Source organism: Pristis pectinata, chromosome 3 (genome assembly GCF_009764475.1).
Source record: "Pristis pectinata isolate sPriPec2 chromosome 3, sPriPec2.1.pri, whole genome shotgun sequence".
Lineage (NCBI taxonomy): Eukaryota > Metazoa > Chordata > Chondrichthyes > Rhinopristiformes > Pristidae > Pristis > Pristis pectinata.
The window spans coordinates 33,282,652-33,859,367 of record NC_067407.1 but is presented as its reverse complement, the minus strand read 5'-3'; the positions used below and the strand labels follow the sequence as shown (position 1 = coordinate 33,859,367).

The 576,716-nt window shown below is 40.8% G+C and overlaps 1 protein-coding gene across 1 annotated transcript; it reads right to left on the bottom strand.

Annotated features, from left to right (window-relative positions):
- Window positions 1-235,253: 235,253 nt before the first annotated feature.
- On the bottom strand, window positions 235,254-560,102 carry LOC127568719 (metalloprotease TIKI2-like). The gene is made up of 7 exons (XM_052012788.1): window positions 559,728-560,102; window positions 558,729-559,289; window positions 423,557-423,703; window positions 385,034-385,208; window positions 289,139-289,229; window positions 257,445-257,723; window positions 235,254-241,166 (listed from the first exon to the last, which is right to left on the bottom strand). Exons 1-7 carry the CDS (start codon window positions 559,848-559,850, stop codon window positions 240,977-240,979), a joined length of 1,566 nt encoding a protein of 521 aa, XP_051868748.1. The 5' UTR covers window positions 559,851-560,102; the 3' UTR covers window positions 235,254-240,976.
- Between the last annotated feature and the right edge of the window lie 16,614 nt (window positions 560,103-576,716).

The window sequence follows — 576,716 nt, the reverse complement described above, 5'->3', positions numbered from 1 at the left end:
ATACAAATACCTGTTTCCTTCTACAGGTCAGCAACAAAGTGAACTCCACCGGATTACTTCCAACTTCCATACATGGATTTCAGTGGCAAACACAGTTATTGTTTCTCATCCATCGATAGAGAAAACAAGCAGGCTGGTGTCTCTCTCCCTTCTCTCTCTCTCTTTCTTCTTCTTCTGACTTCTTCAACAACATCATTACGTCCTTTATCTTCTATTGACGTAAGCACGCCCCACACACACATACACACACACTCTCTATCTTAAAGGGACTTTCACTGAGTCCATAACACTGGTGTAGAATGGAGAAGTATTTCTGAGGGCAGCCAAACTTGAGGAGGATTCTTTGCATTGCTTCTAGATTGGTTGCGTCAACGGCTATTGTAAGGACAATAGAGGCTGTGTATGGCAGCTGATGGTGCTCACTGCATGTTTATTGAAGTTGAAGTCACATCCATTATGCCTCTAGATGGAAAGAATATGCACTGCAATTCAGGGAACAGCTTCACTCACTGGGAGGAGAAGGTTGTGGAGGACCCTAACAATCATTATAAATCTAGCTAAGCATAATTGAGCTGCCACTTTAATACAAAAGGCCAGGGGTTGGTGGGGGAATTCCAGACAGGATGACAACTGTTACAGTTAGCTCAAACCAAATGCATCCATTTTAGTTCCACTAGTTTATAATTTATCACTGACCGTTAGGGACAATTATTCAAGTTTATTGCCTTAGTGAATGAACGTGAGTCACTTGAAATCAAAATATGTACTCACAAAAGAATATATTACACGTGCAAGAAATGAAAAAGAAATCTAATTCACAGCAAAACTAAAATAACCAAAAAAACCTCTCAAAATTAGATGAAATTATTACATAATTGGGGAACCTAAGAGATTCAGTTCTCAACAGATCTGTTGCGATAATGTTTGCTTTTTTAAAGCCTGCTTAGAAAAGCATGGATATGCCCTCAGTTATTTCCTGGAAGGAAACCAGAGCACCTGGGATAAACCCTACAGTCAGACAGATAACATGCAAACTCCACACAATCAGCACCCAAGGTCACTTGCTGTGCAAAAATGCAGCCCCTCTCGGGAACTTCATTTACTTTTGGGCATTACACCTTAGGGGGTTGTAATGACCATTGAGCGTGTTCAGTGCAACTTTGCCGGTATGACAACAGGGCACTTGCACACCACATGGAGAGGTCTCATTGATTAGGTTTTTGCTATCTGAAATAATTTTAATGGATGGTTTAACTGAGGTTTTGAAGGTGATTTCAATTGATAAGGAGAAGCAAATCTTCAAGAATCTGGAACAAGGGGACATAATTTTGAAATTAACATTTGGAGATTGGGTATGATGCCGTACACCAACCCCATAGAAAGGGCAATGGACACGTGGAATACTCCACTTCGGATACGTAGGCTAAGTGAATGATAAGTTTTAGCACTGAGACTGATAGATTTTTGTTAAGCAATTGCCTTTGCAATCTTTTTGGGTGTGTGTGTGTGTGTGTGTGTGTGTGTGTGTGTGTGTGTGTGTGTGTGTGTGTGTGTGTGTGTGTGTGTGTGTGTGTGTGTGTGTGTTACAGACCCCTGGTGAGCAATGGAGTTGAGAAATAGATAAGATACAATTGAGTGGAAAAGACTCGGGGGATTGAATGGCCTGCCCTACAACACTATTCCTACTTTGTTCTAACATTAATAATGAGTATTTCTCAAGTAAAAGATCTTGCTTGATGCTTTTAAAGAATCTGAGATCATTAAGGAGTTCATAATTCTGGAGTGTTAAGTAATAGTAAAGGAAGAGAAGAAACTCCTGCAGGATGGAGGATCAGGTGGAGGAAGGACTCTGGGGGCAGCATCTGACTCTTGGAGAAATTACCCTTCCCCCTGATGCCTGGATAAGACATTTACCTTCTTTTTGGTGCAGTGTTTAACCAGCTCCCAGTGATTTGTTGGGCTGGGGAGGGGGAAGGTACAGGGAGTCTCAGATATATTGAGGGGACATGAAGCTGAGATGCTCCTTGACTTCTCATGTGTTGGTCTGTCGCTGGTTACATCAGCAAGAAGTGCTCTTGAGTAGCCTGGCCTCTCCTGTCTTCTGCCTCTGGACTACTGCTTGATGAAATGAGACTGGAGCTCTGGAGAGTAGTCCAAGCCAGACAGTCAGCAGGTGAGTATTTTGGGCCACAGCTGGCTTTCCTCCCAAATATGGACTCCTGGAATGCTGATCCCATACCTATCCAATCCTATTAGCTATCTGTGAGGAATTGTACAAATCACCCTCCCTCTTACTATAGTTCCTCAGTATTAGGCTCAGCCTCAAGGGCAGTTGGATCTATTTTGCCAACTCCACACGGGGGCCCTTTCCATTGCTGTCACCTTTACAGGCAGCACAGTACATCAGTTGTAGACTGGGAGGATTCAGGTCCTGGCTATCTGACTGCTCCCTCAGATGGGGCTGGGGTGGGGGGGAAGGAAAAGAAGAATGGACACGATCTCTCCTATCCTCCACTTTATCACCCATAGAGTGCAGTGTGGCAAGGAGAAGTTTCACACACATCAACTAACCGCCCCTCTCTTGTCGCTTCAGTCACCATTTTGACTGTCTCTCCATTGCTGTTTTTGTTCCACATCGTCTGTGTTTGTTTGTGTCCACAGACAGTCATTATTGTCTGTAGATGTATTGATGGTGTGTGGCTGCCAACTTGATTCTGGTGCCTGTTACTCACGTAGCACTTTCGTAGGGAATTCTTTTGATTTAACATTCTAGAACTGTCATTGGGACCTATAGCTGGCTAACTATCACGAACTACTTTAATTGCTTACCTCTCTGAATATCAGAAATTTGTCAGCAGAATTGCTATGAGAGGTTTTCCTGAGTAAACAAACACTTTTGGCCTGAAAGCAGCAGCTTAATACCTCATCAGTTCCTGCATGTTAAGACCGATTACTATTGAGTTTTGCTCTTAAATGTCTCTGCTTTGAATGAAAATGTTTGGAGTACTCAGGAACCAAGAAGTATCTACAAAGAAGGAACAAACTGCAGCATTCTGGTTTTGTTTCTTTTGAAGGGGATTGCTGAGCTTTATACCCTCTCTGCTCTGATTGGGACATTGAATGTCTTACTGTACTGTCACCAATTTGTGCTCAGACCACTGTCACATCCTTAGGTGGGATATGACTGATTTCTCAAGAAACTTACCATGTGTGTTTTAGCAGCAGCCACTTTGGTGCATTTCCACTTCATTGTGGAGGGCCGGTTAGGTCTCGATAGAATACGAATATAACTTTTTCTTATGAATATTTTGCCACACTTCTGAGAAATGGCATTGTTCAGACATTGGCTCATAGCAATTTTGCACTAAAATGCAGATGCTGAGAAATTGCAACAATTGTTTTAAATTGTTTAAGATTCTCTCAGAAAGCAGATTAATCCTGTTTACCATCCAATCTCAACCTCTGAATGAGGAATGCAACCTGTCACAATCTTTAATAGTTGATGCGAGGACTTTTGAGGCCCACATCCAAGATTTCTGATGTGGATGTTCAAATTGGCTCTCCAGCAAGATCTTGTGTATGCTTGCAATGGAAAGCTGGCTTTTGCTCTGGTGTAATTCACTGATTCTATGTTAGAAAATCCAGTGTTTTACGTGGATATTGGCACTGCCAAGTGGCAAGGCAATATGGGAAGAACTTGAATTTTTAATAGACCCTTTCATGACCTCAGGACATTCCAACGCTCTTACAACCAATGAATTACTCTTATAGTATAGCCACTGCTGTAGAGTAGGAAATGCAGTAGCTGATTTGTGTTCAAAACCAATGGCCAAGTATTTCACAGGACCTTTTCTGTATTATGCAATGTATCCTTGGTTATCTCCCACAGAAGGTAATGCAGCTGAGTGAGGCAAGTTGGCCCACTTTACCTTATTCCAACAAAACAATTATATTTGCTATGTCATGTCATCTAACCTGAATGAATCAAAAACTTTCACTTTGATGACCTCTTACAGAAGATTTCAGATTTTAAACACTTATTGCATATTCTTCCTGCTGTTTATTTACTAATTTGAATGTGCCCTCGATCTAGTATCTTAAAGTCTAGCAACAGAGGAAGTTTAACTATGCATTTAAATATTGTGGATATTTGCATAATAAGGCCTCTTGGTCATCTGCTTCAAGGAGAAAATGCTACAGTTTCTTCATAACCAAATCCCTTGAATGCAGAGATCAGGTTTGTGATTAGAATGTTTCTCTCTTGACTAGCTGATTAAAAAAAGAATGCAGGACACAAACTTTTTGTTGCTGATTTGGGCAACGTAAAGCATCAATGTCCATTTATGGCACTTTTAACCTCATGAAACATTTCAAGATGCTTCAGAACAGTGCAATCAGACAAATATTGACAACAAGCCAAGGAAGAAGGCATTAGCTCTGGAGAGTAAATGCTCAGTCAAAGAGAAAGGTTTGAAGGTCTGTCAGAAAGCACAAAGGTTTTGATGGTGAAGCAGGAAAGTTGAACAAAGGAATTCCAGCAGTTAGGTTGCAGTGGGCTAAAGGCACTTTTGCCAATGATGAGGCATAGGAATTCAAAGGCTGACAAGAGGTCACGATAATAGATTAGTAGATTTCTTGGAGGAAGTTCTAGAGATAGGAAGGCGTGAAACTATAGGAACTTATTTCTGCAATATTGGTGAATCAGGGTCCATAGTTCACACTAGGTAGAGGGTGCACAGGCTTTGGATATAGTCAACAGAGTTCTGAATGAACTCAGGGTTATGGAGGGTGGAGGAGGGGAGGCAAACAGTGAGAGCATTAGAATAGTTCAGGTGGGGGAAGCAAAACCATGAACAAGGGTGCAGTTTTAATGAAGCGAGGTAGCTTAGTTTACAGATGTACAGAAAACTCATTCACATTATTCAAGTTCAGTCCCAATGTGCACACAATTATACACAAATCTGAAATATATAAAGAAATCAGGCCTGATTTAACTTGAAGCATCTGTCAGTTGATAATTTTGTTTTTTTCATTTCTCCAAATGTGTTGGATCCTGAATAGAATCTGTCTCAGATAATATGAATTGGCAAAAAATTAATCAAAACAACTCTCACTGCCAAGTATATTTTCTGCTTGATATTAAAGCAGTATAAATATGACTAACCCTTTAAAAATTAGGCTCAATACTACTCATTTAGAAATAGTCACATATTTCTCTCATAAGCATGATTCAATGTATTAAATATGGTATTATTTACTGTTCCAGTGTTTTACAGGTTCCAAGAATTTTGAGGAATTTATCCAATATGGAACAGTAGTTGTTTCAAAGGGAATCATACCCAAAGCTGGTTAAAAAATGCAGCTGTTTTTTTCATATTTGTTACACCATTTTTCCATTAAGTATCAGATTTTTCCTCATATTTTGAATATTTGATACATTACATCCAAAAGAAGAAACTATCATATCCATGAAGTTAAAAATAAAATTGAAAACGTCATACTGCTATTGTCTATCAGAATTGAGGGCTATCAGATTCTGTAGGAACATATATGATTTCCATTAGCTAAACCAGAATAATGACTTTCAATTTGATACCTAACTTACTTGCATATTACCAGCCTAGTATATCATCCTCAGTGCCCACAATTGGGTCCTCTTGATTGGGAAACCAAAGGTTGATCACTTCGCTGCAACCTCTGTTCTCCCTGCAATGTGATAGTGAGCTTCCAGTCCTCTGTATTTGTAATTCTCCTTCCCACTCACTTTTTGCCTTCTCTGTCCTCACCTTCCAACTTTACATTTTAGAAAGTCAAACCAGCGTAGGACTTATACTATGAATGGTAGGGCACTAGAGAATGTAATGGAACAGAGGGACCTAGGAGTACAAGTGTATAATTCATTGAAAGCGGCGTCACAGGCAGACAGGGTGGTGAAAAAGGCATTTAGCATGCTGGCCTTCATCAGTCAAGGTATTGAGTATTGGAGTTGGGACATTATGTTGCAGTTGTATAAGTCATTGGGGAGGCCGCACTTGGAGTACTGTGTACAGTTTTGGTTACCCTGTTATAAGAAAGATGTGGTTAAACTGGAGAGAGTGCAGCAAAGATTTACAAGGATGTTGCCAAGACTGGAGAGCCTGAGTTATAGGGAGAGGTTGGCCAGACTAGGTCTCTATTCCTTGGAACGTAGGAGAATGAGGGGCAACCTAATAGAAGTTTCAAAATTATAAGAGGCATAGATAAGGTGGGCAGTAACAGTCTTTTCCCCAGGGTAGGGGAGTAGAGTGCATAGATTTAGGGTGAGGGGAAAAGATTTAAAAGGGAACTGAGGGGCAACTTTTTCACTCAGAGGGTGGTGAGTATATGGAACAAACTGCCAGAGAAAGTGGTTGTGGCAGGTACAATAGTATCAGTTAAGAAGCCACTTGGATAGGTACACGGAAGGATGGAGCTTAGGGGAATATGGGCCGAATGCAGGAAATTGGGACTAGCTGGATGGGCACCATGGTTGGCATGGACTCGTTGGGCTGAAGTGCCTGTATCCTTGCTGTATTGCTCTACGACTCAGTGACTCTAACACCATTTTAAAAGAGCTAAATGGACACCAAAGGATTGGATGCTCTATAACCTTGGACTCACTGTTGAGTTCAACAGTTTAAGAGCATCATCATGACTTCTCACATGATTTATTCAGCAGGTGCTGGTAATGATGTTCCGCAAAGATCCATCTTTTAATCTTGTGCCATTACTATTCCTTTTGCCTTGCTCCATTATCCTTTCTAACATTTAACCACTCCTATCATTGCCTCTAACGTTAAATAAAACATGCCCTTTTTTATTCTTTCCCCAAATCTTTATCTATCTCTATTCTTGCTTGAAACCTTTACATGACGAGGGTTTTCCAATTTTAACTAAGAGTTAATTTGGTTTCTCTTTCCAGTGATGTTGCCTGAAATCATTATTTCAACATTTCAACTTTTAAATCGGATTTCCAGTGCATACATTATGATATTTTTGAAATAGCTTATTCATTTAGATCCCTTTCAAAATGGCAGATAATTACAATTACTGTTTTTAAAATAACCTTCAATCATTATCAAACATACAGCTCCTTTCACACTGAAAATATTTGTGATAGATGATTTATCTCCTGGTATAACTAGGAATCTAGGATATTAATATTAAAATGTATCCATTATATTTATTTACTGCAAGCCTAATTATTAAAAAATTGGATGCTACATTTTCACACACTGTAAGAAAAGTTCCCACGTATTTAAGTTAAAAATTTTGCTTTGCAAATTGTTTCCTGAATTCCTCATTACCGTGTTAATAGCCGATAATGACAGCAAAGCCGTGATTTATGAAAACCAGAAGAACTTAGAGATGTGGTAAAATATAATAGGTGGCACAGAAACAGGTGATTTTCTGTGCTGGCCAATACCCATGTATATAGGATGGCATGGTGGCCCAGCAATTGGAGAAGTTCACTGACTGCATAATCTTCAATTCCATTCACACAACACCTCAGCAAATAAAGTAGTCCATGCCTGCATGCAGTGAGACCTAGATGACATTCAGGCATGGACTGATAACAGATAAATAATACTTGCACCAAAAAGTACCAGAGAATTACTATCTGCAACAAGAGAGAATCTAATCACCAACCCTTGACATTCAATGCCATTGTGGCGACTCACAGTCTAGTCGGCGAACCGGCTCGGCAGTCGGGTCGTGGGGCGTCGGAGCGACGAGGCCCAAGATGGCGGCAGGCCTTGTCTTTCCGAGCGACGGGGAGAACCTGCGCGCGGGAAAGTCCTGATGACGTAGGACTTACGTCATTGCCGGTTGTTTTGGGCAGGAGTTTTCTCCCTTAAAGGGCCCGCGCAAGGCGGGAAAATAAACCAGTTGTGTTTGGCAATCCTCCGAGTAGAGTCTTGTTTTATTCCGCGGTAGCAACTGCTACACCATTACCATTACTGAGTTCCCCAACATCAAATTCTGGGGATCACCAGTGACCAGTAGCTCAAATGGACCAGCCACATTAATAATATGGTTGGAAGAGGATGTCAGATGCTGGATATCTGAGTAGAGTAACTCACCACTATCGCCTTACCACTATCTACAAAGCACAATTCAGGAGTGTGGTGGGATTCTCTCTGTGTGCCTGGATGACTGCAGCTCCAAAAAACCTCAGGAAATTTGACACTATCCAGTATAACAAGTCACTTGATTGGTAACCCCATCCACCACCCTAAATAGTCATTCCCTCTCCCAGCAGCACAGTGGCTTCAGTGCATACCATCTACAAATTGCATGTAATTACTCAGCTAGGTTACTCTGACAGCACCACCTAAACCCACGACCTCTATCATCAAGTAGGACAAGGGTAGTAGAAAAAAAAGACCACCAGCTGCAAGTTCTCTTCTGAGTCACACGCTGTCTTGATTTGAAAATCTATCATTGTTCCTTCACAGTCATTGGATCTAGATCTCCCTATTCAACAGCATTGTGGGAATAAAAGTAAAAAAAATCTAGAGGTGATGGAATTCTGAAATAAGAACAGAAAATGATGGAAAAACTCAGCTGGTCAGGCGGCAACTGTGGAAAGAGAAACAGTCACCATTTTGGGTCTGCGGATACTTTCCCCAGAAGGGCAGAAGTGATTAAAGAAGGTAGATCACTACCACCTTCTAGTGTGCATTTTTATTGGGCAATTAATGCACACACTGCCAGCACCACCCACATCCTGAGAAATGTCACCCAGAGTAATTGTGATGCCATTGCATGTAATATTTAGGTTTAGTGTCAAGACTTATTTGCAAGCTTATTATTCATGGCTAAGGTAACCATTCTGAATGAAAATAAAACAGCAGAAGGTGAGGAAAACCCCCTACAGCACATGCTGAATATATAGTAGCATCTCATCATGTTGGTGCACAGTCAAATAGGACACTTAACATTTAGTATTTTGTGAATATACATCATGCATAACATCAAAATCAAAGACTATATTAACCAATATACTTTTCAACATATTGCTATTTCCAATTGTATATTTTCTATTATTATCATTGAATAGCTGGCACAAAGGGAAATATGTGAGAACAGTATCGATATTTGAATCCAGACAATTGGAAGCAAAATCTAACTTAGTTCAATGGAAAACATTCTCTTAGAAAACACCAATTAAACAAATTGTTATCCTGAAAACAAATGGAAACAGTTAACAGAAGTGAAATCATTCGTAAACTCTCCTTCTAAGTCAAGATATAATCTGATAATGTTAGAAATGCACATTCCATTACAAGTGAAGAATATTTTTATTTGAGCATTGTTACAATATCATACTCCCTCAGCAAGAAAACGAATGACATATAATAACAAAACCCAGACTACTGGAATGTTTTAACAATCTTGAAGCATTTATTTAAAAGTTGTATTTCCCTGAAGAGTGGTCTATGGTCAGATCTGAAGGCAGATCAAAAACAAACAAACACTATCTTTACGAGTCCCTCAGAGTGGTATGAACCATCAGGCCTGTCAGCCTCTGTTTTCTTGGCACCTTGACAGCATTCAGGCCCTGGGGCAGAGAACTGGGCTGCAAAGTGTTTACAACTTTTGAGAATTGTAGGCAAAACAGGAAAAGAAGGAAAATGTCAAAAATCACAATAAAACAAAGTCATTTGGTGTTTGAAGGAAATGGAGCCCATAAACGAACAATTTATGTGAATGTGGTCTCAGGTTTCTTAAAATAATTGTCACTCTTACTTGTTTCACAGTGTGCAATCTTTACTGTCTGCAATACCCTGAAACTATATTTAGAAAAAATACTTTTTACCTTATATGTATTATTTTCAAAAAATAATCATGGAAAGATATTTCCTAATAATTTTAGTTAATTGTTAAAGAAGTATATTCTCATCACATAGGGTACTGTCAACATTTATAAATCTAAATTACTGCATTAGTCATGTGGAGATCAGTTACATTATGGAGAGAACTGCTCTGTCTTCAAATGATATATTTGACTAGCAAGTGTACAAGCAATTCACCTCCATCATTTAATCTTAGGGCTCTTATCTTTCAACAAATATACCTGATACCAAAATAAATCATTTTTGTGGTGTTTGGGTGTACAGTTGTGCACAATGTATTAATGCATGTGCATTAGTTATGTGTTGAAGGAATGGTCCTACATTATGCTTATCATGAACTGCAGCAATATAGTTCAGACTCCTTTGATGCCACTGACAATTGACCCATAATAGTTTTATTTTATTACAAACTAATCTACAAAAACACAACATGATTATGCATTTCAAAGTAAGTAACATGTTATTACCTCAAACCATTTCTTTTAAGGATGGTAGATCTATATTCCTGAGAGATATTAAAGAACCAGTTGGATGTTTTACAACAATCTGATGTTTCACATCTCATATTACTGATACCAGCTTTTAAATTTCACATTTATTTAAGTGGCAGAATTTAAATTCCACAGCCTTCATGATGGAATTTGATCTCGCATCTTCAATTCATTAGTGTAGGCTCTGGATTACCAGTCCAGGACAACCAAATCCAGCAATTTGTCACCGCTTCCTGCTGAGCCATCATTGTTCACTCCTAGCGAACACAAACTCAGTCTGCGCATTCCTACTCTGATGTTTAAAACTTGCTCCCATTCAAATCTGGAATGATCTAAACCTTATTGGTAGCCTATTCAGGTAGTAACTCACATTTCACTCGGTAAGAAACAATAATTCTACATCTGCTGAGAAGAAGTGTATACCTTTCATCATCTGAAACAACTCTGCATCATCTCCGCCCATTTAAGAACTTACCTATCATATGATAAGATAAATATTCTACTTCCCTCATCTGAACAGGATCATTAATAATTCAGCAAGGAGAGAAAAGGTGAGAGAACATCAACATTCTTCTGTGGAATCAAGGGAATACTTCCATTGATTACTATCACTACCTAAGGAATATTGTCCTGGATCTAATGCCAGCCCAGCCACCTCATCCATCATTCAGCCATTTATCCCCCTCCCACCTTGCTCTTTCTTCACTATTTTTCCTCTCTCAGCCCATCTTCTCTCACTTTTGCTTCTCTCACCTCGGTTCCATCCACATGAAGTTGATAACATCATTTTGTGTGTTGATATAGATTAATTTTATAGGTTTATTTCTTCTCTTGTTTCATCTCATTCTGGATCCCACTTTCAATGAGAAGGAGATACGTTTTATTGTGCCAACACTATATATGATAAGATATTTATTTATTAGTCACATGCACATCAAAACACACAGTGAAATGCATTTTTCTGTGTTACTGAGAATGTGCTGGGGGCAGCCCAGCACATGAGACACACCAATGGCAATCTCCTTCATGCTTTCTCAAACAATATACCAGATGGAGTGAAATGGTGTAAATTCTTGACTTTGATTGTCTGCGGATCCAGGAATTCATTCTTGAGTGTAATTCTCCTGACAAATTTTAAAGACTTCCAGGAGAAGAGAATGAAGCTTAGATTTGGTATCTGGAACTGCAAGAAAGGTTTAAGAATCTTCTGGTCTTCCAAGGAGTGCATGAGTATACCACAATTAGGCATTGTGTGAGATCATACAGCAGATGTTGTTCTTCTCTGGTAACCAAATAGGAGAACAACCCTTTTTCTTTTGCATCTAATATTTGAATAATCATTGCTCATGATCCTTGTGTATTATCTTTTCTAATAGTTCACAATCCATCGGTATTTTTAATTTCTAATAGGTAGTGAAGTAATAGCTCTTATCTTTGAGATGTAGCACATACATCATGTGTACTCTCTCTGGCTTTGGTCAAAACCTCCAATGGCAGTAATTTACCAAAAGATTCACATGTGTATTCTCAAGATTTGGTGCTTTGCCTGCTGAGCACTCATGCAGACAGAGTGAGTGACAGGATAAAGCAAGACCAGAGTTTATCAAATAGTTAACCTACAGATTCATCTGAATGAAACCTGTGACTCAGAAGAGGTTACTGTTGGGAATAACTGAGGGATGTGCAGAGATGTAGCACTAGCAATGACCATCAGCTTCATCACCTGAAGGATAGTGGAACAGTGCCACAAAAAAATTTAATAGCTCACCAAGGAAAGGAAAGTAAAGAGAACATAAACATTTCTCTGTGGTACCAAGGGAATTTTCTATTAATTTAATTAAAAAGGATATCTTCACATAAGGTACATTGCAATTCAATGGGTTTCGTAACTCTTTCAACCAGAACCAAAGTTTCCCTCTTAAGCCACCATGCATGCTGTCAATCACAACTCCAGCCCAACATGTTTTTGGGTTGATCTGGTCTTTGCTATTCTTTGTTACATGAACAATCTGTCATTATCTCAAATTCCATCAATACCTGTAACTGTAGCTATGTATATATTTTCAGGAGAACTTGTCATGACAATGGTTGAAATAGGGGGAAATAGGGTCAAAAATACGGGGACCCTGATGGCAAGGAACCAAATGCTGCTCTAAACTTTTCCTGAATGGAATGGGTAGGGCTGGGAAAGTACTGGTAATCAGAGAGACTCTCACACTGGCAGTGTGAAGAGCAACATCACAGCAGGAGAAACATTTCTCATGCAAAGGGATCAGGGAAATGTAATATCTTTTCCAGCAGGAAGCAGCTTTAGGCAGATCACCTCTGACGAAATAATATGCTCATGAGGAGGGTCCACTCCATTTCCCTGCATATAGGCTAAGCAGATGGGAATAGTGAAGAATACAGTGTAAATAATGCCTTGCCACGTATCCGTCATTTTCATGTCCCTCCTGGAAATTTGAAAGGCAAGTTTTGTAAAATTGTCAGAAATCTCACTACCCAAAAGCCATGACCTCACAATTTTGCTTGCCTAATTTTTACAAAATTAAAAAGGCAGCAGGTAAAACTATAAAATATTTATTTACACCTATGTATGCTGGGGAAATGAGAAGAGAAATATACAGATTTTGGAAACTTATTGTAGAAAACATGCTTAAATATTATTTCAGTATGTGCCATTAAGTTTGGTCAGTGTATTAAGAGGTAAACTTAAACCAATTAACACATCTTGCTCTAATAATTACAAGAAAGTCCATCTCTCTCATGGCATCGGAGAGTACAGCCTTTCCCACAGCAAATATGTGTCTGGGACACATTAAGGGACACGTTCCAAGTGGAAATGATGATTTTTGACCTCGGCCTGGAGCTAGGGAAATAGTTCCTGGAGGTTCATCGGAAACATCACCAATAAACAAGCTGCTTCTCAGGCGAAGAAAGAAGGCTAGCCCAGAAAGATAAATATCCCATCAACAGTAACTTGCCTACAGCCAAGTAAGCAAAGTGACCATAAGTAAAACTGTTCGCTTCCCCGCCCTCTGTTCAACCTTCACATTACACAGCCCCAGACACCAAACAATCCTTGGCTTTGCATTGTTGCCACCCTATGCATTGCCACACCGAGAAACCGAACGCAAGCTTATTATTTTACATGTACCATGCAAACAAATTGAAGGACATTTCCTAAAGTATACTTCGAACTTTTATATCTTGAAAATTCAATGAAAAAAAAGTGAGCTCAAGTGTATAGTTTTCCCTTTATGGTCACTACACAATTTCTGCTTTGCAATAGAATTAAAGTGCAGGTGGTAAAGTTATGTGCAATGTGCCAATTTCAAATATCCTCACAATTCCTTTTAATTTAATTCATGTTTAAGGGAACCAGTGTGTGAATAACATCAAAAAGAGCACAAACATTATTTTGTGCTTCTGTCTGCATAAATAGCACTGCTCATTGTGTAGAAAGGAATGCTGGAGTTAATTCTTTTTTGTATCTTCTAATATAAGGTGGTTTGGGGATGTAAAGCAATTTCTGAAAGGCTACTAGCTCAAAAACTGGAACAGAAACATTTCCTCCCCCAAAAATCAATAGTTCCCTTAGCAGTCTGTTAGCAGCTTGCTCCATTATGTGGGTGTCGGGTCAAGGAGATGTGCGTAACCTCTCCAAACAATTTCTCTCTTGGAGTCACAGAGTCATATGGAAACAGAGCCTTTGTCTCAACTGGTCTGTGCTGAACAAGATACCCATCTAAGCTAGTCCCATCTGCTTGTGCTTGGCCCATATCCCTCTAAACCTTTCCTATCCATGTACCTGTCCAAGTGTTTTTAAATGTACTTGCCTCAACCACTTCCTCTGGCAGCTCATTCCATGTACAGACCACCCCCTAGGTGAAAAAAATTGCCGCTCAGGTTCCTATTATATCTCTCCCCTCTCACCTTAAATCTGTGTCCTTCAGTTCTTGATTCCCCAACCCTAGGAAAAAACACTGTGTGCATTCACCCTACCTATGCCCCTCGTGATTTTGTGCACCTCTCTAAGATCACCATTCATTCCCTTGTGCTCCAATGAATAAAGTCCTAGCCTGCTTAACCTCTCTCAATAATTGAGTCCCTCGAGTCCTGGCAACATCCTCATAAATCTTTTCTGCACTCTTTCCAGCTTAATGGCATCTTTCCTATAGCAGGGCGACCGAGACTGAACACAATGCTCCGAGTGTGACCTCACCAACGTCTTATACAACTCTTCCAACATTTTATTTGTGGCCGATCAGCATCCATGGAGAAAAGCAGGTGGTCAATGTTTCGGGTCATGTGTCCTGAAGAAGGGTCCTGACCCAAAACGTTGACCGCCTGCTTTTCTCCATGGATGCTGCCTAGCCTGCTGAGTTCCTCCAGCATCATCATGTTCTTCATCTAGATTCCAGCATCTGAAGTCCTTTGTTTCTCTTATATTTGTGGCAAATAGTATTCTTAATACTATAAGAATACTCTTGCAGAATACTCTTGCAGAAGAGTATTCTTAAAGTGTACAGCAACATATTAAGTTGCTGTTCGGTGTTCTGTTAATTGAAGATTATCCTTACCTGCATGTTAATCTCTATAAAACTTTGGAATCTAAGTCAGTATGTTAGCTTTAAATCAGCTCTGCATGGTATTGTACTGGCGATTTTTTTAATGGAAATTCTTTTTAAGAATATGAAGTACTGGGCCAGCTGAAAATAGGATAAGTAGTGAAAAGGCAGAGGAACAAAATGCATTGAGGGAGAGGAAGCTGATATATAGGATTATCAAAGCTGGTTGAGGTATATTGGCAGGAATGAGCCAAGAAAAATTTAGATTTCATTCTCATGGTCCTCTTTTCTGTAAGCATCCAAAACGAGTCTTCTTCTCATCTACTACCAGATCCCAATGGCCCTAAATTCTCAAAGCTGTCAGGCCTATTTTTTTTAACATATCTGAGTCTGATGGTATTCTTACATCATCCCTGTCCCCTCTTATTTCAAATACTATGTGCACCTCTGAGCACTCTGAGGCCACCTCGGCAGACATCCTGGGGTGTCCCATAATACCCCATTTCTTGGATTGCCACAGCCGCCTCAGCAGTTGCGGTGATCCTTCCATGCTTGCAATATTTAGCATCTAGAGGGCAAAGGGAACAGATAACGGGAACATTGTTGTGCACATGTTCCCTCTCAAGTCACACACCATCCAGATTTAGAAATACATCACAGTTTCTTTATTGTTACCAGCTCAAAATCCTGAAAATCAACAATGTGATTATTTTCAACACATGGATTGCAGCTGTTCAAGAGGCTGGTTCCTCACCACCTTCTTCAGGGCATTGTGGATAGGCAATGAACGTTGGCCTTGTTAGAGATGCCCAAACCCACAGTTGAATACTCATAAAAAGAATGCTCAGCTGTAATGTTCCCAGAGGGATAAATGCTTCCAGATCCTGGAACACTATTAGAGTGCTATTAAAACTTGAGACTTCATCACATTACTGTCTGACTGTAGACTATTTCCAATGCTAATTAATCGGTCTCTGATAAGGTTTGGCATAAAACCAGATTTCAGCAAAATTTCTAAATTGTTAGCAATGCCACAGGAGCTATTGTTGTAATTGTTTCATCAAAATTAGATGTACTTGCAGAAACTTAGTTCCTGGTACATCTACAGAACATGACATTTATTTTCCATGTTAAAGTTGACATTTGTGGTTGTTGATTCCTTCATTAATTATGTTAAGGGTAAAATAAGTGTAAAATATCCAGGTCATGATAATCTGTATTTCAGAGTATTAAAAGCAGTAGCCATGAAATAATGAATGTGTTTGTTGTCATCATCTAAAATTCTACAGATTTTGGAATGGAGGTTGGCAAATGTAACCATTTACAAAACTGGAGTAAGAAAGAAATTCAGGAACTGCAGACTTACTAACCTAATATCAGCAGTAGGGAAAATGAAGGATGTGATAACAGGCAAGTGCTATGACGAGAGCTTGGACAAACTTGGGTTGTTTTCTCTGGAGCATTAGAGGCAGAGGAGAGATCTGATAGAAGTTTATAAGGTTATGAGAGGCATGGACAGCTGGTATCTTTTTCCCAGGGTCATGCAGTTAAGGTGAGGGGGGAAGTTCAAGGGAGATAAATTCAAGGGAGATGTGTGGGGCAAGTTTTTTACACAGATGGTGGTTGGTGCCTGGAATGCACTGCCAGGATGGTAGTGGAGGAAAATACAATAGAGGTGTTAAGGGGGTCTTACATGAATATGCAGAGAATGGAGGGATATGCACTTGTGTAGTCCGAAGGGACTAGTTTAGTTAGGCATTTAATTGCTAGTTTAATTAGTTCAGGTTAGCATTGTGGGCCACAGGACCTGTTCCTGTGCTGTACTGTCCTATGTTCTATGTATTAGCGGGATTATACAAAGTCAGCCTGATTGATGAAAAGGATATCTTGTTTGATACACCATCTGGAGTGTACTGAGTGTGTAATTGATAGAATAGATGATGGAGAACCAGTGGGTGTGTTGTATTTGAATTTTCAGAAGGATTTTGATAAAGTCCCACCTAAGGGTTGAGTACACCAAATTAAAATAAATGAGTTGGGTGTAATATATTGGCATGGATTGGTAATTGCTTGACAGAAAGGAAACAGAGAGTAGGAATAAATGGGTCATTTTTGGGATAGTACATGGTTATTAGTGGATTACTGCTCAGATCAGTGCTTGGATCTCAAATATTAACAATACTTAGCAATGTTTCTGATGAGGGAACTGAAAATAATATTCCTAAATTTGTCAACAACATGAAATTAGGTAGCAATGTGATTTTAGAAAGTTGAGTGACTGGGCAAGTACAAGGCAGATACAATACCATATGGTTAAATGTTACTCCATATTGGTAGGATAAGCAGAATTGAAGAGTATTAATTAATAGATTGGGAAATGCTGATGTACAAAGGGATCTGGGTGTCCTTGTACATCAGTCACTGAAAGCAAACCTGCAGTTAATAAAACAAATGATATCTTAGCTTTCATTGCAAGAGGTTTTGAGTATAGGAGCAAGGATGTCTTACTACAATATACAAGGTCTTGCTGAGCCCACTTCTGGAGTACTGTGTGCAGTTTTGGTCTCCTAACCAAAGAAAGGATACATCACACTGATTCCCATGATGGTAGGACTGCTATATGAGGAGAAATTGGGTTGATTTTTCCTGTATTCACTACAGCTTCGAAGAATGAAAGCAGACCTCATTCAAATGTATGAAATTCTGATAGGACTTGGCAGGCCAGAACAGGGACAATGCTTTCATATAGTAATAGCATGTGGCATCACATCAAGATTCTGGTCTCAATTCATCATACAGATCAGGAGAAATAGTAATTTAGTAGACTGACAGATGCAAGACTAAAACTAGATACAGGTTGACGGCACAAGAGACTGCAGATGCAGAAATCTTGAGCAACAAACAATCTGCTTGACTATTCCTTTCCTCCCACAGATGCTGCTCAACCTGCTGAGATCTTCCAGCAGCTTATTGACCTAGATACAGGTTTATCTCTGTATTAGTGGAGATGATTGCCTAATGGGTGCACATATCATGAGGTTACCTTCTGTCTGCAATAAGTTAGCATAAGGTATTCCTTATTATTATTGTTACAGTACATGAAGGAAATCTATCAGAGTATCTTTCTGTTTGTTACATCTTCAGCTCAATTAAATTTCTATGAAAATTCCACAGCAAATTTCTTTGAGCCAGATATTACTGACTTTTGCTGGTGGTTCTGATCGGAAGAGCTGGTATCCAGCCATTGAAACTGAAATAAGTCCCTTCATGCTTTCCCTGTGAGCTGTAGAAGTCCAAAACTTACTGACAGATTCAGAGGGTCAGACAGAGAGGAGGGTCGAAGTCAATTTACTTCACCACTGGGGAATCACCACTTGATTCCTGCACCAAGTCAGACTGGTACAGACGTAGGAGGCAAAGGGAAAGATAAGATATGAAGATGCTTCTTTAATCATTTACTTCAATTTTAATATCCTTCAAATATCACTGAATATTATTGTTAAAATCAATGACTACTTTCACAGATAGGAAAGATCAGGCCCCAGCTCTGCCAACGGTCAGTATCTGCTGTGATTTGGGAGGTTTTGGGGGTGAGTGGGTCTCAATGAATTGCAAGTGGTCTGGTTGCTGTTGGACTCTGGGGGATTGCACTCACCCTTTGCCTCCAGATTAGGTAAACCCAGGTAAAGGTGGACAGCTGGGGCAAATTCTGGGTGGGAGACCTGCTGCTGCAAAACAACAAGTATCATGTCATCTAAGTCAGTGATAATAGATCTGATTCAGATTCTGATTCCGATTCTGACCGGCATAGTCTGCCCCATCACTTTTGTTCACATAAGGCATGAATACAGGGTGAGATATCTCAACCTACAAATGTCAGCACTTAGTAAATAACACTCTTTTTAATAAGAAATGCATGGATAAATTTTATTCCAATGGGATAAATAATTAACTTTTAGTTATATTGATACTTGATAATAATCAAACATTTAGAAGAAGAAATATTCACCCAACCAGCTCAGCTCGTTCTGCTGGCTTCAATGGTATGTTGGCCTATTCATACATAGTAGGTCTTTGAACAAAGCAGAGCTGAGCTTTGTTCCAAAACACTGTGTGGCCATACACTTTTCATGCAAGTTGCTTTGGACAAGAACTTCTCTGTTTAACAGTTCAGTCCCTATAAAAAGCTGAGGCTTTACATTATTTATCTTGTACTCTTTTACTTTTATCCCAAATTCAGCTGTGTTATGTTCTGCTGTATTTGGTTTTACATGACCGTCTTGGAAAGACCTCTCTTCGAAGAGCTCCACAATGTTCCTTTGTTTATCTTCCTGAGTCTGTGCCCTTCGAAGTCCAATGAATGAACCCCAAATGTTTTGATTTGCTCCCCGCTGTCTGTCTTGATGAATCAAGCTGTCTTTTGGCTTGAGTTTTTCCTTATGTATTCTGTGCTGCATGACCTCTGGGCAGCAAGTGCTGGCACCTTCTTCCTCTGAGCTAGTCTGTTTTTATTGCTATAAAACCTATATGACATAATCTTATTATCATAACAGTACTAAAAAAGAACTATTTTCTTCCAAATGCAGGCTCTTATTTTAGAAAGCAAGTAACATTTTGAACCAAAGACTGGTCCAAAAAATGATATTGATTTTCAAAGTAATGTATAATTGATAATTTTTTTTCCTTCAAGCATATCACTTTCTGTCCTTTTCATTTCCACAAGTATGACCCCAATATAAAGGAATGTTGTCTTACAATAATTCCCTTATGACACTTTGGCAGTTAATTTCACTGATATTTACTTGTGAGGCCACTGAAAATGAAAAGTAGGTTAAATGTTTTTTTTCTTTTTTTCTTAGATGGGAAATAATGTTGGACCAGGCTTTCCCTTGATACAGATTTATATATTCTGTAAGTTTGTCCTGATTTTAGTAAGAGCAATAAATATTAATAAAATCCATTTCTGTGTGTAAGTTAACTTTCAAGTTCTTTGAGAACCAAGTATCTTTCACAGTTCAACCAACTGGGATAGAACCGTTTTCCAAGTTCCAGTGGATGAAATAATGGAATATTAAAACAAGTAAATTAGTGGGATATTTTACAAAACATACATAAGAGGGTGTTTCAAATTATATCATTCTGGCAAGATGAAATGTAGAAGAAATTGAGGAGGGTGTATCAGACATTCTGATCATTTTAAATGTATTTTTTTAAACAGATCTTATTGTTCTGATGCTGTGTCAAAGTCTCAGTGGCCAGTTATGGGAGTTCAACACAGTGGTAGGTTTGTTTAGATCCTCAAGTTTTCCATTTGTTCGTTTTGCCATAAACTTAGTTGATGTGAGCTCGATAAAGAATATATATGGGTGAATTATGAAATCAATTAATCTATCAGCTGATTCTCTATAATGTGTGATCTTTTTGTACCAAATTTGTTTTGATAACTTTTATGCCACTTTAAAAATATTCCCTTTCCTAGCCTATCTTTCTTTTTTATAACCCCTTTTTTTCCCTTTCTCTCCTTACCTTTGACCCATCCCTGGGTGGATCTGCTCTCCCCACCTCCCTCGCACCTGCCTATCATTATCTCTTACCTGCATCTACCTATCACCACCTTGTGCCCACCCCGCCTCCCCTCTTTAGTTCACCGATCACTGCTCTGCTTTTCCCTCCTATATTTTGTGCTTCCCCTTTTCCTATCTTCAGTCCTGAGGAAGGGTCCTGACCTGAAACGTTGACCTCCTGCTTTTCTCCACGGATGCTGCCTGGCTGCTGAGTTCCTCCAGCATCACATTGTTTTTCATCTGGATTCCAGCATCTGCAGTCCTTTGTTTCTCTAGTTTGCATGTAATTTTTGGGGAAGAAACATTTTACAAACTTTAACATTTCGACTGGTGTTGTGGGTGTAGCTGCCTCTCCCTAGAGTGACTGGCCTTCCTGTTACACTGCTGTTATTATGTCTCTCACAGGGCTACTTTAGAAGTCAGTTGAGAGTCAAGTATGTAGGCCTGGCTGGATAAGCTGGTGTGTTTCCATTCCTAAAGGACATTGAAGAGCCAGCTGGGTTTTTACAACAATATTTTTTGCCACTTTGTTCGCATCAGCTTTTAAATATCATATTTTTTAATTGAATTGTCATGGTGGGGTTTGAACTCTTATTCTCAAAGTAATCAGTCCAGCTTTCTATATTATGAGTCCAGCAGCATGTTCATCACTCTACTTAACTATAAAAAAAACCCATTCACTTCCTGTGCCACAAATATGTTTGAATGTATTTGAGAGAGAAGCTTCAACAAAGCAATGCACAGAGAAGCCTGACATATTGGTGATGAATGGAGAGCATTAAAGTCAGGGAACTGGTGATGGACAGATATCATTTGCTACTTGTCTAAGGAAACATCTGACTGCAGAGAACAAATGAGTCAATATCTCCATCTATCTTTATTAAATATAAAGTTATTCACAAATAATGTAAACTATTTCTGTTTTAGCAACAAATTACAAGGCAATTAGTAAGCTTCTTTTACTTATTTTCAGTTCTTTTCAAAATAAGCTACCAGTCATTGCGATAACATTATATAAGACTACTGTGGGTGTACTTTAACAGGCTTCAACTTTGAAAGCAACCACTGCTGGGCTTCCTGCCAATGCAATGTTAGTCCCTCATGCAAAATGATACTAGTGAGGAACATCACATACTAGTTCTTGTCAAAAAGATGGTGTTACGGGAAAAGGTGGTATTAACATGGGGCTCAGGTAGTGGCCAGGGTCGTGGTCATCATCTTGTCGGCCTAACTTTTGACTCAGAGGTGGGCAAATAAATTGTGGTGGAAGTTGAGAGAAAGAAGGAATTGAGGCCTTTGTGAAAGGATCAGTGGAAGGCAGAGGTGGTGGAGGTGGGGCAGGGATCAGAGTCTCTGAGGAAGAGTCATGGTCACAGGAAAGGAACAAGACCACGGAGGACAGGATCAACAGCTCATGAGGGATCTGGACCGTGGTCAGTGTCACTCTAGAAGGCAATTTTGGATAATCATTTTTTCAATTTTTCTGAGTTAAAGTCAGTTTTCCCTGGAGCTGCAGCTAGCTCCCTTAGGGTAACCAAAGTTGCATCAGAGACATAACATAGGCTAGCCCCCTATTTTATATACAAATGCTCCATTAGCTGCTTTGAGCATGGATAAAAGAAGCATCTTGATTGTCCTTGCCTATTAAGGCAGGTGGTATAGTACATTCAGAGATCCATGCACACATCCTGCCTGACATGTCTAATGAATGGATGTTATAAGGCTCAACTTAATGCCACTAATCTTCACCATAATTTATGCAGAACAGATACCTATTGATCAGAAACCCCATCTGTGTCCAACCTACAGATTTAACAACAGGCGGAGTTATAAATCTACATGAGCAATCCTTTATTCCAGACATTTGTTTCAAATTTTCATTTTTTTGGTTTTTTATTGTTGTCACTTGTACTGAGGTACAGTGAAAATCTTGTCTTGCATACCGTTCATACAGATCACTTCACTACGTAGTGCATCGAGGTAGTACAAGGTAAAACAATACAGAATGCAGAGTAAAGTCTCACAGCTACAGAGAAACATTTACATCTGTATTGGGGTTTGTTATGAATAAGGATAGCAAGATAATATCAAAATAAGACTTAGGATATTAAAATTTGTAAGGAGCTAATATCATGAAGCTGTTGGTGAAGCCCTTCTTTGAATGCTCTTCTTTTGTTTTTCACATAGATCAAACTTGTCCAAGAGTTTCCCTGCTTTCTAGGTGTAACTCAGGCACAATCTCAAATGCTAATTCAAAGGGATGATAAAAAACAGTGTGGTGTCCGACTCAGCCCTCACAGTCACTGTTAACTTGGGCAGACACATTTGTTGCATAGCTAAGACATTTATTTTTGCTGGCAGCAGTTTCTTACCAGGCTGGGAGCAGTAGTTCTGCATGCCTTTGCTCTAAGGACCAAAACAGATTCTTATACATCCAGGCTCTGCAGGAATCTCCATCTCTCCATTTTTGACCTGATGGCTATTTCCCATGTAAAAAAGAGTTTATCATAAACCAAAATACATTAGGAACAGAAGTATACCTCTTTCAATGAGAGATGATGCTACTTACGCTTAAATGAAATGAATTTATCTTAACCAGCTTGTTCAGAAAAATGCAAGCATGAGATTAGAAAAAATTCACAGACCAGATGGCATCTAATATTCTCTTGCAAGACCTGGGTAGCCCTGATCTTTTCTAAAAATAAGCTAAATTTCTTGTATCATCTGCCCTCAATTTACTCCCAGCTGACCTAGGGACCCTATCTGTCAATTCAGCCCACATCTGTGGCCATCACCAAATAAATGCAGCAGGATTCCAGGACATATGGCTAAAGCTGTGCAATGTATGTGATATTCATGGGAAATCCACTGAACACCGCAATTTCCTGCAGTCGCACATGTTCCCTCCAGCTATATATACTTCCAATACAAGAAAAGCTCGAACCAAGTTGTGACATTTTGTCATGCCATAACCATAAGAATGTTTGGAAACAAAACACACAGCTATAGTCCTCAAATCTAAAGTATCTCAGGCATTCACACTTGCTAGTTGATTGTGCATGTTGCTTCTTATACTTTTGTGGTTAAGCCAGAAAAGCACAAGTGATAAAAAAGATCTGAAATCTAGATTTTCACTGCGGAGAGACTGGCTAAACAGGAGATTGTTGCTTAAGCTGCTGTAATTCTAAAGTGAGAAAGAAACTGTAAACAGCTGAGGTGATTTATTCTACTTTTTAATTAAAGACTTTGGGCAGATTTGTGGGTAATAGTAAATGAATGGAAAAATGTAAGCACATAAAACGGCTGTGGCTTGGAGAAGTAATAATCATTGGTTTGTTGAAATTTAATTTGTGTGACAAATTAGTTCACAGGTTCAAATATTCTAGAATTCTGTTGTTACAACTGACTCACAATAAATTTCTCAACTTGCTACATGCTTTATTACAGTCAATAAAATGCCTTAAACATCACAAAATAAACACTGATAAGGATTTTTTTTATCCCTTTAATTGCCCTACTGGGGATAACTGAGTGATCTGGATCAGCAAGGCTTCAGTTTCTGCTCAGCATGGGCAGTAGGAATATTGCCGCTATTGGCCTCCATAAACTGGAATTAGGGAGGAGAAAATGTCAAGATTCTAGCTGTTGATCATAACCTCATGACCCATGTTGAGACTAGCCACTTATGGCTTTGGGTGAGGAACAGATTGGAATCTGTTGAAATACACCCCATGCTTGGATAAATTGCTGACACACACCATCAAGACTAACAGAAGTATGAGAATTTGAGTGAAGAAATAGAGGATTTTTTGCATTTATGAAGCTTGTGTCTGAACCAAGACAGTGCTGAAGAATCTACCCTCAGCTGACATATTCTCCTTTTAAAGCAGAATGCCTGAAAAAGAGTGTCTACCTGGTAACCTCTTCAGACCTCAGAATAAAAGTGCCTGCTTTGGGAGCTGAGCATCAGGCATGTGAGCGATATGACACGCCCAACATAGCTGACTGAGTGTAGTTGGGACCTCAATACTAGGGATATCAGCCTGGAGGACAGCATTGAACTTGTTTGTCCTTCCAGTGAATTAGAAGGATTTTGTGGAGACAGCATAGGTGTTGTTCTTCCAGTGCCTGAGATATCTGCTCTAAATAGGCAAAGTCTCAGAATTATGTAACCGTAACACACACACACACACACACACACAATGGAGTCACTGACAAGGAAATTGGGAGAAGATGAAAGAAAATGAGCATAATAGAGAAGCGGGAATAAATTGCTATTTCTTTTACTAATTAAAGTTTCAGTTCTTGAAACATTTAACATATTTACACATTTAATCTGGTGTTGAACTCACTTCATATTTACAATGGGATCTTTAGCTGAAGTACTAAAATGAACAAATGTCAAGACAGTTTTGTGATTATCCACAGTTCAGAGACACAGCTACATCCCTTTGTCAGAGGCAAAGGAAAAGAAAGACCAGCATTTACATAACACCCTCCATGACCTCAGGATATCCCAAAGGAAGTTACAACTAATTGAACATTTTTTTCAAAAGAAATGTAGTCTCTGTTTTAATTCAGAAAATACAGCAGCCAAATTGTGCACAGCAAAGCCTCATAGAGAGAAATGTGATCATTTGCAGGCAATCCATTTTAATGATGTTGGTTAAAAAAGGGGCTCAAGTAAAGGTCTCAAATGGGAATTTAAAAAATGCATCCCAAGCAATAGCAGGTGAACTTGAATAGCACTGGTTGTCCCAGGGATCAAACTTATGGGTCAAAACATTTAGTTTAACCCTTTGAGGACAGTAATGATATTACTGTTCTAAAATTCAGTAATTGTGCAATAGTTCATGCAGCTGCTAATTTAGACGTGTTTCCCAGTGGTGTATGTTTCTGTAATTCAATAATATGTATGGATTAAGATTGGCTAAATGTTTTAATTATACTTCAGGAAAAACAAATAACTAGATTTTGAACCCCTAAGTTGTCTATTGGAATTTAAATGGCCTGAAATTGTACTGTGTAAAATTACAATTTCTTACAGTTTCACTGTACATTCCTTTGTTAATGTTTCCATTATTGCAACCTATTTATTGTAAATTCTCTCGAACCGAAATGTCGACAATTTCTTTCTCCCTCACAGATGCTGCTTGATCCATTGAGTTTCTCCAGCAGTGTGCTTTGTGCTCCAGATTCCAGAATCTGCAATCTGTTGTGTCTCTATTGTAAGTAGATTAATGTCTCAATTAAAAGAGCAGAAAATGTCATTTCATATATGTGTGTAAATTATTTTCAATGCTGACTTTGTAGATAACAAATTCTGTTTGACTGCAAAGACTACTATGTGGGAAGAGTGTTTTAGCATACTGGACCTGATATATTATCCATGATGATAAAATTAATGTATGAGTTAAAAAATTGGTCATCAAAGCCAATCTAGTTCACTTGACATGTTGCATGCACACATACACACAAGTACACACATATTTAAGATCAGCTATTGACACAGGCCTGAGGAAGGTCAGACCTGGGACTTTCTGGTGTGTAACTTTTGTATTATGTCATATGATGTAACTAAATGAAACATAACACTGCTCACTGAAATTCTCTTCTTCCAAATTTGCCATGTCTACTCGGGAAGGATACCTGCAGCACACATATAGAAGCACCACTGCCTCAAAAATCTCCTCCAAATCACTCAAAGTCCTGAGCTGGAAACAGTTTATTGTTCCTCCATCTTCATTTTGTCAAATTCCTCGAAGTCCATATCAAACAATATATAGCAGCAACACACAGACTGCAATGATTCATGAAGGCAGCTCACTGCTAATCAACCAAGGGAATTTAGGGATGGAGCAGAAATTTTCAGTGAGGCCTGAATGAGTTTAAAAAAATGACCTTCACCTCATCATCACAATTCAACAGTAAAATATTGCAGATGTTGGAAATTTGAAATATAAGCAGTAAATATTGGAAATAGTCATCAAAATCATGCAGTTTCATCCACTGAGTAATTCCAGCACTTATTTTTATCTCAGTATAACATTTAAAAAATTATACATATTTTTGAATGTGATAAGTTAGTAGGGGAATTGTGCTCTGTACTCTGGAATAGAGGCTGATCCCACAGTTTAATGCCTGCATTTTCCATATGTCTAATTGATAATCCAAGATTCAGAGATACTGTATACCATGAGAACAGGAAAACACCCTAGGATACTTGATACTTTTTTTGAAAGTAGAACAAAGATGAGGTAATAGTGAAATGAGAATGAAATGTTTTGAAAAAAATCTTGGTTATTTATTCAATTAGGGTCCAGTGAGAGAAGGCAACAAAATGCAGTGATGTGTAAATCACTAACCTCAGCTGCATCCCTTATTCAGTAATCTGTAAAAACATTATTGGAGAGGAACAGAGTAAGGGTTTTCCTTCCTCTACTTAGAACGTAAACAAACCTCGAGATGGTGGAATCTTTAAGTCTGCACAAACGGTCCACACCAAACAGATTACTGCAACATATTTCATGCAAAGTGTTGTTTGGTATGTGTTGTCTGCCCTCCACAGTAACCACTGCTTGGCACAACTAAGATGATTACCAATATTAGGGATCTTTGACTGAATCATTTTGAATTAACAGGTTTGCATGTGATACTCAGCTGTGCTATTTGCTGCACTCAGACTAACACTGGTTTCTGGTTCTTGAACACCCCTCATCAAGAAGATTAAATTATTGACTTTAATAACAGATGAACACTTGACATGATTATATAACATGATGCCGAATTAACCTTTTTAAGGTAATTATTTTAGTGTGCTCACTGAAATAATAAATAGAGTATGATCATCAAAACTAATATATTGAGTAATGTTATATTAGCAGCAAATCAAGAACTTTGAGGCAAAGCCAGGAGAAATGACAACCATCAATCAATAGATGTCCCTGAAAACCTAGCAACATGGATTGAACAAGATAACGTGAGTTTTAATAAACAAAAATAATTATAAAATTACTCTCAGCAATAAATATCAACTTCTTAGGCAGTTCATCAGGACTGATGATAAATTACATCCACTCTGGTTTTGTGGGTTCTGAGAAGGGAAGAGTGTGCTCCATGGGGCAGGTGGGTTAGTAGTTTGTGAGGTGCTTTGTTCCTTCTGATTATGCAGGGCCTCAGTGTTCACTCACTGCATAGACAAGGTTCTCAATACCATCCCAAATTCTTCCACTCCACTTTGAGCAGTCGTGGGACAGAGATCCCAACTCAATCTCTGAATCTTTTTGTAGGTATTCACTTCCCATGACAGAGCTCAGAATAGAGAGTCTGTTTTGGGAGTCTTGGGCACGTGAAAGGCATGGCCTGCCCAGTTTTGGTGGCTGAGTGACAAGGGCCTCAGGTCTGGGGAGATTGGCCCAGGTGAGGACACTGACATTGGTTTGCTTATGCTTCCAGTGAATTTTTAAGTTTTTGTGGAGGTACTATTGGTGATATTTTTCCAGAGCTGTGACATGCCTACTGTAAGTAGTCTAGGTCTCAGAAGCATATAGGAAGGTAAGAATCATTGCTGCCTGGTAGACCAGGACACTTGTGGCAGGTCTAAGGTCCTGATCTACAAATTTCATTTTCCTTCAAGTGACCAATGGCTGTGCTGATGCATTGAAAGCAGTGGTGAATTTCATCACTGATATATGCCTTCACAAAAAGGTAGCTTCTAAGATATCGGAAATGATCCACATTTTCCAGGTCTCAGTGTGAATCCTTATTGTCAGAGAGCAGTGTGGTGAAATGAGGTGGGTTGGTAGACCTTTGTCTTGTGAATAGTGAGTTTAGGTCCTCCCTTTTATATGCATTGGTGAATGAGTTGATAATGGATCTTGGCCTCAAAGCAGACACAAACCAGATCTAGTTGTCTTGTCACCAACTCTCTATTACCTTACCACCTCAAATTTCTCATCTACTTGTTATGCCTTAGCATCACCATCTGAAGACTATGTCAAGGTGCCCTCCAAAGCAGACAACATTCACCTGTACCTCACTGGTACCACTCTTGATTCTTCGCTGTCTCTGCTTGGTCAGACTGTTGGCTTATCTTTAAGCTGCAAATTTGCCTAATTAGCTCAAAACTATAGCCTTCAATATTCTACACAGACACTACTTTTTATTTTCTTTCTTTGTAAATATAAGTTGTCGTCATTCTTCCCTTTCAGTAGCGAATCAATGCTAAACAGAGCAGAAGATCTAAAGCCCAAAATTTCTGATCTATACAAGTGGAGTACCTTAGCCCCCTTCCTCAGAATGGGATCTATCCTGATCAGACCACAAAATTCCCTAATTCCCAACATCAACCTTATAAATGAGTTGAGAATTTTTGAACTGCCTACTTAGTGTTACTGACTAATATTATTAATAAATCCCCACACTGCCTTAGATAGTATATTTGTGACGGTTACCTATCTATTACAGGTTGAGTTCAGTACAACACATGCTTCATAATTTGGATCTTAGCATGCTGTGCTATTCATTTAAAAACAACATATTTTTGATTTTTCTGCATTGTATTTTCAAATTCTTATGGAATCTAATCCCAGACTGGGTCAACTGTACTCTCTCTAGCCTCAAGGGACAAATTAATATTCCAGGCAGCTGTTTTTACGGGAGTTTCAGCTTTCAAAAACATTCACTTGGATGCTGAACCACCTTGAATCAGAATTAGGTCAATGATGTTACTGTCAGTTTGGAACTTGTTGCTCTTTGAGTGCCAATAGAAATCTACAACAATCTCACACGTAATATTTGTTTTACTTCACTTCCCTCAGAGTCACTTTATAATTACACTGATCCTGAAATATCTAAAGAGCAATGTTTTGTATCTTAAATGTTCCTTCCAGAACTACTATTAAATGTTGGCTTAGCTGGTAAATGCATATGGGAAATTAAGTTGTAGGTCAGGGATTTCCTTGGAGCTGTTCCCAATTCTCTTCTGTATCAGCCAGCGATATGGTGGAAAACCCCGTATGAACACACAACCATGTTTCTATTTTAAACATAAAGCAGGGGAGCAGGAGCAGCCGCAAGGTAATTACTGACAACATGCACCAGAAAGACCTCAGCCTTGATTCTCATTATATGCTTAGACAACTGGTATTAATAGCTGGGAGGCTACAGTTTGCCCCAGCACTCTTAGGCTGTGAGGGGGGAAAGCAGTCAGTGTTTAACATTCCGGTTTGGTGTCCCGTGATTCATGCTGGGACGTGCGTGCATACGGGTGTGGAGGGAGAATTCAACTTCAGTGCTAAACACAATGTCAGGACATCCACATGATGAGCAGACATATGGGTCAGGTATCACCCATCACAAGAATTAACACCCTCAGGAGGAGGGCAGGGAAAGATTAATGTGAGATTTTAGGCTTGCATCTGACTGACAGGTGTATTTGAAAATCAAAAGACTTACAGAGACATTCAGCATGTCAAGCAGCATCTGTGGAAAGAGAAACTGAAGCCCGAAATGTTCATTCTGTTTCTCTCTACATGGATGCTGCCTGACCTGTTGAGCGTTTATAGCATTTTCGGCTTCTGTGTCAGATCTGCTTCTTTGTTAAAACCATTAGCGGTTAGTGTAACTCTATTACAGTGCCAGTGACTGGGGTTCAATTCCCGCTGCTGTCTGTAATGAGTTTGTATGTTCTCCCCGTGTCTGCGTGGGTTCCTTCCGGGTGCTCCGGTTTCCCCCCACATTCCAAAGACGTACAGGTTAGGAAGTTGTGGGCATGCTATGTTGGTGCTGGAAGTGTGGCGACACTTGCGGGCTGCCCCCAGAACACTCTACACAAAAGATGTATTTCACTGTGTGCTTCGATGTACATGTGACTAATAAAGAGATCTTATCTTGTGTAGACTGACAGAAAGGAAATAAGGACTTCCAGACTAAGGAAATTTTGTCACTGTTCAGCTGAGCCAGGTTAACATTCCTGCTGGCTAATTACAGGCTGCTGTTTGAGATGCCCCTGGATGCTTTTACCTTTCCTAGAGGATATATGATTGATAATAGGCTTTAAACAATGATCCTAGAGAAACCAATGGAAATGTAAACAATAAATATGGTACATAAAACAGATAACTTTAATGTTACAAAATATTATCAGCTTGAGAATAATATACATCAATGATTGTAGGAACTGTTCTGCCATAGTACACATATTTGTCCTGCAGAGTTACTACTTCCAGTCGACCGTGAGGAGCCCATTAAAGTAATTTACTAATTTCTGTCAGGAACCAAGTGCTTTCCTGTCTGCTTGGGCAAGCTCAGGTGGGCAATGATGACAAGGCAGAGGCTGGAAAAATGAAGTATTTGGTATTGACAGTGACATGATCACACTGACCACCTCGTTCTTTTCCCACCAGCTTCTGTGATGGAATCTATTAGTTTCTTTCTCTACTAGGGGACTGATGTTTGGAGTTATGTCCAGATTAAGAGCAATTATTCTGTGATCCTGGTAGCCATTTAGTTTTCCTCTTATTCCTGGCGGAGGACATTCCTTTCCAGAGTAAATGAAGGACACCAGCAGCAAAGTAAATTTTGCATTTGATTTTGACCTCTTTAAACTAGTTTGAGTCCCAGAGGGATTCAACTTTTTCAACCAAACTCTCCTTTCTCAAAGACTTTTACAATCCCTTCCATACTCTTACATTTTTCCACTCCTACCGCGCCCCCCCCCCCCCCCCCCCCCGCCCCAGGTAATTTTCCAATCCCACCCAACTCAGATATTTTTTCAAACCCCGCTGAATCAAGTTCTTTTCTCAGCCCTCTCTCACTCAGGTACATTTGTGCATTTTCAAATCCTCTCCACTCAGTTATTTTTCCAGTTACTTTCCACTGAGATGGTGTTTCAAACCTCAGAGAGGGAGACAAATCTTCCCAATACTTTCTTCCACATTTTCTTTCAACTGAACCCAAGTGATGTTCCCTCCTTCCTTTCTTGCCGACTCCCAATACTCCAGGTATCGCCTGCTCTTCTTCTGCCTTCACCCTCCTCCATCCTCTCCACTTTCCCTTGCTCCTTTTTCTTTCCTTTACCCTCTAACTCTTCCTAGAATTTATATCACAATGTACAATATTTTGTGCGCAATGTTATTGAACTTGATTAAATGTGATTTTATATGTGGAACACTAATAGTGGACTTGGAAGTTTCAGATCCTTTGTGTTTATGATATACTGACACAAGAAAGCTCCAATCACTTGGAATAATATCAAACAGTGTGTACATTTTGCAAACCTCTTCTGTAAATATGAAGCTCATAAACAGTATGGGATTCACACACCAGGCTGTAACTGAAGTGTTGAGTGCTGCTACAGCCTAAGTTAGAGTGGGCTTGAACTGACTTGGTCTATTACTGAGGAGTCCAAGGCATCCATTACGTCCCATAGGTCCTTTTACAAGTGCTTTTCTTAGTATTCCCTCTATCCTTCCATCTCACTCTCAACATCCTGAGGGCCCCGAATTACCTCTTATCTTCTCTGTCCAATCTCTGATTGCCAACTGTCTCTTCACCAAATGCCATAACACGCTTAATCCCCTCTTTAAATGAACCTGGGCAAATCCCCTCTCTTTCAAGCCCTGCCCACGATAGCATTCCGCCATCTCTGATTCAGGTATCCCTGCCCCACTATCAACCTGCAGCCCAACTCACTTGCTCCCCAGTGTCCTTTTTGCAAAGTGTGTCAGGTTTATTTCATCATGCATGATGCCTTGGGCCGCATGTACAATAACATTTCATTGCCGGAGCAATGAAAGATAATCAAAACATTAAACCAGCCCATGACCCCCACCCTCCCTCCCAGTTCAAGTCAGTAACCCTTTAACCTGCTGCTTTAGGCACAGTACATTTGCAACCTCGGTGTTTATAACACTGATAGCACCCAAAGATAAGCTCTAACTAACATCTTATTTTAGAACGTAGCAGGCTGCCCATGAAATGCATGCTGCCTGCTTATTCTAATTAATTCAACACTCAGCCAGGACATTGCAGACAACAGAGACTTAATTTTGTGAGTTATCTGCAACTTCTAAAAACCAGGCCCTGACTTAGTGAAGAAGAAGTAATGTACCGTGATTGCATCAGGTGGTGAAGGTCATTCTGGAGTTAAATGAAACTTGCTGGAGAATCGACACAACACGAGAGACGAATGTAGACATGTCCTTAATCCACAGGCACCAAGAGGACCTCCAGGTACATGACTACAAAGACAGTGTAGATGAAGGAGTAAATGCAGGGAGAGCTGCCCCAAGGAGCAGCAAAACCTCACTAAATTGGCCAAAAGTTAATTAATGCATCAGGGCAAAGTCAGCAACCTCAAAAAGTCTGTTAGTGACCACTACCAGGGAGAAATCTGTCAAGCTACTCCCCACTGTATACTTCATGGTCCTTGACTATCTTATTCACCAGTGAAAGATATTGGGGTTGAAAAATACCTTGAAAGTCAACTCAGCAGGATTCCAAAAAGCTAGAAACACCTGATGAAGTACTTGGACTAAGTGCATTAATCAAAATTGGTTTCCATTGTACTGTGGGAGCTGGTCCTGAGCTGAATGCTGACTCTGCAAAACTCGGAAGCTAGTGCAAGAGATGGTTGCTCCGACACTACATCAGCAAGGAAGCTTCTTACACTTTCCATCTCGTCCATATCACAGCTTGGAGAGAAACTAATCACCACCGGCAAAAACAGGTGTCATTTAACTTGTATGGTGATATTTGAACTTATGCCTCAGGCCTGTGGACACTAGTCCAGTGGCTGAGACACTATGCCATTACATCCCTAACAATTCATACACATGGAAGAAGCTGGACCTTACTGACTCCCAAGCAATTATCTGGGTAAAACTGCAGTCTTCACATTACCCTGAAACACACTGTTTAAGACCTGCATCAGTGTGCAAAGTCCATGCTATTTGCAGGCTTTGTCTACACTGATCAATCTTGCACAAGTGATGACAAAGCAAACTTTACATCATGTATGATGTCACAGCACATGTCCAATGGGCTGTGTGAGTGTGTGCACTGTACAAATACAGGACCCTTGTCTTATTACCTGTAGTGCACACTAAGTAGCCCTTCCTGGTTAATGCTCAGGAATTTTTAAAAAAATCCATCATGTAGCGCACAAAAATGTTTCACTGTGTGGTAGGATTTCAGAGCCTCTGTACTTTAATTCAGCATTGCCTTGGTGGCTCAAAGAGAGCTTGCACAGTGAACCACCACAAAATGAAGGGAATTACAACTGCAGCCTGGACACCTGGCATTGACCTGCAGGTTTCACTGCCTATGGTCACCACCCAGCTGACTACTATGGTAGGGAAATCACTTTCTGTTCTCCATTAGGCCAGAGTTGTCCTGCAAAAGACATGGTCGGTGGCAGTGTGCATTGCGGGGAAGCCTGATATCCTAGCAATATCATGTGTCCTCTCTCCTTGTTGAATGAAATGCAATCACTTCATTTTAAATATAGATCAGCAATGTCCTCACTGTGGAACGATTTGCAAGATATTATAAATACCTTCGTCTCCAGCCCTCATGGAACACTTTATGTAGAGGTTCATTGGCAGGTCAGCTTGACAGCCATTGACAATTCTGGCCTTCCTCTGTTCTAGTGTTGCCGTTGTGCTGGCAAGAGTTGGCATCTTTCAATGAGGGTGTTGTTACTGAAGCAAAAATAACTCACCCACTGTTAATCACTCAGGGTTGGGTAGGGAATCTCACTCACCACCAGGAGCTCGTGTTGCTAAACCACCACCTTCCATTTTCCTCCGTCCTCTTCCAGAAGACTGTCCTGCTTGCATGACTGGTCACAACTGGTAAATACACTATTGGCCTGACCTGGATGTGCATTCTGTTGCTCAGTGCTAATTGTGCAAGATTTAGATCACAAGATCACACAAAACAAAGGAGCAGAAGTAGGCCATTCTACCCATCGACTCTGCTCCATTAGCTAAACTAAAACTATTCCTATCGAGCCCCAATTTTTGGCCTTATCCCCATATCTCTTGATACTCTGACTAATTAGATACCTATCAATCTCCTCCTTAAACGCCCCCAATGATTGGGCCTCCACAGCTGTACATGGCAAAGGATTCCATAATTTCACTACCCTCTGGCTAAAGAAATTTCTCCTTATTTCTGTTTTAAACCGGTACCCTCTAATTCTAAAATTGTACCCTCTAGTCCTGGACTCACCCACCAAGGAAAACACCTTAACCACATCTACTCTGTCCAGTCCTTTCAACATTCTAAATGTTCCTATGAGGTCCCCTCTCATTCTTCTGTACTCCAGTGAGTACAGTCATCATAAGTAAGCCCTTTCATTCCGGGAATCATCCTCGTAAATCTTTTCTGAACCCTCTCCAACATCAGTATATCCTTCCTAAGGTAAGGGGCCCAAACCTACGCACAGTATTCCAAATGAGACCTCACCAGTTCCCCATAGAGCCTCATCAACACTTCCTTACTTTTATACACTATACCTCTCGAAATGAATGCCAACATAGCATTTGCTTTCTTTACCGCCGATCCAACCTGGTGGTTAACCTTTAGGGTATCCTGCACGAGTAGCCCCAAGTCCCTTTGTACTTCCGTACTTTGAATTTTCTCCCCATCTAGATAATAATCTCACTGTTTATTTCTTTTTCCAAAGTGTACAACGGCACATTTCTCAACATTGAATCTCATCTGCCATTTCTTTGCCCATTCTCCTAAACTATCTAAGTCTCCCTGCAATCTTCCTGTGTTTTCAATACTCCCTACTCCTTCACCTATCCTGGTGTTGTCTGCAAAGTTAGCCACAAAACCATTTACTCCATAATCCAAATCATTAATGTACAATGTAAAAAGAAGTGACCCCAACACTGACCCCTGCGGAACACCACTAGTAACCGGTAGCCAACCAGAACAGGATCCCTTTATTCCCACCCTTTGCTTTCTGCCTACCAGCCAATGCTCCACCCATTCTCCTATCCTACCTTTAATTCCATGACCTCTCATCTTATTAATCAGCCTCTTGTGCGGCACCTTGTCGAAGGCCTTTTGAAAGTCTAAATACACAACATCCACAGCCTCTCCCTTAACCACCCTTCCTGAGATTTCCTCAAAAAACTCCAATAGGTTGGTCAGGCAGGATCTTCCATTCACGAAACCATGCTGACTTGGACCTATCTTGCCTTGCACCTCTGGCTATTCCATAACCTCATCCTTGAGGAGGAATTAACTGGAAGGCAGAGCTCCAAAATAGCAGTCTTACATGCTGATTGAAATCGTATTCTGTCTGTTCTGCCTTCATTGCACATGTTATCACTAATTTGATGTCTGGCAAATGGATAAACAGGCACTATTTTGGCAAAGGTACTCTAAGTCCTGAAAAAAAGTACTATTGAAAAGACAAGAGTAATTGGTTGGATCAATCTATCTAAGGCTATCTATACTACATAATTTGGCATCAAAATTGGATGTTATTTTATCCATTTTAAAGACATTGAACAGGCACATACAATCCTGATACACTGTACTCAAAATACACCTGAGAGACATCCTGTCTGATACTGGTTTGAGTTAACTTTGTGGGCACTCATGAAGCATGAATTAGCATGTGAGAATAGATCCAACATAGGAGATGAAAATTTCCAGGCACAAACTTTATACAGACTCTATTGTTTGGTATGTTGTTCAGATGCTCATATTTGATTACAGAGTTTGACGATAATTGTATGTTTGCAGTGCCCAGCACACAAGAGGTGTGAAAGCTGTCAGCACCAAAAACAGAGTGCATATTTATATTGCCTTCAGATGCAGAGCGGGCCTTAAACCACAATGACCTGTGGTGTACGACATAAATGCCCTGTGCTCATTTGTATCACTGAATATCACATTATTAGTTCATATTACCCACACTTCTTCGTTGTGAATCACTGTTTAGTGATCAGAAGCACCTCTCCCCCTATTGAAATCAAATGGCTTTGCAAAGACCATTCCTGGAACTTGTCTGGTTTCTGTATGGATAGGTGTTGCTCCTTCTATTGAATTTATCCTTACAACCACGAGGAAGCAGTCATTTCACAGGGTTCAGTAGTTTAGCACAAATTGTATTAAGAAACTTGGCACATGTGAAATGTGACTTCTTTGCTAACATGAGATAAGCATTCCAGAATGCTTAGGATTTGAAATTCTCAAACTGACTGAAGCACAGAGCTTGGCTTCATCCATTTATCAGATTACTTTCTGTAAATATTGATAATTAGGAATATCCATTATCAGCAACCACCAATCTTCTACATATTGTTTTGCCTTGAAGCTTATTTTAAATGAACTGTTAACTGGAAACTTCAGAGAAGTGATTAAATGTTCCGAATGATTGCTGGTGAATAATTTTATTTGAAGTATTAATTGAAAACCTTGACTTGCATTTCTGGAGACTCATGTTAAACAGTGTTTAAGACACCTATTGTTTTCAATTGACAACAAAGTTCAGAGTTTTGCAGTAGACAATGCAGATTTATGGCATGTGCTTGCTCAGACCCTTACCAACACAACATATTTGTTTCCATGCACTGAGCACTGCTTGCTGACGTCCAAATACCAGTCATATTTTTAAAGTCAGAAAGCAGTTGGCTATCCGTTCAGATCTTTCCTCGTAATAAGAATGTCAATATTTAAGGGAGTTCAGTGGGATACCTGTGCAGTTTCAGGTTTTGGCTTTGAATTGATTGGCTTGTGTGAGAAAGCAACATTCTGGCTTACTGTATTCTCCACAATAGAAAGTTTTGCCCTTCTACTTAAAAATCATCTAAAATATTTCCTTGAATTTGATGCCTGTATTTATCTTCTCTGTTGGTATCAACAAGGATTTTAAGTTCAGATCTTTAAAATTATGTCATATTATAGAGGCCTAACTCTATAACTAACTGATTTTTCTCCTTTTGATTGCTCAACCTAACAGGTCAATCAGGCTCTGAACCACAAGAAAACAGCCAGAGAGAAAACCAATCATATGTCTTTCTTTGGTTTATCCTTGCCAAATGAAGGCTGGGCATTTCTCCTGTCCCACACTATATAGCTCGACATATCACAGGTACAACTTGCAGTGCCAACTTGTGGTCCACAAAGAGGAATTAGTCTTAATCTCTTCAGTTTACTCCATGGGAATGGGGTGCTGCCAAGTTATGGCAATTGTAAATCCATCCTGCTGATGCAATGTTTTAGCCAGCCTGCTATTCGAAAACAAATCTCATGCCAACAGCTGCAACCATCATGAAAATATCCTACCAGTTGGCTGGGTGCAATGCTATAATTCAACTCTAACATAAATATACCCAGAAATATTGTGTCAATACTTCTACTTTTCATTTTATCAAAGTGTAGTAGCCAAAGTGGAATGGATAGTTCATAATGCAAAAGCCTTGCATCAGCTACAGTTGCAAAACTCTTCAAGTATTTCCTTGCTAGTGGGGGGTTTAAAAACATTCTTTTAATGTTCAATATTAATAGATAACTATTTGCCCTTTCAGATTTTCCCTATCATCAAAATTGAACCTGCATTTGATTGGCCATATACAGAAATCCCCAGATGGAAGGCAAAGCACATCCAACATCCAGTTTAATTGGTCTGTTTAGACAGTATTTCTCCAAGTTACATCTTTAAACACATTGGTGCAGGAATTGTTGATGTAAGGCACCTCACTGCGCGCAACAGTACATAGGTATTTTCCTGAGCCCTTTATCCCGAGGTGTTTGTTTTGTATCTTTTTGAAAGTGTAAGCTGAGTAGAGCAGAGTAATGATAGTTGTTTGTAACCTCAATGAATGATGAGATTAATAACATTTTCCTTAAACAATAATATTTGTTAGTTGAGATGTAGAAAAAAAATAGAGAATTAAATGAGGTACATAAAGAATAGGAAAAAACGGAATGGGGTAAGATAGAGAAAGAGAAAACAACACTGAAAACACAATGATGAAAATGTAAACATTTAAAGTTAACATTTTTAATTTAATGCATGCACAAGGAATCTCCAAGTGTTAAATTACTTCTCTTCTTTACTGAAGAGTTTAATTGGCATTAACAGATCACATTTATAATGATATTAATAGGTGTTTGTACTTACTGTAAACACTAAATTTTGGTGCAGACTTCAATTAAAATTCACAAACAAATCCGGCAAGTTCTAGAGGAAGCTGTTATCAAGATTAGTAGTCTGAATAAATCGATCAGTTAGTTATGGAGCATAATATAACTCATCATAACTTTCCTCTTCATCTAAACTGTTAGTCAATTTGTGCGGTAATAATGATGTGCATCATTATTTTTCCATTAGGATTTGGTCCATTATTAGCCAATAAAAGTGCAGTTTTAATAACAGGCAGGTATGATAATCTGGATAAATTTTAAGAGTTAAAATATTTCTTTAGAAACCATGATGAAGGATACAAAATTGTCCCATGTATTCAATTATAGGGATGCTTGTTGCACTAATTACTTCATAGTAACTCTGTAAACTATAGAAGGGCCTGTTCCACTGCTGTACTGTTCTGTGTTCTATGTTCTGTAGCTTCAGAGGAGTTTTGTGTGTATAAGAACAAAATATGCCACATCTAAGCCAAAGTCAGAAGGCGTACAATTTGGAAATTTTCTGCAATTGACAAATTGGTAGTTTGAACTAGTTCAGAGGAAATAGGCATCAGAAATATATGTACATGAAGAAGTTCTGAAAGCTGTCCAACAGTAACAGACAAACATCTCCCTGGATCCAGCAGAAGGGTTTACCTAACATGTTTGGAGGCCTTTCAACCAGGGTGGCTGAATATGTTAAAAAGCTATCGGAAATTTTGTTGCAAATGCACAAATATTAATCTACAGCCGCTTCCTCTGCCTTTAAATATGAATGGTTATTTTTGTTTCTCTCTCCATAAATTGCCTGTGGTCACAAGGGCATGCACTGTGTCAGTATTTCAAGCGTCTGGATCAAACAAAAAAGGCCTTGTGAGCTCAAAGTGGAGACAAATAAATGGCTATTACCTCAGATTTTGCCTGAAGTCAAAACCATTTCTGTCAACAACGTTAACTTTGTTCAATGTGAAGGAAGCCGAGGGACTCTTAGGTGATTCAAAAAAACCATTTTGATTGTAAGAATGAGAAAAGGCAGAGGTTACAGGAAATAGTAGACATTTTTTGTTGAATTAAGCCATTTAGGGTGACAGGAGCAAGGCAAGCAAAAACTGAAAAAAAGTAGGAAACAGTTGGACATATTTAGGTCAGCAGCAGAGGCAAGTGGAGCAACTGAAACCAATTAACGTTGAAACTTGTTTCACTTTTTTCATGACCACCATACAGGTTCCCACAATTCTCTCTGTCATACCATAACACCAGATGACTACAGGAACCTCTTTGCTTTCTCTTTCCCTCCCCCACATAATTGCCACTGCAAGATGATTTATCATGGACCCACAAATTCTGAGTATTGGTTAAGCCTTGGAAGACAATCGTTCCATCTTCCTTCATGTCCATTTGCACCTCCCTTCTTGAGAAATTGCTTCTGTTTTACTCTGCATTCACCTCTTTACATGCAGGAGAAAAAAAGGCTCAGTTCATACTTGTCACAAAACCACCACTTTACTAAACGTTCAGTTTCCGAATGGAAGTCAAGACAAGAAAATTAAACAGCACGGTTTCTATTTTGTTTAAACAACCCAAGGTGGCTGCCAAGGCCCTCCAGTGAAAACACAAATAGTCCTCCACATATGTGATGCCTGCTTTGAGGCAAAGCTGATTCCTGGAAAAAAAAATCACCCAAATAAAATCAGGTTAGATGTGCAATCAAGTGGACGGTGGCAAGCTTCCCTTTGATGTCCTACACATTGCAAAATTATTAAAATAAAACTTGGTGTAATATTATCCCCAACGCTCATTGATCCCCTTTGACATTTATCCTTATAGAACAAAATATTAATGATGTAACGATATTATGGGGAATGAGGAAACATTTTGGCAACAAACATTGCAATGCTTTCCCTTTCTACCGTTCCATTTCAAAAGCAAAACCGCTTAAATTATTTACCATTACATGTAGTTAAAAAGTCTGAAGCTTGTTTCAAAGGAATTTTATTTTTATGCTTCTTGAATTCCAACTATCACTGGCTTCAGAAAAGTTTTCAAAGACATAAATAATACAAGCTTTTATTTAAAAAGAGGTGGAAGTAAGGTTTTAACAAGCAGTGACAAATATAGGTCATTCGTGATGAGCTTTGTGAGGGTTTTCTGCACCAGCAGACCAGGGCGAGCAGGAGCATGGCTGGTCAGGAGTGTAACCAAAAACCCACACAGCTGTTTTCATTTTCCTTCTTGAAATGCACTGTCTGTGTGGTACTTCAGGGAGAATTATGAGGCTGCTGTGCAGCTCAAGCGAATAATGTCTTTGCTGTCACGTTGACAAAGGCTGCAGCAGATTGTTGTCAGCAAGAAAAGAAACCATATCTGAAAAACAAAATACAGCATGCAGAGAATAATTTGCAGCCGACACCGCTCATTGATTAGTGATCGTAACGAGGTGGCTGATGGAGCTCAGTATGACCTACAAGCCCTTCTTCCCCATTTTATCTCCAGAAAGAGTGGCGTTATTGAGGGGGACTTTGATTTGGCCAGGCAATCTTCAGGTCACTCAGGGTTCAACCCCCTGCTTCCTATCAGCTTGGCAGACAAGCTGGGGTAGTAGTGGGGAGGAGTGTCAGACTGTTGACCGGTGGGGAGGTGGCAGGTGAAGATGGGGAAGGCTGTACCAGGAATGAGGAAGGGGGAAAGCTGTGTGTGGGTAGGAAGGGGGGAGCTGTGGGTAGAAGGGTGGAGGAGGACCATGTGAGAGTAGTGAATCAGAGGGGAAGGCCTTGTGAAGGAGGACCACTGATGGAGCGAGACGTTTATGTTTAGGGGCAGTGGTGGGTTGCCGTGGCTAAATGGAGGCGGGGGTGCAGAGGAGGGAGTGGTGGAGGGGGAGCCAAGTGTTAGAAGAGCAGTGGTGTGGCATGGTTTGGGGCTGTAGATTGGAGAGGCTGTGGAGGGTGTGGGGTGAGGCTGCGTTGTTGGGAGTGGAGTGGGGGGTGGTGAAGCTGTGTTAATGGAGTGGGAATGGGAGGAGACGTGGTGGTGAGGAGACTTGTGTTGTGGTGATGAGGAGACTGTGTTCTGGTGGTGGAGAGTGTATTGATGGAAGGGAGGTGAAGGAGCCTGTGTTTTTGGGATGGCTGTGCTGATGGGGTGTTGTTGGGGGAGGCTGTTGATGGGGATGGGCCAGGAAGAGGCTGTGTTGATGAGCTGGGTTGAGATGAGACTCTGTGGATGGAATGAAGTGAGGTTCTGTAGGTGGGGTGGTGGGGTGGTGTTGGGGAGAGGCTGTGTTGACGGGGTGACATTGAAGACACTCATTTGACAAGGTCCCTCATAGTAGGCTCATCCAGAAGATTAAGATGAATGGGGTCCATGGTGACTTGGCCGTTTGAATTCAGAATTGCCTTGCCCATAGAAGACAGATGGTAGTGGTCGATGGGACTTATTCTGGATGGAGGTCCATGACCAGTGGTGTTCCACAGGGATCTGTACTGGGACCTCTGCTGTTTATGATATATATAAACTACTTTAACTTCCACATAGATTGGGAGAATCAAGTTGGTCAAGGCAGTCTTGAGGAGGACTTCATAGAATGCATCCGAGATAGCTTTCTTGAACAGCATGCTAGTGAACCTACAAGGGAAAATGCTCTCTTAGATCTGGTCCTGTGCAATAAGACAGGTAAAATTAATGATCTTGTAGTGAGGGACTCTCTTGGAAAGAGTGATCATAGTATGATTGAATTTCTCATACACATGGAGGGTGCTATAGTTCAATCTAAAACCAGTGTATTATGCCTAAACAGGAGAGATTACAATGGGATGAGGGAGGAGATGGCTAGCATAGACTGGAAACACAGACTATATAGTGGGACAGTTGAGGAACAATGGAAGACTTTCAAAGAGATTTTTCACGGTGCTCAACAAAAGTATATTCCAGTTAAAAGCAAGGACAGTAAAGGTGGGGAGACCCAGCCTTAAATAACTAAGGAAATAAAAGAAAACATTAAGCTAAAAGCTCATGCATACAAAATCACCAAGAGTAGTGGGAAACTGGAAGACTGGGAAAACTTTAGAAAGCAACAAAGAACCACTAATGCAAGCAATAAGGAAAGGGAAGATAGATTATGAAAGTAAACTAGCACAAAATATAAAAACAGGCAGTAAAAGTTTTTATAATTATATAAGGTGGAAAAGGGTGGCTGAAACGAATGTAGGATGAGAAGGGGAATTAATATTGGGTAATGTGGAAATGGCCGAGGCCTTGAATGACTATTTTGTGTCAGTCTTCACAGTGGAGAACATGTATAACATGCCAAAGAGAGATGCTATGGATATGATGGGAGGTGAAGACCTCGATACAATTGCTGTCACTAAAGAGGTAATGACGAGCAAACTAATGGGCCTGAAGGTAGACAAGTCCCCTGGACCTGATGGGATACATCCCTGGGTACTGAAAGAAATGGTGGAAGTTATAGTAGAGGCATTTGTGATAATTTACCAAAATTCTTTGGGCTCTGGGCAGGTCCTGGTGGATTGGAAGACAACAAATGTCATGCCACTGTTTAAAAAAGTGTGTAGGCAAAAGGCAGGTAAGTATGGACCAGTTAACTTAACATCTGTAGTCGGGAAAATGCTTGAGGCTGTCATTAAGGAAGAAATAGCAAGACATCTGGATAGCAGTGGTTCCATCAGGCAGACACAGCATGGATTCAGGAAGGGCAAGTCCTGTCTGACAAACTTACTGGAGTACAGGTGGATGTTGTATACTTGGATTTCCAGAAGGCATTTGATAAGGTGCCGCATAAAAGACTTATCCATAAGATAAGGATGCATGGAGTTAGGGGTAATGCATTAGCACGGATAGAGGATTAGTTAAGCAACAGAAGGCAGAGAATTGAGATAAATACTTCTCTGGTTGGCAATCAGTGGTGAGCAGGGTGCCGCAGGGGTCGGTGCTGGGCCTGCAACTGTTCACGATATACATTAACAATTTGGAAGGGGGACCGAGTGTAATGTATCTAAGTTTGCTGATGACACTAAATTGTGTGGAAAAGCAAATTGTGTAGAGGATGCGGAGAGTCTGCAGAGAGATACAGATAGGTTAAGTGAGTGGGCAAGGGTCTAGCAGATGGAGTACAATGTTGGTAAATGTGAGGTCATCCACTTTGGAAGGAAAAAATAGAAGATCAGATAATTATTTAAATGGTGAAAGATTGCAGCATGCTGTTGTGCAGAAGGACTTGGGAGTGCTTGTGCATGAAATGCAAAAGGATGGTTTGCAGGTACAACAGGTTATCAAGAAGGCAAATGGGATTTTGGCCTTCATCACTAGAGGGATTGAACTTAAGAGCAGGGAGGCTATGCTACAATTGTACAGGGTACTGGTGAGGCTGCACCTGGAGTACTGCGTGTAGTTCTGGTCTCCTTATTTGAGAAAAGAAATACTGGCTTTGGAGATGGTGCAGAGGAGGTTCACCAGGTTGATTCTGGAGATGAGGGGTTTAACCTATAAGGAAAGATTGGGACTATACTCTCTGGAATTCAGAAGAATGAGAGGGGATCTTATGGAAACATGTAAAATTATGAAAGGGATAGATAAGATAGAGGCAGAAAGGTTGTTTCCACTGGTAGGTGAGACTAGAACTAGGGGACATGGCTTCAAGATTCGGGGGAGTAGATTTAGGACAGAGGTGAGGAGGAACTGCTTTTCCCGGACAGTAGTGAATCTATTGAATTCTCTGCCCAGGGAAGCAGTAGAGGCTACCTCATTAAATATATTTAAGACACAGTTAGATAGATTTTTGCATAGTAGGGGAATTAAGAGTTATGGGGAAAAGGCAGGTAAGTGGATTGGAGTCCATGGGCAGATCAGCCATGATCTTATTGAATGGCGGAGCAGGCTCAACCGGCCAGATGGCCTCTCCTGCTCCTATTTCCTATATTCTAATGTTCTTATAAAACCTGGATGGGTGGGTGAGTAAGTTTGCAGATGACACAAAGATTGGTGGTGTGTGGATAGTGTAGAAGATTGCCAAAAGGATACAGTGGGATATAGATCAGTTGCAGACATGGGCAGAGAAATGGCAGATGGAGTTTAATCTGGCCAAGTGTGAGCTGTTGCACTTTGGGAGATCAAATGTAAAAGGAAAATACACTGTTAATGGCAGGACCCTAAAGCATTGATGTACAGAGGGATCTTGGGGTCCAAGTCAATGGCTCCCTGAAAGTGGCTGCACAGGTTGATAGGGTGGCAAAGAAGGCATATGGCATGCTTGCCTTCATTAGTCAAGGCATTGAGTTCAAGAGTCAGGGAGTTATGTTGCAGCTTTATGAAACTCTGGTTAGGCCGCATCTGGAGTACTGTATTCATTTCTGGTGGCCCCATTATAGGAAGGATGTAGAGGCTATGGAAAGGGTGTAGAAGAGGTTTGCCAGGATTTACTCTGGCTTGGAGGATATGTGCCATCACGAGAGGTTGGATAAACTAGGGTTGTTTTCTCTGGAGCGGTGGAGGCTGAGGGAAGATGTGATAAAAGTTTATAACATTATAATAGGCACAGATAGAGGAGACAGCTGGTATCTTTTCCCCAGGGTCGAAATGTCTAATACTAGAGGGCATACATTTAAGGTGAAAGGGGGAAAATTTAAAGGAGATGTGCAAGACAAGTTTTTAACACAGAGGGTGGTAGTGCCTGGAATGTGCTGCCAAGGGTGCTGGTGGAGGCAAATATGATAGAAGCATTTCAGAGGCTCTTAGAAAAGCAGATGAATAAGCAGAGAAGGGAGGGATATGAACCATGTGCAGGCAGAAGGAATTAGTTGTCATTAGCTTAATTATTTTGGCACAATATTGTGGGGCGAAGGGCCTGTTCCTGTGCTGAACTGTTTTATGTTCTATGTCCTAAATCACAATTCTCCGCTAACAGAGTAATGCATTCTGTTGGCCTTGGACCTGTTCTCCCAGGATCCTGATTTCTATTTTGAACAACATTTGCAACATATGGACATCAGCTGTTTGTTGGGAATTGATTCAAAGAGTGCCAGCTGACTCAAATACCTCTGTGTTAACAACCAAATGCAGTTCTGGCCTAACTGACACACACACACTGCTCCATCTGGAATTACGGGTCAATGACTGGGGGTAGGAACTCTGGCTACTTTCTCCAATCCTTCACCTAGAGACATTGAAGATAATTTTTGCCGCCCCAATATGACCTCAGCCAAGATCAGCTAAGGCAAGAACAGAAGGAGAATTAAGAGATACAATAGATTCTGCAGCTGCACACACACACACAATGCTGGAGAAACTCAGCAGGTCAGGCAGCATCTATGGAGAGAAATAAACAGTCGATGTTTCGGGTCGACACCCTTCATTAGGATTCTGAGAAGAGGAATTATACCTGGGGCTTCCTGGTGTCTAATGCTCAATGCCAGCCAATGCAGTTCTCTCGACATCTGAGATTTTAAAGTAAGAGGCCCCAATGCAGCTTAACATAACCATACACAATGAGATGTACAACACTCTGACAAGGCTTCTCAACCAGACACCTTTCTGGTAGAATCTAACTTCTGATCCTCCAGGGCACCTTTCATCTTGCCTTGCAATGTGTTTTGCTTCACAATCATTCCTTTTCCTCAATTTGATGCAGCTTAGCAGTTTCCCCATTGCTTCTGTTTCTGTTCTGCTTGCTTTAGAGTCCTCCCCCTTGCTTCTCCACAAGCAGTGGTCTCCTGATCCCCTGCTCCAACTCTTCACTGTGTGTGGTCAGAGGTGAAGAAGGTAAGTCTGGTGATCAAAAAACTCATCTATTAGCACTACTTCTTCTGCTACACCAAATGTGTTTCTCAAACAGAATAACTTTGTCCTAATAAGTTGAACCAATTTCTACTCAACACTGGCAGTGTTTAAGCATGAGCTTAGAATCAGAATCAAGTTTATTATCACTGTCTTATATGACATAAAATTCGTTGTTTTGTGGCAGCAGTACAGTGCAAAGACATAAAAAACTATAAATGACAAAATAAATAAATAGCGCAAAAAAAAGGAACAATGAGGTAGTGTTCAGGGGTTCAGAACTCTGACAGCAGAGGGGAAGAAGATGCTTCTGAATTATTGAGTGTGGGTCTTCTGTCTCCTGTATCTCCTCCCTGATGGTAGTAACGTGAAGAGGGCATGTCCAGATGGTGAGGGCCCTTAATGATGGATGCCACCTTCTTGAGGCACTTCCTCTTGAAGATGTCCGCGATGGTGGGGAGGGTTGTGCCCGTGATTGAGCTGGCTGAGTCTACAACCCTCTGCAGCCTTTTGTTATTCTGTGCATTGAAGGCTCCTTACCAGGCTGTGATTCAACCAGTCGGAATGCTCTCCATTGTACATCTATAGAAATTTGCAAGAGTCTTTGGTGACATACCAAATCTCCTCAAACTCCTAATAAAATAGAGCCACTGGCATGCCTTCTTCATGATTGCATCAATGTGTTGGGTCCAGGACAGATCCTTGGAGGTGTTGACACCCAGGAACTGAAGCTGCTCACCATTTCCACCGCTAACCCCTTAATGAAGACTGGTATGTGTTCTCCCGATTTCCCCTTCCTGAAGTCCACAATCAGTTCCTTGGTCTTGCTAACATTGACTGCGAGTTTGGTGTTGAGACACCACTCAACTAGCCGATCCATCTCACTCCTGAGATTTGACCAACAGTGGTGTCATCTACGAATTTATGAATGGTGTTTGAGCTGTGCCTAGCCACACAGTTATAAGAGTAGAGAGAGTAGAGCAGTGGGCTAAGTATGCATCCTTGAGGTATGCCTGTGTTGATTGTCAGCGAGGAGGAGATGTTACTACTGATCTGCACTGGCTGCGGTCTCCCAATGAAGAAGTTGAGCATCCAGTTGTAGAGGGAGGTTCAGAGACTCATGTTTAGAAGCTTGGTGATTAATAATGAAGGGATGATGGTATTGAATGCCGAGCTGTGATCGATAAACAGCAGCCTTATGTATGTTTTGCTGTTATCTAGGTGCTCCAAAGAGTAGTTGAGAGCCAGTGAGATTGCATCTGCTGTAGACCTATTGTGGCGGTAGGCAAATTGCAGCAGGTCCAGGTCCTTACTTAGGCAGAGTTAATTCTAGCCATAACCAACCTCTCAAAGCACTTCATTATTGTAGATATGAGTGCTGCTGGTTGATAGTCATTGAGGCAGCTCACCCTGCTCTACTTGGGCACCGGTATGGTTGATGCCCTTTTGAAGCAGGTGGGGACCTCCAACTGCAGCAGTGAGAGGTTGAAGATGTCCTTGAACACTCCAGCCAGTTGGTCGGCACAGGTTTTCAGTACCCTGCCAGGTACACCGTCAGGGCCTAACATCTTGCGAGGGTTCACCCTCTTGAAGGATGTTCTGACATTGGCCTCTGAGACACAGATCACAAGGTCGCCGGATGCTATGGGGATTCGCACAGGTGTAGTGTTATTCTGCCTTTCAAAGCGTGCATAAAAGGTGTTGAGCTCATCGGGGAGTGAAGCATCACTGCAATTTATGCTGTTATGTTTCTCCTTATAGGAAGTAATGGCATGCAAAACCTGCCACAGCTGTTGTGCATCTGATTGTGTCTCTAATTTCACTCGGAATTGCCTTTTCGCTCTCGCAATGGCCTTCCGTAGGTCAGATATGGAACTCTTGTAGCATTCTGGATTGCCTGTCTTGAACGCCACAGATCTAGCCCTCAGCAGACTGCGAATCTCCTGGCTCATCTCCGGCTTCTGGTTTGGGAAGACTCAGTATGTTCTCGAAGGCACACGATCATCCACTTATGTCTTGATGAAGTAGGTGGCGGCCATGGCATATCCATTCAGATCTGAAGATGAAGCCCTGAATATGGTCCAATGCACCGATTCAAAGAACTGTCACGATTATCAGCAGCTTGATTTTTTTGTCATTCTTTGGGCCTTCATCCATTTACATTGTATTCAGGGCACCCCTCTGATGATCTGCAAGGTCACTTCTTGCCATCAAGACTTTTGTTGGTTATAACTACCAATGCTTGCTAAACACTGTCTGCCATTGCATACTTGTACATTATGTCCCACCTTATTACAATACCACACTTGCTTTATAAATTAGAGCACCCGGTATCATTTTTAACAAAATGGACTTTTACAACATCCATCTGATCCTTATTGCCAGTGCAGTGCTCTTGGTTCCCATTGAGCTCCACTGTGCAATGTTGAATAAATTAATGCAACGTTGAATAAATTCACATAGCGTGTGAAACTCACGGAACTATAAATGTTCATTGTGCCGGCTAATTCCCAACTGGAAGCTGCCGTATATAATGTTGCAGTTCAGAGAAAAGTCAACCATGTGACACTTTATTAAAGCAGGATTGACCTTAAAATAACAAATACACTTTTATAACTAATGTAACATGTAAAACAGACCTGAAATGGTAACTCTGCTTTTCTTTTTTTGTAGATGCTGTCTGACCTATTGAACACTTGATAACTATGAGGGTTCATGCATGTAAAAGCATCTTTGTTACATAAGCTATGTGAATAAGCTAACAAAATGTAAATCACACACACAATTGTTAAATACTTTAGTGAGAACAGAACAAAAAACAAAGAAAATAAAAGCGTAAATATGACTGTATGCATGGACAAACTTTGATTTTATAGATGCATTAATGATATGTCAATCTACAATGGTTCATGTAAGTATAAAAGCAAATCAAAATTATGAGGCATAGCATCACTTGGAACAGGGTCATATTTCTTGGGAATAAAGTTAAGGATCTAAAGAATGAAACATTGCAAGAATAGCATAATGCTGTGTGCTACAATCAGCCTCATCAATGTGAGAAAAGGATTAAGCAGAGCTCTTTCTCCCAATTACTTTCTTGTGACTCTTTACTGATGAATATTGAGTGATGACAGAAGCAGGTACAAATGTGATGCTTATACAATCAAATAGCTGCCAATACTTATGGCACAGGAGCATGGACTTCAGTATAGTTGCTTTCAGGAAATATCGAGTTATATTTTTATGGCAAAAACAAAATCTTGTAAGAAATAATTTATGTAAATATGAGGAACATTTATATTCAACATATGAAAGCCAATGTTTAAAAATAAACAATTTCTGATTTTGTTTAACAATATGAACTAAAGAAATAGACTTCAAAATAAATAAGTATGTTTCAGCTCCAGTAATACTCAAGCACAGTGAAGTTCAAGGGATGCTTAGTCCTTATGTGATGTAGTAGATTTACTTTCAACATACAAAGCAGCATGTATTTTAATCTGTGTTCCACAGAGGCTCTAAGTTAATGGAGGCTGCTGTGTGTTAAAAATGATACAAGTGTTTACACAGTGCACAGTGAAAACATTTGGGCAAAGTTCCAAAGAGCACTCTGCTCTTCGAAATCCAGTCTGCATAAATCATTCCAGTGTAATGGATAATAGAAGCACACCTTCCGCAACAAAAAAAGTCCTATGTTTCTCTCTCAGTGGGAATACTGAAAATAACATTACCAAAGTAAAGGAGAAAAGAGATGACCAAATGTAAGTACATCACTTGATCACAGAGTAGAGTCATCAATGATGAATCTGTTTGAAAAATACAGCCTGCTCATTTGGAACTACAACAGTGGTTGGAGAAAAAAATCTTAGCGACAGCAGAATAGTTACTAGAATTATATATACAGCTGGTCCTGATTCTAGTCTGTAAAGTAACCACCACATTTTTATTGAAAGAAGAACTGTAAGCCTTGAAATAACTGTTGTGGCTGGACCACTGCTTCAAGGCTTCACATCTTAAACATCTATACTACATTTACATCTTTTACAGCATTTCCTAGGATTTGGTTAAGTATACTATGTTAAATGGCTTTATTAATTAACTCTTGGTCAGAAAAATATGTTGCCTTTAATTCTAAATTTTACAGGCTAGCTTGTTCATTACACAGGTCAAGATGAAAAACCTTGAAATTTTTTCCCCAAAGGTAACGTCCCATGCAAATTAGATTAGAGAGTTTTTTTTTAATCATAAAAACTGTGTTTATCTTGAAAGCAAATGCTGCAACCTTCCAATGTGGTTCACTAGGTTAATACAGCAGGCCTGATTTTAATTCAGTCTGCAAGTCAGCTATGCATCCGCTTCAGAGACCAGATCCAATGGTGGTTTAATTCCCCTGAATGGAATCAATAGAAGGTAGGGGGTTGGGGGAGCAGGTTGAAACATCTGTTGTGGTGTTTCCCCTGCAAATAATTGGCCAAAAAGAGATTTGATACAGCACAATGGTGGTTTGCACTCTGAAAGATGCACTGAAACGAAAACTGTGTATTTCCCAGGATCCCAAGATCTTGGTGCCTAGAACTCACTGCCCCGGGATGTAGTAGAAGCAGATATGACAGCAACATTTAGGAGGTATTTAGACAGAAACATGAACAGGTAAGGAATAGAGGGATATGGACTATATGCAGGCAGATGGGATTAGTTTAGCATCGTGTTCAGCACAGATATGGTGTGCTGAAAGGCTTGTTCCTGTGCCATACGTTTTATGTTTCTCTGTTTCTATCTATAATTACAAGATTCCCCAAACAGTGTGGTCAGATTTCCCTGTGCAATACTGCACTATTTTGTCATTGCATTTTCTATTGATCTATTGGAAGATCTCATCTCTGCCGGCAATTAGCCTAGTAGGTGAAACTTTTACAGACACAAACAATCTGATGCAGGGTTTTGACCTGAAACATCAACATTTCCTTTCCCCCCACAAATGCTGTTCGACTAGCTGAGTTGCTCCAGCAGATTTTTTTTTGCTCCAGATTCCAGCATCTTGTGCAGTCTCTTGTGTATCCAAGTCTTTACAGTTGGCTGTTAAAGGTAAGCACTACAATGAAAACAACACTCTTCCAGATTCAGGGAAGTGTTGCTACTGAATGAATAAATGAATGAATGCTTCAACGATGGAAGGGAATGATGATAGGGGGTGCTCCCAGGGGGTCAAAGAGACCTGGATAAGCTGGTGAAGAACAGGTCTGTAGGCGGTTCTTCCTGGAAGGCAACTGACCAGGGCTATGGCCAGGTGCTCATAGCAAGAAGTTGCCAGGGGGTCTATGAATGCCTTTCCCTTCGCATTGCAAATAAGTAAGTGCACCCACTCTGTCTGCTCCTGTGGGATGAAAGAAACTTGGATGAATTGTCCTCTCTTTGAGTATGGAGTCTGGGTGATCTCCCTCATGTAGCAGTGAGCAGCTAACGGGGAGGTATGGCAGACATCAACAACAGCAAAACAAAAAATGCCAGAAAAACAGTAGATCAGAATAACCTGTGGAAAGAAAACAGATTCGTCCCTTCATCAGAACTAGTAATGTGTGAAAACTAGTGTGTTTTACATTGGAGAGAGTGGGACGGTGGAGAGAACAAAGGAATATCTGTGATAGGATGGAGACCAAAGATTTTCCATCTGAAATTATTGCTTTCAGTGCCCTGTAGTTAACAAATGCGGACAGCTGGAGAGAGAGAAAAGAAAGAAAAGATTATGTTGGAACTAAGAGATGCAGTACACAAATGTTGATGGGTAGCTGAAAGAAAAGAGAAAGCAGGAAATACAGAGCAGATCAGGCAGTATTTCTGGAGGGAGGAAAGCTCAAGCGAAGCCTGGCTTCTCATGAGTGTAGGCAGTGGCCAACCAATGATTGTGCTCATGTGCTCATAAGGGTTTCCGCTAAAAACATGGACCTCTTCTTCAACAGGAGAAGCCTTCTCCCTCTCATTGAGCAGATGGTTTTTGATCATCAGAGGATTTTCCAGGAAGTGAACATGATGATTTTATCCCTGGGGAGACCACACATCTGGACATTTTCAGCATCTCTCCTCTGCCTCGAGGGATGGACCTTTGAAGAGAAAAGTAATCCTCACACCAATTCACACACTTGTCATGGAAAATGAGCACCAAATGCAACAAGAGCTGACAGAATTGTCACTGATAATGCCACTGATCTTCTAAAAATGAGATTCCATTTCCTGAATCAGTCCAGGTGGATCCTCTATATATGCCAGCCAGGTACGAGGTTTTACGCAACCTAGCCAATTGAAGTCAGCAGTGAGTGACAGGGGGTGAGTAGCAAGCAGATCTAGAGAGTGAGGATCAGGAGGCAGAGCCTGAAGCAGGAGGGAACTCGCAGCTGAATAGCATCAGCCTCATTTCCCACGAAGTGGAGGACATAGATTGGATGCAACAAAGGACTTGCTGCTCAGTGAGGACACCAACTGTTCCCTGGTGGCCTATCACTGTTTCTTCAGAGCTCCATGAGGCAGAGGCCAGAACTTTAAGATAAGATAAGATAAGATAAGATATCTTTATTAGTCACATGTGCATCAAAATACACAGTGAAATGCATCTTTTGTGTAGAGTGTTCCGGGGGCAGCCAACAAGTGTCACCACATTTCTGGTGCCAACACAGCATGCCCACAACTTCCTAACCTGTACATCTTTGGAATGTGGGAAGAAACTGGAGCACCTGGAGGAAACCTATGAAGACACGGAGAGAACGTACAAACTCCTTACAGACAGCGGCCGGAATTGAACTCGGGTTGCTGGTGCTGTAATAGCATTATGCTAACCACTACACTACCGTGCCTGTCCGTACTTTAGCTTGATCATGGTGAGAGTGCACAGAAAGAGTAAGCCTTTGTGTCCATCTGTGCCTCAGCAGCAGCTCTTCCAAACCAGCAGTATGATGGGTGATCTTCTACACAGCACCCATGCTTTGCAAGGACATTGAGGATGGAGAGGAATTTGTCAGGGGGATAATTTCAGTTCATTCATATTCAAGCTTTTCAATTGGTCAGCAGAACAGCATGATTCAGGAAAACTCAAAAAGGAGGAGAAATTCAAAGGAAGGGGAGCCTAGGAATTGGAAAATCAAATTTATAAAGTGCTGGTTCCAAAGGCTGTCATTTTCAGATACAAGGTTTGCTTATTGTTTTGATTGTTCTGCACAATCAGAACAAGCTGACTGCCTGCAGCCTGTTGCTGGTTGGAGTTCTCTTGCCATTATGTAATTTGGACAATGTGCTGGACCGGTTGTTGTGCAACAGATACTTGAGCCTTTGCTACTTCAGCCAATTCATACTCTGTTAATTTAAAGTCCTGATATATCAGCACAACCTTTAGAATAAAGGTGATTGATCTATTATTGACTTTTGTAAGAATTATAGAAATAGAACCCATAGGTTAAACTGCCTTACAAGCTAGTTCAAACATTTACTAGTACCATGATTTATCCTTTAATTAATCCATCTTCCTTCTCACTCTACGTATCCCTGAACATTTCTCCTGCTGAATGGCTGACCCGCAGTTCAGACACTATGTCTTAATTCAATACACCCTTGTCCTAGACACTATAGGGTTCCCTGTGCCTACTCTATCAATCATATTCAAAATCTTAGACCTTTTAATGAGATCACTTCTCATTCTAAACAACGAGGACACCAATTCCATATCTCATAGGCACCTATATCATCGCAAAGACAGCTTAATGAATCTGCACTGTACTGTCTCCAAGGCAAGCATAACCTTCAATTGAAATCCTAATTTGTGTTCTATCATTGCTCAAATGAGCCTGAATTAGGTAGTTTGTATAATAGTCAACAGGTCAACATTAAATATTATTTATGGGTTCCTGAATCTAAGCAGCAAAATAAATATTTTTGTCTCATGAAGAAGAACTGATTCAAATGTACCAAAAAGGTTTCAGTGGGGTAAAAGTATTTAAATGTCCAGCATGCTATTGACAACCAAATGCATAAAAATAACTTTGGTGTACTTTGGCATAAAACGTGTTTAACAGTCAAGAACGCAAGAGCACGCAGGAATCATTAGTGATGATTGTTAAGCTTGATTAGTGATAAAAACATGTGATGCATACATGCCATTGTTTCTGGCAGTGAAAGAATTGGATGCACACTAAAAATCTATTACTGTCCCCCTCAATTTGAAAACAGCTTAAACAAGCTTTAAGTTCCAGTGTCTGCTGGATGAAGAAACATTATAAAATGGTAAAATTGATGAAATTGGTGCTTCTAATAAAATGGAGACAACTTTCTTCCCAGATATCAGATGGAAACCAAACAAGCAGGCAGTTAACATCACTCAGATCACCTGTCTACCCCAGAACCACATACTGAACCTACCAGGTAGCAAAATCACCTCTTTAAAGCCAGTGGGGTCTTTTCCAACATATGTCAGATCCTGGTAATGTCATTGTGACACGACTGCAATTTTAACATAGAGACACAAGTGGATCGCTGTATTCAATTTTAGTCAGGCCAACCCACCATAGCGGCCTCAAAAAGTAAGTTTCTAAAATGTTTAATTTAATGTTTGTAGAAATTCCAAGATAGCATGTCTCCAAGATAGATAATGCTGTGTGGTGGGAAATTTACTTAACCTGGGATAGAGCAATTTGGTGCACAGATCTGGGTGCCTTGGTGCCCATCAGGAAACTTGACTCCTGACTTTTCAACAGGACTTTTGCTATCTTCTTTCCAGTGTTAAACTCCTTCAAATGATGTCAACAGTGATACGACATGTATGTTAAAAAATCAACTTAACTGGTCTGATAGTTCTTATTTAGTAACAGAACAGGCAAGTTTTACTTACCTCATTTCCCCTGAACCCATACTCCTTACAGGGCCGGTACTCAGATTGCATTCTTTATTCTCACAGAGATCTGTGACTTTCTGTGACCTCAAACGTAACCTCCTTTGTGCCCTGCCTACTTTGTCATAGAGATCAGGATCACAGCCATCTACTGTTTCCTAGCCTAAGGATTTTCCAGGTTACTGCCAATAATACCTCTGAACATCTTTTCTAATTTAACTTCTAGAGTAAAACAAAACACAGTTTTGCATGAATCCGGAAATGATGAAGGTTGTCTAAAACTATGGAAGGGTATAGATCAGTTGGAAAGTTGGGCAGAGTGTTGGTAGATGGAATTTAGTTCTGACCAGTGCGAGGAGTCAGGTAGGGGTAGGACATATTTAGTAAATGGTAGGGCCCTAAGGAATGTTGATGAACAGAGGGACCTTGTGGTTCAAGTCCATTTTTTATTGAAAGTGGCAACACAGGTAGATAGGGTTAATGAACACAGCAGGAATGAAGTGTATTTATTTCAGGTGTTATTTCAATTTTTTGAGATTACATCTAATATTTTATTAGCTTATTCAGAGTGCCTTCCAGGTACTGAGGTTTTGTGGTTAGCCCTCTGTTCTTCCATGCCTAATTCAATTTTCTGAGGTTTAATGCTGTTATTTTAATTTCATTAAAATGATTCACCTTGCACTTCCTGACTTTGAATTCCATATCCCATTTTTGGATCACACGGTAGTGTAGTGGTTAGCGTAACACTATTACAGCGCCAGTGACCTGGGTTCAATTCTGGCCACTGTCAGGTTAGGAAGTTGTGGGCATGCTATGTTGGCGCTGGAAGCGTGTCGACACTTGCGGGCTGCCCCCAGAACACTCTACGCAAAAGATGCATCTCACTGTGTGTTTCGATGTACATATGACTAATAAAGATACCTTATCTTATCTTATCTTATGAATATCCTTTGCCAGTTTCTTCTAGTCATAGGAACAAATAATATTTTGGTATTGTTTAAAAAATACAGTAGCCCTACTAGTAACCCTTAGTGTAAGCAATGAGCAAGGGGCCTCAGAACTGAAACCTGAGGAACACGTGCAAATCCTTTGGAAGAACTGCCTTTAGCTTCTACTTAATTTTTCACCTTTTCAACCAATTTTTAACCCAGTTTGCCATCCACCTCTTAATTACATTTAAAAAAATTTTGTTCAGTTATCTCACTTGTTGCAACTGAAACTCACTTCTTCCTTGAGCGAAACAAGATCATAATCATTTCTGCGTCACTCAGGAAATTTGACTGGGTACTTTTGGGTGTGACTTTCCTTGTGACCTTGACTCAATTGGACCATGTTGGTTGTAGGTAACTAGTAGGAAACTCATGTGAAACATAAACACCAGCAGGGACTTGTTGGTTTGAATGGTCTGTTTCTGAGCTGTAACAATTATACAACAGTATATGATAAGGGGTGAATGTTTAAATGATTGAGAGTCTAATGGGAGATGTTATTACCAGATCAAGTAAATATAAGAAAAGATAAGATTTCTTTAGTAGTCACATGTACATTGAAACACACAGTGAAATACATCTTTTGCGTAGAGTGTTCTGGGGGCAACTTGCAAGTGTCGCCATGGTTCCGGCGCCAACATAGCATGCCCACAACTTCCTAACCCGTACATTTTTGGAATGTGGGAGGAAACCCGAGCACCCGGAGGAAACCCACACAGTAATGGAGAGAATGTACAAACTCTTTACAGACAGCAGCCGGAATTGAACTCGGGTCGCTGGCGCTGTAAGGCATTACACTAACTGCTACACTGCCGTGCCTGCCCTACACTACCGTGCCTGCCCTATTTCAGATAAGTTAGTTAATATCAAGGAAAGCAGACTGCCAGAACCTGTTGGAATACATCCTATGGTCTTGAAGGCATTGAGCAAGAAAACTGTAGAATCCCTAAATATTATGGTAAGCACCCAGAGAGTTTGGATATGGGAGAGAGACAGGCCATTCCTTACAGAGAGACCCACTTAAATGGAGGTTTCCAGACACTTAAGGAAGTGTCAGTGTCATCCTCAAAAGTTGGTAGGAGGAGGGGTTCCAGGGACAATATGGATTGTTAATTGATTGGAGGAGAGGGGGCAATTGTCCCTAAGAACTCCTTGGGGATTCGAGGGCTAAGCAATTAGAAAGAGATTTCTTACATTTCTCCTAGTGTTTCCTGGCATTGGCTCTTCCTGATATGGTTCTGCTGTTGGACAGGAAACTGTGTTGCAGTTCTCCTGCCTTGCTGCTAATGTTACATCCAGCCACACTTACATAAGTATGCCACTGACTGTTTAATTTTATGTTTATGTTTAGTTTATGTTTTTCTTATGAATGTTGTGTATCTGATGCTATGTGCCTGTGATGCTGCTACAACTAAGTTTTTCATTGCACCTGTGCATACATGTACTTGTGCATATGACAATGAACTCAGCTTTTGACTTTCAACTTTCGACATTTGACTGCTTTTAGCTTGGTCTGAATTAGCATTGTAAATAATACAATGGTTTGGAACATGGCAAGTCAGAGGCTGAAACCCAGTTTTTAAGGATTAAACTCTTTGATTGAAATTTGTTCAACAGGGGAAGTGGGTGGGTGGCAGTGGTTAAAATTACCACCCATACTTTAACCTATTTTTTGAATGTGGATATAGACTAGGGAACTGACGTAGTCTTTGTAATACGCATTTTATAAATAAGACAACTATTCTGAGTAATTACAGGCCAGTTAGCTTACTATCTGCATTTAGGGAATATTCAGAGGCTTCAATTAAGGATGAAAGTACTGCAGTCTAGATAAAGAGAGAGTGGTCTGAAGTAGCTAGTACATATTTCAAGAGCCTTAATTGTGTTTGATAAAATTTTCTCAGAATTCTTTGAGGAGATAATGGCCATTGTTGATGGATGAAATAGTACAAATTTTAAGAAAGATTGAAATAAAGTGCAATACAATTCCATTTCTAATCTTCTTTCATTAAATCTTGAAAATATTCTTCCACTTGTTTAAGGACCTTTTATTTTAATCATTGTCTTCAAATTGATAATCCTTTCCTTTTCATGTCTTACACAATCCTCCTATTTGTCAAACACCTTTCATCAGTTTTTTTAATGTTATGGAAATGAAGTTTCTGATTATATTGCAGAAAAGTATCCATAACAAAATGGGCAAAATGTCAAAATATTCTAGATGAACCTGGCTGCTTAGTACAAAATTACAAGTAATCAAATAATGTTAAGGTTTAAATATTGTGAATATTCTCTTCCTTGTAGACACATATCAGATTACATTGAAGCTGTCACATCTTTTAGTTTGTGAAATCATTTTAAAGCTGTTTTATCTTTATAGATGTAATTTTCAAATCTTCACCAGTTAGGAAACAAAGGAGCTTAAAGAATAAAATATTATTTTTTGTCATTGTATTTAAAATAAATACAATTTGTCACTGCAGTACAGGTTATGACAGGTTTCTGTTCCTGAGAACAGTTCATAACCCGAACAGTTCACAAGTTGAAATGTGGCCACTCAACAACATATTTAAATAGAAACATAGGCCAACCAAGGGTAAGATGTAGTTAAACCAGGGCATTTGACTCAACTATTCAAATATTGCCACAAACTGAGTTCCCACATGGCAGATGCCCAGCAAATCAATCCTGCTGGTCTTCCAAAAGCTCATTAGTATGGACTGTATATAAATTGGGTGCACGCAACCTGGTGAGGACCTGTATTTGGTGAAACTAAAGGCAAAGGGATATGTTCCTGAAAATGGTATCCCTTTAATTGGGAGCAATTTCAGAGAGTGGTATCTAAGATTGCCAGGAATGGAATCAGATGGATGGTGGTGTACTGTTTTATCATTAGGCCTCAGTTAGCTCTTCATAACCCAAAAAAATTGTGCTAAGATTTTTAACATGGCACATACAATAAATAATTCCATTAGAATCCCAGAAAATGGCATAATTATTAGAAAGGCAGCTGCTCATAGCTTATCATTATTACTTAATTTATAGATGTTATAAGCTATAATTTATAAATCATGGTAATTTTGGGCTCTGTCTCCTTTGGATGACTTTGTGCTGCTGTCTTGGAGGAAACATTATTTTACTACACGTTTGGTGGAGAGATACAGAAATAATGTATGGGAGTAGGAGCAATGGTGCCGCAATAAAAGAAAAAGATATTATTTTGCCTGCAAGGCTTTTTATTTTATTCCAGATAGTGATAAATATACAAGCGGGACTTGCTTAGTTGGGCATTTGGTTGGCATGGATCAGTTGGGCTGAAGGATCTGTTTCTGTGCTGTATGACTCTATGTCAGGTCAGTTGGAAGGGAGATTCCTATTCTGTGGCAAGGAAACAGCTATTATTTTCTCAAGGTAGGCACAGCCAAATGGCTTCAGCAGTCATTATGAAGCATTGTGGTTGTTTCTACTTATTTCTTTCCAAATAAGCCAAAGCATAACAATCATTGGAGAAGGAGGAAGATGGAGAGTTAGAGCGCAGTAAGTTGGTTTTAATGAATGGTGGCAAAATACAAAACGGCTCAAGTTACTAACAGCACTCTACGGTGAACACAGAAACACAAAACCTTTTATTTACAAATATTAAAAAAAAACAGCTGTCTTGATGTTTCCAGAATGTCCTTTTCAAATATATAAACAAAAACTTACAATTATGTGGCGCCTCACAATCAATGAAGAACCTTTAGTGTCTATTTACCCTTGGAATACAGGAAAAGTGAAAGTCAAATTACAGTCAGCAATTTCACATAAACACTACTGTGATATGACCAGATTAATCCATTTTGATGACATTGGATAGGGAATGAATATTGGCCAAGACACTGAGAGAAATAGGATCATGCAATCTTTTATTTCAGATAAGATTTCATTCAAAGGACAGCAGCTATGACAATGAGGCACTCCCTCAGTAATGCACTGTGATTCTTCTGAATTATGCCTTACCTTTGGAGTGGTTCCACAAGCCACAACTGAGTTTGAGAATTTTACAACTGCAGTACTGAAACATTTATGAGATGCAGAAGAGTTTTTCTGGAAGCAGTTTACCTCAGATGGTAGCTGGTGCTAGAGCAGGAAATCTGAGTGCAGAGGTTTCAGTCACTCATATCAGAACAATTTCATTAGTTCCCCTTAAGCAATGCCATTGGTTGAAAACTCAGCTATAGTGCTGTTCATGGCATGAAACAATGGAAAAGAATCAGCATCCATTTCCATCTCGCTTCACTCAATTTGCAGACTAAACATAAAAATTGTTATTTTGTGAGTTAGTTAACCCCATCTCTTCCACACCTAACAAAACGAAGTGGAATAACACTCCAAGTATTTAAAACAGTTGTTTAAGACTCAGTGACCGTTCAAAAGATCATAAGCAGTTTCCTGTGCATCAAGAATTAATTCAATCACTTTAAATAATATCTAACCATCTACTTTAATGTTCTCTACTTCATTGTTATTACATTACAAAAATATGATGTTTAGAATCTATCACAAAATATGGAAAGCATATTGAAACCCTTACTATTGTTGTCAGGCAGTTATGTAATGTGGTTGATGTAAACAATGACAATGAAGCCATCTGAATCTTTTAATAACACTCTAGTTTTGAAAGCATTCAATATCTGTCTGCATTTACAAGGCACTTAAAATATAAAGAAGCATTCGAAGTAGCTCCATAAGCAGGTGTAGTAAAAAAGATCCTGAATTAGAAACTGGGAGATTATAAGAGATATCCAATGCTTGATTAAAATCAGATGTTTAAAAGAGTTTCAGAAGATGGAAACAATAGTAGAAAGAGAACGATTATAAGTTAAGAGAACAAAACCAATGACTGAAGTCTTTTTCTTTAATAGCGAGACACAGGGACAAGAGAGGGAACATGATGCTGGAGTCGGAGGGATAGTGTTCAGCATCTGGAAATTAGTGGAGTTGTCAATGGCTAACAAGTGTGGCTAAAAGCTCAGCTGAGGATGGTGCGGCCTGAGCATGTGTCCACAAATGGAGACTGACTCAAGTAGTGATAAGTAGATTATAAATGCCTACATTTTGCCAAGCCTGCAATGCAAGCAAAACCTTTCGTCCATTTTACCTATTCTTGCAAGCTGAAGGAAAAGTAGAGTGAATCTTTGTTCCAATAGCATGGAGCTTGGATGACCTCGCAAAATCAGCAGTGGGCTGAAAACACTGAGATGTGGCAGAGATCAGTGACAGTCTGGAACGATCCTGAGGCTAGGAAGGTTAAGAGTGACCATGATCTTGACCTTTACAGGCAAAGCAGTCAAGGCACATGTGTGAGTGGGTATCTGAGGTTGTAAGAAGTCCCCAGTCTCAATGAGAGCAATGTATGCAGTTTGTTGTTCCCTTAAAGAGCATTTTAAATAAATAATAATAGTCTGTGATTAAGAACTGAGTGAAAATCACACTAGAGGAAGAGTATGGGTGTTTCTCTATTTTTGGATCAGTTGGAGGACAAAGATTTCTAGTGTTAACAAAAATCCTGCTGGAAAGTCAGGTATCAAATGTCCCACTGCATGCAAAGAGATCCAGAAATAGACTGAATAATGTCATACTCTTGGTTAAGAATATTTTCACAAGCATAGCACTGTTTTATCAGAGTTATGACAAGGAATTTCTAGGTTAGTGGCTCTGACAATGCAGTATTTCCTTGGTGAGTGATGGATCCAGATCACAATCTTCTGATGGGGTGCATAGATTGTTATCAATTGAGCCAATCTGACACCACTGCAATCAAGTAAGCACACAAAAAAAAGCATAGTGGTGAGCATTGTGTAGAAGATTAGAGAGATTAATTTTATGATGGGAGAACACAATGTTGACATTAGAAAATTCAAAGTCAAAGTCAAAGTCGAGTTTATTGTCATATGCACAAGTACATGTATGCACAGGTGCAATGAAAAGCTTAATTGCAGCAGCATCACAGGTATGTAGCATCATATAAGCAGCATTCACAAGAAATACATAAATTAAACATAAATTATACACAAGTTTTACAAGAAAGAACACAATTAGAAGAAAAAAAAGTCGATTTTAGTGTAAGGTGATCAGAATGGTCATAGTGTTGCTAAACTGTAGTGATTAGGGTTTTGCTGGTTGGTTCAAGAACTGAATGGTTGAAGGAAAGCAGCTGTTCTTGAACCTGGTGGTGTGGGAATTTCGGCTTCTGTACGTCCTGCCCGATGGTAGCTGTGAGAAGATGGTGGGAATCATTGATGATGGATGTTGCCTTCTTGAGGCAGTGCCTCCTGTAGATAGTACTGATGGTGGGGAGGGATGTACCTTTGATGTATTGGAGTGACTCCTGTACTCTCTGCAGCTTCTTACATTCCTGCACATTTGAATTGCCATACCAGACCATGGTGCAATCAGTCAGCATACTTTCAACAGTACATCTGTAGAAGTTTGTTAGTGTTCGGTGACAAGCCGAACCTCCTAAGAAAGTAAAGACACTGCCATGCTGTCCTTATGATTGCATCTATGTGCTGGGCCCAGGACAGGTCATCCAATATGTTAACACCCAGTAATTTAAAGCTGCTGATTCTCTCCACCACTGATCCCCCAATGTAGACTGGCACATGTTCACCCTCGTTGCCCTTCTTGAAGTCAGCTCTTTAGTTTTGCTGATGTTGAGCAAGAGGTTGTTGTTGTGGGACCACTCAACCAGGTGTCCTATCACGCTCCAGTGAGCTGACTCATCACCAACTGTGATTTGTCCAATAACGGTGGTGTCATCGGCAAATTTGTATATGGCATTGGAGCTGTGCTTAGCTACATAGTCATGTGTGTATGAGAGTAGAGCAGGGGGCTAAGCACGCAGCCTTGAGGTGCACCTATGTTGATGATCCGTGAGGAGGAGACATTGTTACCAATCCTCACTGACTGAGGTCTGCCAATGAGGAAGTCAAGAATCCAGTTGCAGAGGGAGGTACAGAGGCCCAGGTCTTGAAGCTTAATGATGAGTTTGGATGGGATGATTGTGTTGAATTCAAGTGAATTTTGGTGGGAAATTATAAAGGGATGGAAGATCTGTTCTGTTTCAGCAGACTGATAATGGAATTATTCCTTCTAGGTTGGAAATCTGAATTCTCTAAATGAGAATGGTGTTACCTCAGGGAAGCAACAGTAGCCTGAGCTCTCGGGAGACCATCAGTGTAGAAGCTTTGGTGTGGTCTATCAGTAGTTCATTTGTCAAGGTTATTGGTCGGGAGAGAGGAGAGAAATAAACAGAAAACGATATAGCCAAACTGACCAGTTACCGAACACGATGTAGTAAAGCTGATTTCAAGGTTTTGATTTCGCCCTGATTGAAATAATCATTTTTTTCAAACTGAGTGAGACCCCTGTTGTAAAATTAAGAGAAAAAAAATGATGCCCTAGCCACCAGACTAGGAACAATGCTGATGCAGAAGTGGATGTGGTGTTGAAGAACAAGAACGGAGGGAGAATATGCTGTTGGTCAAAAGCTAATTTGTTTTCTATTGCTTGGATCTGTCTGTCAATCAATCAATAAAAGAGAATGCAAGAGGTTAGGTCATTGAAAGGCTCTGTGCATTGTCTTGACTACATGAAACAAATAATGTATAAAAATACTATAATGTGGAAACTCGGTGGAAGAGTGAAGGATTAAAATATCATTCATTCAATAATTGGGTTAATGAGGTGAGGGAATCAGAACTGCGGAGAGAGCTAAGCAGAATAGCAAGAGCTTTGAGAACTGTCAAAGAGACACCTGGAAGTAAGATTTCTTGAGGTTTAGTGTTGTGGATTGGTAACTTTAACCAAGTTTTACAATTTCATGAAACACGTATTGGTTGACTATGATATAAAGTTTTGCCCAGATATTGGAAAATGCTATTATAATAGCATAGTGACAGAATAACTTGATGGATCTTTGACCTTTTTAGATTTAGTTCTGGGAGTGACTACCTTCTTTGAAATTACACATCTTTGGAGCTGAAAAGGTGTCAGCTGCTATGCGTGTTGGGAAGTGCCAATATTCCTTATACTCACTAGGGCCCTGGAGTATCAGTATTGAGACTTGCTATTGGTATTGGTATTGGTTTATTATTGTCACTTGCACTGAGGTACAGTGAAAAACTTGTCTTGCATGCCGCTTGTACAGGTCAATTCATTACACAGTGCAGTTACATTGGGTTAGTACAGAGTGCATTGATGTAGCACAGGTAAAAACAATAACAGTACAGAGTAAAGTGTCACAGCTACAGAGAAAGTGCAGTGCAATAAGGTGCAAGGTCACAACAAGGTAGGTAGTGAGGTCATAGTCCATCTCATCGTATAAGGGAACCGTTCAATAGTCTTACACAGTGGGGTAGAAGCTGTCAAGTCTGGTGGTATGTGCCCTCAGGCTCCTGTATCTTCTACTTGATGTAAGAGGAGAGAAGAGAGAATGATCTGGGTGGGTGGGGTCTTTGATTATGCTGGCTGCTTCACCAAGACAGCGAGAGGTAAAGACAGAGTCCAAGGAGGGGAGGCTGGTTTTCGTGATGCGCTGGGCTGTGTACACAACTCGCTGCATTTTCTTGCGGTCCTGGGCAAAGCAGTTGCCGTACCAAGCCGTGATGCATCCAGATAGGATGCTTTCTATGGTGCATCGATAAAAGTTGGTGAGAGTCAAAGGGGACAAACCAAATTTCTTTAGACTCCTGAGGAAGTAAAGGCACTGGTGAGCTTTCTTGGCCATGGCATCTACGTGATTTGACCAGGACAGGCTGCTGGTGATGTTCACTCCCAGGAACTTGAAGCTCTCAACCCTCTCGACCTCAGCACCATTGATGTAGACAGGTGCATGTACACTGCCCCCTTTCCTCAAGTCAATGACCAGCTCTTTTGTTTTGTTGACATTGAGGGAAAGGTTGATGTGATGACACTATGCCACTGAGCTCTCAATCTCCTTCCTGTACTCCGACTCATCGCTGTTTGAGATACGGCCTACAACGGTGGTATCATCTGCAAACTTGTAGATGGAGTTAGAGCAGAATCTGGCCACACAGTCATGAGTGTATAGGGAGTAGAGTAGAGGGCTGAGGACACAGCCTTGTGGGGCACCCATGTTGAAAATAATCGAGCCGGAGGTATTCCTGCCTATCCTCACTGATTGCGGTCTTGTGGCAACAACACTTAGTTGGGTGGGGGCTGATAATGATTGGATGTTGTTCAGAAGCACAGGTGTGATGAGAGGTTTCATTGTGTACATGGGCCAGGAAATGGTGATGGGGTTCTGTTTGAGAGACTGAAGTCTCAGCATTTTGGGGGATGGAACATAGGTTGGACCTTGGGGACAGGAGTTTGAAGGTTCATGATCAGGATTTTGGAGAAGGGGTGATTGGGATTTAGATGGGGATTCTCAGGAGTGGGAGTCAGGGGTGGGAGTTGGGGTTGATTCCATGCAAGGTTGTGTCTGTATACAAGGTAAGTAGAAAGACTTACCTAATGTGGGTGTCCCATTTGCTGTAGCATTAATAAAACACAGTGGTTCTGGGAGTGACTACGAACCATCAAACCACAGTTGCTACCAGAACAATATGAATCAGTTCCTCACACGATGTTTCAAAAGAATCTTCGAATACAAAACAATGTTATCAAAATAGGCCAATCACATGATTGGCACAAGAGGGAAACTTGGCTGGAAGCTCCTGGTCAACTTTCTGACAATGAATTAAATGCTCCCAGAAAGATCACAGTTGCCACTTTGTCACTTGTTGATCCATATAGGATCCTGCAGTGCTGAAAAAAAATCTTTAGAGGTTCCAGGTGTTTATTTATTGGGCTACATAGACATTAATGTATAGATACATATTCGTAGCAGAAGGAGGCTATTTGGTCCATGCTGAACTTCAGTCATTCCCACTTCCTAGCTTTTGATCTGTAGCCCTCTGTGTTATGGCTCTTCTACAGCTCATGCGTATACATTTTAAACGTGGGGACGGTTTGTCACCAACACCTTTTCAGGCAGTGAGTTCCAGATCCCACCACACAATTTTTTCCTGAGACCTTTTCTTATTCTTCTATTCACTTATAGAAGAATAAGAAAACTTATCTTCTTATTAACTTAAATCTCTACCCTCTCTTTGCTGACCTTCTGCTAAGAGATAGAGGTCTTTTTCTTTACCATATGAGCGCCTCTCATTATTTTATACAGCTCCATTAAATCTTGCCTCACTCCTCCCCCCCCAAATTTGTTCTATAGAAAACAACCACAGGTGGCAAGTCTCTCCACACAACTCTAACCCTGCAGCCATAGCAGCATCCTCATAAAGCTCCTCTGCACGCAATCTGATGCTGTTGCATCCTTCCTGTAGTGTGGCAACCAGAAGTGTAAGAGCACGTTCCAAACTAATGGGTCGAATGGTAAAGAGCTATGGCTAAATTCCCCCACAGGTCAGCTTGTCTCTGACTTCTGCACCTGCACATCGAAACAAAGAGGTCAGAGATGAAATGGAAGTCCAGCCTCCTGCCTCAGCACTGAGCTCACCACTATGTCCAGTCGTATCATTTGAATTGCGTGCCAACCTTGACTTAAAAGGTAAGTGCAGTTAAGTGGTTTGTTTATTTTCTTATTTTATTTTATTTTTTTACTATGTTAAGGTGTTTTTGTATAAACTCACTATTTTACTTCTGTGTTTTCAACATAGATTTTAATTTTAATTACTTCAATCTATTGTACCTTTAATATGTCTGTTTAGCAGAAGCATTTAGAAATAGTTCACAGACCTTTGACAGTGGTGAGCTGTCAAGGCCATTTGGGGGTTCTGTGAGTAGGGACTCAGCATCCACCACCTGAAGACTAGTTGGCCATCGTGACCCATTCTGTCTTGTGGAAGGACTGTCCAATACAGAGCGTCAGCTCTAGGTGGGCAAAAATGGTGACAAAATAATTTCAAACTGAGAAGTCAGTACATGCAGGTAGATCCAAACCATTCAGCTCATTGTTTTATACAGTCCCAGCATTCTACCATTCCTCGCTCTTGTGCATTCGGTTCCTCGGCCAATAAAGACAAGTATCCCTTGTGCCTGAAAATCAAAATAAAACTGCAGACACTGAATGGCTTTGTCCTGAAATGTTAATTCTGTTTTTCTTCCCACAGGTGTGTCCTGACATGCTGAGTATTTCTAACATTTTATTTTAGATCCCTTGGGCCTTCTTAACCACCCTTTCTATCTGTCCAGCTATTTTCAAGGATTTGTTGACATGCATTCCCAGAGCCTTTGTTCCTTAACAATCCCCAGTATTTGACCATTTACTGTACATATCCTTACTTTGCTTATCCTTTCCATATACATTACCTCACAATTCACTTAATTTGCCAATTTTTCTGCCTACATAACCAGTCTAAACTAAGTAATAATCAATACAGGGACATGCAGTCAAACAGGGTTCATTATTAAGGTCACATCTGAAAGGATCTCAATGTTTCTCCCACTCCTTCCATCTATGTACAGGGGGGGAGAGAGAGAGAGAGAGAGAGAGAGAGAGAGAGAGAGCTTATTGGATACTTTACATCACATTTTACCCAGCTTATGTGCTGACAGCTGTTGTTTCAGCAAATAACAACTGAGTACATTCAGTTCAATTGATATATGCCTGCACTTGCATTGATAAATTTACAACTCCAGCACTGGTACTGTAGACTTGGTAGAACATTCACTTAATGGCAGAGATACTTCAATAGGCACTCCTTAATCCTTTATAATACAGTAGTCCTGTTTCTGACTGAAAACTATAATATTTACTAAACCATAAAATGGTGACTTTCAGAGTCATCATGAATTTATATCAATCATTCCTGCTGTACAGTAACCTACCTATTATGTATACATCAGTGTTCATGTGTCAGGGTTAATGTAAAACAGCATGTGCTGTAATTAGTTAATTCCTGACAAATAACCGTTCATCAAACATGATAAATAGACCAGAAAATCTACACATGGAAACAGATTGAACAAAGGCAACATAAAATTAGACCCACATAGCAAATCATCTTGTATTGGTTGTAGGACTTTGAAGTGATGTCTGAAGTGCCTCTGGACTTTAATTTGCTTTAATGCCATTGGCCAATTCATTTATCATACCAAAGCGGGTGGCTGTGTGGTTAAATGACAGATCATCTGTTGTAAGGCTAAATGCATTATCTTCAAACTCTGATGGCAAAGAAAAGGAAAAAACAAGATGTTTGAATCCCAGTAACTGAGACTCCCTTAGCATTCAATAAAGTGTTTGTACTCCACTTGACCTCTGATGCTACACAAAATTCTGGTGAACCCTGCAAAACAGGCATGGCTATTTAAATAAGAGTAGGTCTTTAAATCTCCGCTTATGTAGCAAATAAAAACTTCAAGATCCACACCAGTGACCCAGCAAAACTATTTTCCATACAAAAAGACTAAAATAACATCTTTTTTTGAAAAGTATTCTCTCCTAACTCCCCTCTCTCTGCTTTCTGCATCCTGTGGAAATGTACATCTGTTTAAAAGACTTATTTAAGCAGATTGCTGAATTTAGTATTAAGTGTTCTGCGTAAAACCCCAAAAAATACATGTCTTAATTAAATTGGGATTGAAAGGTAAGGAAACGCTCCTGAAACTTGCCAGCGAGTGTAGTCATTTACAACAGGCAGACCTGGATTTGAATTGTGGGTTTAGAAAAGCTTTGGGTTGACAGGTGAATGACTTATTAAGTGAAACATTCAACATCAAAGTCTCTGTATTTTTGTATTCAAGTGAGAAGGAACTTGTTTATTCAAGTTGAGATTTGTAAAAACAATGTTGCACTATGTGCAGCAATAGGAAATACTGTCAATTGAATCTCTTGCTGAAACCACAAACTAGAAGTTTGAATAAACCCTATGAGGTTATTATAGAAACAAATGCAGGAGAACTCGTTGTTGCGTTGTATGTGTGACCTTTATGCCAATATCAATAAAGGGTATTTTCTGTAGCTGTTACACTTTTCTCTGCAGCTGTTACACTTTATTCTGCATTCTGTTATTGTTTTACCTTGTACTGTCTCTATGCACTGTATAATGAATGAATCTGTATGAACGGTATGCAAGTCAAGTTTTTCACAGTATCTCAGTACATGTGACAAATAAACCAATTCCAATTAAAAAATTCCACTAATCAAATAACCAGCATCATAAAACCAACCTACAAAATCGATCATACATTTTGATCATAACTTAGAATTTTATCATGGAATAATTATATTATTTCCAAGTGAATTATGTAAGTTTCCTTTTATCTGAATCGGCTATAATTCAGACAATGACCAACTTCCTTCACAGAAGTCTCATTACTTAAATCAGATAATGGGCTGCTATTGCATGTGTAGTTACAAGTGAACCATCTGGTGATAACTTAGTTCTGTATGTGATGTTGAGAGTGATTAAAGGTGAGGAGTAGAGATCTATTCCTAAGGTGACAGCTTGACTATGACTTGCCACCTTCAGTGTGGATAAATATACATGTCCAATATTTCACACCTCTCTAACCCATATGAACAATTTATTCTTTCTTTTGTGTGTCAAAACATTCTATTTTTGATATTGCTTTTATGACTTTTAAGGATTGTGGTGATATATATACAGCTCTCTGAAGGTTGTGTTCATTGCACACTACTGTTCCATTTAATAAAATCTTGAACAATTAATAAACACTGCATAAGAACTGTATTGTGTTATTTTAAAAACAAGAGTTTTTATGATATTGGATTATTTCACTAAGATATTGATTCTCACAGACTAAGATTACAAAGTGGAAACCTTCAGTATATCTTTTTTATCTGTAGTAATATCTGAAAATCCCAGCATGGCAATACTTCAGAGTATGATACACCTGATTGCAGAAGCAGGTCCAATCGCTTTGATCAAGTCCTCACCCTGATTTTAATACCATTAAAAAATATGGATCATCAGCATGATATCTTATTATGGCTAGTGATCATACACTTCTATGATATACCGATTGTAGGTGAGATATTGGGGGTTTAATGTTAGGACGGGTAAATAAATCGTGATCTTGCACAGCTATGAGCTCATTCCTGAGCAGCTTTTCATTGATGAATGCTCTACCTTTGTTTTTATTTTCCTATTATCATGGAATTGTTCTGCCACTAGCTAGAAAGAGTTTGATTTGGCAGAAAAACAGTTTGTACTCTAACGAATGGCTGCCTACAAAACACATCCACTTATACATTTTACTTCCTAAATATGTGCAATTATTTAAGACTACAGTTCACAGAATAATAAAATGATCCTGTACCGACTAAGTCCAATCAATGCATTGCATCTGAAGGAATGCAGGAGGCGTACAGGAGTGAGAAAGGACAGCTGGTTGAGTGGTGTCATAAAAACAAACTTGCACTCAACGTCAGCAAACCTAGGAACTGATAGTGGATTTTAGGAAGGGGAAGTAAAACGAACTGTTGTCCTCATTGAAAGATCTGCGGTGGGAAGGGTGAGCAGCTTCAAGTTCCTGGGTATCAACACCTTGGGGATCTATCCTGGGTCCAGCACACAGATGCAACAATGAAGAAGACGTGCCAGCGTCTCTACATTCTCAGAAGTTTAAAGAGATTCGGCATGTTGTTGAAGACTCTGACAAACTTCGACAGATGCACAGAGGAAAATATTCTGACTGGTTGCATCATGGCCTGGTATGAAAACTCCAATGCACAGGAATGCAAGAGGCTACAGAGAGTGGTGGACTCAGCCAGTTCCATCATGGGTACAGCTCTCCCCACAATTGAGGACATCTATAAGAGGCAATGTTTCAGGAAGGTTACATCTATCATTAAGGACCCCCACCATCGGGGGCCGTGCCCTCTTGTCATTGCTGTCATCAGGTAGGAGGTACAGGAGGCTGAAGACCCACACCTCAATGTTCAACAACAACTTCTTCCCCACTGCCATCAAGTTCTTGAACTGACCTGAAAAACCCTAGTTCTACCTCAGAGTATATTTCCCTCAACTTGTATTGATGTCGTTATGTTTATTTTTATTCTTGTTGATTTTGTTATGTAAGTTATATATAATTCATGTTATTTTAAATTTATGTGATTTATGTTTGTCATGTTTGTAATGTACCGTGCTGCTGCTGCAAAAAGCTAATTTTCATGGAATTTATACCCTGGGTATGTGTGCCCATAACAGTAAACTTGAACCGTGCTGACTCTTTAGTACAGCAATCCCATTAGATAAGATATTTATTTATTACTCACATATACATCAAAACACACAGTGAAATGCATCTTTTTGTGTTACAGAGAATATGCTGGGGGCAGCCCGCAAGTGTCGTCACTCTTCCGGTGTCTTCCGGTGCCAACATAGCATGCCCACAGCTCCTAACCTGTATGTCTTTGGTTACATTGCTGACCTTGGTGCATAGCCAGGACAAAAAAAAACAAGAAAAAAAGCTTAGAACCATTCATATTTTTTCTTCTTCTTTCAGATTTCCAGTTTCAACATTGATTTCCTCTTTCAATAATGATTCATTTCTTCCAATCACATTCCCCTTAGACTGAACTTTTGTTTCTTTCCTTGTCCCATCACCACCTTTTTTCACCTTATTCCATCAGCCCTTTTCATTTAATCTCTCCTGCAATGTACCCTGTTACTGAGCTTCCCTGTTGTTTTCAACTCACGCTCTCATTTTCTGAGCATTTTAAAACTTGCATAAATGCAACTTTTAAATTATAAAAGTTTAGCACAGATAAAATCCATTTACCTCCATCCATGTGTCTGCTCATTCCCAGAGCTATCCAAAACAAATCCATGCTCTATACAGCATTGAATCATTTTGCTTCACAAAACATGCAATAATCTGTTTCAACAATGCCCTATGACAAATGTCGAGAAATTCATCCCCTATAAATAGCACTTAACATGCCATATATTCATTATAGTGCATTGTAATTTACCTTTGAAATGCATCCAACCGAATTCAATTGACTAAATTTTAGCATCAGAGTACCATGTGTTGCTATTGCTAAGGCATGGATTTCTCAGCTTGTTTGTGGAAAGAAATTTCTCCTCAAGACTCAGCTCACTTATTCAGCACCAATATTAAACTGATTTTTGGCAATGAGTTCTTAAATAAATACATTGGCTTTTACATGTTCCTTATCTAAAACCTCATAATCCAAAAATATCTCTCAATTCTCCTTTGTTGTGTCTGCACTTATGATAATTTACATTGTTACAGAACTTGTCATTGACTTGCAACCAATTTAATGTAAGAAACTAATTTATCTATTTGGTGGAGTAGTTTGAGGGTAAGTACTGACCAGGACATTTATAAAACTCTTCAAGTAGTGCCAGAAGATTTCTGTATGCTTCTTGAACAAGTAGCCTAACAAGTCTTGAGAATGATAGCACCTGTGCCAATGCAGTTCCATCTCAGTACACCATGCAACAATTAAAGATATTCCATAATAATCTTAGTACCAGCCCAGGAGACTGGATAGCACATGAGTGCTTTCTAGATTCAGTTTCACAGTGGACAGAGGCTATGCTTCATTTGGGGCAACATCCATTTGGTATGAGTCAGCTTTCTTGGGGGATTGATTTTACAACATCTGGCAATCCAGTTGGGACCTAATTCCCTCAATATATGACTACTTTTAAGTTTTGTGAACCAGAAAGCAGACTTTTCTGATTTGAGAGTGACCATAAAACATGTGCCTTCAAACAGAGAAAGCACAAAGCCAATGTTAAATTGAAGTGAAGATGAGGAATAGTTATTGCAACTGATATTAAAATAAAATTCAGTTCAAAACATGATTTTATTTTTTGTTATTACAAATTATTTATTGGAACTGTCCTTTTGTTAATTCTAATATTATTAAATAGTTATTCTATAGTGCAGTTCTCTATTAAATATTCAATATGGATTGCCCAATAAAAAAATTAAAAGTTCAAATTTTCAACCCCACATTAATTAGTTTTAAGTTGCATGCTCATCATTGCCTTTAAGATTGAGCCAATCCATTTAAATGCCACCTCTGCATTCTACTGCCACTCAACCATTCCCTTGTTAAAGTCCAAGTTTTCTCATAGCTTCCTCTTGCAAACATTTTGCCTATAACATCAACTTTTGTCTTGTACTTGACTCGTAATTAAATTATTGACTACTAAATTATCATCTTTAAGCTCCATGTTCGTCAGGGTAATTAATAGTGGCTGAACAATGGGAGTCCCAAATGTGTTACTTTCAAAATAACTGCCATCGCTCTTCTTTCAAATATTCTTCTCCTTTACTGTTTATCTTCACTAACTGCAGCACAATCCACAGCACCCTTTCCTTGCTAAGACTGATGAACACATTTTGTCTCCTGGTCATGTGCCACCTCTTCAGAAATTCCCTGTGTGAAACCCTTTAATCCAGCTGCAGCATAGGAATACCCTGGTCAACTTCATGAATGACTGTAATGAGCTATTGAAACTTGTCCTTTTCAGTTTCTCCAGAATGTTTGACATTGTCAAGCCTGTCAACCTCTCTTATCACATCCTCTTTGTTTCCCAGCTTCATGAAACTATCCTCACCTGGTTCCATTCCTACATGTCCAAAGACAGCTGGAATACTTTCAGTAACAGTTTTTTTCTTTATAGTCCTGCACTTTTGCCTCAGGCATTCTACAAAGATTAATCCATGAACTTATTTTTCTTCATCAATGTAGTACTGACTGTAACATCATGTTACAGCTGCCAGTCAGCTTCTATGTGAATACTGACAATACCAAGCTCCACCTTTCCATTTATCTCAACCCCACATCTCCCTCTGTGATATCAGAATTGGTGATTGAGGCCAAAGCAGGAGCTCCACCCAATTGTTATCACAGCAGTAGTGAGGAGGAAAGGTGGTTCCTGTTACCTTTCGGCCACCGTAAGTTCTGCTGCTGTGAAGCTGACTATTCCCTTTGCCAACTGCTTCCTCAGGCTTAGCAGAACATGTGAAATCTTTTACATCAATGTCAACACAGAGGTAAACTTCAAATCTCCCCCTATTATTTATCATAAGAAGATAAGAAATTTGAAAAGTAGGAGCAAGAAGCAGTTCTTCAAAGTTCCTCACCTATCTACCATTCAACAGGAACGTGGTTGATCTCCTACCTCAGCTCCAATTTCTTACTCTGTCTACAGATTCCGCAATTTCATTGATCCAAAAATCTATCCATCTCACCCTTGATTATATTCAACAACAATCCACAGTCCTTTGAGTGAATAGGGCAGTACCTTAAGGAATTTCTGACGTTGACTCCAAACTTCTTAAGATTCTTGGGTTAAGATCAAGCAAAATCAAAGAAACTCTTCTGATTGCCACCTACAGCATTACATGACATCCTCCATCCCCCCACCAATTAATTACCAAATTAGCTCTCCTCCCATTGAAAATCACTTGCAGGAAACAATGGAAACCAAGGGTAGGGAATGTAGCCAGATTGGAGATCTTCAATACCCACCACAAATATTAACCCTGTAGTGCCACTACTGATGAAGCTAGGCAAGTCCCAAGGGATTTGATTCCCTGACTGATTCAGCAGCAGACATTGAGAGAACTAAGTTATTTGACCTTATTCTCACCAATCTACCTGTCATGACATATCTGTCCACAATCAAACTCTCATCTCAACAGTGAACGACATTATTGTGCACTATGATATTACAACTATGTGAGGTGGAGCACATTAAGCCATGACAATATTAGAATTATATCAAACTGTAGCCTGTAACTTTCTGGCTCAACAACTTCCACACTCCTTAATCAATACTAATTAGCAATTGATGCCAACCGTAGATTGATGCAACGTGTAGAAGAACATATCAAGAGCAGGACCAGGCATACTTAATTTGAAAAGAGGCATTCTGGGGAGGCATGTAAGCCAGTATTTTTATATATATATTTCATAAATGTGTAAGATTTCTTTAGCGTTTTCATGGCCTCTAATATTCTTTTTATTAGAAAATTCATTGAGAGAGGCTGTTCAGGTAAAAACGAAAACGTTAACAAAACTACTTATATATGAATCTACTGTGCCTTGATGTAATAACTACCAATAGCATGTGTTGCTTTGCAAATTGTAATTGAGTTTGGGTAACTTTATTGACCAATATATTTTTGAACTAGCTTTTCTCTGGGAAACAAAGCCATTTGATCTCAATAAGCCTTTGCATGTCACTGAGCGTTCAGAATTGGGAGAGAAGAGGCTTACACTTATGTTTCTCACCTTTATGGCCACGAAATTAAATAGGTTTGAAACACAGGGACATTTTTTCCACTGCAGATCTGGTGTAATTTTCTAATGAATGGGCTCTCATGTGAAGAAGGGGTCAGTGGATGGTGGTTGCAATAAAAGCATGATTGCATGGTACTCGACTTAAACAAAAGAGTCCCTGCATTCTGCTTGTAAGAGCACAATGAATTTACATTGACTAGAACAATGTATTTTTTTGAACGTTCCTCAGTTTGGTGGAGAGCGTACTACAAGGCTTGGTGTGAGAGGATAGGAGTATACATAAGGGTGGAGGCTGTTAGTGAAACGATCATACTTTGCTCAAGGTCAAGAGCTGAAATTTGCTAGTACATGAGAATAAAATTCTGGCATTATGTATGCGTTTTAAAACACACAGAAAGTTAAGCTTGAAGTGTGAGACACCTTGGCAACATGCACCAAGCTGGTTATCTGGGCACAAATTAATCAGTAGAAATGATGAAACCATGGTGTTGCTGGCTGTAGTGATGCTAACTACATACAGTACATATTCCACTTTCAACAAAGAAGTGTCTGTTCTGAGACCAGGCCAACAAATTGTTCATGGTTAGAATCCTTGCTTCACTTTGCAGTGTTTAGAAAGAAACATTTGTCTGCAATGTTTGAAATCATGCTTAGTAATTTCATTTCACTTTATAAGCAGGGCAAAAATTGTGGTTAAATCATTGTGTCAAAAATTAGCTTGTCATTGCACATTTATGAAATTTAAATAAAATCTGGTGACCTTCTTGCTGATTAATGTGGTTTGGCAGCAGGAAATATTTAAAAATATTTGATGGCCACATCTTGAATTTTCCTGAAAACTTATACCACACAAGAAAGTGGTTCTGTGACATTGTTTTATAATGAAAAAGTGATGCCTTTTTACAGATGTGATTTTAGCTTTCTCCTTGGTTACAATAAAATCTGCCTTTTGCCTTGTGTGGAAAAGTCTCGTTAAAGTTGATGTGGAGTAATAATAAGCCTCAGCAGTCAACAGAAGTGAGTTTGAAACTAAAGTTTCAACTAAACCAGTGTTTTACTTGCATTTATTTAACTAACAAGTGTCAAATAACATAGCTTGTTGAACCCAGGTAAAGGGTATAGAGAGTGGGGTTAGCAAGAGAGGTAATAGTGGGGGAGAGAGGTGCAGATGGAATGCAAAAAGACATTGCTTTGAAATTTTATTAAAACTGATCATTAATATAATTAACTGTTCTGATGAAATAAGATAAAATACCTCTTAACTGATTATAATAACATTGAATTTGTTTTTCTACATTATGTTTTACAATACTTACAATCTGTTTTTATTGTAATTTTGATGTCTTTGGATACTTATTTATGAGGCTGACTCTTCTCCTCTGCCATACAAAGCCATACAACTTAGGTTTGGCTCCGATGTAACACATTATCCTCACCGAGTCAGTCTATCTGAATGCCATGTCGATTGGGTAGATGTTCTCCTCAATAGTGAATGGGTTTAAATTAGTTTTCATTACTTTTGGTATTATTTGGATTATAAGTAAAACAACTATGAATCTCTTGAGTGTACATGCAGTGATTGGTAATGCATTTGGGCACTTTAGCTTTGGAATATCATCTATTTAGTAGTGAGTGCTTTGCCAAAGTGAACCAATTGCAGTGAAGTCTCCCTTCATGCTCTCGAGCCACTATTATACAAACTCACCCATTATCTTATCATGCCCCATCATTTTACAATGAACAACTTCAATCTTTTCTTCTGTTAACTTTCTTGCAGGCAGAAGAGAACTAAGCAGGTTAGCTGACCTGTCACAGCTTCCAAGAGGATGACATCGACTGAGTAAGGAAGCTTTCCTCGTAAACGCTTTCACAAATTTTCATTTATTTCCCTGGTTCCTGCATTTTGTCTCAGCATGTTTGGCTGTAAAAGATGGGGAGATGAGGGGGCCTTGCAATTCTCTGTCAACAGAATTCAATGCTGACCACCTTACTCACTCATTTGTACAGTCTTCCTCCCTTCTGTTTATGAAAAGATATACTAAAAGATATATCAATATTGGAGGAAGTCAGAATAGACAGAATAGACGGCACGGTAGCGTAGCGGTTAGCGCGATGCTATTACAGCGCCAGCGATCGGGGTTCAATTCCCGTTGCAGTCTGTAAGGAGTTTATACGTTCTCCCGTGTCTGCATGGGTTTCCTCCGGGTGCTCCGGTTTCCTCCCACATTGCAAAGACGTATGGGTAGGTTAATTTGGGTTTAAAATGGGCAGCACGGACTCGTTGAGCTGGAAGGGCCTGTTACCACGCTGTAAATAAAATTTTAAAAATTTAAAAAAAGATTCACTGGACTAATGTCTGGGATGAATGAGTTGTTCTATCTCAAATGGCTAAAATCTTTGGCGTTTGGAGAGATGACCTTATTGAAACATATTAGATCCTAAGGAATCTTGACAGGGCAGATGTTGAGATGTTTCCACTAAGTGGGAGAGAATTGGACATAGTTTCAAGATAAGTGGGGGGGGGGGGGAGCTCATTTAAAACTGAGGTGTGTAAGACCTTCTTCTCACAGAGGGTGATGAGTCTCTGGAATTCTCTACCCAAGAGGTTTGTGGAGGCTAGATCACTGGAGTTATTTCAAGGGCAGATATTTTTGAAAGATCAGAGAATTGAGGACTATGTGGCACTGGCACGGAGGAGGTGTTGAGGACTGGAGCAGATCAACCATGATCATATTGAATGGGGAGGAGAGGCAGACTTGAGGGACCAGGTGGCCTACTCCTTCTATTTTCTTATGTTCCTTTGTGTCATTGTTAATTTGATATCAGCAACAATAGAAATAAGATCTTATGCATAATATTAAGGTAAAGGACTCTTGACTCTTCTAATTCTTGTCTTTAGACCCCCAGAGGGCCGTTAAACATCCAGAAAGAATGATATAAGAGATGATGACTCTTCCTCAGAGAAGGCCAATGCCACTGTCTGGGTATCACCACAGGACCCAAGCAGAACAGAACCTGCTCAGATACTCACTCTTCAGTGGGGCAGGAAAGGTATATTGCTGAGTTTTTCCCCTATTAGGTCATGATACACAATTGAGCAAGAGCAGATGGTGGAGAAAGGAGCAGTAATAAGGAGGTGCCTATCAAATGATGGAGGACCCTCAGCCAAATGCATCATAGCAGCTGGGGACCCAAAACTAAACACTGGCCGAGAAGAATGCATGATGCACTGAACACTGTCTTAGCCAAGGTGCACAATATTGTAACGATATTAAAGGTGATTGTCTCATGCATGACAACACTGATCTTGTAGGGATTCCAATCAAATGAATGCATGCTGGCCTTCACCAATTGTTTGGACACCATGAATTTTAAGTACATGAAAGCCTAGACTGTTCAGAATCCCAATAATCTGGAACAAGATGTTCACCAGCTCAATGCTAGTATTGAAATTTGGTGGACCATGAGAGGGATGGCAGTGAAAGAAGACCTGGAAGTGTTGTCTCAGCTCAAAATGATTATGTTTCTCCTCTATCAGTCACCCAAACCCAACCCCTAATATCTGTACCCAACATTCTGCCTCATGAACTTGACCTTAAAAATATAGATGTGGGACAGCTGGTGTAACTAGTGATCCTACGGACCTACAGGATGACAGCCAGAAATGCACATTCTACCCACTCTGTTTTCTGGCTGATTTGATTGCAGCAAGAGTTAGGATAATTGCCTGCCCTGGTCAACAGACCAACAGTCACTTGTGTCGTGCATCTGTGAGGGTCCAATCTGGCAAATATGTCTGGCAGAGCCTTTAGAAGCCAAGATGTTTGGAATATCATCTATTTAGTAATGAGTGCTTTGCCAAAGTTAACCAATTGCCAAGATGTTGAGGGTGGTGGGGAATTTTATACCACTGGTAAAGCAAAGCAGCTCAGTCCACTTGGTTGCAGATCTTGGTTGCTGACATCTCATGCAAGCTTGTGGGTCTCATCAGAACTGGTTTTCCAGAATGTTGAGAAACTGTATCTTCACTTTCAGCACTCTATATGATAGATGTTGCCTCTAGGAACACACCTTTGTTGATGTGCTTTTTCCTCTGAGGCTGCTGATCTATACTGAGCAGCTGCTGCTCTCTCTCCACTCTCTGTCCTATTGCTAATTATCTTGGCCCTCAGCTGAAATCCAAAGTTTTATTACTTAGATGGTATTTCCTTGTAGCTTAAGGTGACCTTGCACCTTACTGTCTACCTGCAATGCGCTTCCCTGTAGCTGTGACACTTTACTCTGTATTCTGTTATTGTTTTTACCCTGTAGTACCTCAATGCACTCCGTATTACCTCAATGCAATGTGTAATGAAGTGATCTGTATGAATGGTATGCAAGACAAGTTTTTCCTTGTACCTCGGTACAAGTGACAATAATGAACCAATACCAATACCAACTTCTTTGTCAAACCGTTGCATTTCCTGTTGTATTCCTACATTGCTGTCACTAGTGAATGAACTCTGGGAAACCCACACACCCGCTTAAGCATTGAAATTAAGCTATTAACGTAATGCAATTGACTACCTGCATATCTCCAAGGGACTTGTTCACATGCATACCATTGCACTGCTGGTGCAGAAAATGATTGGGTTGGACCCAATTTTCCTACGAGTGATCAACTTCATAGAGTCAGAGAGTCAAAGGGAGATATAAAACACAAAGTCCAATCCTATGTAAATCTCATTTTTTTATTCTCCCTACATTCTCATCAGATCCCTGCAGATTCTATCACTCATCTACACACTAGAGACAACTTATATTGGCTAAATAACTTACAGATCTGCAAGCCTCCAGGAGAGAATGTGCAAACTCCACATAGATAGCATCTGAGGTTAGGATTGAACCCGAGTCTCTGGTGCTGTGAGACAGTGGCTCTCCTAGCTGTGCCAATGTACTTCTTGGAATTAACTATGCACTCCCAACCAGTGTGCTCCTGGATTCTTTAATTTCAGCTCTGTGTGTTTTATTCTGAGTGCCACAGTGCAGGAAAGAATTTGGAGAGGGTAAAGAGGAGATTTATCAAAAGACTACAAGGGTTTTCCATTCAATCAATGAAGAAACCACTCTTGTAGCAATGTCTGTGTGAAGGATCCTCCCATTGTGAAAAATTCAGGCAACAAAAAAAGAGGGAAAAGAGAAAACATTGGGAAAAGGAGCATCAACAAACATGGCCAAATTTTCCCTTGACCAGTATGCGTGACATCTCTCTACAGGTTTGTACCTTGAAGACTGGGTTCATTAACCTCCATAGAGTCCCTATCCTGACTCTGGATAGGGACAATATGAAAAGAATATCTTCATTCTCTGAGTATTTTACCGAGACCGGGGGTAAGGAACTTCTGTTATGTGGATACACCTCAGCAGCTGGGAATATTCTCTTTGAAGCAGAAATAATCAAGGGTAGATTTGAAAGACGTGCTCAGGACAGTAATGGGTTTTGATAGGGTGAATGGAGATAAGTTGTTTGCATGAGAAGTTTGATGGATAGTTGAAGAACGTAGATTTAGGATAATTAGTAAAACGTCAAGAGAAATAATGAGAAGAATATAGTAAGTTGTTGTGATCTGGAATATTCTGCCTGAAAAAGTGGAAGTAGTTTCATGGTAACTTTCTAAAGTTCAGTGAATAAGTGCTTAAAAAGGAAAATTTGCAGGAAGAGCAGGGGAGTAGACTAATTGGATAGATCATAAAGCTGCCGCAGACACATTTTCCCAATAGTTTCCTTCTGCGTTGTGTGATTCTAACTGGAGAGCAGAAGAGACAGCTGGTATCAATCTTAGTGACAAAGACAACCATGTGTTTGTCGCTGTTGTTGGATGTGGGGGTGGATCTTGCAGCGGAAAGCACTCACTGGAGATTGCTGGTATCAGAGGAAAGTAACTGGTGATTATCCTTGTTCCTCAGAATGATTCTCGAGTTCTGGCCTGTTTTCCCGTCATGCTTAATGTGGTATCGTCTAATCTGGTGGTCGATGGTTTGTTGTGGTAATTATGTGGAGTGGAAACAATCGAGTACTGTACAGTGAGTGTAAAATTAAGGATATAAAACTGCTACAATTTTTGGGCAGTGGCAGTACCAGGGCCTTCCTGGGGAAATTATATGTTTGCCACAAGTATGATTTTAAGGGTGTTTGGATTTACATAGACAAACTAGTCACCTAAGATGTGCAGATGGATTTATAGTAATAGTAATTGAGACTTGTATACAGACCATAGGTCTTTAAATGATACTAATTAATCCAAACCAAACTTTGATTTATCTGGTAGGCAGTAAGAATGTGCTTTATGCATCTTTACAAAACTGGGAACAACAAATTAAAGGTCATATAATCCATTTTTGTAACTTGCTCATATCAAGACATTTTCTCAAAACATCTTTACAGTAAGTTGCAATTTACTTTTGTTGTTTTGCTTTATTTTCTGTTGAAGCACTTCTATTGAAGGCATACTGGCACAAAATGTTTAACATGCTGTTTGCCCTTGTGGTCTCTCACAAGACTAGATCCTACTTTCTGGAAGATGGAAGTTTGAAGCAGAAAAATTATTTTCTCAGATGAAGGGAGTTAACATTTGGGGAGGTAAGAAATGTTTGCTCACCCTTACACTTCCTGGGATAAGGACCTAGTCACAAAGAACAAGTCTGAAGACCAATTATCTATATGTATACAAAATACATGTATAAGGCTATTAACAGCTGCAATGTAAATCAGCTACTAGATTTCTTGCCAAAGCCGTTTGATCTATGCATGAGTCCAATTCCATCCAACACATGCAGTACTGAAGTGATTCCCAGTTTGGGGGAGAGTTGGCTCCACGATGAGGTTATTGAGTGACAAGATTTTCTGAAGAAATATCTCTGATTCAAGCTGTTAGCTCTATTTCTCTCTCCATAGCAGCTGCACAAACTTTTGACTATTTCCAGCATTGAATGGTTCAGATTATATTAATGGCTAATGCTTTCTGGATTTGCACATCTGTGTACTACTGTGTGAAAGTAAGGAATATGCTGGAGGTCAGATGGTGGGACATTTAACCCCCTTGCCTTCCCTCCTCTATTGCTCTGCTGCCAGATTCACCACTGAATCCAGGTGAATGAGGGGCCAGATAAACTTCACATCTGGCCTCTCAGCTTATCTCCACCCAAAGTTAGTGCAATTAGTGCTCCCAATTTATTAGAATGAAATTGCCAACCTACATTATCAAAGGTAAGTGACATCAAAGGTATTTTTTACATATTTTATCTTCATTAATATAAATGCATTTAATTTTACACAAGTTGAATTTGATTGCAAATGAGTATAGATATTATTTTATATTGGTATTGGTTTATTATTGTCACTTGTACCAAAGTACAGTGAAAAACTTGTCTTGCATGCTGATCGTACAGGTCAATTCATTACACAGTGCAGTTATGATATATATTTTAATTGTCAATATCTCTAATCATAAGAGTCATTTTGAAATAGTGAAAGAGGTCTTCCAACATCACGGGTAGCAAGTCCAACGGGATGTTGGGAGCGTTGTGGATACACAAGTGTCAGGGCTGTTATTCCATGAGACATAAGTGCATGGTACAGACTGGGTCCACCATGATCACCTGTACATTTTAGCTTTTGTGTTCAGACTATTCAGTAGAACACAAGGAGGGCATTTACTGTCAGTTATCAACAGTTAATACATTCCCACCAATAATGACACTTTAATGCTTCCTTCAAACTCCAGGCAGATTCCCACTTGTATGTTCTCCAAAGGTCAAATAACCTCTGCAAACAGAGCTAATTAGAACAGAGCTAATTAGTAGGAAAAATAACTCTCTTCGTTATTCTGCTGTAAAGCTATCTCCTCATCTGTATCACAACTTCAAAACTGTAGAACTTTACACTCTCATTCTTCCCTTCCACCTGCTATCTCATGTCATCTAAAATCCAAGCTCACTATCATCTTAAAAATGAAAATTTGATTTACTTAATCTTTATCAATAGTTTTTTTTATGGATGTTGAGTAATGTTTTTGGTTGATATTAATAGAAAATAATCAAAAGAGGCTAATAGGGCCCTCTCAAATATTCTCTCCCAAATCTTGCCAATGCTTACAAATTACTTCATTTAATCTTCCATGTACTTTAACAATTGAGAGATAGGGAAGATCATTTGATATATAAGATCTGAGTCAACATAATATAAATGCATTATCACTCAGGACTTTAATAGTGATTCTTTGTGCAATTCAAGAACTCCATCATTCAGTGAACCATAATCCACATTGGTAACAGATGGCAGAAAACTATACTTTGAGTGTATAATTTTCAACCAATACAATTCTGACATTCTTGGTACTGTATCCTCTATAACATCCACCATAACTATGCATAACTTGTGAAATACTCTTCTGTTTAGATAGCAAATAGAATAAGATATTTGTTCTGTATTTGCTATACAGAATTTCCTGTATTGATGAACTATCTATGCTTGTCTTTGATTAAACTTTCCTTTACTTGTTGAAATCCCTTGAAATTTTGCACAGTAAATTGCTGGATGTGGCAGATTATATCATATATCTGGGGCCTGTGTGAACAGGACAAGCACCGTGACTCTCTTTAATCAATTAGGTTGTAAAATTGAAAATGAGCAGTATAGAATGTGAACCAGGAAATGTAGATTAAAATAAATAAAGAGAAATAAAGATTGGAATAAGAGCAAAAGAGAAAACTGGGCAGAGATGTAATTACATTTGAATGTAATTCTTTTGTCTTCTTTTAATAAAATCCAGCATTTAAAAATTGTTGAATGAGATGCCACACTTGTAAAAGTTGGTTTGCAGTGCCAGAATTGTCATTTGGCAGAAAAAATGTCATGTTGTTAAAAGGATGATCAGACTGAAATAGACAACTGTAATTTTCCATGGCATGTCTGGTCCATTTCTACTGTGTGACTACAGGAACTTCACAGCATCCAATATGTACAATGGTGACCACACAGTGAGATATAACATTGATGCTATTTCTGGTGGAACTGTACTTCTCAGAAAACAGCTTTGGGATTTTCATGGTTAGCTGCACATCTGCATTGCTGTCTGATTTAATGGATTGCATGGTTAGCCTCACTGTTATTTTACAATAAATTATAGCACAGTATCTCCTATTTACAAGGTGACACTATTAGTGGCCTGAGAAACATCCTTTTTGATAGCTATGTACTGTAATCTCAAGAAGGAGGTAGAGATAAGTAATATTGATTAACTGCTTTACATTTTGAGAGGTATTAAAAAAAAGGCAAGATAAACAATATTGACTGCTGACTGTTTTCACAATCAAGAATGACAGTTGAAAAGGGTAACCTCTGTCCTACTTGCCTTTTGTTTCTAGAGCTGTCACAAAGCAAGCCAATTACTTGCTGAAGAGGAATAACTGGATGTCAGGATTGTCTGTGTGTGTGGTAATAGAATTGATTGTGATATGCTACAATTGGCAGTAATTCAGAAATTATGGAATTTACCATTAGCCTGCATTCTGTTTGTAATATTTTTTCAAATAATAGATAAATAAGTACCAACTCAGGCCATTACTGTATGTGTATTTCATCAGGATAACATTGGCTGCAGTTTCTCTTGTCCTGAGGGTGCAAAGCATTTGAGGTATATTTAATACTTCTCATTGTTTAAGGAGGTTAGTTCATAAACATATTGCATTTTTGCCAAATATATATAGGTTGCAATTCAATCTACATGTCTGACAACTTAATCACTGTAGGATGTTTTTTTAACAAAACTAAACCAATTTGAGTACATTCTGATATATCACAACAATTAGTACTAGCAAACCGTTTTCTACGTACATGTATGTTGAGTGATTTGGATCTTCAGAGAAAATCAACATAGGTCTAGAACTAGACACAAATCACCTCGTAATTATCTGTTAATTTTTTTTTGTTAAACTGAGTTCAAAACTAAACATCCATGAGACATTGAAAGCTATACACAGCTACAGAGTCATATTCTCACATATATGTGACTTCATGTTCAAACATACCTCTCTTTCATTACCCATAAACCAGAGGATGAACCCTAACTTAATGAGCAGTGAGAACAGAATCCTAGGAAGCGCACAAGGCAAGCCTAAAGAGAGGCCTCATCCTCATGAAGCGCCAACACAAATCTACATCCAAGGAAGTAGCCATAATAGACTGAACTAAGCAACTTCACAACAAACAGATTAGATTAAACCTTTGCAGTCCTGCCACATCCTATCATGAAAGGTGACGGACAATGAAAGAGGAGAAGACTGCACAAGCACTTTCATTATCAGTGACATGGAGCCTAATATGTGAATGCAAGCTGTTTGCAATCATCTTCCCCCAGAAGTGTCAAGTGAATTATTTATCTCAGCCTTCTCCTAAAGATTCCATAATTTCAAAAGCTAGTCTTTAACCAATGCAATGAAAACTCACTGAAAACAACAAGGTCTATGGATCCTGCCAACATCTCAGCTGTAGTGCATATGCATTGAAGTGTCTCATATGTATCTGTAAAGTGCACCAACAAAAGTGATCATTTATAAATTCTTGACATGCCCCTTGTGGTCCAGAGGTTTTTTTTTGTTTCTTTAGCCAGTGTTCTTACTCCTTTTTGTTAAGTTGCCTCTGGAGAGTCTGCATCGCAGCATGGAGTTGTTGAAATTACTTTGAGGTCTGTTCTCTATTTGGATGTTTGATATCTGGAGCTTTCCAGATCTCATCTTCTCCTCCAAAATCACTTCATACGCTAATTGTTTCTTTATACAAAGAGTTGATCATTTATTGGGAAAAATAAACAAGTCCTTAGGATTAAACAAACACTGCTTAAGAGCTTTTTCTAGATGTCCTCCACATCTAAAAACATACTTTATCAGACTTTGAACTCAACTGTCTCTTCAAGTCTATAGAATACAAATAGACCTCACAAATATATACAGATGTTTTGCAATACTACATTGCTAGCTATATGAAAATAAAATACATGTGTTTCACTATACAGTAAATTACATGCATATGGAAAATTAATTTACTCGATCAATGGAAGGTTGTTCATGTGGCCTCTTCCTCTTCCAGAAAGTAGATGATATTTACCCTCTTGTTTGGTGCCATGGACTTCCTGTACAATCGACTGACTGGGGAACAGCTCTGCTCTTTGACCGTTGCCACATGTTGAATCCATTCTTGCAAAATTTAGTTTTCTTTATTACATAGAACTGTATTCAACATTTTTAGTTAATTCATCCCAGGTATTTTGATATGAGCTCTCATCATGTTCTCCTTGAGGTACAATTTTTGCTTTGGGTGCACTAGGTGGTTCTGGCTCAAATTGTACTCAAAATTGCCCCAAGTTTGAAAAATATTTCCCACAGCTCCCTGACCCCATACCAAGTTTCTGCTCAAATGTATTTGTACATCATTGGATACATGAACCAGTGCAATTGGACAGCATATTTCAAACTTTGACCTAGAAATTCATCTGTATTGTTTTTGTGCCATGAAAATGGCATTAGCAATCTTCCTAATGCTGTTTAAAAATAAAACTCAACAAAATTGCAAAAATTGATATTACTGGTTCCAAAACTGTGCTGAAAAGTTCTCTCGTGTAAGACCACTCTGAATTTGTACTTGTGACTTTCAAAAGTCACAGACAAACCTCAAGTAACAAGCATACATAAATGTCTGCACTGCTATCAAAGTCTAAGTCATGGTCACCCTCAGTTTCAGAGATCATGCCACAAGTTGTTTCTGCTGATATATGTTGTATGCAAAACTTTGCTGTTCAATACAACATGGCAGAAGTCAAAAACAGTTCAAATGGAATCCTTAACATCTGGTAAATGCACCTTTTGCACTGGTGGGAGGAGAATGTGGTGCATTGATTGCAGAGCTCCCAAGCATTCAGGCAATCATAGCCTTCATTCCCTTAAAGATACCTTCCTGGCAACTTGCCACCAAGTGCCATTGCATAAGGAATCTGCTTTCTGCATGCACTGTGCTTCTGAAGCCTGTACTGGTTCCACTGCACTGTCCCCTGCAGAACTCATAAACCACCACCCCACACACGCACCCCCCCAACTCCTGGTCCCAATCTTCCATCATTGTAGTGTGCACTCATTGCTTGTTGAGGCTTCCCAGTGGTTGAGAGAATGTTATTGTTGGCCTGACCTTTCAAGGGCTACTTACTACTTCCTCAGTTAAAAATTGTAAGGAAAGCTGGTAAAGGATTTTGGTTCCACCTCTCCCATCAGATGTCTTTTCCCAGTTATTTACTCATTTCTAATCTGATGAACGTGGAACCATTTCTAATTCTGTAGAAATTCCTCTGGCCTTTCAGGCCACTTAATTTTGAGCTGCATCTACTGAACCAGCTGGGAGTGTGAATAACTGGGAGCCCAGTTTGGATCAATGTATTGGAGGCTTATTTTGCTGAGCTGCACAACAGACAGCCAGGAATGATGTGTCTGTACCTTTAAATAATGTTCACTGCGAGCTTCCAGCATTATTTTAAGTATTTTTTCTGTCAGTTCACAACTGTAAGTTTGTAGGTGACACCAAAATTAGTGGTATAGTGGACAATGAAGAAGGTTGTCCAAGGTTACAGCAGGATTTTCATCAACTGGGAAAGTGGGCAAGGGAATGGCAGGTGGAATTTAACTCAGACAAATGTGAAGTGGTCCATTTTGGGAAGTTAACCCAGCATAGGACATATACAGTGAATGGCAGAGCCCTGGGGAATGTTAGACTGAGAGCCCGTGGGATACAAGAACATAGTTCCCTGAAAGTGGCAACACAGGTAGACAGAGTTGTGAAGAAGGCATATGGCATGCTTGCCTTCATTGGCCAAGGCATTATAAGAGTTGGGACATCATGGTACAGTCGTACAATATGTTGGTTAGGCCGCACTTGGAATATTATACGCAGTTCTGGTTGCCACGCTATAGGAACGATATGATAGAGCTCAAGAGGATGCAGAAAAGATTCACAAGGATGTTGCCTGGATAGGAGGACTTGAATTATCAGGAGATATTGGATAGGCTGGGGCTGTTTCCCCTGAGGCAAAGGAGACTGAAGGGTGACATCAGAGAAATAATGAGAGGCATTGAAGGAAAAGGTAGACAGTGTCTGTTTCCCATGGTTGGGGTGTCTAAAACTAGAGGGCCTAGATTTAAGATTAGAGGGAGGAGATTTAAAGGGGAACTGAGGGGTAAATTTTTCACACAAGGAGTAGTTGGTATCTGGAATGAGCTGCTGGAGGAGTTGGTGGAGGCAGGAACAGTAACAACATTTGAGAGACATCAGTAGAAGTACTTGAATGAGCAAGACATAGAAGGATATGGAATTAATGCAGGCAACTGGGATTAGTATATATAGGCATGATAATTAGTATAGATGCAGTGGGCTGAAGGGTCTGTTTCTGTACTACATATTGATTCAGTCAACTGTTGACATAATTTGGGTGAATTGAACACCAAAAAACAATGCTAGGCTACTGAAAATCTCACATCAAAAATGGCGTATCATAATAAAGACTGGCATTAATTCTGCCAGAAATTAGTGCAAGATTGGTTAAGGATGCATTGTTTTTCTGGCATTGCATGGATGAATTTCTAGACTGTAGCATTTTTTTAAATATTTTTCTGTAAGAAAATTCTTTATTATATTTAAGAGTGGTAAATTGGTACAGTTTGACTAGTACACCTGAAACTAGGATTATCACAAAAAGCAAGCATTTAAACCACCGTGCCAATATGCCACCAGTAAATAGCTTTAAATTCCGGGAATTGACTTCTGGAAAAAAAAAGCATTCAAAACCTTTCGAAACATGTCTATTGATGTCCAGGAAAAAAAAAGGTTAGTTTTTGGAACCTTCTAGGAGGTTTGCAAACAAGTGCAATTATTGTAAAGTCCCAATGGTAATTAATTTAATCTGGAAGAATGATTATTTTTGTGAATGAAGCCTATTTCCAGCAATATCTTTGAAAACTAGCACAAAGAGATCATGGAAATTCAAGTTGTGCTGAATGTAATTTGGGCTTATGATATGGCAGTCTTTTATATCAGTTACACCGATGGTGAATGAATTATGTAAGAAAACCAATACTATTAGGCAGAAGCATCAACGTTGCTTAAATTCTCTGAATTGAATTTTGTCCTCTTTTCTTAATTATTCCTTAGGGTAGATTAATGGCAAAAAGAATCAAAGGGCTGTTGAAGGGTATATGTGAGGGAGAATAAGATATGAGACGAGTGGGACTAGTGGGATTCTGATGCAAATCATGCTCTCAATGACAAAAATTAGACTTAAGTTCAGTCAGTGGAGTGTGATGAAGGGTACCATCCCTCAAGGTTAGCAGAGTTCTATTGTAGATATACACTGAAAAAATAATTGCCTAAAAATGATTGGAAATATTGCATTCAACTATTGTTACTTTTACAAATGGAGCCTAGATATAAAGCTGACATTGAAACACCAATAGATTCAATACATTCATGAGATAAAAATTCTTACTTATGCTGTAGAATATGATTGAAGTTTAAATATGATTCATTTGCTTGCGTCTTTGTGATTTCTACTTCCAATGTGCAAATCCAATTAATTTTACTTTTTATATAGGAAATTAACAATGGGTTGTGTGGGGTGGGGCATGGGGAGACGCCAATTTTCAGAATTCCCATTACATAGGCCTTTATTAGGAACTGGTGAATGATACATTGATGCAAGCCTGATGAGAATGTGCAAAAGAATGATGGCTGAAAATATTTTCAAAATGTTCAAAATTACATTTTCTTTCTTCTTTATAGATCTTGTCTGAATTTTCCCTTCAAGATATTTGTGGTAATTTCTCATTAATATGAAAGGGCCAATCATCAAGTGTGGTGAAGGGATAGAGAAGAAACCTGTTAGGTCATGCCATATCAGATGTATACCAGTAGATCTTATATGGCACTGCTTACTGAGTCTGAGGTTGAGGTTATTATCTGTAGTTGAATGTCAAGGGAGCTGCACAACCTGAATGGGGGAAAATACATAGAAAGGTTATCATGAATTCAGTTCAACACAGTAAAAATTCACAAGAAAATTTCTTCAGTCACTGCATTACAAAATTATTAACTGCTAATTATTTTGCAATTGATTATTCATAACATGACAAGTTGCATAAACATTCATATCATTTGAAATTTTGGAATGATATAGATCTTCCATACTTTCTTTCTCTCTCTCTCTCTCTCTCTCTTTATCTCTCACACACACACACACACACACACACACACACACACACACACACACACACACACACACACACACACACACACACACACACACACACACACGACATTTATGTTTAATCATGCACTATAGCTGTACCAATGAGTTTTAAGGACACTGCTCAAGGTAAGTGGCCAGGAGACCAGGAGACCAGGAGACCAGGAGACTCAATCACACGATGCTGTTTCTTTTTCAATAGTATGTGATTGAAAATGGCCATTCACTAGAATGAAATGTGATAATTTCTGGTCATTTTATTTCACCAAGGACATTTAAACTGGCATTTCCTGGAACGATCCAGTGCTACTCACCAGACACATACAAGATGATGCCATTCCAAATTCATTGCACTTTTGGAGCATTGTGGGGATCACGAGAGACAGAACTTGAACTTCTTTGGAAATGAGTTGTGGAAGGTAAAAAATGGATCCTGAATAAGAACAGGTAAAATGTTGCACTAGAATATATGCAGCCTTCTGTTTCCTTTAATTCTGAAAATGCCTTTTGGCTAGCAGAAAACTCAGCTTTATAACTTGAATACATTTCAACATATTTTCCCTTTGAAGTGATGAAGCACAAATTTAATTCCATTAGTAATTAGTATATTTGGTCTGCTCTTTCACAATTATGAATGAGATGATGAAAATAGTTCAACATTTCAATGTTACTGTAAAGGAAAGCAGTTGAGCTCAAGCTAATAAGAAGAACATTTTGTAAGTTTGTGCCATTACAAAAAGAAGTATGGTGTTCTTTTTCTTAAAATGCTTTATTGACACTCCTTTACATGAATTACTTAACTCCTGACATATGCTACTGATACATTCCAAAAATATGAAACTATACTGGTCTCGTATAAAAATTCCAGCACTACAGTTAACTCCATGTCTATCCATGTTAGTATTCCACAAAAAATTAATTTATTAATCTGAGTAAATCCTGTTTTCATATAAGTTTCCAAGTGTCTCTTGACAATTAATAGAAGTATAATCATATAAATTCATTGAATTATGTATAGTAATGATCAAAAGGAGTCAACAATAAAAGTATAGTGCCCCTCAAAAGGTTATTGCAGGTATAGAGGTTTATATAAGTGCTGTATTAATAACATGGAAAGATGACAGTTTGTTCCCATTCCATGTCATGCACTTTGGCCCTGTGAAGATTCAGTATTTCTGATGTGTGAGACACAACTTCAAATCAGAAATTACTGACATTCATACAGAACTTCTTATAGACTTTCAAGGCCTTTTTAGATATTTCTCAAAGGACTGAGGATGATGTATTCTTTTGAATGAATGGGGCTTTCTACCATATTTCACTGAAAATACATTGAATTATACTGGTTAGGAATTCATCCCCAGTCATTTGTGTTTACAAAAGACTCCATGTTCTACTTCACCTTTAAAACTTGGTTCCATGGAACTCAAGTCCAGAAGTAGAGCAGAATGTCAACTTTTCCTATAATGTGTTCAGCGCTATTGACTGGGGATGAATCCCTAGATTTCGGTAATGAGTGCACTGTAATTAGTAAACTGCTAAGAAAACAGCACAGTGGACTGCAAGACTTTCCAACAAAGCAAAAGTAGATGGGGTATTCCATTCTAGTTAGGACCTCATGAATACTTTCACTTTTCTATTTATTCATTGTTTTATATTGTAAGCATCACTCACAAGAACAGAATTTACTATCCATCTCTATTTGCCCATGAACTACATTCTTGATTAGTTCTTCTGGTAAAGGTATTCCCACAACGGTGTTGGATTGGACGTTCCAGAATTTAGATTTTGTGATGATGAAGGAGTTGCCATACATTTCCAAGTCAGGATGGTGTGGTCCCTGTGCACCTGCTAGCCTTGTCTTCCATTTTGGCAGAGATCACAAGAAATGCTGTTAGAATAGGCTAGGTGTAATTACGATGCATATTTTAGATGGAAACATGGCAGTCATGGTGAGTTGGTTGTGCAAAGAACGAATGTTAGGTTGGAGGATAAGGTAATAGTCAAGCAGATCACTTTGTCCTGAATAATATTGAGCTTCTTAGGTATTGTTGGAACTGCACACAAGCTCTTCGGAGTGAAGGAGGATGAGAGGTGACTTGATACAGGTGGACAAGATTATAAAAGGCGTAGATCGAGTGGACAGTCAGAGACGTTTTCCTAGGGTAAAAGTGGCTAACACAAGAGGCATAATTATAAGGTGATTGGAGGAAGGTATAGGGGTGCTGTCAGAGGTAAGTTTTTTTACACAGAGATGGTGGGTGCATTGATTGCACTGCTGGCAAAGGCGGTGGAGGCAGATACATTAGGGACATTTAAGAGACTCTTAGATAGGCACATGAATGATAGAGAAATGGAGGGCTATGTGGGAGGGAAGGGTTAGATAGATCTTAGAGCAGGATAAAATATCAGCACAACATTGTGGGCTGTAGGGCCTGTACTGTGCTCTAATGTTCCATGTTCTATGTTCAGGCAATTAGAGAGTATTTCATTTTGCACCTGACTTGTGGCTTGTAGATGGTGGAAAGACTTTGGCAGGTAAGGAATCACTTAATTTGGTATACACAGCCTCTGACTGCTCTTGTAGCCTCAGTATTTAGGTAGTTGGTTCAGTTGAATTTCTGCTAGTGGGGGATCTGGTGTTGGAAAATCCATTGAATTTAAAGGTAGATGTTTAGGCTCCTGCTCGTCGGAGATGGTCATTGGCATTTTTGTGCTGCATATTTTCTTTGCCACTTATCACCTCATGCTTGAAAGTTGCATGGGCCCTGCTGCATACAGGTGTAATTTGCCAATGAATTGGGAATAAAATTGAATACTGTGCAATCATTGGCGAATATCTTAACTTCTATCCTTATGATGGAAGTAAAGTCACTGTTGAAGTAGCTGAAAAGGTTTGGGCCTAGGATCTTGTTGGACCTTGAGGAACTCATGCATAGATGTCCTGCTGTTGGGGTGATTGACCTCCAGCAACCACTAGCCATCTTCCTTTGTGCAAAGTATGACTCCAGCGATTGGAGTATTTGCCCCTTGATGGCCATTGATCTTAGTTTTGCCAAGGCTCCTTAGAACAAGAATTTAATAAACAGAATCAAGAATAGGCTATCCTCCCCTTCTTCTCTAGCACTACTCAACATTCATCTTTTACTTCAGCACTACCTTCCTGCACCAATCCCATATCCCTGGATTCCCTCAATATGTAAGAATCAATGGATATCTGACTTGTTGACTTGAATATACTCAGTGATTGGTATATACTCTGTGCTTGAGTCACCATAATCCTCCTGAGTGGTGAATTCCAAAGATTTACTACCCTCTCGGTGAAGAAATTTCTCTCATATAGACCCTGAAAAGGCAAACCCATATTTTGAAACTATGACCCTTACTTCTTGACATTCCAGCCAAGGAAAACGTAAACTCCAGATCTACCCCACAGAGCTCTTGTGAATTTTCTATATGTCAATGAGATCAGCTCTCATTCTTCTAAACTTAAGAGAAAATGGGAACAGTCTGTTTAATCTTTCCTCATACAAAAATCTCACCATCACAGGAATCAATTTAGTGAGCCTTCACTTCTCTCCCTCTATCACAATATATTTTTGATTATTTTAAATGTGTCTCACTGAGGTTGTATGTAATTGGAGTAAGACGTATTTACTCTTGCATTCATATCTTTTTTCCTGATGTCCCACTTGGTCAAGTGCTGACTTGACATCAAGGGCTGCCATTCTCACCTCAGCTCTGGAATTCAGTTCTTTGGAGCAAAGAGGTAAAGAGGTCTGGAACTGAGTAGTTCTGGCAAAAGCCAAACTGGGCATTGGTGAGTAGGTTATTGGAGAGTCGGTGCAACTTGAAAGCACTGTCAATGGCATGATACATCATATTGATGATGATTGAGCATAGACTAATTTGGAAATAATTAACCAGATTGGATATGTCATGCTTTTGTGAACAGGACAAACCTGGGCAATTTTCCATTTTGTCTTATCAGGCTTCCTGATGCCACTGACAAAGGTGCACTGGATCCTTCATTCAGTCTATATTAAGTGGTTGATCTGATTTTATTTCTTTGTACTATTGCCAAAAATTGAAATTTAATAATTGCCATTTGTTTTAACACCGTTGCTACTGATTGGGTGTACAGATGTGCTGATGTAGACCCTTTGATGGAGGTATACAGAAATGCTGATGAAGATGATCGTGGGTTTAGACAAGGTTAGAGGAGAGTCCTGAAGGGTCTCAGCCTGAAACATCGACTGTTTATTTCTCTCCATGGATGCTGCCTGACCTGCTGAGTTCCTCCAGCACTTTTTTGTGTATTGCTCCAGATACCAGCATCTGCAGAATTTTTTGTGTCTCTGTTAGAGGTGAGAATCTATTTTCATCAGTGAATGGTTCAAAGGACTAGTGGACATAGATGTTAGAGGATGGCCAAAGGATTCAGGGGGGATATGATAATTCTTTAAGTAGGGAGTGGTTGTAGTATGGAACTTGCTGCTTATAAAGGTGGTTGGAAACAAAGTAATTCAGGGATTTCAAAGGGAACTTGGATAGGCAGTCGGAAAAGAGGAAATGAAATGAGACCAATTGGATTGCTCTACAAGGAGCAGGTGTGGATTTGATGGAGCAAACGCCCTCTTCCTGTGCCTAATTGATACACTGATTCCTCCTATTTTGATGCTGAGGTGAGTGACCTCAACTAGCATTCCCATATTTTATTTCCAAGCAGTGGCCAGAACATTTTTGTGGCATAGGTTCTGCTGGGTGACACTCAACCTGGAAGTAGATCAGGATGGTCGGGCAGTCTAATATACCTCCCACAGCAAAACTTTGCTGGAGAGACAGTCAGGGCTTTGTCCACTGTTTTGTTCTTCAAAAACCATTTACCTCATGCTTACTTTGCAGAAGCTACAAGTTGCTTAGTATAGGAAAATTGTACATCACCCACAGGTGAAGAGCATTTTCTTATCCTCAGTATTATTAGGTCTTCTAGTTTTTGTAAGATAAGATTAGTTTTCATATTTTCAGACGTCTGTGTACAATTCATCTTGTAAATAACTACTGATAGGTGTAGTTGCTACAATTTTTACAAACAGCTGTTTTTGAAACTTTGGGTTCATTTTTGGCCTCTTCATTTATGCAGTGTCAAACACGGGAAAGCATTCAAAGATAGGAAGAACATATGTTATGAAATTGTAATTTGAATAAACTGCGAGCTAAGAAAAGTGGGTAAGGGGATTCAAACTGCTCATAGCTGGGATAAGACTGTGCCTGTGTGTTTGCATGGAGAAAGAGAGTGGGAATCAGTGCAACTTAAGCTGTTAAAATCAATTTAAAGAGAAAAAGAAATCTACTCAATAAATATTAGCTAAAAGTGCAGACTTGGCTAAAAGCAAAATAGAGTGATGTTTGGTATCAAGGCAAGAGGGAGAAGAAAATTCTTTAAGTTGGTTCTGAATTTAAAGAATGGGTTAACTAGCTGAGCTAATGACTTTATATGTTAATATGTACAATATATGTTAAGCTATACTGGTGTGGAGAGGTCAGAATGTATTGGGACGCTTTAAGACTGACACATTTAAAGGCATGCCCATATATTATTTTGGTGATGGCCCAGATGGTTACACATTCTGGGCATGAAAGATTGATGAAAGCACCACTTAGTTCCCTAAATATTCCTCCCCAGTCAAACAGAGCTCAAAATACTAAAAAGTAATAGTTGCTTGTCCTTTTCCTCTTCTGAAAGGTAACCTTGTGGAGGAACATGAAATAGCAATGTATAGAAACAAGACAATTGTGTGCTAGAATAAAAGTGAACAGTTTCAGACTAAAAACAACCAAATTTAGAAATGGTACAATGGAAATCTTCTCTGCATGAAGAATGATCAACATGCAGAATAAATATCCTGATGGAGCAGTGAGGGAAACATTTTGGAATCATTTAAATTATTTTTGGAATGAAGTATTTTGGATGGATGACCTAAAATAGTCTTTTTTGTTTGTAACTGTTATTGTAACGAAAACGAGGAGAATTGAGGTGAAAATGGGGTATTGGGGTGAGAGGGGCTATGGGGGGTGGGGGCTCTATTTATTCAGAATTTTAGAAATAAAGAGTAACTTATAATTCAGCTATCCTCATTTATTTCACCTAATTCGATTTAATTACATATCCCAATGACCTTCACTTCCAATCTTAGGATCATATTAAATCATATTATATTCAAGCTTAGTTTAATACAATTGGAAATGGAGCACCTGCATTTTGAACATTTTATAACATTGAGTTATTGTTCATGTTAGTATGTAAATCAAAAGCAATAGCTGATAATATGAAATAGAATATTCTAGGGTTCATTATTACATAGATGTTAATGACGAAGATGGTCGATTGTAAATTCCTCAAACTGATCATTGTCCTTCTCATCCTGTGTTTGTTTGCTCTTCATTTGCTTGTCATAATGATCTGTAACATAAGTAAATAAAATGAAGCAAAACAATATAATTCATCCCATTTTGTATTATAAATGCTGCTGTTAAACTGCACAGTATTGAGTGGGTGTAGTCTTTAAGAATCAGAATCAGAATCAAAATCCTTTGCGTGCTACTTTTTTAATCACAAAGCTTACTGCAAATTTACTGTTGCTTGTATCTTTGGGACATCCTAACCCTGTGTAATAGGTTTTTAACCTGAAAGCAATTACTTCATTACTGTGCAATAGTCAATAGCATTTTGTAAACTTCATGGCCTGCTCTCAGCTAAAGCCTCCCTTTGGTTTTATCTTTACTAACCTTGCATGTTTAAAAGTAGAAATAAACAAAAAAGAATTCAAAAACCGGACAATTAAATCAAACCTAAATGCAATATATTTGGTGTGAACTGAGCTGTCTCGATCAATGGGAGTCCTGGAATTTAGTCTGTATTCTACAGCTTAAACTCTTCATCGTTCCCTCTAAGAATGATTTCCAGATGTTTGTTGCTAAAATTAAACACAAACATCAGAATGATATTACTTTCTCAATCAGAATGACAGCAAAAATGTGGGGAGACTGATGGGTCTTCTTCCAGCTTGATCCTTTATGGGTTATCTGATTCCTTTACAGTTTATTTTACATCTTGCCCTGCAGATGTTGCTGCGGGTGACTGAATTTAATGGTTTTGAAAAGATTATATCAGCTTTCCGCTGTATTGTGTTACTGTATTTGTTAGATTCTCCGTTATAATGCTTTAAAGGCTCATTTTTTCTATCAGACATTACAAGTGGAATGCATAAAGGCAGAGGAAAAAGTAAGCTTGACTTATAGAATTAGACACAGATTCTTCATAATCTTAAGGAAAATAAGAACAGCTACCAAAATATATTTTGATGGTTGCTCTGAAAATTATTCAGATCATAACAATGTTATTACCATCTGAAGATATCATATGTGCAACATGTGTATAGCAATGATTTTTTATAAATTCATAAAGATGTACAGTAGCATCTTATAACTGCCAACCTCACTGTTGACATTTTCAAGTTTGCTTTTTGCCTGAGGTGTGATAGAAATTAAATAAATGAGTAAATACTCTTAATATTTTTTCATAGTTTATAATTTTAAGTGCTGAAAGAAGGGTTCCACAATGTATAATCAGGCCAGAAGTGAGGTGTAAATGACTATTGTGTCATTAAATGTGTCAATGCCAATAAATGTCAATAAACGATTAAATATGGTAGGTGTCAATTTTGATCTGTTTGCTTCCTTAAAGTGGAAGGTGGGTGAGGAAAGCCAATGGAAGTGGTTGCAGGCCACAAACATTGTTATAGTCAAGCCTCAATAAAATAACATAGAACACAGAACAGGACCTTCAGCCCGCGATGCTTGTGCTGACCCTGATGTCAATTTAAACAAATCCCGCCTGCCTGCACATGGTTTATATCCCTCATTCTCTGCCTGTTCATGTGCCTGACCAAATGCCTCTTGAATGTTGCTGTTGTATTTGTTTCCACCACCTCCCCTGGCAGTGTGTTCCAGGCACTGATGCTTTCCTGCTCCTAGTGGATCAATTCAATTAATACCATTCCCCTGCTCTTTCCCCACTACCCTGCAATTATTTCTCCATCAAGTGCCCATCCAACTCTATAGACAGGACATTTCAGATCAAAACCGCATTGCTTAAAGAACTTATACTTCACATTCCCTTGTATCTTTTGCCTAAAATATTAAATCTGTGCCCCCGAATCTTTAAGGATCTGCTTTTGGCAACAACTTCTCTCCATTGACCCTATCTAGACCAGTCTGATCATGTAAACCCCTATCAAATCTCCTCCCAATTTTCTTTGGGACAATCCCGGCTTCTCTAGTTTAACCCCTTAATACGTAATTGTTGGATCCATTTGAGTAAACCTTTTCTGCACTCTTTCTAGGACCTTTTCATCCTTCTTAAAGTAGGGTGACCAGATGTGGGCAAAATATTCCAAGTGTCTTGTGCAGGTTCAAAATAATTTCCCAGGTTTTGCACTCTATGCATCTACTTATGAATCCCAGGATTCTATATGCTTTATTAACATCTCTCTCAGCATGGATTTATTCATAAATATACCAAAGTCATTCTATCCTTGTACACCACCTAATCTGTATCATCCTTGTCAAAATATATCATTTTGCACTTTTCTGTGTTCTGTTTCGTTTGCTACTTATCTACCCTTTCAACCAATCTACCTACAGTACATCTTGTGGGGAACATGAGCTCTACTCCCAGCCTCACAAAAATTATTTTGAAGTCTTTTTTACTACTGGAGTAATTGTTTCAAAAAATTTGTATCATGTACCAATGGGGTAGTCCTGTGCAGCCTAACTTCACTCTTTTGGTACTTCAGGATTGAACCTGGGCTCTATTGATACCGTTGGACCTTACTTTACATGAACATCAGCATTTATTTCTGGTGGTAGACTGCAATGCCTATTTCAAAGCCCCCACCAAGATAACATTAGATGTCAAAAGTTCTGTGGTGTTATGTGTCCACCCTCATTTTCAATGCGGCACTCTCCCCATCCTGTTCCCATCTCAAAGTGATCTACATCAATGACAGCACAGAAATGTAACTCTCATAGTACAATGGTTAAAAAAGGTCTTTCAACGTGGAATCCAGTACCAGGAAATATTGTGGTGCAATGTAACGACATCCCAAAAAGAAAGAAGGAAGAACCTGTACTTATGCAGCACCTTTCATGACTTTGCATTTCCCAGAAAGGTTTATAATGAAGTGGTTTTGGAGAGTAGTCACTATTGTAATGTGGGAAACTATGGAGCCAAATTATGCTCTATCCAACAGTCCACAGTAGCAATGCAATAACTGGATAGATAACCTACTTTCGTGGTGCTGGTCGAGAGATAAATTTTGTTCAAGGCATTCAGAGAAATCCGTCAGCCTTAATCTAATACTGCCATGAATCTACCTGAAATGGATGTCAGTAGCTCGCCTATCTCCTGAACTGATGAGAGCTTGAATTAAAGTCTCATCTCAAAGACTGAACCCCTGACAATGTAGCCTTCGCTCAGTCCTGAAGTACATCAACCTAAATTAATGCTTATCACTCTGAATTGGGATTTGAACTCATGACTTCTGATAGACAAATGAGAGTAAACCCACTGAGCAAAGGCTGAACCTATGGCTAGTAACCAATTTTTTTAAAAAGTCTGTTAGATAACCTGGGTGCTTTAAAAACGTAATATATTATTTTCCTTATGTACTGACAGATGTGAGATTCCTATCCACTCTACAATAATGCTATAAATTAGATTCCTGGAAGCAGAGCTCTGCTTGAGCATCCAAGCTTGCATTTGGAGAGTTCCTGGGTCCTTAACCTCTGTGTGAGGTCCAATGAAGCACAGCTGTCAGTGTAATCAGGATCCAGCAGCTTTGAATCACATTAAGCTGATGCCAATTTGAGATTCAAGTATTTAGATCTTCAAACTGCAAATTTCTAGGGGAATGAATAGAAGAGTGGGTTAGACATTGTCTTTTCATGTCTGGGGTCTAAGTTCAAAGGGAGCCCAAAAAAATCTTCCCTGGTGTGAAACTGGGCAGTTTCAATTCAGTTCCTCGACAGCAGGACTCCCAGCACAAAACTGCCTTTAATTTGTGTTGGTTGTTACTAAATTAGAAACTGTACTCAAGGTCATGGGATGGGTCAAAAGGGAATGGAAAATGTGCCTGAAGGAAGAGCACCTTACCACTTGCATATGAAGGGCATTATCATTCCTAATGTGAGCTAAAGCACTGCCTGTTTTCCAGCATTCACAAAGTTGGCAGTTTTATTTATACCAGCTAATGATTTGGGTAGGAGTAAATTGTATAGTGAACAGACAAAACTATTGGATGAAAAGTTCAACTTTGCACCATGTGTTTTTTTTTTAACTGCATTGTTAGATTGCACTATAAAATCAATTGATAAGTTTTATCAGAATTTTACAGCATGAGCTGATGTTGGTGTGGTTCTCAATTACGTGTTTCAACGTGTGTCATGTGCACACACATGGAGGATATGAAGTGCACAGGGGTAATGTTAATCCTTGTGGAAACCCCAGTTGAAATCTCCTCTGTAAAACTGATATTCATTCATGAAACTAAAGCACACTGTGGGCTACACAGAGTAAAGCAGATCCAAACATCAGGGACAAGCCTGACACCTGTCCTATTTAACAGGTTTATCGATTGTTTGAAAGTTTGCTCAGGAGTCAGTTGGAGATGAACTCATTGGACTCTTTATGCAGAATAATGGAACAGCACAATCTGGGTGTATCTAGAACACCGCAGAGGAGATTTTAAAAATATGATGTTTTAATATTGTCCCCATACGGCTCCAGTAGTAGCAGGCACTGGAGGAAGGGGGCCAAAGGCAAGGCCCACCTCACAGAACAGGCTGAAAGAAGAGGATGAGGAAGGTTCTGTGCAGAAGGGCCTGACCCCAAATAATTTTACAGGACCAACTCTCCTGCCTTGGGCTAGCTGAATTTTGTTAGTGATAACAGAGGTCTGTCACCTTCACTGCAGAACTCTAACTATGTTCTCATGCCTAAAGATGAAGATAGCCACTCAAGGAGAGAAGTATTCATCTTCTTCTCAAATGGAGGACAGCAAGTGTGTCATGTGCAGGGTTTCTAGGAGGTCCACTGAATGGCACACTGCAAAAATTTGGCACTGCAAACTTCCATGTGAATCTGGAACTTTTTATGAACTGGAACAACTATCACTTCAAAGTCAAGATTGTGTACAAACACCAGCAAGAACTTCTTGCAGTCAATACCATGCACTGGGGAAGCTTTCATAGTCCTTACTGAGACTTGAACTCATGACCTTCTTAAGTAAAAGTGAGAGTAATATCATTGAGCTAAGGTTGCCTTTTGTAGTCCTTATTTAAGTGTCCCAGAGCATATCTGGTACATTATCTTAGACTCCAGAGCTAGTACACAAGCTATCATTTACTCTTGGCCTGGATGCAGTTCACCCTTGTATGGAGGCCCACTCCATACAGATTCATCCTCTAAAACATCCTCTATGTTTCACAAAGTGCCAAGATCTGGTTTGTTGGATGCAAATGTTCAATTGATATGACATTTTCTTTTTCCTCCATTGAATATGATGGTTTTGCTGCTAGGGCCTGATCTGGTGATCTCACTTGTGTATCTGGAAGAAGAAAGGCACAAGGGTTTGATTAGGATAAGAGGAAAAGCAAGTGAGAGGAGCCTGCTTAAACCCTGAATCTTCTGGGGAAGAAGACTGTGTGATGAAATGGATATGTGATTTGAGAATGAAAATTAGATATGAACATATTGCCTTTCCCAGTGATCTCTATCCCTTCAGTGACCATTGGCTCTGTGGGAACTGAGTCTATGTTCACCAGTGGCCTCGTCTCAGTGTTGCCAAGACTTTGAGAAGGTGCTGATCTCTGGCAGATTGCTGTTGCAATCTACAACTGAATGTAAAAGAAAGAAATGAGTATAAGTGAGTGCTTTGCAATCTATAGTACATTCCTGCCATGGTTAAATAGTTAAAAGTCTATGAAAGGTGTGAATTATGTATATGAATCCTGAAGCACTGGTAACCACTGACCTTAGCAGGACATGTGAACTCATTAAACTTGGTACAAAACTTTTGGAGCAGCCCCTCCTCCCACCATCAGTTCATTTTAACCCTTGGTGGCTTCCTGGTCCTTGTAGTTTATGATATCCCTCTCTGAGTGGCCACCTTTTCCACTAGGATTTTAAGGTCCTCATCAATGAAACATATGTATGCTAGTGGGTCTGTGTGTGCTGCCACTATTCCAGTCAGTGCTCCCACAGCTGCACAGTGACTTCCAGCAGCGGTTGGAACAAGTGATCAGCTCCCCTGAGAAGCACACATAAAAAGTAGTTTGCAATACCACCAGGGCAAATTAGCTTTAGTCCCTGCATTTTAGAGCAGGCTGCCATGCACAGTTGAATTTCCAAGCTATTATCTTTAGTTTACAATGTCCATTAAATAAATTCATGTTAAGATTACATAACCTGTACCTTTTGCTTCACAAAATGTTAAATTAACTTGTATAGAGTATTTTCCATTTTTTCCCATTGGTCCCTTTAAATTCCATGTTGTTTTCCTTTGGGAAAGAATTATGCAAAGCTCTAACAATCTTTAGCAGCAGTAAAATCACATCAGGGTGCTATGTAAATCTTAGTAACCCAAAGTTTCATGAAGTAATGAGGCTGCCACTTGACTTCCGGTGAAAAATTGGCCAACTAATCTAAAGCCTGCCTGGAAATTGCATTTATCTGGCATTAGACAGCAAGTAAGTGATAAGTTATATTTTTTCCTTTTTTCCTCTTACAGTAGTGAAATAAAAACAAAATGTCAAAGCATCAGATTTGACATAAAACATTGTCAAAGCATTTGCTACTGAAACAAAACACCATTGCATTCAACAATATAATCCTGTTCATCTAAGACATATTTTAATGCTTTAACAAGACAGAGTAAATTCCCTAACGAGTATAAAAGGTGTCGAGCATGAGTAAATAACTAGAACGTAAGGTGTATGAGTAGTAAAGCAGCTAAATTCAGTCTCCAAGTTTTTAGGATGGAAACACCTGTTCCAACTCCCTGCAGGCAGCTCTTGATCTCTATTACGACACATGCAACAACACTGAAAGAATAGACAGCAAATACTTTTAGAACTGCAAGCTGAATGTCATTCCTTCAGTTTGTCTTAATAGACCAGAAAGACAACGAAGAGATGATTAACATAAGAAGACCAAATTACTTTCCCGTGTGAAATGAAAGTAAGACTTATTAAAAATGTGTGATTTTAGTACCACATAATCTTTAGATGTCTCCTTCAGGACCTTAAATCAGGATCGGTTAAGTAACTTAATATATCCTATGGATGTGATTTTGCTTTAGCTAGAGTAAATTTTCATTGCTTCACATTTTGCATAGTGATCTTAAGGAGAGAAAAAGACTTACGTAGAACCCATTTGACGGTAAAATCACTGTTATACAATTGTGATATATGACTGCTAATTTGCATACAGTAAGATCTTAAACAAACCAGATGATTATTTCTCGGTGTGATTAGTTGAGGAATAAATATTGACCAGAACACAGGAAACCTTCTCCGAATAGTGAATGGGATGCTTGTTAGCCCCCTGAGAAAGCAAATAGACTTCAGTTTAAAATTTTATGTGAAAGATCTCTAACCGTGCAGAACTGCCTCAATATTAAGGTGTACACAGGGAGAGATGGGGACTCAGAGTAAGATGGCACGTAACTCATCCACACATTTGCCAAATGTCATTAAGGATGCATATACTTGACACTGCAAAAGCCAACAAAGTTAAATTCCTGTCCCATGGCTAAAAATACTATCTTTTTCAGAGGCTGGAGTGCTACCACTGAATAGCCCTGACAATTTTCCATACAGATGCATGAACACTGGGCATCTGTAGATGTCCTTGTTTCACTGTATAAAGCTTAGTTAACTGCCTTTAATCTAGTTCACCATGTGCAGCTGCTACAGAGGTCTCTGGCCAGTCAAACTTTTCAGTTGCTGTGGAGAATGGACTGAGGGAGAGTTAGCTATTCCAGTTCACTTCATCATCTGGATGACTTTCAATTTCCATGGAAAAGGGAGAAGTTTGAGAGGTTTTCTCTGCAGTTTAACGAAGTGGGATTCCAATAATAATTAGTTGCGTTTCTCTCTAGTCTTTAGATTGAAGAAAATTTTCAGAAAAACAGACAATTGGGCATTTGACAGAAAAGAACGCAATACATTGACTTTCATCTTTGAAAAAATGAGTTTTTACTTCACAGCCTTATAATTCGAAAGCTGACTAAAATGGTTATATTCTTTTCAATTTAATGCTCCACTGAGGTGGGATATTGCCAGTAAGAACTTGCCTGTGAAAGAATCATTTGCCTTGATTCTAATTATTGTGTTGAGAATGGAAGATACAAACCAACAGAGGCAAATAGGATATTTGAAGTAAATGTTGTCACTTTCAACCTCCACTACATGTGACATAGGAAGACTAGCTGTCATTAGCCAGAAAGTAGAAAACTATTCAGTTCCCCTGTACCACTAACCCTTGCCCTACTGAGAACCTAAAATGAAAATAAACATAAACAGACAGCAGATTGATTTCATTATCAAATACTTGGCATTCTCCTGTACTTCCTTGTACTGCCTTTTTGGCAGACACCATCAGTGGGAAGCTATGTTTACAAGTAATAATTGGATAACACATGGAAAATTTTATTACTTCAGGCAGTGTTGTTATAAGGGTCTTGTAAAAGAGAAAATGAGATGACATCTTTTAGGAGGACACTTTTATTAGGGAGAGCCTAAACAGCAAAGAATACAATTTCAGTATTTAGACTGTCTTTAATGATCAGTACCATTAGGCTTTTCATCTCACTGACCCTGAACATATTGGAATTCTCCCTGGCAACAGGGAATTGCTATTGACTAATGCTAAAGATCCCATATTCCTTTTACTTATGCAAATCTGCACAACATGGAATGCACTACAACAAAAGTCCAACCCCATTGATGAGTGTCTCTGTAGTAGAAGGACATCAATGCAATTCAGGGGAAGAGGAGATACTCATCTGTTCATCCTTACTTTGTGCCTGCTATACATTTCTGCAAGTTATTTTCTCCTCTTCTGTTAGGCCAAATGGGAAAGTGACCTGCTCCATGGCCTCTGCTCTATGACTGCTACAAGAGGAGAGCAACTTCATTTACCATCTGTTTTTATTTTAGAAACTTTCTGTTGTTACATTTCTATGGGGAGCTTGCATAAGAGGACTCTCAGGGGAAAATATGCTCTACCACTCCATACTTACACTGCTACCCTGCCTAAGATGAGCCTTCATTAAAAAATTCATGGAAAAGTGACACAGTTCTTAATCTCAACTTAATGCAATAGTGTTTTAAGTAATTAATTAACTATTATTAGATGTGTTGAAATTTTACTTTTATCTTGCATTTTGTTTCACTTAATTCAACAAAATAAATTACACATTATATTCAGAATAATATTAAAGATAATCAGAACAGGGAACAAGAGAATACCAACTTTTTAAAACCTTGATGCTTCCATCCTAGAAAATATTAATATGTTTTCTCTTATTATCAGGGCCCTCACCCTATCCTATCATCATAAAGCTTGACCAACATTTTCAGAGCAGTTTTAAGAAAGAGCATTTGAGTCAGAGTATCCAGATTCACCTGGCAACCAGCACTGCCTGTCTCTCTGCCTATTCTCATAGTGCCTGAATTTTAAGGAAGTCTGTGGTCATAACAATATTTGATATTGAAAAGGAAATGTCTGCGTGGCTCCATTGGGATTGAGGCTACCTTCTGCAGTTCCGGCACATGAAAACAAAGACAAGAGCCAACAATCCATATGAAGAGCAACATTTTAAAGAATGACAAAGAGGCAGAGAAGTTTAAGGAGAGAATTCCAGAAATTTGGGCACTGGTTCCCAAAAATACAGCTTCTAAAAAGGAAGTGATTATTTCAAAGATGTTCCAAAGACCAGTATCCTAGGAGCACAGATATCTCCGAAGGTCTTAGAACTGAAGAGATTAGTGTGACAGAGAGAGATGAGGCCACCCACAGAAGGTGTTGGAAACAGATAAGAAAATATTAAAATCAAGGGAGCCAGTGCAGGTCAGTGAGCACAGCAGTGATGGCTAAACAGGGTGACAAAGATCAGACAGGTAAGTGGAGCTGATGCCAGAGGTCAGATCAGCTGTGATCTTATTGAATGGTGGAGTATGTCTACACTTACTCTTTTGCCTGTTGTTTTTATGCTTATTAACACAGTTGGGATGTTGTAAGAGTCCACAGACATTACTGTACCTCACTTGGAGCATATCAAATAGGTTAAAGACTGGATTTTTAAAACTGGAGAACTCATGGATAAATCATCCAGTCAGTACTTTTGGTTCCCCTCATTAATTGTTTAATTGCCTATTACCATCCTTTGTGGGATTTGCCAGTTCTCTAGAAATTTATTAAATCGGTTATCACCCATTATTTAGCAACCAGTTGCAGTTTTACCGGATGAGTACCTCATTTTCAGGTATAATGGGCCAGTTGCACTACGCTCCTCATTGAGTCCAGGTTGGTTCTCTGGCTTCATGGTAATAGTGAAGTGAGGAACATGAGTGGATATAAGATTACAGATTGCGGGGGTATATAACTGAGTTCATGATGGTTCCCACAGGGTCTCATGGATGCTCAGCCTGTTACTAAATCTATGCTGAGTTCATCCCATACAGCCCAGTGGAAGTGCCTAACAACATGATGGAGTAAGTCCTTGGTCTGAAGACTGGATGTCTTCTTCAAAAAACACTTTGCACTCTTCCTTGCTAGTACTCTTATGGACAGAATCTTCCTCAACAAATATTGATGAGAACTAGGTCAAGCAAGACATTTTCTCATACTGAGTTTTCAACTCCCTGCAAACCCAGTCTGGTAATGATGTCTATTTGTACTTGGGTTGCTCACTCAGTAGTGATGTTGCTGAGAGAGACTGGATACATTACAAATTGACAGCATTTGAAAAGTTGGCTGAACTTAATGTGGATAAATCATCAGGACTGGAAGGGGTGAATCCTTGGATTCTGAGGGAGAAATTGGAGGAAATCAGAGGAGTTCTGACCATAATCTTCCAATGCTGTTTTGAATATGGGAGAGTAGTAAATGTTAGTCCTAGGCCAGTCAGTTCAGTGGTGAGAAAGCTTTTAGGAGCATACTGTATATCCAGGACAGGATTAACAATCATCCAGAGGAAAGTGGATTAATTAAAGTAAGCCAGCATGGATTTGTTACAGGCAAATTATGTTTAACCAATTTGATAGAATTTTTGATGAAGTAACAGATAGAGTTGTTCAGACTAACACAGTCAGCTTGGTGTATGTGAATTTACAGAAGGCTTTTGATATGGTGCCACATACAAGCTTATAGTAAAATTGAAGCATGTGGCATAAAAGGTACACTGATAGCACAGGAAAGAAGGTGAATAAGTAACAGGCAACAGAAGATTGTGGTGAATAGTTTTTTGGGCTGGAGGTAGCATTCCTGGGGATGGTTGTTAGTGCTATTGTTTTCTTTTAATCAATAATAATGACCTATACTTGGAGGTTCAAGTGTGAATTGTGAAGAGGATATTGTTAAGTTGCAGCAGGAGATAGACAGGCCAGTGGAATGGGCAGAAGCATATCCTGAAGTGTAATGCAGAGAAATTTGAGGTCTGCTGCATTTCGGTAAGAAGAATAAGGAGAGGCAATATATCTCCCTGTGGCCCCTTCCCCCTTCTCTTTCCCCTCCCCCCGCCTTCATGACCTGCACATCTCTTCCCCCGCCCTCATGAACTGCCCATCAATTTCCCACCTCTTTCCCTTTATTCCATGGTCCACTGCCCTCTCCTACTGGATTCCTTCTTCTTCAGTCCTTTGCCTCTTCTACCTATCACCTCTCAGCTTCTTAATTCTCCTGCCTCCCCTATCCCCACCCTCCTACTTTCCCCCTCTCACCTGAACTCACCTATCACCTGCCTGCATGTACTCCCCCCCCCTCCCCCGACCTTCTTATTCTGGTTTCTGCCCTCTTCCTTTCCAGTCCTGATGAAGGGTCTCAACCCGAAACGTCGACTGTTTGTTTCCCTCCATAGATGCTGCCTGACCTGCTGATTTCCTCCAGCATTTTGTGTGTGTTGTTCTATAAGGTGATGCAGAAGTAGGGGTCCAAGGGCACAAATTATTGGAAGTGGCAGGGTAGGATGAGAAAGCCATTAATAACTCATATCCAGTTTTGGGCTTTATCAATAAAGGTATGGAGTATAAAAACAAGAAGGCCTCAACTGGACTACAGTGTTTAATTCTGGTCCCACACTACAGGAAGGGTAGGGAGGAAGAAGAAATCATCCAGGAAAGATTTACAGAAATAGTTCCTGAGGTGAGTGACTACTGTTACTAGGATAGATTAGAGAATCTGAGACTGTTTCCTTAGAAGAATCAGAGTCAGATTTATTGTCACTGACGTATGTCATGAAATTTGTTGATTTGCGGCAGAAGTACAGCGCAAAAACATCAAGTCTATAAATTACAAAAATAAATAAATAGTGCAAAAGAAAAGGAATAATGAGGTAGTGTTCATGGCTCATTGATCGTTCAGAAATCTGATGGCGGAAGGGAAAGAGCTGTTCCTAATACATTGAGTGTGGGTCTTCAGGCTCCTGTACCTCCTCCCTGAAGGTAGCAACGAGAAGAGGGTGTGTCCTGGATGGTGATGGTCCTCAATGACAGATACTGCCTTCTTGAGGCACTGCCTCTTGAAGATGTCCTTGATGGTGGGGAGGGTTGTGCCTGTGATGGAGCTGGCTGGGTCTCTGCAGCCTCTTGTGATCCTGTGCATTGGAGCCTCCATACCAGGCGGTGATGCAACTAGTCAGGATGCTCTCCACCATACATCTAGAGAAATTTGGAAGACATACCAACTGTCCTAAAACTCTTAATGAAATAGAGCCGCTGGCATGCCTTCTTTGTGATTGCATCAATGCGTTGGGCCCAGGATAGATCCTCTGAAAAGTTGACGCCCAGGAACTTGAAGCTGCTCACCCTTTCCAACGCTGACCCCTCAACGAGAACTCAATGACCTCTCAATATGTGTTCTCCTGGCTTCCCCTTCCTGAAGTCCACAATCAATTCCTTGGTCTTACTGACGTTGAGTGCGAGGTTGTTGTTGTGACACTATTCAGCCAGCTGATCAATCAGCTCACTCCTGTGAGCCTCCTTATTGCCATCTGAGGTTCTATCTGAGATGAGAAGACTGAGGGGAGATTTGACTGAAGTAAATAAAATTATCAGGGGTCTGGACAGAGTGGATAGTGAGAGGGTGTTCCCTTTGATGGAAGGGTAAAGGGCTAGAGGCCACAGGTATAAAATGAAGAAAATTAAAAGTGACGTGAGATAAAGCTTTTTTACTTAGAATGTGGTTAGAATCTGAAATGCAGTACCTGCAGATGTCAAGGAGGTAGGTTCACTGTGACCTTCAAGAGAAAATTAGATAAGTAGATGATTGAGAAAAAATTGCAAGGTTCTGGGGAAAGAGGCTGGGGTGGAAGTAGACAGTTGGTCCAGTAGAGAGCTGGCATGGATAGGTTGGGCTAAATGGCCCCCTTCTGCCTTCTATGATTCCATGATACATTATGCTGTAATGCATTGTTAATAATGAAACGAGCAACTGGTAAAACTTAACCATTTTTGCAATATTAGTTAACAAAATTATCAAAGTTGTGTAGTTTTTTTCTCTCATTTTTATACCATGATTATCCATCATTAGCAAATGTCAAAATTTGTTTTTTTTAATCATAGCTGAATTTCTTAAGTGTTGGAAGCATTCCTTACCAGTTTGAAAGATCTTTTAAACATCTTTGGCTCAAAAAGGGTCAACAGATATGATTAATCAGGCCCTACCTAAATTGTGAAAGGAACTTCAAAGAATTGTAGCTAAGCTGTGGACAAGACTGACAAAATTGCAGAAAAGTAATATTGTTATTAATTGTGGCAATTTGCACAAATCAGTAGGCACTTTCATTTCTGAGGGGATAACAAATTACATAAACATTTTTATACTTTTTCAGAACATTTAAACTATGCCATTAAATTAGGTCTGTGGAGTGTTTTACATGAGTAAATATCATACTTTTCTTAATATAAACACCTTGTGCATTGTAGCTCCTAGAACATGATTGGTTTGGTCTGCAGGGTCTGCTGTAAACACAGGTGAGTATGGCATCCGGGGTTGGATGAGCAGACAGGAAGCTCCAAGGGTGACTGAGAGGAAGTCCAAGAGAATGGGAACAGGTGCGGGTCAGATGATCTGGCCCAATGATATCAGGGCCTGTTTTCTGAACCACAGATATCAGGTTCAACAAACAATCTGCTGGAGGAACTCAGAGGGTGGAGGAATTGTCAACATTATGGGTTGAAACCCTGATGCAGGGTTTCGACCCAAAACATCGACAATTCCTTTCCTCTCACAGATGCTACTTAACCCACTGAGTTCCTCCAGCAGATTGTCTGTTGCCCCAGATTCCAGCACCTGCAGTCCCTTGTGTCTCCACTGATATCAGGTTAACTTTTTTAGAGTTCCTTGTTTTCTTTCTTCAATAGTGGGGTTACATTTGCTGCCTTCCAATCTGTGGCAACTGTTCCAAACCTGTGGAATTTTGGAAGGTAATGTAAGGCACTGTCTCCACATCTACCTCCTTCAGCACCCTGCGATGTGGGAATTTATCTAATTTTAATACCTTTAATTTCTTTGACATTAGTTTTTCACTTTGAGTTCCTCATTTATTCGCACCTGTGATCCTACACCGTTTCCAGGAGATTTTCTGCAATTTCTTCTGTGAAGACAGACATAAAATGTTTAATTTTGTTTAATTTCTCTGCCATTTCCTTGCATCCCAGTATAATATCTCCACTCTCAGTCTGTAACATTAACTTCAGCTGATCTTTTTACATATTAGTGCAAGTTCTAACAGTTTGCTTTTATGGTCCTCGCTAGCCTACTCTCTTATTCTACTTTCCCTCTCCTTATCAATGCCTTTACTCTTCCTCTGCTGAATTCTGAAACATTCCCAGACTTGCTGCTTTTTCTTGGCAACATTTTAAGCCTTTTCCTTGATCTAGTCCTTTCTTTAACTTCTTTTGATAGCCAAGGATGGAACACTTTTCCGGTTGGGTTATTATGCCTTAAGAGCATAAATACATTGTAAACTATGTATTAATTCTTGAAAAGTTAGCCATTGCTTGTTTATTCTCATTACTTTCAGCATGGTTTCCCAACTTACCGTAGCTTTACCATCTTACCTTTGTAGTTTCCCTTTCTTTCAGATTTAGGACCCTGGGTTCAGATTGAATGAAAACACTTTCAATCTTTATATAAAATTCCATCACATTATGATCACTGTTCCCTAAAGGTCCTTAGTTCCCTTCATCAGTTAACCCTTGCTCATTGCACAGTACTAAATCCAAAATAGCCTGCTCCCTTTTTGGTTTCTCTGCATATTTATTTAGAAAACCATTCCTTATACACTCCATGTATTTGTCTTCCAAGGTATTACTGCTAATTTATTTTGCCCTGCCTAAATGCAGATCAAAATCCCCCAAGGTTATTGTATTACCCCAGTTACATATATTGTGACTTTGAATGATCCACATGGAGATTGGAGCTGTAGATATAAGAGATCTTTATTCAGCATGACAAGCAGGCATTCTGGAAGAACACCTTTTGCAAGAATCTCACTGAACTCAAAGTACATTGAGGTTTTATGATCTTTAAGCACAAAGATAACACCAGTGATTAAATACAGTTTCAACTTCAACATATTAGGTGTGGACTTCATAGAATTACATATTTGCAATGGAATTCTTGTCAGTTAAGAATAAATTCTTAACTGACAAGAACACTCCTGCATATTCCTTCTTTTACACAGCATTGAGAGAAGGATCTCTCTGCGGATGGTGGTGTGTACTTATGAAGCTACCCTTGTCTGAGGTTGAAGGCTGGTTCTTGTTTGTATTAATTGGCTACTACCCCCATAACTCCTGAAGGATATCACCTATGTAACAATCCCTACAACATACACCTCTGATTTATAAAATGTCCAGCGTTACCATTACTTTCTGGAGTCCATATGCAACCTTCATCAATGTTTTCTGTCTCTTGCCGTTTCTTAGTTACCAAACTTCTTGATTTTCTGAGCTATGATCATTCTTCTCAAATGCCTTATCGCATTCTTGGTAATCAAGGCTACACCAACTCCTTTGTCATTTTGTTTATCTCCTTCATGTCAAATATCCTGGAATGTTTAATTCCCAGCCTTGGTCACTTTGCAACTAAGTATTTGTAATGGATATTAGATCATTCCTACTTATTTCCATTTGTGCATTTAATCTACCGACCTTTGTATGAAAGCTACATGCATTCAGATAAAGAGACTTCAATATTGTCTCTACCATTTTACTTTGCTCTGAGCCTTATTGGGTGTACACTCTAATGTCTGTATGTAGTATCTCTTCCTATCAGACTCATGTTACCATCATTCATTTTGCTATCCTGCACTATTGCTATGTCCTTTCTCTTTAACATTGTCAATTTCTGTTGCACATACTTTAATTTAAAGCCACATCTATAGCACTAGTTAGTTAATATTGCCAGCACACTGGTCTCAGCTTGATTCGAGTGAAGCCCATCCTATTGGAACAGCTCCCTCTTCCCAGGACTAGTGCCAGTGTCCCATGAACCCCATTTCTCCCACACCAGTCATGCATTCAATCTTTGATCTTATTTATCCTATGCAAACTTGTATGTGGCTCAGGTGCCTATCTAAAGGTGATCACCTTAATGGCTCTGCTTGGAGCACAGATGCTCATATTCCTTCAAGGGAACCTATTTCTTTGTCCTTTCTAGGGTCATTGGTTCTAGCATGGGCCATGATAACTGTATCTGTTCACTCACATTCCATGTTCCTCTTCAGCCATGAGGGTATACCCATAACTCTTCTGTTGGGCAGACCAGAAAACCCCTGGGACTCACAGATAGCTGCAGAGAACAGTATCTGCTCATCTAACCAGCAGCACAGTGGTGCAGCTAGTAGAGCCACTACCTCACAGCACCAGGGACCCAAGTTCAATCCTTACTTTGGGATCTGTATAGAGTTTGTACACTCTCCCTGTGACTACATGGGTTTCCTCCAGGTGCTCTGGTTTCCTCCCACATCCCAAAGACATGTTGGTTGGTAGGTTGATTGGCTCCTGTAAAGTGCCCCTAGTGTGCAGGTGAATGGTAGAATCTGGGGATAGTTCGTGGAATGTGGGGAGGAAACAAAAATGGAATTAACACAGGATTGGTATAAATGGGTGGTTGATAGTCAGTGTGGACTCCGTGGGCCGAAGTAGTTTCTGTACTGTATCTTTTTTATGACTCTGTGGCTCTAAAAACTATGCTGTCCCCTATGACCATTACATTCCTTTTCACTCTCCAAACTTGAATGGTCTCCTGTATGAAGGTGTTATAATCAGTTTGTACATCCTTCCTAGAGCCCCCATCTCTCATTCACACAGCCTGCAATAAGCTTATACTTGTTGGACAAATGCAGTGACTAAGGATCCTCCTAGATACCCATATTCAACTAACTTGTAATCTCTCTTGTCTGACCTTTTCTATAGTACTTAATCTAAGGGCCAAGAACCTTATACCTGTTGGACAAATGCAATGACTAAGGATCCTCCTAGATACAACTAACTTGCAATCTCTCTTGTCTGACCTTTTCTACAGTACTTAATCTGAGGGGCATGACTGCATCCTGGAATAAAATATTCAGATAACTTTCCCCCTACCTGAGGCATCATGGAGTCTGAACCTTTGATTCAAGCTTGTCAACTCTGAGCCAATGTTTCTCTTTGAGCTACAGTTACTTACTGCAGATATGATTATAAGAAAATCAATGGTTTTCAAAACCTCCTGCATGCTATGACTGGAACAGCTCATACACCGTAACAAGCCTCTTATATGTATTAGGTTTGTCTCTCTTATTTAATTTGATCAATTTATTTAATTGGTTTAATATTTAGTTTTGTATTGTGTTCAGTTTTGGTCACCTCATTATAGGAAGGATGTGGAAGCTTTAGAGAGGATGCAGAGGAGATTCACCAGGATGCTGCCTGGATCATGTCTTATGAGGATAGGTTGAGCAAGTTAAGGCTTTTCTCTTTGGAGCAAAGGAGGATGAGAGGTGACTTGATAGAGCTGTACAAGATAATAAGAGACATAGATCGAGTGGACAGTCAGAGACTTTTTCCCAGGGCGAAAATGGCTAACATGAAGGGGCATCATTTTAAGGTGATTGAAGGAAGGTATAAGGGGGATGGCAGAGGTAAGTTTTTTTACACAGAGAGTGGTGGGTGCATGGAATGCACTGCCGGCAAAGGTGGTGGAGGCAGATACATTACGGACATTTAAGAGACTCTTAGATAGTCACATGAATGATAGAAAAATGAAGGGCTATGTGGGAGGGAAGGGTTAGATAGATCTTAGAGCAGGATAAAATGTCGGCACAACATCATGGGCCAAAGGGCCCTTACTTTGCTGTGTTCTATATTCTAATTCCATGATCATCATCATGAGTCATTCATATTGCTGTGTGTCTAATGCATTTATCACAGCAGATGGGCTTTTAATGGTCGCTTTTACTGATATTATGAGCTATTTGTTCCAAATTTACTTCATCAGTTGGATTTGATTTACCTCACCAATATAACAGGACTTGAGCTCTTAACTTTCTTTAATCCTGGTCACAAATTATCTGTCCAGTGACATAATCATCAAGCCATACTCTGGACATAGGGATAAATGGGATGATAAATTTGAAGGAGAATCTAGATAAAATTAATGAATGATGGAGCAGATTTGAGGGGGTGAATGGCCTCCTTCTGCCCCTATTTATTATGTTCACAGAGGCTTGGGAGAAACAAATTTTAAACCAGTGCTTGTTTGCACTGCATATGTACTGTACAAATTGAGGGATTTACTGGCTGGCTGGCTGGTAATCTGTCCAAGACTGCAGTTGATAGTTATACCCTTGTGTACCTGGATGCACTGTACTGATGGAACTGTGTCAGGGATTTCACATAATACACGACATAACCAAGGACCTGGCAAATTTAGGTGCTCTGGATATTCTGCTTTTGTTATTCATCCACTTCTCAAAGCAAGTTTCATGTCTAAACTGACAAATAATCACTATCATTTGCATCATTTGCAGACACGGTAGTGTAGCAGTTAGTGTAATGCTTTGCAGCACCAGCGACCCGGGTTCAAGTTCGGCCACTGCCCGTAAGGAGTTTCTACATTCTCCCCGTGTCTGTGTGGGTTTCCTCCGGGTGCTCCGGTTTCCTCCCACATTCCAAAGACGTACGGGTTAGGAAGTTGTGGGCATGCTATGTTGGCGCCGGAAGCGTGGCGACACTTGCGGGCTGTCCCCAGAACGTTCTAGGCAAAAGAGGCATTTCATTGTGTGTTTCGATGAAGAGGTGACTAATAAAGATATCTTATCTATCACATACCTTATGAATTATTTACTGCCACATGCATTATTTACAACAAAAAGCAACTTTTTTACAAATTCTGTTTCTCTTGCTGTGGATTGCTGCTGGGTTGAAGCAACTTACAATGCTATTAATCAGTTAGATCTGAGCTCAGCATTATATAATTCATATCTTGACCCTGGGATGTCAGACTACAGGAGTGAATTATTTTCTCCCCTTCCCTCCTGACAGTGCCGGCACACCACAGATCCACAACTGGTAGCAGCCCTCTTGTACCATGCACAAATTATCCTTTTCATACATGAAATTCGACTGGTGATCAAGCCGTCATATCAAGCATTCTTTACTCCTCACCACAGCTCTAGAGTACAATTTCCAACAGAGGTCATGGAATAGCAAACACAGATAGGAACATGGAATGATTTTTCCTCTCCTTAACCCAGGTCAATGAAGCCAAATACACTGCCCTTATTATCACCTTGGCTGAGATCAGCCAGGTGATCTATATATCTCAGTTCCATATCAAACAGACACAGTATCCGGGCCATTAATCTGTACTTAAATAACCAGAGCTTATCCTGTCTCCTGGGAAAAATGTCAGAATATCACTGTAACCCAGTAGAGTTGTCACTACCATCTTGCTGAATCAGACAATTTATAAATACATTTCACATTTGTGGGAGCTCAATGGTTGCTGACCTAAGATCAATCAAATCATTTCTTTCTCTAACATGCAGACATTTCAGTTCCCTTTCTTCTGCCTTAACAGAATGGTTTATATTTATTTCAGACTGTTCATATAATAATTGGTCCCACTATGAGAAACAATCATTCTAACCGCAGCACCATGATTCCCTCTTCAGTTAAAAAAATGTTTTCCAAGTATCAAATGTTTGATATTTAGAAATAAAAATGTTCAAATGTGCAATAAATATAGATGAGGTACAACTGCTTTCATGAGTGAAGGTTATTTGAACAACTAAAGCTGGATTTTCTTTATGGATATTTAGTGGTAAATGAAGGATTACTAATGTCTGCAGAATTATAAAACAAAGGGCACTTAACCATGTTTGTATTAATTGCAAGCATGGATGATTTTTTAAGTTAGTGTAGTAATGTCTAGCAAAGGGATCTGCTTTTAATAAATGCGGAACGTTATAGACTTAGCTGTGATTAGTGAAACATCCTGTATTGTGATCATATTCTTTTTGTTACTGATGAACTTCAAAGTTTACAGAAACATCTTGTGATCAGTTATATTTGCCTTTAAAGCTTTGAAACTCCAACAAATGTTAACCTCCATGTGGGTGAGCGTATGCAGCCTTGGGCACTTTTTTTTAACGGACATCCTTTGCCTTCCAGAAGATCTGATACTTTGATTTCTACCACATGTGTGGTATGATAAACTGTGGGAGGGATTTTTGTTATACTGCACAGATGCATGATAACATCCATGTGGTAACATAATGACAGCATTCTTTTTCACTTCTTTTCACCCCTTCCCATGAACTTCACTGCTGGCTACAATTTTACTTGAATAAGTGTGTGTTTGGCTGTGAATATGAACTAAGTTACACCAAACAATGAAACTGTGCCATAAGGTGGCTGATCTTTAAGGAAGAAGTCTCAAGCAGTGAAAATGGTATATGGTAGAAAGCAAGGTTTTGTGAACTACAATACATTTTGTACATTGCAGGAAGAACTAATCTATTTTTAGGACCCTGAATATAATCAGTTAATTGTACAAGATGAAAACACTGAGTATTTCAAGCACTAATGTGCTGCACAATGAGTTCTGCCTTCTGGGCTCTGGCAGGAGAAATTATATCATATATTAATAAAGAAGAGAAGGAGGCCATTTGACCCACCATACCTGTACTACGCATTTCAAAGATTTATCCAATTAGTCCCAGCCCTCTTCTATTTCCCCATAGACCTTCATATAGTCTCCTTATAGTAATTATTAATTCCCCTATGGGGTGACTTTAAACTTGTACTCACCAAATGTATTCCAAACCTATGCACTTGTCTAAAAAGATTTATCCCCATTTTGCATCTAGTTCTTCCACCATTTTGACCATTATAACGGTTTATAATTTTAAAGACTCAATTAATTCTTCTCTGCTCAAGGGAGACCAATCCCAGCTTCAACAGTCCATTCCAAATAACTGTAATTTCTTCTCCCAAGCAAACCATTCTTGTATATCTCATCCCTACCCTCTCCTAATCTTATGTACTTCTTGAAGTGCATTGTCCAAAATTAGGCATGACTTTTCCAATGGTTTTAAACTAATCAATTTGATTTGAAGGATAATCCAGAACTTACAGCATTTCCCTGTGTAAGTGCCACCAAGTTCAAGATTCCCAAATGAACACAGACATCCCAACTTGGTAGTCACCCTTTTCCTGATGGTGCTCTTGCATTGGATTAAGATCCTGTTAAGGAGCAAGATTGATTTTTAATAGTTTTTCCCTGTTTATGTATGACAGATGCATTCAGTAGCATTGAAAGCTTTAGACAAGTTTGACAGCCAGCTATAGCAGGGCCGTGGCTTACCAAATGTCAGACTTTTCCTTAGCTGCTTTATGGGTTGTCTTTAACCCGATTAGAAGTGTAAACTGATAATAGTGGCTCGTTGTGGGAAGAAATTCAAGGCTATTGCTTTATTTATGCCCTAACACAATATATTCAAAAACCCCCTCTCTACTTCACAGGACTTATGTTCAAGTGACTGATAGTTTATGTCATGGGGAGACGTGTGTGGGCAAATGGTGGTGAGACCAGGGTGTCGGGGGGGGGGGGAAAGAGGGGTGGATGTGGGAGGGTGAGAACACCAGTAATGGGAGGATAGGGGTGGGTGTTGCTATTAGCTGCTCTGGGCTTCTGCATGGGGGTGGGTGGCTGTGATTGCATCTGGGATTGGCCCCAAAAGAGAGCTGCAGTGAGGATGAGGTTTTTGTCTTAATGTGGACCCACTAAAGTCAGCCGCCATAAAGCACCAGATTCCATTCCTTGCTGCAAAGTGCTGCTTTCATGTGAAAGCCTACATAAGTGGCCCATGGTGTCCACATGCATTAAGACAGATCACAGAAGTGGCACTCAGACCTGTGCTGGGTGCCACTGGCTCTCACCGGGCATGTTCATATCCTTCCATGCATTAGCACCTGAAGCTCCAGTATTTCAAAAGGAAAATTACAGACTTTGAGAAGTTCACAGTCCCAGGTTGAAGAAATTTATCATGTCATGCAGCTATGAGGGAGAAATTTTCGACTCCTATATCTTGTACTGTTAGTCTCGATTTACAAAGCCCAGGATTACTTTTGCTTTACCTTATTCTGTCATTTTCAAAGAGCTTTCATCCTTGTTTAAACCACTACAGGAATGCCAAAATTGTTTTGAGTGCAAATGACCTGCAGTTAACATTGTCCTTGAATGTGCCTCATTGAATCACTTCTCTACAGCACCCACTGGGCTACGGATTAGTGCCTTCCAACAGCCACTATGCTCCTTGCTACTGCTCTTGAACTAGAGCTGAGATGCACAATTGCTGAGATGCACGATTGATGAGATACAAAATTATCCAGGCAGTCAACAGTGTATCTTGAATTCACCTACAAGGAGCTGTCCTTATCACTGGCAGCACCCTACATGCTCGTGAATGAAAATCGTTGTATTTCATATAAAGTTGACTGATTCATAGTTGAACTTGCATGTCACATGGTTGCAATAAAGAGCAACTCCAGGGCTTGCAGTGACTCTAAATAAATTGGATGTCGCTCTCAGCCGTCTGTGGAGGAGGACTGCAAAACTAAAACTTGAGCAGCCTGGGCAAAGTGCATTGGTAACTTGCCTTAAAGTGAAAGGAGCATGGAGCAAATGAGCTAATTTGGTGAAAGTATCTTGTGTTCCCATGAGTTTGTGCTGTCAGAGAGCTGTGGATGTTTTCTCTAACATTTTCAAAGCTATTTGCACTTTGCAATGCCCTGAGGTTATGGAAGGGGCAATATAATAGTAAGTCTTTCTTTCATTGTCTTTGGAGCTCAGTCAATGGCTGCCATTCAGTGATGGAGCTTTGGCGGTTCTCTGTTGCTGCAGCTGGAACTACGGCTGAGCTCCAGGGAAAACTCATAGAAACTGTGCCAGGTCCACACATCTTGCTGGATCGGTTTTGCTGGGCTGACCTAACTTTCCTCTGGTGCTGCCCTTGGAACTGTCTACCACTTTTCTGCCTGTAGCATATAAATCTTGTTGAGTACAAGCCCTACAGCTCAGTTGGTAGCATTCTTAACTCTGAGTCAGAAAGTTGTGGGTTTAAGCCCTTTGCCAGAGACTTGGGTTCAGAATCTAGGCTGAGACTCCAGTGCAGAACTTAGGTGATTTAGGTTTTGTCTTTCGATTCAGACATTAATATGTAGCTTATCTGCTAACTCCTGTGAAGAAAATATCCGAATACACTACTCAAAGAAGCATTAGGAGTTATTCCCAGTGCTTTGGCCAACAATCATCCGTACATGAGCGGTAAATATCCCTACCTTGGTTTTAGTGGTACTGCTCACTATGTCACTGAAGCAGATTAAACAGGTTATTATTCCACTGTTGGTTCAAGAGGTTGTGATACTATCATATCACTGATAGACCACTATCATCCCAGCACCAAAGAAAAATAAGGTAACGTGCCTTAATGACTACCGCCCGGTGGCTCTGACATCCACCATCATGAAGTGCTTCAAGAGACTAGTCATGACCGGCATTAACTCCAGCCTCCCAGACAAACTCGACCCACTGCAATACGCCTACCACCAAAAAGGTTCTATAGCGGACGCCATCTCACTGGCCCTACACTCATCTCTGGAGCATCTGGATAATAAAGACAGCTACATCTGACTACTACTTATTGACTAGAGCTCTGCTTTCAATACCATAATTCCAAGCAAACTCATCTTCAAATTCCGAGACCTGGAACTCAACACCCTCCTTTGCAACTGGATCCTTGACTTCCTGCCGACAGACCACAATCAATAAGGATAGGCAGCAACACGTCCACTATGATTATCCTCAACAATGGTGCCCTACAAGGCTACATCCTTAGCCTCCTACTCTACTTCCTATACACTCATGAGTGCATGGTCAGACTTTGTTCTAACTCCATCTACAAGTTTGCAGATGACACCACTTCAGTGGGCTGAATCTCAAATAATGATGAGTTGAAGTACAGGAAGGAGATAGAAAGTCTAGTGACATGGTGTCATGACAACCATCTTTCCCTCAGTGTCAGCAAAACAAAGGAGCTGGTCATTGTCTTCAGGAAGCAGGATGTTGCACAGGCTCCTCTTTACATCAATCTTGCTGAAGTCAAGATAGTTGAGAGCTTCAGGTTCCTCAGAGTCAACATCACCAATAGCCTGTACTGGCATGTTGAGGCCATGGCCAAGAAAGTGCAACAGTGCCTCTACTTCCTCAGGAGGCTAAAGAAACTTGGCATGTCCTTATTGACGCTCACCAATTTTTATAGATGCACCATAGAAAGCATCCTATCTGTACACATCATGACTTGATATGGCAACTGCTCTGCTCGGGACTGCAAGAAACTGCAGAGATTTGTGAACACAGCTCAGCACATCACAGAAACCAGCCTCCCCTTCATGAACGCAGGCTATACTTCTCACTGCCTTGGTAAAGCAGCCAACATAACCAAAGACCCCTCCCACCCTGGACATTCTCTTTTCTGCCCCCCCCCCCCGCAATCAGGCAGAAGATACAAAAGCCTGAAAGCACGTACCACCAGGTTCAAGGACAGCTTCTGTCCCGCTGTTGTAAGACTATTTAATGGTCCCCTAGTATGATAAGATGGACTCTTGACCTCACAATCTACCTCGTCATGGCCTGCACCTTATTGTCTGCCTGCATTGCACTTTCTCTGTAATTGTAACACAACATTCTGCATTCTGTTGTTGCTTCTCCCTTGTACTACCTCAATGTACTGATGTGATGATATGATCTGTATGGATGGCATGCAAAACAGAGTTTTTCATCGTACCTCAGAACGTGTGACAATAATAAACCAATTTACCAAGTTACCAATTGCAAATTGGCTGCTGCATTTCCCACATTAAATCAATGACTGCACCAAGTACACCTTTGGCTGTAAAGAGCCAAAGAGGGAAGTCATGTGGACATGACAGATGCTTTATATATGCAATTGTTTCTCTCTTCCATGTGAAGTGGGAGCCTTCAGATATTGATCAAAAGTTCCTGGGAGCACTACTCAATGCAATGCTCTGAACCTACTTTTTGTGAGCCCCCAGTAGCAATTTCCTTCAATGTGTCAGCCCGATCCTTATTGATGCAGGTCTTCTGCACTTGGATGCCATTTTATGGAAGGCCAGGACAAGCCCTACCCTTGAAACTACTGAACAAAACTTTGACAGCCAATTAAGCCATGCCCCTGTATTGTTAGCTGTTAAACCCAACATTAGTTTTGAATGTTTTTCATTCTTCGAAAGTATTCTAGACTATTAAAAATATAAAATGAAAACACAAGATTGTTTTAAAAAGATTGCAGAAATTTGAACCAAAACTAAAATACATAAGGCACTTAAGAATGATTAAGAACAATAAACATTTAATTAAACTCAATTAATTGGGAAACAAATACATTACCTGTTATGGACTTTCAGAACTCTTAGCCATTACTTCCCATTCAAATGAGTGGAGATGAAGTCCCTGCACTGTTTAATTGAGGGAAGATATTTGGAGTGGATTTCCCAATGCAAATGCTGGAGAACTGCTTTCATTTTCTGTCCTATTAATGGACTCCTTGGGAAGTCATTATTAGAGAACAGCTGGGCAATGGTAGCCAAAGAGTGTCATTTGTACTGGCATATGTTGGAATCCTACACTTACCTGGGGAAATACCAGCTATTCTGTAGGGAACTGTTTATTTTCCCTGCATATTCTAGGCCATTGAATTGGTATTGGTATTGGTTTATTATTATCACTTGTACCAAGGTACAGTGAAAAACTTGTCTTGCATACCGATCGTACAGGTCAATTCATTACACAGTGCAGTTACGTTGAGTTAGTACAGAGTGCATTGAGGTAGTACGGGTAAAAACGATAACAGTACAGAGTAAAGTGTTACAGCTACAGAGAAAGTGCAGTGCAATAAGGTGCAAGGTCACAACAAGGCAGAATGTGAGGTCAGAGTCCATCTCATCGTATAAGGGAACCGTTCAATAGTCTTATCACAGTGGGGTAGAAACTATCCTTGAGCCTTTTTTCTGTAGTATGCACCAAATGGCTAAAATTGAAGATGATTCAAAATTAAGCATAATTAATAAGCTGCAAACAAGTATTAGAACGGGCAAAAAGAAAGTGGCTATAATTCAAACATTCTTGCCAGTGATATCTATGATCAGTAAGGTAAATTGGCACAAGAAATATTCAGAAAAGGCTTCCAAGGCTATGGAAGATGATTGCCTGACATTTCTGCAAAGTCCAATGCCATTTGTGCTCACCAGTCACCCACCTGCTAAACATGAGTTGATCCCTTAACATGAACTTTGGCAAAGAAGCCAGCTCTGACCTCACAAGCAAGACCCTGAGCAGCACGTGGCCTTGCAATCGTAAATACCATCAAAATACTTCAGAATTTGGTGAACTCTTGCCCCCAGGATGAAACTGCTGTTGAAGCTGTCAAAGACCTCAAATGTATGCAAAATTTACAAATACTTAAAACCATTACAGAGCTGTTAAATACACTATTTTAAAATATACAATTATTTAAAACAATTAAAGCCGTTCAAACACTGGAAATATTTAAAAAATAATTAAAATCACACAATTAAATATAAAACTATAAATTGCTGAAACTCACTTTTCTCCCTTGAAGATGCATCACTTCATTGAAATGGCTGGTGTTGTTAACCTATGCTGTGTCTATCAGGACACATGTTCAGTGGTAGATTCCTCATGGTAAATACAAAGAAACTGGGGAAAAGCATTATCCACCAGAGTTCAGTGTGACAGCATAGTTGAGGTGTTTGGCACCTGTGTTTATGCATACTTGCATTGAAATTCTGAGCTTATGTGTAGTTAAGAGTGTTAAAAGCTGACAGTTCTGAACAGAACTACCAGTTATTTACTGGAGATTTCAGGTTATAAAATAAATAGTACACTTGGTACATTTTATTATTTCAAAACATGGTCTCCATCCTTCATTCACAGTGTGGTCAGGACTAATACAAAGAGTGATTATAAGCTGCACTGTATAAGCTGCACAGTACAGAAGTGAAAAGCAGAAAAAAAATGCCAAATGCAGAAAATCTGAAATAAAAACAGAAAATGCAAAAATTACTCAGCAGGTTAAGTGGCATACCTGGAGATAGAAACAGAGTTAACACTTAAAGGAAAAGACCTTTCATTAGAAGTAGGAAAACTTGTTTTAAATTGTGGGGAAATTGGTGAGAACAAAGGGGATGTCTGTGATAATGTACAGACCAGGAGACTGAATGACTAGGATGAATTTGGTGCCTGCCGTGAGAGAGTGATGAAGGCTTGCAATTACAGCTGATCTGTCTCGAAGAGTAGAAACGCAGGAAGATGAATGAGAATAGAGGAGAGAGAGGGGAAAAACCAGATGACAATGTTGGGAAATATTTACAAAAAGTAAAAAAGGATGGTGGTTTGGCCTTCCCTAACTTTAGATTATATTATTGGGCAATTAATATCAGATATTTAATTTTTTGGATACAAGATTTTGATGTAATTCAATGCCCCAAATGGGTATGCCTTGAGCACCAATCAGTTCTTGAATTTTCATTAATTTCTATCTTAGGTCCTTCACTCCCTTTTGCACTGACCAAATTAAGTAAATGTACGACTAACCCAATTGTTAAACATACAATACGAATATGGTTTCAATTTCGTAAATTTTTTGGATTGAATAAATTTAATTTGTCAAGTCCCATTCAATCTAATTTTTTCTTTCATCCATACAGAGCTGACTCAGCTTTTTCCATATGGAAAAGGAAGGGAATAGTATGTTTTCGTGATCTATTCATTGCTAACTGTTTTTCATCTTTTGAACAATTGTCTAATAAATATAATTTGCCTAGATCACACTTTTTTCGATATTTGCAGATTAGAAATTTTTTAAAAACTACTATACCCTCTTTTCCGACACCTTACAAAATTGAAACTACGGAAAAAATTTTAGGTCTTAATCCTTATCAGAAGGGCTTGATAGCAATAATTTATGATTTAATTATGAAAATACATCTAGAATCATTAGACAAAATTAAGAATGAATGGGAAAGCGAACTCCAGGCATCTATACCTATAGACACTTGAAAGAAAATTCTTCATTCAGTTAATACATCTTCAATGTGTGCCAGACATTCGTTGATACAGTTTAAGGTAGTCCACAGGACCCATATGTCCAAAGATAAGTTAGCTCATTTTTATAACCATATAAATCCTATATGTGATAGAGGTAAATCGAATGTGGCTTCTTTGACACATATGTTTTGGTCCTGTCCTCTTTTGGAAAAATATTGGAAAGACATTTTTAACATTATTTCAGTCGTGTTGAAGATTGATTTACAACCTCACCCTATCACTGCAATTTTTGGATTACCAAGGATAGAGTCTGGCTGTTTATCTGTTTTAGCTAACCGTATGATTGCTTTTGTTACGTTAATGGCCAAATGATCCATTTTGCTTAAATGGAAGGATCCAATACCCCCGACTACTTTTCAATGGTTTTCTCAAACTATATCATGTTTAAACTTGGAAAAAATTAGGAGTGGTACTGTTGATCCTTTGCTTAAATTTGAAGATATTTGGAGTCCATTTATTCAATATTTTCACATGATGTAGATCCCCTTTCAATAACTTTCCAACTTGGAGGAACGGAGTTGACAACATAACATTGCTCTGTTTCTACTGAGGAATTTTAGCCCAGTTTTTTTTTCTTTTTTTTGTCGTTTTTTTAAAAAAAATTTTTGTTTAGTTTAGTTTATATTGTTTACAATTTTTCTTATTGATTCGGTTTTTTTTTAATTTATATAATAAATCTTTTTCTTTCCTTTCTTTTATATTATATTCATTTACTAAGAGATCATTGGATCTACAGATTTTTTTTATATTTTATTGTTCTTTATGATTATCTATGCTATGATTGTTATCCTGGTCTCTTTGTATTACATGTATAAATATTGATGCCATATATCAATCTGTATTAATTTGAAAACTAATAAAAAGATTGAAAAAGAAAGAAAGACAATGTTGGAACTATGAGGAAAGGAGCACAACAGTTGCTAGAAATCTAAAATAAATATGTTGGAAATACCCAGCAGGTCAGGCAGCATCTTTGGTGAGAGGAATTAACATTAAAAGTAGATGATCTTACATCAGACCTGCCTCATTCTGATACAAACAGGAAAGGCTGATTATCTGAAAGTATCAGATCCCTGGTGCCACAATGCGTCTCAGTGGAAGATGAGATGCTCTTCCTGAAGCTTATATTTGAACTTCATTGAAATAACGTAGGAGCCAAAGGCAGCGAAATCAGAGTGAAAGTGGAATGGAGAATTGAAGTGAAAGGCAATTAGAAGATCAGGGCCTTCGCGCCACAGTTTCCTTCTTCACAGACATGCACAATGCTCTTCTACACCCTTCCCATGATCCACAAGCAGTCCTGCCCCAGTAGACTCATTGTTTTGCTTATTTTTGTCCCCAAGATTTTTTTTTTCCAATCTTTATTCTTTCCTTGGTTCAGTCCCTTCCCGCTTACATCTGCAAAACTTATGATGTCCTCAACCACTTTGACTGTTTCCAATTTCCTGGTCCCAATCAGTTCATTTTCACCATGGAGCAATAAGTCCATACCCCTATTCCACACCAGAATGGCCTGACGATCCTCCACTTCTTCCTTGCACAGATGCAATATAGTCCCCTCTAGCACCACCCTCCTTTGCCTAGCAGGATTGTATCAAACAACTTTCCCTTTAACTCCTCTCACTTCCCCCAAATTGCTAGGGGAACCAACCTCTGCTGTTTCCTTTTGGGATATGTGGAACAGTCCTTGTTTTAGTTCTACACAGCTCCCCTCACTAACTTCCTTTTCACATATATCAATGACAGTCTGGTGTTTCTTTCTGCTCTTGTTCATAGAACATAGAACATTACAGCACAGTGCAGACCCTTCGGCCCATGATGTTGTGCTGACATTTTATCCTGCTCTAAGATCTATCTAACCCTTCCCTCCCACATAGCCTTCTGTTTTTCTATTATTCATGTGCCTATCTAAGAGTCTCTGAAATGTCCCTAATGTATCTGCCTCCACCACCACTGCTGGCAGTGTATTCCATGCCCCCACCACTCTCTGTGTAAAAAACTTACCTCTGACATCCCCCCGATACCTTCCTCCAATCACCTTAAAATTATGCCACCTCATGTTAGCCATTTTCGCTCTGGGAAAAAGTCTCTGACTGTCCACTCGATCTATGTCTCTTATCATCTTGTACACCTCTATCAAGTCACCTCTCATCCTCCTTCTCTCCAAAGAGAAAAGTCCTAGCTCACTCAACCTATCCTCATAAGACATGCTCTCCAATCCAGGCAGCATCCTGGTAAATCTCCTCTGCTCTCTAAATCTCTCCTCTCTAAAGCTTCCACATTCTTCCTATAATGAGGTGACCAGAACTGAACACAATACTCCAAGTGTGGTCTGACCAGAGTTTTATAGCGTGCAGAACTCAGAACTCAGGTTCAGAACTCAGAAGTTTCATCATCTATGCCCCTAATTTCCATCGAGCTATCGCTTTTGCATTGTCCATCTCTGACTCTTCCTTTCCCTTACTTGACATTTCTATCATCATCACGTGGGATAGGTAGTGATTGATATCCATGACAAGCTTGTGGACTCCCAAAACTATCTTGTCTTCACCTGTTTCCTGTTTCCTGTAAGAACTCCGTTCCGTTCTCCCAGATTTTCTGGCTCCATTGTATCTGTTCTAATGATGTCACTTTCCACATGAGGTGTCTTCCTTCTTCCTTTACTCTGGCTTGCCTTCTGCCATTGTTGGCAGGGCCATCGACCACGTCTGTTGCGCTTCTCACACTTCTGCTTTCAGCCCCTCTCTTCCTAGGCTAGGGTTCCCCTTGTCCTCACCTTCACTCCACTCGCCTCCACATTTAATGGATCATCCTCTGTAAATCCTGCCATCTTCAATCAGATATCCCTTTCTTCCCCTTTCAGCACTCTCAAAGGACCACTCTCTCTGACTCTGAGCTTCTCTCTTCTATCTCCATCCACACCCACTCCCCTGCTCACAGCACGTTCCTGTGTATATGCAGGATATGCAACACCTGCCCTTTTACCTGTTCCCACTATCCAGCGACCCAAACACACCTTCCAGATGAAGCAGTGATTTGCTTGCACTTTTTTCCATTTTAGCATATGGTGGTGGTCCAGTTGTTAAGTTGCTGGACAAGTCCTGGCCTAAAAATTTAGAAAGCTGAGTTCCACTCCCACTGAGGCATTTAAATTAATTTAATTGAAAGAAAAACTAAGCAGTAATAATGATAACTGCAAAACTACCAGATTTTCATAAAAACCCATTTGATTCACGAATGTCGACATGGGGAGGAAATGTGCCATTCTTACCCACTTCGTGCTATATTTCACTCCAGATCCACTAATGTGATTGATTCTTAACTGCCTCTGAAATGGCTAAACAAGCCACTTAGTTCAAGTTCAGTTAGGGATAGCTAATAAATGACAGGTCGTTGGAATCTAGATCCTGAAAAGTTAATTTTAAAAACATGCATTTTGTTCTCGTGATGTATATCACTATACTGGAGAAATTACATGTGGAATGGGTGACTACTTTTGCAGAGCCTGTCCATTCAGACCAGAAGGGTGACCCTGAGCTTCCAGTTACCTGTCACTTTAATTCTCCATCCCATCTCATCCCTGACCTTCTTATCTTTAAACCCCTACATGAGCATCTCATCATCCATGTAGCCAAGTTACAGTCCCCAGGACTCAACGACTTCAACAATTTCAAATGACCAACCTTGCCAGTTTAACTCAGAACTGGTCAGTTAGGACATCAAAGTTAGTTGTAAAGTTAACTTAGTTTTTTCCCTCTCCATTGCACATTTCCAGCATTCATATTTATTTCAGCTTTCCACCAACTGCAGTGTTCTGTATCTCATCACTTGCAATTTAAAACACACTTATTTTCTAACTTTTCCTGGTTCTGAAGAAAGGTCATCAACCTGAAATAATAACTCAGCTTCTCTCTCCACAGATGCTGCCTGACCTGCTGGACGTATCTGGCATTCCTTTTCCTATTGCAGTACAGAACTGCACTGGATTCAAAACTTCCTCTTGAGGTCTAAATGGGGATAGAGTTGATGTATTAAGTGCTCTCCATTTACCAGTGGCTTTTTCTAAGTTTTCCTGAGTTATGATTTGACATCATGGCTGAATTAAGATGATCTGGAAAATTGTATGTGGGACAATTTAATGAAGATGCATCTAATCTTTATTTTAAGGGGAATAAATGGCCCTGTCTCCTGTGGGATTCTGAAGTAAACCAGAAAAAGGAGACACTGAGATATGCAAATTAGAACACTAAAATGACAGGTTGTAAAAGCTGTAACACTACTTTGGTATTTTCATAATAAATGCAAACAAATTAGAGGGATTCATTTAGAGATATAGAAGACAAAAAGCATGGGAATAATGGCAAACTTATACAGAGCCTTGGTTATGCCACACTGGGAATTCCATGTGCAATTTGTTTTCTGTACTACAAAAAATGTTCAATAGATTTATGAAGGTGAGACCAGAATTGAGAGGATACAACAATCATATGAGAATGAACAGACTGAGTCTCTTTGTAAGTGAGGAGACAAGAGGAATTTAAAGTTTTGAAGGCACTGAATAGAGTGGATGTGGAGAAATTGCTCTCACATGTGGACTCTATAACAAGGGCATGTAAGTACAGGATAGTCACTCATCCATCAAGCAAAAGGTTTAGGCTTCTTGGTGTTGATTGGTGTCAGAATGTGTAACCCTGCTGTTACCTGAAGTGTCTGAATCAGAGAGCATTGTTTTTTAAAAGGAAACTTAATGTGAGGGGGGAGGTAGTAAGAACTAATTAGAGTTGAGGAAGCTTGCGCTAGGTGTAATCACTGGCATTAAAAGCCGGACCAAATGGCCTGCTTCAGTCCTGTAAATAAATTAAGACAAAATAGACTTACAAAATGCCTCTGGAGTCTTACTTGATATCACTCTGGAGTTAAGTCCTGACTTCTGGAGTCACTTTCAAATTTACATCTTAAATACATCTTTTACATGAAAGCAAACAACTTATCCTCTTTTCATCGATAGTCAAATCACACATCTATGTCAGGAAAGATTGAGCCAACGATAAATATATATGTAGAGAGTTCAATTAGAACTATTTGCGTTAATATTTAGTGAATGATCCAGATTAATGTAGGATACTGTTCTTGTTTAAATAAATTTCAGTTGTTATTGACAAGTCTTAGGACTATTGAAATAATAATTGCACGTTTGTGAAACGAAGTCAAGTCCATTGTTGGTACCTTCTCGGGTTCAGTGATGACAGTCACTCCCATTAATATTTGAATGTTTTACTTTGGAGGGATTGACTCATGCTGCCCTCTATCTACTTGTATAGTACAGTATTCCAGGGACAATTATAAAATATCTCATGATCTGGATTTGAAAGTTATGGACTGTGCTCAAATACTTCTTCATTCATTCTGAAAGTGGACTTCAAAAAATACTTAATGTTATGAGATATATCCCACAACAATATGCTACATTATTTTTGAAAAGAAAATGAGCATACTGAAAAATCATTCTTGAAACAGAGCAATTTGGGCTTATCCATATGTTACTCTAGAGACGCCACTGTGGCTGACACATAACTACCTCTTCAGTTCAGCATTGTCAGCGATATTCACATTCTGTGAGTGAATTTAGAAAATGAAACTCTTACTTTCTCCAGTTTTAAGATCCTACTGAACAGATTACAAGGCATTAATTTTTTGTGTTATTTCAGATGGGGCTTGTAAACCAATAACAAAACTCTGAAGTAACCATAACATATAATTTAGTGTGTTTTAATATAATGTACTAATTCAGAGGTTAAAATTTGAAAAAGAGTCAATTAATTACTTCATGTGTCTCTGCAGGCAATATCTTTACTTCCTTCAGTTTTCTAGTTATTATTTTATCCAATGTTCAAAGGTTATGCTAAAGTCTAGTACGTCAGGTTCCAATCTGATAATTTGCCCAAACTTTTTGCTACGTTTTATAGACTTATCTGCAAAGAACTGTCCAAAATTTGTAGCCTAAATGCCAGCAAGTCCTGAATTTTCTGAGTTCTTCTGGCAATCTGGAAAAGATTAGTTGGGTGGAATGGGGAACATGGGCAGTGAGTGCAGGTGGTGGGGCCCACTCAGGAAAATATGCCCCTGTGATCACTGAATTAATTCATTTAAATCCCCCACACTCTTATTGCTGAACCCGCCCCCCTCAATTCTGCCACCTTGAACATCTAAATTTTATTGATTGTACCATTGGTACCATTGGTTGTCCCGTCTTCAGCTGCCCAAATCCTAAAATCTGAAATAATCTCCATAATCTCTTTAAACCACTGCCTCTTTTCCTCTCTCCCCTTTTAAGATGCTCCTATATCTTTGTCCAAGATCTTTTTTCCTTTTGCATCTTAGTGTTGAATTTTCTTTTATATGTTTTGTGATGCACCTTGGGAAGTTTTATGATATTAAAGCATTTGTGGAAAGGTGTTGTTCTCCTTAGGGTCTGATCTTAAATGGTTTGATCTTAAATAACAGACTGTAGCGGCCCATACTCACGGGACTCAAACCGCCATCGGCAGCAGCGGACGGACGTGTGGGAGCGCGTCGTAAACTAACCGTGGGGTGGGCCTTCCGGCAGGAACCTTATGTCACGTCTGCCGGAGAGGCTCTCGGGTAGCTTTGCGCGCGCACATGTTTTGCTTGTTTCGGTAAAGTGTGCTCCGTTCAGCCTTCTACGTCTCCGAGTTTTCCTTTCAGCAAAGCATCGCGTTTGGCTACAAGACATTATCAATCTACATGACCATGGGAGGTAATACTATTATGCCTGATCTGTTCTCACCCATTATCCACACGTGTTCAGATGAAGATGGGAATTAGGCACCATAGCTGATTATTCACTTTCAGTTATAAGCCTTGAGACTGTGAAGGTAACTGTGGCATTTCCTCCCTTGCTAATCATCTAATCATTCCATGATCAGTTAACTCAACATAGATTTAGTCACTTATTTATTTCTCCTACCTTTTCACAGCATCAATGCTATGATTTATTAGTAAATGAATCCATGATTCATTTTCTATTTAAAGCCCACACTTCTATGGGGTCTGATTCATTACAGAAATTAGAATAATGTCATTGGGTGGGCTCTGTCATGCAACAGTAATTTTGCTTTTATCCATAATAACAGGAAAAAGATGCCATGTCAACCTAAGCAGCTGAGAACAGATGATGGCAATTTAATAGAGGAAGTGAATAAGGTTATAAAGGCTTAGTTCCACCTTTGAAAACTGAATACCGGTCACACATTTTATATTTCTCATATGAACTCTGTGGATTGGACAAAGTGGCTTTCATAAATGAACACAATTAAGATGTCATACAAATAATTGTAAAAATATTTATCTTTAACATATTAGTAGTAATTTTCATGCTGTGTTTTTTCTTTGCAAAGCTAAACGTGGGGATATGTGGTTTTATACTTGGGAGGGAGAATTTAGTCTTAGTGTTTAAAAGGATTCCAATTAATTAGTTAAGGGGAGAATAAATAAAGCTGAACTTATAATGAGAGTAATTTAAAAGAATATGAGCATTCAATGAATATTTGTATCCCCCAAATAATTAGTCTTTGCCGAGTCACAACTTCAAATCGTTTCACTCCATTCATTCATGTCATATTATAAGAGGGAATTCTAATATAGGTGCAGAAAGGATATGTTAAATGGAGAATCTGGTTTCAACTCCTGGGATTTTGTTGATGCTTAACACGGGTTGAGAAACCCAGCCACTCTACCAAGATATGAGTAGGCATTTACATTGTTAATGTTGCTGGAAATATCCGAATTAATCTGATTTTCAGGTTTTATTGCCAGTGGATGAATTCCTAGTTCTGGAGAGATTTGGTGGCTCCAGGCCTGTGAAGAAAGTTGCAGAAAGAGGAACTTGTGTCACTATTAAGAACAGGAGTGCTGCCTCCTAGCCTTCAATGTCCTTCACATCAGATCACCCTCTGACCCCCAGCCAAACAAACCTCATGAGAATCAGTCTCAGACCCTAACCCCCAAGGTCAGACCCACACTGATTCAATCCTCTCAGCAGTTGGAAACCAGACCTTCCCATGTGATTGTGCTCCTTCTGCTTTCTGGATCTGTGGTTTAATACGGCAGGTCTTGCAGCCTACTCCATTGAGTTCCCCATCTCAATGGAAGTCAAGCCTATCAGTCAAATTGGCATTTGAGTGGGGAACCTGCTCGGACCAAAGGACACATGACACAGAGTTAAAACATATGTGGAAACACATACTTCTGGGGCTCTTGTTGGAAACCAAGCTCTATATTCACTCTGGAAGTATCCTGGGAACGTATGAAACAAGTTATGTAATGGACAAATTACTTCAAAAAGAGGGAAACAAACAACAGCTTTTTAATTATAATATATAATCAGTTCAAAACTGTAAAGGTTTGGTCAGCCATAAAAACAGTTAAAACTACAATTAAAACCAAACCATAATGCTCAGAAAATTTGATATGTAAATTGCAAGAAAGATATATTTGAGTTAAATATATTAAAAGTTAAATGTCAATGTTTATTTCTGATCTGAAATACTGTGCTTAAATGATAATATAGTGCTGGGTACTTAGGAAGCAGACCACAGGATAAAATTTAAGGGAGAGAAAGTGAGAAGGTGAAAATGGAAGGAAAAGATAGAGAGGTGGAAAGGGGAGGGAGAGAGGGAGAGTGACAGGTGGGAATGGTAAGGATGAATTGTGGTGCCCAGATCTAATGTTAAATATAGTGATAACTTCCCTCAGAAATATACCTTTTAGGGCAGCACACTGGTGTAGCTAGTGGAGCTACTGTCTAACAGCACCAGCCTGCCTTGGTTCAATCCTAACCTCCAGTGCAATGTTCATGTTCTTCCTTTGACTGCATGGCATGGGTTTCCTACAGGTGCTTTGGTTTATTCCCATATCCAAAATGGGGAGTCACGGAGAGAGCGGGGGGAGCGGGCGTCTGACTGAATACTGCAAACTGGCACATTCTCAGGTCATGGAGACATTCCCCCAAGGCTCCTACTCCCATTGCACACTGAGGGGCTGGAAACTGTCCAAAAACCCTTCAGACTGTATGCTCAAGGAAAGTATGCAAAGAGAAAATGATGTCAAGCCGACTTAATAGCATGCTCTTTACTGAAAATGATGAAATGAATATTTTGTATTATGTATACTTGCAAATTTAATGAATAAACTAATATTTTTGAAATGAAATGAATCCTTGTATTGCTTTTAAAATAATTCAGGCCTTCTGAAGATATTTTGATGATGCTGCCTGGATTGGAGAGCATGTCTTATGAGGATAGGTTGAGCGAGCTGGGGCTTTTCTCTTTGGAGCGAAGAAGAGTGAGAGGTGACTTGATAAAGGTGTACAAGATGATAAGAGGCAGAGACTTTTTCCTAGAGCGAAAATGGCTCACACGAGGGGGCACAATTTTAACGTGATTGGAAGAAAGTATAAGGGGGATGTCAGAGGTAAGTTTTTTTACACAGAGAGTGGTGGGTACGTGGAACACACTGCTGGCAGGGGTTGTGGAGGCAGATACATTAGGGACATTTAAGAGACTCTTAGATAGGCACATGAATGATAGAAAAATGGAGGGCTATGTGGGAGGGAAGGGTTAGATAGATTTTAGAGCAGGATAAGATGTCTGCACAACATCATGGGCTGAAGGGCCTGTACTGTGCTGTAATGTTCTATGTTCTATATTCTATGTGCAGGGTTGTAGGTTAATTGTCCACTGTAAATTGCTCCTGATATGTAGGTGAGTGATGGAATCAGGGGAGAATTGATGGAAATGTGGAGAAAAAAAATGGGATTAATATAGGACTAATGACAATGTGTGATTGATGGTCGGTGTAGACTCAATAGGCCAAAGGGCCAGTCTCTGCGCTGTAAAGCTCTATGATTCTCCAAACAAAATGAGTTTCCACTCCAGAATAGTCACAATGCATCTGTCAAAAATTCTAGCTATAAAAGTAAACTAAAAATGGCTTTCCCAATGGATGTGGCAGAAATAGCAGGGAACAACCCAAGGAAAACAGAAAAAACTTGCAACACTCAGAAGATCAGGTAGCATACATGAAAGGTGAATCAAAGTCAACATTTCTAATGAAATATCTTCAGCCTAAAATATTAATTCTGATTCTACCCAACCTGCTGAGAGTTTACTGTAATTTCTGTCTTTATTTAAGATTTCTAGCATCTGTATTTTTTTTAATTTTCAACCACTGAATGAATACAATGTTGCGATGCAGTCACAGGGACATCTGCAGATATAAATTTAAAAAGCTTTCTTCTGAACATAAAATGCTTACTATAAATACAAATATGAGAATTAAGATCACATATTTACTTATTTATTATTTACTAATCAAAAGCAAGATTAGTCAAAGTGAGGTTCACATTTGGTGAGTAATCTTGATCCAATACACAACCATTCATCAGGTTAGCAGTGGAATCACAATGAAAATCAGCAAACTCATTATGCCATTTCCAGTGAGAGGAGAATTCCACCCATGTTGTGTATTAAAAATGCTCATTTACAAAATCCATGACTTATTTGTCCAGCATAAAGAACTGCTGATGCGAATGAAAAACAGGATGATGCTGGAGGAACTCAGCAGGCCAGGCAGTATCCGTGGAGAAAAGCAGGCGGTCAACGTTTCGGGTCAGGACCCTTCTGAAGAAATGAAATGCTGACTGCCTGCTTTTCTCCACGGATACTGCCTGGCCTGCTGAGTTCCTCCAGAATCATAGTGTTTTTCATCTAGATTCCAGCATCTGCAGTCCTTTATTTCTCCCTCTGCTGATGTGAATAGTACTAAAATGAGCACTGATCTGAGTAAAATGAAAAAAGGACATACTCTGCTAGTAGTCACATTTGACTAGTGCTGCGAATCCGTTCTTGACATTTCAACAGGTTAATACTGAAGTAACAATTTTAGTAACCCTACTCTTCCAAAGCTGACAATGGGAGGAGATTAAACAGAAATATAGAAGAATAGGAACTGGAGTAGCTCACTCATCCCTTCAAGCCTGCTCTGCCATTCAATATGTTTATGGCTCATCATCCAAATTCATTTTGAAACCTTAAATGTTAATTAGAACCATAGAATCGTAGAGTCATATAGCATGGACGTACAGCATACCACCTTGCAGGAGTCGGGATTTGGAGCGGGAGATTTGAAGAGGTGAGTCTCTGTGCTTGTTTTGTGAGTTTCACCTTGCAGGAGTCTAAAAGAGGCACACAAGCAAATTGTTAACAGTTGATTGGCTCATTGGCTAGTTAACAGCAGCCAGTAAAAATAACTTAGGCTCAAGCAGAGTAGATATTTTGGAGCAGCTATTGTGTGAGTGGGCAGCTGAGGCTTTGGTGAGAAGAGGCTAAGGAGTTGGTGACTTGGGGTGAAAGTGGGAGAATTGAAAAGAGTCTCCTTGCTGGCTTGTGAGTTTCACTTGCAGGAATTTAAGGGGTAGGTCTCCTAATTGTTAGTTAATAGGTGATTGGCTAATTATCAGCAGCTAATAAAGAGAAGTTAGGGTCAAGCAGAGTGGCCATTTTGGAGCAGCCACTTTGAGAGGAGCTGCTGTCCAGTCAAAGTGCTGCTGGCTGTCTAAGTCTGGGCTTTGATGAATGCCAGGCTTCAGTGAGGAGGGTGAGCAACACTAAGGTAAGGTGAGGGTAGGTTCTTATTCTTTATTTTTTTGTCTCTTTATTTTCCCTCAAAGCTTTTTAATCATAGCAGGTGAGCTCAGACCTGTGTCATTCTCCTCCTGCACGGTGTGGGAACTCAGGGAAGTTGCCAGTGTCCCTCATGACTACGTGTGCAGGAAGTGTGTCCAGGTGCAGCTCCTGACGGACCATATGGCAGCAGTGGAGCTGTGCATGGATTCACATTGGAGCATCTGTGATGCTGAGAATGTTGTGGATAGCACACTGGCAGCCTCCCTGAGTACCCAAATTGAGCAGGAGGAGCATGATGTGGGTCTGAGCTTGCCTGCCATGACTAAAAAGCCTTGAGGGAAAATAAAGAGACAGAAAAAAGAATAAGAATCTACTGTCACCTTACCTTAGTGTTGTTTGCCCTCCTCACTGAAGCCTGGTATTCACCAAAGCCCACTCTGCAGTTTAAAGGCCTAGGGAAAGATGGGAAATGCGTGACCAACAGGAAGGAATGCAGGAGTCCCCTGTGGTTATCTCCCTCCAAAACATGTGCTGTTGATATATCAGATGTACTGCAGATATACAGTGGCCTACTGTTGGAAGAAATAGCTCATCAAGGAAAGGCAGCAGAAGCCAGGATCATGGCACCATGAGTGGCTCTGCTGCACAGGAGAGCAGGCAAAAGAGTGGCAGAGCTATAGTGGGAGTGGATTCCATGGTATGGGGAATAGACAGGAGATACTGTGGCCGGAAACGGGACTCCTGGTTGGTTTGTTGCCTCCCAGGCGCGAAGGCCAGGGATGTCTCGGGCGTTCTGGAAGGGGACGGTGAACAGCCAGTTGTCGTGGTGCATGTAAGTACCAATGATATAGGAAAAAAAGCAGATGAGATCCTACAAGCCAAATTTAGGGGGAGAGATTTAAAAAGTAGGACCTCAAAGGTAATAATCTCAGGATTACTACCTGTGCCATGTGCTAGCCAGAGTAGGCAGAGCAGCATTGTTAGGATGAATATGTGGTTTGAGCAGTGGTGCAGGAGGGAGGGTTTTAAATTCCTGGGGCATTGTAACTGGCTCTGGGGGAGGTGGGACCAGTACAAACTGGATGGTCTGCACCTGGGCAGGACTGGGATCAATGTCCTAGGGGGATCGTTTGCTAGTGCTGTTGGGGAGGGTTTAAACTAATATGGCAGGGGGGTGGGAATTCATGCAGAAAGACAGAGGGGAGCAAAGCAGAGACCAGAGCAAAAGTTAGAAAAGAGAAAAGTAAGTGGAGTGCAGAAAAGTCAAGCACAAAGATTATTAGATTCTAAAAGGACAATGAGATTAAGGGCACTTGATCAGAATGCCTGTAGTATTCAAAACAAGGTCAGTGAACCTATGGCACAAATCAGTACAAAGGGGTATGATTTAGTGGCCATTGCAGAAACATGGTGGGAGGGTGGAGATGATTGAGAATTAAATATCCAAGGGTATCAGGTAATACAGAAGGATAGGCAGGAAGTTAAGGGAGGTGGGGTAGTGCCCTTAACTAAGAATGAGATCAGGGTGATAGTGAGAGACAATGTAAGATCTAAGGAGCATAATGTTGACTCCATCTGGGTAGAGATTAGGAACAGTAAAGGGGGAAAAAATCACTGGTGGGAGTTGTCTATGGGCCACTGAATAATAAAATTACTGTGGCACAGGCAATAAACCAAGAAATATTTGATGCATGTAAGAATGGAACAGCAGTTGTCATGGGGGACTTTAACTTCCACATAGGTTGGGTGAATCAAGTTGGTCAAGGCAGTCTTGAGAAGGACTTAATAGAATTCATCCATGATAGCTTCCTTTGTGAACCTACAAGGGAAAATACTATCTTAGATCTGGTCCTGTGCAATGAGACAGGTAAAATTAATGATCTTGTAGTTGGGTATCCTCTTGGAAAGAGTGATCACAGTATGATTGAATTTTTCATACAAATGGAGGATGCAATAGTTCAATCTAAAACCAATGTATTATGCCTAAACAAGGGAGACTACAATGGGATGAGGGAGGAGTTGGCTAGCGTAGACTGGAAACAGGCTATATGGTGGGATAGTTGAGGAACAGTGGAAGACTATCAAAGAGATTTTTCAGTGCTCAACAAAAGTATATTCCAGTTAAAAGCAAGGACAATAAGGGTGGGGAGAGCCAGCCTTTGGTAACTAAGGAAATCAAAGAAGGCATCAAGTTAAAAGCTCATGCATACAAAGTTGCCAAGAGTAGTGGGAAACTGGAAGATTGGGAAAACTTTAGAAAGCAACAAAGAACCACTAAGCAAGCGATAAGGAAAGGGAAGATAGATTATGAAAGTAAACTAGCACAAAAAATAAAAACGGATAGTAAAAGTTTTTTTAACTATATAAAGCAGAAAAGGGTGGCTGAAGTGAATGTAGGTCCCTTGGAAGATGAGAAGGGGGAATTAAAATTGGGTGACGTGGAAGTGGCTGAGGCCTTGAACGACTATTTTGTGTCAAAGTGAAAAACACTATGACGCTGGAGGAACTCAGCAGGCCAGGCAGCATCTGTGGAGAAAAGCAGGCAGTCAACATTTTGGGTCAGGACCCATCTTCAGGAATGAAGATTGGAAAAGGGGGAAGCCCAATATATAGGAGGGAAAAGCAGAGTGGTGATGGGTGGACAAGAGGGGAGGTGGGGTGGGCACAGGGTGGTGATAGGTAGATGCAGGCAAGAGATAGTGATAGGCAGCTGTGGGGGAGGAGGGGAGAGCAGATCCACCAGGGGATGGGTCAAAGGTAAGGGAAAAAAGGGGCTAGAAAAGAAGAGGCTAGGGAAGAGAAGAAGCATAGTGGGGGGGGGGGGTTTACTTAAAGTGGGAGAATTTAATGTTCGTGCCAATAGGCTGAAAGGTTCCAACATGGAAAGTGAGGTGCTATTTTGTGTTGGTCTTCACAGTGGAGGACATGTATAACATGCCAAAGAGATGTTATGGATGCGATGGGAGGTGAGGACCTCAATACAATCGCTGTCACTAAAGGTAGTGATGAGCAAACTAGTGGGCTTGAAGGTAGACAAGTCCCCTGGTCCTAATAGGATGCATCCCAGGGTACTGAAAGAAATGGCAGAAGTTAGTCGAAGCGTTTGTGATAATTTACCAAAATTGTCTGGACTCTGGGCAGGTCCCAGTGGATTGGAAGACAGCGAATGTCACACCACTGTTTAAAAAAGGATGTAGGCAAAAGGCAGGTAACTATAGGCCAGTCAGCTTAACATCTGTAATCGGGAAAATGCTTAAAGCAATCATGAAGGAAGAAATAGTGAGACATCTGGACAGAAGTGGTTCCATCAGGCAGACATAGCATGGATTCAGGAAGGGCATGTCCTGTTTGACAAACTTGCTGGTGTTCTTTGAGGATATAATGAGCACAGTGGATAAAGGGGAACAGGTGTATGTTGTATACTTGCATTTCCAAAAGGGGTTTGATAAGGTACCACATGACATCCATAAGATAAGGATGCATGGAATTGGGGGTAATGTATTAGCAACGGATAAGGATTAGTTAACCAATAGAAGGCAGAGTTGGGATAAATGGATGTTTCTCTGGTTGGCAATCAGTGATGAGCAGAGTGCTGTAGGGGTCGGTGCTGGGCCTGCAACTGTTCATGATATACATTAAAAATTTGGAAGGGGGGACTATGTGTAGTGTATATAAGTTTGCCGATAATAAATTGAGTGGAAAAGCAAATTGTGCAGAGGATGTGGAGAGTCTTCAGAGAGACACAGGTAGGTTAAATGAGTGGGTAAGTGTCTGGCAGATGGAGTACAATGTTGGTAAATGTGAGGTCATCCACTTTGGAAGGAAAAATAGAAGATCAGATAATTATTTAAATGGTGAAAGATTGCAGTATACTGTTGTGCAGAGGGACTTGGGAGTGTTTGTGCATGAATTGCAAAAGTTTGGTTTGCAGGTGCAACAGGTTATCAAGAAGGCAAATGGAATGTTGGCCTTCATCGCTAGAGGGATTGAATTTAAGAGCAGGGAGGTTATGCTGCAACTGTACAGGGTACTGGTGAGGCTGCATCTGGAGTACTGTGTGTAGTTCTGGTCTCCTTACTTGAGGAAAGATATACTGGCTTTGGAGGCGGTGCAGAGGAGGTTCACCAGGTTGATTCTGGAGATGAGGGGGTTAGCCTATGAAAAGAGTGAGTTGCCTGGGACTATACTTGCTGGAATTCAGGAGAATGAGAGGGGATCTTATGGAAACATACAAAATTATGAAAGAGATAGATAAGAGAGGCAGAAAAGTTGTTTCCACTGGTAGGTGAGACTAGAACTAGGGGACATTGCCTCAAGATTTGGGGGAGTAGATTTAGGACAGATGAGGAGGAACTGCTTTTCCCAGAGAGCAGTGAATCTATTGAATTCTCTGCCCAGGGAAGCAGTAGAGGCTACCTCATTAAATATATTTAAGACATAGTTGGATAGATTTTTGCATAGTAGGGGAATTGAAGGTTATGAGGAAAAGGCAGGTAGGTGGATCTGATCCACAGCCAGATCAGCAATGATCTTATTGAATGGCAGAGCAGACTTGACAGGCCAGATGGCCTCTCCTACGCCTACTTCTTATTTTCTTATGGAAACAGGCCCTTCACCCCACCTCATCCACACTAACCAGTGGGCACCATTCAAGAGTAATCCCATTACCCAGTACTTGGTCCTTAACCTTCTACACCTAAACAATTCAAACACTCAACTCAACATTTATTAACTGCTGTCAGCAACCCATCCTCAATGAATCTCTCAGGCAGTACATTCCAGGTACTTGCCACACATTGGATGAAGAAGGTCTGGCTCCTATCCCCTCTAAGTCTCTTCCCCCTTAACTTAAACCTATGTCTTATGTGTGGAAAAGTTTCCTGCAGTCTACCCAATCTATACCCATCATAATTTTTTATATCTCAATCATGTCCCTTCCTAACCTCCACTCCAGAAAGAATAGATCTAGCTTCTCCAGTCTTTTCTCATAAAGGAACTGCTCTATCCCAGACAACATCCTGGTGATTCTCCTCTGCACCCTCTCTAGTGCTATCACACGCTTCCTGTACCTTGGTGCCCAGAACTGCGCGCACAGATCTGACCAAGGTTTCTTAAAGATGGAGCATAACCTCTCTACTTCTGTATTCAATGACCTGAATAATGAAGGCCAATATTCCAAATGCCTTCCTAACCACATTATCTACCTGCATTGCCACCTTCAAGGACTTATGGACTTGTACTCCAAGATCCCTCTGCTCCTCCATCCTCCCTGAGATCTTACCATTCATGGTGTATGTCTTAGCCTCATTAGTGGTCCCAAAATGCATCACCTCACATTTTGTGGATTAAACTCCATTTGCCATTTTTCAGCTCGTATCACTAACACAATGGATATCTCTCTGCAGCCTACGATTACCTTCTACACTATGAACAACTCCACCAATCTTCATGTCATCCAGGAATTTACTGATCTTGCCTTCCACATCCACATCTGTCATTCACATATATTTCAAACAGCATGGGTCCCAGCACCAATCCTTGTGGGGCCACAAGTCACAGGAATCCAATCACAAAAGCAATCCTTTACCTTCACCCTCTGTTACCGGAGCGAGATAGGACGCCTGGTTGAGTGGTGCCACAACAACAACCTCTTGCTCAACATCAGCAAAACTAAAGAGCTGACTTCAGGAAGGGGAACGAGGGTGAACATGTGCCAGTCTATATTGGGGGATCAGTGGTGGAGAGAGTAGGTAGCTTTAAATTCCTCGGCATTAACATATCAGATGACCTGTCCTGGACCAAGCACATAGGTGCAATCATAAGGAAAGTGCACCAGCATCTTTATTTTCTTAGGAGGTTCGGCTTGTTACCAAACACTCTAACAAACTTCTGCAGATGTACGGTCGAAAATATCCTGACTGGTTACATTGTGGTCTGGTATGGCAATTCGAATGCACAGGAACTTAAGGAGCTGCAGAGAGTAGTGGACTCTGCCCAATACATCACAGAAGTATCCCTCCCCACCATTGGTAGTAGCCACAGGAGGTGCTGCTTCAAGAAGGCAACATCTATCATCAAAGATCCCCACCATCTGGGCCATGCCATCTTTTTGCAGCTACCATCGGCAGAAGCTACAGAAGTCTGAAGTCCCACAACACCAGGTTCAAGAACAGTTACTTCCCTTCAACCATTCAGTTCTTGAACTAACTGGCAAAACCCTAATCACTACAATATAGCAATGTTATGACCATTTTGACCACTTTGCACTACAATGGACTTTTCTGTGTTTTAACTGTGTTCTCTTGTAAAAATTGTGTATAATTTATATTTTCCTCGTGAATGCTGCTTATATGATGCTATGTGCCTATGATGCTGCTGCAAGTAAGTTTTTCATTGCACCTGTGCATACATGTACTTGTGCATATGACAATAAGCTTGACTTTGGCTTTGACTTTGACTCTTATTGCCAAGCCAATTTTAGATCCAGTTTGCCAATATGCCCTGGATCCCATAGGCCTTAACCTTTTGAACCAGACTCCCATGTGGGACCTTGTCAAAGGCTTTACTGAAGTCCATGTTAATCACATCTACTGCCCTGCTATCATCAATACACTTAGTAACCTCTTCAAATAATTTAATTAAATTGGTCAGACAGGATCTGCCCTTGACAAAGTCATGTTGGCTCTTTGATTAGTCCCAGCCTTTCCAAATGATTATGAATCATCTCTCTCTCAGAATTTTTCAAACATCTTTCTGTTCACTGGTGTTAGGCTCACAGATCTATAGTTACCAGGTTTTCCACTGTTTTTGTTTTGGAAAGGAGGACCATGTTTGCTGTCCTCCAGTCATCTAGGACCTCGCGTGTTCAGTGAAAATGTAAAAAATCTTAGAGTCCCATCAATCTCTTCCCTCCAATTGCAGCCTGGGATAAATCCCATTCAGTCCAGGGGATTTATCCATGTTTATGCCTGCATCAAGTATCTCCTCTTTATTTAGGGAGACCTGCACTCGATGTTCACCTACCCCTTCACTGAAATCTCCAACTGCATCATCTGTTTCCTTTGTGAATGCCAATGAAAAGTCTTCATTTCGGACTTTACCTGTATTTTCTGGCTCCATGCACAGATTTCCAATATTGTCCCTATTAATGCATCCTACTTTTTTCCCTAGTTACTCTTTTGCCTTTAATATACTTATAGAATGCCTTCAGATTTACCTTAATCCTGTCTTCCTGTGATTTCTCATAACCCCTCTTAGACTTCCCAATTTCCTTTTTCAGCATCTCCCTGCACTTCTTGTACTCACGACAGGCCTCCCTCATCATTTATTTCCTAAACCTGTCATATGCTTCCTTTTTAATCTTTATCCAATTCTCAATATCCCTTGACATTCAGGGTTCCCTCTACTTTTACTCTTGCAAGAACATGTTGGCTTTGATCTCTTGCTATTTCTCCTTTGAATGCTTCTCACTGTGTAAATGCAGACATGCCCAATGTACCTTTGCAGGTCCTCCATTATGTTAATGAAATAGGCCTCCCAATTTAATAACGTTTGAACGAGTCTATCCCTATCCTTATCCCTCTCCATAACCACTTTAAAATATACCATCAAAATGATGCCCCACTGACACTCCCTCCACTTGACCATTTACATTTCCCCAGGTAAGATCCAGTGATGCTCCTTCCCTCATTGGTCTGCCTACAAACTGTGTCAAAAAGCTCTCTTGGATGCACCTCAGAAATTCCATCCCCTCTGAGCCTTTAACACTAAGGCAATCCCAGTTAATATTTGGGGAACTGAAAAAATTCTATTGTACATTGTTCATACATCGGTTCATTATTGTCACATGTACCAAGATTCCGTGAAAAGCTTTTGTTTTGTGTGCCATCAAAACAGATCATGCCATACATAATTACATAGAGGTAGTAAAAAGAAAACAGAATACAGAATATGGTGTTGCAGTCACAGAAAGTGCAATGCAGGTAGACAAATAAAGTGCAAGGCCCAGTAAAATAGCCTTAATTTTATTACATCTCTCTGATACCTCCTGACATATCTGTTCCTCTAACTCCTGTTGACAGTTGGGAGATCTGTAATACACCCCCAGCCAAGTGATAACATCCTTTTTATTTCTAATCTCTACCCATATGGCCTTGTTTGAGGAGCCTTCTGGGATATTCTCCCTCAATACGGAAGTAATGCAACCTTTGACTAATCCCCTCCCCTTTTACTTCCCCCTCTGTCAATATTCCAGAGTATAGAAAATTCTATACCCTGGAATATTGAATTGCCAGTCCTGCCCATTCTTCAACCATGTCTCAGTGATGGCAACAGTATCGTAGACACCTGTATTAATTAAAGCTTTGACAATATCATAGACCCCCATGTAAATTAAAGCTCTGAACTGTTTCTCTTTCCACAGATGCTGCCTGACCTGCTGGGTGTTTCCAGCAGCATATTCTGTTTTCAAAGCAGATTCAGTACCCTATTCTAGTCTTCTCCCCATATCTTCTGATCCCTCTAATCCTAAAAACAATATCCAATTCCTTCTTGAACATATGTAATAACTTGGCTTCAACTGCTTTATATGGTAGAGAATTCCACAGGTTCACCACTCTCTGGGAGAAGAAATTTCTACTCATCTCAGTCATAAATAGCTTGCTGTTATTCTTAGACTGTGACCCCTGGTCCTGGACTCACCAGCTATTGGGAACATCATTCCTGAATGTAATCTGTCTAGCTCTGTTAGAATTTTGTAGGTTTATGTGAGATCCCTTCTCAGTCTTTTAAACTCTAGTCATTATAAACATGTTTGACTCAATCTCTCTTCATACTATCTGAGGAATCATTCTGGGAAATCTTTGCTAAACCCTCCAAAGCAAGAAGATCCTTTCTCAGATAGGGAGACCAAAAACTGCATGCAACACACAAGGTATCATCTCACCTGCTCCTATATTTGAATCCTCTCACTTTCATACAATTTGCCTTCTTAAGGAACTTTTACACCTGCAAGCTTACCTTAGTGACTGGTGTACAAGGACATTCATGTCCCATTGCATATCCCCCTTTCCCAATCCATTGCCATTCAGATAGTAAGGTGCCTTCCTGTTAAGGCTACCAAAGTAGATAACCTCACATTATACACATTATTCTGCACGAAATCATGTACCTGCCCATTCCTTCAACCTGTTCAAATCAACTTGGAGCTCTATTCATCATTCTGATTCTGCTCATCAATACCAAAGTGAGAGATGGTTTCCATTGTAAATCATAATGCACTGGCAATTATTTCTACTAAGAAAATTTGACAAGCAATTAACATAGTAGAACACGGCCAAGGTTGAGTGAGAATGAGATAAATCAGGAAGGAAAGGTTAAGTGATCCAGAACCTGGGTTTTAAAGGCCTACAGACTGTATGAGACAGAGGTGGTTTAGGGATGCATAAAGGGTCTTAGTTTGTCCTTCTGAAAAATGGAATAAGGTAAAACTGGGTTTCATCTTTGTAGGTTGGAATGTATGGGGCATGTTTTTGATCTTAAATTACACAATCATCTAGATAGTTAAGGTATCTTAGAAAATTGATTGAAATCATTTAATTAACTATTTGTAATGTGAACCTCCAGCGGTCATCTTAATAGCAGAATAAATAATCCAATTGAATATGATCATGCTTCTACTACTTTTCAAACATGCTGAACAATATAATTGCAAAATCACTGGATGTGTTGGCATGATTTCAATGAGAAAACACATTCTTTCAAAGTTTTTGCTTTTTGTTCCACCTGAATAATTTCTTTTTGACACATTCTGAGCAATTGGATGATGGAGTCGGTCAACGCCGATTACACCTGACAGGTATCGCAGCCAAAGAATATATGAACAATATATAAATTAGAAAACACTAACAATCCCCCTTCCCCTCTCTTGACTACCTGCCCCTCCCCCAGATGTGACAAAAGCTATTTGGGCTTTCATTGATCTGGGAATTGATTAAGGCAAATATGGGATCACTGAAAATCTCTGAGTTGAATTCCTGCTAACCAACAATGAAATTTGTAATGGCTCAAGAATATATTTGACCCTCCTCCCCCCTTTTATCCCATACATTTGAAACATCTTGTATTTATATGAAGAGAAAAAATTACACTTAATGATTAGATTATAAGTAAGCCCCTGACAGGTGCTGGCACTCTGTTTTTTGTGAGTTTATGAGTTCATTTCTGATTCTCTCTGTGGCATTCATTTATTAGATTATCTACAACTCCTTTGTTTGCAAGTTCCAGGATTTTCCTTTGTAGGTTCATCTGCATAATGACAATCTCATCAAGTGACATCAGTGGTTACCTTGATTAGCATGCACGGTACTTGGTTGTCTAAACATTCAATTTTGCCCACTCCAATAAATAATCAACGACTGCCTGTTTCATACTGGGTAATCGAGGATAGGCAGGTCAATTAAAGGACAGGACTTAAGGTCGAATCTTTCATTTTGTCTGCTTACCTTAGTACATTACTGGCAGAAGCCATTATTACTGGTGAATCTGCTTCTTTATTGTAAAAGGGGTTTAATATATTTGTCCATCTGTGGACTTCAAGAAGTAATTGACTTCACATATCACGCCAAAAGAGGTAAGCAACTGCAAAATGATTGAGAAAGTTGGTCCACACATAAAGCTTTAAAGGTCAAGAATATTATAGTTAGTTTTACATACAGTATTTTGCAATGGATACCCAAAAATCATATATTAGTCAGTCAGGCAAAAATTTAACTGCTTTACGGAAAGCCAGACGTAAGGCTGTTTCTGCGTAATTAAATATCAATTCTTCTCCTTTATTGAAGAATAAAATATTCAAACCAAGGCACAAAATACTTTAGATATGAGGATGATTGGGATCATGAGAGAGTGGGTGGTTAAGAATGCATGCAAAGGTATTTGATAAATGATAATGTCATCTATGAAATGTGGAAGATTTCATTGAATATTTTGAATTATTCTGCAGGATTTATTTTGTGGTTTTTATTTAGATTTTACAATGAGTGAATCCTACCTGCTCCATGGGGAGAAATGGGATGTGGGCTAATCTTATTTTCACACATCACGGCAGCGAGGCGGTTAGCGCGACGCTATTACAGCACCAGCGATCGGGGTTCGATTCCTGTTGCTGTCTGCAAGGAGTTGTACGTTCTCCCGCGTCTGCGTGGGTTTCCGCCAGGTGCTCCAGTTTCCTCCCACATTCTAAAGATGTACGGTTAGGTTAATTTGGGGTTTAAAATGGACGGCACGGACTCGTTGGGCTGGAAGGGCCTGTTACCACGCTGTAAATAAAATTTAAAAAAATCTGTATTATTTCCTTTGAAGTTCAATATAACAAATAGAAAGCACCAAAGCTCATAAGTGAGTTGATTAGTCTGCAATATTATTATCTAATGTTGAATAAACACTTGGATTTTACTGCCACAAGCCCACTGCCCATGCCCAATGACTGGGGTCACCTCTCTCCCAAATTTACCTCAGCCAAATCCAGAAGGCCAAGCTTGCTTTACCAAATATTTCAAGAATCGAGCAACAGCCTCAAACAATGTCACTGACATTCAGAGATATTTTAGAATTGCTAGAAATGATATAAAATCTTAAAACATACTAAACCATTATAAATTACTTCAAGAGTGAGATAAGACTTAAAATACTTCTTAGTAATTAAAAATGTTAAAGGAAAAGAAATTAAGGATAAAAGAATTTACCTTATTTTTCTGCCTCTGCAACCTTACAAGCCCCATTGAAGTCCATGAGCTTGCGGATCCTATGGTAGCTATACCAATGAATTTAAAACTTGAGGTCTGGCAATCCCACAATTAGCTACATACCATTTCCTGAAGGTAAACATGAAATAATGGCTTTGCATCATTCACTGGTATGTCACGAGAAGATGATGTCAAGAGCTTGTTTGTTGCTGACAATTAAATGGGAAACTAAATGTCACTCTAGACAAGCTTTTATGAAGAGAGTTTATAAAATGTGTTATTAATCAGAAGAGTATTTCTTTGTGTGAGGTGGAAACACACATCAAAGGTTTAGATATCCTCGTTGTTCAGCCAACAACTAACCCCTGACATCATCATTACATCTGATGTCAAAAGGCTGCTAACAATCTCTCAAAAGGAGGTAATAGCTTCAGGTCACAACTTCGATCAGCAGCTGGTTGATCACTAATGCAGGTGGACTCTGAGGATAGCCATATTTTATCTGTAGCTAACCTACTACAGAAAGATCCACTTTTACAATCCATCAAGTGTATGTGCAAAACTTTTCCATTCAGTGTAATTTTATCACATTTTATTATCCTAATTCAATCAAAGGTAAAACTTAAAAATATAAATGTTGAAGGAGAAGTGACTGTTCCCTGGTTTCTGTGAAACCTAGAACTTGTTGACAGTTGTCGATGTATTTTTTAACATTTATCCTATGGTTGGCCAGACTGTCTATTTATAACAATTATATATTCTGGGATTTATTATACCTCATAGGATTTTGTGTCTATTGCACATAATACCACTGTAATATCAAAACTAAATGAAATCTTAGTATTGTTGTGGCACAGAAGGAGGCCATTCAACCCATCAGGTCTGTACTAGCTCCAAGTAGAACAATCCCATCAATGCCATTCCACCACTCTTTCTTCATGGTCTTGCACGTTATTCCCTCTCAAGTGCCTATCCAGTTATTGAATCTGCTTCCACCACACTTGCAGGCAGAGAACTCCAGATCAGGACTACTTTTTGCCTAAAAATGTTTCTTGTCACATCCTCTTATATCTTTTGCCCCAGATTTTAAATCAGTGCCCCTAGTCCCTGAACCATCCACTAATGGAAACAGCTTCCCTCTATGCACGCTGCCTAACTCAGTCATACTTAATGTACTTCCATCAAATATCCTTCCAATTTTTTTTGGTCCAAGGAGAACACTCCCAACTCCTTTCTAACTTTATGGCTGAAATCTCTCATCCCTGGAACCATTATGGTAGATCTTCTCTTCATCCTTTGAGAATGTTCTCATCCTTTTCTAAAGTTAGGACTAGAATTGGGTACTATGTTCCATTTGTGGTCTAGCTTAGTACAGGTTTATCATAACACCCTTGCTTTTGAATTTTCTTCTTCTATTAATGAATCACAGAATTCATAATTCTCTCAAGATGTCCTGCCACTTACAAGGGTTTATGGATATATGTGTCCACATCTTCATGTTCCTGCACAACTTTTAGGACTATATCAATTAATCTATAATGTCTCTCATTATTCTTTCTGCCAATGTGTATCATTTGTGCATTGAATGTCTTTATGTAACAGAGTATCCTTTAGTTCACCAGGACCTGAGTTCATAATCAAGGCTAACACTTCAATAAATTTCCTCTCCTCTCAACTTTCACTCCATGACAGCCAGGGCCACTCTTCATTCACTCCCAGCAACATCCCATTCCTCCCATGCCACTTTCATATGCAAGCACAGAAGATTCATCTGCCTTTCAAACTCATGGAGCCCCAAGCACGTGTTAGTGTAACAGCAATCACTTGTACTTATTTCAATCTGGTGCATTGTATAATCTAACAATCTATCAATGTGGTCTCGAAGAGACTGCAGATGCTGGAATCTGGAGCAAAAGCAAACTGCTGGAAGAACTCAGCAGGTCAAGCAACATTATGAAGACAAAGGGATGATCGACATTTTTGGTCAAGATGCCGCGTCAGGTCTCGTGCTACCAATGTGATCTCCTCTATGCGGAGATTAAATGTGGATTCAATTACTGTTTTGTGGAATATGCCTTTCAGTCTACAAACATAATCCCAAGCATCTACTCAACTGTCATCTTCATTCTCCACCCCCCTTCTACTCTCACATCCCTGTTTTGGCATTGAACCTTATTCCAATTAAGCTCAATATAAACTGGACAAGCAAGGTCTTGTCTTTTGATAAGACACATTACTGGTTCCTGGTCTCAATGGTGAGTTCAATGAAATGAATTAGGTTGTTCAGGATAAAGAACATGAAGCATCTTTAAAAGTAAGATGCTAATAAATCCAATATAATCAATACAATGCTAATAACTCCAGCCCAAAAATGAAATAAATGGGAAAAATTAACTGCCCAAATCATCTAGGAATCTGAAATGAACATGAAGATACAGCAGAAAACTATTTAATAGATTGATTATAAAGACTTTTAAAAGCACAATTGCTGAGACTAAACACAACAGTAATAACTTATCTCCAGCAGCAGGTCCAGCAAACAAGTGTGAAAGCAATAAAACATGAAAACAAGAATGCAGCTGAGAATGAACAAGACTGTAGCTATTCTCACAACTCCTCCTACAGAGTCAACCTCTCAAAGAAAGATATTTCAAGGAAAATCAATGACATTTTCATAAATTAGATGGGTCAGGGACAAGCTAATTAGGCTCAAAATCAATAATCCCTTAGGGAAAGGTAGTATTTGGACCAGACTGCTGAAAAACACAAGGGAAGTGATTTGTGAAGCACTGACAATCATTATGAGGGAGTATTGGACACTGGGGAGGTTCCAGATTAATGGAATCAGGCAAATGTGGTGCCATTTTTTTGAAAGCGCAACAAAACAGATACTGTTAGGTACAGACCCATTACTATTATTACTGTTCCAGGTAAAATAACAAAATCAATTATCTGGATAAATTTTATATTTACCTGTACAGCTATAACAAACTAATTAACAGCAGACAATGTATTTCAGAAAGGGGAGGGGGCAACAAGATATAACATGTTGAATGGATTGTAGGAAGCAAAATAAAGTGATGTGCCTCGATACAAAACTGTTTGAAAGGTAGGGTGTAAAGAATATTCTTCAGAGATGTTATGTCAGCTTGTGGTAACTGTTGAGGATAATATATCAGAGCTTTGTATTGGAAACATTGTTACTAATTATAAAATTAACCTGGATTCAGAAATTCCGTGAAAGGTTTCATTTTTCATTACTGCAATGGGAAGTAGGATACAAAGAGTCACCTCAAAAGCTTAGAATGTGTTGGACAAAATATGGAAGTGGTGAGAACAATAACAGATGAAATTTCATGAAATTTAAGCAAGAAGAAACTACAACATATATGGGGAAGAAATATGGTTCCTGTGGGTTACATTAAATTCAAATATATTGTGGCTGAAGTCAATGAAGCTATATTTCAGAAGCAGAGTACAAATGTCACCCACTCCTATGTATGTGCATTTAGTGTACATAGGGAACTTAATTAGTACTGACAATAAGAAGGAATTACAGATACTTGAGTTAACTATGTGGCAAAGACATGGCCATGCTGCTGTGTCCAGGCAGAAGTGCCAAGCGGATAGTTCACCTTGGCTTTCTCCTGAGATCCCCGCAAGCTAATCTGATTCATTCCACATGATATCAAGAAAAAGCTGAGAGCACTCGATATAGCAAAGGCTATGTGACCAAGCAAAATCCAACAATAGAAGGCCTTTGCTCCAGAATTAGCTACACCTCTAGCCAAGTTGTCTCAGCGCTGTTGAACAGGCAATGTCAAGTAATACCCAGGTATATCCTGTCTAAAAGAAAATCAAGTAAACAAATCTGGCTAATTACCACCCAATCAGTCTAATCTGATCCATCAGCAGAAAGATGAATGGCATTGTCAACAACAATATGAAGCTGGACATCCTCACTGATCAATGCACAGTATGGGATTTACAAACCTTATGACAGTATGGTCCAAACATGGACAAAGCTGAATTCCAGAGGTGAGGTGAGAGCACCCATAATATCAACACATCAGGGTCCTTGGTAAAATTAATAAACATCAAAGCAGAAACCCTCTGTTGGCTGAAGCCTGATCTTGCACAAAGTTACAATGGCTGTGGATAATGGAGACAAATCATCCCAGCTCTAGGACATTACTGCAGATGGTCCAACCATCTTCAACAATTTCATCAATGATTTTCCTTACATCACAGAATCAGAAATGGAGATATTCACTGATGATTGTGCAACATTCATTCCCATTCACAACTCCTCAGCAAATGAAGCAGTCCATGCTTGCATGCAGCAAGACCTAGAGAACATTCAGGAGTGGGTTGATAAGTAGTCAATGACATTATCATCATAAAAACACGGTGATGCTGGAGGAACTCAGCAGGTCAGGCAGCATCCGTGGAGAAAAACAGGCAGTCAACATTTCAGGTCAAGACCTTTCTGCAGTCCTTTGTTTCTCTAACATTCTCATTATACATGTGCCAGGCAACGTCCATCTCCAATGAGAGTCTAACCATCTACCCTCCACGCTTAATGTCTTTACATCAGTGAGTCTGGCACCATGTTGGGAGTCACCATTGACAAGGACCAACCACATAAACACTGTGGCTACAAAAGCAAGTCAGAGATTGGGTACCCTTCAGTGAGTCACTCAAGTCCTGACACCCCGAAGCCTTTTCACCATCTACAAGGTACAAGTCAGGAGTGTAGTCAGATACTCCCCACTTGCCTAGGTGAGTGCAGTGCCATCAGCAGTCATCTCTCTGGATGACCAGTGCATAGTGGGTAAGATAACACAAAGAAGGTAAGTATATTTGAGACCGTGAGAGCTTAGAGTCTGGAAAAGTATGGACATTGTAGGCGTATGAAAGATCAGATAAGGCAAATCAAGGAAGCTTATGTTTGACACCAAAAGCTACTATGGCAGGAAGGCAAAAAGGATAGAGGGAATGTGGAAGCGAAAATAAAAGAGAAATTGGCAAGGAAAGTCAAAGAAAATCCAAATATGTTTTATGACTGCATAAAGAGCAAGAGGAAAACTAAGGAAAGTGTGGGGCCTATTAGGAATGTGTGTGTGGAAGCAGAGGAGAGCGGTGAGGTGTTAATGAATTTTTTACAACTATCTTCACAAAATAGGGGGATGATACTGATGAAGTAGTAACAGTGAATGAGTGGAATGAGTATGAAATGCTGGATGGGATGAACATTGTAAATTGGATTTATTAAGGAGTTTATCATCTTTGAACACGGAAAATTAATCAGGCCCAGATGAAATAAAACTAAGGCTGTTAAAGGAATCAAGGGTGGTCATTGCGACTACAAGATTTCCTTCTCTCTTTATAGAAGTGGTACCGGAAGATTGGAGGACTACTAATATTGTACCATTGTTTAAAAAAAGAAGCAGAGAGGAATTAAGTAACTACAGGGTAGTTAGTTGAACGTCAGTGATTGGAAAATTATTGGAATACATTTAAAGGGAGTGTATGTACTTCACTTAGAAAGGGACAAATTGACCTAGGCCATTCTGCATGTACTTATTGAGGGAAGGTTATTCCTGACCAACTTGATTGAGTTTCTTAAGGAGATAACAATGAGGGTCAATGAGGAAAGTTCACAATGTAGTATACATGGATTTTAACAAGACTTCTGACAAGGTTCTGCAAGACAATGATTTAGACCTAAATGTAGGAGGCATGATAAAGCAGTTTACAGCCGATACAAAAATTGGCCTTGAGATTGTCATTAAAGAGGAAAGCTTTAGACTGCAGGATGATTTAAATGATCTGGTTTGTCAGGGAGAAAACTGACAAATGGAATTTAATCCAGACAACTGTGAAGTAAAGTATTTGGGAAATTGCAAGAATACAAGTGAATGTACAATAAATGGAAGGATATATAGAGGTTGGAGGAACAGAGGAACCTTGGAGTGTATGTAAACAAACCCTTAGAGGTGGCAGGACAGGTCACTGGGGTGAGTAAAAAGGCATGTAAGATGTTACAATAAAAACAAAAAATGCTGCAAACACTCAACAAGTCAAGCAGTAGTTAATTAGCTAGCCTTTTAGGTCCAAGGCCCTTTGTCAGAACTGGAAAGAGAAGGAAAATAAGTTAGGTTTTAATACCAGAGAATGTTGGGGAGGGATAGGTCGAACAAGGGGAATATCTCTGACAGGGTGAGACCAAATGAGTTGATGAGCAGTTAGAGTAGAGGGAAAGAGATGCAGCTGTGGAAGCAAGTTTTAATCAAAGTCTTATTGAAGGATAGAAGGGAAAGAAGAACTACTGAGGTAAAGGGAGAGTAGAGGTTGTCAGTATTCTTCTTAGCAGAGTCTTCAAAAAACAAGTTAGAAGGATAAGAGGGAAGTTGAGAAAAACCTTACTTGCACCAAGGGGGAAGTAGGTTTCTGGAACTCAGTGAGTGTAGAGGCAGAAACCCTTATCGCATTTAAACATTTAGCAAAATTATCAAAAAAAATTGCCACCAAGCCACATAAGAAAATGTTAGACCAGATGACTAAAAGATTTATTAAAGGTTGAGAGGGTAAGAGAGGGGATTTCAAAACTCCAGATTTGTACTTGAACAGTGGTAATCTGCAAGGTTATCGAACAAGTGCTTGAGGGTGGGACTAGACTGACAACACACACACAATGACATGTTTGGCCTCCTTTTGTGTTGTAAATGTTCTATGATTCCATGAATACAGCTGTTGAACTGAATCTAAGATTGTCCAGTCTAGCATCAATGCAGACTTTCTTCTGAGAAATTAAAGACATGCTTAAGAGAGTGGAGATTGAGTTTAATCACTGGGGTGCTTCATTCCTTTGGTTGTTCTACCAAAACAGCAAACCAGAGGGAGTCTGTTAAAATGCTGGGAACTATATAGCTTATGAGAAGAACCGAGGCTGCAGAGTTAATTTTAAAACCCAAAATATACCAGTTTGGTAAAGCGAGAGGATGATACATTAAAAATCATGAAACTCATATCAACTTCCAGAGTTAATGCAGAACAAAGTAGGATGGTTGGTTGTTGTAATCTTTTAAGGAGGTTGAATACTTTTGTTTTTAATCCTGGATTTCCAGACTTCAGGGAGTACAATGAGTAAAAGGAGTCTAGAAGAGGAGCAGACATCTTAATAAGATCCATCAGTTATGTACTTTTACATATGTTTCTTCACAGGACCTACAAATGCAAACTTACCTGGCTCTTCCAACCATGCTGAACACATAACCCAAGCCTCAGCTACTCCCAACGCCCCCCCCCCCCCTCCACCACTACTCCTGAGTGAACTGATCCTGGCCTGCAGGAAGATCTCCAGTAGACTTCCTGGCTTTCAGGCATGGAAGCACTTTAAATTGATAATGCAACTGCATTTGTGTATGTAAGACATTTCACTATTTCCCATCTCTGCAGCAAACCAACCTGAGTAGAAAACTCTACCATGTGAATGTTCAGAATGTCAAAGGCTGCTTCGAACCATCTTTCTACCCTTGTGTTTAAGAACTTAAATTCTAACCATTCATTCATGCACTTAAAAATTAGAATTGACAGGAAATCTTTAGGTATGCCTGTGTGTCTTGTGAAGAAATGGATGCCCAGTTTTATGGTCTCATCCTTCCATATGTCTGTAATTCTCTACAACCCTCTGACGTATCTGTACTTGTCCATTTCTGGGCTCTTTCACTTCCCTGCTTCAAACTTTCCACCATTGTTGAACATACCTTCAACTTTCTGGTTCTTAAGCTTTAAAATTCCCTCATCCTTTTAGCCATCTGTTCTATCATCTTCTTATGTGGCTTGGTGGTAATTTTGTTCATTAATTCTGCTAAGCGCTTTGGGATATTGTACTATTTTGAGGTCACCATTAGTTGTTTTTGCTGTGATCGAATTATTTATTAAATTCATAATATTTTATAATGTGTTGCAGAATTAAGAGAACAATGATCATTACTATAAATGCTTCTGTGCACAGAAAAATGTATGTGCATGTGTGTTCATGTGAGTGTGCGTATGTGTGTGAGCATGCACACTAGTGATGATGACTGCTGCCTATTCATAGTCCATACACAGGAAATAGACTGCTGAGAAGGGGAGAATAACATTTTTTTATCTTATTTACAAACCGATGGGAAGATTTTTTTATGGTGCCATGCGTTAGTGGCATTGTAACTATTGCTAACAGATTTCCTTAAATCCCTATGTGTGCAAAATCAAACGTTCCATTTTAAAGAATCACAGAACAGTTCAGCACAAAAGGCCATACAAGCCATCGAGCTATCAAAGTGCAATCCAGTCATTCCACCCCCGTCCCCCCATAGTTTCTCATATTTTATCTCCTTGAAGTATTTATCCAATTCCTTTTTGAAGGCTCCCACTGGATCATAATCCACAACCCAATCATCAGTGAGCAAATGCCAACCAATATTGTGTAAAACTATTTTTCTTTGGTTTTTTTTTTGCCATTCGCCTTAAATTAGGGCAGCTTCTCTTTACCTAAGTTCTTTAGGACTTTAAATAGCTCTGATAAATCTCCTCTTAGCCTCCCTGATACAAGGAGAATAATCCAAACTGCTCTGATCAATCGACGTAACTATAATCACGCATCTCACAACTATCTTTATAAATCATTTCTTGTCTCGCCAAAGCCTTAAATGTCCTTCCTAAAGAGAACACGTTACTGCAGCAAGATTTGATTTTAGTGTTTGATTTATCTCCTTAGCATTTCTTCTCTGTGCCTTTATTCATAAAGCCAAGATACCCATTTGCTTTATTGACTACCTTGTTAACCTATCCTACTTCAATTAAAGATCTGTACACCAACTCCCATGACTGTCTCGACTAGTAGCACCGATAAAACCGACCATTTAAAGTATTATCTCCTCTCATTCTTCCTACTAAAACGTATCCCTCGCCCTCTTCAGCGCTGAATTTCAACTGCCAGTTGAAATTTGAGAAGGCTTTTATGAATTCACTAGAAATAATGGACACAACAGATTTTTGAATGTTGGCAACTTTTCTAAACTTTCAGTGCCAGAATTTCAACCCTTAACTTTTAATGGAAAAATTCCAATGAGGCATGATTACATTCACTGTCTCTAAAGAGAGCAATGGGCCTCCACTTTATAGAGAAAACTCTCCGCTCCGTTCTCCCATCCATCCATCCCATATTACTGACCCAGCCCAAATCACTACCACCAAACCATCAGCCCCATTCCACCAACACATCGTCCATCTCACCCCATTCTAAGTCGAACGCATCACCATCGCCTCCCCGTATGCACAAACCCAACCTCGGTCCACCATATCACCCCAACACCCGCACTCCATCCTCGCACATCTCGCCCAGCCCGACTCCAACAACCACACCACCCGCCACTGCTTGCTTCTGCTTTATTCAAGGTTATTTCCCCTCATTAATCAACATGTTCCTAAATGCTGACGTTCGGATCAAAGCAGTTGTGACAGAGGTTAAAACGCAGGTCGGGGTAATTGGTATTTCAGATGTTTATTAAGTAAATGCAACATTCAGATTCTGCTGGCCATTTGCAATTTCCATTGGGATCTGAGGCTTGAAACTGCGCGGTGCCAATTGCTCTAACTAAGATCAATGCAATCGATCATATGATTAGCGTTGGATAGCGGACCGAATCGATGGTCAGTAGTAGATACACAGCAAGAATGCCATTCAAGGAATTGGGGAATTCACAGTTGGACCGGGCTGATCCCCGTGAGGAAACCAGCCGATGGTCGGTTACGAAAATCTGTATGACGAATACTCAGAAACCAAGAGGTGTAAAAATAACGCCAAATTACTCGGAACCGGTAGCACTTGTAAATTAAAAGCAGCATCTCGACAATAATACTTTGTGATTTTATTTCCAAGGGAGGTGAATACAACGGAGTATTCTTTGGGAAAGAAGTTATTGGGCGTGAAACGATATTAACTGCTCGTATTAGATTCGTTCACATTCCTTTCGAGTATTTTCAAAGAAACTGAAGCTGCCTAGCCATTTTTTCTGAAATGATACATTGCGTCCAACTGCGCTGTTGTACTACACTTTTTTAAAAAAAATGTTAGTTTAATCTAAAACACCATTCTGAGGGAATCCGAGATGTCATTACAATTTCAAAGTCATCGTCAGTCACTGGTTTTTAATATAGTTCACAATCTCTTCAGTACCTTTACATGATATAGAGTTCGGACACTTCCCAGATTAAAGACTTGTTTGTTCTGTTCTAGTTTACAACCAAGTTTACAACCCAGCATCTTGGAGGCTGGTGATCATATCAAAGTACATCGTTGGTTGGGAATGTCTTATAGAGGCAACATTATAGGAGTTGGTAGTTTTGCTGTAAATACAGACGCTAGGTGTTAAACAATCCTCGGGGCACCGATGTCTCAGGGGAGAAGAGGGGAGTGCCCTACTCTGCTGTAGTGTTCTGCAAAGGAAACCAAAACTACCAGCCGACACTAAAAGTGGAAAGCAATTCAAAGTAAGTTTGCATTTAGTTACTGATCCTCGGTGAATTTAGTTTAACCCGACAGTGCTTGTTTTCGGTCACATTTCTTGTATTATGCGTTCAATAGGTTACTCTGTGCAGTATTATGTTGGATCAATATTTAGTGTAAATAAAACACGCTCGTGTTTCACTGGAGTATTGACCAGAAATAAAATGTAGTTAGCGGCATCCACATTCGAAACATTAGCTGTGTTAGACCACGGGTTGTGTTCGACCTATATCTATATAGTCAAGTTATTTTTACAAGAAACATTAAGTAACACGCCTTGGGCAATGCGTGGCATGTTTTTTGATTATGTTTTAAGTCAACCAAATTGGTGGGTGGGGGCGGGTTTCAACAAGGTAGATTGGAGACGGGTTTCAGAGTTTGGATAATTGCGAAGTCAGTTCAACACATCCGACCCAATCTCTTAAAAGTCTCAGATACGCGTGACTTTTCGATGTCAGTCAATACGGCTCACGGTTCGATGTAGTGCACTTGCTGAACGGGAACCAGACCTTTCTTTCTGTGAGTTTATTTTGACCTGCTTCGTGTATTTGTAAAATTCCTAAGGACTCTGAGATTTAGAACAAACCCTTGTGGAAAAAAAAGACAACAAAAACGTTGCCACCACTGTGGGAAATCGTTGCTAATGTGAGGCTTGTGCCTCTCAAATCTCTGAAAGAGTGCGATACTGGGAGGGGAAATAACGTTCGTGCTCGCTTATCGTGCTTGTAAAAACAACTTGGCCGAGCTAGATAAGCACTTCGCAGCTTTCCCTGTCAGTCATCCTTTGAGGCTCTTTCGTCTTCACAGCATGGCAGGGGAGCAGTTGAATACCTCGCAAAATACATCTGAAACACATTAGGTCTCTATAATATTCGCCAAGAGCTGGCTGATAAATAGGCGTCTATATTTACAGCAAAACTAATTACCTGCGTGCATGGACGTATCGCTGCATGCTATCGAACAAACCTGATATTAAGAGATATTCCTAGTTTACACATTAGATGAGGGACTCTTCTGTGTTGGCAGCGCTTATATAAACAGACGCCTGTTCATCTGTGTTTCAGCACAACCTGTTTTACGAGAGAAGGGGGAGCCCCAGGGATACATCTTAACTCTGCATTCACCCTACAGTTAAATCGCATATGTAGTAATTCGAGAGGTATACACCACATTACCTTCATCTGGTTCCTGTTGCTTCCGGTATGTTGTTGTTCTTCCCTCAATTCCCATCACCCGCTCACCTTCCTCCTCCCACCCCCCCCCCCCCCCCCCCCACCCAACCACTGCACACTTCAACCCTTTCGCGCGTTTCTCTCTTAAAAAGCACTCCCGCCAAGCGTTTGGATCTATGGTCATCGGCAACTGATACTTTTGCAGATGAGCACCCTTCACGTGTAACCCCGTACAGAGCGGCTGAGTTCACACCACGAGGTAGCTTCAATGCGCATGGGTTTCTGTTTCCTGCTGACACGCTTCTCTGTCTATCCATCTGAATACAGAGTCGGAGCTCGACTTTACTCTGTGGAGGATTTAGTTTAACATCACTTGTATTAAATGTGCCTTTATAAACAAGAATTATTTATTGACAGGAAAATTGCTCGATTTTTAGCTGATGCCTGGGCCATTGCACTTACCCGTCCATTCCTTTAAGACACACTGACGCATGGGGCCTTTGAAACCTCCAACCTCAACGATTCTGTCCTGGCTGACCTTCGTCCCCCGTAAACTTCAGCCTATCCAAATCCCATCTGCACAGCCTCTATCGGAAACTTGTCCCATGCACCAATCTCCCCTGTGCTCACTGGCCTATCTTGGTTCTAAGCCACCTATGTATTGGCACTCTCCACTTTCTGAAGAATTTTATCTTTAAAGAGCTTCCTTAAAGCTCATCCTTTTTTAGAAAGCTTTTGGTCATTTTCTATCATATTCTAGGTTTTTTTAATCTGTGAAGTGCTTAGTGCCAATTTTCTGCATTAAAGAGGAAACCCCGGCTTGTGAGCCCCCCTACCTCCTATCACGTACCCTCTGACACTGTTTTGGGTGGACAGAACCCGTCAGGGAAAGTTTAGTTACTCGACGTGCGATAGACACAAAATAGAGGGGGCACAATATTTTTTTGCTTCTACCTCTTCTTTAAAATCAAACTTTGTAAATCATAACTTGAAACAAGCCTGCCCTTAAGATGATTGACTCAAGTATCTAATTTGAACTGTAACATTGTTATGTCCTTCAGTGCTGCCTGAATAATCATTTGCAGCAGCATCTAGATTTGCATATTGTGACTTGTATTCTGCAAGACACTGGGTGTGACAGATCTACTTGCAACAGAATCAGATTCTTACATAAAAATCTTAACTAAATCTATTGTTCAACATTCACCTGGATCTCCATTAGTTTATTATTAATGAAATATGATAATGATTACCTATCTGAAATAGGATGTATTTCTGTATCTAATCATGTACAGTAGTTACCATTAGTTGTCAGGTCTTGCAATAAATTCTATAATTATGGCCAAATTAGCAATTATATAGTATGTCTTTAAAAGGCAAGTGACCTCTGATGTGTTAATTGGTGTTATATTTTGGATTAAGTTAAATTTCTTTGAGTTTCCTTTTTTTGAGGATCAGGGTAAAATATTCCAAGTGATTCCAACTGAATATGATTGCGTCATCTCAAGATGCTTGGGATTCCTTCAATAGTTTTTCAAATTGTGCTCTGAAACACTTCAGCTGCTGAAGTGATGATGACAGTTACTGAGGTGATAAAATCCATTTACCATGGTGCTAATCTTATCCATAAGTCATTCAGACTTAATTATGTTGCTTTCTGCTGATATATCAACAAAAAATCATATGTGATTGGGACCAATGATTTTGATGAAGATTAAGTAGAAGGAGATTATTAAAGTTAATAGCCAGTTTTGAACAAAAACATGACCTAGTACTGCAGGAGATAACTCCATACTGAAGGGAGATAACTGAATTTGCATGTAACAGAATTCCAATGTCAGAAGTAAGTTCTCATTGGTCATATTTCTCATGTTTCCTTATGACATAGAAGGAGCCTATTCAGTCCACTAAATCTGTGCCAGCTATCAGAGCATTCTAATCAGCTCATTCGCCCAGTTATTTCTTTGTGATCTATTTTCTCTCACATGCCACCAACTCCCCTCGTATTCTTCTTCCGCCTATCTACACATTGAACAAATTAATATAGCCAATTAACCTATCCACACATTTTGGGATGTGGAAGGAAAGCAAAGCAGCCAAAGGAAACCCACACGATCATAGGGAGAACATACAAACTCCACACAGACAGCACTCAAAGTCAGGATCAAACCCAGGTCACTCACCTGTGCAGTTACACGTCTGTAGTGTCATTGTACAGGATGACTGACAAACTTACCTCTTTGGTGGAACATATCAAATTTTGCTGATAAAATACGTGCTAGTAAGCAACAGACTTGAACATTAGAAAATAGGAGAGCTCAGACGTGATAATCAAATGGGTAGATTGATGGAAGATACATTAAATGGAAAGAAGGTTGAGGTAATGCATATGGTGATACATATGGAGAAACAGAAAGTTGTAAGATAAATAGCAAGATGCAGTTTTCAATTTTATAATTAGAGGTATGAAGTACAAGAATACAAGACAATCTTTAGATGACAGGAAGATTGCTGTTTTGCATTTTAGTTTATCAGTGACATTAAGGCATAGTGAACAGGCCATATATATTCACCGGTTTTGCACACTTCTCCAAATATATCCTCCTTTGGCTCATCATACATTTTTTCCAAGTGATGTTCTCCTATTATGGTAAAGGTACAATGTAGATGTAAGTTGTTGTCCTTGATTCCAGTATTTTTTTTCCACTGAAGCAGAGAGGGCCAAGATAAGTGCTGGTAAACGGGTTTAGTTTAGATGGTCAGCATAGATGTGATGGGCCAAAGGGCCTGTTTCTGTGCTGTATGACTCTATATTTAGTGGAGGTTTTGCTTTTGTTTGTATCAGGGGGAAAATTGTCCAAGTTCAAAAGTCAGTGATAACAGTTACCAGTTTAACATCATTGAGTGAAGGAAGTGAAGGGGTAGGAGAATTTCCTTCACACAGAGAGTTGTTCGAGCATGCATTGCTTTGCCATGCATAATATTCATGGTAAAAGTTATTGCTCCTTTTAAGGCAGAAATATATGACAATCTGAAGTAGGGAAATGCCATGATTTATTATTATGGCATTGTCACACATTTGTTATTCATAACTCTCTCATTTACAGATGAATCAATATATCAACAAAATATCATATCTTGTATTATAAATCTGGATTATTTCTCGAAAGGAAAACTATGGACAGTTATAATCATAGAATCATAGAAAGTACAGCACAATACAGGCCCTTTGGCCCACAATGTTGTGCCGACCTTCAAACCTCGCCTAAGGCTATCTAACACCTTCCTCCCACATATCCCTCTATTTTAAATTCCTCCATATGCTTATCCAGCAATCCCTTGAATTTAACCAATGTACCTGCCTCCACCACCGCCCCAGGCAGCGCATTCCATGCCCCAACCACTCTCTGGGTAAAAAACCTCCCACTGATATCTCCCTTGAACTTCCCACCCATTACTTTAAAGCCATGCCCTCTTTTATTGAGCATTGGTGCCCCGGGAAAGAGGCGCTGGCTGTTTTCTCTATCTATTCCTCTTAATATTTTGTATACTTCTGTCATGTTTCATCTTATCCTCCAAAGAGTAAAGCCCTAGCTCCCTTAGTCTCTCCTCATAATGCATACTCTCTAAACCAGGCAGCATCCTGGTAAATCTCCTCTGCACCCTTTCCAACGCTTCCACATCCTTCCTATAATGAGGTGACCAGAACTGGACACAGTACTCTAAGTGTGGTCTAACCAGAGTTTTGTAGAGCTGCATCGTTACCTCGCGGCTCTTAAACTCGATCCCATGACTTATGAATGCTAACATCCCATAAGCTTCCTTAACTACCCTATCCACCTGTGAGGAAACTTTCAGGGAATATGAACCCCCAGATCCCTCTGCTCCTCTGCACTACCAGAATCCTGCCATTAACTTTGTACTCTGCCTTGGAGTTTGTCCTTCCAAAGTGTACCACCTCACACTTCTTTGAATTGAACTCCATCTGCCACTTCTCAGCCCAGCTCTGCATCCTATCAATGCTCCCTGCAATCTTCGACAGTCCTCCACACTATCCACAACACCACTAACCTTTGTGTCGTCTGTAAATTTGCCAACCCACCCTTCTATCCCTTCATCCAATTCATTAATAAAAGTCATGTAGAATTGTAGAATTACTGAAAATTCTTAGTTCAAATGCAGCACAGTATTTGAGTCTACTGTGGTGATTTGGTTCTTGGCAATGCAAGGCTATGTGCAGCCTCCTGGGACATTCATGTGTGTCATTAACATATGTGGTGAATGCCTGTGTGTGCATGTCCTTAACCTTATGTTATACATTTTTTGGACCCTCATAGAGAAAGCTTGTATGCTTTGATGCCAACAACTGCACAAACCCTCACCACCCTAGCCCCATCCTTGCATAAAACCATCAGTGAAGGAGTGGGATTTAATTGTACATGGGCAAAGTCTTTCATTCCAGTGGCAATGCTGATTCTCCTGGGCACTTGAGAATTGGGCTGAGGTTTTGCAAAATTGGATGTTCTGGATTTTGGAATCGCCCACTAGGATCTGACAGTATGGGGGAAAGATTCTTTAATCTGGCTCCATTATGGATGAGTGTCACTTTTTGGTCGGCCACCTCTGCTTAGTGAAGCATGGAAGGAGCACCTGGCCGTGGTGCAACTGTTGTGAAACATGAAGTTTGACTGTCTTGCAGATTCTGCTATTTGTCAATAGTGAGAGAAAGGATTTATTGACCTGACAACACGTGAGTAGGATCCCATCACTGATTTGTGAACAATTAAAGAAATATTTGAAACTTTTGCATTTATCCATGTATTCATTTCTGCACATTTATCTCTTTGAATCTTTCTCTAGCTCTATAACTCTTCCTCTGTGTTTATCTATGTACATTTCTATTTCTCTATCCTCGATATTTCTGCATCCTTCTCTATCTTCCTCTCTCTTTCTACTTTTATTCTGGCTGCCATGCAGCTCAAAGGGTATGTAAGTCTTCTGATGATTAACTTGCTATAAAACAGATATCATCACTTGAGGTTTACTTTTGCTCTCAAAATTCAGCTCAATTTTTAATGTCAAAAAGATCTGAAATATAAATTCACAAGGACAAGTCACATTGAGTTTAGATTAATGTTTTTGGTTTGATTGCTCATTGATGCCCTTACCTCATTTTTCCTTCTTTTGAAATAAACAAAAGGAAAAATCATATGGAATCTATAATATTATAACCTATGTAATTTTAGTGGAATTAAAATAATCATCTTTGATACTGCTCATATACAGAGACATTTGTGCAGCTAGCAGAGCTGCTGCCTCACAGTTCCAGTAACCTGGGTTCAATCCTTACCTCAGATGCTGTTTGAGTGGTTTGCATATTCTCCCACTGATTCCCTGGATTTCTTTTGGGTGCTCCAGTTTTCTCCACATACCAAAGACTTGTGGGTTGGTAGGTTAATTGGCCAATGTAAATTTCCCACGGGGTGTAGGTGAGTGGTAAAATGTGAGGACAGTTGATGGGAATAAAATAGAATAAGTGTTAAGGGTATTTAATGATTGGCACGGAATTCCTGCACCAAAGGACCTGTTTCTGCGCTGCATGACTCAATGATATTCTATTACATGATGAGACATGAAAAAAAAATTCAGGGAAAGAGAGAATGAGAACATAATACAAAGAGGGTGGAAGGTGAAAAGAAAAAATGCTTCTAAAGATTATTCGCCCTTGTCATATGGGGTGACTGGCAGCTGACATGTGCACAGTAAGTTCGCATGAACACGAAATAAGAGCAAATTGTGCTCAATCTTTAATGCAGCCAGAAAGTCACTCCTTTTTATCAGTGACTTGGGGAAAGACAATGTAAGAATGATAATTCCTATTAAATGGATAAAGAAATCAGGAGGTGAGCTGAAGCAGCATCGAGTCAATCATTTTTGACCTTGAATCTGTATCAAGCCCATTCCAGAGAATTGAACAAATAGTCTAAGTGGGTACTTCTGCGTATCACTGAGAGAGGATCATGCTTTCAAAAGTGCCATTATTTAGAATAAACATTAAACATAGGTCTTAGCTACCATCACAGATTCTACAGCAAATGTGAAGAGCAATAGGGGAGTTCTCCTATGTTTTCAAAAAGAAATTCTCACTCAACCAAAATATAAAAAGAATGACCTGGTTATTTATTTCCTTGCTCTTTGTGAAAGCATCTTATAGACAATTGGTTAAAACATATCTTACAATAAAAAATGATTAGACTTCCAAAATACTTCAGTGATTGAAAAATATGATAGCATGCCCAGAGGTTGATAAAAGCCAGAATATGAATTCATCATTTTTCTTCCTATTTTGGCTATGAGCTCCGTTTGCAATTTTTATTGTGAGGTGAGGTGAGTTGAGCATGTGAAATGGTTGCCAATCTTAGTTTAGGTGTCAAACAGATTGACCAAGCAGAAAACTTTTGGTTTTGCTTTTTTACTTTTTTTATGTGACACCAGCAGTCCTTCCGGCCTGACAGAAACGTCATGTTTCTCAACTCCTCAAAAAGATGTCTACTCACTGGGCAACCTCATCCAAGAGCTAGTTTATTTTCTTCCATGCCAAGCCATAAAGGTGCCAAGGGGAACACATTTCATAAATTCAGCTTGTTCAATTTGCTGTCTTAAAAGGTTGAATCTGGCCATTGGACTCAACACATGGGTGCACTCCTTGGCTATGCATTGATTTTTAATCCCCTCTTAGACTGGACATCAAAGTCATTCCCGTTGATTCTTAGCTACTTTTTAAAACTAAACATAAAAGAAAAGCTGTGACAAATATATAAACATTATATTTTTTATTTTCTATCAAATAAAGACAAAAATATGCACACTATGCTTTTTGAAAATGTGCTAAATGCAAACCTCATCTGAACAAAGATTTTGAAAATTCCCTTCTAACTTTCCATTGATATTTAAAAAATTCCAGAGGAAAAGCTGTTAGAAGCAAAAGAAAATATATATATCAACACATCAGATCATTAAATGATGCATGGCATGGATTTAAACTGTGCAAGCTATCTTTAGCACGGAGTCAAAACTTTGGGCAGAAGTATTAACTTGAGGCATAGCTTTGGGAGGTAACTAAGGCCTATAAGTCAAAGCTTTAATAAAATGTTTATCTTTTCTTTTAAAAGCTATTAGAATCCCACAGGCACCATTGCTTCTGGTGGGACCTTCTCAAACTTACAACTTTCTGTAAAATAATCTCCCAAACTCTCCAGTTATTCTTTTCATGATGATGTTGAAGTGACTTATTCAAGTTACACACCAAAACATGTGGAAATAATTCTTTTCTTTATTTCTCCTATGAAACCCTTCATACCAACTTGCCATGTATTTTGACCTATGTTGGCTCATGGCCCAACAAATATCTCAAAGCCTTCCAAGTGTCCATCATTCCCCTTCCCATCTCTCTAACTTACTCTAGTTCAACAATCTTCTGAGATCTCAGTACTGTCTAGTTCTGACTTCATCTGAATCCTTAATTTGAAGCATTCCTCTGTTAATGACTATGTCTCCAGCTCCCAAAATCCTATGCACTGGAATTCTTAGTCTCTCTGTTTCTCAACCCTTGCCTCTTTTGATGTAAACATTTGTCTTAGATCAAGCTTTTGGTTACCCTTCCTATTGTCATCATATGAAGAATAGTGTCAAATTAAATTTGCAACATTCTTGTCATTTGGGACAATTTACTGATTTAAAGGCTATATATAAATGCACATTGTGTTGCTTAATGATGCAGCTTTTTTTCCAGAACATAGTCATTTAATTAATCAAAACCAGAAAACGCTGGGGATACTCAGCAGTTCAGGTAGCGTCCGTGGAGAGAGGGAAAAAAAGCTAATATTTTATGTCAATAGGTTTACATCAGAACAGGAAAAACTTATCATATTCCATCAATCTTTTGACGAATGCGTTTTATTACTGTGTTCGCGTATGTGTGTTTTGAATAGCAATTGAGGGGCAAAAGGACCCCTCAGAATACTTGTCTGTATCATCAAGGTCGTCATCAGTGCCTTGAGATCAACGGGATTCAGGCATGGCAACTGATAAGCCTAATATGTGTTTCATTTCGCTCGAATTGGTTGTGCTGTGCTTAAACTGAAATGCTTCAGGCACTCCGAGAACTGCAATTACATTTAAGCACTTCAAATTTATCCTCTTTTGCTTATAGTGCCTAAGTAGAATGCCACGTTACATGTTGGTGTATGTTATGAATACCATATACCACCTGTGCAGGAAGAAATGTCTTGCAAAAGGATTAATGCAGGCACATGGTACGAAATAGTTCTGGAGGGGATTAAAGTTGAAATGAAATTGGATGGACAAAAAAACGGAAGGGCTGAAAAAAATGTCAATAGAAACTGATCCAATGATTCCTTGATAATAAAGAGGCAAGCTGGATAAGTTAAAAATCACCCATTCATTACTAACGACCTCTCAGAGCATATTAGGAATATATGGACAAAATAACATCTGAAACATATTAAATATTATGACATCTGATCTGTTTATAAACACCCAACAAAATCTAAGCAAACAACATAGATACAGACAGATGGATTATATTCTGGTTAATCAAGCTATTCTTTCAATCGTTCCATTTATTAAAGAGCCTTCATTACATGGGTATAACCATATGCTGATGCTTATTAATAACAAATGCGTGTATGGAACTGTTTTTATTTTGTTGAAATTCACTTCCATTGTACCTCTGTTTTTCCAACAGCAAGAAGCCATGTAATATTCACTTAACCTGAAGTAATAACTAATGTTGATCCAAACAGATGGGAGTCTTTGCGTGTGGGCTTTACTATATAGGCTAAATGAAAATTGATATATTTTTAAACACGTGCTAAATATTACCATATTTACATTTTTCCTGTTTTCAGTTTGAGCTCCAAAGGTCCCAGGCTATGTTAGACACCATTTGAAACCCAAAACCGCTTCATGCTTATTTATTTTATTATCCCGTGTTTACAGTGAAAGTGGCACATCTGGATTAGATAATTTGTTATGAATTAAGAAGGGTTCGATGGTTATCATGTCTTGTGTGATTAAATCAGCTTAAATTTATGATTTCATAGGAAAAATAGCAGTCGATCAGTTTAAAAAAAGTCCACGAGCAACCCTCGTCTTTTCAACGCTGCTTATATACATGGCATACGATCACAATTCCCTGCTTAAGGTTTTGAAGGGGTGCATTAAATGGATCAGACGAGAGAAATGTGCTTAATTAATGTATTTGGGAGGCGCGCACGCTCATTATTTCAAATAACGCCGACTTAACAGGGATATTTTTCATGGCTTTCAAAATCTTTGGAAAGGTAAATATACTATTATAGAGGACTCCTTCCCAACAATAAGCAGCTGTGATTTAACTTCTCCTCCCAGCGGTAAGATAATTCAAACACATATAAATTTAGAATCAACAAAGTTGCTGAGACTCGGGTTTGAAATACGACAAATATTTTTTTTGCTGAATTATGAAAATAACTAATTTAGTTTTTAATACCATGCTCAACGTGGAGGTTGAAGGCGCGGAAAGATTTAATTAGAGCAGCCAATCAGCTCTTGAGCCTACTTCTCAATGAGATTGCAGCTGATCCTTATCCTAACTCTATTCAACTGTTTTAGTTCAATATCCTTTGCCAACAAAAACCTTCAAATCTCAGATTTAAAATTAGTGAGCTGGCATTGACCGCTTGAAATGGGAGAACTCACTCCTACCATCCTTAGCACGAAGAAGCATTAACCAGCTTTTCTCCTGAATGGAACTGACATGCTCCATTTTGAAATATGTAAACACATATTTACTTCAAATGGTTTAGGTTTCTAACTGCACACGAGATGAATTAGAACCACTGCATTATTTTCAAACTACTGCGACTTTCTCAATTTGTGATTTTATTTCTTTCGTTTTATTAGCCATATTGTTTTGATTATAAGATTTAAAGTGGAAGTGATTGTTGAGTTGCTTACTAACCAGATCATATAGTGGAAAAAGAAATGTTTGTTAAACATAATAGTTTTTACATTGAGGAAGCATAATCCACAACCCGAAAATAGAACAATGTTCTTCCATCTCCATTGTCTTCCATTTCTGGATTCATATAAAAGCAATAATATACACTTATTTTAAATCCTAACCCTTGTGAGTAAGAATGAAGCTTTATGAATACTCTGTTTTGCTCCCCCCGCCCAGTTAATCTAAAAGTTAAAGATCACAAGATAATTCCCTATTAAAATAGAAAAGATGGCTACCAAGAAAGGCTTAGAAGATTGAGTAATAGATTCATAATAAGAGATGCACGTGTCCTAAGAGATTTGATAAAGGTAAATAACAGTGTTTTACAGCTAGGTTATATTTCTGTTGATATTTGCATTTGATGGTGTGAAGAAGACCGGGGTTATGCGTATAAACTGAACAATGATAGAACTAGGTTAGATATTAGACAGGCCATTTTTCGGAGGATCATTAGAATTAGTTTCCCCACTTCTGCCATTAGGACTGATTCTCGACAGACCTTCGAAAGCACTGGAGCTGGCTGGAGTGGAAATCGCAATTTATGGGAAAGTGGACGAAATACAAGGTAACGTGAACGGCGTGAATGTCATCTGTTCGACAGGCTTTCCGCCATTTAAAAACACCTGGGGATTTTTCCATGCTCTCCCCTCCACCGCCTCCTCCCATATTCCCATTGCCTTTGGACTTTAACTGTTTTTATGTCTCTCCCAGCATATACAAGGCTGCTGGTGAGTAGGGAGTGCCTAAATATGTTTCAGGCATTAGAACTTTCGCTTTTGAATCAGATGGTCTTTGCCCACTAACACTTGTACTAAATTCTTATTATTGATATGAAATGTCAGTCATAATTTTTTATAGAAGCCCTCGCTGTAGATTGAATGTTAGAAGACAATGGGTACTTCAGTATTTTAGGGATCTGTTAACTAAAACAAGGAGAAGGGCATACTTCATACGTAAAAGTGATCAAAAAATAAAGACAGTGACACTGTTTACTGCGATTTATTTCAGTTGCTAATGTAAGATTGTAATGTAACGAAGAAGAAATTCATAACTTTAAATGGACTGGAACGTTTGATGTTGTCACAACATAAAAAGTTTACAAATCTTGTACGTTCCTGGTCGGGTAACATAGTATAATTTTCTAGACAAAAATGCACATGGAAGTTTTATCAGGAAAACCAAACTGCGGCATCTCAGCAGCCATTGTGTGTATATTTGATCACATTATAATTAGATTAAAGTTTGTAATTTGACATCAGGATAAATTGCTGCTTAATTTTAATGCATTCTACTTTTCAACTGATTGCGAACAAAATCATTTCGAGATGAGACGAGGGTGTTTGAAGCCTCTTGTGGTTAAATATCCTTTATTAATAATAATAAAGTATTCTTTTCAAAGGGAAAAGTAGATTTATTACGCCGTCTCAAAATCTATCATGAAAACTATAATGGCTCTTATTCTATCTGCATTTAAATGCAGCACAAACTTTAAATCAATTTACTTAACATAACATGGGACTTAAGTACATTTTTTTAATATCTGCATTGGGGCAAACATTAACCATTTGATTTAGTAGTCAATTTTTGGACATTTTTTTCTGTAGGCAACATGGTCTAATTAATCCTTTTATATACGCTTGGTTGTCCTTTCCTCCTTTCTGCTCACATTTTTTTTAAATAAAACTACCCCTGTGGGTGTATATGTGTGTGGTCTTAAGGACAACATCAGAAACGGCGTTTTGAATAGGAGGAGTTGATTTTTGGCTAGCCTCTGTAGTGTGTAATTGTGTACCAGTTCAATTAGAACTTCAGGCCTGGGACCGCACACATTTCTGCTCAGGCTGCCATTGTTAGCTGGCAATTGTGCGCCTCCCTCCCGAATGAGTGCACCGACCCTGTGGCAAAGGGGTCATGCCGCACTGCAGACTCAGAGCGCTCCAGCAAACAGCAGACCACGAGCCCCCAACTAAAACTTGCAAATCGATTCTCCTTATAACCAGAAAGATTCACCCAGCCAGCATATGTTTCATTCAATGATGGTATAATAAATCAATTTAAAATACAACTTGGGTCAATGAATACTATTTGGATGCACGCTACCTCTCTTTATTTCACTGACTCTGTGTAAATGCACAGCTTGACGGTCATGTTCGTCTATGTCCGAACATGATTTAAGAGTACGGACAGCAAAACTGCACTAATAAATAAACCCACGGAAATGCAGTCTGTTACTTGGTTTGCTGATGAGAACATTGGGACGTACTTCCCTCTGTTTAGCATATATTTTCAAACCTTTCCTCACTTGGAACGGCCCACCTGGATCTTGTGATATAAATTCATCGAGATAGGTCACCTTTTTGAGGGGAAGCGACTCTTGGGGCCAGTTGCTGGATAATATTTGCGACTTATTCAGGTTTTGTTCGATTGTATCGTTGATTGAGGCGTATTTTGTTGGATTGTTTTCTGTCACCTTTAATATTTCAGACATGTTCAATATGACATCTTGTTGCATCACGTTTCTCTTGAATTGATGTAAAAAAAAACCTTAATCCCAATTCAAATGTTTTTATAGCCGAATGCGGTGTGCCCATTTGCCGCCCACACACACACACTTAAAATCGGGTCATGTGTGGCTCTTTACATCTGAAAATAATTTTACGCCCCTTAACTCTCCCCCCGCCATTAAGTATTCGGTCTCAATAGTATACACTCCATCTGTACTTTGTATATATCTCCCTCTGAAAAGAAAACACCGTCCAGAAAACGCCATAAATACTGAGGACCATATTGTGCATTACCATTTCTTAAGAACAAAAAACAGTGCGAGAGAGAGACGCTTCAATGCCAGAAGAAGCGCGTTCACTCGAGTGCGTTTCCGTCCCCCCTACACAGGCTCCATCACAAACTAACCACCTCCCAACCTCCTCCCCAACCCCCCCCCCCCCACCCCCGCCCGACTTCGTTCAGCTTTTTGCAAAACTCTCCAAGTTGGGCAAACTGAAAAGAAAAACAATAATTAGAGATAATTGCTTGTGTCCAAACATAAGCATCAAAGCATTTTGGAATCGTTTGTAATGTGCTATGGTGTGTGATCCAAAAGGATGACCCCTATTTTGCTTATTGAGTGGGAGCACATACTGAGTGACAGATGGAGTGGACCCAATGCACTCGTCACGGGCTCAGACGGGGCACGGATTGTATCGGAGACAGTCAGCGAATAAAGAATCGGAGAAAGGGTACAAACGAGGGTCAAAAGAGGGTGCATAATTATCAGGGGTGGCTGAAGGCAGCATAACAAAGAACACCACAGTCGATTTTAACAAATCGTGCACGCACTGGATTTATTTCCCCCAACACATAATGAAATGTACACTGTGTACGAATGGAGCTGCTGTAATAGAAACAGCATTGCATTATAGCTGAATGTCTGTTGGGATGTTATGGACGGACCATTATTAAAAGTGTGTGTGTGTGTGTGTGTGTGTGTGTGTGTGTGTGTGTGTGTGTGTGTGTGTGTGTGTGTGTGTGTGTGTGTGTGTGTGTGTGTGAGAGAGAGAGAGAGAGAGAGGTGGGGGGGGGGGGGGGGGGAGCTAGACAACCAAGCTTCTGTTTCTTTTAAAAACGTTATTTTGCGTAATAAGTGCGATTCTCATTCTATTTCGCGAATATTGTATTACATTTCAGAACTGAAATAGCCTTGTTTAAGTCTATTAAGTACTCAGCACAAGACGAAAGACATCTCAGCCGCAGTAGAAGAAAATAAAGGTTGATCTCAATGTTCCCAAAGTACCATTAAATTATAACTTTGAGAACTAGGGGGTTTGAGTTTAGAGTATTAAAGTTAGTTAAGGGACAATTTTGAGCGAAACGCCGTAAACTAAATAAAGGCGAGTGGGGAAGAGAACAGCAAACTCGGGCATGCCACCCAGTATCTTCATCAGAAGGAATATTTGGGTAGTTCAAGTGATTTACCAGTGAATGGAGAGACCGGGACAAAGGCTCGAACAACAGGGCTTCTAGTTGGAGTATTTCAAAAGCAGTGGTTCGTGTGATAAGATAAAGTGCAGTTTTTTTGGACTCGTAGTCCATTACACAGTAATAGGTTTTGAATGACCTAAACGATTTGTTGATTGGGACAATACACCCATTGTCCACAATTGCATTTTTATAGAAATGTATGGACAAAAGACCATGTATTCTGACAAAGCTACAAAGGCTGTTTTATTGGGCTATTGTGTACCATGAGCCGAGCTTTGAATGGAGCCTACAACCAGGTGAACAATCTTCAAGATCCCATTTATACCTTCGCGAAACCAGTACCATTTCTAAAGATTTCCGAGCCTAGTATGTGAAGTAAAAACTTCATTGAAATGCAATAAATAAAACGGCTGGTCCCAATTAAAGCATTGTGTTCTCTCCAATGCATTAACAACGATAAATTATTAATTTACTGATTGTAAAACTTGCACACTATTTCAAGTATTTATTTATAGATTCTTCCCATGGCTTGCGTGGAGATTCTGTCACTCTCTCCGTCCCTTTCATCGGTATGGTAATACGAAACGAGTGGAGCTCCTGTATTCTACCAAAATAGTTCAACGCCAATTATCTGCTGTCACCGAAATATCTGTACTATAGGATGGATCTGTCAGGGAAATGTGTGAACGCGCTGTATGTAACAGCTGGATGGCAGATCGCATTGCTTGTTTAACAACCCCCCTTCGCTTTTGTGCCAGGTCGCGTTAATCTCTTCGGATGTTCAGCCACTTCAGATCCGATCTCACTGCTCCTCCAACACGCTAAAGAAGGCATTGCACTTTAAAAAAAAGCAAAAAAGACATAAACCGTGTAATTGCGTCTTTCTTCTGGGGAATAACTTGATTTTTATTCTATTAAACCCTTTGATATAATGATAACGTTAACGTAATTTTGTTTCATAAAGTAATGACACTGAAACACATACATTTGATTAGCTCTTACAATGTAACGAAAATCAAACTCTGGATTAACCTTCAAAATAAGGCGGTTAGCTAATGTTTATTTTATGACAACTGAAAAATATGCCTATTTGACACATCTATAAGCCTGCTGGAATGACAGATGACAGAAAATGCTGGAGACACTCAGCAGATCCAGCAGCATCCGTGGAAAGAGAAACGGCGTTAACATTTCAGGTCGAAGACCCTTCATCAAAACTGGGAAAGAGTAAAAACAAGTTGGTATTAAGTTGCAGAGAGGGCGTTGGAAGGACAAAGGGTATGTCTGACAGGATGAATCCAGGATAAGCTGTAAACAAGGTCATCTGGCCCATCAGTTATTAGGGGCAGTTAGAGAGATGGTCCTTTGCTGTGGAATCTGCGTTCAGTCGGCAGGGGTGACCTTGAGCTTCCGGTTGCCCGTCGCTGTAACTCTCCAAACCACTCCCACTCCCACCTATCTCTCTGTGGCGTCCTGCATTATAACAAGGCCCACTGTAAACGTGAGGAACAAAGCATTATCTTCCGTCTGAACATGTAGCCTTCCAGAATCAATATCAAATTCTACAAAAGATAACTTACTTTCCCTGTCTGTATCAGAATGGGCCCGGTCATCTGTGATACTGGCTCGATTTTTGTCTCTCCATTAGCTCAACTAGACCTGATTGGCATGTCCTGTTTCATAACTTTCAGTGCAAATTAACAATCCAAACTGCTGGAGGAACTCAGCGGGTCAGACAGCATCTGTGGAGGCAGAGGGACAGTCGAGACCCTTCATCAAGATCGTCTCCGACCGGAAACGTTGATTCTCTTTCTCTTCCCACAGATATGGTCTGACCTGCTGAGTATTTCCAGCATTTTCTGTTTTTAGTTAAAATCTAAATCCTGAAGATATGCAGAGGTAAAACCTTGCGAATGCCAGAAATGAGAACTTAAAATGGAAAGTAATGGAAATACGGATTAGTTCGCGTAGCATCTAAGGAGAGAGATAGGGAGTAGGTAAAGGTAGGGAGCTGGAAAAGGTAGAGACTTTAAACTGAAAACTGTAGAGTAAGAAGCGGGGAGGAGTGGGTGGTGAATACAAAAAGGAAGTTATGTGATAGGGTTGAAGGCAGGAGAGATTAAATAACAATTTGAATGAAAGTCCAAGGGGGAGATGGTGGCTGGGGGAAAAAAATGAAATGAAAGATCGGTCAAAAGGAGATGTAAGTGGGAGAAGCGGAATCATCTAAAATTGCAGAAGGAAAATAAGGTGGACGCTGAAAATTAGATATAAAAACCGTAAGGCTTTATGGTTCCAAGTTATTTGACTTTTCCTCCATGTGCGAATTGTGGCCGGCGATTGGACAAGTTCTCCTCCACAGGTGCTGTCCCTCCTGCCAAGTTTCATGAACATTTCCTCTTTATCTCTGCTTTTCATTCAAACAGGCGATATATAGGATTGCATCCCCCGATCGAATTCCCTTAAATTTTAGGAAATATATTATTATATCCATGGAAAGATTTTACAATATTTATTGAATTTCATAGATCCTATTTCCTAGAAGTTATATTTGAATCTACTGTTCATATAATCTAATATAAATCTACTCTGTATCTTCATCCCAAATTGATACTTTTGGTAACGCAATGGCTAGCCAGTGTAAAATGGAGATACTGTATAAGTTGTAACCATGATTGTAATCCTTATCTATTTTTAGGATTTCTGCACCCGAAGTTCATGTTCCAGTCTTTATCCCTATACACAAGCTACAGAACACAAACTACTTCACCAGAAATACTGCGCATTCGCTATTACCTATTGGGCATAAAGGTGTGCTGGTTTGCATCTACACGACGTAAATACGGATCTATTTAAAAGTATTAATGGATGAAGTGTGGGTGCTGAATTATAGTAGAGGAGATGGTTAATTGTTACCGAGGCAGACACTTCATTGGATTTGGAGACACAAGAGACTGCTGATACTGGAATCTAAGACAATAAGCAATCTGCTGCTGTCCTGATGTAGGGTTTCGACCCTAAGCGTCGACAATTCCTTCCCCCTTACAGATGCTGCTCGATCCGCTGAGTTCCTCCAGCAGATTGTTTGTTACTTCATTAGATTTTTCCAAGCAAATGTTGTCCATTTTGCTCAGGCACTCGACTGTCCATTGCTCGATTGCCAAAGCTTCCTTAATGGCGAACCGCGCACCAAAAATGATCTTGTTTTCGGAGTTTCCACCTGCAAGGAAACTACGCTCAGCCCACGTTTTCATTGTCAATTAAAATTGTCCTTTCCTCCCCTTAAAATGGGCAGTGTGCTCCGTGGCCCCGCATTTGGAGCTCGACATCACCTCGCATGTAGATTTTCTTTGCAGCCCAAACACGACATTTTACTCGTGTTGACCTACTGTTCTTATTATTTCCTTTTTATCAAGTCATGCCAAATATCAGAATTTCCTTATCATTTTGTAGAATTTGTTAAATTGTACTGAAAACGATAAGCGCTACTTTTAAAATAGGCTGTTTATGAGTCATTACAAAAAATAACGACGCGTAATCGAGTGTGCAAGGAGTTATTTTCTGCAGTCTGTGTTTACTGTGGGCTGTTCTGTTGAATCCATCAATGAAAACCCATTAGCATTAGAAAAACATGGGTGCGCGCCGTGACTCATATATTGCAGCACATAATTTTTCAATATAGAAATCTGTTTTGACCTCCGAAGCAATGATGACAAATGATTAATATGTTTCCTACTAGCAAGTTGTCTCAAACACTAGTTTCAATGCGGCTAATGCCCTGCCACAAACACGCACACTTCCATATGCTTGTGGTTCAACTAACCAGCCGGACATATTTCTGGTAAACAGTTGCATATCAGGTAACATTGATTTATAAAGGAAACGAGAACTATTTTGAGTATTTCAGACTGAATAATTAGTGTTCTGCCTGAGTTTTGGGACTCTGGGCGAATTAGAAAATATGACATACTGAGAACGTACTTTATTACCCTCCCAGATAATTGCCTTGACTGTGGAATTTTATTAGCCGCACAACCTTGACGTTACCTGGTAACAGTTGAGTTCAGGTGATAAGATGGAAGGGCTAATGGGTTTTGTACGTCAGTCAGGGTTATTGAAACGGATTATACAGCAGATCTGTAAATCCAGGGCGGAGAAAAGAAATCACAATTTCCCATTCATTCTGGAGATGAGAGCCAAGGTATACATCAGAAGAACCTTTAGTAGAGGGAATATTACAATTAAAGGGAGCCTCTGTGTGGTTAGGCTATAAAGTGCATAATAACATTCACCAAACGAACACGCAAAGACTATATTCCAACATGTTGCCGCAAATAAATATAAGTATAAAACAATATCAGACAATATATTTCCCACAGCAATTTATTTTTCATTCCATTTCCCCCTCACGAAAATCTAGTAGTGAAGAAATATTGTCATGTCATGAGCAAAACACATCTGTAATTTGGCTTGGCCGGGGTCATTCTCCTCTGAGGGCAGCCTGGCCTTACTGTCCACGCTGACAGTCCGCGAGTTGTGGACGTCTCCAAGACGTGGTGTTAAGTGGAAATTGAAAAGGCACGCGAAGACAGGTCTTTACTTCTTTAGTACCTTGCTTAATTGAATCTGTCAAAAGGCTGAGTTTGCTTTAATTTGGGTTCCTCAGACATCAGTATTTAAAATAATAGAACTATTAAGTTATATCTACTCACATCTTATAAAGTAGATTTTGTCAGAGTAATTTTACAATCATTCTTATCCCTTTCCTTTTCAAGGAATATTTTTGAATTCCCTCCCCTTTTTCTGCCATTTATCTCTCTTTCAGGACGTTCGCAGACTCCTTGCTGGAATGTAGGCTGTTAGACATCCTGCCGTTTCCAAACACCATTCTTCTTTATCATTTTCAACGACGAATGCGGGCTGGCCTTGGTTAACTCTAGATATATATTTTTTAAAATACCCAAACCTGTTCACACTCAATATCCTTGCGCGTCAATGGTCATGAAATCAAACGGAGAATCATATACATTTATGGCATTGAATGAAGTCATTCGGCCCATTGTATGCTGGCTGTTAATTGAATGCTCTTTTAATATGCTTATTCCATCCAATATTTCACACTCTTCCTCCTTAACCACAACAACAGGATCAACCTTTTCTTTTGAGGATGATCACAAACTATTCACTAAAAGCTTTGCCCACAAATTCTATTTCCACATCTCTTCTTGGTCCCTAAGAGGACCTACTCTTTCCTTAGTTAACCTTTGCCTCTTTAAGTACTTACAAGACATCTTTGCATTTGCTTTGATTATATTTGCCAATATTTTTTCATTACCTCTTTTTGCTTTCCTAATTTCTTAATTTAATTAATTCACTTCTACACTTTCTATAGCCTTCTTGGCTTCCTACAGTATTAGTATGACGTCTGGCACAAGCCTCCTTGTCTTGCCTTATCTTATCATTCATACACCTTGTAATGAAGAATTAAGTTGAAATTAAACAAGATACCTCCAGGAAGTAAAATTTTTACAGCCCTATTCAAGCATATTCAGCAAGGCCTAAGAAAACCCGAGAACCAGTAACCTGCATTCCAGTAATACCATCTTAGAACATAGGACATAGAACAGTACAGCACAGAACAGGCCCTTCAGCCCATGATGTTGTGCTGACATAGCTAATCCCTTCTACTTGCAGAAATCCCATATTCCTACATTTTTCTCTCATTCATGTGCCCATCCAAGCCACTCTTAAAAGCCCCAAATGAATTTGCCTCCACCGCCCTATCAGGCAACGCATTCCAGGCATTCACCACTCTCTGAGTAAAAAACATACCCCTGATGTCTTGTTTGCTGATATTTTTTTCGTTAATCAAATACAAGAATATTGTTAAATGCACGTGTGGTCTGACTCATGATGGCTGGTTGAAATTGATACCACAGAGTAGTCTGGCTGAAACTCAGCCCAACTTAGCCTATTGAATCAATGTTGCCAATTCCATTATTAGGTGTGAAGTCCTGATAAAGCTATCATACTCTTGTTTCAAAGTCAAATGCTTTTATAATTCTTTATTTTAACATTGTATATATTCAATGCTTTGCTCACTTTTGTGTATTCAGGTTGTAGCTGTATTGTGGCAACTAAAAATTAAATTGGGCCTTGTGGCGGTTTTAGCATGTTTACCCATGTCAGCTGCTGTTGTATAACTAATATTTTACCCATCTCCCTAAATACCAAACCACCCCATCCAGGGATATGCCCTGCCTTTTTTTTTTAATTATATGTAAGCATTTGTATTTAATGTGTTTTGACATATACGTAGAGAATTACTATTTGATCATCCAAGACTGATAAGAGAAATGCTCTGTGCCCTGCTGCAGGAGGAACTAGATATAGAAGGAAACTGAAAAAAAGAACACCTTGCTTAACAAGTTTTGAGTCATGAGAGTATAAGAAACAAAGCCTTTTGATTCTTTAAACGACATCTACTAAAAGCAAGTGATCAAGGAATACAAAGTCCATCTACCATCCAACATCACTAGAAGAGGTCACTAAGTAGCCCCACTGATACCTTTTTTGATTTAAGATATTCCAATGAAATACTGGAATAGTATTAAATAAGCATGTTTTAAAATTCATTTTTGGGATCTGTGTGTCCTGTCAAGGCCAGAATATATTACCCACCCCACCCCCACCCGAAATCTCCTGAAGAAAGTACAATAGTTGTGGGCCACCTTCTTGAACCTCTGTGTGAAGGTGGCTCCAAAATGCTGTTGGATCAGTGATGATAAAGGAATGGGGGTATATTTCCAAGTCAAGGTTTGTGGTGCTCCCATGTACAGCTGACCCTGACCTTCTTGCTGATAGAGGACACAAGGTTAGGAAGTGCTTCTATTTGCTACAGAAGACATAGATGTATTTTTAAAAATATGCTAAGTTGGTTTCAAACTCATAGGTGAATAGGAAATTGTAAATGAATGAAAAAGGGTGAGAAACATTTATCTGAAATTAGGATCTCCCTGTTGATCGGAATTAACTACAGAGGGGTTAGCTAGGTTACATTCACCTCTATCTTGTAATTCACGTGTGCATGTGGGTTACAATTATAACATTTTAGGGCACACATTATAGTTGGTTCCTTATTGTTCCTGTATCGTTTATTTGCAAAATGATAAATGAGTTCCAAGCAAGCTAGTACACTTGTTACATAAATAAATTTAAGTAGATGTGCTCAACGAAAATCGAAATAAGGTTCTTTATCAAAGAACACTCATTATTTAATTTAGTGATAGTCATTTCTCTCTTTATCACGTCAATACTATAATTAGGGAATGTTGGGACTCGTATATACTGTTTTAAATGTGAAGTGTAAGAATCTACATTACTAGTAGAAAACAATAAATGCTGGAAATATCAAGAGGGTCAAGCAGCATCTGCGGAAAGAGAAGCAGTGTTAATTTTCAGATTGATGACATTGCAGCAGATGGATTGTTCCACGATTCCCATCCACCTGAAACTTCAACTTTGTTTCTTTCGTATTGTTGCTCAATACTTCCATAATCTTCTGCTTTTTTTTTATCTTAGATTTCCAGTCCCTGCAGGGTTTTTAGGCTGCATTATTAATAATTGAAAATATTTATATTGTAGGCAGCAACCGGATGATTGGACATTACTCATCCTTGAGACAGCTGGCAAGGCTGGCATTTATTTCCTACTCTAATCTTGTTTCAAAAGTCAGTGCTAAACACAGTGTGCAGAGGGGCCATTGACCTCAGAGATCTAAGTATGCATGACTCTACTTAATAAAATTCAAATCTGATTCAGAAATGTATCAGGTCTAATACCGAAGCCGATTAAAATGTCTGTTTGGACGACACCAGTGGCCATTATTCCTATTTTGACGTTGGTTGTTTGAGACAGGAAATGCAAGGCACCATTCTTAGGTCTATGCATTTCTTCTGTTGCATTGTGTTGCTAATAGCAACTCTATTACCTGGAAAGTCAATACGGACAAATTGGTTTCACCTCGTCAAGGATGATACAGTTACCAAGAGAATGTTCTCCGACACGCATGCCAAGCAACCCCTTGATGTTTTGACTAGAATAATCATGGTGTCTATTAATCAACGTTACTGAATTTAACTTCTTGGGTTAGCTGAAGGACAATACTTAAAAAAGTAAGACTTGCATTTTTAGGCTGTCCGCGCGTTCATGACATCACAGGGTTCTTTAAAGCCAATGAAATGCCTAATGTGCAGTTAAGTGCGGGCACAACAGTGATGTACCAAACGTCATAATCACCTCCTTTTGTACTCTTATGTATTCTGCAGCTAAATACCCGGAGCAGTATCCTGTGCTTCGGGAATATATTTTCTATGTGCGCCACAGGACACATGCAGAAATATTTTAATTCTTAAATTTAAAATATACAGACACGAATGTATAGAATATTATTTCGGATAACCATTCCACGTAGTGGACCACGAAGGCGATTAAGTACTCCCATCAGAGTTTTTCACAAACTGTGAGAAATAATCCTATACGCTGGTCATTATGAGGATCCACTATCACCGCAATCCTTCAATAGGTTTCCTCTCACTTAAACTTCACTGAATTGAGCTGTACAATAGCTGTATCTCCACAACCTGACTACGGTCTGAACTACACTTTAGATACTCGACTCGGCTAAAATGAAGAGATTTTGTTTTACTGAATTGAGAACTACATCCAGTGTTAAGGCAACAAAGGTTACCGTACAGAATTTAATCACCTCGATTAGCACAATAAACATTTCAAAAGATTTGCAACAAAGCAAAGTTTTGTTTAACTTTATTCCTACTACATAAGAGCAATCATTTGACTTTGTCTTGCTTGATACCAATTAAAATATATAACTGGAATTAAAACAAGTTCCACAATGTGAAGCACATTAGGTGCTGTGAGAATCTAGAATCGAGTTAAGTACAGTTTACGTCCCTTCCTTCAATTGAACCAAACGCATAATCTCTCCTTTTATTCTCTCATTCTGAAAAAATAACGGAACTTGTTGCTTTCTCTTGATTTCTGTACTTCTCGAATAAATGGCCTGAACTAGATGTTGAAATTAGTTAGACTTTAAAAAGAACGTTGGCTTTGAGCGATGGCGTATACCGATGCAGGGTAAGTATTTCAATGTGGGTTGATTCATTTACCGCACTCTGGAACTAGTTTATCCAATCGCTAACGGGAGGATCTTGCATTTCAAATTCTTAGAAATAAATTTTCAAATGGGATTCAACAAAGCAGATCGATATAAAGATTTTTTTTCAAAATTATGCGTATTATTATGCCTTGAGATAACAAGAATGAACTTATGTATTTAATCTTATTTAGGCAAATTGGATAGTAAAGTGCACTTGGAACAAGAGCAATGATAATAAGGTCGCCCTTTCGTATTAAAATTACGATTTTGTCTCTCCCCTTCTTTAATCTCTTTTATTTTTCACCTTTATTGCCTTCCATTAGCCTTTCTCTTTTTTGTCTTTGCACTTTGCCTGTACAGAACGTTTACCACGAACATGGTCTCTTTTATTTCCACAATGTTTCCTCATTGATATGGAACTCAGGTGCAGTATTTCATATTTATATATTCTTTATCAAGTGCTCTAGGGAATAATTCACTTCACATTTCGCGCTTAACTTTATTGAAAATTCATATATTTTAACGCTCTTTATAAATCTGAGTTTTTTTTTAACGGCGGAAATATGTTTGCACATTAAGAGAGCCAGATGTACACCTTTTGATATCTCGCCTTGTATAGAAACGGTGTTCACGGAAGGGCGGTTTGACGCACTTTGTTCCTGTCACATTGAAACACGGTACAGGTTATATCAGAAAGTCAAATAAAAGACAAAGCATTTTTTTTAAAAATAGAAAAAAAATCAGAATCGATACCGCTAAAGACCAATAGGTTCAAATTAGATAAATCTAATCCGGCTAGGCTAATTGTGTATAATGGGATTATATACTTAATTCACCTGCAATTATATCGCCTACTCGGATACGTCACCCCGATATGCTTGCTCCAGTGTACGGTCATTCCAGCTAAACAGTTTTTGCCACAACAACAATGATGCATTTCTATTCAAGTCTGCAGAGTTCTAAGCCGTTAATTGGTTATTCGTGCTTTAATTTTACGGTAACTGTATACTTTTGCCCTAGGTAACCTCCAAACTAAATTAGCCACCTGCTAATTCGTCATTTTCAGGGTGATTATGCTGCATTGAGGCTTTAACCAATCTTATGCTGTCTCTTAATTATTTTGTTTGCAAAATATGAAGACTTGCTCCTTGGAGTGTGGGCCTGTTCACCAAAGGAAAGCTCTCGCTCGTGGCTGTAAGGTTCCCATCATCCTGCACGGCCCTTTAATCAGCCTGTGTGGTTTCTTGCCCAGAGCCAGTAGTGTGCTTTGTCGCTATCTCGCAGATCTGCAATATTTTAGCAATGTAAGAGATTCTCGCCATATCGATGATTATTTATTTAATTACTTTTTCACTAATCCAAGAGTTTAGTTTCGCAATTGAAGCATTTCAAGCAACTTCCCCATCAGTTCCCAACTGTGCAAATTATCTGTAAACGACACACCAAATATACAATCGACTAGTATTCAGAAACTCCTCCATGGAGTTTCATCTACTTCAGAAATGTATAAAATGTTAATATATATCTGGATGAAGCATACTTGCTCTCAAGAGTGAACGATCACGCCGTATACTTAATATGGGCGTTTTTCTAAAAGGAGTAAACACGGCAGTAAATAGGAAACATACCCATTCGTCAGTTAAGGATAGTTTCACCCAATTTATACGCAGTAAACTTTCAATTGCTGCTGCAGAATTCAAGGTGAAAGCTGTTCTGTCTTAATATTTTTGTAGCACCAAATTACCCCTGTTCGATCCAGTGTGTCAGAACAATTATAAATAAAATATTTTTAAAATCTGCTGTCTTTCCATACCTCAGCCGATACACATAGAGCCCTTTTTCACTTTTGTCCATTTCATCTGGCAAAACAACGACTTGTGAATTGGGACGAGTTTATAAATTTATCTCGTTAATACGTAGATTACAAAACACAAATCTAATAACCTTTTAAAACAGAAACGTGAATTCCATATCAGTACAACATTAAATATGCTTTTGTAACCTTTAGATTTTCTAAATTCGTTTTTAAATTACCCAGAAACTGTGCAGATGCAAAGTCTAGTCCTGTTATAGGAATTGAACATTGGAAAAGTGATGTAATCTTCCTGATTCTATTACACTTTAAATGAATCAAACAAAGTCAATGCTGAAAAGGCCACATTTAATGAAAATATTTTACCCTTTTCTGCTGCCCCATACTCTGCAGTGTTTGCTTACTATTGTTATTGCTGACTAGTTGAGAGCCATATCACATCTTGAGCCATTACCCTAATCCGCTCTGATCTAGAGGGTGTCGATCGTTTCCCCTGGAGAATATCATCTTTTTGTCCATTAAGGTTCCATTATTTTTGACATGAAATATAACTACAGTTTTACAACTTGGCTGGTTTGTGAAAGGGAATTTGTTTAATTTGTTAATTTGCGGTTACAGACTTCCAACCGGCCCCCGAATAATTCAAGCCGTTTCGACATTTAAGAGAAAAAGTAAACATATTTTCATAATTCTGTCAAATAATTTCATTCTCTTTTGATTTTCTTGTAATTTTAAGTAGTTTCTTTTTTGTCAAGATGTTAAAATATTAATTGGAATCTGAAGACAGTATGTTGGGAATAACTAACAACCAAGCAACAACTTTAAAACATGTTTTATGTTCGTTCACACAATTTTTTTTAATAACCTAGAATACCGTGAAGCTGTTTAAATCTCAGGCTATGTAATAGCAAAGGACGACGTTTTGCTTCTACGACATCATCCCGCACACAATGTTTTTGACTGATATCCTACTAGGTTCTCAAACCTGCAAATAGGTTCCAAACAATATTGGATCAGGTTACAGAGAGATTACAATGGGGAATACGATCTGTACGTCAGTTATAACAGTAGTACAGACAAAAGCAAACTTCAAGCTGTTCCTGCATCTTGCAACATGCATGCAAGAGAAAATACATTTTTGTTTACAGACAAATGAATGTAGAGTTCACACAGAAAAGCTCGGCACCCCTTTCTCTATCTTTTTTTGTTAGAAAAAAATGGCTGTTTGGATTCAAGAAATAATTCTAAATATATATAACACAACAAAAAATATTTGGTGGCAAGGACAAATTTTGTGATTAAGAATCAAACGGTTGAAGTAGCTTGTGAGATGTTATTACTTTAAATTTCAAATATATGAAGGGAGTTGTAGAAAATTTAAACTTAAGGCCGTTAAATACAAACGGTCCTAGATTCTAGTGGCGAGGCAAGGTATGTGTTTGTCAATATTTTCTCCAGAGAAAAATCAAATCTATAATTCTTAAAATCAAAGTAACGATTTATACCTGAAGCATGATATTTATGATTGAAAACTCGATTAATTGACAGCATTGGCATTCAAAACAAAAAGAAAGATCACATTCTAAGATTTGTTTTAATCTTCCCAGGTTTCCCTGGACATTTGGTGAGCCTTATGTTTAACAAGTTGGGATCCATATTATTAATTATTCGACTTTAAATGTCCCCGGAGCTTCATGAAGTAAAACAACGCGGCTTAAATATTATTAAATTATTTCACTACATTCGTTGACATTTGAAAAACGGGAACATGATGTGCCCAGTGTGTATCTTGTTACAATAAAGCTTTTGTGGTTAAAAGCGTCGTTTAGCATTTGCAGGGCTTTAAGATAAACTCATATAGAAATTGAGCAACGGGGTGTTTACTGTAACCTGCTCTGTAAGCTCAGTGCTCCCGACTCGCAGTAGTTTTGTTGGAACAGAGAGTGATTATCTTATCTTAACTGTTCAGCAGAGCTTCCTTGCGTCTTGAACTCTTGTGTTCTCGGCTTGGCCAGCCCTGGCTTCCCAGCTCCTCTATTATAAACTAGCCCCGACACAAGAGCCACTATTTAACCTTAGTTTCGTTAAATCAACATTGCTTTTGAAGTCCGCTTAAAGCAGGAGCACCCAGAGGCCAGGCGATTTTATGCCTTAACATGTATGGCAAATCCTGCACGGTTAAGTAAACTTAACCTTCATTTATGAAACTTACGAAACATAGGCCAAATGTGACTTGTGCGGTAATTACAGCAGAGCGGGGAGGGGGTCACTTAAACGAGCCCCCAATGCCACGCAATCCTAATGAGTTTACCAGAAATTGATTCTCTATAATCTTTCTATTTATATGCAGCTTGCCGCCCCTCCCCCGTCGTCTCCAGCTCCCTGGGATCAGAGGGGACAACCAGTTGAAGCCTTTTGAAGGTTTGACATTAAAATTCACAATTTTTATTTCAGTTTAGCTGGAGTTTTCTTGCATTTCTCTTCGGGCAGAATGAATACTTTATCTTTTGTTCCATGGATGTTCAATTTTATTCGACACTATTTTTGACGTCCTCTGTATGTGTATGTTGACGGGGGAGATGGTCGTGATGTGTATGAAGAAAAAAATCGAATAAAATGAATACATCCCTGAAATGGAGAGCCCAGCTTGGCTTTTCCGATTGGATTTAATTTCGCTTATACCTACAGTAATTCATTTCATGCTTACTGCGTTCAGGATCTGTTGTTGACGGGTCCATTTGGAAGTCAGCTGTAGTTGGTTGAATAATGTGTTGAATGTGCGAAAGCGGCCTGAATTAACAAATACTCCTTCGATGAATACTCCGCGGTTTTATTTTAAGATCTTGAAACATTTATTTGACACATGCGCGGATTTGAAATTCCATCTTAGGGGGTAACCAAAAATATAGGCGCTGTGGCACCATTCCCCAAATGCTAGCATTTGTCTCAGTGGCACTGATGATTGGAGGGTTTATGGAACTGGCGGCTCATACTACTCATGTTCGCGTTCCGGCCCAGGGCGAATTTCTACCCCGTAGAAAGGTCCCCTGTAGTGTAGAACAACATTGAGCAGCAACGTCGAGTGCACTGACAAAGACCCAGAGGGGCACAATTTCCTCCCGTTGTTGCCTTGTTGGTTCTAGCCTGTGAAATTACACAGCTCCAGCACTCAAAGCATGGGTCAACTCTGACCGTGGAGAACGTCATTCTGATACATGAAAGGGCGCAGAAGACTTCAAGGACGAGGTGAATTATGATTGTGGGGTTAGCAATGATGTTTGTTTTAAAGCTTGCTCTTTAACCTGAGAACAGGTTCCGGTTTCTATGGCGTCCCTTAGCAACTGATCTGGTAATAACAGCGCAAAAAAAAGCTAACAAGTTCAGACTTCCTTTTAAATACAATTATTTTCTGGTCGTCTTTGTTCGTAAACTGCGGGGATAGACCTAAGTGTAATAGGACAAGGGTTCGTCATTACATGGTACTCAGCCACTATATAGCAGTCCATCCTTAGACACGGCGAAGCAACACCGGCTTTGCATTGATGTACGAGGTGAAGAGACGTGTTCCAATGTTTGTCGCATGCGCTGTTCCGCGTTGCCATACAGTCGCGGGCGTGTTATTCCATTCAATATGCCAAGTCTTCTGAAAGAATTTCGTTTAACGTTGTCATTACATCTTGGGGACCATTGGATGACTAGCGTGGCTTAATTCGGCTACAATTCTGCCTTCTTTGCTGTTTCCCTGATGGCCTCTGAAATCCTTCTGCTGTCCGCTTCATACTCAGGCCAATAGCCCGAGTACCATTTTCGTAATGTGCCTAAACCACTCCGTTACATTTCCTGTTACCCATAATAAGCGATGCTTATAACTTTCTCACTGAGAGATCATGTACTACCTTCCTAACAAAACAGATCTAACTCACAGATTCAGCCTTCTGAAGAGGAAAGCTACCTGTCTACCTTTATACTACTGAAGTTCATACAATTCATCACAATTTCAATTTTGGTGCATCCAGTGTTTTGAACCAGCACCTTAAGTTTGATTAACTATACCCACATTCAAAATACCAAAATATTCAGCTTAAATATTATACAAAAACGTACAACTCCGGCTATTGTGTATCCACAGTAGCAATAATATTCAATGAGAAGTAACTGCGGCAATTGGGTTTAGTGGCTAACTTCCAGCAGCGATGGTATTCAATATTTTCCTCCTCGTCCTGTCCAAAGACTTTGACACTGATCATACCATTCTCCTACTCCAGTAACGTTCCTCCTTTTCTCAGCGGAGTGGGTCTACGTCTCTTTGTCCCATTCTTATCTGACCATTTGTAATTAGAGAACTCGCTGTAAAGTTTCCCTTCTGACACCTCTACTGGCATTTCAGAGGATCAATCATTGGTCCAGGTACACGTCTCACTTTCGTCACATTATCAAAAATAAGTAACAGACCTCAATCTTTCCACTGCCTCTCTGTTTGTAGATGGCATGACTAACATCCAATTCCGGATTAATCAAAATCTACTCCAATTCAACACGAGGTCTGAAGCTATTGTCTTTGGTAAAATCCTCATTCTTTCTCTACCAATACTGTACTGTTTTATTTAAAATTCATTCATGGGAGATGGGCCAAGGTCATCATCTGTTACCCATCCTTACTTGCACTTGGGAAGTATGGATGAACTGTTTTTATGTCTACTACAGTCTGTGTAATTCTATTGAACATGGAGTTCCAGGACCTCAACCCAACAATGATGAGGGATGAATGGCATTTTAAATTCAGAATGCTGTGTGCTTTGAAGAGAACTTGCAGATTGTGGTGTTACCATTGAACCTGCTGTATTCATCTTTCTGAGTGGTAAAGGTCAATGGTTTAAGATGTTGTCAAAGAATCCTTGGCAAATCATATTGCACACTCTGCAGCCATGGTACGTAAGTGGTCAAAGAAAAAAATACCTTATTCATGGTATTTCAATCAAATAGCACATTCTTTCCCGGGTGTAGTTGACATTTTTGTATATTGTTGGAATTACATTCATTCAGGCAAATGGAGAGACATTGGAAAGGATTTACAGTAGGTTGTCATTCACCACAGAATACCCAGTCTCCAAGCTGCAAATGAAATCATCAGCAAATATCCCCATTTCTGACTTCAAGGTGAAGACAAGACCATCGATGAGGTGGGATTGAACGTAGTTGAGCCTTGGCCACTACTCTGAGGAACTCTTGCAGTAATGTCCTCAAGATGAGAAAGCCAATTTCAAACAACCACAGCAACCTTCCTTTGTGAAAATACTTTGAAAAAAAACTGCAGCTGTTGGAAATCTCAGATGAAAGCAGAAAATTCTGGAAACATTCAGCAGGTCAGGTGGAACCTGTGGAAAGAGGAACAGTTAATGTTTCAGGTTCAGTACTTTCAACAGAACTTTCCTTTGTGTTATGTTTGACTCCAGGGAGTGGATAGTTTTTCTCTTGCTTTCCACTAACTTCAACTGTACTGGGTCTCCTGAAAGCCACACTATGTCAAATGCTGTCTTGATGTCAAGAGCAGTCACTCTCTGATTAAGGTTGGACCAAAACTTCCAGGATGTCTTTAGCCTCGAGGCCCAGGCAGAAATTCAAACTGAGCTTCAGTGGTGGCAAAGTTTTGGCATTGCACTGTTGAAGACACCATCCTTCACTTTTGCTGATGATTTAGAGTAGATTGGTGGGATGGTAACTTGGATTTGTCCTGTTACATGGACAGTTCTAATCTGGGAAAATGTTCACCTCAGGCCATAACATCAGAGGCGGAGATAATTGCTGATGATTGCACAATGTTCAACTCCATTTACAACTCCTCAACAAATAAGGCAGCCCATGCTTACATGAAACAGAACCTGGTCAACATTCAGGCATGAGCTGATATTCAGCAAATGACATTCACACCACAAATGTGCCAGGCAATGGCTTTCTTCAAAAAGTGGCTAACCACCTATGCTTGATAGCATTATTGTCACCGAGTCCTGGACTATAAACATCCTGAATATTATCTGTGACCAGAACCTCAATTGAATGAACCATATAAATAGTGGGGCTATGAGAGCATCTGGGTATCCTGTGCCTCAAAGCTTTTCCACTATCTGCAAGGCACAAGTCAGGAGGGTGTGATGTTTGCTGATGATTTCATTTACAGGTTGCAGACTGGGTATTCTGTGGGGAATAACAAGCTAAATCCATTCCAACATCTCTCTGTTTGCCTGAACAAATGTAATTCCAACAATACACAAAAATGTGAACTACACCCAGAAAAGAGCATAGTCTTCAAGTTCCAAGATGAGTGCCGTTCCATCAACTTGAGAGAAGCTCAATACCATTGAGGACAGGGCAGTCCACTTAATTGGCACCTCATTCACCACCCTAAACATTTATTCCCGCCATCACTTGAGCATAGTGCCTGCAGACTGTACCATCTACAAAATGTACTATAGTTACTTGTCTGAATTATTACATTTGCACCTCACAAGATCTCTACCAACAAGAAGGACAAGGACAACATGCACATGACAGCACCACTATTTGCATGTCCCCCTCCAAGTCACACGCTGCCCTGACTTGGATAATCTCATTGTCATTGAATCGAAATCTGGAACTCCATTCCCAATGGCACAGTGAGAGTACCTTCACCAAAAAAACTGCAGAGGTTTAAGAGGGCCGCTCATCACTACCTTCTCAAGGATGATTTGGGATTGGCAATAATAAAAAAATAAATTTAAAACATGTAGTTGCTTTAGTTGTACTGCTGGCTCTGTACTTCGTCTTCAGCATTATAGCTGGGGTCCGCACCATTTGCAGTTTTTAGAGCACTCGGCCATTTCCTAATACTGTAAGGGGTAATTGAATTGGGTGAAGACTGGCCTCTGTAATGGTGGAGTCCTCAGGAGGAGGCCACCATGGGTCATCCACTCAACCTCTCTGGCTGATGGTGTTTAAAAACATGACTTGTCTTTTGTGCAGGTGAAAAAACTGTAAAATGCAAGTCATGGCTATTGCAGACAACCAAAACCAAAATTTAAAAAATGGAAATACCCAGTGGACCAGGCTGTGTCTGTAGCAAGAAAAAAAATAGAATTAATATTACAGATAGATAACCATTCAGAACAACTGGTTGGTTCTGATACAAACAGAAAATAAGTTGCTTGAAATCATTGAAATCAATATTGAGTCCAGAAGGCTGCAATGTGCCCAGATAGATGATGAAGCTTATAATAGGCCTTACTAGAACAGTGCAGAAGGACACTGACAGATAGATCAGGGTAAGAATGGGGAGGCAAATTAAATTATCAGGCAATGAGAAGCTCAGGGTCACTCTTGTGGACTAAATGAAGGTGCTTCACAAACCAGTTGCATTTGGTTTCCCTAGAGGACACTACCTTGTGAGCCCGAAGTGCAGTGTACCAGGTTGGCAGAAGTACAACTGAATCATTGCTTCATCTGAAAGGACTATTTGAATCCCTGGATGGCAGGAAGGGGGAAGGTAAAAAAATTTACATTTCTTGTGGCTGCATGGGAAATGCTGCGAGAGGGGAGTGATTGCAGAAGATGAAATAGTGACCCAGGAAGTCACAAATGGAATGGTCCCTTCCGAGAGGGATGGGAGGAGACTATGTGTCTGCTGGTGCAATTTACAAAGCATCACCCATTGAACGTGGAGGCTGGTGGGGTGGAAAGTGAGAGCTAGGGGAACTAACTTGTTTACTTTACCGGTTGTGATGAAGGGTCTTTAACCCGAAACATCAGCTGTGTCTCTTTCCACAGATGCTGCCTGACCTGCTGAGTCCCTAGCATTTTCTGTTTTTATTTCAGATGTCCAGAAGGGAGAAGATACACAGATGAACTATTGTAAGAATGTTTTAAAAAATAGCTATTACATTTTAAAGTACATTAGAAATATTTCTTTGAAGGATGCCAAGCAACACATAAAGAATTAGTTCTTAATTGTCAGAGATTGTCATTCAATAATTACACACAGAAATATACAGATAAACCTCAAAATAACGTAACATTTTAAGGTTGCTTTCCAGTGAGAATATTTCCTGACTATGGTTCTTGTAGATTAAGCTGGAACTGACTGCACTCGCTGTGCATGAGCAGGGAATCACTGGTATTAGTATTGGTTTATTATTGTCCCTTGTACCGAGGTACAGTGAAAAGCTTGTCTTACAAACCGATCATACAGGTCAATTCATTACACAGTGCAGTTACATTGAGTTAGTACAAAGTGCATTGATGCAGTACAGGTAGAGTTTAAATTTAAAAGTGTAGAACAATCAGAGTAAAGGTAATGATTAGGTCTGTAGGGAGCAGCTTGCAACCTGTCGCCACGCTCTGGCGCCATCTTGCTACTTCACTGGCAGCAACTTCTGGATTTCCCTCCTTATCTGCACATGTGTCCACTGCAGAAACTGTTGGTAGATCTCTTCCCTCATAACAAAGATAGGCTCATCATTATTCTCACTGAAAATTCTGGGTTTATAAGCTTCCATTTATTGCAGAGCATTTAAATAACCCTTTCAGTTCTTTGCTGAGGGTTGTTATAAATTGTGTTTAGGATTATCATAGAACATAGAACACTACAGCACAGTACAGGCCCTTTGGCCCACAATGTTGTGCCAACATTTTATTCTGCTCTAAGATCTATCTAACCCTTCTCTCCCACATAGCCCCCTATTTTGGGTGGGGATGGTGGCATGGACAGTAATTATTAAGCATATTATAGCTATGCACATATAGACAGAGAAATGTGAAATGTGTACATTTAACATGCTCCTCCAAATGTTCTCAAATTTAAATTTCTGCTCCCATCCATGACCAGAAAAAGAGAGATGGACACATACTAGTAACTGAGAAGCAATCTGCGAGAGTGTTAAGATTGCTTGGAAAGAGAGAGTATTGTTTCAGAGTTTGGACAAAGGGTCCTGAATCTGAAATGTTAAATGTTTCTCTATCCACAGATGCTGCCTGACCTATTGAGTGTTTCCAGCATTTTCTGTTTTCGTTTCAAATTTTCAGGTTTTTGATTTTCAGGAAAGAGAAAGCATTGCTTTAATGAGATGAAAGGAAGATCATAGCAAAAATCACAAAATAATAAAAGGGAAAAGTGTTCTTAACATCAAACCAAAGCAAAACCAGCTGGGAAATGTAACTGAATGATGGATTGAATGACATGGACAATGAATGACATTGGCCTTCAATCCTTCAAAGTTATATATTTAGTGCAGCCAGAGAAAGATGATGTTCTAACCTACTGTGCCAACTAATGCCTGCATTAGGCCAGTTCAACAACACTGTGCTTCCAAGGAGCTGGCGATTTTATAATGTTTCATTAAATGACATCAGAGTTCCTGGACGTTGATGTAAAAAGCTTTTAGCAACTCAGTGTGGAAATCATTGGAAACAGTCAAGCTATTTTTCTCAGTTAATGGTGTAACCCTGAATCATTTGTTTAAATTAATGTTGAAATTAGCACTTTCTCCATATTCCATTCTAATGAGTAATGCAAAACTCTGACATGATGTTTCTATGGAATAATTTATGGCTTTTTTCCTAATATGAAGAATTTTTCAGAAAAAAAATGTTGTAGAGTTAATCAACAGAAGTCCCTTAAATAGATAGGACTCAGTATTCCAGTCGCATCCTGGGCAAAACGCCAGTCAAAAGGTATAAGTTGGAACCGAAGTTCATTGGGATGCCACCTCATTTTCATTGTTATAAGAGGAGAAGACAAATCTTTGTTCCATGCCTTATGTCAAAAGGCCATGCTTGTGAAGTACCTGTGCCATCCTGCCGACTCTAATCAGATCAGGTTAGTTTATTGTCACACACACCAGGATGCAATGAACTTCCTTCCCTGCGTGAAACTCAGAGAGTAAATAATATACATGATAATAATAAATACAACAGTAAATACAGCGACGAGTGTAAAACCAATGGAATGGTGCAAAGCATAGTAGTGCAAACCAAGGTAGTACAAAAAGAAATGCTAAAGTGACAATAATGGAAGAGGTAGAATTAAGGGTAGCACCACCCGAAAGGAGATGTGAAAGAGGTGAATGGTTCAGAAATCTGATAGCAGTGGGGAAGAAGCTGTTTTTGAGTCTGGTCGTCCGGGCTTTCAAGTTCCTGGATCTTCTCCTCGCAGGTAGAAGAGAGAGAGGGGAATAGCCAGGGTGGCAGGCTTCCTTGATGATACAATGAGCCTTCCTGATGCAATGCACCATGAAGGTGGACTGGATGGAAGGATGTGATGAACCTGTCATGGACTGGGCAGGGTATTGGTGACACAAGAAATTCTGCAGATACTGGAATCTGGAACAAAGTGCTGGATGAACTCAGCAGGTCAGGCAGCATCCATGGAGGAAAATAAACAGTCGATGTTTTGGGCTGAGACCCTTCATCAGGACTGGAAAGGAAGAGGGCAGAAGCCAGAATAAGAAATTGGTGGTGGGGGGGAAGCACAGGCAGGCAGGGGGTAGGTGAGTTCAGGTGATGGGCGAGTCCAGGTGAGAGGGGGAAGGTAGGTGGGTGGGGGAGGGGGGAAGATGTAATTAGCTGAGAGGTGATAGGTAGAAGAGGCAAAGGGCTGAAGAAGAAAGAATCCGGTAGGAGAGGGCAGTGGACCATGGACTAAAGGATAGAGGAGGGGAGGAGAGGAGATGGGCAGGTCATCAAGGTGGGGGAAGGGCGCGTCTGGGTGATCACATGGTCGAAGAGCTGGAGAGCAGCAGAGATCACAGAAGGGGAGCAGTGAGAAAGAATCTCACAGAACTCCCATCGAAGAGAGGAGGAAAACTTCTATTGGGATTGGTTTATTGTCAGTTGTATCGAGGTACAGTGAAAACCTTGCCTTGCATACTGATCATACAGATCAATTCATTACACAGTGCATTGAGGTAGTACAGGGTAAAACAATAAAGAATGCAGAGTAAAGTGTCACAGGTACAGAGGAAGTGCAGTGCAGGTAGACAATAAGGTGCAAGTCATAACAAGGTAGATTTTGAGGTCAAGAGTCCATCTCATTGTATACGGGAACCGTTCAATAGTCTTATGACAGCGAGACAGAAGCTGTCCTTGAGCTTGGTGGTATGTGCCTTCAGGCTCCTGTATCTTCTGCCTGATGGAAGTGGGGAGAAGAGAGAATGACCTGGGTGGGTGGGGTCTTTGATTATGCTGGCTGCTTCACCAAGACAGCGAGAGGTATAGACAGAGTCCATTGTGTTTACCACTCTCTGCAAGTTCCGATGGTCTGGAGCAGAGCAGTTTCCATACCAGTCTGAAAAAGAACCTGTCAGGATAGTTTCTATAGCACAACTGTTGAAGTTAGAGGGAATCCTCATGGACATGCCAAATCTTTTCAGACACCTAAGAAAGTACATGCACTGATGTGCTTTTTTCATCACCGTATCAGTATGGAAGAACCAGGAGAGGTTGCTGGTGGTATGGATGCCTAGGAACTTGAAGCTGTCGACCATAGTACAGCAGCTCCACTGATGAGGGCAGGGCTGTGTTCACCCTGCCCCCAACCCCCGTGCTCCCTTAGGTCAACAACCAGCTCTTTCCTCTTGCTAATGTTAAAGGCTAGGTTGTTGTTCTGACACTATGATGCAAGGTCCAACTTGGTCTCTTTCCGCTACTCTGTCTCACCATTGTTGTTGAACCGGCCTGTCACATTGGGCTCATTGGTGAACCTGAAGATCGAGTTGGGGCTGTACTAGGCCACACAGTCATGGGTATTCAGGGAGTAAGGAGGGGACTGAGCACGCATCCCTGGGGAGCACCAGTGTTGAGAGTCAGGGTGGATTATATGTTTTGACAAATTCTAACCGGCTGAGGTCTGCACGTCAGAAAGTGCAAAAGCAAGTTACAGACAGGTGTCCCAAGGCCAAGGTCCGAGAGTTGCCCACTGCACACAATTTAAGTTCCAGCAGAATTTTCAGATCAGAGGTGTTGACTTTTGTGCTTGGGCTCCCAGCGACTCCTGGGCCATTTTGACTGAGAATTCTGCCCCTGCCTCGCTAATGCAGCTGGGCCATTAAAGCCACCTGGGCCTTCAAAACGGCTGGCTGGACAACGTTTCCGATCAGGAGTTAAAATTCCTCCCACTGTGGCCGATAATATTGTATGCGTGGCTTCTAAGAGTATAAGACCGTAAGAGATAGGAGCAGAATTAGGCCATTCGGCCCATAGAGTCTGCTTACCATTCGATCATGGCTGATTTATTTTTCTCTCTCAACCCCATTCTCTTGCCTATCAAGAATCAAGAACCTATTAACCTCTGCTTTAAATATACCCAATGACTTGTATTTAGCATGCCACTATAACCTGAAGAATATTGATAAATGTCATTTTTCCTCCTTGGAAATAAAAGAGTTTCTGTGTGCTGGTTTCATGAAAGCTAGTGGCCCATTATGCCATTATGTCCCCTTTAATACGCAAAAAGTGCTGGAGGAACTCAGCAGGTCAGGCAGCATCCATGGAGGGAAGTAAACAGTCGACACTTCGGGCTGAGACCCTTCATCAGGACTAGAAAGGAAGAGGGCAGAAGCCAGAATAGGAAGGTGGGGGGGGGGGGGGGGGGAGGAGTACACGCAGGCAGGGGATAGGCGAGTTCAGGTGATAGGTGAGTCCAGGTGAGAGGGGAAGGTAGTCGGTGGGGGAGGGAAGATGTAATAAGCTGAGAGGTGATAAGCAGAAGAGGCAAAGGGCTGAAAAAGAAGGGATCCAGTAGGAGAGGGCAGTGGACCATGGAATAAAGGAGGAGGGGAAGAGAGATGGGCAGGTCATCAAGGCAGGGGAAGGGAGCCATGGGAATAAGGGAAGACAAAAGAGTTGTGGGGGGGGTGGAAGAAGGAGAGGGGTTACCGGAAGTTAGAGGAATCGACGTTAAGGCCATCAGGTTGGAGACTCCCAAGGAGGAATATGAGGTGTTGTGATCTACATGGCAGTAGAGGAGTTAATAACTAATCTTCATTAATAAACCTGATATCTGGCCACTTATTTGAATTTTGGATTGCATTACAATTAAATCCAATCCTCACCTTAGTATGAATGCAGTACTTTTTAAGAAACATCACCAGTTCACAATCAACATCAGGAATCTTTGTCTTTCTTTCTTCCTCCAAATTGTGTCTTTACAATTAGTTAAACCGACAAAGTACAAACCATGAATTGGATCTGGGACCTACTGATTGCTGTAGTTAGCGCCAAGCAGTGGGTGATAGCTTGCCCTGTTAACCTAATAAGGGGGTGATGCTCACGTTTCAGATGGTATCAGAATAGTCGCAGGGTTAGCAGCTGGGTTTGCAGAACGGGACAATGGAGCAAAAGCACTTGCACGGGATTTAAACCACCATCTAGTGGTAAAATGGAAAATAGCAGCTAGAAGTAACCATTGAAGTGAACGATGAAATGTCAATGACTATTTATTCGACAGTACTAATACAATTACGTAACAGTGTAAAAGTCCACCAATACTAAGAAACAGTACAAAGATAAGCCATATTCAGGGAGAATAAGGGGTACTAATTGGCAGTATCATTTAAAAGCCAGGCAGGTTAATTGGCTGACAGAGACTGCAGATGCTGGAATCTGGAGCAACACACAAAAAGCTGGAGGAACTCAGCAGGTCAGGCAGCTTCCACGGAGGAAATGGACAGTCGTGTTTCTGGTCAAGACCCTTCATCTGGACTGCCAGAGAGCCAAACAGCTTCTTCTATATTGTGAGACATTTTCCCACATTCTCAAACAATGACAGGAAGGAGATAGAGAGCTTAGTGGAATGGTGTCATGACACCTGTCTACATCAATGGTGCTGAGGTCGAGAGGGTTGAGAGCTTCAAGTTCCTGGGAGTGAACATCACCAACAGCCTGTCATGGTCAAATCACGCAATGCCACGGCCAAGAAAGCTCATCAGTGCCTCTACTTCCTCAGGAGGCTAAAGAAATTTGGTTTGTCCCCTTTGACTCTCACCAACTTTTACCTCTGCACCATAGAAAGCATCCTATCTGGGTGTATCACGGCTTGGTATGGCAACTGCTCTGTCCAGGACCGCAAGAAACTGCAGAGAGTTGTGGACACAGCCCAGCGCATCACAGACACCAGTCTCCCCTCCTTGGACTCTGTCTTTACCTCTCGATGTCTTGGTGTAGCAGCCAGCATAATCAAAGACCCCACCCACCCAGGACATTCTCTCTTCTCTCCTCTTCCATCGGGTAGAAGATACAGGAGACTGAGGGCACGTACCACCAGACTTAAGGACAGCTTCTACCCCACTGTGATAAAACTATTGAATGGTTCCCTTATACAATGAGATGGACTATGACCTCACAATCTACCTTGTTGTGACCTTGCACCTTATTGCACTGCACTTTCTCTGTAGCTGTGACACTTTACTCTGTACTGTTATTGGTTTTTACCTGTATTACACCAATGGACTCTGTACTAACTCAATGTAACTGCACTGTGTAATGAATTGACCTGTACGATTGGTATGCAAGACAAGTTTTTCACTGTACCTCGGTACAAGTGACAATAATAAACCGATACAATACAACATGTTCATTTCTATGGGGATGCTGATAACGTCCAGATCAAACTTAGTGCCATTTCTATTATCTCTATATGGTCACACTGCTTAACTGACATACAATATGAATACCAATATCCTCCCACTAAATAGTGGACAGACGGAGCCCCTTTGTCTTTGGTCACTGTGGCAGACTCCATTCCCGTTACCCCTTCTCTGGCAGCACTGATGGCACATTTGAGGTGCCACTCTAATTATATATCCATGCTATCACCAAGACAGTCTTAGACTCACTAATGCTCATTAGCTGGTGATACTTGATTTTATGCTTGGTATTACCTCTAAATTTGACCTTTTCAAACCATCTGGTGGGGGTGGGGGAGTGGCTGGTGGAGAACATAGAACATTACAGCTCAGTACGGGCTCTTCGGCCCACAATGTTGTGCCGACATTTTATCCTGCTCTAATATCTATCTAATCCTTCCCTCCCAAATGTTAACCCTTCCCTCCCATTTCTCTATCTTTCTTACTTTCGACTCTTCATTAACTTGAGGTCATCAAGAGGTCTGCTGCCCATTCTCTGACCAGCACCATGTCCTGTTTACCCATTACTCCTGTTCTTGCTGGCTTTTATCAATCCTGATTCTGCAATGCACCAATTTTACCAAATTACTCTTCCTGTTTCAGATTCCTACAAGGCCTCATATCCCCTCCGCACCACCCCCCCCCCCCACCCAGCCCATTGACCCCTGAAATATCTGCTGTCCTCTGGTCATAGCTTCTGATGGCCATGTTGTGGGCCTGCAGCTGAGTGCCTTAAACTCTTTACCTCTCTTTACTCCTTTAAGATCCTCTTTAAAATCCATGTCTAAGGAATCTTCAGGTCGTTTGCTCTGATTTCTCCTCATGTGACTTTCATGTTTGATAATGCCCTAGTAAAACACCTTATGGCAGTTTACAGTGAAAATGGAATGACCCGTCAATATATGGAATGAGCTGCCAGAGAAAGTGGTTGAGGCAGGTACAACAACAACATTTAAAAGATATTTGGATAAGTACATGGATAGGAGAGGTTTAGAGGGTTATGGGCCAAATGAAGGCAAATGGGACCAGCTTGGTGTGCATCATGGTTGGCATGGACAAGTTAGCACTAAGGGCCTGTATCCATACCGCATTACTCTATAAAATGATTACATAAATATGTTATCAATGGATGAGAGGATTGGGCCTATTTTAACATGACTTACAGCAGGTATGCACCTGCATAATTTCAACAAACAAGACAGCTCAGAGTCAGATGTCCGACAGCTCCTCATTAATGTGAGGAAGCAACACAGGATGTGGGAACAATTGAAGAATCAGCCAAGGGTTGGAAGATTTGTTATGGGGTAAGAAACAGATACACATGGAAAAATCAGTGACAGTGAATTTGCTTCATGCTGTGGGTAATTCATACTGGGAGATGTCATTAATGTCCTTAGCAGATTGGAAGGAGCGAGTGGCAAAGAGATTAAAAACCATGACGACCCTAGCACTTTTGGCAAATCATGGGCTTTTGGTTTGCTCCTTATTCAAGGAAACAATTCAGAGGCAGCTTACCAGACTGATACCTGGAAATGGCAATTGGTCTTAGGAGAAAAAACAGATTAGACTAGCTTCATATCTTCTGAAGTTTGTAAGTATAAGAGGGGACCGAATTGAAACATACAAGATGCTGAGAGATCTTGACAAGGTGGATGTAGAAACAATGTTTCCTCTTATGGGAGAATCAGAACTAGGGTTCACTGTTTAAACATAAAGGGTAATCTATTTAACACAGAGGTGAGATAACATTTTCCTCTAAGAGGATTGAGAGTCTCCAAAGCTCTCTTCCTTGAAAGGCATTGCAGAGTCACAGAGTCACGCAGCATGGAAACAGATTCTCTGGCTCATTTAGTCCACACTGACCATCAAATACTTATTGACACTAATATAACATTAATCCCATTCATTCTCTGAATATTTTTATGGCAGAGTTAGATCCTTGTTGAGAAGGGGGGTGAAAAGATTCCTGGGGTGAGCATCGGCTGTGATCATATTAAATGCCGAAGCATGTTTAAGGGACCAAGTGGCCCACTTCTGCTCCTAATATTTATATTCATATGTTTATGGCAGCAAGTGTCTTCACAGAATGCTGCAGAGGTCGGCAAGAGTCTATCTGGAAGAGCCTAGCATCCTGAAGGATTTTTTTTGAAGGATCCAAGAAACTGGCACTTGATTGCTGCTCCTCTGCCTCAGAGGAACCCAAGTTTCCCGTCCATTGAGGATGGAAGCATTGATGGGAATCGGGGATAAGTGTCATAGAGTCATACAGCACAGAAACAGGCCATTCAGCCCGCCATGTTTATGCCGCCCTTGTACCTCTCTACACTAATCCTATTTACCGGCATCAGTTTCCACTTCACCAGGTCGTGTCTGCACTCTTTTCACTTTGCCCAGTAAAGATATCTCTTCAGGTCCGCCTGGGCTCCGCGCCCGCCTTCTCCCCTTCGGGTCCGCCCCGCCTTCTCCCTTTCTGGTCCGCCCGAGCTCCGCCCCGTCTCTTCTCCCCTTCGGGTCCGCCCCGCCTTCTCCCTTTCTGGTCCGCCCGAGCTCCGCCCCGTCTCTTCTCCCCTTCGGGTCCGCCCGAGCTCCGCCCCGTCTCTTCTCCCCTTCGGGTCCGCCCGAGCTCCGCCCCGCCTTCTCCCCTTCAGGTCCGCCCGAGCTCCACCCAGCCGTGTCCGCTGCCAATTTGCCATTTCCACTGCGGATCATCCCGCTGCATCTGCGCTTTCCCCTGCCGCCCGCCGCATCTGCGCCCTCGAAGTTCACTCTCGCTACGCAGTTTTCTCAGACTGTTCGTGCTTCACCCCGCCTGGTGCGCTGGCTCTTCACTTTCCGCGCTCCAATTCCAGTTAACCTGCTCATCCTGCGGCCGATTACTTCTGCACAATCCACGCTTGGTTAGTTGTCCCTTCGCTCTGTTCATTCCCTGCTCCCGATTCGCCCTACACGGTCCGCAGGGCCACTGCCCTTTCAGGTCCGCTCGAGCTCCACCCCTACCCCCCTGCCGTATTCCTTTCAGGTCCGCTAGAGCCGCACCCTGACTTCTCCCCTTCAGGTCCGCTTGAGCCACACCCTGCCGGGTCTGCTGCCAGTTCGCCATTTCCACTATGGATCATCCTGCTGCCTGTGTACCCTCGAAGTTCACTCTCGTTTTGCTGCCCAGACCGTTCATGCTTCACCCCGACCTGGTGCACTGGCTCTTGAAACTGTCAGTGGATAAATATTTAGGAAATCATGATCATAGCTTTAGGTTAACTGTTAAAAAGAATCTGGAGAAATCTAGTCATTTAACTTGTGAAGAGAGATAATTTCACTGGCTTGAAAATGGATCTTGCTCGAGTAAATTAAAAATCAAAGATTGACAGGTAAAACTATAATTGAACAAATAATGGCCTTTAAAGAGAAGTTGATACAGGGATGGTCTAGAAACATTCATGGATTTTTTTAAAACTTCAGTTTACATAATATTTATGTTTTCCTTGATCTAATAAATGAATGTATTATTTTTAATTAATTGTTAATACTTATTTAAATGTTTTTTGATTGTTTCAAAATATGAGATATTTGCCAGCACAAAGCTCAGAAGATGAGCCAGTCTATTCTTACACATGGGGCAGACACAACAATGATATTGGCAGGATTTGGAACAAAAGCTGTTGGTGCTGGAAATCTGAAACAAAAGTGGAAAATGCTAGAAGCACCTGGCAGGTCAGGCAGCATCTCTAGGGAGAGAAACTGAGTGAATGTTTCTGGCCAATAACCCTTAATTAGAACTAGAAAAGTAGGGGGAAAAAACAAGTGTGTTAAGTTGCAAAGAGATGAAAGAGCATGTCTGTGATGGAATGCAAACCATAGTTGTCAAGGAAGCAAGTACTTTAAAAAAACACAGTGGTACGAAACAGAAGAGAAAAATAGAAGCAAGTTGGAGCAGAAAAGTATAATCACAAAAAAATTTGTTAAATTCACTATTGAGTCCTGGAGACTGCAACATGCCCAGGTGGAAGGTGAGGTTCTGTTGCTTTAGCTTACGTTGGTCATTGTTGGGCTGATGTAAGAATCTATATAAAGAGATGTTGAACTGGGAGTGGGATGAAAGATTTATGTGTAAAGTGAATAGAACTCAGGGTTGCAGACTGAGCGGAGATGTTCTGCAAAGTTGCCACCCAATCTGTATTTGGTTTCCCCAACGTAGAATAGACCACATTGTGAGCACCAAACGCAAATGAGGTTGGTAGGATGCTGGGAAGTGCAAGGCCACAAAAGTGAAGTGTGACCATGGGCATTTTTGAAAGGCAAATGCAAGACATGGGCCAGCTCCAACACAATCAGCCCAATCTCAGCAATGTGGAAAAGTTGCATTTATGTACCAATACAAAAACAATATATTGGTAATGCGAGAAATCTGAAATAAAAATAAAGGAATTTTCATTTATTCATTTTGGGATTTAGGTCAGAATTTTTTGTCTATCATCAATGGATTTTGAGTAGGTGGTGGTGGTGAGACACTTTCTTGAACAGCAGTTCTTCCGGTAAAGTTGTTTTGCTATTGGGGAGGGAGTTCCAGGTTTTAGATTCTGCACCGATGAAGGACTGAGAATATTTTTTCAAGTCAGGAAGGCACAGGACTGGAAGGAAAACCTGCACGTGATGGTGTTCTCGTGGACCTGAAGCCTGTGCTTTTCTGGTAGTGGAGGTCTCTGGTTTGGGAGGTGCCGGGCCAGTAATTACACTGCATTTTGTAAGTGGTGCACAATGCAGCCATCTCGTCAGAACCTGTTGATACTTTAAATGCTGCTCAGTAGCACAAAGAAAACAGTCAAACTAAGTTTCATTAGTGGGGTGTTTGGGATTTTATGATATAACAGTGTTAGCCTAAATGGGTCATCACTCCTCTACTTGTATGCATTCATAAAGTGAATGTTTGTCTTCCTCTGGCACCCTAATCGATATGAGAAAACTGTAAGGTTAGAGAATGGTTGTTGGGAACCCAGGTGTAAATAGTCTGTGGTTATTTTAAACATCTCTTCAGCCCATTCCTGCTGGACATGCATGGTTAAAGTTGGACCCACATCTGTGGGCAGAAAGAGTATACAGGACACAATGACTCATACATATGCTTCACTCACACATTCACTTTCCTTAGCTTAAGTTTTTTCATTCCCCTTTTCTTGTAGCATAGTCTGATTTTCTTTGGAATTTGTGAATGTTTTTCTTGCCAAGAAATTAAAGAAACTGAAAAACAGTTGTGGAGTTTGGGCTACCTGAGGGTTCAGATTGCAAAACTGTAGTAAGAAGAATGCCAGGAATTAGTGACATAGTTTAAACACATTTTATATTTGAATGTCTCACTGAATATGGGACATAAGTGAAATAGTGATGTGAGGCAATGCTTCCTTGCCCTTTGTGACCTTCTCACTGTGAAAGGTGTGAGCTACTCTGCCTTGTAAAAAGAGTATCAATATCTTACAACCTCACAGCCCTTTGTCAATGAACTCTGTCTGGTTTTCCTCCTAGCTAGTCACGTCATGTATAGTACTTTGATTTAACAACCATAATTATATTTCATCAGATAGAGGCTTTTGGCAATCAGAGGAATGAGACTTTATCTGTTCACAGTACAGCCACAAAATGCCACAAAAATAATAAACCTCTGAAACCAGTTCCCTTCCTTCTTAAGGTCCAATCGCATTCAGTTAAGTCATATAAATGTGAAATATTTTAGCAAAATATGATCCATTGAAAACAACCAAAGTAGACAGCGTCATATCATTTTTAGCTCTGCAATATATCACCAGAGGTGAATAGCCCAATTATACTCAGTGACCAAATTCACAGGTGAAGAATGGCTGTTTAGGCAAAGTACCAGAGGCCAGCCTGATAAAGATGGGACGGTATAGTTGGGGTGGTGAGAGGTGAAAGAGGCACATGGAGCAGGGAAGTGGAAAACAAACAAATCACATCAAGTTGTCATTGATCTTTAATCAGAAATAGGAGGATGCCTGCTTATAACAGTAATTAACAGCTTTCAAATGTGCAATTGCTGAGAATGTGATAACTATCAGGTCATTAATTACCAAGAGAAGCGTGGCTTGAAAGAAGAATACCACCCACTGTTGGAAAGTCATCGATTATACTTGGTGTAATGATTTTTCCACTGAATAAAATTAACATAAGGGACTGCAGAGGTTGTGCAGTGCTGGGCTGCTATAAAGTGTCAAACTTGTGCCTTCAATGTCAGGGTCACTTTTGAAAGTCAAGTAGTTCTAAGGAATTAGAGTGAGGGCAAGTGTATGATGTGCAGACTTGAAGCCCTCCAAGAACTATGCAATCGCCCAGTTACCCGTTCTGGAGGGTTTGTGTATCCTTGACTTCCTTCCATCCATCCTGGCTTCAGCAGCAATGGGTCACAGACTCTGAAATTCCATGGAAAAAATTGTCCCACCTCTCCATCCTTTTCTCTCCACAATTTTCCTCCTGGATTAAAAATTTGTTTTCCTGCCTTAGGCTGCTTCTTTATGTTGGTGTTTTGTTCTTTATCTCTGAGCACCTTGAAACACTAAAGGCACTACGTAATACTAGTTGTTGCTGTGAATTCTCTTTACTCAAGAGTGACTCCTCTAAAGGTAGGAACTCAGAAACCACTGTATTCAAAGTTTTTTTTCTAAAAAGGTTTCAATATTGGTTAAAGGAACACATAAAAATTGCAGTGTTCCTAGCTTTCCAAATATTTTCAAGTTTTCTGCATCTTATCATTGTGAAATATCTTTCTTATGGTAATCTGAAAATTTGCTGAACTGCTGTAGCATAATCACCTAGTGATGAAGTGAAAAATCCAAATATTTGTGTCCAAAAGCCACTAACTTGTATTCCACCAAAATCATTGCCCCAAGGAAGTATATTTGTAATACTTTCTGACTGGTGACATTTATTTGGTAAAAAGCCATCTGCTAAGTTCGGTGAAAGCATTGGAATCCAGATTTAAGACTTGGACAGATCCCAATATGCAATCAACCACATGCAGCTGTGTGAAGTAGAGCCCACCAGACACATGAGGGGTCCATTCTGGTTGAGAAAACAAATCCTGGCCACTGATTTTCAATTTTTGAAAAGGTTTGTTCAATCCAGTTGGATGTTAATAATGGATGGAGCTATTTAGTTTGCATTCACTTCATTCACTTGAACTCATGTGCCACTGATTTTTTTTTAATGAAAACGTGAAAGCTCAGGTTACAATTACAGATAGAACTCAAAATCCTGCTGCTTCACTTTCCTTCCAGTCATTAGGAAACTGATAGAAGGTGAGTGGTAGGATGGGGCTTTTAGACATCTCACGGTACTTTGGAGTTCATGTAGGAGAAGAGTTTGGGCCAGAAAGTCCCAGACTTCCTTTGGGTCTTAAAAAAACACTCAACTTTTTTGCCTTCTTCCATTGCTTTGGATTGGCTTTTGTGTTTTATTGCTAGCAGGCTCTTTCAATTAGGGTGACAGCAAGGTATTGGGCTGCACTGTAAGGGATAGAATAAGAGGGAAAGGATAAGACTTGGATTGCCTCAAAAGATAAGACTGTTCAAGTCATTGTAAGGACTGGAACAAAACAACAATTTATTAGCTGGAGAATTTGGTGTCAGCCCCATTTTATCCCGGGCTGACTTGCTTTTCTCCTGCTCAAGATGCCTTGTCAAAGCTGTTGAAATCTTTCCCTCAATCTCCAATGCTCACCTGAATGAAATTGTAAAATAGGTGGCACCTGTTTTGGAAGTCTGGATAATTGACAGCTCAATGCTGCCCTCAACCTGCAGCATTGCAAAAGTGCACCTTTAAAATTCAAGTGTTGTGTTCAACAGTCATTAGAACTTTGCCAGGAGACTGTTTGTAGATTTCCTCTGTATTGGTGGAGGGAGTAGAGACAAGTGCCATTAGCTGGGGCAGCATGTATAACCCTCATCACAGAGGAACTGATACAGTCTTCTCCTTCTGCTGGGTCAATGAGAGATACTGGAAGTACTTGGGGTAAGACCATTGTTGTGGTTTTCTACATATTTAGTCTTCTGAAAAATTCACATCACCTGAATGTTAAGCAGAATCCAATTTACAAAGTTCGCAATATTTTGAGGCAGAGCCCATGTTGTTACAATGATGCTGCCTATCGTACTTTGTACCCTTGGGAATGCTGTCATGTGATAGCAGTTTAAAGCTCTTTTATATCTTCCCTGTACTCCTATTCCAAAGGTTATGAATTAGGATACCCTGGTGAAAGGAGTGCCAGCAACAGACTGTAAAGTGAATGATGTAGAAGCCAGAACTAGCAGCCTGAAAAGAGAAGTGTCATTGAAAATGTGGGCTGTGGTTATTTTCACCGGGAGGGTGGGCGCAGTGGATGTTTAAGGGGTGTGACTGTAATAAGCAACTAAATTTCTGCAATGCCTCCTAACTAAAGCATGATCTTATTGAAAAATGAAGCAGGCAAAAAGAAGCTGAGTGACTTTGTACTTCCTACTGACTGGAAGGAAAGTCATGACAGGATTTTGAATTTTGTCTGTAATTATAATCTGAGTTTTCAGATCTTTATTTAAAATAAAATCAATGACACATGAGTTCTTGTATTATTAATAGACTCCATAAGGTCTACATCTTTGGATTGGGCTTACTTCTAAGCTTTTTCTCAATATTGCCCACTTCTGAGGATCATTCAAAGTACATGATTCTGTTGTATCAATAATCCCAGATTGGGTTCAAATTGATTACAAATGAAATAATTGCCTGATATGCCTGGAAAAGTAGGACATTTTATAAATATGTTTAAATGATGATCTTAATTGCAACCTAGTTTAATCTTTACAGTGGTGAAAGGGTGCGTTTGTGGACCTGGACGAACAGAAATGTTTATCTGAGCTTCTCAAGGAAGCCTGCTGATTGCAACCTCTTCCAAACACAGTAATTGCAGCACCATCCACCAAGCCCTGACACCCAACTCTCCATCACAGTACTGTGATTAACTTCCACTGGGCATTCCTGAAAAGACAAATTGCCTCAAAGGTTCATTCTTGTGTCCTTGCGCTGCTTTTCTTTTGCCTGGTGGCCAAGTTGGTCATGCTGACTGCCCAGAGTGATGCAAAGAGGAAATGACAATGGGATCTGACTGTTAATTCTGGAAGAATATCTGCATCCCTGGCCTTGCCAGTCCTGTGGCAATTTTTGCCCTCTTATAAAGCTGCCTCAGAAATATCAGGGCCTGAAACTTCAGATAATTGTGAATGGGCAAATTATAGATAATCATCCTTCTCTGAATCCTATTTTCCCTGCTGCTATTCATTTTGACCTTCCGTCATGGCAAATCAAGAGTAAGAAGTGTGCAGGAGAGAACTGTTTACACAGCATAACTCTATTTTAACAACCAATATTGCAGAACCCAGTGGAATGATGCAACCATAGAGATTAAGTTGAGGGGAGGGGTTAAGAAATTCCTGATCGACATATTTTTCTGTGGTCTATCATAATAGGTTAAGCTGTTATCTAACATGAATACTCTGGTGCAAATTAAATATTTTTAAGTATTGTTGGCACATTCACATTATTACACTACCTTCACAATATAAATCTGATAAGGAGCCTTATTCCTCTTTTAAAAAAAATTATGGTAGGTAGGAGAGATATTGCTTTTCCTCGTGATGCTTTAATGATTTTTTTTCAACCCTTTACAAATGGTTTGTCTGATGTTCTGCTGAACCCTTTTTGCTGCTTTATCTCTCTTATCTCTTTTAAATCTATTATTAAGGCCTCTTTAACAACTATTTCCTGACCTAATATTCCTTGTGTCTATCACTGTCATATTTTGTTTGCTAGCTCTCCTGTGACGTGCCCCCAGACATTTTTACTACATTGCGAGCTTCAAATGCGAGTTAAGGTTGTCATATACCAACACCACAAGTGTGGTGAAGGGAATTATTAATACAAGAACACTTCATCCTATAGCTCCGATGTTAGCCTGGCTGAACAGTGGTCAAGTACTTTCCTTCAGGGACAGACACTGGTGAAGACTAGTGTTCCCAGCTGTGATTTTTGCAATATCATTGGAATTGGTTTATTATTGTCACATGTACCGAAGCACAGTGAAAAGCTCGTCTTGCATACCGTTCATACAGACCAATTCATTACACAATGCATTCCAAATGTCTTCCAAATCGATAGTTTTTAATTTGGAAGGCGGAGAATAAATCTGTTTCCTCAAAATAAAAGTATACTTCACATAACGCTTTGTAATACCTTGTGTCTGTGTATAAATACGTGCACCCTGTATAAACCCTGACTCCGCAAAAGTCAACCTCATCCTGTGATAAAATTTTATAATTTATGAGATCCATAAAATGTTTGACATTGGGAAAGAGTTAGTTACTCATTTATAGGTTTCAGAAAGTTAAGGTAATGACATCCTGAATTAAATTTCACATCAACGTATACCAATATAATGCATTACTGAAAAGTAACAATAAAAAGTGATGCAGGCATTCCTTCCAATCAATTCTCAATATTAGTTATTATATCATAACTGGTAGAGCAGAGTAGTTGCCTAATTGGGACACTATTAATTAAAAATTATTAATGAATTGAAATGTAATTAGTCTCTGCGCATGTTCAGTTGTAAATGCTCCTGAAGTCAACCGTCAGCTTTTGACGAAAGAACACTGCAGCACCTTTTGTTTTCTGTCATTCCATGTGCAATCACCTTTTCCTCCCTTCAATGGAATATGTGAATTTGAATTCGGAGGGGGAAGGCCACTCGGAGCTTTGGGTTACTCCATAATTCAATAATATGGTGGCTGACATTTTATCTCTCTCCTATCTTCCCATGGTATCACCATATCCATTGATTCCTTTTTGTACGTGAAAGTACACATCTATTGCAAGTGTATAACTAAAATTTCATTCAGGAATAGAGCATCTACACTGCTCCTGAGGTAGAGAATTTCACAGGTTGCCCACACTTTGAGGGAGGTATTGGTTTATTATTGTCACTTGTACTGAGGTACAGTGAAAAACTTGTCTTGCATAACTGATCGTACAGGTCAATTCATTACACAGTGCAGTTACATTGAGTTAGGAGCTCTATTCCTGAATGAAATTTTAGTTATACACTTGGAATAGATGTGTACTTTCAGAGTGCATTGATGTAGTACAGGTAAAAACAATAACAGTACAGAGTAAAGTGACACAGCTACAGAGAAAGTGCAGTGCAATAAGGTGCAAGGTCACAACAAGGTAGATCATGAGGTCATAGTCCATCTCATTGTATAAGGGAACCATTCAATAGTCTAATCACAGTGGGGTAGAAGCTGTCCTTAAGTCTAGTGGTATGTGCCCTCAGTCTCCATAATTTCTCCTCACCTCAATTATAAAGTCTGGCTTCATTCTGAGCCTTGATTCTGGATACCTGGCCAAGGAGGGTATCCTTCCAGCATCTCTTGTGTCATACATCCTTAGAACAGAATATGCATGAACTTGAAAGTCAGGTGACCCCTTGCCATTACATGCTTTTTAAAATTATTTCTTGTGTGATAATGCCTTGTGTTGGCCTCATGGTAGATAGATCCTCAAGCGGGGCACAGATGCAACTCAGTAATTTCTCAATAGACATCTTTCTGATTTCGCTTGATCATTCTGTGTTCATATATCTGGGAATGGAACCAAAAGGAATAGGAAAGATAATTTTCAAATAATGAAATAAGAAGATTGTGCATTAGATGTTCAATGTTGATTTCAAATTCCTGAACTTATTGGCATTTATTTTCATTTTCTGTGGAGCTGAAGACTAAAAGGTAGCAGATCAGGTGCTGGGATCACCACTTCCATGCTGATATGGAGTTACTGCAAACATTTGCACCTCACTAAAGTGCGCATAAGAAAGGTGGATGCCCTGCCATCATCCATGATGTGATAGATAATAACCTGGTCGCATGGGTGATGGTCTGTGCTTTGCAGAAATTTGCCAACTCTTGACTAGAAAATTTTCAGTGATGACATCTCCACATGGAAATTTTGCATAGGACTGCTGATCCTTGTGTGAATTTATGGGGAGATAATGCTGATTCTCTGTCTATGTTTATTAAGTGTACACATGTAGCAAGTTTAACTTTGTAAGGATCTTGGATCTTGCCAATTCTGTGTAAAGATCTTGGGATGTTAGTAATGAGTACTGTACTGTAATTTGTAGGCACCACACGTTCTAACCATTTTCTCTTTCTTATGTAATATCATGATTGAGGTTGTCCTTTCATTTTAAGTCATTTTCAACAAGTCTCAGTTCTTTAGTAGCTCATCCTATTCTTCTTCCACTTGAACCTTTTGCAAAGATGACACTGGTCGAGGTTTACCTTTGACATCAGGTTTGATGTGAATGTGTGTCCAGTGGGCACTACTAGTGTTGCCAGCTGTGGTTTTTGCAGTATCATTGGAATTGGTTTATTATTGTCACATGCACTGAGGTACAGTGGAAAGCTTGTCTTGCATACTGTTCATACAGATCAATTCTTTACACAGTGCATTGAGCAAGTACAAGGTCAAACAATGACAGAATGCAGAATAAAGTGTCACAGCTACAGAGAGAGTGCAGTGCAGGTAGACAATTTGGTACAAGATCATAACAAGGTAGATGGTAAGGCTAAGAATCCTCCTTATCGTACTAGGGAACAATTCAATCGCCTTATAACAGCTGGATAGAAGCTGTCCTTGAGCCTGGTGGTACATATTTTCAGGCTTTCGTTTCTTCTGCCTGATGGGAGGGGGGAGAAGAGAGAATGTCCGGGGTGGGTGGGGTCATTGATGATGCTGGCTGCTTTACTGAGGCAGCGAGAAGTATAGAGAGAGTCCATGGAGGGGAGGCTGGTTTCTGTCATGTGCTGAGCTGTGTCCACAACTCTCTGCAGTTTTTTTGCGGTCATGGGCAGAGCAGTTGCCATACCAAGCCATGATGCAGCCAGATAGGATGCTTCCTATGGTGCATTGATAAAAATTGCTAAGGGTCAACAGGGACATGCCAAATTTCTTTAGCCTCCTGAGGAAGTAAAGATGCTGGTGAGCTTTCTTGGCCGTGGCATTGATGTGGTTGGACCAGGACAGACTATTGATGATGTTCACTCCTAGCAACTTGAAACTCTCAACCCTCTTGACCTCAACACCGTTGATGTAAACAGGAGCATATGCACTGCACTGCACTGCCCCCCCCCCCCCCAGGTTGTTGTCATGACACCATGTCACTAGGCTATCTCCTTCCTGTATTGCGACTGATCGTTATTTGAGATACAGCCCACTACGGTGGTATCATCTGCAAACTAGGGATGGAGTTAGAGCAGAATTTGGCCACACAGTTGTGAGTGTATAGGGAGTAGAGTAGGGGGCTGAGGACACAGCCTTGTGGGGCACCAGTGTTGAGAATAATGGTGCTGGAGCTGTTGCTGCCTATTGTCACTGATTGCGGTCTGTTGGTCAGAAAGTCAAGGATCCAGTTACAGAGGGAGGTGTTGACTCCCAGGTCTTGGAGTTTGGAGATGAGTTTGCTTGGAATTACAGTATTGATGGTGGACCTGTAGTCAATAAACAATAGTCTAACATAGGTGTCTTTACTGTCCAGATGTTCCAGAGATGAGTGTAAAGCCAGGGAGATGGTGTCCGCTTTGGACCTGTTTCAGTGGTAAGCGAGTTGCAGTGGATCGAGGTTGCCTGGGAGGCTGGAGTTGATGCATGCCGTGACCAGCCTCTCAAAGCGCTTCATGATGGTGAATGTCAAAACCACTGGCCGGTAGTCATTAAGGCAGGTTACCTTGTTGTTCTTGGGTACCGGGGTGATAGTGGTTTTCTTAAAGCAGGTGGGAACCTTGAACTGAAGCAGGGAGAGATTAAAGATGTCTGCAAATATCCCAGCCAGCTGATCTGCACAGGATCTAAGGACACGGCCAGGAGCACCATCCAGGCCAGATGCTTTCAGCAGGTTCACTCTCTGGAAGACTGATCTTGCGTCCTCAATGGTGACTGTGGGTTCAGGTTCATTGGAGGCTGTTAGGGTGGGTGGTGAAAAACCAATCCCCTTCTGTTCAAAATGTGCGTAGAATGCGTTAAGCTCATCGGGAAGGGATGCGCAGTTGTCAGCGATGCTGCCCGACTTCGTTTTGTAGCCCGTTATAGCATGTAAGCCCTGCTACAGCTGGTGGCTGATCTGGGACTCAATTCTGGACTGGTATTGTCTCTTGGCATCTCTGATAGCTTTACGAAGGTCGTATCTTGATTTCTTGTACAGCTCAGGGTCACCTGATTTGTGTGCAGCAGTCCTCGACTTCAGTAGGGAGTGGATCTCCCAGTTCATCCATGGTTTCCAGTTTGTGAACACCCGGATTGTCCCCTTTGGTACACAGTCCTCTACACACTTGCTGATAAAGTCTGTGATGGTGGTGACATATTCATCTAGACTGGCTGCTGAGTCTTTGAACATGGACCAATCCACTGACTCAAAGCAGTCATGTAGAAGCTCATCTATCTCCATAGACCAGCACTACATGACTCTCTGTACTGGATCCTCCTGTTTCAGTTTCTGTTTGTATGCAGGGAGAAGGAGCACAGCCTGGTGGTCTGATTTACTAAAGTATGGTTGGGGTTTGGTTCAATAGGTATCTTTGGTTGTATAGCAATAGTCAAGGGGGTTTGGGTCCCTGGTGGGACAAGAGATGTGCTGGTAGTATTTTGGTAACACACTCTTGAAGTACAACAAACATGTTTCTGATTGATTTTTAATCATCCTAGCAATACTTGCCTCGTAACATTGGTCAGCTTCTGACTATTGGCAACTCTAATCATTGGCCATTATAGCATACAGTGCATTTTATCTAAAGTAGCACTTAAAATATATCACCAATGTTTAGAGACTGGTTGTGCTTTTTGATGAGAGTGAATGAGTGAATTTCCTTCTGTGGCTATAATAAATGAAACAACTTGTGGCTGGATTTTTATTCAACTCTGATGACTGCTCAATTGTCTATCCCTGACTCTTGAAATCTTGCAGCTTCCTGCCATTTCTATTTGTAACATGGATGCTACACAAATCTAGTTGTACCCATGTAAATTGGCTTCAATATTATGTTTTTCTGTTGGCCAAATTCCCTCTCCTTGAAGGAATCACGTTACCTATGCTGCTCTGGTCAGTCGCTCTGGGCTTGGGATTAATGCCAACACCTTATATTCCTTCTTATAATATGCTTGTTGAGTGGCTGGCAGTTGAAGTTTAGTGTGGTGCAGAGGAAGAGTGGAGGAATTGAAAGGGCAAGTATGGGGGAAGGCCTGAGTAAACAGGGAAGGAATCTTTTATTTAATCATTATTTGGAACCTGGCTTCACAGACAAGTCAACATTTACTGCCCACTTCTTTATGCCCTTGAAAAGCTGCTGGTGAACTACCATTTTGAACTGCAGTGCTCCTTCTGGTGAAGGTACTCCCACAGTGCTGTTGGAGAAGGAGTTCTAGGATTTAGATTTGACGATGAAGGAGCGGAGATAGATTTCCAGAATGTCACACGACTTTGAGGGGAATGTGCTGGAGGTGGTGTTCCCAGAAGTCAGAAAACCCTTGGCCTTGTTGGTAAATTTGAGGGGTGCTGTAAGAGTTGCCTTGGTGAGAAACTGGAGTACATTTTGTAGATGAAACATATAGGAGCTACAGTGCACTGGTGGTGCAGGGATTTAGCATTTAGAATGATGGATAGGGTGCCCATCAAGCCAGCTGTGTTGTCCCAGATGGTGTCAAGCTTGAGAATTGTTGGACTTGCATGCATCCAGGATACCCAGCCTCTATCCTGCTCTCAGCCATGGTATTCACGTAGCTAATCCAGCTGACGTTCTGGTCAATGGTAACCCACAGGATGTTGATGGTAGAGTCTTGGAGGTGGTATTGTCAAGTATAGGTGATTAAAACCTTTCTTGTTGGTGGTGGTCATTGTCTGGAACAAATGTTACTTGTCACTTATCAGCCTATGCTTGAATATTGTTTGCTGTATAGAGTCATACAGCAGAGAAACAAGTCCTTTGGCACCCCAGTCCATGCTGACCACCAAGTACCTATCTATACCAATCTCATTTACCAGCACTTGGCTCATAGCCTTCAAGTGTTCATCTAGATATATATTGCAAAGGTAGCTGCCTCCATCATTCACTTGGGAAATATGTTCCAGATTCCAGCTACCATCTGAGTGGAAAAAGTTCTTCCTCTGATCCTTACTGTCTACGTCCCTCTGTAATGTTATATACCTGTACTTGGTCCCCCCTCTGCCTCGTCTGCTCCAGGGAAGACAAACCCATCTTATGCAGTTCCCGAAACTCTCCACCCCAGGCAACATCCTGGTGAATCACCTCTGCAGACTCTCCAGTGCAATTTCATCTTTTCTTTAGTGTGATGATCAGAACTGTACATGGTACTCCAGCTGTGGGCTAACTGATACTTTATAAAGTTCTACCATAACTTCCTTAGTCTCGCATTTTTTGCCCTGGCTAATGAAGGCAAGTATCCCAGATGTCTACCTGTACCGTGACCTTCAGGGATCTTTTGGACTTGTACATCAAGGTCCCTCAATACTCCCCAGGGCCCTACCACTTATTGTGTATGACCTACCTTTATTAGTCCTCCCAAAGTATATCACATTGCACTTATCAGGATTAAATCCCATCTACCATTGTTCTGTCCAAGTTACCAACTAATCTATATCATTGTGTAGTCTATGAATATCCTCCTCACTATCAACCAACTTTTATGCCATCTGTCCATTTACTAAACATACCTCCTGTATTTGTAGATAAATGAATGTATATAACAGACAGCAATGGTCCCAGCACTGACTCCTGTGGTGCAGGCTTCTAATCATAAAAGCAACCCAATGTTCTGCCTCCTATTAACGATTCAGTTTTGAATCAATCTGATGTTTGACTCAAATCCCTGTGAAGTTGGCTTTTATAAGATACTGAAGGAGGCCATAACCACAGAATCTATTTGGGGTTAATTTTAACCGAACTAACGTCATGTGTAACAGTTTTACACTACTTTCCTTTGAAGCAAACAAATTCTATCCAATCGGTTTCCTGCTCATTAGATTAGAAATAACCCCATGTTTCTTGGAGGAGATCCTACCACTGTTTTCAGAATGTACTTCATTTACGTGCTGTAGAAGTGAAATTTGAGCAGAAATGTAAAGAGGCAGAATGTGACATTTAGCAGGTGATACAATAGAGGTTGGCCAGGTTGCACTTCAGACTATGCATGTCTCTGTAATGCAATATATCTACACCCTAAAGAATGCATCAAGACTGATCAAACCTGGCATTATTTTTTTCTGGGTTAGTTGATGAGGATGAATGCATAGGGTTTAATTCAAAAAATCCTTTTAGTCTCTGAATATTTAGTTGCAGATTGTGACTGCGTGGGTTTCCTCTGGGTGCTCCGGTTTCCTCCCACGTTCGAAAAAGAGGTAGGGGTTCGGGAGCTGTGGGCATGCTATGTCAGTGCCAGAAGCGTGGTGACGCTTGTGGGATGCCCCCAGCAAATTTCTATGCAAAAGATGTATTTCACTGTGTGTTTTGATGTACATGTGACTAATAAAGAAATCTTATCTTGTAATCCAAATGTCCCCTCATTGACAATGTATGCCTGTAACCTACTTTTAAGTCACAAAGGTAAAGTCATTGGCTATACCAGTTGTGCCTTTGAGGGGAAAAAAGAACTAGGAGTGGGGGGAAATGGACTTTTCATTGAGGTGCATAAGAATTAAGGGCAGGAGTAGGCCTTCTGGCCCTTTGAACTTTCTCCCTTAACTGATCCTCTACCTTAAATTGCATTTTCCTTCACTATCCTATCTTGACCAATTCCTCCTTGGTCCCATGAACTAAATGTACATTACAGTAGCACATTGTCATTGTATGCTGTTTGGATGTCAGTTGTTTTGCAGTTGATGCCATTGAATTTCAGAAGTAGAATATAACACACAGTTGCTACTATATTATGTGCTCAATCTTTGTAACCACAGATGAACACTCCCTAACTAGATAAATATAAGTAGCTAGAAATTGGATCCCTGCTATGTTTTTGGGATAAGATACTTGAAAATTTGTGCTTTAATATGTAAATCTCAAAGACATGTCATTATGTGGGAATTATTTGTTTGTGAAATTCAATCCAGGGCACATTGTCTGTTGTGCCACATACTTTTTGAGCAATGCAGGTGAATATAGGTCATGAAGTTCAACTCTAGAAAAAATCATTGGCCACCCACATGTTTTCATAGTACTCCATTCAAGTGGCTACTTGTACTTGACAATTAATTCTGTGGTCTGGACACTAGCTGAGAAACCGGGAGGCTATCACATGTTAACACAATAACTTGGGTGAGCTCCATTGCTACTTGTACAATTATTACCATGGGTGCTTCCCTGCTAGGTGTACTACATAAAATGAAACTGTAGGAAGGCTTTGGAGTTAGGGCAGAGTTGTCCAAGGACTCTAAGGCTGTAGGTAAAGAAGAGCTCTCAAAGATGATTGTCTGGGCTGTCACATGTCCAGGCTTGTTACAGTTATGGCACATTCTGGGTTGTCCTCCGTACACCATGTACCCACTATTTCCTCTGATTGCAAACACAGAGGGTGGGTGGAGGATGGCTCCCTTTTCATCGACTCTTGGTGTGACTTCCACCTGTTGTTTGGTCATTCAGATCGTAGAGTGTTCATTCACGTTAGCACAATTTACTGCTCCATTGACATATCAGGACAGAAATGTAGGCATGTCTTTGACAGAAACACACAAGTTGAACATGTGTGTGGTGATTGTATGTTCTCTCTGCATGGGGAGAGTGGAAATCAGCTGCACTTTTAGCAGTGATGGTGGCACTTCAATTCCCTTCTCCGAGAAAGTTGGCAGCAGCTCCTGCTAGGCTACACATACTCAAAGGTAAGTTGAAGTATGCAATACCTGGGAAGTCCTGGAGACAGTGGATGTTTTTGGCCTTGAACTTGCAGATTCCAGAGGTCCCACGGTTTATAGGGTTCCGATCAATCAATCAGGTTCTTCACTGTCACTCTGAGAGTGTTGCAAGCTCCACTTCAAGCCAGGTCATTGAGAATGTGAGAAATGGGGGAGATACTCCCTTCCCAAACAGTCTTTATTGCAGCCTTTTCAATGAATACAGGAGTGCTATGGCTGGAGTGCTGTTGTCAATGGAACAGGAATGGGTACAAGGCATCAAAGTAGCATTTCTTGGTCTCTGCATTTTTTTCACCTGAAGAACAGCATTACACAAAGATTGTAAACCTTGCATCCAAGCTATAATGGTATGTTTAGATGAGGGTTAAGCACTCAACAACAGCTCTGTGGTTCTATTTAGGAGCAATCCAATTTCCAGGCAAATTACTTTTTACATGTTTTGTGAATGCAGAGTATTAATGTTTCTTATAACTTGCCTCAAAGGGGGAAAAATAATTGTAAAGGTTTTTGTTGCAGTCAGAGCATTGCTACTTACTGATCTGTACACACCAACAGCCAACATAGCTGCTTTCAGATGACGCAACTCTAAAAACTCAATTACTGACTGTACATACTTGTATGCAGGGGCACTCATTTACCATGGCTAAATAAGTAAAATTCCTTTTTTTATCAAATGGTATTCCAGGATTGTTACTGATGTTTCAGCAACTGCATTCTTTTTTTCCCTTTTATACTGATAGCTAGGGACTTTGTTCATTCATTATGTTCTATAATAGGATGATGGAAATAATATTGTCTCAATACAATATTTCTTTAGTTGCATTTTCTGTTCTGCAGTCCGTTTTTGTTTAATTAAGGCATCCTGTCAGATCAACAATCTTATCTCTCACTAGATATACAATTTAATGTAAGTGGTATCATCTAGTGAACGTGTCAAAGTGGGATGAAAGCATTCGGTAGGATAATTACACTCATTAGCCGTGTAAGCCAACCTAAAAGATCAACACTTCACCGTAGTGTTTATTTCTGAACACTGTATGACCTCTTTGCTGCACGTAGGTTGTTGACCCTCTAATTTTCCATCTGTATTTATGAAATGAAATTTAATATAATGTTTCAAAGCAAGGACCTGAAATCTTGTCTCATTTCCCTATTCACATTTTATCCCAATATGGCAAGCTTGTGCTGGATGGATTTTGGTCAATATTCTTTAGTGTTTGGTAAGGGTTGACTATAATGAAGAAATTACATGTTTTTGAATTGTAATATTAGCCACTCAGAGGTAAGGTATGGCACAGATCAATGGCAAAAGGTCCACCTTCAACCATAACCTCAGCTGAAACAACCCAAAATGGCTGTTTCATTGTCTACCTTTTAGCTTCAGAGCAGAAACTGCTTTGAAACTAGAATAATTCTTTGTTGCAGATTTATATGTAGCATTTTCAAATTATTTTAAAAATGTTAAAGGTGCCATTTGGAGAAAATTCACAAACTAATTGCATTTGTGTCAAGATGCCCTTGAATATTTCAAGTGTAACACATTTTCTCAGTTATAAGATGCAGCATTTCTGTGAAACACTTTATGCTTGTTGATTCATGAAGCATAGACTTGAGGCCATTGAATTTAAAGCAGTCTCCGACTATTATATCTCTCTCCCCTGAACAAGGAGTAATTTTGTGTACTCAAAACTTTGAATTGTTCCATTGCGTTACATTTATAATTCTAAAGTAGCCTTGATGAATCCTTTTGGAGTAACCTGGGGTCCAAATTAACTGTTTTAATACAGTCAAAACTAATTATACTTTTTTATAGTTTGGAAATTAAGCATAGCAACAGCTTTCTGGAATACAGATAGAGTCTTGAAGCACCACTTGGTAATTAGAGTAAATTATCATTCAACCAGAAGTGCCACCTACATCTCCCGTTTCCTCTGTAATGGCAAGACTTTCTGCCAACATCTGACTCGTGAATGATAGGAAAACATCTTTAGTCTCCTAATGATCAGTACAGATTAATTAGACAGACAATTAACATTGTGCAGAAGAAACAAGTGGGCAATCAAGAGATGTGTTGCCTCTGTAGTAGTGCCATTATAAAGTTTCAATTTTGAGGCAATTGTCATGAAAAACAATGCCAAAAAAATTGAAAAGGATTTTGAACCATGTATATACACCTCAACTATGAACTTATTTACATTTCCTTTTCTATATGTTAAATAATGGAGCAGGGAACCCTGGTACACATAAGCTAAATCGGGTACTCTTTTGTTTGCTCCCATTGATTGAATATAAGAGAGTTCCATGTTATCCTCTTGGAGATTGTGAGCGTTAGCATTTCCTGTCACTTTCTCAGCTACCTCAGTGTTTCTATCTATTTGTAGGATAGATTTTTTTTTGCTAAGATCACTGTTGAAAAATAAACCATGAAAATTGCAGATTTTAAGATTGCTACTCTGTTTGACTTAGTTATTTAAACTTGCTTTTTAAAATGTCTGAACTAAGCTTTTGTGTGTCACTCTAATTTTACTGTGTACTCTCCCGGATGTAGATTGCTTTGTTCTGCCTGACAACAGAACAGTACTGCCAATTTCAGATACATTTACATTGCAGTTAATGGTCCAGGAGTGATGGCTGCAGTGTGATGCAGGCCCAGTTTATATTTGGCTGAGCTGTCATGCAACATTCAGAAACTTAGATATTTTAGAGTCTTGGGGAGGGGTACCCTTGTTGCTTAAAGGTTTGAATAAAGGTCAAGTATGTAGCAAACAGGTTTAACCCTGTACTAAATAAAGACTTCATCCAAAGCATAATATAAATGAAGTGCACACAGTATGCTGTGTAACTGCTTGAAGGATTATACTATGACTATGTGAAACTGATAGGCATTTTTAAACTTCCATTTACCCTAGGTTGTATATGGCTTTATGAAGTTATTATTCGGTATTAATATAAAACGTTCCAAGATATGGAAGTAATACATTTGAAAAATGGTAGTTATGCTGAGCTAGAACAGACATTCTGGGCACCTACTGAAATTTCCATCTAACTTCAATGATTGCAACAAAAAGGTAATAGAATCCCTGGGAGGACATCACTTTTCCCTTAAAGTGAAATCTTAACTAATCAAATTAGCAGGGGCAACCAAAATGAACCTCTGTTTGGGGCAATAGTTTTCTTCAGTTTTTTTGAAAAAAGTGTGATTTTGTACAGCCAAGTTTCTGTGTTTTGTGTAGTTTAGGGATTAGGCACAACCTGTTGTAGTTTATTAGCTGTCCATAGTTCATTTATTCAAATTACCAACTAAAATGCTTCATGAGATTTCATACAAATATACAGTGAGTTCCTTTTGAAGTGACATAGATGAGACCTGAATAAGTACATAATGTCAGAACCATTGATTTTCTTCATGAAGATATAATCAGTTCTGTATCTGACTTCATATTTTCAAGAACTGTTTTGCTTTTAAAAGTGCATCGTTGTTTAATTATTATTTAAAGTGGTCCTTTGGCACTTGGGTTGTGGTTATAACTTCCTGAGAGCAATTCCTGGCAGGTCAGCCAGAGGCCTATTTAAATCAGGAACGCACATCTTAAAGCAAGATTGCATTCCCAATTGCAAGCTTACACATTGGTGTGGAGGATGAAGCTGATTCAGGGTGAGTCGCAGACTAGCCCTTAGGTTATTGAGGCCTTGTCGGGAATCCTGGTTTAAGAGGTCAGGGAAAGGAGGGAAATTATAATTCCATCTGGTGAAACCAAGATCCTAAAATGGCACACTTACCAGCAAGGTGGGGATTAGTGAGATTATCAGCCCCAGGAAGCATCATCCCCAGGAACTGAATGTAAGGTAACGGGCACTTCAGTAACCTGGGGACAATAGCATCTTGCCTAACAATAACTGGCAACAATCCTTTTCCTGTTCTTCTGAGCCTTAGTAACTCTCTCCCATTCTTCCCCACCACCTTCACACTCGGCATGTATAATACCTTCTCATTCTTTTTGCAAACTCATACTAACCTTATCCTTTCTCTCTTCACAATGACCACAATCAGTGTTTTCCACTCACTGTAGACAATGCAGAATCATCAAGTTTCTCATGCTTCTTCCTCACTTCACAGAGTTGCCTGCCATTTGACTCCTGTTTCACACACCTGCAGAAGTGTGCACTGACCTCATGGCTATGATGTTGGGACCCACTGTAGTTTGAACATTTTAAAATCCAACAAACAAAAAGACTCGGAAATGGAGAAATAAAAGGCAGTGATTCCCTAACCATTGAGAAAAGAGCAATTACACACTTCAAAGACTAACATTTAAGTAAACAAATCAATCTGAAATGTATGAAAAAAATTTGTTGGGATTCCATATGGAAGGCTATAAGGGATAGGAAATTGTTAAAAGCACAAGAATGTGGTCAATCCACAGGGAGTAATATAGAAGACAAATTCAGTGTGAATTAAGACCATGGGTAACATTATCCAAGAGTCTACGTAGTCAGAAATGAATGCAAAGATTATAGGAACATAGAAAAAGAGGCCAGAGGAAGGAGGTCTCTGAACCAAACGGAAGCAATGTCTCCTACTAGGATTATAAATAGGAAATGTGCACTCAAGATGACTAAACATAAAAACACAAAATAAAACCACATTTTCAAATCTCTGATCAAATCAAGATAATCAGAACATAATCACGCTCAGCGAGTTCATGGTGTTATGATCAGTATTGAGAAACTGATGGGAAAAGTGATGTAAATATGAATGAACAACCAATTTATTTTAGTGAAAACAAAAGCTTTGTAGATTTTTTGGATGTGAAGAAATGATTTCCAAGCATACTAACCCGAATATCATCATTTCCAAAAAAATGAGATTGCTGAGAGTTTATAAAAGCGACCAAATCCACTTTCAGATTCCACCACCTCATTCCCCTCGCGAAAAATTGTTCAGTGAACAATGTGAGCAGCTGAGAGTCCTGATGCAGGGTCTTGACCCGAAAAATTGACTTGCACCGTTTTGCTTCCGCAGATGCTGCTTGATCTGCTGAGTTCCAGTGTTCTGGTTTTGTTCAATGGTTCACCTGACCTGTGCAAAAGATTTGTCTAAGATTGACAACTTTTATCTTTTAGCCTGAAAATAACGCATAATGTGGAGGATAGAAAGGAGGAGAATCCATAGGGGGAGGAGAAACACTGGTGAAAAGTCAAGATTAGGAGAGTCGATAAGTAAAATGAGAAGGAAAAATGAAATGCTAATATCTTGTAAAAGATTTGTCATGCTTGAACAGTAATTATGATTCACTCTTATGTCTTTTCTATTATCTTCTTGCTAGCAAAGGAACAAATCAATAGAAATCCTGGAATATGAAGATATTTTATTTATATCTGCCTTTATTGGCAGTCTCCAACAAACATTAATGAAATAATGTCCACCTCATTAGCTTAGTTACATTGGTTAAGTTGTAGCTATTCTCTGCTCGAGATCAAAAATAATGCCATGGAAATGGTAATTGGTTAGGTAATGCCTTAGCTTGATGTCTTATGTGAAGGACAGCACCTTCCTCGGGGTCAGCATGGATTATGAGAATACTGTGGAATGAGAATTGACTCGATGTGAGAGTCAGTTACCACTGAGTGATGGCTGTCACATAGCACATAGTTGAAAGGGTAGTTGTGATTGCATCAACATGAATTTTCCAGAGAAATACTGACAGTTCCACATGGAGCTGCTGGCATTTTCTCCATTGGTGTAAGGAAGTGCAGGACTCCTGTGTGAATGAGGAAACCTCAAACTTCTTGGCAGATGTTCTCTGAGGATTTGTTGATGAATGTGTGTTTAAGTGTTGTTTCTATATTTTTGAAAGAAATAATAGCTTGATTAATTTTATTTTTGTGTTGGTGAATGTCAGAGAAAGCTGAGAGTTTTGACAGCTGGGTAAGCAGGGACCATTGGCTAGCCAGCTGTCCAATTACTTCCAGTATTTCCATGGGTATGGCCTGTGCTGAGAAAGGAAGTCAGAGATTAGCTGCTTTTTCTCTGGGAAGATGCTAGAACAGTACCAGACAGTAGGAATTGCCTTGCAATCTAATAATCCCTAATTGACCTATAATCCACTATTCTAAATAGAGCTATAAAATAAAAACCGGGAAAATGCAACATTCACTTAAATAATTGACTTATTGTCAATAAACAAATCAGTTAAGAAACTAAATTAAACCAGAGACTGGAGAGAAGGGAGTGCAACCATCTGGTAAAAGCAGAAAAATGAGTAAAACTACGTTAGCACACAGGAAATTGTTAATTGGTGAGTAGCTGATGAGTGATTTTTGCAGGTGTTTTGTCTGGATCAGGGAAAGTGTTATTTTTATTAATTGTGTTGGTTGCCTAATAAATAGGGCTGTAGCATTTCACCTCAGTCTGCTGAGGGTGCATCATGTGTTTTGTAGGATGTTTCTCATTTCTTGGACAACATGTGTGGAAGAAGTGATATCACCTGAAGAGGCTCATCTATGGGTTACAGGAAAGTTCCTGGAACTATAGCAGATTAAATAGCTGGGGGAGAGGTGGCCATTTCTATGGCCACAAATATCTTTTTGGGCTGATAAATTCTCCTTCAGAAGTTAGTGTCAATGATGTCGGAGAGTAGCTGGAGAATGTGTGGGGGTTAGGGCAGTTGATGAGGGAGGATGAACAGTCAATGGTGGCTGTTCACATTAGTACCAATGGTATGAATGGAAACATGGTTGGGGCCCTAGAATCCCATTCTGAGAGCTATAAAAGAGATTAAAAAGTAAAACCTTGAAGACAGGAATAAGTAGAATACTCCTGGTGTTGAGTGATACTTGAGGTTTGCACCGATGAATGCAAGGCTGGTAGAATGGCCAGTTAGAAGGGCTATAAATTCCTGTGGTACTGATATTGGTTTGGGGGGAGATGGTTTGTACCTCAACAGGGCCAGGGCTAATATTGCTGCAAGAAGAGTTGATTGTCCTATTGGGAGGGTTTAAATTTAGGAGGGCAATAGATACCAGAGTGAAGATTCAGGAAGGAGAAAGTCAGATCTGTTAATCAAAGGCAGAGAATTAGTGAGTGAGTTTGGAAGATGGGGGAAGCAAAGTGGAATAAGTGCATAAATTTCAGAATTAAGGAGTTTGGCAGTACTGAGTAGAACTTGCTTCAATATAAGGAGTCTAGGGAATAAGGCAGATGAGCTGGGGGTGCAGAGCAGCATGTGTAATGAAATGTGTTGCTGAAGTATGAGCAGAAGGACAGGAAGGGCATCTTAACTTTCCTGGTTGCAAGCTTTACATCTGAAATAGAAAGGAGTGAAAATCAAGACTGTCATAATTTTGAATAAAGAAATTATTACAGCTGTGAGGAGGATAATATGCTGAAAGGATGATCAAATGAAGCCATATGAGTTGACCAGGGGGAAAAAACATGTAATCACTCTTTTGGGAATGGACTTGGAAAACCAAATAGTCAGAGAGCTTTAAAAGAGCAAATAGGAAGAAAAATTTCTGATAATTGCAAAACTAAAAGGGTACGAATAGTATATGATTTCAAGTTCTCTAATATTAATTGAAATAGTGTCAATTTAAAGATTAAAATACATTCAGAAGAACTCAGATAATGCACAGCAAGGCCAACGAGAGGGTAGGCTAATTCTGTCAGTTTCAGACAGTAGATCGAGACAGCTGAAGCTAGTTTCAATTGGAAAAACATTTTGATAGGAATAATCTGATTCAATTTAGCATTTCTGGAAAAGGTTGATGATTACATATACAGTTATGGGGATTAGCAAAGTACTTTTAGAGAAAGAAACATTACAGAAAGAGCTGGAAAAAGGATCTAACGGGATGCTCCTACAAGGAGCTAGAACAAGCTTGGTTTGCTCAATGGCTTCTATGTGCTGTAATATTCTTTCTGTAAGGGCACAGGTAGACCAGAAATAAAAGTTCTCAAGCAGGGTGAAGCCGACACAACCAGGCTGATTTAGTAAAAATGGTTTGGTAACAGCTCATTGAAGGTATAGCAGAGCTTTGGTAGGCATTCAAGAGGAAGACAGTGCAGATTCAGTACTAATGTATTCCCACTAAGAAAGGGTTAGAGCTGTCAAACCCTTGTCCTTGTCCTTGCCCTCCACCTGGATGTCAAGAAGCATAAAGGGGAATAGGAAAAGGGAAGAAAAAAAAGTTTTATCAGTCACAGAGACCTCAATACTGCAGAAAGCCCAGGTATGTATATAAACAGTGCTGGGAGGAAATTAAAAATGAAATTAAGTAGCAGAGTAGGGATAAAAAATAGTGCTGCTAAATCAAAAGCTATGTTAGGAGAGATTTGCTTCTATAAAATTGGAGGGGGGGGGGGGGTGCAAACTATTTATCCTAACAGAATGAACAATGACCAGTGGTTGCGGATTCAAAGTAATATAGAAAGGTTAAAGGGAAATGAAGAGAAATTGCTCTCTTGTAGAGGGTGGTGTGGACCTGGAACCTTTTATCATAGATTAGGAGAGCTAGAAATAATCAGTGCATCTTGAAAATACTTAGCTATGCATTTCAAATGCATAGCCATAAGCACAGGAAAGTGGGAATGGGTTAGGTGGCAATATGGTGTACCAGTTGCCTCCCTGTTCCAGGGACCTGGTTTTGATCCTGATCAAGAGGGTCGTGTGGAATTTGCAAGTTCTTTCTGTGACCATGCAGGGTTTTGGTTTCTCCCATAACCCAAGAACATGCTGGAAAGTTATTTGGCTACTGTAATTTACCCCTAGTGTAGGTCAGTGACAAGAGGATTGGAGTTGATGGGTAATTGAGGGACTAATTTATTGTCCAATCTATTGGGGAAATATCTGGGGGTGAGTTTGAGAACTGGAATAGGCTAGATAGGTTGAATGCCTTTTTTATACTGTGACAAAATGTGAAGATATAATGGATAGCTCTTTAATCGATGTTTACACACTGAGCTGTGCAGCCTCTTTGTACTGCAAATTTCTATAATTCTGTGAAATTCATCAGAAATTTCTCTGCTTCACTGAGGAATTTTGCATCAGAACCATGCACTCGCTCTACAACGAAATTTGATAAACTATCTTCTCCTGGTTATGTTGACTTTTCACTTCTTTAAAATATCAAAGATTGAGCAGCACAGTAGCCTAGTGGTTAGCATAATGCTATTACAGCGCCAGCAATCTGGGATCAATTCTGGCCACTGTCTGTAAGGAGTTTGTACGTCGTCCCCGTGACTGCATGGGTTTCCTTCAGGTACTCCGGTTTCCTCCCACGTTCCAAAGATGTATAGGTTATAAGACATGGGTGTAATTAGGCAGCGTGGGCTCAATGGGCCAGAAGGGCCTGTTACCATGTTATATAAATAAAGTTTTAAAAAAAGTTAAGTTTTTTTGAAGTTTTTTTATTATTACAGGACTAGTACTACTGGCTGAATGTTTTACTGCCCACCAATTAAAATCTCATTCAAGACGGAAGTCCTCAACCCTATCTCTCTTAAGAAGATGCAAGTATAGCCATTTAAACCCACACTCTGAAGTACTAGCACCTGCTGAATGTACTTTTTCATGCAGGGATTTTACATAGTTAAGTGCAAAAGATTCTGCACACTACCAAAACTTGTTAATCTTTTTCCCATCTTTGCAATTTTATTGCACACAAATAGACTTGCATAATAATAATACACCAATACCAATGACCATATTAGTAAAGCATTGGAAGAGACTTGGGTGGCTTGATTATCACAAGATCACAAGACAAAGGAGCAGAAGCAGGCCATTTGGCCCATCGAGACTGCTCCAAGGAAAAGGGAAAAAGAAATGGGGTGGGGAAAAAAAACTATTCTAATCCCATTTTCCAGCCTTATCCCCATATCCCTTGATACCCTGACTATTTACATATCTGTCTATTTCCTCCTTGAACACCCCCACTGATCTGGCCTCCACTGCTGTGCATGGCCAGGAGTTCCACAATTTCACCACCCTCTGGGTAAAGAAATTTCTCCTCATCTCTGTCTTGAAACTGTACCCTCTAATTCTAGGATTGTGCCCTCTGGTCCTGGACTCGCCCACCAAGGGAAACAGCCTAGCCACATCTACTCTATCCTTTCCTGTCAACATTTTAAATGTCACTACGAGGTCCCCTCTCATCCTTCTGTACTCCAGTGAGTACAGTCCAAGAGCCGACAAACGCTCATCATACGTAAGCTCTTTCATTCCCGGAATCATTCTCGTAAATCTCCTCTGAACCCTCTCCAACGTCAGCACATCCTTCCTAAGATGTGGGGCCCAAAACTGCGCACAGTATTCCAAATGAAGCCTCACTAGTGCCCCGTAGAGCCTCATCAACACTTCCTTACTTTTATACACTATACCTCTCGAGATGAATGCCAACATAGCATTCGCTTTCTTAACCACCGATCCAACCTGGTGGTTAACTTTTAAGGTATCTTGTACGAGTACCCCCAAGTCCCTTTGTACTACCGTACTTTCAATCTTCTCTCCTTCTAGATAATAATCTACCCGCTTATTTCTGCTTCCAAAGTGTACAACTGCACATTTCTCAACATTGAATCTCATCTGCCATTTCCTTGCCCATTCTCCTAAACTGTCTAGGTCCCTCTGCATCCTTTCTATTTCCTCTATGCTCCCTAATCCTCCACTTATCTTGGTGTCATCCGCAAACTTAGCCACACAACCATTTATTCCATCATCCAAATCATTGATGTACAAGGTAAAAAGGAGCGGCACACCACTAGTAACCGGTAACCAACCAGAACGAGATCCTTTTATTTCCACCCTTTGCTTCCTGCCAACCAGCCACTGCTCCACCCATTCTGCTATCCTACCCATAATTCCATGACCTCTCATCTTATTAATCAGTCTCTTGTGAGGCACCTTATCGAAGGCCTTTTGAAAGTCTAAATACACAATGTCTACCGCCTCTCCCTTATCCACCCTACCTGTGATTTCTTCAAAAAACTCCAATAGGTTGGTCAGACAGGACCTCCCCTTCACAAAACCATGTTGACTAGGTCCAATCTTGCCTTGCGCCTCTAGGTATTCGGTAACCTCCTCCTTGAGGATAGATTCCAATAATTTTCCCACCACTGACGTCAGACTAATAGGTCTGTAATTTCCTTTGTGCTGCCTCCCACCTTTCTTATACAACGGAACTACATTCGCTACCCTCCACTCCTCCGGAACCACGCCAGAATCTATCGATTCCTGGAAAATAATCGCCAATGCCTCCGCTATCTCTACAGCCACCTCCTTCAGAACCCGGGGATGCACCTCATCCGGTCCGGGAGACTTATCAGTCTTAAGCCCCTTTAGTTTTCCTAGCACCTTCTCCCTAGTAATCTCAACTGAACTCAGTTCCAATTCGTGAGACTCCTGACTAACCGGCACATTGCTTATGTCCTCCACGGTGAAGACCGATGCAAAATATTCATTCAATTCCCTTGCCATCTCACTATCGTCCATTATAATACCTCCTGCACCGTTATCAATTGGTCCTATGTCAACCCGTGTTTCTCTTTTATTCCTTATGTATTTAAAAAAGCTCTTAGAATCCTTCCGAATGTTGTCCGCCAGCTTCCTTTCATAACTCATCTTTGCTTTCCTAATGACCTTCTTAGTTTCTCTCTGCAGATTTTTAAAAACTTTCCAATCTTCTGTTTTCCCACTAATTTTTGCTACTTTGTACGCCACCCCTTTTGCTTTTATTTTATCCTTCACCTCCCTCGTTATCCACATCTGTGCCTTTTTTCCATTCAAAACCTTTTTTCTTGGAATATATCTATCCTGCATTTTCCTTATTTCCTGTAGAAATTTCTTCCATTTCTCCTCCGCCATCCCTCCAGCTAACTTACTCCTCCAATAAATTTGGGCCAACTCTTCTCTCATACCTTTGTAATTCCCCTTATTCCACTGAAATATCGATACACCAGTTATCAGCTTCTCCTTCTCAAACTTGAAACTAAACTCAATCATATTGTGATCATTTGTTCCCAGTGGTTCCTTTACCTTTAGTTCCCTAATCACCTCGGGTTCACTACACAGCACCCAATCCAAAACAGCCGATCCCCTGGTGGGCTCCTCAATAAGTTGCTCCAGAAAAACATCCCTTAGACATTTCACAAACTCACTCTCCTGAGTTCTACCGCCTTGATGGATTTCCCAGTCCACCTTCATGTTAAAATCCCCCATAATTATCTTCACATTGTCACTCTGGCACGCTTTTTCTATCTCAATCTGCAACTTATGGTCCACTTCCTGACTGCTGTTAGGGGGCCTATATATGACTGCTACTATTGTCCTTTTAACCTTGCTATTTCTTAGCTCCACCCATAAGGATTCCACTTCCTCTGACCCAATGTCCTTCCCAAGTAAATACTCAGGAGTAAAAGTTCCTGAAGAATGCTAGTTTCAGCATGCAGCACAATCAGTCTAGAAAGAGAGGTAGGACGTTCTGCAGATTTTGGAATGCTGGCAAACATTTGGAATCTCTGTGGATGATTGGGAAGGGAATATACGGGCAGTTAGCTGGTGGATTGATGGTCAAGGAACTGTATATGCTGGAAATCTGAAATAAAAACAGAAACTGTAAGAAACACAGCAAGTCAGGCAGCATCTGTGGAAAGAGGTTTCAGGCTGAAGATGCTTCTAGCATTTTTTTTGTAACAAGTTGGTGCAGTCAACTTGCAGATGGACTGCATCATGTTTTGAGAAGCTGTCTGGAGCCAGAGAATTATGCATTACGCCCATTTGCTCATTTAGTTACTTGGCTAATTGATCAATTTCATTTCTGTTTTAGTATCCTTGGACACAAATTACTCACTCCAAACTGATGGGGGAAAAAATGAAACTATTGAAAACTCTTATTTTCATCAAAGTTCAGCAACTAAGTAAGATGCATGGGTGGGGGCAGGTTTCCCTTGGAAAATTCCCTATTAGAATCATTGGTAGTTAAAGTACTAGGAGTGGTCATGAATAGCTAGTAGGGCTGGACCTCCTTTGAATATTATATGTAACAAATTGATAACCCTGCTTATAAAAAGAACATACTGATTGCTACATAAAGCACACAGAGCAAGTTTTCCCTCAGGGTATTTTAACATTTTCCATAATTCTGAACTCACTAATTCTCGTTTATGTGAGTTGTGGGTGCTCAAGGAGCCAAAATCTTTCAGCTGTAATTTGAAAATGTTTTAAACCAAGATCTTGGATGGTTTTAAAGTGGTAAATTGGTTTATTATTGTCACATGTACCAAGTTACAGTGGAAAAAATTGTCTTGCATACCGCTCCTACAGATCAATTCCTTGCAACAGTGCATTGTGAGGTAGTACAAGGTAAAACAATAACGGAGTACAGAATAAAGTGTCACAGCTACAGAGAAACTGCAGTGCAGGGAGGCAATAGGGTGCGAGGGCATAATAGGGTAGATTGTGAGATCAAGGGTCCATTTTATTATACTAGGGAGCAGTTCAATAGTCTTATAACAATGGGGTAATAGCTGTCCTTGTGCCAGGTAGTACGTGCTTTCAGGCTTTTGTATCTTCTGCACGATGGGAGAGGGGGAGAAGAGAGAATGTCTGGGGTGGGTGGGGTCTTTGATTATGCTGGCTGCTTTACAGAGGCAGCAAGGAGTATAGACAGAGCCCATGAAAAGGAGGCTGGTTTCCATGATGTGGACACAGCTCAGCACAACTCTCTGCAGTTCCTTGTAGTCACGAGTAGAGTAGTTGCCATACCAAGCCGTGACACACCATTGCATCCAGATAGGATGGTTTCATCAATTAAAAATTGATGGGGGTCATAGGGGACATGCCAAATCTCTTTAGCCTACTGAGGAAGTAGAGACACTAGTGAGATTTCTTGGCCGTGGAGTCAATGCGGTTGGACCAGGACAGGCTATTGGTGATGTTCACTCCTAGGAACTTGTAGCTCTCGACCTCAGCACCATTAATGTAAACAGGAGCATGTGTACTGCTCCCTTGCTGAAGTCAATGACCAGCTCTTTTGTTTTGTTGACATTGAAGAAAAGGTTGTTGTCATGACACCATGTCACTAGGCTCTCTATCTCCTTCCTGTACTATGACTCATCATTATTTGAGATACGGCCCACTATGATAGTATCATCTGCAAACTTGTAGATAGAGTCAGAGCAGGATCTGGCCACCCAATCGTGAGTGTATAAGGAGAAAAGTAGGGGGCTGAGGACACAGCCTTGTGGGGCACTGGTGTTGAGAATAATCATGGTGGAGATATTGCTGCCTATCTTCACTGATTGTGGTCTGTTAGTCAGGAAGTCAAAGATCCAGTTACAGAGGGAGGTGTTGAGTCCCATGTCTAGGAGTTTGGAGAGGAGTTAGCTTGGAATTATAGTACTGAAGGTGGAGCTGTAGTCAATAAATAATAGTCTAACATAAGTGTCTTATTGTCCAGGTGCTCCAGAGATGAGTGTAGGGCCAGGGAGATAGCGTCTGCCATAGACCTGTTTCAGCGGTAGGTGAATTGCATGGTATGAGTTGGAATGTTGTAATTAAAAATACAAGGTTAATATTGTGAGATATCTGTCACAACATACAAAAACTGAAAGCAGAGGGACTTTATGCCTCAATTTATTCCACTATCCTTTTACTGAAGTATGTTTGGCTTTGAATACAACCCAAAGCAAGGGGCTTCTTTAACTTTACTGGTTGTAGAGTGTATATGAAATAAGTTTAAACATAGAGCAAAATATAAACTCAGGACTGATGCAGGGCCTCAACTCGAAACACCAATTATTCCTTTGCTGCCATAGGTACAGCCTGACCTGCTGAGTTACTCCAGCAGTTTGTTTTTTTTTGACCACAGCATCTGCAGTCTCTTGTGCCTCAATCTACTTGTACCAGGTCCAAATAAACACAGACCCAGAGCACAAGGGCTTCCCATGTTGTAGCACGGAAATAAAAGTTGCATTCAGATAAGCCACAACTGGAGGAAATTGAAGAGATTTCATTCAGTCATGTTATTGGGTCAAAAAGAAAGATTTACTTTCCCTTTTGGCCAGTGATTTATGTACAACTGCCAGTGTGTGATAGTGAATGCCAAGGGCCTGATTTTTTTGTTTTTCCGCAGACTTTTATGTTTTTCACTGTGGATTTCCTTTCATGATGACATTGTAAACTAACATGTTATTGTTGTAGAGCCAATGATGATTGCAACATAAAGAGCTTTTGTGAAATCAAAGAAATGTAATGCACAGGAAAACCAGTCAGGTCTTGCCTTTGTTGTTATTACTGCCTTCTGTCCCAAGGTGGCAGCAAGAGCATCATTTTTAAGGCACGTACAGTTATTTGAGAACATTGGGAGATAATTATGAAATTATAATGATTTATTGACTCTTTATATTATTTTTTCCAAAAAAATCACAATTTTGTGACAAGTACAGTCACATGAAAATTGTAAACAAAGTAATTCTTGTTCAGGTTTGGTATGCTTCTACATTCATATGATTAATGCAAACTATGGCCATGCTTACATGAGTGTGTTAATTTCAATCTATCATTCCACATGGAATGAATCAGTCTGCCTGAATCCCTGATTTTTTTTTCCACTGAATACAACCAATAATGTAATTTCCAAACTTCATAATGTTAAAATGTGGACATCAAATGTCTCCACCCAATTCATGATTTTTTTTATAATTGGGAAAAAAAATGCAAACTGCTTCTGTGGGTAGAAATTTTAATAGGTTAAGTCTGATTTTTTTTAAAATAGAAAATAATTTAAAATATTTCTGTCAGATTAAGTTGCCTTTCAAGCCAAATTTGAATAATAGTCCATTAATGGAATTATAGTAAATCTAGTGGACTTCTGACAACTGCACAGAGAAGAAACCTGCCTGAATCCAACAGGTTACTGAACCACATCTCCATGTAAGTAGGACCATTGATAGATAACTAAAAAGGGAAGAGATACTGAATGAGCTCCTGTACTGATATTCTACAAGAATACAAAATGTTTAAATCAGTTATAATATTTATAAACGCATTGAATTAAATTTATAAGATCCTGTCTTTAACACCTCACTATGGAGTCAATCCATTTCCTTTCACCATCTTGACTTTTTTCTGCAAAACTTTGACTTGGCTGTTACAAGTACTCTAATACTTATTTCTGATTTATTACAATACAGCATTACATTACACTAAAAAAATAATATTTCTGGAAAAATAACATTAATAGAATCTTTTACAACAGTGTGCTGAGAAAAGCGACAAGATATGTTACAAGTATGCCAAAACAGATGAAAAAAAATAAAATATTTTGTATCTGTAATAACTTAATGCGTACCAACTAATTCATAATAGTCTTTATGTTTGGTGAGCGCACAGATCTGTTCTTTACCATTAAATTTCAATATTGGTAATGGTCCTTGTTAAGTCTTTAAAGAATGACAAGTAATGGAAAAGTGCAATGACTTATCGCCTATAGAAGTCACCAGAATCAAAGCAAATGACCACTCCTGGCGGTTAATGTCTCGGGTTTCCTTGCTGAACCCTAGTCTAAGGGATGTTTAGGAAGCTGAAATAGGACAGTCTGAAATATGTAAAGCTCTCGCATTGCTTCATCATTAGTTTTCTTTCCTCCTGAAAATTGTTTAATATTAAATTCTGAACTGTTGGCAATCATATCATTAATGGATAACTTAAAGGTTCATTAGGAACTCTATGGTCACATCACAATTTTGATCGCCCAACTCCCATAGCTAATACTTATTTGGTCATAAGAAGCAATTAGCAAAAGTCAGACCAGTTGAACAGTTTTTTGTTTTTAGTACTGATTTATCTTTGCTACAGGGACTCGGAGGATCTGTGTTGCCTTAGTGACACACAATATCTCGACGATGATGATGATCACAGCCTGTGTCTTTTTAGGAGAGAAAAAGGCACGTGTGGTGTACAACTGTATTTTGTTTTTGTGGGAAAATCCTCCTGTCATTCCAAAAAGTGCCAGACCTCAGTTGAGTGTGGATCCCCAGGATGCAGAAACACTCTGGCACTTCACTCAAGCAGCCATTCTTCGTGGCTAAGGCAATATGTACAGGCACAGCATGTCAATAGAAAAGCTAACGGAATGCTATTCTTTATTGGGAGAACTGAATACAAAAGCAGGGAGGTTATGCTTTGATTATATAGGGCACTGGTGAGACCACATCTGGCACAGTATTGAGCTCATCTAAGGAAGAATGTTAATGTGTTGGAAGCATTTCAGCCAAGCTTTATTAGACTAATACCTGAAATTGTAGGCTGTCTAATGAGGAATGATTGGACATGCTAGGCTTCTATCTGCTGGAGTTTAGAAGTGTGGACTTGATTGAAACATATATAATCCTTGACTTTTAACAGGGTAGGTATGCAGAGGATGTTTCTTGTGTGGAAAATCCAGAACTACGGGGTCACACATTTCGGACACAGTTGAGGTGATTTTTATTTCTCTCAGAGGCTTTTGAGGAACTGTCTTCCTAAAGCTCAGTGCAAGCAGGATCTTTAAATATTTTTAAGGCAGAGGTAGATAGATTCTTGACAAGCAAGTGATAGATGGGAATGCAGAGCTGAGGTTTTAATTAGATTGGCCATGATCTTATTAACTGGTGATGCCAAGTGGTCAACTCCTGCCCCTAATTGGTATGTTTGTTGGTGAGCCTAATGGAGAGTGACTGCACAGAGGAATCACAACTGAGCAAATTCTTGCCTTGCCATCTGCTCAATCTAATGTACAAAAAAGAAAGCAAGAATAAAAATTTTACTTAGTTATGAGGGCAATAACTCTTTAAGCTGAAACAAGCAGACAGATTCTGGCTGAGTGTTAGAAATCAGTGTGGAACTGGTACCATGGGTGTTCTCTAGTTGTGGTGGTTTGACAACAGTGAGCCTACTTTGCCACCCAAGGCTTCTTCCTATTTATTCCAATCCCTGGTAACGCAGGACCATTGCCAGATCAGCTTGCCCACCCACTTAGAGAGACTGGCGTGTACAGAGAAAGTACAAAGAAAAAGCATTTTGATCTCACTCAAAGATTGGAAAACAAAATAGCAAGACGTTGAAAGGTGAGGGGCACAGTGTGCAGAACATGAGGAAACAGAAGAGAAAATGAAACGGGAGAAAATGGATGGTTTCCAAATAGGTGCTGGCATGAAACCAGTGCACTCATTGACTTATCTTTGAGGCAAAGCCAAGATTTAAGGGCATGCTCTGCAGAAGGAAAATCAAGTTGTTTTTATTTGCCAAATTGTCTCAGCCAGGACGTACTCCACTGGGAAATCTCCAACACTGACTCACCAAGCTCACATTGCAGACTCTTATCTGCTGCCTTTTTATTTTGTTCAACTTAGTCTGCAGAGATGGTAAGCTGTAAGTGGCAGCATCCCGTCAATAGCAATTGCCCTGTTACGAGATTTGTCTGGCTGGACAATGGTCTCTGAGGAACAAGCCCATGCCATGCACTTGTGCTCTTTGTCATGGGCTTCGCCAGGCCCAGGAAGTTAACTTGCTGTCTCCTAAACTGAGTGCTGCACCATTATATTATGTGGAAGTATTTTCATTAACTAATTGGGCAGTAAAATAGAACAGAAATTCAACACAAAATCTTTAAATCAATTTGAGGATTTGTTCAACTGGGGAGAGGGCTCCTCCAAACATTTCACATAAATGTGGTTAAATAATGATGGACTGGAGTGCCATTGCTGGACTTGGAAGTGCCAGTTATCAGATGCACTCATCCGTTGAAAAATGTTCTGTAAGAAAATTATCACACAAAAGAAGAAAGGGGACAACCTGTGAACTTGGGAGATGTGAAATTCTACTGAATGGTGGGATAGGCTGTATGAAGAGTGTGTTTAAAGGGATTGTGAAGGACAGATCTTCTGATCAAGTTGAGTGTTGCAAGTAATGCCATTAAAATGGCCAGGCATTATTTTCAGACTCGATTTAAAAAGGCCGAAATTTCCTGTGGAGTTTCCGACTCCTGGTGGAGTCATAACCTGTTTGTTGGGATTGGCTATTCCATTTAGGTTCTTCTAAGAGTGGGTACTCCATCAGTCTTCATTATTAAGGGATTGCATCAGGGAGAATTCCAGACTAGCTCAGTGATTTGCACCCTTGACAGACCTCTGTAACACTATACTTAGCCTTTTCGTAGGGCCTAGTCATTAACGGAGCTAAGCTGATTGAGGAAGAGATTGAATTGTTTTTACTGAAGGCAGAATGACTGACTTTAGAGCAGGAATTCATTTCTTGCCCTCCAGTTCTCTTGGTGTACAGGCAGAATAGGTTGGAGCTCCTCTCTGGCATGTGAGGCAGATTGGACTAGGCTAGGTAAGCTAGATCTACTGATGTGTCTCCGTAGGTGCTGGTCACTGACGATCCCAGTAATGGTGTTTCTAATCTGGGTGGGTGTGGTGGGGGGGGGGGGGTGGGTGATTTTCCCCTCTGCACATTTGTGGAGCAAACCATTGGGTGGGCCTAATATTCTAGGTAGGCCACTTCTAAAGATGCTCAACAGGGTCAGGTTGAGCAATGTTTTCACACGAACCCCCTTCTCTCTGATACCTCCCTCATACGATTCTACACCTGTGAATCTAAATACTACCTAACCTTAGCCTGATATAGCTTGTAGGCACTCTCCAGCAGGGTTTACTGGATGCCACCAGCAAGCTTGAGCAACTTCTTCATCTTTGTCTCACAGGTGTCTCCAGGTATCTCGATTACAGTCAGCTTAGACCAAACTTTGGCTCTTAGGGTTCCTGCAGCATTGTATCACAACTGGCATATGCATTTATCCTCAGAATTACTAGAATCAGCAGAAGGTGGCTTATGAGTTAGTTGGTCTACTCAAGGATTCTAGCCTCAAAACAACCCTGAATACAGAATCTAGGCAGGTATTTTTGCTGTATTGGGGAAGTCCTGCATTGCCCCCTTTCAAACAGGATATTAAACCAAAACCCCACCTCCCTATTTCTAAGGACTTAAAGGGCATCATTTGAAGAGCATAAGTGTTCTTTGTGTCCCCAGTGGCACTGATCATTCAAAAAATCAGATTTACCAGTTGTTTATCTTGGTGTTTGTCATTGGCCCATTCCTGTATATAGATTATTCGCTGTGGTTCTCTGTTCAGCAAGAGAGATGACAATTCACATAGGAAATCCTGAAAAGATCAAAGGTGCTAAATAAATGGAAGTTCTCAACCATGTTTAAAAATACCAGCATGAGTGCAGCCATTCTTTCTTATACATGCAGATTCAACTCAGTAAATGAAATAGTTTTTCTTACAGACTGTCCTACACAAGCATTGGTGTTTCGGGTGGTGAAGTGGCAGTATTGATGTCTCTTGTTGGCTGTAAAATGGAAGCTCATGAGTGATCTCACCTTGGTGATGCATCTGAAAATCCAGTTGGGTCAGAGTACAGACCACTTGTTGGATTTGGTTTAGCTGTGGATTGACTATCTAAGCTTTTGCTGCAAAACATCCAATTGTTTTTTTTCATCAATCCCTGCATTAAAGGAGTTTTTAGTACCAAAACCTAAACAGTTGTCTTCAGAGCTCCTGGATATAATGAACAATCAATAAGATCATTAAAGACTTTTAAGGGCAATTGGGGCGAGGAGGCACCTTTTATACATTTCCCATCTGATAGGTGACCTTTGGTAGAAAATTTATCTTATCTGGTTAGACTATGGTAAAACTTTGAATTTCTCAAATATTATGGAGTCATACACAACAAAAACTTAATGTTTGAAGGGGAATAAATATAAATTATTCATGTGAACAAATAAACTTTGAAAAGTAAATTTACAATGCCCCATAGCACCATGGGAAAAATATCCTTCTACAAAAAGAAGATGCTGTCACGTTGTGGCTGTCCAAGCTTCAGAATCTCATTTTACTCTCTCCTGTGTCATCACAGAGAACCTGATGGACCTGATGCAACTAGGTCTTGAGGGTCTGCCGAGCTGAGGGCAAAGGCACTTCCTATGTGTAACTGCGAGAAGCTCCATCATCTAACGTCAGAAATCTCATGAGAGGTTTTCTCCTCTTAAATTGAAAGAACAAGTTGTGGGTCAAGATATGTTCAGGGGGTCAGGAGGGCCACAACAGACTCCAGATTAAGCAGGCCACCCCAGAGAGGAGTGCAGTTGCTGATGGGACTGTGGCTGCTGCAGCAGAGTTGAGGATGGGATGCTGCTTCTGTTGATGTGATGGTTCATGTGCAGGTTCCACTGTGATATAGCCGTTGATAATTCTGATATTGGATGGCACAACAGTTGTACTGAAGGGGAAAGAAAAAAAACACAATTATTAGACAGCCAGGAAGTAAGAATCACCTACAAAATAAAATGACAACCTTCAGGTCTGCTGCACAAAGTTGGCTGGAAGTTAGTTTTTATCCTTTCTCTGGTTCACTAAACCTGCACTAGTGGTGTGTAGAGTACTAAATGCACATCAAATTCCATACAAAAATAATCATAAGATTGGCCAGTACCTTTTTAGCATCCATGCTTTGGTGGTTTACACCTAAACAGGACGTGCATAGTTCCGGATGGGTCCAGGCTCAACTGAATGTAGTTTCTGGCAAATTGTTGCATTCTAAACTGAGAAATACATTAGTGCAGGTGATTATGCAAAGGAGAATGGGAGGGATTATTTGATGTTATTGGGGGGTGTGGGTCGTGGTCTCAGCTGTTTCCTGGGGAACAATGTTGGTGTTGCAGACAATGCCCCTCTCCTCTGCTCTGCTCAGGGAGATGAGGCTGCTGGTGTTGAAAAGGGACTTTTCCCCCCTATATCCCCTCCCCCTCCTGCTGCACTTCTTCCTGCTAGTCTTCAGCTTGTGCCTCAAGTCTGAGCTGGTATACTCCTAGCAAATCCCAGTGCCCAAGATGATACCTGCTTCTCACTGAAGTTAAAAGAGCTGAAATCATCTCTGGACATATACAGTGCCTATTGATCTCTCTGATGCTGCGGTGGTAGTGTAGCGGTTAGTGTAACGCTATTACAGCGCCACTGACCTGGGTTCAATTCCGGCCACCGTCTGTAAGGAGTTTGTACATTCTCCCCGTGACTGTGTGGGTTTCCTCTGGGTGCTCTGGTTTCCTCCCACATTCCAAAAACGTACAGGTTAGGAAGCTGTGCGCATGCTATTTTGGTGCCGGAAGCATGGCGACGCTTGCGGGCTGCCCCCAGAACACGCTACGCAAAGATGCATTTCACTGTGTGTTTCGATGTACATGTGACTAATAAAGAAATCTTATCTTATTGGGAGACAGAGCAGAGATCTGCTAAAGCACTTGTAAAGACTGGTAATGAGCAAGTCGAGAGTCAAGGTGACCTTGACCTCCACAGAGAGAAAAGTCTAGGTATGAGAGTGTGACTCTGGTCTCCTCACAGCTTTTCTTGTATCTCTGTGTAACAGTCTGGGAAAACCTCAGCTTCCTTGGATACAGGGTCTCTGAAAGGTGTCCAGTGATGAGCACATCTTTGCTTCCTGACCCAGTGTGCTCAGCCACTAATTGCCATGTGATGCCATCAGTAATGGAATGCTGCTAGCCTTCTCACTAATGAAGCACTCATTGAATGAGTATCTCAGAGCTGTTGGTCTAAGCACACTCTGCACCCTGCTGTCAGTTCTGGAGCTGTACAGTCAGATTTCCCAATGTCACCAGAATCTCCCTTTTTAAATAGACATAAATGCAAGAAAGCAGAAAAGATGTATCCCTGAGTGTACTGTGACTATTCATGGGTTACATCCAAAAACTCCAATATCTGTCAGCCAAGGAGCAAAGGTGCATTGCATAACTTGCACTGTAAAATAGTCAGTTACGTGAAGATGAATTGCATACAGTAGTGCTGAAGCCAATTCCAAATGGACACCATTTTACCTGGAAATTATGGTTTGTGCAATCCAACCTAGATTAAATCACATGCCTACAATTTCTAGGCTAGTATACACTAAATGAGTTGGCAGTAAATGTTGGGTGAGAGGTGGTGGGCAACATGAAATTTCCTAACCACCCACATCTTCTCTGATTCTTTTCTCTGCTGTGAAGGGCTGTCAAGTGAGGTAACACATGGTTTCCCACCAGAAGTGGAATACACAAGAGTCAGCTGCCCACTTACTGCTCCAGCAGTTCTTATGGTTGAATTATGCACGGTGCCATTTTTGGTTATTGAAAGTGTGCAGTGCAGGGAGACCACAACAAAGAAAGGGAGAAATGTACCTTAAAACAAAATGCATCCCAAGTGGACACTTCAATATTTCATGCATTAATAGGCTTATTTAGATTTTTAAAAAGTTATTAAGCATTAGACATGATTGATTTCATGAGAAACCTTATGCCAGAAAATTTCAGACATGGCATTAATCTAGCTCAGTAAAGTTTTCCAGTAAATTTAATCTTTAAACATGTATGGCCTGGTAAATGCAAGTCAAGTTATTTACTGCAATCAAATGACAAACTTAGTGTCTTTAAAGGAAATGGAATCCCAATGACTGGCAGTTTAGGCCTTTATGAAAATTTCAGGACATATATAAGATACTTTGAAGACAGCATGGTAAAATGACAGTGTCTTATTGTTACCACTGAAACAGTGATTTCTTGAGAGGACCAAATCTGGCTGCACACCCAAATTGTTTGTTTGTATAACCTGTTTCCTGATGCTTAGTTTAGTGTAAATATATTCTGATCTCATTCACACATGCAGAATGGGTTTGACACCAAATTCAGTGTAAATAATTGAGACCAGAGGAAGGAGTCAAAATTGCACCATTTATTCCTGTTTGAGTGAAAACTAGTCATTGAGGATAAGCAAAAAGAAATTGCTCAAGTGAGTTGCAATAAGACACCAGGAAAGTAATGTTCTGCACCTCCACGTAAAATTCTGGACTTAATTTCATTTTGAGCCAGTGTAATCGGAGGGCATCGCTCTGTAAATCTTTAGCCTCAGGCTGAGATCATTATAATCAGCTAAGATAGCTTCAAGAAGGAAGAGACACCAGAGACTGCAGATGCTGGAATCTGGAGCAACAATCTGCTGGAGGAACTCAGCTGGTTAAGCAACATCTGTGGCGGGGGAGGGGAAGGAATTATCAAAGTTTTTGTTCTAAACCCTGATGTGTGGTTTTGACCTGAAACATCAACAATTCCTTTCCCCTACGGATGCTGCTTGACTGGTTGAGTTCCTCTGGAGAATTGTCCGTTGCTTCATATCTTCAAGGAATGCTGGAAGAACTTGGTTGGTTTCTCTTCCACAGATGCTACTTGACTGGCTGAATTCTTCCAGCATTTCTGTTTGTGTTTCAGATTCCAGTGTCTGCAGTTTTATTTGTTTTCCAAGATGTTTTTGAGCGCAGTGATTGAAACTCAAAAATAAGGGTGAAAAAATTTAGAAAATAATGTACATAACTTATGTCTAAGTTTCCTTCATCTTTTAAACAAGACTTATTCTGTATCTCATATTTTTTGGTAGTCATTTGCCATTTCTATAAGGGCAAATTTCCATTAGCCAAACTGCTGTATTGCAGGGGTCACCTGTATTTAAGATGGCTGATATTGCATCTGTTCAGTAGATAAGTATTTGTTACTTAACAATATTTCATAAATGCTATCTTTGTGTCAATAATCAGCAATTTTTCATTGAATCAAGTCTAAATCAACAAAATTAACAGTGATACTCCGACGTGATGATTGTCTGAGCTTTGAGTACTAATAAAATATTTGTTATCAAGACACATGAATTACGGAAGGATACAACAGATTGCCCTTGCCTACCTTGATCACAGACTTTATAAAACTTCCACTTCCTTATTTACATGCAGGGACTAGGTCCCAATGATAGCCTGATCCTTCAGGCCTTCTGCTGCCTCATGTATTTTGATTTGCAGTACAGTGCCAATACAACATGCCTGGAATGGGAGCTGACAATTGAAGGTGGGAAATTTAAAATCTTCAGGACCTCCCATCTTGGGAGACAAGATGGTTTGTGTTCACTTCAAATCACAATCGAGTCAAAAGGTGAAATCATGGAATTAGCTACATTAAAGTAGCAATCGGAGTGCCAGAAATGTGACTTTTGAGTATGGAAATTGTTCAAGCATCAACAAAATGTGGAAAATATTTTAGGTTCACCATTCATCAGGAGTGCATTGCTGACCAGGTTGCAAAGTGTTCCTTTCTCTAAATCTTATACAAAGATTGCTCCAAAGACATGAAACAGCAAATTTAATGGACAATAGGAGGACACACAGTTCTGTAAAAGATCATATGGTATGAATCACTTTAACTACTCAATATAACAAGTATTTCATCTGATGATAAGGACTGAGAGAAAGTTGAAGCGGACAGTCTTCTAATGTGAAACAGATTTTCACTTAAAGAAAAATTCTTAAGTGCATGCGCTTAAAAATTGATAGAATAGTTTTCTTTGATGGATTAGATCAGTGACAAAATGGTTCCAGTTCAACTACCACGGCATACTTACTTGAAGTGTCAACACACACATTTGGGTTGTGCCCAATTTTTTTTTACAATGAATATTTCCACAACCCATTATAAAACTAGTTTTTGGATTCAAATTCCAGAAGAGGCCCTGTACTGTTAAGTGTTTAAGATTTATTTATTCAGTCCTGTGTTGCAAAGATGTGTTTGTTACTCACCACATACCATCATATAATAATGAAAGATGTTGGAACTCTAACAGAATGTATGAACATATCTCTGCTCTTACATAGAAACAGATGGCCAGACACCAGAAAAGTTGAAGTTTTGTTCAAACGCATTAAAAACACACTTGATGTATTGACTAAATTTTGCTTGTATTTACTGGTGTGGTAATGTAATATTTGTTACTGTACAAGCATTCCAGAATGTATGTTCAAATTTCACATCGCCTCCTTTCACGGTAGTCCTGCTGTCCTATATGGTGACACATAATTGCCCTATGATGTGGCCTGGTATGCCAATCATATCAATAAGCTTGTAACTAAGTAGAAGGGCCAATGATCACTTTCTCTGACAAATTGTTAAATAAGGCAAGTTTTGGTTCAAGTGATTATTCTTATGATTGTACTTCACAACAGCACAATCTATTCCATGCATTAACTGTACTGTGTCTGCTAAACACTTTTTGTGCTGGTTTTATACAAATGTAGGGCTGAAAATTTTCAGTAACATTACAGGATTCAAACCAGGCCATTGAATTTGCAATTCGTAGTATTTTGAGGACACACTACTGCAGGACTTAGATCTATCCAGAACTGAGCTGAACCAGTTTTAGTACAAGTTTTGAAAATTATTGAACATTTTAATTCAAAAGATGTGCAGATGAGGTATATCCCATAACATCAGGCTCATCCAAAACTGCAGCAATAGAAAATCTGCAATTCTAAGTCAAGTGGGGTTGAATGCAGCCTAATCACACAGGCACACCAGATGCTGTAAGAAGCTATACCTTCCATGGAATGATAATTTTTCTGATAGAATGCTCCAATACAAGTGAAACCTAAAGTATATGAAAAACACGATGATTCTGGAGGAACTCAGCAGGCCAGGTAGCATCCATGGAGAAAAGCAGGCGGTCAACGTTTCGGGTCAGGACCCTTCTTCAGGACTGAAGATAGGGAAAGGGGAAGCCCAATATAGAGGAGGGAGAAGCAGAGCAGTGAATAGGCAGACAAAAGAGGGGAGGTGGGGTGGGCACAAGGTGGTGATAGGTAGATGCAGGTAAGAGATAGTGATAGGCAGGTGTGGGGGAGGGGGGAGAGCACATCCACTGGGGGATGGGTCAAAGGTAAGAAGAAAGAGAAAAAAGGGGGAGGGGAGGCTAGGAAAGGGAAAAAAGAAGCATGATTGGGGGGCAGGGTGGGGATTACCTTCAGTGGGAGAATTCAATGTTCATGCCGTTAGGCTGCAAGGTTCCAAGAAGGAAAATGAGGTGCTGTTCCTCCAGTTTGTGCTTGGAATTCTCCTGGCAGTGGAGGAGGCCGAGGACTGACATATCTGTGATAGTGTGGGAGGGGGAGTTAAAGTGACTGGCAACGGGGACCTGCAGGTCACGTAGCTGCATCTAAAGTATATTCCACTCCCCACCCCCACCTCCCCATTGTGAAGGTGCTGATTTCAGTCTAAGCAACAGTTCCATGAGTAGTAACTACACAAACAGCCATTCTTCTTTGTGGGTTTAGGAAGATTCAACAGGTTACTTCAAAAATGAAGGTGACCAGCACCATCAGAAGAGATGCAGATATTACCAAGACAGGTGGTGTACATGTGCACAATCCAGCAACAACAACTGTGTGGTGAACAACAAGGATGGCAGGGTGACACTCTCCTCTTCCTGATCCAGAAACGCTAAAGAGAACTATGGTGCTAACATGCTCCTCCAGTTCAGAATCCTATTTATTATCACTGATGCATATGACGTGAAATTTGTTGATTTTATGGCAGCAGCGCAGTGCAAAGACATAAAAATCTATAAGTTACAAGATAAGTAAATAGTGCAAAACGAAAGGAATAATGAGGTAGTGTTCGTGGGTTCATGGATCGTTCAGAAATCTGATGGCGGAGGAGATGTAGCTGTTCCTGAATCATTGAGTGTGGGTCTTCAGGCTCCTGTACCTCCTCCCCGATGGTAGTAACGAGAAGAGGACATGTCCCGGATGGTGAGAGTCCTTAATGATGGATGCCGCCGCCTTGAGGCACCGCCTCTTGAAGATGTCCTCGATGGTGGGGAGGGTTGTGTCCGCGATGGAGCTGGCTGAATCTATAACCCTCTGCAGCCTTTTACGATCCTGTGCATTAGAGGCTCCATACCAGGATGTGATGCAACCAGTCAGGATGCTCTCCACTGTAGATCTATAGAAATTTGTAAGAGTATTTGGTGATATCCAAAATCTCCTCAAGCTCCTAACGAAGTAGAGCCGCTGGTGTGCCTTCTTCATGATTGCATCAATGTATTGGGCACAGGATAGATGTTGACACCAGGAACTTGAAGCTGCTCACCCTTTCCAATGCTGACACCTCAATGAGGACTGGTGTGTGTTCTCCCGACTTCCCCTTCCTGAAGTCCACAATCAGTTGAAATTGGCACTAAGCAGGGCCCAGAGATGGAACTGAGATTGAACTCTGAACCAGTAGGTTGAGAGTTACACCAGGCAGTGAATTGACCTGCTGGAGAAATTTATTTCATAGCTTTGTGCAGCACAGGAGGAGGCCATTCAGCCCATGGTGTTCAGGCCAGTGCACAGAATGAACTAAAATAGATGCTTCCAGGGTAAAAGTACAACTTTCTCATGGGATATGGAAATTGTTCCACTTGTGATCTGATCATAATTACAAAAAGAAATAGAAGCAGGAGTAGGCTAGGTGGTTCTCAAGCCCACTCTGCCATTTAATGAGATCATCGCTGGTCCCCTGGCTCTTGTCTGCTTTCCAAGCCCATCTCCTTAGCATCCAAGAACCTATCACTCATCAATCCACAATCTTCGGAGGTAGAGAATTTCAAAGATTTGCAATGTTCCCTGTAAATTTATTTTCCATTTAATTGTTGAGAGTCACAAACCATATAAGACAATCCCTATGGAATACTTTCTTCCTCCATGCAGATGATGTGGATGCCATTCATTACTCCATATCAGCAAAAGCATAATTAATTTTACAATATGGTTTCAGCAGCTTATTCACCAATACTTACCTAGAAATTAAACCATCATAGTGTGATATTTTGTGTTTGCAGATAGAACATAGAACAAAGAACAGTACAGCACAATACAGGCCCTTCGGCCCACAATGTTGTGCTGACCTTTAAACCTCGCCTAAGACTATCTAACCCCTTCCTCCCACGTATCCCTCTATTTTAAATTCTTCCATATGCTTATCTAGTAATATCTTGAATTTGACCAATGTACCTGCCTCCACCCCCACCCCAGGCAGCGCATTCCATGCCCCAACCACTCTCTGGGTAAAAAACCTTCCTCTGATATCTCCCTTAAACTTCCCACCCATTACTTTAAAGCCATGCCCTCTTGTACTGAGCATTGGTGCCCTGGGAAAGAGGCACTGGCTGTCCACTCTATCTATTCCTCTTAATACTTTGTATTCCTCTTAATACTTTGCACACCTCTATCTTTGCTGAAAGAAAATAGCCTTTTGGCTTCCAAAGTAAATCTTCACTCTGATAGAACAGGGAGGGCCAGCTATCCTGGCTGAAGACCAAGATAATTTTTCTTCTATTTATCCCTGCTTCAGATCAAGCATTATGAATGCTGGAGAGTGAAGCATATCAAAATCTCACCTGATATAACAGTTGTCATATCAATGAGCTGATGTATTCCTCAGGTCAACAGTACTTTTCTTGAGACCCCAAACCTAAAAGGAGATGCGATTGCAAGATTTTCATTGTACGTGGACTGGTGACTTGCAGGACCTGTCTGCACCTGGCATTACAGCCAGTAGTGGGCTTCAGTGGTGACTGACACAGGGTCAATTTACTGACTCTGTTGTTTTAGGGGCTTCAGGGTTTAAATAAAGTTTGTTTTCAGATGATACACTTTGGGTCAAAAGGATATATATAGCTGTCATTGTGACAGATTGCTTCATGTGTAATCTTTGATCTCTGCTGTAAAGTAGTTTTTGATTAGTGTTGAAAAGAGAAGCCTCCTGTTTTGAGCACACTGCTAGGGATGTGAGAAGTAAATCTAACTTTGAAATGGGAAATAATTGAAATCCCTTCCAGCTCAGCAACTTTGAAGATATCTGAGGCCCTATAATTCTGGCCTCTGGATCATTCCCAAATGTAATTATTCCATGTCTTTAGCTGCTAAGGCCCTAAGCACTAGAATTTTTTCCCTAAAACCTTTTCCAACTTTTTACCCCTCTCCTCCTTTCAAGTCACTCATGAAATAGCTATCACTGCCACCAAACTTTTTCACATCTATTTTTTTAACTACTTAATGTGGCTTGGCATTATACTGGGTGGACTATGCACCTGCGAAGAGTGTCTTAGGATATTTTGCCACAATAGGGACACTATAAATGCATGTTGATGGTTCAGTTACATGTATAACATTTAGACCTATTAATTCCAACATCTTACATTAGTTTCAATAAAGTTTATATAGCTTCTTACCATTTAAAACCTGAGCCCAGTCACAAAGACCATTGCATAAAATAGAATGGACTGTCTTTTAATATTGATATACATTTCTTATACTATGCATTTGATTGAGGTTGAAGCACTTTTCACCGTAATTCTTAAATTATCACTTTTGTAGTTAAAAATCTTTATTATATATTTGGTAATATTATTATTTCTTATTTTCTATGCCAGTTCCCTCTCCCCTGCTGAAGACATTGATCTTGCATGGATTTGTAGATAACGTTGTTAACGATCGTTCAAGCAATGGATTGTTCTTTAGTTGTGAATCTGGCAATTGAGTGGAAAAGGTGGATTTTAAAGATGGGTGGAATCTTTACAGGAACCATTTTGAATTAAGTGATCTACTGAGATGAGAGATAATATCTTGCCTGTTTTGTGTTATTGCATGGAGAGAAATTACACTGGATTCTGTGAATTTCTAGGAGGTATTTATTGAGCTCAGGTTTGAAAGTCAACAGTTTAATGTGTTCCTTTCCTAACCCAGAGAGGTTTAATGGCATAGCATTAATAATCAATGTAGCAATACAGTGGCATTTATGTAGTTAATTATGAGCCCTAACTTTCTGTAGTAAATTTTATTGGAAATTAATATCCAACTGCATTGTGGGCATGCCCACACCTCAAAGACTGAGACAGTTATATAGGCAGCTCACCATCACCTTCTCGAGGGTAATTATGGATAGGAAATTAAATGCTGGCTCAGCCTGTAAAGCTCACATCCCTTGAATGAAAAACAAAACTGCCACATATTCTTGGAAATAAGAGAACAGCTAAGAGAGGGATATTGTTAGTACAAGGCAGACTGAGAAATGGCGTAAATCTACCAAGTTCTGAAGCTTCTTGTTGACTGACATTAGTTACAGCAAGTAGTGTCAACCTACCAATACTTTTCTGGAGAGATGTAACCCTGTGTCTTACTGGTATTGTGTTAATACTAGTGTGGCCTGTTCATAATTCTGGGCCAGTGGGTGGGAAAAATGAACACATGGTCAAGAAATGTATACTGTTCAAGCTTTTGTGCCTTCTAAGTAGTACTGGCAAAGCAGTGTAGAATTATGGTGTTTAATAAAATTTCTTTCCAACTACAAACCTCCACACACACACACAAAAACATCTATATATTAATAGGAAAGTCCTTCCTCTTGTAACCTTCTGTATACTACCCTGCCCTTGTTGCATGACCCTGCCTTCTGACAAAGATACGCAGCAAGATATTGGAAAATCATTGGAACCATTTCAGAGAATCCTGAGATTCACCACACGGCAAAGACAGACATCAATGATTAAATTCACTGTTGCCTTCAATGTGTCAGCACAGCCTATGGTCAAGTGAGGAAAAAGGTCCTTGAAGATAGAGACCTGGCACAAAACTCATCATTTACAGAGCAACTGTGATCCCTGCCTCCTATGCTTTTCTGAGACCTAGGAATTAGCCGCAGCAAGCATGTGAAGGGACTTGGAAAAATACAACCAATGCTGTCTCTACAAAAGCATCCAAATTCACTGGAAGGACAAGCAAACCAAAGTCAATGTCCTCTCCCAGGCCAATATCTTTAGTATTGAACATCTGGTTAGCTCCAATGAGCAGGGCCACATTGTTTGCATACCCAACAAAACGTTCTGGAAACAGACATTTTAGTCCAAACCAAGTAGACAGAGGAAAAGATTCAAGGATTTGCTCATAAGGTTCTTTTTAAGGAATGCAACAGCATAACTGACTCTTGGGGACCTCTGGCCCATAACTGCTCAAAGTGGAGAAGAAGCATTTGGAATAGTATTAAGAATCTCAAGGCCATGCATTGGGAGCACACACAAGCTCTGTGTGTGTTGGAAGGAGCAGACAACCTCACAGACAACCCACCCACCTGCCTGGTCAGCTACTATCTGCCCCATCTGTGGAAGAGTCTGCAGTTCTTGCATTGGCCTCATCAGTTGCTTCAGAACCCATAAAACCACAGTGGAAGTCATCCTTGATCCAAAAAGAGGCTGCCTAAAAAGAATGGGACATTTCTCTGACACTTCATTTTGTGATATCAGGATGCAAGCATGGGTATGGGGAGAGTTCCCTTGTATTATACTATTACCCACAGAGATCTCTACAATGCAATGTCAGAATGCCATCAGACATTGACTATTCCAATTGCCGAAGATGACCAATTCCCAGACAAGTTGACATTTGCTTGAAATACAAATAACATTTATTAAATATGTAAGACCAATGGGCATTTACATTGCCCCTGAGGTTCAGTGGGTAAATCCTCCATGGGTCTGGTACTGAGCCATATAGATCAGGATTGATTCAAAAATGAGAATTTTGAGAAGGAAGAGAAAGGAAGATAAAGTACACATGAGAACAGAGAGAAAGATGATCATTCAGCTTAGCTATAATATGAAAATGGAAATCCTATCCTAATATCTGTCCAGGTACTCAAATGATGACTGACGATTGGCTACCTGGGCAAGATGTTGGAAGGCTGACAAAAAGTAAAAGCCTTCAGTAGAAGGTTAAAAATATATAACATTAACAGATTTTCATAACAATGATGCTGTTCTGCCTTGATCTGTGCTGAGAAACAATTGCATTTAACAATCTTGTCTCTTGCAAAAAAAAATGGAATTAACCTAAACCCCTGAAACAACAAGCTTTGAGGTGGCTTACGCTCAGAAATGAGTGTTAAAACAGTTATTGCTTGCTCCATAGAACTTCACAAATTTTGGTACAGCACCTGATGCTTTGCTGATCCCCTTTCTCAATGCTCTGCAGCTATTAAAGGCATATTCCCTGTGGCGCCGCACAGCAGCAACACCCATTTATGACGGCTATGAAGGAGATGGAGGCTGCAGAGTAATGGAGACAACTCCCACATTCACTCAAAAGAATGTGCAGGTACTGGTCAATCTAGCAAGGGAGGTTTTGTGCACCAGAGGGACTAGAAGGTCTTCCAGAGTGAAAATCACTCACTCAGTAGAGCAAAGAGGAAAAAGTATCCATTTGCAGAGTGATCTGAACATTGCTGTTTACACTTACAGAGTGCAGATTCTCACAGAACAGTGCATTTTATGCAGGGGGTCTGAGATCTTTGTGTGAGCTGCCACTCATCAGGAAATAGAGAAATGCTATAGCAAGCCACTTAGATAATTGGACCAATCCTATGGTAGAATCGGTACAGGTAGACCCCCACAGCAGAATATGAGCAAGTTCTATACATCATATGGGCTCTCCCATTTGACTATTGATGTACAATGTCAGTGGCATTGATTGAAGTGTGGAGAGGACCACTTGGCTTGCACTGGATACTACAAATTTACAGTCTCCAAAGGAGATTTTATCCAGAAGGCCCTTTTGTCCAAGTCGACAATGCTTCCCACTTCCACTCAGCCGAGAGATGAGGCTGTGGATGCTGAGCAGAGATGTCCCCTGGCAGCCATTTTCCTCCTCCTGGTCCTTTTTTGTTTCTGTTCTTCAGGCTAGCCTAATCTGCTCTGGGTAAAGTTGAATTTTATGTGGTTAGCCTAAAAACAGGTGCCACACATTCCAATTCCTCAGCTTGTCTGTGGACACACAGGCTTTTGTTTTAAATTGTCACATTTATCTATTAAAATAAGCAAACACCCCCATACTCACTCCTATCCAGCCCTTTGTTCCTGTAAATCTGTAGTTTCCATGAGAAGACCAAGGTCACTTCTGGATCTAAACTGACAGTATTATATGCGCCCAACGACATACCATATGATACACACTAATCCATTTAGATTACTGTGTGTCATTGGGCACGTGTAACACTGTCAGTCTTCTTACATGCTGGAATATTCTCATAATACATGGCTAAGGATGCCTTGCAGACATTCAACACTGATCCTGTTCTCTGCTACTATATGCAGCATTCAATGGTAATGACATATAACAATTCTTCACTGCCAGTTGATATAATTTCAGACTAAATATCAGAAATAATAAACATTCACGCTGAAGCATTCTTTTAAAAAGATTACTTGTAAAATTTGTCCTTTACTCTCTAATTCCTGTGAGATTGCCATTGAGTAATCACGTGAAAATATCTGTTGGCCAACAAATCTTTTATTTGTGTGCCTGTTGCAACAAAATTCAGTAGCATGAAGTCCAAACATTTTGTGCTTCTGAGTAGTTCTCTCCAAACACTGTAAACTGGTAAATTGGTTTATTATTGTCACATGTGCCAAGGTACAGTCGAAAAACTTTGTTTTTCATGCTGTCCTAACAGATCATTTCATTACAACAGTGCATTGGGGTAGTACAAGGTAAAACAATAACCGAATGCAGAATAAAGTGTTACAGTTGTAGAGGGTGCAGTGCAGGCAGACGATAAGATGCAAGGTCATACCAAGGTATATTGTGAGGTCAATAGCCGATCTTATCGCACTAGGGGATCGTTCAATAGTCTTATAGCAGTGAGATAAAAGCTGTCTTTGAGCCTGATGCTTCCTGCCAGATGGGAGGGGGGGAAAATAGAGAATGTCTGGGGTGGGTGGGAAAATGAAGTTCTGAATATGTTTCAATAGAATGGAATCAAAAGCAGAAAATAATATGAAATGGGAAATGAGAACGGAAGGAAAAACTACAAAAAAATAGAATGGAATCCAGAGCAGTAGAAAGTTTAGTAATCTGCTACATATGGCTTCCGCTTCAATCCACAATCGGTACTGAGTCGGGTAAAGTCCAGAGATGAGAGTGAATGCCCTTGATGTCAAGGCAGTATTTCACTGAGCATGACATCAAGGAGTCCAAATGAAACTGTAAATGGCAGTAAACTCTCCACTAGCTGTAATCGTATCCCAGGACATCATTGCGGAATGCCAAAGGCATTGTCTAGGTCTATCCATCTTGCTGATAACTGCATATTGTTTAGTTCCATTGGCAACTCCCCAGATGATAAAGATGCAGTTCATAAGCACATGCAGTGAGGAACTGGACGGCATTCAGGCCTGAGTTGATAAGGGGAAAATTACTTCTAGCTATGAACATTCCAACAAATAGAGTCTGGCAATACCATCAAGTTCTCAGCCATCAACATCTGGTGGGGGTGGGGAATGTCACGACTGACCAGAAACTTCACCAGACTGGCTCCAAGAGCAGCTCAAAGGCAAAGAATTCTGCAGTGAATAAACCCCAAAGTCTTTGCAGCACTTGCAAGGAAAAATTACTTTGACTCAGACTAAGGCAGAGTTAACAACAGAACATTCTTAAGCGGTATAGCCATGTCTGGTACAACAAAGTACCAAGGACATACCATGTGGGACAATCAGTTTTTAACAGTGCCTGCAGAGATTATACTCTTACGCAATACTGGGACTATCCTCTGCCCTTGGCTAGATGCATTCAGCTGCAAGAAGTTCGATACACTCACGGACAAAACAGACTGCTTGTTTGACACCCAATTAGCCATCTTAACTTACCTGGCCCACCTGTATACCACGGTTACAATGTGCACCATTTACAAGGTGCACTGCAGCAACTCGCAGTTCTACACTGTCTGCCGTTTGGAGGGACAGGACAACAAGTGTGCATGTTTGCAACAAGTATCTGGGAGTATACATGTGCTCTTTGGGGTCAAAACTCGCTCTCCATCAGCCCTATGGGAACATGCTCTTAATGGTACATGAGGGCAGCTCACCACCACATTCTCAGGGATGGGTATTAAAATGCTGCTCCTACCAGCCATTCCCATATCCTACAAATTAATTTTTAGAAGAAAGAGGAAAACAATGTCCTTATCCTGCAAATTGATAGGAAAACTACAATTAATATCAGCACCCTGTCTGGTGAGTTCGTAGTTCACCTGGGATTCCCATTCAAGATGAAAAGTGTACAAAAATGTGAAATTGGACAAGAAATGAATTTACAAGCTTTGATCATCCTGATGACTGACAATTACCAATATTCACCATCCAGGATTATGATGGTCAAAAATTGCCTGAACAATGGGCACTGAGAGAATACACAAGCAGGGTTAAAATGAGAAGGTAAAATTGAATTGATGAAAATGAAAGAAATGCAGTCAATTAATCCTATGTAAAAATTGCAAACCCAAGACAAGTCAGTGCTGGAGTACAGAGCCACATCTGCCAATCTTCTGTCCAATCTCTCACTAAATGGCAGTCTTGACAGTAAAGGATATTTGACCAAGTCAGTTGATTAGGAACGTAGACTAGATTTATTTCTCCCTAAATGATGGGTACTTAATTATGCTGACCTACTATCACACTGGTTAAGATGATCTCACTTAGTGCCGGGCCAGCACTGACTTATGTTGTTCAATGTCAATTCCATGAGACAGAGGAGCAGAATCAGGCCATTTGGCCCATCAAGTCTGCTCCGCCATTTGATCATGGCTTATTTAATTTTCCCTCTCAACCCCATTCTCCCGCCTTGTCCCCATAACCTCTGATGCCCTTACGAATCAAGAACCTATCAACCTCCACTTTAAATATACCCAATGACTTGACCTCCACAGCTGTCTGTGGCAACGAATTCCACAGATTCACCACCTTATGGTTAAAGCAAATCCTCCTCATCTCTGTTCTAAAGAGACGTCTTTCTATTCTGAGGCTGGTCCTAGACTCTCCCACTACTGGAAACATCCTCTCCACGTCCACTCTATCCAGGCCTTTCAATATTGGGTAGTGAGTACATGTACTCACTGACCATGGATATTGGAGAATGAACAAAACTGCATAATCAGGCTATGTTAATGGACAAATCCATGTTAATTTGAATTGTACATAAAGAAGAAAAACAAACTAAAAGAATCTGGGAAAAAATATACATCAAACTGCAAAATATAATAGATTAAGCTGCCATATAATTTATCATTATGGTGCTGGAAAGCTAAAATGATATGAAATCCAGCAATAACATACAGAGTTAATCCAAAAACAATATCACAGTTCTACAACAGATAAATGAGTAAATATACAGTCCAATGAAACGTTTACTTATATGGCCCCCTGAAACTTCCAAGGCCTTAAAGTTATTTGATCAGCATTAAAGTTTTCCCTCCCCATTCAAATTGTTTTCTGACCCTATTGTTCCATTATCTTAGGGTTGAATCTGCCAACAAACTGCACAGTTAAGTTTCTTCTTTGTATAATTAAGTGATTATCACTTCACAGAAGATCTACAGGCAAAGAAGGACTCTGAGGTGGAAGTAAACCCATTCAGGCAGGCCTAGTGTACTGGTGGAAAAAGTGGCCAATGCAATCAATACAAATGGTTTAAGTCAGCAATGTTAGTCATATGACCATAATGGTAAGACACTTAAGTTGCTTTCATCCTTAGTGAAGCTACTACTTTTCCCTTCTACATCATTAACATCATCTGTTGAGTCACGTTGCAAAATTAAAATGAATCAAAACCCACCTCTCTTCAATGCGAACCCACAGATCGCTGAACTGCCGTTGCCTCTGCTGTTTGGGCAGCTTCTTCTGCCGCTTCTTTTGGCGGCCAAATTCTTCCAGTTGACTAAGGCTGTCGGGCATCAGGAGGTGTGGAGAAATTATGTCATCATCTAAGTCAACAGTTGGAGAAGAAAGGGAAGGAACTGGCAAGGAATCTTCTAATGATTCATCAGTGGAAGTGTAAGAAGTTGATGGAAGTGATGAACTGCCTGAAGACGAGCCAGTCTTCTGTGTCCTTATCCTTTATAAAGGAAAAAAAAGCATCAATTAAATTACGGTTTCCCCATCAACACAATCGAGTCATGCTGAATATCACCAATAACTTTATACTATTTCATTTAATATATCTGATACAGCAGGAGTTCAAAATTAGGTGACTGTGATCCTGAGTTCCAATTTTAACCCATACTGTTTGGTGGAAAAGAGCCAAGAGTGTGATCTTAAAATCACAAAAAATGGACCTTTTTGTGTGGTCTTCACTAGAAATTTGAAGACTATTAATTTTGCTGTGGAGCTGACTCTAGTTCCAAATGCAGCTGCTGGAAGGGGACAAGTGTTTTATAAGTAAATTCAAATAGAGGTCAGATGATTTCACTTGGACAATGGCATAATTTTAACAGGATGGTCCAGAAGGGGGATCCAATATGTAAGATTTAGCAGAATATGAGATGTTGTTCTTCTAAGTTGTGTTTGGCCTCTCTGTAGCTGTGGAGAAGGCCAAGGACAGGTCAGTGATGGAGTGTTTAAAATTATATGCAACCAGAAGATTGATGGCTGTTACAGACAGAGTGCAGATGCCCCATAAAATGGTTGCCTAGTCTATGCTTAGTTTCACCATTGTGGAGGAGGCCACATCATGAGCACTAAGTACACCAGTTTGGAAGAAGTGCAGGTAAACCTCTGTCTCATGTGCAAGGGTTGTTTAGGTCCCTGGATGGTGGTGGAGGAGAAAGTGTAGGTGTTACACCTCCTTCAGTTGCAGGGGAAAGTGCCAGAGGACAGGGAGGGGTGATGAAGAGGGATGAGCGGATCAAGGGGTCCCAAAGAGCAGAATCCTTGTGGAAAGCAGAGAGTGGGGGAGGGGGAAGGTGTGACTGGTGATAGGTTTGCATTCAATCTGCCAAAAATGGTAGAGGATGATATGTTGGAATGCAGAGGCTGGTGGGATGAAAGGTGAGGATGAAGGGAACCTATTGACTGGAGAGAGGTTGGGGTCAGAGCAGATATATGGGAAATGGAGGAAATATGAGGGGCCCCATCATATGGCAGAAAAGAAGCCATGCTTCTGGAAGAGGGAGGACATTTCACAAGTTCTTGAGCAGAAGACCTTGTCCGGAGAACACGTGACAGAGAAGAGAAATTGAGAAAAAGGGAACGCATCCTTACAAGAAGCATGATGGGATGAGGTATAGTCAAGGTGGCTGTGGAAGTCGGTAGATTTGTGGAAGATGTCTTTGGCAAGTCGTCTCCTGAGCTAGAGGCAGAGATTTCCATAAAAGGAAGGGAAGGATCAGAGTTGGTCCAGGTGAATTTGAGGGTAGGGTGGAAGTTGGTAGCAAAGGTGATGACACAGGCGTTGATGTAGTGGAGAAAGAGCTGGGGGAGTGGGGTGTGCCAAAATAGGTGTGGAACAAGGTTGTCCCACATGGCTAACAAAAAGGCAGGGGTAGCTAGAGCCCATGTGAGTGCCCATGGTTAGCCCTTTCAATTTGTAGAAAGGGGAAGGAATCAAAAATGAAGTTGTTGAGCAAAAGTCTTAAATTGGACTCCAAAGTTAAAGACAGACTTTGCCTTCATTGGCAAGGGAAATTGCTCACCATTCACCTCACTGGCAGCTATTTACAGACTATTTCCAGGCTTGTCAGCAGAGATTTCCACCTATCTGATTTCAAAGAGTCACACAGTTTGGAAACAGGTCCTTCAGCCCAACTGGTCCATACTGACCTAATCCCATTTGCCAGCAATTGTTCCATAACCTTCTAAACCTTTCCTATCCATGTACCTGTCTAACTGTCTTTTAAATATTGTTATTGTAACTGCCTCAGCTACTTCCTGTGGCAGCTCATTCCACATAGATACCACCTTTGGTGTGTAAAACAAAAAAAAAGTTGCTCCTTAAATTCCTATTAAATCTTTCCCCTCTCACCTTAAATCTATGCCCGCTAGATCTTAATTCCCCAACCCTGGGGAAAAAGACTGAGTGCGTTCACCCTATCCATGGCCCTCATGATTTTATACACATCTGTAAGATCATCATTCAGTCTCGTGTGCTCCAGGAAATAAAGTCTTAGCCTGTCCAACCTCACCCTATAACTCAGTCCCTCGAGTCCTGGCAGCATCCTTGTAAATACTTTCTGTACTCTTTTCAGTTTAATAACATCTTTCCTATAGCAGGGTGGCCAAAACTGAACATGATACTCCAAATGCAGCCTCAGCAGTGTCTCGTATAATCACACCGTGATGTCCTAACTTTTATACTCGATGTCCTAACTGATGAAGGCCAGTGTATCAAAAGCCTTCTTTATCACCCTGTCTACCTGTGAATCCAAACTCTCTTCTCCCTACAGTGAATCTGTGGCACTTGTGAACTGGTCCAGCAGCAGCGAGGCTCTTCAACTACTTGGGTTCAAGGATGCTCACAAAATTTAAATGAAGAAATATTAAAACAGGAAATATAAATGATTATAGAAAGTAATACGATTGCAAACTACAAGTTTAAGGAAGAAGGGATTATGATGAAACTAAGGAAAAAGAAGTCTCATTGCAAATTATGAGTCAATATTGCAGCAACCATTTTGTCCTTGGAAGTGGTCAACCCATGGTGCTATTCTTATGGGGTTTACTAACCACTACTCCTAGGTAGTACTCTCCCAGCACTGAAAGACTATTAGTCACTTGGGAACCTTTAGGATTGAAGGTCTGTCTTAGAGATCAGTGCTTGGCCCTTTTATTGTTCATCCTATATATTGATGATTCAGAAGAGAATGGTGCTGCAAGTAATTTTCTCATTGCACCTATGCATACATGTACTTGTGCATATGACAATAAACTCGACTTTGATATTAGAATATAGGTGGCATGACTATTAAGTTTGTAGATAATGCCGAAATTGGTGGTATAGTGGACAAAGAAGAAGGTTGTCTAACGTTACAAGTGGACCTAGATCAACTGGGGAAGTGGGCAAGGGAATGGTCAATGGAATTTAAAGTAGACAAGAGCAAAGTGATGCATTCTGGGAAGTTAACCCAAGACAGGACAAACATAGTGAACGGCAGGGCCCTGGGGAGCATTAGTGAACAGTGAGATCTTGGGGTATAAGTACATAATTCCCTGAAAGTGGCAACGCAGACAGAGCAGTTAAGAAAGCATATGGTATACTTGGCCAAGGCATTGAGTATAGGAATTGGGACATCAGTTACAGCTGTACAAATCATTGGTTAGGCCCCATTTGGAGTATGGTGTGCAGTTCTGTTTGCCATGCTGTAGGAAGGATTTGATTAAGCTAGAGAGGGTGCAGAAAAGATTCACAGAAATGTTGCCTGGACTGATGAGCTTGAGTTATAAGGAGGGATGGGATAGGCTGAGACAGTTTCCTCTGAAGCAACGGAGGCCAAGGGATGACCTTCGAGTTTTATAAAATTATGAGGGCCGTAGATAGGGACAGTTTATTTTCATCCCAGGGTAAGGAAATCTAAAACTGGAGGGCATAGGTTTAAAGTGAGGGGGGAAAGATTGAAAGGGATCTGAGGAGCATGTTTATCACACTGAAGGTAATGGGTATATGGAACGAACTGCCACAAAAGCTGTGGAGGTGGGTATAATTACAATGTTTAAAAGACATTTGGACAGATACACGGATAGGAAAGATTTAGAGGAATAAGAGCCAAATGCAAGCAAATGGGATTAGCATAGATAAGCATATTGGTTGGCATGGACGAGCTGGGTCAAGGGGCCCATTTCCATGCTGTATAAATCTATGAATCTAAAAGAACTGGGCCATTGGCTGATCTCACAGGAATTATGCCATGAAATTAACTGAATTTTCCTGCAACTCGCCAAATTAAATGGAAAACTTAGCATGGGTATTATAATAAAGCCTGGAGTAAACATCCAGCACATTTACTTGGCTGTAGTCTGGTGAGTTTTATACGCATCAACACTCACACAGAAAACTACAATTTTAACTTCCAGTCCCTGTTTGTGGCTCTGGTCATAAAAAGGGCAAATTTAAAACATTCTCAAATGAAGAATTCAGAATATTTTACAAGAGTTTTATAAAACTTCTTTTTGGATATAATTACAATAAAGCTAATATTAAATTTGAACATAACTTTGTGAAACAACAGAAATAGAAAACAAAATTGAGTAGCCATAAAAGTCATGCATTTGAATGAATGCAATTTGCTTCTCAAATATGTTGAACTATTTTCTTTTACTATATAGTTCTGGATCAGCATCCTTATAAATTATGTTATTTATTCTCAGCACAGATTGCTCAAATCATTCCATAAAAATAAATCCTAAATCATTTTAAAGGAATCTGAGAACAACAAGAAGATTTATATTGCTCTACTTATCTGATTCCAGTTGACAGCCTATGGTTATTTACACAGGCAGGCATGATTATTGAAAAACTTTGGAAGAAACTTAAGAATGTCTGTGAAAGGCTGACTGGCTTTGGAGATAACAAGGCATATCTGCTGCCACTGCAAATTAATAGATCAGAGACTTTCATCTCATGGCAAAAGATGAACTTTCTACATTTGGTTTTAATTCAAGTGACAAGACCTTTTGTTTTCTTAAAAAGTAGTTTTGGTGGAGAAATTGGACAGCATCAGAAAACATCTGCTGGAATCATCATCTGAGTTACATCTATTTGACCCAGTGTAAGAGCCGCACAAAATTTGTGCTCCCACCTCTGTAGCAGGACTGTAAGATCCAGTCAGCACCAAATTTATTGCATTAGTGCATATCCACAGAGTGCAACATCATGAGTGGCTATCTCTGGCTGAATCTAAGCACTGATTGAAGCTATGCCTCCTCCTCTTAAAGGGGAAGAGCTCATTGCCTCTGACCACTAGTAGAAGACATCCCAAAGGTTTAGGAAGTTTCCTGTAAGCTATATTGGAGTATGGAAGAGATGGGCATTCTGATTTTCCTGTTTCTGCTCTGCTTGCCTTTCGGATGAGCAGCAGAGGAGGACAGAGGCCCTGCATGTATGTAGGTCATATGTTGCACAACTTGCAGTTGAGTTGCACTGCAAGTTAATGCCAGGAGTGAAGTCCTAAGGACATGGACGCAATATTGAAAAAAAGCATAATGAGCTCTCCCTCGTGGTCAAGATGAATGAAGACTTCAACTCAATTTCTCAACAGCTGCATGTCTAGCCTCACACAATGGCCCAAGCTATACACCCTCGTTATTCACACAACAACAACAACATCTATCTGTCAAAACACTTACCACTGTTTCATAGCTTACACACTTCCAGCTATTCAACTAAGGCAGGCAGATAATCAGCCATATGCAAATATGTCTGTTCTATCCATACTTCAGATGAGTGTGAGGTGCGAAGCTGAGTGGATATTGTTTGTCTCCAAATAGCCAACCATTGGTCTGATAATGGCAGATGGAAAATAAAAAAGCTACTTGCTCGAGTCCACAGCTAACATATTTTCCAGTTGCCTGGAGTAATCTGAAACCAGAAGCTATCCAGCTCAGTGGAGCAGCTGGTAGAGCTGCTGCTTCAATGGATTAAACCAGTTAAAAAAATAAATATAATTCAGAGTTATATAATTAAGAGAATAAGGTTAAACAATAGAGAAGCAAAAGAATACAGTGTGCAGTTTTAGACCATCCGTTAACAAAAGGACATTAAACCCTTAGAGGATACACTGTGTCAATTCACCAGGTTGATGCTATGGATAATATAGAACTACACACAATATGCAGCAGAGAAAGAGTCCCAACAAGTTTTTGGTGGTGTTCAATCTTGCAGGAGTCTCCCGCCATTCCATCCACCTTATTCTGCCCTCTTTGCATATTTTTTTCTAATCACTCATCTATCATCTCCTTGTCTAATTTTGCAATTTATGCTACATGTTTCAGTAACTTCCTGTGGTTGGGAAGTACAGATTCTAATTACTCTTGAGTAAAAACCAAAATTCTCATTTCCCTATTGAATTTAATGGTAATTAGCTGGTATTCATGAGTGTCAGCTTTACAGTCTCCCACAAGAGGAAACATTCTCTCCACATGCATCCTGTCCAGCTCCTTCTTTCAAGTCACCTCCAATATCTTCACATCACTAAAACGAAAACAATTTATTGCAATAATATCTCAGTTCTGATGCCATCTCTGTGAAATTATGCACTTTATCCAGTACTTCCACATCCTTTCTATATTTTGGAGACCAGAACGGTGTGCAGTGCCCCACATGGAGCTTAACTGTGTTCATATACAGATCGAACATAGCCTCAGTACATTTTAGTTCGATAGAACCAGGAAGATACCTTGTTATTTATTTAATTGTTAATGACCTGTAATGCTGCTTTTAAAGGTTTGTTCACCCCTATCCATATATCAATTTGCTCTTGTACCCCTATTATTTCCAAAAGTACAGCTGTTTCTACTTTCCTACCAAAGTAATTCACCTTAGTTATCTGTTAGGGTTCATTTGCCACTTAACTGCTCAGACAAGTTTTCTAATGTTCTCAGGAACAGGGGTACAGCTATCAGAAGGAACTTAACAGATTGAATCTACTTCCACTGCAAGTTAAGTGGATATTTAATCAAGGGTTTTTTTTTAAATGATGAAATATTTTGCTGGAGTAACAAGGACACAACTATCTGGGGAGATGGTGATAGGAGTTCAGATTATTATGAAGAGAGCGATGAAAGAGCTTTGAAAAATGATGTGCAGTGATTTGTTTTAAATGGGAATAATAAATAATTGATGCAAACCTGATACAGCTCACAGGAAGAGATTCAAGCACTGAGATTATGAGATTACTTTCGTCTTGCTGCAGTAAAGATTTATCCAGACTGAATAGCCAGTCAATTTTTATGGCTTCATATTAAAGAACATCTTTAAAAAAAATTCTTTCACTGGGGTCCAGAGTGCCAATCTGATCCCAGATCCATGCTTTGTTTGCTGATCGATATCAGGATCTGTACCTACTTTTGTCTCTGGTCAGGTTGGTGGAGAAGCTTGTTGATCACAAAGCTAGCCACGGGCTGGTCCCTGGTTGCACCAATGAGACCTGGAATCTCCCTGGCCTTTGTGTCAGCAGGCGACCCCTCCACCCGTCATTGAGGGATCCAACTCTGCCCAGGGTTTTTGGTGCAACTAAAATGCTGAACAGTGGGAAACCTCTGTGCTTCTTCACACAGTGCAGAGTTTGGCACCCTCCTTCAGTACAGCTGTGGTCTGATGAAAACATCAGGTATTCTCAGAGTAAAAAAAAGTCTCAATATGTCACATGAAGTATAAGTGAGTTTTTAATGCAGTACAATATGCCACTTTTGCTTCATGGTAACCTCAAAAACATGTTTTATATTCAACTTGTAAAATAATTTTAAGCTATTATGTTTTGAAATTTTACAAATTATAATGTCATCAAAGAGCACATGAACGTGGCTCTGTGTAGGGTCAGCATCATTTTGGTGCTAGGCCCCCAGGCTCCATTTGCACAAGGCCTGAGACAAAATATATGATGAAAATGTGCTCTTTTCCTGCATTGCAGAGAGCAGATATTGTGGAGGAAGTGTGTAGGAGAGCAGATTGGGTGGGGGGGCTGCAGGATATAAGAAAATTGGTTGGGGAGCTGGGGGAGACAAGGTTGAGAGACGTGGCGTTGGAAGAAGATCATGGTACAGTGGAAGGCCTTGGGGTATGAGGAGAGGAGCTGGGAGAGTGGGGGAGATGATTGAGTATGGGATGGACACTGGTAATGGTCATTTTGTAAAGATGAATAGGTGTTGAAGATGATTGGCTGGGAGGCCATGGCTAGGGCAATGGCTGGAAGGTGGTTTGACTGGGGAAAATGAAGGTGGGTGAAGAAGTAGGGGTTCGATGGGATGATAAGACCCACTCACCTAGGAGATGGTGAGGATTATCAATAACAATGAATCTTTAAAGGAGGAACCTACCTAGAGGAAGATGCTTTGAACTCCCCGGAGGCAGCCCAGTTATGGTAGAGCTCTTCATGGCTAAGGAGGCCTCAACCTTCAATCTATGAACTGCTTCAAGGTTACAGGACCATACTGTTCCCAGGCCTTGTATCCAAGTTAGAATTGTTAATGTGTTACCAAAATTTGCTATCGGTTAGGATGCATCAACAGAGACTGCCTTCAATGGAAGCCCAATGAATGGTTGCACAGCTGTGGTGTCTGAAGTTCCAAAGAAATCATTTTCAAACATTGGTGATCCTTGATCTCTGACATATGAAGGGAAGGGTAACGGTAAACAAAATATTGAGTGCCGGTAAAGTTCAAGAGGCCAACACTTCTGCAACTTGGTTCTGGATTTCCACCACTCCTTTAAATGTTGGGAACAAGCCCCAGGTGTGCAATTGTATCGCCTGTATCATTAAAATATCATTTGTCTGGGAAGGAATCGGAAACAAATAAATCACTCACGAAAGAAGAAAGCAAGCAATTTGTCCACGGAAGTGGAAAATAGCAGCAGTGCAAAAGTCCACAGTTATAATGAAAGAAGGGATTGCAGACAATCTGTGCCAAGAAGTAGGCCTGAAATATCACACAAATTCACTGTATTAACTTCTAATCTTTATAGATGCTGACAGACTGAATAGAGCATTCTCCATATTTTAATTTAATTTCTCCAGGTTTGTGATACTTTATCTCAGTGTTAAAGGTGGACTCTGAAAGACAGCCAGGAAGTTTGCTTGCTGCTGTCCTGCTCCCTTCAACACACTTCAATTTTAACCTCTCTGCTGTTCCCTCCTATATATTGGGCTTCCCTTTTTCCTATCTTCAGTCCTGAAGAAGGGTCCTGACCGGAAATGCTGACCATCTGCTTTTCTCCACAGATGCTACCTGGCCTGCTGAGTTCCTCCAGCATCATTGTGTTTTTCAATTTTAATCCTTTGGCAGAGAGCAAAAAGGTCCTTCATTAAATGTGTAAGTCTGGTGACATCATTGTAACTGACCAAAATTTCAAATTTAAACAGGAATTCCTACCAACTCAAGCAAGCACCAGTGTACTATCTACCATTTACATTCTTTTCCATTCCTCATGCAGCCGAGATTCAACCAGCAATACTTATAGCCCACTGAGCTGGGCTTCTTTCCTGGTGGGACCCTCTTTAAATCCATTCTTTGTGGCTTACCCGAATGCCAGATACCTTTCCTGAAGCCTGGTAACTATAGACCTGTGAGCTCAACATCAGTGGTAGGGAAGATACTGGAAAAAGTTCTTAAGGAGAGGATTAATGATCACTTGGAAAGGCAGAGGTTTGTCAGAGGTAGCCAACATGGCTTTATCAAGGGCAGACCCTGTCTAACCAATTTGTTGAATTCTTTGAAAAATTAACAAAGTGTATTGATGAAGGCAGGGCAGTGGATGCGACTTACGTGAACTTTCATAAGGCCTTTGACAAGATCCCTTTTGGGAGTCTGGTTCAAAAGGTTAGGACGCATGGGATCCAAGACTAGTTGGCAAAATGGATCCAAAATTGGCTTAGCAATAGGAGGCAAAAGGTGATTGTAGACAGTTGGTTTTGTGATTGGATGCCTGTGACTTTGGTGTCACACAAGGATCGGTGCTGGGACCCTTGCTGTTTGTAATATATGTGAATGACTTGGGTGTGGATGTGGGAGGCACATCTTTGGTAAGATCATGGATAACACTATGATTGGCAGAGTTAATAGTGTGGAAGGTAGTGGTAGACTGTAGAAAGATATCACTGCGTTGGTGAAATGGGCTGAAAAATGGCAGATGGGGCTTAATCCAGACAAATCTGCGAAGGTGCATTTGGGAAGCACTAATGAGGCAGGACATACAGTATGAAAGATTGGGTCTTTGGCAATATTGAGGAACAGAGGGATCTTGGAGTACAAATCCATAGATCCTTGAAAGTGGCAACACAGGTAGATAATGTGGTTGGAGAGGCATATGGGATAATGGCCTTCATTAGTCGGGGCATCGAAGTAGGGAGATTATGCTCCAATTTTTTAAAACTTTGGTCAGACCTCAGCTGGAGTATCGTGTGCAGTTCTGGTCACCAAGATATAGGAAGGATGTGACAGCACTGAAGAGGGTGCAGGGGAGATTCGCCAGGATGTTGCCTGGGATGTAGTTATGAGGAGAGACTGGAGAAGCTAGGTCTGTTCTCCCTGGAGTGGAGGTGGTTAACGGGATGTGATTGAGGTATATAAAATTATGAGGATTATAAATCAGGTAGAATGCAAGAAACTTTCCCCATATCAGAGGTAGATAAAACTCGAGGACACAGATCTAGGGTAAGGGAGAAGAGATTTAGAAGGGATAGGAGGGGGACCTCCTTCACCCAGAGAGTGGTGAGAACCTGGGATGCACTGCCTTAGAGAGTGATTGAAGCTGGGTCACTGACTGTTTGAGAAATGTCCAGATAAGTACATCAAATGCTTCCTACTGAGAATGTCACTATTAGAGATGCCACTCTCCAGCCAATTCAATTCACTTCATGTGATACCAAGAGCCAGCTGAGTGCACTGGAGACAGCAAAAGCTACAGAACCAGACAAAACATCTCAGCCGTAGGACTGGAGACTGGTGCCCCAGAACCAGCTGCCCCTCTAGCCAAACTGTTCCAGTGCAGTTACAACACTGGCATCTGCTGAACAATGAGGAACATTGTACAGGTTGTTCTTTTGTCCTTAATATACTTATAAAGTGACTTTGGATTTACCTTAATCAGATCTGCTAGTGATATTCCATGACCACCTCTTTGCTTTCCGAATTTCTTTTTACCAGTAATTGTGTATTGACAAGATGGGGTGGGCATGGTTACAAAGACAAAACTGGTCAAAAAGCTTGCTGGTGCTCATCTTCCTGGTTTGCACATGAAGAATTGGCAATTAAGTACGAGACTTGATGGCTATTACCACTGGAGCAAAGTGTTGCAGGATTACTATGTGGAGGAAACTGTGGGGAACAATTTTAGAAAATGTTAAATAAAAATCAAATATTGCCTCACATCAATAAAGATCTGAATAGGTTTTAGCCAGAAATGAATTTTCATAGGAATTTAAACTTTGCTCATAGATTTGCCATTTTTCCAAAAGGAATTTAAGAATAAATGATATTGGGTGTGATTTTCTTCCAGACCATCAAGATTAAATTGTACACCAGTGCTGAAATGCAACAGTTCCTTTGCCAGTGTATCAACACACACCTCACAAAACAAACCCATGCTGATTCTGTGGTATTAAACCTTCTGAATATGGTGGAAGAACAGGTCATGCCAAATATTCTGATACAAGTCCCACCTGTTATTTTGTGCAGGCTACAGGCAGTGGAAAAGCTTACTCAGAGATCTTGGCCTGCAGCACACTTGGCTAGGGAATGCAAAATCCGGTGAGAGAGCAGATCTTAAAGGGTGCGGCTCACAAAAAAGAGGAAGTTGTCTAGTTGCTTGTATTGCCATATCAGAAATGTGTGAGCACCTTTGATGCTGAGCAGTTGGAGGTCTTACTGTAGGAGGTGCACCTAAAGGCTGTTAACTTAATCCACGCAGTCATATAGATCCTTTCATCCTAGTTGCAAGAGTGGAATAACTTTGCTGATATTCGAAAAGAAGGCAATGGCCATCTTCAATTTTGCTTGTACTTCTTGTGGGGAGTCATCAGCCAAGGTCAGCCCTTAGGTAGGAATGCCTGGACCTCCAGGAGTCATGAAGATCCCTGATACCTAATGGGAAAAATGTACACTCTTTCCTTTCAAGAGAATGCCTAAGTAGGTCTTGAAGACGTTGAGCAGCTAATATCACCATTCCCAGGCAAAATGATTAGATAGTTATCGTGCAAACATAGCCTTATTGCTACCATATGCATTCCAGCCTGCATAATCAGCTGCTTGAAATGCAGTGCCTGATGTTCCAAACCACTACCCTGCAATATAAGGCACTATATTTGGTCATGGGGCCCCATGCAATAAATCACAATACTCAGGCTTTTGATGATCTGGAGCTAGAGACTTAAGATCTAGATAGAGGGAGCATATTATCCCAATGGATATGTGGATTTTTTTTAACAAAAAGTATTAGGCTGAGATCTTAAAATAATTCCAATGGTAAATGTGCTACCCAAAGTGGAACAGTCTTCCACATCATGAAGTTCCCAAATTAATTGGTTGCATCCAGAAGGGTTGGAGTAAACTTGTAATTGTACTTCTCTCAATGAGAACTAAAATCAGCCAAAGTCCTGCTTTTAATCATTGTTCTATGAAGTCTCCTGGAAAGTCACACGAGTGCTGGCTGATATGGAAGTACACAGCTGTGATTACCTGGTCTCTCCTGGTCTACAACAAAATGGATGGTTGGTGCTTTCTAGGTTCAGTGACTTGGAGTTTCCCTTGGGATAAGGAACTGAAGGCAGCCAAAAATGGGGTATGCCAAAATGAGTCAGCATCATTCCAGAAAACAGGGAAGAACATGGAACTTAGAGAGAGAGAGGAAATTAATGTAAAAGAGGCAGGCTACCAAAAGCGCCTTGAAATGTCAAGTCCAAATGGGGTAAAGCTTTAAAGAAATTCAATGCAGTTTAACTTGGGTCAATTGGGATTCAGTGGCGGATCCAGCTCTCATCACTTTGTTTGACACAACAGGCCTAAGTAATAAAACTACTGGGCTTACATCCACAATAAACACACAGAGGCATGCATCAGGAGTTTTTACATTTTATCAGGGGCTTACTTCCAAAGGTCAGTAAACCAATACCAGCCATTACAAGTATCCAAAATCTGGGATTCTGGGAGGAGATCAAGCACCACAAAGGTTTAAAGCCTTTCCTGCCTCAGGCCCCATTCTTGTAAATGCACACCTTTGGCACATTATTACTGTTCAATTTTCTGTTTTGAACATTCTGAAATTTCTTCAATAAAGGCTTGGATACACAAAGGATATCCTCTGTTTCCTCCAACATTTCTTTCTTTGTACCTGTAACCCAATGCTAATCACTTGCAGGCCATATTAAGGCCAGATAGAATCTAATATTTAATGACCATATGGCAGATTTTAACATTGAGCAGTGTCGGAACATGGGCTAGAGTAGTCTGTTATATCGAATCCCCACTGGGAGAGAAATTGGGCTGTGACTCCCTGGTTCACTCCTCACTCCCCACCCATCTCTTCCTGTCCTCATGCACTTTCCCCTGAGGTGCAACACCTGTCCGTACTCCTCCTCCCTCACCATCATCCGGGGACCTAAACAGCCCTTCCAGATGAGGCAGAGATTCACATGCATCTCATCCAATCTTGTCTATTGCATTTGGTACTCTCTATGTGGCCTCCACTACCTCAGTGAGACCTTGTGCACACTAGTTGAGCACCTGCGCTCTGTCCGCAATGACCATCTCAAGCCCCTGGTTGTAAGGCATTTTAATTCCCCTCCCCATTCTCACACTGATCTGTCTGTCCTCGGGCTCTTCCACTGCCAGGATGAGGCCAAACACAAACTAGAAGAACAGAACCTCTTATTCTACCTGGATAGTCTACAACCCAAGGACATGAACATTGAATTCTCCAACTTCAGGTAACCTGCAGCACTTCTGTTCCATTTTCTCTTCTTCTGATCCACCCAGGACAGACACAGTAGTGTAGTGGTTAGCTACCTTACAGCGCCAGCAACCCGGGTTCAAATCCAGTCACTGTCTGTAAGGAGTTTGTACGTTCTTCCCGTGTCTGCGTGGGTTTCCTCCGGGTGCTCCAGTCCCCTCCCACATTCCAAAGACGTACAGATTAGGAAGTTGTGGGCATGCTATGTTGGCGCCGGAAGCATGGCGACACTTGCAGGCTGCCCCCAGAACACTCTACGCAAAAGATGCACTTCACTGTGTGTTTCGATGTACACGTGACTAATAAAGATATCTTATCTGTCACACACACATCCTTCTTTTGACTGCCCCCCTCTCCCCAGCTCCTGGTTACCCAGTTTCTTTCCCCTGCCCCACCTGGCTCCATCTGCCTATCACTCACACACTCAACCCACTGGGTCTCCTATCCACTCCCCCTACTATTTCATCTGCCCACCATCCCTCCATTATCTGGTTCCACTCATCACCTTTCTGTCTTATCAGATTCCATAATCTGCAGCCTTTTGTTGCCTCCACATCACCTCCCAATCTCTGCCACTACCTCCAACCTTTTCTCCCTCGCCGGGCTCCATCTGTCCATCAACCCCTCCTGACCCGAATCCACCCATTGCTTGCCAGCTACTGCCTCACACCCCTCCCCCTCACTTTATACTGGTTATCTCCCCTTTACACACCAAGTCCTGAGGCGGGTTCTTAACCCAAAACATTGGACATCCCTTTGCCTCCACAAATGCTGCCTGACCTGCTGAGTTCCTCCAGCAACCTGCTTTTTGCTCCAGATTCCAGCATCTGCAGTCTCTTGTGTCTCCAGATGATAGCTCTTGCCTACTCTCCACCACAGATGCAAGTTAAATCAGTGTGTCTGTGCCTAATATGACCTCAGGCTTGGTACTTTTTGGTTTTCTGATTAAAATCTCCTGATAAGGTCAGATAGCAAGACCAGGATGGTCCCATGCTTAGTCGCAGGTGTACTGGCTGATGCCAACCAAGATATCAATAGGGATATAACAATTAGTACTCAGTACCTGTAGGCCAAGGTGGGAGATTTTTCAGTTTCTGCTTCTATCCACTTACTCAGTTAAAAAGCAGATGTTAGATGAGAACAGGATCAGATATGGTCTTCGCAGTCTAAAGCATGCCTCTGCCTATACTTGAAGAATCAGCTGCCTGAATGAGGTCTGGGAGGGTGAATGTTGCCTGTACTGGACTATCAAATGGTGCCTTCAGGAGGAATTGGAATGCAAAATGATTTATAAGAGTTTTGCAATATTATATCTCATCTAGTATTTTTAAAAATTGCTATTTCGGTAGCTGAAATGAAAGTGTTAACTTAGTGTACCTCAGAAAATAATTTGTACCTGATGGCATTAATGGTCAAGAATAAAATATGACATTGCTTGATCCAAATATAATGTTTGATAATTGTTCCACAGGATTTGTCTATACTCGAAAGCAAGAGTACAATATTTTTGCCTCGTGTATCCTTATAATATGCACTCTGCAAATATCTGCACTCTGCAGCCATTGTAGTTTATCTTCCAGCCCCATTCCAGTAGAGACACAAAAACTGAACTTCTTGAATTTATTATTATAAAATTTCTATTAATGAATCACACCTCAACCAAGTCCCAAAGCAAATACTGCTTCTTTTCACACAATGAGCCAGAGAGGAAAACAAAGGAACAGACAGACATACAAAAGAGAGAGTGAAAAATAAAAAGTCCTCCTCTTCCAGTGTTTGACTCCTTGCTTGTTTTACTCTTGAGTTTGTGCAATGCCAATAAAGTTTTTTTTAGGATTATATTTACAGGCGATGGATTTGATGCAAACTGTTTTAGGCTTTGCGCCAAACCTGAACTTGTACTGCATAAATCATAAGTTATTAACTCAGAGTCAAAACCAAGAGAGATTCCCACCTCCAGGGAGTCTGACTTAATTTTGCTCTGATGTCAGATCAGGTCATGACTCCAATTTAAGGATATGCTTACACTATAACTAATGTAAAGCAAATCCACTTCCTGATTCTACAGCTGTATTGTAAATTACATTTAGTTTCAGATAGGCAATTATTTAAAACAATATAACAATTATTTTACTGCTACTTAATTATCCAGTTCTCCCGGTTCAATTTCATTGTGACTTTGAACAGCTGTGCCTTTTGATTTTTTGTTTAATCAGCAATAAATTTCAATGATCATAGACCTCTACCTTATGTTTGCAGATTTTTTTCTTGACAGTTTTCTCTACCAGTTTTTCACCCTTCCTTCTCTGTCTCCTGAGTAAAATTTCACAGTGGTTGTAAACCATTGCATCATCCAGGTTTTTCACTTGTGTGTGTGTCCCTCTGCAGGCTATTTAACCAGTGAAGACTTTGAGCCCATCTAACATCTATACATCCACAACCCCAAAATAGCATTCAGAAGCAGGAACTTGGCTGTCTGGTGCAGGAAGTTGGAGGCTGGCAGCAGTATCTGAGGATCGGACATGGGGCATTCTTGATCTAAATGATTCAATTACTCACTGGATAATCCCAATAATGGTTACCAAAAACAAATGTTTATTATTCTAAGGAGGAATTCTTTATTTTTGTGTGATTAATAAAACATATTTTACTCAAGAATGGCATGTTATGTAACAACTACCCCTGCTTATCTCTGTAAACACTGCCAACTCAGAACCCTGAAAACTATCTGTACTCTACTGCTTCTGGCCACTGGCTTGTTCCTCAATTTACTCCACCATTGGCAGTGGTGCCTTCAACTACCAAGTCTCTAAGCTCTGGAATTCTATCCCTTAAACTTGCTGCCTCTTCCCTCCTTTACTAAGTTCTCTAAAGCCTACCTTTTTAGTCATCTATCCTCGTATGTGGCTAGCATCATTTTTAGTTTGATTTTGCTCCCATGAAGTGCCTTGATAATTTTACTTGATGTGTAGATTAGACTTGGTAGCCAGTTGCATTACAACACTAGTCATTTTATTAGTTGATTTGCAGTGACATTAATATATTGTTGTGCAGTGGTGCAGCATGTAAAATGTGTCTTATGACCATTTCATAACAGTTTGTCATCCCAAAAATATTTTACAGCCTAGAAATTCCTTCGTAGACCTCCAGCAAAAAAGTGCTGAGTTGTGGAAAATTGACAACCTGGAACAGGGCAATTTACAGCCTATTTCTGGTGCCCATCGGGACAGTTGACTCCTGACTTTTCAGCAAGACTTTTGTTTGCTGCACATGTTTGCAAGTGTAAAACGCCCTCAAATGGCATCAACGATAGTGCAGCATGCAGAATTTGTCTTCAGCATAATTGTCGATCGTATTTGTCTGAAAAAAGGACAGTTCTTATTTACTCAGAGAGCAACTAAGTTTTACCTCCCTCCCTCTTGAAACTAAGCTGTCAAGAAGGGCCATTGCACAAAACACTTTGCCTGTGAAGTTCTCCACTTCCTCACTTCAGGATTACTCCAGGTTGCTGTTGCCAATCTTTGCCATATCTCAGTTTGCTGTTTAGTAAGGGGGGGTCACCCAAGGTCTACAATCGCGAAATGAAGGCTTCATTTTCTTCACCTTCAATCCACTGAGGTAGGCAGAGCAGGTACATTTCTCAAAGTGCAGGCATTCAGAAACTGCATTTGTGCAGTATTATTCCTAACAAAAAACTCCTCCCAGAAGCACCGTCTGCCTCCACTGCTGATGATCTCCATGCCCCTAACCCGCCTATAGGCACTGTTCTTCCCCAGCCTGTCCAGATACCTCTGAGCTCCTGAGAGCACTCCCCACCTGCTTCCCATCATTGCAGTATCCATTGATTAAGGAGCAACATTTCTCTATAGCTGGGAGAGTAATGCTTCTATTTAGGCTTTAAAAGATGGCTGCAAAAATCGCACATGTCAGGCTAAATACTAGCAGATATGAGGTCAAGAGAGAATGAGACAGCAGGGCATTACACTGGGAACAGTGACAACACTGTTCCGTGAACCTCACAACTGAAGATGTTGATTTCTCTGGGAGTTCTAAAAACAGCTTAAGGTGACCCACATGCAGTCTTAAAGACATTAAAAGACAATAATTTCCAGCCTAATATGTTACTTTTTGAAGTGCAATCGTTGCATTAATATGAGAAATGTGGCAGCCACTTTATGCACAGCATGTTCCCACAAATAACAATCCAATAATCACCAGGTAGTCTGCCTTGCTGATTTTGATTTAAAGTAATGCTATGGGAGCTAAGACCAGCACAACCAGAGTAATTGGCATAGACTCGAATTTAAGTATCCATAGTGATTTAATTTACAAAGAGAGAAATGTGGTTTAACTCTAAACTATTGTCAGTTTGTTGCATTTAATCCAGCTAGATCTGAGTAACTCAAAGTTCAAAACAAAGAGCTAGTATAGTGGTAGGTTTGCCTATGGCTATATAACTGCCAGGGTAAGCCTTATGATCTTAATCAGCCTTTGCAACAACTACTTTCAAAGTTTTAAGTAGAACTTCCTTGTGTACATAAGATATACGTACTCCAAAATATAAATCAATAGGTTTTGACCTGGATGGGGATTCTGATTCCTTCTTTCTCTTGCCTAAAGACATTCAGTGCTGCTTCCCCATTACTGGCATAGCTGAGAACATCCTTACTCAGACGTTATACCCTGGGCCCACTGCGAAGTGTGTGTTCCACACATAGTGTAAAACTCATGTTCAGTTCTCAAACTAAGCCTATGTCAAGGAAGAGAGATGGCACCAGATGTAGGCTTACATTAGTCCAGTCTTGAAAACAAAACCTCAGCCTGTCACTTGTTTACATTAGTTAAGTGGCTTGGAAAGCCATAAATGACTAAAAACTGAGGGAGAAAGTATCAGAAATAATACCTTAACTTCTTCGTTTCAGAGATTTCTATTTATTTTTGTGAAGCATAAAGGATATTGACATTGATGTTATGAATAATTTTCTGGAAATTTATGTTGCTATCAGAAAATCATTTGGAATATCTGACATTAAATGATAATATCTATAATTTTAAGAGGCAATGATACGAAAGCTATAACAGTAATAAGGGATTGGCAGTATACAGATTCAGTCATCTTTGCGCACACCTAAAAGAGCAGCGCAAATGTTAACATCGTTTTTATATTTTCTATTCCATACTTTTCCATGTTGGAGAGATACAACACAGAAACAGGCCCTTTGGCCCACCAAGTCCACGGCAACCATTTATATTAATCCTACGTTAATTCCTTTTTTCTCCCCATATACTCATTAACTAACACAAATTCTACCACTTCCCTATACATTAGGGGCAATTTGCAGTGGCCAATTAACCTTATCAACCATGTGTATTTGGGATGTAGGAGTAAACCAGAGTACCTGGAGAGAACACACAGTAATTTGGAGAATGTGCAAGTTCCACACACAGGGTCAGTACTGAACCTGGATCTCTGATGCTGTAAGGCAGGGTACTACAGGCTACACCACTGTTCCTTGCCTCTTTTCCCTGAGCTCATTTTAATTAAATATTACGGATTCCAGGCCCCAACCCATGTTCAATGTGTGAGCCTTGATGTCTGTGGGCCAATTAGCCACTCTGGCATCACAACCAATCCCTATCCTACCCTCATCCTGTATCCATCTACACATTTTTAGCAGGAACAATGAACATTAATGACATTTCCTAGATTCTCAAAAGGTCTCAGCAGACTGGAATACACAGTTACTTAAGAAAGGAGAGAGACAGAGAAAACAGAGATGTATGCCTACCATCCATTGTTGGGAAAATATGGAATCCTTTATTAAGAAAGTATTTCCCAGCACTTAGAAAAAATACATATCATAGTGGGGCAGACTCAGCAGAGAAAGAAATTTGTTGGACAAATTTATTTGTGTTCTTTGATGATGTAAGTAGCAGGGTAGATAAAGTGGAGCCAATAAAATCATTATGTTTGAACAACCAGAAGGAATTTGATAAGGTGCCACATATTAGGTTGCTGAACAAATTAAGGGGTCATGAGTTTGAAGGTAATATTTTAAGATGGGTAAACAGTGAGCAAGGATAAACAAGTCAGGTTGTTAAGGTATAACCACTGGAGTGCCTTGGGAATTAATGCTGGGGCCTCAGCATTTTACAGCCTATAGCACTGGCTTGGACCATGACTAAAGTGTTCAGATTTGCTGATGATGCAAAAGGAGATGGGAGAGTAAATAGTGAGAAGGACACAAATGCCTCCAAAGGGATGTAAAGTGGTCAAGTGAAGTGAGGGCCAAACCACTGCAGATGGAATATAATGTGGGTCAAAGGAAACTTTCCCACTTTGGTAGGAAGAAATAAATACCTGGATTTGTGTGTCCTTGCACAGCGACCACAGAAAATTAACATGCAGCTGCAACAAGTAATAGGAAGGCAAATGAAATATTGGGCTTTATTGCAGGAGAGATATAATAGAAAGCTAAGGAAGATAGGAAGACATTCGTAGCATCACATCAGGAATAATGTGTACAGTTTTGACCTCCTTATTTAAGAATGATATACTTACCTTGCAGGTAGTGCAAAGGCAGCTCACTGGACTGATTCCTAGAATGAGGGGTTTGTCATCTATGGGAAGATTGATTAGGGCCTAGAAGAATGAACAGTGATCTTGCTGAAATATACAAGATTCTGAGGGGTGAGATAGTTTAGATGCTGTGCAGATATTTCTCCTAATAGGGGGGGTCTAAAACTAGGGGCCAATGTCTCAGGAGAAGTGGTTGGCCACAATGAGGAACAAATTCTTCTTCGGAGAGTTATGAATCTCTGGAATTTTCTACTCCAGAGAGCTACATATATTGAGCCATTAAGTATATTCAAGGCTGAATTAAGTAACTTTTTCTACAAAACTGGAACTGAAAGTTATCGAGCGCATTGTTCAGATAAGCCTGGATCTAACTGAATGGTGGGCCAGCCGTGAGGAGCCATTTGGCTTCCTCCTATTTCTCAAGTTCTTATTTGATATTTTAAATAAAAAAATAATCATTCAAAGTATCATTAGCATATCTGTAACAGGGAGTTAATTGTTCTTTGAAATATCAGAGATTAAAATATTCTTGCTGCCACAGGCACTTAACAGTCTCCAGAAATCAGCGGAATAACGTTGACACTGGAATCTTTGAACCTTGTAGCATTCACTCATTCGTACCACCCACACAATATATAAAGCATTTCCTTACTAATTATACATTTATAAAGGGAACTGTTGAGCTTCAAAGTAAATTATACACGTACAGCACAATTTCAAAAGACAGGTTTAAGTTGTGGTTTGGAACCTCCTTTGCTTAGGTCTGGCACTACAAATGCAATGTTTCAAGCTTGACATTTAATACCTCGATATAAATCACTCTGCAGGCTGAGCTTCCCAAGAGTGTGGACAAGAATTTTGCTGCACAGAATTTAATATACAGTAGAATTTTCAGTGTAAACAATGCTGATATTTTTGTCTGATTAAAGGGCCATCGAAGTATATATGTAACCATATATAATAGAACTACTCTGACAATTATTCTTAAGTGTCTCAAAATACCACAGACCTTTCCACAACAATTCCCTGTGGTCTCACACGGAATAACAAGTAGTGGAATTAGTGTGCACTTCAAATACTTTACAACACTGTCCCTGGTTTTATGATGATCAATATGCCACTGCTTGCTTGTGAAAAGACCAAGCAAGTGATTGAATTTGGTCATAAAAGTTCTCCTTGTAAGATTCTAGAAACAATTTCCTTGCAAAAAAGCTAAAGAGGCTCAGAGGCTTGTTTCACATTTAAGAAATGATTCATTTTCATCCTAATAATGGATTTTTGTTTTAGTTTCATAAATTGGGTGTTCATTAAGTGATGGGTTTGAGACAAGGAATCAAATACTTCTTTAAACATTTTACAATCAGCTCTTCAAATCCGGTATTGGCTAAGTTAAATTTAGTGTATAGTTCCTTTCACTCTGCCTCAAGCAACTGAAGGAGCATCTCTGATTGCTGCACATTGATGAACCCAAACTTGAACGGAAAGCAGGATAGGAAGACAAAGCTGATGACAGGATCACGATAGGAATCATCATACTTTCAATGAAAACTGATTAAGACCCTTAAAATCTGTAGGGAGAAATTTTGAAGCATGGGAGATATTGGATCAAGGAATGTTGTACATTTCCCCTAATTTTCATTCCATTGTCTATATGAGTCATTATCTCTACTTCTTTTAAAATGCTCTGCCAGATATTCTTTTAACACTTAGGCCTATTTTAACCATTTTTCAATGTCTCTGATTATCAGAGACATTGAAAAATAGCTCAAACGCCTTTGACACCGGTGAGCTGTTAATAGTCCAAGAGGGTGTTCTATTGGTGGGACCTCAGAATCTGAAGCCCAGTTACTGCTCACGTACCGTTCCAAGTCACAGAATGACTCTTATTTATGGAGGGTCAGCTCAGTCGGTCCTTTGTATCTGGATCAGATGAGTGTAGCAGGTTGGGCACCCCAAGCAGAAAGTCCAGATGATGGGCCAGAACCAGCATGGTTTGGCCCAAAATAATGCCTCTATATTTTCGCTTCATTCCTTCTCCCAAAAATATATCAACTTGCATACTTTCAGATTAAGTCTCATCAACTTTCTATCTCCCCAAACTAGTAACTAGCCTGTCCTTCTCAAAATCTTGCTCTTACTTCTTGCCCCTTCAGAACACAGGGACGAGAAGCTGCTCATTGGTAGCTGAACAAAATGAGTCACCAGTAAGTCAGCAGCCAGTTGCACACCACACTAAAAGATCTAATTTCAGAAGTACCTGTGCCTTCAAGTCTTCAGTTATATAGTCTTCCCATTTTAGCCAGCAAGCGATTCAACCACCTCATCTAGTTAACTCCTGCCCAGGGCTAATGTCCAGACCCATAGGCTGAGAAATTGGATTCATTGTACAATTGTGCCCTATTTGACATCATTTTGTCTAAATCAAAATTGCTAAATATGATAGAGTCAGAGAGTAATTCAACATGGAAACAGGCTTTTCAGCCCAACTCATCCATGCTAACCAAGATGTCCATCTGAGCTTTACCCATGTTTGGCCCATATCCCACTACCTTTTACCCAAGCCCTTTACCCATGTTTGGCCCATATCCCACTGAACTTTTTCTGACCATGTCCCTGTCCAAATATCTTTTAAATATTATTATTGTTCCTACCTCAACCACTTCCTCTTGCAACTCGTTCCATCTATGCACCACGTCCGCGTGAAGAAGTGGCCCCTCAGATCCTCTATAAGTCTTTCCCCCTCTCACCTTAAACCTATGTCCTCTAGTTTTTGATTCCCTTTCACCCTATATATGCCCCTCATGATTTTATACACCTCTATAAGGTCACCCCTCAAGTCTCCGATGCACCAAGGAATACAGTCCTAGCCTTCCCTCCCTCTCTCTATAACACAGCCCCTCGAGTCCTGGCAACTGTCTCATAAATCTTCTTTGCACAGTTTCCAGCTTAATGACACCTTTCCTGTAACATAGTAACCAAAACTCCAGCTGCAGCCTCACCAATGTCTTGAACAACTACAACATATCATTTCAAATCCTATAATCAGTGCCCTGACTGATGAAGGCTAACACGCCAAATGCCTTCTTCACCACCTTGTCTACACATGTTGTCACTTTCAGGGAAATACGTACTTGTACTCCTCAGTCCCTCTGTTCTACAATACTCCCCAGGGCCTACCATTCACTGTGAAAGTCCCATCCTGGTTTGATTTCCCGAAATGCAACATCTCACATTCATCTCAATTGAACGCCATTTCTTATACCTGGGCCCACTTACCTAGCTGATCAAGATCCCCCTGTAAGCTTTGATAATCTTCTTCACTGTCTATGATACCACCTATTTTAGTGTCTTTTTCAAACTTACTAAACATGCCTTGTACATTCTCATCCAACTCGTTTGTATAAATGATGAACAACAATGGGCCCAGCACCGATCCCTGTGGCACACCACTAGTCACAGGCCTCCAGTCTGAAAAGCAACCTTCCACCATCACCCTCTGCTTCCTACCATCAAACCATTTGTGTGTCCATTTAACTAGCTCTCCCTGGTTCCCATGCAATCTAATCTTCCAGACTAGCCTTCTATGCGGGACCTTGACAAATGCCTTGCCAATGTCCATGTAGATAACGTCAACGTGATCATCATTTTCAGTTAGCATGGCCCTTGCTTTAACATTAATTTAAGTCGTGCAGAATATTCGGCTTTAATACACATACTGGGATATGCTTTCGTATTTCATAAATTCCACACCCACTCACAAACCCTCAAGTGACTTCAATGCATTAAGGATGGAACTGCCAGCACAGATGCCTTGACATGTGACCCCGAGACCACTGCTGGCCTCAGTGTTTCAGGGCCACTCACAGCAGAGGATGTGATTGGCCTGCTCCATATGTGGGTGGGTTGTCTCCATCTGGAGACCTGTATTCTTTAATCACGCTGACTTACTTCCCTTGAGACAGCATGTGAACAACATGGCAGTGTTCTCCTTAATCACCCAGGTTGGGTTTGAACACTTCTTTAAGGGAGGAAGCCATAATAATAATTTCTTAAAACAAGGATGTCTCTATTTCATAACACCTTTGGTGACCAAAAATGGGAGTAATCTAATTTCTAAGCATTAATATCAACAGTTGTATTTGGTTTGCCTAAACTGACAATGGCAAATAACTGATCTGCTTCAAATAGCCAGCAGTGAAGACAGTTTGCAGAACTTCTTCAGACTGCAGTAATTTAATATCCAGTTTTAAAATGCAAGTTGAAGAAAAGGCTTTTGTCGTGGGGTTTTGAACGTTTCAATACATAAACACCCTAATCTTTGGCTTATCTGCAATTCCAGAGCTACAAAATTTCCTTTAGAATGTTTACGATGTCTCTGTGAGATATGCAACATCAAGATTAAATATTACCGTGCTGAAGAGATTAATCCAGTGAGACACAACAGTGTGCCACTGTGAAGCCACTAATGATGCGGTTAAAGGAAGTATGTTCCATAATCCAGCACTGTTACATTGGAAGAAAGACATACAGTGATATAATAAACACGACTACATTTATCAAAGAACAGATTAAATCAACAATGTTGCACTACAGTTGGGAAGATTAGTTTGTGAAATGTATTAGAAGTAGATAATTTTTAACTATTGATCCAAGTAAGTGCTTTGAGAGAAGAAAGAGCATCAACAGTGAGTTCATTTTAGGTGAAAAACTACCAATACAACACAGAGACCAGACAGAAGCTACAAGATTGATACATTGGCAGAAGAGAGAATTATGAGGATAAGTCAGAAAGGCTCAGATCTTTATCCTTGATGGGTTAATGAAAGGAGAATTTAAAGAGGTATGCAGAATGTTAACTGGAATAGAGAAGGTTAATCTATAGCACTATTTCAGTAAAGCTTTGACTGAGGCTCAAGGACATGAAAAGAAATTGATAAAAGTCAAATATGTCTGAAAGTACTACTTCACACAAGAAGTGACTGATACCTGGAATAATCCCCCTGGTTGAGGCAAAAACTCAAAAATCATTCAGCAGACACAGATACTTTTATGGGGTAGTTGTATGTTTCTTTGGATGGAATACGGTTCTTATTTGAACTTAGTTTTGTGATTTGTGTTTAAAAAATTGAATTGCGACACTTTGTCCCAGATATTATTTTCTTTTGAATGTACAACTACTTACAATTGTCCCAGCTTAAAACACTTCGGCACATTAATCTGTTTCCCCAGCTTTACAAACTATGGGGCTGTGTGGTTTGATGGGAGATTTCCATTTTCTTGTTGAAACCTAGAATTCTCACTTCCACAGCCAGTGACCATCCATTCACAAACATTAATGAAATAAGATTCATGGAGTATGGGGTTTTGCAAAGCATGCACTTGGTAATATGAAAAATCTTTCTCTTATAGATCCTCCAAATAAAATGTTTAAAAAGCATCCCAGCTGAATTAAAAAAGGAAACACAAATTAATTGTGTGCAATTTGGGTTGCTCCATTACAGGAAGGATGTTGAGGCTTTGGAAAGGGTACAGAAGAGGTTTACCAGGATACTGTCTGGATTAGAGAGTATGAGCTATAAGGAGAGGTTGGACAAACTTCAGTTGTTTTCTCTGGAGCATCGAAGGCTACAGGGTGACCTGAAAGAAGTTTATAAAATTATGAGGGGCATAGATAGGGTAGATGGTTTGAATCTTTTCCCCAGGGTAGAAATGTCAAATACTAGAGGACGTAAATTTATAGTGAGAGTGGAAAGTTTAAAGAAGATGTGCGGGGCACGTTTTGTTTTTACATAGAGAGTGGTAGGTGCCTGGAACAAGCTGCCAGGGGTAGTGGTGGAAGCAGATATGATAGTGGCGTCTAAGAGGCTTTTACATAGGCACATGAATTTGCAGGGTATTGAGGGGATATGGATCATGTGCAGGTAGAAGAGAGTTAGTTAAATTTGGCATCATGTTTGCCACAGACGTTGTGGGCCAAAGGGCCTGTTCCTGAGCTGTACTGTTCTATGTTTTATGTTCTTTTAAACATTTTAATGTGTTAGAAACAATGATGGTCAAAAAATAAAAGCTGTTCATGATCTTAGCGAGAGTAAACTAAAGGAGTTTCAAAAGTACATGAGGTTAGATTTTGCAAGAGAAACAGACTAACCATTATTTACGTGGAAATTCAGCATTGACTTCAACTGCTTATGCAAAATAACACGCTGCTCTCTGAGATGTCCTACTCTTCCAACAGCTCTCAAAGTGATACTCACTGTATACAACTACCAACCCAACCAAAAAACCTTTGGACCAATTCATTCCAGTGTGCTAATGTTTAACATTGGCAAGTTTGAATTACTTCCAAGTAACTTCTGTGGCCCCTGAAGAATCACTTTAACAAGTGTGGAATCTCATTCCTTCCAAAATACTTTTGAGGTGACAGGAGTTTCTACTGCAGAAGCCCACAAAATGTCTATGGGCAAACACAATTGTAAACAGCCACTAGAGCATTTGTTCTCCTCCCCTCAACCCCCCACTGAGACCTTCCACCCAGTGACCGAATCCCAGTCCTAACCACTAGATAACAATAGTGTTTCTTACTGCTGAAAATGCAGTTCATAACCAAGTTTGAAGTGAAAAGTAGTAGTTGAAATGAAAGTTGTTAACGTAGATGAACAGGAATTTAGTGTACAGCCAGTTAGTCAGTTGATAAATGATATGTGCACATCTCAGGTTGACTCTGAACTGTAATTAGTTGCAATACTTTTAACATGTATCAGAAAAGTTCATTTAACTAAAGACTGATGAATATGAAAATGAGAATGTCCATAGCTTTAACTTTCCTACATATTAAGACAGTATTGATCTACACACCAACACTTTACTTTTAATCCTGGTGGGTTGGGGATGAGAGTTGTGGATAGGGTTGGTGCCATGTTGGGGTGGGGTGCCAGAAGGATAAACGTTAAGTGGAGCACTTACCCTACTGGGTTTCAATTCTAGAACTTCTAGATTGTTCAGTTCCTGGAGGTGGAATTACATGCTGCTCTTTGTGGGTGGAATAACATCGTTCTGTGCATGGTTGTCAGGTGCATAAGAGTGAGTTGCACCCAGAAGTGCCTGGTCAAAGTTCCAAACAGATGTGAAGCTACTCAAAAGTGATTGCTATTGCCTTTCACTCAAGAAAAGTTGTATAAAGTTGAAAAAAGCAGGGTTAGACCATCAATTTCTAGGCATGTATATTTAAGTACAAATAAGTTATGTCAGAATATTCTGAAAAATTATTAATATTTCATAACTTAAATTGGTAGAAATAAGCTACTCTCTTGGATGAAAAGGTGTGTGAGATTTTAAATTGCTGCTAGTTGAAGGTAATGTAAATGTAAAAGTTAAATTGACTGCAGTACAAGAAGATGAGAGTATAAAAATAACACGTTCAAACAAGACTAAGCATTAAGTATAAGATATATGCCTGCGGTGGTGTTGATTGATGAAATGCGTGCTTCATTAATTAACTCTTTGAGAAAATATCCAGATGAGTATTCAGTTAAGAATAATTTTGGTTTACAAAGAGAACATTTTATACTCTTCTTTACCTGGAGCTATGGAGTTGTCATCTGTAGAATGCAGCTTGTTAACACTTCATTATTTTTAATCAAGGTTGCATTGGATTTGTTTGCTTCAATACCATTGAATTAGGGAGGTGAATCAAAATTGTAATCCAATGAAATCGCCATAGAGAATAGACATATGAACACATTGGGGATGTACTGCATAGGATTATGACTTTGATGCTTCCATAATTGAACTGCTTGTTGCTAATATCTGTCAGAAACAAACATGATGATAACCAGTTTGACAATACTAATGGGAATGTATACAAGCCTTGGTTAATCCTTTCCTAAGAGAATGGATATGCAAAGACATGATTAAAAAATGTTTAAATATCATCACTGTAATGACCAATGAGCCACCATGCAAAACTTACTGATGGGCAACTGAGCTTGACCATGCAGGCAGAAGCTGAAACTTGATTCAATTCAATGGTTCTTAGTGCTGTCAAAGAACATCTGACCTCAATCTTTCGAGAGGCTGTGACACATAGATTGATAGTAACTCACACCCACTAATCCATTGAGACATCTGTGACCCCTGATTTGCAGTATGGTTTTAAGGAACTCTTCCTAGTTCCGCTTCCATCACCTAATCGATTTCAAAAGTGATGAAGAATGGGAAAACATCTGGATGGAAAGCACTGTCTGAAACAGGAACTCATTCATACCCCCACAGCAGAACTCCCTATATTTCATCAGCCTTAAAGGACATGGGCAGTTCCAAATAGGATCTGAACAGGGCAAGGACAACATAGCTATTCAGTGCATACGTGACAAATCAAAGCTTTCCCTACTTGTGATCAAACAATGGACCTCAACATCACATCCTGCTCTCAATACAAATTCACTGGAGACAGCATTGAGATAAACTCTCTTTCTGAAATGGCCATACAATAGCTTACAAACTTTGAACTCAAGTTGCAAATGTTCCCTTGCATATTGCTGACCAGAATAATCATCATCGGGGATTATCTTATGAGCTTTCAGATCTTCTATTGACTCTAGAAGCAAAGTAAAAAAAAACTTCTTCCAATGTGAAATCTGCAATAGAAAGAGCTGGTGTTAATGGCTCTGTGCTGTACAGTAATAAACTCTTCAGGATAAAGTGAAAGTCAAGGAGCAGCTTAGATCCACAATCCTTAATGACTTCACAGGACTAGTAGCTCATTGCAGGTACCCTTATCCGCTCTTGGTTGATAAATAGCTCTGAAAATCAAAAGAATTTTATATTGTCTCTGCTGTCAAATCTTCGTGTTGCTGCCTATTATTTCTCTGCTCCCAAATCAAGGGAGAAAAATGGCTATTTGCTCTCCATTCACAGCACTCAAGTTTCCCTCCCTGTCCTTATAGATATTTAGAAAGAGGCTGTTTGGATTCCAATGCAAACTGAGATTTTACCCTGCAGTCATAGTGACAAGAGTATGTCTCCCTTTGATAGAAGTCAGAGCATAATTCAGTTGCTAGGAGGGCACAACCTTCAAATTCAGTCCGACAAAGACAACACATGAACACAAAGAACCATTTCAAGAGCTCTACAACTTAAATCAAACAAACTGCAAGAAAAGAGGGATGACTATGACAGGTCTTAGCTCCATGGCATTGCCATAGTGATGAGTGCACATGGTAACAACAAAACATCCCAAGATGGCGAAATCCAAACATCTTTAAAGCAATGTGAAGTATTAAATCTTATATAACATCTATTCATTATATCAGTAAGAAAAGTACTTAGGGATGATTTATGCTCCTTTAATGGCTGAGCTAGTTAGTAACTGGCCAAAAGATTTCTCAAGTTGACTCTCTGCCAAGGCAGCTCTCAGCCAGGGGTGTGATAGGAGAAATGGAGGTGGGCTCAAAGGACTTGTGTTCCCATTGGTTGCTATCCAGTAATGCTTGCTGTAAGTGCGTTTGTGCCTATTGGATGGGTATAGGATCAAGTTTAGCAGTTGATTTGGCCATCAATGTTAAAACATGAAAGAATGGTTATTATGTGATTCAAAAAGAGAGCAGGAAAGTGATTCAAAAAATTTTCAAAAGAGCAATAGCAAATGAGTCACTAAGTGTTGATAATGCAATCTTAGATTGGGAGCAAGTGGGCCACTGCTCCTAACATACTGCTTGACCCTATGGCCCATATAGTTTTACCTGGATTATTACTGGGAAGTTAGTTCAAACATTTTGTGGCACTTTTGGTTGTTACTGAGGGCCAGGATATCAGGGGGTTTGAACCAGTACAGACATCAGTGCCCAATAACATAGGATGAAGCTCCAAAGCCAAATTATATTACCTGCTTCAACAATTCAGGTGCCTTTACAGCAGATCTAGAACAAAATTATATACTAATGTGATCTCTACTTAGGAATGACAGGAAGTTAAAAAGTACATTTATTCCCCCCTGTCAAAAATGCACCTCATAGAAATGGTTGGAAATAGCACCAATTTCCAACTCTCCTGACCCCTCTTTCAAAGAAACTCAAGGAGCTGACAAGACTAGGCGAGGAGGCATACCTGTTATCTTTTCTTTATTGGACAACCTGTGCTCACCACACCAAAAGTAGCTGATTGATAATGAGCCTTCACAGTGTACTTTAAGTGGGATTTTGGACTTTAGAGGATGTTCTGGTTTGGCCAGTCATTATCTCATTAGCAATTACTTACATACATTACACAAAAAACATTTCTTCTAACTCAATTGTTTTTACCATCTTGTAGGAGAAATAGTGCACAATATACATGTTAGGCAGGTTATTAGAGGAGGCATTCTCACTCTGAAACATCGTGTACTTTATAAGCAAGCTGCAGAACTTGCGGCAAAACTTTGCTCTTTGGTGGCAAGGATTGGATATAATATTAGTACCAGACTAGTGACTGATTACAAGCAGAGTGGCTCCTTTTTCTGTCTCCTTAATCCCAATTATGCTAATACTCCTTCATTTTTTATTGACTATCTTGCATTTCTGCAGAAAACTGCAACATTGAGGGACTTCAGAGAAGGAAGATAGTTATTAGTAAAGAACAGGGACAGAAATACAATGACTTCTCTCCAAAATATGATGATAATAATGAAGAAGTGCTTGATGATAGTGAGACAGACATTTACACCCATCTATGAGAAATTGCAGAGATTTCCTGCCGCATGTTTTTTCTGACTCTCCACTTCAGCTCACCCAGTGCATCACTTTGATCTTTATTCAGTGAACATTTACCATGTAGGAAGATAACAGTGAATGATTCACAGGACATGAATTAGCTGGGTAGTGGGCATGGGCGATTACACTCCCAACAAAGACAGAAGAGACATCCTGTCCTTGGGGTCATGGGAGCAAGGACTCATGGCACCTATGTGGACTGAAGGACAGGAAGCTTATGTGTAGTGCAGGCCCTGAGGTCATGTTTCAAGAATTTGTATCAACTGTTAGATGTGGTCCTTGAGAACACAATTCTCACTCATGCCAACGTTGGTCAAAGTCATAGTTTGACACAGGCACAAATGGAATGGGAATATGTTTCTCTGGAATTTGCAACGACTTCCATCTATAGACAGGCCCAACAATGATTGTTTTTTCCCCTTTAATAAATATGCAAGAGGCCACCCTGGTGTCAGAAACTAACTTTCGCCCCTCTTCTCCACTAAAAACTTAATGTGCCTGGTTATGCACTGATACTGTACTGTAAACAACATGGACCTGGACAATAAACTTACTGTTCAAATGGCTGTCCTGCAGGAGTGTGCTCAACTTCATAGCCTGCTTGCCTGAGGACATCAATCACGGTGTTGTTCCCAAGAAAATGACCTGCAATAGAGGATAAAGCTTTGTTTACGACATGCCACTGGAGTCACCAACAAGTCTCTCGGTGATCAATTTCTGTTCCCTGATAACATTAAAAACTTTTAACAGTTTTCATAAATCATAGATACACTAGGACTAAAACATTTTGGCAGCATAATCAAAATGCTACTGTAGAAATGGTTTGTCTGCTTTTCCTAAACTGTGAATGTTGAAAGCAACAAGGGAATACACTTCCATTTTCAAAGTTAAACATGCCAACGTGCAGAACCACACTGCAGTTTTAGTCTGGATCACGTACTCCAGTCTCTGGAGTGTGACTTGAATTAGCAACCTTCTGGCTTTGAGGCAAGAGTACTGCCACTGAACCACAGCTAACATCTGGAGCCTACCAAAGGCAGCAGTACCAGACTTGAGAGTGAGCATGTCACTGTCACAAAGAAACTTTACCTGTGCAACTTCAAAGAGGGAGGCGGAACTGGAACTGACAGATAATTCCTTCATTAACAGGACTGCAGATTGATGCTGCAGCATTTCACATCCTCAGAGGGGAAGACTGAAACCTGCATACTTCTCCCCGTTAACACTTTCCACACCATGAGCACCTGCTCACCTTGAACCCTCAAAGAAGCACTTGCAAATGAAAAGGGTTACTCTTCTATAGCACCGTTCAGCTCTACATCCAAAAGTGCTTTTTGAAGTTTGTTTTGAATCATGGAGTAGGAGGGGGAGGAAGTCCAGGCTCCCCAGGAGCCACAGCTGCATGGTGCCGATGGCTGTCAGAACCCAAGCAGTGCCAGGCCTCCATCCAACCATGCCTTCCTGCTACTGACAGCACTAGGAGACAGAGGAGAATGGCAGCAAACTGGCGAGGTGGGTAGTACCTCAAACATGCGACATTTCTTTAGCCTGAATAGCCAACAATATCCTGTAAGTCTGCTTTAAGAAGGCCACTATCATCCTGGTACCCAAGAAAAACAAGGCAACGTGCCTTCAGTGCCTGGTGGCTCTGACATCCACCATCATGAAGTGCTTCGAGAGGCTGGTCATGGCCACATTAACTCCAGTCTCCCAGACAACCTCCACCCACTGCAATTTGCCTACCACCTAAACAGGTCTATGGCGGATGCCATCTCCCTTTCTCTGCACTCATCTCTGGAGCATCTGGAGAGTAAAGGTACCTATGTTAGACTACTGTTTATTGACTACAGCTCAGCCTTCAATACTATAATTCCAAGCAAACTCAGCTCCAAACTCCGAGACCTGGGACTCAACTGGATCCTTGATTCCCTAATCAACAGACCACAATCACTGAGGATAGGCAGCAACACCTCAGCCATGATTATTCTAAACATTGGTTCCCCACAAGGCTGTGTCATCAGCCTCCTACTCTACTCCCTATACACTAATGTATGCGTGGCCAAATTCTGCTCTAACTCCGTCTACAATTTGCAGATGATACCACCGTAGTGGACCGTATCTCAAATAACGATGAGTCAGAGTACAGGAAGGAGATAGAGAGCCTAGTGACATGGTGTCATGACAACAACCTTTTCCTCAATGTCAGCAAAACAAAAGAGCTGATCATTGACTACAGGAAGGGGGGTGGTGCATCTGCTCCTGTCTACATCAACAGTGCAGGGTTGAGAGCTTCAAGTTCCTAGGAGTGAACATCACCAATAGCCTGTCCTGGTCCAACCACGTAGATGCCATGGTCAAGAAAGATCACCAGCGCCTCTACTTCCTCAGGAGGCTAAAGAAATTTGGCATGTCCCCTTTGACCCTCACCAATTTTTATCAATGCACCATAGGAAGCATCCCATCTGAATGCATCATGTCTTGGTACGGCAACTGCTCTGCCCGAGACCAAGAAACTGCAGAGAGCTGTGGACACAGCTCAAAAGATCACAGAAATCAGCCTCCGCTCCATGGATTCTGCCTACGCCTCATTGCCTTGGTAAAGCAGCCAGCATTATCAAAGACCCCACCCATGCCAGACATTCTCTCTTCTCCCCCCTCCCACCAGGCAGAAGATACAAAAGCCTGAAAGCACGTACCACGAGGCTCAAGGACAGTTTCTATCCCACAGTTATAAGACTATAGTACAATAAGACCCTAGTACAATAAGATGGACTCTTGATCTCACAATCTACCTTGTTATGATCTTGCACCTTACTGTCTACCTGCAATGCACTTTCTCTGTTACTGTAACACTTTATTCTGTATTCTGTTATGGTTTTACCCTGTACTACTTCAATGCATTGTGTAATGAACTGATCTGTATGAACAGTACGCAAGACAAGTTTTTCACTGTACCTCGGTACACATGACAATAATAATCCAATTTACCAAGTCGAGCCTTCAGATGGCACTTAAAATAAATTGGCTTTTTAAACCTCTTGTGAAATGTCGCACCTGTTCCTGAAACCTCAGACTTGACTGTAGATAGAGGGTTAGAGGGCAGGTGGGAGGTGGGGTTGGGGACGTGGATGGTGGTGAATGAGGACTCCTGAAACCTATTGGCAGCGGGACCCTTTGAAGAAAATCTCCAATTGCAGGTCTCTGTCCTCAGAACGGCAAGAAAAATGTTGTCAACTTGTTTTGTTCTCAGCAGAATTTGAATATCTCCATTTAGGATCTCCCCACTTCCACTTCAAACAGGTCCTGCATCTCAAGGCATTCTGTCTAATAGTCTTGGTGAACTGTGGCCCAAACTCTTGAAACCCCAGAGCTGCACCACCATGGGATTTAATCTCAAATGAAGCCTTGGCAACATAGCAAGTGGGTGATGAGCTGCTGGATATATGAGGAAACTCAGGAGAAGCCCACAGAAGCTGCTCCTGCATTTGGTGGGCTGGAAACAGAGAGGAAATTCAGCACTAGGATCTCTAAGTTCTATCAGCAAGCATTCATAGAACCATTATAATAGCTCTTGCCAAACTCATTTTATATGACCTAAAAATCTTATTACTCTTAATGTAAAGCATTCTGGATTAGATACTGTACATGACTCAGTAACTCTTATTTCTATAAGGCAGTGGTTTTCAACCTTTTTCATGCTGCGGACCCCCAGAACATGTCCTTATTAGATGGCGGACCCCCAAAGTCCATAAAATCAAACAATTGATAATTCATGCATACAATACTTAAATTACTGCACATAGGCCCTATTGAAATAGTGACTATTTCAATCACCGATAATTACCAGCGGTGTCTTTCAGTGTTCAGTTCAATGTGAAGGTTGTGCCTGTTTTGCACTGCAGAGTTTGTCCAAACGTGGTGGTATGTGCGACAAACATACGCGTATGTCATCCTCAATATTCAGTCTTGATCTGTATTTGGTTTTCATGGCAGTGACTGCAGAAAATGCTATTTCGCACAAGTAAGTGGTTGCAAATGGTAACAGAACATTGACGGCTTTGCCGGACAGCAGTGGATACTCCTGGGAACATGCTATCCAGAACGACAACAGTGACATTCGGTTGAACTGCAAGCGCAAAGTCCTGTCAGATGACAGTTCAGCCAATTCTTCTTGTTCACGTCCAGTTAAATCAATAAGCATGCATTCAAACGGATTTCGAATCCAATCAAACATGCTCATGTCATCGTCGCCGAAATACGGAAATAATGTGACAGCTGTTGAATATGGTTCAAACTGTGCTTGCAATGGCCTCTGTCTTAGTCTCATTCACTTTCAGAAAGTCAGCCAGCAACTTAAACATATCATAGACACCTTGCTCACATCTTCCCTTCCAGATACAGAGTTTTTTCCTGGAAGGCATTGATTTTCTCATGCATTTTCAGAACATTTGAGGCAGGTCCTTGCAATGATAGATTTAAGCTGTCCAAAATGTTGAAAATATCTGCAAGGTAAGCTAACCTGGCAACCCACGTCTCATCGGTCAAGATCTGTGCCAATGATCCATCATGCTCATTTAGAAAAATGAGCAGTTCATCTCGCAATTCATATACACGCTGCACAACGCGGCCTTGTGACAGCCATCTGGCTTCTGTATGTAGTAACAAATGCTTATGCTCGGCTTCCATTTCACGGCATATGTTTTCAAACAAATGATGATTAAGCGGCCTGGCTTTGATAAAGTTAACGATCTTAATGCACGTGGAAAAAACATGCGCAAGACTTTAATCTACATCCTTTGCAGCCAAAGCCTCACGGTGAATCATGCAGTGGGTTGCTGCTACGTGTGGAGCCACTTCTTTCACTCCTGTGACTAGACCCGACTTCCGTCCCGTCATTGCGGCAGCACCATCCGTGCATTCTCCAATACACTGTGTCCACGCCAATGCCGATTGTACAAAAAAAGTGTCAAGCACACGGAAAAGTTCTTCACCGGTTGTACGCCCTGGGAGAGCCGTGCAAAACAAAAAGTCTTCCAAAGCCTCTCCTTCCCAGCAATATCGAACATAAACCAACAATTGCGCAGCACTGGCAACATCAGTACTTTCATCGAGCTGAATCGCAAATCTGACTTGCTGAAGACGTGCTATCAGCTGGCTCTCTATATCTTCCGCCATATCACCAATTCTTCTGCTTACTGTGTTATCAGACAGTGCAATGGCTTTCAGTTTTTGACTGGATTCTTTTCCCAGTACAACTTCACACATATCTACTGCTGCAGGCAGTATAAGCTCTTCTCCAATTGTGAGAGGCTTTCTGGAATGTGCTATTTGTAATGCTACCAAATATGATGCGCGAAGACCCTTCTAATTTGCAGTGGCGCAGGCTGTCATTTTGCCTTTCTGCTTGAGGTACAGCTCCTTTTTCCGCTCAAAATATTCCTTCGGCTTACTGGCAATATCTGGATGCACTGTTGTTAAATGGTGCTTCAATTTCGCTGGTTTCATTGCAGCGTTGGACAGTGTTTGCAAACACACAACACGGAGAGGTTGGTCCGCATTTGTCCCCACTGCGATGAAGCCATATGAAATGTATTCTGGATCGTACTTGCGTTGTTTTGTCTTTCGGTCACCCTTATCCCCTTCATCATCAGAATCTTCCGGTTTCTCGTCAGCTTTTCTCTTCAGAAATTTCTCCATACTCAGCAATACACGCTGGACAGTTTAATTACTATTACTGATAAACAAAATTATCAAAACTAATCTAAAATTTACACACTTGTACACTTTTCATTTAACAGTGACGTCACAGTGGCGTAAATGCACGGTAAGTAAGCAATATTATTAAGGCACACCAATAACGTCGCTAACACTACAGTGCACAACAGAATAGTAGTGAGTAGTGAACACTACTGACTACACAAATCGAATATTAAGCGGCAGCTTACCAGAAGGGAACACCATCTATGTCTCTAAGATTGTCGCCTATAACAGATAGAATAGATATGGCCGATTTTCTGAATAGTTCAAAACTGAGCAAGCAAGTAAGCTACGTCTTTGTACCAGGTCGCTTTTCCATCTTTTTCTTGGCATGCTCGCGGACCCCCTGGAAACCAGCCGCAGATCCCCAGGGGTCCGTGGACCACAGGTTGAAAACCTCTGCTATAAAGGACTAATTCAGTTGGGACAATGTTTCAGCCACCACTTGGAATCTTGCATGAGTATCGGTCTATGTTGTTTTCCTAACTCTGATTGGTGGGCAATGGCTCTCTCTAGAAATTGTGCGTTTGCCCATAGTGAGTGAGAAAAGGACTGTGCTCAGACACCACCAGAGTTAAATAGTCTGGCAATACTCAGTGCCCAGGCTCACACATGAAATATGTTTCTTTATGCCAGGGGACTTCATCCAGAACCTTGGTAAATTAACAGCAGAGGAAGACATCTTGGAGCATTGTGCAGGGTGCTAATGCCCGTCTTTGTTGTGGATCAGCTGTAGAGTTCATAAAAGAAAATATAATATCCAGGACTAGGGTTGGGTCAGGGCAATCAGGCAAGTGGGGGTGGGGAGGTGGGGGGGTGCGAGAACACAATCAGGAATTTAGGGCTAGGGAGTGGGGAGACAGTGGGAGGGAAGAGGATGCTGACGGAAGCAGAATGGAAATTGGCATCGCTTTTAGGGGGCAAGTACGGGAATTGTGATCTTGATTGGAGATGTTTTGGGAGTTGGGTGTCCTGGTCTGGGCAGGTTGTGGGGTGAGAGTCGTGAGTAATGGTGCTAGTGTTATGGGATGGGACAGGACCTGAAGGAGTTATAGCAAGTAAAATAACTTACTCGAATGAGGTCTAAACCCAGAGCAACATTATTAAAAGCTGGCTTGTTCATAAGTTTCCCATGACAGGTGTTCCTCAAAACATTGTGCAGTATTTTCCCTGGCAATTCATAGGGAATAACATTATTTATTCATGTCTGATGTGGAAATTTCACCAGATGGCAAGACTAATTCACAATGCTGTGGGACATACTACATAGTTTCATCTCTGGCATCTGATATTTCAGTTCTGTGTCCCACTCTCACCTTTCTCTCTTTTGGTTTTCTTATTTATCCTAGTGAAATCCAATATTAGCTCAAGGAACATCAACTCATCTCTTTTATGCATACTTTGCAAACCTTTGCACAAGGGACTGACTTGAACAATTTGAGACCTTAGCTCAAGCCTTCAATTTCCATCTGGCAGTAGAAGCTGTCAATGCAGGATATGTTTGCTGGTCATTGCTGGAAATTAATGGGTTAAATCATGAAAAGGCCTTCTTCAGTAGGAACACTACTAATGGACTGGTGCTAACCAATGTTGCTTCCCTTTTCTACTGGACTCCTGGGCCACTGGAGCCTATCATGGCTTGTTGCTTTTGCATGCTTGCTTATTTACCTTGCCCCCCCCCCCCCCCCCACTTTAGCTATTCACATATTCTCCTTGTCACTGCATATAATGGCTCTTATTTCTGATTTTGTCTCTAATTAGTGTTACATCAGCAATTCCATCCCCAATCAAAGAAATTCATAGATTTCCATTTCCTTTCCTGTGTTTGAGTTTTGCCCATCCCACTTCTCTCATCATGTTCCTTTTTTTTGCTGACCATTTGTTGTTTCTCCTAGATTGCAGGAAATACTTAAGAACTCTAAAGTGGATTGGCAGTTTTCCACAGATGCTGCTTAGTATTTTGTTTATCTGTTGTAAGTTTTGCGAATGGGGATCCAGGCTCACGTTGAGATCAATAGAAAACAGTAGCTCAGATTTGATAATATCCAAATTAGTTACACTGCTCCTTCAGCTGAGATACTATTTGCTAAGCTACTTCTCTATCTTGTTGTACAATTCTGGCAGTAGATTATTTTTGTGATGGACCTGTAATCTCTGTGAAAGAGCCACCAGCAGAATGCCATTTTAAAAATAGAATCTTGGGATCGAATTTCACAGCACTGATATTTTCATTTTTCCAGAGAAAATGTTCCTTCTGAATAAGAGAACCTGTCCTAAAATATATGCAAGATTATTTTATAAATGATTATATTACTATTACTTCAACATCCTGATAGTGCAGAGCCTTTCCAGTCACAGGACATTTTGCTACCATAATGATCATTGGTAATAGTGAAATAAATGGTGTGTGGATAACTGTGTGTGGTTACATTCACATGAAGGGGTGATTGAGTAGCCTTTCGTAACTTTTCAGTCCCCAGTTCAGCAGGCTATTGCAGATCCTCAAGTGCTGTTCTGATTGAGAACAGTTAATGAAGCACAGGCTATTATGGTACAACATCATGCATTTACTCAATATCCATGAAGGAGTCTCTAGTAAAATCAAAGTGCCCTTTCCCTATGAAATTCTGTTCTGATTTACCTTTTTAAAAAGAGGCTGATGGTAGCAGACTGATTATTGCAAGATACAAAGAAAAGATGAAAACATTCAGTTCAGGGAAGATTCTATTTCTCATTCCTCTCCATAGCAATGATGAAAGACAAAAATTCTAGCCCGTATGTTAATAAAGTAATTAAATGAAAACAAAAGGGGAGAATGGAAGTTTTCTGTACCCTTCACCATTGAACTCTTATTAGCTCTTTCAGTTAGGTTAGGGTGCTGCTTTGACTAAATTTGTTAAACTGTCATCTCAGATAATAGCCAGATCCAGGATCTCTGGGTTTGAAGTATATGTTAAAATGATCAATAGAGTGAGAGGGGAAAAAAAATTGTTTCAGTTCACTGACCCAAACTAACTTGGAGAAAGATGTCCACATCTGGTCAGGCTTGATCTTAATGTGTGTTTAGAGAAACTTTGATTTCCACCCCCCCCCCCCCACATCCCCAAACTCTGTCTTTGTTCCCAATTTAGATTAATCCAGGAACAAATCCAAAACCTATTATATTAATTTATTGTGACGGCTGGTGAAAGCTGTGGCTTTGGAAAGGTCAGTGCGACTCCCTGCCTGGGTTTGTCTATACATTTCTGATAAATGAGCACAGAACAACAGGCTGGATAGCACATCGACCTGCGTTACGACTAGCTCTGCCACGTTGGGATGAATCACTCCGCTGGCTCCAGCTTTTATTGTTCTCCAGCCTGGCAGAACACAGCAGGACAAAAGACACTGAAAAATACTCACATCAAAGCCCATCGCGCACTCCTCTTTGAAGCTGAACTGAAACTAAGCTAGGTGATTTGTTCAGATACAACTGAAAACTGAACTACTTTCATGACACACTATATGCACAATTAGTCCTAAAAAGACAAACATAAACACAGTCAGGAGGTCCCTGGTTTATCATGATCTTCATACAAAGGATCAAACATAATGTATTTACTGCTAAAACTGGCCATACACCTCAGATCATGCTAGTTTCTATTCTGGCCCCTCCTATCAGTGCTCATACATGCCAAGAATGTGCATGCATCATGCTTTTCTAAAGTCCTGACAAAATTGTACAACAGAAGTGTATAAGGAGTTGAAGTGTATATAAAAAATACAACAAATAACTGATGATAGATGGCAGGAAAGAACTACTGGAAATGAAAACATTTTAGTTGAACATGCATTAAAGTGTACAAAGGAACTACCTTTGAAGTTTAAGCCATTACAATCCTGCAGTAGTCAATTCGATGCTACTCTCAAAACTCATCAGCAGCAAAATGGTGATCATTAGTAAGATGTCTGCTCTGTAACTCATCAGGATGTAATACTAACCTCTCTTAGGATACTTTGGGATAGAATTTGGACTTCTTTGCACCAAATTCACAGCCATAATGATCACTAGATCAAGATGCTGATTTACTGCCCAAAAATGAGTTAAAGAAATATCCTGTCCTTTTACTTTTGATGACGAAAACAGTTTTCTGACTGTAGGCTATAAATTATAATTCTGCTCCAGAGATGGAGAAACTTACTCTTCTGTGAGTCTAAGGTTGCTGCAGGATTCACATCTCCACTTCTGCCTACTTATAATGGAGAACAGTGCCGGGTACTAGTGTTATTAGGAGAAAGGAAGTACGAGGATCGGAATAGCATTGATCTCCCCAAAGTGACAGCGAAACATAAAACCACTTCCTGAGCATTGTATTGTAGAATTCATTAAAATACACCTGAATAAAATATGTTTAGAAATAAATAACTCATCTCTGAGAGTTCCAATTTGATTTTTCTACACATGGGGTGTTCTCCTTTGAGCTCATTCCACACCACTGTAGACCTATATTCTCAATAATTTACTTTCATGACCTAAAAGAAATTCTTGTACTCTAGCCATTGCAGTGAAGTATGTTTTCTTAACTGAATCACTGCTATTGCAGTAATTGTGTCATCAATATCTTACTGCCACTCCTACTGCTACAGAAGAATTATATTGTAGAAGGATTTAAAATGAAAAGTAATTGCTTATTTAACATGTTCAATATGCTTTCATCCCTACACCCATATAATGGAACAATACATAACTCAGCATGATTCTGGGCCATACTGAACATCTCAGGTTCAATCCTTGGTCAATTGGCTGTACTGGAAGCCAAAGAAATCAGCCAATGTTCCCATTCCCAGCCAAGCTGCTGTTGAAATGGAAGCATAATTAGATGTCAAGTCCAAACTTTATTGCCCCTTGTGACTGTATAACCAGCTAACCCTCACTTTTCAGCATCATACATGAAGAGTCCCATCCTTTGGTTAAAATACAGTGGGACCTGTGGAACTGTACTTTATGAGGAAAGGTGGTGGGACTGGAAATAAAATGCATCACAGCTCAAAATCATAACTGAATTTTAACCTGACATTAAAAATTGTGAGGGAAATTTTGAAACCAGTGCATGTGTTTACCATGCAGTTTAGTGGGTACAACAAACTCCGCAGTATAAGACATTCAGTGGCAACAAGGTGAGGACTGTTTACAACCCCCACCAATATCTACAACATCACAGCTGCAGGTATTCCTATGTGATGTAAATATCATACGAGTGACAAGCCAGTTTATTCTAAGCCACTGTTTCGATTTTTCGAGAACAGACAAATAAAAGGTACCATTGACCTGGTCTGACCTTTCGCTGTAAATTGTACACGTCAGCTATTGTAAGGTTTTAAAAGAATGCTGCACTTAGCAGCTGCGGAAGTGACAAGAATCAGAGATACTGAATATTTTAAGAATGCTTTGAAATGAATGCATTTGTGAAGTCCTTTTGAAATACCTTGACTGGCCTTTGTTAGATCAAGTGCTGGATTTTATTCACCTATTCTGAGCACCATGCTCGGCTGGCTTACTTTTTGTTGCTTACTGGCAGGCCGCCAGCTTTGGAAAAGATCTTAACTTGCAATTCTTCGGAGTAATGTTTGGGATAGGAAGAGGGCGGATGCGGTTCTACTGATCACATGGCAACATTAACAAGAAATACAGTTCATTTCGCAGCACATGGCACTGAGCAGCAAACACAAAAGTAAAGACAAAAGGAAATCCATTCTTTTGTTCTACGAGTTCCTCAATTTCATTCACAAGGAGCTCTGCAGTGTTCTGCCAGTGAGCCATCTGGGAAATGAGGTGGGAGACCAGGAAGACCCCTAATGACTCATTTACATGCCTTTGTCTGGGAGGGGCAGCAGAAACTCTCACAATCTCCAGAAAAATCCTGGATATCCACAGCAACATAGAACACAGGATATGTACCCTTTCATTCCAGTATTTGCCTTAGGGAATCGTCTGTCATTCTGGGGAAAGGTCGGGGAAATCCTAGTATCTTCAAGAGAGGAGCAAGCAAAATCCATGAGATATCTGTTTAAAGAGCAGATAGTGAATGTCAAGGCAAGAGAAGTGATGCGCATGGCAGTGAGCTAAAGAACAGGATTTCAATGATTGTATGAAAATTGGCATCTTTCCCAGCAATTAAGGAAAAATAAACGTAGAACCGTAATGCATTGTGGAAGTTATTGAAATGAGATAAATTCACTATTGAGTTTATTAATGGTCTTTCTTCCTAAAACCATTGGCTTACTAAACCACTCTTGCTTCTCCACCTGTCTCCTCCTTAAAACCTTTTGATCTGACCAAGCTTCTGGTGACCGATCCTGTATCCTCCAAAGCTGTTCATGTCAATTTTTGATTGATAAACATTAAAACTTAAAGAATAGGACGTGTGGCCCTTTGAGTCTGCTCTGCATTCAAGATCATTACTGATCTTCTACCTTGGCGCCATATTTCTGCACTACCTCCATATCCCTTTATTCCCCGATATCCAGAAATCTATAGATCTCTGCTTTGAATGAACTCAATGGTTGAGTCACTGCCACACTGGGGAAGGGAATTCCTAAGGTTCAATATCTGCTGAGTGGAAACAAATCCCCTCATCTCAGTCCTAAGTGGCCTACACTTTATTCTGACATTGTGACCCTTGATTCTAGACTCGTCAGACAGGGGAAACATTGCCCATACTTCTGTCCTGTCAGGCCTTGTAAGAAATTTGCAAGTGGCACCGGAGTGTGGTGACTCGTTGCAAGCTGCTCTCTACAGATCTACTCATTACCCTTACTATAACTCAATGTAACTGCACTGTGTAATGAATTGACCTGTATGATCGGTATGCAAGACAAGTTTTTCACTGTACCTTGGTATAAGTGACAATAATAAACCAATACCAATTTTGTATGTTTGAATGAGATCTGCTCTCATTCTCAGAGTCATATAGCACTTGGCCCATAGCCTTCTATGCCTTGGTGATTCAAATGCTTGCCTTGGTATTCATAATAGCTGTGAGAGTACCTGCATCCACTGCCCTCTGAGGCTGTGTGTTCCAGATTCCAACCATCCTCTGGGTTAAAATGTTCTTCCTCAAATCTCCCACCACTTACCCTAAACTTATCTTCTCTAGCTTGTGATGCCTTTCCTGTGGTGAAAAGTTTCCCACTATCTATACCCATTGTAATTTTGTGTACCTTTTTCAGGTCCCCCCCCCCCAACCTCCTGCACATCAAAGAAAAAAAACCTTGCCTATCCAGTTTCTCCTCATTACTGTCAACAACCTGGTGACTCTCCTCTGCACTCTCTCCAGTTCAATCACAGCTTTTCTGCAGTGTGGTGATGAGAACTGTACACAGTACTCCAGCTACACCCAAACCAATGTTTTATAAAGTTGTACCACAACCTTCCTGCTCTTGTATTCTCTGTCATGGCTAATGAAGGCAGGTATCGCATATGCCTTCCTTACCACCTCAGCCATCTGCGCTGCCACTTTTAAACATTTCTGGACTCTTACAAAGGTCCCTCCGTTCCTCAGTATTCCCTAAGCCCCCACCTTTCATTGTGCAGTCCTACCTTCATTAATCCTCCTGAAGTGCATCACCTCATACTTATCAAGATTAAATAAATTCCATCTGCCATTGCTCAGTCCATCTTTTCAATTGAACGCTTCCAGTTCTGTGACCAGTCACCTGGATTTTTACCACCTTCCGTCCATGGCTAGTTTTATCCTTTCTTTTTAGGTAAGGAGACCAAAACTGCAAACTCAAGGAGGAATCACACCAAGGCACTACAACTCCTGTATGCAAATCCTCTTAACATAAAGGCCAACATTATACTCGTCTTCCTAATTGCTTGCTGACTCTGAAAGTTGGCTTTCAGCGACTTGTGTAAATCTTGACACCTGATTCCCTTTGAACATTATCCAATCTTTCACTATTTAAGAAATACTCTGTTCTGTTTTGTGCACCATTGGGAATGATAAGATAAGATATCTTCATTAGTCACATGTACATTGAAACACACAGTGAAATGCATCTTTTTGGGTAGACTGTTCTGGGGGCAGCCCACAAGTGTCGCCACGCTTCCGGCGCCAACATAGCATGGCCACAACTTCCTAACCCATGCATCTTTGGAATGTGGGAGGAAATCGGAGCACCCAGAGGAAACCCATGCAGACACGGGGAGAATGTACAAACTCCTTACAGACAGTGGCTAGAAATGAACCCAGGTCACTGGCGCTGTAAAGCGTTATGATAACCGCTACACTACCTGCCTGCCCTTATTTTTCCACATTATATTGCATTCGCCGTGTTTTTGCCCATTGACTCAGCTTGTCATATCTTCCTAAACTCCTTTCTAACCTCCTCCCTATTCACAACCCCACACAGTTTTGCATTATCAACCACATTGTTGATAGAGATCATGAACAGCCAGGGCCTAAGCACTGATCCCTGTGGTACTCTACTCGTCCCAGCCTGCCAACCTGATAACAATTTGTTTATTCCCACTCTTTACTTTCAATCTAATAACCAATTCTCAATCCATGTCAGTATATTACCCCCATCTCCACTTGCAGCATGGTCCTGCGTGAGATCTTATCCAAAGCTTCCTGAAAATTAAAATGCACCACAGCCACTGGTTCCCCCTTACTAATTCTATTAGAAATTCCAGCAGATAAGACAAACATGATTTTCCTTTCCTTAAATCCACACCAACTGCTCCGTCCTTGTTCTGTTATTAATCCTTCGTTGTAGTTCCAGCATTTTCCCTACCACTACATCAGGCTAGCAGTGCAAACTGGCTACTGAGTTTCTTAGATTACAATTGTGATTACACTTCAAAGCTACTTCAAAGGTGCTATATAAATGCAAGGCATCTTATCCTCTTTTTTTTCCCTGATCTGCAGGAAGGCTGAAGCAAACCATTGCACGTACTTGGCTGAAATCAGCCAATTCAGGTCATAATCGGAATGAAAAAATCCCAAGGCATTTAACACACACACATTAAAAACAAGAGGGTAACTAGGGAGGGTAGGACCACTCGAGGACAAAGGAGGGATTTATGTCTGGAGCCAGAGGGAGTGAGTGAGGTACCAAATGAGTACTTTGGATTGGTATTCACCAAGGAGAAGGACATGGAGGAAAGATCAGTGTGGGGTATGCTAATATTCTAGGGCATGATGATATCAAGGAGATGTTGGGTCTCTTGAAGAACATTAAGGTGAATAAGGTCCCATCCCAGGACCTGATAGGATCTATCCCAGGTTATTGAGAGAGGCAAGTGAAAAGATTGCTGGGGCCTTGACCAAGATCTTTGTATCCTCTCTAACCATTGGAGAGTTCCCAAAGGACTAGAGAGAAGCCAATTTTGTTCCTTTGTTTAAGAAGGGCAATAGGGATAATCCATCAAATTATAGGCTGGTGACCCCTACATATGTGGTAGGGAAGCTATTAGAGAGGATTCTTAAGGATAGGATTCTTAAGGATAGCATTTACTCATATTTGGAAAAGCACAGAATCATTAGGGATAGTCAACACGGCTTTGTGCAGGGCAGGTCATGTCTTATGAACTTGATGTAAGTTTTTTTTCACGGAGGCAATGAAGATGATTGATAAGGGTAGGGCAGTGGATGTTGTCTACAGGGAGTTTAGTAAGGCATTTGACAAAGTCCCTCATAATAGGCTGATCCAGAAGAATAAGACACATGGTATCCATGGCGACTTGGTAGATTGAATTGAAAACTGGCTTGGCCATAGAAGAAGAGTGCAGTAGTGGAGGGGTGTTTCTCTGACTGGAGGTCTGTGACCAGTGGTGTTCCTCAGAGATCAATGCTGGGACCTCTGTTGTTTGTGATAGATATGAAAAGATAGATGGGCTGATTGGGGCAGCCATGGTAGTGTAGGGGTTAGCGTAACGCTATTACAGTGCCAGCGACCCAGATTCAATTCTACCGCTGTCTGTAAGGAGTTTGTACATTCTCCCCGTGTCTGTGAGGGTTTCCTCTGGGTCCTCTGGTCCTTCCCACATTCCAAAGACATACGGGTTAGGAAGTCGTGAGCATACTATGTTGGCACCGGAAGCGTGGCGACACTTGCGGGCTGCCCCCAGAACACTCTATGCAAAAGATGCATTTCACTGTCCGTTTTGATGTACATGTGACTAATAAAGATATCTTATCTTAGTAAGTTTGCAGATGACACAAAAATTGGTGGAGAAGTGGAGAGTGAGGAAAGTTGTCAAAGGATACAGCAGGCTACAGATCAGTTGGAGAGATGGGCAAAGAAATGGTCCTTGGAGTTCAATCCAGACAAGTGTGAGGTGTTGCATTTTGAGAGGTCAAATGTATGGAGAAAGTATACAGTAAATGGCAGGACCCTTAGGAGCATTGATGTACAGAGGACCTTGGGATGCAATCTATAGCCTCCATAAAATAGCAACACAAGTAGATAGGGTGGTTAAGAATGCGTATGGCATGTTTGCCTTCAATAGTTGGGGTGTTGAGAATAAAAGTCAGGAAGTGACATTGCAGCTGCATAAAAACTTTGATTAGGCAATATTTGGAGTATTGTGTACAATTCTGGTTACCTCGTCATAGGAAGGATGTGCAGGCTTTGGCAAGGGTGCACAAGAGGTTCACCAGGATGTTGCCTGGATTAGAGAGCATTAGCTTATAAGGAGAGGTTGGACAAACTTGGATTGTTTTCTCTGGAGCATCAGAGGCTAGGAGCCTTCGTGGTAGAAGTATATAAAATTATGAGAGCCATAGATAGGGTAGATAGTGTCTTTTTCCAGGATGGAAATGTCAAATACTAGAAGGTGTAGCTTTAAAGTGAGAGGAGAAAAGTTTAAATGAAACATGCAAGTGGTAGGTACATGAAAGACACTGCCAGGGGAAACAGTGGAAGCAAATGCAATAGTGATGTTTAAGAGGCATTTAGACAGGCACATGAACATGCAGGGAATGGAGGGAGATGGATCATATGCAGGCAGATAGGATTGGTTTAATTTAGCATCATGGTCGGCACAGACATCGAGGGCAGGAGGGCCTTTTCCTGTGCTGTACTGTTCTGTGTTCTATATTCTTAAAACTCTGTCCCTTCTGCTCTGTGCAGGCTGGCTACTTCCCAACTTAACTGGCTAAATCTTCCAGGAGAGGCTATGCTGCAGTGGCAGCAAAAATTAATTTATACCTTGCTTTCCAGACTACAACATAAACAGTACTGTTCTCTGCTGATATTCTGAGACATGAAATGTGGACTTGTCTGTTCCATTGTATACCAGATAATGTATACCAGCCTGGTGTGGACTACACACATCTGGATAGTTTTGAAGCCCTCTGTAGATAAGCATCAATGATCCAGAAAATCCCATCTGTCAAAAATGAACAAATCTTTTCTCCCTTCATACCAAAGTGGGTTTATCCCTACAATTCAACCTGCCATCAGCTGGGGTAGAGGTCAACATCTCACCACATATGCTTCACTCCCTCATACTGTGGTTACTGGGACCACTACTGGCCACTCCCAGCCCAACTTTCACTCTCAGATGAAGCCTACATGCTTCGCAATTTCACGCCCAATTCCCACTGCAACAACCCCCTGCCCCCCATCCCTGTATCCCACTGATCCATGAGTGCATTGTGGAATATGTCAGCAAACCCAGACAAGTATCAGGAACAACCCCTAATAAAACAAGTATCAGAAGAGTTCTTTTTTGACAGTGTCCTGTCACTTTGAATTCAGTCATCTACTTAAGGCTTCAACGTTTTGCAACAACAGTTCCACAACTATAGTTCTGCCATCAACCTGTGGACTGCTGCTGATCTGGTTCGTAGGAATCCCACACAAATAACTAAAATCTCTGAGTCAGGATATTGGGCTAGAGTTAAAATGATGTTGGAAATCTACTCAAGGGCCAGCATTCTGTTCAATTGTAGAGCAATAACAGTCGACAGCTATCAAAAGTAGATATCCCATTTGATAGTTCTCTCCTGTAGCTCAGGGTCTCTGCAACCATTTCTGGCTCTCCAAATGACAGCTCCATAGGGGTTCATATAGGTCACCCATGGGACCACCATAGGTATCATCTAAACCACCAATGAAGATTCCATTAGGATAATCTAAACGACCAACAACTGCATCAGGATTATCTAAGTGACCAGTGATTGCTTCACTGGGATCACTCAAAGCATCATCTGAGGCTTTGCTAGCATCATCTAACAAGGTAACAATGGACCCAGTGGGATTATCTAAATCAAAAATAGAGTTTCCTCTGAAATCCTAAATCACCAAAAATGTCTCCACTAGGTTTATCTAAATCTGTAATGACAGCTCCACTGAGATTATCGTAAACAATAAAGATGGCTCCATTTGGATCATATGTGGGAATCTGAGGTTCCCATCTGTTTTAAGAAGACCACTATCATCACAATACCTAAGAAAAACAAGGTAACATGCCTTCATGACTACCACCCGGTGGCTCTGACATCTACCATCATGCAGTGCTTCGAGAGGCTGGTCATGGCACGCATTAACTCCAGTCTCCCAGACAACCTTGACCCACTGCAATTCACCTACCATCAAAACAGGTGTCACAAACCAGCAACAAAAGAAACACACTGAGCATGTTTCAGTGTTAAAAACTATTTTATTAATCACTACTATTGATAATACGTAAAATAAAAGTAAAAAAAGTTAGTATGTTAGAATTCAAGAATGTTAAACCTCGAACGTTAACCCCAAAACTAAACTCTTCGTGTGTGTGTGTGTGACAAAGTCCAAAACTCCCAGTTCCTGAATGGTTCTTAAAGTTCAGTTCCGCAAGCCATAAGGTGAAACATGAGCAAGGGCTTCTTCAACAACCACCGTTGTCTGAAGATAAGATGTAGATGTAGAAAAACATAGAGAGAGTACATACGAAATCCAAATGTTCCATGATGGAACCCAAACGACACTTCAGTGTTTACTCGGTAGTGACTTCCTCACCCCGAAAAGCATCCGAACCGTGGTCGTCCACACACAAATACCTGTTTCCTTCTACAGGTCAGCAACAAAGTGAACTCCACCGGATTACTTCCAACTTTTCCATACATGGATTTCAGTGGTAAACACAGTTATTGTTTCTCATCCATCGATAGAGAAAAACAAGCAGGCTGGTGTCTCTCTCCCTTCTCTCTCTCTCTTCTTCTTCTTCTTCTTCAACAACGTCATTACGTCCTTTATCTTCTATTGACGTAAGCACGCCCCACACACACATACACACACACTCTCTATCTTAAAGGGACTTTCACTGAGTCCGTAACACCTCCCACCTAAAAAAAAATTTTCCCAAGAAAATTTTAACCGCGCATACAGTTAGTAATGTTAATAATTATCATGCTACACAACTACAGACTATCAGATTAGTACAGATACATGTTTCCCATTTAACATCGAGAAAGACAATCAGCAATCACATTATCTTTGCCTTTAATGTGAGTTATCATGAGATCAAACTCTTGCAAAATTAAACTCCAGTTTAACAGCCTTCTGTTCTTGTTTTTGACTCGGCTCAGAAACACCAATGGGTTATGATCTGTATACACAGTCAATGGTTTCTGAGCGGTGCAAACATATACACTGAAATGTTGCAAAGCTAAAACAAGCAACAGTAATTCTTTCTCTATGGTGGAATAATTCTTTTGATGCTCATTAAATTTCTTTGAAAAGTAAGCTACAGGATGGTCAATATCATCAAGGTCACCCTTCTGCAACAACACAGCTCCTGCAGCTTCATCACTGGCATCTACTGCTAATGAAAATGGCTTTTCAAAGTCAGGTGTTCTGAGCACAGGATGGTAGCATAAAATGGCTTTCAGCTTCTCAAATGCTTCTTGACAAGAATCTGTCCAAACAAACTTTACTCCCTTCTTCAGAAGATTAGTTAGGGGAAGAGCAATATCAGCAAAATTTTTACAAAATTTTCGATAATATCCAACCATTCCCAAAAATCTTCTAACAGTCCTCGTACCTGTGGGAATAGGGAACTCAGATATTGCTTGAACTTTTGCCTGAACAGGAGCTTGCTTGCCTTGACCTACAACATAACCAAGATACGTCACAGTGGCATGGCCAAATTCACTTTTAGCCAAGTTAACTGTAAGGTTAGCCTTGGAAAGTCTTTCAAACAACCTTTCTAACGCAGAGATGTGATCCTCCCATGTATCATTCCCAGTCACTAAGTCGTCAATGTAGGCATCTGTATGTTTTAACCCATGAATCACTGAATTAATCATTCTTTGAAATGTTGCCGGAGCATTTTTCATTCCAAATGGCAAAACATTGTATTCATACAATCCAGAAGGGGTTACAAAGGCTGAAATTTCCCTTCCTCTCTCTGTTAATGGAACACACCAGTACCCTTTTAATAGGTCAATCTTTGTAAGAAATTTTGCCTTTCCCACTCTGTCTATGCAATCATCCACCCTAGGAATAGGGTAAGCATCTGACTTTGTTACAGCATTTACTTTCCTGTAATCTGTGCAAAATCTAACAGTTCCATCAGGTTTAGGTACAATAACACAGGGCGAACTCCAATTTGAAGTAGAATGTCTAATAATATCATTTTCCAACATGTACTTTAGTTCCTGATCAACAAGTTTACTTTTTTCCACATTCATTCGATATGGGTGTTGTTTGATTGGTTTTGCATCCCCAACATCAACATCATGGGTAATTATCGATGTTCTGTTTGGAACATCTGGGAACAGATTTTTAAATTTTAAAATTAATTCTCTCATCTGTTGTTTTTGTGAAACTTGTAAATGGTCCAACTTCGTTTCAAGGTTCTCCATGATATTTTGGTTTTTCAGTTTCGATGGAACAATATTTGGTCTAAATTGGCCTTCCTCAACATCAACATCAGGCATTCTAGAAACAACCTTTTCACCATCCACCAAGGCCACAACTGAATCCCTCTCATAATAAGGTTTTAGCATGTTTACGTGACAGAGTTGTGTTTTCTTGCGTCTATCTGGTGTTTTGATTGTATATGTTAGATCAGTCACTCGAGATTCAATAACATAGGGTCCAGAAAAGCGAGCTTGCAAGGGATTATTTTGGCTAGGGAAAAATACCAACACCTTTTGCCCCACTGCGAATGTCCTAGGCCGAGCACGCCTATCAAAATATGTCTTCATTCTTATCTGGCTTGTTTTCAGATTCTCTCTCGCTAGCTGGCAGACTCTCTCCAACCGAGTTTTAAATTTTTGGACATAGTCCAACAGACTCAAGTGAACTTCCTCATTAACCCATTGCTCTCTCAACAACTCCAAAGGTCCTCTCCCCCTATGTCCAAACACAAGCTCAAACGGACTAAATCCTATTGACTCCTGGATCGATTCTCTAACGGCAAACAAAAGTAAATGGATACCTTCGTCCCAATCCTTGGTGTTTTCAAAGCAATAAGTCTTCAGCATATTTTTGAGAGTAGAATGAAATCTCTCCAGAGCTCCTTGAGATTCTGGGTGATATGCAGATGATACAATCTGCTTTGCTCCCAGCTCATAGACTATTTGTTGAAAAATTTTTGACATAAAATTACTACCTTGATCAGATTGGATTTCTTTTGGCAAACCAAACAAGGTAAAAAATTTTACAAGAGCCTTTGACACCGTCTTGGCCTTAATATTTCTAAGGGGTATTGCCTCTGGAAATCTAGAAGTGGCACACATGATGGTTAACAAATACTGATTTCCAGTCTTAGACTTTGGTAAGGGGCCAACACAGTCCACAATCACCTTCGAAAAGGGTTCACCAAAAGCAGGAATTGGTTTCAAAGGAGCCACAGGGGGTTTTTGATTTGGTTTACCTACCATCTGACATGTGTGGCAGGTTCGACAAAACATCACCACATCTTTTCTCAAACCAGGCCAATAGAATTGTTTCAAGATCTTCCCTACAGTTTTATTCACACCAAAATGACCACTCAAAGGCATACTATGGGCCAGGTTTAAAATCTCATCCCTATAAACTTTTGGAACAACAACCTGATGAATAACTTCCCATTCCTCAGTAACAGGAACATGAGGAGGTCTCCATTTCCTCATTAACACTCCATTTTTGACATAGTATCCAGTTGGCACTTTTTCAATCTCCTCACATGAGAGAGCTTTTTCTTTCAATTCTGTCAACTCAGGGTCCTTTGTCTGTTCCACCATAAAATCCTTCCTTGACAAAGACAAATCTTTAAATTCAGGCTCACTGTAAGGATGTTGATCCTCCAGTGAAGACAGAAAAGTCTCAGATAAGGCATCAAAATTTTCTTCCTGTTTAGGACTGTCACAAGGAACCACATCAGACTGCACCGGACTGTCTGTCTTGGCTAATTCTTTAGCTCTAGCTCGAGTCACCGCACATGATGGGTAAACATCTTGATCATTCTCAGACTCATCAATCCTTGGTTTGGTTGTTAACCGTACCACAGGATCACTTTCTCCATCTGCAAGGTCATTTCCCAATAACAAAGAAACTCCTTCCACTGGCAAACTAGGTCTTATCCCTATCTCGACTGGTCCTTCTACGAACTTTGACTTTAAAATCACCCTGTGAAAAGGGACAGACATGGTCTCACCTGTAACGCCTCGTACTAGATTTACTTCACCAGTGTCACTTTCTTCACCAAAATTTAAAACACTGTCCAGCAAGAGAGATTGACTAGCCCCAGTATCTCTAAGAATTTTCACTGGCACCTGGGGTGACTCATCATTCAGTGAAACAAAACCCTCTGATACATACGAATGGAATTCTTTTCTCACCTCCTCCAACTTTTCCACTTTTCCCTCTTGCAAGGACTGATCTTTAACAGCATCTCCTGAACCTTTTTGATTTTTAATTGCCTGAAAGCAAGCATTGGGCCCAGCTTCCTTCTTTTTCTTCAAAAGGGCACAATTAGATATCACGTGGCCAGGTTTCCTACAGTAATAACAAGTACGCTCAACAGATTTCTCCAGCCCTGGCTTCTTTTCATCTTTTCCTTTTTGATTACCTCCCAATTTAATCTCCGGTTTACCTGGATTGTCTTTGTAACTCTTTTGAAAGGTTTTAGGTTGTCCCCATTTGGATTTATGGGTTAAAGCATAATCATCTGCCAACCTAGCAGTTTCTTGTAAAGTTTCCACTGCCTTTTCATTTAAATATGTTGTTAATTCAGCTGGAACACATCTTTTAAAGTCTTCCACTAGTATCAATTCTGTCAATTTATCGTAATCCCCATCTACATTTTTAGCCAGGCACCATCGTTCAAAACATATTCTCTTTCCATTGGCAAATTCCATATAAGTCTGATCTGCAGATTTCCTCAAGTCTCTGAATTTTTGTCTATAAGCCTCAGGGACCAATTCATAGGCCTTCAATATAGCTTGTTTTACCTTGGTATAATCAGCTGCATCCTCAACAGACAAAGCAGAATAAGCTTTTTGAGCTTTACCTTTAATCACACTCTGTACCATAAGAGCCCATCCTTTCCTTGGCCAGTTTGAACTCACAGCAACCTTTTCAAAATGTTGGAAATACTGATCAACCTGATCTTCTTCAAACGGAGGGACTAATCGAACCTCCCTGCTGGCTGAAAAACCATCATCAGAATCAGATTCCGAACTCCTACGCTTCATTTGTAACTCATGCTGCCTCTGTTTTTCCTTCTCCTCACTATCCAGCTCCATCCTCTTCAATTCCATCTGCTTCATTGCTAGATCAGCCTCTATCTTCATCTGAGTTAGCTTTTGTTCAGCCTCTAATTTCTTTTCCTCTTGTTCGGCCTCTAATTTCTTTTGTTCTCGTTCAGCCTCTATCTTTAACTGGGTTTGTTCTCGTTCAGCTTCTATCTTTAACTGGGTTTGCTCTCGTTCAGCTTTTATCTTTAACTGGGTTTGTTCTCGTTCAGCCTCTATCTTTGCCAGCTGCACCTGTGCCTCAGAAATTGCTATTTCACTGCCAGGAAACTGTTTTAACACTTCCTTCTCAAACACCTTCTTTTCCACATAATGGCCAGCTATCAATCTCTGAATATCTGCCTTTCTCATAGACTGCTTTACTTCTGTAAGGTTTAGCCTTGTAGCAATCTTTATCAAATCATCCTTTTTCGCCACCTCCAATCCCTTTTGGGTTGGTGACTCCAAAAATGCCTTAATATCCATTGCTGCTGGTTTCCACACACACAAGCCAATTAAAAAGAATTTATCAGACCTCCCTCAAAATCTTTGGATTGAATCCCGAACTAATCTCGTCAATCTGGGGTACAATCCCAGACGACACTCGTTAACCTTGGGAACTATCCCGGACGAGCCCCCAATTTTGTCACAAACCAGCAACAAAAGAAACACACTGAGCATGTTTCAGTGTTAAAAACTATTTTATTAATCACTACTATTGATAATACGTAAAATAAAAGTAAAAAAAGTTAGTATGTTAGAATTCAAGAATGTTAAACCTCGAACGTTAACCCCAAAACTAAACTCTTCGTGTGTGTGTGTGTGACAAAGTCCAAAACTCCCAGTTCCTGAATGGTTCTTAAAGTTCAGTTCCGCAAGCCATAAGGTGAAACATGAGCAAGGGCTTCTTCAACAACCACCGTTGTCTGAAGATAAGATGTAGATGTAGAAAAACATAGAGAGAGTACATACGAAATCCAAATGTTCCATGATGGAACCCAAACGACACTTCAGTGTTTACTCGGTAGTGACTTCCTCACCCCGAAAAGCATCCGAACCGTGGTCGTCCACACACAAATACCTGTTTCCTTCTACAGGTCAGCAACAAAGTGAACTCCACCGGATTACTTCCAACTTTTCCATACATGGATTTCAGTGGTAAACACAGTTATTGTTTCTCATCCATCGATAGAGAAAAACAAGCAGGCTGGTGTCTCTCTCCCTTCTCTCTCTCTCTTCTTCTTCTTCTTCTTCAACAACGTCATTACGTCCTTTATCTTCTATTGACGTAAGCACGCCCCACACACACATACACACACACTCTCTATCTTAAAGGGACTTTCACTGAGTCCGTAACACAGGTCTATGGCAGATGCCATCTCCCTGGCCCTACACTCATCTCTGGAGCATCTGGATAGTAAAGACACTTACGTTAGACTATTGTTTATTGGCTACAGCTCCGCCTTCAATACTATAATTCCAAGCAAACTCAGCTCCAAACTCTGAGACCTGGGATTCAACACCTCCCTCTGCAATTGGATCCTTGACTTCCTGACCAACACACTGCTATCAGTAAGGATAGGCAGCAACACCTCTGCCATGATTATCCTCAACATTGGTGCCCTATAAGGCTGCGTCCTCAGCCCCCTACTCTACTCGTTGTACACTCATGACTGCGTGGCCAGATTCTGATCTAATTCCATCCACAAGTTTACAGATGATACCACCATAGTGGGCCATATCTCAAATAACAATGAGTCAGAGTACAGGAAGGAGATAGAGAGTCTGGTGACATGGTGTTATGACAACAACCTTTCCCTCAATGTCAACAAAACAAAAGAGCTGGTCATTGATTTCAGGAAGGGAGGCAGTGCACATGCTCCTGTTTACCTCAATGGTGCTGAGGTCGAGAGGGTTGAGAGCTTCAAATTCCCGGGAGTGAATATCACCAATAGCCTGTCCTGGTCCAACCACGTAGACACCATGGCCAAGCAAGCTCACCAGCACCACTACTTCCTCCGAAGGCTAAAGAAATTTAGCATGTCCCCTTTGACCCTCACCAATTTTTATCAATGCACAATAGAAAGCATCCTATCCAGAGGCATCACAGCCTAGTATGGCAACTGCTCTGCCCGTGACCACAAGAAACTGCAGAGAGTTGTGGGCACAGCTCAGCAAATCACGGAAACCAGCCTCCCCTCCATGGACTCTGTCTACACTTCTCACTGCCTCGGTAAAGCAGTAAGCATAATCAAAGATGCCACCCACCCCAAACATTTTCTCTTCTCACCCTTCCCATCGGGCAGAAGATACAAAAGCCTGAAAACACGTACCACCAGGATCAAGGACAGCTTCTATCCCGCTGTGGTAAGACTATTGAACAATTTCCTAGTACGATAATATGGACTCTTGACCTCACAATCTACCTCATTATGACCTTGCACTTTATTGTCTACCTGCACTGCACTTTTTCTGTAACTATAACACTTTATTCTGCATTCTGTTATTGTATTAGCTTTTACTGTCGTAATGAATTGATCTGTATGATCGGTATGCAAGACAAGTTTTTCCACTTTATCTTGGTAAATGTGACAATAATAAACCAATGTGCCAATATAAATTGCCAATGATTGATCCACTGGGGTCATCTAAATTGCTAGCAGGGGTTCCACTAGGATCATCTAATTTACAGTGATGGGCCCAGTAGGATCATCTATTTCCCCAATGATAGCTGTACTAGGATCATCTGTATAACCAATAAAGGTTTCTCTGGGATCATCTAAATCACAAATGACTTCTAAATCATCTAAATTGGCTGGATCATGCCAACCTCCTTTTGTATTTTGCATTGCTGAATCCAGCTATAACCTCCCACTGGCCCTTTGTGTGTTGATATACGAGCATTTCAAAGTTTCACCGGTTGATTTAAAATAGCTGACCTCCCCTTCTAATTCTGTCCTGTCTCCCTGTCTGTTAACCTGATTCTGTCATCCCTGGCTGGTACTTCAGCCTTTATGCTATTGAAGGTTAAAAAGTTGAACACACAGCTCTGGCATGTGGCTGATATGCCCGTGCCAACAAAAATATTGTCTCTGTTCTATCCTAGGATACATTCTGCTTCTTAAAAGACATGCAAAGAAAACTGGAAAAGCCACTTGAAACTATACACTCAAAAGGGAAAAAAAAACAACAGTTCATTCTTTCTGACCAGCTGATTCAGGCCCACATCTGTGCTTCAGATTCTTAATGAGGCACTTGCACCATAACAAGCAAACCAAACTAAACGGTCCACTTCTGTATTGGTGTTTCTGTGCTTCCATTAGAATAGCTTTCTTTTTTTCTGGTTCAAGTCTACATAAACCTATTTAGTTTGCCATTCTTTAAAAACATTTAGCCATAGGCAACACTGTGGCATAGCTAGATGAGCTGCTGCTTCACAGCTCCTGTGACCTGGGTTTGATCCTGATCTCCAGTGCTGTCCGTGCGGAATCTGCACATTATCTCTGTGACTGTGTGCATTTCCTCCAGGTGCTCTGGTTTCCTCTTACATTCCAGAGACTTGCAAGATGGCAGGTTAATTGGCCACTGTCAATTTCCCCTAGTGTGTAGGTGAGTGGCTAAATCTGGAGGGAGTTGATTGAAATGTGGGGAGAATAGGGGAAATTAGTGGGGAAATGGCATAGACTTGAAGGGCTGAACAACCTCCGTCATAAAGGAATATGGAAAGTTTTCTCCTGAAAGCATTGCCGTCACCCAAGTATGGGGCAGTAACTATCAGGTCTCCTTTGGTGCTTCAATCCAGTGGCTGGTGTTGTTGTGTCAGAAAGCATTGCAAGTTCTTGAGCATAAGGACTGATGGCTTGGAGTCGAGGAATCTGGGTGCACTTGAACCCAGATCTGACATGTGATGTCCACACGTGCTCGTCTGACACGGAGGCCAATTGATGATGGACATGAGAGGAAATCTGACTTCTTGCCCATAGTCCAAGGAGTTGAGCTGAATGGTAGCAGCATACCCACTTCTTTGTTGAAAATCAAGTAGAACAAGTGAGGAGCTGAAAGTGCTTAAGAACATAACATGAGAAATAAGGGCAGGAGTACGTCATCAGCTGTGTTGCTATTGGTGGAGTTCCCTCCAACATTCATCAGGATCATGGCTGATCTTCCGCCTCAGCTCCATTTTCCAGGACCTTCACCTTAATATCCAGCTATCTATTGATCTTCATTTTGACTGACCACAACAAATTAGCTTCCACAGCTCTGACTTGTGGACAGAGGATCAAATGCTCATCTTTCAATTCCCACACAGAGGCAATTCACAGCAGAACAATGAGCAGGAGTAGAAATCCTGATTGACTTCTCCCTTCCTACAGCCAACAGTAGCATATCTAACTGCCAGGTTTAGCAAACTTGGCCTAGATTGGGAATCAAATAAGTGTCCTTCCTTTACCACATCTCAAAACAATAATACCTCAAATACCATCAGATCATTTATTGCAAAGGCTAGGAGTTAGACATTAGCCAATAGAGGAATAACAAAAATTGTGTAACAGAGATATTTTCAGAAAGAAAAATATTTATCACTACAAGTTGTAAAATGGTTTTAGTCCCAAAAAAGAATGCAAGTTTATCTATAGTTTATAGTGATTGAGGCATTATTGTCATATTTCATGTTCTTAACCAATCTGCAGTGAGGTTTTTGGCAAAGAAATTGACTGTAAATGTTGTTCAAAGTGTAGAGTTCTTACAAATTTGTGTCTGTGTTTATCTCACAAGTATGTATTTTGTTCGCCTTCAAAAGCAATAGAAAAGCACGTGTAAATACAAAATTGAACATCCACTACTGGGTAAATTGCAGCATGCTCATTCTAATTACACCGGTGTTTTAGCACGACTTGTCTCCTCAGGTTTGAGATAAACCAACTTTCACTCTTGTTCTGTGGATTCTATAGTGGCTGTTGAGGCCATTATGGGAAATGCAGACAACCACAGGTTGAGCAGAAGGTGCCTGACAGGCAACCAGGTGGGTAGTTTGGGAGGTGGTGCACTCCTTCCACTGCTAATGTTGGGCTTCTGCTTACATGATTTGTTCTCAGCACATTCTTGAATGCTCCTTCTCCGGGTTGAGAGGTCCTGGGTTAGGGATTCCATCATTTGGTGAGGATGTTATACTTTTCCAGCTGCGCTTTGAAAACATCCTTCAATCTATTCCTCTATCCACCTGATAACTTCCTGCTGACAGAGCTTGGGACAGAGTGTCCATTTCAGCAGTCTGGTGTTGGGCATGTGATTGACATGGTCAGCCCTTTGGAGCTGACTGGGTGTAAAGAGGTCTTCAGTCCCGCGGATGTTGGACCAGGAGAAGACAGTCACTTATCCTGCCTGTGGATTTGGAGGAATATGCCAAGGCAGAACTGGTGGTCTCTCTCCAGTGCTTTGAGGTGCCTGTAGTGCTGGGCTCAGAAGCACTCAGGAAGGTAGGAAACACTACTGCCAAGCAGATAATGAGCTTTGTGCCAGGTTTGATGTCTTCAAAGGACTCTTTTCCTTAGGTGGCCAAAGGCTGTACTAGTGCACTGAACAATGGTGAATTTCATCACTGATACATGCCTTCACTAAGAAGTAACATATAAAGTGGTCCACATTTTCCAGGCTCTCATTGTGGATCAGTTTATTGTCGGGGCCAGTGTTGTGCAGGCCAGGCTAGACAGTAGAGGACCTTTACTTGCAGATATTTAGTGCAAGCACATCCTCCTATATACCAGTGAATTATTCAATGATGATTTAGTATGCATATGCAAACATTGACTGCAAATTATAATTCAAATTGCAGTGACTTTGGCTCTGGAATGGAGGCAATGGTGGTCAAAGAGAAAGTAACGGAGAACAAGGTTAGGTATTCCCTTGCCAGTTCACAGGTAGGACAGATAAACTTTGGTAGAAGATCTGAGGAAAAGCAACAGATAATTCCTAAGGAAAGTGTTATCACATCATTATGTTTATCTCACAGTGGTGATCCTTGAGACTTTTGCCAGTAAAGATTTCCAGTAGACTCTGGGCACAAAACTATCTATCCAAGGTGATATTTTGTTGTCATTCTAGCTATACCTTCATTTATCATGTCTAAATTTGCCTTTCCACTTCCCGGCTTGGCTCATAGTTGTCTCCTCATCTCCACAGAATTTTATCCCTGCCACCAACCTCCTGTAGTATATTGTCCATTCCACCTTCATCTCAGTTTTCACAAACCCTCACTGGAACCCCAAGCCACAATACACTGAATTCAATATTCATATCCTCAATATCAGGTGCCAATGGGTCTCATCCATGCAGCTGTGTGTCCTCTGTTAGGCCTATATCTCGGCTTGAATCCTAAATCTAGAATGCTGTGTGAATCCCCCTTCTCTCCATAATAGTCTCTGCTGCTATACAAATTATATCCTGCACTTTCCCACTCTCTAATTCTTTCACATTTACGAAATCTCTATAGCTGCTAATGTGTTGCTCATTTCTTCAGTTACATCACCTTAGCTAACTTCCCCTAATTAGTCTTTCCACCTTGTGATCATTATTTTAAGATTGGGTTTCTTCTTCCTTCCTCTGCATAACATCACCTGGTTTTAAAACTAAACATAGTGATGGAACTGCCAGGTACACAAAGCCACCTATCCATCTGAATCCTCTGCCCAGAATAATTTTCAACGTGAATAGGATTAGAAGTCGAAAGAAAAAAATTCCAGTTTAACCACATTTAATATCAAGCGTGGTTTCTTATCTGACAGTCAGATCCTCCTTGCTCTTGGCTCCTGGTTGTGCTCAAAGAATTTCTCGATCTGCTTTGTCTGTTCCCTTTCAAATTCTAACATTTAAGCCAGACTCGCTTCAGTGGAAATCAGCAAAAGGTCAGAACCCCTCCTCAGTCACAAATAAAATAAGACAACTCTCCGAGATACTCCCTGATCCTTCTTTTGAGAACTGATGGAGCTCAGTCTCTGACCAAAGCCATTTTTAGTTAGAATAAGGAAAATTGCCCAACACCCCTTTCTCATGATTGAGCAGTTCAATAATTAAACTTGTTTCTACTGTGTTGAACATGTCTGCTTCTAGGAGCCATGCAGTTTCATCTTATAGTTGCCTCAAGGGTGTTGGTAAGACTTTGGAATAACTACACGTCCTGGAGTCCACTGAATTCACTTTATGTAAAACTGTATAGGTATTGGTTTATTATTATCACTTGTACCGAGGTACAGTGAAAAAAAACTTGTCTTGCATACCGTTCGCACAGATCAATTCATTACACAGTATTTGTAATGTTGCAAATAAGGCTAGAATCTTCTCCAGTACTGGTAGAAAATCCATCAGGTCAGTAATGCTGACACTACCTGCTGTCAACAGTGAATGTAACTCAAAAATAATTCAGTGCTTGTGAGGTCTTTAAGTTACTTTGATGACAACTTCTATAGTTTGATCTCTCTTATACCATCACAAAGTATTTGCCAGATGAAAAGCACTATGATGCTGGAGGAACTCAGCAGGCCAAGCAGCATTTGTGGAGAAAAGCAGGCGGTCAACGTTTCGGGTCAGGACCCTTCTTCAGGACTCTTCTTCAGGACTGAAGATAGGAAAAGGGGAAGCCCAATATATAGGAGGGAAAAGCAGAGCAGTGATAGGTAGACAAAAGAGGGGAGGCGGGGTGGGCACAAGGTGGTGATAGGTAGATGCAGGTATGAGATAGTGATAGGCAAGTGTGGGGGAGGAGGGGAGAACAGATCCACTGGGGGGTGGGTCAAAGTAGGAGTAGTAATCCCCTCAACACCCCCCCCACCACACCCCCGCCCCCAGACATGCCTCTTCTTTTCTTCCCTTTCCTAGACTCTCTCTTTTTTCTACCCTTTCTTCGTCCTTACCTTTGACCCATCCCCCAGTGGATCTGCTCTCCCCTCCTCCCCCACACCTGCCTGTCACTATTTCTTACCTGCATCTACCTATCATCACCTTGTGCCCACCCCCCCTCCCCTCTTTTGTCCACCTATCACTGCTCTGCTTTTCCCTCCTATATATTGGGCTTCCCCTTTTCCTATCTTCAGTCCTGAAGAAGGGTCCTGACCCGAAACGTTGACTGCCTGCTTTTCTCCACAGATGCTGCTTGGCCTGATGAGTTCCTCCAGCATCATAGTGTTTTTCATCGAGACTCCAGCATCTGCAGTCCTTTGTTTCTCACAAAGTATTTGCTGTACTGGACCATTGAGTCACACCCACAGGAAAGATGCAGGGGAGGGATGAAAAAGGTGAGAAAGATAAAGATGGTGTTCCCTTAAATATATCTGCTAGTAAACCCAAAAGGATGAGTTGATCACCTTTGAACATTTCCCTTATTGAAAAGTGATACATGATTGCCTGGTTTGAGGATTGTGACAGGGGATGAGATGAGAGTGGCCATTTATCTAATCAGGTCTGTGCACTTGAGGGGACAGAGAGACATTGGAGCCTGGTTTTGGGAGTTGAGTCAGTGGTTTTAAAGGTACCAAAGCTCAAGTTGAGCTCATAAAAGGCACCTCTGATATATGGTGGGCGAAGGGAGTTGGGGGAACTTGGTATTGGAGCTCTGTGCTCTGGTGGAAAGGGAGGATGCATTGAAATCTAGCACTGTTTGGTGGATAAAGAGGTGGGTGGAGGAGAGGCATGGGATGTTGGAGCCTTGGCTTCGAAGGAGCTCATGGTTATTATGGTGATCAACTGGTGAGGAGAGAGGAATCAGTTTTAGTGTGGGGTGGGCTAAGGGAGTTAAAGATAAAGTGGACTAGGGGAGTTAAAGATAAGTAAAGTTCTTAACTGATAGAGATCAAAAGGTCATTATCCCTGCACTGAGCAAGGAAGACCAGGTTATCCTGGAAGCATCTAACCATGTTTGTTACAGGATTGATCCAAAGTTGTCCTGGAATGTTTCAAAAGAAATACCACATAGAAAATGACATCATCTCATGCAACTCAAGTTGAGCTCATATTAGGTGTGCAAAGGTGATGTGAAATATGGTCATAAACGTATTTTATTCCATGAACAAATTGATTTTCTATCGTATGACTCTGGAAAAAAAAGGGTCACATGATTGAATTTCTAGTCAGCATTATTTTCTCTCAATAAAAATCCCACAATAGCTCTGTTTGATTTTATATGTGCCAATTATACGCTACATATATAACATACCATGTCATTTTCTCTTGGTCCACACAGTCTGCTAGGCCACAAACACCATGTTTTTACACTCATTCTTATCTACACTGAATCAAATCTGTTATTTGTTAATGTAAATGTATCAGTTTAACGCCTCATTATTCAGCAAGAAGGGTCCAGTATTCTGATTGTTTACCAGCCTAAAGGCATGCACATAATCAGTACAGCACACAAAACTAAAATCTATCTGCCCTGAGGTCACTCTGGCAAAGAAAGAGTCTACAGCTGCCTGGTTAAAACTTCCCTTAGGTTATTTTGCAATGGGAATGGAGCAAATGTCTTTCTAAAATTACCATATTACCTTTCCAGAAAATACATGACAAAATAAAAAGTTCCGCAGAGTCGAAATCCAGATCTGAATGATTGCATTTTGTCACATCTCAGCACACAAAAGTGTAACTGCTTATTGAAACAAACTAGTCCATATTGAAGACCTCAGCATGTCTGTGCCCAAACACAGATCATCGTGCTACTTACAGCCCTCTACCATGAACGCTTGGTAGCATTGCTCCACTGAGCAGCAGAGCAGCATTTTGTGCATGTTTCATGTTGGTTGCAGCTATGGCTCAATTGGTAGCATTTTTGTCTCGAGTTGAAAGAAGAAATAAATCCAGCAGTAAATCACAAGACCTCAAGCAGAATTATGTTAAAACAGGACTGCACTCTGCCAAGTTGGAGATCACCTCTGTTTTTAGACAGAGGACAAATCATTGGCTACATGCCTTTTGGGTAAGAGTATGGATGGACTATTGTGGTGAAACTTTGCTGAACTCTGATATATGTTGAGATTCATGTGGCTTAACTGGATATGTACTCAAGAACCCAAATTACATTTTCACTGAGGCCGATCCTAAGAAATAGAGGTTGAAGACATAAGTTATGACAGTACAGTCATGGCTGTTCATGTCATATCATCATAGAGTCATACAGCATAGAAACAGGCCCTTTGGCCCATTGAGTTTGCATTGACCATCAACCACCCTTTACACTAATTCCATATTTTTATTCTCTCCACATTCCCATCAGCTCCCCCAGATTCTACTACTCCCCTAAACACTTGGGACAATTTACTGTGCCCAATTAATCTACCAACTTGTACGTCTTTGGGATGTTGGAGGAAATCAGAACACCCAGAGGAAACCCACAGTCTCAGCAGAGCATGCAAACTCTGTGCAGACAGTACCGGAGATCAGGATTGAACCCAGGTTACTAATGCTGTGAGGTAGCAGCGTTACCATATGTGCCACTGTTCCTGTCCTTTAAGATGATCTCAAAATATAAAAAGGTCTGAAAATGAGGAGGAAAATGCTTCAACTCCCAAAAGCTATTCAGCAATTCCTAATAAAGAAAACATGCAACTCCGTATGAGAAAGAGTAGCTTTGGACTTTGATACCCACAATGCCATCATCATGGCTCATACAAGTATAATTGCCACTTGCCTATTTTACTGTAAAGGGTGTATTCACTTGTTGAACTACTGCCTAGAATGTTACAATTGATATCATACCTACTTTTCAGCCAATAGTTTGCAGCTTTAAACACCTCTGCGGAATGCACGTGATCTTAGGCTGACCCTTCAGTGCAGCACTGAGGGACTGCAAAGTTAAAGTACAGTAGTAAACCCAGCTCCTCCTCCTGGGTCAGGCGAATGCAACAATTCTTATGACACTGTCCAAGAAAAGTAGAGATTGCACCGGGTTTCCTGGCTGGCATTCCATGCCAACAGATAACATCATAAGCAAATTAACTGATCATTCAGCTCCTACAAATTGCTTGATTTGTTTGGCCACAACAATGCTTACTCCTCAAAAAGTTCGTAGCTCATTGATGTGAATGGCTTCATTGAAGTGTAGGATGTAATGGGCCATGACTTGGATGGAAGTTAGTTCATTTCAAGATGGAGGACAAAAGATTGAACAAAACCTACATTTGGCATTGAATGAAAAAGCAGACTGCTTTGTTATTCTGCATTTTTCTCATCAATCAAGCAACACTCATATCTGAAAAGAATGATTCTGAATCTTAAACAGATGTTACCACCAACATGTACAAATATTTGGAGTCCTATTGAAAGATTTCATGGAATCAAACACCAAACCTCTTACTTCTGCATGCCATGACAAGATCAATGTTTTGCCTTCCATGTGTCTATTCATGTTAACCTGTACATCAAAAAAAATGTTTGAAAATAAAAGTTTAAAGGAGGTTTTTTGCTATCAGTGGAAGAAAAATGCTAGATTTAATCTAATTTTTGAACAGAAATTTAACCTGCATCAGCTTTTAATAATCTGACAGCAGAGTTCTCACCAACATTTGTCTTTTCCATACTTGTTAGTGAAATTCTGCAAAGGCAGTTGCACATAATCTCTGGCCCTTTCAATTTACAAAATCATTTCTTGCCTTTGGCAATTTTATCCCACGATCAAACTTAACAGAAGAATTTGAAAATAGACTGGAGGTCTTTAATGGAACCACATATTATATACCATAGAACCATAGAACAATACAGCACAATACAGTCCCTTCGGCCCACCATGTTGTGCCGCCCTTCAAGCCATACCTAAGACTATCTAACCCCTTCCTCCCACATGGCCCTCTATCTTAAATTCCTCCATATGCTTATCTAACAATCTCTCGAACTTGACCAATGTATCAGCCTCCACCACTACCCCAGGCAGTGCATTCCATGCACCAACCACTCTCTGGGTGAAAAACCTCCCTCTGACATCTCCTTTGAACTTCCCACCCATTACCTTAAAGCCATGTCCTCTTGTTTTGAGCATTGGTGCCCTGGGAAAGAGGCGCTGGCCGTCCGCTCTATCTATTCCTCTCAATATCTTGTATACCTCTATCATGTCTCCCCTCATCCTCCTTCTCTCCAATGAGAACAGCCCTAGCTCCTTTAGTCTCTCCTCATAATCCATACTCTCTAATCCAGGCAGCATCCTGGTAAATCTCCTCTGCACCCTCTCCAACGCCTCCACATCCTTCCTATAATGAGGCGACCAGAACTGGACACAGTACTCTAAGTGTGGCCTAACCAGAGTTTTGTAAAGCTGCATCATCACTTCACGGTTCTTAAACTCGATCCCCTAACTTATGAAAGACTTATGAAATATAAAGGTATATTTTATTTGTTTGTTATTTATTCAAATCAATCCCCATGTCTGGTTTATTAAAAGCTCTGCTCTGTATTACTCCATGGATGGCTCACTAAGTATGTGAGGCTTTGGATTATTATTTACAAAGACTTGCTTCCTTCATACTGCAACAATGTTATCTGCCATCTTAGAGCTACAGGTTTGTACCTCTTCACAATAAAAGTCTCCTGACCTGTTATAATCTCTGGTGTATTCTGTAGGTCCTGATGTAACTTGCTTCGATCAGTGTTATCGACTCCTTTCACTTTGCCATCATGCATGTGCTTGGAAAGTTTCCCCACAGCCTGCTCCTGAAACATGAGAGCGGGATCCCTGGGATCCTTACTGAAAGACAAATGTTCCTCTGATCTATATTCCAGCCCTCATGCTCACTTCTTAACCCGGTGAAAATACTTCTTAATTATCTCCTCCCAAGTGGATGTCTCTGAGCTGGTACTGGAAAGATGTCATGATGGCACTGTTGGGAACATGGTAGTTAGTTTTAGATTTAGAAGTGGCAGGATGACTGGTCAACCCTCTAAGGTCAGATCTGAGCAACAGAAGGGCTTATTTAGCTGTGCACACCATTCTTTCCTCTGAAAGGAATGATAATCGAGTGCAAGTGTATTACAATAATTTCAAAAAGTTTGTTAGGTTGACACATCTATGGTGGAGCTAGCCGAGCCTTCATCAACCTTCACCTCCTGACTTGCCAGTTCTCACAGCCTTCCTAACTCTGTAGTCTGTGATGATGAGACTCTTATGACCCTTTATATCAATTGTGCATTAACTAGAACAAAAGTAATTGCATTTCCAATGGGAAATTGGGTCTAAGTTTCTAAGAGTTTAAATAAAAGATGCAGACAGATATCCTAATAAACTAATTGCAAACTGCCCAGAAAAGAGTATTATAAGTCTTACATAAACCTCGCAAAAAACACTTTTAAACAAATATCAAATAAACTGAGAGGATTGAAACATTGCAAAAGTGTGGAACATCAACTGACATACTGAAGTATCATAGCATAAACTTTTTTTCAAATTGTGTATATAGGTTCTTTTAATAGATACTCCTCAGTAACTTATTAAGCTATCCAGTGCCAAATTTGCGAGGCCAAGGTTAGTCTATCAAATACCGAGCTGTTAACAATGTTGACCAATTTGATTGCAATATTTGATCTCCCCTCTCATCGCGAGACGGAAATCCCTATTGCAAAAAGGGAATTTCTGCTGCTACTTGTTGTCTGAGAACCATGGTTTGTGGAGCCAATAAGAGGTTACTAGTATAACACCGGCTTTGTATACTTATCTCTTTTGATCTGCCCATGGGATTAGGGGAAAATGAAAGTGAGGAAATGCATGCAAATATTTTCATGTCCAGGAAAAGGAAACACCATTGGCCTTCCCTGAGCAGAGCCTCGGGATTTGATGCTAGTGGGAGAGGTAAACAGGTCAATTTCCAGATGCCTCCAGTTCTTGAAAATGCCTTCAGTTTCATCTGATTGAATCCTTCACTTGAAACTCAGCACTGCTACTATCTTATCCATCCTCACTGCATACTGGGCTAAGATGGTAACCCCTCCTGGTAAGATTCTGAACTCACAAGTAGAGTGTTTAAGGTTAGTTCTCTATCTACAGTGGTATTGACCAATTCTTCTCATCGTGTTCACACAATGTCAAGTGGATGGAGGGATTCTGGGGTTACCAAAATCGTTTCATCGACATGGGTTGCTCTAAGGCCCATTTATTTCAAGCTCAGTTTCCTTCCACCTAATAAGAACTCAATCTATCGTCAAGACTAATACAACTACCAATCAAAAGAGATGTCATTGCAGGAAGCAATATTTTGTCCTGGTTCAATCCCGTTACAGGCACAGGTTCTTACTGGTTGGTAAGGGAAGCTCTGTGAATGGAACACAGAGTCAGCTGAAATGATAACATAGAAAGTTGAATGGTGGGAACTGTAAGGATCAGTGCTGCCGTTATTCCTAAAATTCAGAAATAATCCTTGAGAAACAAATGACTGCAGATGCTGGAATCTAGTTAAAAAACACTATGATGCTGGAGAAACTCAGCACCAGGCAGCATCCATGGAGAAAAGTAGGTGGTCAACGTTTTGGGTCAGGACCCTTCTTCAGAAATGTTGACCGCCTGCTTTTCTCCACAGATGCTGCCTGGCCTGCTGAGTTCCTGCAGCATCATGGCGTTTTTCATCAGAAGTAATCCTTACTGGCTTCCACATCCCTTCATGCAGTGGATTCATCAAGTCACTGAGTAGGAAATTTGTAACTACTGTAGACTCTCTAAATACCCCCAATGTAGTTCCAATGTTTAATGGTATCATGGATGGTCTTTGAGGTAACTCTATATACTTCCATTGAAGCTATATCTTCTTGTGCCTTCAGTTAAAAAATATCACTCACTGATGTAAAATTAATAATCGACCTTGCATTAATTACTGCTACTCTAGGCATATAGGTGTTTCCTGACTTCACTTTGGTTATCCACTAGCTTGATCTATTCACATGTCTCTGTAACGTAATGAAACCATTCATGCTACTTAGAATGCTGCCTGCTTTTGTGCCATTGGCAAACATGTATATGTGGCTTGCCATCCCTTCACCCAAGTTATTTATGAATATGGTGAATGTCTAAGTCCCCAGTAGATTCTTCAGGGGTGCAACAGTTACATCTTGCCTGAATCTTTATCTCCTGTCACTGGAATGTGAAATAAAAACAGAAGATGCTTGAAACACTCAGCAGGAGATACAACACCTGAATTTTCACCTCTTCCCTTCCCACCATCCAGGATTTCTTCAGGTGAAGCAGCAGTTCACTTATACTTTTTCCAATGTAGTCTACTGCATTCTTTATTCACAATACAATCCCCTCTATACTGGAGAAACCAAATGCAGATTGGTGACTGCTTTGCAGAGAACCTGCATTCTGTCTGCAGAGGCAACCCTGAACTTCCTAGTACCTGCCACATCAATTCTCCTACCCACCTTCACCCTGACCAATCAGTTTATGGCCTCCTGCACTGTTAGAAGAAAGCCCAATGTAAGCTTGAGGAACAGGACCTCATCTTCTGTCTGGGCACCTTGCAGCTTTCCTGACTCAATACTGAATTCTATAACTTCACGTAACTTGCTTTCTCCATCTGTATAGAATGGGCCAAGTTATCCATCTGTGACATTGGTTCAGTTTTTCTCTCCCCATTAACACAGCCTACACTGATGGGTATGTCCTGCAGCCCTGCATTTCACAACTCTTACATTTCTTTGCCTGTGTTCTCATTCTTCAGCTGCCTTCATTTCATAGCTTTATGAACAAAGAATCATGTTTCTCTCTCCCTAATTACCCCTATTAACTCATCAACCAACTTATTGCCAGGAGAACTCCAGTGTGACCCTGTCAGATATTCACTTTATCCTATTCATTCCCCCCCCCCACCTTCTCTGCTACTGAAAACTAACTTGCTTTCTCCCTTTCCCAGTTCTAATGAAGGATCCCAGACATGAAACATTAACCCTGCTTCTCTTTCCACAGATGTTACCTGATCTGCTGAGTGTTTCCAGTATTTTCTGTTTTTATTTTGTAATTTGCTCATTAACTTAATCTTCAATTTGATGATCTTTACCTAACAGTTTCTTCTGACAGTCTTTATAGCAATAAATATAACATTTTTGGTCATTCACCTTTCCTCTACTGTAGTATCTCTTCAAATTGCATGAAGAGAGATTGAGTTCCTGCTGATTTCCCGTTGCAAACCCTGGAGTGCAATTTCACACAGGAGGAACAGGTATTAAGATTTTTGTGAATGGAGATTGATACTGTGATGATATTAACCATCAGATATTAATGCATCTTCAAGAAACCAATCACTGTTTAACCAAGTAAAGATGTTTACAACTGAAAACTAAGAGTTTCAAACCTAGCATATCTGAGGTATTCTCCTATTTCCATTATTTTTAGCCAATGACAGGTTAATTTGATTAAAGCTTGTAACTTTGCTTTTCTAGTAATATCATATTTTACAATTGTTTCTCTATGCTAAAATACATTAGCTAGTGGACCAGGTCAGATGTTACACTTGAGGATCCCAAACTGAAGTCGTTCACACGTTCAATACGGAGCATGGAAATAATTCTGCTATTTCTGAAAGCAAAAGAAAAGTGGAAATGGTAATATGAATCGCCACACTGACACTACTGAAAAAATTAATGTTCTAAGGAAGAAAATCAATTTCCTACATGATCCAAATGCATTTTCAGCTAGATCTGTTGACAAAGGAAACAATGGGATAATTTTATTCTGAAAGGATGGAATCAGGTCAATTATATATTTTCCACCTTGCACAATTTTCTATTTCATTCACTCTTAGAGGAGGAAGATTGTATTGCCCCAGAATTCCCCAAAGAAGTGAATGGAAGATATACTACAGTTGCCTGTCCTGCATTTTCTGCAGCACTGGTCTGTGGTCCTGAGTCACATGAGGAAACAGGAGGTTTCCTGGCTCGTGTTCTATTTTAACCAGAGTTTGCTTAGTGAACTCATGCTATCTACTTCTCCGTCTGTTTCATGTCCTGCCATTACATAGAACATTACAGCACAGGACAGGTCCTTCGGCCCACAATGTTGTGCCAACATTTTATCCTGCTCTAAGATCTATCTAACCCTTTCCTCCCACATAGCTCCCCATTTCTCGATCATTCATGTGCCTATCTAAGAGTCTCTTAAATGTCCCCAGTGTATCTGCCCCCACAACCTCTGCTGGCAGTGCGTTCCACACATCCACCATTCTCTGTGTAAAAAACTTACCCCTGACATCCCCTTTATATCTTCCTCCAATCACCTTAAAATGATGTCCCCTCATGTTAGCCATTGTCACCCCGGGAAAAAGTCTCTGTTCACTCGATCTATGCCTCTTATCATCTTGTACATCTCTATCAAGCCACCTCTCATTCTCCAAAGGTTTTCTATCGCTACCAAAACTAAATTGCTGGAAGGACCCAACATGTAAAGCAGCATCTGTGGAGGCAAATGGATGGTCAACATTTCAGGTCTGGACCCTGCATTTAGTGAGGACTCACTAGGAGCACTCTTGAGATATCCTGTCACATGAGCTAACAGCCTTACCATGCCTTACTTACTTGCTGCTCCCCCAAGGAAGTGGTTGTAATTTTGAGTCAGAAATGTTTTGTTTTAAAGAGTGCATTCTAACTTCACTGCATCTCCACATATTATTGCTGGTTCACATAGGCCTAACACTAATCATTTCTCAGTGAAAGCACTGATCCACACAGTTCTAAAACACATTTCTTTCCATTCCATGGACAGACATAAATCATTTCTCATTAGTATAAAGACAATGAATCACTCTGCATGTCTGTTAGTTTTAAAGGTACAATAAAACTAATGATTACTGGTTTGTTTGTTATTGTCTCCTGTGCAAGTATATCTATCTTTTAATAAGGAGATCAAATAGTACACAGTACTTCAGGTATGGCCTCACCAAAGCCCAGTACACTTGTAGTAAGATTTCCTATTTTGATACTCCATCCCCTTTGCAATAAAGACTATATTCCATTTTCCTTCCAAATACTTGCTGCACCTCAATGCTAACTTCCTGAGTTTCAGATTTGAGAATACCTCTATCACTCTTATCTAACAGCTTTCTGCAATCTCCCATATAAACACTTTCCAACTTTTGTACTTTTCCTAACAAAGTGGATAACCTCAAATTCCTCATATTATTAGGGTGCAGAGGAGACTCACCAAGGTGTTGCCTGGGATGGAGCAGTTTAGTAATGAGGAGATACTGGAAAAGCAATGCCTGTTCTCCCTGGAATGGAAGCGGTTAAGAGGGGCCATGATTGAGGTGCAGGTGACCCCCGAGTTATGGCTGTTGGGCAACAGAAATTCTCCATTATGGAATTCACCAATCACCACCCAAACATTTGAGATACGCAATAGAATTTGCTCTCAAGAAATTTATGTGGAAGAAAAATAAGTAAATAAACATTTATTTTCAGTTCTCGTTTCTTGATGCACAAGCAGATGATATGGCTTCATGTTATGGAAAATCACAATACAGACCATTTTCTGGGAACACAACCCCCCAGTCGTGCAGGAGTCACCTGTATATAAAACGATGAGGGATATAGATATGGTAGACGGCAGAAAACTTTTCCCCATATCAGAGGTAAAATTGGAAGACACAGATTTAGGGTAAAGTGGAAAAAGAGATTTAGAGGGGATATAAGTGGTACCTCCTTCACCCAGAGAGGGGAAAGTACCTGAATTGCACTGGGTGAGAGAATGGTTGAAGCTGGATCACTGACAGCATTTAAGTGTTGAGACGAGCACCTGAACCACCTAGGCATAGAATGCTATGGGCCAAGTACTGGGAGATGGGGTTAATATGGAAGGGTGCCCCCTGGTCATCATGGTTGAGTTGGGCCGAATGGCTTATTTCCATGCTGTACTATTCTATGACTCTATATATTCCGTCAATTTTTACCCACTTACTTAATCCATCTATATCTCTTTGAAAACTATCTCCTGCCAACATCTTGCTTTCCTAATTAAATTTATGCCTTCAGCAAACTTGACGACAACACATTCAGACCTTTCACCCAAGTCATTAATATAAATTGTGAATAGTTGAGGCCACAGCACAATAGCCCTCACTAGGCATAGTTTGCCCACCTGAAAATGACCCATTTACACTGACTCTGTTTTTGATTAGTTATCGATCTTCTATCCATACTGTTACCTCACTGCCAGGAGCTTTTATCTACATTACCCTTTAATCACGTTGAAATGCTATTCAAAAATCACCATGGTTACTCGTCCCCTATATCCACCTTACCAGTTATGTCCTCAAAGAATTCTACTAAATTTGTCATTCACAATTTCCCATTTATCAAACCTGGTAAACTCTGCTTGAGTGTTTTATGGTTTTGTAAATGTCTTCCCACTGCTTCTTAATAATGGATTCCAGCATTTTCCCAATGAACAGATGTTGGGCTAACAGCTTACTTTCCTGCTTACTGTCCCAATCCTTTCTCAAAGAGTGACTTTGCATTTTTATTTTCTAGGATCTAGGAATTTTGGAAAGTCAGTTTGCAACTACTTCTTTTAAATACAAGGCATCAGGTGAAGGCAACTTGTCAGCTTTTAGTCCCATTAGTTTATGGCCTATTATTTCTGGGGAAGATTCCTCTCCCCATCCCACTACATACAAGACCCACATCTTTGTCGGAAGAAAGATAGGAAATGACTGCGTTAATGACTTTTGCTGCATCTCTCAAAAAAGCAGCAGCTCTGAGCAAACTTGGGTCTTATGACAACATTTAAAATTCCATTGTGTAGATAGATGAAGAAGTGGTTTTAGGAGTATGGCTTGTTCCAGTACCTTAAGTTTCAACAGTAAATGACTGCGGTTGAACTGTGGAACTAAATGAAAAGTATAAAATAAATTGCTTTCTATTGATATGAAGCACCAGCTGGATTGGCTTCTGATGTGGACAGTAAATCCTCAGTGTCAATGCGCTGATGTTTTGCACGTTTTCAGCTTCTATGTCAGGCACTGTGACATTGCAGTTACCCTGGAGATCAAATACTGCTGCATCTGACCTCTCTCTCCTTCACTCAGCACCAAGACCCATAGTTATTCTCCGCTATAGGGCCGCATTCACATTTCCTTTGGCCTCTCAGCTTCACATAAGCTAAGCAGCAATCCCATTCACTAGAATACAGACACAAACCTCCATTAAACAAGTAGGTTCAGGATAAGCTTTTTGTCTAATTCTCTTCATTTCACTTTATTTATATTTTTAATTTATTAACAGTAATTTCAAATCTTTTTAACAAAATCAATTTTATTTTCGTATTTTTTTAAATAAATTATTTTTTTCCATTAGTTTAATCCATTGAGTATCAGAGACATTGAAAAACATTGGAAATACCCTTGACAGTAATAAATTGTCAAAGGCCATCAGGATGGTGCTGGGGGCGGGGGCTCAGGATTAAGAATAAAGCTGTTTTATCTGTTCATCCAAATAGCCAATAGGGTGGGAGAAAAGAAGAAATGTTGAGGGGGAATATAGTCTCACTTCAAGAAGACAACAAAGAATTAAGTTTCATTAGCCTTAAGACATTTGACTTGATAACACAATACAATGTCAGCTATGAATATGATTTAAAAGTTGCCAGTTTTTGCCTCAGAGTGTTGATAATCTGAAGATGCACTTCACCTAAATGCTGCTTTCTGTTGCAACATTAGACTGCAGATTTGACTGAGTCCATGAATTATAGTTGTCCAGTTCTGTACTTACTCTGATACCCACTCAGTTTCCAGCAGGGGTCACTGCATGGTGATCAGGAACAGAAAGCCTAACTAATTTTTGTCTAACTGGGTGTGATAGTTCACAGGTTAGTATAATCAAAATCACCTGAGCTCAAGAAATCAACTAACTCAGGATAGTTCATGAATTGCGCCCAGAACAGTTGGTGTTCTATGTAACCAAATAGGATAGTTAGTGATGCATTTACCCACTGAGTCATCAAGGGAGTTGTTTGCTAAGAATTTCTGCTCTCTGGACCAGTTACAGTTTGAAAAGAATTAAGATATTTAAATCATGTAGCACCATCTGGCAAACATTTATTTTACAACTTCCTGAAAGGGATACAGTTGTTTGAATAACAGAAACTAGAAAAGACCTAACCAGACTTGAATGTTGTCCAATACATATTGCACTATCTAAATGTAATCAACAGACAACCAGGAGATTTGACTCTGAGACATTGGAATCACTGTCTTGAAAAATGTCACTTGCCCAAGAGTTATTAAAGTATGTTTGCAGGATGTCAAAAACCTTTACTAAACAACAATGTAAATGTTTGAAGGAGAACAATATAGACTAATATTTTTATAGGCCTCTGCTGCCTTACTAGCTAGGAAACAGCATAACATGGATACAAACCACATGCATGGTAATGGTACATCACCACTGCGAAATGAACCATCGGTGCACTCGTCCCAAATTACAACTTAAATACAAGCCAAAATAAAATAATAATTTCACTTACAGAGGAGCATATTTTCTGGGTATGCTTATGTAATGAAAATGCTACCAGACTAGTAATCCAGAAAAAAATGTTTAAATTTCCCAGCAGGGAGATTTGAAAATCTCAATCCAGTTTAAAGTCAAATATGTAAATAAAATCCCATTATTAGAATGTAGCGATGAAGCTGTCAGGTTGCTGCCAGTTCTCTACTGGTTCACTAATGTTTAGGGAAGGAAATTTACCATCATTATCCTATCTGGCCAATGTGTGACTCCAGTCCCACACCAATGTTGGTTGACAATTAACTATTCTCCAAACTGGTCTAGCAAGCCGCTCAGGGTTGAAGGCCCAGTACCTTTGCAGGGTAACGATGGGATGGCAATAAATGCAGTTCTGTATCCATGTCCCGAGACTTTTTTCAATATAACTGGAAATTAAAAGCAGCTACTCTTGTTCTGAAAGGTTTTAACCCAATCACAGCCAGAAAAGTCTATCAAGCATACAGTAAACACTCAGTATAAAAATCACACTGATTCTAAAGAGGGTGAATATTGTACTTTGACTGAAAATCCTTCTTAATGCAGACCCACTTTAGAATTCAATTAGTAGCGTTTGTCCAGGTTCACAGGCAAAGGACTTCAAGAAACAAAATCCTTTTATCAAGGCCAATTAGCTTGAAGCCAGAGCATTTTGTATGTGAATAAATTTTTCTTAAACTAAAAACACTATTTCATTAAAGCAGGGAGGCCGTGACGAGAGTCGGCCAAAGGCTGAGAGATGAAAGGCTCTCTTGGAATATGTTTAAGTCATGCCGAATGCTCAATGAGCTGAGAGTCTGAAGCATCAATTGTGGCATTAAGTCCGCTCCTTGATCAAACAGAAGAAGCATGCAGTGCCACACCCTCCCCATATATTCCTGGCATTCTCTGTCCACCAGGCTCTTCAGCTTTCTTTCACCACTAAATAGTGGAAAAATTACATTGATTTACACTTCACAGGGTAGGCGACAAGAGAAGGAGCTAAAGATGAAACACATTCCAAAACCACACTGCTTTGAAACCGGTTGTGTGCCGATATACTACTTTCCTTCCAAGAAACCTTCCTTTGAAAAATGTCTCTATGTTCTCTGTGCTACTTAGAACATATATCTGCTCTTAAGAGACAAAGCTCTTGGCAGTATTTGGGAAAGCACTAAGGGGGTTTATCAAAAGCATCCCTAAAACAAGTAATAACAAAGCACTGTCTGTACCCCAGACAGATTTAACTTTTATAGGAGCTGGAAGCTGCTTTTAATTTTGATAGACTCATGAAAGAAGCTGCACATTGAATTTGTCAGGAGTCCAGTGTAATTCTCCTGCACCTGTTGTTAAGATGTTTCCAAATTTAAGATATAAATATTAATTTGTTCCATTATTAATTCCTGACAGTAAATATAATTCTGATGGATATTATTTGACATAACTTTGTAATATTAATCTTCCTCACTGCTTTCTGCTGAGACTACACTCCCTGCTGGATTGCCTCCATTCTAGTATCTACTACTCCACTTTACACTTAGTTTTCTGTTGTCCAAAGGAAACTTTACATGAATTAATCGAGGTTTGATCCATTCATACTGGTTCTTATCCTGTCCTGGAGTCTGGTTCTAGGTTGAATAATTTCAGTTTTGCTGCTTTCTACTGCACCCCTGTCACCCTTCAATGGGCTGGCTGTGATCAGCTCTCGATCTCCGACAGCTGCTCCTAATTTTCTGCGCTCCTACTTCCCTGTAGCTCTTCATCAGAACACCTCCCTCACTGGTGTCAATCCCGAGTATAATCTGGCACCCTCGTCTGATTCCCTGGGCTTGTTGCTCTTGGCATTTGGGCTTCATTCATATTATTCCTCGTGAATGAGACCCTGGCCAATCATTGCCCTTAACATTAACAGCCGCAATGAATACCTCCCAATCCTCTGAGATTTCAATCTTCCTCACAGCTTCCTTTTCACTATCTCTTCACATTTCACTGTGGTCCTGCCTTCCTCAAGCTTATAAACAATCCTCTCCATATTCATGCCCACACGGTTGACTTGCCATCTTATGTAACTTCTCTGTTCCCATAAATAGGGCCACCCCCAACCATTTCCTTGTATTCTTCACCACCCAAATAAGATAAGACAAGATAAGATTTCTTTATTGTTCCTCCGGGTGCTCCGGTTTCCTCCCACATTCCAAAGACGTACGGGTTAAGAAGTTGTGGGCATGCTATGTTGGCACCGGAAACGTGGCGCCACTTGCGGGCTGCCCCCCAGAACACTCTATGCAAAAAGATGCATTTCACTGTGTGTTTCGATGTACACGTGACTAATAAAGACATCTTATCTTAACTATCTTACATCGAAACTTCCTAACCCGTACATCTTTGGAATGTGGGAGGAAACCCACGCAGACTCGGAAAGAAAGTACAAGCTCCTTACAGCAGTGGCCGGAATTGAACCTGGGTCGCTGGTGCTGTAATAGCGTTACGATAACCGCTACACTGCCATGCTTGCCTCTCTCCAAACAAGTTTTCTTCGGGGGAAAAAAATACTTCTCACAAGCCAATTCCATGAAACTCCTAATTATCTAGTCTTCAGCCATTTAATGATATCCTTGCTGTCATTAAAATCCATACACTCTGAGCTGATTTGTTCCCTTGGTGTGATCCACATCTTCCTCAAGCCAAAGAGATGCAGAACCTAATGGTTGAGCCATTGATTGGTTCAAATGTGCAGTTATGAAGAACAGAAACTGTGCACCTGCTTAGCTATGCAGTGCTCTTCAGAATGACAATGCCAACTGGAAAGGAGAGAGAAAGAGCAGTAAAAACTGTCAAACAAAGAACCTCTCCATCCTTGACAATCAGCATCATGCTGAATGGAAGCCAATTAAAGTGTCTGTCGATCACTTCATCAAGACTTGCTGCAAAACCCGTTTGAACCACCTTTGGTTGCAGACAGTCACATTTAAAGTAGGCAGATTATTGCAGCAGTATATGGTGAGTTACAATAATGACAGCTAATGTTTTATTTAGAATGTCCAATCCTTTCTTAAATCTCATCAACAACAATATACATATCATTTCTCAGCTTTTCCATCTTTCTTGCAGCACAAATCACTCTCTAGGGTTATGTGATCCGATTGGTAATTGTCTTTCAGATGTGGAGGAAAATACCTAGGAGGAAGGTAAGGTAGATCGTATCCACAAAATAAGATCCAGAAGCTCAATCAGAGAAAGGAAAAAAAATCGAAGGTGACAACATCAAAAATCATCACAAAGTTATAAAGCTTTTTAGTTGCCTGAACTTTCACCAAGCTTCCAATGTAAGACAGACTTTGTAAAGTGAACTGAACATTACACAGATATTTGTAGGTTGCATATCCTGTAATTCTCACTCGTTCAAAGAAGAAAATGGGTCTTTTAAAATTTATTTCATGTTACTAATATAAAGATCAAAGCCTGAACTTTATATCTGTACCAAGAAATCTGTTTAAAATGTTTCCATTTGAGGTATGTATTAATTCATGAACATCAGAAGTTTGGCAGTGTTTGCAGTGTGTTTACTTGTGTGTGTGTGTGTGTGTGTGTGTGTGTGTGTGTGTGTGTCTTCAGATAGCTCGGGTTTATGTTACAACTCTACACTCACTGCTCTATTTCATGCTTTGTATCTGTTAGAATCACAAAAAGAAGAATGGTATAAAACAGCGGAAATTAAATTTAATTCTCCTTTTTTCTAGCCAAACATTAGAAAATATACCACACCCCTTAAAGAAATAAATGGCAAGAACATAAACAGCAAAGTGAAAAAACAAACTGATTATAATTGTGATCTCTGGCACAGGACGGACGATGCAGGGAAGTACACTGCATGATGTCTAAAGCCCAGACAAAACATACAAACAGATGGGACATTTCCGTCAGAAAATTGAGTGCACAAAGGTAATCACCTGAAGGTTTTTTCAAGAGACAAAGCATTAAGATTGTAAGCAGATACGAAAAAATCAAAAGCTCACTGAATTGGCAAGTCTCCAGAACCAGAGGCATATCCATCAGGTAGATAGGAATTTGTTTAAGGATGGATAGACATAGACACAATCTTCCTAATTCCCAGCTCTTGAGAAAAAGTCCCCTCAGATTTAACCAAAGCATTGTTAGAGGTGGAGAGTATCCATTATAACCACACTTCCAGTACCTCCTCCACTCACTTCCCTGCTCCATGCCAAGCAAGGTATTCTGGGAAAATGCTCGATTCCATGAATACTTTTGTGAAATGAGACCTAAAAATCTTGTGATAGACGATTAGAAATGTTGAAGATTAAAATTGTATTTTTCCCCAAGGTGGATGTAGGGATTGGGATGGGGAGCCAATGGATGCCAGTTACTTCTAGTGGCAATTTTATGCTGCCTGTTAATTTACATAACTGCAGAATGTAGCCAATGCCAATCATGTTGTTGAGCGGCTGTGTACCTCAGAAAAGAGGAGTGGAGCCCAGGGAGGGCAGTACACAGTACAAACCAATATCATGAGATGTTAGATCCACTTATAGGCAGTCTGTACTTCTTAAAGGGGTGGTGCTCAGAGTCTCTCCAGAACTCACTCAAACTTAGGATTGATCGGGAATTGTACAACCTGGAAGAGGGTGCACAGGGGGACCTCTTCATCCGAAACGTCTTGCTGGATATGTGCAAGTTTGAGGTGAAGGATACCTACTGCCTTCAGGATTTCACTGGTAACAGATACTTTGATGTTGCTGTTAAGCACCTGACGGGATGGCAGAAGCTGCTGCAGGACTTTTGGTAGAAGGGGGAACGAAGCTCCACTGTCACTGCTGAAGGTGCAGCCACTTTTCACCCTCCCCACCCAGAAGGAACATGTGGTAATAGAGCACGTGTTTAACTCATGTGTGCCCGTGGCAGATGTCCTCACCTTCCTGGCTTGATACGTCGAGGGAGCGGGAAGCTGCGTCGACATCAAGGACCTGTTTGGGATCTGGACCAGCAAGCACCAGGTGAAGGTCCGAGAGCTGACGCAAATGGATCCATCATCCACCCCCCCCTCAGTGTTTGCCATCGGAAGGAACCGAGGATACATGGTGTACACAGGACAACCCAGGGAGTATCGCAACTGCAACAAACCTGGACATTCGGCGGCCCAGTGCAGTGCAGTCATCTGCAAGAACTGCAAGCAGGAAGGTCACCAGACAAAGGACTGACAGGAAAGCAGATATTGCAACCTGTGCGGGGAAGCAGGCCACCTCTACAAGGCCTGCCCAAAACCAGCCTGTACCTACGCACAGGCAATAAGAGGGGGTGTCAGCACCAACAACACCCAGAGGAACACCGACGCACCCCCCACCAGCACAGTGGCCCCGGATGAGACCGAGACCGGGGGGCGGGGGGGGGGGGTTGGTGGGGTGAGGACAGCCCGACCGCCTCGAGCTCCCAACCCCCGGCCATGAACTCCCAGCCCCCTCCCCAAGAGGAGGAGTCAATGGAAGAGGGAGTGGGGGAGGGACAAGAAAGGGAATGGCAGGTGGTGAAAAGGAAGAAGGCGCAGAAGACACCACCTAAGAGACAACGGTCCACAGAGAACAAGGGTACTGGAAAGAAAAGAATAATGCAACGGCTGGACACCAGCAACCTCTCCTCGTCAGAGGATGAAAGCAACAGCAGAAGCCGACGACAGAGGCAGAGGAAGCGACAAAATGGAGGAGACAACGTGGAAGAGAACCAACAGACAGGAACAAGCGAGGGAACAACCCTGCCTGCTGACACCGCCCCCCCCCCCCCACAGCTCCGGGAGACCGGGGGCAGCGCAGAGGCCATTGCCCCCCAACTCCGGGAGACCGGGAGCAGCAGCACCACATCCGATGCAATCTAGCACCGGGAGAGGAAAGAAACTGGACCACCAGTGAAAGGAACAGGGGCACGGTCGGATCCCCCCCCCTCCCCCAATGACACCACCAGCCTCACCACAAGGGGCCCCACACCCAGGGGGAGACCACTCACAATATCAATTATTAGTGTTACTTTTTACACAAACCACAGCGCCGATGCCGCTTGTGTGTCTCCCTGGGGTGATGCCCCAATCCCATATTTACAATCTTTAAGGGGCTTCCTCACCTGACCCCACCCCTCCCTCTCCTGTGGCAGAAGAACCCTGGGAGTGAGTCCGACGGGTCACCATGCACAAATCCCTGGACAATGTGGGTAAAGGTGTCCCCAGTGTCGCCCTCATCCTGTGACCACCTTCGTCTGTGACTGCATCAGGCTGTGCGTGGAACCCAAGTACGTGGGCACCAAGTGTCACCTCATACTGAGGTTCTACCTGTCCCTGCTGTTACGAAGGATGGGCCTGGCCCCATGGCCACGCAACGTCCCAGTCAGCTGGACATTGCCGCACTACCTGTCCTTCATGGAAAAGTTCTTCCAGACCAACACCTTTGACCACAAGTCCATCAGGCAGTGGTCAGCACGGAACATCCTGCAGACGCTTCAGGAGAAGGACTCGATGGATACTGTGGGGTAGTTCCTGGAGCAGACTGTCCAGACCATCTGGCAGAACGCCTCATTGCCAGAACTCACCAACAAGCACCAAGACCTCGCTTGGCTGGCGGTGAGGGGGGCCCTCCCAGTCGGATCCTTCCTGCATGGTTGGAGCATCAGTCCCAGCGCACGCTGCCCCCGGGAGGACTGCACTGGGGACGAGACGGTCGCCCACCTCTTTGCGGCCTGTGGGTTTGCGAGGAGGGTGTGGCGAAAGATGCAAGGGCCCTTGTCAGGGTTCATCCCCAGCAGCTGCGTAACAGAGGATTCTCTGATCTACGGGCTGTTCCTGGGGGGACACACAGAGACGGACATCAACTGCTGCTGGAAGGTCATCAACTCAGTGAAAGATGCCCTTTGGGCTGCCCGAAACTTGTTGGTCTTCCAGCACAGGGAGATGTCCGTAGGGGAATGCTGCCGACTGGCACATTCCAGGCTGCAGGAGTACGTGCTGAGGGATGCACTGAAGCTGGGTGCAGCCAATGCAAGGGCTCGGTGGGGAAGGATGACAGTTTAGGGTTCTTCTGCCACAGGAGAGGGAGGGGCGGGGTCAGGTGAGGAAGCCAGTTAAAGACTGTAAATATGGGATTGGGGTATCACCCCAGGGAGACACACGAGTGGCATCGGTGCTGTGGTTTGTGTAAAAAGTAACACTAATAATTGATCTGTACACGAATATAAAGGTTTGCACTGTTTTATTGTTGCTTTGTTATTGTATATAGTTTGTCTTTTATTATGAATAAAGTTTATTTTGGATAAAAAAAAAGGGGAGCTCTGTGATCCACAGCCTTAAGGAAGAAGACAGCTCAGTAGCATCCTCACAGACAGACATACTGATGACCTGCAGATCCTTTTATGCCAGTCTGTATGACAGTAAGACCATAGACAGCACAGCCTCCCAAAATTGCCTGTCGTCTATCATAGAGGTACTAGATGACAGCAAGTGGGAGAGCCTGGATCAGCCATTGTCCCTGGAGGAGCTGACTGGGTCCATCCATTCCCTTGGCACAAATAAAACTCCTGGAAGTGATGGCTTACCGGCAGAATTGTACTTGGCTCTGTGGGACTGGATGGACCCGGACCTGCTGGAAGTGTATGCTTCTGGCTGGCAAAATGCCACACTCCATGAGGAAGGACATTATTACCCTCATCGACAAGCAGAAGGGAGAGGAGGAGGACATCAGGGATTGGAGACCCATTTCACTGTTGAATATGGGCTATAAGATGCTGTCCAAGGCCATCACCAACTGGGTCAAGTCTGCTCTGGGACAGGTGACCACCCAAACCAAACCTGTGCTGCCCTAGCAGGAAAACCTCTGACAGCCTTGTGTTGCTCAGAGATACCATCACCTACGTGCAGGACATGCTGTTCACGGGGAAACACACCGAGACAGACATCAAGTGCTGCTGGAAGGTCATCAACTTGGTGAAAGACACCCTTTGGTCTACCTGAAACTTGTTGATCTTCCAGCACAGTGAGATGTCTGTAAGGAAATGCTGCCAGCTGGCACACTCCAGACTGCAGGAGTATGTGCTGAGGGATGCACTGAAACTCAGTGCAGTCAATGCTAAGGACCGCAGCATAGGCCCCTTCTGCTACTGCACATGTAGGGGCAAAGGTGGGTGGGGAAGCCCCTCAAACAATGAAAGGAGCATCACCTCAGGGAGCCACGTGAGTGGCAATGGTGCAATGTTTGTTTGTGTGTTTTTTTTTCTCATTATTAAATTATTACACTACTGAATATAACAACTGTGAATGTTCAGGTTTTTTGTCTTTTGCACTGTTTCTTCCTTTGTATATATGTTTTATTATGAATATAATTTACTTTTGAAATTAAAAAAAATTGCAAAGCCGTGCTGCATATCTTTAGGGGGCAGACAGAGACGAGGGAAAATATGCTGTTTCAGTGGGGTGACCGTCGGAAACTTTCCCAACAACCTGTCAGATTGCAGTGGCATCCGAAAGCCATGAAGATGAATACCAGGAGCCAGGTCCTGAGGAACTGTGTGCTGCATCTGATAAGTTTCAATAGTACCTGTAGTCAAGTTTGGGGAATGCATTCCTGAAAACCATCTCATGAACTGCCCCAGCAGCCTCGGGAACTCCTCAGTGCACCACATCCCATTCTCAGCCACCAATAATCTATTATTCAGGGCTCACAACTGAATTTTATGGATTAATTTCAAGGATAAAAAGCTTGCTGACTGCTGCCAGGATAGTTGGCATCAACTGGTCTGATGCACTGCCAATGGCTGCAAACCAGCTGGATGTCGATGTCAAGGTATGTCCCTTCTACCCTGTGGTGCCCACAAAGCGACGTATGTGCTGTCATCAGCAACTGCAGCAAGGGAAGCCTGCCGAGTTTGCAAAGCTGCTGACGTAATTCACCTGATGCCCTCCAGCAGGAGAGAAAAAAATGTAATCGTATTCTTTATGTTGAGAGCAACAATGCCTTCCCTAATCCAAACATGATGGCTAAAATCAAATTTTTGCAAGTATCTTTACCTCCAGCCTGGAAGGAGCCCAATGCAATTTGGAACCAAAGAACACCTGAAATGACATGTATTGTGGAACCAGACTCAGTAACCACTGAGTAATATTTTGTGTTGGAAGAGATGAAACAGACAATCTCAGATAGGCAGACCACTTAGCAGCTAAAAACATTGATGTGGATCTCAATGTCTGGCAAAAAGCTAAAATGGACTTGCACCTTTAATTTAAGAAAGATATTTAGGCCGAGAACCCAGATGTGTATAAACCACTGGAAAACGAATAGTAACATCCATGGGATTCAGAAAAATCGACTTACTGAGAATTGGTTAAGATGAAACTATGATATAATAGACAAACACAAATCAAATTGAAGTGTGAAGAAACTAACATTATTATTGACATCTCATTACTTCAGTGATATCTCATATTCTGCACAACATTGTTAGAAGGTTTATTCTTAACGATGGTTTTCTTAGTATGTTGTGCCTATGTTCCTGGTATGCAAAGAAAGACAATCTTGCCAGTGTAACTTGGAAAATTAACTCTTCCATATTAAAAATGTTTCCTTTTGATAAAGGTTTTCCATTCCCCACTTTTCTCATCTATGTGCCTTTGCTGAGATATGTCGGCTTCCCTCAGCTTGGCAGATAAGGTGAGCAGGCAAATTAATCACGGAGTGCATGCTTGTGTTCTATTTCTATCTACATCCAACATTCAATCATATTCCTCAGTGGGACTTCTGAATAGCAATTCAAACCTGAAACAACAACTAATGTGCTTAAAAGCCATTGAAGCAACCTAATAATACTGAAGTTACCAATCAGAGCAGACAGAATAGATAAATGGATGCAATATTTATAACCTTGTCCAAAACTTTCCAACTTCCATTTATGGTATTGTTGACAATTTAATTTCCAGCTGTGTAGACACACAGTTCCTAGCCTATCCGATGAGGAGTGATAATTTGCAACATAATGCAGTCATATTTAATTATTAATCAACTTATTAATCAACTTAATGACAAGTCTGTTGATTTAGTTGAGTCCATTTTTCTAAATGCTGTTTTTCCAACAGCTTCGCAGTGATAAGACTCGGTTAGATAGATAGTTGGCAGTAGCTGTTCTACTTTTTTATTAATTAATTTTTCAGGATCTGACTGTGGAAGACAAGACAGGCATTTATTGTCCATCCCTAATTGTCCTCGAAAAACTAGTAGTGAGCCACCCTCTTGAACTCCGGTCATCCTTCTGGTAAGGATTGTAACACTGCTGTTGGGGAAGAAGTTCCAGGATTTAGATCCAGTGATGATGAAGGGCCAGTGATATATCTCCAAGTCAGGATGGTGTGCAACTTGGAGGGGAACCTGCAGGTGGTGGTGTTCCCATGCACCTGCTGCCCTTGACCTTCTTGGTGGTGGAATTCAAAGATTTGGGAGGTGCTGTTGAAGTAGTCTCGATGAGTAACTGCAGTGAATTCAATTGACGGTGCACACTGCAGCCACTTTGCATTGATGGTGGAGCGAATGAAAGTTTAACATGGTGGAAGGAATACCAATCAAGCAGGCTATTTTGTCCTTGATGGTATTGAGCGTATTGACTACTATTGGAGGTGCACTCATCCAGGCAAGTAGGAAGTATTCCATCACACTCCCAACTTTTGTCTTCCAGAAGGTAGAAAGGATTTGGGGTATCAGGAGGTGAGACACTCACTGCAGGGCATTCAGCCAAGTTATCAAAGGGAAAGCAATCTCTGTACTATTGCAAATGTAATAAAATGAAAATTAATCCCAAAATAAATCGATTAGAATATTATGAAGAAATCAGATTTACTAGAATAGAAGTGTAGAGGTTCATCATACATTGGAGACTCTCAAACACAGTGAAGCAATTTTTGGTAGCTGTGGTCAGCAGTTCCAAATGGAATCACCACTGTTCAGTCATTTCGAAATGAAGGAAGTACCAGATTTTCACCATGAGTCTGTGCTGTGTAGAAATGTCCACATGCTCCAAAATCCAGTTGTACTGAAAGCAAATGGATTGAATTTTGGACATGAGTAAAGAGCGCACTATATAGCATATTTAGTGCTACTAACCAGTGCTTTGAACAGAGGGTGCAAATAATGGCCCAGCTTTTACAGTAAAAATAACACTGAGGCTGCCAATGCCCTCTGTTATTAAGGACAGCAATTTCTTAGAACTGCATTTGGGTGATTCAAGCACATAATTAGTATGTTGCACTACTTCTCCAGAAGCTGTGCTAAAAGTATTTGGCAGGCATTGAAACACATGAAGGACATAAGCCTGTGGCATTTAACCCCACTTGGGAAGCCACTGAACCAAAGCAAAGTTGGGTCTTGTCCATTTCATTGCAAAAGGTAAATTTTTATGGTTGCAAGATGTCATTTACTGTGAACAGTCTGACACTGAAAATTAACTTTTAAAAGTGGTGAATATCATTCCTTCAGATTTTCTTTACTGTAATAGTCTTTTTTTAAATACAAGACTGAGGAAACACACCAGATCCCAGCAAATAAACTCATGAGAAATCTGTAGGCAAGTGGAAGTAAAAGCTGGGCCATTATTTTCAACAATACACGAAATTAAAATTGTTATGCTGCTGATATTACTGTTGAATGCAGGCTTTCCATTTTGTATAGAGGCAGTGATGTTGTGCAGAAATGCTTCTGTTGACCCTGAAAGGTTAAATAACTCTATTAGTCTCCTGTTGAATTGATGCTGAAGAGACTTGTTAGCACAAGAATATTATACATTGAACATCTACTACGAGAACCATTTAAGCTGCTAGATGTAATTATATCTACAACCTTTGCAAGGTATTCAATATTTATAATCAATTGGTGCCAATTACTTTTCTTCTGAAATAGTTGATTTTTTTTTAAACAGTTCTGATTCTGTAGCTGGATCTGCACTTTGTTTTACATTATTTTTCCTAAATATATACCAAATATTTTTAGTATGACTTCCAAAATGTTTAAATGGAAGCATTAAATAACTTTACTTCCAAAGATGACCTAGTGTGCTTTATAACTGATTAAATAATTTTGAAGTGTGTTCATTGTAGGAAATTCAGTAGCTAATTTCAAGACAGCATGATCCCACAAGTATAGTTAGACCACAACTAGATAATGTGCTTAAGGGATGCTGGTTGAGGGATAAACGTAGAGAACTCTCCCTATACGTTTTCAAATTTTCCTGTAGGCTTGTTTACACCCAGCTGAGAGGGCAGAGGTTTGGAATCTCATTTGTCAGTCTGCATTACAGTTACACGTCTAGGATTGGGACTTTATCTTTTGACTCAGATGCTAGAATATTACATGAGCCATGATAATTTACGCCGGTGAGCTTTACCTCTTCAGACATTTCTGTTTAATGCATCTCAGACAGCCTGGCTGAAATTCATACATCTCCTTGGGAGGTGGGTACTAGGAGAAACCCATAGCGAAAATGTGAACAGGGAGTCACTAGTTCACTGCAAAATTATAATGCTAGTTGCAGGTTCACAATCACCTCAACTTCTGGAGGCAATATTCAGTGGCAATAAATTAAATGTACAGGCTTTTAATGGTGTAAATGCAACATCTGGTATCAACATAACAAAGGGGAAGAACTGACTTGGTTTTAGATCATTACGCAGTGACTTTGATCAGTGGAATCATTGGATTTTGTAATACATAGGAAACCATTCAGCTCATTGCACTGGGAAGAGATCTACATATCACCCAATTTCTCTGCCTGTTGTATGTTATTTCTTTTTGAAATGTTCATCATGTTATTGAATTTTTTGTCCACCACTATTTACCTCTGCGTAAAGAATATCTCCCAACCTCCCCCTATCTTTTGATGATTGTTTTAAATTTGTTACCTCCAGTTGCTAACTCACGGACTAATGGAAATGGGTATTATTCCTGTCCTTTGTAATACTCCCTCTTGCCAACCTAATGGTGCTGAAACTTCAATGATATCTATTGTTGAAGTTTGATTTTGAGCATGAGGAATGATCAGTTTGTTGGGTAATGAAGGGGAGCAAACACCCAGAGATCTCACTGCTGATATTTATAACCATGGTCACTGTCCAGAATGATACCAATTAAGTCAGCCCAGAATAGAAAAAAATACTCATTTCCAGGCATGAATTCCCGGATTTTCTAGCAAGGAAATTGTTCCAAAACAAGGTGGTTCAGCAAGATAGCATTAATATCTCAGAAAATGTGTTTTCCATGTTTAAGGGAAAACATACTTTGAAATGTTTTGTCCCACAGAAAGTTAATTGTAATATTTTTTATGATATCTTAAAACCATCAAGACCAATAAAAAAAACATACACTGGAGTCAAGTCCACTTTCATACTGATCTGATAGCAATAAATTGCCAACAAATGGCCAGATCTGAGCTAATTGCCTTTTCCGTTGTGTTCCTTTAAGTGGGGTTACAATTGTGGAATGCAATTGTTTATCATTCATAGTCTGTGTGTCTGCGGCACTACAGAAATGACAAGTAAATAACTCCAGAAAATGTATCATTTTAATTCATTTTCTATTGCTCCTCCTTTAATTATTTTGCATCCTATTTTCCTGCAGGAAAAACATCAGAGACTGCTCAAATGGGCAGCCAGATTTCTTCCCACACTCCATTATCAAGGAGTTGTTGAAAAGCACCATGGTGCAACACACATTCTAATTTTTTTCATCAAGCTGGATCTTGGATATATAAAACAGAAAATCAGGCAACATCTGTGGCAAGAGAAAATACTTCAGGTTGATGACCATTCATCATTTCTCGAAAAAGTTAGAAATCAAACATATCTTAGGTTGCAGAGAAAGGGAAGGGGTAGAGAGAATAAAGAAAGTGTCTGTGATAGGGTGGAGACTAAGAGAGAATGAATGACACAAGTAGTGGTGTGGCAGGCTGAGAGGCTGATGAAGGCTTGTTAATCACAAGCAAATCTGTTTGAAGGAATTATAGATGGAAAGAGATGATTGAGGGACAAAAAAAAACAATGCCAAAACTGTGAGAAACAGAGCATTACGGATGCTATGCTACAACATCCCCTACCTTGTCAGCAGGTTTGAAGGCAATGCTGGCATTGGTCTTTAGTGAGCAGAGAATTGCAAGTTCAGAGGGGGGTAGGTTGGAGGGAATAAGGCTATGGAAAAATTGAAATGGTCAGTGTTACATCAGCAGTTAGAAATGAATAGACCTCATACTTTGGACAATTTGCTGCTTGAGTTCTGCAAGTAAACTGATCTGCATTAATCCAGGAACATTCCTCAGCCAGGAAAGATTTCCATAAAGCCACTATTTATGAACCAGATACATCCTTTTACTAGATACCTATCATAAACTCTGAAGCTTTGAATCTGCATTAGCTTTGAAACAGGGTGATTGGTCCATAATAGTCCCAATTATTCTGGTTATACTTAAGTATTGTTGGAAGTAACACCATCTGTCTGTCCCAACCTATTTCATGTAAGAGAATTAGGCTGTACAGGTTTCTCCCTGTGAAACAAAGGCGGAAAGAGCACTTTATTAGTGACAATGATGGTATAACCATCTGCCATATGTGTTACATTATATGCTTACAAGCAGAATTACAGCCTTCTGCTAAGGTATAGCAGCCTGTGGTCTCATACTGCAGCTATCACGAATCTAAATGGAATAAAAATAAAGTTCTGCTACCAGGGATTTGCTACTTTTACACAGCCGAAACACAAGTAGTTAGAACTTCCATCAGGGCAATGCTGAGCTGAACTACTGCCTTCTCTTTACTTCATTTCCATTCTCAGCAATGGGATCATTAACCAATTGGAGCTGGTGACTATGTCTGTAGCAGCAGAACAGGAGAACTTATCCAATGTTTCTCTTGAAGTCTTGGAATATTGGGATGCCATTTTGAGCAGGGGCAGTGGGATGTGACCAAACCTATCAGCCCTTTAGTTTCTAAATTCAGGTGCAGTGGCTGGTGCTCTTATTTTAGAAAGCATTGATAATCCAAAGCAATTTCAAATGTTACTCTAGGTTTTACGTTTAAGAAGAGCAACAGCCATTGCCCCTGAATTTAGGGACTAAAGGGCTGGTGGGTTTGTGATCCATCCCAAATCCTGCTGCAATAGCTCCCATGGAACCTACATTCCAACCCAAGTAGTAGCAGATTTTCAGACAGATCTGGAAAATTTTAGGAAATAGTAATAATCCAGAACAACTTGAAATATTATTCTAGGTTTTATGTTTATGTTGTTTAATCAAAGCATATTAAATTATTAGATTCAGAATTGCTCAGTATAAATGCAATGCATCTATTAACCAATAACAAAACATTCCTACAGGGAATTCTACTAAAGGTTAACATTTAGGCAAAAGCCCGTGGGCAATTACCTTATAATGGTAGGCATGGGATTATCACTGCTTGTAGTTCACCCTGAGATCGGCTTTCTGCTCCTTGTAACAATGCACATTAATACAGAACGGGCATGTCAGAAAAAGCTGAAAAGATCAAATTATGCAGCGGGCTGCCTTTTCAAGTGATTTCACAAATTGTGCAAAATAATCATTTTAATAGGCAATTTTGCATAATTAAATGTAAATGAGGGCAAATGTCAATGTGACTTTGCAGTGCATATAGTCATCTATATTTAATTGCTGTTGACAAGTTGATAAACCTGTTAAAATATTATATCACGACAGAATGCAAAAGCAAGGAACAGAAACTTTGCTTAGGCTATATGTACAAAATTGCACATTGTTCTCCACTAATGAAATTGGGAATTCAGAAGCAAAGTACAATGCACAGTTACTTCTGTGATACACATTTAGTGTAATGGTAGAGCTTAAATCATTACCTCTCAATTTTTATAAATCGCTAATTAGACCAGCTGGAGTTTGCAATGTGGACACTGCACTTCAGATCTCCTGGTTTTGGTGATGTTGTAATGGAGGTGTACTTCTATTGGTATCAGGGATGAGGGGTTTCTGTTCATTGCAGAGACTAGGTAAACTGGGATTATGTTCTTTAGTGTGGAGATTGATGGGGGAATTTAACAGAAGTTTTCAAAATGATTGCAAATTTTGATAAATTAGCAATGGAGAGAAGGGAGTCAGTAATTAGAGTGAACTGATTTAAAATAACTACCAAAATGAAACAAGTAAGAGATGAGAAGAATTCTTTAAAGGTTGAGAGTCCATTGCAGCAAAGGCTGGAGGATATAAATTCGTCAATGTCTTTCAAAACCTAATTAGATCATTTTGCAAAAAGCTAAACAGAAAGGAGGAATTTTGAAAAGGCCCAAGGAATGGAACTAAATAAGATCTCTTCCTGGCAATATTCTTCCACCCCTCTTCTATTATTGCATCACTGATTGGTAGCAGCACTCCCTAATAGCTGAAAGATTGTTACTTATACTGAGAAATGTTCCTTTCACAGCTGGCTGTATAGATTGCACTTGCTCTGTTACATGCTGAGAAATGCCAGAACTTGCATTTCATTCACAGAGAATGCTGGGCTGAGAACATTAGCGTGGATTTGTTAAGAGGTGGGAATTCAGAGTTTACACTCCAATGCGGTACTGAGAGAATTCTTGGATCACACTTCAGTATTGAGGAAATTCCAGGTTTACACTGCATTGCAGCCCTTATGGAATACTTCGTAATTGGTAATTCATTTACTATTGTCATATGTACTGAGATCTAGCGAAAAACTTTGTTTTGCATGCCATCCATAGAGATCATTCCATACATAAGTACATCAAGGTAGGACAAAGGGAAAAGCAGTCCAGTGCAGAGCTGAAGAAATTCTAAGCTTAAACTCCAAAGCAGCACTTGGGGGGATTCCAGGATGTACTCTGTTTTGGATGAGATATTAATTCAGACCTTACTTGTCATAACTAAGCATCAAAGACTCAACACAGAGATGATCCAGGAAGTTCTCTTAGTCTTACAGCCAATATTTAGCCCTCAAATAACAGACGATTTGGTCATTATCAGAGAAGCAAAGGACTGCAGATGCTGGAATCTAGATGAAAAACATGATGATGCTGGAGGAACCCAGCAGGCCAGGCAGCATCCGTGGAGAAAAGCAGGCAGTCAACATTTTGGGTCGGGGTCCTTCTTCAGGAAGGGTCCTGACCTGAAAAGATCATTATCACCTTGATGAATTAGGAAGCTTGCATTTCTTAAATGGGCCGCCAAATTTCTGTCGCACGACAGTACAATACATCAAAAATATAAAGTGGTTTGGCGAAATCTTGAGACAGTGGAAGATACTAAATAAACATTTTTTCTTTCTTTTCACTGGTTAATGTCAGATTCCATTATATCTAATATTACTTTCAAAGACAAACAACACCTGCTATGTAAGATACTTATTGTAACAAGTTAAACAAGGATATTCCTGATTAAAGCAATTTACACCAAGTAAATGCTATTGATGAGATATTTAATAGTGCAACAGTCTTAATGAGAATAAGCCCATTATCAAAATTTAATCAAAACAAACTAGTCAGACAAGTCCTTTTTGAATTATTCTTATAAAACTTGAAATAAATAGTATTATTCCAGCAGAAACAGAGTATAGGCTCAATCAATATTACATGAAACAAGCTTATGAAGGTTAGCTCTTCCTCTGATACAGGAGCAAGCACACAAAATGCTCAATTTTTGTCATAATTGTTCTCTATCTCTATAACCAGTGGTAAAAAAGGTTCCACCCCACCAAAAAATGGCCCTTGATTATCGTTCCAATAATGATACATGTAACTCCTTAACCTGGAGAACAAACCTGCATTTGTCAAGCATGGTACAAATGTACATATCAAGTCATTTCTGCCCTGACAGCCTATCCTCTGGGGATAATTAATATATGCTAAACCAACATATGGCTCATAATGAGCTTTCTTTCAGGATTATATTAAACTCTCTCTTAGTGATAAATAATCCAGTTATCCTCAGTAACCTTATAACTGGATTCAAGTTACACAATAAAACAAAAGTATATTTGCATTCATTGCACACATTGCTAGTCCGATATGTATATTTTAAGTTATCTGTAACTTCACCATACAAAAGATTGATTAATACACATTGAACATCCATTATGTATGGTAAAAATCACTTCCAAACCCTTTCTGTTTCAAGGCATATTTTGTTCAGCTTTTATTTTGCCTGGATCTAATTTCCTTCTTCCTTTCAATTTCTGTTTACCTAGAGTTTGCTCCCGGTACCTAAATAAGATTTTAAAAAAACAGACATGCTCTTGAACTGCCGGTTCCTGGAAACTCTTCGCTTGGAATTTCTCTGGTATCTTAAAAGAGCTGGAAACCTCGTAGTGCTGGGGTCCACTTTTATTCAGACCCATTCATATTGAACTATCTGTCTGAATCAGTTTTGTCAATCCCTTCATAATCTTGAAGGGCATATGTGATCATACTATCACATTTTTAATAAGCCAAACTTCAATTGCAACATTGGAACAACAGTAGGCCATTTAACTCCTCAAGTCTGTTCTGTTATTCAATAAAATCATGGCTGATCAGTGCCTAATTCTACACAGCTGTCTTTGCACCACTTTTGTTATATTTGGCTATTAAAAATCATCATCTATTAAATTCCAAATACCTAGAATCAATTTCATGACTCCATTCAGAACAGCATCCTGTTCCTCTCATTAAAAAAAATGCATGTAAAATGGCATTCCAGATGACCAAAGACTCACACAGTAACTATAAATTCAATTCAAAATTTACGCCATCTATAATGAACTCTTACTTTTGCATAGCATTAGGCAGATGAGTAACTATTGAGATACAAGAGAATAGTCAATGGGACCTAAAACATTTGAATTGATTCTAAGGGTGTAATTCATTCAGCCACAGCTTAATATGTCCAATGTTAAAACAAGATAGCTTAATCGCAAGTACATCAAATTAAAATCAAATATAAACAAACAATGGTAGGACCGTCACTTCTCAACCAGTAGATTCTGGCTTTAAGACTTTCTCCAGGGAGTCAAGCGAAAAAATGCTAGCACATTAGTGCAGTACTGAAGGTGTGCTGCACTTTAGTGGTGCAGCCCTTGAGTGAGGAGATAGTGCAATTGTTCATACAACCTCAAATCAAAGAGCCATTAAAAATCGGGTTGACATGGAGTAGAGCATCTTTGCATAGAGTTCTGTGTATCTTGGTACCCATTGAGAAATACATCACGCCTTTCAAAAGGATTTTCGTTCATCTTCTTGGCATAAAAATCCCCTAAGTGACATGGATAGCAACAAAAAGAATCACCTGGAGTAAATTTTCAACCTTGCTGGTTTGAGAAATATCAGTTCTTATTTACTTAAGAATAACCCATTTCCCCTATAACCATGCTATCTGAAGGGCCAACATTCAAATGACATTCTAACTCCTTACTGAAATCTGTGATGTTATGCAACCCTAAATACAACATCAGATATTTGCTTTAACTATTTGAAGATGGAGGTCAGAGTCAAAGTCATCCTCAGTTTCCTCCTTCAGGGAAGTTGCCTGTATTGCAAGCTTCTCCAAAGTGCCAGCATTAGAGAGATTGTACAAGTCCTTACAGAGGATGTCCTGACAACGCCCTGCCAGGAGCACTTGGCTGTGCCCCTGCAATGTCTTCATAGGCTCCTTGAACAAAGAACATGTCTCCTCCAGGAACCGATTCTTCAGCAGCCTGTCCATTTCGCTCTGAATCCTTGGAAGCACACTTTCACCCCACTCTCATTGTTACTGCATCCATTCATTCAGTAGCAATATTCACCTACAGCTGTAAGTGTTGCTGGTACTGTATTGTGGCCTATCCCTGTAAGAGCTGCATGCAAAGCTCAAACACACTATGAACTGGGAGAACTTGCAACACATCCTTCAGCATGACATGACACAAGGAATCTCAGCAGCATTGCTCCGAGGACCTCACAGTGATCCAAAATGTTCTTCATAATGTCAGCGACCCAGAATGATGTTTTAATGCCAAAAAATTGTGAAGCTATTTCTGGACTATTATTTCAAACCAAGACCTAATCTGTCCTCTTAGGTAAGTGTAAGTAAACCCTTTAGAAGGAATAGTAACAGATTCATCACTAGTCAATATTTAGTTCTCAATCAACACCCCTGAAAAGCAAGATTATCTGGTCATTATCAAGAGTGCTGTTTGTGGGAGTTTGCCGTGTGCAAATACACTGTTGCACTTCCTGCATCAGAACAGTGACTGCACTTCAAAAGGACTTCAATGGTTATAGAGTGCTTTAATCACAGGCTTTACATACATGCAAGTTTTTTCTTTCTTTCTTTTAGACAGAATAATCCAGAATCAGAATTGCTTATTCTATCTTTTGTAACTTTACCCCATTTTGTATTAAAGTGACTTTATACCATAAATATATTTGAGACTGTTTGTCATAATATGCTCAATACATCCCAGTTATTCTCAGAGACACAAGGTATGCAGATACAAAAATCAAACTGTTAGAGGAACTCGATGAGTCAAACAGCACATGTGGAGGCAGAGGGCTGGTCGATGTTTCAGGTTGAGACACTGCATTAGGACTGAGAATGATTAGTCTCACTATTGGTATTGGCATTGGTTTATTATTGTCACTTATACCGAGCTACAGTGAAAAACTTGTCTTGCATACCGATCGTACAGGTCAATTTGCTACACAGTGCAGTTACATTGAGTTAGTACAGGGTGCATTGATGTAGTACAGGTAAAAACAATAACAGCAGAGTAAACCCATGCAGAATACTTTTAATAATGCTGCACAATTTGCAACTTTATCCTGGGAACAGCTCTGTTTAAAACATAAGAACACGTGTAATGGAAAGTAAAATGAAACTACTTTATATATGTTTCAAATGTGGCAAAAGTCAGTGGAACTAAAACATTAGCAGTAAGGTGACCTTGGTTGTTGTCCCCACTAGGGAATTAAGTGACGGAAGTTCTGGTTGGTGCCACACGTCTATCATTGCCCGGCAACCACTGGTGGAAGTACACATTTGCAAACATTCCTCCAAGAACTGGACCAAACTCAACTGTAATCTCAACAACAATTAACAACAATGAACAAACCTACCATTGGCTCAGCACTCAAGTAACAAAATATGCCAAGGTGCTTTTCTGAAGGACCAACTAACAGAGATAAGAAAGTAAAGCAGCAGAAGGGAAGTATTAGTAGGATCCAAATTGCAAAGAAGCTTTTGAAAATGAGAAAATAGATAAAAGAGGTTTAGGAAATAAATTCCAAATTGCAAAGGTGTTGTGATTGAAGGTAGATGTGAAAAAGATAATAAAGTCAGAAAAATGAAAGATATATGCAAAAACATGGGACAAGAAACAACCTCAAAGGTCATTTGAAGTTAAGCTTTGGAGGATTTAAGATTGAACAAGAATTTTGAAGTGAATTCACTGGGATAAAGTGAGATTTGGTAAGGATAGGATTATGGATGGGGTACAGTACATGCCAGGGTTCTGGAATTGTTGATGTTTGTTTGAGTTGTTGAAAAGCCAACAAGGAGTACAATGGATGGGAACAAGCCTCAACCTGGCAAATGCAAAGCTGAGGGTTGCAGTAGCCATGGGGAAGAAAACCCATAGGACAGAAAATGCTGATCAGTCATGAACAATTCAAACTAAATCAAGACAGTAGGACAAGGGGAAGAAGTTAAAACTAGCAAAATGCAAACTCTAATTCTTCATAATTTGAAGAATAATCAGAATAGGAAATACACTTCAAGATGTAGGCAAGAGGCAAAATAAATCTGGAATCATTCAAGGAATGGTTAACCACTGCTGTTTCTTTTTGGATAGTTTACCCAAAGATGGGAAATGGATTTCCTCATGCATATCCATCTGGTAATTTCACTGCAACACAATTATATGAAAGTCATCTGAGCTGGACCAACTTGGCTCTGAGTTCACCCGGAATCTGCATTTAACAGTTTGGACCAGAAACAACCTATGAGTGTTCTTGTTCATCTTTGTTTTCTCCTGCTGGCTGTAGTTCAAATAAATGGCTAGGTTTCACTTGAAAGCCTGATATCTGTGGCCTAAATAGCAGAGGCAAGAGTAATGCAGGTATCCCTGTACATGTTCTGTCCATTAGTCACTGGATAGGAACAGAAGTGGGAGGTGTTTGCTCCCCTCCTCTAACCTAGGGTGCTGACACTAACTAATACTCTTTGACTACCACCCTTTCCAGATCAAGTGACTCAGCACAGATTTCACAATGAATATACAACTGTGTAGTCTGCAAGACATGTCTCTTCATAGCAACACACAGTCCTGTTATCTTTTCATCACATGCCCCTTTGCTGCAATACTTGTTTTCATTTATGGTACTGGCTTGAATCAGATTACAAAAAAAGTAGAGAAACTCTGTAGCAAACATATTGTACGAATGCAAGACTGTTTGAAGTTCTGAGCTTTGGAAGAGTACACTGAGTAACTGACCTCCAAGTATGGTTTATATTATTTTGGACAAAAGAATACGCTGCATTTGTTAGCCACAAATTTCCAATGTCATTTATATATTTGTGTCATAGTTCAGTAATTGTTGGTCTTATTTTAGTAACCTCAGCTAGTTCCAAATCCATTTGTAATCACCATAAATTAGAAACATAAAGTAAACTCAAAGGGACTGGCTGCACTTATTTGTATGATAATCAAATCATATCTTCATACGACACTCTTAATAAATTGGCTGTATCATGAGCCAAAACATAAAGAACTGTCACAAGTTCCAGTACTTGCACGACAAGCTGCACATTTGTAATTCCAAGAAATTGCCTCACATGTATCATGCACAGGGCCAAATGTGACAAGATTGCCTCATTATAAGAATCCATCATAAACAAACTACTGAGGTTAAATTGGATATCCTATATAAAACTCTCTTATAAATAAAAAGAGAGCACACAGAAACAAATGGTCCAGAGGCAAGATATGGAATGTAGAGTAATCAAATTCTGCTAACTTTTTAAACATTTGGATATAAAGCATTAAATACCCTAGGCATCACGAGAGAAACTGACTTGAAGCATTAACTGAGCTAAGCAGGGTGACACAATCCAGACTGTTCTAACCACTTTGCTCAATTACAGACCTGTGCTTCAAAAGTAATTCACTCCATGTGAAACAATTGAAAACATTTTGCCAAAAGGCACCATGTAAATGAAAGTATTGTTTATATTTAATTATATAACGTTATATAACAATGAGCGTGTGTAACATTACTCAAAGGGATTGGGAGATGGGGAGGGATTGTAATTCTTTGTGCACTGTATACAATTTGCAGCCCATTTTAAGTTGCTTCCAATATTTGTTTCCATTAAAGTCAGCATCTATGCCAGGAAGTCAAGACATAGTGTGCAGGAGATAATTGGTTCTGAATATAGAGGTGTAATTCAGACCCAAGTTTAAAATGCTGGGACAAACCTGGAGTTAACGGTTCTGATTAGAGGTGCTCACATTTAACTGTTTAAGCTTCAGTAAATCTTGGATATCTGTGCACATGTTGCTGAATCCAGAAGTCCAAGACTTACGGAATGACAGATGGGGACACCCTCATCACCATGATCTATAGCTGTGCTCCTACCGTGAGGCCCTGGTGTCATGTTGAGAGAGGCCAGGGTCACCTACTAAGGACGGGGGTCTTGGCTTACAGCAGGGCAACTTGCAGTATACTGTGTATATCTGGGAATAAACACCGACTTATTGGTATGCAAGCTTGATGCAATGGTGATGCCCAGTCTTGCTGATGTCCTACCATTACACCGGGGAATCATCACTTAGATTTTGTCAGGTCAGAGCTGGTGCACAATCTGTGACACCACTGATTTTAAGAAAGTAAATCAGGAGCCAAAGGGAAAAGTGAGTAACCTTGTAAAAATATAATGCAATTTTCCTATAAACCCCAGCCCATCTGACTAGGAGAGGAGGATGGGATGAAAATCAACCATTTTCTTTATTTTAGGACAGTTGGATACTCAGTGGTTCAGTGTAACTAAATATGATGGAGCACCTGCTGAGTATTTTCAGTATTTTCTGGTTTTATTTCAGATTTCCAGCATATATTTTTGATTCTCATTAAATATTATGGAGGACAGCCTGACTGAACAACATCCAGTCAGCGATATTTGCATCAAGAATGCACTTGAGGAATCCCAAACATAATTGCAGGAACATTGTCCTGCTCCAAGACAAGACCCTGGTCCTCAGCAGATGGACCCTGGCCTCACTCAGCAATGACACAAGGTCCTCATAGCTGGAGGCAGAGTATCAAGAATGAAACACTTCAACTGATTTTCTTCTCCCCAGCCCCTCCTCCTCCTTAGGCAGGCCCTTGGGATCAAGAATGATTTGCTTCTTCTCCTGTTCTGAGGAGTGAAAGATGTCTGTGTGTACATGCTTTTAAAATGGGGTGGCCATCGCTCACCAGCTACCATATGCACTTCTTAAGAATATCTTTATTAGTCACATGTAAATCGAAACACACAGTGAAATGCATCTTTCGCACAGAGTGTCCTGGGGGCAGCCCGCAAGTGTTGCCACGCTTCCGGTGCCAACCTAGCATGCCCACAACTTCCTCATCTGTATGTCTTTGGAATGTGGGAGGAAACCAGAGCACCTGGAGGAAACCCACGCAGACACAGGGAGAACGTACAAACTCCTTACAGACAGTGGCCGGAACTGAACCTGGGTCACTATCACTGTAATAGCTTTATGCTAACTGCTACACTACCGTGACTTTGCAGACCCATGGCAAGGAGGTCCAGGACAACTGGGGACCAGGCACATATTCAGCATGCACACATACATGGACACAAGCATACTCCCTTAAACACAAAAAGGTGCACTCTGATTATGCACGACTATGATCATTAAATGGCAGGGAATGATTGAGGGCCCTAGTGTATGTTCATATGTCTGGATGCACACACATAGATAAAGTCACATAATCACCCTTTTCCTCACCAGGATACCCTCTCCCTTTCTGTTCCCCTTCCTCAGTATCCTGAACACTGTCCCCTTCCACTATCCACCTCCCTTAGTTTCCCCCTCCCTTCAATCTCCTCCTTCCCGTTTAGATTCTCCCTCCTTTCTTTACCTCTCAATTCTGGGAATGGTCTACTATCAGCTAGTATGGCCTCCCTCCCTGCTGCAGGAATTCTATTGTTCTATGATTCTGGACAGCAGGATGTAGTCTTGATTTTAATATTAGGAGGAAGAAGAGCAAACAGAAGAGGACACATTGCATATTTGAGTTTTCCTCTCTAATTCCAACGTTCTGCTGAGAGGCCATTGATGTGAAGCACCAACTCTGTTTCTTTCTCCACAGATGCGGCCTGACCTGCTCAGTAGTTCTAGAATTTTTCTGTTTTTATTCAGATTTCCAAAACTCCATGCTTTGCTTTTGGATGTAATGTTTTTCTAATGAGTATTGTAACTGATTAGTTACAAACATTTGTCATTCATGTTCCTGCTTGAGGAGAGGAGTGCAAGAAAGATACAGTACAGCAGGTCACTATGAGAATCCAGTTCTGTTAGATGAATGTATAAGAGACCACGCTTCTGCTTTTTATACTGTCTGGTAAACAGAGTCTTTGTGTAAATGATAATTGCTCTGGAAATGTTAACAACTTTACACGTTGAGAACAAATCTGCCATTCATGAGCTACATAAGAGGAGTGTGGGAGACAGGGGACTCGTGAGTACTCCCTGATTAAGACACTGCAGACCCAATACATATCAGCCAATTCCCAGACCAGATACTGAATCTGGGAACATGTTGATCTGTACAACTTGGATTACATTGCACAGATAAAGCTCTTTAAGCAAATTATTACTTATTTTGCAAATGTATTATTAGATTAAAAACTGGCAGTCAGTTTCTGGATTATGCTGGAATCCTGATGTTGGTGTCATGTTAAGGGCTGCAGAAAATTGTAAGGTTGGCAAAATTAATGCACCCTTTATTGATTTTTTTTACTAAAGATAGGATTTGTCGGGACCTACAAATGAAGCTGACACAACCAACAATATAATACCTATTTAATATTTCATTAAATAAAATCCTTGAAACATTGTATATTGTTGTTACACATCACTGCTTCCAGTAATATCAAAGGATATTATCTCCCCACTGAGTGATGGATGTCTGAGGGACAAAAAGGAAACTGTTCCATCTTTGTTACCTCCACTCCAGAACTAAACTCACTTCCCATTATTTATCAGTTTAGAGTTGGCAGATGCCACTTGTATACACGCACAGAGGCCAAGCTCCAAGTGGTTGGCTGCTTCCCTGAAGCATACATAAGAACTTGCCTTACACTAATGTCAAGCAGATAAGAGCTCTCTACCAACCTACTGCACAGTCCAATCAAGTGCCTGCGAAGATCAGGATCTATGACGAGACTCTGGAAAACATGGAGCACTATCTATATCAGGAAACACCTTTTAATGAAGGCAGACACTGATGACAAAATTTATTACTGATTCCAACGTTTAAGCACAGCTATCAACCAAATGAGGAAAGAAATGTTCAAAGCTTACAACCTCACACCCAGCACCAAAATCAAAATCTAAGCCGAAATGAGATATGGGCAGCCTATAGTAGACACCTCAAAGCGTCCACAGAACCCTCTTATTCCACTGGTAAGATAAGATTTCATCATCAGTCACATGTACATCGAAACACACAGTGAAATACATCTTTGCGTAGAATGTTCTGGGGGCAGCCCGCAAGTGTCACCACGCTTCTGGCGCCAACATAGCATGCCCGTAACTTCCTAACCCGTACATCTTTGGAATGTGGGAGGAAACTGACGCACCCGGAGGAAACTCACGCAGTCACGGGGAGAACGTACAAACTCCTTACAGACAGCAGCCAGAATTGAACCTGGGTCACTGGTGCTGTAATAGCATTATGCTAACCGCTACACTACCATGCCTGCCTAGAAAATTCTCGAACGTCCCTGGGTAGGCATGGTCAATGTCCTATCCCAGGCTGATATCCCCAGTATTCAGGTTCTGATTGCATTCAACCAGGCCTTGTGGGTGGTCTACACTGTCAATATGCCTACCACCAGACTTCTGAAACAAGTATTCTGCTCTGAATTCCATCATGGCAAGAGATTCCCAGGGAAACAGAAAATATTTTGATGACATTCTCCAAGTTTCCTTCAAGAAATTCCCACAAACTTGTGGGAATCTCTGTTCTATGGCCAATCAAAATGGAAGAGAAAAATCTGGGAGAGCTCTCAGCATCTCAAGTCTCCATGTGGGAAGCAAGTAGAGGCCAAGACCAAACGGAAGAGTGAACACCTCAAACAACCTGTCCCATTGCCCACCAAGCACCTGCTGCACCTCTTGCCCCACCAACACTGGAATCTACGGAGCCCGAAGTGAGACTCTTCAGTCACCTCAGAACCTCCAGTACTGCAATGGGTGCAAGTCACCTAAGGGGCTGCCTGAGAAAAAGGAGCATACAGAAAGCTGAAGAGTACCATAAAAGATGTTTTCATTTGAATCTGGATTTATTCCAGTAATGCATCACTTCTATAAAACAGTTCAGAATGCTTAGACAAGTGTTTTTGGTCATATGAGCAGACTCATGTGACCAGGCTTATTTATTTTAACTTTTTTTCTGTCCTTGAGGATTCTTGCTCTCTGTGTGTCCAAACAGATGGCTCTTGGCATAAACACAGGTCCAACATGTCACAATTGCATGACTCAGGTTACAGCCATAGGGCTGTTTGTCTCTTCAATTAAGATCTAACCATGGACAAAAGGATAATAAGACCCACAACAACACTCCCAGAACATTCAGGAGATATTCAGTACATTCCCTCTGGCCTACATAAACGAACCCGTTGCTCAAAGGGATCATGAATCAAATCCACACCTTTCACGGCTTGTAAAATCCTTAAACTGTTTTTAATAAGAAACTACATGTAGAGAGCGGAAAGGGAAATTACTACACAGCCGCAGTTGCAGAAGTTATTTCTATAGTGGCAGATTTTGCTGTAGTTATCTTTCAATATACATCATAAAAACCTACAATTGCAGGTTTAGCCATTGCCATCATATAAAACCCAGTGGATGAATTCCTGAACAGTAATTATCCTTTATCTGGAGCACAATTTTGAAAGCACACTGTACAATGTTGGAACAAAACTTATTGCCTTGTTTTCTGTATAAATTAACTTAAAAGACTGATAAATGTAATGAAAATGTTTTATTTGCATAAGATAGCTTTCAATGTATCAGGCTGCTTTCGTAATTCACAGAAGGTGCAATTGGTTAAGCATGTGATCAACACTTTCAGAAACGTGCTGACATTATAATCATGGAGAGGAAAGCAACATTATTGAATTCAATGAATTGCTTTTTAAATGCATTTTACTGACAATGCAAATCAGTTTGGCTCTTTGCTTCATCAAACAGCAAAGTTCCGTATTTTTCTGCTTAGAGTGGAAACAAAATAAGTGGATTTATGTCTTCCAACTGTGAATATATAAACTTGACTTCATCCAAAATTCTTTTGTTCATGGCCTGGTTTTCATCAAGCAACATGCACTCTTGTTGGTGATGGCAATTGCCTGGTACTTGTGTGCTGTGATTTCTACTTGCCTCTTTGTCGCCCATGCCTGAATGTTGTCCAGGTCTTGCTGCATGCAGGTGTAGACTGCAAGGAGCCGTGAATGGAACCAGATGTTGTGCAATTAACATTGAATGTCTCTGCATCTGACCTTATGATGGAAGCAAGGTCATTGATGAAGCAGCAGAAGGTGGCTGAGCCGAGGATACTACTTGAATGTTCTCCTTCAGTGATGTCCTGGGGATAACTGACCTCCAACAACCACAACCATCTTGCTCCGTGTGAGGTGTGATTCCAACCATAAGAGCATTGTCCCCTTAGTTCCTATTGCCTGCACTTTAAAATAGCCGTCAGGTTGGAAGAGAAAAGTAGCTCTGTCTAAGAGGATTTAAAATCAAGGCCCTTGGTTCTATTTACTTCATAATATATACCAATTATATCAGCAGAACTTCACTGTAAAGTTATCTATGGAGTTTATTTTCATCCAACATAATCTAAAACAACATAAATCAAGTGGAAATGCGATACCACCAATAGTATAATGATAAGAGGCCTGCTGCCTTCAATGGTGGTGCTCCAGTATCAGAACCTCTGACGTTGTTTCCCTGCTGCCATTATTGCACAGAACAGAGTTTGCCCATTGGGTAGCTCACTTCACCTTGCTTAATCGTTCTGGACACAGAGGAAGAGGATGGAGACACCCAGGCTCACAGCATTTTGGTCATGTGTAGAGCAAGTCTCTGAAAAAAGTCCTAATTCAGACTGTGGTCAACCTTCATAAAGCTCAGTTATGTTGATATCACATGACTTCAAGCAACTCTGGATAAACCTGCACCAGCACATTGCAGACATAAATTAGCAAATGTGTATCAGCTTGTCTTTTGCTTGGAGTGGGTACAGAAGAAGAGTTTTAGGCAGGTTTCTTAGGCCCACTTAAGGTGAACAGCAAAGGGTTCTATTAGGTGAACCTTCAACGTAGAGGAAACCTGGGCAAAAAGATGCTTTCATTTAATTGTTACTCTCAAAAATCCTAGAAATAAAACATCTCCGTCACTGTCTTCAAACTGTCAGTTAATGGAGAGAAAATTCTAAATCTTGTTCCATTTACATCTTCTACAGAAGAGAAAGTGACCTAAACAGTGCCACAAGATTAACTCAATTATTACAACCCGTTATTAAGTAATAACTCTTGGGAGTTGACTTAAACCTGCACACAGAGTCCATTTAGGAGCAATGACTTGGAGGGGGAGGGGAAAGGGAACATGAATCTCTGTTTTGTCTATTGGGTTTATTTTTAGCATATTCACAAGAAAAGTATTTTGAATTGAATGTACGTCTCACAACTGCAAAAATGGTGCTGCTGTAAAGATTTGAAGATATGCTTCAAGAAAAATAGTATACATTTAATTTTGGAGTCAACTATTTCAAACAGGCTTCTTTTAACTGCAAAGCATGAAAGCCCTTTTGTGTTCACGTCACTGTTGTATCAGATGAGGAAGGTGCATGGAGAGAAACCCTTGTCTGCTCTAATGATATTTCAGCTTCTCACACTGCGATTGGTACTTAAAGCAACAAACACAGGATCACAGGAACAAAGAATGGACTGATCGGTTTTTAAAAATTAGTAAACCCGGCAAAGTCAATTTTTCACACAGAGAAGGGGGTGGGGAGGGGAGGGGGGTATATCCTCGGATTATTCAGCATGTAGCCTCCTGACTAGTGTGATCTTTCACCCTTTGACCCTGAAGCTGAACTAGCTGAGGGTCCATGCAACAAACCTGACTAAAATGTACTGAAGTAAAGAAACACTGAATGCTCTGAAAAATCAGTTCCAATCTTAAATCACATTTGATGTTTTCTTGGGGGGAAAGCAGAGAACATCTTTTCACCCACTCACGACTCTTGCAAATTACTTAAATGATACCACAAACTTGTGGTGAAGAAGCACTCTGATCATCCAGTCTGAAGCACAGTGCACTGATTCATCACAATATTCACCTAAGTAAGTAGCACTAAACGTGTAACAAAGTAGCTGTAGCATGTTCCAGCTGCCTCCGAATTTCATTCCACTGGCTTTAGCCTTTCTCCTTTAGTGTAGGCCTAGCTCAGTTTCGTTAGTTTCTTTGGTGCAAGTTTCCCTGAGATCAACATAACCAGAGCAAAAGTTCTGAATAGAAATTTCATTCAGTGCAGACTGGGATTCTCTGTACTAGTTTATAAAAAAAATCATTCCAGACACAGACGCCACTGACGCCACCTAGAAAACTGGCTACACCTTCAAGGTAAGTTGCTTAATAATGTGAATGTCTCCTTACTATACTCCAGAAGCAAGGCTACCCCAGCTTCGGTGGTTGAGCTGCAGTAGGAAGATGACACTTGTGCTTGTGAGTAACTGTAGGCCGAGCTCCCAAGCCACTGTTGAAGAAGATGGGCCTACACTCAATATCCATAAGACAAAGGTGCTCTACCAACCTGCCCTCCTCCAATAAGGGTTCATAGTGAGACAACAGAAAACACATACCACTTCCCATATCTTGGGAGCCATTGCTTAGTGGAGGCAGATGTCAATGATGAAATTCATCTTCAGTGTGCCAACACAGCCTTTAGTCAATGAGAAAAAAAATTTCAAGATTAAGACTCTGACATGAAAGAAAATATGGTCTAGCAAGAAGTGTTCCCTTCCCTTCCGAAGGCTAGCTACAGCAGTCATCTCGAGATATTGAAAAGATACCACCAATACTGTCTCCACAAAATCCTTCAAATTAACTGAAAGGATAAATGAACCAACATCAGTGTCCTCTCCCAGGCCAACATCCCTGGCATTGAGGCGCTAATTATACTTAGTTGACTTTGTTGGGTAGGTCATATCACTAGCATAGCCAATGCCAGATTCCACACAGATACATACCATTCTGAGCTGTCATGGGGGCAGATTAATGGGCAGAAAAAGGAAAAGATTCAACGATGTGCTCAAAACTTCCTTGAAGCAACAACCCTACTGACCCTTGAGAATCTCTGCCCATGGCCATTCAGAGTTATTCCTGAACCCAAGGACCACCTCAGAAGATTGGTCTTTACAGTTCTTCGGCGAGGTTCAATAAGGTGTGTGTGTGTGTGTGTGTGTGTGTGTGTGTGTGTGTGTGTGTGTGTGTGTGTGTGTGTGTGTGTGTGTGTGTGTGTGTGTGTGTGTGTGTGTGTGTGTGTGTGTGTGTGTGTGTGTGTGTGTGTGTGTGTGTGTGTGTGTGTGTGTGTGTGTGTCTGCCATGCCTGCATGCCCAAAATACATTTTCCACTACAAATGATTAGGTTTACAAAAACGGTTATGGACAAAGACAATCATAATACCCAAATGGAACATAAACAAAGATTTGTGTCTCTGATAGGCACGTGCACTAAATACAGGCTGAGGGCACTCAGCCAAGATCTTACCTCTTGTGGCATTGCCATGGAAAGTGTGGGGATAACATTTTAGTAAGTGGACATTCCAGGTTCTACTATAGGATACAGGTGCCTGTGGAGCACAAAAGCATAGGAAAGCCCATTGATTTAAAGTATCCCAGCTCAGGTAAAATGGCATAACCTATTGATTTGGAATTGCAAATAAACTGGGCTGAAACTGTTTTCAGACTGTGCTTTGAACTTAGTCATTAGAGGGCACCTGACTCAGGACTAGAGCAGGCTCACAACAAACTGGGTCTACCAGACCCGTCAGAGTACTGTAATCCCAGCAAGTTGCAGGCACCACTGGTAGTCCACTGGGGGTTGTGAGCATTGTGGGTAATATCCTCCATTTCACAGAGTGAAAAAGTAAATAAGTCAAATTTGCTTTTGCTGGGTGTGGTATGAATCCTGGTTTCTTCAGTAATATGATTTCTGCAAAATGATGTTTCCATTTCCTTGGAATTTCACACAACATGTTGGTTAGAGCATTAAAGGGCTGATTTTCAGCAAAGTCAGCTTCCTGGCAAATAAAGCAAAACATAAGAGTGCAATCCAGATAAGTTATCAATGTGGTTACAGTGTCTGAGACAATCAGGTTTCAAAAAATAATCAGCTTCAACTCTCAAAACCTGCTGGTGACATACAAGCTGTCTCTCATTGATTATCTTTGTATTTGTAACAGATAAGCCTCTGTGATTCATGGACTGGTACTTTGGGTGTAAGAATTAGTTGCCGTGAGTTGAATTAAATATTAGTCACTTATTTTCTCCATTTTTTGTTGTCAATATGTTTCTGTCTTTTCAGCTTCCCTAAAGATATTGTAATCCTTCTTGACTATCATTCAGTGGCTAGTAAATGTATGATATCCATTTGTAAGCCTTAACAGCAAGCATTGGTATGCTATTCAACTTTAGGAAGCATCATGGTCAAGTCCGATCTTGTCATCATCTGAGGTCCTCACGGATGTTCTTTCTAGCACTAGCAAAGGTCATGATGCAGTGATTAGTAATAAACCTTTACAAATCAGAAACTTTAGGAGTTTTACCCAAGAAGGAATCAACCCCCAAAGACACCTAAATGAGATAAATAATTGAAAATAATGGTTATAGTTGGAAACTTTTTAAAAATCTTCTGTTTACTAGTTGAGTCCACATTCTTCTGAGTCCTGTTAATGTTAAAATCAGATAAGATTTGGATTCAGGTGGGCAATGTTCTTTGAATACAGCTTTGCCCTATTTCCCATGGCCAGAGAAGCATGTGGAGCTGGTTACATAACTGGGGTTTGACAAGAGCTCATTACCCTGAGCAAGTACTATGTTACCGCTAATATAAATTTAGCCGTTTTTTTGTTTAGAACCATTACTACAGATGAACATTTGGTTTCTAAGTGGTTGTCAATCAGATAAATCCTTTTTGGGGGAAAATTATTGAATTTTCCTATAAGTTAAGGAAAACATTTCCTTCTAGGGTAATTGAATGACTAAAGTTAACTGCACCATCTCAGCCAAGAGTCTTCTTTGTAAATTCAACCACAAAAGGATTATATCCCAATTTTTCATCTCACTTCGATAGTTCCTTAACGTCTATATGTTATAGGAATTTAGCAACATATTGGAAAGCAAATATTTTTCTTGGAGCAGAAACAAAACTCCATTTATTAACAAAGTCCTGTGTTCATAAAGTGCTTAACCCTTAATGGAAAAGTGTGGATCAGGAGTAAAGCAAAGATTATATATTCTCTTTTTTGTTTGTAGGCCTGATAATGTGTTGACCTTAACACATCATAGATCACACATACTGGTTTAAACACATGACAGAAATTCAGATGGGAAAAAGGATGGTGAGGAAGACAAAGGGAATTTATACCGATGGCAAGTTATTGGCAACAGGGGCTTGGAAAGCTATGGTACTGCTGAAACAAAAATGGAGGTTAATATAACTGAGATTAGGGACCAACTTTTCCTCAGTTTCTAAAGGATCAATGGTAGCAAAACAGAGACCTGTCATTCTTCAACATTGGGAAAACAACATTCCCAATGTAAAACCATGCACACTTTGTGAAGAGATACTGTAAAAATTCTATTTGAGGCCCAAGGCTGGTGGTCATGGAGCAGAGGGGTCCATGGGTGTAAAGCGGGGATGGTTGAGAGTATTGGAGACTGGAATGACTATCAGGACCTTAAGGGCAGGTTTGGGTTTTCAGAGGGATGGAAGTCATGATCGGTGGAGGACAGGCTTGATCAGGTGGGAGAGTAATTGAACTGGAGGTATGGTGAGGTGTGAGAATATCTGAGATCAGATTTGGGGAGTAGGGTGGTGATCTAAAGGTTGAGTCACAACAGCAAGTAGTAAGTTTTGAACTTGAACTTAAAAAAGGCATCTACTTGAAACTGGACTGGATCCCAACGGCTGAGGCACACTCAAACAGGACCCCTTAAGTCTTATCGAAGCAGGGCATAATTTTGCAGTGAAGACCTGCTTCTGCATGAGTATGTTGTGCCTTCTGGAACACTCACTCATAGCCAGTGGTGTGCAAAGGCCATGAAAGAATGTGGTGTAAGTGCCACATGGACACACCTTGCACACCTTCAGAGGCCACTCTGCATGACCAGATATCTTCCGGCTTTAGTACGGAGAAACCAGAAAAATTGTGGACTTCAGGATGCATATGGCCTCTTCTACCTCTCACCTCACTATGTCTTCTCCCCCTCCCCCACCTTCCCCCTCTCGCCTAGACTTGCCCATCACCTGAACTCACATATCCCCTGCCTGCTTGTACTCCTTCCCCTCTCCCCACCATCCTATTCTGGCTTCTTCCCTCTTCCTTTCCAGTCCTGATGAAGGGTCTTGGCTCGAAACGTCGACTGTTTATTTCCCTCCATGGATGCTGCCTGACCTGCTGAGTTCCTTCAGCACTTTTTGTGTATTGCTCCAGATTCCAGCATCTGCAGAATTTCTTGTGTCTCTGTCATGGCTATAACTTGACTAGTTTTCCAATAAAGACTTCTCAAAGCACATATTAAACAATAGAATGTCATTTTTTCTTCTGGAATGGTCAATCCATGCAATCAAATAACAAAGGGATGAATACTGCTCGTCTGTTACAATTCAGCTTGAGTATTCAGAATCAGAATCAGGTTTGTTATCACTGACATATGTCATGAAATTTGTTATTTTGCGGCAGCAGCACAGTGCAAGACATAAAAATTACTGTAAGTTACAAAAATAAATAAATGGTGCAAAAGAGGAATGACGAGGTAGTGTTCATGGGTCCATGGACTGTTCAGAAATCTGATGGCGGAGGGGAAGAAGCTGTTCCTGAAGCATTGAGTGTGGGTCTTCAGACTCCTGTATCTCCTCACCGATGGTAGTAACATGAAGGGGGCATGTCGTAGGTGGTGAGGTTCCTTAATGATGGATGCCGCCTTCTTGAGCACCGCCTCTTGAAGATGTTCTCGATGGTGGGGTCGCTTGTGCCCGTAATGGAGCTGGCTGAGTCTACAGCCCTCTGCAGCTTCTTTTGATGCTGCACATTAGATCCTCCATACCAGGAGTATTGCTACTCCCTTGCTTCTCCAGCAGCATTTTGCTCAGTACAAATGAAGATTTGCATCTTATCACTTCAACTAACTACAGGTTCATGAGTCTTCCTCTTTTGGACATGCTCCTGAGTGCAAGCACGCCAAGGGCCTCAAAACTCCATCATAGAAACATAAAACAATACAGCACAGTACAGGCTCTTTGGCCCACCATGTTGTGCCGACCTTTAAACCACACCTAAGACTATCTAACCCCTTCCTCCCACATATCCCCCTATTTTAAATTCCTCCATATGCTTATCTAACAAGCTCTTGAACTTGTCCAATGTATCTGCCTCCACCACTACCCCAGGCAGAGCATTCCATGCACCAACCACTCTCTGGGTGGAAAACCTCCCTCTGATATCTCCCTTGAACTTCTCATCCATTACTTTAAAGCCATGCCCTCTTGTATTGAGCATTCATGCCCTGGGAAAGAGGCGCTGACTGTCTAATCTATCTATTCCTCTTAATATTTTGTATACCTCTATCATGTCTCCCCTCATCATCCTTCTCTCCAAAGAGTAAAGCCCTAGCTCCCTTAGTCTCTCCTCATAATCCATACTCTCCAATCCAGGCAGCATCTTGGTAAATCTCCTCTGCACCCTTTCCAACACTTCCACATCCTTCCTATAATGAGGCGACCAGAACTGGACACAGTACTCCAAGTGTGGTCTAACCAGCATTTTTTAGAGCTGCATCATTACCTCACGGCTCTTAAATTCGATCCCACGACTTATGAATGCTAACATCCCATAAGCTTTCTTAACTACCCTATCCACCTGTGAGGCAACTTTCAGTGACCTGTGGATATGAACCCCCCAGATCCCTCTGCTCCTCCACATTCCCCAGAATCCTGCCATTAACCTGTACTCCGCCTTGGAGTTTATCCTTCCAAAGTGTACCACCTCACACTTCTCCGGATTGAACTCCATCTGCCACTTGTCAGCCCAGCTCTGCATCCTATCAATATCCCTCTGCAAGCTTCAACAGTCCTCCACACTATTCACAACACCACCGACCTTTGTGTCGTCTGCAAACTTGCTAACCCACCCTTCTACCCCCTCATCCAAGTCGTTAATAAATATCACAAAAAGTAGAGGTCCCAGAAGCAATCCGTGTGGGACACCACTAGTCACAGCCCTCCAATCCAAATGCACTCCCTCCACCACAACCCTCTGCTTTCTACAGGCAAGCCAATTCTGAATCCACACGGCCAAGCCTCCCTGGATCCTTTGGCCTCTGACCTTCTGAAGAAGCCTACCATGTGGAACCTTGTCAAACGCCTTACTAAAATCCATGTAGACCACATGTAGATCTTCCCTTAACAAAGCCATGCTGGCTGTCCCTGATCAGGCCATGATTCTCTAAATGCTCATAGATCCTATCTCTTAGAATCCTTTCTAACAGCTTGCCCACCACAGACGTTAGGCTCACTGGTCTATAATTCCCTGGACTATCCCTACTACCTTTTTTGAATAAGGGGACAACATTTGCCACCCTCCAATCCTCCAGTACCATTCCCGTGGACAACAAGGACTCAAAGATCCTAGCCAACAGTTCAGCAATCTCCTCCCTCACCTCGCGGAGCAGCCTGGGGAATATTCTATTAGGCCTCGGGGACTTATCTGTCCTAATATTTTCTAACAGCTCCAATACATCCTCTCTCTTGATATCTACATGCTCCAGAACATTAACCTTACCAACACTGTCCTCAGCGTCATCAAGACCCCTCTCTTTGGTGAATACCGAAGAGAAGTATTCATTGGGAACCTCACCCACTTCCACAGCTTCCAGACACATCTTCCCAACTTTGTCTCTAATCAGTCCTACCTTCACTCTCGTCATCCTTCTGCTCTTCACGTATGTGAAAAAGCTTTGGGATTCTCCTTAACCCTACTCGCCAAAGCCTTTTCATGTCCCCTTCTGGCTCTCCTCAGCCCCCTAAGTTCCCTCCTTGCTACTCTATATTCCTCATGAGGCCTATCTGAGCCTTGTTGCTTACACCTTATGCATGCTGCCGCCTTCTTCCTAATTAATTGTTCCACCTCTCGTCACCCACGGTTCCTTCACCCTACCATTCCTTCTCTGCCTCACCGGGACAAATTTATCCCTAACATCCTGCAAGAGATCCCTGAACAACGACCACATCTCCACAGTATATTTCCCTTCAAAAATGTCATCCCAATTTACACTTTTAAGTTCTAGCCTTATTCCCTCATAATTTGCCCTTCCCCAATTAAATATCTTCCCGTCCTCTTTGCTCCTATCCTTGTCCATGACAATGCTAAAGGTTCAGGAGCGGTGGTCACTGTCCCCCAAATGCTCACCCACCGAGAGATCTGTCACCTGACTCGGTTCATTACCTAATACTAGATCTAATATGGCATTCCCTCCAGTCAACCTGCCAACATACTGTGACAGGAATCAGTCCTGGACAAACTTAAACTCTGCCCCATCTAAACCTTTGGCACTAAGCAGGTGCCAATCAATATTTGGGAAGTTGAAGTACGTATGTCATGCTACAGAATCTTACTAGAAAATCAATTGCTCCTCCTTTGCTCCCACAGCAGCATTTTGCTCAGTACAGCAATCGGGTGCTTACTGCATTAATGAGTTCTCTTGAAATGCTTCTGGGACCTTCATATGAATGGCATGCTGAAGCACAGAATTACCCAGACATGCACCTTACAATGGCATATGTTGCATATTACAACACCACTTCTATGAAAGGCATTCGCCAGTGACATCAGTGCTTGTATAGAAGCAGGTCTCTGCAATAAATACTAAGTGTACTTCGGCAAGATCTGAAGGGGACCAACTTGGTAAGGTCCCATGCTATGGAGGCCAATGTTTGTGACAGCCTACCTAATCCTCACGGCAGCTCCCCATCAGGTCTCCCACCACAGTATCCAGGCCTGGTTGCAACGTTGACCCTTCCAACACCAACATCACATCATCACAGACCACAACCTTGACATCCCTTCTCCAGCCTGTAGCTTCTGTCCTGATCCTCTAACCTGATCTTCTGAGTCTCAAGCACCCACATCCTGCAAAACCCCCCATTCCCAAACTGATGCTCCAACCCTTTCCTTCACAGCTGCCTGAGCTTCCCTCCATTGCAACGATCAGGATGTGCAGCTTGCCCAACATCTTCTGCCCGTTTCATCATTGTGTAGACTTTGTGTGTGTTAAAAGCACAATGATCATGGTCCAAAATTGAGCACAAAACAGACCTTCCCTTTTCCACTTGGTGAAATACTCATCCCATTCAAAGGCGTCAACAGTACTTTGTTTTGATGACCAGTTTTATGACTGTTCAGAAATAATGCTTCAAAACTCAAAACAACAGACAAAATGTTTCTCATGTTGAATGTGTTATTGTGGTGTTTTCAATTTTGTTTCCTAATATGGTGGATACAGAAATCACTTCTGTTAACAGATAAAAGTTCTTGTATCCAAGATGTGTGTAATCATTGTTCATGTTGTATTTATGAAATCAAATCAGCTTTGAAAACAAATGTTTTTTTCTTCTGTAATAAACACAGACAGATTTTGGTAACGAGAGCATTTAGACATTGAAAGATATGTCTTTGAAGTGGTGAGGATAATAAATAGGCTTTCAGCAAACAAGAAACCCTAAAGTTAAAACTAGTTTCCAACACTGAGAACAGAGCTTTTCGTCCATCTGGACGGACTCAGAATCCCAAATAATCTTCACCAGTTAAGTCAGCTAATATCTTAAAGCTTCTGACCTCCTTTAAATTTAATTTTCTTTACTCCCTTCTCTAAATGTACAAGTTTCTTATACTGTTCTAATGAAGCTAACAAAAGCTCCAGTGAAGCACCTCACATTATTCCATTGCATGCAATAGTCTCAGATCCTAGATTATTGACCCGGTTTTCAGTCAGCAGGTACTTGAAATAAATTTGCTTTTCTCATTTCCACCTCTTCTACACTCATCTTGTGTTTCTTTTCTTTATCTGAGGCAGTCCCTTGGGATTGAGGATGGCCTGCTTTCACTTTGTTTCCATTGTTTTGGGGTGAATGATAATGACAATGTGAGAATCGTAGACTCTTCCACAGGTGGGGCAGGTGCTGACTGAAAGGGAGAGAGTGGGCTGCCCCCATTCTCCTGCTTACGTGGAGCATCTATGCGCTCCAATTGCATGAATTCAAGATTCTCAACACCATTCTGAATGCTCCTTCTCCACTTTCAGCAGTCGTGGGCCAGAGGTTCCCAAGAGTCAGTGGGAAGGTGCACTTTTTCCAAGGAGGTTTTGAGCACGTCCTTGAACTGCTTGTTTACTTGTTATGTTACTGATTCCTTTTCTTCTGGCACCATTGTCACTCATACCATTTAACCTATCCTCCCTTCCACTCAATACTTTTGTCCTTTCCTTTGTCCTTTCCCCCACCCCCACGTCCCCAGCCAGTGTCCTGCTTGGCTTAAATGGGTTCAAAACCATTGCATCTCTCACCATTCCGATTTCTAACTCTTTCCTTGGAAGCTGACGATCGACAGGGTATTGCCAGCAACTTCTGTTGTTATTTTATGCTTCCAATATCTGCATTAACTGTGTTTGATTTGGTAATGCCAACTTATAACTAGACAATATAGACTGGAAGGGAAGAGAGCCTGCATTTATTTTGCATGTTTCATACACTCAAGGCATCCCAAGATATTTTGCAACTGAATTGCTTTTGATAATCTTGTTCTATGCTTAAATCTATAATGTCACAGGTTTGATGTGAGAGGGGTACTCAAACATAATGTTATCCAAAAGAAATCACTGACCAGGGTGACCACATTAGCATTACGTTAGCCATAGTAGGAAATATCTCATTTTCAGTACAAGTAAATGTGCTTCGTATGGATTTTTTTTATTTACAGACATCAGCATATGGGAATGAAATTTTGCACTCTTTCTTCTTTCAGCAAAATTTGGGATTCTTCCCTGAATTTATCTTAGATACCTGACAAGCAAGAAGGTGAAAGGTTACCACGGAGAGATGGGAATCCAGAGTTCAGGTTATAATCAGATCATTTCTGATCTTATTAAATGGTGGAGCAGGCTTGAGGCGCAAGTGGCCTTCTCCTGCTTCTAATTTTTGTTTTCGTATCTTATCTTTAAGCAGTCTCCAGGTTTTTGTCCAGCATTTACAAGCAAACTTTGACATAAATAACTTGCATTTACTGGCCTGGGTCAGAAATTCCAAATTTTGAGCTGACCATGACAATTGCCTCCTTTCTCGATGTGATGTCACAGCTGTTTCCACAGTGGTAGAGTATGGTGTTTATACCCAGGCAACACAACTATTTAACGAATAAACAGTGAATGGTAAATAAATAAGTTAAGCACACACACACACACACACAGTAGAACACTTGCACAGTCTTCCTGACACGTTATCAATGTGTTTACTGAAAAACACTCAAGGATTAAAAGTATACATTATACTCCTTTTGGAGAATGAGTATTGAGACAACTCGGCTAATTTTTAATGTACAAGTGAAAATATCAGTATATATATTTGGATTTCTAAAAGCTACAGGTGACTAATAACTGCCATTTATTACAGGTGGCTAATTCAACCACCATGATCTAAGATGAGCCATACTTTTATTTTACTTCCAACTCCCACAACTCATGCCTTTGGAGGCTAGTTATCTCCATTGTCTGAATCACTTCGACAGGCACATACCAAATGATAGGCTAATGATGATTTTAGATTTTAAAAAGTCTGCAATTCTTCTTTCAGTTATTTCCACAAATTAAGAATATGAGAGATCCAGGAAACCAAACAATATTGCAATGGACCTGGGAGATGATGCTCAACTGGTATAATTTGTGTTATACCATAGCATACAGAAGCATTGAGCTGGTTCAGCACAGTGTATGGACCAACAGAAAGGCGGTTCATTACACAGCAGATGATAAACCAATAGAGTTACAGAGTTATGCTGCATGGAAACAGGCCCTTCAGCCCAACTTGTCCATGCCGACCAAGTTGCCTAACTGAGCTAATCCCATTTGCCTGCACTTGGCCCTTGTCCCTCTTATCCTTTCCTATCCGTGTACCTGCCTAAATCTCTTTTAAAAGTTGTAACTGCATCTGCCTCCACCTCTTCCAATTCATTGTATACAATACTTTGAAAATAGTGAATTTATATTTGCATACTATCCATACATGTTCACACAACCCGGACAGTAATAGTCTTAAAATATGTATACATTTGAAAAGAAAATGAATGAAGAAATATCTCTTTCAAAAAGATAATCACTTTAAAATTGGACATTGTTTCTGGAAGTACAATGGTGATCAGAATGTTCATCTTAATGATGTTATTGGGGTAGATCTGGGACATGACACCACTGGCTGAAACAGTCAGCTTATTTTGCAACATAATATTAGGGGCACCTATACTCACAGCCACTCTCTTAGGCTGGGAAGGGTGGTGAACAAGTCTTCCCAGAACATGACCAGTGAATATGAAAGCACTGGGACAAGACAGAATCAAGTTTGGTTCTGATCCCTTCACGTTCCCACTTTGGGTTTATACTGCAAACAGGCCACCCGGACAACATACCAGAAAACTGCAATTGTTGAAATTCAATGAGTGAAAAATCGCCAACAAGAATATCCTGCTCCCCAAAAAAGGTCAAAGTTCAGTAGGCAATGACTCAGTGAGCAAATTTGCAGCCATTCATAAAACTGAGTGGGAAAGACTGGGAGGTTTTGACCCCAGTCTGTAGACTCAGAGATGCCATGATTGGCTTCAAGGTTCCTGGTCATGAAGGCCAGGGAGAAAGATCAACAAATTCCCTGCTTTCAAACAGTGCAAGCATGCACAATGTCAGTTAATGACAGTATGGGCTGATTTAGGCTGCCATCTCATGACATAACAACCTGCCAGCTCTATTGAGCATCTGTACGCACTTGAGGAACTGTAGCTGAAGAGACTTGGGAAAATTAGAAGGGGGAAAGCACTGTAGTGATTGTAGAAACATAATGAAAGTCTGATCTGAAACTAGCAACAATTCCAAAACCTATTTGGATATTCCTGGCATTTCAAGCCTTTCTAAAAATTCTTCTCTTTCCCATCATGTTTTTTTTTAGAAACACAAGCAACAGGAACAGGAAGAGGGCAGATTGCAGAATGACTCTGTCTCCACAAACCCCTGGAGTAGAGAACGTCAAAGATTAATGACCTACTGAGAGAAGAAATTTTTCATCATCTGCCTGAAATGAGCAACACCTTATTTTGAAGTTACGCCCCTGATTCTAGATACCTTCACTAGAGGAGTTTCCTTTCATAAAATCATTAGGTAATCAAGCAGCATCAACATGATTTTCTAAATGTCCTGCTATTATCTTCTTAATAACAGATACCAGCACCTTCCCAATGACAGATGTTAGGCTAACTGACCGATAGTTTCCTGTTTTCTGTCTCTATTCTATTGTGAATTGTGATGTTATGTTTCCAGTTTTCAATCCTCTGGTACTTCTTCAGAATTCAACAAATTTTGGTAGATTACAACCAATGTATCCACCTTCTGTGTAGCCACTTCCTTTAAATCTTTTGGGCGAAGACCATCAGGTCCAGGGGACCTATTGTCCTTTTGCCCCACTAATTTAACTCAGTACTTTTTTCTAATGACAGGGATTGTTTTAAGTTCCTCATTCCATGTAAACCGATGATTATCTATTATTATTTGGATATTTTTAATATCTTCTGTTGTGAAGACCAATCTAAAGTAATTGTTTAGAATCTCTGCCATTTCTCTTCTTCCCATTATTAGATCTCCAGTCTCATGCTCTGAGGGACCAATGTTTACTTTAGCTACTCTCTTCCTTTTAATATTGCTGTACGAGTTCTTGCCATCTGTTTTATATTATTTACTTGTTTATTCTCATACTCTATCTTCTCCTTTTTAATAATTCTTTCAGACATCCTTTGCTAGTTTTTGAAAATTTACCAATCCTACCACTGACCTTTACTACATTGTTTGCCTCTTCCTTCAGGTTGATACCATTCTAACATCCTTAATTAACCACGCATCCTTCTTGTATCAATCCCTTTTTTGCTCACTAGAACACACTTTTGCCAAGATTTATGAAATATTATCTTAAATGTCTGCAATGCTGATCTACTGACCTTTAATTTATTTGCCTACTCCTCTTTAGCCAACTTTGCCTTCATACCATTGTCACTGGCTTTATTTAAATCTAGGATACTAGTTTCGTGCCAACGTTTCTGACACTCAAATTCCATTTGAAAGTCCACCACACCATGATCACTCTTTCCTAGGGGATCCTTTACTGTGGGATCATTAATTAATCCTGTCACATACCAGATCTAAAATAGCCTGGTCTCTAGTTGGTTCTTCAATGTAGTGCTTTAAGAAACCATCACAAATAAACTCACTTCAAACAAATGACTGAAGTCATTTTTCAGGCTATCCTTGCCAATTTGACTAATTCAATATAAAGGATAACTAAATTAATTTAAAATCATCCACGCTTATTGCTTAAGCCCCCAGTATTACCTTTTGAACCAGACATACATACACATCAGGAAACAGAAGCATTTCCACTGTAAGCTTGTAACATTAAATGTGTAGCTTTCTCTTCTGCACTTTTCTGCCAGATTGCTGCTGTTCCTTTAGCGGGACCATTAGGTCATTCGGTACAAATTCCTGATGAATGCCAAAGATGATCTGTTATGGCACATTGACAACCGAGAAACAATTTTGTGGTGGGAAGCCAAACAGATATAAGGGCTGCTTAGAAATGACTTTGAAATGGTGCCAAATAGATGTCCATAATCAGTAACAATTTTCTGAAGATAAGAAATCTTAGTGAAAAGACATCTATGAAAGCACTTTTTTTTATATAATGGGGCCCATAATATTGCTGATGCTGAATGTAAATACTGGTTGAGGAAGTTTCACATGAAAACCAATATCTGTCTATCTAGCATAGACAAGTTCCACATCATTTAGTCTGTCAATGCTCAGTCCAAATAAAAGATCTCATCAATCAGCTAAGGACGTACTACAAAATTGAGATGCTCTTTTGGCCGACAAATTCAATATTGAAGGAAGGACACTGACAAATCTTCCCAGTATTCCTTAGAGTGTCTGCAGATTTCTTGATGTTGCTGCAAGCATACCATGTGATACAAACAAGTTTAAAAGGTACACTCTCGCTGATATAACCCCACATCCCTTTACGAATCAGTGGTTTTTCCTTTCATTATCTTTCCTTTTCCTTCTATTTTACTTCTCTTTGGTCTCCCTGATTACACATTTTCTCAGGAGTCACAAACTCCAAGAGCTAGAATGCCCAACTGCATACCCTGAATCACTTAAGTTTGCAAAAGAAGGTGGGAACTGATACTTGCTCTCAGATTTGAAACTTAATTGAGCATTTTAATAACTAATATATCTAAATCACAAGACATGTGGAAAAATGCATCAATTATTTAAAAAAAAGCACATTTTTAGTTTGTGGTTTACATTTTATAAATTACCAGACAAACCACTAAAACCTGAAACATTCCATTCAAATTCAAACAGTTTGTAACTCCAGTTGAGTCTGTCCAACTCATTGCACATAAAATGCTTCTTCTCCTAGCATCCTATCAATTATGCTGCAATTTAATTTGTGCTGCAGAGTTGAAGGCACAGTTCACCAGTCACCTACAATTTTTCAGTAATATCCTGATCCACTGATATTGACTTTGCATACCAGGAAAAGCAAAATAGTTATATACCTCACTGCTATCCTTGCGTATCACTATTAAATAGTATGTTTCCCATTTTCTCCAGGAGAGTATGCTTCAAATAGAAAGAACCAGGTGTCTCACACAAATGTCTCTAATCTTCTAGAATTACGACCTTTAAAAAAAATGTGCACAAAACTTGCCTTTTCAAAAAGATATTTGAGATGTGAGGGAATGTCAAATGAACTTTCAACACCATCATAAAATTCCCTGTCCCTCTTAAATCTTTGCAACTTCAATTCAAAGCCTCTCTTTTTATTAAGTAACACGTGCCTTTTGGGTATTAATCTTCTCCATCTCTTTCAATGTTATCATTTATCAAACCCCTACTGCAAGCTAGCACTGTGCCGCAATGAAATAGTAATTGATGTTTACAGGAATCAACACATCTAGTTTAAAATATTCATTTAAGTTAGAGAATCAAACCCCGTCTCTATTTCTGAAGCGTAATGGTAGGAAACATACGTTCTCTGTAACAGGATTGCATGAAAATATAATTCAAATAGTTATTTGGAAACATGTATAATGGTCATAATTTCCTGTCTGCTAGCAGCTTGTGAAAAAAAAATGAAAATGCTAACATTGGCCCCAGTGCCAGTCAGTAAAATGTTCCTTAACTCAAGTTGAAAGCCCTGAAAAATCCCTAATAAATATTTGTGTTTGTTCACATCCGGAGTCCCTCACACATAGTTATACTTTTTTGGCAATATCTTTAAGTTATGGATTGTTGAATGCAATGTTGCATTTCAATGAAATATGGATAATTTAAATGTCAGTTTTACATCAGTGTAGATCAAGCAAATGTATTAGAATATATACAGGTCAGTGTCAGCACTACAAATGTACAACGCCACAACTGGGTTCAATTCTGATGGAGGCATTTTTACCCATTGCATCAAGGAGTGTTGGGGCACATTTGTTCAACTGTGCTTGCGCAGTGACAATGTAAATATCCACCTTTAGGGGCATCAATTACCATTATCCTATCCATAGTTGAGTGCTCAGAACCTGCTCTGCACCAAATAATCACGTGAACTTTATATATGGACTTTACATCAGCCAGGATAGTGTACACATGCAGAAGTTGAAGCACCTATTCACAATTTACTGCAATCGTCTCTTGCTACCGGCTCTACGAACTTTACCCCATAAATTAATGCAGATATTATTGTGGAACTTTAAGCAGAAGCAGTGTTCCTATAGTGTAATTATAATTAGTTAGAAAATAGGGAGTGCTTTATTTTGCTTTATGCCCTCACTTAAGATTTTAACTTAACTAAAAACTGAGATACTGAGATATGTGCATACCATACTTACAAATATCTTGAATTTTTTCATATAAATGTTGCCAGTAATTCCTTTTTTCCCCCCCAATCTACCTCATGCTTTCCTTTGCAAGTCACTTAATTAATATTAATGAGAAGACAAGTTTCCTTTCCTTTCAATGCCACATGACAGGATGCTCTGTGATTTGGAAAGGGGAACATTTCATTGGATATATGCACTTGATTTTTGAAATTTGCAGCCAAATTTCCCACAAGAAAGAAAAGTGTTTCAAAAAGTAGCAACTGATCATATGAAAGAATCCATAGGGCAACTGAGAAGAAAAATATATTAAATATGATGCTGTTTATCTTGAGGTCTATTGGAATGCTATAGCTTTCTTCTTAGTATCTCAGTTTTGCCTGAAAGTTCTTTAATTAATATACATTATTAAATGAAGGCAAAACGCATAATAAAGCAGTCATCTTAGGTGTTGGTAGGACCGGCAATTGTTGGCTCCTGACATGGCCCAGGTGATGTGAACATCCTTGCAGTTTCTCACTCAGACAAAAACCTCTGCTAATAGGTATCTGTTCTTGGGTGTTTCTGTGAGGATTGTACTTGTTTCGCTGATGAAACAGTGTGCTGGCTTTGAAAAAGTTGTTTTCCAAGACATTGTCAGGATGAAGACACCACAGGTGCTTGCTTTCCCTATTCTTTCCTTGTTAATCACAGCTTTCCAGAGATTTCTCTCCTTTCTGACTATTGATACCCTGGGGAGCATGAATGGCCTGCTGTTGGAGAGGTGTTCATATTGCTCGGTGAAAACAGACTGACTGAGATCACTGAGAAGAATGGTGACGAGTGGTGTCGGCATAACAGCTTGGAACATCCTCAGCTGTTACCAATAGCAACAATGGTGTTCAACACAGAAGCAAACTTTAGATCATCATTACTGCTCTGGGAATTAATTACATCATTCACAGAATAGGAAGTCTGCCAAATGTGGATTCTCCACGCCAAACATACTATGTAAATTGTACTGAAGTAGAATTGTTTCGCTGCATACAGTATGATCACGCTGAGCATGCTCTGGGACTCATCCCAAGGAAACCAGCATGTTTTCTTGTATATGTTGCACTTTCAACAGACATGCTAGTGAGCGGGAGTAGCCTATTTAAACAAATCCAATCTTAAATAATTGCTATTTCATGTTAACTCTTCCTCTCTGTTTTAATTTCACTTTATTTCAAATAGATTGACTTTAAGAAAGTAGCTCAGTTTGAACCATAGAACCATACAGCACAATACAGGCCCTTCAGCCCACCATGTTGTGCCGCCCTTCAAGCCACACCTAAGACTATCTAACCCCTTCTTCTCACATATCACTCTATCTTAAATTCCTCCATATGCTTATCTAACAAGCTCTTGAACTTGTCCAATGTATCAGCCTCCACCACCACCCCAGGCAGCACATTCCATGCACCAACCACTCTCCGGGTGAAAAACCTCCCTCTGACATCTCCCTTGAACTTCCTATCCATTACCTTAAAGCCATGTCCTCTTGTTCTGAGCATTGCTGCCCTGGGAAAGAGGCACTGGCTGTCTACTCTATCTATTCCTCTCAATATCTTGTATACCTCTATCATGTCTCCCCTCATTCTCCTTCTCTCCAATGAGAACAGCCCCAGCTCCTTTAGTCTCTCCTCATAATCCATACTCTCTAATCCAGGCAGCATCCTGGTAAATCTCCTCTGCACCCTTTCCAACACCTCCATATCCTTCCTATTATGAGGCAATCAGAACTGTACACAGTACTCTAAGTATGGCCTAACCAGAGTTTTGTAAAGCTGCATCATCACTTCACGGCTCTTAAACTCGATCCCCCGACTTATGAAAGCTAACATCCCATAAGCTTTCTTAACTATCCTATCTACCTGTGAGGCGATTTTCAGTGATCTGTGGATATGAACCCCCAGGTCCCTCTGCTCCTCCACGCTGCCCAGAATCCTGCCATTTATCTTGTCCTTCCAAAGTGTACTACCTCACACTTCTCTGGATTGAACTCTATCTGCCACTTGTCAGCCCAGCTCTGCATCCTATCAATATCCCTCTACAAGTTTCGACAGCCCTCCACACTATTCACAACACCACCAATCTTTGTGTCATCTGCAAACTTGCTAACCCACCCTTCCACCCCCTCATCTAAGTCATTAATAAATATCACAAAAAGTAGAGGTCCCAGACCTGATCCCTGTGGGACACCACTAGTCACAGCCCTCCAATCCGAATGCACTCCCTCCACCACAACCCTCTGCTTTCTACAGGCAAGCCAATTCTGAATCCACACGGCCAAGCCTCCCTGGATCCTTTGGCCTCTGACCTTCTGAAGAAGCCTACCATGCGGAACCTTGTCAAATGCCTTACTAAAATCCATGTAGACCACATCCACTGCACTACCCTCATCAATCTTTCTGGTCACTTCCTCAAAGAACCTTATCAGGTTTGTGAGGCAAGATCTTCGCTTCACAAATCCATGCTTGCTGTCCCTAATCCGTCCCTGATTCTCTAAATGCTCATAGAATCCTTCTAACAGCTTACCCACCACAGACGTAAGGCTCACTGGCCTGTAATTCCCTGGACTATCCCTACTACCTTTTTTGAATAAGGGGACAACATTCGCCACCCTCCAATCCTCCGGTACCATCCCCATCGACAATGAGGACTCAAAGATCCTAACCAATGGTTCAGCAATCTCCTCCCTCATCTCATGAAGCAGCCTGGGGAAGATTCCGTCAGGCCCCGGGGACTTATCTGTCCTAATATTTTCTAACAACTCCAACACATCCTCTCTCTTAATATCTACATACTCTAGAACATTACCCTCACCAACACTGTCCTCAGCATCATCAAGACCCCTCTCCTTGGTGAATACTGAAGAGAAGTATTCATTGTGAACCTCATCCACTTCGAAAGCTTGCAGGCACATCCTCCCAGCTTTGTCTTTAATCGGACCGACCCGTACCCTAGCCAACCACCTGCTCTTTCGTACGAGAAAAAAGCCTTGGGATTCACCTTAACCCTACTCGCCAAAGCCTTTTCATGTCCCCTTCTCGCTTTCCTCAGCCCTTTCTTAATTTCCTTCCTTGCTACTCTATATTCCTCACGTGCCCTGTCCGATCCTTGCTGCTTACACCTTATGTATGCTGCCTTCTTCTTCCTAACTATATTCCTCATGTGCCCTGTCCGATCCTTACTGCTTACACCTTATGTATGCTGCCTTCTTCTCTCGTGACCCACGGTTCCTTCACCCTACCATTCCTTCTCTGCCTCACCGGGACAAATTTATCCCTAACATCCTGCAAGAGATCCCTGAACATCAACCACATCTCCATAGTACATTTCCCTTCAAAAATGTCACCCCAATTTACACTCTCAAGTTCTCGCCTTATAGCCTCATAATTCGCCTTTCCCCAATTAAATATCTTTCTGTCTTCTTTGCTCCTATCCCTGTCCGTGACAATTCTAAGGGTTATGGAGCAATGGTCACTGTCCCCCAAATGCTCACCCACCGATAGATCTGTCACCTGTCCCAGTTCATTACCTAAAACTAGATCTAATATGGCATTCCCTCTAGTCGCCTATCATCATACTGTGTCAGGAATCTGTCCTGGACACACCTAACAAACTGCACCCCGTCTAAACCCTTGGCACTAAGTAGGTGCCAATCAATATCTGGAAAGTTGAAGTCTCCCATTATAATAACCCTGTTATTTTTGCATCTTTCCAAAAACTGCCTCCCAATCTGCTCCTCAGTATCCCTACTGCTACCAGGGGGCCTATAGAATACTCCCAGGAGGGTAACTGCCCCTTTCTTGTTCCTAACTTCCACCCATACTGACTCTAGAGAGGATCCTTCTACGTTATCTACCCTTTCTGCAGCTGTAACAGTGTCCCTGACCAGTACCGCCACCCCTCCTCCTCTTCTCCCCCTCTCCCTATCCCTCTTAAAACACTGAAAACCAGGAGTATTCAATATCCATTCCTGCCCTGATATCAGCCATGTCTCTGTAATAGCCACAATATCATAGTCCCATGTACTTATCCAAGCTCTCAATTCATCTCCCTTATTCCTGATGCTTCTCGCATTTAAGTAAATGCACTTTAGCCCATCCACCTTACTACTTTTATAGCCTGTATTCTGCTTCTCCTTCCTCAAAGCCTCTCTACCTGTCAGATCTGACTTTTCCCCATCCCCTTCTTCCTCTGACCTACTCCTCCAGTTCCCTTCCCCCTCGCAATCTAGTTTAAACCCTCCTGAACCACCCTAGCAAACCTGGCCACAAGGAAATTGGCCCCCCTCAGGTTTGGCTGAAATTAGAACTAGCAAAGTAATATCTTTTTAGAAAATTCTTTTTTTTTTGAGGTACGAGTCCTTCAACTGAAAAACCTTCCTTCACCTTTATCAGTTAAGTGATCAATGCCTATTAAAGGAAAGCATAATTCCTGAAAATAGCTGTTTTGAAAACTTTTTCTCAAATTAAGCTCTTGGAGACAAGGATTATGGATTCTTTAAGATGGATCTGATTGAAGAGATGACCGATGAATCACTGTTTTCTCCCATGTTTAACACAGCCATATGGGAGGGTTTGTTTAAAGAAAACAACATTAGGTATCTACAGCACCAATACATGACTACACATATTTAAGAACTGGAACTGGACAGAATGACAAAGTACTTTCAACTATTTGATATGTCAAGATCCCTGAAGGATAAGGGATAGTTCGACATACCTGCTCCAAATGCAAAGAAAAAGCTTTTATCTGGGTTTGCCTCCAGAAGTTCTGTCACCCTTTTGCCCATTCTTTCATTCCTCTTGTAGATTAACTCCTGGCGAAAATAGTTGTCTATCTCCTGAGCTGTCACCTGCTCATGCGGCGGGAGGGTGGTGTTGATAAAGTTAGGCAGCTGTGAGAAGAACAAGCCAAGTGATTATTATTCTAAGAATGGCTGCTAGATATGTATGACATAGGATTACAGAACCAAATGCTTAACTGTTAAGGTAAGACAGATTTACTTAAATTGAGTTGAGGTGACAGAATCTTTTAGCTGTTAAACCACTCTGATAAAACAGGCAAGCTCTGTACTTGGCTGAATTTTTGACTCTTCTACTTCACATGTGCTTCTGGAATATAAAAAAATAATCTGACCTTCTATATAATTATTTGGAGCTCCCCCGGATATTCATTAAGCAAGTAGACACTTGGTTTATGCAGAGTTGGCAGATCTCAGCTGCATAATGATCAGAGAAATTATATTTAGACTCTTTTGGTGGTGTGTGTCTGTATGGTCATCAGACAAGGATAGGATGGGCCCTGGTTGGGATGTATCCTATGACCTGTAACCCTCAAGACTTTCAGCCTGGATTAGTTATCCATTTTGGCAAGTTGCCAGGCTATATTGGCATCACAATCTCTATAAATTGCCAACATCCTCAGAAATAGAATGAAAGAGGAGGAAGTTGAAGAGGATAAAAATAATGGTGCAAGTAGTACAGGAAACACAAGGAAGTGAGAGTGTAGCAATCCTTGACCAATTCTCATTGTGTTGGTCTCTCACTCAGGTAAGTTTAAGTTGGGCCCAAATGACCTGGAATAGTCATAGGTGAGGAATTACTGTCAAGAAATTGGATGTCAAACACTTCTGGCATATTAGATAGATGCTAAGTATACAGAAAAACAGAATCAGGAAATTGCATCATCTTTGCTTTATGGCATTGTTATTGTGGTTTATGCCCTTTTAAGACACATTAAAAGTTGATCTTTGCATCCCATACAGACTGCTGCCTGCCAAACTCACACTGGTATTGCCAGTCAAAAGCAGAGCCAGGAGAAAAGTGTCAGCACCTTTTGAGGGATCTCTTCAGGTTGCTTGGAAAAGAAGGGGTGAGTGTGCATGGGAAGTGGGCCAGGAGGGTAGGAAGTGGAGGGAAGGGGAAACCGTGGGAGAGTAGGAGTAGGAGGAAAGGATTTTACTAGCATATGAGCCCTCTAGACTGTGGTGCAGCATGAATAGGCAGGTGGGGTGGGATGCATTCGAGGTGGAGATGAGCCAGGGGCTGTGATCAATGGGCAGAATATAAACGTGCTTTCGCAGAAACAGAGATACGGAAAAGTAGGAGCAGGAGTAGGCCACTCAGCATGCTGCACCATTCAATACAATTATGACTGATTATCTATCTCAACACTATATCTCTATTTCCCTTGAGGCCTTTTGTGTCTCGAAATCTATCTACTTCTTAAGTACATTAAAGGATTTGGCCTCCACAGTCTTCTATGGTAAAGAATTCCACAGGTTCATCACACTCGGAGTGAAGAAGCTTCTCCGATCTCAGTCCTAAACATCTTATACCATTTCCTGAAATTGTCACCACTGATTTTCAACCCTCCAGTCAGGGAGCCTATCCTCTTTGCATCCAGCCTGCAGAGATCCTGCACATTATGAATAAAAGACAGGCACAAATGGGTTCAGTTTCTTGGCATTTATTCCTGCAAGGCTTTAGCAGTTCAATCCATTCATTAATCTTGTTCAAGTCCCTCTGGTCTCATATCAACCTCACGGATCTGGAACTTTGCAAATGTATGCTTTTAATTTTGCCATTGGGGATAATATTCTTGAACCCTTCAGTTGTGGCATCATCCAATGAATATATTCTTCTATTCTTTTCTACCTCGAGCGTTAATCAAACCATTCCTTAAATTGACTAATGTTCAAATTTCCACATTCAGTCTACTGTTTGGGTAAAGAAGTTTCTACTGAACTGAATTGTAGTGATTATCCTATATTTGTGCGTTATTTCTGGTCTCTTCTGCAAGTGGAAATATTTTCTCCATCCTTATGCGTACAAGACCTCCTAGCATCCCTTGATCTCTTTTCTGGAGAAAACTTCCCAAAATGTTAACTGCTTTATGGATAGGCAGCTAACCCTGAAGCACTCAACAAGAAACCATGGGTGACAAGAGAGGTGGAACAACTAGTTTAGGAAGAAGGCGGCAGCATACATAAGGTGTAAGCAGCAAGGATCAGATAGGGCTCGTGAGGAATATAGAGTAGCAAGGAAGGAACTTAAGAAGGGGCTGAGGAGAGCGAGGAGGGGACATGAAAAGGCTTTGGCGAGTAGGGTTAAGGAGAATCCTAAGGCTTTTTACACGTATGTGAAGAGCAGAAGGATGGCGAGAGTGAAGGTAGGTCCGATTAAAGACAAAGCTGGGAGGATGTGCCTGCAAGCTGTGGAAGTGGGTGAGGTTCTCAATGAATACTTCTCTTCAGTATTCACCAAGGAGAGGGGTCTTGATGACGCTGAGGACAGTGTTGGTAAGGGTAATGTTCTAGAGTACGTAGATATCTAGAGAGAGGATGTGTTGGAGCTGTTAGAAAATATTAGGACAAATAAGTCCCCGGGGCCTGACAGAATATTCCCCAGGCTGCTTGGGGAGGCGAGGGAGGAGATTGCTGAATCATTGGCTAGGATCTTTGAGTCCTCGTTGTCCACGGGGATGGTACCAGAGGATTGGAGGGTGGCGAATGTTGTCCCCTTATTCAAAAAAGGTAGTAGGGATAGTCCAGGGAATTACAGACCAGTGAGCCTTACATCTGTGGTGGGTAAACTGCTAGAAAGGACTCTAAGAGATAGGATCTATGATCATTTAGGGAATCATGGACTGATTAGGGACAGTCAGCATGGATTTGTGAAGGGAAGATCTTGCTTCACTAGCTTGAAAGGGTTCTTTGAGGAGGTGACCAGGAAGATTGATGAGGGTAGTGCAGTAGATGTGGTTTACATGGATTTTAGTAAGCCATTTGACAAGGTTCCGCATGGTAGGCTTCTTCAGAAGGTCAGAGGCCAAAGGATCCAGGGAAGCTCGGCCATGTGGATTCAGAATTGGCTTGCCTGTAGAGAGTAGAGGGTTGTGGTGGAGGGAGTGCATTCGGATTGGAGGGCTGTGACTAGTGGTGTCCCACAGAGATCGGTTCTGGGACCTCTACTTTTTGTGATATTTATTAATGACTTAGATGAGGGGGTGGAAGGGTGGGTTAGCAAGTTTGCAGATGACACAAAGATCGGTGGTGTTGTGGATAGTGTGGAGGGCTATCGAAGCTTACAGAGGGATATTGATAGGATGCAGAGCTGGGCTGACAAGTGGCAGATGGAGTTCAATCCAGAGAAGTGTGAGGTGGTACACTTTGGAAGGACAAACTCCAAGGCGGAGTACAAAGTTAATGGCAGGATTCTGGGTAGTGTGGAGGAGCAGAGGGATCTGGGGGGTTCATATCCACAGATCACTGAAAGTTGCCTCACAGGTGGATAGGGTTGTTAAGAAAGCTTATGGGATGTTAGCTTTCATAAGTCGTGGGATCGAGTTTAAGAGCCGCAAAATAATGATGCAGCTTTACAAAACTCTGGTTAGACCACACTTGGAGTACTGTGTCCATTTCTAGTCGCCTCATTATAGGAAGGATGTGGAGACAATGGAAAGGGTGCAGAGGAGATTTACCAGGATGCTGCCTGGATTAGAGAGTATGGATTATGAGGAGAGACTAAAAGAGCTAGGGCTATTCTCATTGGAGAGAAGGAGGATGAGGGGAGACATGATAGAGGTATACAAAATATTATAGGAACAGATAGAGTGGACAACCAGTGCCTCTTTCACCAATGCTCAATACAAGAGGGCATGGCTTTAAGTTAATGGGGGGGGGGGGGGGGGGGGGGGGGGGGGGGGCAGGGGGGGGAGTTCAAGGGAGACATCAGAGGGAGATTTTTCACCCAGAGAGTGGTTGGTGCATGGAATGCGCTGCCTGGGGTGGTGGTGGAGGCTGATACGTTGGTCAAGTTCAAGAGATTGTTAGATAAGCATATGGAGGAATTTAAGATAGAGGAATATGTGGGAGGAAGGGGTTAGATAGTCTTAGGAGTGGTTTGAAGGTCAGCACAACATGGGTGGGTTGAAGGGCCTTTATTGTGCTGTATTGTTCTATGGTTTCTATGGTAAGTGAGATTCTGGTCACTTTCAGGATAGGCACAGCTGAAGCCATGGAAAGTGTAAACTGGAGTACAAAGGCAGACACCTTGAGAAAAGGCATAGGTGTGAGCATCCGTAGCCGCCCTCAGACTGAGAGTACACAGAGCAGGAAGGTGTCAGACTGGAGTTCTGGGACCAGGCAGCTGATGCTGAGAATTTGGGTCAATTCTTTTTGTATGTTAAAATTTTCAGTCAATTCTCATTCGGTTATTCACACCTTTCAAATACCTTAGCTCTGTCAAAGGATCTTTCATAATATAATAATGATACTTAGTGATATATCTGGATGCATTCACTCTAGTGCAGCCACAGTTCGTGGTTGAAAGTCAGTATACTGTATAAGCAATACCAAAATCTGGTGGAAATTTGGAAATTTTGTCATCAGGCAGCAGTGCCCTGAATATTGTGACCTTGGAGGTGATTGTACTGAGCTCTTACCCTCCAAAACGAAAATGCTCATTTTAGAGATTATAGAGTCCTTTTCTGGAATAATAAAACAACTCTGGATATTAGGTTCACTAAATGAAAGTGGTTGAGTTATATGTTTAAAAAAAATTATACTCCTATGAGCTTTTAGGCTTAATATTATTGGAGAGAATTACAACCACTTTTCAACAGAGCTCTTAATGTATACGCTAAAAGATCTGGAGTTTGGGGGAAAAGGTAATAATAGTGATGGTTTTAAGAGAGGGACCAAAATCTCAGACAGGGAGGATCATTTGAAATAAAAACAAAAAATGCTGGAAATACACAGCAGATGGGAAGCACCAATGGGAAGAAAAACAAAAGTTAATGTTTCAGGTCGAAGCCCCCTCTTCAAAGCTGGGAAGGAAATGTGGGATGGTGGGGGAGGGAGATGTCTCTGATAGAGTGAAATCAGGGTGACCATGGGGATAAGATGTAAACAAGATTATTTGGTCAGTGACTGAATAGCAGCAGTTAGAGAATGGGAACGTAGGGAAAACAACATAGACGAAAGAATATAGGCTGCAAACTACAGAGCAGGGAGACGTGGCCAGTAGGTCACCATGGGCATGTCCTCCACCCCCCAGAAGAATAAAAAGAAGAAGAAAATAACAAACAAGCTGGGCCAATATGCAGAAGGATAGCTGATACAGACAAAAATCAAGTTACCTGAAGTTGTAGAATTCAATATTAAATCCAAAAGGCTGCAACGTGCTGAGACAGAAAATGAGATGCCGTTCCTCAAGCTTGCATTGGGCCTCACTGTGACAGTAACGGGAAGTCACAGACTGATAGGTCAGAGTGGAAATGGAAAGAGGAATTAAAATGGCAGGCAATGGGAAGACGTCCAGCCGGACCTACCGGGCTTGTCTGCATGCTCTGCATTTCACATCTCCTACATTCTTTTGTCTGTGTTCTGTTGTCCATGTTCCTAGCCTCTAACCACTCCCATTCAGACATTAACCAGATAACCCTGTTTACAGCTTATCCCCATGGTCACCTTGGTTTTACTCTATCTGAGAGAACACCCTCCCAGATCCTTTTATCTCCTCACCAGTTTGACAAAGGGTCTTTGACCTGAAACATCTCTGTTTCTCTTCCCACAGATGCGAGCTGACTAGCTGAGTATTTCCAGCACTCTCGGTTTTTATTTGAAACTTGCAGAATCTGCAGTTTTTTTTTCCAGTGTAAAGATAGTTACAGATTGCAGAGAAGAAAGTGGAAAGGCAGAAAAGGCCAGGCACATATTCAGAGGCAAGACAATCAGACAATCCAAGGATCCGACGGAGAAAACCCTATTGGTACAAAATGCTTGCAGGGACCAAAAGGTAAGGTTGTAAACATGTGTAAAAAGGGCTGTATAACTCTATAACTCCATGACTCTAAATCAAACCCAATGTGACTAAGGAAGGATTAACTTACAATGGTGGTCAGAGGGATAGGGGAGGAGGTCGGGCACAGAGCAGAACAAAAGACAATGGGCTTGGCAATTTAGCACTTGCGAGGAAGGAAGCAAAGTTCAAGGTCTGACAATACACTGGGGCTCTGCATTTCTTAACTCTGCAGGTGTTGGCAGCAAGGAAGAGTTGTTGGATAGAGTTGGAAAAGCTAAGCATGTACCAATGGGATCCAGAAAAGGATGTTATTGAATCAGAGGAAAGAACGGTTTATTGATGGCAAACGGCTAATGTTGCTGTCTATTCCCTCAAGTGGATTTTAGACATTTCATGTCATATTTTGAGAAAAAGGAAGGAAATTTTTTTTATCTCTGTTGTCCTGGACATTATGGATTCTTCAAATCATATCACTAACAGATTATCTGAGAATTATCAAATTTTTTTGTGAGAGGTTATAAAATGCAAATTGTCGGGTAGGAAGTAACTTCATTTTAAAAGAGGCTCTAAATTGCTTTTAGATGTCCTTAAGATGTGAAAGAGCTATATGAATGCAAGTCTTTCCTTCTAGAAAACTTGGATTGAAAGAGGAGACAGACATAAAACAGGGTATCTTCAATATAAGAGTGGAATGTGCTTAATGTAACCGTAACATACATTATTGTTGGGATGAATGTATTGATTGAAGAGAAATCATCAGAGGTAAGTACTGTGAATGGAACCATAGGTAGCAGTACCACTGCATGTACGTCCTCTGTCTCCAAGTGAAAACGAAAGAGTATAGAAACATTCCCAGAGAAGCTCAAGGGGCCATGTAAATGCCAGCAAGTTGGGAAGTGAACTTGCTGACAGATTCCAGCTGTCAGTATGTCTCGCTGCTGGACTCAGCATGAAGTCCAGTGGCAGGAACATAAACTTGTTGAAATTCCCCAGCATTTACATTGGGGAATCTGCTCATAGATCCTGTGCCAGGACAGACCTGGCACAGGATCCATAAGCCACTCAGTTCAATGGAGTATTTGCAGCTGTGTGTGGAGAAAAGGGAAGAATAAGACAAGAAACATTTCTTTAAACATTATCTGTGTTTGTTGGAATGATTTTAATGAGTTAAAAGTGCATTGAAATGTTTAGGTAATTTTATACATTTAAAAATTGCTTTAAAATGCTTGAACTGTTCATTTGCTTTAAAAAAGATTTTAGAAACATAGAAAAACTACAGCACAATTCAAGCCCTTCGGCCCACAAAGCTGTGCCGAACATGTCCCTACCCTAGAAATTACTAGGCTTACTCACCTCCATATACCTATCTAACAGTCTCTTGAAACACCCTATCATATCCGCCTCCACCACCATTTCCGGCAGCCCATTCCACGCATTCACCACTCTCTGAGTAAAAAAATTACCCGACATCTCCTTTATATCTACTCCCCAGCACCTTAAACCTATGTCCTCTTGTGGCCACCAATTCAGCCCTGGGGAAAAGCCTCTATCTACCCTATCAATACCTCTCATTATCTTATACACCTCTGTCAGGTCCCCCCTCATCCTCCGTCTCTCCAAGGAGAAAAGGCCAAGTTCCCTTAACCTGCTTTCGTAAGGCAAGCTCCGCATTCAAGGCATCATCCTTGTAAATCTCCTCTGCACCCTCTCTATGGCTTCCACATCTTTCCTGTAGTGAGGCAACCAGAACTGAACACAATACTCCAAGTGGGGTCTGACCAGGGACTTATGTAGCTGCAACAATACCTCTTGGCTCCTAAATTCAATTCCCCGATTGATGGAGGCCAATACACCATATGCCTTCTTAACCACAGAGTCAACCTGCATAGCCGCTTTGAGCGTCCTATGGACTCGGACCCCAAGATCCCTCTGACCCTCCACACTGCCAAGAGTCCTACCATTAAGACTATATTCCGGCAACATATTTGATCTACCAAAATGAAACACTTCACACTTATCTGGGTTGAACTGCATCTACCACTTCTCAGCCCAACTCTGCATCCTATCTATGTCCCTCTGCAACCTCTGACAGCCCTCCAAACTATCCACATCACCCCCAACCTTCGTGTCATCTGCAAACTTACTAACCCACCCTTCCACTTCCTCATCCAGGTCATTTATAAAAATCACAATTAGTAAGGGTCCCAGTACAGATCCCTGAGGTACACCACTGGTCACCGACCTCCACTCAGAATACGACCCTTCAACAACCACTCTTTGCCTTCTGTGGGCCAGCCAGTTCTGGATCCACACTGCAATGTCCCCTTGGATCCCATGTCTCCTCACCTTCTCCATAAGCCTCACACAGGGTACCTTATCAAACACCTTGCTGAAATCCAAATACACTACATCTACTGCTCTCCCTTCATCAATGTGCTTAGTCACATCCTCAAAAAATTCAATCAGGCTCGTAAGACAGGACTTGCCCTTGACAAAGCCATGCTGACTATTCCTAATCATATTATACCTCTCCAAATGTTCATAAATCCTGCCTCTCAGGATCTTCTCCATCAGCTTACCAACCACTGAGGTAAGACTCACCGGTCTATAATTTCCTGGGCTATCCCTACTCCCTTTCTTGAATAAGGGAACAACATCCGCAACCCTCCAATCTTCCGGAACCTCTCCCGTCTCCATCGACGACGCAAAGATCGTCGTCAGAGGCTCCACAATCTCCTCCCTCGCCTCCCACAGCAACCTAGGGTACATCTCATCTGGTCCCGGCGACTTATCTAACTTGATGCTTTCCAAAAGTTTCAGCACCACCTCTTTTCTAATATCAATATGCTCAAGCTTTTCAGGCCACTGCAAGTCCCCACTACAATCCCCCAGATCTTTTTCTGTGGTGAATACTGACGTAAAGTATTCACTAAGTACCTCCACTAATTCTTCCGGATCCATACACACTTTCCCACTGCTGCACTTGATAGGCCCTATCCTTTCGCATCTTATCCTCTTACTCTTCACATACTCGTAGAACGCCTTGGGGTTTTCCTTGATCCTGCCCGCCAAGGCCTTCTCATGTCCCCTTCTGGCTCTCCTAATCTCTTTCTTAAGTTCCTTCCTTTTAGCCTTGTACTCCTCCAGATCTCTAACATTACCTAGCCCTCTATACCTTTTGTATGCTTTTCTTTTCCTTTTGACTAGATTTATTATAGCCTTCATACACCACGGTTCCTGTATCCTATCATGACTCCCCTGTCTCATCAGAACATGTCTATGCAGAGCTCCACACAAACACCCCCTGAATATTTGCTACATATCTTCTGTACTTTTCCCAGAGAACATCTGTTCCCAATTTAATCTTCCAATTTCCTGCCTGAGAGCCTCATAATTCCCTTTACTCCAAGTAAACACCTTTCTAGCCTGTCTGTTCCTATCCCTCTCCAGTGCTAATGTAAAGGAGATAGAATTATGATCACTATCACCAAAATGTTCACCCACTGAGAGATCTGACACCTGACCAGGTTCATTTCCCAATATCAAATCAAGCACAGCCTCTCCTCTTGTAGGTCTATCTATATACTGTGTCAAGAACCCTTCCTGAACACACCTAACAAACTCCACCCCATCTAAACCCCTCACTGTCTGGAGATGCCAATCGAGGTTTGGGAAATTAAAATCTCCCATCACAACAACTCTGTTATTCTCACACCTTTCTGGGATCTGCTTCCCTATCTGCTCCTCAATAACCCTGTCACTATTGGGCAGCCTATAAAAAACACCCAGCACAGTCATCGACCCCTTCCTGTTCCTAACCTCCACCCACAGAGACTCCGTAGACAATCCCTCCACAACGTCCACCTTTTCCGCAGCCGTGACGCTATCTCTGATCAACAGTGCCACTCCTCCACTTCTCTTGCCTCCCTCCCTGTCCTTCCTGAAACATCTAAAACCCAGCACTTGAATCAACCAATGCAGCCCCAGAGCCATCCAAGTCTCCGTAATGCCCACCACATCATAGCTCCAAGTATTGATCCAAGCTCGAAGCTCATCAGCCTTGTTCACAACATTCCTTGCGTTAAAATAGACACATCTCAAGCCTGTCTGAACACGTCCCTTCTCTATCACCTGCCTATGGTACTTACTCCTAGCCTCCTCTATTTGAGAGCCAAACACCTTTTCCCCAGTCTCTCCAGTACGGATCACACTCCCCAACAATTCTAGTGTAAACTCTCCCCAGTAGCCTTAGCAAACCTCCCCGCCAGCATGTTGGTCCCCCTGGGATTCAAGTGCAACCCATCCTCTTTGAACAGGTCATACCTGCCCCAGTAGAGGCCCCAATGATCCAGAAAACTGAATCCCTGCTCCTTTCTCCAATCCCTCAACCACGCATTTAACCTCCTCCTCATTCTGTTCCTATATGTTTCTAAATTGCCATCTACCCAAGGTGTTTCCAGCGGTATTTCTGAGCAAGGATTCCTGATTCTTCTGGCCCAGCCACATGCCTAATACAAGGCTCTCAAGCTGAATCAGGCCAACCAAGTGGGTCCAGGGAACTCCCAGTCAGCAGGTTTGGCCTTGCTGGCCCAAACTAGGCAGATGTGGGACAATTTTTGTGTTGGAGAGGTGTGCCCCACTCAACAAGATCTGGCCCAAGGTCTAATGACATGCTAGCTCAATATCCAATCAACATTCCAAACCCACTTGGATAATTGGGTACTAAATGCATCACAATGGTGTATTGATGCTGTTTTGTCATTGCTATATTTGCTATGCAGAAAAGAAAGCAAATTGAACCTTTGCCCTTGTTTCAATCATTGGGATCACTGTCAGCACCACACAACGTAAACTATATGTAGCCAAAACCTTCCAACAAACAAATAGATTATTTGGTCATTATCATATTTTTCTTTGTGGAACCTTGCTGCGTGCAAATTGATAGTCGCATTTCCTGCATTAAACAGTGAATTAAACTTCAGAATAACTTTATTGGCTCTAAAGCACTTTGAGCCACCCCAAAGCTGTAAGAGGTACAATTAATTATGAGTCTTTCTTTGAATGCTGGTTGCAAGTTGCTGATTTTTGGTCTGCTATTTTGACACTAATGGAGTTATATTAATCATTACAAGATCACAAGACAAGAGAGCAGAACCGGGCCATTCGGCCCATCGAGTCTGCTCCAAGGAAAAGGGAAAAAGAAATGGGGAATGGGGAGGAAAAAAAACTATTCTAATCCCAATTTCCAGCCTTATCCCCATATCCCTTGATACCCTGACTATTTAGATACCTGTCTATCTCTTCCTTGAACGCCCCCACTGATCTGGCCTCCACTGTTGTACGTGACAAGGAGTTCCACAAATTCACCACCCTCTGGCTAAAGAAATTTCTCCTCATCTCTGTTTTGAAATTGTACCCTCTAATTCTAAGATTGTGTCCTCTGGTCCTGGACTCACCCACCAAGGGAAACAGCCTAGCCACATCTACTCTGTCCTTTCCTATCAACATTTTAAATGTCGCCTTGAGGTCCCCTCTCATTCTTCTGTACTCCAGTGAGTACAGTCCAAGAGCCGACAAACGCTCATCATACGTAAGCCCTTTCATTCCTGGAATCATCCTCGTAAATCTCCTCTGAACCCTCTCCAACGTCAGCACATCCTTCCTAAGATGTGGGGCCCAAAACTGCGCACAATATTCCAAATGAGGCCTCACTAGCGCCCCGTAGAACCTCATCAACACTTCCTTACTTTGATACACTATACCTCTCGAAATGAATGCCATTTAAGGTGGCAGTCTGATTTAAAACTCTCCTTATTTAATATTTCTAGAAACTTGTTCCAAAAGTAATGAAGAATAAGACAGAAGTTGAACTGATTGTCCATTTACCAGCACCCATTTTGTAATGTTGTAAAAGTCAAGAATACAGAGAACATAGAACACTACAGCACAGTACAGGCCCTTTGGCCCACAATGTTGTGCCGACATTTTATCCTGCTCTAAGATCCATCTAACCCTTCCCTCCCACATAGTCCCCTATTTTTCCCATCATTCATGTGTCTATCTAAGAGTCTATTAAATGTCCTTAATGTATCAGCCCCCACAACCTCTGCTGGCAGTGCGTTCCACACACCCACCACTCTCTGTGTAAAAAAAACTTACCCCTGACATCCCCCTTATACCTTCCTCCAATCACCTTAAAATTACGTCCCCATTGACGCCCTGGGAAAAAGTCTCTGACTGTCCACTCGATCTATGCCTCTTATCATCTTGTACACCTCTGTCAAGTCACCTCTCATCCTCCTTCTCTCCAATGAGAAAAGCCCTAGCTCGCTCAGCCTATCCTCATAAGGCATGCTCTCCAATCCAGGCAACATCCTGGTAAATCTCCTCTGCACCCTCTCTAAAGCTTCCACATCCTTTCTATAAATGAGGCAACCAGAACTGAACACAATACTCCAAGTGTGGTCTGATCAGAGTTCTATAGAGCTGCAACATCACCTCGCGGCTCTTGAACTCAATATGCCGACTAATGAAGGCCAACACTCCATACGCCTTCTTAACAACCCTATCGACGTGCGTGGCAACCTTGAGGGATCTATGGATGTGGACCCCAAAACCCCTCTGTTCCTCCACACTGCTAAGAGTCCTGCCATTAACCTAGTATTCTGCCTTCGAATTCGATCTCTTGAAGTGTATCACTTCACACTTATCTGGGTTGAACTCCATCTGCCACTTCTCAGCCCAGCTCTGCATTCTATCAATAACCTGTTGTAATCTACAGCAACCTTCTACACTACCCACAACACCACCAACCTTTGTTATCATCAGCAGACTTACTAACCCACCCTTCCACATCCTCATCCAAGATATTAATAAAAATCACAAAGAGCAGGGGTCCCAGACCATACCCTGCGGAATACCACTGATCACAGACTGTCTAAAGTCAAACCATCACATTATTGATCACAGTGGAGGATGTAAGATCAGTCTTCCGGAGAGTGAACACGAGGAAAGCACCTGGCCCAGATGGTGTCCCTGGCCGTGTGCTCAGATCTTGTGCTGAACAGCTGGCAGAAGTATTTACAGACATATTTAACCTCTCCCTGCTTCAATCTCAGGTTCTCACCTGTTTTAAGAAGACCACTATCATCCCGGTACCAAAGAAAAGCAAGGTAACATGCCTCAATGACTACCGACCAGTGGCTCTGACATCCACCATCATGAAGTGCTTTGAGAGGTTGGTCATGGCATGTATCAACTCCAGCCTCCCAGACAACCTGCACCCACGGCAATTCACCTATCGCCGAAACAGGTCTACAGCAGATGCTATCTCCCTGGCCCTACACTCAGCTCTGGAGCATCTGGACAGTAAAGACACCTACATTAGACTTTTGTTTATTGACTACAGTTCTGCCCTCAATACAATAATCCCAAGCAAGCTTGTCACCAAACTCCGAGACCTGGGACTCAACACCTCCCTCTGTAACTGGATCCTTGACTTTCTAACAAACAGACCGCAATCAGTGAGGATAGGCTGCAATACCTCCGGCACAATTACTCTCAACACTGGTGCCTCACAAGGCTGCATCCTCAGCCATCTACTCTACTCCCTATACAGTCATTACTGTGTGGCCAGATTCTGCTCTAACTCCATCTATAAGTTTGCAGATGATACCACCATTGTAGGCTGTATCTCAAACAGCGATGAGTCGGAGTACAGGAAGGAGATAGAGAGCTTAGTGGAATGGTGTCATGACAACAACCTTGCCCTCAATGTCAACAAAACAAAAGAGCTGGTCATTGACTTCAGGAAAGGGGGCGGTGTACATGCACCTGTCTACATCAATGGTGCTGATGTCGAGGGGGTTGAGAGCATCAAGTTCCTGGGAGTGAACATCACCAACTGCCTGTCCTGGTCAAATCACGTAGATGCCACAGTCAAGAAAGCTCACCAGTGACTCTACTTCCTCAGGAGGCTAAAGAAATTTGGTTTGTCCCCTTTGACTCCCACCAACTTTTACCAATGCACCATAGAAAGCATCCTATCTGGACGTATCATGGCCTGGTTCGGCAACTGCTCTGCCCAGGATGGCAAGAAGCTGCAGAGAGTTGTGGACACAGCCCAGCGCATCACGGACACCAGCCTCCCCTCCTTCGACTCTGTCTATACCTCTCGTTGTCTTGGCGAAGTCACCAACATAATCAAAGAGCCCACCCACCCAGGACATTCCCTCTTCCCTCCTCTTCCATCGGGTAGAAGATACAGGAGCCTGAGGGCACGTTCCACAGGACAGCTTCTACCCCACTGTGATAAGACTATTGAACAGTTCCCTTGTACAATGAGATGGACTATGACTTCACAATCTACCTTGTTGTGACCTTGCACCTTATTGCACTGCACTTTCTCTGTAGCTGTGACACTTTACTCTGTACTGTTATTGTTTTTACCTGTACTATATCAATGCACTCTGTACTAACTCAACGTAACCGCACTGTGTAATCAATTGACCTGTGCGATCAGTATGCAAGACAAGTTTTTCACTGTACCTCGGTACAAGTGACAATAATAAACCAATACCAATAAAGGAACACCCTCATATAGCCTTTCATACTAATATATGTACTTAAAAGGGAATGATGATTCCATATTGGATAGAGAGAGTCCTCCCCTTTGCACTGGAGGTCACCTTAGGAGATATGGACCCCACAGCCCTCATTTAGTGAAATAATTTGTTTGATAGCATGAAGGAAAATCAGCTGAGAAAGAATTTCACCTGGGTGTCTTCTGGACAACAGAAACTGTGTTCCTGCTACAGAGAAAATGCACATCCATTTTCCCCACAAGCCTTCCCAGTCCCCACCACCTACTCAATGTCACACTGAATGAAAGGAGAAGCCAAGAATACAACACAAAACCAGCCTACTATTTCCATTCCACAATTGTTTGGACCCACATGTCTTTCTCCCTTTCCTCATCTTTGGACACTCCTTCAGTAGTATTCCCTCATTCCCTCAAAGTAAGATAACATCGACATGTGGACTGATTCTCAGTTGTGCTGCCACTTCAGGCATGGAACTACAGCATTAGCTTAGGCAGAGGACAGAACCATTAAATCAACATGAAGACCACCAATATGGGAAACACTGCTTCCAACAAGGAGGATTGGAATTTACAGCTTATTAAAAATTTTCAAGAATTATTTTGAGTGGCCTTTGAAAAGCTAGTGGTTGGGTTGTGCCATCAGAGTAATAGTTTATTACATATGTATAACATACACATGACAATAGCAAGTGTCCAGACTGGATTAGTTTGTGATGAAAACCTAACCTAACCACAGCCTAAGAGCATGAACATTGAATTCTCCCACTTTAAGTAATCCCCACCCCCCTCCTCACCATGCTTCTTCTCTTCTTCCCTTTCCTAGCCTCTCTCTCTTTTTTCTACCCCCTTTTTTCCCTTTCTCGCCTTACACCTTTGGCCCATCTCCCAGTGGATCTGCTCTCACCTCCTCCCCCACACCTGCCTATCACTATCTCTTACCTGCATCTACCTATCAACACCTTGTGCCCACCCCGCCTCCCCTCTTTAGTCCACCTATCACTGCCCTGCTTTTCCCTCCTATATATTGGGCTTCCCTTTTCCTATCTTCAGTCCTGAAGGAGGATCCTGACCCGAAATGTTGATCACCTGCTTTTCTCCACGGATGCTGCCTGGCCTGCTGAGTTCCTCCAGCATCACAGTGTTTTTCATCCTGATTCCAGCATCTGCAGTCCTTTGTTTCTCTGGATTAGTTTGTGAGTGGGATGCAGTATGTACAGTAGAAAACCAGATGGAGCTGGATTTTGATTGCGCCAACTTCGGATCAATTATAATACATTGCCAGTTTTTGCAAGGATTAGGGAAAGGAGATCCTGGGGGAAGAGGGGCAAGAACCTTTTTTTAAAATTTTATTTACAGCGTGGTAACAGGCCCTTCCAGCCCAACGAGTCCACACTGCCCATTTTAAACCCCCAAATTAACCTACCCGTACGTCTTTTTAGAATGTGGGAGGAAACCGGAGCACCCTGAGGAAACCCACGCAGACACGGGAGAACGCACAAACTCTTTACAGACAGCGACGGGAATCGAACCTCGATCGCTGGCGCTGTAATAGCGTTGCGCTAGCCGCTGCACAAAGTCTGCAACTAGTACTGAATCTTGATTTTCATGGTTAAATAGACACTTGCCTGCTTTGGGTGTCAATTCTAAAGCGTGTTTGAAGTTAAACCTGGCAAGCAAACGAGTGTCCAAGATCCCCAGCAGATCCCCCTCTGCTGTGCAGTGGCTCATATGTGAAACGGGCGACTGCCAGCAGAAGGAAATTATGAAATGAAAAAGGGCACCAATCCCATGCCCCAGATATTTGTTCATATTACCTCCATCACAAGCCAACAAGTTGCAATTAATTTGGAGCTTTATATACAATGTACTTTTGCTTGTTGCTGTTATGTCTACACCAGCTCAAGGAAAATATTATACTTAAAAGTTATCTCTTGCATCAAGTCAGATTCTCCTTTCTTTCTCTGGTCCTTCGGATATTAAACATTAACTTCTAGATTTTCTACCATTTTTCTCAGATAATTTGCATCCTGTCACATCTTCCCTAACAAGACAACTACTAAGCTGATTTATGTTGTAATGAGCCACCTGACCAAAAGGAGTTGGGTAATAGTCACTGTAAACCATGTCACTTAATTATCAAATTGCTTCCTCAAGCTATTCTCATCAATTTTCCAGAAAATGCTTTAAAATACTTAAAAGCCAGACATCTCTTTCCTCATGATTTATAGCAGATGAAGTTATTATCATCCCATCATTCTACAAGGTCAGCCACAAAGGAATTATAGGCAGAATCTTACTCTTCACATCAGCTGCATATCAAAAGCACTTAACATGTTTTCACAATAAAATGATTAACATTTTGCAGTCTTCATTCACATTCCAGATCCTATCTCTTCACAAAGTTGGATTTGCAAATCCCCTTATTATAATTTTGCATGTGACAGAAAGATTTACATTCATTTACAGGCATATTAATCTCTATATACACAGTTCCAATTCATTCACCATATCATTAGCAGCCTTTACACTTGAAACTGTCTTCATTATTGCAAGCATTCCATCAATGTTTGCTTCTCTTTAGCTTTAGGGTTTCTTGAGAGTTTCATCTTTGTTCCATTTTAGCCACTCCAGTACCTATCCCACATCAATCAGTGGGGCCAAATGATTTGGTCTTCTCTTTCCAAGCTGTCATAGAAATCATCAGAACTAGTCCATGGGAGATGCTCAATGATATGAATCCAAAGCCAGGCCTCTGTTTGTTTTAGAAACAAGTCTATCCTTTTCATGTTATTTTCTGTCTAATCCCCACTTCTGCTTTAGTAAATACTGCTGCTTTAAGCTAGTCACTGGGAAGCATGCAAAGGTTGGATGGAAATTCAACCAATTTTTCCACTGCCAACCAAGGAAACTACACTACATTTCCCATATCTCTGGGATGTGATCAGGAGCTCAGCAATGCAAAGTCACAAACCCACCTTCCACAGTTTCATAAGTGGTGCTCCCTCAGTTTAGTTGGACGATGTAAAATATGTCTTTTTTCTACTCCATTTTCTTCCTGTGCTCATTGTTAAATTGAGCAGCTGAATTGTACCCAGACTCCCATCCATGACATTGTAAAAAGCATGAAGCCCTAAAATCACGCTCTTCGATCTGTTCTCACCCATTTATCTCTTAGCAACACTGCTGACATAAGCAAAATCCACTTCTATACTCAATGCCTTCATTGGTCATAAAGGAAGCATAACAAATTGGAAAAAGGAACAGCATTCTATTACATACGTCTCCAGTTAATTAGAATCATGTTCAATTTTGTGGCAGGGATTTGAACATCCCACAATATTCCTGAGAGTAGAATTTATGTCATAATAAAGAAATCACACCATGTATGCAATTCCTCACATCCATACAAGCATGGCTCCAGTTTATCCATCTGTCCATATTAGTTAGGCACCTGTGAGAGCTAGTGCCTGTGCTGTTTACAGAAGTGGGTGCAAACTTACATACATGAGGATTAATGAAAGTATTATGAAACAATTTTGGAACCCTCTGCTAAAGTGCTTAAGAGCCATTCTTGTGACATGGCCATATTTTTGTAGTTGCGAATAATTCTCTTTCCTGTTATTTGTATTTGGAGGAAAGAAGGAAAAATACAAATTTTAGTATCTGGCAATTACACTTCATATCCACAAAGCAAAGACCCTCCATCAGTGCCCTCACTGCACAACACTGCTGCCCTGACAACAAAGATCCTCAATGAGACCTTTGAAAACATCAACCACTTCCCATATCTTGGGGGCTATTTCTCAGCAAAGGAAGACGTTGTTGATGAAATTCACCACTGCCTTTAATGTGCCATTGCAGACTTTGTTTCAGGAAGAGTGAAGATCAAGACTGTAAATGCAACATAAACCTCATGGACTACTGGGTTGCAGTAATCCCCGCCCTTCTGTTCGATTCTGAGATACCTCAAAGCAGTAGGATAAGTGAACTAAGGTCATTGTCTTCTCCCAGCATTGAAACCTCACCAGTCACCTCAGTTCCCACAGTACTGGAGTGGAAGCAAATGATCCCAAAGAAGAGGAAGGAGCAAGAACAGCAGAAGCAGCAGTCAGAAAGGCTCCCGACTTGTGACATGGACATTCCTGCTGGGGTTCCCACACCTCAGCCACTTCAGTTTACTGGCTGGACTCTTCCTCTTGCGCAATCATGACTGGAATAGAAAGCTACACATCATTTGGTAGGGCCGGCACCTCTCTCACAGCATAAACCTGCTTCAGGTTAGAGTAACCCTGGGCTGCAGACTTTCTACAAGGGCCACACAGAGAAGATGAGAAGTAAAGTTTGCGCCTGAAACAACAACGGACCAGATCACCCGATTTGCAGTTATCATGGTAATTGCTGGCAGTTACCACTTTTTTTTTAGTTGAAAGGTAGTCAAACAGATGTCGGGACCCATCTGCCTGTCTTCAAGTCAGCTTCACGTTGATTTAGCAGGACTGTCCAATGAGCTCAGTGTCCTGGCCCTTACATCAGTGACAGCTGCTGCTACAGATGCTGACATGAGTCAGTGCACCTGGATTCCTGAACAGTGGGAGACACATTCAAGACATTTTGAGCCTCACTTGAGTAAACACAGGTGCTGAGAGAGATTTATGTACTGTCTTGAAGTTTGAATTGTGGATGCACATTGGGATAAGGAACTGAATATTGTCCTTTCAATTTTAAACAATAGACACCACAATACATACTCGCCTTATGGGCCACCAGGCCTGTGGTATCAATATAACTCCACCATCTTCTGGCATCAGAGCATAAACTAACTTATAATGAAGAAACGACAAAATAGCACATATTTCTAACTATTTAAATCGTAAGAGAAAACTGTATAATTAATAGTTTCATGGGCGGTACAATCCAATATATACACTCCAAATGTGATTTGTGTAAGTGGATGCTTGATAGTTGGCACTGACTAGATGGGCCAAAGGACCTGTTTCAGTGCTCTGTGACTCTATGGCTTTAAAAAATAATAGCATTGAATACTACAGAAAAACTGCATTTTTGTTATATAGCTACATAGAGAGATAGAGATAGAGAGAGAGAGAGAGAGAGACAGACAGACAGAGGTTCAGCATATATAGTTATGCAATAAAAACAGAAAAAAACTCTAAAAATACACAACAGGTTAGTAACAGGTGGGGGAAGAAACAGAATTAATGTTTCTGATCAGTTAACTTTCGTCAGAACTAGAAAAATGCAAATGTGTAGCGACTCACCATCCGAGCAAGCGAACCGGCTCGGCGGTCAGGTCGCGCATCGTTGAAGCGGCGAGGCCCAAGATGGCGGTGGGCCTTCGTCTTCCCTGAGCGACAGGGAGAACCCGCGCGCGGGCAAGGTTTGATGACGTGGCGTATACGTCATTGCCGTTTTGAGTGGGCTGGAACAGGCTCTCTTAAAAGGCCCGTGCAAGGCAGGAAAATAAACCAGTTCTGTTCTGAAACTCTACAACTAGTGTCTTGTGTTCATTCCGTGGTAGCAACCGCTACATTGGTGACCCCAACGGTCCAAACAGATTTTGGACCTGCACCATGGACGAAAACGCAGCATCCAACGCAGTGGCACTCAAGCTGCCCACCTTTTGGACGCTTCGTCCCAGTGTCTGGTTTCACTAGGGCGAAGCGCAATTCCACCTTCGGCGGATCACCTCCGACTCCACAAAGTACTACCATGTGGTCAGCTCTCTGGACCAGGAGACAGCTGCCCAGGTTAGTGACTTCATCCAGTCTCCTCCGGAGGGGGATAAGTACCCGGCTTTCAAAGACCTTCTGATTTGGACCTTCGGCCTCTCCCGTCGTGAGCGCGCTGCCCGCCTGCTTCATCTGGACGGCCTGGGGGATAGATCCCCATCCACCCTAATGAATGAGATGCTGGCATTGGCCGTGGGGCACAAGCCCTGCCTAATGTTCGAACAGGCCTCCCTCGAACAACTACCCGATGACATTCACCTGCTGTGGGCCGACGCTGATTTCAGCAACCCACATGAGGTGGCTGCCCGGGCAGACGCCCTGTGGAAGGCCAAACGCGAGTGCGGTTCGTCCGTTGGCCAAATCACCAGGCCGCGAGCCCAACGCCTGCCTAAACCAGGCCCAGCAACCAAGCGACCACACCCCAGAAACACAGACGACGACAATGGCAACCAACTGTGTTTCTACCATCAGAGGTGGGGTGCAGAGGCCCATCGATGCCGCCTACCCTGCAAGTCAAGGAAACGCCAGCGCCAGCCGCCACTAACAGCTACGGCGGCTGGCCACCGACAAAGCCTCCTATTCGTTCGGGACAAGCAGTCCGGGCAGCGTTTCCTCGTCGATACTGGAGCAGAGGTCAGTATTTTGCCCCCGACCGGCCGTGACACTTGTAACAGGCAACAAGGTCCGGTATTCAATGCTGCAAATGGCACAACGATACGGACTTTCGGTACCCGTACACTTCAGTTACAATTCGGCAGCAGCCATTTCACCTGGACCTTCAATCCTTGCCACTATCACCCGACCACTCCTAGGAGCCGATTTCCTTCGGGCCCACAACCTGCTAGTTGACCTGCGGGGGAAACAGCTAGTCCACTCCAGAACCTTCCAGAACTACCCCCTGGGAGAAACCAGCCTACCAGCCCCACGCTTGGTCTTCCTGTCCGGCAACGAGTTCACCAAGCTCCTAGCCGAATTCCCATCAGTATTGGCACCTCAGTTTACAAATTCTACGCCCAAACACGGGGTGCAACACCACATCATTACCACAGGGCCACCACTTCATGCCCGAGCACGACGACTACCTCCAGACAAGCTCCGCCTGGCAAAGGAAGAGTTCCGTCGCATGGAGGAGCTGGGGATTGTTCGCAGGTCAGACAGCCCCTGGGCCTCCCCCCTGCACACGGTCCTCAAAGCCACCGGCAGGTGGAGGCCCTGTGGCGACTATCACAGGGTTGCAGCCAACCTACATGGGGCCCGCATCTTCTCCAAGGTGGACCTCGTTCGGGGATACCACCAAATCCCGGTCCACCTGGATGACGTCCCCAAAACTGCGATTATCACCCCATTCGGCCTCTTTGAGTTCCTTTGAATGCCGTTCTGCCTTAAGAATGCCGCGCAGACGTTCCAGCAGCTAATGGACGTGGTAGGCCGAGACCTGGACTTCATGTTCATTTACTTAGGTGACATACTAATCGCCAGCCGTGACCGCCAAGAACACCTTTCCCACCTCCGCCAACTGTATTCCCGTCTCCATGATTTTGGCCTAACGATCAACCTGGCCAAGTGCCAATTCGGGCTTGACTCTATCGATTTCCTCGGCCACAGAATCACCAGCGACGGAGCAACACCCCTACCTGCCAAGGTGGACGCTATCCGCCATTTTGCCCGCCCCAACACGGTCAAAGGCCTACAGGAATTCTTGGGGATGGTCAACTTTTACCATCGGTTCATCCCTGCAGCAGCCCGTATCCTGCGCCCTTTGTTCTCGCTGATGGCTGGTAAGGGCAAGGACATCGCCTGGAACGACGAGGCTGCGGCTGCCTTTGTTAAGGCCAAGGACACCCTGGCAAACGCCAGGATGCTTCTACACCCTAGGACAGACGTCCCGACCGCCCTCACGGTGGACGCATCCAACACCGCGGTTGGTGGGGTACTGGAACAACTAATCGAAGGCAGTTGGCAACCCTTGGCATTTTTCAGCAGGCACCTTAGACCACCCGAACTGAAATACAGCACTTTTGATCGGGAACTTCTAGTGCTGTACCTGGCTGTCCGGCATTTCTGGTACTTTTTGGAAGGCAGGCCTTTCACCACCTTCACTGACCATAAGTCTTTGTCCTTCGCCTTCTCCAAAGCCTCTGATCCCTGGTCAGCTCATCAGCAGAGACATTTGTCCTACATTTCTGAATTCACAACGGATGTCCAACATGTTTCCGGGAAGGACAATGTCGTTGCTGACGCACTTTCCAGACCAACCATCCACAACCTGTCCCTGGGTATTGACTACAAGGCCCTGGCTGACGCACAGCAAGCCGACGACGAACTGCCCAGCTACAAACCGCAATCTTGGGCCTGCAGCTCCAAGATTTCTTAGCTGGTCTTGGTCAGCAGACCCTCCTTTGCGACATCGCAACAGGTCAACCCCACCCTATAGTTCCTGCAGCCCGGCGGAAACGCGTTTTCGATTCGATACATGGGTTGGCACACCCGTCCGTCAGATCAACTGTCCGGTTGGTCACCAGCAAGTTCATATGGCATGCCCTGCGCAAACAGGTCAGGGAGTGGGCCAGGACTTGTCAGCGCTGCCAGACATCGAAAATCCAACGACACACCAAGGTCCCGCCACAGCAGTTCGAGCCTACCCGTAGAAGGTTCGACCACATCCACGTCGACCTCGTAGGCCCTCTGCCGGTTTCAAGAGGGGCCCGGTACCTGCTTACCGTCGTTGACCAGTTCACGAGGTGGCCAGAGGCAACCCCTCTATCTGACATCATGACTGATTCCTGTGCCCGGGCGCTGCTCACAACTTGGATCTCACGTTTTGGTGTTCCAGCCCACATCACTTCAGATAGAGGCACCCGATTTACCTCCAGCCTCTGGTCTGCATTAGTGAACATGCTGGGGACGCAGCTGCACACCACCACGGCCTACCACCCTCAATCAAACAGGTTAGTGGAACGCTTCCACCGCCATCTGAAATCAGACCTGATGGCCCGCCTGCAGAGTCCTAACTGGGTCGACGAACTGCCTTGGGTCCTGCTCGGCATATGCACTGCCCCCAAAGAAGACCTCCACGCTTCGTCAGCTGAACTCGTGTACGGGGAGCCCCTGGTCGTCCCAGGGGATTTCATACCCTCCCTTCGGGACCAAGGGGAACAACCCACGGCAGTCCTGCAAAGACTGCGCGAGAGGCTCGGCAACTTGGCCCCGATTCCCACTTCGTGGCACGGTCAAGCCCCGTCCTGTAAGCCCAAAGAACTATGAGACTGTAGGTTTGTTTTCATTCACAGGGGCACACCTCGGGCACCGTGGCAACGACCATATGAGGAACCGTTCCGAGTCATCAGGAATAATGGATCCACCTTTATTTTGGACATTGGGGGCAAGGAACAGGTCTTCACGACAGACCACCTCAAACCGGCCCATTTAGATCTACACCAACCGGTCGAGGTTCCAGCACCGCGACGCAGAGGCCGACCTCCTAAGCAGCGGCTAACACAGCCCATGGACCTTGGGGACCATATCGCCAGTTCTAGGGGTGGGGGGGTTTGTGTAGCGACTCACTGTCCGAGCAAGCGAACCGGCTTGGCAGTCGGGTCATGCGTCGTTGAAGCGGCGAGGCCCAAGATGGCGGTGGGCCTTCGTCTTCCCCGAGCGACAGGGAGAACCCGCGTGCGGGAAAGGTTTGATGACGGGGCGTATACATCATTGCCATTTTGAGTGGGCGGGAACAGGCTCTCTTAAAAGGCCCGCGCAAGGCGGGAAAATAAACCAGTTCTGTTCTGAAACTCTATGACTAGTGTCTTGTGTTCATTCCGCGGTAGCAACCGCTACAAATGCAAGTTAATGTTGCAGATAGATGCCCTTACATCAGAAACAGGAAAGACTGGTTATCTGAACTTTTGAATTGAATATTATTGAATATGAGGGCTGCAACATTTCTAGATTGAAGGTGAATTTACGCTGAGCTTTACTGGAAAATGTATGAAGCCAAAACCAGAGAGATCAGATTGGAAGTGTGATGAAGAATTAAAGTCACTGGAAGCTTAAGGTCATCCTTGAGGACAGAACAGAGATTTGTTTTATATATTCATTTCTGGGATCTGGGTGTCACCAGCAAGACAGCATTTATTGCCCATCCTTCATTCTTAATTGCCCCTGAGAAAGTGGTGGTGAGGCAACTTGAACTGTTGCAATTCTTCTTGTGAAGGTACTCCTGTGGTACTGTTGGGCAGGGAGTTCTAGGATTTACATACGTGAAGGACTGGTGAAATATATTTCCAATTCAGGATAGTGTGACTTGGAGGGGAACCTTCAGTTGGTGGTGTTCCTGTGAACCAGCCGCTCTTGTCTTCCTTGGTGGTAGAGGTTACAGGTGTGGGAGCAATGAACAGAGTAGCCTGAGCGAGTAAATACAGTACACTTTGTCGATAGTGTACACTGTGGCCAATGTGTGCTAATGATGGAGGGAATGAATGTTTAGAGTGGTTGATGGGTATGAATCAAGCAGGATGCTTTGCCTGAATGGTGTTGAATTTCTTGAGAATGGTTTTCTCTGCACTCATCCAGGTAAAAAGATAGTATTCCATTGCCTCCTAATTTATGCCTTGCAGATGGCAGAAAGGCCTTGGGTGTCAGGAGGTGAATCACTCGCTATAAGATACCCAGTCTCTGACCTACGCTTGTAGCCATGGTATTTATGTGGTTGGAACAAGTTGAGTTTCTGGTCAATAGTAACCCCCATGGATATTGATGATGGGAGATACAGTGATGGTAATGCCACTGGATGTCTATGGTAGTTGATTAGACTCTCATTTGTTGGAAGTGCTAGTCTTCAGAAGTGCAGGTGAATTACTTATTCAATTTAAGGACTGTTTGAGTCCCTGGATAGCGGGAAAGAGCAAGATAGAAGAGCTGTTGCATCTCCTGCAGTTGTATATGAGGGTGCTATGAGAAGGGGAGTGGATGATGGTAGAGATGGAAGAGGTAACCAACATGAAGTGAAGTGTCACTCAGAATGGTGAAAGGGGACGAGTCCGTGGTGGAACATCATTGAAGGGAGATTGATCTGTTGAAATGTTGATGCTGTGGGTTAGAAGGTGAAGTCTGGGGTCTTTGCTTTGTCTGGGAGGAGTGTGGGTGAGACCAGAAGTGAAAATTGGAACAGATGTGTCTGAGAGCTTGCTACATAAACATGTACATGGATGTGGTTAATAAGTGGAATTGCTTAAATATGGTTAAGATGAGTATCATCTGTAGATTGAGGCATATTTAGAGGTCAATTCTGTATCAAATGCTCCGACATTACCAGCTACCTCCTGTCCTGGTGAAAGATCTGATTCCTAAGCACTCATTGCTCATATTTCAGTTTTTTTTAGTTCTTAGTTCTGAGCAATTCACTTATTTTATCACACTGTTCTTGGACTCTCTATTGTTCAACACAGGAGTGGGCAGACAAAGCAAATTTTGATGTGGTCTATAGAAGCAAAAGGAAGCAATTTACATGCATTTCTGATTATGCCCATTAACAATCATCAGGAAGGTATTGCAAATGCTATTCTTGATATCAATTTGCTGCTAAATCATGATATAAAATCAACACTTCTAACTACTGTCTTGTGGCTTGGTCTCCAGAGATGTACGATGACAATAAAGATTTACAATAGCAAGTCACGTTAAAGTGATCCTAATAAAGAGACACAGTGATGAGAAAAAAGATTAAACTGGATATATGTATTTGAAGATGATGTATAATTTTTGATTAGTTTAGTGCAGAAGTGTATTTCTCGAAGAGTTTAAGTGGTTTGGAATGTTTTAATATTAATGGCATTTTAAGATTGTAAGGTGCTTTTTTTTAAATTCAGTTTTTAAGTATATATTTATCTCCGGACAATGGTCCGGAACTCAATGTTGAGATGATGTCACCAGCATGCACAAAGACCGGTCATGGTCCTTCAGCTTACAGCAATGAGGCCTGGGTTGTGTTGCTTTGCAGAGGGAAGAGTGAACAGCATGCATTGCAGTTGGAAGTTCTTAGAAAGGAGCTGGCAATCAGTGTTTCAGGAGATCTGACTTCTCATACATAAGCTTGTAAATACCCTCGCCCTCCATTACTCTGGTATCAAGTAGGTTCATCCGATACAGGAACCCTGTACCCCCGCAAAACCAAAAGTAAACCCAGCTCTGAATGACAGCTCCAGAGTCACCTTTGGCTACCTTCATCCAATGAAGTTCAACAGCTTGTATGTCCTCACTGGGAGAGTACTAGTAGACACCTAGAGAACTATAGCTGGCCAAGGGAAAGAAAACAACAAACAGAGGATACAAGACACCCTCTGCAATGTCCTCCTCATTCTGAAAATCTCCTGAAGTCAAGCAGGAGCTCCCTGACAACACTGGTCAACAGCACTATCAGTGCAACCAACATGAGAAGTTGAGGCAGATTTGACATACAGCCATTGACAGTGAGATCAGCATGAGAATTATGGTGACTGAGCAGCGCAGAGGAGAAGTGGACCAGTTGCAAGACCCTGAATTGCTTCAGTATCCAAGAGCCAAAACAGTGAATTGGGGCATTGTTACAATAGCTGAGACTGATGACTCAGTGGGAGGCTGGCCATACAATACCTTTTGATCTGCCTATTGTTTGAGAACAGCCCAAGCACAGTCTGGGATCTTGCCAAGGCCAACTTGCTAGCTTTATATGGTACTCATCAATGGGAAGACCTATGACTTTGGTGGATAGACAAAAAAGAAAAAGAAAAATCTTGCCAAGGGACTTCTGGAGGCTGCTCAGAAAATGGCTGGGATTTATTTCTCACTTTCATTTATTCTTGTGGAAACACTCCACATGGCTCAGTAAAAAATCTCTGCTCCATGCAGTGGCAGCAAGCCGCAGAGTGCACTAAGCATCAGATGCTCTCTCATGGAGCCAGCTGACTTCCTTACCTCCCCAAGGAGACAGTTGACTAGAGGGTTGGTTTGGTGCCCACAGCTTGTGTGGGCTACAAAATGGCTCAGGCTTCAGGGCAGCAACAATAGTGAGTCAGCTGGCATTCTCCACTAACTAACACCCATTGGACAGCTCCAACTGGTCCGTGCATTAGTGGTCAAGCAGGTGCATTTCCTGACTTCTGGCCCATTGGTTTCTGAGAGGAAAATTGGCACTGTTTGGGAATGATTTCACAGGCAGAAGGAACCAAATCTGAGACAGCCCTTCACTTGAAAGCTTTAGTCCAAGCTGGCCAGTGGGTTTTCAGTTCCAGTTTCCATGAAAAGATCAGACATCCAAATCCACATCAAATGCAGAAAGTTTGAATTTTTGAAATAAATTTCATATGGCTCACATCCCATTTTAAATACAGTTTTCATGCTTGCCTATTGTTCCGTTCCTAGATGTAGTGCATTATGGGTCTGGCAAAAGAGGTTGCCAAGGCCTCTATTGACAAGTTTTGCTCCTGTATGTGAAACATCCTCTAATATTTCTGCATATATTAAGTTAATGCTTACAGTTTCACAGAATCCACTCCAGTTATAAGAGGGTTTGCTTCCTGGAACTTCACTGTTCTGCAGCATTATTTAAATGTTGATTTTTTTTTTGCCCTTTCAGCCCCAACTAAAAGTTCCTGACTTCCCAGCTGCAGGCTTCAAAGGCCCCCCAAGCTGTGTCTGAACTCACTCTCAGAGGGCAGTTGAGCGTATGGATGGCAATAAGAGTCTGTGATTCATACTCAATAATTCTCGCTAGAAGTCATGCAGTGTTCCACCACAGCAGCCAAGTGAATCAGCTTGGAATAAGTTCAGCTTTATTCAACCTCATGAAGTCACTATTTTATGCAACATCAAAAGAAACTTTAAAAAAAAATGTACTTTTCAGTTTTCTCTTAAAATATCTGACAGGCCCTTTCTTCCAAGAAACACTGTTGTAACAGTATCAGTGACCTCTTCTTAATAAGCCACAAACACTAATCCAGCTCACAGATCTGCAATCACTATGGCAATACCCAAGGTTACAAGCCAGACAACCAAGTTATTGAAGATGTTTCGTTCACAGAAAATGACAAATTGTTGGTAACAAATTTGTGAAAGATATTTTTGACAAGAAGTGAATTGGGTCCACTCACGTTAGTACAATCTTTTTGAATGATTTTAGTTTAGAGGGAGCACAATTTTACCATAATTGAAACCGCTAGGACAGGGAATTAAAGTAGCATTTTTGCAGCTTTGGACAATCAAATGGACTATAAATGTTAAAGTAGTTACTAATTATGGGGAAAACTAATTAAGAAAGCCATCACATAGTACTTAATTAATTGAAGGACTGAAAATACTCACCCACTAAACCCCTGCCCTAAGGGTTATCATGGTTACCAGTTCTATGATCTTACAAGCTGGAACAACTCAAACTCAATATCAGAAGCTTCTATTCTATTAGTCTACTCATTATGGAGAATTACCCAATAAAGCAGTATCTCTCCAGTGTCCCTACGGTTCAATAGTTAGCAATGTTATCCTTCTGCAGAATCTGTAAAGAGGAGAATATTTATCCAGGAGAAATCCTGACTTCAACAAATGTACTCAGTAAGGCTACAGCAAGTGTTTCAAAAACAGAAATGCTGCAAGAACTCGGCCACTCTAGCAGCATCTGTGGAAGTTGATGTTTCAGGTCAGGGACTCTTCTTCTGAATGGGGGGGAGAATATAGGAACAGGCCCTTCGGCCCACAATGTCTGTGTCAACCATGATGCCAATTTAAACTGCACATCTGCTTGCATGTGGTCTATATCCCTCAATTCCTCAACTATTCAGATGTCTGCCTAAATGCCTCTTAAACATTGTGCATCCCAGGCACCTACCACTCTCTGTGTAAAAAAACTTGCCACATAAATCTCCTTTAATCTTTCCCCTCCTCACCTTAAAGCTATGACCTCCACGATTTGACATTTCTGTCCTGGGAAAAAGACATTGACTATCTACCCTGTTTATGCCTTTCATAATTGTAAATACTTCTGTTATGTCACCCCTCAGCCTCTGACATTCCAGAGAAAATAAATCCAAGTTTGTCCAACCTCTCTTTATAGCTAATACTCTCTAATCCGGGCAACATCATGGTGAACCTCTATTGCGTCCTCTTCAAAGCCTCCACATCTTTCCTACAATGTGGCAACCAGAACTACAGATAATACTCCTAATGTGACCTAACCAAAGTTTTATAGGACTAGAACATGACTTCCTGCTGACTGATAATGGTAAGTATGCCATATGCTTTCTTTACAACTCTATCTACTTATGTTGGCACTTTCAGGGAGTTATGGACTTGCACCCTAAGATCCCTCTGTACATCAATGCTCCTAAAGTTCCTGCCATTTATTGTATACTTTCCTCTTACATTTCACCTCCCAAAATGCAACACCTCACACTTGTCTGGATTAAACTCTATCTGCCATATCTCTTCCCACATTTCCAACTGGTTTATATCCTGTTGAATCCCTTGAGAACCTTCCTTATTATCTACAATTCTGCCAACGTTTGTGTCATCTGCGAATTTACCTATCAGCCCACCTGCATTTTCATCCGGATCATTTGTATGTATCACAAAACAACAGAGGTCCCGGCACTGATCCTTGAGGAACACCACTGGTCACAGACCTCCAGTCAGAAAAACACCCCTCCACCACTACCCTCTGTCTTCTATAGCCAAGCTAATTTTGAATTCAATCTACTAAGTCTCCATGAATCCCATGTGCCTTAATCTTCTGTATCAGCCTACCAGGAAGGACCTTGTTAAAAGCTTTACTAAGGTCGATGTATCAAACATCCATTGCCCTACCTCACCATTATCTTTGTCACCTCCTTAAAAAACTCAGTCAAGTTTGAAAGACCTTCCACGCATAAAGCCATGCTGATTATCCCTAATAACTATGGTTTCCAGATGCAAGTAGGTCCTATCCCTAAGAATCTTCTCCAATAATTTCCCTACCATTGCTATAAGGCTCACTAGTCTATAACTTCCTGGTTTGCCCCTACTGCGCTCTTAAACAGAGGAACAACATTGGCTATTCTCCAGTCCTCTGGGATTTCACCTGTGGCTAAAGAGATACAAAGATTTCTATCAAGGCCCCAGCAATCTCCTCTGTTGCCTCTCTCATTAATCTGGGATGGATCCCATTATGCCTTGGGGACTTCTCCGCATTAATGCACTTCAAGAGACCCAACGGGGTTGAGAGTGGCGGGTTTACAGTTTTCAAAATGGAGCTGGAGGGGATGAGTGCCAAAAGCCCATATGGAGAGATAGGTTAAGACAGATCCAGTGATAAGGAGCATGAGTGTAGACCGTTAGCAAGGCATTTTATAGAAATGGGATGGCATGAGGATGATAATTACCTGAAGTTGGAGAATTCAATTTTCAGTAATTATTTATTTACTCCAATTGTGTGGACCCTGCCTCATTGAGGAATCCATCAACTTTGAATGCAAGTGTTCTCACACTAAATTAATGTCAGATTGAAAATACAAAGGCCAATTTCAATAATAAGTGTTTCCACTGTTATTTCTGCTGCATCTCTCAGTCTGCAATATACCGAAATTGCTCACTCTGCACACTAAGTGCAAAAACTGGGTACTAAATCAGAAAAATTACAAAGGTTGCATTAAATTATTGAGTGAGCATTTTTCACCAGATTCATTCTGAGTCAGGAAGAATTGTAATTAATTGTTCCACCCTTCTCCAGTTGATGATATGTTTTGATAAATCATTGGAATAAACCTTCTTCTTTCTCCTTCTGTTCTCCCTCCTCCTGGTCCCTATCTTTTTTCCTCCACTCTCTGCTTCACATTATCCTACGCTCTAATCTTTAACAGTCCTTCCTTCTTTTGCTTTCCTTATTGCTCCATCCTTTCCTCCTCCTTTTTCACCTGCTTGCTTCTAAAACAATGGTGAGGAAAAGACAACAGCTCAGGAACTCAGGTTATGGGCTTGTATGGAGGCTGCAGCATCAGGACTTAGATAGAGGGGTTGCGGGAAGGAAGATTGTAAACCTGCTGAGCCAATGTTCAAGGAACTAAAGGAAAGAGGGAAGTACTGGGGCAACCATTTTCAGATTTGTTGTGCATGAACACAGTTCTCTGCATTAAATTATGCTAGTGTTGAAAAGAATATTCTTCCTCACTTTAAACCCTCGCAGAAAGCAACAGATAAGTAATGTAAAGAGAGAACTATTTAGGAAAAGAATTCACCTGGGATTACAGGTCAGGACACCAGCTCTCCCAATAGGCACTTTCTAAGTAAAGCCACCTTCCCACAGGATGTGCGCTTCCCTTCTCCAGCTGGGCTTTGCCCAAGCTAAGCCCATGTCTAAACTGGACAGAAACAGCATTTCTGGAAATAGGAAGAACATAGCTCATCAAACTGCTAATGGGATTGCTGGCGTCACTGTCTGTGATCTTCTCTAAATTTTTTTTACTTCAGCTGTGCCTCCCAGCAAGAGGTTGAACTAAGGGTTTCAGCTCTAATAAACCAGAAAAAACAGAACAGCTTGACAGCATTGAGCAGCTTCACCATTCAAAACTGACCAAATGACATTCTCTCCAAAAACGATCATGCACAGCTCTGCATCACTACTCTTCTTGTTAAAAACAAGTGCCAATTTCAGACTCTTGACCAGAATTCATGGAATTATTTTAACTTTATAATGTTAATTCCCATGAACATTACTGTTAAATGACCTATACTATGAATAATTATAATTCAGCAATAAAATGAAAATACCCGAAAGACAAAGAACTCTATAACTGGCTATGAAAATATGAAGGTCACAACATACAGTGTAGAAGGAGGTCGTACAGTCCTTTGCTGCCTCCTTTTCACCCTCTGTCTCCCCTCACCCCCCCCCCAAGTATTTTTGAAACCTCACTTTTACTTTTGTATTTACTAACTTGTCAGGTAACCAATGGAATGTAGCCAAAAGTCACTGAAGTCACAAGTTAATATCCGTATCATAGCAATACTATGTATCCCTGGAGGGATGGGTCCATGTAGAGCATATTGGTGTATTTTAATTCACACTAAATACATTGCTCCTAATTTGCCATGTAATAACCTTAAAGCTCTGATCTCTAGGTGATTAACTACATCATTAACAAAATGATCATCTGTAGTCACGTCTTTAAAATTGTTGCCTCTGGATCTTTTTATCAGTCACTTGGGGCATCCAAATAATTTAGGAACAAGGCAACTAGTTGATAGTGCTGCAGTCATCTTTAAAAGCTGGATTTGCCCGTCAATTGGACATTTTGTTTTGGTTAAGTTTATCCCAGTTTGCTCTCTTCTAGTGCTGATTCCTTGCCGCTGTATGCTTCAAGGAACATCCATACCCTGGGTGCACCACCCAAATGGCCATTATTTCAGTATGAGCCACGCTCTTGATTCCACCTGTATAGGAAGAGATACAGTGTGGATGTGTTCCATCCAAGCCTAATCAATTATATAAACAGGGAAACAAAGAGGAACCCTGGCTGTCCCCCAAATGAAATCCATTTTTCGGTTTTCTAAATGCTATTAAAAGGAATTTAAAAAAATAGCAGAGCAAACAGGCATCACTTCAAGCATTGACATGGCTCAATAAGGAAATGCACTGACTGGTCTGGTGGATAAGAAAGAACTGTACTCAGTCCTTTTATGTGCTGAACTTACTAATGTCAGAGGTACTGGGTTCAGTATTCCTGGCAGGAGAAAGAAAAAGTAATCAGTCATGCTTTTCCTTCTCCTGATCCCCATTGTATAGTATCCTTGCAGAAATAAACCAGGCTTAGCTGTGGTTGGATTCCCCTCCCATCCCACTTCCTCTGACATGGTTAGTTAGCATTTAGCACTTCTGACTGTCTAAACTCAGCAATAAAATATGTTCAATTATTAAGTTACCAAGCGGTCTAAAGAACTGAAATCCTGCATATAAAGATAGTTGAAACAGAGGAAGAATAACGTTTGGGAGGGGAAGCAAAGTCCAGGGGGAGGAAAGTGAAAGTGTGGTCTGATTTTTCTAAACAGTATTGATTAAATGGTGGCACTCATCAAATAAATCACAGCAAATAGCTAGATTATAATTAGTACCTTTGTCAGCAACACTCAGCAGAGAGATTCACTTGTCATATTATAAATTGCATTTGATGCTTTTAGGCAACAATAAAATGACAGTGACAGATACATTAGTGACAGCTTCCAGACTATGGCCCAGAATCTCCAGTCAGTGGAGAAGAAATAGTGCTCACTACTGACTTTGAAGATAGCTGCAGAAAGATTCCACTTTCTGATGTCCTTTGCTGTCAGACATCAGTTTAATGGAATCCTCGATGCCCAGCATCTGTCATCTCATCATCTGTTCTAGCTGGGTAGCTAATCACATTAAAGAATTCTCACCTACCACAGGAATCAAACAGCACAATTTTAAATTTAAAAAAAAAATACAGAAAAATAGGGGACTATGTGGGAGGGAAGGGTTAGATAGATCTTACAGAGCAGGATAAAATGTCGGCACAACATTGTGGGCCAAAGGGCCCATACTGTGCTGTAGTGTCCTATGTTCTATGTTATCATATCAAGACTGGGACAATAACACATAATGAGTATAAAGCAAAATATCAGCCTTTATTTTAAAATCCCTTGTATTTTGGAAAGTTTATTTGAAGGAATTCCTTAAACTCTGGTTAAAATTACTTGTTTTAGGGTTGGAGAGTTTGAAATGCCACTAAAACCTTTCAGACTTCATTAAACAAAGTTTAAGATTTTCTGGGTACTTCACAGTGGGATTAGTTTATAAATACGTAATTTCTGGTGATCTCCCTTGGTTCCGCTGGATAAAGTTGCAAACAGCACAGCCTCTAGAGGTATGCCATATCACCTATAGCAACGTTGAAATGTCTTTGTTAAGTACTGATAGCCTGGAAGTTTCTGACAGTTTCATGCTGCTAATATAGTAGTTATGCCCTCAATAGTCCTGAAAAATATGGCCCAACATAATAATGTTGTACCGACATTTTATCCTGCTGTAAGATCTATCTAACCCTTCCCTCCAACATAGCCCTCCATTTCTCTATCATTCATGTGTCTATCTAGGAGTCTCTTAAATGTCCCTAATGTATCTGCCCCCACAACCTCTGCTGGCAGTTCGTTCCACGCACCCACAACGCTCTGTGTAAAAAAAAAACTTACCCCTGACATCCCCCTTATATCTTCCTCCAATCACCTTAAAATGATGCCCCCTCATGTTAGCCATTGTCTCCCTGGGAAAAAGTCTGACTGTCCACTTGATCTATGCCTCTTATCATCTTGTACACCTCTATCAAGTCACCTCTCATCCTCCTTCTCTCCAAAAAGAAAAGCCCTAGCTCACTCAACCCATCCTCAAGAGACATGCTCTCCAATCCAGGCAGCATTTTGGTAAATCTCCTCTGCACCCTCTCTAAAGTGCAGGTAGAAAGGATTAGTGTAATTTGACATCATTAGCTTAATTAGTTCGGCATAACATTGTGGGCCAATGGGCCTGTTCCTGCACTACACTGTTCTATGTTCTATGCTCTTGACTTTTTGCAGGCAACATCTAGAGGTAAATAATATAGATTACATCATTATACACATATTCAAGAACGATCAGAGAGGCTGGGACAGTTTTCTTTAAAGAGAAGGATGAGAGGAGATTTGATAGAAGTATATAAAATGATGAGGTGTCTGCATTGGATGGATGGTGAGAGGCTGTTGGTCACGGACTTGAGGGCACAGGTATAAAATAAAGAAGACAATTAAGAGCAATGTGGGGACTCAGTGTGTGGTTGGAACCTGGAATCCACTGCCTGCAGATATGGAGGAGATAGGTTCCAAGGTGGCCCTCAAGAATGAAATGGAGAAATATACAGTGAAGAAAGGTTAGAGTCATAGAGCAATACAGCAGGGATACAGGCCCTTCGGCTCAACGAGTCCATGTTGACCATGGTGGCCACCCAGCTAGTCCCAATTTCCTGTGTTCGGCTCATATCCCTCTAAGCCCTGCCCCTCCATGTACCTATTCAAGTGCTTCTTAAATGATACTATTGTACCTGCCTCAACCACTTCCTCTGGCAGCTCATTCCATATACTCACTACCCTCTGCGTGAAAAAGTTGCCCCTCAAGTCCTTTTCAAATCTTTCCCTTCTCACCCTAAATATATGCCCCCTGGTTTTGGATTTCCCTACCCTGGGGAAAAGACTGCTACCATCCACCTGATCTATGCCCCTCGTGATTTTATAAAACTCTATAAGATTACCCCTCATTCTCCTACGTTCTAAGGAATAAAGGCCTAGCCTGGCCAACATCTTCCTATAACTCAGGCCCTCTAGTCCTGGCAACACCTTCAAACCTTTTTTGCACTCTTTCCAGTTTACCCACGCCTTTCCTATAACAGGGTGACCAAAACTGTACACAGTACTCCAACGACTTATAGAACTGCAACATAATGTTCTAACTCCTATACTCAATGCCCTGACTGATGAAGGCCAGAGTGGTAAATGCCTTTTTCACCACCTGGTCTACCTGTGACGCCACTTTCAACAAACTACGCACTTGTATGCCTGGGTCCCTCTGTTCCATTACGCTCCCTAGTGTCCTACCATTCATAGTATAAGTCCTACGCTGGTTTGACTTTCTAACATGCATCACCTCACACTTACCTGTATTGAAATCCATTTGCCAATCCTCAGCCCACTTCCCTAACTGATCAAGATTCCCCCTGTAATCTACGATAACCTACTTCATTATCAACATCAACTCCTAATTTGATGTCATCCGCAAATTTACTGATCAAGCCTTGTGCATTCACATTCAAATCATTTATATAAATAACGAATAACAAGGGTCGCAACACTGACGCCTGCGGCATACCACTAGCCACCAGCCTCCATACCGAGAAACAACCTTCAACCACCATCCTCTGCTTCCTACCTCCAAGCCAATTTTGATAAGATATCTTTATTAATCATATGTACATCGAAACACACAGTGAAATGCACCTTTGACATAGAGTGTTCTGGGGGCAGCCCGCAAGTGTCGCGCACTTCCGGTGCCAACATAGCACACTCACAACTTCCTAACCTGTACGTCTTTGGAATGTGGGAGGAAATTGGAGCACCCAGAGGAAACCCAGGCAGACTCGGGGAGAACATACAAACTCCTTACAGACAGCAGCTGGAATTGAACCCGGGTCGCTGGCGCTGTAAAGTGTTACGCTAACCGCCACACTACCGTGCCTGCCTAACTAATCCACCAAACTAGCTCTCCCTGGATTCCATGGGACCTAACCTTCCAGACTAGACTACCATGCGGGACCTTGTCAAAGGCTTTGGTAAAGTCCAAATAGACAACATCCACTGCCCTCCCCTCATCTACCTTTTTGGTTACCTCTTCAAAAAACTATCAAAGGTTCGTCAAACACAACTTGCCACACACAAAGCCATGCTGCCTCCTCCTAATCAGACTCTGTCCATCCATATGCTGGTAGATTCTGTCCCTCAGAATTCCTTCTGGTTACTTCCATGGACTTCCAAGATTTGCAAGGACCAGGGTTGGAATTAGTGAGCCGCTCTGGTAGATCGCGACTAGTCAAATGACCTCCTGAACTATAACCGTTCTAGGATTCTGGGACTCAAATGAAAAAAAGCATTGCATCCTATATACCCTGAAGTAGTTGTGCCACTGCAGCTCTTGACATTGGTGATAACTGTTCAATGGGGTGGGGGTAAACAAAGTAAATTTAAAAAAAAATCAGTACTTGAGCAATTAATCACAGTACAAAAACTGCAGTATTCTGGAGGGCCAGAAAGCTGGTGATAACATGATATTATGAATTCAAAAGACTGGGGCTTTTGAAAATAGAAACATGACAGATCTGATCATAAAATAGGCTCTAAACCAATATTTTCCATTAACTACTTTTGAAACAATTTGCGAAGCTGAAGTGGAGGTGAGGGAAATGTCAGTGGAATATGATTTACTGCACAAATATTTTTTTTATTTCTGAAGCCTTCAAAGTTGCTGGAAGCAAATGGCAGGAGAACTTTCTTCAGAAACAGAGAGAATTCAAGTTCTGTTGCAATGAATTTACATGGAACAGTAGTTGAATTACAAGCTCTGGGGAAGACATTCTTGTTGCACCACAAAGACCAAATAGTCACAAGCAACTATTCACAAACTTTCTGCATCTCAGCCACAGCTTTCTTCCACTCTTTTTAAAAAGAAAATATTTGTTGGTTAATTTAAGTCATGAGCAGGGAGTTGGAGGTGATTTCAGAAATTTGGAAGCTCAATGAAAACCTTGGAAATAGGATTGGTACAATTTGCTGAACTATACATCTGGACATCCAACAGAAACAATCATTCTATAATCACAGGCAACAAAAGATCATGTTCCCATTATCAAACTGATTATGGAGGGAAAAAAAATAATCTTATCTTGTTTTCAAGTAATGACAAAAAAAAAGAAATTTTTTCCACAGTCTTCAAAGGATTTGAGGCATGCTCCTAAATGGGAGCTGACAGCAAACACGAAAGCCAGCAAGCAGTGCCAGAGCATTCTGTAATCTAATCAGAAACCACGCTGGTTTGGCCAGGCTCCACTAACTCATGTAACGTTTGTTAGGCTGTTGTCCAATTTCTCTGAAACCCAGTAAATAGTATTCGAAAACAACAAATTTCTGAGATTCATCTGTGCCAGCTTCACATTGGTGTCACTATTGAAAATGGTGAGTTCACATTTAAAGACGTAACAACAACATTAACAACAGCCTGGGGTTTAGAAGCACTTGTGTAATTGAGCTGGATTGAAATTAACCAAAAGATTATGATTTAATTCAAAGTAGTTAGAGAAGAAAATGCAAACCGATTTGACAGTCTTCTATATTTAGTTATTTCTTCTATTCTTGATAATAAACCTGCAATTAGCTGATATAAATCTTTTGGAATAACCCAAATCCAACCCCCCACCACCCCCATTTCAATTGACCCTTTCTCTGCAGTCATTTTGACAAGATTGAAAATGCCAACAAAATAACAGCTATGGTTCCTTACTTGAGATGTGTCGTGATTGAAGATGACAGCATTCAAGTCCCCACAGTTGTAGTGCTTGATGAGGTCCTCTGTTGTGTAAGGGGCCTGCAAGCTGCCTGCTCGGAGACTCTCATGTTGCAGAAGAGTTTGGTTTAAAGCAAAGAGAACCTGTAATGACACAAAAACACAAACGATTGTAAAGAACACCAAGAGCTGGAAATGGATGGAATTTGTAACAGACTGAGTTTGGGGCACATCATAATTTGAGGACAAACACAGGGTTTAATTATGAAATTGTGTTACTAAGGATTGAACCAAGTAAGGAGAGCCTAATTCATAAAGGAACCATTTCCTCCAAACATGAACTTCTCCTCCCTTCATTAACCACCACTTTGTACATCATCCAGATGACTCTTCTTCACAGGCAAGCATAAACTACAAGTTTCGAAAGGGAGGCAATTGGACAACAGAAGCAGACAATGCCATCTGCATGAATGTTCTTAAAATCAAGTATCATTGCAACATATCTATACGCTCTCCAAATACACTACCTATGTGTAGATGTTTACATATATTTTATAACAGTGGCAGAATCAAGCTTTCACCTATTTTTGAGGCAGGAACATTCCATAAATCACAGTTTCAGTTTTAACCTGCTGCAATGCATTGTACTTGATGCACTTGTGGAGCTTGATATACTGCATAGGTGGAGATTCTTTCTGAAATGGATCATCAACGGAAGGTAGCTAGAAATTACCTGGAGCAGGAAAATGCAGATGAGGCAGTGCATTGCATTAAAGACTCAGCAACCTCATTGCATTCTCCAACTTAGGTAACTCCTCTTTCTGTATCTATCAGAAGACCATTTATGGCCATCATTATTTTGGCACAGCTTTTCTTATTCTAATCATATAGTCCGGCCTGCTGGCCCAAAGCCTCACCATTTGCAACATCACACAGACAAAGAAGCATAATATGTTTGCAGCTATCCCCCATTAATCCATTCGGTCTCACATATCAAGAGATATTCCCTTTGTTCTATCCAACCCTCTTCCACCTAATTTGTTTCTCTCCCTTTCCTGACAAAGGGTCTCAGACTTGAAAGGTTGACTCTGTTTCTCTTTCCACAGATGCTGCCTGACCTGCTAAGTTCTTTCAGCAACTTCTGCTTCTATTCCAGCAGGTAACATCTCACCAAAGGTCAAGTGAGAAACATGGCCTCGGGAACAAACAGTGTCGCAATATTACATCTTTAGCTCTCACATCTAAGAAGGAGGTCATGCCAGGGGATCATCTTCAAGAAAGGAGATGAAACCAGCTCTGGTGTCTGTATAATGGTCTCCTTGCTGTCAGGCACAGGGAAAGCCATCACCAGTGCCTTCCCCAACCACCTTGTGCCAAAGGTCAAAAAGCTACTCCCTAAATCAGAGTGTGGCTCCATCTATCTGCAGGGATGATGGGCTCTGGAAAATCCTTCTCAAATTTGGCTGGTTCCAGCAATTCTTTTCTGTTCTACAAGCTATCATTCTGAACAACCATTTCCCCAAGAACCCATTTCCAGTGCAGACTGGGATTAAGCAAGGCGGGACCATCGGCCCAACAATCTTCTCACCCTTTCTCACCTCAATACTGTGCCTTACCTCCAATGAGCATCCCATTGCAATGGAGCTAATCTACTTGATGAAATGTGAGCTGTTCAACCGACATTTCTTCCACTCAAGAACCAAGTTCACTCCAACCTAAATTGAGCTGCAGTACACAGACAGCACTTGCACATATCTGCATCTGGAGGCTGAGCCCTGAGCCATCAGTGACTTGATCACCAAAGCAAATGAGGAAGGCCTTTGACTAAGCGTTCAAAAACAGAAGTCCTCTGCCAACCTGCCCCCACTGCACAACAGTAAAAGTTCATGACAAGGCCCTGGAAAAGGTGTAGCACTTTCCACCTCTCAGTAAAAGGCAGACATTCATGACGAAGTTCACCATTGCCCTCAGTTCACCACCATAGCCGCTAACTGTGTGAAAAGAGTGTTTGAAGATAAAGACCTCAAAAGCAGTATAGCGGTCATGGTCTGCCACGCAATAGTGATTCCCTTCCTCCTGTATGCTTCCACAGTAAACAATTACAGTGCTGGAGAGATACCACCAATGTTGCCTCTGCAAAATCCTCCTAAACGACTGGTAAGATAAGCAAGTTTCTAACTACACTCAGCTTGCTACAATGGGCAGGCCATGTCACACGCAAACACAGCACCAGACTCCAAAAGCAGATGCTTTTCTCTGAGATCATGGCAAAAGATGATGAAGAGGAGAAAAGTAGTTCGCAAAGTTTTCTTGAAACAATCTAACGTCTCACTGACTTGTGGGAACCCTTGTCCCTTGACTACTCAAAATGGAGGAGCATCCAGAATGATACTGAGAACCCCGAATTCTTTTGTCAGGAGCACGGAAAAGCCCAGCAAAATTGGCAGAAGTCGTATACCTCCTCGCAAACTATTCACCTGCCTATGTCAGCAAGCACCTCCTGCCCACTCGTGGCAGAGTCTGCAGATCCCATATCGGCACCATCAGCCGCCTCAGAACCCAAAGAACCAGTGTGGAAATAAATCATCCTTAACTCTGAGACAGTGCCTAATAGGAAGATAAAGAAATGTGAAGAACTCTTGTAAGCTTGATGCATGCACACCAGTTAAAAAAGACCACTGCCAATGATTAAAGGCAATAATTTTGACCATCAGATTTAAAGAAAAAAAGATTCTATTTTGCCACAATTTTGATTTCACGCTGAACAACGTCCACAAATTCAATCTCTGTGCAGTAAATTCTGATGATGGTTTGAAGTGGAAGACTCCCAGCACCACAATCAACTTCAGATTAATCACATTTTGTGCTCCTTAGATCTTTTAAATACAACACGAGTGCATAACCAGAACAAGATCATCAGAGGTTTGCTGAATAACCACCACACTGCTCCAGACTGAAGATATATGTTCTGGAGCAAAAAAACAAATTGCTGGAGGAATTCAGTGATTAGAGCAGCATCCGTGGAAGCAAAGGGATGGTTGAAGTTTCAGATCGAGACCCTGCATCAGGACTGAGTGTGTAAAGGGAAGATACCCAGTATAAAGAGGTGAGAGGGAGTGGTGAGACAGGGGTTGATAGGCAATAGGTGGAACCAGGTGAGGAGGGGAATGGTGCGCAGATGGAGACAGGTGGGGGGAGGGGGGAAGGGTGGAGTTGGGACAGAGCAGCTGGTGGGTGATAGGTAGAGACAGATGAGGAGAGAGAGCGAGAGATAAAAAAGCAGATGGGGACAGATTTGAAGTGGAATCAGAGGCAGGAAGGTGATAAGTGGAGACACAAGAGGCTGCAGATGCTGGAATCTGATAAGCAAGGAAGGTGATATGTGGAACCAGATAAAGGAGGTACAATGGGGGGAACCAGTTGGGGAAGAGGATATGGGACCCAGTAGGTATGGTGTACAGCTGAAAGGCAGATAGAACCAGGTAGGAGAGGGGAGAACTTGTGTGGATCAGAAGTGAAGAGAATGGAGTACAGGTTACCTGAAGTTGGAAAATTCAATGTTCATACCATTGAGTTGTAGACTCTCCAGGTGGAATACAAGGTATTGTTCTAGTAGTGGAGAAGGCCGGGGACCAGACAGGTCAGTGTGGGCATGGGAAGTGGAGGTGAACTGACATGCTTCTGGGAGCTGTTCCACAATACAGGTGCTTCATCTATGTTTGGACTCGCTGATGTACAGCAGGCCACACTGAGAGTACCGAATGTAGTAGACAAGGTTGGAGGAGGTGCAAGTGAATCTTTGCTTGACCTGGAAGCACTGTTTTAGATCCCTGGATGGTGGTTAGGGAGGCAGTGTAGGGACAAGTGTTGCAACTCCTATGGTTGCAGGGGAAAGTGCCAGGGGACAGAGAGCTGCATATTGTGCACAAGTCTCGTCTCAGGGTGGGTAGGGATGAGCAAACCAGGGAGTCAGGGAAGGTGTGGTCCCTGCAGAAAGTAGAAAGAGGGGGTGGGGGTGGCAGTCGGGGGGAAGGGAGCAAGTCAATCCCACCACCGTCATATTATCCCCACTCCCCTCCTCCCCCATTCTACTTTCTGCAGGGACCACACCCTCCCCGACTCCCTGGTTCGCTCATCCCTACCCACACTGAGACGAGACTTGTGCACAATATTCCAGGTGCAACCTCACCAGGCCCTATAGAATTCCAGTGGAATATCTTTATTCCTACCTTGCAATAAAAGCTAACATACCATTTGCCTTCCTAATTGATTGCTGTACCAGAACATTACCTTTCAGTGACTCATGCAACAGTACACCTAGATCCCTCTGAACATCAACATTTTTCAGTGTCAGGGTGGCCAGAGTGTCACCACTGTCCACATAAGTGCATTTTCTAACTGAATTGCAATCAGAGTAATAAACATGATGGGCTCTTCCCCTCCGGGGACTCTTGGTTCTCGAGCTAATTGTTGTTATCTCACTGCTGCTTCAGCTGATGCAGCCAAACCAAGACCAAAGTTGGTATCTTCCATACACGATATCATATTATTCTGATTTAATTTTTCTCTGTTCGTCATCCCTAGAGCTGGCAAATTTCTTATGCTAGTTCGTCTAGACATTACTTAGATAAATAGCATACCAATCAAATACTTGTAATATGCTCTTATTAGAATATTCAGCCAATGACAAAACCAGTGAGGAACCAGAAGGAAAGCAAAGCACAGTGAAAAAGAACATTTTAAAAACCGTGTTACTCCACAACTGGCTCTGAACCCTGGACAGATGGATTTGCTTAATGCAAGGAAACTATTGACATTTATCATTTTTTTTTAAAAAAGACTCATTCTTTAAAGTATTTGGTACATCTGAATTTGTTTAAAACATGCAGATTCTACTGACCCTGAGCCTTTAATTAGAACAGAAAAGGCAGTTCCAGTTCCTATGTAGCTTTTACTTGACTATGAAACCCAGACCTAATTTTCCTTTTTCTAATTAGTAAGCCACGCTCACAATACATTAAGAACTTACACTGTGTTTTGGAACAGTTCTGAGACTTCTGCTTTACAGGAAAAAAGCTGTTTATTTCTAAGAAGTAGTTGGGAGGATAGGCCACTTGGCCCATCACGTTTGAGGGGATTTCTTGAAAGAACTCTACAATATTCCTGATTCTTTAATTAACTGTCTTTTTTTTAAATATTGTTATTGGAGCAGCTTTCACTGTCCTTTCAGACAGTCATTCAGTACCTGTGTAACCATTACAAGCTCAGTCACAATGGAGATAGAACAAAACACATTGTTAAAATTTTTGGTGCATACTTTTGTTTCTTGTCCAAACTAACATATAGTCATCAAATATTTTTAAGACCAATTTATGCTGCTGAGTGCAAATTTACATGGGACAAATCATGAATTGCAACAATTCAAAAAGGTAGCTCACCACTACTTATGCTATAGTCTGGCTTTGCCAATGGCACCCACTTATGAACAAAACAAAGTTATATTATAATTCTATAAATTATTTCAATGGCCTATTGGATGAATGCAATGTGTGGTATGGTATTTATCTATATAGTCTTGAAGATCCCAGTTTAGAAAGAAAGTAAAATGCATTTATGTGGCACTTTTTCACTTGCCTTTCAGTAAGTCCAAATATGCTTTGCAACCAGTGCAGTATTTTTGAAGTGTACTCCTTGTAATAATGAAGGAAGCATGACAGCCAATTTTGCGTATAGCAAGCACCAACAAATGGCAAGGTGATGGTAATCACATAATCCATTTTGTGCGGAATTATCTGATCTCTTTCAGGAATTGCAACATAATACAAATGTGTTCATTTTCTATTTGCTTAACATAGAACACACAATATCTCCTTTTATGTCCAGGTTGGTAATAACCATGGGTTATCAACCCCCAAGCAACCACTGGAGTTTAAGTAGCTACAACGTCAATTTATCAACATCAGGAATGAATAAATTTCCTTCAGTTTGTTCTGTTAAGAATCCCAGAGCTTAATACAGTTTATGCCTACAAGTCCTATTAGTGAACCAAATTGACCAGCTGATTATCAGTAATGCCCTGGGATGTGCTTGACTGAGAGTGGAAATTGACTTGGTTCCAATCTCCAATCAATCCTGGTGGGTGACATCATGGAGGTAAAGTCATCCCACTCATTTCACTCCAAGAAAACTCCACTAGGCCCTGCTATGACATGATAGTTACATTCCCAAGAAACCTTGCATTAAAGAAAGTCATGCTATAGCGGAACAGACTGTAGTTACCTTCAAAGCACGGATTTATACAGGTTTTCCCAATTGCGTTTGCGCTATAACCAATGCAGCCTGTGTAATGCAAATAGTGTTCCCTAATCCATCAATTGCATTATAACCAATTCATGTTATGGAAACACGCGTTATAGTAGATCTTCCTGTATTGTACATTTGACCTCCAAAATGCAATGGAACTTCCACACAGTTACAAAATAAGTCACTAGTTTACGAAAATAAAGCATAGCATATTCTCTGCCCTGTGTTCTAAACAAATTCTCAAATAAAACACACACACACAAAAGTGGTTGCTTTCCTGCTGTTTGAATACTGATTTTACTACGGAGGTTTCTCAGTTAGAGGAAGGTCCCAGGTGGGACAAATTATTCTCGGGATTCTAAACAGCATATCCCACGTGGCCCCACTTTCACTGTGAAACCACTGTCTACAACAAAGTCAGTTTAGATTTGCTTGTGGTATTTGAAAAAAATATTACCAGTGGCAAAATAGTTCCACCCTTGTAAAATGGTGACAAATATAATGTGACAGGCTGTGTTTCCTCACAATCCAGCTACGCACAGCAGTAGATTTATGTGTAAACTAGGAAAATTGTTGTGCAGTATGTTACTCATGGTGTTTAGACCATAATCACAAGGATTAGTTTTCCTTTTGAAATGCCTCAGCCATCAAACTTTGTGGTGCTCTGATCAGACCGCATTTAGAATTTATAATCCCGTTTCTGGTCAACAAGAAATGAGTGATGTTCAAGTGCAGTGCAGAGAATGCCTACTGGAATGATCCTCAGACTTTCCTAATAGCATAAGCCATTACAACAGCATATCTAGAGTGTAGAGACCTTAAACCCTTAACTATGCCACTATGTTCATTTCTACAGTGCTGAAACCTTTGCCCAAAACACTCAGGAGGAAGGTATCATCATTCCATACCAAGTATGATCAATGGTAACCTTACTTTTCTTCCATTTAACCACTCTTCCCACTGCTGTCACATAATGACGAAGAAACTATGGCCCCCATGGCCTGACAGCAGCATGATTTATTGACTTTAAATATGGTTGCTGGTTGCATTCAATTGCTGTGCTAACCTGTTTGCTGATTGAGACGTATTGAAGGATATTAAAACGATTGCAATGTTATTGTCATTGAAAATAATACATTCCTTTAATGTCATTTTCTTAGATTTGGCTTCATTTTTTTTGATTGTTGCTTTGAAGATCATAAATGTTTTGAAACAGAGGCAGAAATATGACAGAAAAACAGAGGCAGATGATAAATAAGCTGCGCTGCAAGGTACAGGAAAAACTATGACAGAGAATGTCAGATCAGAAAGTCAAGAACTCGAAGGATCCATAGATAATGTTGACTCCTGCTCTTCAGTCATATTTGGATAACATACTTAACTTCATGAAGAAATACCAGTTTGTCATCTTATCAATCTGATAAACTTTACTTCAGATTTGCCCAACATTAGGAAAGACTGTAATGCTTTGGAATCCCATTGTGCTTCAATCCAACGATTTGTTATTCTCAATCATTAATTATGAATGAAACGAAAGACTTGTGCATCCCTCTCATAATACCCTAAAATATTCAGGGAAAATAAGAGCCTAGAGATCTGCTCGAGCGTAAATTTAAAAACTGGCCTGAACCCAACCTAACCGTTGCCAATGTGAACCCAACCAACATATTGGAACCAATAATTGTTCTGATATCCAGCCTGATCCAAACTTGACAGCCTGGCTCTAGCATAGTCACTGCTAAAATATTACTAAACGTGGAAGCTGATTTGCCAGGCAGCAAGTACTTATAGCACAGAAAAATGCCAATTGTTAGTGTGACTGGAAAATGAATATCAGCTAGGATATTGTTGATAACTCCTCTTCACAATAGTGCCATGTGTTCTTTTACATCCACCTCAGATTAAGGATCATGCAAAATACTGGGTGAAAATGCTCTGGAGAATCCTGTCTATGAGTTAACCCCTGCACGCAATAAAGGTGCTCCACTATCTGGAATCATACTGAAGAACAGACTCTTGGGGGAGGTATTAAAGAATTACCATCTCCCAGCAAGTCAGCACCTATTTTAAAAATTCACAAAAGGATCTGAAATTTTTCTCAGCAGATAATATAAGTAAATTCTTGATTTCAACTCATACTGTTAGTCCACCTGACTTCCAGTGCTTGTCATATGTCATAAGATTTGCCAGAAATGCAGACAAGCCAATAAGAACATCCCTGTCATAGTTCAAAAAGACAATAGCAAAGAGGGGACCAAAATGCCATAGTCTTTCTGGCATATTCCTGTACAATGCAGGGAGTACAGCACAATAACCAGAAAACAGATTAAAACATAGATACACCAGGTCCTATCTGAACTTTCAGTATTCACCACTTGTCCCATTCAAAGATGTCCATGTCAGTGGAGCTGAATTTGGAACAGAGACCAGGGCTAGGTCTTCCCATGCCACAAGGTTCCCATGACCAGCTCCCTTCAGAAAGCTGGGGAAAATACAAAGGCCTCTACAGTGAATGAGAAGAGGAATGCTGACCTCTAAACTAGTGACAACAGACACCACCATAAGCGACCTAAACTAAAAAAAATAGCAAGGAATCCCCAGACTTCCAGAAAATATTTTGTTATTGCCTACAAAGGCATCTATTTTAATTTCTTCCAGAGCTGTTGTAATGCAACACTGTGAATCTAACAGTAATGTCATACTTTTAATTAACGTTGCAGTCACCAGCCCCATTTTGAATCATCTTTCTCCCTTGACCTACCGGGTCAGCAATGGAGGGCACTGACAGATATGTATGTGAATGCTGAGAAAGAAATCAACAGTGGGCACATGTGAAGATAGAGGAAACACTTAGGTGCATTGGATGTGATGGAGCAGGCAAATGTCATATACAGGAAGGAAGGGCACTTCAATAGCCTGAAGGGAATGGGAGAATATGAGGGAGAAGGTTAATTCCACGTTTAGTGCCCAGCACAGCTGGAAGCAAATGCAGAAAAAAAACCCTCAGACCTAAAGAAAAGCCCCCAGTGTAAGACCAGCAACTATAAGTGAAGTAGCAGAACAAACCAGAAGTGCACACCATAACAAGTACCAGATGGTGAACACATTGCACTATGTATCTTTGAAAATATTAGCTGGAAGCTTGGAAAAGATGAAATTAATGAATCTTTTCGAGCATTTAAGGGTCTATTGAGGAAGGTACCAGAAAGTTCTACCACTTCAAGAGCGGTCACATTTTGCAGGAACAAGTTGAATGATCTCCCAAAGCATTGCCAATCCAAACTCTACCTCTTATATGGTCTCCACTCATCTTCTTATCTATCATACGCTTTCTCTCAGCAAGCAGGTGTTAAGCAGTCTCCCTTACACAAAAGGAAATCTTTAGAAACATTGAATCACTGACTTTATCAAAATCGCATCGGCAGCTCACACTGCCTACTACTCATTTAAAGGACAGTGTGCATTCAATTCCCATGGTCATGCATAGCCTTGGTCATATTGTACAATGTCTCTGATCCACTGATACGCCTTGAAACTCCACATCTTTCCTCCAAAAATAAAAGCTCATAAGCAACCAGCAACTGAGAAATTGAACCAGAAGGAACACCACCATTGTCTATAGGAAGAGGAAGAACATCATCACAATCTGTGGGAGCAGCAGGAACATCATTGTCACAGTCTGTGGGAGCAGTAGACCCTTGAAATCATACAGACTGAAGAGCCAAGGGAGGGGGAGCCATGGTGCCAAAAGGAGCTTCATAAAGAAAACTATGGTGCTGAAAGGGACTGGGAGTATGTACTTCAACATGAAGTTGACAGATTTACCCCATATCCATCGGGACTGAAAAACATTTTAAAGTCAGAAAATTACAAGAATCACTTTGGTCTGTTAATTTTGCATATGGGAATATGCTGCCTAAACAGTGGGAGAATCAAGCTGGAACACACTTCCACCCTGCATGTACAAAAGGGAATGTCACTCTAAGTAGTGCCATGGGCTCTTCTGCACCTTGTATTTCGAGGAAAATAACAAGTCCTTATGTAGAATCTTTAAGTCAACACCTCAGCTTCTGCCATCTGACAACTATTCCAGTAAGGCGTCCTCCTTCTTTAAATAGAAAGTCAGGTTTACATGTTTGGAAGTAATTTGTAAATCAGAAGAATTGTTACTGGGTGATGTACTGCAGTATTAACGCGAATGAAGAACTAAGACTGGGTGAATGTCACTTCTCCAGAGAAACCATAATACAAAATTTTCAGCGCACTCTTTTTGTTTCTCTGCATGCGCAGTTCAACAGAATAGAGCATCAGTAACCTTCTCACTCCAATGATGGGCAGTTGCCTACCTGGCATGACATGTCAGCTGATGCTGCCATGGAAGGCAGTGGTGACTTTGAGTGATACACAATACTCTTCCTTTAGTGAAATGAAGTCCTCAGCCTGAAGTTGACTTCCCACCCCAATTACCATTTGGAGAAAACAAGCAGTATTCTGAAGCAGCAAAGATCAGAAACATCCAAGGATTACCTTGGTTTGTGGGAATGCTTTTTGATACCTGTAGTGAAGTTTGGGAGGGTGGAGCTGGAATGGCTGGACAAGCTTTTTCAACTTATTACAGGTGCATCAGACCTCCCAATGGTTTTCAAGGGCCTGCATTTTTTGGGGTAGAATATTTTGTGTACACTATTTTTATCTACACAAGAACCCATTTGACTCTTGTTGTTTGAAAAGGGTGTAGTTATTTGGATTGCAGTTCAAGTCAGTCTATTTGAAAAAATACTGCTGGAGGAACTCCATGGGTCCGGCAGCATCTATGGAGGTAAATAGACAGTCGATGTTTTGGGTCGAGACCTTTCGTCCAGATGAAGGGTCTCAACCCAAAATGTCGACTGTCCATTTCCCTCCATAGATGCTGCCTGACCCACTGACTTTCTCCAGTGGTTTGTTTTTTGATCCAGGTTCTAGCATCTGCTGTCTTTTGTGTCTTCAGTATATTTAAAAACAGGAATTATTAACAAATTAATTGTGTTATTTAATCAGTTATGTGACAGTCAACTCAGAAAGTTGGGGTTTCATTATCGACTGCAATTGATTCAGTCCCACATTTTGCCATGTATGCCTTACATGGTACTGCATTATCACAGTAATGTTCTCATGAGTATTGGGCCTCCTTCAACCCCCACTCATTATTCTCCCCCTCTGTCACCAGGTGCGAGCCACACTCAAGTACTTTTCTGTGGCTAGGCAAAAAGTGAAATTTGTTGTGAAGGCAGATTCCATACTCTCCTCTATCACAGGATTACGGTTGCTACCTGCTGAAACACATGTCTCAGCTCAGTAAAATCACGCTGCAGAATACAAACTGAAAGGCTGCGGGGGTTTTCACAAGCTGGTCTTAAAACTTATCCCTCTGGCATTTACACTATTTGAAAAGCAACACTGAAAAAAGAAGCAATCTCAACTTATCATAATGGAAAAATTAGAAGAAAGACTCAAAACTGACAAAGGGAGGTAGATTTTGACTTTGTACCCTCTCATTGAATGGGCGATAGCAGGTCAGCAGCCTGTCTTCAATCTCTCTTCATGTTTAATACCATTGAAGTCAACAGCAATAAAGATCAGGAGAGACATTAAATGGGTTGTCAACTCGTCATCACTTATTTTACACATTGCACACTGTGGGTTTGGCCCTCACCATTTGACATGTCATCTCAACCCTGCACAGTCACATCCTCTAGACTATATTTTCTCTTGTGAAACAGCACACATATACTGCATCCACTTTAGTACAATGTTCTCAAATTGTGCTGATATTTCAGGATCAAATCTGTTTGCCAAGCACAGTGGTATTGAACTGCACTGGGCTCCAAATCATTTCCCGGTGATTATATTCCTCATCTATAACGATTTATAACCAGCCTTTTTATTTGAAAGTTGAGTGTTGCATCACTGCTATAAACAATGGCCTCGACCCTCATTTTACATGAGCTTTATAGGGTAACTAACCTTGTGACCCTTTTCTTTAGCTGTGTTCCACTTAATGTTTCCCAGTGGTATCTTGGGCTACTGAGAGCTAAGTCAAAAGTAAACACTCTTAAAATTTAATACCCAAATAGATATTGCCTCAATAAACACTAAACACTAGCCTTTGCTTCATAAAATATTTAGGACATACGTGGAACTCTAAGAAAACATAAAGTGGGATTTTTGCAGCTTGAAAAACTGCCACAGTTTTAATAGGAGGAGGTTACCAAGTGCATTGGCATTGACTTTATTATTTCTCATTACTTTTTAAGCAAGGCATGAGGAAAGAAAGGTTAATATTATTTAATTGCATGACGTTGTGAAATGGACTATGTTGAAGCAACTTATTTTCAACATCACAACAATAAAATACACCGTTGCAAAAATGAGCACAGAAGGGAACACAGGGCTGCTCCAGCATTTGCCACTTGAACATCACTCATGGCAAAAGACAAATCTGTCAGTTTTCCAGAATTCCATCTGGTGACTGATGCGGGATGTGGTGTCCCAATAAATCACGCAAACTAACTTTGGAGGGGGAACTCTGAGGGAGCTCTCCCAATCTCCTGCTATAACTTAAGAGACACCCCTGTGAAAACAGCATTTTTTTGATGCTTGCAACATTTCTCCATGAGTTCCATTGATTCTCGGGGGGGGGGGGGGGGGGGGGGGGGGGGGGGGGGTGGGGAGGAGCAGGAGAATCCCTGCAGAAAATCCAGCCATATATCACTTAAACTCTCTGTGGCTTATTAAGTACTCGTGTTGTACTGAGATATTCAGACCAAGCAGTTCCAGTATGTGCTGAGTTAGCTGATCAGAGCTGGGCCAGACACTTTCTCTAGAGCTTCTGAATTAGGTAAGTAAAATACCATTTGGTGTGCGCTGGTACAATTATATTGTAATGAATTATAAAAGAATTACCTTCTTCTCAAAATTTTGAGCAATATATAAATACAGAAATAAAGACTTGAATGTATAAAATATACTTTACTATCGTGGGACATCCTACAGTGCTTTCTTGGCATCTAGAACATTGAAGAACAGCTACTATCTTAATGTCAGATATTACAGTCAATTTGTGAACAGCAAGATAGCACAGTGGTGATGAACTTCACTGCTTTTCTTCCGATAGCACAATGGGATCTTTCAGTCCTTCCTGACAGGTGATAAGTTCACCTAAAAGGCAGCAGGCTGGGAATCCATTCACACATCTCCAAAATAGGATGTTGTGATGTTGAAAGTCAGATTTACCTTGGGCAGTGCAATTTGCATGAAGATTTCCCAATGCTTTGGTACCTGTCAGGAAATTCAAGCCCCCATTCTCCAGAGGGTTTTCATTCTGTCTTGCAACAATTTTTTTTGAATGACAGCAATCAGAGGGCAATGCACAAAATTCATCCACAGTCAGATTTGCAGCTTCACTGATCTGAAAAGTCAGTTCTTATTTACCCATATTGACCTATTTCTCCCCCTACCTGTGCTATTTAAAGGTCTTCACTGATATCTGTGACTTCCTGCAACCTCAAATACAGGCTTACATACATTCTGCTTTGCCCATGGAGGTCAGGGTCACAGACACTCTCAGCTCCCTAGCCTCAGAATCATTCCAGGCTGCTGTGGCTAATCTCTGCTATGCATCTCAGACTCTGCTACTCTGCACTGTATTGGGAAGGTCACCAAAACTGCAGACTGATGGCAAAGAGACTTCATCTACTTGTTTCTCAGCTCTCAGAAGCAGGCAGAGTGGGTGCAGGGATTTGCTCATTTTCCAGGCTTCCACAAAGTGCAGGCATTTATAGATTGCGTTCATGTCTTAACAGGGACCTGCCTGGCAACATCTTGCCAGAAGCAGTTGGATGAGGCCCTGGATGGTTTCCATGGTTCCTTCATACAAAGAGCACATCTCCTGTGGAGACTGTCAAAGTTCCACTGACCCCATGGGAGCACTCACCAACCTACCTCCCAGCATCCATTAATTCAGTAGCAACACTCTCATGTAGCCAGAAGAGTGTTGCTTCTGGTTTGCCCCTTTGAAATGATGGCAAATATCTCACCTGCTGTGCTATATACTGTGGGAAATTGTAACATATCAGTAGGGAACTAAATGCTGAGACCCTCAATGTCAGTTTCAGGGAAACCTGACTGCATGCTGTATGCTATTCTATGAACTTTGCAATTGAATCCCTCTCTCTCTTTGTGATTTTCACAAAGAGCATTAGGGCGACTCGCAATGCTGCTTTAACAACAAAGGCATGGGACAATTTCAAGGCCAGCATTTCTGGCAGTGCTGCATTCCCTTTGAAGAGGGAACCCAGATTTTGTGCTCTGGTCTCTGGAATGGAATTTGAATCCACAAGCTTGTGATTCAACAGAGAGTGCTAACAGCGAAATGTTGACTTCACAATGTTGACTATATTAAGTGAGCTTTGGCTTTACTTGTGCAGGCACATTGATGGATCTTTCCACCTTGTTCAGGCAAGCGCACCCGAGGGTTGTGAAATATCCCTTGTTACCAATCAACCGTTCTGAAGTATGCAGTCAAGCCAATTTTACATTTCCTTATATATTGAAATTTATAACAATAATCTGTAAGACAATTACTGTTTCTTAACATTATGCTTGTTCATTTAGGCCAGCTGATCTATTTGTTCCATTACCCACTTTCCCAGTCTCTTGCTTCTAAACTTTAAGGGCAGCATACATTAGTTTTCACCCTACCAAGTGCTGGGCTCAAGGCGCTACCTGTTGCTGTGAGAACAAACCATGTAGTTTAAATTATTGTTATGGATGACTATCATGGGTTCTAGTGAAACAGTGGGAACCACCAATGGCCCTCCTGGTGCCTTGTATCCTGGACTTCCATGGTGTTCTGCTTGACACATAAACTTTACCAGATTGCGTTGCAAATGTGTGTAACGGTCTCATCTGACTCATTCAGAATCTAAACCAGGTGCAAGGAAACCATCCCTATTGCCTGTTCCTGAGAATGATGTTCTCTAGTCATTGCTAACTGTGTGCCTGACACTTCGGTCTCTACATCTGAGGACTGCTTGGTAGATTTTTTTTTAATTCTTGAGGAGATTTAAAAAACATATTACATAAATGTCATGATAATTTATAGAACTGCAACAAGTAACAAGGTAAAATGACCAGAAAGATCATATGATTTATAAGTTCCACTGTTACATGCAATACATGAAATCAAAAATGATCCACAGGCAGTTCTTAATACCACTTAGTTCTTTATTATTTCTCTCTATAGACTGAGGTCATTTTGTAAATCCTATAACCTTTCGGTAGCACTCAGTAAATCTTAGAATAATACAGCAATTCCAATTATTTTGGTTCCTGAGTACAACTTGGAGAGATTCCAACAGGCAACGTTCTAAAATTCATACAACTCTGCAATTCATAAGATTGCTCAAAAATGCAGGACAGTGGGAATTCTGGGTGCTAAATTCTCTGGGACTTTGCGGGTTTAACCTCAGGGGTGCTCTAGGCTTTACAATAATATTTAATACATTTGGTAATTTTGATTCCCATCAAAAGGCAAGCATATCTAAGTGTATCAATTTTCCAAATACGAGCAGAAATGTCATGTTATTGCTCACAGTGAGTCTGAGGTCATACGAAGTATGGCAACTGAAGTATGGCAAGTAAAGTGAGGCACAGGAAAAAGAGACACCAACAGGTAAGGCAAACCATACACAAGGGCATAGAAATTCTCCTTTAAGAATTCAGCAAAATGGGAGAACATGACTCAGGTTTCCACACAAACTCCGGCATGCCACTGAAAATGAAATATGCCATGAACCAGCACAATCTGGAATAAACATCTAATCCTTGACCCTTTAGAAAAACCTCCAGGTTTTGGCCTCATGCACAAAATATGGGAGGTTCTAAATTGCATCTGAACTGGACATGGCTGCTGTGGACACTTGGTACAGAGAAGTGTATAGGAGCTCTACAGAACATGATTGTGCCAAATCTGATCAAGCTATGGGTATCACAATGGTGTTGCAGGTTGTGCAGCTGCCTTGTGGTTCCAGCAATCCTGACCTTGGGTTCTGTCTGTGTGAAGTTTATGTGTTTTCCTTGTGACCATCTGTGTTTCCCCGAGTTCTTGGGTTTCATCCCACAACCCAAAGACATGCTGGTTTTTAGTTTAATTGCTCATAGTATTTCACCCTTAGTGCAGGAGAGTGGTTGGAGTATCAAACGGTTTTAATGGACATGTAAGAGAGAATAGGTTACAAGGAAATATGTGGGAGAATGGAAATGATGGGATTGCTCTGAGATCTGGCATAGACTTGATGGCCTGTTTTGTAAGGGAAATTAATGAAATAAAATAACAACACTCTGCCCTCCTGATAGTGACATTATGGACATACCTGTATATCCCATCTGCCCAAGAGTATTAGACCACCTACTTAAACTTGAACTAGATTTATAAATATTGTTCAAAATCAGTCATATGAAAGAAAAACTAGCATGATCAGACTGTAACATAGGCTTTTTTTTGTTTTTTTTATAAAAAGAGTATTGCTTGTAATGTTTATGATAACTTGATGCAGTTTGATCAATACTACACTGAGCAGTTATCAAACTTTCTGATAAACCTAGTTAAAAATGGGCTTATCAGGAAAAAAATGTGATCACGGTGCCAACGAGTAAACAATCCATTTTAAATGACTGAAAATAACATTTAAAGAAAGTTACAGAACCACTTGCTAGTTGCACGGGTGCATTTTCTTGATAAATTACTATTAGATTTATAACCTCCCTAAATATTTTTATTAGCAGTATCACTCTAGTTTTTAGAGCAACTTTGAAGGGTTTTTAATGAGTGCAATTTGTGCAGCTCCCAATGGTGATTAATTAATTTGCTAGGTTGGGGATGGGGGGAGGGTGATGGGTCTTGTTGTCCAGATAGGGCCTGCTTCCAACATGATGCATTTTAAACTAGTGTAAAAGATCACAATGTCAATTTGCATTAAATGCACTTTTGCACTTAAAGTTCCACAAGCTGCAGAAGAGCAGGAGTGCTGGACTTTTCTGATGAATTGTACCAAAAATAGCAGCACAACCAAGCAGAAACAAAGTTACAACACTTAACACATTGGTAGCCAATTTGCCTGAAGTGACTAAGTTACTTATTCAGCATGTGCTCAATGGCTAGAGAGAGCCATTGCTCCATTGGTTCACCAAGAGACCATAAATACTCTGTGACTTTGATGTAGCAAAGCTATATGGGAAATGATGACAAAAACATGCAATTTAAAATTGTAATGCATGATGCAAGATTTGTGAGCAGAAATTTGCATACTTTGAAGATTTATAATGAAAGTATGGATATATTGAAAGTATAATGGAAGTATAGATATATTGCAATGTTAAAAGTAATTTCATAAATAACACATCTAGAAGGCACCAAAACAAAAATACATAGAATGTAATGCACGTCAAAAGAGCATATTCAAAGCCAATAGTCAGAAAACAGGAACCCTCACAAGGACGACCAATATTATCATTCCAGAAATTTTCCAACAATTTTGAGAATCACATTGATTTCTTACCTCATACAATTAATATCCTCAGCAATTAAATTTGTAACATAACTGATATATAGAAATGTATATAAAAAATCTTTCTCTATAAAACAAGGTTAATTGTCCAGAAATTCTGGTATAACCAAACAGGTGGGCCTGTCACTGTAAGCTTCAGTAGTGGGCCTTGGGTACCATCCCTGAAGGCTTCGTGCTTTTATATATTTGAACACGTGCCATCTGGTACTGCAAGGCTTGGCAGTTCCAATGGTTAGGAGTGGGGAGGTGTTGGTGGAAAAGAGGGATAAAAGCCACAGGCTGAAGATCAGAGAGGCAAGCAAGGTAAATGGTCAGGGCAGGTAGAAGATGGTTGTCACTTTCCAATAAGTATTATTTCTTCAAGATCACTTTCTGCTTCTTTCTGACTATTGGCTTTGAATATGCTCTTTTGATGTGCATTACATTCTATGTATTTTTGTTTTGGTGCCTTCTAGATGTGTTATTTATGAAATTACTTTCTGCCTACAGTAACATTTGGTGTTATCATAGTGTTTGCTTTTCATTCAGAGAGGGTTAATGGAAGACATAAGCTCCAACAGCATGGTTGTTTAAAAAAGTATAAAATTAGGTCTTCAGCCTTGAAGTCCATACACAGCAATTACTCTATCACTATAAAAATTGTTAGAATAAGAAATATTGCACTGAAAACTATTAATTGCAAGTCCTGGATTTAACTTTTGGATGCATTTCAATTTCATATTGTTGAATTAAAATCACTTTAATAATGGCTTCATAATTGGCTAAGCTAGTTTATCCAACAAAAGGCTGGGGTGTATATTCCAGGAAATTCACACGCCAATTCTGTGCCGAGTTAACTGATTTCAGTGGAGGTGATCACAGAAGTGCTGTAGTAGCACTTGGTTAGGGAGGAGTACATGAGCCTGAGTCCATCCTCTGACTGGTAATGCTTACCAGAAGTGTGTATAGAAAGTTATTGGGTGGTGGAGGACTGAGCTCACCTACAATCCTCCACGTGGACAGCTGGGTCTAACCTCCCAGCTGCAATGTTTTGTCTGGGATGTAACATTAAAACCAGAGCTTCTGTATCAAGAATCAAAGATGAATAAGAGCTGATCTAGGCAAGGTTAGCTACGAAGAACACATGGCCGAGGAACCGTCAGTCCCTTGATTCAATGCGTAGAAGAAACAATCAAAAAGCTCCCCAAACAATCTCACTTTGAAAGGATGCATATTCATGTCTGCAATACACTATGCTTCAGCAGAAAGACAGATTGGTGTCACTGGTATGAAGATAGGAGGAAGTCCACAACACCCTTTCCAAGAGCAACATCAACAAAGACTAAGAGGAGGGAGCAGGTGCAGCGGGGTCATTTTTAGCAGGAGAATGCTCTGTGGTCTGGACAGACCTTAAAAGGAGAACTGGGAAATTGTAGATTATCAAAGCAAAATGAATCTTCACATAGGTCACACATCAAAATAAACTGTTCCATTGTAACTGTCTGACATTTCCATGCCCATCTTTGATTTCTCCATTCAGTGGCTTTGTTTACAGTCAGACCTTTTCCTTCAGAAATCAGGAATGCCTGACAAGACTAGCAGATGGGGGTGGGGTTGGGTGCCTTTAAATGTATGCAGACCTAACTTTTCACTGCTGTGTATCAGTCCACGAATCAAGAAAGTAGTGAACCCAAAACATTGTAAAGGACTTTTTCAAACTATGAAGGCATGGGTCAAATGAGAAGAGCTCAAGAGACCAGTGGAGCCCTGCTGTGTCTGAGAGGAGATGAGCATTCATCTGATCACCTCATTGACACAATCACGTCATTGTATGCAATAGGGCCTTTGCCTTTCAGAACTCATGGAAAGAACTTTAACCCCTCCACGTCTCAATTTTCACTTTGCAATGTGATGCTGTCTTATTTGTTTGTTTTGAATAGACTTTTATCTGGGAAACCACTGTTATGATCTTTTGGGACATCAATGTTCCAAAGCTCCGAATGGGAGATTGTAAAGCTCGATGCACTGTATTCTTGGGATTTCAGACCGACCCATTACAGGAATTTTGTTACAAGGAAAATCCTGTGTGCTTCTTCAAATGGATTGCATAAGGACTGCCATTGATTTGACTGATCTATGAAATTTATTTCTTGATTATCAAGCCTGTCTATCTCACAGTGATAAATAGGACTAATATTTGAAAGAATGAGAAAAATAAAAGAAAATTAGTTACATATTTTAATCAAATGTTCACCCATACCTACTGCTGTGCTGTTGAGCTGTTCTGTTTCTAATTTGCATCACTCTCCTCACTGGAATCACTGCAACTCTGTGTGGATGTATTATAATATGCCTCCAAGTGCCTCACCCAGTCAAATAGTTCCGTCCTTATCTCAATTATTTTTAATGCCAATTAAACAGAAGTTTTACGAAAGCAAAAAATCACACAATACTTCTAAGTGTTCTAAAATATTTCTCCTGCATTACTGACAGCAGACTCCAGGAAATTAATCTTTAGTTGCTGGAAATTCCAGGACAATCCTGGAGACTTGGCAACCCTAAGTATCAGTGAGCAGCAAGTTGGCAGGTATTAACTGTGATCACAGACCTGGCAACAGAGATTTTTTGTGTATTGACGCCATACATGGCCCTCCTCTGGGGCACAAAATGGTGTTAAGTGTGTTCCTTCCAAGTTTTCCCCTTGAAGGCATTGAGATAGGAATTTGCTAAACACACATTTTGGTAGCAACTGAGTGTTATACTACATTTTAGAAATCTGGCTCCACTGAAGTCAGGGTAATGGAATTTTGGGAGTACACCGCAAGCAAAAGAGGGCAAATTTCTATCTCATTAACTCAAACTGAAGTATACTCTCAGAGGCTCTGGTTCCTCATTTAAGTGGTTACTTTTCCTGTGCAGCTTGGACAGCAAGGATGGACAAGCTGTTTCATGGCTGAAGTGGTGAGGAGAGTAGGAAGTGGGGGATGTATTACAGCTGAGCCTGATACTGCCTTTTTCCAGATAACCATGCATCAAACTGGAGAGTGTGGCTTATTTTTCTTTTGTCCCAGCCAGGGGTGCTGACACAAATTGATCAATCCTGCAATTTTCTAACTGACATCAGGGGTCAAACATAGGATTTTCCTGGACTATATGGCACTACTGTAAGTACATGGTGCATTTCTCCTTGGAGAGATGAGGGGGGACCTGATTGAGGTGTATAAGGTGATGAGAGGTATTGAGAGGGTAGATAGTCAGAGGCTTTTCCCAGGGCTGAATTGGTGGGAACAAGAGGACATAGGTTTAAGGTGCTGGGAAGTAGATATAGAGGAGATGTCAGGGGTAAGTTTTTTACTCAGAGAGTGGTGAGTGCGTGAAATGGGCTGCCAGAAATGGTGGTGGAGGCTGATACGATAGGGTCTTTCAAGAGACTGTTAGACAGGTACATGGAGCTGAGTAAAATAGAGGGCTATGGGTAAGCCTAGTAATTTCTAGGGTAGGGACATGTTCAGCACAGCTTTGTGGGCCGAAGGGCCTGAATTGTGCTGTAATTGTTCTATGTTCTATTTACCCATACAGTTAAACTCTGATAATCCACCACACTCAGAACTTTCCTGACGCCAGACTGACAGATTTTCCAGATTATTGGATCATTCTATTAATACCCCATAACACTTTTAATTCACTTTTTTTTAAAGAAATTACATAGCACAATAAATTTTCCAGTAAACCTGGCGAGTTGAAAGGGGAGCACAGGAACTGGGGTCCTGGTGAATGTAAAGAAAGCTCAGGAAATGGGGCCCCCATGAGTTGGAAGGAAGCATGGGAGCTGGGGTCCTGGTGAGTTCAAAGGGAGCACGGCAAACATCATTTGGTGAGCCAGGTACCAATCCATCAGGATTTCCAAATAGTCAGACAGTGGATTATTAAAGTTTTACTACATTGTTTTGGATGAACCCATTATAATAGGTCTCCACTGATGAATGTTATTCTGTTATCCCTAGCACTCTATGGATAGCAAGGGACAGATGCAATTTAACTTACAATCTAAGAGGCCTGACCAGTTTAGCAGTGCAGTTAAATCCAAATACAACTGAATGGGTGAATAATCATATATTTTGAAAATGTGAGAAGGCTTCATTTTAAAAATCAGAAGGACAAACTTCATTTTTGAATCATTACTTCTGAATTCATACACTATTACACTCTTCAGAAAGGATTCGAATAACCTAACAGGGGTATTTAACTTACAGCATATAATAAATATATCCAATTGCAATGCAATGTCCTCTAATTTGAAACAAAATCTTGCAAAGTACATACTCTGTGTTCATAATTATGGAACTCATTATTCTTAATTCAATAATTGCCGTTCATTGGGAGAGATTTGCTTCACAATGAGTTCTATCTGAGATTTGAACTGACAGCATTCTACAATTCAGTAAAATAGGATCACCTTCCCTGTATAGTGCAGCCTTAATCATTTATAATTACTGTTATTTTGTCTGTAAGGGAATACCTTTAACACAAACAAATTTCCACGCCACTACACCACTGCTTTCAGTTACAAAGTTTTCATTTTCAAGGGACAATCAGTGTGACTGAAATGGAAGACCTTTGTGGCACTGAGCGCCCGTTTACCTACTCCATGCATCTTTATGTCCAGTTGCAAACAATTGTCTTAGAATCTGGGCCCACTTACCGTCAGAAATCTACCGAGGTTCTTGACCGCGTCACTGCTTTACATTGTGAAGCTGCCAGGCATAAAAAGCAACACAAAAGATGAAAAGCTGCATTTTTTGTTTGCAGCATTTGAATATATGAGGGAGGGCCTCATTAATCAGTGTCAACCCTGCCTTCCTTTCTTGTTTATGTAGGTGGAATTCTTTTAAAGACGGCATACAAGGAGAGAATAAAACTGCAATACTAAGTGCGCAGAGAAACGGCCGTAGTAGGCCTGCAAGGGTAAAACAAAACCTGATTGGTACCCAACATTTTACAAGTCACCCAGTGCCTTATATCTAAAATAAATACTCTGGAAATACTATCAACTTTGCCCAAACCCTTCTTTTAAAGGCAGAAGATAGAAATAAAGTGCTCATAAATTGGATCTTAAGAACTTCAGAGAGTATGGGAATAGAAGTAGCTGAGCCATTGGACCCCTTGCACCTGCTTCACCTTTCAATAAGATTATGGCTGATCTTTTACTCAATGCCATCTCCTTTGATTCCCTAAATTCCCATAAATCTATCAATCAATCTCAATGACCGAGTACATTTCCCTGTGCTCCACTGTGCAACTTCAATGGAAAGTAAAATGCAATGTACAATTGGCCACTTAATGCGAGTTGTGCAATCTGCAGTTTAGCTTCTGGCACTCCATACACGTGATGCAGGAAAACACAGAGAATTCGCAAGCCGCAGGGTGGTATCCAACAGTACACAAACATGCCCAAGTGGTCCTCCCATTATATTCTCTCATGCTCATCCCTGGGTCACTCATGCCAGAGCTTGGGAGGCCTTCTTCAGCCTGGTTTCAATGGGCCTACTCAATCTGGTGCTCCCCCAGGTTCCACATCCCCGACAGTGCCAGCTCCAGACTCTCATCGAACTACCACCCAACATAAGAACACAAGAAAATAGGAACAGGAATAAGCTATCTGGCCCCTCTAGCCTGCCCCACAATTCAATATGATCATGACTGATCGGGGTTGGCCTCAACTGCTCTTCTGTGCTTGTTGCCCATGACCCTCAATTCCTCAATCTTTCAAATATTTATCTATCTCCACTTTAAATAGATCTAACAATCCAGCCTCCACCACCCCCAGGGACAGATAATTCCAAAGGTTCACTACCCTATGAAGGAAGACTTTCCTACACAATGACTGGCCCCTTATTTTGTATCTATGTCCCCTTGCTCACAACTCTTCCACTTGTGAAAACATCTCAACATCTACCCTGTCAAGCTTCCTTAGGATCTTACATGTTTGAAAAAGGTCACCTCTCATTCTATTAAACTCCAAGGAATACAGACCAAAACTGTCTAACCTTTCTTAATAGGATAACCTCTTATCCAAGGAATTAGCCTGGTGAATCGCTTTTGGATTGCCTCCAATGCTGCTATATCCTTTTTTTTGGGTAAGGAGACCAAAGATGTGTGTGTACTCCAGGTGTAAACTCACCAACACCCTGTACAACTGTAGAAAAAACCTCCCTATTTTTAAACTGCAACCTCTTCACAATAAAGGCCAATCTGCCTTCTTAACTACTTGTTGGACCTGCCTCTCAACATTTTGTGATTCATGCACTAGAACAGCTAGATCCCATTTAGATAATAATCCACCTTTTGATTTCTCTCACTGAAGTGCATGACCTCACACTTGCTCCTATTAAACTCCATTTGCCAGGTTTTCATCCAGTCATTCAACCTATCTATACACCATCATAGAATCACTGTGTCCTTATCACAATCTGCCATACTCATTTCCACACCAACCACTGACCCACCCCAGAATACTAACCCCTTCCTGTAACTGCACAACCCATTGACCACTGACCCACCCCAGAATACTAATCCTATCCTCCAACTACACAGCCCATGTCCACTGACCTATCCCCAGAATATTAAACTCCCCACTCTCCAACTGCCTACCAATCCACCCCAGGCTGTTGGTCACCTCACACACAAATATACAGAATACCATGCACACCTACACAATACACACCCATCCCACAGTGCACATACATCAAGAGCAGAAATCGGTCTGATTCTTGCTTTTTTACCCAGATATTAAAATGAGGCATCTGAGACTTGGCACAAATTGGCAGCTAGGGACTAAATTTAGATCTGAATGGCTCAGTTGGGTAATATAGTGCAATCATGAGGAATTGCTCAGTGAAGAATTCCTCCAGCATATTTTATTGGCCAATTAATGTCCCAGGTAATCAACATCTTGTTGAGGTCTGTGCCCATAATTTTACATAAAGCTATCTTAACCACTACCAGTAATATGAGGTGCTGGCTGAACAGCCACAGATGAGAATTGGGAAGAAGACAGTAGGATACTTTATCTGGACAAACCAAAAGTATTTACTGAATTGAAAAATACCATTCTCTGAAGCCTGAGTAGCCTGCTTACCTTTACTCAGGTGTTAATAACATTAAAGAAAGAAAATATTATAAAAGTATTTTAATTAAAAATGGGTTACTGCCTGTGAGCCTTGGCCCTGATCTCTCCATGGAACTAATGATACAGAATGCACAGCACTGTTGAAGGAGATTCTGATTCTTCTCTCTACAAATCAGAGAGTCTGATGCTCCTTTAAATGAGTAATTCCTTCTAGGGAGGCTGTTGAATAGATAGAGCTGCTTATCATTACAAAGTACTTCATTTCAATGGAGCTTTGAGCCACAGAGCAAGAGGAACTCACAATTTCACCAAGGAACAAATTATGAATCAAGATGATGGTAGGGTGTAGGAGAAGATAAAAAATAGATGCAATAGTGGGCTGGTTTGACTCCTCAGACTTGCTCTGCATTTCACTAAGATCATGACTGATCATGGTTCATCCCACACCACTTGATTTCCTTAATATATAAAAATCTGTTGATCCAAGCATGCAAGTGTAAGTGTACCTGTTGGGACATAGTATACTATATGGTATGACCTTTGATACAAGTTGAGAGTTATTGCCTTCAATAAATGATATCCTATTGATAACTCTACCTCTGTTATTTGTCTTTGCAAGCAACAACACAGGCACAAGTCATATCTGTAATGAGAAACACTACAGAGAGGGAGATGCACCTTGATCACGTACCAGCTTCATTTACATTGATACTGTAAAGGCCTGCAAGCAGATTAACCCATGGACATTTTCCATGAAGAGATCTTCGTGAGCCTTGCTTGGAAGAAAATGGGTAAGGGAGAGGAAGTTATTTGAAATTTATCTAAAACCACACTTTTTCCTGAGCTCTGTACACAGAACCCCAAGTAATTAAACTACTTACTAGGGAGAGAGCCAATATTAGTTTTCACTATAATAAAATAAAAAGTACTGGAAACATTCAGTAGATGAGGCAGCGTCTCTGCAACGAGAACCAGTTATTACTTTAGGTTGAAGACCCTCTGACAGCTGAAGGGTCACTACTGGAAATGTTAACTCAGTTTCTCTTTCCAAGACGTCACCTGACCTGCTGAGTATTTCCTCTCTTTGTTTTTTTACGAATTTCCAGCATCGGCAGTTTTTTGATTTTAATTTAGTTTGCACTGATGTGCTCTAGCCAATCAGAACCCATAACAAATATTTTTAAATTAACCAAACATCATGAATTTTTACTCCAGAATATTTTCATCAGAATATATAAACCTATTCCCCATTTCCTTGTGACACTGAAGAAGGCCAGCCTGAAGTGACTTTAATCGCACCTAGAAGTCCGTTTCCCTTTTGAAGCTCCTGTGTTGAGCTCCTGGTGAAGTTCCATCCCACTCTGAGCTCTTTCAATGGACACTTTCAGAGCTTATGTACTTAACACCAGTGAAATGAGCATGGCTTCTTCAATTTGTTCAACTGTGTTATGTACAATGATAACAGCAGCAGCAATGTACCAGTTTGTTAAACAAGTTTTCAGTAAAAAATCCATCAAACCAGAGCCCCTGAAGCATTACCAAATGGATGCGAGGAGTAATTTGAAATGACCATCTGAGGATTCAACTTATTTGTTTCATTGTCAACTAAACATTTTATCATTGCTGTTCTTCCACATCTTCATGGGATTGTCAGCATAAATTATTTTTGGTTTGAGCTCTCTAGTTCTCAGTTGCTTACTTGTAGTCCCTCTAGTTTTCGCTCACACACCAGTAAATGTCTATTTATCACAATAACTCTGGTGCTCCTGAATCAAAGCTCTAAAATCCCATACCCTCACTGTATCAATTGCAGAGTTTCCATTTTTTAGGAAAGCACCATAATTCCAATCTCCAGAGAAAATGAAGTCAAAACAATTACAATGCCTAAAACCTTTGGAAACTATTCCTAATTTAAAGTACTGCCCATTGTAGAACCAAAGCCCAGGATTGAAAGTTAGCAGGTCCTAAGTCTACTTATTAATTTGTGGCTACAAAACTGAGGTAGTAACTGTTGTGCTTTGGTGGCCTTTTTGTTCTTAAAATAAATTGGGGAAACCATCTTCCAGGTGTTTTCCCCCTTACACAAAGGTAGGTATGAGATCAGGTTAACATGACAGAATGGAGTTTTAATGTACCAAACCATTTTCTATTTATTTTATTGATCAAATTTATGATTAAAAGGAAATTGCTTAGACATTGGATTGCATAACACTGCTTTTTTTCCCCCAAGAGCCACATGACTAAAAATCAATTTAATCCAAGCAAACCTAGTTTGTGGTCATTTCTGAGTTGAATTATGCCAAATGTGAAATTTGACCAGGCACTTCCTTTTGTCAGTAACTAATACAATCCCAAGGCAACTTCTCCACCAGGACTAAAGCAATTATATCATTCCTCATGCAGAATCCATTCTGGAGCATTGCAGGGGAACTTAGACCATGTTATCCTGGAGGTATCCAGGGACAATCTGGTTGTAATCCCACACCCAAGTTCTCAAGCCACAAGCCTCCTGCATTTCATAGTCCCTCCAAAACCCATGATCTCCCATCTGTCCTCTTATTGCTGCTTCCCCCCAACTCTTCCTGCTTGTGACCAACCCCCCCCTCACATTTTGATGATGGCCTCCATCTCTGATCACTACGTCCATTCCCCCTCCCCTTCATTGATGCCCTCACCTCCATTCCCCCCACAATCTGCTGCTGACCTCCCTTCTCTGGATGTGGCTAATCTTTCTGATTCCAAGTCTCCCACACTTAAACTAGGCTCTGATGTCATGCAAATAATCCCACCAATTAAGATTATTGCTATGCTCCTGACCCCAGTCTCATCGTTCTTATGTGACCTGTAATTTAGCTTCAGTATGATGGGATAACAAAGAAAATGGCTGTTGTCCCATTACATCCCTCATAGGGTGCAGCCAAATTTCCAGACAAAAATATTTGTGTGTTACCCAGGTGTCAAAAGATAAATGCAATAAATAGGGCTGGATCAAAACAGGAGTGCATTGTTTAATGTTCCATGAATATACCTTTCCCCTGAAGTAGGCCAGATTACTCCTAATACACGTATACTTCCAGCACAGAGCTAGCCAGACACTCAGGTACCTGAAAGAGGCTGTGGGGTAATATCCTGGTCAACTGTGTACGATAGCAGCCCACACTTGCATAGAAACTGCCTCTCTGCATTATTGGCTAGCTCCACATTCACACCTTGTACCAAGTTACACAATGCAGTAATATATAGAGAGGTTTCCATAGCACCTTAAAATTGGAGCTGGTAGGAGTATAACCCATAAATTTCTCGAGTGAATTTTACAATGGTTTGTTGGAGAACAGGCATCACAAACAACTACCTAAGACCCAACTCCTTCCAGAGCAATTAAAAGCCAAAATAATGCTAATTAAAGTATCTTTATTCGTCTACTTGTATTTAGAAATAATTACATATTGTAAGGTAAATTGAGTAGATCCTAATTTTAAAGTTTAGCTTCAGTGGGCTGGAGAAATGATACTATCATTCAAACTCCAGGACTCTTAGCACAATTACCATCACTAAAGGGCACCTGGGAATATGGTTGTTTATTTTGCAAGAGAAAATTTACACAAAAGAATCTGGAAACGTTGTGCAGAGCAAGTGGTCATGGGCATTGGACACATTATTGGGGACACATTATCTTTTTTTTAACTTCTCCCACAGTATTGTTGGAATGCCTGTGCCAATCAGCAGACCTGGTCCTGGTCACCTTAGTTGGTGCCTCCCTGCTTCATCAGTCACAAAACCAGAGCACATGCCATGGAATCAGTGAATCTTACAAGGTAAACAATGGCTGTTTCGTATTGGTATTGGTTTATTATTGTCACTTGTGCCGAGGTACAGTGAAAAGCTTGTCTTACAAACTGATCGTACAGGTTAATTCATTACAAAGTGCAGTTACATTGAGTCAGTACAGAGTGCATTGATGTAGTACAGGTAAAAACAATAACAGTACAGAGTAAAGTGTCACAGCTACAGAGAAAGTGCAGTACAATAAGGTGCGAGGTCACAACAAGGTAGATCGTGAGGTCATAGTCCATCTCATTGTATAAGGGAACTGTTCAATAGTCTTATCACAGTGGGGTAGAAGATGTCCTTAAGTCTGGTGGTATGTGGAGAGATACCACCAGAGGAGAGGAGAGAAGAAAGAATGTCCCGGGTGGGTGGGGTCTTTGATTATGCTGGCTGCTACACCAAGACAGCGAGAGATAAAGACAGAGTCCAAGGAGGGGAGGCTGGTGTCCATCTTGCACTGGGCTGTGTCCACAACTCTCTGCAGCTTCTTGCGGTCCTGGGCAGATCAGTTGCCATATCCAGGTAGGATGCTTTCTATGGTGCATCGGTAAAAGTTGGTGAGAGTCAAAGGGGACAAACTAAATTTCTTTAGCTTCCTGAGGAAGTAGAGGCGCTAGGGAGCTTTCTTAGCCATGGCTTCTATGTGATTTGACCAGGACAGGCCGTTGGTGATGTTCACTCCCAGAAACTTGAAGCTCTCAACTCTCTCGACCTCAGCACCATTGATGTAGACAGGTGCATGTACACCACCCCCTTTCCTGAAGTCAATGACCAGCTCTTTTGTTTTGTTGACATTGAGGGAAAGGTTGTTGTCATGACACCATTCCACTGAGCTCTCTATCTCCTTCCTGTACTCCGACTCATCACTATTTGAGATACGGCCTACAACGGTGGTATCATCTGCAAACTTGTAGATGGAGTTAGAGCAGAATCTGGCCACACCGTCATGAGTGTATAGGGAATAGAGTAGAGGGCTGAGGACGCAGCCTTGTGGGGCACCAGTGTTGAGAATAATCGTGCCGGAGGTATTGCTGCCTATCCTCACTGATTGCGGTCTGACATAATGGAACATTATGTCAGTGGCTGTTCTTTGAAAGAGCTAGACAATTATTCCCACCAGCCCTGTTCTGTCAGTTAAATTCCTTTACAAAAATTTAAGCAATTTCCTTTTGAAAGTTACTGTTGCACCATCTTCCAATTCAGGGTGGATCATTCCAGATCATAACATTTTACAGCAGAACAAAATAAATTGCAAAACCTTCCTTCATGTGTGGAAATCTAATCAAGTAAATGAAACTATGAATGGAACAGTAGGATACCAGTAAAAGGCTCATGTCATATGTAGACACAAGAAATTCTGCAGATGCTGGAATCTGGAGAAATACACAAGAAGTGCTAGAGGAACTCAGCAGGTCAGGCAGCATCCATGGAGGGAAATAAACAGTCGACATCTCGGGCCGAGCCCCTTTATCAGGACTGGAAAGGAAGAGGACAGAAGCCAGAATAAGGTGGTCAGGGGGAGGGGGAGGAGCACACACAGGGGATAGGTGAGTTCAGGTGATAGACGAGTCCAGGTGAGAGGGGGAAGGTGGGGGGGGGGGTGGGGCGGGGGAAAGATGCAAGCTGAGAGGTGATAGGTAGAAGAGGCAAAGGGCTGAAGCAAGAATCCAGTAGGAGAGGGCAGTGGACCATGGAATAAAGGATGGGAGAGGGGAGAGGAGGAGAGGAGATGGGCGTATGTACATGTTCAACTTCCAGTACACATCAACTCTCTGTAGCAGGGATATGTGGAAGTACAGGAAGGGACATGCTGTCCATGCTTGGCTGAAGGGTGTGGGAAGTCTATCTTAAGGAACATGTACCTCTTCTCATCCTTAAATGATCGATTCTTCTCAACTAAATCACAAATGGAAAACTGATTTACTGGTAAAATTTTCTTTAAACATCACTAATCACTTAGTATAAACAGTTCACGTTTTAGTAAAATCATTTTTCTTTAACTTTACAGAGAAAGAAAAGAACATTTATTCAGTATCTTATCATGTCATCATTGCCCAGAAGGCCTGTTCAGTCATGGGCTACTTTTAATGTGCAGTTACCATGATATCTGCACACATAGAAGCCATTTTCTGTGCAACAAACTCCAAGCATCTAACAAATGCATGCATTAAAATGCCCACTGTAAGTTGCGCCTGGTGTGTAGGTGGGTGGTAAAATCCAGATTGGGGGTAGGGGTTGGGTGATGGGTTGATGAGAATGTGAGGAGAATAAAAGGGGATTAGTATACAATTATTACAGATGGGTGCTTGGTAATCGGCATGGACTTAGTGACTGAAGGGCTGTATGACTCTGTGGTTCCATGACTACAACTGCACTGACAGTGGCTGACATATTGACTAGTGACAAGGGTCTTTTAACCAACTGGATCCTACCAGGCTAAAGTTTGCAAAATCTTTGTGTAACGGGTGTCTCTATTCAAATGCAGCTGAATATCAGTATTCAATACAACTATTTATTGTTGTTTAAGTATTTCAAAGACAGATTTAATTCTTGCCATACTGACCAGAGGCAAAGAGAATGCATGCCTGCGCTAAGATTCCAGACTTCCCCATAGTGCAGGATGCCACTAAGTTCACGCACTTTGTACTGAGACAACTTGGACTTGAGAATCATGGAATATGCAGCACAGAAACGGGCCCTTATAGTCCACCTTGTTCATACTGACAGTGATGCTAATCGCATTTGCCCACATTTGGTCCGGATCCCTTGACACTTTTCCTATCCAAGTACCTGTCCAAATGCCTTTTAAAATATTGTAATAGTATCCGTCTCCACAACTTCCTCTGGCAGCTGGTTCCAAATATTCACCACTCTGTGTGAAGAATAACCCCTCAGATCTCCTTTAAATTACTCCCCAATTTAAACCTGTGCCTCTAGTTCTAGACACCCTTGCCCTGGGAAAAAGATTCTGACTGTCTATCTATGTCCCTCATAACTTTGTAAATCTCTAAATCACCCCTCAGCCTCCTATGTTCCAGTGAGAATAAAGCCAGCCTATCCAACCTCTCCTTATAACCACAGCCCTCTATTTCAGGCAACATCACTTCTACACTCTCTCTGTTGCTACCACATCCTTCCTGCAGTGTGTTGACCAGAACTGTACACAATACTCTAAGTGCAGTCTAACCAATGTTTCGTACAACTGCAACATGACATCCCAACTTTTATACTCAATGCCTCGGTCTATGAAGGCAAGCATAGCAAATGCCTCTTTCATTACCCTATCCACCTGTGTTACCACTTTCAGGGAACTATGGACCCGCACCCCAAAGTCTCTCTGTACATTATCGTTGCTCAGGTCCCTACCATTTACTCCTTATGTCCTAATAGAATTTGAACTCCTTAAGTGCATAACCTTATGCTTATCAGGATTAAATTCCAACTGCTGTTTCTCCACCAAAATTCACAGCTCATTTCTGTCCCATTTTATCTTTAAACAACCTTCTTTGTTATCTATGACTCTGTGTTGCCTGTAAACTTACTAATCATATCCCCTATATTCTTTATCTAAGTTACTTATATCTATTACAAACAACAAGGGTCCAAACGACAATCTCTGCAATATACCACTCGTTACAGAGTTCCAGACAGACAAACACCCGTCCACCATTACCCTCTGCCTCCTATCATCCAACCAATTTTGGATCCAGTTCACCAACATGCCTTCGATCCTTTGTGCCTTAACCTTCTGAACCAGCCTACCACGGCAGCCCAAGGCCCAATCTTATGAGTATCCTTGAGCCAGTACGAGCCCCCATCTGGATGACTATTATGTGAATACAGGATTGGATCAGTGATGCTCCACTCCATAACATTGCCTTCTGTTCAGCATCACTTCATGAGAAGAATGGCTGTTTTGCAAAGGTAGCAGGCAGCAGGCAGCAGACAGTTAGTTGTGGAACTGAATCCTTGCATTCAGCAGTGCCCTTCAGAGAGAGTGAGTAAAATGAGGGAGCAGACCATAAAAGTAAAGTCCACAGTAATACCACAAAACAATCAATCAATCAGTAACTCCAATTGACAGATAAACCCAAGAAAAACACTGATGATTGAAATCTATTAAAACAGCAATTGAACAGTTCGAACTGCAATATAAAATTAATCATTACTGACAACAAAACGATGGAATGGTTCACAATTGACTGCCCCATTTAAACCTTATCTAATGGACTGATTGCTAAATGATGACATAAGAAATGCAGGGGAGGTGCACTGAGTCGCACTGTTTGCCTGCCGTTCCACACTATGGATACATTCCAAATTCGAGCTGGCTCAGGATTACATGTAACTCAAGCTGATATTGACATAGACTTAAAGCCCCAGGAATGAACAATAGGCCACTGGCGAGAATATACGGAACTTGAGAAACTAAATATTCCATCCGCACACCTTCACCATTCATTGCTGTTAGAGAACACTTTTAACTTATAAATATCTGCTGCACTTGAAATATAAAATACTACTTACAAACACTCACAAACCACAGCTACTTTTAATCCATCTTGATAAGAAGCTCCTTACACTGCAATCAACTGTTCTGACCAAAGTATCAGCAGTTTCAGTTAAACTGCAGAAAATCTGACTACAGTGCAAGCACAATTGACACAGTTAAATATTGAAAACATGCAAGAGAAATATATAAGCTGCCAGAAAGGTTCAGAAAAGACCTTTCTGATGGTTTATAAGAGGCAGGTTTTTAATTACTATATTCAGTCTAGATGCCCCTTCGGCATTGGGGCTGTGAAAAGCCTCAGGGAGAGAGTGAAAACTTTCTTTGTATTGTGTTTAGTATAAAGTGAGCTGAGTAACTGGAGCAGAAATATTTACCTGGCACTTTCTCAAACACACAGCTGTGAGCTTAAGAAATTTCCTGATCTATCACACAGCCTGCAAATCTATACGCCAGCATTTAAACAAAATTACATTTGGTAAGTTTCATCTTGTTGATATTGTACTTACATTTAAGCATCCTTACTCCTATCAGAAATATTCCTGCAGGTTTAATGATTTAATATCTAACCATACCAACTTGTTACCAAGACATCAGCAGTGCTACAATGATGGTGTCAGATACCCAGAATCCCATGCATAAAGTATGTTTGCTCAATTAGTTCTTAACCTCTGGAGAAGTGTAGAGACTGATACATGAGACATGAGGAGCTCAAAGGAAAGTGTGCGTAAATTATTCAAGTGCTCTTCACAGACGAGCTCTAGAATTTTCTCCATACGTTGCTGAAGTCTGGAGAGCAGTTAGCCACATGTCTAAATCCTTAATGGTAAGACAGCCTTAAAGCAAGAGTTAATATCGAATGCTTCCTTTTCTGAAATAAACAGATTTAATAGTACATTTATATAATGTTTTTAAATCTAAGTCATAGGTGTTTGCATGTTCCCATGCATCTTCCACTAGCAGTAACTAACCTACATGGATTTTCCTGAATTTTTCACCAACTGTCATATGGTAACTTGTATACCTCTAGTAATTTGCTGAGATCCCATCCTCTCATCTCCAACCTGCAGGACGTCTCAGCCTTTGATATCCTTCACACATTCTGAACTTCCTCTTAAACTGTAATTGAAAATCAAAGCACTGCAGGTATAAGCATGAAATACTCAGCCAATCAGGCAGCATCTTTGGAAAGAGTTAATGTTTCAAGTCAAAGATCCTTCATCAGATCAGTTGTGAAACATTAACCCTGCTTCCCTTTTCACGGGTGCCATCTGACCAGCTGAATTTTTATTTCTCTCTCTTTGTAGCTTGTGATGTGATGCTTACTCTGTTTAAACTGTCTTTCCTCCTCCTTTCATTCCAAATTAGGCTAAATGAGACAAAACCACATCCTGATTCTCCTGTGCATCAGCATTTCTGCAGGAATGTATCCTGTTGTGGAGTGTGGCACTGTTCTACAGATTGGAAGTAATGCTGCAAACTGATGTTTAATTGTGATTTATTTCATTGTATGGCCACTTTACTGCCTATCACGGGACAGACATGAGGCCTTGGGTTACTTTTCTTCTCACAGTTACTGTCACCTCCAACTAATATCAACTCCTTTGTGGCCCTCTTTATTTTCAGCAGCATTGATGCCCTTTCATATATTTTGTTGCTTAACTACCAGCTCCATAGCTATTAGTACTGGGAAAGTAGGAAGATAAACAGGACTTAGTGGAGATAGCAGCTAGACCAGGGTCCACAACCAACAGTTCCAGAGCCAAATCTGGTTCTTTAATAACTTAAATGTGGTTCTTTCCCAGATCATGATTCTCTGATGCTGAAATAGCTTGGATGGAGTAGAAGTCTGGCATGCCATATTAATGTGGGTAACTTCATGTGCCTGAAGTGGTGAAGTTGTTTCATGTTCTTTGGGGTTATGAGGTTCTGAAACAATGTGATGGAGTTTATGGACCTGGGGTGCTGCAAAAGCCTGTGGTGCCTTATTGACTTGAGGTGTTGAATTCTTTTGATGTGAGAGGGACTGTATTAGTTTAGGCTTAATTTAGATGCGAGGTTCTATAAACTTGCTGGTGTTTTATGGACCTGAGGAGCTGTATTAGCTTTAAGGTATTTTAAGGGTTCAATGCACTGAATTAACTTGAACTCTGAGATGCTTCATTAGATTTAATTGTTTTGTGTGTTTCAGGTGGTCTGAGGTTCTGTAATAATTTGAGATACTTTCTGAATTTACAGTGATATATTTCTTAATAGCATTGAGAGCACAAAAACAGGTCCTTCAGCCTATTATGTCCAAGTCAATTATCAAGTACCCATCTATACAATTCCCAGTTATGGTCTGTAGCCTTCTATGCTTTGGCAGTTCACGTGCTTTTCTAGATAGTCCTTAAATGTTGTGAGCGTCTCTGCTTCCGCCACCCATTCAGGCAATGCGTTCCAGATTCTAACCACTCTATGGGTGATAAAAATTCCTCCTTCGATCCCCTCTGCCCCTTACCCTTAACCTTAAACCTTTACACTCTAGTTTTAGACACCTCTGCTATGGGGTATAGTTTCCTACTATCCAATCTATGCCCCTTGTATACATTTATCAGATCCCCCCTCAGCCTCCTCCACTCCAAGGAAAACCAACCCACCCTGTACAGTCTCCCCTCATAAGTGAAACACTCTATTCCAGGCGAATTCAGGTGAACCTCCTCTTCTCCTTCTCTCACGCAGTGTTCCTAAGGCCTCTAATGTCTTGTATTGACTTGAGCTGCTTTGTTGATTTGATGTTCTATAAACTTAGTGATGGTGTACAATTCTGAGAAACCTGTGCATTCTTGAATTTCTGATGTACTGAATTTGAGGTACTTTGTGGTTTTGAGATAATGTAAAGTGAACATTAACATGCAAGGACTTACAGGAGGAAAGAGAATCAAATTCAACCCCAAGCATTAACTGCAAAGCTTTCTTCACAAGCTGCACAATGTATACAAACAGGTGTTTCTTCTAGGAAGAGCCACAGTATGTGCAGTTCATCAAAGGCAGCATTATTGATGAAACTGGTGTATCATGTGTGTGTACTTGGACAATTTAGGGGTGAAGAACATAAGAAATAGGAGCAGGAGTAGGCCATATTGTCCATCAAGCAGTTCCTTCATTGTCTGATCTTCTACCTCAGTGCCTTTTCCCAACACTGCCCCCATATCTCTTGGTTTCCTCAATACCCAAAAATCAACTCTGTTTTAAACATATGTAACAACTGCACTTCCGTTTAGAGAATTCCAAAGGTTCACCATGCTCTGAATGAAGAAATTTCTCCTCATCTTAATCATAAACAGTCTACTCTTTGTTCTCAAACTGTGCAAAATCGTAAATTCCTTTGTCAGGGGAAACATCCTCCCTGCATCTAGCCTGTCAAGCCCTTTATACACTGAATAGCCTCCAAAACAGACATGACTCCTGTTGCTGGTTAATCTAAATGACTAAAACAAGTAGCCAATGTCAGCTGCAGTGTTCAGTGGCTACATACCATGTGTGGACCTATGTCAAGTTATGTAGGTGGCAAGCACTGACTATCTCCAACAAGAGCAGGCCTAAGTACCTACTTGGCATTCATTAGCATCATGACCCTCACCATCAGTATCCTAGGAGCTAAACTGGACCAGACACATACATAGTGGGCATGAGGACTAGTCAGAGGTATCCTATGGCAAGTGACACACATCCCCACAGCAGTTTCATCTTCTAAACACAAATCAAGAGTGTCATGGAATATTCTTTACTTGCCCAAATGAGTGTGGCTCCAAAAGTTCTCATGTTTAGTATCATTCAGGTTACATCAGCTGCTTGGCTGCCAATTTGATCTACATCCTAAAGTTTCACTCTGTCAAACATCAGTACATGACAGCAGACACACTGCAGCAACTCATCAAGGCATTTATGACTGCACCTCCTGAAGCCCAAGACCTGCAGTTCTACATGGTCAAGGCCAGGCTTCCTGGTTGTCAGCCTGTCAGGACAGGTGCTCCTACATTGATTTGTTGGAGGCAGAGGATGGCCATTCCAAACTCAGAGGCTCAGGTCGTTCTCTAAGACCATCTGGCATTATGTCCACTGACAGTTATGAATCTTTTAACCTGCTCCTCAGAGTACTGCAGGACTGTCATTAAGGAAATATGGAAAAACCACATGCCAAATACACTAATGAGAATTAATTACATAGGTGGGGTAATTTCCTACAAAATAGAGGAGGCTGAAGGAAGACTTAATTGAGGAGTACAAGATTATGAGAGGCCTAGACAGAATTGAGAGGAAAGATCCCTTTCCCTTAGTCGAGGGGGTTAAAAAACAAGGAACCCAGATTTAAAGTAATTGATAGAAGATTTAAAGGGAAGAAGAGGCAAAAAGGTTTTCACCCAGACAGTGGAAAGGGTCCTGGATTTCACTGTCTGTAGGGTAATAGAGGTGGAACACTCTTAAGAAGTATTGAATGTGTGCTTGAGCTGTAGCCTGCAGGGCTGGGAACTTGTGCTAAAGCTGGTTATAGATTGGGTAACACTTTCTTGACGGCCTAGACATCATGGGCTAAATGATCTCCTTCTGTGTTGTTAATATTTCATTATTCAACTATTCCTAGAATTCAGAGCAAAATTTATAGGTCTGCACCATAACCATGGATGTTACCCTAAATCCAACCATCAACTTTTCTTCCAAGATTCTCTCTGGGAGTTATTTCATATGTTGATCCATTGTCAATATCCAAAATACTTTGATAAAATCACCTCTCAATTGCCTCTATTCAAGACTTAAAAGGCCTAATTCACTTACTCTTGATAATAACATCAAGTTTATTTACATCCATGAGTCCCTGCACAAACCTTTTTGATCAATAAAAAATATTTCATTCCATCCATTGTAATTGGTTTTCCTGTGTTTAAACATTCCACACAGAAAAATCCTTATGACCTTCATTCCACCCACAAAGGTATCATTAAAGTTCAAAAAGTTCTCTGTTTTTCAATCTTAAAACTTATTCCCCACTTTCTATCTACGGGACCACCGACTCTGCACAGAGTTCTTGGCTGCTATTTATCTCACCTGGCTCCTCATACAAAGCCTCCTTGTTCTTTCCCACCAATTTGATAACTCCTTTTAAAATTTTACTTTTTAGACATTGACACAGGCCTATTTTCAGAATGTAAATCCTCTGAACTGCTTGTGGCTGCATAGTATAGGTAATAAGTTCATTATCAGCATGGCAACAGGGTCTGTAATTTGAATTTGACTGACCTCTAATGGTAGCTGCTCTACATGTGGTCCACCACTTGAGGAGCCCTGCAGGGATCCTATGTTAGGATTCTTGCTACAACTAACTTTTTCTACGGATTGAAAGAAGGCAATTCTTAAGTTTGCTGATGACACAAAGATCTGTGTGGAATTTAGATGAAGAAAACAGGCTCAGGCTGATTTAAATACATTGGACAAGTGGATTCACGTATGGTCAGCAATCTTAAATGTGGATAAATGCAACGTGATGCTTTCATGTAGACAGGAGTTAGAAATTTAAGGCTACAAATTATGAGAACATAGAACAGTACAGCACAGGAACAGGCCCTTCAACCCACGATGTTGTGCCAAACCAATTACATTAGTAATAAAATGCCCAACTAAACTAATCCCTTCTGCCTACACAATGTCCACGTCCTACCGTTTCCCTCACATTCACGTGCCTACCTAAGAGCTTCTTGAATGCCCCTATCATATTTGCCTCCACCACCAGCCCAGGCAGTGCAATCCAGCCACCCACCACTGTGTAATAAAAACTTGCCCCGCACATCTCCTTTGAACTTGCACCCTATCACGTTAAATGCATGCCCTCTGGTATTAGACATTTTAACCCTGGGGAAAAGATACTGGCTGTCTAACTCTATCTATGCCTCTCATAATTTTATAAATTTCTATCAGATCTCCCTTCAACCTCCGCCGCTCCAGAGAGAACAACCTAAGTTTGTCCAACCTATCCTCATAGCACATGCCCTCTAATCCAGGCAGCATCTTGGTAAACCTCTTCTGCACTCTCTCCGAAGCCTCAACATCCTTCCTATAATGGGGTGACCTGGACTGACTGCTCCAAATATGGTCTAACTAAAGTTTTATAAAACTACAGCATAACTTCCTGACTCTTAAACTCAATGTCTCGACTAATGAAGGCAAGCACGCCATATGCCTTCTTTACCACCCTATCAACCTGTGTAGCCACTTTCAGAGAGCTATGAACTTGGACCCCAAGATCCCTCTGCTCATCAACACTGTTAAGGGTCTTTCATTAACTGTATACTGTCTCTTTACATTTGATCGCCCAAGGAGCAACACATCACATTTGGCCAAGTTGAACTCCATCTGCCATTTCTCAGCCCATATCTGCAATGGATCTATATCCTGCTGTATCCTTTGCCAATCTTCTACACTATCCACAACACCACCAATCTTTGTATCATCCGCAAGCTGACTAAACTACCATATACATTTTCATCCAAGTCATTTATATACATCACAAACAGCAGAGATCCCAGTACAAATCCCTGAGGAACACCACTAGTCACAGACCTCCGACTAGAACAAGTCCCATTGGCCACTACCCTCTATCTTCTACGGGCAAGCCAGTTCTGAATCCAAAATGGCCAATTCACCGTGGATCCCATGCATCTTAATCTTCTGGGTGAGCCTCCCATGAGGGGCCTTGTCAATTACCTTATTAAAATCCACGTAGACAACATCCACAGCTCTATCTTCATCAATCAATCAAGTTTTAAGGCACGGCTTGCCCTGCATAAAGCCATGTTGACTGTCCCTAATGAGGCTATGGTTTTCCAAATGCTCATAAATCCTATCCCTAAGAATCCTCTCCAGTACTTCCCTACCACTGACATGAGACTCACTGGTTTATAGTTACCAGGATTATCCCTATTTTCCTTCTTGAATAATGGAACAACATTAGCTACTTGCCAGTCTTCCAGGACCTTGTCTGTGACTAGAGAGGACAAGATATTGGTCAAAGCCCCAGCAATCTCATCTCTTGCCTCTCTCAATAACCTGGGGAATATTCCATCAGGTCCTGGGGATTTATCCACTTTAATGCTTTTTGAGAGACCCAACACCACCTCCTCCTTTACCTCGAGATTCCCTAGCATATTAGCACGCTCTGCACGGATTTCCCTATCCTCCACATCCTTCTCTTTGGTAAATACTGATACAAAGTATTAAGGACCTCACCCACATCCTCCACTTCCAAGCACACGTTCCCTCCTCTATCCTTGAGTGGTTCTACCCTCTCCCTACTTATCCTCTTGCTCTTCATGCATGTCTAGAAGCCTTGGGATTCTCTTTAATTCTACTTGCCAAGGACTCTTCATGGCCCCTCCTGGCTTTCCTAATTCCCTTCTTGAGTTCTTTTCTGGCTTCTTTATAATCCTCAAGTGCTCTGTTTGATCCTAGCTTCCTAAGCTTTACATACATTTCCTTTTTCTTCTTAACTAAATTCACCACCTCTCTGACATCCAAGGTTCTCTTACCTTGCCATCCTTGTCCTTCCTTCTTACTGGAACATGCCTGTCCTGTACTCTATGCAGTTGGTCATTAAACACCCTCCACACGGCAGGTGTGCACTTGCCCAAAAATAGCTGTTCCCAATTAATTCTCTCTAGTTCCTGCTTAATGCTGTTGTAATTCGCCCTGCTCCAGTTTAATACTCCCCTGCAAGGTCCATACTTATCCTTATCTATAGCTATCTTAAAACTTAAGGAGCTGTGGTCACTGTTCCACAACTGTTATTCCCACTGAAAGGTCAGTCACCTGGCCAGGCTCGTTACCCAGCACCAGGTCCAATACGGCCCCTCCTCTCGTTGGACGGTAGTGCAGCAGTTAGCATAACGCTTTACAGCGCCAGCGACCCGGGTTCAAATCCGGCCACTGTCTGTAAGGAGTTTGTACGTTCTCAGTGTCTGCATGGATTGCTTATAAACAATCCTCTCTATATTCATGCCCACACAGTTGACTTGTCATCTAATGTAACTTCACTGCTGCTATAAATATGGCCACGCCCAACCATTTCCTTGTGTTCCTCACCACCCAAATAAGACAAGACAAGATTTCTTTATTGTTCCTCTGGGTGCTCTGGTTTCCTCCCACATTCCAAAGATGTACGGGTTAAGAAGTTGTGGGCATGCTATGTTGGCACCGGAAGCGTGGTGACACTTGAGGGCTGCCCCCCAAATCAGTATGCAAAAGATGTATTTCACTGTGTGTTTCAATATGCATGTGACTAATAAAGATATCTCATCTCATCTTAAGAAACCCTCCTGGATGCACCTAACAAATCCTGCCCTGTCTAAACCTCCCAGTTTATATTAGGGAAGGTGAAGTCCCCCATGACACCAACCCTATTAGTTTTACCCCTTTTCCTAATCTGCCTACACATCGGTTCCTCAATGTCCCATCAGAGTGATTGCACCTTTCTTATTTTTGATTTCTACCCATATAGATTCAGTGGACGAGCCCTCCATGATGCCCACTCTGAGTGCAGCTGTGATATTGTCCCTGATTAGTAGTGCATTACTGTCCCTCTCTCAACCAAATCTCTGTTATGGCCACAACATCATAGTTCCATGCGCTGATCCATGCTCTAAGTTCATCACCCTTATCCATAATACTCCTAGCATTAATACACGCACACTTCAACTGTCCATCCCATCGTGTCTATTAACTTTGCTCCTGCCTGTTTTTACTGGCCCTGACATCTACTTTCTCTCAATCCCTCCACTTTCTGACCTGGTGCTCTGATCCCCATCCCCCTGCCAAACTAGTTTAAACCCTCCCGAGTAGCACTAGCGAACCTCCCGGCCAGGATATTGGTTCCTCTTCAGTTAGGGTGCAACCCGTCCCTCTTGTACAGGTTGTCCCTGCCCCAGAAGAGGTTCCAATGATCCAAGAACCTGAAACACTGCACCAGTTCCTCAGCCACACATTCATCTGTTCTATCATTCTATTTCTGCCCTGACTAGCACATGGCACCAGGAGTAATCTGGAGATTATTACCTTGAAGGTCCTGCTCTTCAGCCTCTTTCCTAACTCTTATACTCACTACGCAGGACCTCTTCACCCTTTCCACCTATGTCATTGGTGCCAATGTGCACCACGACCTCTTGCTGCTCACCCTCTCCTTTGAGAATATTCTGCAACTGCTCTGAGACATCCTTGACCCTAGCACCTGGGAGGCAACACACCATCCTGGTGTCTCTTTCGTGGCCACAGAATCTGCTGTTGGTCCCCCTAACTAGAGTCTATCACTATTGCTCTGCCTGACTTTACCCTTCCCTGCTGAGCCGGCCACAGTGCCACTGACCTGGCTGCTGCTGCTGTGCCCTGATAGGTCATCCCCCCCAGCAGTATCCAAAGGGCTATACTTGTTGCTGAGGGGTATGGCTACAGGGGAACCCTGCAGTGACTGCTTACTCCCCTTACTTCTCCTGGTGGTCACCCATCTACCTGAAGCCTGTATCCTGAGTACATCCAACTCCAGCTCCAGTTCCTTGACTTGGTCAGTCAGGAGCTGCAGCTGGGTGCACTTCCTGCAGACGTAGTCATCACGGAGACTGAGAGATTCTGAGAAAGGTCTGAGGATCACAGTTCACAAGATACTGAAAATCATAACCAGTGCTGCATACTGTAGTGAAAGTAATTACTATGATAAGGTGTGCAAGGTAAATGTAAAATTACAGAGATGCCATTTGTGTTTTTCACAAGATCTTGATACAGCCACACCTAAAATGCTCTGCTAATCTTTAATCTCCTTGTTTAGGAGAGCAAGACCCTGGAAAAAGCCTAAAGAGTACCACCAGATGGATTTTTGGAACCACAGAAGTTTACAGGTCATATTTATGCTAATTCTTTGCTGAAACAATTCAAAATAATCCCATGGTTCTACATTCTATGCACGGGCTTGTACCATTTTCTGCTTCAACTAATTATGCTCAGATCATTTCATGCTCTCACCTACCTTTTGTGTAAATGCCCGTTTCAGTTAGTGCTAATCATAAATTGATGACTCTCGTCACTGACTGTCCAACTGACCAGATAAACTTTCCCTATTCATCCTATCAAAAGTCTCCCTCAATTCAAGAAAAAAATGATTTTAAATCTCCTCTTAACCTCCTCTGCAGTGATGTCACATAACCAGTTTCGCATTCAGGTGTATGCTTCCAACAGCTTTAGTGTACAACTATAAAAAGGATGACAGTTATATACAATATCTAAAGTAAGCCTATGCAATATTTACATTAATTAATCATTAATTCTTCGTTATTACACTCCACTCCCATATTCATAAGTTGTATCTACTCAGGAAAATGGAGCCTTCCCTACAGAAAACGTGTAAATTTTGAGGTGATAAGACTGAATTCACTCAAATGATGAAAGGAATAGAATTTTTTTGCGTTAATAAGACTATTTGAGGAGGGGAGACATAAAAGATCAAGTTAGCTTAGATATCAAGAAGTATTTCTCTTTGCAGTTTATCACCACCATCAAATTTCAGGTGATTATCAGAACATGTGGTGAGTACAGATTTGTAGCAGGTTTCTAAAAGGGAGCTGAAAAAGCTTCTGACACTTAAAACCAGCTTGAATTGTAGGACAGAGGAGAATTGGGTGGAATTTAGCTGACTGTGTCATTTGCTGTCTGAAACCTCTTTCTTTGGCCATAGAGATTGGAAGGTATTTCCTATTGGTTATTCCCTAATCTGGTTTGCATTTTGTTATATCTTATCACCATCTCATCAGAGAGGAAAGAAAAAGTAAAGATCCTAGAGCTCAATTTAGGAAAGTATTCAGGAAGGTCCCTGTGCAGGGCAGCTCAATGCTAAATATAGTCTGCACGATGTCTGCAGGAGACAGGGTGTACAGACCAGTCATCATTTCCTTGCCTTTTTCTGATGTTGGATCTGATTCATCTTTGCCAGAATGCAAAACTATCCAAGGAGCTCTCAGTTTCAAATAAATAGATCAGATACCATTTTCTTTAGTACTGTTCCTCCCATATTCAACCACTTTCTTCTCCTGACGCTCTGACATGTTTGGAGTGCAAGTATGGAGCACACATTTTCCTTCAGCTTTTTCGTCCAAGTGTGCATTCTTTATGTGTGACCAGGAATTGTCAACTAACTGTTCAACAGATGAGGCCATCAATGTTGATGCCAAAGTGGAGCAGAACCCTTAACAAATGTACTTCAGTCCATTTTTTGAGCATGCTGAATTTTTACAGCCCTGAACCATAAGTTTAGCTAACTGCATATAACACTCACAGTCACATAAAACTTAGTGATTTTCCACCACATTGAACAATGCATTCAATCCCTGGGGCATAAGGTTACTGAATATTAGTGATTTTAAAAAATTGAACCAAAATCCTGTAGAGAATCTTAAATTGTTTGTTAAGTTATAATATAGTCCAAAATGGAATAAGGAAGACATTGTCTGAATTTTTGTCTTACTGAGTGGCTCCTCCAGTTACGGCCTCAAAGGGTTAAGGTTCAAAACCCCCTTAGTCCTCGATTTTTTCCATATATCATTAAAGCTCAGTTCCAGGCTTTGGTTCATTAAGCACACTTAAATGTTAATGTAAAAAGCTCTAGACGGTATAGTGGCAACATCCGCCACTTATACAACCACTGGCATGCAAGTGAAAGGCCATTAATCAAAATGCTATAGCCAGAACTAACCAAAATTAATGCAATCCACTTAACTGAAACTATTCACTAGTTTCAAGCCACTGCATAGGAACCTCACATGGGAATAAATTCTGTTGACCAACAATATCATGAAACTCGCACCAGATCATGATTACTTTCTAACACTATTAATCAATTTATTTTTAATCATACATGCGTTTCACTCCTGTCATTGCACATTCAAGGCCATTTTAATCAAACGTGAGCAAGTTCCTGCTAATTTTGGAGAGAACAGTTTTGATTTTGCAAGGAGCCTGGAGCCTCATATGTAATAGATTATAAACATTACTGGGGTACAGACTGGAACTTCATTGAGGGCCGCCAGAGATAGACAGGTGTAAATGTTGTCATATGAAGGACTGAAAGCACAACATGAAGATCTCTACTCGGCATCACATTCCATGGGATGGCAGGAAAATACTAATGAGATGAATAAAATCAAGATTCTGGAAACCTTTACTAAATGTATTACAAGTTAAAAATCCAATTGTAAGTAGAGCACTTATCAAAGAATGGAGCATTTATGATGTCAAACCAACACTATGCAGGGTTCAGGGTTCCATTTTTTATTGTTTTCTCCTAAAGAGAATTCAAGGGAGTGCTACCTGGAGGCAGCTCTATTTCCTCCTGCAGGCAAGTGCCCAACCTGCACTTAGGAAATCAGAAACTCAGTGAAAGATTCCCTCAGGCAAAATACTGGTTGATATTGTGACCACCAACTAAATGCTAAGTGAAGAATAATACTGCAATAGATTGTTGGGACTCTAAGCTCAGGCATTGTGAGATCAAGCCCCAGTCTTTATGTTCAAGCAAGCCTGACTGTGTTCAATTTGTAAAGTTTTGCCCAAAACACTGGCTAAGTAATTGTGACTCACTGGATTGGGACAGTTCACCGGCATAACTATTCAGGCCTCCTGGCGAAGAAGGGTGGTCACAAGCTGAGGGACATTAAGAGGTGTGCAACTCTCATTACAAACAGTAGTCCTACTTAAAATAGAACAAATACAACGGAAACCTCAACTGAATTGAATTTTGTAATTTAGGACCTATTACATTCTCTCCAGTGAATTCAAAAGTCCAGTTTTTCAAATGTCTACTTAACTTTTTCTTCACCTTTCCTTTTTCTGGAGGCATTTAAGATCCTTATTATATTACTCTGAATGAACCGACATTAGATCAGTGAACACAAGAAGGCCGAAATATAGGAAAGGGAGTAGTTTATTTAACCCCTTAAGCCTGTTCTACCATTAAATGAAATCATGGTTGTTCAGCAATCAAATTCCTGCTGTTTCCTGATATCACTTAATCACCTGTGGTTAACAAAGGTCTGCCAATCCCAGAGTTAAAATTAACAATTATCCAAGCACCATTTGCTCTTTGTGGAGGAAAGTTTCAAATTTCTAACATTAGTACATCTAAAAACATGATTATTAAAAATGTATCATCAGGACTATGACAATATTTTCAAAATTGTTTTAATTAACCTGAATTTGCATTTTCCTTCAATACAGGAGAAACAACGTCTCAGTGCTCAAATTTCTCCTGTACTTTATAGTTAAACACACTGAGGCACACTTGGGGATTAGAGAACAATGGGAATGGTAGGGAGGATATAAGACCATAAGAAATGAAATAGAAGTAGGCCATTTGGCCCCTCTGCTCTGCCATTCAAAAAAATGGGCAACCCTGGCCTCAGCCTATCAGGGATATTCCCGTTGTCCTATCCATCTCTCTCCCACCCCTCTTACAGCTTGATACTAACTTATTTTCTCTTCTCAGTTCTGAAGAAGAGTCTTTTACCTGAAACGTTATCTCTGTTTCCCTTTCCACAGATGCTGTCTGACCTGCTGAAAGTTTCCAACATTTTCTGTTTTTATTTCAGATTTCCAGCATCTGTAGTTCTTTGAGTTTCGTCGCTGATGGACAATGTACAGCAGAAGTGGTCAGTTCTGATACAGACAGAAAATTAGAATATTGTTCTAAAGTGGAAAAGATAATAAATATTGTTGCATGGTGGGATCCGAATGGCCTAATTCTGCTCCTATATCTTACGGTCTTATGGAATCATAGAATCAGAAAAACAAAAATTTAACATACAAGTACTTCAAGCAACTAGGAAGGCAAATAATATGTTACTCTTTATTACAGAAGGATTGTTGTACAAAGGTAAAAATGTCCACCTGCAATTGTAAAGGGTCTTACTGAGAATGTACCTGGAATATTGTGCGCAGTATTAGTCTCTTTAATCAAGAAAAACTATATCTGCCTTAGAAGATTCGCTTGATTTATTTCAAGGATGACATAATTATTCAATGAAGAGAGACTAAATGCACTATTTCCTGCAGTTTGGATGAATTAGCAATGACCTCTGAGAAACATACAAAAGCGATATTACAGGGTTATCACTGGGGAATGTTTTCCCTGGCTGAGAATTCGAACTATGGGCCAGAATAGTACAGAGATGAGGAGAAATATCCTTACTCAAAAGGGTTGCAAACATTAGGAATTTTCAGAATTGAAGACTATGGATACAAGTCACTCAGTATATTCAAGGCTGAGATGGATAGATTTTTGGATACTGAAAAAAGACGGCATTGTATGGAAAGGTGTCATTGGTGTCAACAATCAGTTGCAATCTGATTGCTTGGCAGAGCAGGCTCAAAAAGCAAAAACATTCGCTCAAGCTTCTGTTTCTCAGGTTGGTGTTGGTCTTGGATAAAATGTCACATGATTGTGCACATCTAAAATCCTTTAAAGGCAACCCATCAACACACCAATACTTTTGTCTGTATTTGTACAATACAACAACTACATAACAACAGCAGAAATATGGTAAAGTGATGAAGGACACAGAAGCAATCCAACCTATTATTAAAGCAGTCATTCTTAAACTGATACAGATGTTATTAGTTGATAAGTATAAATCTTTTGGATTAAGAAAAAGGGAGCAATGCCTGACATATGGTTTGAAATGAAAGTCATAGACCAGATGACGGTTCTCAGGGTTAAATCACATATACACCATTCTGCATCATTAACAGGCAATAAAGTTGTAAACTGGCTTAAACCACTGCTCAATTAGCACCAGTTCAAGGCATTTAACACCATAGTCCCTCTTAAACAATGCTGACAAGAAAATCCAGCAAGAGAAAGGAAGGTTACCAATATAATGGGGTGAAATCACCTGACTACAGTTTTATTTCTCCCCTTTCATATCAGACTTTGCCCATAGAGACACCAGCAAAGAAAAGCTGGCATTTACAGTCCAACCCTACTTTGCGTCACCCTTCAGGACATCACTTCAGTTACATTGAACCATCAGCGGATGTGTATGCAAGGCCATGGGAAAATTGTGTTGCCTTCTGCACCCACTTTCCCTCATCTCACTTTTGCCACCACTGGCTGAATCAATCCAATGGTATGAATGCAACTCTTTTCTCCCTTAGACAGTTGTAAAGGGCAGAACATCAGTTCAGGCTTTAATATCCTGGAGCCTTCCGGCTGCGCCCAGTAAAGGATATTAACCAGATATAAATTCAGTTGCATTAATTTCACCATATTGTTCAGAGAGGTCATCAACATAGAACATAAACAGTACAACAAATGAATGGGCCCTTTGGCCACCACGTCTGCACCCATCATGAGGCCAATCTAAACAAATCCAAACTGACATGGTCCATATCCCTCTATCTGTTCATGTGTCTGTCTAAACGACTCTTAAACGTTGCTGTCATATCTGCTTCTACCACCACTGCTAGTAATATGTTCCAGTCACCAACCACACTATGTAAAAAAAATACTTGCCTTGAAAATCTCCTTTAAATTTTCACCCTCTCACCTTAAACCCATACCTTCTAGCACTTGCCACTTCCGCCCTGGGGAAAAAGACAGACCACCTACCCTATCTATACCTCTCATAATTTTATCTCAGGTTGCCCCTCAGCCTCTGACAAAGTTATCTGGTGTGACAAAAGGAAATTCTTAGTGGTGCACTTGTAGTATAGGGTTGTTATTTTAAGACTGGAATTGACCTACATAACTTGTAAGGGCAAGGATGTTAAGCTTGAGTACAATCATGGGAAAGTACTTCTTTTGTCACCTTGATAGATTCAAATTCCCAACATCATCCGAATCCCTCTTTGTATTGTTGTATTTGTTATATTTCTTACATTTTTGTTTACACTGAAACTGCACAGTTGTACTCTTTGCTCAGATTCTTTCTAGGTGACTTCAAAAGTGAATCTCATACATGTACACTCCAGCACAGAGCTAGAAGAAAACTGTTAATACTGCTACTAGCTATATTTGTATTCATGATATTTCACCATTATCCAGATCTTTTTCATTTGCATCATATTATTAAATAAGTGACATATTGTCAGTACTGCACCAGACTTTTGATACTCCTGCAGTTAATATCTTGTTAGGTTTCTCGTGGTCAGCTATCCGGTCCCAGGTTCCTGATCCATGTCAAGGACCTGACACCAGCAGATAAACTGCTGGCAATGGCAGGCACGGTAGTGTAGTAGTTAGCATAATGCTATTACAGCGCCAGCAACCCGGGTTCAATTCCGGCCACTATCTGTAAGGAGTCTGTATGTTCTTCCCGTATCTGCGTGGGCTTCCTCCGGGTACTCCGGTTTCCTCCCACATTCCAAAGATGTACAGGTTAGGAAGTTGTGGTCATGCAATGTTGGCACCAGAAGCGTAGCGACACTTGCGGGCTGCCCCCAGAACACTACACAAAAGATGCAGTTCACTGTGTGTTTCGATGTACATGTGACTAATAAAGATATCTTGTATCTATAAACTGCTACTCCCACAAAGGTTAGTCTGAGTGAGAAGCAATGTGTGGGCAGCTAAAATGTCCTGTCAGTGGCAGGAAGAACTCCATGGAAAGTTAACATTCATCCACAGCTGAAGGGAAATGAATTTTATCTAGTCATTGCCTGTGGAATCATCCATGGTGCAAAGCATCTCAACTAACCTCTCAGCTCACTCTATGATAGAGAACGAGTTAGTTTGCTATTCATGCACAACTAGCGAACATGACAGCCCTGTGAATCCTGCTTCTGATGTGAGCAATGTCTTGGATAATGCGTGCACATGAAAATCATTCCTTCATAGGGTGGGATGAAAACAGCTTGAATATCCCATGCAATAGCATTTTAATGAATGGTTTGAAGCAGACTTCAATTTCTGGGCTAGTGTGGTGCAACAATAAAAGATACAATTAAATAATGCCAGAAATAGTTGTGTTAGCACACCTCAAACCCAGATGACAAGTCAGAGTGGATAAAGTAGCATGAATACAACATAATCAGCACCCGCACAAAACATGCAGCCATTAATTCCTTTTTAACAACAGTGTGATGTAAACAGAATCTTCACAGCAACAAGAGTTACATGGCGTGATAGTAATCTGTCAATCTGCTGCTGGTGCAGACTTGTGAGCAAGCACTCAGGGCTCACTGGCTAAATGGTCCATCTGTTGTGGAACTCAGTCTTGTGGGTCAGGAAAATCCCAGGGTCTGCTGTCAATTGGTTAATTAATCTAAAACAAGAGTATTCATGGGGCACTTGCTGGTTAAGCTTAGATGACCAAATACAAATTAGCCAGAAGTTAATTTTGTAAACAAAATGGTTATTATTAGTTTTTCTTTAAATTCACCTCTAAGTATCTTGGAACACATCTGCTCCAAGAGGAACAGCAACATTTATAGTGGGGCTGGTAATTTTTTTTTAAAGATATTTATTTATTAGTCACATGTACATCGAAACACACAGTGAAATGCATTATTCTGGGGGCAGCCCGCAAGTGTCGCCACTCTTCCGGCACTAACATAGCATGCCACAGCTTTGGAATGTGGGAGAAAACCAGAGCACCCGGAGGAAACCCACGCAGACACAGGGAGAATGTACAAACTCCTTACAGACAGCGGCGGGAATTGAACCCGGATCGCTGGCGCTGTAATAGCATTACGCTAACCACGACACTACTGTGCCACCCTAGGAATCAACCGATTTACCTTCCATAATGGGAACAAACAGTAGATTTTTACCCTGCCTTTCCACACATAGAATCATAAAACATATATCACAGATGGGAGCCCTTGAATCAGCACTGACTGTTCTCATAAATTCCTTTTGTATCTTCTCTGTCTTTCTTAAATAATAGTACATAGAATTAGACATAGGATACAACAGTGCAAAGCAGAAGTTAAACTTACCTTATTGATAATTTCTTGAAAATCCATTTACAATTCTATTAAATTTATTTTACTCGTCAGATCATGCAACTTTTCAAAATTTTCTCCCTAAGTTATCAAACCAGGCAAGTTATAACAAAAAAGCTCCAAAATTTAGTGACGATTTCTTAATACTTAAGAATCTAGTCTTAAATCATGGATAATAAGTGCACATTTCGATTAAAATTTAAAGTGGATTCACTGGTTCTCTCTCAGAAATAACCATGGAAGACCCACTAGCTTTATTTAATGATTCTATCCTTATGGTAAGTGAATCACTACCTAACTCAAGAATGTAGAGCAAACATTTAAAACATTTTACATACTAAGGAAGGAATTCTCCTGGAAAAAAAATTAATATATATGCAAATTTTAACTTTGTTCCAAAAAAAACTGAGCACTCACTGGTATAGCACTGAATATCTGGCAAAATATGACAATCTTATTTTCTGCTTTCACCCTACTGTTATATTCGGATACTTAAAGCTGATAGGATTCAACACATTGGCATCTGGACAAAATTATAGAGATTTCCAGCATATTCAGTGGCAGCATGTGAAAAATATTTCAGACACATTTCTCCTTCTGAGAATACTACACTTTTGGACTAGTTACATTACAGGTGGAAGAAAAAGTACATTTGGAGCCAGGATAACACCATTAACATAATAGTAACTGCCTGGATAAGAGATTTGCCAGATGACAGCTAGTTGTACCTAGAGAGTAGTGAGACCAGCTTACATGACACAATGGGAGTGTTAAAGTTTAATATCCTCCATTAAGAATAAATTTTAAAAAACTCAAACCTCATTTCAGCGGTCTTGTGACATGTTGTGTTATGAAGTGACACATTGTGCACATGTGCTAAAGATATTTCACCAGCAGTGAGGTGCTGATGTAAGTGATGTTAGGTGGGAGTGACATTGAGTGATAGGTAGGTATGATCCCAATAGAATCCATAAAAGATAAACAGCAGCAAAATCTGAAAGCAGGTTATGCAGCTATTTTTTTGTTTGGAACAGGGAATCTTTGCTCAAACAGCATCAACTCATTACATATCATCAACTTCATTGGTACACAACGCTCTTAACAATATTAGAGTGTGTTTGTACACTACCAATAGTTATTTACAAATAGCAAACGATGATTTACAGGAAATTAACCTTGCAACCTAATTCTCCAAAAGTTGTTATCCGTGTAACTGTGAGACCAACAGCAGTCACTGTTACTTAAGTACAAGCATCACAGCAATTTCAGGTGAGCTCAGATGCACACTTAAACACACAAGTCACAAAATGCTGTTGAAGATGCCAGACTCCTTTCTTGGCTTCTAGAAAATAATATCTCATTGTCTGGTTCCCCATTTAAATAGACCAAACAATGTAAATTCCAGCAACTGTAATTGCAAAATGCAAACTAGCCACTGAAAGTCAATATAGCTCCAGTCAAAGAACACTTTTAATTACATTTTAAAAGTTAATTACTCCAAGTCAACCTCACTCACACTGCAGGTTAACTCTTAAATGTCTGGAATGTCAATCTTCCAGATTTTAATATTGGAGATTTTTTAAAAAATGAAATAAAATATTTCCCTTCAGTAATTTTTTCCCCCCACACTGAATTCAATTTTTCTTTCAGTCACTATGTCTCTTTCTGTACCTGATTTAGTCTTGTATTCATCCACCATACCTTACACTTAATTGTTTAGATCCTGGTCAGGTCATTTCACAATCCTTTAGTCTTACTGGTTAAGGAGAAACAGGGCTGCTTGTCCTGTTCACAGGGCCCTGAAGAGGCAGCCAAATTCTGTGCATCATGTACTTACCTCATAGCAGCTTGCTTTACAAAATGTCATAAAAAAAATGAGCAAAGGCAAGTCAAACTAACATTGCACGCTGTTTGTGGTTGGTCCAAGGGTTTTGGGCCAATATCTTTATCGATATCTATACCTTTCGAGAGCAGGGATGATGGATGGTGTTACATTCAAGTCCTTCTTTACATTGAGTCAATGGATTGCAGGTGGGCCAATAGTTGGATTGTCACAGTGGGTAATCAAAGTGCAAAAGGGAAATCTGAAATCTATATAATCGCTGTTACTAGAAAAAAAATACTTATCTGGAATTCAGGTGAGAGACAGATTGAAGTTGGTTGCAGTGTAATCTGTGTGATAGCAAACCTGCAGACATTTGCTGTGTGAACTTATATATGAAAAGTGTATACAGCAGTCAAAAGCAAACTGCTTCTGGAAGGTCAGTTTAAAAATATCACAAATTCATGCAGCTGATCAAGCTTTTCATTTTCCTTTTGTTATTCCACTGAATTTTCCTCTGCATTCCTTGGAATATGTCAAATACTATCTGCTTTATCATTATGGAACTATATCATATGGTGCTCAAATATCCAAATACAAAAGGACACAAATTCAATTTATTGAATAAGAGACCTTAGGCCAATTAGAGATTTTGTCAGTGACGGAAGATTGCAGACTGATCACGAACATTGCCATCCTCATCTTTCTTCCTCATTAGAACATGCTAGTCCTGAATTCTGATCAGCTGGTCTTTAAACAACTCTCACTTCAGACATGGGCTTACCCAATAACAGCTGCTCCCATTCCACTCTCTCCAGTTCCTGCCTAATGAGGAATTAGCCTTCCCCTAATTTAGCACTTTCCCCTGAGGTCCAAACTTATCCTTATCCATATCTATATTAAAACTTATGTTTACCAATAAGAAAGTTTAAACCCTGGTTTGCCTGAAAAAGCACAACTCAGATGGGAGTATTTCAACAGGCATCAGGAGCATTACAACATGTCTCAAAGCCAGTGGACTATAGAGAGGGGAAGAGAAAATCAAATCGGATTTCCCAACCTTAATCTTTCTGACTAAAAATGAAGATAATATTAACTGCAAGTTCCACCATCTTGAAGCAGGCCATTCAAATTTAATGGAAGGAAAAGAAGAATCTTTGACCTGAAGCATTAACTGTTTCACTATCCACAGTTGCTGCCTGATCTGCTGAGTGGTGCTGATATTTTCTATTTTTATTTTAGATTTCCGGTATTCTCTAGACTTTCCATTTTCATTGCCAGCTATTGTCTGAGATCATAAATGCCATTTGCAGACAGTGCTGAGAAACTGAATAGTAGAAAGCATCTGCAAAGGTGCACAGTAGCATAAATCAACAGTTTCTAAAAGATAAAAAAGAATGGTGAAAATTGGGCAGAAGTACAAAGCAGCAGTATTAGCCCAGATTCTAATACCAAAATAATAGTGTTTGATGTGTAAATCATTCATCAATCAAGAGGTACCCCATGAATTGTCATGTGCTGACAATGTGTGTGGCACTGCTCTTACCCTCATGAAATTGGCAACCCACTTGCAAGCTTGCCCTGTGGGTTTAATGAATTTCGAGCACTTGCACATTAATTGCACGTTAAACTCACTGCTGCAGTGGAACACATTTTCCCATTGAAATTTATCATCCTGCAATGCCAATGGAGCCCAGAAAAGAAACGACTAAAGCCTCGCAGTCTCATTATTATACATAGTAAATTGTTATTGGAGATATCAAATGTTAGACTTTTTCTAACTTTTTCCTTCATTTTCTTTTCTCCTCAATCAAATCTTTCTTGCCTCCTCCTTTTCCTATGTTAACTTCATTCCATTACTTCTTCAATCCTTAAATTTGGTTAGTTTAGGACTCAGGTTGCTGGATTCATTATTCACCAAGGTCCCACATGCTTTACCACATCATCTTCCAGCAACTTACAAAATTAATGGGACCCACTTCAAGATGTCCTGTTGCAGCAAAATCTGGGCCATTACGGTGTCAAAGTAAGAAAAACAGAGAATGTAGAAGTAGTACTTGAGATAAGTTATGAATTGAAATGTGTGTTGCTAATTTTAACAAACCCTTAGAAGGTTTTAGGTCATTCCACTATTTAGCAGAACTGCACATCCACTCAAACAACTTTCTTACATATTCATTCATAGCATGTGACCATTGGTGCCCATGCCAAATTGCCCTTTCATCCAAATGGATTGCTTGGGCATTTCAGAAGATGATTAAGAGTGAACACCACTTAAAATAAATGTACTAATGCTGGTTTTGACATCAATGACAAAGGTCATAAATAAGTCAGCCTTCATCTCCTAACAACATGAATTGCATTTTCCAGGCCAAAGTTTCATTGTTTTTTTTAAAGTGGAAAAGTAGCCCACAGCTTATTTTACAGGCTCATATAATGACTTGAAGTTCATATGTGTGTGTGTTTCAACCCAAGCAAATGCCATTCATCGGGAAGACTTGCTATTACCTGAATTTGTGGTGTCAGGGGCCATACCAAGTTCTCCCTGAACATTTCATCTGAAACATAGACTTCTCTGTAAACTAGCTTTCCACTTCTCAGTGAATGTCACTTTTACATTGCTTGCAAGTCATATTCATCCCATTTTGGCTCAGTCTTTATTATAATTCTTGCTCTCACCACTATTTTCATTTCCTAATTGGATAAATAGGAGCTATTTTGCCAAATGCAATAAAAATGAACACATTTTTCTGGTCAGTCCAACTTACAGATACCCTTTTGTAGGTATACTTGCTAACTTGCCTTGAATTTCAAATGTGGTCAACTTTTTTAATAACACCAGTAACAGTAATGAATATTAATAGGATCCTATTAAAAAGGTTTAAGTTCCGTGAAAAGTTAAAGGATCACATTGATTGGTTGAGTTATCAAAACATTAGCCTGGTCAGAGCCCAGGTGTTTTCCTTTGCCACTCTATGCTTTGCTTTAAATTAAAGGTACATTTCGTTGCCTTTTGAACACATGAAAAGGATGATCAGAAATTGTTTCTACATAATATTTAAGCTTAAAATTATCACAATAAAGCACTGAATAAGAGCAGCTCCTATGTATAAGAAATGTGTGACAATGTCACATGCCTCAATTGTTTCCCACCTAAAGGTTGTGACACGCACTAGTGCTCATTCCAACAGCTACAGGCATTCTGATGCCTCATTCACGTTGCATTCCTGACATAAACTTCAGCTTGGGATACCTCAGCCAAACAACAATGGCTCAAGTCCCACTATCAAGCTCCTGCGTCCATGCTTAATTTAATGATGGAATGAACCACATGGTCACCTTTCATATGATAACACCAACCAATACAATACCTTTATCAGAGAGACACGTTTCAGTATTTCCAATGAGAGGCCCAGCCTGAACATTGTTCATTCTGTTTCCTTCAAGAGTTGATTGGATGGTGCATTTCATTGTTTTCCAGCATTTACAGGGTTAGTTTAACCTGCTTTTAATCTAGTTCTATATATACACGTCATGGGCAGAAATCACAATCATTCTGGAATTCACATAACCTTAAAGCTGTGCGTGCAACTGCAGCAGATGTTCCACGTGCAAGGATGGGGCATCGAGCCATCCAGATTAGGGCCAGCATGCCGAGTTTGTTTATTACTTACACAGCAGAGTCTGATATGCTGGGTTGGTAGTTGAAGAGTGACTAATGACCTTTGACCCTGCCCTAAGCAGCAAAATGACCCGAAGAACCAGGGTTTCCATCCCTGTTTTGCTACCCAGTGGTCCTAACTGCCAAATGCATACATGGATCGCTCACATGAACAAAAGACGGGCTTTTAATTGTGAGGCTCCTTCTTGTCAGATAGCCAGTCTACAATCACTTTCCCAATCTACTAAAAAGAAAAACAAGGACAAACAACATTGTAACACATATCCCAATGTAGCATTACTGACAAAAGCAAGGACAGTAGGTGGGGAATTAAGCTGTTCCAAACAACCCCAAATATATATATTATACATTTTTATGCAAGTTTATTCATTTTAGTTGATTGTGTTTGGATCAAAGGGAGATTATGGGCAGTTTAGTGTTTTGGGGGCAGTAGTTCAATAGACAAGTGGGTGGAAGCATTTCATAAAGTCAGTCAGATCCACTTTATCCCAATAGAATCAAACCTGTGCCCCAAGATGAAAGGCCAGCATCTGACCATCAACTAGCAGGCTCCGGCATCAAACATTCCCCCTTACATTTAGTGATGCAGAGTCTGATGTGCTGGCAGTGGCAGGACTGTTTCCTTCCATCAGCTCGTCTCATCGCTTTCCCACTGACCAGGGCTATTTGTGAACTTATCCAAAGACTAATGCCAGCTCACCATTATGTTTAAGAAAACAATGAGAGCAGTCAGTGCCTGGCATGCATGACTACACTGTCAAAATGTTAGCTGCGAATAAAAAATACTGAAAAGAGCACTCTTGTCTCTTTTAATCTGCATACAAGCCTGTTCCAAATGCATTGAACAGACAACAGAATTGTAGCTTTGAAAATTCATTCCAGAACCTGGTTAATAATTACTTCCTGCCCTCCTCAAATAAAAGGTCTTTAAAATTAAAGATAACATTTTTATTCTTTTATGATGGTTTTTAATTTAGAAATCATTAACTTGGAACAGGAATGCAAATAAAATGCTGCAAATAGTTGAAGCTTCACCAAAGAGTGACAGACACCTGATGCTCCAAGTATTCCTTCTTAATTCTTGGCTCCTGAAAATGAACAGGCATGGGGAGGCCACAATTTTATGTGGAAGGACTCATTAGTACAATTTAGCCCATTGTAACATGAATGGAAACTCCTGAAAGCGCAAAATAATCAAGTTATTCCCATCGCTGTCTGTAAGGAGTTTGTACATTCTCCCGTGTCTGCGTGGGTTTCCTCCGGGTGCTCTGGTTTCCTCCCACATTGCAAAGATGTACGGGTAGGTTAATTTGGGCTTAAAATGGGCGGCGCAGACTCATTGGGCCGGAAGGGCCTGTTACCAAGCTGTAAATAAAATTTTTAAAAAAATTAAAAGTGAGTAGTGCAAATGTTTTGTCACCACCTCAGATAGCATGCCTGAAAATGCCACATCTGTTGGCTTAGTTCACACTGGCACACATCAGTTTGTATGGTATTTTCATTATTACTCCTCAAGATGATATCCATAATTTATAATATAGTCACCAACTTCTTTCCCACCTCCCTTCAGTTTATTGTAGTTTTCACAAAACACATGCATGACATTATACCCGAAAACTGGTTTCACTCCAGCTATTGACTTAATATACCCCTTCCAGTAACTTTCTGAACTCCAGCAGATGCACAAAATGTAATGATTCCAGGAAACCTTTCAATGTAAACTGTACATTACACAGATACACCTGTTGATTAAAGTAGTTTTGCCCAGATTCTGGATTTTTCACCTGTAGTTAAACCTGTCAGGTTGTTGTATGCATTGGGATTTTAACTCCCTTACTCATTTTCTCTGCTGCTGTTTCTGATTGTTACATTGTTGCTATTGCAATATGTTTCAAAATTCCAAAACTAAAATAATTAAACAGAGCTTGCAGATGATGCAAACAGACGTGAAACATGTGCTGAGCCACTCTGGAAGACATTTAGTAAGGAAGATCCAGAATCGGAATCAGGTTTATTATCGCTGACGTATGTCATGAAATTAGTTATTTTGTGGCAGCAGTACAGTGCAATACTTAAAAATTTCTATAAGTTGTTACAAAAATAAATAAATAGTGCAAAAGAGGTACTGTTCACGGATTCATGGACTGTTCAGAAATCTGATGGTGGAGGGGAAGAAGCTGTTCCTGAAACGCTGTGTGGGTCTTCAGGCTCCTGTACCTCCTTCCCGATGGCAGTAATGTGAAGAGGGCATGTCTGGATGGTGACGGTCCTTAATGATGGATGCTGCCTTTTTGAGGCACCGCCTATTGAAGACGTCCTCGATGGTGGGGTGGGTTGTGCCCGTGATGGAGCTGGCTGAGTCGACAACCCTCTGCAGCTTCTTTCAATCCCGCACATTGGAGCCTCCATACCAGGCTGTGATGCAACCAGTCAAAATGCTCGCCACTGTACATCTGTAGAAATTTGCAAGAGTCTTTGGTGACATAACAAACCTCCTCAAATTCCTAATGAAGTAGAGCCGCTGGCATGTTTTCTTCATGATTGCATCAATGTGTTGGGCCCAGGATAGATCCTCTGAGATGTTGACGCCCAGGAACTTGAAGCTGCTCACCCTTTCCACTGCTGACCCCTCAATGAATATTGGTGTGTGTTTTCCTGATCTCCCTTTCCTGAAGTCCACAATCAATTCCTCGGTCTTGCTGATGCTGAGAGCAAGATAGTTGTTGTGACACCACTTAACCAGCTGATCTCACTCCTGTACGCCTCCTCATTGCTATCTGAGATTCTGCCATCAACAGTGGTGTCATTGGCGAATTTATAGATGGTGTTTGAGCTATGCCTAGCCACACAGTCTTGAGTGTAGAGAGAGCAGAGTAGTGGACTAAGCACACATCCTTGAGGTGCGCCTGTGTTAATTGTTAGCGAGGAGGAGATGTTATTACCAATCCGCACTGACTCTGGTCTCCCAGTAAGGAAGTCCAGGATCCAGCTGCAGAAGGAGGTATAGAAGTCCAGGTTTTGAACCTTGTTGATTAGTACTGAGGGGATGATGGTGTTGAACGCCAAGCTGTGATCGATAAACAGTAGCCTGATGTATGTTTTGCTGTTGTCTAGGTGCTCCAAAGTCGAGTGGAGAGCCAGTGAGATTGTGTCTGCTGTAGACCTGTTGTGGCGGGAGGCAAATTGCAGTGGGTCCAGGTCCTTGTTCAGACAGGAGTTAATTCTAGCTAAGACCAATCTCTCAAAGCACTTCATCATAGTAGATGTGAGTATTACAGGGTGATAGTCATTGAGGCAGCTCACCCTGCTCTTCTTGGGCACCGGTGTGATTGATGCCCTTTTGAAGCAGGTGGGAACCTCCGACTGCAGCAGTGAAAGGTTGAAGATGTTCTTGAACACTCTAGTCAGTTGGTCGGCACAGAATTTCAGTACCCTGCCAGGTACACCATCGGGGCCTGACGCCTTGCGGGGGTTCACCCTCCTGAAGGAGGTTCTGATGTCAGCCTCTAAGATCACAGCGTCACCGGATGCTGTGGGGATTTGCACAGGTGTAATGGTATTTTCCTTTTCAAAGTGTGCATAAAAGGCATTGAGCACATCAGGGAGTGCTGCATTACTGCAATTTGTGCTGTTATGTTTCACCTTACAGAAAGTAATGGCACGCAAACCCTGCCACAGCTGTTGTGCATCTGATTGTGTCTCTAACTTCACACAGAATTGCCATTTTGCTCTCACAATGGCCTTCTGCAAGTCATACCTGGACTTCTTGAAGCAAGAGCAAAAGAAATTGACATACCATTTAATCAGACTATTAATAGAATTGGAAAGTACATTTTAATTCCCATTTGCGCCATTGGGATTTTGACCAAAGGCAAAAATAACTACAGTATAGCCTCAGAGATTTAATTAAGCTCCACAAGTTTATTGGCACTTCAGCATTAACTGCAATGTTGTATGCATCACCTCTGCAGTAATCGCAACCACCAACATTCACTGATCTAACCCAGTGAAATGGGAAAAGTAATTAATAAACACCTTGCTGTCATATTCATTCCACACCAACTCAGGACACCTTTCACTGCTGTAATCTCAGTCTGCTTCAACGAGATATTTATTGTGACATCAGAAAGCCAGGTATAGCACTGATAGCAATAGGATGGCAGGGTGGGGAGCATGTGGCTTGGATGGGTGTGGGGAAGAATCACAAATGGGAAAATGAATGAGCATCAGCTCCATGAGTCATACATCGCCAGCTTGGATTGGGTGACTTACTAGAAACTGAGCCTCTGAGGGAAATGTACAAGAAATGAAAGCAGCTGTTGGATGTACTTTCTATTTATTTTTATGAGTGCTCTAGAAACTAATTAAACACTTCAATGTATTTCTGTCAAAGAGCCAAATATCTGTGTATGACACCAGGAATCCTTTTAAAATGATTGGAAGTGTGCAGGAGATATCAGTGTGAATGAAGGGTCATGTGCTTTCCCTCTCAGTAGCTTGTACAATGGTTTCTTCCAGCCCTGAGTTAGCCTGAACACAAATACATTAATTTTAATAGTAATGAACCACCAGCAAAGCAATTCCTGCTCTACTTCTCAGACTGAGATTAACTGGTTTCAAGCAAAGCTGAATACTAAGAAACTCAGTTTATTTTTCTTTAGGGAAAAAATGTTGCCATCTTGCCTTTTTTTCCTAATTCAGTGCTTCTCTAATTAATACTCCTCTTTCTTGCCAGCTGTAATGTTTTGAGTTCCTCTTGTAACTGTACTGTGGAGTATAACAAACCCACTTGGCTTAGGGCGTAAAGGGATTTGTCTTTATTTTGGCATTTGACTCTCTAAACTGAATTGAAGCATGATACATACAACGTTGCTGAGTTCACACATGACACAGCTTTTTAAGGTAGTAGTGAAACCACCAACCTTTAAGTAACAATTATACTTAATAGCTAGTCTACACGAGCCAAGAAACAATATACACACACACACCACATCTTCGTTGTTCCTCCATTATGCATTTTTACTCCTGCTTCCTCACAGGGTTAAATTGCTTTTATTTTACTTTTCACTCTTTCCTCCTTCTGCCTGCCCTTTCTGTTCAATCCAGTCAGATGAATTACATACAGATCTCAATACTGTGACTGTTTTCAAATGAGTGACCATTAAAATGTCAATTCCTATTGCTGTTCCACGCCTGCCGTGCCCAGGGAAGGTTCAGTGTTATCTCCACTTTCAGCTGTGAGAACAGCACTGCGGACCTATGGACAATACAAGGCTCCAACTTAAAACGGTTTAAGTAAGCTTCTGCCTGATTCCGCTGGGTGCCTGAGCTGCTCCAAAGCCAGCCCTGAGGAACCAGCCTGAGCTGGACAGAAGCAGGGCCTAAGGGGTTAACGCAACACAGTGACTTCAGGGCAGTTACCACTCTGCTCCTGCCAAGGTAGCAAATTAAAAGCAGTCCCAGTACTTGATAAGCTGTGTGAGGGCATCACCAGCCTCTACTAAGCAGAGATAATTACCGCTACCATACAAGCATTCTCAGACCTCCGGAAGTGCGTGGAAATACTCATAAACAGTTTTGTGTGCACAGAAAGTTGTTCCTTTCTAAAACTATATTTACCCTATCCTAGGGCTCATTTGGCCCTACAGGACTTTAATATACGCATTAAATATATACTAGTTTCCTCTTTTTAAATACTTTATCTATTTAACCATTTATAACTTAATATACACAGCTTTTTCAAAAAAAAAAACATGATATATTAAAGTGGTCTATTAGTCTGTGCATACAGGGGCTCATTAAAAAATCCTCCATGCCCATTGCCACAACATCAGATTTCAAGAGTTAGTTCAGAACCATTAAGATCAAATGATCATAAATAATTATATTACCAGTGGATAGGAATGGGAAGCCAAGTTGTGACTATAAATTTTCAGCCCCCAGTGGCTTTTCTTTCTGCTGCTACTGTTTATGGCAATGTGAAAACAAAATCAGATGTAGCAACTAGAGCCTGAGTTGAGACCCACTGAATATTGGAATTCAGGTCACTTTTTATGGCACTTTTATCATTTACAATGTGAAATCAGAGCCAAATTCCACAAATTCACTGTGCTACTGTTTGTTATCTGGAATGGACTATGGTGCTCATTGCCTGGGCTTAATAATGGACTGCAGCTCTAAGTACTGGACATAACTCAAGTTATTTAAAATCAAAAGAAACTGCAGGTGCTGGAAATCTGAAATAAAAACAGAAAATGCTGGAAACACTCATACTGTCTGACCTACTGAGTGTTTCCAGCATTTTCTGTTCTTATTGTTAAAGTTAAAATCTCCAAGTAATAGAGGAGGCATGAAAAACACCTAATTGATAAATTGCTCTTCTATGTTATGTCCTGAACTATGTCTCTTTTTTAAAAACGTGGATTCCTTACTGAAAAATAAACCTCGCTGGTAGAGGCCAAACCCAAAGATTCAAAAAGAATCAAAGCAAAAATGTGAATATGTAAAAGTCTAAATACAATAAATTATTGAAATAAAAACATTAGATTATTCAAAATTCAAGAAATTGGTGTCACTTTTATTGAGTTATAAATTACTCCAATCTAAGTAAACAAACTGTGCACTGCAGGATAAATAACGATTAGAATTTCAAATTAGTACAGTTTAATTAAAATTTTAAATACTTCAGCAGAAACTGTAGCTAGATTAAAATAAACATTCTAGGAGATTGCAGTGATCTGTGATCCATATGAAACTATTCTATACTTTAAAACATGGAACAGTGCATGTATTCTCTTACATACGCAGGCCACTGTTGAAACAAGCAACCACTATAAGACAAAGTATTCAAACTGGAACTGAAATTATAGATCCACCCCAGAGAATAGTAAAGAGGTAGAATATACTGTACTTCAATTTGTATCTTCTTAAAATACTTCATAAGATACCTATAAATGTTGGTTAAATTCTTATATTCAAAGTACCCATCAAGACTCTTGCACCTTCAGAGAAATTACGCAGTGCGCCTTACAATCATTTATGCTGATAGGATTTCACGTGACTACTGCTAAAATATTTTTGCAGCTTACAAATACAGCAAGAGATATTTAGGTCACAAAATTGATGACATATGTAAAACCTGAACAGCCAAGCAATTATAGACCCGTGAATAAATGGAATTTATCCATCTGTTGGTTTGCATCAGGTTAGGCAGGATTTCTTTTCCCTCATATTTCTATCTGTGAAAATTTGCTATGACATAGGACGAAACAGAATTGACAAGGGGGCTACTGCAGATGAATAGTAATTTGAAGGGACTCCCCTGATTCAGTTGGTAAATGCATTGCAGGTGTACTGCTGGACCACACAGACTAAAAAATCCTGATATAACTGGTCTACGTACAAGCTGAATCATGGCCATGAATACTACAGTTTTTCCTCAATGACATCTATAATATTTTATTGTCTTAAGAATTGTAGAAATTACGGATGCAAGAAGGCCTTGAGCCTATTATGTCTGTGCCAGCTCCAGCTCTTGAATCCACTCAAGTCCAGATTCCAACATCTTTGGCTTTACCCTATTATGCATTTCCTTTCCAATATTTATCCAAGGTTCCATATCAAAAATAATTCTTTATCTTTTGCCTTTGTTATTCTGATATGTGAGATTATCCACCTTTGCTAAGAATTCATCAACTGGCAAAATTAATTTGCTGATTACAAACTTTCTTGCAGAAGATACAGGTAACAAAATCCCTTGTGCACATTCCTTACAAACAACCTTCCCCTTCAGCCTTCACTAACATGGAGAGGTGGCACAAGAGGGTGAACAATTCTGGAATTCAAATTTGCTGGATCTGTGAGGCAGCAGCTTCACTAGCAACACCACTGTGCAGAAGTGAATAGCTAAGGTTGTTGTTGGGCACAGCTGTTGTGCCAAGTGTATGTTCATTCTGTATTCTGCCAGAATATTCCACCCATTCTTTCCAGACTTGCTGGACTGATCTATACCTGAAGACAAACTCTTTAATAATCGAATACTTTGTGTTAAACACCTGGAATTTTACTGAGCCTGCGCACAATGTAACAAGTTCATGCTATGGCCAGCAGACTGAGAATGAAACACATCTACCTACAAAGTCACAAGCTCAAAAACCAGCCTGTGTCAAGTTTTCTGACTGTAAGCAGGGGTAGCATTAGAGTTGGTACAACTGACCTCTAGGCAGAGGCAGGGTGGTGGGGAGTGATGTTAAGTGTGCTCCTGCTCCCAATTCCTTCAAAAAAAAGTGGGCTATAGTGACATTGAGTATAAATATGTTTGAGGAATCTGATATCTTTATGTTCAAAAAGCTCTTACAACTCAAATGAAGAACAGTGCTTTCTTCATGTGATAGAGACAGTCAGTATCTATGGAATCATAGTGGACAGGTTTCATTACAGAGAAATTCTATAGTAAGGAAAGGAAGAAAGTTAGAGATTTTCTAAACAAAAAAAACAAACTCAGTAGAAAGACCACAGAAGAGGTATGGTGGTTGTCACACTGGGCTCTTCATCTTTAAGATAAACTTAATCACCTAATTCTCTGATATTGCTCATTTTATTCACTGCCTACTTTCAACACTTGTACTGGTTCAGCTTTACACTGTACATATTATTCACATTGCTATTCATTAGCATTGTCAAGGTAACATCCTCACTCCGCTTTAGGTCATGGTGGCTGCTTCAAATAAAGATGGCTCATCCTGAAGATATAGTAAGAGCTTACATAAATTTACAGGGAAGGGATACCTTCAAGCACACTGTGGTCTCATTTAAAATTATTCACAATTATCAGATCTGGACTTGCAAAAATAGGAAATCTGGATTGTTCAGTTCATAAAGTGTTGGCATTATCAAGCAAGCTGTTTCTTTCACCAGATCAACTGGGAATAGTTATAACTGCATCTTTCAATGAGCTCATCCATTGGATGTATTACTTTGTTCACGTGGCATCACTTGTACTCTTGAATATGACCACACAAGTAGGCTCTCTGAAACTCTCAAAGTGAGTGGAGATTGGCCAGCTTTATGAAATCTTTTGGTATGGATTGCAAATTAATTCCAGATTAAAAAATACAGCAAAGATCATAAATCCATTTATGGTCAAAAGGAACTTCAACTTTAAGTTCAAAGTTTCATATGGTGCCTGGGAAAAAAAAATCACACATGAAGTTCAAAGAAACATGTTTAATAACTTATGAATGAATGGTGGTAGAAAGCAGATGATGTGACTTTATCCAATTTAACATGCTCAAGGGGACAGGAATTTAAGATATCATGACAAACACTTGTACATTTAGCATTTGTAAGATGAATTTCAATTAGATTATTTAAATGATTTCCTGTGCTATACTGACTCATGTTCATTTTTTCAATTAGCTGGCCTACTTAACAGATCCATTAAATGCACTTTGCTGCAAGCTTCAATTTTACATGGATCTATTCAACCATACTGAACAAAGTCAGACAACTGACTGGAATAATTTTATCAAAAAGGAAATAATTGGATTTGGACTGCTGTGGCATTGAGCACTAAATTCAAAATTAAAATTCAAAACTAGAACAATAGTGGCATCCTTTTAAAAAAACAAATTTTGCTTCAATAAATATTGTTCAGTTTTGAAAACATTCTTCTGCTTCAGGAAATAATATGCACAGAGGGACAATCTGCAAGTGTGGACCTTTTCATATATCTGCACATGTTGTGCAACTTTCTGAGCTAGCTCTGTCAGCAGCTGGGTTAACATGCAAAGTTGGTGAATGGGCCTGGAATTTCCTACATATTATCACCTAGATACACACACACACACTCATAAATCAAACATGTAGCCTAAAAGATTGTGGAACACGTGTAATATATATCCAAGTATACTATGCCCAAACCTCATCCATAGAATCAGTGAAACATATTGCATCCTTAATGATGTTCTATTCAATCCAATCATGTCTCTGCCATAACAATGCCCAAGTTACTGTTATTTGGGTTTCCTGACATCATGCTTAATCAAACTCTCTTCAATCTATAATCAGATTATATCAATCTGCAGAACCAAAATAATACATTTTTCTTTTGTTTCCTATTGCAATTTTCTATACCTTTTAAGAAACATCTAGCCTGATTGAAACCTGCTTTGTACTTTCTGTTTCTTTTGAATTAAGTTTCATACCATCTTAAAAATCAAAAAGCTTTCCTGCAAGGGTCATTAATCATGTTGTGCCCAATGACTTGAGTGATGATTAAAATGAGTTGATACTTTCATTCTTATCCCCATTTCATGCATCTGGTGCTTTTGTTTGCCTTGAGTGTTCAGCCCAACTTTTACATTTACATGAACAAAATCGAATCAGATTAATCCAGCAAATAGGGTTCGATCCTGTCCTTGAACAACTTTGTGTGAATTTTGCACATTGTTCTTGTGGCCATGTGGTTTTCCCCGGTATTCCAGTTTCCTCCCACATTCCAAAGACGGGCTGGTTTGTAAACTACCCTTAGTGTAGATGGGTGGCAGGAAATTCAAGAGGAGTTGATGGGCATATGACAGAGAATAGGTTACTGGGAAATAAGTGGGGGAATGAAACTGATAGGCATGGTCTGGGAGACTCGATGGGCCCTTCTACGTCATAAGAATTGATGGGAATATGAGAAATTTGCAGCAAATGCGAGCATAACCTGACATGAGAATGGACTCAAATTTGGGTCCATCTTGCAGGTTGAACATAGAAAAAATCCTCAATCTGCAGCTTCTAGCAAAATATTCTTAAAGATTTTTGAACAAGTATTATTTTTTTATAAATGTTCATCAAGAAACTTCAGGAATAAAACTTTGAATGTGAATATTGGAATGACATCACATTCAAAGCACCAATTTCATTATCAATGTGAATAAAATTGGAGCTCATTAAACCAGGTATTAAAATAAGTTAGTATGAGAAATAGTGCTCTGTCTTCAATGTCGCAATAACTTAGTTGGTAAAGTCCACATCTAACTGGACTAATATGGACAGAAGTCCAGAAGATCAATTCATAGCGCAATGACATTACAAACAGCAATAATGCATCTCACCATCCTTGGGGTGTCAGCAAGGATCCCCATTCCTGATTCTCACCTAATTACCCCCAGCCCAGATTGTATTGAATGTCAAAAAACTGCAAGTTCTCAAGCTCAGATGGGGTTCAGATTAGCCATGGTTGTGTTGCTTTTGAGTCTGCTTTTAGTTTTATACTTAAAAGCATATCTCTACTTCCATCTAGAACAAGATTAAATCTGTCAAGATGCTTTGAGTAAAATAACCTGCCAACACCCAATATCTAGGATGACCATTAAAGAACTTAAACAAGGTCTATGACACTAAGGTGAGTGCATATGGATCAAAAAAAAGTAAAAGTAGCCCAAAATAAATTTTTACTTTCTTTTTGCAATCATGGGCAAGCATTTTAAATTGAGCTTTTGAAATTTGATGAGTCTAGAATGAATACTTACCATAGCTGTCAGTCATTGAACTTTTGTGTGAAACTACAACATTACAATTGAAGTGTGCAGTCAGGAAACATCAACGTCTTCTGCTGGATTTTGCCAGTGACTGTTGTGACAAAGCATTACTGTTCGTGGAGATCCCTTGCTTGTGTTGTGACTGCAATTCACAGTAAAATTTTGGAACTGGATCAATTCCAACTATTCTACTAATGAAGCCCGAAAGGTGAGAAGCAGTCAGTGCTGCTAGTTAATGGTGCACGATCTAAGTCATTCAGTAGAAAGCTACAAATGAGCAATAATTCCAACACCTGAAATTAAGTAATTAAAAACTGTAACATCAAATTTTCTGTTCAATATGAGGGATAACAACATAAGGGATAGAGATTTTTGCTTTTGCTACTGCTTGCATTATAATTAGCATGAAGTACTGTCAAATCAAATAAAGCATGATCCAAGCTCACTTTATACATCCGTACTAATGATGGCCAAACTATACACCAAGTTAAAGGTAATCTTTATGGTGCAGGCTTGGAAACACTGGAAAGGGAAATGTTGCTGCTCAAAGTGATTCCAAATAAGGTGCTGACAGCACAAAGAATGACTTTCACATCACCAGCCTGTGCTGAAATCAAAGCCAGGTCACCAAACATGTACAGGAATTTTCTATTCTACTTAGCCACTCATTCCCTGAAACAAAGGTTATTAAAAATTAAATGCAACACTGCAACAAACAAGGTGTAGATGCCAATTTTTATGTTTCAAGGAAAAGAATAATTACAAAACCGTAACCCAACATGCTGAGTTTACTCCATAACACAGCACTTTCAGCATTTTTATAATGATTCTGGAAAACACTGCATCCTTGATTTTCATGATCAAAGATTTCTGAGTCAGTCCTCTATAATGTGGTTGAAATTCTGAAATAGGGGCGGCACGGTAGCGTAGCGGTTAGCGCGACGCTATTACAGCACCAGCGATCGGGGTTCGATTGCCATCACTGTCTGTAAGGAATTTGTACATTCTCCCGTGTCTGCGTGGGTTTCCTCTGGGTGCTCCGGTTTCCTCCCACATTGCAAAGACATATGGGTAGGTTAATTTGGGTTTAAAAAATGGGTGGCACGGACTCGTTGGGCCGGAAGGGCTTGTTACCACGCTGTAAATAAAATTTAAAAATTTAAGAAGTGTCAAGCAAATGCCTACAAATGATGAACAAGCAAGGTGATGGATGCATGAATGAACAATGCTGCATGAATCAATCACCCAGCGTGTGGTGCAGGAAAGAATTAGTACTGTAAATGTTTTGAACAGAAGTACACTCTGTGATTCAGAGGTTTCAGCTTCAAATGAATGCTGGACACTGAGGCGGTAAAGTAAATACACTTAATTAGAAATCTTTTGCTGATGAGTCTGCATGACTACACAACCAAGCACAGGAACAAAGACCCGTAAGCTCTGAGTCGACCGTCAAGTATCAAATGTGCTGGTAAATACAGAGCCTTTAGCAGTCAAGAATCTTTAGCTGAAACGAAGTTTTGTCTACATTTTTATTTCATTGTTTAGCCCCAGTCATGCCGTATGCAATAATACAGTCTCTATACAATGAATACAAAAGAACCTTGATGCAAGGAACATCTGTGTTTGAGCAGATACTACATGGACTTATTAAGCAAACAGCTGACACAGCCCGAAGGATCGGGAGCCTCATAATGTACACCATGTGTATTGGTGCATCTCAGGAAACTTTAGACAGGAAAAATCAATCAAAGCTCTATCTGTCTTTCATGAAGCTTGTGTTGTATGGGATATAGACTGGTATCTTTCTATGACGCAAAGGAAAATTATAGAAGGGAAACAAAACAAATAGTTTTAGAAATCTAATTATTCATATTAATTCAATATTTATTGTGTATAATACAGATCTAATGGAAACAGATGAGGTAGAAACTGTGCTCTGGTGTGAAAATTACAGTAAATGTCCTGAAAGGGGTTTACACTTCCGCTTGCAGGAAACAGAGTCTATTTGAAAGATACAAATTAAGTTTTATTAATAAACCCCCTCCCTTCTCTCAATGATCATGACATGGTGCACCATTTCAGGTAAAGAGAAAGAAGACATGGATAGCACTGCATCTCTAACTTCTGCTTTTCAGAAGTTTGTGGCGACTCACCGTCTAGTCGGGCGAACCGGCTCGGCAGTCGGGTCGCGCGGCGTCGGAGCGACGAGGCCCAAGATGGCGGCGGGCCTCGTCTTTCCGAGTGACGGGGAGAACCCGTGCACGGGAAAGTCCTGATGACGTAGGACTTACGTCATTGCCGGTTGTTTTGGACGGGAACATTCTCCCTTAAAGGGCCCGCGCAAGGCGGGAAAATAAACCAGTTCTGTTTGGCAATCCTCTGAGTAGAGTCTTGTTTTATTCCGCGGTAGCAACCGCTACATTGGTGACCCCGACGGTCCAAACGGCTTTTGGACCCGCGAAATGGACGACAGCGCAGCAGCCAACGCAGTGGCCCTCAAGCTGCCCACCTTTTGGACACTTCGGCCCAGCGTCTGGCTTGACCAGGCCGAAGCGCAATTCCACCTTCAGCAGATCACCTCCGACTCCACGAAGTACTACCATGTGGTTAGCTCTCTGGACCAGGAGACAGCCGCCCAGGTTGGAGACTTCATCCAGTCGCCTCCGGAGGAAGATAAGTACCCGGCTTTCAAAGACCTTTTGATCCGGACCTTCGGCCTCTCCCGTCGTGAGCGCGCCACCCGCCTGCTTCATCTAGATGGCCTGGGGCACAGATCCCCATCCGCCCTAATGAATGAGATGCTGGCATTGGCCGAGGGACACAAGCCATGCCTGATGTTCGAACAGGCCTTCCTCGAACAGCTCCCCGATGACATCCACTTGTTGTTAGCTGATGCCGACTTCAGCAACCCCCGTGAGGTGGCCGCCCGGGCAGATGTCCTGTGGAGGGCCAAGCGCGAGAGCGGTTCGTCCGTCAGTCAAATCACCAGGCCGCGAGCCCAACGCCCGCCTCGCCCGGCCCCAGCAACCGAGCAGCCACGCCCCAGGAACGCAGACGACGACACGGGTGACCAGCTGTGCTTCTACCATCAGAGGTGGGGTGCGGAGGCCCGTCGATGCCGCCCACCCTGCAAGTTTCAGGGAAACGCCAGGGCCAGCCGCCGCTGATGGCTACGGCAGCTGGCTGCCGACAGAGCCTCCTCTTCGTTCAGGACAAGAAAGCTGGACGGCGTTTCCTCGTTGATACTGGAGCGGAGGTCAGTATTTTGCCCCCGACAGGCCGTGACACTCGTGACAGGCCACCAGGTCCTCTACTCAATGCCACCAACGGTACAACGATACGGTCTTTCGGCACCCGTACGCTTCAATTACACTTTGGCGGCAGCCGTTTTACCTGGACCTTTACCCTTGCCACTGTCGCCCGACCACTCCTAGGAGCCGATTTCCTTCGGGCCCACAACCTGTTAGTCGACCTGCGAAGGAAGCGGTTAGTCCACTCTAGCACTCTCCGGACCTATCCCCTGGAAGAAATCAGCCCACCAGCCCCGCGCCTGGACTCCATTTCCCTTTCTGGCGACGATTTCGCCAAGCTCCTAGCCGAATTCCCATCAATTTTGGCACCTTCATTTACAAATTCTAGGCCCACACACGGGGTACGACACCACATCATTACCACAGGGCCATCCCTTCATGCCCGAGCACGACGATTACCTCCAGACAAGCTCCGCCTGGCAAAGGAAGAGTTCCGTCACATGGAGGAGCTGGGGATTGTTCGCAGGTCAGACAGCCCCTGGGCCTCCCCCCTGCACATGGTCCCCAAAGCCACCGGAGGGTGGAGGCCCTGCAGCGACTACCGCAGGCTGAATGACGCCACCACCCCGGACGGCTATCCCATCCCTCACATCCAGGACTTCGCAGCGAACTTACACGGGGCCCGCATCTTTTCCAAAGTGGACCTCGTTAGGGGATACCACCAAATCCCGGTCCATCCAGATGACGTCCCCAAAACTGCGATTATCACCCCATTCGGCCTGTTCGAATTCCTTCAGATGCCGTTTGGCCTTAAGAACGCCGCGCAGACCTTCCAGCGGCTGATGGACACGGTAGGCCAAGACCTGGACTTCGTGTTCATTTACTTGGACGACATACTGATCGCCAGCCGTAACCGCCAGGAACACCTTTCCCACCTCCGCCAGCTGTATTCCCGCCTCCGCGATTTCGGCCTCACGATTAACCCGTCCAAGCGCCAATTCGGACTTGACTCTATCGATTTCCTTGGCCACAAAATCACCAGCAACGGGGCAACACCCCTACCCGCCAAGGTGGATGCTATCCGCCATTTTGCCCGCCCCGACACAGTCAAAGGCCTACAAGAATTCCTTGGGATGGTCAACTTTTACCATCGTTTCATCCCTGCAGCAGCCCGTATCATGCGCCCTCTGTTCTCGCTGCTGGCTGGTAAGGGCAAGGACTGATGAGGCTGCGGCTGCTTTCGTTAAGGCCAAAGACGCCCTGGCAGACGCCATGATGCTGGTACACCCCAGGACTGACGTCCCGACTGCCCTCACGGTAGACGCGTCCAACACCGCGATGGGTGGGGTACTGGAACAGCTACTCGAAGGCCGCTGGCAACCCTTGGCATTTTTCAGCAAGCACCTTCGACCGCCCGAACTGAAGTACAGCGCTTTTGATCGGGAACTTCTAGCGCTGTATCTGGCGGTCCGGCATTTCCGATACTTTCTAGAAGGCAGGCCTTTCACCGCTTTCACCGATCATAAGCCTCTGTCCTTTGCCTTCTCCAAAGTCTCCGATCCCTGGTCAGCTCGTCAGCAGAGACATTTATCCTACATTTCCGAGTTCACAACTGACATCCAACATGTCTCCGGAAAGGATAATGTCGTTGCTGATGCACTTTCCAGACCAACCATCCACAACCTATCCTTGGGTGTCGACTACACGGCCCTAGCTGACGCACAGCAAGCCGACGACGAACTGCCCAGCTACAGAACCGCAGTCTCGGGTCTGCAGCTCCGAGATTTCTTGGTTGGTCCAGGTCAGCGGACCCTACTTTGCGACGTTGCGACTGGTCAGCCCTGCCCTATAGTCCCTGCAGCCTGGCGGAGACACGTTTTTGACTCGGTACATGGGTTGGCGCACCCGTCCATCAGATCTACTGTCTGACTGGTCGCCAGCAAGTTTGTCTGGCATGGCCTGCGCAAACAGGTCAGTGAGTGGGCCAGGACTTGTCCGCACTGCCAGACGTCAAAAATCCAGCGACACACCAAGGTCCCACCACAGCAGTTCGAGCCTACCCGTAGGAGGTTCGACCACATACACGTCGACCTTGTGGGTCCTCTGCCGGTTTCAAGAGGAGCCCGGTACCTCCTTACCATCGTGGACCGGTTCACGAGGTGGCCTGAGGCAACCCCCCTGACTGACATCACAACTGATTCCTGCGCCCGGGCGCTGCTCACAACTTGGGTCTCACGTTTTGGCGTTCCGGCCCACATCACTTCAGACAGAGGCACCCAATTCACTTCCAGTCTCTGGGCTGCATTAGCGAACCTGCTAGGGACGCAGCTGCACACCACCACGGCCTACCATCCTCAATCAAACGGGTTGGTGGAACGTTTTCACCACCATCTGAAATCGGCCTTGATGGCCCGCCTGAAGGGTCCTAACTGGGTTGACGAGCTGCCTTGGGTCCTGCTCGGCATACGCACTGCCCCCAAAGAAGACCTCCGCACTTCGTCAGCTGAGCTTGTGTACGGGGCGCCACTAGTTGTCCCCGGGGATTTCATACCTGCCCTTCGGGACCAAGGGGAACAACCCCCAGCAGTCCTACAAAGACTGCGCGAGAAGCTTGGCGCCTTGGCCCCGATTCCCACCTCATGGCACGGTCAAGCCCCATCCTGCCAGCCCAAGGAACTACGGGACTGTAAGTTTGTTTTCGTTCGCAGGGGCACACCTCGGGCGCCATTGCAACGACCATATGAGGGACCGTTCCGAGTCATACGGAATAACGGATCCACTTTTATTTTGGACATTGGAGGCAGGGAACAGGTTTTCACGGCGGACCGCCTCAAACCGGCCCATTTGGATCTGCAACAGCCTGTCGAGGTTGCCACGCCGCGACGCAGAGGCCGCCCCCCTAAGCGGCAGCTGGCACAGCCCACGGACCTTGGGGACTGTATCGCCGGTTCTGGGGGGGGTTGTGTGGCGACTCACCGTCTAGTCGGGCGAACCGGCTCGGCAGTCGGGTCGCGCGGCGTCGGAGCGACGAGGCCCAAGATGGCGGCGGGCCTCGTCTTTCCGAGCGACGGGGAGAACCCGTGCGCGGGAAAGTCCTGATGACGTAGGACTTACGTCATTGCCGGTTGTTTTGGGCGGGAACATTCTCCCTTAAAGGGCCCGCGCAAGGCGGGAAAATAAACCAGTTCTGTTTGGCAATCCTCCGAGTAGAGTCTTGTTTTATTCCGCGGTAGCAACCGCTACAAGTTCTTCTTTTGTTGCAACTGTACCCAATTTGTAAGCTTGCTCAGAATTTTGGCTTATTGAAAGAGAAACAGATATTTCTGTGCTATATGGATACAACACACAATCTATAAAGTGTGCAGGTACCATTTTCATCAAAATTAGAAAACTCACTGAAATTAACATATAAAAAAATTCCACCAAGCTCAACAGCTTAGCTGATAAACCTATTGGCCTGGATTTTGAGAGAGCAATGAAACAACCAATCTTGAACAAAGCTGTTAAAAAGAATATACAACTATTCCTATAAATTATAAATTCCAAAAAAAAATCTAACAATTGCTGGACTGTGGATTTAATCAGATTTCAGCCATCCAGTCAGCCTTACACCAAGCCTCAGTGCTCTGCCAGGGACAGTCAGCTGAGCAATAAAGGCAAATCAAGCAAGATTCCAGCGTCTGCGTCACTATCTAGTAATTCTTGTCCACAATGATCAGAAGTAATTGATGCCGTACATCCCATGAGAGTTATGATGCTCCCAACTACAACAGGGTGTGCACATGAATTTAGATATGACCGCTTTTGGAGGGGTACTTTAAACTGAATGATATTACTCACACCTACACACATTTAATGATTATTTCGGGTGGAGGAAAGATTTATGCTGCTGCTGCCTCCTGTCCTCCAGAGCATGCCCTTTATCACAGTTCCTTTACTCTTTATTCTCACACAGATGACCATTCCTCACTCTTATCTGCTCAATGAACGAGGAAGTGCTTCCTGATTTAAGTTCTGGTTGCCTTTCATCATGTTAAACCTTGGTCATCTGGTGCAGCACTAATGGTTTTTGACTTCAAATGATATGAATACATGAGCAGCACTGCAGATGGAGAACAAAATTTGTATCTCTCTGCTCTATGACACTGTACATTCCTGCTTCAATTTGTGCCTCAAAAGTATTTGAAGTATGCACTGCACAATACCATTTAAAAAAGAAAAATTCAAGGATTATTTTGCAAGTTATTTTACAAGTAAGAATAGGGAAAGGAAATACACTGTAAAAGATAAGGTGGATTAAAAATGGATAGCAATTAAACAAGAGGCATGGGAATCTCGATGTGTAATTAACACTTGGCTGTCAACCCAGCGCAGGCCACATGCCAAATTTGGAAAGCTAACAAAATGTTACTGTTGTGTGTGTGTGTGTGTGTGTGTGGGGGGGGGGGGGGGGGTGCTGAAATTGAATACAAAAATAGGGAGGTTATGGCACCAGTTATACGGGGCATTGGTGAGAACACGTGTACAATATTGGTGTCCTTATTTAATGAAGGCTGTTAATGCACTGGAAATTAAGGGAAGATTTACTGAACTAATGCCTGGAAATGGGCAGGTTGTCTCATGAGGAATGGTTGGAAAAGGTTGGGCTTGTATCTGCTGGAGTTTGGATGATTGTAGTGACTTGATTGAAACCTTGGAGGGATTCAGACAGGTGGATGTGGAGAGGATATTTCCTCCAGTTTAGATTCTAGAATGAGGGGTCATGGTTTAAAAATAAATGATCATGTACTTAAGACAGTGATGAGTATTTTGATGATCGTGAGTCTTAGGAATTCTCTTCCTCAAAGCACAGGGGAATCAGGGTCTTGGAATATTTTTAAGGCAGAGATAAGACAGATTCTTTATAAATAAGGGGGTGAAAGTTTAGAGAAAGTAGATGGAAATCCAGAATTGAGGATACAATTGAGGACTGAATGGCCTACCCTTGTTCCTAATTCATTTGTGCTGCTTGGATATTATGACTTCAGCATCCTGCCAGCACTAACCATGCTGTTGTTTGCCTTAATGCATTAACAGGGAGCCAAATTACATGTGGTGGACAGCGCTTAAAACCAGCCCACTTTCCTCATTGCCAGCCTGCACTACTGAATGGGGAGGTGCAGTATGGCTGCAGCAAATGTCACTGCAGTGATGATTGCAATTTGCTAAAAGACTCATGCCACGAAAGTGGAGACTGGAGGATCCAATGTGGGAATTGGAGAGAGAGGGAGAGAAGGACTGTTTCTGGGCTTGGAGACATCTGGACACAGACTCAGAAGGCAATGGGAGCAGTTAGCTGTGGCAGTCAATGCCATGAGTTGGGTCCCAAGGACCCGATAAACATCAGCAGCAATGATTCAGTATTTTCGAAGCAAAAGGGCTTAAAAAAAGAACATGGTTGACGTTGCAGCATTTAGAACGCAACTACAAGCTGCAGTCAATGGGCCTATACTCATTATCAAACTATGGTCTCACTTCATAGAAACATGGACATTCTGTTCACACAAATATTTGCCAAAAACTGTACAAATAAATGAAAATAAATTGCACTTTTTGTGCTAGAGCAGCACAAATGTTCTTCTTGATTGAAGTCTACAGACAAAACCAAGATCAATTTGCCAACGCATAAATATTGAAGTAATGTAGGCAAAAGTCCAAAGGAATGTGAAACAAGGCAATTAATAATGAACAGGGGGTTGGGCACATTTGTAAATAATAAGTCTAAGGATTTGTTTGGTCATTTGGCTGTATTTCATGTGCAAAAAAATGTTTCTGGCTTGTATAATTACTGACTCATGAGACACTCCAAAGAAACAAACCCAGAGATCAAGAAAAGTTCAGTAATTGTTATTTCCTGCATGCAGCCAAACAGTTTACCATTCATGTAAACACCAATACCCTAATGTGCAACTTACTTGTTATCTATCCCCATGATCACTGAGAAGATAACACAGAATACATCTTAAACCAATCAACAGACAGAAGCCTGGTAGTAAGCTGACCAGCAGTACAAATCACACAGGCAATGGTCAGCTGAAACAGTGATTTGTCCATGTTTTAAAACAATGTAGACAAAAGCCTTCCTAATCTGCCATACAGCAAGATGTTGAATGGTGCACAAAAGCAAATATTTTGCTCTCTCTTTCCTCCTCCTAAAACTAGTATCTTAAAGTGTAGATCTACAGATGCCAGATGCATTGCAGCCCTTCATCAAGGTGTGCACTTTTCACATAAGGGCTGAGACATTACACTTGGGCAGGGACTCAGACACCGCTAGCACCAGAGCTGAGCCTCTTCTTGAGCACGAGTTTTCCCCACCTGGGTTCAATGGACATTGAATGGGCACAGAAAGCTGAGAGAACTTTCTCTGCAAGTAAAAGTTTCCTGATACTATTAGGATTTTCTTCCAAATTTTAGCAGTATGCACTACAGAAAAGGCAAACACCAAACTGCAGGAGGGACTCAGTTGGTCAGGCAGCAAATGTGGAGTTGCTCCATATTCCACTATGGTAGAGAGAAAGAAACATCTTTAGTTGCTTTAAAAGTTCAAGGCTGTTGTTTATACACATTGGAACCATGCACAAAATGTTGCTGCACAATGTCACCGCACAATGTCATTTTGTGTGACTTCCCTGGCACAGAATTAAGGCCATGGAATCCAGAGCTTCAAAAGAGTATAAAAACCAAGTTATGATAGACTTTAATGAACACTAGGTCAGGGCTAGATAAGGTATTATGTTCACCTCTGGACACTTCACTTGAAGGATGTGAATGTTTTGAATCAGAATCAAGTTTATTATCATTGACATATGTCGTGAAATTTGTTTTGTGGCAGCAGTACAGTGCAGGACAAAGACATGAAAATTACTATAAGTTACAAAAATAAATAAATAGTGCAAAAGAGGAATAACGAGGTAGCGTTCATGGCCCGTTTGGAAATCTGATGGCAGAGGGGAAGAAGCTGTTCCTGAAACATTGAGTGTGGGTCTTCCAGCTCCTGTATCTCCTCCCTGATGGTAGTAACATGAAGAGGGCATGTCCCGGGTAGTGAGGGTCCCTAATGATGGATGCTGCCTTCTTGAGGCACAGCCTTTTGAAGATCTCCTTGATGGTGGGGAGGGTTGTGCCCGTGAAGGAGCTGGCTGAGTCTACAACCCTCTGCAGCCTCTTTCAATCCTGCTCCATACCAGGCTGTGATGCAACCAGTCAGAATGCTCTCCACTGTACATCTGTAGAAATTTGCAAGAGTCTTTGGTGACATACCAAATCTCCTCAAACTCCTAACAAAGTTGAGCCACTGGCAAGCCTTCTTTGTGATTAAGGTGCAGAAGACTTTTTGCTGAAATGTCTTCAGTGATGAAGAATTACAGGTATTTACTTCAGCATGGAGAAGTGGGATTGTTCTGCTTAGAGTGAAGGGGGCTGTGGATATTTCGTAGAGCTATTTAAAATCATGAAGATATTGGATGGAATAGGTAAAAAGAATTAAATGCAACCTGAAGCTTATTATCCGAATGAATTGCCTAATTGTGTGGTAGATATAAGGTAAATTATAGCTTCTGTAAGAAGACTGGACAAATAAAATGTCAGAAGAAAAAGTGCAGAAGAATGGGACTAATTGAACTGCTTTTAGAAAGAGCCAGCAGAGACAAGATAGGACAAATTACCTCCTTTTTAGCAGTACCATCCAATGATGCCACGATGTAGAAACTAATTCTCAGACACTTGTGCTAAACACAAAAGCTTGTCTGCATATTGTACTCTGCTTCTGAAATTTCATTCCATTGACTTCAACCTATCGCAGACCCTTTTTATTCTTACTTCATCTCCTTGCTTTATCTTCACCTTCAATTTGCTCATCTCTAACTTTTTCTAATTCCGATGAAAGGTCATCGACCTTAAGTTCCTTTCACTCCCCCGATGATGAGCTGAGGATTTATTTCAGATTCTCTGCAGATTTTTGCTTTTCTGAATCTGCAGCAACCAACTCTGATTAATAACTAACTTCGCTATGCTGTCAGGCCAAGAAACCTCTTAGTTTGATCTTGCAGAATAAACTCCACTGCAACAATTTAAAATAATTGTAAAGGTCTCCATAACTATACTAAAGAAATTCTTAATTTCTTAGTATCATTAAGGCACAAAATACTCAAGATTTCTTCACTTAAGTTAATACTGTGGAGGGTAATGGAAAGGAACATGTGCACAAGAGTAAGGACTCTGATACTATTTCACTGTTTCTTTCTGGAGTGCTTCAATTCTTCAGATATTTCACCCTCTATCACCCCCTTATGTTTTTTGCCCTGTGTTGCTGCCTCAATTCTACCTTTAATTGCCATTATTAGAACATTTAAAAAACAGAGTGAATTGTTTTTCCATTAACATGTTTGAAACCACTTAAGATGTGGATGTAAGTAAACATCTCCAATGAATATTCAGGAAGCATGGCTCTAACCTTGTAGCAGAGTACCGATGTTGCCATCCTGGAGCCAAAAAACACAAAAGCTGTGAAATTAGTTTTACTATAAGTTTCATACTCAAACTGATTTTTAAGCACCTACACACCTGAAAATATGAGTCAGAAACTGAAAGCATTTCTTTCGTCAAGTACAAACATTTCCAGTGACAGTGATAAGGACTAGTCTTCTGTAAACCTCCCATCAGTGAAGTCACAAATCAGAAACTAACTTTTAACCCTCAAAACCTTCAGCTCATCAACACTCTGATTCACATAGCAAATTCACAGTTTGAATGTTTATCCACTTTTGAGAATATATTGGAGCCACTTGAAATAAAAAGTCTAAGAAGCTGTTGCATAAATGGACTTGGCTGTACAAATGAAAAATGGCTTGAGGTTGTGACACCCTGTATGCATCTGTTTATTATTCATTGTAGACTTTCATGTTATAATGATGAATTGTTTTATTCTCCATATAACATTGTCCCCAGAGGGCTTGTCTGAGTTTAAGCTGTTTTTTGCAGCATCTGCTTTTGATAAACGGAGCTCTAAGTCCTTTATATGATCAAGCTCTTCAGACTGCAGTTCCAAAGAAACCTTGTGCTAAAGATGTTGTACTCTTTTCCAAAAAAAACTATTAACTACCTTCACCATTTACCTTCAAGTTAAAAAAAGAAAGTAACTTTCACAAAATATGACAACCCAGTGGATATGATCAAGCGTGTACCAAAATTCTTTCTGCTGAAGGTTTTTCCAAAAGGATTGTCACAGAATATCACACATTCTTTTGTCTAAAAATCAACGTAGAATTCACAACCTTTTATGAATAGAAATAATGTAATATTTTTGCACTTCCCAAATTGACAGCTGTCAAAAATATATTTTGTATAATCTGAGCAATTAACAGTTTACCCATTAGGTTCCATCAAATGTGCATTTCTGAAACTATGACTGGAAGAGAAGATTGCCATTAATTAAAATGTTGTTTCCATTTTGTTGGTTACATTCATCAGCTACTGTTTTCAACAGCACAGATTCAGGACCAGATTTTGAAGGCAGACACATTGAGCCATCTGTAAAGAATTATAGTTGTCTGTAGTCATGCGGTGGACTAAAATTACTGAAACATAACAGAACTGAAAGATACACCACAACCCAATAACACAGGAATCTTCTGGGTAGTGTATTCAAACCAAATGCTCAGCTCAACACCAGTTATGTGGCAAAACCAAAACCAGAAACAAATTGACATCCAGCACATCTCTTCTGTAAGAGACCAAATGCATCCTAATAACGTTACCCTTGAATGCAGCTCCTGCCTGTGAGTACAGCAAAAGAAGCTGATGCACTTTGAAAATACTGTATACCTTTTCTGGTTGTACAACAGTCATCAATAATAATTAATATATTGAAAGAGCCATATATTGTTGACTAAATTAATGTTAAAGCATTCCTAACATTAGAATTCTCTACTTTCTCTGTTTCATTTTGGAAGTGACATGTATAGTAAAATTGAACTTGTAGCTCTCCAACCCCACTTTACTCCCCTCTCTCTCATACCCCTTAAAGGTGCTGAGGTTTTGTATCTCAACTAAATGAAAAACATTGACATGAGGCTTAGTAGTGAGCGTCAGCAGGCTAACCACCACAACAAATAAAACCAATTCCGTAACCACTTTCCCCAGGCACACTTCCCCCCCCACAGTTCACTGACAACAATCAGGAGGTTAAACCCTGGAATCATTTCCTCTTTTTAACCAGCAGAAGAGGAGTCTAATTTCAACATCTTTAGTAATGGTTTTGTTAGGTCTAACTAACTTAATTCAATATGTAGATCAAACCTATGAAGCTTCTGGTTGCTTTTATTCAATTCCATGATAGACAATGCTATTAGGCTATTTAAGTAACAGAAAATATTGGAAATATTCAGCAGATTAGGCAGCATCTGTGATAGGAGAAACATTTCAGACCCAACACTCCTTAGTTTGTTCAAGGTTAGGGGTACTCATTGAAAATTTCTCAGAGGATAGTGAATCTCCAGAACTCTCTACCCCAGAGGATTTTATCTGCCAGACAACTGACAACATTTAAAGAGGAAGTTGGTACATTTTTGAAAGATTAGGGAATTAAGGCTGTTGGAGACTGGCACAGGAAAGGAAATGAAGCCTGAGGTTGATCATATTGAATGGTGGAGCAGGCTGAGGGGCCTACTCCTGCTCCTATTTTGTTATGTGCTAATGTCCAAGACCCTTCTTTGGAACGGAGAGTCTCAGATATGAAACTTTAACTCTATTTTTCTTTCAACAGATGCCGCCTGACCTGTTGAGTGTTTCCAGCAGCTTCTGTTTTTATTTCAGATTTCGAGCATCTGCAGATTTTTATTTTTGAATTTAATAGCCTTTTATTTTAATCTGTGTAGACGGCAGGAAATCAAATTTAGATATCATTGGCTTGGATCTTCCGGTATCCTGAGATTGCCGGCTCTCTGTGCATAGATGACAGTGATACTTCCAGCATGGTGCAGAATGCGGTTTTCCACTATTTTCCCTTCCATAATCCATTGGTGTTCCATCACTCCCCTCTTATCCCCATCAATAAATACTCATTAGACTAGTTATCATTGCTTCCATTTGAAAATGACAGCAATGACCACCAGTCTAATGCTGAGAAGATGCCCTGTAATCTATAAACATTAAAAATGCAAATTTCCTTAGACCTGCTCACACTTGGAGGATTGGAGGGTGGCGAACGTTGTCCCCTTATTCAAAAAAGGTAGTAGGGATAGTCCAGGGAATTACAGGCCAGTGAGCCTTACATCTGTGGTGGATAAGCTGTTAGAAGGATTCTATGAGCATTTAGAGAATCAGGGACGGATTAGGGACAGCCAACATGGCTTTGTGAAGCGAAGATCTTGCCTCACAAACCTGATAAGGTTCTTTGAGGAAGTGACCAGGAAGATTGATGAGGGTAGTGCAGTGGATGTGGTCTACATGGATTTTAGTAAGGCATTTGACAAGGTTCCGCATGGTAGGCTTCTTCAGAAGGTCAGAGGCCAAAGGATCCAGGGAAGCTTGGCTGTGTGGATTCAGAATTGGCTTGCCTGTAGAAAGCAGAGGGTTGTGGTGGAGGGAGTGCATTCAGATTGAAGGGCTGTGACTAGTGGTGTCCCACAGGGATCAGGTCTGGGACCTCTACTTTTTGTGATATTTATTAACGACTTGGATGAGGGGGTAGAAGGGTGGGTTAGCAAGTTTGCAGATGACACAAAGATTGGTGGTGTTGTGAATAGTGTGGAGGGCTGTCGAAGCTTGCAGAGGGATATTGATAGGATGCAGAGCTGGGCTGACAAGTGGCAGATAGAGTTCAATCCAGAGAAGTGTGAGGTAGTACACTTTGGAAGGACAAGGCGGAGTACAAGATAAATGGCAGGATTCTGGGCAGCGTGGAGGAGCAGAGGGACCTGGGGGTTCATATCCACAGATCACTGAAAGTCGCCTCACAGGTAGATAGGATAGTTAAGAAAGCTTATGGGATGTTAGCTTTCATAAATCGGGGGATTGAGTTTAAGAGCCGTGAAGTGATGATGCAGCTTTACAAAACTCTGGTTAGGCCATACTTAGAGTACTGTGTACAGTTCTGATTGCCTCATAATAGGAAGGATATGGAGGTGTTGGAAAGGGTGCAGAGGAGATTTACCAGGATGCTGCCTGGATTAGAGAGTATGGATTATGAGGAGAGACTAAAGGAGCTAGGGCTGTTCTCATTGGAGAGAAGGAGAATGAGGGGAGACATGATAGAGGTATACAAGATATTGAGAGGAACAGATAGAGTAGACAGCCAGTGCCTCTTTCCCAGGGCAGCAATGCTCAAAACAAGAGGACATGGCTTTAAGGTAATGGATAGGAAGTTCAAGGGAGATGTCAGAGGGAGGTTTTTCACCCAGAGAGTGGTTGGTGCATGGAATGTGCTGCCTGGGGTGGTGGTGGAGGCTGATACATTGGACAAGTTCAAGAGATTGTTAGATAAGCATATGGAGGAATTTAAGATAGAGGGATATGTGAGAAGAAGGGGTTAGATAGTCTTAGGTGTGTCTTGAAGGATGGCACAACATGGTGGGCCAAAGGGCCTGTATTGTGCTGTATGGTTCTATGGTACCTTACTGTAACTTTGCTGAAACTGTGGAAGTGAGAAGATCTCAGAAGAGACTCCTGATCTACAAACCTAAAGATTATGTTATCATATTGGTCCTTCCTCCACTGAAGAAAGATTCAGGACAAGCATTCATGAAGGGGAATTCAAAGCTTTGCTTGACTGTTTAGTGCCATTGATTTAACCACTGAGCCACTGTCAGCTTTGATTTATGGATAGGATGTATGTAATTATTTGAACAACAATCAAATTAAGCAGTCCTTCAGAAGATTAAAATAATATCATGCAATGAGAAGACACATCAAGGGTTGAATGGCAACTTTGGAAAAGAAGATTGTTAATTGCTTAAAATGAGAATTATTTATATGAATCCAGGAACTGATTAATCATCAAAACCTAAACATCTGAATGTGAAGTTCCTAAATGCCAAGTAAATTATCTACAGGATTTAGCTCCTGTGAATCCCCTAAAGTTGCAAAACCAAGCCATCACTAATAACTCCAGCTACTCTGAAACACTGGTGTCCTTGCAGAAAAATGAAGTCTCAATTTTGCTCCAGCTGTGTTATTGCTCCTCTTCTCTCCTTTTTGTGAAGGGAACATGCAAACATAGGGTTTCTTAATGAATTAAAATTGGAATCAGACCAAATGGGAAACAGTGTCAGCGTTTTCTTTTGGGTTAAACTCACAAAGGTCACTTCTAATTTGAATCAGTTAATTTTTGACAGGTCTGATAATTGCAGTGTAAAGATACCAACCCACAAGAAATCAAATAATTACAGCTGGGTTTTGTTTTTACAGATTGTCTGTAACAATAAAAATTCTCATCGATATTGTGCTCAGAATCTTATCAGAGCCTGAAAAAGACTCCTGATAAGATTGAATCAATTTAATTTTGGCAGGGTTGAAGTGTGTTGCCCCATAATTTCCAACTTACTCCATTTTGTTTGATAAAATATACAGTAAAGATATGGTGATTTACAAGAAAATGAGCATTTATGTGAATAAACACCAGAGATAATGTTTCCTCCTTTAAGACAATAAATAAAATTTCCTTTGGCCATTCTCTTGCTAATTTTCTGACAATTTATTTTGTACAGTTCATTCACGTGCATAATGACAAAATGTTTAAGTGACCACTTTGCACGATAGTTCATTGCTTAACTCAAGGAAGTGTGGGGGAGAGAGAATATCTGGGGGTGGGGATAGGTGAGGAAAAGTAGGAAGTACAACAGTGATCAGCTCTGTCCAGAACTCACCACAGAGATGCACCTTCCAACGAGACTCACTCGATAGTTAGCAGCAGCACAAATTACTTGTATTGCTCCATTTTTCTCTTCATAAACCAGTGAATAAAGCTGATGGGAGCAACCAGCTGATTCCATCCAAAGCACCACATGATAAGATCAAAGTAAATAAAAAGTAATAATTTTGACATCTTGAAGGGCTAAAAAATTAATTAATGAAATCCAGCAAGTTGAACATGGTAGGTTGGAAGGGGTTTGTTCAGAGTTTTGCAGTGCTCATTTTCACATGTCAGTTGATGATACTAGATCTGCCTTAGCCTCTTGAACCCACCTCTGTTAAGTCATCAAACAACTATCAGTATCAGGTGAGTAGAAAGTGGCTCCCATAAACAGTGAGAAGAGCAAAGCAATTCCCTCTGCTCCATGTAGTAACCCTGGTGTCAATTCAAGATTTCTTCCAGCTATATATCAATGTTGTCACCAAGACGACTTTTTTCCATAACATCTCCCTGCCTCAGCTCATCTTCTCTTGAAACCCTCGTCTCTACCTTTGAGGCCTTGAGACTGAGTATTTCGATGCATGCTTGCTGGCCCTAAATTTACTTTCTTTCAAAACCAAACACCAATGGTCATCCAGTACTTCACAGAATGCCCTGATGTGCACCACAGGCTGTTCACCCATTACAGCTAGGCTCACTAACCTGCATTGTTTCTGATTTAGGCTCTTCTTATTTTGAGGATTACATCCTGTTTCCAAATCCTTCCAGGCCCTCACCCCTCCCCATCTGTGATATCACCTCAAGCCTTCTGACACTTAGATCACAGCACTGCTCTAGTCTGTCAAACTTTACCTGTTTTAATCAGTCCACCATTGGCTGCCCTGCCTTCAGCTGCCCTGGACCAAAGGTATGCAGTCGCCTTCCTGAACTCACCATGACTGTTCATCCTTTAAAATACTCCTTGAATCAATGGGCTTTTCATAATCGGGATGACCATTTATCCCTTGGCCAATTTTTTCCAGATAATGCACCTATGTAACACATTGTGCTGTTTAAGCACATTAAAGACAGGATATATAAATGTGAGTTATTCTTCTTATGCTACTCAGATTACTGGATAAAGTGAGTATATAAGCTATGTTAACAACAGGGAGATGCAAAACACAAAAACAATTTAAAGATATGTTTTCAAAGCCTAATATCTAAGGAGCTGTATTTCCTCCACAAAACATCACATTGTAAATATATACCAGGAATAGTCCAATAGCGATAATGTACCATTTCTTTATGTCTAGTGGACAATATACAAAAACAGGATAGGACGACTAATAGATTTGTGACCTGGTACCCTTAGACCAACTGATGCATTTCTGCTGAGACCATCTAATGGCGATTCAAGTGGCTCAGTTGCACAGTGTACAGTATGCAAAACATCAGACCACCCCAACTCATTTGCAAAATCTGCTCAGAAGTTTACTGTTTCTATGAACCTTCCTGGCACTCAAATAAAAGTCACTTCCAGAAGGCTAGAGATATCCATTTAGAAACTATAAGCTGCTACTGTTAATAATCAAGTAGTATTCAGCACTGAACATAAAGTTCACATAATCAACTCAACATTTTCCTCTTCTTGGCAAATCAGTGGCACATTAGTGCCAAAAATGGAAACCGGACATCTCCTTCATTTTTACAGAATTCCAAACTATCCTAAATTAGGAACTTAAGGCACAATAATATTAACATTCCACAGCCATAGTCCATACTCACAAATATGCTACTAGCAGTTACCAAATGCTTTAATATTCTCTATTTTGTGTGGTCAGACTTTGTATAAAATCAGTGCCAGCCATATGTGGTGCAAGAAAGTTTGACCCATTGCTGCCAATCATCCATCCCCAGAGACCAGAAACTGAACTCAATTCATCCATTCTTGACTCCCTTTGGGAACTGCCCTCACAGAAAATATAGATTGGAATACCATCTTTATATGCAATACTCAAATGAAATTTATCCAATTATGCACTCAGTTGGCTGTTTGGGAAGCTTCAAGTTATTGACCTGAACTCTTGCTTTTGTTTAAGTTTGCTGTTTATATAGGCACTCATGGTAGTCCCAATAAATAGCCTAATGGTGTGTGTGCATTTGTTTCTTTATTCTTTCACACTCTTTCAAGTATTTTTAATCTCGTTTGTTCTTTTATTGTGATCACCTCTAATCTTTGCATTTAATTCCTTTCTTTCTCCATCTAATGCCAGCTGATCTAACCTGGTACTTGCCCACAGACAGCAACAATGTCAGTCCTCCAACAAGCAACTGGGGTGAAATGTTTTTAGTTAAGTTTTAACTTATTTATAACTTACTTATCTTGAGTAAGACACTTATGGTAATGCATTTCTTAGGACTAAAATCAATATGTATTTTAGCAGATGTAGTAAATTATTAAATGTTAATAATTATTAAGTAGGTTAATTGCTTTGCCTTTTTTAACATCCTAAATGTAATAAAACTGAACAATGAGCACCATGTTTTTGTTATTGTGATCCACTAAGACCCAAAGCTTGCTACTGTTATAGACTGTAGAAAGAATGAGAGAGAGAGGAGTTCCACAGCTTTTAGATTTTGAGACAGATGGAACAAATTAGGGTGGTGATTGATGCAGAATTTTGATTGCAAAGCAATGACAGATAATAAGCAGGATTTTAGGGTTAGCAGTGAATGGATGACACTAATTGTTTGTTACACTTGCAACAGGCATTCTATTGGCTTTTGCACCAGAACAGGGTTATAAATTAGAAGAGCAGAACTGTATAATGCTTTTTTTTAAAGGGTATCTGGAATTATGTGAACAATGTGTACCTTAAGCAATCAAATGAAAAATCATTAATGAGCAGTTCAGTCTGAATAAAGAGGTGTCAGAACACTAAATTCAATGTCAAGTCAGATACAGAGAGTGAAATAAAGAATGCGGAAGTAGACTGGATTCATAGAGACAGAGAAAAAAAAGGGAGAATTATTAATATATATTTGTTGTATCTATGCTTTTAAATCTCCAAAGGAAATTAAACAGAACAATTGAAACTCTTTGTTCGCAAAGGTTAATTTTCAAAGCTAGAGAAATTGCTTGACAGTAATTAAGATTTATGACGTTGTTAACAGGAATGGACAACTCCCAAGTTTTCTGAGTGGATTTAATACATAATTAACAGGTAAATAGAACAACTTCATGCCATTCAGTGTATTTGAATGATGAATCTTTCAGTGAGACGTTGTCATCACACAGCTTCTGAGGGACAGGATATTTTGGATAGCACTATCCTGATTTCTTCTTTTATCTGCACCTGTGCAGTTACTTAAAATAACTTTTATTTTCCATGTAAATAATGGTAAATAATTAGCTGTGTTGATGTTCTTGCCATTAAATCCAGTCCATCATAAGACAAGAACATGATAAAGTTTCTTAAAAACAAAGGTGAAGTCAATAAATTTGAAGTGACATACATGTTCAGGTTACTGGCCTGAATTTTTAATCTCCAAACACAATAATCCTGTGGACTGAGCTGGGATATATTTAGTTTCCGCTGTCTTCTGCAATATTTAAGGCAATGGCATTTCACATTTCTGTACTAATCCGATCAAAGTGTTTTGTGGATAAACACAATTCCTCTGCACCACAAACATCTGGAATTGTAAAATACTTTACAATAATTGCCACTCAATGTGTAGCAGCTGGGAGAACCATCAGTGCACATAAAGGAGGAACAGGACTTTATGGATGTGTGGTTGAACAGAATTAAAGGTGGATTCTATCAGAGCAGAACAATGGGTTGATATATCCAAATGGTGGTCTGTTCAATGTTATGTGAATTCATGATTATAATTCCTCAGAAAAACTACCAGAGAAAGAATGAAATTTCTCCTTAATCTTCTTTCAGGTCTTCTTAATGTTATTACCTTTTCCTCCTAATCTAACAATACTGGCAGTGCTTTAAATGAGTTTTGTAGTCCAGTCTACATACCCCATAAACAGCATCTAGATGATGAGTGTTACCACACCAAGAAGGCTTTGCTTCAGATTTTATGAAGAACAGTAAGACTAACAACGATCATTACTTTTACACACAAAAATCACATCAGCTTCCAGCACTCACATATCCAGTGTGAATGCTGAGATCAAAGTGCTGCTGAAAGAGATACCACTCTCCTGCACAAAGTGCACTGTGATGCATCTTGCTTTTAGACTTGGCTCTGGGATTTGTGCAATAGAAAGAACCTTAGGTATGTGCCCACATGCATTTTTTTTTAAGCACACGTATGGTCCTGTGCTATAGTCTCGCAGAGTTGGTGCTTCACATTTAGATATGTTTGGAGCTGCTCTCGTCCCCTGATCTGATGGTAATCGTAGAGTGAGGAATATGCTGGCCATAACGTTGCAGATCTGCCACTGTTAGCAGTCCACAGCATTTCATGGATGCCTAGATTTGATTTGCCAGATCCCTTCTGAGATGATGCCTTTTTAAACACAATGGTCACTCTACATAACACAATGAGGGAGCCCTTAATATGAAGACAGGACTTTATCTCCACAAGGAATGTGCAGTTATCACTTCTACCAATGCTGTCATGAACAAATGCATCTTCCATTGCTAGAGTTGTGAGGTTGAGGTAGCTATATCCCTCATGTTGGTTCACTCACAGCCTACCACAGACTCAGTCTGGTAGCTATACTGTATTCATCAGGACTCAGCCAAGTTAGTCAGTGGTAGTTATAAACTATGCTTCCAAAAACTTTAGACAAGTAAAACGTCAATAATCTAAATACAGGAAAGCCTGTTAGCACTGTATTTGGTCAATGCCTTGAATACAGCTCCTGGGCCACAATTCCCATCCCAGAAAATAATTTCTGATGCAGTCAAATGGATCACATCCTTGACTCGAGGGTTTTCATCCACATCTCTGTTCATCCACTAGGATTGTCAGTTTTCACCGCAGTTGTGCAGCAGTTAGACCTGCTGTTGTCTCACAGCTGCAGTGACCCAGGTTCAATCCTGACCTCAGGTGCAATCCTGACCTCAGGTACTGTCTGTGTGGAGTTTGCACATTCTCTCTGTGAATGAGTGGGTTTCCTCTACTTCCAACCACAAGAATGACCATGCAGTTTAGAGTGTATTGTAAACAGCCTCAGAAATTTATCGATCTACAAGTGTCACAGGATGTCAAAGTCACTGGAAGATCAGACTAGTTAAGGATGTATGCAAACCATGTGTTTGTTCAAGATCTGCTATCCATTGAATAGTTACATCAGCACATGTTGCTGTCATAATTCAATGGGCACCTTGCATTTTTCTTCACCCTGCTGAATTGGAACTGGAAATTAGCCAGGCCTTCTGCCTTCTCTGTGGGATGGGAACAACCTAATGCTTATGACAATGCTGAGTACACGACAAAGGGACACATGCAGTAATCTTTGCAAAATTTATCTTGTCAGAGGTTGAGGATGCCTGTACAGGGGTAGGAATTCAGCACCTTCCACACACTTTGGAGAAGCAAATAACGTTTACCCATTTTCCCTCATTGTCACCTCTATCCATTCAAATTGAGGGTTGCAGTTAAAATGGAACAGATGGTGGTGGTGAGGAGAGAGATGGGAGGAAATTACTACCTATTCCTTCCTGCTCCAACTTCATTGACTACAGTTTCAAAACAGGGAAGGAGGATCCGAAAGAGATAGGGTCCTTTTTAACTTAGTATCCAGCTCCAATGACACCTTCTGAGCTGGACTTGTTTAATCATGACTTTCCCACCAGTCTACCCTGCCACCAAAAGAATGCAAAGCTCACAGGGGCAGCAATAACAGCTTGTAGAAGTTTCCTTACAATCCTACAGCATCTGCGCTCCCGTGGGAGCCACTCTCACCCTCTTTTGCCCCTAGCTCCTGCTCCACTCCCCCATCCCCTGGACTTCTATTTCCCTCCTGAGCTCCTTGCATTCACTTCTAGGTGTAGATCCTGATAAAACATACATCTCGCCGGATTGAATTTTGAGGCACCAATTTCACTAATCTATCTTTGTACCTATAGCTTTGAATCACAGGAAAAATGGCTGATTTTCCCCCCACAGGTTCTTTCCACTACTTTGGTTGAAATCCAATCTTACACAAGAGACTTCACTTTGCAGCTTAACTGGTTTGCTCTTAATATGCATTCTGTGATAAATCTGCTCATGATATTTGAATTTGAAGATCTGGTCTAGCCAAAGGAAGAGCAGTAAAATGTGTAGAAAAATTTCAATGTGCATTTGTGACACATAATTCCAATTTATGATGCAAAATACAACCTAAAAATTGCTATTAGCACCTGCATTTGTACAGTCACAGGCAAAATAAAAATCAACTTACTTCTCTAAACACCATTGTAAAAATGGCAAGAAAACTCATCAACATGATATATATTCATAACTCTTGCATTTTCAGTTTTGTGGAGGAGCATCTGTGGAGAAACTACAGCATAAATGCTTCCCAATACAAACTTTAACATTTTTCCTTTGGTCTCATTTACTAAATACACAACATAGCAGAGAATCTACAATACAGTCAAGTACACTCAGCTTCAATGGATTTTGGAAGTGGAGAATAACACACAGCTGCTGAGCATGTGTGACTGAGGATAAATTTTTCATTTATATTTCTTTAAAATAAGCATTTTTTTTAGGAAACTCAGTTAAGTAAAAAAACCTTACAAAAGTGACTGCTATTCTTTTACTGATTTGCAATAATTTCTGCTTAATTTTGTTTACTCTGTTATGAGATGTTCAAATTCTTTAATTTCCTTGGTCGTTCTAATTTAAGTTAAAGACTTGTTGATATAGCTTGAACATGTAAAGGATCCTTTATAAATTCAGCCTGGTTCTTATCCATAAATTTCCAGGGAACATTAGATCATGCTCCGTCAAACTAACCTCTCCTCACCACAACTAGTGAAATAATAACGATAACAATTTATATTTAAGTAGCATCCCTAATGCAGCTAAATGTCTCAAGGTGCACAAGCAAAAAAAAAAGGAGTCAGAGCGAAACAAAAGAGATCTTTGGCCAGGTTCAAAGAGATAATTTTTGAAGAACATCCAAAAGAAGAAAGGAAGAGGTAGAGAGCTTTAGGGAGGTATCTGCAGTGAGTCATGGCTGTTGAAGGAGAAGTGTTTAAAACCAGGGATGTATAAGAGGCCAGCCTTGGAGGAGCACAGATGGTTCAGAGGGTTGCAAGCTGGAGTTGCTGGCAGAAGGAAGGGTACAGTTGAAACTGTGGAAGAACTTGAAATTAAGGACACGAAGTTTAAAATCCAGGTACTGCCTCACAGTTTCAGTGACATTGGCTCTATCCTGGCCTCTGGTGCTTTCAGAGCAGAATTTGTATGCGACTGTATGTGGGTTTCCTCTGGGTGCCCCAGTTTCCTCCCACTTTCCAAAGATGTGTGGGTTGGCATGTTGTTTGGCCACTGTAAATTGGCCCTAGTGTGCAAGCAAATGGAAGAATCTGAGGGTGGAGGGGGGTGTGGGGGAAATTATTTGAATGTGGGGAGAATAAAATGGGATGAGTGTAGGAGTATGCTAATGACATTTGGATGTAGAGTCCAAAGCCACAGACTATGGAGCAGATTTGTGACACAGAAAAGACAAATCTTACAACCTTTAGCCTTTCGCTTCAGAGAGGTTAACTGTCTATAGTTAAAAAATAATTTCCATTCGGCACAAATTCTGAAAACTACTTCTTTGGTTAATGTTTAAATGTTCTAAGTTGCAAGAGGAATTGATAGCCATTTTTAGAGAGCAATACACGTTGTGCAAGATGGTAGCATTATGAAGGTCCTTTTGACGCAGTTCTTCTTCAAGTGCAGGCCCTCATTTTTGAAGGCCTTTCTAGTTCCAAGTCTGAACAGCTGACTAAACTTGGACTATAAGTAAGGACAGAATATGCAACTGTGTCCTTCAGCATTTAACTTCCATCTTGCCTGTGACTTCTGTACAGCAATGAGCAGGAGTGGAGGTTAGAATTGAGCTGACCTGGGAAGAGCTCCTTGCCAGCAAGTCTCTTTGGAACTGTTGGCAAAGGGAGAGATTTTGGGGGCCATTAAGGCTGTGATCAAACTTGCTTCAATCACTTCAGTTTCCAGACCAAACACAGCAACAATAAATGCAAAATAATGTTTTTTCTACTTCTGTTAAGGATATTCTGCACCACAATCTCAGAGAAATACTTCTTGGAGCACGTCTTTCAGCAGAATGATCATCACATACATGGAGCACTAGGTCACAATCAAGGGAAATCTGAGATTAGTTTCTGGTAAGAGTGGCAGAAACAATTTTTTCTGGAACAGCAGCTTTATTCTGTGGTCTCTTAGTTCCTCATGGTTGGAAGGAGAAAAATTAACCAGAATTTCTGCCTGGTATCTATACCACCAAAGGGCGAGCAAGATTGTACTAGGCTGAGACCCTTGCCCTTCTATCAAATAACAGTCAGTCATTCAGATTTTTTTTAAAAAACACAAAAACTATGTGCTTAGCCAAGATAATTCTTATTATTCTTAAGTAGTCTCTCAGAGTCAAGGATGACTTGCTTTCACCGCAATTCTGTGGGTTCTGAGGTGACTTTTGAGACCAAAGTGGGATCCACAGTCTCCGCCACAGGGAGGTACTTGTTGAGACAGTTGGGTGTGGGTTTGATAGGTAAGGTGCTCTCCCTGCCATTTTTGATGGGTGTATGTGTGTTCCTGATGACAGAATATATGCCTAAGAAGAGCTTTCTTTGAGGGTTCTTGAGACCTTCAATATTGATTTGCTTGCAATGTTCTCAGATTAACTGAAAGGCTGCTGGCACTCCAGCAAAAATCACTGGTTTATGACCCAGGCACAAACCACCCGAGGACCAGGTACAGTTTTTGTTTTGTTTCCAAAAATCATCTTTGTTGGTTTACATAGCAACTTGCTGATTTATGCTGGATTACAAATCATTTTGCGCTGAAGTTGCACCCAACAGACTGTATTCATACTTCATTCAATTGTTAAAAAAGCTTTTATTCCATTAGTTTCGGTTGGTTCAAATCCAAGCAAAAAAAATTGTTTTTCATTCAAATGCACCACCAAAATGAACTTCCTTAAGCACAATAATTTAAATATCTACTTTCAGAATTGCACATTAACCCAAAAAGTAGTGGCATCTTCTACAAATTAGCAAAGTGGATCAATATTGACAGAGGGCTAGCTGCTAGAAGAAACACAATATAAAATTAGCCAGGTAAGGTTACAGGGATAATGAGGAAGAAGGATTGCAAAACCAAAATTCCAATTTCTTGTGTTCATCTAGAGATGGCTATAATCCAGAGAATGTGGTTGTTTTGCAATTTAGATACATTTTACAAATATTTATAAATAAAAATCTTAGAGAAAGTGATCCTGCGTTTATACAGTCATTGTAAAACCCCAGAGGATTCACTTATGTCCTTTGCGATGAAAAATCTGCCATCATTTACAAGTGTGGTCCATGTGCAGTTCCAATACCACATCAAGGTAGTGAACTCTGATTTCTGAAGTTTACAACAAACTGCTTTTACTGCACAAACTGGAACAGTTCAAAAAGAATGTGCATTATAGTCAAGAGTTGATGTTGCTGTACTACTCTTAGCAAATATATTTCTTGTTTGATTATTTAATTCCTTTATAAACAAAAAGCATTTATAAATAGTATATTCATCAAGAAAATCAAAAGATTTTCTTCTAAGCTTTTCCAGTGATGCGATAGTGGCTGCAATTTACTTGCTATAACATGGCTTATTTGCACACATCAAGATAGCACCATTAAATATAATTTCAAAGCTCAAATTTTGGCATGCAAATAATCTTAAAATATTAAGTAAATAGCAGCAGATGACTGGCAATGGATCACTTCTAAAACCACATCAATGAATTGAAAGTTTGGAAAGGAATTAAATAATCAGACTGAAAATATATTTGCCATGAATATTCCAGCTGATTACACTTGAATTCCTGACTGTATCACACATATACAGCAATGGTTTGACACTTCTCAGGGCAACTAGCAATGCACAACAAATGCCAGCCGAGCAAGTTCCAAGAATTAATGTACAGCAAAAAAGCTAAATTAAATAGTTTCAGAATTTTGTGTGGGAGGAGTGGGGCAAAAAATTCCCACTAATTCCACTGTTTTAAACTTCAGTTTATCAAAAGGACAGCAAGCCCATTTCAAGACCCATTTCCTGGGCATAAACTGTTTTGTCAGTTAACTAGAAATCAGGGTCAATGGTTTAAGTTAATAGTTTCCTAAAAAGAATGGTTTGCATTAGTGCACAATGACACAGAATCCAGCTCAATAAAGAAAAAGCTGCCACTGTGTCAGGCACACACAACAGAAAGAAAGTGATCATTGACATTTAGATCCATAAAATCTTGCTTAATTATTATGTTCTTAGTTGGGTGTAAATGATAGGTCTTATTTCTTTAAGCAAGCGACGAGTCCTCTGGAGATTAGCCGAATACAAACAAACCTCCACATTAAATCCAACCTTTCCAAAGATAAAATTCTAATCTGGAGTTCAATATATAAAGAACAAAGTATGCAATATCTGCATATACCCAAAAATTATTATGGAATGATAATGAAAATGAGAAAACAAAATCAGTCCCAAAGGATGAAGCTGAATGTGAAATCATCATTTTATTTAAATTGCTACTATTTTTAAGGAATGGGTTTCCTTGAACTTCATTGCCACAAATAAGGTGAACCTTACATCAGTGACTGTAATTTTTGAAGTGTCCCTTTCCTAGACTGATTGTTCATTTTTATGCAGTGAATATTCTCTAATACAGTAAGATAATTGGAAACTTTTTATCATGTACATGTTTTATTTCAACAAAGAACACATAAAAACATTTTACTCAAATTTCCAACTGGCTTCTTTTAATCTTGGTAATCCATTAATGCAATAAAAAATTCACAGTAATTATGTAAAATACCCTGTAAAATAACCAGGAGAATTAATCTCTCACCTAACATTGGTTATAGATTACCTGGTAATTATCACATCTGAGTTTGTGAAAAATTGCTGTGTCATAATTCCTACTCTACAACGGTGAGTATACTTCAACAGTACTCAGTTGGCTAAAAGACACTTTGGGATATCCTGAGGGGTTCTCTATAAGTGCAAGCCTTCTTTAATTTACATATAATACCACATAAAATCTCTTGGAAATGTCTCAAATCACTTTGCATAAAGTGCAAAAATAGTGAAGTTATTAATATGTTGGCCAATGGGACAACCATTGTGCACACATGACTTCCCTCAAGCACAGAAGAAAGCAATGACTAGTTAATCAGTTCCTCAGGATGTTGATTGAGGTGAAAAATTATTCAAGATAGCAGAGTTTGTGACCTTTCAGATCTATCTCAAAGGCAGCTGTCTTTGGTTTAACTCTCAGCCAAAGGACAATGCCCACAACAGTGCAAAACCACACAGAGGTGTTGTGTTTAAATTGAATTGGAGCTTGAATCCATAAATTTCTGAGTACAAATCACTGATACTACCAAAGGAGTTAAGTTTGTATATTCGACATCCCAAGAACTATCAGCTTCATCTTCACTTTATAGTTTCATACAGCTTCATGGAGATATACAGCAGGGAAAGAGGCCATTTGGCCCACATATCCACGCTGACCAGTGGACATTCGTCCACATTAATCCCATTTCAGAATCAGGTTTATTATCACTGGCTTGTATGCCATGAAGTTTATTGTTTTGCAGCAGCAGTACAGTGCAGAGACATGAAATAACTATAAATTACGAAATAAATAAAATAAATAGTGCGAGAAATGAAAAGGAATAACAAAAAAGTGTTTATGAGTTCATGGACCATTCAGAAATCTGATGGTGGAGGGGGAAGAAGCAATTCCTAAATCAGGCTCCTGTACCTCCTCCCTGATGGCAGTAACAAGAAGAGGTCATGTCCCAATGGTAAGGGTCCTTAGTGATGGATGCCGCCCTCTTGAGGCACCGCCACTTGAAGATCCCGGCACATGGCCCATACTCTTTTATGCCCAAGCACTTCAAGTGCTCATCTACAGACTTCTTAAATGCCTCTTCCACCACTCTCTCATGCAGTGCATTCCAGGTACTCACCACTCTCTGGGTGAAGGTCTCCCTCATATGTCCCCTGAATCTTTTCCCCCTTATCCCAAATCAGTGTCCTCTTGTTTTGTCTGCTTCTGACATGGGAAAAAGTTTCCTGCATGATAACTTTATATACTTCAATCATGTCCCCTCTTAACCTCCTCCGTTCCAGACCCAGCTTCTCATAATTGAAAAACTTCACCCCAGGCAACATCCTGATACTTTCAGTATCTTGTCTACGCAATATCAGTAATAACTACATCTTATAAAATATTAAATCTGTCTACCCTACCTTTACAAAATTTGCGTAGCAAGATGGAAACCTGATAATGGGATATTTAAATGTCAATTCTGGATCTAAAAATCACATTTATCTGTCATAATGCAAGCTAGTCTTCCTCCCACTGTGATTTACAATTCCTCCCCCACCCCCTCAAGGTATTATAGTGAAACACATTTTAAACTTACATTTTTGAAGGTACAAACAAAAATGAAGCTATCCCTGTCCTATCTTCCATTTACTTAAACTCGATTGACAACATCCCTGACTCTCCTACTCCTTAGTCCACTGCCATTTCATTTACAATGATCTCAAACACACATTCACAAACATTAAGCAGCCTAAATGAGCATTTACTCCCGAGTCAATTCACAGTAAAGCCACATACTTGAGAAACATGGTTAACCAAAAATCCAGGCTGAGCTGCAATTAATTTCAAGAGGGTATCTAATGTTTTATTTAACAAATCCCAGTATTTAGAAAAGAGGCCAACCTAAATGTCCATTTAGCCTTTTCTCTTTCATCACTGTAGATTCACCTACATCAGCAAGATGAGGATGGTGTATTTCACATTCTCAAGGGATTCTAAGTCACTTACAGCCAATGACGACTACTCTACGAGGTATGCTCAATGTCGTATTGTTGACGAAGTGCAGCATACGAAAAGGTCCCACAAAGCGCTAAGGTAAATGACCAGTGGTGGAAAGTTATTGTCTATTATATGTGCTAAACTAGAGCCCTGCTACTCATACCCAGCCCATCAACATGAGGTCCGGGTCAGGTATCAAAATATTTAAGTCCTCAGGCTCAGGCCAGAAAGGCCAGACAAACTCTTTCGAAATGAAGACATCAAGGCGTAGAACTTCATACAGTTACCTGAACAGGACCCGGCCATGTGTCAGGTTCAAGTCAGGTTTTAATTTTAAACCGGAGCAGAGCTCTAAGCTGAGTACGCAACTTCACAACATATCTGCATTGAACTCCATTTCCAAAATTCCACTAACTTCATTTAAATAGAATGTTGGAATCAGAGCTCAGCCCACATATCACTACATCACATGCTTAATATTAAGATACAAAGGACAGATTTCTCCCTCCTGTTGGTTGAAGAATGATGGTTGGTCAGGATACAAGAGAGCCCATGGATTTTTCTTTAAATAGTGTCATGAGATCTCTTACACATATCCAACGTTATAATTCCATCCATCGATAGCATCTCTGACAGTGTAGTGCTTCTGTGGTACAGTATCAAGGTGTCAATCCAGATCACATGCCCGAGTTTCCAGACGTTGGGCTTGAATCCATGGGCTTCTGACACAGACAAGAGTGCAGACACTGAGCCACAGTTGGCAGTTGCCAGTCCTCTGACACTTACATGGTGATATGTCCTCTGACCAAGTGTGTCAAATATAGGAAGTAATTATGTCAAATATAGGTAGCTGTCTTCAACCATAGTTATTTATGAATTTTGTAATCAGAACAGATATTTGGATCGTGGTAATGGTGAACAGTCCAGCAGGCAAAGCCAAGGGGCAGCTAAAAGAAACAGCCATTAAGAACTAGTTATCAATCTTTGTGGCTCTCTTCCATTTCATCTCATTTTATGGGGGATTGTTGTTGAGTTACATCTAATCAACAATACTTTAGGCAAGTTGATATTCTTTACATGCATATCTAGGGAACATAATGCCACCAATTTAACTGTGGAGGCTCACAGTGTCTAGATCTTCCTCTGTCCCACAACATTTTATGGTCTCCATTTCAATAATGGTCTTCTCTTCCATTTTTCCAACCAAAGTGCACAACCTCATATTTCCCCACATTATTCACCGTTTGCCAATTTTTGCTCAATCTATTAACCAACCCATATCCTCCTCATATTGCTTTCCCACCCATTCTTTGTATCAGCAGCAACACGTCACAACTTACTTGGTCCCTTCAACGTAATCAATCTACATTGTGTATGGTTGAAGTTCCAGCACCGATCTCCATGCACCTCACTGGTTGCAGTTTCCCAACATGAAAATAGTCCATTTATTTTAATTCTCTGTATTCTGTTAGTTAGCCAACTCTATCTATACTGCTCCTAATACAATGTGCAGTAAACCTTTTACGTGGCAGGTTAACAAATCTCTTCTGGAAATCCAAATACACTACTTCTACTGGTTCCCCTTTATCCATTCTGCTCATTACATCCTCCAATAATTCTCAAGCACAATTTCAATTTTATTAACCAACCTTAACTCTAATTGATTGTGTCATCTAAATGTCCTGCAACTACTTCCATAATAGCAATTCCACCACTTTTCCAGCAACAGACATTAGGACAGTGTACTACTTTCTGCCTCTGTCCTTTCTAGAATAGGGCCTAATGTTTGCAGTTTTCCAATCCACTGGAACCTTATCAGAATCTGGGGAATTTTGGAAGCTTTTGATACTTCTTTAAAGACCCTAGAATGAGGGCCAAGAGACTTCTCTGCCTTTGGTCCCATTGGTTTGTCTAGTATCTTTTCCCTCCAGTGATGGTGATGCTTTGAATTTCCTTCCTCCCTTTTGTCCCTCATGCTCTACTATTGGGATGCTTCTACATTGTCTACTGAGAACAAACAAAATTATTTGTTCAAAGTCTTTGCCATTTCCTTGTTTCCAATAATTAAATCCCTAATTGCTAAAACAAAAACTTTATTGTCTTAACGTTTCAGTTTTGAAGACTGCCACCCAGTCACTTTCAACCTCCTTGATACCAGTGATTTAAGACGCCCCACCTCCAAAATTCTCAAATGAAAATTGTCCCTCCCTTGAGAGTGGGAACACTGGGTTATTTTCCCTTTTTTAGCTCGGGGACATTGAGGAAAAATCCAGATGTTGATCAGGCTGTGATCAGCTGACTAAGCCTAGGCACCAATTATACTCCTGGCCTGTATGGTTTCATATTATACTGGGTAAATGTCTTAGTTACTGAAAATCCAAACAGCATCACCTGTCAATTTTTAACTAATCAAATTCGTAAGAAATCTATAATGGTTTTCAGAATTCTGTTTTAAACAGGAAGGTTATTGAATGCTCATTTCTTGATAAACATTCATTTAATGGTTCAGAGGTGTACAATGCTAGACTGTCTGAAGTCTATATTCTTGAAACAGAGGAAACTATTTCCAATAAACATTCTAAAAATGATTAGTGACACAACTGCTTCTTCATTGTATTGACATTTTGCTGGGCTAAAACTTCATAAATATGTACGTTAGTAGGAAGTACTTCACAGTATCGGAATGTTAAACACTCTTCAAGAAATTGGAATTAAGTAACTTTTACAAATATTCTTCCATCAAACATCAGCTCTCTTAAACACATTCAAATACACAGCTCACAATTTTTTCCCTAAGGATTGCCAACAGGAAACATGTCAAGTATTTAAATGCAAGATTGTTTTGGTCAGGAACATTTTTTCCTCCTCAGAATTCAACTAAATATGGGATTATTGTCCAAATTTTGGACAAACTCAGATTTTGGTGCAAAGCTTTTTCCTTCATTAAAGTTCTCAACCAAGAGCATGTATTCAAGAAACAAAACAGAAAATGTAGAGAAAAAAAATACACTCAGCAGGTTAAGCAGCATTTGTGCAAAGACAAAGTGTTAACATTTCAGGTCCAGTTCTTTTCTTCCAGAAATTTCTGCTCAGGTTTGAGAAAGGCAACTAACCTTCACAAGTTAAATTCAGTCCGTGGAAAGCAGGACGTGGACAAGGATGGTCTAAAATATCTCCTTCCCACTGTTATAACGTATCACATTGCCAATCAACTCTTAACAACAAATTAAAAACATTTTAGCTGAAATCAGGAAATGGATATGGAAGAACAAATATTAGTTTTACAGTTATAACCCTTCAAAGTACAGTCCAAATAGAGTAACATAAGTTAAGATCAATTCTGCAGAATTAGTCATTATTGCACGAAAACATTGTATGGGCTGTATCAGGGCAACAGAAGATTCTGCATTTGCAATTCATACAACTAAATTCTCAATAGACAAGATAACATTAGAACCTCCAATGCCTGGTATGATTCAATAGGCATATCTATGCATAAACGGGGTCAGTGTGACATTAGGTGTAAATGTTGATTGACAACTTATGCACACATTTTCATATTCTCTTTTGCTAAATATACAGAGGCTCCCCAGGTTACAGAAGACCTGACTTATAGAAATCCTTCCTTGAACCATAGTAGTCAGACAACCCTGACACTCATACAAACACAGGTGGTGCAACCCCTGCTCTTGTAACATCATCATCCCTGCCATCCATTGTCTACAAGGCTCCTTCTAAGTGGAACAGAGACCTGCATTTTCTTTCCACAATTTAGAATTCAGTATTTGCTGTTCACAATGCAATTTCCTCCACAATGAACGCCTTTGTCCAGTCTGCACGTGTAAGCCTGAACTACCAACCAATTGTAACTTTAACTCTTTACCCCACTCAGACTCTGCAACAGGCCATTGACACTGTTCTAATGGAGTTCAAAGCAAGTTTGAGGGAATCACCTCATCTTTTGATTAAGCACTTTAAGGGCTTCAAGAATCAGCAATTTCAGATTATTTAGATTCATTTTCCTGGATGGCAGCTCTTGGCACTAATTCTAGCATGCACATTTTTTTGCCTCCTCTATCTTCCATCCTAACAGTGACCTTCCTTGTGCTTTTTCCTCCCTCATCCCCTTTCCCTGCACAATTTGAAAAAAAAGTTTATGCTCTGATATTTCAGTAAGTCAGTTGATGTTCCACACTTTTGCAATGTTTCAATCCTCTCAGCTTATTTGATATTTGTTTAAAAATGTTTTTTGCGAGGTTTATGTAAGACTTATAATACTCTTTTCTGCGCAGTTTGCAATTAGTTTATTAGGATATCTGTCTGCATCTTTTATTTAAACTCTTAGAAACTTAGACCCAATTTCCCATTGGAAATGCAATTACTTTTGCTCTAGTTAATGCACAATTGATATAAAGGGTCATAAGAGTCTCATCATCACAGACAACAGAGTTAGGAAGGCTGTGCGAACTGGCGAGTCAGGAGGTGAAGGTTGATGAAGGCTCGGCTAGCTCCCCCATAGATGTGTCAACCTAACAAACTTTTTGAAATTATTGTAATACACTTGCACTCGATTATCATTCCTTTCAGAGGAAAGAATGGTGTGCACAGCTAAATAAGCCCTTCTGTTGCTCAGATCTGACCTTAGAGGGTTGACCAGTCATCCTGCCACTTCTAAATCTAAAACTAACTACCATGTTCCCAACAGTGCCATCATGACATCTTTCCAGTACCAGCCCAGAGACATCCACTTGGGAGGAGATAATTAAGAAGTATTTTCACCGGGTTAAGAAGTGAGCATGAGGGCTGGAATATAGATCAGAGGAACATTTGTCTTTCAGTAAGGATCCCAGGGATCCCGCTCTCATGTTTCAGGAGCAGGCTGTGGGGAAACTTTCCAAGCACATGCATGATGGCAAAGTGAAAGGAGTCGATAACACTGATCGAAGCAAGTTACATCAGGACCTACAGAATACACCAGAGATTATAACAGCTTAGGAGACTTTTATTGTGAAGAGGTACAAAACATGTAGCTCTAAGATGGCAGATAACACTGTTGCAGTATGAAGGAAGCAAGTCTTTGTAAATAATAATCCAAAACCTCACATACTTAGTGAGCCATCCATGGAGTAATACAGAGCAGAGCTTTTAATAAACCAGACATGGGGATTGATTTGAATAAATAACAAACAAATAAAATATACCTTTATATTTCATAAATCAGGGGATCGAGTTTAAGAACCGCGAAGTGATGATGCAGCTTTACTAAACTCTGGTTAGGCCACACTTAGAGTACTGTGTACAGTTCTGGTCGCCTCATTATAGGAAGGATGTGGAGGCATTGGAAAGGGTGCAGAGGAGATTTACCAGGATGCTGCCTGGATTAGAGAGTATGGATTATGAGGAGAGACTAAAGGAGCTAGGGCTGTTCTCATTGGAGAGGAGGATGATGAGGGGAGACATGATAGAGGTATACAAGATATTGAGAGGAATAGATAGAGTGGACAGCCAGCGCCTCTTTCCCAGGGCACCAATGCTCAAAACAAGAGGACATGGCTTTAAGGTAATGGATGGGAAGTTCAAGGGAGATGTCAGAGGGAGGTTTTTCCACCCAGAGAGTGGTTGGTGCATGGAATGCGCTGCCTGGGGTGGTGGTGGAGGCTGATACATTGGTCAAGTTCAAGAGATTGTTAGATAAGCATATGGAGGAATTTAAGATAGAGGGATATGTGGGAGGAAGGGGTTAGATAGTCTTAGGTGTGGCTTGAAGGGCGGCACAACATGGTGGGCCGAAGGGCCTGTATTGTTCTATGGTTCTATTTTAGCTTAAAATTTATAATAGCTCTAATTTTTTCTAGTTCTGGTAAGAAGTCTTTGACATCAAACGTTAATTTGGATCCTCTCTTCATGACTGCTGTCCAACTTTGCCGGTATTTCCACCATTTGTTACTTCCAGTTAAGATAAAACAAAATATCCCCACAATGTTTCAAATCAAGTGTGCTGTCAGGGCCAATCTCCATAACTATCATCAAAATGGAAAACCTGTACCAGGCACACACACATTAATTATTGACCCTACAGCATTAAACCACCAGTCTCCACAAAACTTCGACATTAATTCTATGTTTCAGTTTCTCTGTTTTAATAAACAAATCTTTAAGAAATAAGAGGAAGAGAAAATAACTAGAAGGCCACATTTATACTAGACCTGGAGGCTATATTACTCTATTTCATTCTGGAGTCAGTTTAAGCCCCAACTCTAGATTTATATAAGAAAACTTTAATATCAGGGCCTCTTTGTTCCAGTGTTGAGTGGAAGTACACCTAATAAAGCAAAGCTCACTCAGCTTAGCATCAATATGAATTCTCCCTCCCTTGAAGTATTCCCATAATTCTTCTAATCCAGAATTAATAAGCAATCATGAAAAAATATTCATCAAACTCAATATATTTAAAAATAGGAGAATATTTATTCAACTCTAAGCAATGGAGCAGTTCCAAATTTAGTGTTTTTGTCTCATCTCTGATCTTTTTTTGTTTTCTTCAAAATGTCAAAGTTTCAGATTTGTTTAAACTTGCTGCTGATTTGACCTGTAGCAAAAGAAGTTATTTTGCAAGGAAATATTTGCTTGGAACATATTATTAACAAACTAAAATATTTGTAATTCTGCACATTTTGTTATAGTGCAGCCTAAACTTAAAAACTGAAATGATTCAAACAGAACTCTTTTTTATAAGCTGTTAATGTGCTCTTTGGTCATGATCATTTTTCTTTCCATCCACTCTTCTGATTCATCTTGAGTAGCAAGCCAATGATTGCTTTGTCACCTGGCTCAGTGTATTTATTACAGATGTACAACGTCTCTCAGATCGCTGGCGTAATCTCCTCTTCCCAGATGTGAATGATAAGGTTGTGTATTTGTGACTGAAATTTGCAAGCCTCAGCAGGGATACTATCTGCAGTCAAAGTCTTGTTGCTTTTGTTGCACGTGGCCTTTCTGATTTCTTATTGGTTAGGAGTGGCAACAAGGCTGGACCAGATGGGTTCTTGTTGGATGCAGTCAATGGCAATCACATCAACAGGGACTGAGAAAATCTTCAAAGCGTTCCTTTCCCTGGGTATTGACTGCTTCTTAGTCTTTGATAGGTTCGGCTGCATTCTTGGCTCTGAGTGGATCGGGTCCTTGCAGTCTGGATCATACAGGGCTTTGACACTTAGTAACCCATGCACGTCATGACTGGTGCTGAGATGCTAAATTGTCATTAGTATCTGTCATGACACAGGTGATGCAGACATCCTTGTTGTCTCTCACTTAAATGACAATGTTATCCAACAGTGCCTGGATCGTGGGTGCCCTGAAGTCTAACACTTGTCTTGCTGACGAAACAGGATGTAGGTTGTGAGAAACCATGCTCCAAGCATCTTGTCAGTAGACTTCGATGGAGTTAGTCTTCCCAACTCCCTCCATCCCAATCACACCATGTCAGAAGGTTGCATCTATTCCCACCATGGTACTGAAGCTGCCCAGGAGATCAGATTGTTGCCCTCTTGAATGCAGACCAGGGTTTTTAAAATGAGGTTGGCATTGAATTTCTTCTTGGCCTCCACTCAAGAACAGAAGTGACCCAAACCTCAGTAGTCGAGCTGACACTTGCATGTTCATCATTTTGATGGCTGGTCTCCAAGCTATTGACAACTTGTTCACTGGTGAATATGACAGATCCTCAAAATAAAGGTCCCCTACCAACCTGGCCCTGCTGTACGACACAATTTTCTCCACAAACCCCCTCTCCCCTGCCGCCCAACCCCAAACAATAAAAGTCCAAGACAAGACCCTGGAAAATATCTCAGGAGCCACTTCTAAGCAAAGGCAAACATTGGTGATGAAATCTACTGTCACATTCAGTGTGCCAGCACAGCCTTTGGCCTTCTGGGGTACACATCGTTTGGAGACTGACTCCTGGGAATACCTATCCCTTGACCACTCATCGTGGAGATGGAGCTTTTGGGTTGGGACTTGGAACCTTGAGTCCACGTGAAAGGAGCCCAGCATAAATGCTAGAAGGACTGCACCAGCTCACAAACTACCTACCCTGCTGTCCTGTGGGGCACGTCCTGTCCCACCTGTGGCAGAGTCAGAGGGTCCCACACTGGCCTCATCAGTTACCTCAGAACTCACAGAACTGGTGTGACAGTGGATGGAAACAAGTCATCCTTGATCATAAAGGGCTACTAAGGAGGTTATTAGCTCGTTAACAAGAAAAAAAAGTAAAAACTGAAGACTCTTCATTATCATGAGAGCATGTTTAAAAAAATAGTCCATCATATTACACTATGGTCCTCAGTAGCACATTTAGCATTGTTGTCAACATCTAAAGTTAGCAGCAGCCAAACACAAATAAGTGAATTTCTACATACCCTTCACTGTTTACTACTGAAGACAGATGTATATGTCAGTAGCACTGTGTATCTGGACATTAATATGGTTATATGTCAGAATTTCATCAATGAGGAGATGGGATTCTCTGAAAAGATATCCTTGCAAACATTCATACTAAATTAACTTTCTACCACCAGCATCTTGAACTATAAAAGAATAAACTTAAATTATCAAATGGAAATCTTTAATAATCAAATGAATTAATCAAGATAGAAGTCCTCCAAATTTACAGATTTAAATTTTCATATTAAAGTTAGAAATTAAAATACATTTGGCCAATGTTATCAAAATATAAGAAAGTATGAATAAGTTCTTAAACTTATCACTGCCTCAGAAACATTATAAAAAGTTAAGGGTGGAAGAAAATAAATACAAAAAAAAATAGAAAATAGAAATCCTCAGGGCAGAAGTTTCCCTCTCAAAATAATGAACTTCATCTCCCCAATAAGAATAAATGTTGAGGAAGTGGAAGATCTGTCTTTGATGGAAAAATATTGTCAAGATATCTTGTAGTTCTTTAACTGGCCTTTATCAGCACTGGGGTCACCTTCCTCACTTTCACACAACTATTTCTAGAACTGGATTTCCACAAAAGTACATATGTTTGCTCTTATTTTTTTTGTTATTCTATTAAGATACTACTACAAAATCCAAAGTTCAATGTGAAAGTTTAATGGGAGCACAGTTTGAAATTGTCTGGTGTCAAACAATAAACAATGGCATTAAGATGCATTTACAGTGCAACTTCAGATCTTGTGCTGCTAGAAAACGCATGCTGTGTGTATTGGAATAGTGGGACGGTTCACGTACTGGACAAATGTGATCCTATTGGCACCTCTTTGGCTGGAACTCTAACTGTTTAGTTTATGCTCGAGAAGATCTACCTCCCAAAAATTAGAAACGTACACATTTAGAGCTGGTTCCTTTCTCTAAATATTTTGATCAAGGTCAGGCAGGTTTATATAATGTCTGTGGTCGGCTCCAACTGACCCCTGAATATTTGCGATCTGGGTTTAAGATTGCAATTCTATTACACTCCATGTGTCAAACTGAAGCAATGAAGGACAACCAGCACACTGACCCACGACAGGGAGCGTTTCTACAAGGTTAATTCAGGGCCTGACCCTTGGATTAACACTGCCAAATTCACATCATTGCAATGTGTAAATATATGTTAGTTATGAATAAATGAGGGGGAAAATGGGAGTGATTCAAACATGAAGCAAATGTTTGGCGTTTGCCAAACTGAGCCAAAAACAAAACAAGAAGACATGAATCAAATGTCCTTGACATGAAGAGAAAAGGCAGAAAAACGCTGGAAACTATTCCATCTGGAAACTGTTCTCACACTAAAAGTGTGTCAAAATAAGGTTTTGCAAGAGTACCACTTGCCCTTCTAATACTTGAGAACTTTTTCCAATTAGCTGAGATCCTTCAGGCATTGGGCTCCAGTTAGGTATATCCATAGCTGAATCTCAGGTATCCAACTTAATCCCTGAAGTGAGATGGGAGACAACATCCTAGCTCATGCATAGATGCGCCCATACATTTTGTCCTAACGTCCTTACCCTACATATCTTCAGAGCTGATGTGCACTTCTGATGTGGTGGCTGTTAATATTAAAAGTGACACGAGGAAAGAATTTACAACTGCTGCTATCACCAGCTAGACCAGATTGCCTTAGTAGTTGTTATTTTGCATTATAGGGTCAGGGTCAGAATCAGAATTATTATTTCTGCATGAACTGCAGGCACTGAAACATTAGTAACATCAAAATTACAGAGGTCTTCAATGCAAATCCAGAGGGTACCAACTCTGCCATTAGTTTAATCATACTGATTTTAATAGGTGGGGTAAATTATTCCCTTGGCATCTGCACCAATAGCTAATGGAACAACAGGTGTAATTATCCCACCTGGAACTTGTGCCACTGGCTGCCCCCGAGGCCTCCCAGGCCACCCTCCGCATGCTCCGACTTGTCACACGTGCAGTCACAACATCATTCCTGGGGCATGGGCCTTGTAGAGTGCAGTGACCCAGAGTTCCCAGGGCCCTGACCAATTTTCAAAAATTACCATAGGCAAAGCTGGAGTTCACAGGTATGCTAAGGAGACCCTGAGGACTGGCTCAGGAGAGCTGGATTCAGGAAGTGAGTAGTGTCAATAATCAGGTGAGTAGGCTTCAGATGGAACTCCAGATTCTGAGGCATCACTTTGTGTCTGTCCTTGCCTCATTGGTCCCCTTAAGAATTAAGTACATTCTTGCAAAGTGGTCCCACTGTTTTGCTGCATTGTCTGACTGAGCACCTGCATAAAATGGGCTCTGGGAGATTCTGCAAGCTGAATATTAAAAGAACTTCATAGTTTTAAGTTACACTACCATTTGAGGAGACTTGTATGTTGGCAGCTGTTTCGGACTAGAGCTTTGTGCCTCAGAGCAAGGCAATTTTTTTCCCCCTTACTGTTTCCTGTTGTTTTCCTTCACTTTAACACTTCTTTGATAACATCGCTCCTGCAGCCAGCAGTTCGCTCCTGCAGCATAAACAACCAAAGGGTTGCCAATGACTTTGCTGGATTTGGAGGAGAAAGAATTTTCTGAGCAACAAGGAAAGGTGGCTGCCAGCAGTCTGACCAAAAGTTACATTGTTTAGTCCAGACACAGCTACTTGAACTTACGAGGAAGAGAACTACCTTTGGCATCTCTACTTCACTAGGAATGCTCCAAGACACAGATGATATGCAGCAAGACTTCATTTCTATAGCAGTTGGTGATACTGGCTCTTTTCAAGCAACTTCCGGGATAATTTATAGATTTGCTGCTCATTTGTACCCTAAAGCTTCTGTCATGCTGTTTGTAATGTGAGACAAAGCTCAAATTTCCCTTAGGATAGAGGGAAATCTGGCGAGAGTCTCAGCACTTCCTATAGAGTTCCCAGAAGTGAACCCAGCCCTAGTTTTAATGCAGATGCTGGCCGCAGAATTCATGATGGCCAATATTCACCTGAAAGTATGGAGGGCAGGCCTGTGCTTAACATCTCACTTCAAAGCCAGAGCCTCTGTCAGTACAGCACTCTGTAATGCTGCTCTGAAGGTTAAGGCCGGCTCATTTGCTCAAGTCAGAGGAGTGGTGCCTTGAGCTGGCAATTCAGGAGTGAATCTTTGACTAGACCTACACTCAAGAATCCACAGCTGATACTAACATCCCAATGGAGTGGATGTCTTTAGTTCCTGCATGTGGAGCTGGATTGGATTGGATTGGATTTTCCATTTAAAATCTTTTAACAACCTATTTCTCTTCTAGCTGTTCTGAGAAATTGACTCCCTCCATCCCACCACACTGAAAAAAAAACTGAAGACAAATAGGATATAATTCAACTAGAGTTACAGCATGGGAACAGGCACTTCGGCCTACCAACTCTGTGCTAACCATCAAGCACATATTTTTACACTAATCGATTCTGAATCTATTTTATCCTCCCCATGATCCCGTCAATTCCCCCCCAGATTCCACCACTCACCTATACACTAGGGGCACTTAATGGCAGCCAATTAACCTGTCAACCTGTGCATTTTTGGGATGTTGAAGGAAACTGGAGTGCCCAGAGGAACCCAATACAGTCACAGGGAGAAAATACAAATTTCACACAGACAACACCACAGGTCAAGGTTGAACCCAGGTCACTGGAGATTCACTCTCTGCACCATTGTTGGTAAAAGATCAGAATTAGGCAGGTACAATAGAAACCACACTTAAGCAACCATAAGGTGATGCTTGTTATTAATTTAAATTTGTGTAGCTGTGGGAAAGAGCCATGCAAAGATTCAACTGTGAAAGAGGAGCCAGTCATAATCATTTCCCTATTTATACATTCTAACTACAAGTACTTCCAGGAGCCAGTGCATGAGCTGAAAGTACCTAATACACATCACCCCTTCAATTCCTACCACTGCCGGAAGTGGCTAAGGTAGCCCTTAAGACCAGGATGGCAGTGCAGATCTGGGGATAGGCGCTATCTTGCTGGTGGACACCTGGAAAGAGTCCAAGCCATGTGGAGGAGGTGGGAAGTGGCAACCATACAACAGCAGCTGATGAGCTGCCTGATATGGGAGAACGCTACCTGACAGCGACCAGCTTAAATACTGGAACTTGACAGATGGTAGAAGTAACACTTGAAGGGCAGCCTGGCTGGGGAAAAACCAAGCTTGTTTGCCAGCTTCCCTTATGCAAGGTGAGACATGAATTCTGCTCTGCAGGACCCAGTTGAGTACAACAGGACGTTCTGCAGACAAACTCAGCTGGTCAGGCAGCATCTATGGAGGGAAATGGAGAGTCGACATTTTGGGTTGAGATCCTTCATCTGGACTGGAAAGAAAGAGGAGAGATAGCCAGCATAAAAGGTGGAGGGAAGGGGTGGAGCAAGAGCTGGCAGCTGATAGGTGGATCCAGGTGAAGGGGTTGATGGCCATACGAGGCTGGGAGTGATGTCAGAAGCTGGAAGGTGATAGGTGGAAGTGACAAAGGGCTGAAGATGGTGGAATCTGATGAGAGGATCGTGGGGCATTGAATAAAGGAAGTGAGGTGGGGAGGGGAACCGGCAGGAGGAGTGTGTGGATGATAGACAGAGGGAGGACATAGAGTGATAGGGGCCAGTTGGATCGTGTCTTCATTTTACAGAAGAAAGTTGTTGTTCATGGACATCGGGATGCTGGTATGTTGTCTGACATCCTAAAAAGCCCACATGAAATGCCTTCCTCCAACATTAAATAAAATTTGTATGAAGCCCTTCCTTCCAGCTTGGAAATGGTAGCAGCTGCACCTAAACAATCACAGAGTCAATCATGATGTAGCAAGTGGTGGATGATGACAGAGGTACCTGCAGTGGGAGCCCAGACTGCTGCCATCAAGACTCTGGATGACAGTGTTTGAAAGGGCTTTGAGGTGTCCAACAGATTACTAGGGTTCCTGGGGACCTGATCAAGGCAGTGGAAATGGCTTTGTGGAGCATAAATCTTCCATTCTCTCTCAGGATGACAGAACACATGCTCCCAGCACTGCCAACCCTCACCGTTTCCAGTCAACCAGCTGGTTCATGTGATTTATGTTGTTTCCAAAAATTAAACCTGATAGTTACCATTGCAATAATTAGAGCAAGAAAAGATTTGTTGAGCAGCATCCATGAAACATTAAGTAGTTAATTTTTGTTTTCATTTGGCTGCTGTAAGAGAGTTGTTGAATGTTTAACGTAATGGTATCTTGCTCACTAGGTGTTAACAGCTGTGTTAGAACATTGCTGTCAATTATTTACATACCTTTCACTTTTTAAAAAAAGTGGCTGTTCTTTTAAGTATACAGTGTTTAAAGTAGCAAAACACCATTTGATTCCCTTGCTGTGCCATTCATGATGGTGCAATGAAGTATTTAAACAATATTCATCTTTATGACAAATTTTAAAAGGTTGTCGTCCAAAGAAGAACAAGCAGTTGGACTGCCCTGACATTAGAACAGCGGGGCCTTCCAAACACATCAACCCAACTGTCTCTTGCAAAAAGTCAAACTGAGTTTCAGCTCCTCTATATTCCTGTCATATTTCTGTCCTACAAGCTGATGTATTTTATTTACTGTACATATGTCAACACAACAGAGCATGTATTAATTCTCAGAGGACAATTTATTTAATTAATTAGAGCAAACAATGAACATATCTCAAATGTTGCAACTGTGGTAATTTATCCCTCCCAATCCTTCTTGACCTATTTGCAGCCTTTGGCAAAGTTGACCACTTCCGCTTCCTCCTTCATTGTCCAGATTCCAAATATCCTAACCTGCTTCCATTTATATCTAATCTGTCTCAAAAAGACAATTAACCTGTACATCCAGAGCTCTGCTAATAGTATCCTAATTCGCACTCCTTTTGCCCATCACCTTTATGCTCCCATTTCAACAATGTCTTGAATATAAAATTCTCCTCCTCCTTTTCATATTCCACCATGGCCTCACTTTTCCATAATCGTGAATTCTCTTCTAGCACCACAATTCTTCAAATATCTGCACTTCTCCAATTCTGGACTTTTACAACTTCACCATTTTACTCCACCATTGCAGACCATGCCTTCAACTATTTGAAGTCCCAAGCTCCAGGACCTCCTCTCTGAATCCCTTTCCTCCTTTAAGAAAGTACTTTAAAACCTTACTTCTTGACTAACCTTTTAATCCCCAGTACCATTCTCTCCTGATGTGTCTTGGTATTCCATTTTATGTTATAATGTTCCTGTGAAGTGCCTCAAGGGGTTCTATTGCATTAAATGTGCATAAGGTTTGTGGGTTGTTGCTCTTGCTTGCTTTTGGCATAAGTGGCATCCAGTCTGCAGGTTGCCTTCCTTTGGTTCACTGACTTCCTTTCTCAGTCCTGTTGCAGCCACAGAATTCAGAAACTGGAACACTAGATATCATCAGAGCCACTTAGCGTGTGTGTGTGCACGTGCACGTGTAGAATGGGGCCTTCAACTCTGGGACAGTAACATGGTTAACAATTCCCTCACCCAACTTCACACCTTCTTAAAATCTCCTGATATCCTTCTTTTATAATTGATCTGGCTCAGTTACTGAATAACATTTATTTCACCATTAACTTATCTTCTGTCTTTTGGCACAATTATGATTACTTCAACCTGCAACTCTAGCGCCACAGTGAACCCGGCATCAGAATCTGACTCTTACATCAATAAAAGATGTCTACATGAAAACAAAGAAACATTTCTGTGCTGGAAAAAACATACACAATTATTCACTTTGTTGTTTCTTTTACTAATCTTCATAGTTACTAGGATGACACAGTGCTTTATAATGCTTCACACCATGTTATCACCCTACATATTACTCTGTTCTAAGATAGAGCTTTGATTAACCACATCTGTCTACTTAAAGCCACAAGGTCTAATTGCTATAAATCTTGAGGTCAATTAAAGGTTAATTGTTGTTGGTGATGAAAGTTCACAGATTGGCAGGTGCTTGCAAATTTCTTTCTCCAGATCAGAAGCCCTTTCTTTTCTCTTTTGCACTTGTGATAAAGTATGATGTCTAAAGTGTAACTGATACAAAACAGACTTTCACATAGGGAGCAGGAGGGCAAAGATTTGGTTTGTGCACAAAGACAAAACTGTAAATGCGTTCAAAAGTTTGGTTCATGTTGTACACGGAGGAAATCTCCTTCCAAACACATTTATCTGATTTCACTTCACTTGAAAAGAGAAATCATAGGAAATTGTTATAAACAATTTTAACACAATAATCATCTTTGTAACTTCCCTTCTGATGGGCAGGAAGTAAATGAAAGCTCTGTATGTTACAACAATCCTTCATATGAAAAAAAACTCACAAGATCCTTCGGGACAGAGGCAGGTGTAGAGCACGAACACAAATATGCTAAGTCACAAATAAGGGAGGGAAACTCTGAAAATCCTTCTGATAGGAGGAATACAAAGCAAATACCAGAGAGGTGGACGGAGAGGACGTAAATAATTGCCACCAATGATACAGACAGGCCAGCAACCTATATTACTAATCCTACCATACACTTTCATTACATGCACACAAAAAAAAAGCAAGCAGCGTACCGGTTCAGATTTTTCTCTCCACTCTCACTGGTTGATTTCAGCCAGCTGAGCCCACCAGTTATTCTGTTACTTTTCAGGTGAAATGGATTTAAATAGTCAAAATCAAAGTATTTATCAGGGAAGGAGTGAAAACCTTAAAAAAAGTAAAATTTACAATACTGAAAGCTGCCAAATAGTTGTATTCACTGGTAAATATGGAATTAATCTGATCTCAGCAACTGAGCACACACTTAACAGTTACATCTTTTCTTAGGAAAACCCAAGAAGACTGACACAAAAATAAAATTTCCTTCAAGCCACGTGAACCACGAAGGTTATAGTTCAACCTCAAAATAAATCTTTTGGCATTGGTGCAGTTTAACTTCAAATGGCTCGTGGCAGGTTCTCTTGGTGTCCTGCATCCATATTCCTTTATTTTAAATTCCCATTGGCAAAAAAAAACAATTGACACAATATAAAGATTTCAACAGAAAACAGATAAAAATATATATTTAGAAGTTAGCCAAGATGTATAATGATTAATTTTACCTCCCAACTCTCATCTGCTGCATCTTAAATAGGTGGACTGTATGCATGAAAGTCAAATAGTGATCTGATAAATGAAGGTCTGGTCAGCTGAAACTCTGCCCACTTACACCTTTCAATCAGCGGGGTAGGGACAGGAAAATACAGATACTGGACTGTGCCAAGTGAGTTTATTTCCCCCGGATGCAACAATTGTTTTGTGTACAACAAAGGGTAAAGATTAATTTGAGTCTTTGCTCCTAACTGCTACCCCATGACTTCTGCTTGAAAACAGGTGCAAAATAAGGATTGGGCATAACCATCATGCTTTTCCTATTCTAGACATCTGCTGTCTCTCAAGCTTGCAGATGAAAAGTGGCCACTGATGAGGGAGTCACTTCATCATAATAAATTCCACAAATAACTATAATTAATTATCCCACAGAAGCTTATAATATGACTTACTTCTAAACTAGGTACAGCTTGCATGTCAAGAAAGTCACAGGTTCAATTCCTGAACTGCAATGATATGGGTGTTTTCAACTAAATGCACGGTCTAAGCTCAACAGTAATTGCATTCTCTCTACAAAGGGGAAACTGTCATGAAGTTGGTGTTGTACATCACATGTATGACTGATTGAATAATGCAGCATAAGATGCTACATTAAAACAGATTTTTTTTAAAGCAAGGAAAGTCCATTAAACTGGCTACATGATATCATTCCTATCAGAATGATTTCAAGACTAATGGGATAGCTCAATACTGCCAATTCTCTACCCATGAAAGTAAAATTAGTTTGTATTTAAGCCATACATGTGATGCAAAAGGAAAGCAATATATACAAACAGGTGAAATAAAGTGGTTTCACAATTAATCTGCACCAGTTTACCCAGCACCTTATACATGCTGTATCACTGTAACAGTAAGTTAGAAAGTAGGAGCAGGAGTGGGCTACTCAGCCCATCAGTGGCGTCAGTATAAGCTATACTGAAGCACTCTCATCACTTTCATTGACAGTTTGCAATGCACTTTTATTATTTTTATAAAACTAAATTTTTTTTAGACTAATTGCTTCACTGCCTTTAAGTCTCTTCTCTTCCCAGGTTGTCTTTCCTCTCACCTGACGGTGCTGCCTTTTGCAGGTTTTGATCCAGACCACTCTCTGGCTCTTCTGAATGTTTGAAAGCAAGCTCAATCACAGCCTCTGCCAATCTACCAGGGACCTTTAGCTAACAAATCGGGAATAGCACTTTTGCTTGATCTTAAGTGAAAACGGAAAATGCTGGAAACATTCAGCAGGTTAGGCAGCATCTGTGGAAAGAGAAATTAGCTTCAAAACTTTAAATTTTATAAAAATAAATAAAAATGAGTTGCAAACTGTCATTGAAATTGATGAGAATGCCTCTGTATAGCTCAAGGTGACACCACTTGCCTAGTGTTACAGAGGTGGATCTTCCTTCTTTACCAAAAGCAGAAGCACAGAAAATAAACTGTTGGATCCTTATGGTATTTCAGAACAAACAAGGGTTCATTATCTGAGATCCTGCTTCAGTGCCATGCACACTGAGTAACTTGAGTGCAAAATCAATTTCCTTCTTTCAAAAGGCTTGGTCATCTCAATTGGTGAAGTATCATGAGCAGCCAAGATCAGGACTGGACCTAGAGTGCATAAATGCCTTTAATGTACATGAATCTCTATTAATCTTTTCCCAGCTGTGCTGCAAGCAACTTGCAACAGCAGCTCAGTAGTTACATAGCTGCACAAATACTGTCACTTGAGATCAGATACAGTTAAAAAATAAAAGCAGCTCAATGAGTTACCAGCATCACCACTGCTTTCCATTGTGCAAGTTCTGTTCTTGCAGTAAAGTGATATCATTGTACATTGATTTAATGACAGGTAAGTGCATTATACCACTTACTGAGTGACAAGGTTTATAGTTCTCATATTTAAAAGCTGGATGAGAAATCCACATGGTTCAGAAAGAGATAAGCTAAAGATGTGGTACCAAAAATGTGACAGCAAACACTATTTTGAAAAGGTTTAACCTCCATTCATTACAAATTACTAACACATGTTTCACAAGGTTACCAGGCCATTTATAAACTAGTTATAGATCTGTATTAAACAGCTTTCGGTATTCTCAATTAACAGGGTATTGTAACTTTACTGCAATAAATATACATTTGTAAAATAATGCTCCTTGTTGTCAAATGACTGTTGCTTATAATGGAGCTATCTGACCCTGTTAAATAATTAAGTGTTAGTTTATGTTGGACATTTATAATGAATGTTAACAAACATGAAAACTAATACTGAAGAAACCTCCACAAAATAGAATGTACATTTTATGAAAACATGTTGTGCTTTTCTGTTAAAATCACGCTGTCAAGTCACTGAACTCTAAAGAATTACAATGATTGTAACAATGTGCTCTTGCATTGTAATTTTTGAGAGCCTTTCGTCCAGTAATGGACTATATCCAGCTGCCAGTCTATACAGAGTATAGTTAGCTCAGGCAATTAGATGTAGGGTTTCCAATATCTAATAAATGTCAAAAGAGGCACATAAAATGTACTTTGTAAAAAAAAGACCAGCAAGCATAAACTAGAGCATCTGGAAGTTCTTTCTATGGAGAGACACACTCCTTTTTTTTTTATAAAGTCACCTGTAAGGCAGACCCAATATTAAAAATCAATTTTGGGCAGAATATGAGTGTGAAAATAAATTTCAGTCAAATTACAAAAGAATGCAGCTTATTGTTGAATCAGTTTCTTATAATAATTTTATATAACTGTTAGTATATAAAATGACATCTTGTTTAATAATGTATTTGTGTAGTTTGCCATCATGTTGTTGGAATGGTTTGGAAAGATAGTTTAAGTCACGATTGTACTGCACTCGTTGGAGGTGGGATGCTGTTAGAAGCTGTTTGCCAATTTTATTCCAAAAAGAAATTAGTCAAATCTAGAGGTGGCTGATGATATTTGCTTTTAAATTAAACAGTGCAGTCAGTCATTATACTACAGATACTCATGATAAGGTTAGGTTCCTAAGCCTGCAAAATAGGATAGAGTAGAGTTCTATGGACAAATAAAAGTGATTTTACCCAAGTTGTATCACCCCAGCACCTATTGGAAAATTGGACCAAGCACTTCAGTGCACTATTCACACTGCACACTAATGGACTTCCACCAGAGGTTCACTTGATGATGTCACTATCCTTGCAAACCCAATTCTGCCCTTAGTAGCAAAAGGTAGTGCTTTTGGATGCATTGTGCAACTAGGAGCACGTCACAGTTAGTTGAATTTTTGGTGGGACACCCTGCTGAAAAAATGTTAGAAGGGAAAGGAGGGGGGAGGAACCTCTGAAATGTGGACATATTGAGAGAATAGTTAGCAAGGTGTGTTGGATCTAAGAATTCTTTAATAAAGTACTAAAAACGGAGAAAATACACTGAACCACTCTAAGGCTCTAGTTAGGACACAACTGGAGTATTGTGTCCAGTTCTGATCACCACATTTTAGGAAGGATGTGAAGGTCCTTGAAAGGATATAGAGGAGATTTATCATTATAGTTCCAGAGATGAGGGATTATAGTTGGAAGGTTAAGTTGGAGAAGCTAGAATTGTTCTCATTGAAGCAAAGGTTGAGGGGAGATTTGATGGAGATGACAGGATTATGACATGTTCAGATGAAGGAGACAAAGGAAGGCTGAACTGATGATAAAATGGTGAGGGGACACTTTCAAGGTTTTTGCAAGAGATATAGGAGGAATGAGAGATTCTGCATGGAAATAGGAACTGGCCATAGAAATCTATTATTCTTGGAAATCTCACTCACAGTCTATCTTCCTCCAACTCATTTCTTTGCTCCAGACTTTTACCACAATCTGTGACTTCTGCCAGGCTCTTCTTATTTTTTTCCTCCCACTCCGCATTGACTTTAATCTCTTGCCTGAAACTCATTATCATTCTTCCCCAAGTTGCACCTGGCAGGTGGATCCCAGTTCTGTAATTCCAATGACCAAACCACATTCTAAACATACTGTCAGCAATCCTGCTTTAACTTACATCTACATTGTTATTCACATCGACAAAGAATTAACCCTAAAATTCTTCAATAAATATACAAACTGTTCCCAAACTGTTTATACGCAAGTTTTTACACAAGTTTATCCATTGCATTTTTCCCACTCAAAGAGTTATACATTTTTAAATTTGTATTCATTTTGTACAAAATACTTTCTTGCTCAGTATTCACCATCTATTTAATCAGAATTACTGAATGAAGGATGGGTTATGGCACAGATATAAAAATTTGCTAATTTTAAACTGTAGTTTATAATAATCTTGACCCAGCCATAAAATTTACTGGCAAACCAGTCCTGTATTTCTGAGTATTCAGCTGGATCAATCTGTCACTACTAATACAAATGTCATCTCTCAACCCAAGCTAGGCCCCAGCCATAAGCTGCATCAAGTTGGCAGGCACCCTTCAGTCTTAATAGCATACACAAAGTGAGTAAGTACAGCTAAGAGTTGGTTTGTGTGATCCAAGAACCAATTTATCAGCTGTGCTGTTCTCAACTTCTATTTTTTTTTTAAAAAGTATACATTTTCTCTTTTCTGGAAGCAATCATGCTCTGGTAAAATAACACAAATGCCAACCATTCTTCACATATGAGGGAAGATAGTGAGTATTGTTCTATTAGGGAGAGTTACATCCTGTTCCCACTCGACATTCACTGCACAGCAGAAGTAGGGAATGAGAGCAGAAGTCTTTGGCTGATCTTTCCCCTTTCGATACCAGGTGCACACACATCAAGTGTAGTACCCCTACTGTCATCCGGCTGGGAGCAATTAATTCAGCACTGACCGTACTTATGCTGGAACTTATTTGGCCTGCTTGGTTCAGTTCCAAACTGGGTAGCAAATGTTTCCACTGAATTATTTTGAGACCAATCCAGTTTTATAAGCATGTAGCAATTTAAGTCAGCTGGGTTGGTCTCTACTTAGTATATTAGTTATACGTTTCCCAGTTCCCTTGTTTTTCCAATAAGGGATAGACTACAATTTTGTTAAAATAGTCAGAACCTGGTTTTATTTCACCATGAGAGTTGTGAGGCGTGTTCAAGCATATTTTTAAAACCTTTAAAATTGGAAGCTCAGCATCAGATAAACCCAAGTTTGTTTGATGCAGAATCAAAGAACTGCGCATAGCTTGCTGTTTGTATATTCTAATAAGGAGAATATTTGATTGTATTTGGACAAGGTGTGGTCAATTCCTTTATGCAGATTAAAACAAAAGTTGTTTTCCATTGATTTCGAAACTGCCTTGTGATTGCATATGCCACTGAGAGTTTCATTTGAAATGAAGTGAAATACTACACATCAGGCAATGTGAGGTGTACCATAATTCTAATGAAGCAAAACTTGAGTAAAATTATTGTTTTGAAATATATTATATCAACATTGGCATGATGTTCATTAGGCAGGTAATCAGTGATTTTATGCAACTAAAGATATCCACATTAAGGTCGGGCAGAAATCCCCAAGAGAGAACCATTGGTGAATTACACTAAATATTAATGTTTTTTTTCAGGACTTAATACTGGACATTGGCGGAGGCCATTTGTCCAATAGAACCTTGTGGTTTGATGACAAAACCCTCCATCGTTGGCAGCCAAGGTTGTGGCACGGTTAGTCAAAATGTCAGATGTTAGTCAGTCATACTTCAGTCAGTCTTGTAGCCTGGAAATTTGTCCCCAGTCATAGCACCAACCAGCAGCTGCATGTTGCACTCATCTCCAAAATTCAGTGTATCGAACAGTTATCACCACCAAGGAAGGATGAATTTCTAGATACAAAACATGAAATCTTTGGAGACACAAGACGGTTCAGGAACACTGCTGAAATTCACACTAAGCTGCCTCTGGTTGTTTCCAACATCTTTCAAAGTACACAGAACTTTCCCACGTGAAGGTAATACAAACTAATGAGTTAGTGTTGATTTGGCATCACTGCCTCATTTGCACCCGGCTCATAAAATGCCAATTTTAAACCATTTGCAAAATGTTATCACCATGACAAAGAGCACCAGAAACTCCAAGGGCCTCCAACCAGCAAATGTAATGATGGCAGGCCTGACCTTCCACCAAGGACGTCTGACATGGATTTGCCAAAGGGCAGCTGATTGCCACAACTTGCACGTAGACTTTCTACAAATGCTGTTTCCATAGCTCTATTTTGCTTTCCCCAGTAAGAAAAATAAATCAGAAGAACATGTTGATAGTAACCAGAATTTAAACCCACAGGCATAAGGGCTGTGCTTTCAAAGAAAGTGGAAGATAGAATGTCTAATGACGTACATGTTAAGTGAATGTTGGCTCCTTCGGATGCAGAGCAGTGAAATCAGTCGATGCCCTGGTCAATAATGCTTCCTCATCATTACTTAAAATGGCTAAAACGGAGTTGCTCTCAGTGCTGTTTGTGCAGATTTGCAATGTGTAAAATGGCTGCGATGATAGTTTACAAAAGCAGTCGCCACATGTCAAAGCAATTCATTGCATAAAACACTTTGAAATGTTTCTGAGAGATGTGATAAGGTGATTACATAAATGTAATTCTGTTTCCGTCTTTCAGCTCTGCTCATTGCCCCTGTGGTTTTTAATGATTGGAAACAGCTGATCGGCTAATCAGTTCTTTTCAATAATAAAATGTGAATAATGGTAAACAGGCTGCTAGAGTTTGTTTTAACTTTGAAAACACAAACCTTTTTGGCAGTGCTTTCTACCTGCTGCTTTGGATAATGTTTCAGACCACAGCCAAGAAATTCTATCATGTAGCACAACACGATTGAATTTTTAATCAGAAACCCAATCTCATTTACAGTGCATCAACAGTACATATGGAGGGCATTGGACATGTGAAGCCATGTCAAGCAGTGCATAATGCACGTTTTGATGTCCCTTGTACAAAATTCTTTCTCGTTGGGTGGTAACCTCCTGCCACGGTGTCCCAGGAAGGCACCAAGAAAGGTCCCCCTTAAGTGGTTTTCTTACTGATTCCGCCAAAAATAAGTGGCCCACATCCCACTGCCATATCTTCATCTCCTCCATCACCACTCTCCCTGACCTCTGGTCACTGCTAAGCCCAGCCCCTGTCACTAGCTTCCAACTGCTTTTCTGCCTACCCCTGTCCACTGCCCCTTGATCGTGATCCCACCAGTACCCCTCACAAATGTCTCCACAAACCCTGGGATTGGCAGCCCAACTATGAGTGCCTTGTCCACACAGAATTATACTGACCAGGGATCCTTGCATGAAACTGTTACTTGCCCAACATATTCCATCTCCTTCCTAATCTATTATCACCTAAAAGCCCTTCTTGAACATTATAATGTTCGAGTGGCTCTCGAAATTTTATAGAGAGACCACAAGATGCTAAGGTTCCTATTTTTATATGGAACTCTAACGTGATGCTTGGTCAGCAATGCACAATGCCAAGTGAAACCCATTTTGTTTCAGAAAGGCAGAAGGCTAATTGATTTTAAGACTCATTAACTCTACATCATAAGATTATGACAGATAACCACAACAAGGTTCTCTCCTCAATTAACATCCTAGTATTGGTGCTGTTTATCATAGCTCCACACTTCCTTTCATACTTTGCTCAATATTTGATTCATCAGGAACTAAAATCTATATAGTTGGACAAACACCATATTGGATAAACTTCTTGGTATCGTACAGTATTGATTTCAGCACATGGATTCTCTCATACATCAAGGATGTAAAATATACTGATGATGGCTTAAACAATGACACTGAAAAAAATCTGCAAATAAAAAGGTACAAATCAAAACAATAGATCAAAGTTGAAATCCAGTCTGTTAAGTCAGAGGATGCTTATAAACTCTGGAATGTTCTGAAAATCTTTTCATTAAATTGCAAGTCGTTCTCATGCGGTTCTTGTTATTTGCCACATATATTAATTCAAACTCCATTTATCACATATACAAGTTAGAACAAATATGTAGGCAACAAATAAGTGGGATGTCTGAAAATAATATTCTGAGCTAATATTCCCTGGGATTCATTTAGTACATGATGTTGCATTTCCTTTCATATATGGTTTCAGTCAGTTACAGATATGAAGAGAGATGCACTAAAATGTAAAAAAAAATTATGGAGTATATTACCATTTCCTTTAAAAATTATATGTATTTGTCTTACTCTTTTATAAGTTGTACTTCCTTTTGAAATATGTTAGTTGGATAGGAAAGGCCCGTACATGTTTTTGCCAAAAGCCCTCAGGTGTTCATGGCAATAGCTCTCTCAGAATGGAACATTTTGTAGCCAAACCACTGGAGCTAATAAAAAAAAATTCAAAGAGCCCTCAAACTTCTTTCAGGAAGCTGGCAAGAATCACTCTTCCTGTCAGGCTGTTAAAGCCACAAACTAACCCATGAGCCCAAACAGTCACACCCACTTGCAGAAATGGGTACAATTTACTAATCGTTCCTCTTTTTAAATTAAATTGGAGCTTTACTTCCCATTTACTTGAGTGATGCCACAGGGGACCAGTGCTTGGAGTTAATGCGAATCTCCTCACCAAAACCACATCAGACTCTAAATGCAGCACGACATGGCAGGTTAGTGAATTTGCCGACTGTCAGAGTGAAAAACACTCACACGTGGCTTTAATTTGCCATGTGTTTACAGCCATCACTCACTGAGTGCTAGGATACCAACCTGCAAACAAACTCTTAACAAGGGCCAGGAAAGTAGAAAATGGAATGCTGCGTGTCTGAATTAAAAGAATACTATTTATTTGAACTCATTCTGGAACCAAACCAGGAAAGAAGTTTACATTCTTTGGATCAGTCATGGCTCTGGAACCTTCTCCTTGGTTCCCTATCAGTTATAAGGCTTCCAAGAGCAGAATTTTAGTAACAGCAAAACGCTAGACACTTTCAAAAGATTAACACGCACCTATCCACTTTATCCCTCAATTCCTCTCGTGCTAGAAATGTATAGTATTGCTTCTTGAGGTAATGAGAGTTCACCTTCTATCACCTTACTTCCCATCACCCAAAGTTAGTGGATTTTTGTTTTACACGGAAACATCAATGACTCTTCATCATTGACAGTAAGTTCAGTAATTCAAGAGAAAATATTTTATGTAGTTGTTGAGAGACACAGCACTGATTTCAGTACAAGGTGAAATTTTCATTTCAGTCCGATTACAATATCTCACAAAAGTTTGCATTTCGAGGATCGAAACCAACTAGAATGACAGATGGAATTTAACTCAGACAAATTAGAACTGATGCATTTTGGGAAGGTAACTAAGGACAGGACATACACGGTGAATGGCAGGGCCCTACAAAATGTTGTAGAACAAAGAGACCTAGGGATACAATTGAATAGTGGCAAAAAAGTTAGACAGGGTGGTGAAGAAGGTCAGGGTAATGAATACAAGAGTTGGGTTGTCATGTTACAACTGCACAAACTGCACTTGGAATGTTGTGTGCAGTTCTGGTCACCATACGATAGGAAGGATAAAATTAAGCTAGAGAGGACATAGAAAAGATTTACAATGATGTTGCCAAGACTGAGAGATTGTGTTATAAGGATAGACTGGATAGGCTGGAACTTTTTTCCCCTGGAGTGAAAAAGGCTGAGGGGTGACCTTATTGAGGTTTATAAAATCATGAGGGTCGTAGATAAGGTGGATACTCAGTCTTTCTCCCAGGATAAGGGAATTTAAAACAAGAAGGTATACGTTTAAGGTAAGAGGGGAAAGATTTAAAGCGGACCTAGGGGGCACATTTTCACACAGAGTGTGGTGGGTATATGGAATGAGCTGCCAAAGGAAGTGGTAGCTGTGGGTACAATTACAACATTGAAAAGACACTTGGACAGGTACATGGATGGGAAAGGTTTAGAGGAATATGGGTCAAGCACAGGCAAATGGGACTAGCTCAGGTGAGCACTTTGGTCGGTATGGATGAGTTGGGCCAAAGGGCCTGTTTCCGTGCTCTTTAACTCTCTGACTCTATGACCTGGAGGCACTTTTCAACATTAAAAAGGTATTATATAAACGTAAAAGGTTATGGTTGAATTGTTGTACAACAAATGTGAACAAAACAAACCTCAGCAATAAAACAGTGGCAAGTGTAATAATGAATGCTAATGGATGGCAAATACAGAAAGGGTTTGTCAGGCTTAATGGATTAGTTTATTCTCTAATTGGTAGGTTGTTTCCTGTACTGTGAGATCACTACTACTAGTTTGTGTGTCTGGATTAAGGAGAAAGAAAAAAAATTGTCAGAATCCTGAATTCTCAGCTTCTGAGCTTTGGGGGAAGTCATTAATGCCCATTCCAGTGACCTCCATGTTCAAAATAAAAATCAACCCAATCTTGCTCAGCAGGGCTGTGTGTAGTAAATGGGCATGGGTAATGGTTCTAGACAGCTGTTAATACTTGTTTTTGATTTCTACTTATTTAACTGAAATGCCCTTAAGCACTGTATTTATGTATATCAAATTAAGCATGCTTGCAGCCCAAGAATTTCTGGTTGCAATTGCTTGTTGTTTCTATTTAAATAATTTGGAATTAAATTCAACTACTGATTAGCTACAAAAGGAATCACTGACAAAATTTCTTTCTCAGTTGTCCAACTAAACGAAACAATTTTGAGAAAAGGTTCCTTTTTCTGCGTCTGGGAAACAATAAAATTCCCTCCAGATCTATCGTTACTGCCATTAATGTGTCACACAAGCAAGTTTGAAGAACCCAGGAAGAACACAATATACATTCAGATTATATACCTGCATCAAAGGGAATGGTATCAACTGTTGACCTATATCCAAGATTTGTGACCTAAAATGCTCCATCCATTCCTTCCAATTATTCAAGATTGTTTTGGTGGAAATGATCTTACAAAGGTAGAGATATGAATATATTTGCTGTTCCATTTTTCGCTATCTGAACTAACTGTAATTTGACCCTTGGCACTCGACAGGAAGGGAAATTCAGTGTCTCCCAAAATCAAATTCACAATTTAATTTTACATTGAAGATTGTGACTTTTATATAAACACTTATGTCACTTTCCAACAGCTCCGGGAATCAAATGGAACATTTCAGGTCTAATAGCAATGCTGGAATCCTTTATGATTTGGGTTCCCTCAGGGGAGAAATTAATCTGTAACTTTCCTATTAGACATTAAGTTCCAGTCACATTAAAGAGCAAAGGGGCAGTGTGCTGGTGATTTACCCAGATCAAAATCCATGAAAAATAACTCGGACAGAGTATTAATATACTCCCTTGGGATAAATCTGTCTAAGTGCCTTCAAGCTTGCATTGTATTCTTGGGAATGCAAACACAAGAGTAGAGAGACCCCTGTTCAAGGATGTGCAGCACCCAAGAATTCAGGCCAGCTCTTTCACTCTGTGGCCTCATTCCTCCATTCTTCTTTCCTTACCTGATCAAACTCTTGTGCCAAGTGTTTTCAGGCTCCTGAGAATTAGATTATTTTTACATCTGGTGTACCACAAATTTCATACTAGATTCAAACCCAGGGTGTAATACATCTGATGCAAAAAAAAGCACAGAGCAAATCACACAGCTATTCACATGTCTCCACCCAAACTCAAGAGTTGGAGGGAAGCCCAATGTAATTGCAAGAGTCACGTGGAATATTCCAGGACATCAAAAATGCATGGTGAGCATTGATGATGAAATGGTCATCAGAAATAACACCTTCCCTCACTAGTTGGGCACAGCCAAAGTGGTGACTCTCACCATAAATAAGACTGCATGTGATTTTGCTTATTAAAATATGAGTTTGGCTCTGGAATTTCAGAAATCAAGAATTAGTATATCCAAAGAAGCAGTTTGCTGATATTGCTTACAAGAGTAAATCATGAAGAGGTCGGAACAGTTTACTTCAGATCAGTGACCAATCACTGCTAGGTACTCCCGTACAATGCTGGATTCTGGGATGAGTAACTGTCTGGATCAGCATCTTGAACTGAAGGAACATCCAAATGGTGCCCCTTGCAGGCAATTCTGGCTTTCTGGCAATGTATACACCCAAATACATCAGAATCATAAGCAGAAATTGTGGTTAATTTTTAGCTCATTGTTTTGTTTAATTGGTTATTTCCAAAATATTTTCGATCATAGAGTCATACAGCACAGAAACAGGCCCTTCAGACCAACTGATCCATGCCGACCAAGATGCCCCGTTCCAGCTAGTCCTATTTGCCAGCATTTGGCCCATAACCTTCTAAACCTTTCCAATCCATGTACCTGTCCAATTGTCCTTTAAAAGTTGTTCTTGTACCTGCCTCAACAACTTCCTCTTACAGCTCATTCCACATGGACACCACCCTTGTGTAAAAAAAAGTTGCCCCTCATGTTCCTCTTAAATGTTTCCCATCTCACCTTAATTCTTTCCTGAAAGTAGTTGTTAGGTTAAAGATCCGTAGGTACCAGCCAACACTCCACTCTTGAGTTTGCATTTTCAAAACTACCATGGGTTAAGATCACACCCTGGCAGTGAGATCCTGGACAAATGCCCGAGACTGTTGCCAGGGTGTGATCTTATCTTTATCTTAAGTTTGCATTTGCACATCATCCATCACTGTGGGTGAAAGTGAATTTGGGCAGGGAAATAAAACAGACAATTACTCTTCAACTTCTTACTTGGCATGTCTGATGTTCACTTCGACTAAGGTCAAGAGAATTGAATTTCAGGAAGGATATACAATGTGCACCCAAAGTTATGTCACCTGTTTTGTGCAGCTGATTAGGACCAACTTGGCCCTGACTCACTTGCAGTCAGTGGTGGAGTTAGTCTGCCTAACCCAGAGCTGGTGAAGTCAAGCATCCCTCAATCAGTCATTGACAACCACAATCCCTTCTGAAGTGTATAGTTCAATATTGTGGTGCTTTTAGCTGAGACTGTCACTTGTTTGTGGCCCTTCTCCCTCCTCAACTTACTTAAATGCTGAAAATAAAGTAGTAAATAGGATTGCGTTTGCAATGTCCTTGGTATCTCAATGGACAAGCATACACTGGGAAGTTAAACCAGAACAGGACATACATAGTGAATGGCAGGCCCCTGTGGGGTACCTAGGGGTACCAGTATATAGTTCCCTGAAAGTGACAAAACCTTTAGTCAGGGTTGTGAAGAAGACCTACATTGGTCAGGGCATTGAGTACAAGAGCTGGGACATCATATTACAGTTGTACAAAATGTGGGTTAGGCTGCACTTGGAGTAATGGGTGCAGTTCAGGTCGCCACACCACAGGAAGGATGTGAGTAAGCTAGAGAGGGTGCAGAGAAGATTCACAAGGGTGTTGCTAGGACTAGAGGGCTTGAGTTACAAGGAGAAACTGGATAGGCTGGGTCTGTTTACCTTGGAGCAAATGAGGCTGAGAGGTGACCTTACTGAGGTTTATAAAATCATGAGGGGCATAGATAAGGTGGATGGTCAAAGTCTTTTTCCCAGGGTAGGGGCATCAAGGACGGCATGGTAGCGTAGCGGTTAGCGCGATGCTATTACAGCGCCAGCGATCGGGGTTTGATTCCTGTCGCTGTCTGTAAAGAGTTTGTACGTTCTCCCGTGTCTGCGTGGGTTTCCTCTGGGTGCTCCGGTTTCCTCCCACATTGCAAAGATGTACGGGTAGGCTAATTTGGGTTTAAAATGTGCGGCGTGGACTTGTTGGGCCAGAAGGGCTTGTTACCATGCTGTAAATTTTTTAAAAATTCTAAAAAAACTAGACAGCATAGGTCTAAGGTGAGAGAGAGGAGGTTTAAAGGGGACCTGAGGGGTAAGCTTTTCCGCACAAAGATAGTTGGTATCTGGAACGAGCTGACAGAGGAGGTGATGGAGGCAGGAACAGTAATAACATTAAAGAGGCATCTGGACAGGTACTTGAATGAGAAAGACATAGTGACATAGGGAATTAATGCAGGCAACTGGGATAGATAGACATGACGGCTGAATTAGACATGTTGGGCTGAGAGGCCTGTTTCTATGCCATACAACTCTTACTTTCTGACTCTGCATCTGAGCCAAAAGAGAAAGATTTATATTTGCTCTCTGCAGATTTAGACAGATTGGTTATGTGTCACTCTCTATTTGTTTATGAGAAGTGCTGTCTTGTAAACTGCTTCTACTTTTATAACGTCAAGGGGGATCTGATGTTGCATGAATGAGATGTCTCCACGTTAACAATCTGTCCTTGCCCTATAATATTTGCATCTGTATTGAAACAGACAGAAAGCGACTGAGTATATCTGAGACACAAGAAAGACTGCAGATGCTAGAAACCTGGAGCAACACACAAAGCACTGGAGGAACTCAGCAGGTCCTTGAGTATATCTGAAGTATTTAATTTACTCTACCCTGTACCTGTTGCAACACTTAACAGCTCCACAACCGAGTTTCCTCAATTTACCTCTAAAAGTCTTCACTAAGGTAACTAAACATACTAAAACTGCAGTAAAATTAACTGTGGCCATCAATTTCAAGGTACTAACTCTGTACCACATTTCATATTGAAGGGATGAATAATCTCAACAGGAAAACTATTGGAAACGTGCCCTGTTCAGCATGAAATTTAAAAACATTGCTCGACTTAATTCATATAAAAGTAGTCAGCTGAAAAATTAATGGTGTATTCCAGAACATACTTACTTTGCTCAGACAAAAATAATACTGCTATAAATTGTGCAGTTCTGGAACCCAAGAATATTCTTGAAGCTTTAGGCTGAAACCAAGGTTGTGACAAGGCAACTTCTTGGTGTGTCTTTAATTATTGGTAACAGGTTATTGGTATAAAATCACACGTGAGCATTTCTTCCACAACTTAGTTATGATCAAATAGCTCATCACATTCACAGCACTTTCAACACAGAATATTGTACAATTGTATTATTATTTGCAGATCATTGAGGGGTAGACACAGAATCCTTCTGTTCCTTCTCCTTGATTTACGAGAAATCATATCTATTCAACCCCAGCAAAATTTTCTCTCCCTCTTTCTTATTATACCTGTACATTGCTAACATTAGAAATAATATCACAAAATCAGTAACTTGTTAATAAGATTTTGATTTGAGCACAAGAACTGGGTACCAAACTTAAAATGGCTCTCTGCACACAAATTATACAGTTCTCTTGGAGTGCTGATGCAGATCTTACATTTGCTCCACAACGGCATGCAAACCAGTGGATCCACAACCATACTAGTGAAAACTGATGTTAGGCAAGGCTGCATCATTACTCTAACACTTCTCTCAATCTTTCTTGCCACAATGTTGCTCCTCACCTCCAACAAACTTTCCACAAGAGTGAAGCTAATCTTGAGAACCAATGGGAAGCTGTTCAATCTATGCTGACTACCCTCCAGAACCCAGGTTACCGAAACTTCAGTGGCCAAGCTGCAGATGCACTTGTGTTTGTGCATGCTCAGAGGCTGAGTTCCAAGCCATTGTTGGCATGCTCACTGAAGCGTACAAGATGCTGGGCCTAACACTCAATATGTGCAACACAAAGATCCTCTACCAACTACCCCTGCTATGCCACACTGCCCTACAACAAAGTTCATGGTGAGACCCTGGAAAACTTGGATCATTTCCCATATCTCAGGAACCCACCTCAGCAAAGGCAGACATCAATTATGAAATTCCTCAGCCTTCAATATGCCAACATGTCCTTCATTCAATTGAGGAAACGGGCATTTGAAGATCAAGACCTCAGATGTGGCAAAAAAACTCAAGATGTACCAGGCCACAATGATCCCTACTCTCCTACATGCTTCTGAGAGCAGGACTACCTACGGCAGATACCTCAAGGTGGTGGAAAGGTACCACCAACACTCTCTCTACAATATCCCCAAAATTCACTGAAAATTTAAGCAAACCTACGTCAGTGTCCTCTCCCAGGCCAGCATTCCTGGCATTGAGGACCTGGTTATACCCAGTCAGCAACATTGGGCAGCTCACATTGCTTCCGTGCCTGTCATCAGAGGTGGGCAGAGAATAAGGTTTAAGGATATGCTCAAAGCCTTCTTGAAGAAATGCAACATCCTTGCTGACTCCTGGGAGTCTTTGGCCCATGACCACTCAAGGTGGGGAAGGAGCCTTTGGATGGGCATTGAGAAGTCACGTCAGGAGCATACAAAAGCCTGGTGTGAGGGGCAGAAGGAATGCACCATCTTTCAAACTGCCCACCCTGCTGTCCTATCATCAAGATCCTGCTCCTCTGTGGAAGAGTCTAAGGTTCCTACACTGGTCTCATTAGATATCTCAGAATCCTCAAATCTCGAGTAGAAGTAACTCATCTTCAATCCGGAGAGGAAGACTGATGTATGAAGCACAAGGAATATTTGTTCCAAGCTGAATGCACCAAGTAATTGCAAATTGCTGTTGGGAGACACACGTTTCAAAAGGCTTCATTCTGTACCATATTATAAATTTGTACATTGCTGAAATACCACCTTCCCACCCGGGTCATTCTCTCTTCTCTCCTTTTCCATCAGGCAGAAGATACAGGAGCCTGAAGGCACGTACACCAGGCTTAAGGACAGCTTCTATCCCACTGTGATAAGACTTTTGAACGGCTCCCTTATACAATGAGATGGACTATGACCTCACGATCTACCTTGTTGTGACCTTGCACCTTATTGCACTGCACTTTCTCTGCAGCTGTGACATTTTACTCCGTATTGTTATTGTTTTTACCTGTACTACCTCAATGCACTCTGTACTAACTCAATTTAACTGCACTGTGTAATGAATTGACCTGTACAATCGGTATGCAAGACAAGTTGTTCACTGAACCTCGGTATAAGTGACAATAATAAACCAATACCAATGGGTTTCAATTTCACAGCCATAATGCCCAGGTCCTCCAAAACCTTTTCTATAAAAGTTTCCTCATATACTTTATATACAGCGTCTTTTCCACTGATACACATTTCTGTACCTGAATTCACAGCAGGTGTTGGCAGCTAGGTCTGCATTGCTTCACTCTAAAAACACCGGCTTCTTTGACTACCTGCAAACCCTTTAGATGTACTTCCTGACAACCTCCAGCTATTTATTGTTGATGCTCCACATGGCCTCATTAAGCAACTATTAGCACATCATTATATCAATGCACCTCCTTCATCCTCCTCCTATTGCTGAGACAATCACATCATTCTACATGCAGGACTGATGAGGCTTCCTGCCATTCACAGGAGGTGGAGTAAGAGAGCAAACAAGCAGGAAAGTGGAGTTGACATTATTGGTTAAAGGCAATGTAAACAGCAAGAGCAACAGCAAGAGGTGAGGCCTGGGGAAATCAATGCAAGACTGGCACCAGGTTTACAAGCTACAATCAAATTTGAAAAAAAACACCAACAGGTGATTCTGCACAAAGACAGTTCATTAAAATGCAGTTTAAAGAAATCTAACAGATTTACATGAAAAAAGGGAACAGCACTAGATCCTTGTTTATTCTCTACTGAAAGACATATCCATTAGTTAGGTCAATGCTGTATCTGTAATATTAAGTAGAAATGAATTATTCCTTCCTTTACAAACCAAATCAGATCAACTCAAATACTAAGTAATGGGGTTTTGTGAAATCACTTTGTTCAATGTATACTTTTCTGAAGGTTTTCAATGTTTCTTCCAGTTTATATTATATATACCTACTGCTATTTAGTCAACTTGGCCATGAATATCCAGACTCTGAGAAACAAATATAGTCACTTCCCCAAGACAGTATTCATTTAATAAATTCAAATCCAAGATTTAATATGAAGGTCTAATCAAACAGCTTTGCTGCAGTCAACAACAGGAGAGATGCTTTTGTGTCTTAAAGATATTTGCACAGTCTATTCCATTTAAATCAGTCACCTTGTCTTCTACAAGAAAATTGAATTATAGCAGTTTGGATCATACAGTTTAACGGAAACAGCACAAAAACTGTTTGGTACTGAAATTAGTTCAGATTAACAGACAAGTCAAATAGAATTGCCTTCTATTAGTAAGACCATTTGAATTATTTAAAAGCAGAAAAAATGTAGGTTTCATCAAATATTAATAACACTGATTTAAGCATTGGCCTTTGATTGGTGTACCACTTGAATTTCATTTCACAACAACAAAATAGGTAGAAAATAACTTTTTGTCCAGAAGAATAAAGCACATTACTTCAGGTTCCCCTCCTTTTCCAATCTGAACTAGCCAGAGTGATTGCTCCCCTTCCCCATTTGCTCCACACACACACCCTGTCCTCACTTCCCTCATGGTGGGTGTGGACCGATGGGCTAGGGTACAACAGTAAACCCAGGGTGCAGGAAACACGAGACTGCAGATGTTGGAATCTAGAGCAACACAAAAAGTGTTGGAGGAATTTAGCGGGCCAGGCAGCATCTAAGGAGCAAAATGGACAGTCAACATTTCGGGTCAATACCCTTCCACTGGACTGGTTCACTGGAAATCCAGAGTCCTAATTTACTCATGGGTGAATCATGGTTGAGCTGAATCTTGCCCTTTCCCAATGCCTGACAGTAACACCCATAACGTGGTACAGCCGCGCATCAAATTGCACATTTCCTGGTCTTTATTGGCCCTATGTGATTTGACATATGGCAATGTGAAAGATTTTAAAACAAATCCACAAAACTATAAAAATAGCAAAAAATAAGCACACTTTGACTCCCCCGTCAATCTACCAGCAACCCCAGCTAATCTCAGACTGATTTTGTGGATTGCAATCCGAGGAATTTTTGGTCTTTACTCACTGGGGGATAAAAGAAAGACTTGCATTTCCATGGCCTATTTCACAGCCTCAAATCGTCCCAGCGTGCTTTACTATCCAAGAAGTGCTTTTGAAGTGCAATCACAGTTGAAATTTAGGAAATTTCTGCACGGCAGAACACCACAAACAAGAATGTGATAATGATCCCCTTAACCTGTGTTTGTTATGTTGATTGGTAAAGAAAGATTAACTAACAACACCTCCCCAACATTTCTTTGCAACGGTGCCACGGGATCTTTCGCATTCACCCGGGACATCAGATGAAGTCTCGGTTCATGCAAACGATGGAGCCTCCTACGGTGCAACACCACCTAGGCGCTGCATTCGAGTGTAAAAGGAGACTTCAGTGCCCATGTACCCGGAGTGAGCCCGTAAACCCTTGATTCAGGCAGCGAGACTTGATACCCACCCACTCAACCCGCAACTAACACGACACGGAAGGTGGAAAACTGTCCACAGCAATTCTGAAACGAAAAGTTAGAACCACTGCAAAGTAATTATAAGGTGTTGAAAGGAAGTGTTTGCTGAACTGAAACCCTTCCTCCAGATTAGATCATTAATCTTCACACCGGAACCCAGAAGTCATTTTATGAAGCCTTGAAAAGAATTCACTCCCGTGTCCGTTCACATAATTTACTGCAATGTCTCGAAATTCAAGGCAAAGCGGTTTAATGGGATTTTTTTTTCTCTGTTTCCCGATCAATTCAGAAAGTTGAAGTTTTAATTATGTAAAGCACGAGTCTCGATTTTATACATCACATCTGATGTATAAAATGAAGCTACTTAAGACGGGGGTCGCTGGAAAGGAGCGAGCTTCTTCTGCGATTAGCAGATGCTCCAGAAAGCTTTGAATGGACGTGTGGGGATGGATTGCCTTAAAATGGAAAGTTGCTGCTTGCCCGGCCCGGGCCGGTGAGAGAGGGATGGGGCGGTGGGCTGGGGAGACCAGGGGTCCCTCCGACACAGTCACAGATCGCAGGGGAGTGTACACGGGTACCTCCACACAGAGGGAAGGTGGCTCCCGTTGCACCGCGGACGGACGGCAGCTCCTCCACACCTTGTCCCGCACCCAATCCAGAACCGGCCCACGGAAAGCGAGCCCTGGTGACGGCCCGTCCCGGTGTGGGCGCCGCATTCCCCCCTGCGGGCTGTGCTCGTTGCAGAGCCGCTCCTCCGCCCTCTCCGCTCTTACCTGGGAGAAATTGAGGCCATTCAGCGGGTGGCACTGCTCCTCCACCCGCTCCACCGCCCCCGTCCTCTTCTTCATCCTCTCGGCCTCCTGAGCCAGGTAGAGGTCGAGCACCGGGACCCCTCTGGACCTGATGTCCGCCTCGGTGAGCGAGTTCACCATCAGCATCACCCACACCGGCCGCTTCCTCTCCCAGTTGCCGGCGATGGCGTTGAACAGGTAATCCGCGTACAAGCCCTTGCCCCTCTGGTCCGGGGTCATCCACAGAGGCATCATCACCTTCACGTAATCCAGGTGCCGCTTGAGCCTCCTGTACAGGTCCCGGGGCAGGACATCCTGAAGGTTCTCGCCGTGGGGCAGCATCTGACAGCTGGTGAGGGCCGAAATGGTGTAGGGGTCGGTGAGGTCCAGCTCGAAAGTACACGCTATTGCTGTACTGGAAGGCCTTTTGCAGTTGTCAGCCACGAAATCCCAGACCCTGGTGTAGGGCACGTGAATGGTCCCAAATAAATAAGCGGGGGGCTCCCGTCGGACCGTCCAGAGGAACGAATTCATTTCCCTTTGCTGTTTAAAAGCAATTAAAATTTTATGTCAACACACATATTAGCCAATGCAACGAAAAACAAACTTCCAAATACAGGTATGGATTGTTTAAAATGAGAGATTTTTCATCTCCTGACAGCCACGGAAGGTGGATGGTGGAAGTGTTTATTTTATCTGAAGCGGGGAACATTTGCAAAAGCATTTCGCCCGGAAAGGTGAGCTGCGCATAGTGACGGCAATCCGACCAGCAGAGTCAAATCGATTGGCTTTTCTTTAAAAACCGAATCGAACTGCTCCCGGCTGATGAGTCTCAGCAATTTTCCAGAACTTCCAGTCAAAAGTGCGCCCCGCACGCTCTCCGCAGCCTGGGGAGCTGATCCCGCAAGCACACTGCGGAGCGGACACTCACACAGCAAAAGTTGTACAAGTGACATGAAGCGACAAAATAAAGTAACTCACCGACTTGGGAAGTTCACAGTGTCCCGTGTCTCGGAGATTATTCTCCTTGGAGCTTACACTTTGCACAACTATACTCACAACAACCCACAGCAGCCCGGCGTTAGCCTGCATCGTGCCTTCCATCCAACTTGTTGCTTGATACTTATATATAGTGTGGCGCGAGTAAAGTCTGCAGAAAGTGCGGCGAGTGAGATCTCAGGATCATAAAGCCCCTTGATCTTGGATGATGCGATCACTGTACACAAGCTGAACGCCACAAGCCGCCATGCTGCCCCGGGAGCACGGCCGATCCTCCCCCAGAAAGTTTTCTTTTATTGAGTGAGGTGATCGTGATGGGAGAGTGAAGGTTTTTTAAAAGCATCTCCTCCTGGCCCTCCCCGCGATCACACATGAGGCAGATGCTGGGCTCGGTTGCTAAGCTTGCTGCCTCTTATTTGCACAAGCCGGGGAAGGCGGGTACTGCTCGGCATGTCAGCATGTCACTTCAGGGGCTAACTCTCTGCTCTCGCAACTTTTAACTGCACCGGAGGGCGAAAGTAAAGTTTTTTTTTCCCGGGCGTCCTTCCTGCAGCGGCCCGAAGGTGGCGCCGCACACGCGAAAGATCAAAAGGCCGGGGCCGGGGCAGGTGACAGCGACCAAGCCCGGCGACGCCTGCCTCCGCTCCCCGTGTGCTGAGCTCTATCTTTCTGAAAGATAGAACCTCCTAATTTCCACCGAGACTTTGTCATTGTCCAAATAGGTCGGAGGAGGAGGAAGAGACAGCGAATGAACTCAAAGGGAATGTCCCACACTGAATGAAGCTTATTTCTAGGGAAAAGGTTACAGCAGGAAGGTGAAATGCAGGGATCTTTCACAAAACTGTTGAAGTAGTTTAAACGGGTAACTTAATTCAGATTGAAACATTAAAATATGCCGTTGAGACCAGTCCTCCTTGTTGCTGTTTACTTTCCTCACCAGAAGTGGTCATAATCTCTAACCTATCCTGATTCCATATCCTATCATCACCTTTCCTACAATCCTGTATCTAATCTATTCTTAAAATATTGACATGCTCTTTGCTTTAGTCGGTGCCTGATCCAGTGTGTTTCATAGTCTCCTGCACAAAAGTGTTGTTCCTCTTCTCACTCAGTCATGCAGCATGGAAACAGGCCCTTCAGCCCAACTGGTTCATGCCCATCCAAGCTAATCCCATTTGCCCGCATCTGGACCATATCCTTCTAAACCTTACCTATCCATGTACCTGTCCAACAGTCTTTTAAAAGTCTTTGTTGTACCTACCTCAAACACTTCCTCCGGCAGCTCATTCCATATGCGTACCACCTTCTGTGGAAAAAAATTGCCCCTTAAGTTCCCCTTAAGTCTTTCTCCTTTCACCTTAAACCTATGCCCTTTAGTTCTTGATTCTCCAATGCTGCTAAAAAAGACTAGTACATTCACCCTATCTATATCCCTCGTGATTTTATACAACTCTGTAAGATAACCTCTCAGTCTTCTATGCTCCAAGGAAATAAGTCCAAGCCTGTCCAACCTCTCCCTATGACTCAGTCCCTTGACTGCTGGCAACAGCCTTGTAAATCCTTTCTGCACTCTTTCCAGTTTAAAAACGTCTTTCCTATAGCAGGATGACCAAAACTGAACACAATACTCCAAGTGCAGCCTCACCAGGGTCTTGAACAACTGCAACATAACCTCCCAACCTCTGTATTCAGTGCCCTGACTGATGAAGGCCAACATGCCAAAAGCCATCTTCACCACCCTGTCTACCTGTGACTCCACTTTCATGGAGCCATGTACCTGAACTCCAAGGTTCCTCTGTCCTACATCATTCCCCAGGATCCTACCATTTACAGTGAAAATCTTACTTTGATCTGACTTTCCAAAATGCAACACCTCGCACTTATCTGAAGACCCACTCAAACAATGGAAATATTGTTTTGGTCTCATCAGTCCCATCACTATATATTTTTTTAATTGCTCTTTGACACCAACTTTTATCGATGCACCATAGAAGGCATCCTATCTGGATGCATCACGGTTTGGTATGGCAACTGCTCTGCCCAGGACTGCAAGAAACTACAGAGAGTTGTGGACACTGCCCAGTGCAACATGGAAACCAGCCTCCCCTCCATGGACTCTGCCTTTACCTCTCACTGCCTTGGTGAAGCAGCCAGCATAATCAAAGACCACACCCACCTGTGTCATTCTCTCTTCTCTCCTCTCCCATCAGGCAGAAGATACAGGAGCCTGACGGCACATACCACCAGGCTTAAGGACAGCTTCTATCTCACGGTGATAAGACTATTGAATGGTTCCCTTATACGATGAGATGGACTCTTGACCCTACAATCCATCTTGTTGTGACCTTACACCTTACAGCCAACCTGCACTGCACTTTCTCTGTAGCTGTGACACTTTACTCTACTGTTATTGTTTTTACCTGTACTACCTCAATGCACTCTGTACTAACTCAATGTAACTGCACCGTGTAATGAATTGACCCATACGATCAGTATGCAAGACAAGTTTTTCACTGTACCTCGGTACAAGTGACAATAATAAACCAATACCAATCTCTATGTTTCTAACAATCGTACCTCTACAAGTGCATAGTTCATTAGAAATGCATAGTTCGTTGAAAGCGGCATCACAGGTAGATAGGGTGGTGAAAGAGGCATCTAGCATGCTGGCCTTCATTAGTCAGGGCATTGAGTAAAGAAGTTAGGACATTATGTTACAGTTGTATAAGTCGTTGGTGAGGCCGCACTTGGAGTTTTAGTCACCCTGTTATAAGAAAGATGAGGTTAAACTGGAAAGAGCGCAGAAAAGATTTATGAGGATGTTGCCAGGACTAGAGGGCCAGAGTTACAGGGAGAGGTTGGCCAGGCTAGGTCTTTATTCCTTGGAGCATAGGAGAATGAGGGGTGATCTTATTGACGTTTATAAAATCATGAGGGGCATAGGTAAGGTGGATAGTGGTAGTCTTTTCCCCAGGGTATGGGAGTCCAAAACTAAGGGGCATAGATTTAGGGTAAGAGGGGAAAGACTTAAAAGGGACCTGAGGGGCAACTTCTTCACGCAGAAGGTGGTGAATATATGGAAGGAGCTGCCAGAGGAAGTGGTTGAGGCAGGTACAATAGTATTTAAGAAGCACCTGGATAGGTACATGGAGGGGCGGGGCTTAGAGGAATATGGGCTGAATGCAGGAAATTGGGACTATCTAGGTGGACAATGTGGTTGGCATGGACTCGTTGGGCTGAAGGGCCTGTATGACTTTCCAATTCATTCTCTGAACAGATGTATTTGTGTTTTCGCTTGAAAGTGGTTTTCTTCTTCTTTAGTGGCTACTCAGGGCTGAAGATGACTTCCTCCTATTTCAGTTCTGGGGAGCTGAAGAATTCCATGTGGGATCCAGAGACTCTGCCCCCAGTGGGGCAGGAGGTGAGCTGGTGTTTGATGGGGCAGCTGGGCAGGTGTTGTTAGCTCATTCCATTGTTTTCCCTAGGCCTCCACTTGCTCCTCTCACGGAGACTTGAGATGTCCAGAGTTCTCCTGGAAAGTCATAGACCACAAATCCCACAAGTCGTTTGGGGATGTTACATTTTCCCATTTGAAAATATCTGTCCTCCTGGAAATCTCTTCTCATGATGGGGCTTGGGATGGAGAGTTTGTTTCTGGAGGCTGACAATGTGGCCCACCCACCAGAGCTGGTTGATTGTGATCAGAGCTGCAATGCTGGAAATGTCAGCCTGGGCAGAGACCCCTTCTCCTTATTGATCTGCAGGATATCACTTGAAAATATTAATAAGTTGCTGAATACTGAATATAGGCTGTACATCTGCAACCATCCTCGCCAAGATGAGATATGGAATTAAAAAGGGATTTAATCATATCACTAGACCACTTTTGATAATCAGAAGCCAATTGGGTGACTGTAAGCTCCATTGTTGCTAATACATCTCATACAAAAATTGTAAAATAAAATAAAACCTAAAATACAACCCTGTTAATGGTGAGACATTGAGGAAAAAAATAATACAAACTTTCAGACAAAAAGGCAACCAAATGAAACAAAGACAATATTCCTGAAAAATTGCATCATTTCTTCAGTGTTTATAGTCTGTTGCTAGTGTGAAATAGCCGTTGTGTTTCCACATATAACAGTGGGATTTCACCTCTTGTCCAGTTTACAGGCTTTGTTATGATTGACCGCAGTATCCACTGTTATCCTGTTGGGAGAGTCTGCACATATCTGGTTCCACTGTTGGTTATTCAGTTGTTGGCAAAGAATCACCAGCAGCGGTTTCCTTTCCACTGACTATAAGGTTGTCTTAAGTATCCTCCAAAATTCATCCGCCTAATTTTTTTAATTTGAACTCTGACACCATCATCTAATAACAGTTCCTACGTGTACTGACGACACCCAGATCTACCTCATCTCACCACCTTTCTTCACTCCTTCAATGTCTCCAAATTGTCAACTTGCTTGACTCACATCCGGTAGTGGATGAGCAGAAATTTTCTTTAAAAAAAAATCTGCAGATGCAGGAAATCTGAAATACAAACAGAAAATGCTGGAAAAACTCAGCAGGTCAGGTCGCATCTGTGGGAAGAGAAATAGAGCTAACATTGCAGGTTGAACATCAGTTATGACAAAGGGTCTTTGACCCGAAACATTAGCTGTTTCTCTTCCCACAGATGTGGACTGACCTACTGAGTATTTTCAGCATTTTCTGTTTCTGTTTCAGAAATTTTCTTGATAAAGTATTGACAAAGCACGTCACAAATTCCATTCCCTAGATAGTGTCTCAGTCCCACTCCCTGGCAGCTGTCAGAAACCTAATCAGGCTATTCTCTAAGATGAGCTTCTGACCCAAGATCCATATCATGACTGAAACTGGGTGTTTCCACCTCTGTCACAGAGTCACAGTGTAGACTCTAGGGCAAGCATGTTAGTGTAACGGTTAGTGTAATGCTGTTACAGCACTAGCAACCCGGGTTCAATTGCAGCCACTGTATGTAAGGAGTTTGTACGTTCTCCCTGTGTCTACGTGGGTTTCTGGGTGCTCTGGTTTCCTCCCACGTTCCAGGGATGTATGGGTTGGGAAGTTGTGGGCATGCTTTGTTGGCGCTGGAACTATGGTGACACTTGCGGGCTGCCCCAGAACATTGAAAGGATGTATTTCACCATGTGTTTCGATGTACATGTGAAGATCTATCTTATCTTATCTTATTTTACAGAGGTGGAAAGGAATCAGTTTAATTAGCTCAAATCTGCCCTCCCTCAGCTCACCTGCTGCTGAAACTTGCATCCATCCCCTTCCATGTTCAATCACTCCAAGACTCTCCAGCTACTGTCCCTCTTCTATTCTTTGTATTCATGAAGTCATCCAAACTTTGCTGCCCATGTCCTAATTCAAACTATGAACAGTCCCAGGCAACAGCACTCCATCCTCTGAAGGGCAACATTATGTCACAATAGAGATAAAAGAGGCAGTGCGCATTTAAAACAAAGAAAAATGTCAAAACCAATAATCTCAGCAACTAATTAGATCCAAATTAGGTTCATTATGATTCTGGGCAAAAGGTAAGATAAGAAAGTAAAAGAAAAGCAGAGTATTTTTTTACACAGTAAGAGGAGGGAAAAGTTGATGTTCAAATGTACCTGGGTGTTCTTATACACAAGTCACTGAAAGTCAACACCAACAAGTAATAAGGAAGGCAAATACTATCTAAACATTTATTACAAAGAGGGATTGAGTACAAGATTAAAGATTTTGTGCTAAATTTATATAGTGCCTCGGTGAGAACTCACCTGGACGATTATGCACAGTTTTGGACTTCGTGCCTAAGGAAGAATATACAAAGATTTACTAAACTGGTTCCAAGGATGGCGGATTTCTGTATGAGGAGAGATCCACTATTCTGGGATTGTATACTCTAGCATTTAGAAGAATGAGAGGAGATCTCATTGGAAGTTACAACATTCCTACAGAGCTTGACAGACTGGTACAGAGAGGATATTATCCCTTGCTGAGGAGTCTAGAACTAGGGGTCAGTCTCAGAATAAGGTGCAGGCCACTTAGGCCTGAGATAAGGCGAAATTTCTTCACAGAGGGTGATTCTCTACCCCAGCTGCGGAAATCAGTAGATTTTTGACACGAAGGGAATCAAGAGATACGGGGATGGTACAGGAAAATGGTGCTGAAGTAGAAGATCAGTCTGATTTTAATGAATGGCTCAAAGGGCCAGATGGCCTACTCCAGCTCCTATTTCTTACATTTTTAATTAGAATTTCTAGCCCCTGTTACAGTCTACCCTAAACATCGGTACTAATATTGGAACTGCCGTCAACTTGACAAAGCTACGAATAGAAGAAAGTGGCAAATTAACAGGAGAAACAAAGGGCTGCAGATGCTGGAATCTAGATGAAAATGCAATGATGCTGGAGGAACTCAGCCGAGTTCCTCCAGCATCGTCGTGTTTCTCGTGGCAAATTAACCAAATTAACATGTCAGAAGAAATCCATTTAAAAACAACTTTCAGCCTCTAGCCAACATTTTTTTCAGTTTGAAGAGATCACAGTTCATCGAAGACCAATGTAGCTGGGCAGATATTGGTTAATCATTTGTGCCATCACCTGCAATCCTTGGACCATGAATCATTGAGGCAACAACTGCCCTGGATGTTGAACCTTCCTGAAGAATTTTTGTTTTAAAAATTCTAATCCTGCTCCTTTGTTTGGAGTCTCCCATTCCATTTTCATTTGGATGTTCGTTGCCTGTGTAACCTTTGTGTGTCCTTCCCATTCTTTCCTGTTTTGTAAGGTCCAGCTCACTGTTTGATATAGATGTCCCTTCACTCATTCACCTTTCATCTTTTGCTGTCACTGTTCCAGCATCATACAAACTGAGTGAAAAGGAAACCACCAAAGAGGCAAAATACCACAGAGAAAGAGAAGTGAAGGTGAGAGAGACAGAATTCAAAATAAACCAGGTGGAAAATGAAAAGAGAGAAGAGAGAGATTAAGGTATGTGGAGTAAGGCACTGAGAAATAGGAGTAAGAAAAGATTAACATGAAAGTGAAGGAAAGGAATTGGAGTGAACATTGAAGCAGGGCAAAATAGAGAACTGGAATTGAAGGAAAGTAATAGGAGACAAACAAATGAAAAGGAGAGCAAGTCAGAATGGACAGACCTGATAGCTGGGGAATGAAGTTAGTAATGGGGACTGACATTAATGACTTTGCAGCATCAATGGAAAGAACCAGTCTAACAGTCTTCTTTCTTACTTCACAGTTTCTCAGGATTGAGGGTGATTTACTTCCACTCAAGTTCTGTGATCTTGGGGTGACTGATGAAGCCAATGTGGGATCTGCAGATGTTGCCACTGGTGGGGCAGGAGGTGGTTGGAGGGACATGGGATGAGTTATTTGGGTGGCAGTGCATTCTCTCTGCCATTTACTTTGGGTTCCTGTGTGCTTCCAACACACAAGGATCTCAGTGCCATCCCAGGTTTTTGAGAATCAAGACCTCAGACCCGGCACAAAACTCAAGATCTATGAGACAGCAGTGATCTCTGCCCTTATGTATGATTCTGAGGTGAGGGCTATCCATAAAGCACTGGAGAGAGAGCAACACCCCTCCAGAGCCACTGACAGGATAAGCCAGGCAACATCAGCATCCTCTCCCCATCATTGACGCCGGAGTTACTCTCAGTTGGCTGCTTTGGGCAGGCCACGTTGTTCACATACCTGACACCAAACTCCCAAACCAAAGGATCAGTGTATTCACCCCCATCAGCTGCATTGTTGAAGAAATTCCATCTGGTGCCTGAGAAACGAGTTCATTCAAGTAACAACTGGAGTAATTTCCGATGTGCCCAGAGTGATTATTTAATAAATTACTGTTTTTGTGTTCAATCTATTTTTTTTTCTTATCCCTTTCTTAAGGTTTCTATGTCACGCAAAATTGTCCGTGCTACGCTTTGGACAGATGCTAAACCCAGGCTCTGCTAATTACATGCAATGGTTTGCCAATAAGCAGATGTCTCAAGGGCATCCCAAGGTGATTCTTGAGATCCTTGCCCTAGTCACTGCATTCAGGGAATTTTCCTTCATCTCTTTCCCACAACTAGGAATATTAGCTGACCAAGTTGTGAAAAACGGCCCAAATATGCACTTGACACCATGTCGCAGAATTCGAACATGCTGTCCTCTTATGCCACCCTCCTGACTTAATTCTCCAACTGAGAAGTCCACTAAGTGCATTTCCTTTCTACTCTTTATGTCCTGTGAACAGATGTGGAAAAAAAATACATCATGCAGGTTGGCTGCTCCACTCTGTAACAGATTGTGGAAGATAGCGGTAGGCACATTCCAATTTAAACGCCCAAAAACTATGTTAATGCCAATTGAAACGCAAAAGTGATCATTTTGGCAGCAGCTGCAAAAGCTGAGCTTCAAAAGGAAAAATTGTTGTACATGATGTGATAGGGTGTCAAATGGATCAAGCCAGCCTTCAGTTTGATTTTTGTTCCACACTGAGATACTTAATCTTAGTCACTATAGCTGTGGGAGTGTTACAGTTGGCCTCAGTATCAATAAGCTAGGAGGAAAAAATTGAAGTCAGTCCAAGAATCCACTTAATCACTACCCAGTAAACCTTGTTGGGAAGTATATCTATGTGGACATTGAGTAACTGGAGTAACAAAGTCTTGAACACAACGAACAACACTCACCACAATCTAAAAATCTGTCAAGAAAAGCCATTGGTGTAACTTTAGGCATTGTCAGCCACTGTTTTTGAGAAGGGACAGGTGGTAAATTTGCTAGGGTGCTGGTTAAACTCCACACTTCTTCTGTATTTTGTTTCTGCTTTGTCCTCCAAGAGGCTGATTTTACACTTGCTTTGCACTGATTAGGAGATACGGCTTTTCCAAATAGAATCTTGTTTGGTTTCTCCATCTCTATCTTGCCCTGTACTGATGTTTGTTTGCTTCGAGACATTAAACACTGACCCACTCCTTGTTTATATTTGATTTTCACCTCCCAACAATTGTCCTTTTATTTTTAAATCAGACCAACCAACACCATTTAGTGTGTTAAATTGCTTACTTAAATATTAGTACATGGTGGACCCAGGGCAAACTAGTTTAGATTTGAAGAAACTGCAACGTATTCCCAAATATTAAATGAATTCATGGGAGGATATGAGCTCAGCTTGATAGGTGGATATCCGTTTTTCATTGGGGCCTTCATTCACCTGCTAAAACCTGTATCTAGAAGTACGCTGTTTTTTTCCTCAGGTTCACTAATTCAATATAAAATCCACCTGTGAGATCATAATGAAGCTCATAAGTTCAAATACCACAAGTCTGACTTTTTCTTAAGCGATAGATTTTTACAGCACAACAATGTCAGGCTTCAAAAGTAATTAAACCAGTTGTGAAGCATTTCTAGGGCATCTTGAAATATTAAACATAGGCTCATTTCTTGAGTAGCATGGTAGTACAGCAGTTAGTGCTGTTCCCTCATAGCTCCAGAGATCCAGGTTTGTTCCTGACCTCTGGAGCTATCTATTTGGAGTTTGAACGTATTCCCTGTCACCGTGAGGGTTTCCTCCCACATCCCAAAGATGTGCTGGTAAGTTAGTTGGCCTTTCTAAATTACCTCCTAGAGTAAATTAATAGCAAAAGAAATCAAAGGGGATGCAAGAGAGAATAAATTCCAGGGCACAGGGAATAAGGAGGGGAAGCTGGCATTGATGGTATTCCCACAGAGGTTCGAAGGGATGCTGCAGTACTTCCTATAGATTGCACAGAGTGCAGGCAGAGATGGTGGAGGGCAGGGAATGGATGTTCACCAATGGCACTAGTTGTTTCTGAACACTCTCAAATGTCTTGAGCACTATTGTCCTCTATTAAGTTACACATTACATTTTAATGTTTAAAAAATGCAATGCAAATATACAGACAGGACAACAAAGACAAACACAAAAAATAACGTGTATAGTTTTCCATCAATTCCTTATAATATATCTGCCATAGTTCTATTACTGCAACCTCTGCCTCTCATTAACTCCTTTTTCATATTACTGATAGCTGAAGTGAAAGCGGTTCAGTGATATTTCAGGGTTCCTAGTACTCCAAAATCCACTCCATTTACTCTGCAGTTTGGATTCCTCATTATATCAGTAGCGAAAGACATGCGTATGTCAGCCAACATAATCATAAAGAAGCCAACATAATCAAAGACCCCTCCCACCCCAGTCATTCTCTCTTCTCCCCCTTTCCATCAGGCAGAAGATACAAAAGCTTGAAAACATGAACCATCAGGCTCAAGGACAGCTTCTATCCCACTGTTTTAAACTCTTGAATGGACCTTTTGTACAATAAAGATGAACTCTTGATCTCTCAATCTACCTTGTCAATGTCCTTGCACCTTATGGTCTACCTGCACTGCACTTTCTTTGTAACAGTGACACGATATTTTGCATTCAGTTATTGCTTTTCCCTTTGTACTACCTTGATGTACTTATATTTTGAAATTATCTGTATGGATGGCATGCAAAACAAAGCTTCTCACTGTATCTCAGTACATATGACAGTAATAAACCAATTATCATGTACAATTAATTGGAAGCCACGATTTGGGAATTCACATGAGTGAAGCAAGTACAATGCCCATACTGCAATGAAATTGAAGTACTCTGGAACTGCTTTTATTTACTTTACTCACATCTCTTAGAGAAGACTTGTAAATTTTACTTGTTAGGAGCAGCTGACTTGTCAGCTGGAATGCGTATTGGTTGGGTCAAGAACAACAGTTGGATCAAGGTCAGGACTGTCAGCAGGAACCACATCAGGTCAGGTTTGCCAGCAGGAAGCAGGTTGTGTAGAGTTGGGATACCACTAATGTCAGTCAAGTGTAACTAATAGGACCTCCATGTTCTGGTTTATAACATTAACTCTGAGAAATCTTCCCCTTATGCAAGAGAAACAATAACAATTTTGCCGCTTGAGAGATGAGAAATGAATGTTACTATGAGTTATTTTGCTGGTGTGCATTTTTCACATGTCTGTTGAATAAAACCTGGTGGAATTAAATTTTGATTTGTGCCATTAAACAAAGACAACAAAGTAATCAACTCTTCTTGAGAAAAAGAGGAAAAAAACTACAAGGGGTCTCAGTTTGACAGAAACAAAGCAAACAAGTGTTTTCCAACATACTTCATGAAACTTCTTGTTAGAGCCTGGTCTTTCTATGTGTTTTGCCAATTCCTAGTCCACTTTCCCTTCAACCTCTTTCAAGCTGACCATTCGTTAGCAATAACAAATAGATTTATACTAAAATTAGACGATGAAAGAAGCATAAAGAATCAGTGTTCCCTCTTCATTTAAAAAGGAGTATTTAATATAAAACTTTGTTGAATAGTGACATGATTTTTTTTTTGAAGAGAAAGTGTGTTAAGGCTCTTAGAGCATCAGCTCCCAACTGACACTGCAACTGAAGAGAGCAGGTTGGCCCATATGGCATTAGGGTCAGTTGTTATGGCCTCCACAGTTAGCCAACTTTTATTGTCCAAAGCTGCACATGAGGGATGATTACTGGGGTAAGGCACCAGAGCGGAACAGCCACTATCACCCCCTCCTGTGAAACTGTAACCCAGCATTAATCACGGAGTGCAGGCAAAGAGCAAAGGAGAAATCTGCAGCAAAAGGCAAAGGAGCTAGAAGTAAAACAGCAGCCTCTTATATACTTTTATGTGGTAGTATTTACTGTTTGAATGAACTTTTCAAGCAAACAGCACTCTCCAAAAATAAGTCAGGCAGTTTATGGACCAGAAATTCACAAAGATGTGCCAATGATACCTTTTGGTTGCGAGCCTGTCAATTAAAATTCAAGGGTGCCTGAGATCCAAGGAGTCAGGAACCACTCAATCAGCATTACGTGAGGAGAAGTCCTTTCTTCCATATGTTGAGCCAGTGCAGAGGCCTGGGCCAGGGCTGGTGCAGGGATGAGATGAAGCTCGGGGAGGAGAGGCAAGGGTTTCGCATGAGTAGTTTGTTGAAGATTGGTGCTGATGGGGTCTGTGATTGCTGGCTTGTGGGGCGAAGTAGGAGGCTTATTGAGTGGAGGATCAAATCAATGTCCCATTACCAGTGTGGGTGGTGGACAGGGGTGGAGGTTAACCTGAGTCAGGGGTTAAATACCAAATCAGATGGAAGTCGTTGAGTCAGAAAATCAGTGATTGTGTTTTGGATTAGGTGATCAGGGCCTGGGTGTCAGAAGCCCAGTGTGGGAGGAGGGGATGCAGTTTGTGGGGTGGTTGTGAGTTTGTGGTTGGGATCACCAAACAGTATTGTGAGGAGACTATGGGCCCCAATGGAGAGGAAGGAATAAAATAAATTTGGCAGAATCTGTCAGAGTGGGTTCTCAGTGCAGGCTCCTTTAAGACTTGCAGCTGTGAAGACGGCAATGCTGTTAAAACGTAATTGGTTTGAAGGCACCCAGTGATGGTTCATTTCAGAACCAGGTGGATGGATTTCTTCCAGAACAGCACAATTTGACCTGGAAATTATATGATTGCAATCAAATTTCTCAGCTGAGAGAGCTGTGCGATTCCCATGGCCAAATGTATTTAAGTGTAAAGGCTCTTACGTTTCCTGAATTTCTCTATGCAGGACCAATTGGAGGGGCACATTTCTGTTTTTCATGTGCAAAGCTAGTTCCTCATCAGTAATATAAATGAATACAATTAACTACAGATAAATGATTAGAATTAAGTTTTATGCCCCCAGAGAAACTAATGATTTGCATGTGCAAGGACAGTTTGCTGGTGTAGGATACCCACCGAGTTGAGGTAAAATGAAGATATATTAATTAATCGACTTTCAGTCCAGCAATACCTCAACTTTAAAATTCTCCTCCATTTTTCAAATCCCTCAACAAGCTCACTCTTCCTAATCTGTGTAACATCCTCCAACCACACTAGCACTCCATCGTGCATCTCTAATTATGGCTTAGGACACACCTCTGATTAAAGAAAAGACTTTCCTTTGTACAACTGTCTTTCATAACCTTACAATATCTCGAAGCACTTTACAATGCAATGAAGTACATATCGTATATAGTTATGCTTCTTAATATGTGCTATGTGTTCACAATTGCATTGAGAAGCTGTATATTTAAGTCCAAAGAAATGGTTTACTTGTAAGCCTAAACAGCTAAAATATTTACATATTGAGTTCTTATTGTGCTGATGCAGACTGCATGTGACATTGTTATACTGCTGCCAACCAGATGTACCACATGCAAAAAATGAACTGCTGGAGGAACTCAGTGGGTCAGGCAGCATTTGTGGAGGGGAATGGACAGTTGGCATTTTGGGTTGAGACCCTTCATCTGGACTGAGAGGAGATAGCCGGTATAAAGAGGTAAGGGGGGGACGGGCGGGGCAGAGGCTGGCAAGCGATAGGTGGATCCAGGTGAGGAGGGGTTGATTGGCAGATGGAGTCAGGTGGGGGAAGGAAGGGTGAAGATAGCAACAGAGGCACAGAGGTGATAAGTGGAGGCAACAAAGGGCTGCAGGTTATGGAATCTGATACGAAAGGAAGGTGAAAAAAGTTTACCTGAAAATTCATCCTAATCTTATGTTTGCTATGTAAAGGAATGGAAGACATGACTAACCAGTGGGTCTATAATCGATCCAATCTCAGTGCAGACTGTGATTCAGTATGTTGCATCATTGCTGAACACCTTTCTCAGTCTCCCTCACCACTATACTGTATTTCACCTCCAGTGAGCTTCCCACGGGAATGAACCAATCTGCTGGGCTAATGGGAAAGAACCAATCTGCTTGGCTCAGAACCAAGGTGAGCCCAATTTCAGTCATCGAGATGCAGTCCACATGCAAAGCTTGTGTATGCATACATCTGAAAAGTGAGCTTCCATTCATGATCAACTTGCTCATTAAACCATCAAAAAAGAATGGGCCTTACACTTAACATCTGTTAAAAAAAAAAGTCCAACCTGACCCCAATAATTAAAGGTACATTGGGGAACCCTGGAAAACATGGACCACCTCCCACATCTCAGGAACCACCACTCAGCAAAGACTGATATCAACGATAAAATTCATCACCACCTCCAGTGTGCCAGCACAGCCTTTGACTGTCTGAGGCGAAGAAAAATGTCTGAAGATGAAGACTACAAACTGACACAAAGCTCATGGTCTTCTAAGCAGCAGTGATCATTGTCCTCCTGTAACCTCCAGAAACATGGACTACCCACAGCAGGCACCTCAAGCACTGGAGGGATATCACCAACACTGTTTACATTAAATTCACTGGCAGGATAGGCAAACCAACATCAGGGCCCTCTCCCAGGCCAACATCCTGAGCATTGAGCCCTGTTTACACTCACTCAGCTCCAATGGGCATGCCTGATATCAGACTCCCAAAACAGACACGTCATTCCAAGCTTTGTCACGGCACAAGATCATCTGGTGGACAGGGGAAAAGATTCAAGTGAGTTCTCAAAACCTCCTTGAAAAGTGCAAAATCCTCATTAACTCTGGAAATCCCTGGCCCATGAATACTCAAAATGGAGACAGATTGGAGATGAGATTGAGAGTCTTAAGTCCATTTGTTGGGAGTGCACAGAAGTCCAACATTAACACCGGACGGAGGGTATTACTTCCCAAACTACCCAACTGCCTGCCCCTTCAAGCACACCTGCTTAGGCAATGTTTGCAGGCCTATCTTGGCCTCATTTGTCTCCTCAGAACCTACAAGACTGGAGTGGAAGAAAGTCCTCTTCAACCCCAAGGTACTGCCTAAGTAGAAGATACTCTATCTGTAATTGATTCATCCTTACTGCATTGCTCAGAGGTTTGCTAGAGGTTCTCTGGAGGTGGGACTTTAATTCTGAAAGCATAGCCCTTTTAAACAAAGTCTTCTTAACATTGGAAGGTAAACCCACAAAGCAATAAATTAGCTGAATGGGAGGTGTCTGTGCATGAATTCTTTTAACATAGTATGACAAGTGTACACCAGTTAGCATATGGTCTTGACATGGCAAGGTCTTGGTCCAATAATGAGGAGGACCTAGGTGAGTGGATACCAGACTCTGCTGTAGCATATACACGTATTGGACTCAGAAACAATCTTAGCACAAACAAACAGTCCAACCACATACAAATGGATGCAGACTCATGACTTTACCTACATCCTCTTCCCCATACCCACTCATCCTGAACCCCTTCCCCCTGACTCTGTCTCCCTTCCCTTAACTGTGTCCTTTGATCTGCGTCCCTCTCAGATCCCTTCTCCTGACTGCAGCTGCTTGCAGGGGCACTCCTGATAGCCAATCAGTCACTCACTCACCCAACCCCAAACACCAATCCCCAGTAGCCCAAAACCTGTGGTCTAGTCCAGATGCCACACAGTAACACCCTAAAGAACCTTCAGCTGCCTGTCCCATGCCAAGCAGTGTGGGAATGTCATAGTCTCCCAGCACTCTGTGGGAGAGCTGGTGAACCCTGGTGTGCAGTTTTGTGGTTGTTGGTAGGAAAATCATTCAGCAAGAGATGGGTAGGAACATCTCACTCATTTGCCATTTTTACTCAGTGTAAACAAGGACCTTAAGCTCCAAGACTTTTGTCTCTCACACTATTTTTAAACTCAGCAGGACCTATTTATATTTTTCCTAATGACAGAGATGGAGGATACTCAGCCCAACGTCTCCTCTGGCTCTCAGAGTAAACCCATCTTTTTCCCTGTAATCTATTCTGTCCCATATACCCATTAATAGCCTCCTGATTCTCCTACCAGTCATTCACATTCGGGGTAATTTACAGCAGTCATCTAATATAATAACCAACACATATTTAGATGTGGGAGGAAACCGGAGCACTCGAAGGAAACCCACACATTCACAGGGAGAACGTTCAATCTCCACACTGACAGCACTGGAGGTCATAGAACATAGAACATAACAGCACAGTACAGGTCTTTCGGCCCACGATGTTGTGCTGACATTTTATCCTGCTCTAGGATCTCTCTAACCCTCCCCTCCAATGTAGCCCTCCATTTTTCTATCATTCATGTGGCTATCTAAGAGTCTCTTAAATGTCCCTAATGCATCTGCCTCCACCACCTCTACTGGCAGTGCATTCCACGCACCCACTTTCTGTAAAAAAAAATTACCTCTGAAATCCCCCCTATACGTTCCTCCAATCACCTTAAAATTATGCCCCCTTGTGTTAGCCATTTTCGCCCTGGGAAAAAGTCTCTCGATCTATGCCTCTTATCATCTTGTACACCTCTATCAAGTCACCTGTCATCCTCCTTCGCTCCAAAGAGAAAAGCCCTAGCTCACTCAACCTATCCTCATAAGACAAGGTCAGGATTAAATCCAGGTCCCTGGAATCGTCAGGCAGCTGCACTACTGTCAGTGACACCAAGCTGTCTCTATCTCCCATTCTGTTTCTATATTCACAGTCTCTGCTTCCCACTTTTCTTACACCTAGTGGGTCTAAAGTCAGAGTGTCATTATCTCCCTGCACTGCTTTTTTTCACCTCAGGGGACCTCTGTCTTCCTGGGTTATCTGTTAACTCAGGGGTCTCTGACTATTTACACTGTTTTTAAACTCAGAGGTTTCTGCCTCCTTGCACCTTAAAAAAAATTGCAGGGATCTCTGTCTCCCATGTGCTTTTTTCTCTCAAATTCAGATGTGTCTGCCTCCCACCTTAGAACCATAGAACCATACAGCACAAAACAGGCCCTTCGGCCCACCACGTTGTGGCGTCCATCAGACCACCCTCACACTACCTAACCCCTTCCTCCCGCATATCCCTCTATCTCACGTTCCTCCATATGCCTATCCAACAAGCTCTTGAACCTGTTCAATGTATCTGCCTCCACCACCACCCCAGGCAGTGCATTCCATGCACCAACCACTCTCTGGGTGAAAAACCTCCCTCTGACA

Coding starts and splice junctions, on each gene's coding strand:
- LOC127568719 (XM_052012788.1), bottom strand. CDS start 559,850: ATGGAAGGCACGATGCAGGCTAACGCCGGGCTGCTGTGGGTTGTTGTG. Junction 559,290..559,727: donor ACTGTGAACTTCCCAAGTCG/GTGAGTTACTTT, acceptor GCTTTTAAACAG/CAAAGGGAAATGAATTCGTT. Junction 423,704..558,728: donor ATGGCCTCAATTTCTCCCAG/GTAAGAGCGGAG, acceptor GTGTCATTACAG/GTTCTCTTTGCTTTAAACCA.